Raw genomic sequence first — 565,344 nt, 5'->3', positions numbered from 1 at the left:
TCTGCATGACTCCTAGAACTGTCCCCTGAATGAGCATCTCTGCAAAGCGCTTTTCAAAAGGCTCCACTTAAAATAACGAAGCGACTAAAGTCAAACACCAAAGTCTTAATGATGGTGATCGTTATGTAAAATTACGAGCAATTTTCCTTCTTTGTGACTGTCTATAGAGTTTATGAATTTTTCACAATGAGAACACATGACTGGACTAAGGAAAAATATATATGTGGTTCATTTCAATCTTTGACAATAAAATTTCCCAAATGAAGCTAACCTCTCTCTGTGAATGCAAATTGTATGTTATTAATACTACTTTTCTAGTATTTGGCATTTTCTTCCGTATAGTCTACTTCCTTATGTGGATATATCATAGAGTATGAGCTCCCCGAGGACACATTCTGGGCATCGTTCGTACCCTCCCACGGTGCCTCGTAACGCCTCACATTCGGTAAGCGATCAGTAGCTACATGAGGAATGAATGATACTCCTAAGGATGCAAAAGGTTAGAGTTGATATAGTCATCTGATATGTACAGAACTGTTGAAATGCTGAAATACTTCCACAGCGATTAGTAAATACTATAATAATAATAATGTAACTAAAAATACAAATAACTTACATTCATTAATCAAGCCAATCGTCAAGGTATGCCATGAAAATACATCCTAAATGGGTTTCCCATACTAGTGAGTGTTAAAAAAACATTTGAAATATCCACCTGTGCGGCCCACGACAGTGCACGGCAAGGAAATACTGCACATGCTTTACAAAACGCCTTAGAGCATCACCAGTTTACAATGTTCCCAAGTTACATAGCTACTTGTAGCCCTACATGGTTTCATTTTTTCTTTGGTTTTATTGTCAGTGTATTATAATCCCTGTGTAAGTTTTAAGTGTCCGGTTTTCTGGTATTTATAAATGCAAGACTTTATAATAAAGTATTGAAAAATACTCAAAAGGAAAAAAAAATACTTCAACATTAGGATAGTCTCTCAATGTCCCTTTTGGACATTACAGACATGGATTTTCTTGAACATGAAGCAGAAATCACACGCATGAGGAGCCAAGGCTGGGAGCATCGAACACTGTAGGAAGCGGTGACAGCTACGAGGCGCCGACGCTGGGCGGGAAGGAAGCAAAGCGCAACAGATCTTACTTCCGGAATGACAAATGACTTCCGGGAACAGAAAAGGATAACTGGCTTATTTTCTTAGCAAAATGTTGAGTAAAAATGACATTTGAAGTGTTATCATTTACGAATCTTAACAGGATAGCGATCGTGTTCACGTAAAGCCTATGCCCCAAAGGAAAAAATGTAATCGAGGGAGAAAACATAAAAAAGTGTCACTAAAGTGTCACTTTTAACATAAAAGTGTTAAAGTAATTGTAAGTGCAAAAGATATTTTATCAGTGTCAACAAAGCAAATGAAAAATACTTTAAAATATCTATCACGACTCTATCATAATGTATCAAAACACATAATACACATTTATAACACTATGTACTACAGATAAAAATCCTTTTTATGCGTGAAATATTTAAACAAAACTTTAAAAAAAGAACATTGCTATAGGTGTATCACTACCATCCGGATTTAGTTTTCGCTTATTGTAAAAACATATCTACGGATGTTCCCCAGCTTGCGATGGGGTTCTAGTCCAAGAAACCCATAGTAAGTTGAAAATACCCTAAGTCAAAGAAGCATTGAACACCCCTTACCTACTGCACATCACAGCTTACTCAGCCCAGCCGACCTTACGCGTGCTGAGAACACAGCATTAAAAAAAAAAAGCCACTGGCCACAGCACAGAGGAGCAGCACCCAGAACGCGGAGCGGCATCGGCCGCGGACACTGTGGTCCCCAGGGTGACAGCTACCGCTCACCGCCTCTGCCCAGCACCGCGAGAAGCGCCCTCCCAACTCCCACTGGCCCAGGAAGAAAACCAAAATCACGGCACGGCTTCTGATCCCCTATCACCTTTGCTCCATCGCAAAGTCAAAACATTGTAAGTCGGACCACAGTAAACCGCAAATGTCCTCAAAGCGTGACCCAGGGACTCCTGGGATCTCTGAGACCATTACAGGTCAAAACTATTTTCATAACAATGCTAAAATGTCATTTGCCGTGTGTAACTCTCATTTCATTTTTGTAAAACGGTGAACTCTCTCCGCTCTGCATATCTGAACAAATGAACATGCAGTCACGCCTTGCAGAAGCGCATCCTTAGCAAAGACCCAGGACGTGCACCAGAGGAGGCGGGGAAAGTCAGCAGAAACAGAGAACCATAGTTTTAAAAACAGGTAGACAGGTATATGATTACGTTTGTACACTTAGATAAAATGGAGAACAATGCATAAATACTGTTAAGAAGCACAAAAACTTAACCCAATTTTTATAAATGATTTAAACAACAGGCTGCCAAACCTTTTTGTCTGAAGTGACTTCTAGTGTCATGATATCTGTACCCCAGAAGAAATGCAGAAGTGTGTCAGTTAGGCCCAAACGGCTCAATGACTACGTATGTCCCAAATGCTTAATACCCGTTTGGAAGGAAAATTCACATAAACGGAAAAAACACGTGTTTGATTCTTAACCATGTTCACTCCCTAACAGGATGTGGAGGCCCAGTGGCCGCTGCACAGCTTCTCAGACCCTGGGATCAGACCGAACACTGCCACTCACGCCGTTACACAATGTCACTGGTACTTGCTTTGTACCACGGCAATCACCAGAAATCGACCTCATCAAAAGGAATTAGCACGATCTAATGCTGAAACTGTGAACTGTCCCAGAGCTATTACTTTGCGCAGATGTTGAGTGCCTCTGGGTTTCCCTTGAATATTTAAAATATCCCGCAGTACCCCCGAGTTCCCTTGAGCGCCCCGAAGCACCTCGGTGCATTTTGGGAACAACCGATTTAAAGCACAGAGAGCTTCTCCTTGGCACCTTGGTTAGTTCTGCATTAGCCCGTTGTCTGTGCTCAGGAAACCCCATTGTTACCAACTAAGCCAAGTTTAGAGTAAATTAGCAGCGCCCCCAGCACAGGGAGAACCATGTTTTTGAAGCCTTTCCGATCATTCGTGGACTCGGACAATTCTTGCTGCTTCTCTGACACACGTGCTCCCTTTTCTCCTCAGTTTCTGAGCTCCCTTTGCCTGGCTCTGCGCTGGCATAAAAAATTTAAGGATGATTCCACGTAAAAGCAAAATAATGCCCCCTGAGATTTCAGGCACCTGCTCTCTTTAATACAGGTCTGTGACCTAGAACTATCTCACCAGAAAACACCTGGGGAAGGTGAGGAATGCACAGTGACATAAGCCAAGTTCTTAACTGCTTCATCACTGATGCATAAATGCCAGTTTCCTAATCTCAGTGAATCTGTCTGCGCAGTACGCAAACAGTGGAAACTACTTATGGGCAGGATTACTCTCGGCATAATGCAAAAATATTATCAGCTTTGGGCAAAGAATCAGGAAGCAGAAATTGTTTTCTGTGTCTGTCCACTTAAAAAAATAAATATTCTAATGCCTGTGGGTGGACGTGGAGGGATCCTGAAAGACGGCTGATCGGCCTCCGTCTCGAAACAACTATTCCTGTAAGGTTAGCATCTAGTCAGTCAGTCCGAGCTCAGGATTGAAATATAATCACATCATCCAAAAAGCTAGAAGTTATGCAGCCCTCTGTTATCAATAAATAAAGTCGAATTTCCACCTACCAGGGAAGATGGTTTTGGAACTTTGCAAACTTCCCCTCACTTTACTCTTTTCTCATTTACTATGTATCTCTGAGAACCGAGAAGGGCCTCTGGCCCACGGAGCGGGGCTCTTCTTTCTACGAAGTCTGTGCCATGACCCACTGCTGCCCGGCTTGGTCTGCCACAGCCCGCAGGAGAGTGTCTCCTGGGACGCAATGGCTCCGCGCCCAGAGTGAGGGGTACTTTAACCTGAACCCCAGTCAAACCAGCCCTGAACTAGATTAAAACAACTAGGGGCAGCGGGGTGCTAGAGCAATCGGGGATCGTTTCATAAACTATGTAAATGTCTAACCAATGCACTGTATACTTGAGATTAAAAATAAAATGCTAAAAAAAAAAAAAAAAACCTAGCCGGGCTGGGGTGGCGATGCGGAGGGAGCTGATGACAGGAGGAGCAAGAGGGGCCGGAGGCCGGGACGCGGGAGCCGGCGGGGGGACCCGGCAGGGACCTGCAGCCCGCCCCCCTCCTTCAGCACGTAAGCCGCACGCTGGCTCCAGGTCCCACGTTCCCTGCCTAACTGGGTCCTCGGGCCTGTCCCAGGAGGCTGGTGTCACAGTCAGGAGAGAGCCGCTGTGGGCGCAAGGCCCACGGGTGCGCGCTGGTCGCTCACGGACGGCGTGCGGAGGCCACGTCCTCGCAGCGCGGCTCCGGCAGGCACCGCGGGCACAGGGCGCGCGGAGCGTCGCGGTCACGCCACCGCCACCCCTGAAGGTTTCCCGGGAAGCGCCGCGCCCCCCACCCCCCGCCCCCGCCCCTCCCGCCAGCGCCCGGCCCCGGGCTGCGTCTCGACTGGACCTAGTCGGCCATCGGTCCTCGTTTAAACCCGTTTTCTTAGGTGCTGTGACGTTTCTAGCTGGAGGACACCGTGAACTAAATGACCATTGAAAACAGCGTCCGGCGCAATGGTCCACGCACGGCAGGTGTTCAAATACACGTGTCAAGTGACTACGTGGAAAATGCTAAAAATTAAGTTTTCTCATTATAAACGACTAGCATCAAATAAATTGTGTTATTAATAAAAATCGCGTGTTTTAAAACTTGTACTCTTATTGGTTACGTTGCATTTTTGCGACCCTCGGCAGGTCTAGACGTAACGAGATCAAGACAGAAGGCGAATGGCAGCGGCGCCCTCACCGCCGCTGGGGCGTCCAGGTCTGCTGAGGGCCGGTGAGTGCCGCTGGCTGCAGTTTTCAAGTCGCAGCGAGGCTTAGACCCACTCGATTCTCAACTCTCCAACGAAACACCTTCCCAAGTTTCACGTCTCTGCACACTATGTGGTCTTCGTCAAATTTATTCACTCGGTCACCTTAGAATTCCATATCTACTCAAGTTATAACTTGAAGGTGAATTTCTCTTAGATTATATAAATGTCAGTCTAAACATACAGTATTTCTCCGAAGTTCCTCCTCACAATTCCTACAAGTGTTTTCAAACTCTTTCCTCATTTTACAGAGAAACACTTCTTGTCCCGTTCATGTAAAATGAGCATCTTATCACTTGTAAGTGGAGGAAAGGGTGGCGTTATCCCGCCACCTAGTGGACCATTGGGGAATTGCTGCTTCGGGGCCGAAAACGTGGTTAGACGTGAGAACACAGAACACCCACCAGCGGCCGCTCATGTCCTCTCCATCCCTTCCGGTTCTTCTGCCCCTAATTCCACATTTTCAAGTCTTACGCATTCCTCAAACACAGCTTAAATGTCCCCATTCAACTTTGGGACAGTTAGACTTCTCTAACTGCAAATAAAAATGACGAGAAAACGGCAAAATGAAACTGCATCTGCTTGAGACCTCCCTGCTGCCTGGTTCCTCTTCTAGTTGGTAATACAAGGGAAATCAGAAAACACTTTGTAAAAAATCGTCTCAGCTCTAACTAGTCCACTGCCCATTTTCTCTGCATGTAACACGGCGTGAGACGTGGCCACAGTTCCCGCCTCAGGATTGGCGTAACGGTTAGACACGGCGCACACAGAAGGCTTTGTCTGGCGTCTGCCATACAGTATGTGCTCGCCGACATCATGGTCACTCTCCGCTCCCCACCGCAGCGCCTTGCCAGCAGTAAATCCTCGATGAATACACAGTTGTTCAATGACAAATAAGATCGAGAATTTCGGTGGGAAATTCTAACATATGTCAACACTGATAATAGTCCCAGGCTAAACATAGGACAAACCACTATCAGAGACCTAAGTGCTTTAGTTCTTTGCTTCTTCTGCTCTCGATCAATTAGTATCTCAATCTCTCTCTCTCTCTCTGCATGTGCCTGTGTATAAATCAAGAAAGGGAGACAGAAGATAAGAGACGGAGACGGAGATGGAGAGAGATAGAGACCCTGACTCTTTCTGCATTTCCCTCCCATTCTGATTCACTTTAAAGTGCCTTCCTTTCCCTTTCTCTTTTTACTTTACTTCATAATGCAGAATAAATAATGTATGCCTCGCTTTGCCCCAGAACAGGTTTCTGGTGAATAACAGATGACTTGGTCTCATGTTTCGTGAATAAGCATTTTATGTTTCTCCAAGGGAAGAAAATGAAGTAGCTCTTCACCTCCTCCTTCATCGCTCCCGTTAGCCTGGCCCTCGGCAGGAGATGGGTTCTTTATACTGACCTTTGGGGAAAGACAAAACTAAATTTTCAAGCGCGAAGCTGAAAACTGAATCGCCGTGAATTCCAGACACTTTCCAAAAAGGGACACGGGACGTGTCCTTGTCCTTTACGGCTGCTGTCGCCCTCATAGCTCTTCACCTACCTCACCCGAATTCTACACGTGGTGTTTCTGTAGACATCGGGCTGCTTCCGGCAACGATATTTGAGGATCCTCCATGGCTTCGTTTGCTTGCTAAAAAAACAAAACCAAAAAAGTGAAACAACTAATTAGTTGCAAAAACAGACTTATAATATGATGTACTCCAGATGGTTCGGAATAAAATTCCAATTGTTCAAATGTAAATGATTTCATCTAAAATAAGTTTTTCCTTACTTAGCTATTATTAATTAGTTTTCCTTAGTGGAGGAAGAAAGCTCAGTACTGGCTTAGTAATATCCCTACGATGACTATTTGCCCTAGAATACATAAGCTCTGTCCATGATTATTTCAGATTTAAAAACACACACAGGCTGAAACTAATAGCTTGTCCGCCAGGCTTTGGTTAAACGCAAGGTGCTTTAACATTGGCCTATGGCGAACCCTTCTCCAAGAATATGTAGATGTCACAGAGTGCGTCAGAAGAGGCATCCTCCGAGAAGTGGGAACAAGTTGGTGAGTCAGAAGTTAACACTCCGGCTAACCCGCAGGCGTCTGTGAGGCGAGGCGCGGTGCTGCACCGGACTCACCTCGAGGTCTGTTCCCAAAGGGCGCGGTCAGACGCGACGACTCCTCTTCCCACCGGCTGCCACCACCGAGCCGGCCACGCTTCGCCTGCTCCCTCCGTGTCTGAAAGCGGCGCCCGGGGCAGGTGGCTGGACTCGGTGCCAGAGCAGAGGTGAAACTGGCTGTCTCACCTGAGCAGGCGCTGCCAGCCTTAATTAAGACAAAAGTCCCGGCAACACACACCTAGAAAATCTAGGGTCAGAAAAGTGGAATCTGAATTTCCTGTTTAATTTACCTTGTTTAAACACACACACACACACACACACACACACACACACGCACGCACACTTTTGGGGAAAACTGTAATTAATTTGCTAAGGGGTGATGAGAAGACTCACGTACTTCATCTTCGGTGAGACGTGGTTTCCTGTGTCATTAACCAGCTAACGTCCAGGTTCTGTAAAAAAGCAAATTATATTCAATGTTCTTTTAAGCCGAGCTCACAGGTAAATTCCAGAACATGAAATTTAATCTTCCAGGCCTGAAACTTTACTAAAACAAATAGGTTTGAAAATATCTGACCCACTCCTACCACCCCCCAAAAAAATCCCTGCAATTTAAAAATTACAAGGGAACAGCTAAATGAAAAGTAAGACTGTCCAAGTGTGAGGAGTAAAGCTAGACTCAGGATTTGCGAAGGGGATTCAGAGAACCGAGCTCTGACCAGCCATTCACTCGTGACATAGTGAAATTATAACAGGTGACTGAGAGCAGAAGAGCTAGGATTAGAATGATCCTGAAAGAAAACTGCTTACTATTGCAATGGCAGTTGCGATCCATAAAAATAACCTCTGGCCTTTCATTCTGAAGCCGAAAGGCTCTAGAGCTCAAAGAGCCACTTCCTTTGCCTTTCCAGAGTACCACAGGAATAGGGCGATTTGTTGCCTCCATTTACTTATTAAAAATACATAAAATATTAAAAGAGCAGCACTAGGAATTGCTTCTGTGGCCATTCATAAATTGGTGATTTTCTCTGCATTTTTATTACTACCGAGAGACAGGATTATATATATACAATAGATTGCTATTACCTCGGCCTCTTTCAGGTATTCATAGAACACCTGAGATAGATAGATAGATAGATAGATAGATAGATAGATAGATAGATAGATGATAGATAGGCTGATAGACAGACAGACTGATAGACAGATCTTACAGTAATGACAGTTGACTGTCACAAAGCAGAGACCTCAGTAGCCTAAGAGATTGTTCTCAGTAGTCAGGCTTCAGAACTAGGGTAACCAGTAATGAGGTCAAAATTTCTTTTGATGCAGCTAATTAATCTGATTGTTTTTTCAAAGCCCAAGGGCACAGCCCTTTAAAACAAACACATACACATACACACACACACACACACACACACACAAACTCAAGTTACATAACACCCTTCACTACATAAAATACTGTGCTTTGAAATAAGATGAACTATTGTATCGATTTTTTAATTTCATCATTTCTAATCCTTTACTTCCTGCAAGAGATGCAGTGTCTGAAAAGTTGATTCCAGACCTGGACGCAAACCCCACTCACACACGTGGGACACGTCAAAAAATCGCTTCATCTGAACTCCAGTTCCCAAATCTTTTGCATTAGAGATAATATTGCCTACTTCAGGGAGTTGTTGTGAAGATTAAATAAGAAATGTAGGTAGAGTTTAGTATAGTGTCTAAAAATGTGCTAATAGAGTAGCCACTAACTACATGTATTTAAATCAAATTTAAATTAATTTAAAAACCCGGTTCTTCAGTCATACTAGCCATATTCCGAGTAATCGATAGTGACATGTAGCTGGCGTATGGAACAGCTTAGATACAGAACATTCTCATCCTCGCTGACATGTTTGGACTTCGCTACAGAATGTAGTAAGTGCTCAACGTTCATCCGATCTGTCTGGCAGCTTTTCCGGCTCCTCGCCAGTTCCCCTAAGTTCCGGGCTCACGGTACCTCCTTATCAGGAAGGAAGGCGATATGACACGACGTGTGTGTGCTTGTCACTTTCCCCGCTCCCAGGGGTAGTGAGTTCTGAAAGAACACAGTGCGTGCACAAATGAGAGTTCTCGTAACGGGGGCGCCGGGCACTGCGGTCAGACGCTGGGGAACGTGTTCTTGAACTAGGAGTGTGAGGAGAGAAATACAGTCTCCATAGCGCTTCTCATTTGACACCTAAAAATCCATCTACTCACAGCAATGATGCTGACTGAAACACGGTAACGCTTATTAACAAAAAGGGACTTTTTCCTCTCTATTTCACACCCAAATTTTCCTGGTTAAAACATCTAAAAGTAAGTACAAGTCACCAACATTCTTCCAGATTCTTTAGCCAAGTCAGTCTTGGGCCCTCGAGCAGAATTCTCTCAGGTTCCTTGGTTCCATCTCCTTCTTCCTGCCCAAATACCAGAACTAGAGCTACCGGGGTGAAAATTCAGATAGGAGGATAGCAAGGTGCAGGGATGTAGACTCATAAGAAGCTGAAACTGAACCTGATCCCTAGAAGAACTCTGGCCTCAGATGCTATGGGGGTATCTGGTGCAGACCCTTGTAGATCTGAGCTTCAATGTTCTCTGCAGGCTTCTCTGAAACAAAGACATTTGTGGTACTAGACTTCATAGGATATACATCTCTGCTTTGGAGACTTCAAGCAGAAGAGGCTGGCCCATGTGCCTCATTATAAAGGAGAAGGAATATTTATGATGAAGAAATAAATCATGATGTGCTGTTTATAGGTGGTAGCCTTCAGGTAATATGGAAAGTTTCTTTCCAAAGTCAAAATGAAAATGTGTAAAAAGCTGAGCCTTTCAAAGTCAATTCAGAGAGCCAAGTCTGCTCTCCTAGTCTTGGTGATAGTATTTCAACACACCTGGTAATAAATTTGATGACATGCCTTTGATGAGTGAACTTAATCCCATGCTAGTGACATTTCAAGTTAAATAAGCACATAATTTTCTTCTATCACCTTTTCTCTACAAGCCCCACCTGACTGGATACCATAATGAGTTATCACTGTATAATCGTCAATCCTCGGTGTTTATGTGACCACTAAAGCACTTACGCTAACGACATTGTGATTGAGGTTATATCTTGATTATTTGTTGTTGTCACATCGATGAAGAAAATTGTGGATTCCATTAAACCACGATACAATGATAAAAACATGGGATAAGACACAAGTTTTTAATTCTGCTGAAGACATATATTTACTAGCAGTCTATACACAAAAACACAAGCTGTTGTCTTTTGGAAAGTAGAGAGAACACAGGCTCATAATTTTGTAAAATACAACTCTCATGTTCTCAGCTGCCATGTTTCTTTCTTATTGCAAAGTGATCCCCATGCCATACACTTTGGCATAAAATTCAGCTATTGAAGACATTTTTTTTTTTGGTCCAATTTACTTTCCATTTTGCTATCTTGTTACAATATTGGGCACATATTATAACCAACATAACTATTATCTATTATTATTACATTATTATCCCTTCCACTAGACAGAAATTTCATATTTTTTACTACTTTTGATACAAACTTCTATTCATATCATTTGGGGAAACGTTCTTTAGTGAAGACACATCAGAAATGCAGTTACCAATAACTTGCCAACTTTTAAAATGAACAAAAAAATTCATAGACATCAGCTAACTCTGTACAGTAGCTGATTATGCAGCCCACACTTTCTAATAATGATAATAATTCCATCATTTTCACTGGTCAAAATTCTTTGACTAAAGAACAGAAACCATACTTAACCTAAACCCAAAGGAATAATTTGTTATAAGAATATAAATGTTATGTGAATCTTAAAGGGATCAGAATGGGAACCGGCCAGGTCTGAAGGACGAAGGAGTCCTCTTTTCTTGTCATGGTTTGCTTCATTTTTCTCCTGGAAGACTGACTTTTCTCCTCCTCTCCTTCAATATACCAAATAAAGCTGCCTGCCTCTCAGCTCCCAAATCATACATACAGGTTGAGCTGTTTTGTGGCCTCAACTACTCATCAAGAGCATCTGATTGGCCTAGCTTGCCAAGTGTGCATCCAGAGTCAAAAGTGTGAGCTAAGGCTCAGTGAGCCCCCCGCCATCTGACGGGCTGCGAGCGCGCTGGCATGTTCTCCAATGGGAAATAGTTAACAAATTGAGAGAAACCTCCAAAAGTATCAACTAGTATGCTTTGGTTCTCCTAAATATGCTTTCATTTGCACAACCTTAGTTGATGAGCGGGTCCAGTGCCTGTATGAGGCCTACTTAGTATCTAGTAGTGAGTCACTTTTCCAAAACTAATATGTTCCAAACTACTCTTTTCATGCTGTCTGAACACCAACAAATACGTCACTTCTGTTCACTTTAGACCTTTCATCACTAGCTATAAAGTATATCCCAGATTAAGCTCAGGTACTGCTAGTTAGACTTTGATGAAAGAATAGCTTCTGAATACAAAACCATGCAGAACTTTATTAAAACACTGGCCTCCCCTCAACCCTTGGTTGACCCCACAGATTACAAGGACCTTGTCAGCTTGCAATCCCTTTTTTTTTTTTTTTTTTTTTACACTTACAGCACCTGGTCTTCCTAGGTGGCTCCCATCCAAGTACTAACCAGGCCCGACCCTGCTTAGCTTCCGAGATTAGATGGGATTGGGCTTGTTCAGGATCGCATGGCCACAGACCAAAACCTTTTTTAAAATGAAAGAACAGTGTGTTCTTTCGCATTTGCAAAATTCCTTCATTGTTTACAATTCCTGAAAAATGAACCTGGTCTCCGGCCAATCTGAAATTACTTTCTTATTCACGTTTCTTTATTCTTTTACTTCTGCTGCTCCTTCTGCCTGGATGCCTTTCATAATCTTCCTTAATCTTATTCATTCTTCTTATCCTATGGCAAATAGACTCTTCTCCACGAGGATTTCCCTGATCTCCCCAGCTAGGAGTTACGTTTCCTTCTTTAGAAGTACCACAGTACTTTACCTTGTGTCCCTTAATTATCACCATGACCAAATTACATTACATAAATGACTATCTCCTAAGAGCAAGTACACAGCCATGTCTCATAAAATACGTACTAGGAGACTCCCTTAACGCCTATGGCTCCTACAGGGTGTAAGATCTCTAATTCAGGACACTCTCACATCCTATTAACGAAGATCTCTTCTTGCATTTGAGCACGCTCTGGGAAGACAAAGAATGCTCCCAGGCAGCTTTGTGACCTGCTGTGTGACAGCTGCATGCACTATCCCCACAGAACATCTGAAGCATTTCTGCTGGCAGGCTGTGACTGTCTGAATGACCCTAATGCCATGTGTGGCCTATGAGAGTCCTGTGAGTCTGAACATTTAGTTGAAACTATAACAACCTTTGGTGGGTAATTTCAATAAGGTTTTCAAGTACCTCATTATGGAAACTAAATGAATTAGTACATGTAAAGGTCTTAAATGGTGTCTGGCACGAAATAATAACTCAATGAATGTTACTGTTGCCCATTATCAGAAACATGAGTGTCTGTTCCTAAATCTATTTGCTGTGATCTGAATATGTTCTTCTAAAATTCATACGTTGAAGCCCTAACGTGATGGTTTCTGGAGGTGGGGCCTTCGGGAGGTAATCAGGTAAGGAGGGTGGAGCCCTGTGATGGGACTAGCATCCTTACAGCCCTTTGTGTCCCCACATGAAGATACATGAGAAGCTGCCATCTACAAACCGGGAAGAGGGCCTTCGACGAGACACTGCCCATGCTGGCACTGTGACCTCAGACTTCCAGCCCCCGAAATGAGGGAAAAAATGCTTGTTGTTTAAGCCGCCCAGCCTATGGTATTCAGTTGCAGCAGCTGAACTAGGATACTATTAATGACAGGTAGGCCTTATTATAATTATCTAAGGAAATAATGATGAACTGTGAGTGTAAAGAGTTTCTCCCTCCAAGAAAACTAAGTGAAACATTCTGGAAAAACCTGAAAAAAAGGCAAGTCACTAAAATGTTTTGCCACTGAAGTACGTGTAAGAAACGTATAAAGCACATCGGGGGCGGGGGGCGTAAGGGGGGGCACAGATCACGACCTTGGATGGCCTCGCTACCTTCTGGCCCCTGCTCCACTTTATAGACACCCAAACGAGCTCAGAGTGGGCATGACATGGAATTCTAATCAGTAGACTCACAGACAAAATAGCAACAACAAAACACCTTGGCCCTATATCAGAAGACTTGCAAATATACCAAAATTATTAAAGTTAAAACAAAATATTTTTCTGTCTCCTTCTTCCTGTCTCTTCTCATGTATAATTTTTATGATTTCAACAGGCCTTTGAGTATGTTAAAGAGTTACAAGGACTGTGAGAAATGGCGCGTGTGCGCGCGCGCACACACACACACACACACACACAAAAGGGCAAGTAATGCTGTAGGAAACAGGTTCAGGAAAGATAAAGGGACACACGCTGAGTGGACAGAGAGCACGGGGGAAAGGCACTGGAGACACAAGAAAAATGTGAAAGGCACAGAGGCCCAAGTACCATGGCTTATTAAGAAAACATAATGGAACAAGGGGTTAAAAACAGACACCAAGGAACCAGGCAGTGTCGGGATCTTCAAGGACCTCAAAACGAGGCTATAGAAGATGGACTCAGAAAAACACGGAGAGAACACAGAATTTCGAACAGTGGGATACTATAATTGGGTGCGCAGTCTCAGATCATTGTAGAAGCAGCGGTAAGGGTGATCTGGGGTATGGAGACTGTTAGGCTTCGAAAAAAAAATTACTTCGGGAGTTCGAGCAAAAAAATAAATAAATAAAAGAACACGAGCGCCCGGGACTAGGTAAGAAGAAACCGAAAACACTGTGAAGGCAGGATAAAGAGGGTTGGGCGGGAAGTTCTTAGCCATGGAGGTCTAAGGAGAGGAGGGAGTACAGGGAAAGGCTTTGCTTTGCTGTTTTGGCGACTCTGCAGGTCGTGGACAAATTATTCTCCCAGATTGTTAAAGGACAAAAGGAAAATGTGCAGAATAAGTCAACCCCGGTCACCTGGAGCGCGACGTGCCTGGGCAGCGCGCGGGGATGCCCGCTGGCTGGTTGTCCCGCACCTCTGGCCCGCAGCTGGACACCAAGTGCAGGCCACCTAACAGGCCGCGGGGGCGAACGCTTTCCCTGATGAGCCTCGGAGAGGGAAAAGGCCCGGGTCAGAACCCAGAGTGACACCGCCGCCCGCGGGGACATTGAGGCAGGGGACGTAAGGACACCAAGGCCAGTTGAGGCGGGGGCGTCCCAAGCCCACGGCCCGAGACGCTTCCAAAAGGAGCAGCAGGACGGGGTCGTGCAGGGGTACTTTGGTGAAACCAACAGCATCCCATTGATTCGGCAATTTCGGGGACACGAGGGTGCAGACGCCCCAGAAGGCCACCCTGCCACCTGAGCGCGAGCCCTGTCATGCGTCCCCCGACCTGCCCGGAGTCCCGGATCTCCGGAAGCCCCGGAGCACGTCCCGCTCGGGTGAGAGCGCCCCCCACGTCCCCCACACCCCAACTTCTAAGCCCGGGGAAACCCGGACCAGGACCTCGCCTCGGACGCCCTCCCGGAGACTCACGAACATTCAAGCACTTCGTGTTGTGTCTCCCAAGCTTTGTCCGTACTGTACAAGGCTTTGTACTGTTTGTTGTGCATTTGGCTCAAAATAAAGGACGAGCCCGACCAGAAAGTGGAGGAAAGCTGAGGGCCGGGGGAGGAGACGCGCGCACAGGCCACCTGTGCGGGGATGGGGAGCCCGCGCCTCCCGTGAGCCAGCGGGGCCGCGGGACCACGGCTCCCGGCATCCTCCGCGACGCTCCGGCTCGTCCGCCGGCAGGCGCTCGGGGGCCGGGCTCGGCAGCTCTGCGGGATGGCAACTCCTGGGGAGGAGCCCGAAGCCCCCGCGGAGCAGGTGGACATCGCGTGCGGCCTGGAGAACTTGCCCGTGAGCACGTGGCCCCCGGGGTCGGCGCCAGAACCCTTCCAGGTAGGGGACGGGGCTCGGCCTCCGAGAGAGAGGCGTGGGGCGGGGCTTGACAGCCAGGAGCGCTGCGCGCGCAGCCCGTGGGGTGGGGCCTGCGCCCTCCGAGTAGTGGGCGGGGCTTGGCCAGGAGCGCTGCGCGCGCAGCCACTGGGGGGGCCTGCGCCCTCCGAGTAGTGGGCGGGGCTTGGCCAGGAGCGCTGCGCGCGCAGTCCGTGGGCGGGGCCTGCGCCCTCCGAGTAGGGGGCGGGGCTTGACGGCCAGGAACGCTGCGCGCGCAGCCACTGCGTGGGCCTGTGCCCTGTAGGGGGCGGGGATAGGTGGCTGCGCAGCTCGTCAGGTGCTCGCAGTTCTGCGGTTGACGGCAGGTGACCTGCAGACTCTTCTACCTGTTCTCTTACCCCTTCGCACAGGTATTTGTGGGCAGGACTAGCTCCTAAAAGCACAGCTTTCTGTCATTCTTTTGTTAATCCTCCAGAATAACCTTAAGCATTGCATTCCTCTTTTCTGGCCACACAGTGGCATTTCCCTGAAGAGCAAAACCACAGGCTTCCTGAGGTCCCTTGGAAAGAGCCCTGAGAATCTGGCTTTTTGCCCTGGTACTTTCCCCAGAACTCGCAGAGAGATCTGGGGCAAATCCTTAACCTCTCAGGTCTCAGGTGTCTCATGTGTAAGGTAAGTAAGTCATGGGGCCCATTAACCCATCTCAGCCTAGTGTCATGGTTAAAAACTTGGCCCCTAGAGTCAGACTTAAACTGAATCTCCCGCATGCTGTAAGCGCTTGGGCAAATAGAAACTAGCTTCAGGTAAGCCTTCGAGTCCTGTGTGCAATTAATAGTACCTGTCTCCTGGCTGCTTTGAAAATTACAAGTAAAATACAGTTCCTGGTTTGCTGAAAGAACTCCATAGACATTAACGACTGTTACTACCGCAAAGCCCTTCTCTACCTTTCTCACACCTCTGACCTTGGCCTGAATGTTGCCTAGGGAATCAGGAATGACCAAAAAAAAAAGGTGTTGGAAAGAATGGAGCACTGGACTTGGAGGTTGATAGTTTAGCCATCTTAGCCATTTCTCAGAGCCTAAGTTTCTTCATCTGCAAAATGAAATTAAAATTTATAGCCCTTGTCACATCCATTATCAATACTGAACCCTGTCTGTCCTTCCTGCTTCCTAGGGTTGTTTGAGGAGCATATAAAACATTAGACGCAATAGCAATTTTCAGAGTAGACCAGGATGTTAACGTCAGAAGTGGTTATTTTTCCTCAAACTACCTTAGGCAATTTATGGTTTACAATACAGTTGCCTAGCACCGTATTAAACACTGATCCCTAAAATCTTATTCAAAACCGAACATTGCTGAATGCCCGGTCAAAAACACTGATACATGTTTTCTTTATTCAACAAATAATTGAGTGCCTGTAATGTGCCCGGCACCATGTTAAGCTAGGCACATAAAATTAAATGGTGACAACACACAGTTCCTGCCCTTGAGCTTACAAGAGCAAATAGAAAGCTCTTGATTGCTAATAAAAGGGGGGAGGAAGGGAGGAAGCCTTGTGATAACCTTGTGATTGATCCTTATACCTGCAATTGATGGGCATAAAGGAAAATCCAGAGACAGACCTGATCTCACAGTGCTCCAGCTGCCTGGCTGTGCGCACAGCTCTGGTGGAGTGAGAGCTGCAGAAAGAAGACACGATCCCTTCCTTGAGGAATTTATAGTCTCTGCAAGGAGATAAAAAATGCTCGAAATACTTAAATGACAAGCCTCAAAGTACTTGCAACTGCTTTGCTTCCACGTGTTCATGAAGCACAAAAACAAGTCTTATACAAGGTCAACACAGTGTGCTTGTCCCAAACCCTGCTTTCACAGGCATATGCACACATAAGAAATAAGGCATGAAAAATTCAGCTTAAAAATAACTTGGTGTCTAGTTAGCTTTTGAGTATTGTGTGAAAAGGCAAAAAAGAACATCCAAATGTTCAGACCGGAAGCAAGCATATCATAATGCCATCAGTATTGAAACCTAAGTAGAAAAAAAAAACATTGATTTTCTTGAACTGAGTTAGACCTAGCCATTTTTCAGGTTTCTGAAACCAGCTTCAAACATCTTTTTTAAGATTTCAACTTGCCCTTGAAAAGAATTATCTGGCTCACAGTCTCCTAATAGCTGCTTGGAGCAAAAACAAACTCATGGGGCTAGAGGCCAAGTACAAAGATTCTTGTAGCTGGTGTTTCAAAACAACCAAAAAAGGAATGAGAAGTTTCACATTCAAAATCAAGGCCTAGGTTTTAAGCCCAGAATATTGTATGGTTTCATACTTCGGTTTCTGGAGCTTCGATACAGAATGTAAATCAGAAATGTCAGACCTATCAAAAGTTATCAAGAGCCGCAATCAAGCAATCAAAAAATATTACCTCAGTCACCCGCTCTGTGACCACTATGATTGACCCCTTCCCATACCACACTCCAGACCTCAGGACCACGCCTTTCCTGGAGACATGTATTTGTTTAAAAGACATTGGTACCAGTGGAGAGCCTGACAGTTTATGCCATTTAGATCCCAAAGTCCATGCTGCTCTGTGCAGGTGTGAAGAGGAGAGGAACCAAGTATGAGAACACCAGGGAGGTATGTTTGCTCTTCATCATGCTGTCTCTGGCTTCCATTTTGGCTTCTTGGGTGACCATGTTTATAAAAAACTTTTCTCTGAGGTTTTCTGTCAAGAGACTTGCAGTTTCCACCCAGGTTCCTCGAGGATCTGGTTTCCAGCACATCATTTTGCACCGAGCATTTTGCATTTATTCCCAACTCTCGCATAATCAATTCCATACCAGGAAAAAGTAAAGCTTACGCTATAACAATACCAAAAACATGATAAAAATCTCATTCTCCGTGCCCTCTTTTGTATTTTCCTGAGTGGTTTTTCCTATTACACACACGTGTGTAATAGGCAGCAAGGCAACATTTATTGATAAATGAAAGACATCTTTGGGAGTCACCTCCCATCAAGGTGGACAAGTGATAGAGGGTAGGAATGTAATCAGATGGTTTCCTAGACATAATTTTGGTTTGACTACATTTGAACCTGAGAAGTTTGACTCCAGAACCCGCTTCTTCTTACCACCCTATTGGATCGCCTGTATAAATCACACTCATGTGCCAGCCACCAGAGTAAGCTGTGTACGTGGATTCACTTTTTTTTCCCTTCACAGTAACCTGTGAGATAGAAAGGAAATGTCTAGAAGAATTGTTGGAAGCTACTGTTTTAAAAGTAGGAAGTGCCTGACATTGAGTAGTGTTATGTTATGTGAACTTCATGAGAACCCCCCCCCCCCAGATACAGGTGTTACTCCTGTTTCATAGTTGCTACCCAGAGCTTAGCAAGTCCCTGCCCTAAGGCACAAAGCTAGTAAGAGTCTGGTTGTGTGTGTGTCCGTCCGCGATCTGCACTGAGCAGTGCCCTGCGCGCCCGGGGCTCCAGGCCACAGTCACAGTTTGCTCGTCTGGCCTCCTGCACGGTGTTCAGTGTCACCTCCCAATTCGAGTCCTCACTGTTCATTAGCCATTTATGTCTTCCACTAAACTGCCCAGCCATTTCCTGGAACCGTTCTCAGCTTCCACCCCGTGTGTACTAATCAAGACTCATTTGTTTGCAAGAAACAGATAGGACACAGACTGACTCGAACCAAAAAGGGAAGGAACTGCCTCACGTACCGGCACAGCCTGGACCCAAACTCGAACAGTGTCAGCTGAATTTCTTTTCACCAGCTCCCTGCTTCGCACCCCCGTGCCCCTTTCCTGCAGTTACACCCTCAGCAGCAGGTCTTACATGTGCGGGAGAACTTGGGGCTGCCAGGTGAACACTCTGCCGTAGAAAGAGTGCATCACCCTAATCGTTTCAGCAGAAGTCCCAGAATTGTATGTCGTTGGTCTGTCTTAGGTCCCGTGTCCATCCGTGAAGTAAACACTGTTGAAAAGAACGAGTGTTGCTAAGGTTGGCCAGGTCTAGGCCCCTGCCCAACCTGGACTCCCATCCAAGGCCGAGACAAGGGTGGCAAGGGCTCCCCTGGGAGGAGTCAGGGTGCTGTTATCAGAAGCGAACAGATAGGTGCTGAGGAGGTAAAAACCTGTCTTCTGAGTTCGCATCCCCCAAGGAGGGATCTCCTTGGCTCAGCGGAAGCACAGAAGCCTTCGGGGTATCCCCCTTTTGAATGAGTTTGGTCCTGGGTTTGGACCAGGAAACAGGGTGCAGAATGTAGAGAGCCACAAATTAGGAGCATTTAAGCGCCCATCAGTGGCTCCTGATGTGCAACACATTTAACAACAGTTTTCAGATACTCAAAATTTAACAGTTCACATGGCATATTAATATTTGAATAGAATGTCAGGTTAGTGGCAGATTATTTCTGAAAAGACTAACTTTTCAACTTTTCAAGATGGATAATTACATAATCATGTTATATTAGACTATGGTTTTCAAAAGAATATTCTTTAGTATAGCCATTCTTCTAAGTCAGGTAAAATAACTCTCTGAAATGGTATTTTACTGACCTTTGAATGTGAAACGAAACATATGGAGATAAAATGATTGGTGACGACTATTGGTATCAGGGTCAGTGATTACATCCGTCAAGGGAAAAAAATACCCTCTTTAAACAGGAAGTTTATCCAGAAGTCTCTATTAACCTTTTGTTCATTTATCTTACCTCTTTGAAAGCCTCATTAAACCCTTTGGGAACAAAGCAGGTGTGCTATTATGATGTATAAGAAGCAGTATATATTTGGTCTTTGTCCCCGTTTCTGGCACCGAGCTACTCAAACTCTTAGAACTGCCCAAGTGCCGAGACCTCAGTGTGACACAGGCAAGCGCCTGCGGATGGGGGCTGGTCGCCCGCAGAGGCAGCCACGGGATCAGAAGGCTGGACCTTCTGCCCACCCACTGCCATGGCCAGGGGCTGCGGCTCAGTAGTCAGTAGCCAGTGCTTGAACAATCCTGACTACTTAACGGAGCCTCCACACAAACCCTGAGGACAGGGAGCTTCCAGGCTGGGGAACGCGTGGAGGCACCCCCAGAGCGGGCGTGGGAGCCCCGTGCCCTTCCCCGGCCCCCGCCCTGTGCGTCTCTTCCATCGGGCTGTTCCTGAGTTGCATCCTTTATAATAAACCGGTCATCCAGTGAGTAAAATGTTTCTGAGGTCTGGGAGCCACTCTGGCAACTTAACTGAACCCAAGGAGGGGGTCTTGGAAACCTCAGATTTATAGGCAGTCTGTCAGAAATGCAGGTAGTGACCTAGATTTCAACTGGTGCCTGAAGCGGGGGCTGGGCATTCTTGTAGGACTCAATCTTTCACCTGTGGGATGTGATGTCATCTCCTGGCAGATGGTGTCGGAATTGAGTTGAATTCTGGGACATCCAGCTGGTGCTCAGAGCATTGCCTGTTGGAGGGGCAGAGACACCTCCACTCCCACCCCCATTGAAACTGGGTCCCAGGCCACTAACGGTGGCTATAAATGAACGAGCTGGGTCCCATGCAAGCAAGAATTAGTCTGCTCATAAAGAAATATGCTGGGCTCCTGAGAGACGCTTAAATCTTCAGGGTTTGAAAATATCCTTCATTATGCCAGTGAAGAAATAACCAGAGATCTACACTTCATAGAGATTACATAGACTTAGGGCTTTTTCTGTAACATTTTATAAATGTAAAATTTTGAGAAACTTTTTCATATTACCCCTTTCTCATTTAATAAGAATAGGATTTCTTTACATGTATACATCTGCAATAAATTTAAGTATCAATATGTAACAAATATGATTTTTGGAATTTGATATATAATTTCATGGCCAAATGCCTTTAACATTGTGAAGATTTAAATAAAACTATAAATAGCATCTTTTTTTAAAAACATCAGGATATTTAAGTTTACATAATCTTTAAAGAAGAAAATTATTTTTAAAAAAATCCATGGAAAGCCCTCTACCCAAGGCCATTTTTCATTGATTCATCATTTATGATTTTCTTATCCCCAAAAAGGATCTGAAGTGACTCGCAATAAAAAAACGTGTATGCATTTTTATTATCAGAAAATGTCAAAGATCGAAAGCCAAGGATAAAACACTTAACGGCATTCAGAAACTAAATCCAGCACTGATTTTTCTGACATCCTTAGCTAAGAGGGAAACAGAATGGGTTACAAAGCTTTCGGTTGCTGATAGGAGAGGGGAAAAAAGTGTGTGTGTGTGAGTGAGAGAGAGATTCCTATTGTCTCTACTTAAAATGAAAGCACAGGATTTTAAATCCTAAAATTAATCTTTTATGCTGGAGAGGTATGTTTTCAGACCATATTTTAACATACTGTTTTGTCAGTTCTGCCCTATTTTTACATATGTTGGAAAAGCAAGTATCGCAGACAGAAGTCGCTGGTGATGCGCATGACCGCGGCCACGCGCTGACTCGCGGCGTTTGTTTCCCGCAGTACACCCCGGACCACGTGGCTGGCCCGGGCGCCGACGTCGACCCCGCTCTGCTCACCGTCCCGGGGTGCGCGTGTCTCCACGAGCCCTGCCGCGCCGGCACGTGCCCCTGTCTCCGCCACGGGGACAGCTACGACGACGACGGGCGCCTCCGAGACGCGGGCTCGGCGGCCGGGTGCGCGCGGCCGGTCTTCGAGTGCAACGCGCTGTGCCGCTGCCCGGAGCGCTGCCGGACGCGCGTGGTGCAGCGCGGCCTGCGCGCGCCGCTGCAGGTGTTCCGCACCGCGGCCAAGGGCTGGGGCGTGCGCGCGCTGGCGCGCGTGCCGCGCGGCCGCTTCGTGTGCCAGTACGCGGGCGAGGTGCTGGGCGGCGCCGAGGCGCGCCGCCGCGTGCGCGCGCAGACGCCGCGCGACGCCAACTACGTGCTCGCCGTGCGCGAGCGCGCGCGCGCCGGGCCCCTGCTCGAGACGTTCGTGGACCCCGCGCGCGTGGGCAACGTCGGCCGCTTCCTGAACCACTCCTGCGAGCCCAACCTGGTGATGGTGCCCGTGCGCGTTGACTCGATGGTGCCGAAGCTCGCGCTGTTCGCGGCCAGAGACATCTCGCCCGGCGAGGAGCTGTCCTACGACTACTCGGGGAGGTTCCTCAACGCGACGGGCAGCGACGCCGAAGCCGGGCCGGACGACGGGACGCCGAGGAAGCCCTGCTACTGCGGGGCCCGGGCGTGTGCCGCTGTCCTGCCTTACGACAGCTCGCTGTACCGGCCCGCGGAAGGGCCGGACGCCACCTAGGACGCCGCCTGGACGCCGCCTGGGACGCGCCGCGCAGGAGGAACGCGCCCGGCCTCTCCTCTGCCTCTCCCGGCAGGCGAGGGTGACAAGGGAGCGCGCGTGCTGGCCCGGCCCTCTCCGGGTCCCCGCTCACATGCGGGTGACCCTCCGTGCAGTCCCCGCCCTGCCTTAGCCGCTGCCCGCCCTGCAGCGGAGGCCAGTGGTCAGCTTCCCCAGGAGCGCGGCACAGACCACGGGTTGTCCCCTTCTGTGATGGAATCTCAGGGTTTTGCCAAAAACGGGCACTTCTCCTAGTTGGATGCGGCATGTTCTGGCTAAGGCGACAGAAGCGAACCTGGTGTTTCCTTAAGTGGAGACATCCTGCCCTTACCCCCTCTTCCTTCCTCTTGGCTGGAGCGTCCACCCTACACCCCGAGATCGCTTTGGAAAAGGAAACCACACAGCACGTCGGCAAAAGTGAAAGCAGCCTCGGCTCCTGGGCTGTGGACCGCACTGCCGGCCTGACCTGACGCCTGGACGTCCCGCATTTACGCCGCTGTAATTGTAATTTTTCTAGCACTAGCCCCAGACCAAGGAAACTGGCAGCTGCCTGCCTCGGCCTGTTTTCCGGGTTTGTCAGCAATAAAGCTGAGAATTTGAGTTCTGTCTGACACCTGCATCTTATTTCTCATGTGTTTCTAAACACAAATGAAGGAAAAGGGCATGATTATCACCTGCTAATAATATCACCCTAATAATTACCAATAATGAAAAATATACCCAAGACAATGACTTCCATGTGTATAATCAAAAGGCAAAAAAGAAAACAAAAATTTTCACTATGCACTTGGTTATACTGCAAAGCTTGTGAAGTTATGCTTCAAAACTTCAGACTCATTTCTTCACATATTAATAACATGAAAATAAACCTGTCAATACCACAAAAGAGAAGTTTTTTAATTCCATATATACTTCTGGAGGGGCAAACATCTCTAACTTCTTTTTTAAAGCAAGGATGTTGCAAAAACAAGGTACTTTTAGAGGTTTATTAGACATTTTGAAAGCTAAAATAATTATTTGGGCCCCATACTCTCATATTATTTAATAAAGTAGCTAATATCTCCCTGAATACATGTAAACCGTACCATTAGGAGGCCCTGCACTTTCAAAGTTATGTCGAGATCCATATTACATATAACACTCTGCCCGTGTGATGTAAGGCAGCTGTACGCTTCGTGAGTGAAATGGTGTGTGAATTGTATCTCAATAAAGTTGTTAAATAATATGTTAGGAATGAAGTACTGACACACGCTAGAACATGGATGAACCCCGAAAATATTATGCTAAGACACCAAAGGCCACATATTCTGATTCTATTTATATGAAATGTCCACAGTAAGCATTTCTTTCTATAAATGAGTAAATCAGTGGTCGTCAGAGAGACGGATGGGGAGGGGGGTGTGGGAGCGCCGGTCCAGGGCGGTCTATCAGGGTAAGAACACTGAAACCCGCTTTCGAGGGGTGCGTTTTATGTCTGTGATTACATCTCCATAAAGTTTACAAGAAAAGAGGATGCGGTGTCTAGGAAACCGGTCACCTGTGACTCTGAACACTGCTCTCAGGAAGAACAGCCTTTGGGTCCGAGGGAGATGCTTCTCCACTTCACGTCCTCAAACAAAACACGACTGTGCCTGATGCTGGGACTGTGGCCGTGACCACTGCCGGAGGTGGACCTGGCTTTGCAGCGAGACTCTGATCAGCAGAAGTGCTGGGTTCAGCAAGAACAGAGATGAACATTCAACATGTCAGACCTTCCGCCCAGGGCATAAATGCAATGCTTGAATAACAAAGCGTGGGCTTCTTGCCCTGCTGAGTGTCAACTTCCTTGCTTCTCTTTCTGTTCCCTTGTGCTTCCAGAGGTACTCACGAGTAGCACAGTATTCGGGACAGTTACACAAGGAGACACAAATATTTTGCCCTATTAAACAATTCATATTACTTTCCAGTTTGTAGATGTGGGGACCGAGAAGTCTGATATTCTTCATGTCGTTCATACAGTTCTTCCCATGATATATTTAATAGTTACAGTGACAGTGCCAGTGATGGTAGTGTATGCGATGACATTGTCTTTCCATAATCATTAAATGTAATCTCGTAATAACGTTTGAACAGGATAAGTAAATTTCGTGATTTATGGTAAACCCTGTCTCAGCAGAGTAGAGCTTTCTCAAAGTGAAATCAGCTGCACTGACTCGAGAGACGCTCTCACAGGGCATCATCATCGAGAGAGCACCAACTATGTGAAATCTGTTTATAACAGTGCAATTTATGATTAAGAAAAAGATTTTTTGGAATACATCATAATTTATGAACTAGATAGATCATTATTTTATTATCCATCCAACCATTGCCAGCTCAGTTGGACACCCAGGCATGATGAAATTTAGTCATATTTTACCAACTTTCAGTCATGTAAAAACCATAACTTTATGCATTTTCCATTCTCCTGGTTATGAAGATATTTTGTCAAAGTAGGAAAATAACGATATGTTATTTCCTCCGGACTGCCCGTGGCTCTCCCACAAGCCGTCCTGTCCTGGATGCAATGATGGAAGAACTAGCTTGCATGGCAAGGCACTTGTGACCCTCACACAAAATAATGGACCGATACAGGCTGCAAGTACGATCTCAGTGCAGTTACCATGAAGTGTCGTTGTGCCTCACCTAACAGAACGCGCAGCATATTGTCCTAGAAGCTGCCTCTGGCTCCACCAGATTGACTCTAATGGTAGGTCCTTCCTGGTGGAGGCCAGCTAATATATATATATTAAGTAGCAAGATACCTGTCTATCATTTAAGGGCAGCAGGACTATCAGCAGACCCTAAAGGACGTCCGTGGTGTTCCCGGTTCCTACAACTCTGGGATTTCTCTGGGATGATAAAGGCCTCCGCTATTGTGTGTGTATCATTTTTCCATCATTGGCAATGCTATTGGCCTCGCTGCCCAAAGCTGCAAGTTATCCACGACCGTTCCTCCTCTTCCGCAAGCTAATCATCGCCGAGGCCTGCAAGTTCCGTCTGCACCTCTCCGATCTGCCGTCTTATTCATGTTTTCGTTCCGCACCCTGCCACAGCCTCCCTGCCTCCAGCCTTGCCGTCCCCACAGCACGCTCTAGCTTTAAGCCCCTCAGTGGCTTCTTGTCACTTCGAGGATGGAGCCCGCCTACTGTCCACCTCGTCCTTCACTCTTCTTTATCTTTCTGAGGTCCTCCCGGAAAACCCGCGCTTCCTCTCAGCCCCGACCCTGACCATGGTCTGGAAGAAGCAGTTCCTAAGATGACAGGGTAGCCTTATGAACGACATGACACCCTGTCTACACATTTCTTCGCAAAGACCAGCATTTGAGAAGTAGCTCTGGTTGGACCACCCGGGCACCAACACAGCTGTTCTGCATGCATCCATTTATTCACTTCATTCACCCATAAACACCTGTCGAGCATCGAGCACGTGCTGGGTGGTGTGAGGATGGCTCTTCGACCTCGTGATTCATTCGGCAAATGTTTCTGAGCACCTGCTACGCTGCGTTCTGAAGAGCCTGGGGCCAAAAGCTAAATCTCCATCACGCCCTTTCGTGGGGAGGATATTTAAGATCTGCTCTCTCGGCGGCTCGCTGGCTGGGATCACAATGCTGTGTGAGTCCTCGGGACTCACTCACCCTATAACCCTAGGCTTTCACTTTTGAGAGTTAGGACTCTCCTTCTCATCCTGCTATGAATGAATATATAGAGCTTTTCTTCTCTTTTTTCATTATGCTACCAGATAAAAAAAAAAAATTTTTAATTTCAGAAAATTAAGGCTACAAGCAAGGTAGACTTTTCTACACCTGTCATTCGAAACAGTTTAAGGCATAACAAACCTTAATTAGACATTTCTTATTGGAAAGAGATCAAATGGGTTCACTAACTTTTTAAAAATTTTCCTTAAAAAGATTCCATTTCTTTACCAATACACCTATCCTGTGGCTGGTTACATGAGTTGTCCACTCCATCAACAGCAGGGGTGACGGCAATGTTATTCACCTTTTGTAAACTGAGATATTGCATTTGAATTCTCGACTTGCAGTTTCAGCATATTCATTTATAAGCAGGGCCGCTCTGAGGACACAAGAGGCAGTAAGTAACAATTCATCCCCTAGCACAAAGCCAACTTAATTATTAGAGTCTTAGACATAGAAGTTCCAAAGCTCCAAGCTCATAATGCAAATCCCACAGATTCCAATAAAGAAAGTGCGTGCCAAGAAAGCCAAAGGCCACACGCCATTGAAAAGCTGGCGGGCGGACTTCAGGTCCTCGGTTCCAACAGCTGCTGAGAGCTCTGGTCACTCGGCCAACAGCCGTCATGCGCACTACACACCGGCTCTCGCTCAGCTGTTTCGAGCCCTCGGTAGGCTTTCTGGTTTGCCGGTTCAAGGTACAGCGAGGCAAAGGCTACTCACTCCGTAGTTTTGCTGGCTCGTTGCTCCTCCGGGTTGGCTTCGCCCAGGGTCCCCAGCCACAGGATCCCCGAGTGGAGGGGTCCCTCGAGACTGTGAGACGAGGGTCCACTAACACCTCTGTGTCCACGGAGGCACGCACGTTTTCTCGGTCTTGCCTTCTCCCCTTCTGATTGTGTCATTCCAGGAGGGAGTCCGGAAATCGACCCCACAGCAGAGGCAGCACCTGTTCCCAGTAATGGGGCCACTGGGACGGACACACGGGCCACCCCCAGGAGCGACCTGCCACCTGCCGTCTCTGGGCAAAACTGTCCTGACGACCTTCCTCCCCTTTCCCTGCGAGAGCTCAAAGCATTCACGCCCTCGTTTTAGAGATGAGGCGACTCAAGCTCCCAAAGGGTGGGGACCCCAGTGCTCAGGGGACTTTGAAAAGCATTGAATCCCGGGCCTCGTTTTAGCCCAATTCGCCCAGTCTTCTGGGTGGGAGGCTAAGGACAGAGAATTTCAGACAACCTCCCCTGAGTACTTCTAACACGACAAGCCAGGCATGGCCCAGGAACCACCTCTGAGGGCACAGGCTGGACCGGGGAGATGAAGGGAGGCGGCTGATAAGACTGGGTAACACGTAAGGCCCCTGACCTCCAGACAATGATTTTTAATGTCCAGGGGCACATGAGGTCAGAAGCGTCCCTAACAAACCCACGCGAAGGAAAGGTCAGAATGATTAGCTCAGACAGGGGCCCCGGAGCTCCAGCCACAAGGAGAAAATCGACGTGGTCACGAGGCAGTTAAGAGGTCACTGTGGACTGTGGGTGGGGGCGGAAACAACTTACTCCCGAGGACAAGTTCGTTAACAGTGGCTCACTTTTGCAGACCGGATTTGCCATCAAGATTGGACTCGTCTGCTTACCCCAAAATGGTACTTCGGCCGCGGAGGGCTGAGAAGATCGGGCCAGGGGACGACCTGAGCTTGATTTCATTCACCTCCCCTGACGAGTATTCGAGTCCTGCGTAAGTTCCCTGTGCAAAGCTACCTTAGCTGTTCTCAGAGTCATTTTAGGATTAAAAAAAAAAAAAAAAATCATTACAAAGCTGCAGATTCACTGTACATGAGAATGTAAACTGGTATAGCCTTTTTGGAGGGCTGTCAACATCCACCCCAAATTAAAGTAACCATATGCTTTGAAATAGGAGTTAGATTCTCAGGAATTTATCCTACAGAAATATCTGCACTAACTGGCAAAGATGTTAAGTAGATACAAATAGGCTGACTGGAACATTGCTTTTTCAATTAGAGTGAGCATGCAGTATTGTTTTATATTAGTTTCAGGTGTGCAGCAGGTGGTCCGACATTTACATACTTCATGACGTGAAGCCTCAATTCGTCTAGTCCCCACCTGGCACTACACGTACTTATTACATTATCCTTGAGTATATTCCCTATGCTACATTTTTCAACAGTAAAAACTGAAAATCACCGGAATGGTATTCCTCCGATGGTGCCCCCCGTAGGGCCCCTAGGCTGGCTGCGCTCCGGTGGCCTGTGCCCGAGCTCGCGTACCCTTCCTTCCGCCTCATCGGGCCTGCTGCTCAACCTCCCGTGCGCTTTTCCAGTCCAGTTACCGTGCGCTTCGGCTCCGCGACTTCTGTTTGGTACACCAGTGCAACTCCTGCCTCTCTGTGGGAGTTCGCATCGCGCTCGTCCGTTTATGCCCCGTCTGGTGAGCCTCTTTATGGCCATTGCTTTGAACTCTCTATCGGGTGAATTGCGCATCTCCCCTTCATTACATGCATTTCCTGTTTAGTTTGAAACGCGCTCCTCCCCTTCCTCACTGTGCTTTACTCTCGTGTTTGCTTCTGTCGCTGCCTGCCACGGGCTTTCAGGCTGACTGGAAGCCCCTCAAGCAGCAGCTTTTAGAGGAGGCAGATATGTACGGTCCCCTGGAACCACAACCATACAGCCTGCTGGTCTCCAGACCAGCAATCCGGGGTGTCTCCTGTGCAACAGCTGCAAAACTCGGGGTTCCAGACGAATGCAGGAGGTGCTTAACGGAAGGGACCAGCAGGCTGTTGTAAGGACAGGGAGAGCCAGCTCTCCGGGGCTGCTAATTCAGCTGTTTAAAAAGAAGGAGACCTGTATAGTATTTTCATGAGGCGTACAAACTACATTAAATGAATAGCCTTTATACAAACCAAATGTGAATTGTATATATTGTGTATGATTTGTGTGTGTATATGTGTGTATTTATACCTAACCTGTAGTCAGTATATATCAAGACACACGTATATGTTTGTAAACGCATCGAAACGCCGGAAAGATACACTAAGTGCTAATGGTGGTTACCTGCGGGCAAAGATTTGGGAGATGATCAGAACTCACAGAATGAAGGGCCTCTAAAAATACTCTGCGTGCTTTTTAGTTCCTAGTTTTACCTTATGCATCTTATTGTTCTTACAATTAAAAAATAAAGGTTTTTCTAATGATACTTGGTGGATAGTTATTAATGAAAATTATTAATAAAGGCAGCAGAAATTCAGAAAATAATCAGCATAAAAAGATGAGAGATCATTCTGGAGCCTGTTCCCCTTCTGCGGGTCACAGTCTCCACTCCTGCCTTCTCTCTAAAAAGTCAGAGATCAGAACGGAGAAGTACTTTAGAAAATATTTTTCCTACAGAATGAACGTTTGCACCCTTTTCTGTCCCCCTCCCCCAGCCTTCCAAACCCACAGGACCACTAAATAAAAGGTTCTCCAACTCGAGATATTACCTGTACAAAAACGGCAAAACCCACCAACGATGCGGCCACTAGATGGGGACCATGACACACAAAAGCATCCTGGACCGCCACTTCACAGAGAGGCCGGCTCCGGACGCGGGTCCGAGGCCCGGCACCAGGGCCTGCCCACAGCTAACGGCCCACAGCAAAAATCAATGTTTTCCGGCCTTCGGCTCGCCTGATGTGTCCTGAAGCAAAACGTTTCATTAATTAATTTAAAATGACAAATGTGAATACGGTTCCCAATCTGTGTGGTGTACTCCCTCCAACCGAACTGAGTATTTGCAAATGTTCTGGAACGGAGGCGAACCTCGAGCTGGAAGCTTCCTTGCAGCTGCGTCTGAACAGACCGCGCCCAGTTCTCAGCCGAGCGCAGAGTCAGGCGAGGAGGCTGAGAACTGCGGCCTCGTCTCAGATCGGGATCTAATCTCATCTGGGAAGTCCTCCCGTACGCTCCTCCGGAACGCTATCTACCAAGCGGGCGCAGGACACTGTTTCCTTTCATTCTGCACTCGTGATCTCAGCCCACTGCCTTTATCAGCTGTATTCTTTTCATGGAGTTGAGCCTGGTACAAATGAGCTGATAACGCACCTTTTGATCATTATTTCCAGGGGGTGAATGTTTCCAAAAGGCCCAGCCTTTTCCTACCGCACCCCCCCCCAAAAAATACACTTCTTTATGAATACATGATCGTTTTGTAAAAAAGGGGGGAGGAGAGGGTGTGACGAAAGCATGCCTCTTGGAGAGGTTAAGAACATCCAAGTCTTAACCTTAGATACTTCATTGCCACACAGAATGATCATTGCATCAACCTTCGGTTTGGCACGGATGTAAAGCAGGTCGAAGGTTTACGCACAGATCACGCCACACTAGGTCAACCCTCCAGCCTCGACCCGACCTTTTCCAGAAGTATTCCCACTTAATATGCAAAGTCTGAGGAACAAGTCGGTTCAGTGACTCGCCCAGAGCCACAAGACCAGCGAGCAGCAGGACAAGAGTGTGAACCGAGCCCCTCGGGCCCCGAGCCCGCCCCGAGCCCGCGCGCTCAGCCACTAGTCCGCCGCCCGCCTCGCTCTTGGCCCCTTTTCCCCTTGGGGTGACCTCCCAGCAGCCACTTCCTTTCAATCCACTCCTCCCCACCCCCACTCACAAGCTACAGATTTAAGGGTACAGTGGCGAGGCCAGAAGTCACCGAAAGAGCGAGTCGTGGACCTGCCTCCTCGGCCACGTCACCTGGGCGCCCTGTAAACACCCCGAGTCCCAGTTTTCTAAGAGAAGACGTGGCCTTCCCAACGGAAAAATGAAGACAAACGCCGCCAAGCAGAAGGGAGCTGCTTCACGGAACAGACACCTGGACCTTCCTCATGGGTGCTGTGCCACCACCACCCCCGCGGGGGCAGGCGCCGGTGACATGCGGGGTCCAGCTCCGTGTCACCTCCAGCAGGGGTTCTTACGCTCCACACGCCTCGTGCTGCGAAGTCCTTCGGGGAACTCTTTCTACAGCAAAGTGGTTCCAACTACGGCAGCTGAGGAGATTCCAGGGGCGCCCCTCCACGCCACCGAACGGTAAATAGGTCAAGTTGTACCTGGCAGCGTCAGGAGCAGAGAAAACTGCGGCCTTCAAAGGAGCAGCCGCGAAGGGCCCTTCCTCACGAGCACCGAACCAGACGCGGGGGACCTCTGATCCGCGCCACCCCACAAGGGGCTTATCTCTCGTCCCTGCCGGTCTGTGAGCTGTTTTCACTTTCTCGTGAGCACTATCAGGGCTTCTAATGTCACTCTGATGAGACGCCAAACTGACCTATTGGAAGAGTTGCTCTGATTAGTCTTCCATTTCCTCGGCAAAGAAAACAAGGCTTTTGTCAAACATGGCCCAGGCCCAGAGGCCCGAGAGCCACCCCATCTGACCTTCAGTTACTGTGACAGGGAACGGCCTTCCTGCCTGACGACTGTGACTAATTCAATTCCACAGGCCCAGCCAGCCTGCTCGCACTGATGGCTTTGGGGTCAATGACCATTTGGGGGCAGATTAGAACCTGATCTGAAGCTGAACGACTCCACCCTTGGCACTAATCCCCCGAACTTCCCAATCCTAAACAGGGCAGATTTCAGAAAGGAGCCACTCATTTTATGCCCTACCTGAACATGGTCTGTAATGGTTGGGCTTAATCAAAAAATTAATTAAACTCCTGCTCTAATGTTCTCAACACAAGAGTTGGAGGTGGGAAGGGGACCTGGCCAGCTGCCTCGGTTCCGCCCGGGCCTCTCGGAGCCAGTAACATCCACGGGGCTTTAAGCATTTGAAAGAGCAACGGCCAACTTTCCATAACAGCACGGCGGACTCTGGCAAACCTACAAAAACGAGGCCTGCTCTGCGGCCTTGTTAATTTTACTGCAGAAAATTAAGTTTTAATAGATGAGATGAAACCAAGAGTCAAGAAACAGACATTTCTGCTTGTTCTCGAATATTAATCTGCAAACTGGGTAATAAGTGACAAAGTTAATGAAAATGGACTGTTGGGGGGGGGGCGGGGGAGGTAGATGGAGTAAAGGGGTCAAATATGTGGTGACAGAAATGTAACTATGGGAAGTGAGCACACAGTGTAATGTACGTATGTGCCTTACTGTTAAAGTGTGCGGATGAAACTTATTGGATTTCGTTAACCAACGTCACCATAAAAAAATGGGCTGCCGACGGCGCCGCTGAGATCATCTGCGGCTGTTAAATGACTCTGGGGCGGGGGGTGTCGAGGGCGTCCCCCGGGAAACCACCACTCTTCCTCACACTCGGACCCGCACCGGTGCCTTACTGACTTGCTCAGTCATTTTTTTTCCGAAACATGAGGTTTTGTTCCATGAAATGAGTCGACTTTTCAGATTGGAGGCTGGACGCAGCACCCCACAGTCTGCACCTGACTGCAGAATCATTTTAATATTAGGTCTCCGCAGTGTCTGGTTTTTAAATCGTAATCAGTTGCCAACAAGGGAAACTCAGAAGCCTTCACACGCGAATGCAGGTGTCTTGGAAACGGGGCGAGCGGGCGGCTCTGGGCCCGGTTCCGTGTGGCCGCCGGGGACCCGGCAGAGCAGTGGCCGTGAGCACCACTCCACGCAGCCGGCGAGAGCCACTCCTCCCGCGTCCTCCGAGGAGTAGCGCAGGTGCACCTGTTCATGAGACAGCCTGCCACTGGGAAGGAAGGAGGAAGAAATGCATGCAAGATACCATTTGATTAAAAAAAAAAAAAAAAGAAACCACAAGCCTCTTGTATAACCTACCTGAAGTCTAAAAACAGAAAACATCGTATTTCCATGTTTTGTATTGTTTTGTTTTCAAAATACTCTTTTCACTAAGTCAATGATGAATTTGTAGCACAGGCGACAATTCTATGTGCCGCTTGAACACATGATCTGTTTTCAAAAGGTGATCAGCAAGAGGACCAGGATTCTCAGGTGCCCATGGAAGAAAGGCCACTGCCTCGTTACATGTCGACAAGAGAATTCTCGGCAAAGTCAGTCGGTGGAAATGGACTTTACCAAGACACCGGTTTGGAGCTATTACCCCACCACGCCCCAGCCCAGAAAAACACCTACTAAAATAAATGGCACCTTCCATTTCTTATTTTCCCGAAGTGTCACATGGACCACACAGATGCTCTGTAAAAAAAAAAAAAAAAAAAAACGGAAAAAGAAGAACAGAACAAGCAAGGAGGGAGGGAAGAGGAAGAAAAGGAAAACCTTTAATTGACAGAGCTCTGTACCACGTTAAGCTGGAGGCTGGACCACGCAGAGTCAGACGCATCAACGTAATCTGATGTCTTCTCAAGACCACCGCCCCCATCGTCCCCCACCCCCTAACGCTTTCTCATCATGTTTATAAGGTTTCAAAAAAGAAGACATGACTTGCTTCCCACTCAGCTCATCGTGTACACCCTGAAAATAAATTAAGGTTGTCCGGGATTGGAGACCAAGGCATATTTAAAAACAAACCTCAATCCCCTCCATGCTTCAGCAGGGCAGAAAATCAGTTAGAGGCACAGACCCCAAACAAGAGCCTCTTACCAAGGGACATAAAGATAAGCGTGCAGATAAGAGACTACAGACACTGCCCACGCCCCCCTACAAATGGCTGAGGAGAAGTCGACACCCATCCGCTTTTAATTTGATGCAAGTGATGTCGAGAACAAACGCCTTCAGGAAACATCTTGGAGAAGGAAGAACCCCAGGACTGAGACTGCAAAGGCTGCTATTCCGGCTACAAACGCCACTGGAGACTTACTCGAGCTACTGGTTTTATTTGGGGAGTTATTATTTTTGTCAGTGCCCTGGTTACAAAGTTCCTTGAGTTTTCAGTGGTCTGTCCCTAGCTCTATTTTTCCTTTATGCTCCCTATGCTCTGCATGCAATTTTGCAGAAGATGAGGTTTTCGGGAATGCATGCAGGGCATTAAAGCTGAAATTATTACACTACCAACATGTCGATATGCAACAATATTACACAGCGTGGTGGCCACAGCTGTCTGTCATTTGGTGCACTCTTGGTAACCTAGAAATAAGGTTCTTCAACAAAGGGCTTGTTAAAAACAGGTTTTGTTTTATATGCTTTCTAATATTGTGCTGATGCTAAAAATACAATTCTAAAGACTAAGCCAAAACGCACCCCAAATAGTTACGCCATATAACAGTTAACAAGAACCCAAAATATACACAGTAAAAATATAACCACGTAAAAAAAATATAAGCAGGTGGGAGATAACAAGTAAAAACAGAAACTACTTGAGCTGTGTTGACTTCAAGAATAAAGCATCTTATTTTCTACATTAGCTTTTTCAATTAAGCGGATGCTTTTGTTTGTTTGTTTTGCTTAGAATTAATCATCAACTGATGAAAGTTTGTAGTAAAACATTTTATGGCCAGAAACTGACAGTTTAATGAATGTGGCGAAACGCCCCAGCAACACACTGTTTTTCAAGACAAACGTCTTGCTGCTGGGAGGCTCTGGACCGAAGCGGCAGCCCAGTGTGGGCTGGACCAGGTGGGTGCCGCGGGACTTACCTCCTGAGCAGCGGACACAAGGACAAGCCGGTGCTTCCCAGTGGCAGGCTGGAAGCGTCTCCAGGTCTTCAGGGACTGGGGGGTCAGGGTCTTCGGGCTGGAAGCCACGCTCTGAGCCAGGAGGCTTTCCCGGCACGGGAGGCGGCTGCCGGCTTCCTGGGACCACCACCCAGGCGGGGCCGCCATCCCCTTCCCTCCACGCGGAGAAGCAAGGTCGTCGTCATCGTCGTGAGGTCCCCGCAGAGGGAACCTTGCTCTTTGGCATAGAAATTGCCATGAACTGCTTGCGTGTCAAAGTCATCAAGTAGCTAATGGGCATGAAAGTTCCTAGCAGACAGAACTCACACGCACCACGGTCGTTTCTTTAAAAAAACACGCACACCGCGAGGGAAACACAAAAGGAGCACACGCGAGTGAGGCCGACGCAGCAGAGGCTGGTTTATTCGACGGAGTGCACGACTTCAAAGCCTGTGGCGTGGCACAATCGGGGTGCTCGCGCCCCCTCCCCCCTGAGTCTGAAAGGGGGCGGCTCCTCCGTGTGCCACACGCCTCGCCGTCCCCGCAGGCTTTGGGGCGAGGGGGAAATGGGGCTCATAGCTGCCCCCCGAACCAAAGGCACTTAACATTAAAAGATAAAGCGCAGCAGAGTCACCCCACAGGCACCCCACGTTCGCACGGCTGAGCCGGGCGCACCGTCACTGGGCTGTGTGGAGTCGTCCTGACAACCAATGCACAGGACGCCGTTTCCATGGACAAAGTGCAAGAATATAAAGCTGGTCCCCGCCGACCCTGTCCTTGAGGGAGGGCCTTAGCTTACACGGCTGAAGTCACCGATTCACACGTGGAAAAATAAACTTAAAAATAATCTGTCATAAATTCTCGCTATGCGATCCCTGTGGAGGCGCCAGGCGCAGAGACCGAGGCGGAGGGCGCCTCTGGGGCCCTGCGGGGGGTCCCCCCACCGGACGGGCGAGGTCGCAATGGGACGCGGGGCCTGACCCCACGCAGAGCGCGGGTGGGACGCGGGCCCCCCAAAGCCTGGCCCAGGGCCCCCTCCGCCCCACTCCACCCCCTTCCCCTGTAAAAGACGCCCAGAAGCGCGTGGCGATGCGCTTCAGACGCGCCCTGCACGGTGTGGCGCGTGGGCGACGCGGGTGGGCGACGCGGTGCGGCTCCTCCGGCCGGCGGCTGGACGCGGCTGGACGCGGCTGGCCCCGGCTGGCCCCGGCTCCGCGCGGTCAGGCCGTGGCGGGCAGGCGGTCGGCGGCGCAGCGGAAGCCCAGGTTGGAGGCGGAGCTGTCCGGCGTGTTCTGGCTGCGCGCGGCGCAGCGGTACCTGTAGCAGTAGGACTGGGGGGCGGGGCGGGGGGCGGGGAGAAGGGGCGTGAGTGGCTCGGTGCCCGCGCCCCGCCGCACCGCGCGGCCTCCGGGAGAGGACAGCGCGCGGCGCCCACGTCCCACCCCACGGCCCGCGCCTCGCAAACGGGACCCGGACCCTGCGCAGGGCCCGCGGTGTTAGCGCCGCCGGGCAGAGTGAGAAAATAAAACTTAACGCCCCACATTACACAAGTTACGGGAGTCTACCTATATGTGAGACAAGGAAGCAGCCATTGAAATCATGTTTTTCTGTAATACTTAATGACACAGGACATTCCATGATGTGCTAAATGAAAAAGTCAGCACCACACCGAATATGGCACGGCCTCGATCTGGGCAGCTGCGTGATCCGGAGGGAAAAGGCCCCGAGAGTCACAGCGCGCCGCGCCACAACGGTCCTCCCCGGGGCGGGCTGCACACTCCCCACCCGTGTCAAACGAACTCCAAGAGAACCCGGAGGCTCTGCCGGAAATAGATGAGAAGTTTATCCGAGGGCCTCAGGGTCTGCAAACCGGAACACAACTGGGCAAAGCCCGAGGGCTGCTCCAGGAAAGAAAGAGGAGCTAAAGCTCTCAGAGCGGAAAGCACAGCCTCGGGAGGTGCGGGTCCCGCACTCTCAGTGCCAGGGCTGGTCAGCCAGGTGTCAGGCAGTCAGGGTGACGGGGGCCAGGCGCGGGCAGGCCTGATCCGCAGGTACCCGGCGGGTCGGCTACCTGGGGGCCCGGGGGCAGACCCAGGCGCTGACCCGGGAAGGGGACGTCGAAGCGGCTCCCGGGCTGGTCGGAAGGGGACGGGCCTCTCCTCGCGCCTCGCCCTCCGAACGTTAGTAACTCAGCAGCTCGGCTAAAGCGCCTCCACCGCGTGTGTTTGCTGCCTTTCCTCCTCCTCACACGCACTGCTGCTACAACTGAAAACACTTTTACATTCAGAATAGTCCGTGACGTTAAACCAAGCCATACGGCTCAAAGAAAATAGTATAATTCAGAACAACATCACGACACTGCGCAGCGTCAGGCGGCCTGGCCACAACCGAACAGCAAAGCCAGAAACGGCGAGAGCAGGAGACGCCGTGGAAAACGCCCCTTTAAAGGCCTTGCTTTGGGGTGTGACCCGCGACTCGCGAAGCTGCCTGTTCCACCGGGGCGGGGCGCCGGCACGGACCAGGCACAGTGCTGGCCACGCGGCCTGTCGCTTCCTGTGACTAGAACAGCCCAGCGGAGGTAAAGGAGTCCTGAGACGACCAGCTGTCAGAGGAGGCAGAACTCCGGCCCGGGTCCGCGCGGGCGTCTACACTCCAGGGCGTCTACACTCCGGGGCGTCGGCAGGGGTCACACTCACGCCTCCTCCCCGCCCCCGCACATTCAGCCGGCACGCACGCACATACTGCGCAAATAAGGGCGCCCCGCGTACCGCTGGTCGCCTCGTCTGTGAATAACCACGGATCATGGACTCGAAATCCTCCAAAGCTTCCGCACCCCAAGAACCACCACACAGGCACCCTGATGTCCTCTGTGTCTCCGTTATTTCAATCCAAAACGACAGCATATGACGATGCGCTGGTTATCCCGAGGACACGAGTGTCAACTCTGAGATGCCCAGGGAAGGTAAAACCCCCGGCAGCTGCTTAGGGACCACACGAGTGATCCCGGAGAGTGACCTTGGGACCCATGGAGGAGGACCCAGACAGATCGGCGTAGGAGGGGCAGTTCTCTTGTTAACTCGCATTACTCTCCCTTCTTTCACAAAAGCTGAACGCCTCCAGCGTTCATGAGCCTCGTCTCTGAGGCCGACACGGACACCGCGTGGAGCGCCCCCACCACGAGATGCGGAGGCGCCGCTTCGCCTTCCGCCGCTGGTGGGACCAGCAGCCAGTGCTCTCAGGCTCCCTGTGGCCGTGGGGAATACAACGTACCATCCAGGCAGCATCCGGGCAGGAGAAGGGAAGGCGAGCCTTTAGCACATGCCTGAAATAATGAACCCCTCACGGCACCTGCTGCGGGCTGCGGCCGGCATGCCGCGGAAGCTCGAAAACGCCCAGCGGTGACCACGCAGGAAGACAGGGCAGCGGTCCCCTCCCGCCACTGGGCGGCCGTGGGGCACGAGCGCCCTGGAAGCTCCAGGGCCGAGCTCCGGCGGGTGAGCCCGGCCCCGCACCACGAGCCCCGGGCGAGGCGGGCAGCCGCACGTGGACACGCTTGGCCCACAGCCGTGCCACATGTGACAAAAACAATCGGGCACTTACTGACCGCCTGCTGCGTACAGCCACCGAGGACGCCCGAGTCCAGGCACGGCCCCGCTGGAGGGCACAGGCTGGGTGAGGCGGCGACGGGGAGACACCGAACAGCTACAGAGCGGTCCGGGGTTAGAGACCGGGGTGGTGACTGAGTCCCATGCAGGCACTGTCCTCCCCGGAGTGCTAAGTCGTCGTGAGCACTGTGGAAGGTGGAGGGCAGACCGCGGCCAGAGCAGAGCTGAGCACGGTGTGGACGGCCGGGTGCCCTCGCTTCGGCCTGGTGGGCCTGTGTGGACACCCGCTCCCGGACCACACACCCGGGAGGTCTGGTGTGGGGTGCAAAGCTCTGCCGTTCTCACGTCCAAATGCTGCTGCCGCTCTGGGTCCAAGTGCACGATTCCAGCAGCAATGACTTACAGGGTTTAGAAAGACGCAAAGGCGTGTTTGGTGAAGAAAACGATACGGAGGCATGAAAATGGAAAAGCTCAGGCAAGGTAAGAAGACAGCGAGGCCTGGGCCTGGCCCCGGCCCCGTGTGAGCTCGGCTCGCTTCTTCACTGTGTGAGGGCGCACGCCGCACTCCGTGCTGCTCCGGATGCGTGGCACACGGTGGGACAGGCCCGGGTGGCACCTGTCACCAGGAGCTCGCACGCAATACACCAGCCGAGGAGGTTCGGGCTGTTTCCGGGAGCGGTCGGCCCAGAAGGAAGAAAAACAGGGAGAGGGGGCCGCGGGGGCCGAGGTCCCAAAGGTCTGCGGAACGAGACTTCCAGGCGCAAGCGACGACTAGCACCACGCTGAGGAACGACACAAGGCCGGACGGGGGTGGGCGAACAGGGTGCTGCCCCACGGCAGGCCGCAGTCCCGGCAGGCCGGAGCTGGCACTTGCGATTAACGGAAACTGTGACATTTTGCTCATTTGTTCACCACAAAGGATGAAATCCAGGCCTCATTAGCCATTCACCTTTAGGCAAAGCCTTTCTGATCCTGTTCCCTAGTTGATAAAACAGGGGCTATTCATGGAATAATGTCACAATGCTCCATCTCGTCTTTACACACAAAGTACCACACACTGGGCAGGCACTGTGAGTGTCGCTTTGTGAGGAACACAACACTCTTCACCACAGAAGGGGGCTGGGCCTGTCTTATCCGACCTCCCCGGGGGCCCCCGCTTCTCACTGACACAAGAGCTTCCGCCAGCCCCTCGCAGGTCTCAGCCACCTCGTTTTAGACAGACGAGGACACCCCAGCCAGCAGGGGAAGCCGAGCGACCCCGCTGGGCTGAGGAACAGGGCTGAGGCCGCCGCTGCAGGCAGCGTACCTCCCACACCGCACGGCATGGATCGTAAAACAAGACGCTGTGCGTGTGCCACGAAGCGCAGGCTCCGACGGCCCGAGGAACCGTGTCTGCCCAGAGCCCAGGGTCCCGGGTCGGAGGCTGGGACGTGAAGGGGGGAGAAAGAGACCCACGGAGTCCAGGATGAGCCTCTCAGCACGGCCATGTCTGAAGCCCCTGGTACGTACAGAGTAATTCTACTCGGGGAAGAGGAAACTCAAAGTACACGACAGGTCTGGTTGAAAACGATCGCTAGTTTTCTTTAGGAAGTTTTTTTTTTAAGTTTCTTCGGGAACACGTCTATGTTCATTATTTATTTTCTCATTTTTAATGTAATGAAGTGTTATGTGTCCTGTATGAGATCACAGCAGTCTCGAAAACCTTCCACTAACCCAAGTGACTGTTAGGAGCTGCGCCCTAAAGCAAGTCTCACCACCAGCCAGTGTGCAGAGGTCCCGGCCATCGCGTGAGAAGCCGGTCAACACGCATCACCATTCCATCTCATGAGCACGCACTCGCTCAGTAAGTAGTTCATTTTAAACTACGGTAACGGGCAGCCGATGAAACACATTACTAAAGAGGAAAATGGCCTGATTTTAATCATCCTCGTTGCTCTTTTTTGTCCCCAACTCTACTTTTAGCATCAAAAACCGGTTATTAATGTTAGTACCTTGAGTGGCTGAAATATGGGTCATTTTATTAATTAAGAACAGAGGTTTTAGTCCTATTTCCTCAAAATGGCTAATTACTGTATGAAATTGATCTTAACACCTGTGCTAAGAATGGGACCCTGGACTCCGGAACAATCCATTTGACATAATGACTTACCGGCCTTGGGACTAGGCAGAAATGGGGGACGGCAACGTGGTTTTTATGAGACGATGACTCTTACAGACGAAGGGAAGTTTTACGGTAACTGCAGCTCATCACAAACTGAACCACCGCAGGAAACCGCGCAGCAGAGCCCGGGCCTCTGGGCTTCGCCCTGGTGCTCTGCCGCTGACGTGAGACCAACGCCTTCGCTAATGGCCGCGTGTCAGATGGTGGAGGCTGTGGGCTGAGCTAAAGACCCCGCTGGGGTTAATCTAACAACATCTGAGAACCACTGTTATTTCCCGAGCACTTCCTACTGGGACTGTCCTGAGAACGTCACGGGAGGGTGACTCGCGCACCTCGCCCTCCACGAATCCGCCGTCGCCAGCGCGCGTGAGGAGAAACAAAGCGCAGGGGTCCTGGCACTGTGCTCCAGGCCCCGACGCTCAGAAGTGGGGATCCGGCACCGCAGCCTCTCCCAGCCGTCCCATCTCAGAGTCTGTGCTCCCGACCCGAGACCACACTGCCCTGCGGTCCTTCTTCCTGCGCCCTCAGCAAAGCCGTGCTTCGCATGGACTTCCTACGAGTTATGAATACTCGTCGGAGCTTGCTTTAGTCAAGCAAAGGGGCCCGGCCCATAACCAAAGGTCAGGCACCTTCTAGGGAATGTGATTTTTTCCAAAATGAATTACAACATTATTCTTTCTTTTCATTGATTTACTTTTACTGATGTTCACCGATGCCTTAAGGATCTTTTCCAGGATTCTGCTATCGAGTTAGGAGTTCATTAGTTGGATCCTTATTCAAAAGGGAGTTAGTGGGGAAAACGATCTAATTCTAATGACGCTGATGATGAAGGATGACGGGGCTAGCAGCAGCTAACTGTTCCTGAGCCTTCGCCATGACTTAGGCACTGTCCAAGGGCGTACAGACTTTGGTCTATTCCTTCCTCATAAGAACCTTCCAGCAGGTGCAACCACGATGTGCATTTTACAAAGGTGAAGCCTGAGGCTTAGAAGGAGGAAGGACCCGAGGTCACAGACGAGCACGGAGCAGTCACAGAGCTCCCACCCAGGTCTAATTCCAGAGTCCGCATCTTAATAATGTAGTTACAGCCGAAACCGCCACTTTTAATCTAGCGAAAAAGACGACAGGTGCTCACGGCCACCACCGTGCTGTCCCCCGGGAGCCCCTCTTCTGGCGTGTTACCTCCGTCCCTCCGAGCCCGACCAAATTAAGTCTAAAAAAAGCTGAATACGCGTGACGTAGACTCTAAATCAACCACTGAGATTTCAAAACAAAGAGGTATAGTTAATAAACCAAAGAAGAGAAATAGAGTGATAAAACCGAAGTGAACGAGAGAGAGACGGAGAGGAAAGGAAAGAAAGATGGTACAAGGACAAATACCAAGACGGCAGACGTGAACCCGACCTCGTCAACGGCCACGTTGGACGTGCGTGGTCCAAACGGCCAATGGAAAGGCACAGTTTATGCCAGTAAATTCACTAACTCAGACGAGGCAGGCAAATTCCTCGAAAGAAACAAACTCTCAGATATTAATCAAGAAGAAACAGATAAGCCGCCTAACTCTGCGCCTATGAACTACATTACATCTACGACTACATCTCTAGGCCCAAATGGTTTCCCTGGGGGAATCTAGCGAACACCTACATAAGAAATAGCTGATTCTACATGAACCGTCTCAAAAAAATTTAAGATGAGGGACGTTTCCTCTGCAAAGCCGGGATACACTGACACCGAAACCAGACAAGGAAGCGAGGGATTCGCCGTCACGACGGTAAGTGCAAGAAATGCTCAACGTTCCAGCACATCCGATCCAGAAGCATGTAAAAAGGGTCATACAGCACGACTGATCAGACGTATTCTGGGAAAGCAAGGGTAGTTTAAGATCGGAAAATTTTAAATCAATAAGTGTGATTCACCATAGTAACAGACTGGAAAAGATAAACATCTCAATATCGACAGAAAAAGCACCTGGCAAAATCCACATTCATTTCTGATAAAATTTCTCAAAAACTAGGAATAGAGGAAAACTTCCTCAGGCTGATAAATGGTATCTTGGAAAACACTAGAGCTAATATCAAATTTCACTTTGAAAACTTAAATGCGTACCCCATAAGAGTCTCACCTCAAAAATGAGGGAAGAATGTCTGTTCTTACCTCTCCTGTTCGAAACTATAATGGATGTTACAGACAATGTTATAGACAGCAAGAAAAAAAATAATAAAAGATCCAGATGAAAAGGGAACAAGTAAAATTGTCTACATTTACCACCTATGTAGAAAATATAACAGACTCTACAAAAACATTACAAATATACAAGAGTTTAACAAAGTTGCAGGACAGAAGATAAATATACGAAAACCAATTGTACCATGCAAAGGTATATATTAAAAACAAATATTAAGTTTCAAGGTATTTTAAAAGAACAAACAGGAAAGCCTATACAATACAGATTTAAAATGAACAAAAAATACGAAATGTTAAAGTAGATAACACTCGTATGCTTGGCATTGGGACACTTCGGTGTTATGCTTAAAATGTTTCACACTCTTCATTTGCTGCACTGTTTCTTGAGGAAAACTCTTCTGGTCCTCGATTCTTACAAAGTAAATGGAGTCCCAATTAAGAAAATGCCGTATGTCAGAGACATAACTGGCAGCAATTAGGGTTTTGAAACGCCATTATGCAAAAAGAGCGTCCCCTGTTTTTCATGGACGTCTGGTTCCCCAGCAGGAGGATTCAGAGACTCCTGCAGGAGCAGCGTCAATTAGGGAAAAAATCTGAGACTAAAGACTGACGTGGATACGAACACTTAAAAGTACTGGGATGACCTGGGAGAATGCTTTCAATTTAAAATTAAATTTACAATTTTAAAGGTAAATTTGTCCATGTCTTGTTATTTGCAGGCGTAAAGCATACAGTGAACTCAACTCTGTGAACTGCCCCCTAAACAACTGCATTGAAAAGTCTAAGAAATGCAGAAGACACACATGCGTACGAACTCACATAAACACATAACCTGAAGAGTCTCCTGAGGCCGGTGGTTCCCCAACTTTGCTGTATGTTTCCGTCACCGTGAGAGCTTTAAAATCCAGATGCCCGGGCCGCACTCCAGAAAAATCAAATCGGAATGAGGCAAATGAGGGAACAGGTAACAGTATTTTCTGTAGAGCCCAGACGGTTCTAACACACAATAACTTCTGAGAAGCGCTGTTTTGAGGCACAGTTTGACAACGCCACCATTATCGAATTAGTGGCTTAATCTGGAGCCAGCAAAGGCTGTTGTAAGTCTCCACCCGCCTGGACTGACTGAATTACCATGCGAAGTGTCTCGTGACAACAGTCTGTGAAATGCCATCCTTGCGTAGGGACAGAAAGGCAGAAGCTGAAGTGCTGGAGACGCTAAAAATATACGATTTAGAGCAAAAAGGGAGAGAGGCGGTATTCAATTTCCAAATGCCTTAAAATGAAATATGGAGTCGCTCTGACGGACCAGGAGCAGCCCGCTCGGGCACTGAAATCACAGCCCGAGGAGGAGAAACACTCTCTGAGGCCGACGGTCCCGTCACGGAGCACACGCTCCAGGCCTAGAGCGCCGGCACGTTCCGCGCCGGTACGCCGCAGCCACCCTCCGTCCCCAACTCAGCGGACAACCCAGAAACGCACGGGGGTCTCCAAAGAGGGGGAGCGTGTTTCCAGACCCGCACGCTGGGAAGGTACGCGGCCCACCCCGGTGAGCGGGCACCGGGGCCTGTCACGCGCGCGAGTCGACAGACGGAATCTGGTTAACAACGGGCCGGTCACGACGCCCAAACTCAGATGATCATCCTACTTTTTTTCCTAGCTTTGATGGGGACGGGTATGCATTCGCAGAAGCAGACGGGACATTATGGGGCTGTTTTCAACGGATCCACAAACCTGCTGTCTGAACACCAAAATAGAGTTCCATGACTTGACTTACCTTATGGCACATGTAGGAGCCACCTTTCTTCACCCGGTCTTTCCCAGAAGGGGGGCCTTTCTGTAAAAGAAGAGAAGAGAACTCGCTAGTGCAGACGGCGAGGCGTCCCCCACACAGTGGGCGTGGGCCCACCTTGGCGACCACCTCTCCTGTGGTCGCCCGAACTGTCCACATGCATTTCTGTCCCAGGCCTCACACCTGCACCCAGGCACCCTCCGAAGGCTCACCTCTCTCAATCCTACCTATCCTCTGAAGTCCAGCTCTACCTCTAACCCCCACATCACCTTCTCATGCTGAGAGGCAAATTTATCCTGCATTATAATTATGTTTTTATAAGCCTACTGCACAACACCTAATAAACCCTGTGCTGAGTGAAGGAAGAAATTTGCTTTTTATCTCAGAAAGATTTCAGGTTAGATTTATTGGTATAATTTACATAAGTAAACTTTTTAACCCTTTTAATCCTTTTTAAATGCAGAATTCTGATGAGTTTCATCAAATGTATAGTCATGGAACCACTACCACAATCAAGACATAAAAACACAGGTTTTTTCAAAAAGATTTAAATCGTGCTTGCTATGAAAGGGGCATGGTTCTAAGTCCTTTGCAAATATTAACGTGCGTAACCTCCATAACGAGTTCTGAGGCAGGTTAAGCAAGCGGGAGGCCGAGGATTCACACCCAGGCAGCCTGGCTCCGGGGTCTGCGAGCTCCCAGTTCAGAGACCAGGAGGACAGGAAACGGGGCAGTGGCCTGCAGAAGCAGTGGCCAGTGCGGGGTGAGACCTGGAGCCAGAAGCGCCGGCCAAGCGCGCAGGCCGCTTCTTGTGCCGAGGGCTTTGGATGAAGGTGCGCAGGAAGCGCACATCCTCGACTTCGGTTACCAGGCTAAGAGCCGCGGCGTCGGGCGAGCCATGCAGGGAGCATCTGCGGGGACCGACGAGGCCCCACAAACCAGAATTGCAGCTGGAAAGCCTGAGGGGGACAGGCACGTCCTGCTCTTCCTCCGTTATGCGGAAAGTCAGCTCGGCGCCCAGCTGCCCGCCGTTTCCTGAAAGCGAGAGAGCACCTCCCCCCCCCCCGTCTCGGTTCTCCTTTTTCCCTGTCAGCCGCCTGTGGTCACAGGCCCGACGTAAGGGGCAGAAGCCAGAAGACCCGCGTCTCCTCCAAGCCTGGCGACACATGGCCCTGCCACTGCCAACGACGTGGGCAGAAGACCACGTTTCCCAGGCATTTCCAGGTTCTTGGGAACTGTCCCAGACCAAGCCACTGGCCAGCCTTCACTCCACGCACAGCCACAGGTCCTTCCACGGCCTCAATGCTTAACGTTAGACTAACAGACCTCTACCGAGTGTGTGCGAGCAAGCTACACGTGAGAAAAGAGGCTTGCGAGCTTCCCTCCCAGGGACGTCTGGGCTGCGACGGCCACCGAACCCGAGTCCGCCGGGAGAATCTACGGTTCTGTAAAAGCAAGATCACTCGGAAGCTAAGAGGGGTCGGGCCTGGTCAGTACTTGGATGGGAGACCGCCTAGGACGACCAGGTGCTGTAGGCGTAAAAAATAAAAAATAAGGGACCGTAAGCTGACAAGGTCCTTGCAACCTGTGAGGCCAACCGAGGGTCGCCTCGCCTGAAAGAAACAAACAAGCCTCTCACGGGGCCTGCTGTCGCGCGAGATGGAACTCTTCTGTCAAGTCCCATCTGAAACGAGGAGCTGCTTTGCCACAGGAAGGGGAACCCAACGGCTCTCGCATCGCCCTCTCCAGCGACCGACGCGTCATCACCAGACAGCAAGTCAGCAGCCTGGCCAAGGCTAACGACATCCGTGCCGTGCGTGGGGCCACAGCAGCCACACTGCTTGGTCGCCTGCCGCTTTGCCCGCGGCCCGGCCTCGGCTGCAGGAGCCGGCCTGCGGCTGCTTCCACACATCGGCCGCTCGCACGCCTGGCCTCCTGCGTTGCCCTGGGTCACTGTCCTCTCCGGAGAGCCCCGCCTTCCCGCGACGTGCCCGAAGCAGGACAGATTCAGGGCTGTCCCTTCTGCCTCCAGGGACGTCTCGGGCTCTCGGCCCAGGACCCGCCTGCTCGTCTCTCTGGTGTGCCGGGCGTCCCCAGGGCCCTCCAACAACGTCACGCTGCAAGCGGATGGATTTTTTTCCTATCAGCCTTCTTCACTGTCCGACTTTTTAAATAAATTCATTTACTTACCGTTTGACTGTACATTTATACGTATCTTATCACAGTTTACATGTCTATATCGGTTTTGTATACGTATCAGTTTACATCTTATCAGTTATGTATTTAAATATGTACCTATGTGTACGTGTGTGTACATATACGTGTGTACACATATATCTGTGATAACACATAAAACATCAAGGTATACTGGTGTTATTTGACCAGTTCCAGTGATGTATGAAAAACTACCTCCCTTTACAACCCTTTAGCCTCTCTGGTTTATCATCTGATGGTATTAAATACACATAGAAACACATCAGGCAATGTTATAATTCCTGCTTCAACCATCGACAGAAAACGTAGGAGAAGGAAAGCCTGCTCCCACAGCCCCATTTTTGCTTCCGGTTACTTCCTTCCACCCCCATGTTTAAAGGTTCCTCCTTAAATCGTTTCCACTCAGTTTAGGGGACTTCCTTTAGCAATCCTTTTAGGGTAGGTCTGCTGGTGACAAATTCTGGTTCCCTTCCTTTGGGAATGTCTTGATTTCCTCTTACTGCTAAAGAGACATTTCACTGGATAAAGAATTCTGGGTTGGCAATTTTCTTTCAATATTTAAAAAATATGGTGCCATTTCCTCTGGTCCTCATTAGGGTCTCCGATGAGAAACCCACTGTCATTCGCAATGCTTTTTGTTCCCGCTAGGAAAGGTGTCATTTTCTCTGGCTGTTTTCAACATTTATCTTTGTCTTTAGTTTTCAGGAGTTTAATTACGACGTGTCTCGGAATGGATTTCTCGGAGATGATCCTCTTGAATCTACAGGTTTCCGTCTCCTCCCAAATGTGGGAGATTTTCAGCCATTATTGGAGCGCTCAGCCCCACCTCCTCCTCCTCTTCTCCAGGCCCCTCACGACACAAATGCCGGATGATCTTTGGTTATAGTCGCACAGGACGCTGAGGCTTGTTCGTTCGTGCACTCGTGACTTTCTATTTTCTCTCTGTTGATCGGTTTGGATAATTTCTTTGGTTCTAGCTTCCAGTTTACTGATTTTTTTCCCTCTGTCCTTTCCCCCCTGCTGTTGAGCCTACTCTAAAGCTTTCATTTCGGTTATTCCATTTTTCAGTTCTAAAATTTGCATTTACTTCTCATTTATATCTTCTATTTTTTTGTTTCGAGCATGTTCGTAATGGCTCATGAAAGTACTTTCATCATGGCTGCTTTAAAATCTTTGGCGGGTAACTCTAACGTCTGTCGCCCTGTGTTAGCATCTATTCAATGTCATTTTTTCATGCAGCTTGGTACCTACCTGGTTCTTGGTATGATGAGTGATTATTCAACTGAAACCTGGATTTTAATTATGTTACAAGACTCTAGACGTTAGGTAAACATCCCGTTTTAGCTGGCTTTCTGTGAGTCCCGCCGACAGGGGAAAGGTGGAGTCATCTCGTCACTGCCAGGGGGCGGGGAGGGGAAGCCAGGGCCCCAGCTCAGCCCCCACTGCCACCTCCTATGGGGCTCTCGTCACTCACTGCTGGGAGGGTGAGCGTTCTGGCTCCCCACGTGTTCTCCACGGTAAGGGGGCCCCGTGACTGCTGGACAGCGACAAAGGCCTTCTCTGACAGCACCCAGGCAGGGGTGGTACGGAGCCTCCGGCCAGCCCCGGGCTGGTGGACATCTACACGCCCCGCTGGGCCTTTGGGGGCCTGCGCGGGACACGGCCTGCTCCGTGCAGAGCGGTTACTGCCTCGACGATCTCTTCGTTGCTAGACTGCCCCCTTCTGCTTGCTCCTTCAGCTGCAGTCGGCGGGGCCGTCTTGAGACTTCCTTGTCTACATCCATTGGCATTCATGGGTCGGTGGCTCCTTCAGCTCCGAGTCTGAGATATCTGGGGCAGCAAGAAAATCCACGGAGCCCACGGCCATGTCCCTCCGAGGGTCGCACGGTCCACGACTACTCTGCCTTCCTCCCACCTTTCGGGGGCTTCCCATGTTTCTTTTATGTGTGGTGTCCAGAGTTTTAACTGTATTTAGCAGGATGGGGGTGGGGAACTGTACGTCGACTCCGTTTTCCCAGAACCAGAGGTCGAACCTCCACGAACTTCACTTTTAAAGGGCAGTTGTGCTGGATAGAAACTTCCTGCTTGACAGCTGGATTCCGGATACACCCGCCACCTGGGCTCCATCGTTGCTGACGAGAAGCGGGCCGCTCACCACTTGCCGCCGCCCTGCGTGCGCCGCGGAGTCTCCTCCTGCTGCCTCCGAGATGTTCTCTTCGCCATCCCACAGTGCGACTGCGAAGCATCGAGGCTGGAGCTCACTGAATTTCTTGGCTCTCTGGATAACTGTCGTTGAAAGCAGGAAGCATTTAGATCGTTTCTGTAAAAACGTTTTGCTCCTTTCTCCCGCTCCCCTCCACCCGGGGCTCCTGCTACGTGTGCCGGAGTTACGCTGAAGAGCTATACTGCAGCCGAAGGCCCTGCTGGCTTCTCTCCGATTCTTTCTTCCCTCACTGTTCTTTGGTTTGAAAATCTTCTCTTGATTTAACTTAGCAAGTGCACCGATTCTTCTACAGTCTCTAATGTGCTACGGAGTTCATCTAGGGAACTATTCATTTCGGTTACTATGTTTATCAAATCTAGACATTTCGCTTGGTCGTTTATCATGTCCATTCGTCTGTTATGCATCCTTATTTGTTAACTCACATTGTATTTTCTACTAATTCTTTATATTTCCCTTTGGTTCTTTAAAAATAATAGCTGCTTTTAAGTCTTTGTTAAATCCAACCTCTGGGCCTTCTGTGTTTATTAAGGTAAAAACTGGACATTTAGATTATTTATATATACGTATATGTATAAAATAGCAACTTCAGGGTGTGTAAGGTCAAATCTCTATAATAAATTCATTAGACACGCATGTGCGGGCACAGGTGCACGCGCGTGCACACACACACACACACACACACACACACTAGTAGTTCTAATTCTGACTGAACCAGGATTGACAGAGTTAAGAACTGCTGGAGCTGAGTCATAGGTACATTCTCTCTGCTCTCGCTTATGAGCATTTCCATAACAAAATCCTAAAATATACATGCACTCGCACAAGCTAAACAGACATACACTCATCTGCACCGACACAAGCAGAAACTCTCTTTAGAAAAAGAGTCACTAAAAAACCAGGGACAAGCTGCCTGAGGAGGAGGGACAGACCTGGGAGACAGGGCGGCAATTCCGTGCCTTTGGAGACGCGTTCGTAACTGAGCTACTCATTTGCTTAGTTAAACAAGGAGCATTCGGTGTGACGCAAACCGAAAGGCCCTGGCGGGTGTCTGTGCTTCGGTGACATCAGCAATGACACTCTGCTGAAACTTAAAAGCGTCTTTCATTCCGTGCTCACTGTCTCCTTCTATAGTCAAGTCTTACCGCTAGATTGCACCGCACCTTTCGAAGCAGGAAATAAGAGTCAGCCTCTGAGAAAGGATTACGCGGCACATCAGAACATTTGCTTTCGCTCTCATCATCCTTCCAAGAATCAAGAAGCGAGGTGCCCGTCCGACGCTAGCCGCCTGATAGCGTTTTAGCTATTGTCGGAGTGTGGGCTGGTCTGGGAAGACCACGCAGTTTAAAATGATTGGAACTATTTCTTTTAACCCTAAAGAGAATCGAAGCTGAACACGAAGGGTGGGAGCAGTGATTTGACTCCTGGACGACAAGACCCGGGCCGTCCGAAATCAGGAGACGCCTCAGAGGCCCGCTGGGCCCCAAGGCCCCTACCCGCACTCTCTGGATCTGAGCAGACAGAAACAGGAGCTCTCGAACGTGTTCAAAGACCTCAGAAATTCACCTATGAGAGAGCTGCTGTGGTAACCAAAAAAGCTGGTTTTAGGCCCGATGACCTTCCTTCCTTACCAATGCCATTTCTCATCGTCGCCCTCAGGCCAATGAGTTTCTCACGCCCCCCAAGGAGACACGTGATCTTGCTGCCTACTGTGCCCACTGCTCGTCGAACTCCCATTCATCTCGCAAGATCCACCTCACGTGCTGCCTCTCAGTGAAGAGCATGGGCTCTGGCCCCAGACCACCTGCCCGGGTGCAGGGCACGCCCCCAGCACCGCCCGCGAGGCCGGTCTGGCGCCCCCCCCCTCCCCCCCCCCCCCCCGCCACCAACACCGCCTGCGAGGCCGGCCCCCGACACCACCGCGAAGCCGGTCCGCCCCAACACCACCTGCGAGGTCGGTCCGGCCCCCAACACCGCCCGAGAGCCCCCGGCACCGCCCGCGAGGCTGGTCTGGCCCCCGGCACCGCCCGCGAGGCCGGTCGGGCTAGGAAACCCCTGCACGTCCGGTTCCTCCGTGGGAAGCAGAGGCGACAGCGCGGCCTGCTCCGCTGGCGGACGTGGGGGCTGCGTGCGATGAGCACACGGAGCACCTGGCCAGGGATCAACAGTGAGGGCGCAGCTGCTGCTGCTGCCGTGACCCGTTACCAGCGCACGACTCACTCCGTCTCCCGAAGGCGCCGCACACTTAATCATCCAGGTGGCGCATGACCTCCCAAATTCCAAAACCACAGAGATCGCTTAACCCAGTTTTTCTAAGGCCAAACCCCCAAAGGGAGTCCAAGTTCTACTAAAATAGCTGACACGCGGATTCTGCAGAGGGAAGACAGGCTACCGCGTCCCAGAAGTCCCACAGCTAATCTTGGCGTGCACAGGTGGTCACCGCGGCACCAGGCCAAGCAGGACGTGAACATTCTTAATGGTGAAACCGGCACAAAAACACTCCGGGGCCACAGGGACAATGGCGTGACCGTCGCCTCGAGCAGCTCGCAGACGTCTGAGCGTGTGACGTGTCTCTGCCCTACACTCTCACCCTGTGCGGGTTCAGATGGTGCCACGAACACTCGGGAGGAAACCGAGACTCAGGCTTTTCAACGTGACAATGATCATTCGCCTTAATTCAGAAACATTTAGGAGAAGACCCGGCACTCTTGTGCATGTCTCCGTGTATTCTAAATACTGTTTCCATCTGCAGATTAGCGGGATACTCGCTAAGACCAGCCGATGGCAACACGAGCAGCTTTGACGGAGCACGGAGGCCGAAGGGCTGGCTCGGGGACGGCCGTCCTCGTCCTCCTCGTCCTCCTCGTCCTCCTCGTCCTCCTCCTCCTCCTCGTCCTCCTCCTCCTCCTCCTCCTCCGTCTGCTTCCACTCCGTCACGCTCCGCCCCCCCACTCAGGCCAGACTCCTGACGGGTCACTGTGCTCTCCCTCACCCCACGGACAGCTGCTCTGCTGAGCTCCACCCGCAGAGCAGGCCGCTGACGGCACTCCCCTCTCCATGGTAACCAGCCTGGTCCTCATGGCATCTCTCACCTGGACCAGGCCCCGCAGCTTCCAAAATGGCACCCAAAGCAGCACAATAATATCTGTAGAGTGAATAAAAGACTATGCCACTGTAAAGAAAGCTAGACAAAAATACATACATACATACATACTAGATGATTCCATTTATCCAAAACTCTAAAAAACGCAAACTCGTCTACTGAAGGCAGATCAGTAATTGCTTAGGTACGGGAGGCAGAGAGGGACAGGATGGAGGACCAAGGGCACGAGGACACGTCTGGGTGTTGGGTCTGTCCACTATCTAGACTGTGATGGTTCGTGGATATGGGTGTGTGTGTGTGTGTGTGTGTGTGTGTGTGTGTGTGTGGTGTGTGTGTGTGTGTGTGTTTTGATCAGTATATATACATATATTGGATCACTATATCCATAAACTGATCAAACTGTATACTTTAGATGTGCAACGTATGCCAATTATACCGGCACAAAGCTGGTCCCTTAAATGAAAATAAATAAGATGGTAACAATATATAAAACGTGGGATTTGCTTCAAATAACCCCGGAGAGGAGGGGAGCAGATGAGTGGGTGGAAATACAGATACAAGATCAGCCATGAGTTGGTAACTTATTAAACCTAGGCACTAAAGACACGTGGGGATGAACATGCTATCCTCTTGACTTCTGCGAATTTGCATGTTTCTATGACAAAAAAAAAACCAAAATTTTTAAATTAAAGGGAGAGAAAATCTTATGCCAGAATAAACTAAAAGAAAAAATTGGCCCTAAGATGCTAGGAGTCAGGCTCCTCGGAGGTCTATGTGCCGGGGACGGTGGGGTGCCAGGGGCAGGCTGTGCCCCCACACTACAGCACGAGCCACTGCATGTCCCTCCAAGAGCGAGGTGTCCTTGCCCCGGGGGGCTGGAAGTGGGGCTCCCTTGCGCACTTGACTCCTCGTCCAGCCCGCCAGCTGTCAGACTGTGTGGGCTCCCGCAGGCCCAGGTCCAGCAGCCTGGAGTTTGGAATGGCAGGGAAGGCTCATGCTGCCCGCTGGAGGCACTGTGTCCCGCAGAAGCAGGTCATGGCGACGGCTGCTCGGACGCAGACCTTCCTCCTCTTCAAGCCTCTGCCCACGCGCTCCCCAAAAGGAGTCTCTCCTCGATCGCCTCAACCGTTCTTGAAGAAAGGAACTCTGCCCACTTTCGTGTAGCGGATGCTAACTCTCAGCCTCAGTTGATTCAATAACCTTGGGAAGCAGCAAGCGTCATCCTCCCCATTGTAAGGACGAGGGATGCTGAAACTCGGAGACACTGAATGAGTGGGTGGCCAAGGCCCCCCGGCGGGCAGTGACCGCGCCAGGAGGAGGCCCATGCCGCCTCTGCACCCGCCAAGCCCAAGCACCCTGCAGGCTCAGCTGCGACCCTGACCGAGGCGCACGTGCGAAGAAAGTCGCGCCCCCGACAGCTCACTTTGCTTTGGCCCGCTGCCGCAGGTGACAAAGGACTGAAGAGTGGGCAGGTGAGGCCGTGGCTACTCCAAGCCAAGCCTTTCCGACCGTGTGATTTTATGGTCCCCGAGCACAAGGATCTGTGCAGAAGGGACCACAACTAGCTTTACACACAGCATGGGGATAGGAAAGGAGGGTGACGGCCGAAGGTCAGAGAAAAAAAGAAAACCAGAGACCAGACAACAGAGGCCAGCACGTAGGGCGCGCAGACCACACGGACGGCCCCGTGGGGACGTCCCCGTGGGCCCGGCAGGCCCGGCATGGCCCTGACCCCGCGCTGAGACAGAGGAAGACAGGTTTCCCTGCAGGCGCTCTGTCACCCATGCCAGGTGAAAGGAAGTCTTCGAGGCGGTGTTAAGCTCGCCACCGATACAAAGCGTCACCTTCGCAGCCCGAGGTACGTAGCACCGATCCTCGCTTCCAGGTAATACATAAAACTGGGCATTTAAAGGACTGATTCTGCAGGGAGCAGCTAATATCTACTGAGCGCGTGTTACAAGCCGGGATTGTTTTTAATAATCTCATCCTCAAAACGACCTCCTGAGGTGGGCCCGAGCATTGGCGGGGCGACCACGGAACGTACGGTCCCAATAAGGACACATCGGGAAGGGAAGGGGGAGCGAGCCAGGGCTGCATTTTACGGACGGACAGTTAGGGGACGGGGCGGGTGGCGGCCCGGCCGAGGCCACGCAGCCAGCCAGCGGGGGCCCGACGGCTCCGGGCGCCCTGTGCTCTGGCCCGAGCTGCTCGCGCGCGGCTCTGGCGTCGCGGCTCCCACACTCACCAGCCCGCTGCTCCCGTCCAGAGCACGGACGAGTTCACTGCGGGAAAACGGCTAAAATCCAAGGAGAACTATGAGTCAGAGTTCGCGTCTTTTTTCTTAGGTGAAGACACCCGCTAGCTTAGGGAAAGAGCTGACCTGCGTCCTCGTGAGCCGTGCGCGCCCTGACGGGTTCTCCCGGCACAGGACGCCCGCTGACGTCGCGCAGGAGCCCACACCCAAGGCACGGACGCCCCCACGAGGACAGACCGCACCTCGGTGACGCCGCGGACGCCTGTCGGGTCTCGCCGCTCGAAGCCGCGGGGTCTGGCGTCTCCACCGCACCCCACAGCAGCGGCGGCGGCTCCAGCTCAGAGACCCGCTTCGTCAGGTGGCCCCCTCCCCTGACTACTCCGACCTCCAAGGAAAGTCGCATCCCAGAAAGAAAGCGGTAAGGGGGGGTCCACACTTCCCTTCCATCGCGACGTGAACTGCAGGCGCCGTGAGCCCCCGCGAGCCAGCGCGGGCGGGTGCACAGTGCTCCCTGTCTCGGACGCGCCCTCGAGGCGCCCGGCGAGGTGTGACCCGCTCGCCGCCCCCCTCCTCCAGTCCCTCAGGGCCGTCGCAGGCCCGACACTCACTCTCCCTGCATGTCGCTGCAAAGCCCTCCTCACCGCTCCGAGGGGCTCTGCAAATGACGCTTCGCCCGACGGGCTGAGAGAGCGGGCCTCCCTCGGCCCCGTCGCTGTCGCCCTCTTCCCAGGGTCAGGACGGGGCCTGGTGGCAGAGACCAAGCCTCGGCCCTGACCTCTGAGGAGGGAGGACGGGCTGGACGTTGAGTTCAGTCGCCGACGGTGGATGATTTAATCGTGCTCACTTAATAAAGCATCTGTTTTAAACACCCCCTAAGTGACGGTCGGCGAGCTTCCGAGTTGGTGAGCACCGGGTGTGTGGGGGGGGGTGCCCTGTGCCCTGCGCCACCCCAGGCCCCGCCTTGCCCTCGGCCTCCCTCCCGCCGGGCTGTCCCTGACCCGTATGCTTTCATAAGCAGCCACTGGTTGCAAGTGAGGTGCCTTCCTGAGTTCTGTGAGTTGTTCTGGCAGATTACGAACCCTGAGGAGGGCATCGCGAGAACCCCCAAACCTGCGGCTGCCGGGCGGAAGCGTGGCAGCCTGTGACCTCACCTGCCGCTGGCACGTGAAGCGTGGGCAGACGCGTGGGACTGGGCGCTTCACCTGTGGCATCTGACCCTGACCTGGGTGGCTGACGTCAGAACCGAACTGAGTTGTAGGACACCCCTTCGACGTCCAGAGAGTTGGAGACCAGTGTTGGTGTAGAAAAGTCCCCACACGTTTGGGGTCGGAAGCGCTGTGAGCACAAACAGTCCGGCCCTTTAAACTTCATCGACATAACAGCGCATCAGGGCCCTACACGAGACCACGGGTACCAGCGGCCCGGGGTCCCCGCCCCCGCCTCACTCGCGGGCGCGTGCATCCCCGCTGTGACCTGCCACGGCCGCTCCAGCGCCCCTGCGAGGTCCTGTCCGCCCCGCCCCCCGGCACACCTGGTGGACCCGTGCCCAGGCGGCGCTGAGCGACACGAGCCTCCTTCAGGCGCCTCATTCGAAGACCTGGACTTGTCTTTCACGTCACGGTGACACACACGACGTGCAGCTCACCAGTGTGACCACGCTACGTCGCCATGCAGCGGCGCTGAGCACAGAACGCCACACAGCCGTCACCACGCCCCTCGCCAGCCTCTCCTCCAGCACAGCTGACACTCCACCCACTGAACGGTAACTCCCCTGCCCGGGCCCCAGCCCCTGGTCCCCGGTCCCCGGTCCCCGGCCCCTGGCAGCCGCGGTCCTGCTCTGCCTCTACGGCTCTGACGGCTCCAGGAGCCTCGCTGTGGCGGCTTCTGTCACACAGCACGACGTCCTCAAGCTTCGCCTGTGCCGGAGCGGGCGTCAGCACCCCCTCCTTTCACAGGCCGAATCTCATTCCATCGCGTGCAGACCCCACGTTCATCCTCCTCTGCTCCGGGAGCCCTCGGGCTGCTGCCCGTCCCAGCCACTGTGGATGGCGCTGCTACGAAGGGGGTGCGCGGGTCTCTTCCAGACCCCCCTGCGGCCCCCCGGGGCGTGTCCCCGGAGCGCGCCTGCTGGCTCAGACAGGTCTCTGTTTATATTTCCGGGACCCACTCCGCTGTCGTCCACGGCAACCGCACCCCTCACACGCTCACCAACGGTGCGCACGGCCCCAATCGCGCCGCACCTCGCCCACGCTGTTGGTTTAGACAGCGGCCATCCCAGCGGGTGTGAGGTGCCGCGGGCCTCAGCTTTTACGGGCGCTCCATCCAGCATCCCAGGAGGGAGAGGAGAGCGAGCAGTGAGGTCCCGGGGGGACGGGTAAGACCCTGACCTACAGACACCCTTGGTCTGTTTTAGAGGCATGGACTGTCATCATTACGAACACAAACGGTAGTTTTTCAACAACAGCCCATACGACGTCTGTGCTGCTGAAACCCCAGAAGCAGCAACTGCTAAGAGGAGACCAGGGGCAGACTGGGTCTCCGCCGCCACGGCCGCCGCCTCCTCGCCCGATGGCTGGACGCAGCCCGGCGGGCTGGGCCTCTGGCAGTGCCGGGCTCCTTCACCTCCAGAGGCTGAGCACGCCCACATCCACCACGAAAGAACACCTGTGGTCTAGCCGGCCCCGCATGGGCTGGCTCTGAGGTACAGAGAAGTCGGTCTGTTTCAATGCCAGGATGTATCCTGCAGCATCATCCTCAAGAAAGGTGACCTCTGGGTCCACTGCAACCAAGCCACCACAACCCGGATGCAGACCACACGTGCCCGAGGTCTGCTCCAGACGCAGTCACGTCCCGCTCTCAGAACGACGCTGTGAAGCTGTTCCATCAGTCCTGTTTGCAAAGCCAGACACGGCGCTCAGCACCGAAGTGAGAGTCTTCCTGAGGATTCTACGCGGCACCCTCTCTCACGCTCCGATCTTCTGCATCCTTCGGTGACAACTCATTAGCGAGTTATGAGAGAGAAGAAGCCATTAGCTGATACCAAATGGTATTTATAGTTAAACACATTTTTCAAAGAATACTTAAAGACTGCCAAGACTTGAATTTGGACCCTGCGAAGTGGACCAGTGCTAAGTGCCTAATTCTGTAAGTTCTGCAGCTTCATTAGGAGCAGCGTTTACTTCCAAGAGTAGGAAGTCAAAACCCGCCCCAGAAAGAGCCGTTATTGACAGCTGCCTGCGAATTAACCGGACGGCCAATCTCCTTGCCGCATCCCTGACAGGGCCCAGAGTAAGTGCCTTCCGCAGACCAGATTTCAGAGTGAGGTGTCATTCATAGCGTGAAGACTTACTGTATTTAGATTTCCGCTGCACATAAACCGTGGTAAAACATGGTAGTCGGAACTAAAATGTATCAAGGGCTTACCACGTACCAGCCACTACACTAAATGTTTCCTTCGTGGCATCTCGCTGAAACTTTCAATAACTCCACAGGGGCACGACGATTTCCTCACTTATAAATGAGAAAGCTGATGATCTAAGTCACTTGCCCCAGGTTATTCGTTCGGCATGCAGGAGGCCGAGCTGGGTACCAGGTCTGACTCCAAAACTACATGCTTTTAACGATCAGGCTCTACTTCCTCTTTACACACGATGCCTACGCATGCAAGTGCGTGAAGTCAGGTGTGTTTGATTGATTCCCAGACGCCAGCACATGAGTCTGGCATTCATCAGGCTTCCAGGAAATTTGGCTGAATGGATAAAACTACATACTTACATAGAAATCGTACATGAGGATATGTATATATCTATATTATAAATCTGTCCATGTATCCACATAAAAAAATCCCCAGAATAATTTGTTAAAAAAGATGATTCTACTGTCCTATTTTTCTCTTCTCAATAACATGGTTTTATTTCCAGATTCTCAAGAAAAGAACAGATGAGTCACACTACGGCATAAACTATGGTATAGCTACAGAAATGGAAAATAACGCTACATTACTTTATAATTCATCAATAAGTCAAATGTTAGGGACAAAAACCGACTTGCCAAATCAATAATTCTAAAGAACAACTTAGTGGAAACAAGAGATAAGGAAGGTAAGAAAGACAAGAAACTGATTTAAAATCTCAAGACATAAAAAGCCGTAAGCACAATTCTCCGCCTCTCCCTTGCTTGCGGAAGAAGCAGAAGAAGCGGCTGCACCACAATTCACATCTCTTAAATCCTCTTTGCATTTAGAGCAGCTCCAGAAATTCCTGGCTTAACTATGCAGTTTGTGATGAAATACTATAGGGAAGTGAGCAGCCTTTCGCGTTTCGCATTTCAAAACACAGCTGGAGAGCAGATCCTGACTCTCCCCGGACGACCTTCAGCGGGAATGACCTTCGGTGAGGAGGCCGCTGAGACCACCTGCCTCCTTTCACACAATCGGGAGGAGAAATAAAGAAAGGGAGTCAGGGAGAGAGAAAAGGCACTCGGAGCCCTCCAGAGAGGAGAAAGACAAAACGCTGTAACTGTGAAGCCTGAGCCCTTTGGCTTGCCCACCCCCACCCCCATGCACAGGCCGCGGGGGTGCCGCAGGGCTCCCACACAAGGATGCGGGCGCGGCTCTGCTTCTGTGACTCCAACGTCATCTGGGAAGCTGGGGTGGGAAGCCTGGCGGCCGGCTTCACACTGACCCAGCCCACGCGTTTTCTCCCCCAAAACCTGTAACGATCGCACCTCTGATCCGGAAAAGTGTTTATGAACATGGACTGTTGGATGTGAAAATTTTTAAAGAAGAGAATTGATCTGTGTCAGAAAATTCACAAACGTTAGGTAAACCTTTACCGCCGCCCAGCGTGACGAGATGAGGCCTTGATGACAACGCTGAGCTTAAATGTGGGGCTAGGGTGGAAGGGGTTGGGGGGTTCACTGTAATCCTGATACAGGACGTCACCTGTAAAATTCTTAATTTTTTAGCAGGAAATGAAACGGGACATCTCTTGCAGAGTTATTAATCATTTTGGTAAACCTAGTTAAGTTTTCATCCTTTCTTTGGGAAAAAGTCTAGCTCTCACAGTGGCTGAAGCTCACTTTCAAATCATCCCAATAAACATATGCTAATCTGAAATAGAAGTTTCCAGAAGCCAAGGTAAATCCTCTTTAGAGAAAGATCACAGGATCCAGATCTCAATAATCTCCACGTTTCACATAATTCCTGGGACTCGATCAGAAATAACCAGGCACACAACAAAACAAGACACGACTGAAATCCAAGAACGACAGCAGACAACAGAAGCCGGCCACGGGGTGGCTGGACGTTGGAGTTATCGGGTGCAGATGTTAAGCCATGACGGCTCCAAACCACACCACCGACCGGAACGGCTTCAATTAAAAATACCGACAGGACCAAGAGTGGAACAGGAGAACAGTTCTGTCCTTTTTCTTTGGTTAAAAGAAATAAAGTAAATACCATAAACTTAAGATACGTTAAGTCTAAATAGCAGATACATAAGTACGTTATATTATTCTCTGTATGTTTCTTAATTTCTTTAAGATTTCACAATTAAATGCTCAAAAAAAGAATAAAAAGATACGGCTAAAGGGAGCTCCAAAGGGGCTAAATTATTTGAGGCTTCACGAGTCATGCTCTGAGTCTGTACTTGGCTCTTCAGACGGGCCCCTGCAGCATCAGAAGCAGGAGCGACAGCGTTTGGCCCGCTCTCTGAAGACGGTCCTGGTCCTAGCTACAATAGGGCACGGGGGGAGGAGGAACCCAGGGGCGACGACCGTGGCTCATCCGCGGGCTGTGGCGCCGGACGCGGAGGAAAGCTGTGAAGATCTGAATGATGGGGAGTGAGTCTTCTAGGGAGTTGGGGTTTGGTTCTCAGAACCATCGAATTTTATCACAGTCAAATCGGGACGCGAACGAGGCCACTGCCACAGAGAGCAACTTGACATGAGAGTAATTTACAGAGCAAGGACGGCCTAAGATAAAGCCTGGGATGGGTGAACTCGATGTGGATTTTTCTGTAAACCCTTCAAGAAAAACAAGCGGCTGCAGAACTGGGAGCTAGCGAGCACGCAGCTCGACAGATGGGCAGACAGACAGATCCGCAGCTCGCGGGAACCCTGCCGCCTGCAGCAGCCCCGCCCAGGCCAGCACGTGCTTCTTCCTGAGAGGGACAAATTCTAGTTCTGATTCTGACAGCAAAGGCCAGTCGGGATTGGCATCTCCCGACCACAAACCCACCGAGATGTTCACAACCTCATCATTTTGGAGAGACGGGCCGCCACTTCCGCTGGCCCTGCCAGAAAATGAGGGAGAAGCGACAGTTTCTGAAGAACTTGGCTTTTTCCTCTGCACCCAAGAAAGCAGATCTGCGTCCCTAGATTATTCATGAGCAGCCCACGTGTTATGCTGTGAAGAGAAATTCAAACGAATTTATCCCCACTTTCCGAAAACAGCCTGCGGCACAGAGTCTGACAAATTCTTCAATCACTCTGAGCTGTTTAACCCTCCTCTGTAAAGAGAAAAAGGGATTTTATCTTTATCCTTTGTGCCATTTCGAAAGGTTATGGTTTAAAATTAAGCAAATCAAGTTCCCAGAGAGCAGATTTCAGTATAAATATACATTCTTCGATCTGATTTATGAATATCTAGTTTGCTAGAGAAAGGTTTTACACTGTTTTTGCCCCAACCTGTTCGCACGACAAAAACTTTATTCAGAGATGTTCTTTTCAAAGGAAGTACTCTCTGTACACACGTCCACGTAGTATGTCCACTTCTGTCTGCTCTGAGCGCAGAGTGTGGTTTCGGAAGCATAGTAGGCTAGCTGCAGTCAACATGTTCCCACACTAGATCAGGTAAAACTCAGACGCACGTGGCCGTCTGAGACTCCCCAGGTATGCGAGGCACTGAACTGACAATCTGTGAATCTGGGAAATAATCACGGAAGGACTCAACTTCCTGACACAGCGTCCATCCAGGAAGTACTTTTTCTCATTCTCTCCAAAGAATGTGCCTGGATCCAAATTTCGATGAATCAAAAATCGGGCAACTCGCCACCTGATAAATACCCTCTAGCAGATCTCAGCAGTTACTGATAAAACATTAGTGAAGTTTGCATTTATCTCTCTCACCCTGATCCAATCGGTGAGACTGAACAGAACTTCTAAGGCGATAGGCAGATCCCCTCAAACGATCATCGCCATCATAACCCAGCAGCACATGAACTGCTCACAGACACTTTTACACGATGCTTTCAGGTTGAAATAACAGACATGCGCTTCATGTCCGCCTGGGGACACACCAAGGTTAATTCCAAGGGCACACAGGTGCCCCCAGAAATGCAGGAAGTTCCCGCCAGGGTGCCCGGGAGAGGGGCGCCTGGGTGCTCTGGGGAGGGGGCTCACCGGGTTGAGCGTCTCTTCGACAGTGTGGTGAACGGTCCACCAGTCCGAGGTCCACTCCCACGCATTCCCCACCACGTTGTACAAGCCGTAAGCATTAGGGGGGAAGGCATCGACCTGAGGGCACAAAAGGGAAGTTGCTGTCACTCTGCTCGCCTCGCGCGGCAAATCTCTCTGGTGCAGAAACGCACTAAGACGTGCCACTTCCACGTCTGTCATCCCAACAGTTAAAATACAATTTGGCCAATGTAAGAACTAAAATTAAAATAGAAGAAAGAGACATTGTCAGCTCTGAGCTCCCGAGAGGAGTTCAGAAACTTGAGGGACCTTTATACATATCACGTGGTAGAGAAGCTGTGAAATTGTTCCTAATGGACAAGTCTTGGCCATAAATCTAATCTGTATCTGACTGGGGCGAGGGGCAGGGGCAGATGATACTTAGACCTTCGAAAGCACAACATCGGACCCGGCGTAAGCCCAACGGAGCCGAGCTGTGTGTGCCACGCAATGTCCGTCAGTGCTGAGAGCTCACCGTGTCCTCTCCACCAGGCCCCCCAACTCACCGCTTTATCCTTAAGCCTCCGCCACTGTCATCAAAGCTCTAAAGGGACTTCTTTTTACAAAGAAAACGTCGTTTCGTTACCAGGCACGTCTGTAATAAAAGGGTTTGCGGTCTCTGGGATTTTAAGCCAAAAACCGTACGGGTCCTTCAGCCAGCAAGTGAGTCGCACGTCGGAGGCAGGCCAGACAGTCTGCCACGTGCCGCTGTCAGATGCGCCACCGAAGTGTCGAGCCTTGAGGAGGAGGGGCGGGAGGGGGCAACAGAAAACCTAACTCAACGACAGTCCACGCGGCACAGTTTTCCCATTTTAATGACTCAGATTTTCTTCCCAACACTTTTATGGAAATCCTCAAACATAAAAGAAGAACTTCATTTTTCAAACAAAAAAAAATCAAGTTATCCTTGGAGTTTAAAAAACAATCCGAGTCTCAGCATGACTGCGAAGCACCCGAAACCTGGGCCGGCCGAGGCGCTGAAGCCCCTGTGGCCGGAAGGGCGTCGGACGCGCGGAGGACCCAGGGGCTCACCACGCGGCCCCTGCCCAGCGCCCGTGCGGGACACAGCGGCCCCTGCTCAGAGTCCCTCCTGCGATTCCACAGGTGTGGCCTAAAGGCAGGAGACAGTTAAACGACGGAAGATGAGGAAGAAAAGACGAACACGCCGAAAATAAAACATCCAGGTCTACGCGGCAGAGAGGGATGGGGGGGGAGGCGAGGAGCACGGGCGCAAACGCCACAGCGACCCCCAAGAGGGCGAGAGCCAGGGCGAGCTGTGTCCTCACCTACACAGGCACAGGTGCCCGGGCGGACCTGGGAACTGGGGTCAGCGTTCCAGGGTCGAAGGGGCAGTAAAGGAGGAACAGCCATAGCCACAAACTGCTCTTTCAGGATTTGGAGATGGGACGTGGTTCCACAGCGCAGCGGTCAGCGCGTCTGCTTCACACGCAGAAGGGCCTGGGTTCACGCCCCAGTGCAGCCACGGTCCACGGTCCACGGCCACGCCGCCCTGAACACGCCCGATGTCTGACCTCGGAAGCTAAGCAGGGCCGGGCCTGGTTGTTACTTGGATGGGAGACCACCTGGGAAGACCAGGTGCTGTAGGCATTAATAATCATAAATAATAAATAAATAAAAATAAAAAATAATAGAAGAACCTGGAGACGACCAGAGGGCAGGGGCCATCACAGCCGGACGGCGCCAGCGGGAACAGAACAAACGAAGCTGAGCGGGAGGCGGCCGGGGCGCGAGCACCACGAGGCGGGACACCCCGGCGAGGCCCCATGCCTCAGCTGCGCGGGACGCGCGGCCAGGCTCCCAGGCAGGCGGCCTCAGGGCCCCTCGCGTGCCCACGCTGAGCCCGGCCAGAAATTTAATCTCTCTGGTGCCGATCAACCATAAGATGAGTGTCGGGAGCCGTTTTGAGGCAGAATTAACCTGCCAGCAAAGCTGGGAGTTTTGCAGAGTTGGCAGGCTGTGCGGTCTGCTGCTCGGGAGGAGGTGCGCCCGGCCTTAGGGGAGAGAAACCGAAGGTTCTCTGGCCATGGGAAAGGGCATGTTGAGATAGCTACAAAGTCTCCTGAGTGAATATCAGCACTTAGCTACATACTTGTGGGCGGGTGTTTCTCACGCGCTTTGTAGAGTATAATATGCTGCGGCAGTGACTGTGCGCCCTCCCGAAGCGCTTTCCTGTCTTTTTTTCCTTAGGCTTCACCCCGCTCTTTCAGGTGCTGTTCGACTCTAGCCGGCTGGCTCCGGCAGATGAAGAAACAATAATATCTACTCCCAGGTTTGCAGGGAGGTGGGGGAGGTTCCCCTTTAAATGATTTGATGTTTAAGTAAGGTAAAATCTGGAGGTCGCCCTCCCCTCAAATGACCATGTGTGGATGTGCCACTTAGAAGAAGAGAAATTGGAACTGCTCATTGCCGAATGCATCACAAAGACACCAAGGCCTCCTTCCGGAACCTCAAGAGAAAACAGCCGTCCACGGGGCATACGCCACACACACTCCCCGCCCCGAACGAGCCGAGCGGCACGGACAGCGGACAGGGCGGAGGCCGCAGAGCAGCAGCGAAACCTGAGTCCAGGCGTGGGGCTGGCGGTGGCGGTGGCGGAGGGCCCGGTAAAGCGCAGAGGCCCACAGCACAACGCCCGGGCCAGCAGGCGAGGGGGCGACGTCCGCGCAGGGCACCGCGGCCTCACAGGTGAAGTCCTCCTGCTGAGGCCCAGAGCGCGAGGACGCAGCAGGGCGGCCGTGTGGCCCTGACACGCCTCCGTGCACAGCCCCGATCCGAGACGCGGACCTCGTCAAGTCGCGTTCCCACCCCGCTGGGCTTCGCCTCTCTGTGACTTTCGTTGATGGCTCACGTGCTCACACATGGTGTGAAACTGTGCAGCGGCGAGTGCTGTTAATGGTCACAGCTGTCCAACGCGGCCTGCCGTGGCCTTTACTCAAACCGACGGGCACCTACGTCTGGCCCAGGAGCAGCCCCTTGCTGAGACTTCGAGGCTTGCAGCGGCCCTGCGTCTCAGGGCCTAGCGCCCATCAGGGGCATCCAGGCTGCGAGGCCCTTCTGTGCCGGACTCTTCGGTGTGTCCACTGCCAAAGAAAGCTGGGTATGGGCCCGCCACCACAATGCCGTCCACGTCCGGGGGGCGCGCACCGCAGCGGAGTGGGGGCGCACTGCCTCGCGGTGACGCCTCGATGGCGCTGTCCTGCCGTCTGCATCGGCCAGCACCTCCTCTGCGGTCTCTCACGCGCATACGCCCTGGGCACCTTAGCCACAATTCTGTGCATCCCGCACCCCCAGCTCTGCTGACCAGAAGCATCCCGCAGGCCCAGGCTGGCTCCCCGCCCACGCGGAGCTCGAGACGAGGCCGAGAGCTGCGCCCACTCATTTTGCTGCATCATCGACGTGCCCGTGACGGCACGAGCGACCACAAAGGGAACAGGGGGGAACCAGCTACCAGATGGCGGAACCGCCTCTGGCCTCCTCTGAGGTACGCACATTTCCCAGGGGTTCACGCTGATTCCTGCACCGCGCACCTAAGTCGTCCGCGCAGGATGGCGTGAGCACACGCGTGCACTCATCTGCCTACAGAAGGTGCACGGTCGCGTGCAATTTGTCTTTTACATTAATTCCGTCAAAAATTATAACTGTAATTCCTTAACTAGGATAGCCCAAAATACTTTTATAAATTTCTGGCAGGTCAAAGGTCTCCTCGCTTACCTTTTCCAAAATATCTTGAATATAATAATATATACAAGACACACAGTTTTTATTTCAGTTGAAATTTGGAATCATTTGGTCATGTTCCAAATAACATCTGTATTATAAATTATGAAAAAATTATTTTTGTGTGAAATGAACATAGAAATGCTAAAAAAGTGACAGCTGTTTGAAAGATCACAGAGAGGAAATTCTTCTCTGTAACGGCAAACCCAGGAGGCGGGCGGCCCCCACCACGCGGCTTCTCTCCTCACGCATCAGGGGAAAACAGACTGTTTGCTTCATCGGCACATGATCCTGTGGGGAGGGACGCTGGGGTAGTCGCATTCTAGAAAACACTGGCCGTAGATCTAAAACCCTCATCAAGAAAATTTTCTAGGCTTCGACTCATTAATTTCACTGATGGAACTCTATCTCAAAGCTATTATCAGAGAGGCAGTTTAATATTTATGCATAGGAAGCTGATTGTTCTACTGTTTAGCAAAAAAAAAAAAAAAAAAAGGTAACCTAAATTTGCAGCAATAAGAGGTAAATAAGTTAGGGTTCACTCACATGCCAGGTGATCTAGGGAACGAAGACAATGTATTTGGGAAGAAATGTTGATGGCAGATAAAATTTCCCTGACATTAAACAGGGAAAAATAGTAGGATTTTAAGTATTGTATCCAGGATGACCCAAGAGCAATACGTAAGAAACATCTAGGTCCACACAGCAGACACACACAGGCCGGCATATGCAACAGGCGAGGGCACGGCCTTCAGAAACAAATACCCGGATTCGAATCCCAGCTGCGCCGCTGTCCAGCTGTTCCCCCGGAGACCAGGGTACCAGGGCCCGCCTGGCCGAGCTGACCGCGCAGCGAACGAGGTGATTCGCGCCCCCAGCTCGGCGCCACGCCGGGCGGCACCGGCGTCGCTGACCCAGGAGACGGGGCAGGGCCAGGCGGGGGCGTCCGCGGCTTCCCATGCTCTCCCTCCTTTACCCACTTTGTCCCTCCAGCTTCTACCACGAGTGTCACGGAACCAGAAAGGAAAACGCCCCGTGAGGGAGATGCTTGCTGGGCTGACGGCGTCTGCTCCGTGCGGAGGCGGGCGCGTGCAGCAAGGGGAGCGTGTCGGCCCCGGGCCGGGGTTTGGGGGGGACGGGCCTTTCGCCCGTCCCTGCGGGTTCCCACCTCCCCTCCCTCCTGAGCCCCGCTACTCACGGGCGCGGTGCCTCGGAAGCCGTCCTCGCCGGTGTCGGTGACGGGAAACTCGCCCTGCCAAATGTTGGCGTAATGCTGGCCCTTCGGCTGCAGTTTGTTGCCCCAGGGGAAAAGTCTGTGGAAGAGACACCGGCATCAGCCCGCCAGGGCACAGCTCCCGGCTGGGCCGAGGGGACGCCGTGCACGGGGCGCCCTGCTTGCCCGTTCTGAGCGAGCTACTTTTTTTTTATTTTACGTATATAAATAAACCTTTTAATCAGGATTTTTCGTTAACTTCTGCTAACTAGCTCATGTCAAGCTGACGACAACCTCAGTCACTCTGGAGTACTCGGGAGGCCTGAAATAAACGGCATGACTAAGAGGACTGGTAGCGAGAAGGCCGGGAAAGCGGACTCCGCTCCGGACTTACGCGGTCGCATGATTGGGCACCGCCGCCCCGCGCCTTCCTGTACGGCCTTCGCTACTTCAGGAGCCTTTCCTAGAAGGCCCGGCACCCGGTGTGTCCAGTCTCGCGGCTCTGAACGCCACGCCAGGGCCCGCCTGCGGGGGGCGCCCCGGGGCTGCAGGAGCCGCTCGGCCACTGCTGGCCGCGCGCGGCTGAGCTTGGGTGCCCACCCGCCCGTCGGGGTCTCCTAAGTTAACTTCGCGGGCACGGGCAAAGCCAGGACGCCGCCGCCGCGCTGCGGCTCAGGTGGCTTCCCGACCGAGGCGCGGCGCGGGGTTTGGGAGGGGCCGGGCCCCGAGCACCTGTTGTGCAGGCCGCCCCGGCAGCCGTACTCCCACTCGGCCTCCGTGGGCAGCCGCTTCCCCGCCCAGGCGCAGTAGGCCGCGGCGTCGTTCCAGGACACGTGCAGCACCGGGTGGTCTGGCCTGCGGGCGGAGAGCAGAGGGACAAGTGGCGGGGACGGCGCGGCAGCACCAGCTTCAGCCGAGCGCCCGCGGCCACCCTCAGGCCGCCCCGTGGGGCCGCGGCGGTCCCGGTCCCCAGAGCGGGCCCCACCGTGCCACGTCGGTCACCCCCCACCACGAGGTCAGTAACTAACTACTCTTAACAGCAGCCTCGAAACACCTGCTGGCTCCGCGGGCAGGCCCGGCCCCCACGGGACTCCCTGGGTCCCGGCAGGTGCGCGGAGTGCGCCGCCCAGACGCCCACAGGTGCTGTCCCCGCGGCAGGCGGTGCCCTCAGCAGAAGCGCCCCGCTGTCTGCTCCTTCCGCGGAGAGCTGCTCGGGGCCGCCGAGGGCTGACCACGCCGGGGCACAGCACAGGCCCAGCCATTCGGCCACCACAGCTCCATCGTGTGGGCGAGCAGAGCCCAGGGCCCCGGCGGGCCTGGCTGGGACTCGGATCCGCGCGGCAGTCCCAGGGCCACCCTCCACCTGACCCTGCTTCCGCCCTGCCCCCCCCCCCGGGTGTGGAGCCCTAACAGGTACTCTGCACGCAAGCTCTACCCCAGCGCCTGGGTCCAGGGGACCCAACCAGTGACATGTGGCTTTAAACTCTGTGTCTTTCCACTAGGATTAGCCAACTCATCTGCCTCATTCTAGCAGAGTCCAAGTGAGTGCTTGTTTTTTACAAGGGCACAGGGGACTGGGAGGGTTCGGGGAAAAGTCTGAGAGTCAGGGGTCTACACGTTCACCCAGCACCAGGTAACCGTGACCCCCTGTCCCGTTTGCCCGGCAGACTACACGGAACCTGTCCATTTCTTAAACGCGTCTGAATTCCCTGTGGGAATCACACCACAACTTAACCTCTTCTTCCAGCGAGTGTTTACTGAGTGACTCACATGCCAGTCACCCTCTGGAGATGGACTCGGTCAGTGGATAAAATACAAGCGCCCCCCGCCCCCCGCCCAGGTTTTCCTTCTCCCCCTGGCTTTTTCTTCTGCTAGTCAATTCAGGAAAGACGGTATCAGTCGGGAGCTAAGAGGCTCCTCATGCTGAGGAGGCCAAGAACCCTGGGTGTAATTCCCGCCTCCCCGTCCGTTTCCACTGCAGGGCTGCCGACTCAGGCTCTGCACTCCATCTGCCATTTCTCAAGAGACAACGGCCCCGGTGCCGGGCTCCCGGGACTCCCAGCTCCCTGGCACTGAGGGCGACAGCCGGGAATGCTGTCAAAAACGGAGGCTCAAAATCCCGTCTGAAAAAGTAGGTTAGGAGAGCAGTTTCCTTGGGCTGTGGAGATGCTGAGTCCTGACCCAAACCTTTCTCCATCTCCAGGGCTGGAAGCGCTACTCCATTTCTGCTTGAGATAATTACTTCCCTGCCACCCCCGAGACGTGCTGACCGACTTGCCGCTCTGCGGATTTCAGTCAGGTGGCAGCTCCAAAGTGTGTCAGTCCAGGACTGGAGGCGACAGGAACCCTCCAGCCAAGGCCTGAGCTTCCACAGCGGCCACCTGGCAGGACACAGCTACCGAGTCTTCGTCCTCGTGCTGACCCACTCATGACTGCGGCAATGGACAGGTTGCAAAGATTAAACATGCCATGAGATTTGCAACTGGCCTGCACAGGTGGAAAAAAAAACCTACGAGAAACGATTTTTTCACAGGACAAATGAGGAAAGAGAGGCCGCTTACTAAGACCAGGCAGTGGTGCATCTTCACACACATTATTTCTTGCCATTTTACTTCCCTGTCATTCAGAATTTGCCATTCTCACCCTTTTACAGGTGAAGACGGCCAGCGAGCCCCTCTCGACAGCACCGGGATCGACGCGGGAAGAACCGCCAGCCTCACCTGTGTGCCACAGTGGAGTCGGGCCCTTCCGGGTGTCTCCAGTCAGCGCCTTTAACCGGCAACCACCAGGGAGCAGCTGCGACCTTGAAGCAACCAAACGAGCTGGGGTTAGTGACGACGGCGCTGGAGAACCCCGACTCGGCGTGCGCGGCACACGCCTCACTCGCGGCCTGGGCTTCCCATCTGAGTTACCAGACAAGTACCTTTACTAGAGTGGCGAATGTAAAAATTTACGTGCAAATAATTCTTTAACAAAAAAGGTATTATTTCATATCATTAAGCAATGCAGTGACCAAATAAATACCCATGCAAACGGTGTTATCGCCGAGGGTTTAAAGACGCTCTGCTGGTCAGTCCGCTCCACCTTGTGAGTGACAGACAGGCGGTGCCGCTCCCGGGGGGACAGAGCAGACCTTACAGCCATGCTGGGCGGAAGGTCAACCACAGCGGCCAGAGGCCAAGTTGAAGTGCAGGGTGGAAAGCTGCGATTTCAAAGGCCGCGGCGCAACTCCCAGCCCTGCACTCGCAGGCAAGCTCGCTGGCTGTGGGCCCCGCAGAGTCCTCATCTGTGACGTGGGTGCAGCCCCTGCCTCGGGACCCTGGACGCCGGGCACCCCAATCAGACAGGACTGGGAAGTGCTCGCTGGCTGTTCCCGGCCTTAACTCCTGCCTCACGAGTCTGCAAACCCAGACAGCAACAGCACCTGGTCCTCATTCAGTGACTGGTTAAGAACTTGGCCTTGGAGCTAAAGATCTGAATCCTGGCTCTGCCACTCGCGGTGTGACCTCGGCAACCCACCGACCTCGTCCAAGCCCGCTTTCATGTTTGGAGATGGGCCAGGAATGACACTGCCTCACGGGTGATCACGGGGAGGGCCAGGCCTGCGGCTGGCACTGAGTGAGCCTCAGGAACGGGACTAGTGCAGGAGGGCCACGGACAGTCGCCACCACCGTGGCTGCTAGTGCACTGCACACTGAGAGCAGGCCGCAGCGCCCCTGATGCAAACCAGAGCGGGCTCCGGGCCAGGCCTCACAGCCACCCGCACCCCAACGAGCCTGGCTGAGTGCCGGGGGCGGGGGTGCTCCCACTGACCACCGCGGCAGGCGCTAACACACCGACCCACTCGTAACTTCTGTTTTCACAACAGCACAATCAAACATTCATGGTGTTCTAACCACAGTTCGATGGAAAAAGCCAGATTCTTTAATTTTTCAACAAAAGAGGCATTCTGTCCTCCAAGGACATTGCTGGAAGGAGTTTTATTCTTCAGAGGGCCGGAGAGGTGAGAGGCTACTTCACCTGTGGGGCTGCAGAAACTTTAACCAGGGACGTCCGCCTGACTAGACTGCTCGATGCTCAGGTGCCAGTGACATGGGACCCATTCCATCAAGAACTGGCGAGCGCGGAAAACCCAGGTCGCCGCTCTTGTGTTTCAGTATCTTCGGATCGCTCTACCCTGCCCCCAACACCGGTAAGATAGGCTGTGGAAGCTTCTCTTTCATAACTTAAAAAAATAAAAAATAAAAAATAAAAAAAGGCAAATATGGCGGAATGTTAAATCTGGGTGGTACTTTGCCTGTTTCCCTGTACCTTCTGTGCTTTGAAACACTTCACCATTAGTAACCCGGAAACCTTCTTTAAACCCATCCTGCGGCCCACGGCACCTGCGAGCTGCCGAGGACCGCGCCACCTGCCCGCGTGTTCTGAAGACGCCCGACTTCTGGGCCAGGCGCATGCGCGTCTGCTGGCCGCGCCCTGGAGCGGGACGGCGGGGGCTCGGGGTGCGCACGCGCAGCTTTAGCAGCGACAGCCAGGCGCGGCCGCCGGAGAAGTCCTCCAGGTCTCCCACCGGCGGGCCCAGGTGCCACCTTACACCCCCCAGTGCTTACACCTGGAAGGCTGGCTTCCTCCCTGCTGTACACACACCTCTCTCATTCTCTTTTCTGAAACCTTCCACGTCACCTTAGCAACCAACCGACCAGACTGGACTTGAGGTCACGGATCCAGTACAGCTTACTGGACTTGAGGTCACGGAGCTGTATGACGATCACTCATCTCAGCGCAGTGGGAAGCCGGGCCGCCTGAGGCACAGGGAAGGGGACACCCGTGACTCGGTCCTCGTCCCCTAGCCGCAACCCAGCCCTTCTCCGGCAGTAAGAGCCGAGGTGCGCACGCAGAGGTGTGTGCACGGTGTCATTACTGCTGATAAAAATTACGAAACGACCCATCCTTGGCATCCGTCCATCCAACTACAGGAAAACTACAGTTATCAAAATGCACTGCCATACGGAAAGAGGTATATATAATCGACCATAAAGACAGCCCATAGAACACATCCGATTGTTTTTCTGTGAAACATACATATGTGAACGTATGCTATTATAATCAGAAGGAAAAGTCTGGAAGAATGCACTGCCTTCGCCAGGGGTCAAGGGCTGGGAGGGCTTCTGGGCCTCGGCACTCCTGGCACAGGAGCCAGACAGTCCCCTGGAAGGGGGGGGCATCCCACGCGCTGCAGGATGCACGGCAGCACCCCCGCTCTCTCCCTACTGGATGCCGCCAGCACCTTTCCCCCGCTCAACTGTGGCCAGAAAAAATGTCTCCAGACATAGCCAAATGTCCCCCGGGAGGAGCAAAATAACCCACTGCACTATGATAATCAGAAAAAAAAAAAATGTTTCTTCTCAAATGTTAACATAAAGCTGCTAGCGGCACAGAAGAGCGCCCGACCCTGAGGCCAGGCTGCCCGCGTCCAGCAGTGCTGCACGACCTTGGGCTCCTCATTTAACCTCTCGAGGCCTCAGTTTCCTCATCTGTAAAGTGGGGACACTACTTACTATTAGCATCTACTTCCCTGGGTGGTTGTGAGGATTAAATAATATATGTAGAGCTTAGAACAGGTCCTGGCACACGGCAGGAATCACAGAAACGTTGGCCATCGGTATTGCTTTTATCCACGTGCATTATGCATGCTGCGATCTTCTCTTAGAACTTTCAAAGAACATTTATTCTAATGGTGAAAATCTGCCCCCAACGCATCTTCGGCTTGAGCCCAGCCACCTGCCAGTTCACCCGTTTCGGAAGACTGATAGGCCGAGAGTGTAAGAACAGGCGTCACCTCGAAGAATCCTCAGAAGGACGCAGCAGCCGTTTCCATCACGGCCACGACGTGAGCGGCCCCTGCACTGACCTGCCCGTTCCCTGAAGCAAGCGGCAGCTGAGCGGGGCAGGAGAGCGGCGCCCCCGTGCGCCAAGCCCCAGACCAGACCCGGCTCGGGGTCCTGCAGGAGCGCCACACCACACGCCCGTCTGCGAGGAAGACTTGGCGTCCCCACTGTGACGGTCAGACGCAGAGTCAGGAACGAGTTCATCAGGTGTCACATGAACAGAGAAAGACAAGGAACTGCAGTCACCCCACAACAGAGGACTGATGGGATCACAGAGAGGACACCCCAGCCAAGGGAAATTCACAACGTTTTCTGGCCAAAGTTATGGCAAATCCCAACCGATGTCACCAGATGCCTTCCTTTTCCATATGTCACATGTTTTTAAAAACCTGTTCTTGAACTCCTGATTATGTCTTGAAAATAAACAGTATTCTACTATGTTTAGGAGCTCGTGAAATCAACAACTTTTGAGAGTCACATATGAGCCAGGTAATGGTTATACTGCAAATGACGGCACGTCTTATTCTTTTGAACAGGAACGGCCCTCAGCCGCGCTGTGTGCTGGGTACCGGCAGCAACGCGAGTGGACTGGCACCCATCGTAAGCCTCCTCCTGAAGAGAGAAAATTTTCTGGATGTGGTTGCCCACCCACGCATTTTCTGTTCAATCAAGACACTTCTAGAATCACATTCCTTTATATCCAGGGGGGAAAAGGACTTTAACTTGACCTATTTCTAGCCCAGTATCTCCATAGCAACTGTCTCGGGTTTAAGCTGAAACAGCTGTAGCAGACAGCCAGCCACCAATTACAATGTAAATAGGATCCGAGTAAGCACTGGTGTCCCCTTGGGAAGGGGACTCAGGAGAGCAAAGACAACTTTTCCCACTTCCCCCTGGGGACATAGCCAGACATGGAGCAACAGCTTTAAGAAAAGAAAAAGGGGAAGACAGCAAAGTGCCTTCATCCTGGCCAGAGGTGGTAAACGATGCTTCGATGCTTCGCACACACACAGTCCTGAATGAGTCGGCACTGGGAAAGGGCAGAGCTCTGTGTAATTACGCACATTTGGGTGTAAAGACGGCAAGTTCACAACTTTACAACTGCTCTCTTAATAAATATTAAATGCGTTCAGACAGGCAAATTAAAAAGATGGACGTTTCTTGAAATGTAATAAGAACATGACAGTCACCCCTATAAAAACAGCCTGCGGGAATTTTTCAACTGGCACCAGTGAACAATGGGAAAGTACAGATCTGTTCAGATTCATGAAGTATAAATAAAGCTGGAGGAGAATCTAATGGACTAAAACGCACACAGTGAGTGAAAATCTCTTTGTTCTGCACCCAAAACAAACATGGAAAATAGAGAACTAAGCTTGAAAAACAGAGTAAAAGCAAATTCATCTCTAAAACAGGTAGGCAGTGAAGTCTGACAGTTTATTTCAAATTAATCCTAAATCAGGTATCTTGACTACTTAATAGAATATGTGTGAGAGAAAAATGCATGCCTTTTCATACACAGTACAAATATTTATAAAACTTAAGAAAAATATGAAATTATTCAATACTTTTTGCTTCAGTTCTTAGTGAAATTCCTTGTGCTTGAATACAATACATTCCTGGGACACTAATCTCTGTATTCAAACATTCATCATGTGTCCTTAAGAGGACAGGAAACCCCATGCAGAGTCATTCATTACCGACGATGTGCAAAAAAAAAAAACGCCCAAGGAATCTCTGGGCTCAAAGAACACTTAAAAGCGTTTACTCAATCTCAGTTGAGAGAATCATAAATACAGAGAAAGTTCATTTGGGCTTTTAAATAGATTAATAGGAATTAGAGAAAAGGATCTTTTAATGTCCAAAAACAATTTTTTACTTCTTTATGCAAAGATGTGACCATGTAAATTGATATAACCTCTCTCGAAAGCAGCTGGACAATACCCAGCAAAAGGCGACGTCACATCCATACCTGGCGGGGAAACCACTAACACCCTTACTGTATGTCCATGTGAAGGAACACAACACAGTCGTTAAAAATCACACCCAGGAAAGAGGTGATCGCTGTGACGAGTGTTCGCCCCCTACAGAAAGTGGAAAAAGTCAGCTGCACGTCTGCCGTATGGCCCACTCAAAAATACGACTATAATACAGACACACGTGCACATACATCACCCCTCTAAAAAAGGTTAGTAGCGCATAATCCGAAATGCCTCCAACGGCTATCTCTGGGTAGTGAGATTATAGGTGATACTCAATATTCCTTTTTTGTGCCATTTTTAATTTCTAAATTTATTTACAGTAAACATAGTGTCTTTTCGGATTTTCTAAGTGTTTTATTTTAATGGAGCTAAGACACGATTTTACATTGAAAACAAAAACAATAAAATATTTACTAATTAAAAATTATTTATCTTCACCATCCCACTGAAAAGTATTTTTACATTCACCTTCCAGTTTCCTCAATAAGCATACACATTTTTACATATTTTTCCCAATTTATACATTACTTGTTTTCAATTAATTTGTTAATTATTTTCCATGTTTTATCTAGACTCTGCAACAAACACTTTTTGTGGCGACACAACACTTTGTCATGTTGATGTTTCATAATTCACCAAACATCTCCTAAGGTCAAATCCCTCAGGCTACATTCAACTCTGTTGGTTTTTGCTGTTACATATAATACTACAGTGAACATCTTCAAACATCTTCATTTACATTTTTCGCTTCTGCTAAATTTCCAGAAGTGACATCACTATACCTAAGTGTAGGTCTCCACAGCGCCTGCTAAAAACCACTATTTAAAAGAAAAAAAAAAACCACGATGGATTTTTTTAAAGTTAAAACTTTACTTTCCATAATTTAAAAACGCATCGACGGCCATGCCACCCTGAACAAGCCCCATCCTTTCTGATCTCAGAAGCTGAGCAGGGTCGGGCCTGGTTAGTACTTGGATAGGAGACCACCTAGGAAGGCCAGGTGCTGTAGGCGTAAAAAATAATTTTAAAAAATTAAGGGATTGTAAGCTAACAAGGTCCTTGCAATCTGTGAGGTCAACCAAGGGTTGCCTCACCTAAAAAAATAATAAATAATAAATAAGTAAGTAAACAACATGAAAACGCGATGATCTGCACGAGGCGTGCCATCGCGTTCCCTGCGCCTCCGGTCCAATGCCGAGGGCTCACGCGCACCACACCTGGCCACAGGGAAGGCGTGAGCCTCCCTCCCCCAGAAGCTGCGGGTTTGCACGGCGCAGTTTCCAGCCCGCGAGGGCAGCACCGAGAAACTCCCTCCTGGACCCCTTCTCGTAGGCACAGCCCGGCAGAAGTGAGAACCCGGCGGCTGCACAGGACTTCTAGATCCTTCACGCGGGGATCGTGTTCTTTCTGTATGGACCGAAACTTGCATTTTTTGAGGTCGAAGCTCTATTTCCGTTCAGATTCTCCCACCACTTCCTGCGGTGCTCCTTACACTGTCTCTGCCTGCATCCAGAGTGAGGGCAGCCCCGCGCTGCTCGCCCCTTTCCCACACCTTCACGAGGGCTCCCTGCGCAGAAGCGAGGATCCGCAGCCGGGAGGGCTCCGCCCACCCCCAGGTGACAGCAACCGCTTCCCCCCCACCCAGGGCTGAAGGGCGCCACGCCCCCCGCCCCCCAGGGCCACGGCTGCCTCTTCTCTCAGGGCGAGGATGCTGCCAGATGATTCTGAAAGGTCCAACGGTTCTAAATTCTCATTTCCGTGTAAGCGTCCCCTAGGGCAGGATGCCCCTGGGCACCACCCCGTCCCTGACGGTCTATCCGTCTCACCGTGGAGCCTTACAGGGCGAACGCGTTTGGGAGGTAGGGGATGGCATTTTCTTAATTCGAGTCAGAGACCTCGGAAGACCCGCGACTGGAAAAGAAACTTAAAGACACAGCAGACAGCGCGAATCGGAGCCTCCGCGCCCCGCGCGCCTCGCGCACGCGCATTCTGACCGCGAGGGCTACTGTGGAGCGCGCGGGAAAGGAGATGCTGCCCGCTGCCCCGTTCCGCTGGCTCTCGCCTCCCGGGGCTCCCGGCGCTCTGCTGCCCGAGCCTGCGCCCCGCTGGCTCCCAGGGCAGGCGGACAACCACTCTCTTCACAAACGGACACAGAAGACGGGCGTGTGACTGCGTGCCCTTCCTATCTCGTCCCATCGGCCAGCCCTGGACAGCCTTCCCCAAGTGACCCGCTGTGAACCCAGCTCAGCCCGGCGGCCAGGCCAGTGCGCTCGTGCCAAGGACAAGCCGGCCTCTGGCACGGGACGGTCGCTCCGGGTCCGGGCCCTGCGCTTCCCAGAGCTGAGCGCTCCGGCAGAGGAGCCGAACGGCACTGTCGCTTCTCTGACATGTGTTTACTAAGTGCTTGTCAGTGGCAGTTACTCTGCTGGGGACGCGGTGGTGAACAGCGCAGGGCGCAGCCACCCCCCCCCCCCCCCCCCGCCTTCGTGGAGGGTACAGGGGGAAGCCCTCGACAAACACCGGCCAGCTGTTCTCCTTGGGACAAACTACACGAAAGGCGGGCGCGAGGCGCCCCAGGACAAATAGACGGGATGATCTAAATCTGAAACGTGGGGCGACAAGGACATTTCACATGGCCTTACCAGAGCGAGCTCGGAGCGAGCTTCGCTGTGACCTGACCACACGGCTGAAGGCGGAGGTCGGGGCACCGGGGCACAGTGGGCCCTCCGCCAGGGGCTTTGCCCCAGTTGGCCCCACAAGGAGTTCTTCCTGGTCCGCAAGGCTCCCCGCAGATGCCTCCTCCTCCCCCACCGCCCTGCCGACCGGCCTCACCGAGCCGGCTGTCCAGGCGCCCTGCGGCCGCTCACCACGACCCTCCACCGCAGCACCTGCCGCCGGCCTTGCCCGCCCTTCTCTCCACGTCCACGTCCCATCCCTGGGTCATCTGGGAAGCTCAGGGCTCTGCGCGCTCTCATTCCCTTTGATCATTTTTAAACAGATGTTATATGTGTTCTCATTTCTGTTTCTCTAACGTATCTGGTATAAAATATTCATAAATCAGATTTTAACATATACCCAGTTTGGGTTTAGAGCCTGTGTTACTGCGCTCCCAGACTCCCAGCAGCTAGAGGCACGGAGGGCGCCCCCATCTGCGTCCTCGGGAGCAGCACAGCACCTGGAGCTCGGCGGAGCATCCCAGCTGCTTTGCTGGAAAACTGACCACATTCAGCCAGAGAGCAAACCTTCGAACAGAGGGAGCCAAACTCATTCCCATCTTTAAGTCAAAGAACAGACCCCGATGGATGGCGGACGACCAAGGAGGCACGAGTCCAAATGACAGCTCGAAACCACGTCACCATACACACACAAGTCACGACACTGTGTACACCCCAAAGTATGTATCTGTACACGCCCGGCGACGCGTGCGCACAACGCTCAGCACGCGCCCGGCGACGTGTGTACACCAGTGCTCACGGCAGCACCACTCACGACAGACGGAACAGCCATGAGCTGCTCAGCAGCTGAAACCCAAGTGTCCAGTGACAGAAGGGACAGACGAGCGCGGTGCACAGAAACAGCGGACTACTCATTACTCAGCCTTAAAAGGAATGACACGTGCGACATGCGTGAACCCTGAAGACATCACGCTGCGTGAGATAAGCCTGACGCAAACGGACAGCCGTCGCACGCTTCCACTTCGAGGAGGCACCTCGAGTGGACAAACCCGCAGGGACGCAAAGCACAAGCCGGGCTGCCGGGGCGGACGGAGCGGAGAACAGGAAGTCGCTGTTTCATGGCACGGCTTCTGTCCGTTCTGGGAATGGCGGGGTGACGGCTGCACGGCACGGGGAATGTGCTCGGTGCCAAAGACCGTACATTTTAAAATGGTTAAAATGATAAATTTTGTGTTATGTACGTTTTACCACCCCCACCAAAAAAAAAAAAAAAGATAAATCACTGATACATTCCTCTAGCCAAGGATTCTGAGATAACCCAAGAGAATCTATTCTGCAATAGCCAGTCTTTTCAAAACAGCACCGTAACTTGGCAGAGCGGGACACAGCATTCTCAGCTTGCACAGATGGGCAGCAGGAAAGCAAAGCAACGTAACTCAACCTTCAGTCGGACCAGGCTAAGAGACGGTGCGCTGGGAGAAACCAGAGGAGTGGCGGTCACTGAAAGGCCTTTATGTGCAAGGTGGTTCTGTGCACATTACTTCATTTCATCTTCACGATGCTCTACTACGTAGGCATTACTGTCCCCCTGTGAGAAATGGATGAAAGCAGGTAAAATGCTAGTTACAACAAAGAAAAAAAAATAATGCAGCGCCGTGCTGCCATGAAGGGAATGAGCAAACAGCCACAGAGTCGGCAGCGGCACGTCAAAACCTGGGGTCAGTACCTAACACGGTTACCAGGTTGACCGTCTTAAAAAAAAAAAAAAGGGCAACATTCTCCAGAGAATGGTAACAGCACCAGAGACTCAACACAGAAGGGAAAAGAAACGAACAGCCGCCACCCCCAAGACGACCCAGATGCTGGGGTCATCGAAGACTTCACAGTGGCTACTACAACCATCAGCTACGAGGGAAAGGCGAAGGCTCTCAAAATAGACAGGTGTCCTCAGCAGAGAAACGGGGGCTGCTCTTCAAAAGGAGTCTTTAGAATTGCAAAATACAGTACCTGAAATGAAGAATTCACGACGGGCTCAAGAGAATAAAAATGACAGAGAAAAGAGAGAACCCAAAGACTTATCAGCAGAAAGTATGTAAGTGAAGAATAAAAAGAAAAAAACAACTTTAAAGCAATGAGCAAAGCCTTGGAAGAATCTCTAGCATAACATCCAACAGTCAAGCACTGGAGTCTCCAAAACAGAAGAGATTAGTGTTTAAAAAGGGGGGGGGAGGGTAATGGCTGCAAACTCTAAAAATTTACAGACATAAGAATCTCAACAAACCCCAAACAAGATCATCTCTAAGAAAACGGTGTCTAAATGCATCATAATTAAATCGCAAAAGACAAAAAACTTTTTTTAAATACTGAAAGAAGCCAGAAAATGACATGATACCTATGAGGGCAGTGGCTCATTCGAATGACTGCCATCAGAAACCACGTGACCAGAAACGCACCTAACAACGTCCAAAAGGGATGAAAGAAAAGGTGTTTCGGGCCAGAAGTCTGTGTCCAGTGAAAGTATCCTCAGGATGCAGGTGGAGTAAGGACATGCTCCGATGAGGAGAAGCTAAGATAATTCGTTAACATAAGACTTGCTCTCAAAGGAGGCTTTTTTAGGGCGAAGGGAAATGATACCGGGGCCGGGGCGGGGTGGAACATGGCACTTTAGGGATGAGGGGAGAGCAGCAGAAATGGTTCAGGCAAATATAGTAAATCGTTTTTCTTCTTTAATGTAAAAATACGTGTAAGTGTTGCAAGCAAAAACTGTAACACTGTCTTGGGTTTTTTCAGTGTTTGTAGATATACTATATATGACACTTTTAACGGGGGTAGGGTAAAGAAACCTACGTGGTTAGAAGGCGTTTACATTTACTTGAAGTGTCAAAATGTTAACTCTATAGTAGACTGTGTACATAGAGTATAAATGTATTTTATGTAAACGTATTATACGCAAAAACTTACTACAAAACTCGTGGAACTTCAGGGATTGCTTTGAAAGAACTCAGTAGACTTTCAGTTTTACGCTTCCATTAAAAAAGAAGACTCAAAAGTTTTAAACTGTCAAACTTTAAGAAGTCAAAAAAGCTAAGTGACTCCCCCAAACCAGCTGGTCGGCGGCGGAGCAGAGATCAGAACCGGGTCTGAGTCCGAGGCTGTGAGCTTCTCCTCACGGCTTCGCCGGGTAAACGAGCCGCAAAGTCGGTTTGGGAAGGAAAGGTCTCGGGGGTCATGTAAAGGAAGAGAAGTGCAAGCTGAACGGAGGCTGCTCAGGGGGACACTGGCCGAGCCACCGGGAAAGTAAAACTAACATCCGAAATGATGCTGAGCAACTAACTGCTCCATCGGCGCGTGCTTCCGGTTACTTTGATTTGATTTTCCTAGCACTGGAACGTGCCTTTCTGAACACTCTCTGGCGTGGCTTACGCTGTAGTTAGCGCACTAAGGCTTTTCTAAAGTCATTTTTGGGGCGCGACCTCGGAGCCCTGTTGGGTCTCTGGGCGTTTCCCATGAGGTACCCGGATCGCGCCATTTCCAACGCGTCTCTCCGGCTTGGGGTCTTCACCCCGCCGTGTCACATGGGGGTCGGCTGCATCAACCCTCGCCGTTCACCCTGGCCCAGCGTCGCCCAAAGAACAACGCGCCCAGCACTCTGTGGGCAACTATGACTGTCTGAAAATCGTTTTTTACTTTAAAAAAAGAAGATGATGCCTTGGTAATTCTGAGTCCTCACAGAAATTGGCTTTCAGTTGAAAAGAACTTCTCAAAATAGCTTACCCTCCTCCGTTATCAAGGACACCTACTCAGGAATTTGTGTCCTTACACTATTAACAATTTGGAAAATGCCACACCACAAACTGAGAGATAATCATTGTTTCTCAGGCTCTCACCAAGAGCAACTGTTTTCTCCCTACCCCGTGGCCATTCTTCCTGTCAAAGATTTATGTTAATAACAAAAGTATAAAATGAAACATACCTTTTAGATGTTAAATACTATCCCTTCAACAATCGATGGTAAAATACCGTAAAACAAAAATAATACCAAAAAAAAAGCTAGCTTTAATCCTTTCTATAATTTAATAGATCCTGTTTCAAATTTAGCATCCAAATAACTACAACTAAGTAGATTTCAGCAGGCACGTGTGCTCTGTCTTAAACCATCAAATTCACACAGTTTCGGATTATTTTTACAAACAAATCCTAAGAGCCAGCTCAATGTTAAAATGACTCAGTGATAAAAACCCTCAACAAAGTAGGTATAGAAGGAACATAGCTCAACATAATAAAGCCATGAGTGACAAACCCACAGGTACTATCATACTACATGGTGAAAAGCTGAAAGCTTTTCCCTGAGATCAGGAACAAGGAAAGGATGCCCACTATCACCACTTTGTTCAACAGAGTATTGGAAGTCCTAGCCACAGCAATCAGACGAGAAAAATAAATAAAAGGCATCCAAACGTGAAAGGAGGAAGTAAAGTTATCACTATTTGCAGATGACGTGATACTATATGTAGAAAACCCCAAAGACTCCATCAAACATATTAGAACTGATAAATGAATTAAGTAGTTCTGAGATACAAACCTGATATACAGAAATCTGTTGTTTCTATATACCAGTAATAAGCAATCAGGAAAGATTGAGAAAACAACCCATTTACAATTGCAAAAAGAATAAAATACCCAGGAATAAATTTAACAAAATAGGGGAAAGGCCGATACCATGAAAACTGTAAGACATAAAGAAACTAAAGAGGAGACAAATAAAAGGAAGGATTATACCTTGCTCGTGGATTAGAAGGATCAATAGTGTTAAAATGTCCTTACTACCTAAAGCAATATACAGATTCAATGCAATCTCTATTAAAATACCAATGGCATTCTTCTCAGAACTAGAACTAATCTTAAAATTTATATGGACACACAAAAGTCCCTGAATAGCAAAAGAAATCTTGAGAAAGAACAAAGTGGGAGGTATCATACTCACTAATATCAAACGATGCTACAAAGCCGCCATAATCAAAACAGCAGGGTACTGGCAAAGCAAGGTACCTGGATCAATGCAGCAGAATGGAGAGCCCAGAAGTAAACCCATGCTCACATGATCGATTCATCTATGACACAGTAGACAAGAACATAGAATGGGGTAAAGACGGTTGCTTCAATAAGAGGTGTTCGGAAAACCAGACAGATACATGCAAAAAAAAAAAAAAAAAAATGAAACTGGATCATTTTCCTATACCATACAAAAATAAACTCAAAATGGATTAAAGACTTAAATGTGAGACCTGAAACCATAAACTTCTCGAAGAAAACAGGCACTAACTCTTTGAAATCAGTATTAGCAATATCTGTTTGAATATGTGTCCTTGGGCAAGGGCAACAAAAATGAAAATAAACAAACGAGACCACAGCAAACCAAAGTTTTTGCACAGCAGAAGAAAACATCAACAAAACAAAAAGACGACCTACAAAATGGGAGAATATGTTAACGAATAATATATCCAATAAGGTGTTAATATCTAGATATACAAGAAACTCGTACAATCTAACAACAAAAAAAATCTAGTTTAAAAATGGCTAGAGGACCTGAACAGACATTTCTCCAAAGAAGACATACAACGCATGAAAAGATGCTCAACATCACTAATCGTCAGAGAAATGTAAATCAAAACCACAAGATACCACCTCGCACCTGTCAGAACAGCCATCATTAAAAAGTCAACAAACAAGTGCTGGCGAGGACGTGGAGGAAAGGGAACCCTTGTAAACTGCTGGTGGGGCTGTAAATTGGCGCGGTCACTATGAAAAACAATATGGCGGTTCCCCAAAAATTTTAAAAGAGAGATATATATACAATGGAGTATTACACAGCAATAAAGAGTGAAATCTTGCCTTTTGCAACAACATGGATGGACCTAGAGAGTATTGTGCTGAGTGAAATAAGTCAGAGAAAGACAAATACCATATGATTTCACCTATCTGTGGAATCTAAAAAACAAGAGGAATGAATAAACAAATCAAAACGGACACATAGATACAGAAAACAAGCTGATGGTTTCCAAAGCGGAGTAGGGTGAAGGGATGGGCGGGAAAAACGTGGATATCATAAACTAATTAAACGAAAAAGGATTCTTCAGAACTTGAAGAGGCACTCACCCCAAAATAGGAAAATGTGACCTTCCAAATATATAATCCCAACTGAATAAAACCTGTAAAATATTTTTAAATTCATTTAAAATAACTACAACATTTATTTTTATAAAATTATGTGAAACTTATATTACATGAAAGTAAGTATTACAAATTAATTATGTTTCAAATAATGACATGAAAGTAAACAATATTGTTAAATTCTAGCTGGCTACCAGAGCCTGAGGAAGCTTCTGAGGTTTCTTTTCTTTCCAAAATAGGAGACGGACCCAAGCTAGTGACAGGCGGGCACCCACAGGGGACTTTCGTCTTGACTTAACCAGGGCCTGGAGAGACCCGCTGCCAGGCGACTCTCTCACTGTGCGATCAGGGCCGCCTCCCGCGGGCGCGGCCCCGCAACGGGTCCCCCTCCCACGCAAACGCGCCCCGCGGGCCTTGGCGCCCCCTCCACTTCTGGAACACTGGTAAAACGCAAGTCTGGTGCCGGAGGCGTGGGTGGGGGGGGGTGAAGGGGCTGAAAAATAAAAACAGCTCCCTCCGGCCGTCAACAGATCAGCCTGCCCCTCCCGGCCCTCTCCAAACGCTTCAACACGCTTTTCCCAGCGGCCAGCACCTGCCGTGACGGCCGCCGGCTGTGGCCCTGGTTCCGGCTCACACGCTCCGCCGGGCGCTCGCGGGGCACCTTCCGGGCCAGCGGTGACCACCGCCTCTCCGTCCTGCCCAGGGTGCCCCGAGGTCCTCAGGACAGGAGGCCCTGGATGCGAAGGCGCAAACGCGAGGATGCTGCGGGGGCCCCAGCCCCCCATCCCGTGTCTTGAAACAAGGGACCACATCCTGAGATGCTGACTCATCAGCACGAGGCCAATCTGACCTCAAAACTCAAGAAAACAAGTATATCAGATTACACGGCGGACTTGTAACATCCACTTGTGATGAGCCGAGAAAGCTGTGACATTCACTTAGAGCTCAGTCGTGTTTTCAAAACATTCCCCTAAAATGCGTACAAAGCGGCGGCCTGACCCCCCCACAAATGACGGGCACAGGTCTGGTTTCGCCTCGTTTTGGCCCCCACGTTCTGCACATTCGTAGGAAGAGAAAGGACACGTGAGGCCGGACAGTGTGACCTCTGTGGCACTGCCGCTCGCCAGAGACGCCAGCACGGAAGGACCAAGGCCCGGCAGCGGGGGGCAGACCGCGGCGGCCAGGCCCGGGCTGCCGCCCTCTGTGCCCGCGGCACGCCACCCCCCGCGGCGCTCACGCGGCTCGGCGCCTCTCTGCCCCGTTGCCCTGCAACCCTCCACTTGCCACTCACCCACCTCTGCCCTGTTCCCGTCTTCTCCACCCGCTCGTGAGACGTGTGTGTAAACACTCGCACACCCACGGACCTGCCAGAGAGTCTGGAAAGGACCCACGGTCCGCCGTGTCCATGACTTCCCGGGAAGACACCCTAGCACCCACCCCCAGCACCCTCCCGGACACTCTGGGAGAGCGGGCGCGCCCCTGCGAGTCGGGCCGGCTGCCTGGCTCGATCTCCCACAACCTCGCAGAGCACAGGGCCCTTTCGTGAACTGCACTGACCACGTGAACTCATAAACGGTGACACAGGACACTGTCTCTCCAGGCCAGCACCTGATGCCATGAAAACGTTAAAAAATATCCGCACTTCACCCTCCACTCTGGAAATGGCCATGAGCAAAGGAAACCCAGAAACATCTGGAGCCCAGCTGAGCCTCAGTTGGCAACACAGCGTGTCACCGGGTGCACAGGACAGAAGCTCAACCCAGCCGCAAACGGGTGGGTGCTGCGGGCGGGGAGGGTGGGTTTCACACCCAAGCGCTTTCGAAGGGTCAGTGAAACACGCGCGCCTGGCTAATCGCCACTTACCGCCTGCTGGGTATCCGTCTTCACCTGCTCGCTCAGCATGCCTTCGAAGACAAAGGAGTCGCCGAACTTCTCAGCCTGCAGGGAAAACGGAAATAAAATCCAGAAAAGGGTAGTAACGTGTTTCACGCGTGCCATTTTCTTTGCACGCTGTTAGTGATTCTTTTCCAAATAAACTTGAGTTTCTCTTATGACTTCCCAGAGGACTGAGAAATGACGTGAAAGCATCTGGCGTCCTATTCGAACAGGTGGCTGTCACTCAGAGACCATTCTCGTTCGAGGCTTATTTAGCCAGTGGGAACGCAGACTGGAAGAGATTAGCCCTTGAGAATGTGACGCTCCCTGTCGATGGAAACAGAGCTCCCCGAGCCTTACAAATGACTTCAGAAAATGATGGCGTTCTCTACACGCCAGATTGCCTCGCCAAACACTGGCCTTCGCTCTGCTCCTGGAACCGCACCAAACGAGGTAAACGGCACCGCGTGCTGATGTTCTAGCCCACGACGGTGCGACCGTGCTTACGCGTGCCAGGCGTCGGGCAGAAATCTGCTTCCTTACTTTTACTGGTCATTACTGTCTCGAGCCCTCGCGTACCTGGCTCTCCCTGTGGCACGGGACCCATTCTGCAGACACCCTCCGTCGCCCACGGCCCAGGGCACTGCCCCTCTGCCTTGCGCCTCCATTTCTGACTCTGCTCCTCCTCCAGGCCCTGCCCCGGGCTCAGCCCTTCTTCCCCTCACCAGAGCCTCTTGGGCTCTGTGCCATTGTCACAGATCACGGCTCCCGTCCCCAGAGACTGATGCTGGAGGTCTGGGGTGACGTCAAGGACCTGCTCGTGGGGACAGCTCAGCGGGTGATTCTAACACAGGCGGTCCAGGAGATCACGCCTGCAGAACACGCCCCACTGCTGGACAACCTCTTTCAACCGCACCGCTCTAACGACCACCAGCACGTCACACGACTCGCATCTCGACCCCCAGGCCAGTCCTGTCCTCACCAGACGGCAGTAACCGCCTACTGGAGCCCTGGAGCTCAGGCCCCGCGAGTCGCTCAAGCCCCTTCCCCTGAATGGAGCGCCCTGTCTCTCCTTCGCCCCGCACGGCCCGTGGCGCCCCACGCCTGAGGACCTCGGCCACTCTTCACCCACCGGCACGTGCCACGTGCCCAGCTCTGGGCTAGACGACGGAGACCCAACGTCAGTATGACACAGGCATGGTCCATCTCCTCATGCGCTTGCATGTGAAGGCGGAGACGAAAACCAAATCAATCAAGAGGAGGAGAAAAAAACTATTTACAGCTTTACTTGAAGGCAAAGATTATCAAGCAAAGGCTCCTTTTGACATAATGAGCAGAGGAAGCCTCTTCGAGAAAGGGACATGTAAGCTGAGAGGGCTCAGGAATGAGGAGCCAGCCATGCAAAAAGGGGGACCAGCAAGGGGGCAGGAAATTCCAAGCAGGGGGGAAACACGAGCCCCTAAGATAAGGAAGAGAGTGGAGTTTTCTAGGGACAGGAACAAGACGAGCCGGGCCAGGACACGGGGAGCAAGGGGCGTGAGATGCAAAATGAGCTTGCAGGGACAGAAAAACACTGCAAAGTGCCACAAAAACAGGAAGCGCTTTATCCAAAGCTGGGCTTCGGAACCCTTCCTGTGCCCTGCACCCCTCTGGCAGCATGGTGAGGCATAAAGGACGAATGAAATGTTTCAACATACAAAATAGAATCAATGATTACAAAGAAAACAAGTTATATCAAAATATTAATAAAACAAACGTGTGCTCTGCTAATAGGTGTAATTACGTGTAACGTGTATGTGCTCTTTATTCACACACTCGGTGAGATAAAGCAGCCCCCAGTTCCCGTGCTTTCTGAGGGGGGTGGACCCAACATTGCCAGTCGTCCGCCATAACAACAACGTGACAAAAAGCATCTGTGGTTTCTGCTGGTGACAAAATCGAGGTCCTGTTACGGCTGTGGCTGGCCGGCTGCTTCATGATTGAAGGAAATGCTCAACTCCACTTGGAAGGCAGTAAAAATCCAGGTGTGATTTTTCCCCACCCGTGTTCCTGGACGCCCGAAGTTCTGCTTAGTCTATCTGACCTTCACGGCGAACCCTGATCCAGCCTGCGTCCTTAGAGGTCTTCTACTGAGTCCGGCAGACTGCTGGGGACTTGATCTGCGAGGACGCTTATGAGACAGCATGAAAGGGACTTCTGTGTCCTCCAAACAGGTACAAAAAAGCCAGTCTGTACGTTTCAGGACAGTCCAAAGAAACGTGACCAGGTAAAACCAAACTCAAAAACTGTTCTGCTGCCAGGATTCATTCTCAAATTAATTTTTTCATTAAAAAAGGATGTTCGGGGACGTGGTTCCATAGTGTAGCAGTCAGCACGTCTGCTTTACAAGCAGAAGGTCCTGGTTTCGCACCCCTGTGGAGCCGCGGTCCATGGTCTACGGCCGCGCCACCCTGAACAAGCCCTCTGTCTGATCTCGGAAGCTAAGCTGGGTCGGGCCCGGTTAGTACTTGGAGGGGAGACCACCTAGGAAGACCAGGTGCTGTAGGCATAAATAATAATAATAAATAACAATTTTTTAAAAAGCAAAAAAGAAAAAAGATGTGTGAGTCTTGGGAAAAAATCAAGGACATGAACTCCAAAAACTGACAGTGAGGATAAAGTCCCCTGGTGAGAGAAAAACAGGAAGCCTACGGAACGTGTGTGTGTTTTGACACTCGCCGAAATCTGCGTAAACCAGAAAGCCCCCCTCTCTTCCTACTGCCACTTAGAGCAAACGCGCACCGTCGGAACTTGGCCCCGTGCTCCCGTGACCACGGGACGATGCCAGGAGCGGCCTCGGGGCAGCTCGCGGGCCGGCAGGCGTCGGACTAAACCCACAAACGTGAAAAGCTGCGCTTTGCATCTGCCGCTCACGGACTACGCAGTGCTTCTGGAAGCTCCGGAGAGGGCGAAGCGGCCTCACCTGACGTGCCGTCTGACACCCGAGAAGCCCAAGCAGACAGTGGCACCGCCTGGCGTGTTAAGGCACCGACACAATGGAGCGCAGTGGTGACAGGCACGGGCCCTGGGCCACGCTGGCCGGGCTGGCACCCCGGTCCCCACCGGCCAGCTGTACGACTCGGGAAAATCGCTTCGAAGCCTGGTCTGCTACATGAAAAGTGACCCGCCTCCTGGGGCTGCCAGGGCAGTGGCAGCAGACAAACGCGCGGGAGTGGCCGGCGCGGGGCTGGGCACGCGCGCGGGCGTCAGAGCGCCAGCCCCCCGCGCCCAGGCCCCGTTACCTCGGTCACGTAGCCGGTCGCGTTCACGAACTTCTCGAACTCCGCGTTACTGACTTCATAGGCGTCCATGTAAAAGGCACTGACGGTGACTCTCCTGGCGGGCGCCTCCCCATCCGGCCTTATCTGAGGGTCGTCCGTGCCCATGGTGAACACGCCGGCGGGGATGGGGACCATCTGCAGCGGAAGGGCGACACAGGGCATCACGGGCGGACCGGCGTGGGGCGCGGCGCGCCTGGGACGCAGCCATCAGGCCGTCACTCCCGGCTCCACGGAGGGCGGCGCGCCGGTCACAAAAGGAGGCACCGATTCTTTAGAAAAGCAGTTTCTCTGGCCCAAACTCTACACGCCACAAATCCCCGCTGTGGGAGCGGGTCTGGGGCGAGGGCCACCGGGCGGAGAAGGGCTGGAGGGCGGAGGCGGGGGGCACCCTGCCCCCTCGCACGTCTGCGCGTTTGCACCTCCGACACGCTCCTGTTCCTTCTGAGCTACTGCTGAAAGCGAATATAAAACTGCCACAGGGAACCCCTCTAAGAGCCCGCTGAGGGAAGGCGGGCCTCCGGCGATGGAAAAAGCTCGAATCACTGAAATGGAGACCAGGGCTTACCCCTGTTACGTCCTTGTCCTTAATTCTTTACTGAGATACTGACAGCGATGACTTGGTCCCTATCCGCCAACCCACATAAACTCTGAACTCCACGGGAGCAGTGGCCGAGGCTGCCCTGCTCACATCTGTGTCCCCAGCACTGACATCAGGTCTGAGGATGACACCAAAATCCTCCGTTAAGAAACACAACCCCTTGCTCAGCATCACGAGTCACGAGGAAAATGCCAACGAAAACCACAGAGGTTCTGCTAAGCACCCACCAGCACGGCCATAACCACATGGACAAAAACGAATGTAGCCAAGGTCGCAGGAATATGAAATGACACAGCCACTCTAAAAGTCTCTCAGTTCTTCAAAAAAGCCAAAAAATAAAAATAAAAAGAGCTACTATATGAGAATGCAATTCGACTCCTATGCATGTATCCGAGACACCCAAAAATGTATGTCTGTCTACACACACGTAAAGTACACAAACATTCGTAGGCACATGATGCATAAAAAGGAGAAACAACTCAAAAAAGGAGAAACAACTCTACCGTCCTTTAACTGATGAATAAACAAAATGTGGTACATCCATAAAATGGAATGCTAGGCAGCCAGAAAAAGGAGCGAAGCACCAATGCATGCTACAAAATAAACGCACCTTGAAAACATAAGAAATGAATGAATCCACACACAAAGGCCACATGTTGTATGAGTCCATTCACGTAAAATGCCCAGAACAGACGAGTCCGAAGCAACAGAGAGAGTGCGGACGAAGCATGACTGCTGCTGAGGACAGGGCTTCCTTGGGAGGTTAGGACACACTCGGGCCTGGCTCAAACGTGACCTTTTCTCTTAGGCACTTCCTGATTGTCCAGAAAGAAACGACTCCTTTCTTCCTCTCTAATTGATACGTACACACTCCTATAGTATCATCACTACGGAAAAATGACGCTTACATGTGATGTGTGTGTGGGGGGGAGGGGTGAGAGAGACAGACAGACAGAAACAGAAACCTACCAGAGGGTAAATGCCTTGATGGCAGGGCATAAGTCTTGTTCTTTTCTTTATGCCCAGGGCATAAGACAGAGTCTTATATGTGTGTCAAATAAACGTTTGTTGAATTAAACTAAATAAACAAAAAACACAGGAGAAAACTCAGATGACTTCGGGTATGGTGATGACTTTTACGATACAACATCAAAGGCACCATCCACTAAGAAACTGCTAAGCTGGACTTCATGAAAATGAAAACTTCTGCTCTTCAAAAGACAATGTCAAGAGAATGAGAAGACAAGTCACAGACTGGAAAGAAGTATTTGCAGAAGACACATCCGACAAGGGACTGTTTTCCAAAATATATAAAGAACTCTTAAAACTCAACAATAAGAAAACAAGTAATCTGACTTTACAAAAGGGCCAAACACCTTAATAGACACCTCGCCAAAGACATACAGAAGGCAAAGATGCTCCACATCATACGTCAACCAAACAGCAAATGAAAACAATGAGCTACCACTTACACACCTATTAAAACGGATGAAATCTGGAACACTGAAAACACCAAATGCTGGCGAGGATGCGGAGCAACAGCAACTCTCACTCACTGCTGGTGGGAACACAAAAGGGCACAGCCACTTCGGAAGACAATTTACCCACAATTTAGCCTTTTCTACAAATTAAACTTACTCTTGCCATCTGATCCGGCAATCAGCTATTTACCCTAATGAGCTGAAAACATGCGCACACAAAAACCTGCACCTAAGTGTTTACAGCAGCTTTATTCATAATCGGCAGAACTTAGAAGCAACCAAGATCCCTTCAGAAGGTGACTAGATAAACAAACTCTGGTAAACCCAAACAATGGAATATTATAAAAATAAGCTATCAAGCCATGACAAGCCATGAAGGAACCTTAAATGTGTATTACTAGGTGAAATAAGCCAATCCGAAAAGGCTACATCCCGTATGACTCCAACTACACGACATTCTGAAAAAGGCCAAAGTATGGAGACAATGGAAGATCAATAGTTGCCGGTGAGGAGGACAGGAATGAACAGGCAGAGCATGGAGGATTTTTAGGGCAATGAGAATACTTCATAGGATACTGTAATGATGGATACACGTCATCACACACTTCCAAACCCACAGAACGCACACCACCAAGAGCGAACTCTAAAGGAAAGTACGAACTTGGAGTAATTATGTGCCAGTGTAGGTTCATCGACTGTAACACACCAGTTTGGTGGGGGATGCCGATAATGGGGGAGCCCATGCAAGTGGGGACAGGGAGCACACATGGGGAATCTCTGCACTGCCTCGCAATTTTGTTGTGAACCTAAAACTGCTCTAAAAAAAGTCTTTTAAACAAGAAAAGAAAAAAGGGCCATCACTATGACCATGTACCTCTCCCATAATATTGCATTTCCCAAATTTAGAATAAATGGCTAAGTGTTAAATTTAGACCAAAATCATCTGCATATGAATTACTGAACAAATACTGAAACCAAGGAAAGGCGAGAAATAAAGAACTGCCTCCTACGAAGTCTTCTGTCTTAATAACACGGCTCCTTCAGGTTTAATCACTGGGGTAAAGGTCTTTGAAGGCTGAAGGCTGTGCTCTCAACAACCACTAGTTTATTTGTAACAGCTTGGCCTCCAATCACTAAAGTGAATGCAAGAACTAGCCAAAGATGGCCCACACGATGCTCTATCTGGACACAAAATCACTGTAAAGGAATGAAAGAAAAGTATATTTTATAAATGTGATTCAGGAGCTAATGCCACCCACATCCCATTCTGGAACCAGCTGGAACACTTACATGAGGAATGTTCAGTACTGGCCAGAAGGTTCTAGACAGACCGATGTGTACATGCAAATAAGACAGCTGCACTGTCAGCTACAAAGCGAATAAACAGATACAGGGCTTCCTGTTTAGCGGGGGAGAAACTGATGATCAATTACTATTCAAGTCAGAAAGGAATTTAAATCAGTATGGCCAATACACACGGTACAACACTAACCAGGCTCCCCACCCCACGAAAGAAAAACGCTAGAAATGCAAGTCATCCTCTGAGGAAAAATGTAAAAGGCCAATAATTATGCAAGATGAAGAAACAATAAGAAGGTCAGCTCCCGACCTAACCACCATACCTGAGACAGAAAAATTATGGTCCCGACCACCACAGAGCTCACAGCTTAGTAGGGGAGAGACCCTAACAGACCAGCGTCTTTAATAACTGTTATGGCAGAGTAAACCCGCACTGCTGTGGCAGCAGATCGGAATGATGAAGGGGGCAGAAGTCGGGTAGAGATGAGGGAAGGGGGGCAATGGTAGGTCTACCAGAAGGAGAACTTCTTCAGGGGTCAGAAAACCTGGGTTCTAGTCCAGCAAATTGCTTTCACAACCACACGAATGTGCAAGTGCCTGGCAGACGGAAAGAAGCAAGGAATGCTTGTTAACCTAGTCTATATACCGGAGCACCTACCGCATCCAGGCACAATGCCAGCCAAAGATAAATAAGAGCAATAAAGCTACCAGTGTTGACTGCGTCCTTCCCACGTGCCAAAGTGCTCGGGATAACAGGACAATAGGACGAGGCCTTGCCCTCATGAAGCACCGTCTCCAGGAAGAAACTGCGGATAAGTATAGAGCAATTTTAGAGCCCCGAGACCCAGGGCCCTGACTCCTTCACAGTCATAAGAGAGGGACCGGGACTTCAACTCCAATCTCTCTGACCTAGAAGTCTAAGAACCTCAGCAAAAAGACAAAATTCCAAGAACCACATTAATAAGGCAGGGTAGCGGGAGGAGGGAATGGGAGCTGAAGGTAAGAAAACGAGGGACAACTGTTCTCAAACCGAACTCTCTAACATTCAAAGTCAAGCTGAGCCGCCAAGAAGTAGCCATCAGGTGGGTACGGAGGGAAGAGTGACTCATCAACTCGGGTCGGCAGATGCGCAAGTTGGGGTGCGGCTGTAATCCGTACTTGCCTTCCTGCCGGCCCCTTGTCATGCCCATCCCAACCCTGCCGAGGACCCCGGCGGCCCCCATCGCCTTCTGGAAATGGAGGGCGCACCTTGCCGGGCGCGTAAGGCCGCTCGCCAAGGCCCGGGCCCGGGGCGTTCGCCTCACGCGAGTACCGGTGTGCGGCCGCCGAGCTGCCAGGGGCCCCGGACCGCTGGGGAGAGCCGCAGCCGCATGAGCCCGCGAGGGACGCCGCGCCCGCGCCGGCCCCGGCCTCCTCGTCCCCCGCCGCGCCGCCCAGCAGCAAGAGCAGCGGCAGCCAGGGCGCCAGACACAGCCCGGCGCGGGCTCCAGCAGCCGGTCCTAGCGCGGGCGCAGCCATGTTGTCCCGCAGCCATGTGACCTTCTGGGTCACGTGGCCCCGCCCTCCTTAAAGGGGCCTACAGGAAGTGGGCGCGAGTTACCTGCCTTCTCTCTAGGTACCGCTCTTTTGGTGCACTCCTTAGCTGTGCTAATGTCAAAACACAACAAAACAAAACCCTACAAAACTCATGGGCCTTCCGCAGACAAGGCGCCCCATTATTTCTTGGTTGAAAAAATTATAATCAAATTTATTTAGCATTTGCTATGTGCCAGGCAGGCACTGTGCTACATAAGCACTTTATTTTTTAAAAATCTCATCTAATCCTCACAACGAAGCTGCAACTGCAATATTGGGTTCGCAGAGGAATAAATGACTTGTCCAAGGTCACGTGGCAAAGAAGCGCCAAAAACGAGATTTAAATCGAGCCACACTAAGTCTCGCTCGCTCAGTGTCTCTAAAATGAAACTTCACACCCTGAGTTTGAACCATTATGCTCTGCTGTGGGCAATTAAATAAGCTTCCCTTAGCAGGAAAGTTAAAGCATGACGTGTTGACGTCACCAAGGAATACAGTTAGAGAGATCTAGACTCGGGGAGACCTACCACAGTGGCTCTGGAAGTGTCCCAGACCAGCAGCAGCAGCACCTGGGAACTTGTTAGAAATGTGATAGACACAGCAATCGCTGTAACAAGTTCTCCAGGTGATACCAATGCGTACTGATGCTCATCGAAGTTTGAGAACCACTGTTTTATGAGACCCAATTTCTTCAGGGGGGGGGGGAAAGGAAATGAAAACAAAAACAAGTTGAAGTGGGAACTTACAGATTTAAAATGACAATACATGAAATTCATCTAAATACTAATCCAAACCTACTGATCTCAAAATGTTTAGGATAACCAGGAAAATAAGACCACTGAATCAAATCATATCATATTGTCGAATGTGTTTTTAGTTTTTTTAGAGTGATAATGGTATTTGTGGAGTTTTTTTAAAAGAATCTCTATATGTATATATGTATTGTTCTATATACATATATATGGATAAAAAAATGTTCTCAGGGATTTCCTTCTTAAAATACGGGTGTTGGGGCGGTGGCTAGAAATGAAACACAATTGGCATGAGTTGATCATTGTCGAAGTCGGTTTATGGCTATTTGAGTGTTTGTTGTACTATTCTCTTTACTTACGTTTGAATTTTTTAATATAAAGGAAAGTCCTGTGGTGATCATTTTGCAATACATACAAATATTGAATCATCATTTTGTATACCGGAACTTAATGTAATGTTATATGACAATAATATATCTCGATTTTAAAAAGATGAAATTTTTAAAAATCCTTTCCTCCATATTGACTGTTTTGCAGCTTCCCACGAGGTCTGACACGTTTTCTTGTTGGAGATCACTGCCACTCGGTAAGAAATCTGTTATGACCATACCCATTAACAATCGATGAGGCCAAGAGGTCAGTGCTTGAACCAAGCTTTTCTGCATTCACTGTGCACAGTACAGATTCTGGCGTGCCGGTGAAGGAAACTTTATCGGCCCCTTCGCGGAAGTTCGGTCTCAGCCCTTGCCGTGTCCGCTCCCTTCCCAGACCCGATCGCCCTCGGCTCATGGTGCTGCTGTGCTCTCGGGCAGTGAGCTCCCTGAAGGCACGGATCCCGCCTATTTGTTTGCCACCGTATCAGAAAAATTAGGCCAAGGCCTGAAACATTATAAACACTCAGTAAATAATTACCGAATCAATGGATAAATAAATGAATGGCGGTGATCAGGATCGCTTTCTCTGGCCCCCGCTCCATTTTTATGTGAACACTTTCTGATCCTTTCTCCTGCTTGGGATTGGAAAAAAAGAAAAAAAAATTCATTTGCCAGATCCATGGCAGCACGCTGTGTACCTGAAGCCTCACCGATCTGCGCTGGCAACCAGGTGCCCCCAGCACAGCGGCTGAGACTGGGACCGTCAGCGCTCCTGGTGAGGGGCCAGTACCTTCTTTCTGATGGGCCAACCGCCCCCAGCATCCTACCCATAGGCGTCAAGCAGCCCTCTTATTGGTTACCCTCAATCTTACCGGCCACACACCGCCCGTGGGTCAAGTCCCCTGGCTGCCCCGCCCCCAGCCCCCATCACCGTTACACAAATTGTAGCTCTTCAGACTGTTTGGGACGAGTGCCACCAGCTAGCTTCCATTGCTCCAGGCCCCTGTCATCTCCACTGCCATCAGCGAGCTCCAGCTCTGCAGCTGCTTCAGGCATCAGCCCCAGCCCGCAGGGCAAGCTGCTGGTGCCTCCTGCCCAGGGCGTGCCTGGTGGCCGTGGGCGCGGTGTGTCCTCCAGGGCCTCCCACGGAACAGAGTCCTGGTGCGTCTTCTGGCCTCTCGGAGGAAATCCCAACAGCATCCCTGCTTCCCTGAGCTACGGAGTCCTCCATCGGCCTCAGCAACCCACGCAGTTCACCTTCATTGGGAGTGAGCCGTGGCTCTCCCCCGGCTTCCGAGGCCCCCGCGGCCCTCCCCCGGCTTCCGAGCCCCCCGCGGCCCTCCCCCGGCTTCCGAGCCCCCCGCGGCCCTCCCCCGGCTTCCGAGCCCCATCCGGCAGTGAGTTTGCCCCTCGCCAAGGTGGGAAATCCATGGCACCAGTGAGTCCCTTCAAGTCGGTCCCTTCTCGCTCATCCAATCTGAGAGCCAGGCTGGAGGTGGGGCAGCTCGTGGGGTGGGCAGGACCTTGCCTTGCGAGGGACGGGCTCTGCGGTGTCTTCCCACCGGGGTACCTGCTGGTTCTCGGTAGAAAGGGATGGGCCACCTCTACAGGCTCAGGGAAGTCCTAAGAGCCACCGGTCTCAGGGGCATCCACCTTCATGTCCCTGCCACACGGCTCAGCCCAGGTGTTTCCGCCATGACCCCTGACGTTAGCCTGGGCGGCCTGCGGGTTCTGAGCACCCGACACCTCTGTGGTCAGGGCCCTCACGGTCAGAGCCTGGCTCTGCTCTCGCGCAGCCGTGGATGGGGCTGCCGCGGAGGCCCCCGGCGCTCACAGGGCCTTTCTGACACGTGTAAGCTGCCCTCGTTTCTCAGGGGCTCCCCGTGGGTCGGCCGGAGTTGGAAAGAACCAGCTGTCTCGCTCTCCCTGGACGCACTGTCCTCTGTGCCTTTCGAACCTCTGAGCGGGCACGCTGGCTCGGACGCTCCTCCCCCCCGCGGACATTCTCCCAGGCCACCGCCAGTAACACCGTTAACAATTGGGCTGCCACCTTGCGCCAGGGACTATCCATATGCCATATGCCGCTTGAGATGGGTCCTCGTTGCCAGTCAGGCAGTGGGTGACCCGGTCCCCAAACCCCATTTGTCACCGGCTTCCTCAGAACGCTTCCGGGATCCACAGTCGACATGACCAAGATATAATTAGAAACGCAAAAGCGATCTTGGTGTGCCACCTGTGAAAACGAGAGGGCGGGGACGAGGAAGGAGGCGGCAGCCAAAGCCTCCACGCTGCAACCCGGGTCTGACACCTGGGAAAGGAGGGGCTCCGGCAGGGAAAGCGGGCGATGGGGGTGGGCGACTACATGGGTCACTTTGACTGGGCCGTGGAAGGCCCGATACCTGCTTAAGATCCTTTCCGGGTGTGTCTGTGGGTGTTTCTGGAAGGGCCTTGCATCTGTGTTGGCGGACTGATGAGAGCAGATGGCCCTCCCCTATGCGGGTGGGCATGGCCCATGCCCTTGGGGGTCTGTAGAGAGCACAGAGGTGGAGGAGGGCCTCCCACCCGGACTAAGATCTGCATACACCATCGGCTCACAGGCCTGGGAATGAGACTCCTGGCTTTCCTGGGTCTCTAGCTTGCAGCCTTCATAACCACATGAGCCAGTTCCTTATAATGAATCTCATTTTAGAAAGATAGATGATAGATAGATAGATAGATAGATAGATGATTGATTGATAGCTAGATGATAGATAGATAAATGATAGATGATGATGATAGATAGATAGAAACATAGATAGATAGATAGATAGATAGATGATAGATAGATGATTAATTGATAGATAGATGATAGATAGATAAATGATAGATGATGATGATGATTGATAGATAGCTAGATGATAGATAAATAGATGATAGATAGATAGATAGATAGATAGATAGATAGATAGATAGATAGATAGAGATGGATGGATGGATGGATGGATAGATAGATAGATAGATAGATAGATATAGATAGATAGATGATAGATAGATAGAGATGATGGATGGATGGATAGATAGATAGATAGATAGATAGATAGATAGATAGATAGACAGACAGACAGACAGACAGATGGATGATAGATAGGTGTAGGGGTATGGATATGTTGATATAGCTCCTGCGGGTGCTGTCTCTCAGGACCAGGGCAGTGCTGTCTGGACCAGTCCGACAGGAAGCTCGCGAGCAAAGGCTGCCCGTTGGAGGGGTCACGCGTTGGGCCGAAATGGCCGCACCTTGGCCATCCCCCCACATTCAGGCGTGGGCTGGAGCTGCGCCCGGAGCGGGCGTCCTCGGCCTGAAGCGCGGCCCACCCCGCAGGCGCTGCGGGTCACCTGCGCTCCCGGTGGCGCGTCCGCTCGCGAAGGGCGACCTGGCGCACGCCCCGCGGCCCGGCCCCCGCCTCTCCTCGCGCGTCCCCGTCTCGGCCCCGGGCCCTTCTCCCTGCTCCCAGAGCGGAGGGCGCTGTCCCACCTCCCGCTTCCCGCCCGCCCGCCGCGCTCTGCCCGGCTCGCCGCGGGCCCTGATCCGCCGTTCAGGTCTCGACACACAAACGTTACCCCTCAAGGAGGAAACGCTGCGTCATGCCACGTCAGCCACACCGCGCATGCCGTCGCGCACCTGTCACTACCTGAAATCATCTTGCTCATTTCTCTCTGCCCCCGGGATGGGGGAGGGGCGGGCAGGTACCGCAGTTTGGCGTCCAACGCTGCACCCCCCCGTGCCCCGAACAAGACAGGGCGCGTGGCGGTGCCCAGTGACTGTTTGTCGAATGCACGAACGAATCGTAGGACGATTAGAAACCTTCGGACGGTGACGGGATGAAGTCTGGGCGTCAGCGTCCCTCAGAAACACCCGTGGGACCGCTCCCGGAGGGCGGGGTCTTGGTCCCAGCAGGAGCTGGCTGCCTGACAGGGTGATGCTCACACGCAAGATGTGACTCTCTACCTCGGTGCCAAGAGAGTGGCAATGTGGCTGTCCTAGTGCCTCCGCCCACAGCCCTGCGACCATCGCTTCCATTCAGTCAACCGGTATCTGTCGAGTATCAAGCAGTTGCCAAGCATGACTCCAGGCACTGAGAGTTCAGCAAGGAACAAAGCAGACGAAAATTCTTGCGCTTGTGGAAGTGACATTAAATAAGTTAAAATGTGTGAAATACTTTGAACATTGCTTAGTACCTAAGAATAGCCCCCGAATTGTTAGTTACGATAATTATAATTATCAACCTGTTTAATATATAAAATGAGCATTCTAAAGTAGTTATTTTTACATAACACTTTCTTCTGCGTATTTAAACAGCATGAAATGAGGCAGAAAGAGTTGTGCCGCGTGGTTCTTTCATTCCTCCGGGTCATTGTGCACTGGAACCGCCTGATTAAAGCCTATTCAGGTAGGCTTTTCACTTCTGCTCATTGGCGCTGCAGCCGATGCTGACAACTTACACAGGGAGCACTTCTCGTTTCGTTTTTGTTTTGTTTTGTTTTCTTTCCTTGGTCAAATGGTTTGGTCTTCTCTCCCTCCTTGAAAGCACCACCCAAACGTGCGGGGTACGGAGAGTCCCTTACAGAAAATGCCAAAAAGAGGAGAAACGTCAGACGTCACGCTTAGTAACTCGTCCTTAACACGACAGAGCAGGCGCCGCAGAAACGGGGTGGCTCTGCTTCGGCAGGGGCCGGAGCCCCGTGAGCACGGACGGGAACCCGAGGCGGCGGCCGCTTCCGGGGCCTCGGCGGCAGGTGTCCCGGGGGTTCCCTGGTTGGCTCCGACCTCGGCTGTCCCCGCGGACGGCCTCTCCTCCCGGGTCGGGTCGTGCTTTCCTGCTCTGTCCTCAGGGCCTTTTTTAAAGTTTGCTTCTCAGCTTCCGCTGGGTCCCAGCACAGCTCCTGTCCCCAGCGAGCTGTGTGGCGTCCGCGCCACGCACAGCCTCACCCGGCATGGACAGCGCTGCTCGCGCACAAGACACCAGCTGCGCCTTACGACCGCGACAAGGAGGAAGCCCGGGGGGGCCCGGCCCCCTTTCTCACTCCACCTCGCGCCTCGGGCCACCAGGGGCTTACTACAGCTTGGTGACACTTGAGTCAGGCTGCCATCTCTGGTCCAATCAATCAGTTGTAATTAGAAGTTCGTTCCAAGGCCGTCCTGTGCATTGGCAATGATTGGTGGGCCCGATGTCACTCAGCAGGTCTGAGGTGGGCCGGAGAGTTTGCAGTTCTAGCGAGCTCCCAAGTACCGAGCTCCCAAGTACCGCTGGCGTTGCGGAGCCGGACCGGACTGTTTGCAAATCACCGCTTTGGTGAAACAAGCCTCTGGTGCTGCCCTGCAGGGCCCGTGCTGGCCCCGTGTTTTGCTCTCAGCGATGCTGGGCCCGCGGCAGGCAGCACGGCCTAGAATTCTCCTCCTTCGAACTGACCGTCCAGTAATTGTCCTGATGTTTCTGAACAGCAGTTGAGTGGAGAGAAAGATGAGAAGAAGCCAGAAATGGCACGAAAAGACATATAGAGCGACTAAAAGATGCTTTATCTGCCTTCGGGAAGAGGGAAGAAGGAATGCCGTGGGAAATCACAGCCAGGGCGCCTCCAGCCCCGAGCTTTCGTAGTGTTTGACGTCGAATAAAAATAAGGGAGAAGAATGAGTCCCAGCGTTTTCAAGGAGAGCTTCATAGTAAAGGGGAAGTATGTTATATATACACACAATGCATATTTTATACGTATATATGTCAGAGCCTATACAGTATCGGTTTTAGTATCCATTTATTTTGAAAGTGAAACATCTAGATGCTGAATAGGAAACACATCGATCAGCCCCTGTATGTATGTGAAGGGTATAAATGTATATTCCCTTTTCAGGCTTGAAACGATGCTTACCAGATCAAACGAGCTCCCAACCCTCGAATCCCTTTAGTTGCCTGGGTGGGGGTCTGTGCCCCAGAGCTTGGCGGTCACTGGGGAAGTCACTTCTTTCTGGGGAGACTAAAGCCGTCGCCTTGCCTGGTGTAATAGAGCGTGGGATCAGTGTCAAAGGCTGGGCTTCGGGTCCCGGCATCTGCTTAGGAGACTTTGGGTCCCATCACTAAACTTCTAAGAGCCCGAGTTTCCTATCTTGCCTACTTCACTTTATCGAGACCAGTTAGGCGGGTATAAGAAGGGAAGGAAACACCAGTTGGTATGGTTGCGATATCACCTTTATGCTGAGGCACGTGCCATTGCGTTGCTTCTGAAACTTCGATGTATCTTATGAGCCGTGGATACTTAGCTCTCAAAAAAATTGTTTTCAAAGCAGAGTTATATATTTCAGTAAATACAATCGAAGAAACATAGCTTTACATGTTCCTCTAATTGGCAAATAATATACGAATTCATTTTCTCTCCTTGTTCCTAGCTCTTGAAATGTGCTACTAGAGTCTCTAAAAGAACATGTTGTCCTAGGCTGCAAGAGAAGACTCTGGAAGGTAGAATAATGGCCCCCAAAGATGCCCACGTCCCAGTCTCAGAAACTGTGAACGTGTTACCTTATGTGGCAAAAGGGATATTTTGGATGTGATTAAGGTAAGGTCCTTGGGATGAGGAGATTATTCTGGATTACCAGGGAGTGCCCAACCTAATCGCACAGATCCTTAAAAGCAGCAGAACCCATCCTGGCTGTCTGTGGTCAGAGGACATGGTGACCATGTAAGAAGAAGGGTCAGAGAGATGCAGCGTTGTTGGATTTTAAGATGGAGGAAGGGACCACGAGCCAAGGACTGTGGGTGGCCTTTAGTAGCTGGAAAAGGCAAAGAAACGGATCCTCCCTAGAGCCCCCCAGAGAGGAATGCAGCCCCGCTGATGGCTTGATTTTAGCTCAGTGAAGCCATGTTGGATTTCTGACCTAGGGACTGTCAGATGATAAGCATGTGTTGTTTAAGCCCCGGCAGTATCGCCAGACACTGGCTGGAATTCGCGGATGCACAGGGCATCCAGCGGAGAGCCCGACGATGATGTGCTTTGACCGAGACACAGCTGGATGCAGCTGGGGGGTATGAGCATGAGAGGGGAGCTCTGCCCCTCAACCGCTCACTCCCACTGTTCTCCCTTGTCACCAGGAAGCAAGTGGTTTTGTATGGGTCAGGGCAGGAATTGAAGGGTAATGCTAACCATGCAGGATTTGGGCACAGACAACTGAGCTCAGCTCCCAGCTGTTGGGGAGTTCAGAGACTGCTCAGCCCCTGGAGATCTTGGGGACCTCTGGAACCATGGGCAGTCTCAGCCCTCCCTCTGGGAGATGGGAAGCTACGGGTCCCAGCCAGCCTCAGGCCAGGCAACCCAAATTCCTGGGGTCATTTTTCTGGACAGACTTCCCAGCTCCCGATTCACAGGCTCATGTGATGCCTTTGTGCCTATAAAGCTAATTCTCTAACCTCAGCGCCAGAATCCCCCAGAGGGCTGCTTTAAAACATGGGTCGCTGGCCCCACCCCCTGAATTTCTGACTCAGTAGGTCTGGGGCGCCACTCAAGAATTTGCATTCCTAACTATTTCCCAAATAATGCAGATGCTGCTGCTGGTCTGAGGACCACAGTTTGAGAAGCACGGGCATAATGAGTTCAAGCTTAGGACTGAGGCAGTCTTACAGGTTGAACTTACTTAAACTTTGAAATTCTTCACTTTTGCAGTCTGTCCAACAGGGTTAATAAACCCACCTCCTAAGACCATGATGAGGATTATGTAGAACCATCTACATAAAGCAGTTAGCGCATATTAAGACCTCAGTAAGTGGTTTCTAATATAGTGTGTTAACCATGATGATGATGATGGTTTTAAGGACGAATTACTAAGTGCGACGTATAAGACGGCAGGGACACATCCCCGGATGAGGCAATGGCAGGCGATAAATGTCACCTCAGAAACTGTCTCCCACCCACGGACGATCATTCAACTTGTAAACTCAAGAGGACTCGCAGGAAAGAGTCTGAATAAAGAGCTTCACCCACAAAACAGAATAAAGAGGAAGCAGAGAGCTTTAAAATCTTTTGAGAAAATTTGTCTAACAATAGAAAGAGGAAACTCATTTGGGTGTGATGCAATGGCTCCAGAAATGAATAAACTGGGCCAAGAGCAAATTAATTTGAAAATAATTGCAGAAAAGGGAACTGTGCCATGCCCACCCCTCTGGGAAATCTGACAAGAAAGTTAAGGTTTTGAGGGTTTTTTTTTTTTCCCTTCCCAGTTCTAGGATAATTGGTAATACAATCATGTGAAAAATGTAAGTCGCCCCAGGAGTGACTGACTCCTTTGTCCTTCCCCTGTGAAAAAATTCTTTCTCTGGGTCACAGCAACAGAAGAACGGGTTAGGTCGCTGGGAGACCAGGGACTCTTGTGCTTTCCCCACAGAAAAGTGTCTCTAGTGCACTTGGCCAGCAGATGGACCAGCCAGGAATCCAGTGGAACGAATCCCCACTCTAAAAGATAGTGGGTTTATTGTCACTTGTTGCGTAATTGATAAAATAAACTATATATAGATAGTGAAGGAGTAAGTAGCCTTAGGACCTTAATCGCGCCTTCCGTTTAAAATGACAGCGAGAATCAAGGGCTGGTTAGGACGGTGGAAAATGCGCTAAGTTGGTTTGGAAGCATCAGTGTTGACGACCTGTCAGGGGGCTGAGTGCTGGCCGAGGGTCCGAAAGCCTCTGCAAGGCCGGCCTCTTGTCCCCGCAGAGGCTGTGTTTGGCTGTGGGATCTGGAAGGACGCGTGCAGCTTTTGATGTCTGTCCCCTCAGTAAAAGAAAGGATCTACCGTGCGTTAAGCACTGTGGGAAGATGGGGAACCCATGGAGTCAAAGAACGTAGCATTGGAAGTTATTCTGAAAGGCACCCATGCATTCCAGGTTACACCCAAATCTGCCAGCTCTTTGCCATTGTGTGCTCTATGGATGCCGGCATCTGCCGAGTACATGTCTTTAGCAGGGCATCCCACGCATCGAGCAAAAGGTTTCCTAAACAGGTTTCTTCTCAATAACGAATGATAGAAACCCATGATTGCTTTCCCCCAAAAATGGACTTGAAAGGCAAACTCTACTGTTTCTTCATTTCCCCAAGACTTCTCTGCTTCTGCTACATTTTACACGAAATAATGGTGCAAAACAAGATTCGCGATTCAATGTCTGCAATTAATCAACATGTTATTGCTTGCTGATTGAGTTTTTCCATGAAACACATGAAAGCATTTTTCTTCTTCCTTGACTCTGTAGTGTGGGTTGACATGTCACCAAGGGCCATGCCAGTGCTTCAAAGCATTGTTCCGATACAGACTGGCATCGTAAGACATCTTTCTGTTCTTTTTAATATTGGTGCCTCTTCCCGTGTGATAATAAGTTAAGTGGAAGAGAAAAGCCTAATTTAATCTGAGAACCTACTTTCTCACACCGATTTGGGGTCAGAAGGCACACGTTCTTTTTTCTTTTCTTTTCTTTTCTTTTCTTTTTTTTAAAGGAAGTGCAACATTATACAAAGTTTTCCTAATAGCAGCTTCTCACCCTACTTCTCGAACCAGGTGAACTTTTACAAAACCAAATAAACATTTGACTTGTTCTGAAGGTCAAGGGATTATTCGTAATGCGCGAGTTAAAAATAATTAGCAGACACTTATCTGAACCATTTTTTTGTTGGAAAAAACAGATCTATTGTTACTCCATGGAAATAGTTTCATCGGGCTTTATTACAACATTTTCTGATTCAGTTACAAAACGAGGTACTCGAGTGGAATTCTTCTGGAAACAATAATCTTCCCCTTTTAAACACTCTTACTTACTTTGGATAAGAGTACCATCGGTTTATTTAATCCTCGCCCCCACCCCACCTCACTGCCCCCAAGAGGCCCTGATCTTTACAGGAGTGTTCGTTTGCTCCAAGGATAGCCAATTTTATCTGTTTCCCAAGGTGTTCCAGGTGTAGAATAAGTCTTAAGCCGCCTTGAAAATACTCGACACACTTTCTACTTCCTCTTCTCTTAAGAGATGACACGGTTATAAACGTAAATCAAAGGGCTCGTCCAAGGGAGATGTGAGGAGAGAAGCTACTCAGAAGCTGTTTCCCTACCTCACCTGCTGTATCATGTTCAATATAAGGGTTTCGGCGACAAAGGGGCGTCTTGGTGACGTGTACCTTTCACGGAGAAACACACCCGTGTGCACCGCCAGTGCCTGCATAGTGGGAAAGGAGTTAAGGAAGGCCAGAGGACTGGACAGCGCCCAGGCGATGTCCAAGGTCATGTCCAAGGTCATGGCTGCGAAGGTCTGCAAAACATTCCTAGAAAGAGGAAACAGCGAGGGAAATGGGGCGAAAGCCTAGCAAGGGCTGCAGCCTGCGCTTACAAAGCTGCCGGCCTTCCCCTGGGTCACCCTCCACACGCCATGTCTGAAACTCCCCAGGAAGGAAGGTGATGATAAATAACAATGCAGACGGCGAGAGCACCCTGCATTCCACAGTCTTCGCCATTCTCCCCAGTGCCCTGCACAGCACCTGGTAGGGGGCATAGGTACCCGTTACCTATCAATCCATACAGCCGAGCACTTAAAGAACCAGTACGATAAACTCTTCTTCCCCCTCCCCCATCCCTCCAATCCCACTTCCCCGGGCTGACTCTACCCCGCTGACCTGCCCTGTGAAGGAGCGACCTCAAACACTCCGTCGGGGTTGGACTCATGATGTGTATAGGTTACCCATATCCTAAAACCACGGTTAGAGGGAAATACCACTTTAAATCTGGGACCAAAATTAAGTGGGAACAAGAGGAAGCAGTTAAGTTGCTTCATACGGCATGGGAAGTGAAAAAGAAGCTACGAATCCTGCTCGTTTGGTGACTGAATTCAGTAGAACTCCCTGCCTGGTTCACCGACTAGGTCTATTGATCATTAAATCGCTTTCCCGGGAGAAGGGAAAAATGAAGCCTATAAAAATTCTCAAGTTTTCCACTTCCCTTTCTCATGCATAATTCCCTTTGCTTTTCTGGTTGACTTGAAAAGGCTCTGAGAAGAATATATTGCAAGCTCACCACAAATGAGATCATTCATAGCTTGGAGACTGTTGACATAAAAGTTGTCTAGTTCTAGCAGCTAGCTTGTTTTGCATTTTACCTAAACAGTTAGAATGTAGATTTTTAAATAGTTCGTTGTACTTAACTGTCACCTTCAAAGGTATAATTCTCCAGCATAACTGTGAAATGATCACAAAAAAATGGTTATAGAAACATCTATTAATGTTTCAAGATTTACACACACACACACACACACACACACACACACACACTTTGGATTATGTAAATATGCCTTTTTTGAGAGTGAGTTTTAGACATCATGAGGTTCCAGTTCCGAATACTTTAGGGTACAGCTGCTAAGGACAAGGGCATTCTCCTACATGACCACAATACCATTATTACACCTAGAAAATGAATAATTCCACAGTTTTCCTTACTATATAGTCTAGATTCAAATTTTTCCAGTTGCTGAAAAATGTGTTCCATCGATTTATTTTTTTATTTCTTTCAATCCAGGATCCAATCAAGAGTCACATGTTGCATGTTGTTGTGAAGTTTGTTTTGGTCTTTTTTAATTTAGGTAGTCCTCTTGCCATTTTTTTGTTTTTGTTTTGTTTTTGTTTTTTTCATAACACTGATTGATTTGAAGAGTCCAGGCCAGCGGTCTTGTGGAACGCCCCACGTTCTGGGTTTGTCTGATTGTATCCTCAAATACTTCTGGCAAGAACATTTCGTGTGTGATGTTGCATACTTCTTATAGAATCATGTCAGGATGCAAAAAGTGTCTGGTCGTTCCAGTCATGGATGGTAAGTCCGATCACTTGGTTTACGCGGGAGATTGCCATATCCCTTTGTTGTAAAGATCCATTTCCCACGTAGTAGTTAGTGGGTGGTGTAGGGGGCGATTTTTAGCATCCTATGAATACCCTATTCCCATCAACCTTTAGCCCAGGGGATTTGGCATCTACCGATGAAATCTTTGTCTAAATAAATTCTTACACTGAAACCTGTGAAATGGTGATCTTTCTCATTTTCTTTCTGCATGTATTAGCTGGATTCTTCTGTAAAGAAGAGCTGTCTGTTTTTCTTTCGACAAACAGATTTCCTTTCGGTTCAAACACGAGGATAAGATCATAAGGCGTTTCCCAAGATTTCTTCAGGGCCTCAGATCTCGCGCGGCGGCCGGAGTGATTCGGGATGGTAGTCTTGCAGACTCGAGGCAGGAGGGGCGGGGGCGGGGGTTCTGCGTTGATAATGACCTCTGCTTCTGCCTGTTCCACAGGAAGAGGCCGCGCAAGGAAGCGACAGCGCTCCCTTGGCCTGCGTGGTCCCAGGCAGTGCGGCAGCGGTCGCCAGTGCTGGAGCCGCCGCCTCTTCCGCGTGATACAGGGAGGTAGTAACAGTTTGATTTCGTCTTCTTCTGTAGCTACTGAGCTGCCTTCCGGATCTTAAATCATTGATGATCTGCCTGTGTTCCCTCCATGTGCAAGGTTACTGACGGGCAGGCTCTTCTCGAGCCCGGATTTAGGACAGTGCATGCCTGTCTTCTCTTAGCCTCACAGGCTGCCCGGGGCCCGGTCTCAGGAAAAGCATCCTCCTAGCTCCGCACCGAAGTGGCATCCCGCCTGCTGTTGGTCAAGCACCAGCTACACTTTTTCCATCTCGGGTAGGGCTGTGATGTGTCCAGGGGTCGTTTTTTTTCGGCCATGCTTGCAGTTCCAATAGTCTGTTAGCCAGTGACTTAGCCAGCACCACTCGGTATCCCAGAGCTGAGCTCGATGCTGTGAAGAGTACACAAACATAGGGTCGGGGCCCTATTTTCAAGGAGTTTATCTGGTTGGAGAGACAACGTCACCGATACATGAAGCTAAAAGATAGTCTGTTTTCCTGGGAGTGTCTCTGAGTGAGTTTTGGGGAATCGGTACAAGAAACTCCAAGGGCTAGGATTTGAATATCTGCATCGTACTGCGGCAGATGTCCACAGGGTTTATGAGAGTCTCGAAAAGGGCTGTGGCTCCCTCTGTCCACTACGGAAAGCTCCCCCTGACTGAGAGACAGCTCAGAGGACCCGCTGCACAGAAGCGACTTCTCTTCGCCGATAGTTCTCACGTTTTGATGGCAGTTCATCGCACATCAGCTCCCAAAGGTAAAGACCAACAACTGCAGCGTAGGCCGGCGCTCCCGTGCCACTTCAGAGCCATCCGGCGAAGCTATTCATTAAAGTAGGTGCATCATGACCACAATTGAAATCTTTCGCCCGGGAGAAAACGACCCGGCGCCGCCCCAGCTGTCTGAAGTTTGGTTCGGAGCTGGACGGTCGGTCGGACGTCAGCCTCCCCCGGTGCGCGCTCACAGCGTCCTCTTACTTCCGGTGAGCGGTGGTGAGCTGGCAAAGCCCTTTCACGTCCTGCGACCCAGTTAATCTGGTGAGGTGAGCAGGGCAAGGAGTCGTGGCTTTGCGCTGTCAAAAGACTGAGTCCCTGCAGGGTTAGGTGCCTGGCCATGGTCAAGGTTACAGGTGCCGCTGGGTGTCAAGCCCGCTTTTTCTGGCCTCCGCTCTCTCTACCATATCTTAGTCCTTTAATCGGGGTAATGTTCCAGGGTGAGCTCCGGCAGGAATTTCGGCCGGAGTTTTCGGCCGTACCCTGCCGAGGAGTACCTGTCTCTCCGTTGGGTTTCCCTGGATGTTGACCCATATGCCGGTTTCAGACGTTCTTCGGACTTCGGCTGGGACCGCGAGACTTCCCTGACTCCGAAAAGCCTTCCCACTTTGCCGCATGGGCATTTCGAGGGCAAAGTCACGAGTGGCAATTTCTAGGGCTGGTTGTCATCTCAAAGTGGATCTCGAGATCCAGGTTCTTGGTTTTCTAGATCAGCGCTGTCCATAAGCGTAGAATATGAGTCACATACGTAATGTCTAATTTCTTAATGGACATTAAAAAGCAAAAAGAAAGGCAAGTGAAATTAATTTTAGTAATCTATTTTATTTAACCCACTATGTCCAGTTTCATTTCAGCATAGGATCAATATAAAAATTACTAAATGCAGCATCTTGCTTTCACTGACCTAATAGCTTCTAGAACCTGATGCCAGTTGCCAACTGTTGAATGGAACCATTTGTATACACACAGGTGGAGGAAACAGTCTACGATGAGTGAGCTATGAGACTCGCGTGCTCGAAAAATATGTTCACCTGGCCTGCCATATGGGCGGCACACCTCCTATTAAAATGCTTCTTTTAAACAGAGGGTCCCCCCCTCCACAGTCCCCCACATCTACTAAAATATGCACACGGAGGACTCAGGCTTGCTGGGTGGGGGAGGCGGAGAATACGGGCATGCATAAAACACAGGCCCCGCCCTCAGTGGGGGGGGGAATTGTGCTGTGGGAGGGGGACAGTGGATAAAGCAGCTAAGGGTCACGTGTCCCTCGAGTGGCGAGGGGGGACATCACCCCACTCCAGCTCTTGAGCAACACCAGGTTGTCTTCAGAAAACCCATGTGCAAATCCCATCGCGCTTCTGAGTTAAGCCCCTGAAATACTTACCGTTTCCTATTTACCAGTTATAGTGTTGTTGAATTTGTTTGAAAAGTAGAGCCCCCAACCCTTGAGCAATGGTGTGTTTCTCAAGAGAGACGACAGAGCGGAAAGGTGTGGACCCCGTTGTGACAAGATGAAATTTCTTGATGATGGGGGGCGGCAGCTTGAGGCACCAGGCGGGAGTGCCCAGTAACCAGGGGGCAGCGCTGAAAGTCAGGACGGGAGGACCGGAACTCTCTGTCTTCCACAGAGCTTTGCGCACCCCTGGACTGGCGTTTAATGCTTATTCGGGCAGATACATACCATGCGGAAGTGTCCCTTGGGGAGGCTGTGGAGGGTAGTAGGTAAGGTCCAGGGTTTGGGAGTAAAACTGCCCATGAGACTTGGGGGAAGTTACTTAGCCTCTCTGTGCCTCGATTTTCCCATAATTTTTTTTTTTTAAAAGTCCTTAGTAAGTTTTGATGAGATAAGGTACATAAAGAGCTCGGAATATTGTCTGGCACATGGCACGTCCCCAGTAAATGTCAATTGTTATTGTCGGCATCGTTACGCTGGTAATAGTTATTAGCTGTGGTGCTCCCTTAATTGGTTCCAGAAGTTTCGCAGGACTGTTGATGCCATAGCAAGCAATCCTGAAAGTGGAAAGTAGTCACAGTCAAGTGTTTTTCTCTCATGATGGAGAAACTGGGACAAAGAGATGACAATGACTTGCCCAAGGGCTCAGAGGCTGCTTCTAAAATGGGGAGGCCACTTAAGGCAGTGGTGACGGATTTCCCCAAAGACAGGGACTTACAAGCTGGGACTGGAAACCAGGCCGCACTACTTAATTCACGGTGTCGTCCTGGGAAATCGGGTAATTTCTGAGCCCTCGGCTGTGCACCTCTCACGTAGGGATAAAAACTAGGCCTAGGGTTGTTAAAACCCAGTAACACGACGCATGACAGGTGCATGCGGTCTGGGCTCAGTAAAATCAGTCTCCCCAATTATTACTGCTACTGTTGTTGAGGCAGACAGTGCCTGCCTGGGGTGCCGAGCGGCGTGTTGGCTCCCCACCGTGCCCCAGCGCCCGGCACCCAGCAGAGACACTCAGGAAATTCAGGAAATGTTTGAGGAGCGAATGCACATGATCTGAAGAAGGGAGCTCAGCCCTGCGCTCCATCCAAAAGCCGAGCCCGAGGCAACCCGGCGCCCGGAGCGCAGGTGCTTCTCGGCAATGGGCTGAAACCCACCTGATTCCCCGCGCCCCTGCGGGGGCTGCGCGAGGGCGCCCCGCCCGGGCGCGCACGCCATGCGGACGGCTCTCTCCCGAGCCCTGTTTTTCTGGTTTGTGGTTTATTTACTTAAGCATTTACAGCTCCCGGGAGCAGAGGGGCTGCCCGAAGCAGGGTCAGGCCCGAGGTCGCGGTCTGTGTTTACACTCTGTCTCCCCATCTCAGCGCTGACAAGTCAACACGGCTGCTCCGGTTGCGCGCGGGAGCGGGGGGCTCGCGCTCTCCACCCCCCGCCGGGCGAGGAGGGCACGCGCGGTCCGGGCCGGGGACGTGCTCCCGAGCCTGGGGCCCCGCTGGCGTGCACCGCGCTCCCAGGACTTAGTTTTCTGTGCAAACCCGAGCAGATTAAATAAAGACAACCTCGCACTTCTAATCCCTGACCGCAAACACTGCCGTTTCGGTGCCCCGGATTTCTGAAATTCTTGGCTCGGGACTCCAGGCAAGGGGGAGGAGGGTGCCAGCCTGTAAAAACTTCCAAAGCAGAAACCCGAGCCGCTCCCGCCCCCGGCTCCCAGCGACACCTGGACTCAAGGGAAGGGGAGCAGCTGGAGGAGGAGGGGCGTCCCCAAAGGTGGGGGCGCCCCCCAGGGGTGGCTCTGGGAGGTGGGTCCCAAGCCCGACCAGCTCTGGACTAGCAGCGGAGTTCAGAGCCGGAACGCCCCCCCACCGCCCCCGCCCGTGTCTATTTCGAGCCCAGCCCCGAGCCCAAGGGATTCTGGGACTTGTAGTCTGCCCCGCCGCCCCGGGCGCCGCCGCGACCCCGGGCCCGGACTACATTGCCCAGGGAGCCTCGCGGCCTATATAAGGCGCCTGGAGCCGCGTCCAAGTGCAGTAACCATGTGGCTGTGCTGCTGAGGCGCGTCCTCGGGCTCGCCGGGCGGGAGGCGAGGAGGAGGTGGTGCCGGAGGAGGAGGCGGAGGGTGGAGAGCGAAGCCACGCCGAGAGGTGGTGTGGGTGCTCCGCTCCCAGCCTAACGGAACGAGCTCCCACTTCGCGAGCATGGGACGACCCAGCCGTCGCTGAGCCCCCTCCGCGCCCTGCTCCCCCACACCGGCGTGGCTCCCCCGGCACCAAGGTAGCGGCTGCGGCCGGGCAGAGGGCGCGGGGAGTTGGTGCTGTCTCCCCCTCCCCCCGAAGCACAAGTTTTTGCCCCGCTCTCTGGGAGTTCTCGGTGGATTTGCAAGCACTTGCATGCATTGGGGGTTCTTTTCCTGAGAACATTTTTTTTTGGGGGGGTGCGGGGATTCATTTGAGGCGGAAAAAAAAAGAAAACATTCTCGACTCCAGTGACTGGCTTTAAGGGCTCTCAATGCTGGACCGGAATGGCATTCCCCCAAGTTGGAAACTGTTGCAGCAGCTGCAGGAAATAGGTTTTTTTTGGGGGGGGTGGGGTGGGTGAAGGGGGGGCGGGAGGCTTGTGGTTGTGGGGGTGTCACATGTGAGTCCGCCCAAGGAAACCGTCTTTCTTAAAATGTAGCCCTCCCTCGAGTCGCACGGTGGGGAGAATAATGCATGCTCGGGGCCCCGGTGGGGAGGGCGCCCAGGGACCGGAGGGCACCGGGGAGCGCTGAGCGTGGACGGAGCTCGCGCCCGGGGAGGGTGCGGGCTTGCGACGCTCGGCCTCCGCTGCGGGAAGCGAGTGCTTCGGGATCCGCCGGGCGCGTTGCAGGCTGGCGTGTGCCCAGCCTCACTTGTCGGTTACTTGGTGGAAGTAAGTACGCGAAGTTACCTGTGCTCCGCCCACGTGATCCCACCAAACTGCCTGTCAGCTGGGGTGGGGGGCGGGGGAGGGCTCTCCAGGAAGGAGGTTAAAGGAGGTGGAAGCGTGAAATCTGGAGCATAGTTGGTCTCACGCGCAGTCTCCTTTCTGAATCCTTAGGAGCCGACGACAGAGGAGCAGGATTCGCACCGCTGGCCGGGCGGGCTCTGGCGCCAGAGAGCCTGGCGAGGGTCAGGTGAGTGTGGGAGCCTGCGCGCTGCCCTCAGTCATGAGTTTTTGCCTTAAACCTGTTTCAAGTCCTTTCTCACGGGCCATGGAGATGGGGAGTTGGAAACCCCATGGCTGAGTCCCGAGATCTTACTGCCTCCCGTGAGCAGGGGCCAGTCCTGCTCAGCTTTTTTGGCCGAGGCTCTGGCCGGAAACAGCTCGAAGGGTTAGGAGAGGAGGGAGGGGGAAAGCCATTAAACTAAGCAATGAAAGGGGTGCCCACTGGCCCACTGAGAATTGAACTTGCCAGGAAGCATGCCGATGACTTAAATTGTGAAGGATGCAGTGCATTTCATCTGCCAAGATATGTAAGCAGAAATCAACCGCTTTCCTTGTTCAAAAATAGTCACTTTCTTTTTTCTTCCTGTGAACGTGTGTTTAATCAGAGTGGGATGGGCTGCAAGAAATGAAAGTGGTTGCTGGCGAATTGAAAGAATTAGAACTTTAAAAAGGGAAGTTAGTTCTCAAAGCATAAGATGGTAGCACCCAGCCCTTGGCCTCAAGCCATCTGAATGTCAGGCGATGTGACGGGTCCCTGTTGCTTAGGTGGCTGCCGTAGGGTGTGAGGCGAGGGCAGCAGGTATCTGTAAACACAAACAGCTCCCATTTTTTTTCCCCCCAAAATGGGCAGACTGCGCTTTAAGAAAGGGAGGCTTCAACAAGTGTACGTACACTCCCATTGCTGCCGGTTCGGCATCAAGTTTTTTTCTTCCGAAATGGTCAGGAACAGGGTAAACAACGGGGTAACGGGGGCCGGGTATTAGGAACTTCTACAACATCCTAAATATTTAGCTGTTCCCTGGGCTACAATCTTTGGGCTTTTCTAATTAGAGAAGAAAAGCCAGACACTTCGTTATAGTGGTCTAGTGCTTTTGTTTCCTGCTGATAAGGTCCTCAGGAGCGTGGGTGGGTTGGGAAGCATTTGGATGTGTGAGGTCTAGCTCCTCGTTGGAGTTCTAGTGACTCGCCTTGCTTAGTGGGCACTCAAAAGGCCACGGATTGGGCTCCTTCCCCCTTTTCTGAGTAAGCCGTCGGGCAGGAGAAATTGGTCCATGGACTCTTCTCCAATCGGTTGCTCAAAATAAAACTTAGACATGAAGTACTTGTAAACCTGTTCCAGAGCCGTCTGTCACAGATACCCTGGGAGTCAGGTACGGGGGTAGAGGCCGAGGTGCAGAGAGTGAAATCACTTGCCCACGACCTGGCGCAGAGTGGAAGCCAGGTGTAACCACAGGCCGTGGGGCTTCTCTCTGACCCCAGATGCACCTGAGTTGGGGGTGGTGGTGAAGCAGCAGTTAGGAAAAATGATCAGCTTGTTGCTGTTGATGAGATAACTCTTGCTTATGTCCCAGCGATGAGGAATGACCAGCACTTACCTTGATGTGGGCAGGAAACGGTGCAGCTGCAGGTGTGGGGATATTTGAGGAGGCGTTAGGTGTGATTCTGAGTTTGTTTTGGAAAGTTGTGTGCCAAACGCCTGAATGAGAGTAAAAAAAAAAAAAAAATAACCATAAGGAACATCGTCTGAGTCTAGCCTCAGGTTCGACTCACACCTGAAATCCATCCTAATCATCTACATCAAGGCACCTGGACAGGTTAAAGGAATCAGGCAGCCCCCATCTGAATAATTTGGAAGTTTAGGTCACACTGAGTCTGAAATGTCGAAATCTTTTCATGTACCTTTGCTTTGTGGCCTGTTGTGCAGAGCACTTTTTTTTTTCATTTTGTACGTGGACGTGTGTGTGTGTGTGTGTGTGTGTGTGTGTGTAAAGTACAACTTGCTCTTTGAATAATTGAAATCAGCAGAAGATCCTATCAAGAGTCCCTTCTTATCAGGCGAGGGAAGCTCGGCGTGCTCTAACTGGATCAGTTACACCTGACCTCCACTTCGAGCCCCTTGGAAGCGGTTGGGGTCGCGTGTTACCCACATCAACAAAGTGGCGTCCTCTGGAGGAACAAGAGATGGAATGGTTGCTTAGAGAAGTAGGCGAAGCCAACGAGACACATCTGTTTCCTTTTTCCTCAAAAGTTTTCATCCAGGGAATAAGGAAGACCAGGGCATTAAAGTGTGTGTGCGAGAGGAAACTTCTAATCCAACGGTATTTCTCTGACTTCCAGAGAAAAACATCACGTGGCTTTTTTGCTCACTTATAAATGATCTCATGGAAACTGTCTGATTTCTTTACAAGCAGCTCTTAAAAAACAAACCGAAGTGAAACAACAAACACCAAATATGAACAACAGAAGAAACAACAAAAACAAATAAAAGTGGGCCTGGAGTTAGGTTTCTAGGTCAGGCTGTCTTTGGACCCATCTAATTAAGGCGTCTACACAAGGCCAGCGTCCCATCTTGTTTGCCGTTGGTTTGATCTTTTAAAATAAAACACATTGCATTCGCGGGCTCTGTATTAACTGGAAATGCATGCAATATTTTAGTGCGCTTCTGCCGTTTTAAGTTTTTGCATGAAATTAATTACGTTGAAGTCGGTGACGTGACCGACGTGATTTTTATGAGTTCTCCCAGTCGTGATAGTGTCTGTTCTGAGGTTACTGCTAATGAGGATGAGCCGGAAAGACACGGAAAAACAGCATGTATCACGCCGCCTCTCACTGAGCTGTGTCCGAGTTCTTCCCTACACTGGACGTAGTTTAAGGCATTCGTTGTGATCAATCTATTCGAGACATTCTGGTCACCGCTGAAAGTTTTACGGTTCAAGTCTTTATTGCTTCATTGAGCACTTTCTTTGTGCCGGGCTGTGGTCTGGCTCCCGGGGGCACGGTGATGAAAGCCCTGTGCCCAAGAGGCTTGACTCCTCGTTGGGGGTGGGGGGGAGGCAGCCAGGATAAATGAGCATGTATACAGCAGGACAGGTGGTCAGTGTGATGGAGAGGAGCAACGCAGCGGGAGGGGGAGCAGAAGGCGAGGGCAGGGGAGGATGTGGAGGAGTCGGAGCCCTCGCGGCCGTCGGTGGGAGTGTGAAATGGGGCGGCCGCTGTGGAAGACAGTGTGGCGCCGCCTCGGGAAATCTTGTGTAAAATTACCAGACGCAGTTCCACCTCTGGGTGTCTATCCGTGAGTATAGAAGGTAGGGCCGAGAATGGCTCATTTGTACAGTCACGCTGCCAGCGGCATTATCCACAGGAGCCAAAAGGCGTAAACAGCCCAAGTGCCCACTGGCAGGGGATGGATCAGCCAAATGCGCTCCCTCCGGACAGGGGCATTCGGCCTTAAAAAGCAAGGAAATTCTGACCCATGCTACAACATGGATGAAGCGTGACAACATCGTGCTAAGTGGAAGGAGCCAGAAAAGACAGACGGACAAGTGGTGTGTGTTCCACTTTACGCGGGGTCCCTAGAGCGATCAAACCCACAGGCACGGTGGAATAGTGTCGTGGGTGTGTGTGGGGTGACGGGAGTTTGTGTAAGGGGTACAGGGGTTCACTTTGGAAAGATGAAGAAGTTCTGGAAATGGATGGTGGTGAAGGTTCTACAACACTGTGAATGTACTTGATGCCACTGAATTGTACACTTAAAAATGGTTAAAATGGTAAACATTATGTATGTATATTTTGCCACCAAAAAGAGAAAAACAATGACAAGAAAACAGGGTACAGGGGCTCCAGGAGCACCCAGGTGAGGGGGGCAGGACTGGGGAGGGCTCATTAGCCTCGTGCCTTTGAGCAGAGACCTGAGGGGAGTGAGCGGGTTGACCATGCGGCCTCTGGGGGAGAGGGTGTCCCAGGGGGCCAGGGCAGCAAGAGCAGCAGAGGGAGGGCGCTCAGCATTCAGGTGGGAGAGGGGGTCGAGGTCGGGCTGTGCAGGTGTTTGCAGGTAAGCAATGATGCATTTCCCCGAGGATCGCTAAGCTCGCGGGATGCTCAGAGTGGTTCTCACCATCACGGAACTGTGTCATCCTTTCTGAAGAGACTGGCAGGGACGTCAGGATCCCCACCCAGATTGGAACTTTTTGGGAGGTGAAGCCCAGTTCCCAGACTCTGTGGTTAACCACACGAGCTACCTGGGATTGTCATTCCCTTCAGTTAGACAGGAATCCTCTGATGGATAGGCAGGCCTGTGGTTGGCTCAACAGCCAATTCTAAGAACCGGCTGGTATTCCTATGGGTTGATCTTCATCGCAAACCTGGGCCTCACGGTCTTATTTCAAGGAGCTACACGAGAAGGCCTCCAGCTCGCATTACCCTTGGGGAGTACGAAGTTCAAGACAAATGATTCTGAGAGCTGAAGTGGACCCTTCCATGTATATAAATTTATAACAAGCCTATGTTATAGTCGTTACTTATTGCATATGATGTGCATAGTCAGTCATACAGATAAGCAACAAAATAAAGCCAGTCACCCCCAATCCCGCCTTCCAAGATCAGGGTTTAGACCCCCCCTCGTGAAAATCGTGTGCATATTCTATTTCATAAAAGGCCTCGCACAGCACCTCCTGCCTGGCACCTCATCTTTGCACTCTGTCCTGAATACTTTTTCTTGTTAATAAATAGACATCTGCATCTTCATTTTCCTGAAGGTGGCTGTACTTTTGATGGGATTTCATTTGAGTGATGACATTTATGGAATTACTACAGTAAAAATGTATTATTCAGGTTCCATCACCATCACAGAGGCCCGTTTTTCCTATTTATACTGTTTTTTCAAGATAACTAAATGGAAGATAAAGCACTATTCAGACGTTAGCTATCTTAGGACAGGGGTAAAGCCTAGTAATTATTCATTTAAACACAACATTTCTCATTTCTTCTTCAAAGCGACCTAACCCTGTGAGGACTCGGGGCCAGACACTGTTCTGTCTGTTTGCACTTACACAGAAAACTTTACTATAGAAAATTTGGGGCATGCTGCCCAGGGTAGAGATGTCGGTAATGAGCCCCTCCCTCCCTGCTCCTCCTCACCCTCCACGATGAATGGCTCACGGCGCATCCGCCCCCTCGTACACTCTCCCGTCGTCCCGGGTGGCTTTGAGGCCAGTCCCAGACATGCTATTGCATCCCGCATTTGTGTGCCTATCTCTAGTATCAGGGTTCTTTTTTTAAAAAAACATAATCACAATCCTATTGCCTTATCAAGAAAAAACAAATTTTTCATAGTCCTCATTTCCTTTTATAAAGATATAAGTACTATATAAACATGCATATTTAACAGTTTGGGTTAGGATTCGAAGAAAGTCAATGCATTACAAGTGGTTGGTGTGTCTTAATGTATATGTTTCCTATTACACCTGTTTTTTTTTTTTTTTTTTTCCCGTACATTTTTCTTTGGTTGTTATTGAAGACACTGGGTGACTTGTTTGTCCACAGTTTGGATTTGGCTGACTGCATCCATGTGGCATAGTTGAACATGTTCCTCTCTGTGTGTCCTCTGGATGTATTGTAACTGGATGTACATAGATTTAGAGGTCTGAGACTAGTCAAGTTCTTTTTCCTTTTTTGGCCCAGTCCATTTGGTGAACTTTATTCAGGGGAGCGTATGCTGTATGTTACACCTGGACACGTCTTCTTGTGATCCTAGTACCCGTCGATGCTCAGGCCCTCGATCCATCACCTCATTTGTAGTCGCAAAACTCCTAATTCTATTTTTCCTTCTTATTAGCTGGAATCATCTATAAAAAGAAGTTTTCTCCACTTAGTTTTTGGTTTTCTGGGATGTAGTTCCTATAAGAAAGATAGGACTAGTACTCGAATCTATCTTTTACTAGTTTTCAAAAATAAGGAGTTGATTCTCTAACATGATCCCTGGAAATGGTTCTTAACTGGGGGATATTGGGCAATATCTGGGGGGAGGGCGATAATGGCCCCCAAGGGTTACAGGCCGAGGATGCTGCTAAACAGTCTACAACTCACTGCATAGCCCCCCAGCACACCACGTTATTCCAGACACCATCGGCGCCCCTGCTGAGACACCCACGATGACCAGCGGGTGTGTGCTTTTGTTAGTATCATTACGAACTCAGATTTAAACATATTTTGTCTGTTTCACTTACCGATGTTCAAGTTGTTCATCTTTGCTCAGTGAGAGAGAAAGGCTCTTCAGGAGGATTCAAAGGCCCAGCCCCAGTAGTCTTGGGTTCCTTTCTTGCTTCAGTATGACAGGATATTCCAGGCTCATCTGCATTTCTTGTCCCAGACCTGGAGTCGGCCTTTTTCTCTAAGGAACCTTAGTTCTTTTGAGCGAGAAATGGCATTTAGAGACCTCTGCTCAGGGCCGAGCAGGTATTACTGTCATTCTCCTCATACAGGTCAGAGAACAGAAAGAAAACTTAAAAACCAAACATTTTTAATGAAAGCTTTTCCAAAATGCAATTGACACATCCTTGCCGTTTTAAAAGGAATTCTGAGCATACTCTTAACTTTTTAATTTGGTCTCAGTTTTTGCCTTAGTATATTGGAGCTAAGACAGAGTGCTCCCTGGTTTAGCAGGAAGGCTGCTGACAGGCTTTTAAAACTTCGCGGTAACCCATTAACAGGTCGTGACATCAATTTAATGTGTCTTGGTCAGTGGTTTTTTTAATGCCTGGACTAGAATAAAAAATATCAAAGTACATAGAATGGATACTTAAAAAGAACTGTGTACATTGCAACAACGTTTCTTATTCATTCATTTCTTCAGTCATCCATCCTCCTCCCTCCCCGCCCCACTGCCCCTCCCACACACACACCCTTCTCTGTCTCTCTCTCAACATTGGATGGTTAAGTTTAGTGTATTTCTTACTGTGGGTTTTGCAGTCCGAAGTTTGAGAAGCATTCTCCTACATCCTTGCCACCCCATCTGTGGTCACCAGACCAGCCTCACTGGCTTCAGCGGGGAGTGTGTTAGCTATGCAGACTCCCAGGCCGCACCCCAGACCCACCGAACCAGAACCTGCATTTTAGCAAGAGCCCAGGGGATTCTTACACCTGCGGAAGTGTGAGAAGACTTGTACTGGAGGATGCTTGGCCTTGTGCCTTTTCAGTACTTATTTTTGTGGTTACTGCGTCTCTTTGTGGCTGGCTCTCACCTGTTGAAACTGACCTCCGAACCTCCCCCAGCCGCCCTCTCATTTCCAGTTAAGTGAAAAGGCAGATTGAATCACCAGCCTGAGGTGAGAGGCTGCGGGTCTGGCAGGGTTCTCTCTGGTATACTTACATTTGGGGGTGCTGTTATTGGCTGTTCAGATAGAGGTAGAAAGAGACCAAAAGCTACCTCTGGAATCTACTTAGGGTTGTGAAGTCCCAGACATAAACAAAGCTGCATTGGGACCTGCTGTTGTCAGACACTTTGGGGAACTTGTGTTTTATGATCCCGCGGATCAGCAGAACTTCTGGACTGCTTTGTATAATGTTCCTCATCAGAAAATGATGACCGCGAGAAGGAGTATCACTAGTCTCTCAAGTTCCTCGGTGTTTATTTGCTTCTCGGGAAGAGCTTTATCTGGGAACTGATTTGCTTTGCAAAAAAAAAAAAAAAAAATTTAAAAGCATCCGCGTGCGCTCTGTCACGCTTCCAGGCGGAAGACGCGGGTACACGTGGGCTTGGGGACGTTCGTTTACGTGCGCCGGCGTGTGCGTGCGGCCACGTTCTGTCTCCACGCCGTCACACGCGCCGTCATTGCTGCCGCTGGGCCCCTCCTCGCCCCGTCTGCATCCGCCTTGCCCAATCCTGGCATTGCCAGCCCAGATGCTTCCTCTCCTGCGGAGCCTTCCCCGACACCTGGAAATCTGTCCTTCAGAACCCCGCGGCACCCTCTTTTCCTCCTGGGCCTTTCCGATTTTTGACCCGCACGAGGACCCGACACGTCGAAAGGGCTCGCGAAACATTCGTCGAATCAAGTTGCTCATCTGCGTGTGTGCTCCGCCTTCGAAAGGCCGTAGGCTGCTTCTCAGATGAATCTTAATTTTTCGTGCCGCTCTCTCCTGCTTCGACGTTTCTCGAACGGGCGCATTGCCTCGAAAAGCCCCCTTTGCTGTGGAGAGCAAAGGGGGGCGCTGCGTAGACATGTTTGAGCCCGTGCCTGTTGGTAGCCTTTGAGATGTTGGTCTTGGGGGGCGGGCGGTAGGCTCGGGAGATGGTCGAGTGTTACTGAGAGCGGCGGGGGTGAGAGTTAGCTGGCGAGACAGAGCTGCTCGCGGGCCGCGACCGCATCGCCCTGCCGGGCCGCGGGCCCCTGAGGACGGACCGCGCCGCCTGCTGCTTGAGCACAGGCGAAACGTGGGCCATCTGTGTGCCTGTTTCCTCTTCTGCAGAACAGGTGTGAACATACCTGCTTCGAGTCGTAGCCGCCAAGCCGCAGAATAACAAACGCCAGCAGAGGTCCAAGTGCACGGAACCAAAACTACGTTCTAGAACAGTGGTCCTCAGCCGGGGGCGATTTTGACATCCGGGGTGGAGGGGGGGGTGGCGGCGGGGGGAGTCATTTGGCAGTGTCTAGGGACACTTCTTTTGGCCCCGCCGAGGGGGGAGGGTGCTCCTGGCATCTAGTGGGTGGAGGCCAGGAATGCTGCCAAACCTCCTACAACACACACACCTGTCCCCACAGCAAACAGTGATCTGTCCCCAAACATCAGTCGCCCGGAGCTTGAGGAACCCTGTTCTGGAGTGCCTTCCCCAGATTTGGCAAGACTTTTATCCTTTCCTGGGGATCTTAACCTGACTTGACTTGCTGGTACTTTTGGTTGTGTGTGTGTGGGGGGGGGGGCCAGGGAGCGGGGACCGGGGGAGGTCAGGCTGTGGGGAGAGGGCTATCTCCTGAGGCTGGGGCTGACTTTAACTTTTTAAAAACACAAACACCCTCCCCAGCCCCCAAGCGCTGGCCTCAGTTCCTCGAGCCCCGTGGTCTATCTTTTGGCCACTAATCAGCTGTGCGATCTCCAAGAAATCACTCAGAGTTTTGTTGTTGTTTGCTTTTCTGCATACAACATGAGGGATGTGCGCTAAACGATATCCACCCACCAATGTCAGGTCTCTGGGCTGCCAGCTCCGAGCCCTGGGCGGGCGCCTCTTACGCTGGCCTCGAGCAGGAGGCGCGGGAGCACGCGGCGGTACTGACGTCTTTTCTGAGAAATAGCTGTGTAAAGAACATACCTGCTTTCAGGAGAGGTCTGTAGCAGACGTACTTGTGGACAGGCCGGTTGGTTATCTCTGCGTGTGGGTGTTCACCTCTCGTGTGTCTAATGGTCCCACTCTGCACTTGCCCAAGTACAACCGCTCTTTCCGAGATTGTCACAGAGGATTGCCCCAGAGGGCCCTGCTCGAAGTCGAGACTTCTGCATTGGTGACTTCCTTTGGGACTGACTGAAAACGAAAGCAGAACGTGACTTTCTAGGCTCTGAGAGAAGGGCTCTTCGCAACAGCGTTTGTCTCTTGGTGGGGACAAACTGCGTGCTGAGGGCACGAGGAAGCCGGTGTGCAGGGTGGGGGTGGGGAATGGGGGGCCGGCCGGCGTCCAGCTCGGAAACGTGCTGCTCATCCTCGGTTCGCAGTAAAGATGGGGTCATCGAGCGTCCCTGCTCACAGGAAGTTCCAGAGTTAACAGTGAGCATCTCCGGGAACAGACGCAGAGAGAACCTTTCCCCTGCTCTCGGAGGGGTCCACCGGGAGTGTGGTGGGTTCCCCCTCCTGCGTTCCCAGCCGTGTTACCATATAAGTACCTGGGCCAGGGCTCCTGGGGAGGCGTCGTGGGGAGGCCGGTGCTACTTGGAGGGGGTGGAGTGTCCTTGGCCTCTGGCCAGGAGAGCCTTCCAGCGCCGGCAGCTCCTCCTCTCTCTGGGCTTGGTCGCCTTCTGCCTCAGAAGGGCCTTGCGGTTTGCCTGGCTCTGCCCACCGGGGGCCGTTTGGCCTAAAAGTGGCAGCCGTGGCCCCTCCGGCCTCGTCCAGGCTTCTGGGCGCCCGGCCGCCTGTGGCCTCTTGGATGTATCTCCAGGTGCTTTTAAGTCTTTGTACATAGCGGTCCTCTCTGGTGCCTCACTTCAGAAGAAGCCTTTTGGTTTTATTCTTTTCAAAGTCATTTTTAAAGCAAGCGGCAATAAAACCAGCACTGAAAGACGTTGGCAAAAGCCCTCTCTTTGTTCTTTTTAGGAGGTGGGTAGAGGCGAGGCGGATATTCCGAGTAGGAACAGGGGAGCCTGATGGGTTTCCGTCGGCCGCATTTTTTCAGTGGAAGGATGACTTCTCGGGCGCAGCGCGCGCCTCGGGGCCAGCTGGCCAGCCTTGGGGCGGCAGGGCCGGCGCGGAGGGGACCACACGGGCGTGCCGCCCTCCGCCGGGCAGTGCTCTGGGCGTCCCCGGGTGTGGCGGGGAGAACGCTCTGCTGCGGCCGGCATCGACCCGTTCAGATAAACGCCCCCCGCGGCGTGCGGCCTGCTCACAGTCGCTCGTCACGCGGGCTTGCCGGGCCGCAGGGCTGCTCCGCCAGGGACCGTGGGCAACGGGGCGCTCGGCGAGCGCGGAGAAGGCGGCAGGCCGGAGCGAGCAGAGCGAGCGGCCGCCTCCCGAGTGTCCTCCCCCGCGTGCTGAGGAGGCCCGTGGCCGTCGTCGTCTTCGTGTCGAAGCCTCAGCACCGTGTCGCGCTCCGTCACGCGAGGAAAGCGAGCCCCAGAGAGAGGGAGTCACTCGGGTCGAGGTCACTCGCTCCCATCGCGCTCGCGTAGAATAAAGGTGACCTTGGACCTCGGCTCCCGAAGTCCCGGCTTCACTCCCCTCCGTGGCGTTGGTCACTGGCGGGTCTCGCCTGCCCCTCTGTTCTCTCTCCGCCTTCACCAGGGTGTAGGAACGGTGACAGCAGGGACCTCGACCGTGTTCTGTCGGCCTGCACCCCCCCCCCACCTGGAGCACATAGTAGGTATTCAGCAAGTGTCGAATAAAGAGGAGGACGTGGGTCTCACGTCAAGGGGTCCTCTCTTCAGCCCTGGCCGTTCCGCTGTGGGTTTTGCAGTTGGACACCGTTTTGTCCCGTTTCTCGTACTTACGCACCGCGAGGCCTGAGCGCAATGTGCCAGTGCCAAAGCGACCCTCAGAGAAAACTCGTGGCGGCGTTTTCCAAACTTCCGGGTCTCGGGAGCTCTTCACGTGCTTGCGGATTCCTGAGGAGCCCGAGGAACCGTCGATGTGAGTTACGAGAGTCTGTACTTCCGGCGTTAGAGGTTCAGCACTGAGAAGACACGTAAAAAACTCGCCGCGCGTTAACACGGTAACGTGTTTTTTTATGAATGAAAAGCTTCGTTTTCCGAGACGAACTCGGGGGAAGAGCGGCGTGGCTTTGCACGCACATCTCTCGCAGTCTCGCGCATCGCCTTCAGAGCCGGCTTAGCCCCAGGCGGCTGGAGCCGCGTCTGCTTCCGCCTTCAGGGGCTCGCGACGAGCGTGTCTGAGCGTGTCTCGCAGCCTCGGAAAGGGCCCCGTGCGCGCGCGTGCGAGGAGCTGTGTGACCGGGCCCTCTGTCGCCTCGGTGTCGTCATGAAGGTAGTTTGACTTCGCAGATCCTCTGGAAGGGCTCGGGGGGTCCCCAGGGACCCCCTGGCCACCACTGACAGCCCCCGGCTTTGTAGGGTAGCTGGGGAGTTTGAACAGTTGGGCGGTGTCATGGGACATTTGAGGGAGGGGGAAGTTGGAGGTGCCCGTGGCGGGGTACAGTCGAGTACCCCCAGGTCCGGGCCGTTGTGTCAGACTTTTCTGTTCAGAAGTTTTGCACGGGGATGCGTTCACGCCGTTTGTGCGAAAACAAAGTCGCCGCTCAGCTAAAGCTCCTCGCGAATCGCAGAGGAGCACAGAGGACCTGGAGCCGGGGGCGCATCCCACGGAGCAGCCCGGGGGCTCCGGAGCTGAGGGTCCATTAACCACTGTGAAGCGCAGGGCCCTCTCCGGGTCCGAGGAGAGTGGCCTCAAGTACAGGTCGCTTTACAGCCCTCGCCCGGGCCTCCTCGCAGCCTTCGGCCTCCGATGACGTTGTGCCGTCCTAGGAGCGGGATGGTCTCGGAGGCTCACCGCTGTCAGGCTCTGGCCCAGCCGGCGTCCAGGGCATCAGGGCAGAAGCCGTTACGAGCAGATGGGTCCGCGCTGGCCAAGGCGGCCGTCTCTGAGGGGCAGGTGGTCGCAGACCCAGGCCCCTGGGGAGCGTTTCGTGTGTGCCTTGGTTATGTACGCAAAGGTCACTGGGTGGTCAAACGTGGGTGCTTCCACATCGGGGGGGCTGGGACACTGGGCGGCGGGCGTGGTTCCTGGCACCGGGGTCGGGGGAGGCTACCATGCGGGCAGTACTGGCGGGGCTCCCCAACACCCCATTACTGAAAGTCAGACTCTTCCCCACCCAAGGGCCCGGCGGCTTCGTCTTTATCAAATAAAGGGGCGCGCTCCGATGCGTCAGGAGGAGTCTGTTCCGTGGTTTCGGGGTCCGCTCTCTCTGTGAGGGAAGGCTTCTGGGTTCCTCCCTCGTCTGAGGCCCGTGAGCATTGAGCGGCACCTTAGGTAGCTTCTTGGGTGATGAAAGTGTTCTAATTTAGTCTCGTTTCTGGAGTTGCTGACTTAAATTCTGAATTGTGTGTAGGCGAAACGTCGAGCTTTTTTTTCTTTTTTTTGGGTAAAAATGAATATAATGCAATTAAGTGCGCGCGGGAGAAATCGATGGGAAGAATCGCGATGTGCGCACTTCCTGCCGCAGTCCAAGCTTTTAGCCAAAAGGAAAGAAAAACAGAAACTTCCGTGGCGCCGCTTCTCATGGGGCGAACAGCCTTCTGCGGCGAGGCCGAGGGGCGAGGCCGAGGGTCGGTCTGTGTTAGCGCCCAGCGAGGAGGCTCTAGGCGCCGCACCCTCGTTCCTCTGAGGAGGGCGCCGCCCCCACCCTCCCCGCAGGAACCCTGTTTGGCGCTGGAGCCAGTGGGAGCAGAGTGGGGGCCTGGCTGTCTTGGGGGCCCGGAATTTGGGGGCCGAGAAGCCGTTTCGGACGAGCCGCCTCGCAGGCCCACGGGGCACGTAGACGTCCCCAGGACCGCGCTCGTGCGGGCACGTTCCCCACAGGGCTGGCGGAGGAAGGAGCCTGTGTCACGCAGAAGCCTCCGGGGGTCCGGGCAGGAGGGGAGGCAGGCTCCGGGGGAGGGACAGGGAACTTCTCCATTTCGGTTCCATTTGAGAGAACAGAAAACTGTGAGCAGGGGTACGGGCCGGATATGTGCGCGGGCGCCGCGGGGGGTTGGTCGGCTCACCCTTCACAGTGGCCGGAGAGGGCAGGAAGCGCTGCACCCCCCCGCCCCCCGTCTTGCCCCCACTTTTTACAGTCAGAGCTGGTGGCTGGGGCCGAGTTGGTGAAGAGCATGCGGCCGGCGATTGGCGGGGCCGGGCTTCGAACCCAGGGCCCCTCACTCTGTCTCCAGCCTGTTTCTGACGTGAAGGGGGCTGTGGCCGTGCGGGAGGAAAGCTGCCCAGAATAGAAGTTAGGAACGTTGTGTGCGGCCCTCAGGTTCCTCATAGAAACCCGTTGCGAGGGCCAGCACACCTCTGTTCTCCACCATTCATCCACCCGTGCGGACTTGACGTTAATTCGCTGTAGGAAAGCAGGCACCCCGAAAGCAGCGTGAGGTCTTTTAGGCAGCAGGTAAGAGGGCACCGTAGTCACATGGAACCCGGGTTTGCCGGCCTGCGGCGTCCCGGTCACCGGCCTTGACTCCTGCCGTCGGCCGCTGCCGCGGGCCCAGCCCGGTGGTGCAGACGAGATCCAAACGCGTGACCGAGCCACTGCGAGACGGGGGGCGTGGCCCAGCGGGGGCCATCGGAGCCCCAGGGGGCTTCCCAGAGGCTGCGACGCACAGCACACCGGGATGTAACGGCGGCCAAGTGAGCCACAGGTGGTGGGGGAGGGGAGCCGTGCCAGGCAGCAGGACCAGCAGGTGCCAAGGCCCTGGGCACAGGGAGGCACATGGCGCCCCGGGGCGTCTGGAGGAAGCCCACTGTGGCCGGGGCGTCGGCGGCAGAGGGCAGCGACGAGGGAGAGCGAGGGCCTGGGGGGCCGGCAGCCGCGGAACGAGCCAGGCGGAGCGCTGTTTCCGAAGGTCCACGCTGGCCGCGTGTGTGCGACAGATCGAGGGGGGAAGGCGGATTCAGAGAGGTGAGTGGCAAGGCTTTCTGGGGTGCAGCCAAGGTCTGGGTGGAGGCAGAGGAGCAGGAAAGACCTGGAAGAGTCAGAGACACGTCGGTGTTTAAAGCGAGTCCGACACGGCGCTCGGCCTCGCCGCGTGTTTGCCGAGCGCTGACGGAGCGCCTGCCACGTGCTAGGCAGGCGCCGGGGTGGCCGTGGGGCGGTGTGCACACGTCCCAGCCTTCTCTGGGCCGGGCGTGGGACAGGGACGCGTGTGATCTGGGCACAGCGGGGGCGGAGGCCCCGTGGCAGGGCAGGAGCGGGGACCGGACGCGCCCCCGGGCGGCGTGGAGAAGCGGCTGGGCTCTTGCTGGTGCCTTGCGATGCCGCGGGCGCCCCGGGGCCGCATCCCGCCGCCGCTGGCCGTGAGATGCAGGTGTGGGAGCCCTCGTCACCTAGCCGCCTCTGGGGACCGCGGAGTGGACGAGGCGACCAGGGAGGGTTCCGGAGTCAGCGCGCGCGCACCGGGGCCGCCGCCTCTGGTTCCGCCCCCTAGGGAGACCTCCGTGCCCGTGTTCTCATCCCACCTTTCTGAGGAACAGACTCAGCTGCTCCTTTACGTGTTGCTCAGGGAGCAGTTTCAGGGGACGGAGACCGGACACTGAGCCGGCGGGTGGCGTGAGGCTCCACCAGGCCCCCACGGCCTCCTCGCGCCTCTCGGAGCGTGATCCCGGCGAGGCCACCCCGAAGAACCCTGCTGGCAGGGGCGTCAGCCCCCCAGAGCGGAGGCGGGAGGCGGCAGGGTCGTGGGGACCTCACGCTCGCTCACGTAATCCCACGGGGCCTGAACCTCAGGACACCTGCTGAGGGAGCTACTCGATCCCCGTTTTGCAGCCGGGGGAGCGGGGCGTAGGGCAGTCACAGAGCTGGCCCGCGGTCCTGGGGCGCGGAGGTGGCGTGGGGCCCTGGCCCTCGGACTCCACGCCCCTGGGCCCCGCGGGTCAGGGCCTGGGAGGATGGCGATGCTTCGCAAACAGGAGCCACGCCTTTGGGAGAAATCGGGGTACACGCGCGTGTTCAGGTCGTGGAGCGCCAGGGCAGAGAAGGTCCCGGGAGGCGCTGCCCTCGTGTGGGGCAGTGGACCGCAGTGGGTTCTAACCCGGCTCCTTGAACCTGGAATCGGCCGCACTGCCGGTGTTCACGCAGAAGCCGAGACCACCCACGGGAGACGCGTGGGGGGTCCCATCGCTGGGCGGGGGGTGGAACTCGGTGCCTTGTGGGGCCGCCGCCGGCCTTCGCCCTGGGGCTCTGTCTCGGTGGCCCAGCCGGGAGCGCGCGGGACGCCACGCAGTCCGGGCCTTCCTCGGCGGGCGCGTCGGGGGGCAGGGTGGGGTGGGGCGCAGGTATCCTCCGGAAGGCAGGTGCCTCGTCCCGGATCAGACACGAGTCGCCCGTGACGACTCCCCTCTGCGTCTCGTGCAGGGGTGCTGGCCTTTGGTGAGCTCAGGTTTGGAAGCCCCGAAAGCGTTCCGGATGCCACTGCGCCGCGTTACAAAATGACGAGCGGTGCCCTGCCCTGAGCGGTGGGCGGCCGGCCCCGTGCCCGGCGCGCGCCCCGCCCCGGTTTCCGTGTTTCCCAGGGCAACCCGTTGACGCGAGTGTCGTCCCCACGTCACAGGCGAAGGAGTGGGAGCAGAGGGGCCTGGGCGGGCTGGCGGCAGGGGCGCCACGGCAGCTGTGCCTGAAGGGGGCCCTGGAGCGGTCCCCGAGCCCGGTGTCGCCCCCGTCAGGTGACCGGCACGGCTTGCTAGCAGACGGCCCCGGCTGTCCGTGTCGGGTGGGACGTCCCAGGGTCAGGCAGCCCCACGGGGGGATGGCACTGACTCTGCTGTTGTCCTGTAGGTCCCCGGCCACGTGTGAGTGACATGGGGACGTGGCCTACAGCTGTGAGAAGTTTGCAGGCGCAGCCGATGCCGGTAGCAGAGAGGCAGGCTCCCCACCTGCCCCGAGCAACAGGAAGTCCTCCAGAGAGTGCTCCCCCGGGCCCCTTTCCCAGGCCACTGTCCACGGCCCCCTCCGGCTCCTGAGCCCTGCCGCTGGCTGCCCCCTTCGCTCTCCCTTCCAGGACACCCCTGGTGGTGGCCTCAGGACCTTCACCGGCCCACCCCCCCGTGGGTGGGGGAGCCTCTGCCTGTCCTTTGCAGAGGGACTTACTGGGGAAGAATCGGTGCCCGCCCCACCCCCCAGTTTTTGTTGATGCTGCTTTATTTTTTTTAAAAACTGTGACCCTGGCAGATCGCCCGGCCGAGGGCCATTAGCTGTGGGGGACGTGCGTGCTGGCCTGTGTTTTGGGAGGGGGGCGGGGAATGTGACCTATGGCTAAAGGTCGCGCATTCAGTTGTCTGCTTAATAAGCACGCTGGTCAGGAAGAAGATACTTCGATATTTATTTCTGACTCATCGAAGGGTTATGCGGCCGCGGTAGAGAAACTCGGGAGCACAGAGGCGGGGCGGTCGGGAGAGGGGACGGTGAGATCAGCGCCCCGCGCCCTCCCCACCCGGGGGCGAGGCCGGCCCTTGTCGGCCGCGCCGGGTCAGCGCGGGTGGGACGCTCGGCTTCGAGCCGCACGGGCCTGGGCATCACGTCCGACTGGTCCCCCCCCCACCCCCCTGCTGCCTCGCTTTCCCCGGCAGTGGAAGGGGAACGGGGGGAGGCGCCTGGAGGGCCGGGCAGGAGGATGGACGCTTGCGGGGCCGCCTGGGAGGCGTTTGCCGTGACCCTCAGCAGCGGCGGGGGCGGCTGCGCGGGGGGAGACGTGGCGTCTGGTCCCCTGCGGGCGTCGCCGCTGCGGGCCGCGCCGGGCACCTCGCGCTTCGTCATCCCGGGACACCGACTCGTGTCCCCGTCTTCCCGTTTGGCGCCTTTCCGTCAGGTGCCCAGGCGGCGAGGAGGATGTGAGAAACAGTGGTCACTCAGCCGTTTCCTGGCCTGGTGTCCGTCGGGGCCCAGTGCCCACTGGAAAGGCAGGCCCAGCGGGGGCGAGGCGGGCGTGCTGGGTGAGGCGCTCCGCCTGCTCCCCGCCCTGGCCCCTGCTCCCCATTTTCACCCCTGCTCCCCGTGCTCAGCCGCTCTCCAGGGTCCTCCCGGGAGGCCGGCTCCGAACGCCAAGCGAACCTGTTCTCCAGTCGCCGGTCCCAGCAGCGCCGGCTTCCTGACGCTGTTGATGAAGCTTCGCCTGTGCGCGCGCGTTGGGGCGGCGGGAATGCCCACGGCCGGCTCCGTGGGGCGGCCTTTCGGATGTTGCTGGGAACACCGGTTTGCCGTCCAGTGTGAGACGCCCCGTCAGGAAGACGTGACCTGGCTCTGGAGGGCGGGCCCGGCAGGTGTCCCTGCGGACATCTGCGTCGGCCCTGGGTTCCCCGCGGCCGGCTCCATGCGGGGAGGGTTTGGGCCGGTCCACACGCCGGTCACGGCCAGCGCGACGCCTCTGCTGTCTCCCGCGGCGTCTGGGTCATGCCGGGGATGCACGGCGTCTCCTTGCCGCTCACACGCACTGATCTGAGGTCTCTGACGGGCTCCCCGAGCCTTCGCGCCGATCCTCACTGCGTGATTCTTCCACAAAGACAACTCAGCACCAAGAGGGAATTTCAGGACGGCAGGCCCCTCCACGCCCTGGCAGCGGCCGTGGCTTTGCGGGGTGAAGGGTTTCTGGCAGGGGGACATGAGCGACGCCGTGGAGAGAGCTGCTTCGGGGAGTCTGGGCTTGCAGACGAGGTTGTGGGGAGACCTGGGTTACCTGGGGCATCTACACAGCAGATGGGGAGGCACCCGCAGCCCACACGAGCACCCCGTCTCCCCACGGAACTGAGTGCATTTCCAACGTCAGTTTAGCTATTTGTACTCGGCTTCCGCTCTTCAATATTTATGACCTCGATGACAGCTGTTTCTCTGAGTCAGGTCGATGTTCTTGTTGGTGTGTGTGTGTGCATGCGTGCGTGTGTAAGTGTGATGATTTCTGGGCTATGTAGAGATCTCCTCGAACTTACCAGCCTCTTCTAGGACTGCCCCTACCCAGCTGTGTGCACTCCTGACCCAGCTTCTTAATTGATTTCAGCCTTATTATCCTTACCTGCATTAGAAAGGTTTCGGACGAGGGCATGGGTCTTTTCTCTCTCTGCACGTGTTTCTTGGTAAAGGATGAGAAAGCAAGACTGAAACTAATGTTTGGGAAAGGCTTGTCCGGGTGTGGAATTCTTAAAGGGCTGTTTGTCAGGGCTCGTGGTGTTTGTTACTAGGTTTCCTCTTAGTAAGTTCACTTTGTTGCCTTAGCTCCTCGGCCCTGGCTCCACCAGACCCAAGTTCTACAGGTGTTTCCTTCAGACTTCACGTTCCCGAGGCAGATCGAGAATGTTACTGTTTCATGGGTCAGACTTCCCAACTCCGCAATCACGGCCAAGTTCTTGGCCGACTTCCCTGCAGCCTTTACAGTCGCTATGTAACACGGAGGGTCCTCAAGCAGAGTCGGATTTGGGCGTGGTTGTGTTAGAAACAAGTGTTATTGTGCTTGGAATATCCTGAAATTCAATAACGTATGGGGGAAATGTGGTTGCATGTGGCCTTGCTTGGCTCACTTAATTGCCTGCCTGTCACACTCATTTGAATTTGGCTTTTAAGTGGGGTGCTTTGGAAAAGTGAGCTAAGCGAAGCCAACTCTCAGGGACTCCCCCCCCCCCCTTGCTCTGAGCATTTCTTTCCTTCTAATAATGTTGCATATTTTACTTTGTCTAGGATTTTCGAGAAAGACATGTCCGACAAGATGTCTAGTTTCCTACACATTGGAGACATTTGTTCTCTGTATGCGGAGGGATCGACAAATGGATTCATTAGCACGTTGGGGTAAGAACACCTCATTTCCTGTGTGGCAGGCTCTAAGACGTCATGGCATCAGCTGAAAACCCGATTTTCCTGGATAAGAATGTTGTGGGGCGGTTGGAATCGTGAATACCAAATCCCATGTCAAGTCACAATTTATTATAATTTTCTCTTCCTTCGTATAGAAGGAAAATGCTAAGTGTATGGGATAAAACTTAAGATTCATGTTTACAGACCCAAAGAAGTGCTTTTTCGCTGCATAAACGTTCTATTGTCAGAGGGGAACTTGTTTGTCACATGAGCCGAGACTTCTCCGATGCTTATCTCTTTGGAGCAGAACATTTTCTGCTTTAATCGCTGTGTGCAATTGAAAGTTACAAGCTGCACAGAGTTCTGTAAGTCAGATTTTTGCTCTTTTCTACTTTCTACCATTTTTGTCCAACTGTTAAATGCTATATACATATATATACACACACATATATATACCTTAATGAACTCATTTCATGATCTTCTCCCTCCTCCCATTGTCTAGAAGAGGAAGTGGGAGGCAAAACAGCTCCAAAGGCGGCAGCAACAGACCGGAGAGTCGAGATGGCTAGCTCCGGAATGCTCTGGAAGGCCCTGGAATGGCCCATATTGTGTCTGTGTGGAGAGGCGTAATTAGGCCCTGGGGTGGCATTGCTGAATTCGGCAAGGGCTGGTCTCCGATAGATGAGGGGAAGGAAGGCCAGCAGCTTCTCTGGGGACCTTGCTTTTAACCACAGCATTATTTAAAGAGTCTCGTCGTCTGGAGTTTGTGCAGAGTGACCGTTCCCGGCCTCCCATGCCCCTTACCCCAGTCAAGGAGCGAGGAATTTCAGCCGTCGGATCGTGTCTCAGCGGGACCTCGCTGTGCGAGAATTTCGTTCCCTGACGTCGCTGGATAGGAAGGAGTCCCCCACACGAGCCCGGTCACCAGACCGGGCGAGCGCGTCTCCGCGCTTTCCCTGAGCTCGCTGTGCGGAGGGCGTCCCCTCGCAGTCCGCCCTCTGCGGCTCCTGGCAGAGGCCTGCGCCGCCTGCACGTCCCTCGTGTCCGCTTGACCGCTGGCCCCCTCCGGCCCCGGCGCGGGCTCTCCCCGCGGTGCCAGCAGCGGTGGCCAGTTCTGTGGGCGTCTGCGGCGCGGGGCTCCGCGCTGAGCGCCCACCCCGCACCCCTCCGTCCCCGCACAGCTCCGACAGCGAGCTCTGACGTTCTCGCCGTCCGTGGAGGCGAAACCGCTGCGCCCCAGAGAGGCGGCGGCACCCCACGGTTCCACAGGCGGGAACACGCGGGCCTGCAGGACCAGGGCTGCGGACGGCGCCCGCGGCGGGTGACTTGCCTGTGCCCTCCCGACCGTGTGCCCGCGGCGCCCGTCTGGACGCCGTCGGCCGTGCCGCGGGCCTCATGGGTCCCCTGGGGCCCTGCCCCCACCCTCAGTCAACCGTGAGATCCTGGTGCCCCGCCCCCGCCCTTCCAGGGCGCCCGCTTGGGGGGTTCCTGCAAGGGACGGTTCCTCGTAAGCGCTTCCCTCCAGCGTCACAACTGAGCGATGAGGTCCCCCCTCCCCCGTCTTTGGCATCAGTGTGGCACCTCTTGGAATTTGGGGCTCAAATGCTTCCTTCGGGTCAGTATTTTCTTCTCGCGATCCCCCGCATGTCAGATCCGACGGTCACTGCTATAAAACCGAGCTTGAGCTTCTTTTTCCTTTTACTGCTTTGAACGTTTACGGGCGGCAGGGAGCGACCCACTGCCGGTCACCGCGGGACTCGGCCCCCGGCGGGCTCCCCAGCCCGGTTCCGGCTCCGTAGGTGGCGGTTCCCTCCGAGCGGCCCGTTGATGCGCGGAGCTTGAGAACGACGTGCCGTGTGCGGGCAGCATCGGTCAGGCTTCGGGGCCCCCTGCGGAGACCGTTAGATAACTCAGGTCCTCGGGCCGTCCCTGAACCCAGCTTCGGGGGGCCTGGGGGACAGGGCCTCCTGGTGGCAGTGAGGTCGAGGAGCGGAGAGTCTGATGGATGTCTCCCGACCGAGCAGCCCGGAGACCGGCAGCAGTGAAGTGACTCAGGTGGCCGAGTGCCGTCTACAAGTCATTTGCCTTCTGGTCTCGACTGGGCCCTTCCTCACAGCCCTTCCTCCTGGTTTGAGGACTTTTGGTTTGATTAACCGGGCCCCACACTGGATTCCCAGCGCCCCTCCCCCACCCCAGGCTGCGTGGCTCCACCGCGGTGGCCCTCGGAGGGGCTCACGGGGGAGTTTTATGTAAGCACACTCCACTCTTGATTTTTGCATGAAAACCCAGGTCACGGGCTGCACGGCCCCTCCCGTGGAGGGGAGACGTCTGTATCTTGGAACCCAGGGGGGCAGATGGCTGGTAGGTGGGCCACTCCGGACCTCCGGCTTCACCCACAAGTGGATAGGGGACCCCTGGCCTGGGCAGGAGACTGTCCTAGCCCCGGGCGTCTCCGGGCCACAGAGCGGGCTCTCTGTCCGCAGAGGCTCATCGCCTGGAGCACCCTGTGTGCTGTAGCCCAGGAGGCTGGGAGGACCAGGGAGGGTGGGGGAGGGGCAGAGAGAGCCCGCAGCAGGAAGGAGGGGCCTGGGGGCTCCCAGGGGGAGGAGGCCCGAGTCAGGGCCCTGAGGGACAGGCGGGACTTTAGGAGGCGAAAGGGGACTTTGCAGGAAGGAGCAGGGACAGCGCTGGCCGGGTCTGAATGCCGCCCTGCTCTGGGGAAGACACCCTGGGAAACGAGAGAGTGTGAGCTCAGAGCAGCGTCTGCCGGTCCCTCGGAATATGAGCCGGTCCTCCCAGCCGGGGACGCGGACAAGCCACTTAAAGTTCTCAGAGCCTCAGTTTCTTCATCTGTCCAAAAGCAGATGTATGCGTTTTAAGTCATTTTTGTTGCGATGACGTTGGTACAAACCGGCTTTCTCGGTTCTTCTGGGGGAGGCGGGCGCGTCAGACCGGTCAGTCAGGACTTCCTCTAGCGGACGCCCCCACCTCCAGGCCGACGGCGGCCAGCGTTTCGCACTGTCTCCTGAGGGTCTCGCCCTGCGTTTGCCTGTGCGGATCCCCCTCCCACCTCCTTCGGCTTCCTGTGCTTGCAGAAGGGCCTCCCGCCAGCAGCGGCTCCCAGGGCCTCGGGCGCAGTTAGTTCCTGGCCGCTGCTGCTCTTCCCTCTCTCACAGCCCTTAGGGCATGTTCTGGCCCAGTTAGTGGCTCCTGCTCTAGCCTTGAACGCCCTGAGGACAGGGGCCTAGCTCTTCCTCATCCCCAGATTCTAGGGTCTGGCGCAGGGTGGGCTCAGCATTATCGCCTGCCATGCCCAAGTCTATCATGGAGGGGTCTGGGGAGAGGCGCCACCAAAGGCGGCAGCGTGAGGTGGCCGAGGCAGAAGCAGACGTGGGCTGCCAGACGAGGTCCGGGCTCCTGCCCGGGAAACCCTCCTGCGAACAGCGCCCGGCGGGACAGTTCGGCCGTCCCGGTTTCGCCCAGGAGCGGCCCCGGGTGTTTGCTTTCGGTTGGCGCTTCGGGTTTCATTTTCTCAGACGTGTCTTGACGCAGCACTGATCCCTGTCGTCCTTGCAGGCTGGTCGACGATCGCTGCGTTGTGCAGCCAGAGGCCGGGGACCTCAACAACCCACCCAAGAAGTTCCGAGGTGAGTCCGCGCTCGCTGGAGTGGGCAGCTCGCCTCGCTCGAAAATCCGTGCCGCCGTGGCGCGTGGTTTTTTTGTTTTCTTTTTAAGCAATCGTAGGTTTATTTCCGTATATATGTTTAAAGCGTGATTTCTGAGCTTTACGACCTCTGGAAAATGCATGGGGTCAGTGTCAAGGCGAGAACGACTTTCGCAGGAATGACTCTGGTTTGTCGATTGCGTTCGGTCGGTTAAGGGCCAGTTCGGCGTAAAGCCTCACGTTCGTGCAGCCGCGTCTCCGACCGAGGAGTTACGTGTGGATCTATCACAGGGAACGTGTTATTTCAGCAGACCTTGCTGCCCCTTTGGGGCTCTGATGTTCTCAGACACCTCAGCCGGGGCGAGTTCTTTATTGCTCTTACTTTTTGGGTTATAGCCTTCCTGCCATGTTGGCTGTTTTTTTTTTTTTTTTTTTTTAGGCTTCCTGCATTTAGTGTCTTCCTTGGGAGGTAGCTTGGTTTATTCCAGGAGGTGTTTACAATGTATCTTAAGATGATAAACATTTTTTCTTTGTGGCCATGGCAGTTAGCGGTTCAGCTGCGGAGTAGTTATCTGGGGGACATTTTAAATAGGTGCTTGGGGCCCAACTCCAGACGTCTCAAGTGAAGCCGTGGAGGCCGGGGCCTGAGTGCTGACGTTTTGAAGGGTTCCCCGGTGACGCAGACAGCCAGGGTTGACGTAGTTGACCAGGTCAGGTATTTGACTGGTGGCCTTGTTCCAGAGGGCTCCAACTTGCTGTTTGCCAGTTATATTGTTTGAGTTGTAATTTCTTATTGATAGATGATTTGGAAACTTTTTTTTTTTTTTTGGATAAAAGCTAAAGAAATTAGAATAACATAGAGAGCAGACGCTCAGGTGGACAGAAGGCACTTGGAAGACGGCTGGGCTGGAGCCTCCCGTGTGCCCGAGGCCATCAGAGGAGCAGTTTCACCTGAAGGAGTTGTTTAACGGGAGAGTTAGTGACATAAGCCGCGTGTGACAGGGACCTCGAGGTGGCTGCTGCCTCCGCTGCCTTCTCAGTCCCTGCTCCACATCTTCTTCCAAGACGGTCCTCAGTGCAGTGGTGATGAAGGCTTTGAGCCAGGGGTGACAATCCGTCCACAGAGAATGATTTCCCTGTTCTGAGCAGTAGAGCGTGCCTCAGTTTATCCTTTTATAGGGCCGAGCGTGGCGGGCTGGGTGCGCACTTAAGCTCTTGGAGACAGGGTCTGTCCACCCAGTGAGGGGTGCAGACCCTCCCAGGTCGGGGTTCAGTAACTCGTCCGGTGTGAGAAAGTGTCCGGGGACTTTCACAGCTGCCGCTGTCTGAGCTGCACCCCCAGGGAGCCCGATGGAACTGGCACGTGGTGTTGAAAGCCCCCGGCCGAGTACCCCCTGCAGCCGAGGTTGGGGACCACCGCCAGTGGCGTCCGGCCGGCTGTGGACTGCGCAGGGCCAGGCGCGGCTCTGCAGCTGGCTGAGTTCCGGCCGGCGGTGGCTGCGAGTTGGGGAGAGCTCGGATCTCATTGCACGCACGGCCCTGGGACGCAGGCGGGGGAGCCCGGGGTGACGTGAACGGCCCTGTGCCAGGTCACCAGTGGCTCTGAGAGCATCGAGCAGGACCACGGGGAGGTCGCGGGGCTCTGTGTTTCCCCAGCACAGGGCCTCAGTGCCCGGCGCCGGGGTGCTGTCCAGCGGCCGACGTGGAGGGGCCGCGTTGGGATAAACTCACCCGTCCGGTGGAAGTCGTTGGGGAAGGACCGAACCCCGTCGGCGGCCCGGTTCTGCGGGTGGGCACGCGACAGTGACTTGATTCGTTGACTGCCTTTGTCCATGAATTATCAGCAGAGGCTTCCGGGTTGTGAGGCGCTTAGAACCAGCGGGGAAGCCCGGCTCAGAACCCGCTTTCCCGCAGGCTCTGGGTGTTTCGGCCACGCTGCCTCTGTCCCGTGCGGGAACCCTGGCCCAGTGCACGCGGGCGGGACCCGGGCAGCGCTTCCCGGTGACCTGCTGTCCAGGGCCACTGAGGCCCCGTCCATCCTGGAACCCGGGCAGCTGGGAGTCAGACATTTTCCAAAGCATCCCCCCGATGCTTGTGTGGCATACTTTAAACTTTTTTTTTTGTCCCTAAAACAAGGGGAAAACAATCTCTCTTTGGGAAGGGATTTCTGCCTTTGCACATGCAAGTGTATTTCAAAGTCGGAGTGGTTTTGATGTTTGGAAATGGTGCACGGGGCTGCCGGGCAGCGCGGGGGCCTTCCTGGCCCCCCTCCCGGCCCCCCTCCTGGCCCCCTCGCCCCCCTTGCCCCCCCCTCGCCCCCCCCTCGCCCCCTCCTGGCCTCCCCCTTGCCCCACCTCGCCCCCCTCCTCGCCCCCTCCTGGCCTCCCCCTCGCCCCCCCTCGCCCCCCTCCTCGCCCCCCTCCTGGTCCCCCCTCGCCCCCCTCCTCGCCCCCTCCTCGCCCCCTCCTCGCCCCCCCCTCGCCCCCTCTTCGCCCCCCTCCTAGCCTCCCCCTCGCCCCCCTCCTCGCCCCCCCTCGCCCCCCCCTCGCCCCCCCCTCGCCCCCCTCCTCGCCCCCTCCTGGCCCCCCTCGCCCCCCCCCCTCCTGGCCCCCCTCCTGGCCCCCTCCTCACCCCCCTCCTCGCTGTGCCTTCGCGCCCTGCCGTGTGCCGCACACGCCAGGAAGCGTGAGATGCCGGCAAGCAGCCGGGCGGGCTGCGGAGTCTTCACTGAGCCACCGGCCGCGCTGCGTGTGGTCGCGTGGGTTTGCTGTAGCTCCCATTGTCTCCTTGCCAAATTCTTTCTTAAACCGCATCGAGAGCCATCATCACGTACTGTGCTTACGTGGGAGCCGAAGGCCTCTTTACGCGATGCTCCCTGTGGCTTCTGGTTCCGTGACCTTGTGAGCTCCCCTTGCAACCTGCCCCCCCACCGGATGGCACCACGGGCCCTACGACCAGGCTTCCTGGGTTCCAGTCCCAGCTCCCCTGATTCTTAGCTATGCGGTGTGTGGCAGGTTGCTGAACCTCTGTGAACCTGGTCGACTCACGTGTAAAACGGGAGGGGGTGACGGTCGTACGCCACACGCCTCCCGTGAAGATTAAATGAGTTTTGGATTTAGTGCCGCGGGGCTGGGTCCTTGGTTAGGGGGCTGGCAAAGCCTTTATTATTCTTACCTTTTCCTTTCCAGCACCTAGTACAGAGCCTTGGTACTCCTAAGTGGTGACAGAAAGGCGAGGACCTCTATGCGACTCCTTTCTCGATACGAGAATAATTATACATTGTTCCTCTCTTTGTCTTTAAATGCTGTTGTGGACAGGGACATGCCTGTGGACCCCTAGGGCCCAGATTTGAGGTCCACTTTTATCATGTACAGGCCGAGTGACTTGGTAGATGACTTAATTTTTCTGAGATTGTTTCCTCATCTGTAAAAGGGGGGAAAAAGATTCCTTCCCTGTAAAGGCCCTAGGATGGAAGATCACGCGAGTAAAGGGCCAGACGGAGTACCCGGCACCCGAGCCTTGCTCAGTGAATCTTCACAGCAGATGCGGAAGATGGAAACTGCTGGATGCGCCTCTTTCTGATGGATAAAAGCACGTTTCCAAGCGAACTGCTTTCCTCGTCATTCCACGGACTGGGTCCCCTGCCCCTGACGTCATCTGTAGGAGCGAAAGACCGGCCGCACACCTGTCCCACACCAGCCACGTCCGTTTCATCATCCGGATGGACCGTGGACGGCGTCCCCCCGGCGAAGGGGAGAGCCGAGGTGCCCGCTAGTTCGGCGGCTCCGTCCTTTCCGAGCGCGGTGCCCTTCGAAGCGCCCGCGTCTGAGGCGGGTGAGGCAGCATCTCCTTCCTCCCCGATAGGCGTCGGCTCTGCCCGACTCTTGCGCGAGTGGGGATGGCAAACCCGCGCTCGACACCGGGGACAGAGAAGCTTCGCAGGTCGTGAAATAAGTCCTTCCTCCGCATTATCTTTTCCTCGTCCGCCTCCTTCCCCGCTTCCCCCCGCTGCGTACTGGGGCGTCGTCTACACAGAAAAGCGGAAACCGGCAGCCAGTCTCCGCTCCGGTCGCAGATCTCTGCGGTTCTCAGTGGCCCCCCCAGAGCGTCGGAGCAGAGACAAGATGTGGGGCTTTGGGGGGGGGGGTAAGGTAGGCTTCGGTGTCGACTGTGCCGCATGTTGTGCGAACCCCATTTTTTGGACTGGGGCAGCGGTCAAGTTCTCACCCCCCAAACCTGATCTTGTCTGCTCATCTCGGCCCCAGAGTCTTGGTCTTGGACGGGTCCTACCACCTCGGTGCCACCGAAGTCCGAGAGGTTTCTAGCCTTGTTCAAGCTCCTTGGTTTCAGAAGAAAAGCTGTTCGAAGGGAAACTCAGTTTCAGGTGGGAGGAGGGGGAGTTTGGGCCCGAAGGTGAGGAGAAAGGAAGCCTCGTGAGGTCAGCCAGGCGAGCTGGGGCGGGGGCCAGAGATGGGGCTGAGCGCGGGTGCTCCGGGTGCGTGTCCTCCTTGTCCTTGCCTCCTCTTTCTCCCCCAGTCAGGCCGGTTTCAAGCACAACCACCCACTACCGCGTGTGTTTCGTGAAAACGAGTATTCAGCCCAAGAAGCATTGAGGCCCTACTAAGCACCGGCTGCTGATGGGGTGGGGGGCGGGGGGCGGGGGGCGTTACACACAGTCCTCTTTGCTTCCAGAGTCGTAGGGTTTCCCGGAGAAGCAGGCTCACGTTATGGGTAAAGTAGCCAACGTGAATAGAGCATTACTGTGTGCAAAGTGCTCCCTATGGATCATCTCCATCCACGTACCGCGCTGTGGGGTGTGGGCCCCGATGTCCCCACGGTGCAGCTGAGGAAGCGGAGGCCCTGGAAGGCGAGTGACTGCCCGTCCTCCGGGAAGTGGCACGTCTTGGCACGATCGTCCCTCACCCCGCGAACGTTCGCCGGACGCCTGTGCACCAGGCAGTCACACTCCGAGGAGGACAGAAACACGTTCTCCGGGAAGTCAGTGCCCAGACGCGGCGAAGGTCTCTGAGCAACTCGTTCAGAGCGCTTCGCTGCCCGCACAGCAGCCGTCTACGCGCAGGTGGAAGCGAAGCAGGTGAGATGCCTTCCTGCGAGGTGCGAGAGCTGCCCCTGCAATCCCGCGGTTCGCTGGGCCAAGCGGATGAGGACGCTCTTCACGGGCCTTCTCTGCCTGAGCTTCGCGACGCCGCCTCAGCCCGGGGAGCATCTGTCTGACACTGGGGGCCATTTTGGCTGACTAGGGTTGAGCGTCTGGCCCCAAGTCCCATGACTCGTGTCAGAGTCGAGCCAGAGGCCTCTCCAAAAGCCCAGGACTGGTGCGTCCTGCTCCTCTGCCCCAGGGACCCGTCCCCACACCTGGGGTCAGGCCGGGGCCCTCGCCACCTCCAGTCTCTGGCTGAGAATGGGCCGAGTTATTGGCATCATGCCCAGGCTCTTCCTGGCTTTAATTTGGGACCATTTAGATGAGGCAGAAAGCCACGTGGGAAGATGGACGCCTTGGACTCCGGTGACTGCGTTTTTAGCCACTGCCAGGACGAGCTGCGGGGTACGTGGCGTGTTGCCTGCAACACGGTTTGAATCCTGTTCATGGTGTGGACGAGGACCTGCTCGTCCTGGGGCCGTTGACCCAGCCTCCGGCCCTCGCCCAAGCAGCACGTTGGCTGAAGACTCCTGACCATTCAGCCTCTGTCCCGCTTAAACCAGTGACAGCCGGGAATCGTGGTCTCAGGATGACCCTGGCGGCAAGCCACTCTGGGACCTGAAGCATCGCTGCGAATTGGAGGCTCAGACGCGGGGCCTTTTCATTTTTTCTGGACCTTCCTTTCCTAGTCCTGGACTAGGCGCTGTCAGCCCACCTGTTCGGGAGCCGATGGATGAAGCAGACGGCTTGGTTCCCGGGGGAAGTGGGGTTTCGCATCCCGTGCACGCTTCCCGACTCGGCCTCGAACCTCCCGGCGGCTCCGAAGGGCGCCTCAACTACGACTGGCAGTGTTTATGATCACGTGATAAGTAGCTGATAAGTAGCCAGCAACCTACTTACCTGATCATCGTCTCGCTTGCAGGTTAGGTCGAGGTAGGACGTGGGTCTCAGGGGACGCAGGGGACCGCAAGCACTGGGCGAACAGCACCATCAGACGCGAGAACCTGTGTCCAGCCCAGCGTCCGCCCCCAGCCGCTCCGGGACCGAGCGGGGGGGTCATTTCATCTCTCCAGGCCTCAGCTCTCCATCCGTTAAATGGGGTTTAGGTGAAATGACTGTCCAAGGTCCTTTCCGGCTTGAAGCCTGGCCATCAGGCTGGTTAACACATGACGAGAAGGCTTTGCTGTCCCGGAGCCTCGCGTCATCCAGAAGCTTCTCTATCTTCGGGATTCCAGGTCTTCATCGAGGTGAGACGGATGGGCACAAAGAAAGACACAGGCTGCCCTCTGAGGCCAGAAGGGGCCGAAGCCAGGCGCCGGGGCATCCGGACGGGGGTGACCAAACCCAGCTCAGTGGCTCAGTTTCCTCGCGAGCCGCCCCCCTGGCTGCACGTCGTCGTAACTGTTGCTAAGCGACATTCTTCTTCTTTTCCTCTCGGCGAGGCATGCGAGGAATGAGCCCGTATCACGTTTAGCTTTAAATACCCACATGCAGGAGGGAAGGGCCTCTCTCAAATTTTGTTTGTTCTTTCGATTCTAATCCGCGATGGGCCGTTTGCAGTGAGGGCACAGGGCTTCGTTTCTGCCTGTCTTGTGAAATGAGGCAGAAAAGCCAGTCTATTTAAGGCACCTGTCAAGGATGTGCCTTGAGGCGTGGTGAAGGTTTTGTGTGTGTGTGTGTGTGTGTGTGTGTGCACGTGTGTGTGCACGCGCGCGCACGCGCACGCAGCTGCTTTGTAGTGTATTCTCAGCATCAATTCAAATTTAATAAAAAGATTAGCAGGTTGTTTTATAATCTTCGTTTCAGATTTACCCGTTTATCTCCATCCTGCACCAACAGACTCCACTTACAGGGACGAACACTGTAATTTGAGTCCGTTTCCCGAGCAGCGCAGAACGCGCTCAGCGTGTTACACAACCGCGGGCCGACGCCTGCTGCCTGCTTTTGCCGGAGCCCCACACACTGCCTCGTGCCCCTCGCTGGGTTCCTGCCGGCCTGCCCGGCTTCCGGAGGCTTGCCCGCAGGCGCTGGGCGTCCCGCCTGGGGGCACAGGGGAGCTGAGGCTTGCCTGCACCTGCTGGACAGCTTGCTTTCTGGATACCCACGTCACCCACAGAAAGGGGACCCCAGACTCCTGTTTTATACCTGTGCATCTGGAACGATGCGTTTGCATTTGCTGACGGAGAACCGGTTTCAGCTGTACGTGCATGGGGTGCGTTAGGACAACAGGTGTGTTTACCGCGTCCTGTAGTCGAATCTCAGCGTCGCCGACGTGGTTTCCTCCGCCGAGGGCAGGTGTGGCGGGGTCGCGTGTCAGCTGTGACGTGGTCCCGAAGGCAGACCGCAGGGGTCGAGCGAGGACTTTTGGCAGAAGGTTTTGTAACGCCGTCTCCAGGACGCTGACGTGCGGCGAATTGCCTGAGCCCCTGATGCTCTCCCTCCTGCTCTGATGTGGGACTCGGAGGCTTACGGAACCTCCTGAGTCGGGGGTCAGTCCCGTGCCGTCGCTGGGATGGGGGCTCACCCCGACCCCCCACGTTCTCATTTAGGCTGTATTTGGGCCAGGGCTTAAAAACGTATTTTTTCGGTTCCATCGCCCTGTGTCATTAAGGATCACCTGTTTTCTAGAAACGCGAATGATAGTGAGCACCGCGTAGGGCACCTTCATGCATGAATCCACCTGTTTGTTGATCTTCTGTGGTTCCCTTTACGTCCGTCAGTGCTCAGCCCTCAGCCACGCCGCAGGCAGCTGCAGCGCGGTCCAGGGTTGCCCTCCGGGGACAGAAGAGGAAACTGTCACCCAAGTTGTCATGTTCGGCTCAAGGCTGCGCAGAAGTGGCAGAACCAGGATGGGCACCCAGACAGCGTGGCGTGAGACACCCGCCCCGGAGGGCCCGTGGCCGGGTGGCGGCCTCGAAGCGTTCCTTCACGGAGCCGTTGGATTTCTGAATCTCCTCCTCTGCTGCCCCGACGTGTGTCATCCCGAGATGCATTTTCACAGGATGCGTTTTCTGTGGTGCAGTGGGGCTCCGCGCTGACCGCCCACCCGGGTGCGGTGTTGGTCACACCGTCCTCTCTGCCTGCTCAGCTGTGCTTCGAGCGTCTGCGGGGACCAGGGCTTGGCCTGCACACCTGGCCTCGTGCTGGCGTGAGGCTGGTCTTTAGGTAGAAGCTGGTTGGGAAGGAATTAGTGTTTCTTTTTTTTCTGAAATGGTTTTCGCTGCTCCTGGTTCTAGCAGTGCAGCGTGTTTTTGCTGATGATAATTTAGGTCAACTGTTGGCAGAATTTCTATATGTTCATTTGTGTATTTATTTTTACACGGATGCCGTACGCTGTCCCGTAATCTCTCCCCAAACAACCTGTGTCGGGTTCTGAAAAGGTTTCTTGCGCTTGACCTGCCTTCTGCCTGGAGAGCGCATCAGCCTCGTCCTCCGAGGGCGTCTTCTCCTTGACCCCAGTGTTTCTCCCTCTAGTGTTGACATCCTGGGCTTCACTCACCGTGTGAGCATGGCCCTCCTCGGCGGCCGGCCCCCCGGCGGGGTCGTGGGCTGGCTTTGGTCTTGCCGGTCGGAGTGTCTCTATGCCGTGAGCAGTGGTATCTGCCCACCGTACACGTGGGCGCCCCGAACCTGGGGAGGGCAGTAACCAAGCTGGACCCGGGACTCGAACCCACGTCCGCGAGGCTCCAGGGTTTCCGCTCAGCCACGTGAGTGCATGAGTGTGAGTCCACCGCTCAGAGGGCCTCTTGCCCAGTGGGAACGAAGCCGAGAGGGGACGAGGGGGGTGGTCCCAGGACTCCATGCCTGTGCTGGACAGCGAGCGCCCGAGAGCCTCGCGTTTGGGACGAGCCCCAGGGGCAGCCCTGCTCTGCGGGGGGCCGCCGCGGCCCCCACCGCCTGCCACCCGGGGCGTCAGTGCAGAGCTGAGGACGGCTCATTCCCCAGAGGGCGTAGGGTGCCGGACGCACTCTGGGGCTGGCAGGGCGCTGCCCGAGCCTGCCCGCACCCCCCACCCCCCTCCACCCGGCCCCGCTGCGGGCGCCGCTCCAGGTTCCCGGCCCCGGCCAGGCCCGCGGTGCTTCCGCGTGCCCTGGGCCGGGGCCCCTTTTCTGTCCGAGAGGGGCTCCCCAGCTCGGTCCTGCTTCCGGGGCCCGGTTATCCCCTCCGAAGCAGCCGGGCTCCCCCCGCGTCGGTCGGCCGCCCGCTGCGCCGGACGCTGAGGCCAACCGCTCTGTGTCCCACGTCCCCGGCACACGCCGTTTAACCGCGCGCGCCTGCCTTCCCGCACCTCCCGTCTGGGGAGACCGCGAGTCGTGCCCCGCAGCGTTTTCTGTGAGGGTCGAGGGAGCCCGTCCGCGTTCAGCCCTCCCCGGGGTCGCTGGCCGCAGGTGAAGCGTTGGCTCCCGTTGCTGGTTTACGGCTTTGCGCTTGCCGCGCTCGCCTCCTGGGAGGCGGGGAACACCTGCCCCCCAGGCTGTGGGAGGCTCTTGGGGATTTGTGGGGTGACCTAGAAGACGCATCTGAGGCGTTGCTCCTGGAACCCAGATGTGTGGAGGGACCCCCCCCCCCCCCGGCGCCCTGTGGAAACGCACGTTCTGACCCGGGTCTGGCCGAGGCCTGAGCATCTGCATCTCTGACCAGCGGCCGAGCCGACCCCAGCCCTCCGGACAGCGGGCGGCGGTCTTCCCATGGGGATGAGGGATGTTCCGAGCCCGGAAAAGGAGAGACTTAGGGCCTCGGATGAATGTGGGGGACAGTTTTGGACTCCAGGAACTGCGTCTGACTGAGGGCTGAGGGCTCGCTCCCGGAAGGAGCCTGCGTCAGGTGACCAAGATTCCCCTCATCCCAGGGGACCAGCCACCTGTCAGGGATTGGGGGGAGGGAAGGGCGGCTCCGGGACGGGGTGAGCCAGGCGGTCCCTTGGGCTCTGAGTATCCGTGTGTTCCCACGGTAGACCCCGCTGTTCCTTCCGGTTGAGCTCCCCGGGGAGCCCCGCCTGTGGTCCCGACGAGCAGGGCTCGGGGGGCGGGGGAGATGCTGTGTCCAGTCCGGTTAGTAAAGAACGTTGCGGAGTAGCGGAGGGGTGGAATTGCTGAATAGTTGAAAAGGTGAACAAACATTTACAAAGGCAGAAGCAGAGATCCTGCCGAATCTGGTTCTGATGGGGGGGGGGAGGTGTTGCGGTCGGGAGAGCTGGCTCCGGGGTCACGGGCTCAGGTCCCCTGATCGGCTCCGTGACCACGGGCCAGACACTCACCCTCCCCGCCTGGTGACAGCCTGGGACCGAGGAGATTGCTTTTGGATGGGGCCATGCAGTTGGCGACAGGCCTGGCTCAGGCTAAGCGCTCTGCACACGGTAGCTGAGCAGCCGAGGTGACTAAATTTGCCATCAGCTCTTTTAGGAAGATCAAACACAGCCCTTGCCATCTTATAAAACACGGACGTGTCTGTCCGAAGGTTTCAGAGTGCAGAGCGTGTGGAGGTGTTCGTAGCCAGACACGCTTTAATCTTTCTGAATTCCTTGGTCCCTCCTGATCAAGAGGGCGCTCCGGCTCCTGGGGCCCTTTGCAGGGGCGACGTCAGGCCTCCTCTGCACGTGCGCGGGCCTCGATCAGCTCCCGACGGGGTGTTTGCTCGACATGGTGGCCCTTGCTCACGGACACAAGCACCAGCCTCCTGGAGAGAGGGCGCCGTGGGTGTCTGGACCCTGACAGGCCTTCCGGCCGCTCCCGACAGATGCAGGACAACAGTGCCAATCCGCCATGCTCTAGAGAGCCCCCCTCCCCCCATCGTGTGTTTCTGGTAGGTTCCTGCCACTCGGCCTGCGCAGTGACGTTCTCACCCTGGTTTTGAGGACAGATGAGCTCCCGGGAGAAGGGACGTGCTGGCCAAGGGTGGGGGCCTCTCTCCCAGGCGAGAGGCCAGCACATCCCTTCGGAGCAGACAGTGTGCGTGCATCCCGTGGCACTGGTTTGGGGAGGGGAGTGGTGAGTGGCCCAGGTGCAGGGAGAAGAACGTGTCCCTGCGAAGAGTCAGTCCTGTCTTCCTTTGCAAAAGCTGTCGCTGGAGGTTAGTGCAGAAAAACCTCCAATCTGAGCCGTTGTAATAATTGAGAAAAATAAACCGAGCAATTATCCCCCTGATTGAGATGTGAAAGTTCTTTTCTTTTTCATCTGGCATTTTTCTGAGTACATGTGAGTTCCAATTTAGGTGCTCTGAAATGTCTGGATGTTTTGTGCCTGCTAAAATTATGTGTGTCTAAAAATGTCCTCCGGGATGACATGTATCCATCAGCTCACTTGGACTTGGGCTGTAACTCTTTGCAGAAGCCTGGCTGGCGTCTCAGGTACAGGCAGAAGGCAGAACGACCCGGCCCAGGTGTCGCCGTCAAGGGGCGGCCTCTCGCTCGAGAACTTTGCTTCGGTCTCGTTGACAGAGAATACCGGGGTGTTGTTGCCATAGTTTCAGTGAAAAATTTGACCTTAGCTACAATAACATACTGTTACAAAGAACTAGCTAATCGGTTTTCTAAAATTAGTGTGCTCCAGTACGTAAACCAGTAGGAACGGGGCATTTCATTAAATATTACACAAGGACGTAAAAGCCCAAGGCAGTGCCGTCCCTTGATCTCGGCAGGGGGAGGCAGGGACCCGTAACTGTCCTGTGCTGGTCTCTTGTAAGCTAGGAGAACTTTTTTTTTAAGTGTCAGCCTTGGCTTTATTTTCGGGGCCGTCAGGAGCGGATGCCGAGCGCTTGTGAGGAGAGAACAGAAGTGCCAGCATTGCTTCCGGTTGTCCCCGCGGGGCACAGACTCACGCGGGACGCGACCGCGGAGCGGGGCCGGCGGTGACCCGGACGCTGTCGGGATCCCGAAGTCGCCCGGGGAGAGGGACGGGCGTTGCGGAAACTGAGCCTCCCGCTGAGTCTGGGGCCCGGGAGCCGCTCGGTTCTGGACGTTCGTTCCTTCGGATGCTTGATGTGTGAACACCGCCCCCCCCCCCCCCCCCGCTGCTGTCACCTGCACCGTCCACGAGTCACCGAGCGCTGCCTGGGCCCCAGGCGACGACCGTCCCGGACAGCGTGCAGAGCTCGGTGTGTCTCGCCACTCAGCCGTTCAGAACCCCTGCAGCGGCCCGTCCTTGGGGCGGGGGCCGGGACGGCGCCGTGTCGTGCCAGGCCGGGGAGCGGGGTGCCGTTTCCGGGGTGCAGCGGGTGTCGTGGTTTCAGGACACGCGCTCAGGCCCCCCGCGGGTGCCCTCGTCATCACCCGCCCTGGACGCGGCCAGCGGGCAGCGGAGCTCGCTCGTTGGCCAGGTTTGTGACCGGTCGGCCCGGGCCCTGGCGGCTTCTAGGACGACCACGTCAGTTACATGGCGATGCATTTCCTCTCTCAACTTCACTTTGATGATTTCGGCTTTTTTTTTTCCTTTTACCTTAAAACAGTTCTTCAACGGAATTTGAAGTGGGAATATATTTAGGATGAGGTAAACTTCCATTGACTCGGGTCCCCGTTTTGCGTGTTTTCCGTATTGGCACCCTAACTGTTGCGCTAGGACATGTGTCCTTGGCAAGACTCTTAGACAGCAGCCCCGACGGTCGTCGGGCCGCGCGAGCTGCCGGCCCGTTTCCAGGCGCAGCGTCCACCCGCACAGGCGGAACTGGCGGCCGCCCTGACGGAGTTTGCAGCCTCAGGACGAGGGGTGGGCAGGACGGCTCGGGAGGTTCTTCTCCCGCGGGTCATCCGGTCCGTCCACGCTGTCAGGTCGCCGCAGCCTGATAATTTGAGTTCATCTTAATCGCCTCAGAAACACGCGGTTGGGGAGCTTGCTGGAGAAGCGGCAGCATACGTTTCGGGGTGCTTCCGAACGGTCGGGCTTTCGCTCCCCAGGCGTTTTTAGGCGCTGGCCTCAGTGTGGGTGATCGAGTTGAGGATGCTTAGCAAATGCCCCTGAAGCGGTCGATGTGTCCGGTCGGTGAAACCGTGAGCCCGGCAGGACTCTGGATGCCGGGTGGTAGGGAGCCAGCGAGAACCGGCCTCCACGGGTCGCGGCTCGTACCGGCTCACGCGGCCTCGGGCGGGCGAACATCTGGATGGGGTGAGGGGCGGGCCCTGCGGTTGGTTTAAGAACATCCCTCTCCGTGCTCCCACGACGTCCCCTTTGTCATCCCAGACCCTGTGAATACATCACACAGGTGTGCAGGAGCTCGAGATGGGAGGCTCGCCTGGGTTTCCAGGTGTGCCGGTGGGACCGCAAGGGGCCTTACGGGGGGGGGGGGGGCAGAGCGGGGTCCGAGCATGCACAGGGAGATGTGGGGATGGGAGCGACGGGGCGAGCAGGTGCGTGGGGAGCAGGTGAGCCAGGTGAGCAGGTGAGCCAGGTGCGCAGGTGCGCAGGACGCCGGAAGAGGCGAGGAGACGCCCCTCCCCGTAGCCCTGCCTTGATTTTACACCTCGCGGCGTTAAGAGGATTTAAATATTTTCTTACATCTACTGTCATTTTTAATATCTATGGGATATTGGGAAGTGTTTTATATTTCCAGTTATGCGGAGAATGTCTAGTTCTCTTCAAGAAACTTTTATGACCTAGTTGTGTGTTTGTCAGATAATACGATCTGTATCATATCAGTTCTTTAAAACCGGAAAGGCTTGTTTTATGACTTAGCAGGTGACCGGTTCTTACACATGTCCCACTGTGCTTGGGATAATGCTCGAAAGAGTTTTCCAGCCTGAGGTGTAATATCCTATATATGAGTTTATTAGCTTTTTGGTTCATGTGTCTGACTTATCAATTGTTGAAAGATATTTTTTGGAGTTATGAAACTGTCCTATATCCTGATTATTGTGGTGGTTATATAACAATGCGTGTCTCCTAGAACCGCACACCGAAAAAAGTGAACTTTATAGTATATAAAAAACTTTTAAGGGGCTAAAAATTTCCCACTATGACAGTGGATTTGCGATTTTGCCTTGTAGTTTTTAAGTTTTTAGTTTACTGAAGTTACGCTAGTAAAAGCTGACACTTATAAAATTGTTTTAACCTCCTGGTGAACTAAACATTTTATCTTTATGTAGGAGACATTTTCATCTGTTTCGTCTCGAAGTCTTTTTTTTTTTTTCTGTTATTACTATCCTCACAGCAGAATCGTTTTAGTATTTATTCGGTATAACTTTTTCTTTAACTTTTAAATGATCCGTCATCACATTTTAGTGATGTCTCTCAAACTACACGTGACCAATTTTTTTAAAACTATTCTGACCATCTTTGTCTATTAATTGAAATGTTCAATCTATATTTGTTGTAATTTTTATTGACAGTTTTGGATATATAATTTGTGCTTTTCTTTTTTACCTTGTATTTTTCTTGTTTTAGTGAAGATTTGTTATTGTTGTTGTTATTCTTCATTCCATTTTTTCCTTCTACTGGCTTGAGAGTTATATTTTATATGCTTACCCCAGATATTTTAATGTGTGCATTTAATTAACCCTAATGCTCCGAACTGTCATTATTCTTTATTATAATGCAAGGGCCTAGAACACTGTAATTCATTCACCTCTCTCCACGTATACTCTTGTGAGTACGTAATGTTAGTGCTTTATTTTTTTCATTTAAACGCGCGTATTAGGTGTCGTTAGGTATCAACATTCTTTTTATTGACTCCTCTATTAGCATAGACCAGACCCTCCACCTGGGATAATTATCTTGCTGCCTCAGAGCATCCTGTAGACTTTAGAGGATCTGTTGGTGGTAAATTCTCTTATTTCGTTTGACGATACTCATTTCACCTGTCTGACAATTTCACTTTTATTCTCGAGTGATAGTTTTGCTTGGTGTAGAATTGCAGCTGCATGGGTATTTCTCTCATCATTACTGTTTTTTGCGTTCGTTTTTTTTTTTGCCGTTAATTGACAGAGACTTCGCTCTGCATCGTCTCTCGGGCTTCCTTCTCTCTGCCTTTGATTTTCTGCAGTCGTGTTGGTGTGAGTCCAGGTGTGGGCGTGTTTTCATTGATCGTGCATGAAATTCGTTAGATTCCTAGAGTTGAGGTGGTGTTTGCTAACAGTCATGGAACTTCCCGCGCCGTGATCTGTTGAATTACTCCCTGGGCCAGGCTGCCCGTTGGACCTTCAGGTGATGTTTCCAAAACTCCTGTTTTTTTCCTTTGCTCTCGAGGCTGCATTCTGGACAATTTCTTCTGCTCTGTCTTTGTTTACTAATTCTGTTCTGTTCTGATCTGCTCTTTATTTTTTGGGAGTTTAATTTCAGCTATAGTTTTTTTGTTTCTAAAAGTTCTCTTGGTGCTTGCTAAAAATGTTCAATCATTCTCATTCCTCCATATTTTCAAGCCTCTATTTTACTTCCTGTTACATAAAAACCATGGTTTAAAAATGTTCTCGCTCTAAAAATTTCATAGGTGAAATCTCTGCAGATTTTATTTTATTTTCTGAACGGGCCGGTTCGGAAAGCGGTGTCTGATTTGGCTGTGTGTTCTGGGATTCTGACTGTCAGCTCGTATTTCTTGGAATTTCATCTGTGGGAATTCTTTGAGCCCTGGGTTAAAGCTATGTTCCTCCAGAAAAAAAAAAAAAGACATTGTTTCCTTTTGCCAATTGCCTGGGGCGTCACTACTCAGCACTCTTTTAAATCACATTCTATTTTGTTTGTTTGTTTTCTGCTTAAAGTTGAAGGGTTTCTCAGATAGTGTGACCCTGGGTGACACACACGCCAGTGTGAGGAAGGCTCACGTGTGGCCGCGATTCGCGGGTTTTCTCTTCGAGACCCAGTGCCAGAGTCAAGACAGACAAGGCACCCTCCCTTCCTGTTTTCAGGGTACGTGTGTTCGTCAAGCACCATTGCTCCGAAGGTGTAACTCCTGGGGGTGGGGGGGTCCAGGCTTCAGGCCAGGTTCTCCTAGAAGGCTTTGACCTTGAGTCGGCTCAGAGCTGTGACTCCCGAAACCAGCGCAGCCATCGAAATGGAAGCCGAAGGTCACCAGGTCTTCAGGAACCGCAAGGTGAATGCTGTCTTAGGGCTGGCCTGACTCCAAGCTCTGTGTAAAAACATTATATTTTTTGTTTTCACTTCATTATTTGCCTTCCTGCGAACTACTTCAGTAGAGGGTTTAGAAACATGTTTTAATATTTCATCTAGCATTTTTTTTTTTCACGTTTTAATCGACTCAGGGTATCTAATCTATCATACTGTAAGAAATGGAAGTCCACACTTACTCTCTGTCTCGCTGCAAGCCACCATTTTCTGTGATAGAAAACACGGCTCCCAGTAGCTCCTAGAATTAATCATTTTATAGCTTTAACCATTGGAAAGACGCTGAGGTTGTTTTAATATTCCAAAATTCTAAGAAAAGGACTGTGATTGAGTCCAGATTTCTTCCTCTGGATCAATTGACTTAAGCCGGAGGGCAAGGGTTACCTACAGTAACACGGAAGCTCCCAGGAAAACCATTCGGGCTAGAATCGGTTCCTAAAAAAAACAGAGGTACTGGGCACGCCTTCCAGGCGTCCACTGTGGCGGTCATCAGGGAATAAGAAGTGATGTTTGAGTCTGTCAGGAATGATTCTGGCTTCCAGTAAGAGCTATCCACCTAACGGTGGCTTAAAACACAAGGGTGCATTTTCGCTTAATTAGAACGCAGAGAGAGACAGTCCCAGGTGTGGCGAAGGACTCTCAAGGCCAGTCTTTCCTGCTCTGCATCATTAGCGTATGGAGTTTTCTTTCCACGGTCTTATCACCTCATGGTGGCAGAGTGGCTGCTGTGGCTCCAGGCATTCCGCTTGCATTCATGGCGAGAAGGAAGGGATGAGTCTGTCTTTTGAACGAGGCGACAGAAGCTCATCGCCATGTTACCCGGCAGCCTCCTTTTGTTGCATTGGTTAATATTGGGTTCCATGCCTGTTTCTAGCTGCAAGGAATTGGGGAGAAGAGATGGTCTATCTTCTCAGCCTCTGTATTCGGTGCCGGCAGTGGTTTTGGTAGACAGGAGGGTCCCCGTGTTGTGGTGTTTGGATTGCACGTAGAGGGCTCCATACGATCTTTCTTCCATCTCATTCCTAGCATTTTGGTCATTGAATCACCAAGTTGTTGGTTTTTGTCAACAGTAAATAATGTACCTATCCATAGGAACAGATTTCCCTCCCTCCCCCCGCCCCCCCGCCAGGCGTGAAAAGGCGTCTGCACTGGGCGCAGGCCACCGGACGTGGTCATCGAATGCCGCCATCCGCCGTCGAGGGTGTGACTGCCGGCGAGAGCAGGGAGCTCGCTGAGCGACCGCCTCTCCGCTGGTTTTGCCGGCTTGCCTGTGAGAAGGTCAGTCATTCCCGCTCTTGGCCTGCAGTGCCTCAGTTTGGCCAGCTCCGTGGGGCCAAGTGCAGGAAGGCGTTGCACACTTGCCTGGACTGCCGTGGGCTGCGTCCCAGTGCGGTCCACCTCAGCCGTTCCCGGTTCGCATAGTGAAGGGGACGGCTCCGGGTTTTATCTCCATCTGCTGTCCGTGGTGGTCTGCGGTGGCGCCGCGGGAGGGTCACTGCGCGGGAGGGTCACTGCGCGCACGTGCCTTGAGGTTCGCTTTCCTGGGAAGCGCGTCCGAGCTCACTCGCAGTACCCGAGACGGTCTGGTTAGTGACTTCCGTCCTCGGAAAGCTGAAGCTTGAGAGAAAAGCCTGAATTAGCTTCTCCGTTTTAGAGTTTTAGATTCAGTGTTTTTCCGCTTTTCGTCCTGAGGGGGCAGCGTTTTTCCTGGGAAGCGGCAGGGAGGCCCCCTGCTGCGCCTTCGCGGTGCTCGCGTGGGGGCTGCGGACAGTAGGGCGTCAGGTTTGCGCCTGGAATCGTCTTCATCGAATTCAGATCCCGGCGGGTGTGTGATGTTGGCGGAAGTATTTAGCTTTTCTGTGTCTTGATTTGCTCACGAGTAAAATGGGGGCAGTGACCTTAGCGGGTCCGGAGGGCCGAGGGCACCGGAAACGCGCTCAGCCGAGCCGAAGACAGCGTCGGTGTGTGGTTACCACGCAGCCTCGTAAATGGCCCCCCCAGACCCGGTGGGGTTCTGCCCGAGTGGGGAGGACACCGTCTCTTTTCCTTTGAAAGGGTGGAGTTGGGGAGCAGAGCGAGTCCTCGCCGGTCACCCTGAGAAGACGGTAGCCAGGACCGCTGAGACGTGAGCCTGTGTCCTCGGACCTTCCTTGGAGCTTTCCATCATGCGGTCTTCATCTCGGCTCTCTGGAGTTGTGGTGGGGGGGGGGGGGCGGGGATCATCATTTTCTAGTTACAGGTTGCGAAACCTGCCCAGACTTGGCATTCTGGCGACGGGCAGCCCAGGGCTTGACGCCGAGAGCTGGCCCCGCACGGCTCTGCCCCGGCTCCCGGCTCCGTCTCATCCCGTCCTCCGGGGTCCTGGACGCTCGCTCCGAGCATGCGCCACCTTCGGCCCACAGAAGCGGAAAGCTGTTCTGCTGCTTGCTGATTCCTCTTAAACGTCATCTGCCGAGAAGGGTGGCGCGCCAGGGTTAAGAGCGGGCAGATAATCTCAGGCAGAGGGGCGGGCGGGCGGCGCTGGACAATGGACGAAGCCCACCCCCCTCGGGGACTGGGGCTTTTGCCCTGGCAAATCGCGGCGTGCTGCCTTCTGCCCCAGACCCTGACGGAGCCCCTGGAGTTCAGGCCCGTGGTGACGTGGGGGCAGGTACCGTGGGACGAGGGGGCCGCGCTCGTCCAGGGCACGGCACAGGTTTAGGAGTGGGGGGACCTGAGCCCCGGCCTTTGCTTTGTCCCCACCTAGCAGCGTGACCTCCAGCAGTGCTGGCCGCGGAAGCGTCAGGGCCTTTTCTGTGACATGTGAAACACAGCAGACTTATATTGTCCCGTGCAAGGCGCCCAGCCGGGCACACTTTGCATTCTAATCGTATTTACAGTCTCTCAAATCACTGGGTCCTATCGATGATTCTTTTTAACTTCAGTGTCTCTTCTGTGAGTGATGAGGTCTGACGTTTTGGTTTTGCAGCCCACTTTTGAGAAACACATAGAAATTCCTCAAATGTATCTCCCATACTTAAATGAATACACAGTATGTTTGAATTTGTTAAAACCATTTGGCTGCAAAGTTGTAACTGTGTCTAAACTTGCCGCTGCCGGAAAACTGCAGCCTAAGCCGCCAGAAGACAGGTCGTCAGCTGCCATCTGTGCCCCTGCAGTCACTAACTCCTTCTCCGTAGACAACACAGGCTTGTCTCTCTAATGGCACCTGGGTCGAATGTGGCTTCCGAGGACTTTGGCATGTGAGGGACAGGGTGGTGTGGTCGCCATGTCAAAAGCTCTGACGTGGCTTCAGATATCATGGTGGATAAATGGACTACGTGCGAATTTCTTTGAAGCCCAGTTACGTAAGCTGTGAAATAATATCCCCGTCAAAAAAAGGTGGGCACACGGGACATGGCCGTTCTCAGTCCCCTTCCTTTCCGGACGTAGTTGCATAGCGATGGTGTAAACCGCTCCCCCAAACCCAAGGGGTTTAGCCTCAGATGCACCGGGTACAACAGGATACCAGCCCACTTCTCTGCAAGAGGGCCTCGGATACCATTTAGATAATTTCCTTTTACTCGACTAAATTCACGTGTTCTTCTGAACTCGCTTCGGGAGAACATCTCCAAGTCCGGCTCGGCCGGGGCCTGCCTGCAGCTAAGCTGTCCACCTCTTCATTCCTCAGGCGGCTTTGCTAGCCGCATCCTCTCTCCACTCCAGGCACTGGCCGGTATTAAGGAGGGTGACCGGGGAGGCGCTGGCCGCGGGGTCCTTAGAGAACATCCTGTTTTCATTCCTCTCCACGGGGCCTGTCCCCAGCGCTGCTCAGGTTTGCTTTTAGTGGCGAATAAAGTAATTAAACCTCAGTCGGACTGTGTCTGGAAAGACGTTGCCAAGATTAAATTGCAGCGGAATTAAAACCGAGGCGATTGAGTTTGGTTAATTAACTGAGAATTTAGGCCCCAGTCGGAGTTCGTCTTCCTGGCCACTCCTCAGGCCCGTAACCCTCGTGTCCTGGTGGCGTTTCAGTACTGCCGCCCCTCGGGCTCGACAGCAGCTTCGTCTCCTTCGGCACCTTCCCCGAAGCCCGCGTGCCCCCCGCCCCCCGCCCCAGGGGACCTCCGAGCGTGAAGCCCATGTCCCGGCCACGGGAGTTGTACCGGTGGCCCTTTCGCTGGGCACTTCCATGCTTTCAAGGTGACGCGAAAGACGGTTTATTGGGAGGAGGAGGAGCAGGGAGCGAGTTTCATTCTGAGGCTACGTTTTGGGGACTCGCGGCGAAGTGATCTTCTGATCTGAAAGAACTCCTCGAACCCCAGCTTCTCCGTAAGTCAGGGGTGCAGGTTTCAAGTAAGGCCTCGCCTTTTGCACTTGGGGTAAGCCTGTTCCCGCTGTCCCCTAACCTGCGAGCCCTATTAGGAAAATCTGCGTCGTTCACTCTCCTTTCTCAGCAGAAAGTGACGTCTCAAAACGGAAGGCCGATGTGGTTCTCACGTCACGAAAGAATCGCTTTTCAGGATAACTTGGCCTGCGTTTCTTCTTGGCCACAGAGGACAAGTAACAGCTGAGCACTCTTAGTTGTCAAGTTAGCAGAAAACATTCTTGGGCCCTCTGGACTTTGTAATTTTTAGAAATTATTCGTTAAAAGGGAGTGATCACACTCAACTATATCTTTAAACCTCCAAATGTGAATTTACCATGTAATAAAAAGTTTAAATAAATATGACGCTTGGCTTTTTCATGATAGACAAATTCAGTGCCAGGGCCGTCTAGTGATCGTCCTTGTCATTTGATCACGAGAATATTTAAATCAACTCACAGAAAACTTCAGGAACCACCAGGGCCGTTTAAAGCAGAAGGTCTTAAAACCACTTCCCTGTTGCAAAAAAATTACAAAGCACATGCAAGCGTCTGGATTCCGGACAGGTTCACCGTGAATGGCGCGTTTGAGCGCTTGGTTCATCTCTCGTAAATGTCCGTCTCGAAGCTTGAGGGTTTTGGGTTTTAAACACGGGACGTTTGGGTGTCTGAGCAGCCGACATCCCCCACGTGTGCCGGAGGGGTCGGCCATCGGAGGACTGTGCCCGCGTGGGGGGCGGCGGGGTGCTCGGGGCACAGACGGGGGCCTGCGGCTGGTTCACCCCGATCGTGTGTTTCCATCAGTAGCCTCTGGCTCTCCCCTCCCCCCACCCCGCCCCCCAAAACTCAGTTGCCGAGAAGTAGCAAGTCGTCAGTGTTGACTCTTCGTCTCTTGGCCTTTCCCACCCCCGCGGCGCTGGCTCTGGCCTGGTACCTGCCCCCCGCACGTGAGAACTTGGGGGACGGGAGGAAGGCAGGGCTGTGGGCATTCCCACCGACTGGAAAGCCAGGCGGTGGCTTCGTCCCTGCCACTGAGGGAAGAGGGCGCGACGCCTTGGGGCAGGGCTTCAGCGCCCCGGGCCCCCCGCCGCCTTCGAGAGAGCGCCCCGTGGCCGGAGCCGGCGGGTGCCGCGCTGCCCCTGCTTCTTCAGCACAGCAGCCCCGTCACCGAACCCGCGACCACCTGGCCCTGGCCAGAAAGAAAGCTGTCCTGGGGGCTGTGGGTTTTTCGCCAGAAAATGTCCCCAAGACCCCGGGGCTGAGCAGGGCCCTGTGGGGGACGTCCAGGGCCTGCGCTGTGGCGACCCTGCCCCAAAGGGCCCCGCAAGCTTCCGCCGACGGCAGGGACACTGTCGGTGCCCCGAGCGCAGGTGACAGCGAAGGGACGCTGGCCCGCGTGCCGCCGCAGCGCTCGGCCCCCGCCGGCGCGCCCCTGCCCGGCGGGCCGTGGCGACGATCCCGTTGGCTGCTGCGCAGAAACCATTTCGTGCCTGGCACGTGGCACGCGATCGCGAGCTGCTGTTTCCTTGCACCTGGCGCCGAGTAAATGTTTCTAAATGAAAGAAGAACAAAACCCGAGGGTGTCATTAGTCCCGTTTTCTCCACGTTACGTCTCACCCGTGACACAAGTGACTCAGCCGTGGAGCTGTCCCCCCGCGTGGAGCACGCAGGCCTCAGGGCCCCGTGCTCGGGTGCGAGGTTCGGGGACCCCGGGCAGCGCTGTGGGGAGGGGCCTGTCTCTGCCGCGGCACGCCTTCGGTCGGGTTCGTTCTGGTCTGGGTCTGCGTGTCATAACGCGGACGACACGGGGGCCAGCTGGAGCCTAGAGAGGAAGAGTAATGGGGACGGGGAGGGCGTGACAAGGGCCCTGGCTCCCCTGTGTTTTGGGGAGGAGCTCGCTTATTCGCCCCTCGGGGTTGGAGCTGAGCTTGAGAGAGGTGAGGTCGTGCAGCGTTGCCCCGGAAAACAGTGTCCCAGGGGCTTCGCCGCGCGGAGCTTTGTCCGAGGGCGGAGCTTTGTCCGAGGACAGGGCTTCGCCATGCGGAGCTTTGTCCGAGGACAGGGCTTCGCCGCGCGGAGCTTTGTCCGAGGACGGGGCTTCGCCATGCGGAGCTTTGTCTGAGGACGGGGCTTCACCGCGCCGCGCTTTGCCTGAGGACGGGGCTCCTCTAATCTCTCAGCGTCGCCCAGAGACGCCTGTGCAGCTCTTCCACACGGTCTAGTCCGTGTCTGGATCATCCGGAGTGCAGTAGATGTTTCGGAGTTGACATCGGTCCTTGCTTGTGGAAAAAGATTGTTCCAGAGCTGGCCCCTGACCTCGGCCAGCGATTTGGTTCTCATTCAATAAATGTTTCCCGGTTCCTGCTGTATTTACAATGTGTGCTGTTCGCGGTGGGTCGGAGGCTAAGATGTGCCATGTGCACAGCTCTTAACAGTTTGTAAAGGCCGATCGTTTTTTGTGTGACATGAATATAACGAGTTGATATTTTCGATACTTGCTGTGCGTCGTCGGTGCCGGGGACTTTTGGCAAGCTTGGTGGTGGGTCGTGCTGGATGGGGTCGTAGGGGGACCGGAAAGCCAGGTGGGACTGGGGGTCGAGGCTGCAGGTCTGATCTGGGAGACAGGATGGGTAGGGGGTGGGCCGCAAAGGAGACTGAGGGCCGAGGTTCAGGTGACCAGGAATCGCGATGGGTGTCGGAAAGTGTCCCTCTCACTGGTCATCGGGCAGATGGCGGGACGTGACCCTGATTTTAAAGCGGTGATTTCTCGTCTTCCCGCTCGTGGGTGGACTGACTGGGTTACGTATGTCTGTGAATGGCAGTGTTAACATATTTCTGATGACAATTCAGAGGAAAAGCAAAAGTGGCAGTAAATGAACTGCTGTTCATGCGTTGACTGGTACAGCAGCCCTTCTGTGAGAACACATGGCCCTGGGCGGGGGCGCGGGGCGCTCAGACAGACTCTGCCGCTGAGCGTGGTCGGGGTGGGGAGCTGCGCCCACTCGGAGCCTTTCCATCTGGCACGGGCTGTGCGTTTCAGACAGTGCCCCCCGCTTTCCAGGGCCTCGCATTAGCACCGAGCAGGGCGGCGAGCTGCAGAACGCTGTGTCTTCTTTGTAAAAAGCACCAGAATCCCATAATCAGATCAGAGAGAGAGAGAGAGAGTGTGTGTGTGTGTGTGTGTGTGTGTGGGGGGGGGGGTGATGAATCCCATCATCCTTCACTCCCCCGTCTTTTAAGGTGAGGGCACTGTTCTTGGGTGAGTCCTGAGTTTGGTGATTTAACCAAGGCTGGACGCCTAGTTATGGAGACAGGACCAGATCTTGGGTCTTCATAGGTAACCTGTCATTTTTAACACGTGGGTGTGTATCTTTCCAGAAAGTTTCCTAGTCACCTGAGGGCATGTATATATTTTTAAAAAGATATTTTTTTGTGTGAGTTTTCTTATACCTATATTCTTCAGCAACTTGCATTTATTTCTTCACGTGACAGTACTTTTTCAAATCATTTTTTAAGTCAGTATCTAGTTATGTTCAACTGCTGAGGGTTGTTCCATAGTATGGAAATGCCAGAGCATAAGTGAATGATAAACCTAGAAGTTGTTCATTTTCTTAAACGATTGTGAACAATATGCAATTTATTTATCAAAAACTTATACCGCCCCACTTTGTGCCAGATGCTCTACATATTTTAACTAGTTTAATCCCTAGAACCGCCTAGTGAGGCTTCTCTGTCTCAGGTAAAGTGGACAGGAAAGAAGGTAAATGATTTAGTTAACAGCGCACGACTTGAAGCCCGCCGTGGGTCCGACAGAGTCTGCGGGCTCAGCCTTTTAGCGTCCAGCAGCCCCGACACAGCGCGGAGTTCACACGCGCAGCTGGGTCTGCACAATGGGCAGCAGAAATGGAATCATCAGAGAAGCGTTTGCTTTTATGGAGAAACGGCCAGGTGTTCAGACACGAGATGGCTTCTGAGTGTTGGTGATGGGATCGGTCGATGCCTAGCCTGCGTTTACTGCTGCGCCGAGTGCTTTATGAGCTCTCCCGCACCTGGCGCCCACCCACACCTGGCGCCCGCCCGCACCTGGGGCCCACCCGCACCTGGCGCCCCCCCGCACCTGGGGCCCGCCCGCACCTGGGGCCCGCCCGCACCTGGCGCCCGCTCGCACCTGGGGCCCGCCTGTCTGGTCATGGGGAATCTCTTACTTGAGGAAAAGCACGAGGTAGGTTTTTATAGCTCAGGATCACTCGTTTATCTCTCTCTTTTCAGCTTTATTGAGGCTTAATTGACACAGAACATTGTGTGAGTTTAAGGTATGCGACATGCCAATTGGAGACATTTCTGTATTGCGACATGGTCACCGTGGCGAGCGTCAGCTAGAGCCCGCATTGTGCGATGCGATCGCCATTTCTCTCTTGTGCTGAGGACACTTAGGACTGACTCTCAGCAGCCTTCTGGTACGTGACACAGTGTCGCCGGCCGTAACCACAGTGCCGTGTGGTAGAGCCCAGAACTCACTCCTCTCATAACAGAGAGTTTGTGCTCTTTGACCCTCTCCCCTGTTCCTCCCGCCTGTGGCCCCCTGCTCACCCCCGTTCTCTCTCTGTCCGTGAGTCTGGCTGTTTTAGAGTCCACACACACATGAAGTCACACAGCATTTCTCTGTCTCTGTCCGGCGTAGCGGGAAGCCTTCGATGTCCACCCATGTTATCCCAAACAGAGGGATGTCTTCCTTTTTCATGGCTGAATAGTATTCCGCACAATAATATACATCGCTGTTGTATGTATACCATCATCCTTACCCATAAATCTGTTCATCGATGGACACTTACATTGCTTCCACATCTTGGGTGTTGTGAGTAATGCTTCAGGGAACATAGCAGTACAGATGTCTTTTAAAGATATTGATTTCGGTGCCTTTGGATAAACGCCCAGAAGTGGGATCGCCGGATCACGCGGTGGTTCATTTTTAGTTTTTCTGAGGCACCTCATGCTGTTTTCCACAGCGGCTGCACCAGCTTCCACCCCCCGCCCCCCACCCCCAGCAGAGATCACCCGTTCCCGCTCCAGAGCTGCAACTCTGCGTGCTCCACTCGGGCGGACCTCCAGTCGATGAAATATTTTGACTAAAGCATCGATTGGACTTGTCAATAGTCACCTGTGGCTGTCTAACTTTATTATGTCTGTCCGTCTGTCGTCTGTCTAATCATCCGTCTTTCTCTGGCATTTTATATTGAGCTTAGTAGTGTATGCAGATGTGGTATTCTCCCTGCCGCCCCATCAGAGTTATAGTGTTAGGATGTGACTCAAGCCCAAGTGAGGGTACGGGTATTTCCAGTTATTCTGAATAGTAAACACAGACCAGGGGTTTCACAAGGACGCATTCCTCGCTTCTGCAAAAACGCAGCTATCTCAGCATTCGTTGTGAATTCTCTGATGTTCAGAAATTTGCAGCATGGCCCCATTGGGCTTTGAAGTAAGCTTCATTACAAACGCGTGAGCTGTCCTCCCCTCCCCCTACTCTTTTCCTGCAAGATGGTCCTCCGTCCACTTTGAGTAAGTTTATAAAAAAAAAAAAAAGTGTTTGGACGGCCCTCAAAACACTCAGCTTCTCAGTTCAGTTTAAAAACCGGGGGATTATGCTTCGGAATAGACTCTCCGACTGTGAATTTCCTCTGTCATCTGACAGGTTGAGTATGTGTAAACATGGGGAAAAGAATCTTCGCTGGGAATAAAGCGATCTGTTGGAATGCCCAGTACCAAGGGTTCGAAGACAGCGAGGATATCTTAAAGGGGAAAAAGCCATTAGAGACGCCGGGGGGAAAAGCTAAGACCGAACTAAGAGGAAAATGTTTCCACGTTACATTATTTGATGTGCTTTGCACAGTATTTACATGGTCAGTAATGCAAAACACAGAATCAATTTATAGACAGCAGGAAGCTCATGGCTGGGAAATAATGTCGCTAATCAACCTCGATGACGTAGACGTGACATTATATAATAAGGTCAGCAGCAGTGGGTGCTGGGAAGATGTGGAAGCTGGAGGAAAGGGGGCAGCTGGGAGCTGCCATGGGCGACCCAACGGGAGTTACAGGGGACCACGCTTTGAACGGTAAAAAGTTAAAGACTGCACGGGCAAGGAAAGAAAATGATTTTTTTTTTTTTTTTTTCCTCAGAGGAAAACGTCGACTAAGAAAATAGCAAAGAATTAAGAGTGCAACTTCTCTGGAAAGGCATAGGGGGAAGGAGCTTCTGGTGCAGGAGGAGAGAATGTCGATTTTTATTTTAAGCTAATTTGATTTTTTAAAACTCCTCCTCCCCACAGGATTTGCCAAGTCTTAAAAAAAAAAAAGACAAAGTGATCCCCACAGACCTATTTATCAGACTCAACAGCGCTCCACATTTTACCATTTTTGTTTCGTCTTTTTTTTTGCTTGTATACTTGAAATATCATGCCATTTTACTTCTGAATACTTCCAAATGCATCTTGAAATAAAGAAGACATCTTGTTAGATAACCGCAATACTATGGTCACACCTCATAAAGCTAACAACATCTGTCATTACCATACTGAATTTTCTCTGATTATCTGAAAAAATAATTCTAATAGTTAATATGTTCAAATGAGGTTCTAAGCACAGTACTCTCTTGCATATGAGCATGATGTCTCTCTAATCTCTTTTTAAGTCCCTTATCTAGAATAGTCCCCCTTCCTTGTTATCACGTCATTGACTTAACACTGAACAACATTCGATATTAAAAAGCATGCTTGTATTTTATTAATTAGTTTGACTAAAAACTTTAAAGGGTTAAAGTACAGATGACTGTATTTTTACAAATCTTATGTTCTTTAAGTATATTTTAATTAAAACTCCTTTTTCATGCCTACATTTAAACATCTCTAATGCAGGAACATTTATCAACTATTTTGGGCAGGATTCTTTGTATACAAAGAATAAAAATAATTGTCCTCAAGAATTTTACAGTTTAGTCATAGAGGGCAGCTTAGGAACATCCTTGCTGAGGCTTTTGGCCATATGGAATTGTAATTATTTTTCTAAGCTTATTACCTGCCAGCTACTAAGTGTCCTAAATGTATTATTTAATCATTGCAATACCCTATGGGAGAATCCCCAGTGTACAGAGAAGGAACTTGAGACCCAAGGAGATTAAGTGACTTTTGTAGGGTCACCTAGCTAGTAAGTGACTCTGTGTACATATGAACAAGCTCTTTCTGATGATGGACCCTGAGCTCTTCATCGCTAAAGCGTTTAATAGGGCTTCCGGTTTTGACGTGTGTGTCATCCTCCCGAGCAGGCAGCATCTTCTACTGGTTCAAAGTATGGACTCGGGCCAGACGGTCTGGTCCCAGTGCTGGCTCCGACGCCGAATAGCTCCGTGACCTTGGATGAGTTACTTCATCTTTCTGTGCCTCAGTATCCCCACCTGTAAAATGGGGATAGTAGGCAATTATGAGGATTAAATTTGTAAAGACCTTGCAACCGCACCTGGCACATATGCAAACAAAGATATTTGAATACCCGCGGCCCGGAAAGACCGCATGGCGCATGCGTGGATGGACGGACGCGTGGCGGATGGACAGACGCACCAATAAGAAAAAGTGGAAGGAAGTCGTACGCGGTTTTTCCTTGTATGCCGTCAGCGAAGGAAACCCCGTTAGGGAGTGACATTCTCCGTCGGGTCCCGTGATATTGTGTTGGTAGATTTCTTGATGTTTGATGTTATATCTCGTTGATTTGTTTTTCTCTTCTTTTCCCAAGTCCTATGAATAATCAGGAAGCTTAAAAGGCTACTGTCCTGTTCAGCTCTTTGTGGAAGGAGAGTCTGGCTTTGGGCTTCCTCTCAAGGAGAAGGAAAATGTTAGTGACATAACAGTACTGGAAGGTCCCAGAAGGTTCTGGAGGAAGAGGCTAACTGTGGTGCCAGGGCGGTGGGTGCTGCAGGTGAGCCTCTGCCGAGGAATCTCTCTCCCTAAGGTCTCAAGAAGGCGCGTGGAGGTGACCGTGAATCATGATAATGTGACTGAGTAGTTAAGGATGTCCCCAGGTCTCCTTGCTTGCTTCGACCAACTTTTTTTTTTTTTTTTTTTTTTCCAACTTTGCTAAAACGTGGTTGCTCACAGTCTCAGAGGTGAGAGCAACTTGGAAACCAGTGATGGTGATACTTCGCGGTTTAGAGCAGCGGTCCCTAACCTGTTCGGCACCGGGGACCAGGGCTCCTACGAGCATCTAACGCCCGATGATCTGAGGTGGAGCTGAGGTGCTGATGCTGGCGCTGGGGAGCGGCTGCAGATACACATGGAGCTTAGCTCGCTCGCCTGCCTCTCACCTCCTGCTGTGCGGCCCAGTTCCTAATGGGCCACGGACTGGTACCGGTCTGCGGCCCAGGGGCTTGGGGACCTCTGGGTTAGAGGATGCAGGCGGCCGTGACTCTAGGTCCTGTGTCGATCCCGCCGGAAAGGCACACAGAATGAGGAGGAGAGCCAGGTGTTGAGTTCTCCTGATTTACGTTCAGCCCTGACCTGCTCGGTTTCCATGTGCCGGCGGCTCTCGGGTAACAGGCATTAGTCAGTGCCCGGTGGCTCTCGGGTGTGTAGTCTCAGATGAGGGGATGGTTTGCAGGGCCTGGCCCATGGCCGAGTCTTCCTGTAATTGGTAAGGATGTGAGCGAAGTTCCATCTTAAATGCAACAACTGCCCGAGTTAGGAAGGACGACGTGGAGATCCCCACTGTCCACCTTTGTTCTCCAGATGACATCTGACCAGTTGTGACTGCAGTGATCATGTGACCGGTTAAGGGTGGCCCCAGAATCCTAGCTTGCTGTGACTGCCTTTTTTTTTTTTTTTTTATAACTTTTTAGCTTTGCTAAAACATAACTTGAGAATGTGTATACTAGAAACCCAGATTCATAAAAGTATGTTTCTAGGTTCAAACTTACTAACTTTTTTTGGGTCCAGTGCGATATACTGACCAAAGGGAAAAATAAAAGGAGAAAGTAAGAAAGATCGTATAACAATTTTATCTCTGATTTTTGAATGGGGAGTGGATTTTGGCGGCATTACATTTGCCTGGGGACTTGTTTGTTTGTCTTTTTATTCTTGGCTTGGGCATGTAATATTCGTGGTTTAGCCTGAATGAGTTGAGGGTTTTTTTTTTTTTTAATTTAATGTGGAATAAAAGAACATGAGTAATAGACTTGCCAATAACTATTTTAAAATATAAACAGATAAGCGTTTGTTTTGCTGTAAAGGTCACACTCGGGATCCAGAGCTGGTGACTCTTCGATGGCTGTGTTTCCTGAGAGACGAGGCTTAGTCGAGGCACACCGAGTAGCTCCTAGTCACAGCCATTGTTCAGCTTTGTTTTAATGCTTGTTTACTCTCCAGACGTGTAAAAGGTTGGAATTGAGATGCGTCTGATCAAAATGTCTTGATACTGTAAAAACAAACAAAAAAATTCTTAATTCCTATTTTCTATGAGAAAAATCGTTAGTTGCAGCTAGTAGTTTTGCATTTCGGGTTGTCATAGTCCCCAGTGTTGTGGTAACAGAGATTTTTCTTTTTGGAAACTGACATGAAAAAAACCTAGCGAGCGGGTGAAGCAGTCGGGCCCGATTGTTTGAGCTGAGATCACCTTAGGAAAGGTTATCTGCCGTGTTTGCACTACGCCGAGCAGCGTGTTTGAGTGGGGACCATTTTCGTGTGCATTCCTGATATCCTGGGTTTCACGGTGGCCAGCTCTGTACGTGGGCCTTCGCAGAACCTTATAATTGCACCAGCTCGTGGTCCTCCCTTGGATAAACTGCAGGACTTTGCACCGAGCTGAAAATAGCACACCTCGAAGGTGGTACTCATTTATTCATTCGGAGGAAAAACAAATAAATGAGGTGCCCGCAGTGCACTCTGCACCGCGCTGAAGGACCAAATGAGAGGGGAGCTCTGTGCTCTCAGGGCCTTGCACTGTCCTGGCTGAGACAGACCAAGCACGTCGACAGCGATCGACACGGTGCTCCAGGAGGGCAGGTGCTGGGACGCGGCTCGACCAGACCAGGGCGGGGCGGGGCGGCCGGCGCCGAACGCGGCGGGGAGGGAAGGCACCTGGGGTGGCGGCCTGTGGGTCGACGTCAGCGTGTGGGGCGCCAGCCACGTGGGCCTGGGGGTCGGCGTGCCAGGCCCCGGGGACGCCCGGGCTGCCAGCCGCGGAGTGGTGCGTGGTGTGACGGAGGAGCGGCGAGAAGGCCGGCCCGCGGCGTGTCCCAGCCCGCGGCCACCGCGCGGCGCCTCAGGACGCAAGGGCGTGCGCACGTGCGTGTGCGTATGCGTGTGCACACACGTGCGTGTGCGTGCAAGGCACCAGTAATGCTGGGAGGTGTCACCCCCCATTCCACTGTGACCCCGTTAACCAATTACATCTGCGGTGACCCTGTGTCCAGTTAACGTCACATTTAGTGGAACGGGAGTCAGAGGAGTTTGGGGGGACACAGTCCAATCCATTACAGAGCGGTACGTAATTTGGCTGACTTCGCCGTCTCTCCCAAACGGTAGTGCGGGCGGCCGCCGTGGCTTGTGCCCCCCGCGCGGGGAGCCCTCACGGGTGCCCCACGGAGCCGGTTCTGGCACCAGCCCCGCGGCCCCCCGCGGGAGCTGGGGCGCCCTTCCCCCAGCAGCCTTCGGCCTCGCCCCCACCGGCCCTGGTTCCGGCCGGACTTTGCCCCCCTGGACTTGGCGGCGTCCCAGCCATCGCCGCTCGCGGCCCCTGCGGGCGAAAGCGGCTCCTCGTCGTTGGGTCGTTGCTCGTCTTCCGAGTTGAACGAACTCCCTGGGCCACCGGCGCTGTCCTCGGCCCTCGTCCTCGAGGGGCCTGGAGCCCCGCGGCGTGGCTCAGTGTGGGAGGGCCAGTTAGTTAATGCTCGTGAAGCACTTCGAAGGTGAAAAGCTCAGGAACGTGAGGTCAAATCCAGTTTCTCTCCTGGTGCCAGGAAATGAGCAGTTCTTTCTCTCCCGGTGGGTGCAGGACGTGTGCTCCCCCTGCCCCCCACGGAGCGTGTCCCCCGCGGAGTGTGTCCCCCACCCCCGAGCAGGCACTTCAGCTCAGCTACCCACGGGGCGGGCCTGCGGGGCTTCCAGGTCTCACAGCTGACATCGGGTTTCGCAGACCGTTGAACAGTGGACTCCGCTACGTGGAAACGGGGTTGTTAATTTCTAGGGAGTTCCATTGAGTGCACCCCCCAGAAATTCGGAGAAGAACGCGGGAGGAAGAAGCTGAAAAAGGATTCCCGTGTCCAACTCCGTGTTTCCACGCCGGAAGTGACCCTGACTCCTCAGATCATCAGGCCCATTTCATTTGTTTCCTCTCTGGCCTGAGGCCTGTGCCCCGAAGTCCCGACACCTCACTCGTAACCGGGTCCGAGGGGCGTGATGTTGGCTCTGCCTCTCCCGCTGCTCCTCCCGGTTAGCCACACGGCTGTGAGCTGTGACGCGTCCTCACGTGAACTTCACGGAAGTGTGTCGGAGTCGGGGGAGAAGATCAAGTCACAGGACAAATAGAAGAAAAAAAGATCATGCCTTGCGAGGATTTGCCAGGAGCCAAGTCGGAGCCTGCTGCACGGCTTTTCTCCGCACTGCCTCCACGCACAAGCCGACAGCTACTTCCCAAAGGGACGTTTCCTTTGACGAACCGGCTGAGTCTGAGCAGTATGTGCAGCCGCCGTTTTCCCAGAATGCACTGACCTCTGTCCTCGTCGCCGCCGCGAGCCGGCGAGGCTCCGTCTGTTGAATTCTCCCAGAACCTCAGCTCTGAACAAGTGGGTACGGAATAGTGACCCAGTTCGGCCAAGGCCGAGGCCAGGCAGGCTCAGTTCCGAGCAGGGCCAGAGTGGGGAGGGGCGACCAACACCAGGAGCATCTGGCTATTGATAAGGAGAAAAGACCTCGTTGCTGGTAGATCGATTCCTTGTTGAGTTCCTGCAACGCTCCAGGCTCGAGGTGAAGAGGAAAGCATCAGCGGGCACCTTCTCTCTCCGTGGAGCTTAAAGGGTAGTGGAAGGGAGACGCGCCAGCAGGGGTCACACAGGACGGCGTGGGAGGTGCTGGACCCCGGGCGCAACCAAGATGAGAGAGAGGACGAAAGCAGTCGGCAGCCACCTGTGTGGAGCGGGCCAGGGGCAAGGGGCGGCCGCATCACAGAGGGCTTCATGGAGGAGGTGATCCAAGCACGAAGAGGCGTTTTGCAGGCACACGAGGTGGGAAGAATTCCAGGCAGAAGTAACCTCGCGTGTGAAGGGATGGTGATGCAGGCGGCATCGGGGGGACTGCGCGGGGGGGCCCAGCCCGGACGAGGGAGGGGCGAGGCCAGACGAGCAGAGGCCAAGGTCAGGGGGCGTCTCGCGGGCGGGGGAACGGCTCGGACTGGACGTTTAGGCAGGGCTGCCTCCGAAGGCGCCAGCTGAGGGCGAGTCCGGCGCACTTGCCCACTAGCACTGTGGGAAGGGTGCACTGTGCGGGCAGGGGGTGATTTAGAAAACCAAAGACCTGTTCGTTCTACAGTACAGGTGCGAGGCGGGGAGGAAGCTGCGCCGTGCGGATCCAGGGCAGAGGAACCTGAGCGGCGTCTGGTCGCACGTCAGGTCTGATGGAGAGGGAGGCTCAGGGAGCACCCCCGCTGTCCGCCTTGGGAGCTTGCTGGATTGGGGGTGCAGTCACCATGACGGGGTGGCTGGAGGACAGGGCGGACTGGTGCTGAGCTCGGTTTGGGGTTTGTTCGGTACCCAGTGGGCAGCTGGAGAAAAGGGCCCAGGAGTCAGATTGGCTAAGGTTAGATCCACGTCGAGCCCGTAACAGGCAGCTGGCCGTCAAAACCTGTGGGATGCGGGAGTTGGCACAGGGGACAGACGGGAAGAGAGTAAAGGCCAGAAATTCAAGGGACGCCAGGCTTTGGGGGGCAGGTGAAGCGAAGGGAGAGAAAACGGGCGGGTGCAGGGGTCGGGAGAACGAGGTTCGGCACTGTCAGCACCCCGAGAAGTCAGACGTGAAGAGGCTAGAAAGTGGCCCGTTGGACGGGGCGGACCTGTCACTGGGGGTCTGTGCCAAAGTCGTCGCGGGGGATGGGGTGGGGGCACCCAAATGCAGGGACGTGGGGGACGGACGGGAGAGGTAAAAAAAAAAAAAAAAAAAAAAAAAAAAATAGAAGTCTGCCTTGTTATGGTCAAAGCTGGGCCGAATGGGCGATGGTGGTGGAAGAAGGCACCTCGCAAAGGAAGCAGAGCCTGCTGAGTTGGGGAGGCATCGGGGCCAGGGTGGGGGCTGGGCGGGGCATGTGGCTGGGGGTGGGGGTGTGGGGGGGCCGGGGAGGGGCAGGAGCGGGCCCCTGCTGAGGCTGGAGACCCCGTAGGGAGGCCGCCGCGGCACGTTCTTCTGGGCTTTCCTCAAGGCGAATGAACTTCATCTGGCAGACTCCAAGGATTCCGTGAAAGTTTGTAAGCCAGGAAGTGGCTTTAAAAATCATTAAGTTTGGCTTTTTTTTTCCCCATGTTATTTCTGGTTAGTGCGGAAGACGTTTCCTTATTTTCAGTCTTTCATATGAAATATAAAATTTGATTTAAAAAACAGTTAATTTCCAGCATAACTAAATATGTAGGTGCGTATATTAAATACATTTCTAGCAGTGTAGCCATATAACATTACAGTGATACTTTTATAGACGTTTAAACAAATGATGGTTTAGGTTTCTATAAAAGGAGTCATTTTCGTGACCACCCTTTCTGTGGAAAGCTTTTGAGTTTCAAAGACCAAACTTAGTGCGTGGGAACCATAGCTAAAGGACATTAAACTCCGGTCTCTGGTGCCTTTAAAAAACCATGGTTTGCTTGCTTTCTGCATGTTATGGGGGATCCTGGAACGCACGACCTCCAGCCGGGGGACCGGTGAGTCCCTGCTTTTGCCAACACAGGTACCACGGCCGTTTTACAGGCATCGTTAAAAGGGGACGTGGATATCTTGGTATTTAAGGGCTAGGCCTGTGAGCTTGTCATGGGAGTTGCGTCATTTCGGAAACCAGTTTTTAACCTTAACCTTTGTTCAGATCGAACTCTAGAAGGACTGTGGTTTTTGAGGAGCAGCTGCGGAATGCACTCATGCATATTTAATTAAGCTTTTCTTGAATGGCTGTTAAAGATCTCAAGACAGTTCCATTCAGGCCCCAGGAAAGGACTTCCTGTGGGAATTCAGTGTTTTTGAGTGGTCTGTGGCCGGGGACTGGAGCGTGCGGGCGTCCTCGGCCCCAGGAGCCCGCACGCAGCAGCCGCGGGCCATGACGGTTGCCCCTCCGCTCCGGCCTCTGCGGCTGGGCCGCCCTGCGCGGTGCATGTTCACGCTCCAGACGCGAGGCCATTTCCACGTACGGCACAAATGCAGCTGCCGAGAGACAGGGGAGCGCCTTCGCCCTCGGTCAGGGGCAAGCGCCGTCGTCCCCGGGGCTTCTTTCAAACTTCTGACGCCCCCGATCCTCGGGAAGCTGTGGCGGTGAATGTGCGGATTGCTGAGTGTTCATTCCGGTGCGTTAAGAACTCCCGCGCTTCTCGTTTTAAAATACCCGCGTTCGCGCTTTCTCAGATGCCATGAGCAGCGTTTACGAGAGCTGTGCTCACCGGCTCACGGGCTCACGGGCCATCTCTGAGGAGCGCTTTGGGCACCTGCCTGCAGGTCACCCCAGCCCCGCAGGTCGGCAGCAGGACCACTCGCTGAGCGTGAGTGGCGCTTTTGTGCTAAAGAAGAAGGAGTTGGCTTCTCGAGTTTTTAACCATCGCTAGAGGAATCTGAGTGCCTGACATCTTCATTGTTATTTTGCTTGTCTATTTACTTGTTTATTTGCCTATTTGTTTTGCAGTACCTAAAAATTACAGCTAATCTATACAGTAGTTGGGGATAGATCAGCCAGATCTTGTATCATTTAGATAATTTTGAATCTCCCTTTTTTGCTGTATCTGTTATTTTTTTGTTTATATTTGGCCATTTCGGGGTGTGTGTGGGGGTCAAGTGTGTGCTCCTCACTCATTAGTGGCGATAACTGTGACTAGTAAATACATCGATCCATGGATCAAATCCAGGCAGTGTGTACACATGCCGTATCGGTTACCTTTGCCACGTAGAAATTGCGGAACCTCAGGGCACACCCCAGGAGGTGAGAGCGCCTGTGTGTCCGGGGGCCGGCCGGCCGCGGGGTGTCGGGACCGGGGACTCGGCTCTGCCCCACACGTCCCTTGTTCTCCGGCAGCCGTGGCAACGGCAGAGGGCGGGCCCCAGAGCCTTGGCTTGCATTGTGTCTGCTGACCAAAGCATGTCGCTCGGGGCTGAGCCCGGCTCCAGAGGCCGAGCAGGCCGCCTGCGCTTGGCAGGTCGGCACCGCGGCATCACATGGCAAAGGGCCTGGCCGCAGAGCGCGGAGAGCTGCGCCCAGTGCTGCAGGCCAGCACGGAGCACAGGGCGTTTGACGAGAAGCGCCGATTTCACATATATTGTCATCAGGGATTATTTGCTAGAAAAGACAGAAACCCACTTGAGCTGGCTCGCAGGTTACCGTAGACAGAATGGACATGTCACACACGTGTAAAAGCAGATAACCAAGAGGGAGCCGGGCTCCCTGCTGGGTGCGAGGCTTGGGGCCCGTCTTTGTCTGTGAGACGCCGCGTGGCTTCACTCATCTCGTTCCCATTTCTTGTCTCTCGCTCGTGACCCAACGGGGCACCTCTGTCCCGAATCAGCGTGGCCTTGCAGCTCACCAGATCTTGTCCCTCCTCTGCTCGGAGGCCTCTGATGGCGCCCATCACTCCGAGATGAAGTCCGAAGCCTCTCTTGCTGTACAACGTCCTGAAAATTCTCACCACTCACAGGGCCGCAGGCACACCGACCTACTGTGCCCTAGACCCGCCCCGGGGCCTTTGCGCTTGATGTGCTTGGGTGGCTTTATTCACATGCATTCGGTCGATCCGGTCCTTCCCTTAGTTCTGGCATCTGCTCAGTGCGACCTTTCCAGAGGCCTCCCCCAACCGCCCGTCTAAAACGACTCTGGCCATCAACCTTCTTGGAGCACTGAGCACTCTCTGACGTCACACCGCATTTATGTGCAACTTTTTTTTATTGACTTTCTCCTGCCAGAGAACGAGAGCACCAGGGGTTCTACCCAGCATCCCGCTCTTCAGAGATGCTCAGTAAATATTTGATGAACAAATGAATAAAAGAATACCTTGTCCTCTTGCTTAGGTTTAGACAGCTTTGGCCGCGGCGACCGAGATGCCTGCTGTGCACACGGCATCTAGGTGTGGGGGACTTCGGGAGCTAAAGGCCTGCGGTGTGTCTCCCTCCCCCGCCGAGGTCCCTGCTCGTAGTCTCCTGTGGGCTGCTGCTCAGGAGATGCGAGTCGGGAAGTCCAGATGCCTCATCCAGCCTCTTACTGAAGAGAACAATTCCAGGATTGATGGGACTCGCTCGCGCCCGTCTTGCTGGCCCCGGGTCACCCTTCCTGAGTGGGTCTTGGCAGCTCTGCCTTACCTGCGGCCACGTTTCCCGTTGCAGCATGAGGGCAGGGCCTCGTTTGCACAATGAGTGCTGGACGTGGGTTTTAACGCAAAGCCGGAAATTCCTCCCGCAGGGGAGATGGTAGCTTGACAAGTTGGTGGGTTACGTAACGGAATCTCCGCTCACCCTCCTCGTGAAAGGTACCAGAGTGTCAAAGACAATGGGCTTTTCTTCCTGCACGTCCGGGACGTCCCTGGCACTGCCCCACCTGCCGCCCTGCACTTCGGGGGCCCCGGGACCAGAACGATATGTCACAGCTTTGTTTTCCCCCCGCTGGGTTCGAGGCGAAGGTACGATGGAAACAGTTCCTTCGGAAGGGTCTGCTCCGCCGAGTGGATGCTCCTGCCTTCCGTGGGCGTCGCGGCTGTGGAGGGGAAGCGATCGCGTGAGGACTGGAACGCCTCCTCGGCCCGTTCACGCCGCCTCGGCCCGTTCACGCCGCCTCGGCCCGTTCACGCCTCCTCGGCCCGTTCACGCCTCCTCGGGGCCGCGAACGGTCTCTGTCGATCTTACTCGTTTGTTAAGCACACAGATATTTAAAACGGGTCTGCAGACTCCCGTGGTCCTGGGCCCGGTGACCGGGTGAGTCTGTCAGCTGCAGGAGCCGCAGAGATGATCTCGCACGCCGTGCTCGGCGCCTCGACGTGGGCGCTGCGCACACAGCACGCCGGCTTCGCGCACGTCCATGCCATCTGCCTAGGATTCGTACGCTTTGCTGTACGTGTGTTACAGTTCAGTAAGCAGGCTTCGTTAAGAAAACCAGGCAACCGTAATTCCTCCCGGGAGGGAGGTCTCCCGGCGGACGTGTTCAGGGAGAAGCGCGCACCCCCAGATTAGTGCCGGGACCAAGGACAGCGCCCCGCGGGAGCACACGTGAAAGCGATCGAGCAGGGGGGATCAGACAGAAGGTTCAAATGGCATTTATCTGTCACCTCTTCTGGCTTCCTCCGCACGCGATCAAGGTTTACATAGCGGAAGCCAGAATAAGCAGGTTAGGTTCCGGTTCTGCGCAGCACGCCTGTAAGGTAAAATATCGTTGCCTTAAAAAAGGCAAAAGACACCTAGAAAACATGACTGCCCTCGGGGAGCGTGTGCTGGCCGTCTCCCCAGACCTCGCCGCGGGCGCAGCTCTGGCCGGGCCAGCGCGTAGGCGGAGTTGGACCGCGTGGCTGCGGTCGTCCATTGTTGTGTTTTGTCGCTGAGGTATCGAGTGTTCCGAATGGCCGGCAGCGACCCCATGTTGGAAGAAGGGGTCTCGGCGTTGGCCGTGCGTGTTAGACGTGGGCGCAGCGGAGGCCACAAAAACTGGCGTCACTATTTGTTTTCTCAATGTCGCTGAGAAAGAGCGGCGAGACGCAGAATGGCTTTCCTGTTTCTTTGCCTCGTGACGATCGATCAGAATTGTAATAGGCGGTAATTCACCGAGCACCGCACGGGCGCATCAAGCTGATTTTTCTAGCGTAAACACATCGAGCTCACGGGAGGAACCGGCGGGCGTTGGGGGGCATCGCGCAGTAGGGAGACCCCGCACCGGTCTTTGAACACTGGCTCCCCCACGTGCGGGAACACGAGAACTACCTCGGGGACACGTTTAAAGCACAGCCCGGATTCCGGGGGCCCGGGGAAGCCGGTGTCACGCAGGTGTGGGCGGCTCACGCAGGGTCCCGTGAGGCGTGACGACTGGGGATGAGGGGGGGCGGGGAGGAGGGCCGGTGGGAGACATGTGGGTGGAGGTGCCGCTCGGCAGCGCTCAGCGAGGAGGCGGGCTCGTCCCCGGGCCGGAGGCGGCGTTCTTCACGGAGGGGCGGGTGTGGCAGGCCGCCTCCGGCGTCGCGGGGCCGGAGGTCGGCCAGGTGATGGCGACGGAACCTGCCATCCTTAGCATGCTAGCGTCCGTCCTTAACATGGAAGGAGGCTCAAGAACGAATCTAAGATGTAACTGAAAATGTCGCTCGAGGGGAATTTGTCGCAGCCCGGCGGAGCTGGAACTGCGCTCAGGGAGTAGATTCCCGGTGTTCAGGGGAGAAGCCTGGGAGCCGTGGAGTCAGGGCCGCGACTCCCGCGGGGGCCAGCAGGGCGTGGGCCGAAGCTCGGAGATGGCCGGCGAGTGGTCCCTCCGCGTGTGTTCCTGACACGCTGAGCGGAGTGTCTACGGTACACTCTTTCCGGGGCTGGGGCCCCAGGATTCCCCCGTAGAAACAAAGGACAGCCATCACCTTCACGGGGTTTGCAAGCTAACGAAGGTGTCAGCACGGGAGTTTCTCCCTGGAGGCCTTCTCCCCCGCGGGGCCGGTTAACAGTAGCATGGCAGTTTTACCAGGGAGCAAGCTTTGCAGGTCGCAGACCCCTGCCGGTCGCAGCACCACGGGAATGGGGCCCCCGGGGACCCCGCACGGCCACGCCGTCTGGCAGGGTGCCGCGTGGCCCTCGGCTGCGGGTGGTTGGAGGCCGTACAGCCGAGCTTCTCGAACTTTGCCTCACTACACTGCCACCAGGGACCTTGTCAGACATGCGGCTTCCGTGGGCCGAGAGTCAGGGCTCAGGTCCTGCATTTCCAATGAGCTCCCCAGAGGCCGCTGCTGCCGGGGGGGTGGGCCACACCGAGAAGTCCAGAAACCCGGGATCCCGAGGGGCTTCGGGGTCACCCGCGGGTCCCTCCTAGTCAGTTCGTTTTTCATTAGTTTTGATCAATTGATTTTTTGTTTCATCTTGTCATAACGAGGCGCACTGTGACCACAAAAATTCCTTTGCTCTTGAAATTCGGCCAGAAAAGCAGCCTCGTGGTTGCAAGTGCTCGATCGACACTCTAACCCTTTATTACCTCACTGAAAATATTATAACATCATTTTGGATAAAACAAGATTTCCTGAGTTCACCAACTATCACAGTAGAGCAGACAGACTATAATTATAAGTGTGGCAAATGCTCTGAAGGAAACGGGGAGGGCCGTGTCGGGGTGTTCTGGCTGCCGTACATTCGGGTAGAAGTCACATTGGTTTCTTGAGCGCCTCCCGCACCCCCAATCCTATACCAGTGCACAAGGCGGCATGTCTTGGCACAGAAAATGCTGGAGGTGGGGTGGGGGTGGGGGGTGGGCAGTAGCTCTATTACCCGAAGCTCATCCAACAACCAGCGCCTGTGTGTGAAACTGCAAACCAAATGCATCTGAAATATTAGCCTTTTTGTTTCTGGTTTACAGTTTGTTTGTAGCAAGCAGAAAGAGAAACATTGCTTCCAGATTGCTGTAACGCTTGACACTGTTGGGCTTCGTGATGTCACAAGTGCATAATTGAGTTTTGTGTAGGTGTTTCTTTTTTTTAAATGGTTCGATCGGAGGTTAAAAACTCAGTTGCATAAGATTCTATAGAGAACAGGTTTCCTCTGTCACTTTTAAGAGTGATTCCCCCCCCCCCCATCTTTTGAGTGACAGTGTCAGAGAACACACAAAAAATCATGGGAGGGGCGAGTTCAGTTCGACGTTCTCGATTAATTTCCGTCCATTGTCTGTTGACCTCCACGTTCCGACTGGGAATTCCCATGGCCAGCATCAAGGGCGTTCTCCGGGGGCGAGTGCAGGCCCCGTCGCCCCTGAGACCCGCGGAGCTCGTGTGTCTCCGGAGCTGGAAGGGGCCTTCCCCGGCCCGGGGGCGCCGTGCTCCGTGCCAGCCCAGAGTGCGTGCAGTTTCTAAGAAGCAACAAAATAACCATCCACGTCCAAACTCAGAAGGGTGCAGTTTCTAAGAAGCAACAAAATAACCATCCACGTCCAAACTCAGAAGGGTTTTCTTCCCGTGGATTTGTTTCTACACCCTTTGTATTTCATCCGTGTGCGCACACGGCGCTTGTCATCCGTCGGTGCAGACGCAGAGAGAGAGGTGTCAGGGAGCCGTGGGTGTCATTGAGAGGGCAGGGCTCAAGGGGTCAGCGCGTCTCTGTTATTTATGTGGGCTTTTGAGGCGCTTCCGGTCTGACTAGAACAACAACAAAACATGATTGACCCGCGTGACACCCCTAATTTCCATCTATTGAAGGGGTTCATTGGGTTCTACCTGCCCAGCTGTACGAGTTATTCCATGGCCATCGTGACCCAAATGCTCTGATGCAAAGAGGCTTCTTCCTCTGGGCACTGGCTCCACGTGGCGGGCTTGGGTCCGATGGCCCGGGCGTGGGCCCTGGCCTCACAGCTCATGAGCTGTGCGACAGCTGAACGATTTCTTCGCCCTGTCCAGCTGCCCCGTCGTCTTTTGAAAGGCGTGCCGGTCGGATGGTGAAGCGAGGTGGTCCTCGAATGTCCGCATGGCGTCTGTAGGACGCGCGCGGTAAATGCCTACTGCTAGTAAACGAAAGAGCATTCGCTGAGCTCCGTAAACATCCGTCATCCTGTACCAGTGACCATAATTCCTCGTAACGTCAATCAACATTTCTAAGCCCTTGTCTTATATGTGTCGTATGTAACATACGTAGTATGTATTTAGAAGTGTGGGGCACTAGATTCACGGGAGCACCACGTCGATCCTGCAACTTGGCGAGGAGCTGTCTTCGTGGAAACGGTTTTCTCATTTCTGGGCGAATGGCCGTGCTCAGGACGGGGACGTGCTGGTCGGTCTGAGTGCCTCCGTCTCTGCCGGGTCCCCTCCACCTAGCGCGCCTGTCACCGACTAGCTCCTTTCCGTAGGCGAGTTCGAGTTTGAGTTCGAGGGCGGTGCCACGTAGAGCGCGTGTTTGAACGCTGGAGGCCTGGGGCGTGGCCTCCGCTGCTTTCTCTTCGGAGCACATCCTGCCCTATGCAAATTATAGACGCGTTTGACCTGGGTGGAATAATTATGTATTATAGCTGCATTTCGAATATTAAATCCTTTTCTTTTTTTAAATCACATCACATGTTGCAAGACCCTACAGTGGAGACTGTTAATGTTATTCAGGAGTGAGGGCAGAGGTTAAGGGTCAGGTCACTTAAATGAGGAATTGGTTGATTTATGGGTCAAACTTGCTTATCCAGCTATTCCTTGTGGCCCATGTTACCTTTCAGAGGGGAGACAGAACAAGAGAACCCCACGATGCCCCACCCCCCCCACATTTTGCTTTATAAAAGCTACCACGCCTGTTAGACAAACTCAGCTGTCTAATCCCCGCAGTGCCACCGGAGGGTTCCAGGTGAGCAGAGCCCGGGAGGGTTCCAGGTGAGCAGAGCCCGGGAGGGTTCCAGGTGAGCAGAGCCGAGCGCTTGCCACACCTGTTCTGCAGCTCGCCGATCAAGCGCGTGAGGGATGAGGCTTCAGCTCTGCTGCCCCACAGGCTTCTTGGTTAAGCCCCTCTCGGCCGTCCTTACTCCCAGCCCTTTGCACACACACAATGTCCCCGGCCGCGCCGATCAGAGCAGACCCTCTCTGTGGGCAAGCCCCAGGGGTGGGCAGAGCATGCTGAGCCCTCTCCAAGCCCGCCAGTCACGGAATGGGACTTCCTCCCAGCCGGCTGGAGAGAGGCTCGGCGCGCCCCCTTGGCAGAGTCCCCTGTGGGGGGCGGGGGGGGAACACGAGCCGAGAGCGTGAGGATTCATTCCCACCTTGTTCCAGCAAATATTTATTGTTTCTGTGAATACCAAGCAGCAACATCCGGTGCCAGAGCAGTTAATTAAACTTCATACTGCCGGACGTCATAACCCTCGGGACCAAACCGTGTGGACCCTAGATCACACACCAATCCGCACTTCCCACACACCAGACTCCATCATGGCAGAAACTTAAATGTGACCTTTTCCAGGTACTGGTAACATTTCAAAGTGATTCCCCTAAGCACCGCTTCGAGGTGACCCAAATGTGTCCTGACAGCGTTATCAGCGTAGAGGACAAATGTCAGGTGGCCGTCCCTCTGGAGCTGCCGAGAGGTCCACGGGCTTCTCGTCCAGTGGGGCCGCCTGTAGGGACGAAGCACATCTCCCGGATGCTGTGGGCCTGCGTCCCCAGGTGAGGTCTCCGTCGGAGGGGGGTCGAAATTCGCCAAGTCTTCCTCGTTGTGCTCAGACTAGTGTTGTAGACGTTGGTCATTTTTACGTAAGTTTAGGCAGCTTGCCGTACTCTATATAAACCTCTTTTAGGAAAATTTAGCATGGTGGTGGGGGGGGGGGAAGTCTATCTTGGGCACCCCCACCCGCAGTCTTGAACGCGTCTGGGACAGCAAGCGCCGCCCACCCCACCGCAAGCTTGATGTGAAGCAAACTGCTATTTTTTGCTTCGTGCAGAGCACACCGTACAACGTGCTAAAAATAACCAAATGCTCAGAAACCATTTGTGATGCAAAAATGACTTCGGGGGGAACAGCGTGGTTTTCTGCCCTGGTTATGACTAAATAGTGCGGGGCAGACATCATGGCCCGGAACCCGCGTTGCCGGCTCGTGCCGAGGCTCCTGGTGTCGGAGGGTCCTGCAGTGTTCCCTGTGGGCTCGGAATGTCATCTCGCCCACACAGACCGTTGGAGAAACTTAAAATAGTTTAGACAGGCTTTATTTTTTATTTTTTTTTCCCTTTTTGCCTAAAAGGAATGGTCTATTTGGGTCTTGAAGACCTTGTGAGTTTTTTTAGGACTTAAACAAAAAAGAGAGAGAGAGAGAGATGGGAATAAACAGACCACGGGTCGGCGTAACCGGGAGGCCAAGTCGCTCTGCCTTTTAATCTTCGCTTTCTCACGCCGACGATGTCCCTTAAGCCCCGCCGTGTGCGCAGCTTCAGCGCCCCTGTGCTGGCCCGCCCGCTCCCCGAGAAGCAGACGCGCCCATGCCGTCCAACCTGCCCCCCAAATCAAGCTCTGACGTCTGAGGTCAGGCGCCTCTTATTGGCACCATCAAGTAGGCAGTTTCCACCCCCCTGTCCCCCCCCATGTGATAAACAAGCCTTGCGATGCAGAAACGCTAGAGCCTGCCAGAGGGACAGCTGGTGGCTTCAATGCCTGGAGGCTGCGTTCCTGCCTCGTCCATAGGAACACGCGGCCCCGCCCCCTGGCCGTGTGGGGGGGGGGGCACCCAGCTGACCCCCCTCTCCCTGTGCTGTGACTCCTTGCCCCCCACCCCCGCCCACCAGCAGGTGTGTGTTCAGAGGTGGACGAGGTGTCCTGTGCCTCTCTATACCATTGTAATTAGTGCCATTGTCTCCACCAGACTTCAAGGGGGAAAGAAATATCCAGGATGGGAGGTGGACAGAGAGGACTCACATCCCGGGTGCGAAGGGACTAGGAATGGACCGGCCACTGTCCTCAGCTTCCCAGCCCTTCAAAGGCCCCCTTGATGGCTACGGAAGTCGCTGGCCACCTGCTCGGTTTTTCTGGCTGGCGGTGAGATTTCAGAAACGTGAACGACCCGAGGACAGTGGAAGCGGTCCTAGACCTCCTCCTCCCGGCGGTGCGCGGGGAAGGGACCCCGGCTCCCCCACTGTCAGAGGCTGTGCAGTTGGGGCGGTGACGTGTCTGACAGCCTGCCGGAGGCAGTCACAGCCCTGAGGAGAAGATTTTCCTCACCCTCAGCCTTTAGTCATTTAAATTTGTCTTTGGCATATAAAAGACTCATGGCATAAGAGGTGAAGAAAAAGATTAAAAAGAGAAAAGAAACCCAAGCCATTTCTTCTATAAGGGAGGTTTGCTGTAACAGGAAGTCAGATTTGGAGCTTCCTTGGAGGCCAAAAAAAAAGTAAATGTTTCGATGCAAGTACTCATAGCTATTTATCTCCATTTAAAAAATGAAAAATTATAGAATAGCCTCATCTATAATCATCTCTATGTTATGTATCTGAACTTTATGCTAGAAAATCATCCGCACAGGATGCATCAGGGGGGACACGAGGGTTTGAGTCGCAGCGCCGGCCGGGTGCAGGCTGAGGGGCCCGCGGCCGGGGGTCGGACGCCGCCCGAAGGTGGCAGGGGCCGGCGTCCCGCGCTGCAGCCGCTCAGGCGGAGGGCTCGGCGGGCCGCGGCGCACACAGGGCTGGGCCCCGGCCGCGCATCTCTGTCTCCGTCGTCCAGCTGGCCGGTTTCAGGGGCGATGCGGCCGGAGCCTCCGCCCCAGCTGCAGCCGTCCACTTGCCTTATTTGGTAAAGCCGTGGGCCGCCTCGTTCCTGGAAAGGGCTGTTTGGCCGGTTTTAAGGGCTCTTTCCCACTCCCCTCTGGGCTGAGCCGGGAGCCAGAGCTCGCGGGCAGCTCCGCGGCGTCTGTTCTGAGCTGGGGCTATGGCCGGCTCGGCGTGTCCTCAGGGGTTCTCAGTGCGCACGGGGCTGGTGGCGGCGTCCCCAGGGAGATGTCGACATGCAGTGTACATAGTGCAGGGTAAACTTCCTGCAGGAGCCAGGGGCCCAGCGCGACGCGGGCGCCGTGCGATCGTCCCGTCCGGGGGCGGACGCGCCGTGCTGCCTCTCCCCCAGCTGTTTCCGGGGCCGCCCTCTCCCCACCTCTGCCGGGGCTCGTCCCATCCCTTTTAAGGCATAGACGGTTTCGCTCGCACGAGAGCCCCACGTCCCACGTTCCAGGAGAGCTCAGGGTCCGTTATCCTCTTAGTACCTCGTTCGGTGCTGTTGTGAGACACTCACCCGTGTTCACTGCACATGAAGCCGTTTTTCCCGCCCCCCCCCACCCGGCCCCTGCCCCCCAACACCTTCCTTAACCAAGTGGAATCCAGAATTCTGACTGCACATCCTTCCCTCGTTTCTAAAAATGATTGTCTTAAACATAATTAGCGTGAGTTCTAGGGAGGTGAGGTGTGGCTTATTTCTTGGAGCTTATATTCATCTTGTGTTTTAGCCTAAAAAGGAAGTTTGTGGACCCTCAGTTCTCAGAAGGATGGCTTTATCCTTTCTGATAAAAGATGGGGAGGCCAGGGCCTGAGGTTGATGTAAGCTAATTTCTCCTCTTCGCCAAAAGAAGTCTGGTGTGTTTGTTTTTGGTTTTTGTTTTCTTTAAGGAGAAGGAAGTTGAATTCCTTACGGGTCTGGAGAGAGGGGGCCGGAGGAAACGTCTCCGCCTCCCGACGCGGAGGCCGGCGGGCCGGAGAAGCTCCCCAAGCTCACTTTCAGTTTGCAGGGCCTGTCAAGTAGCGCATGTCTGAGTCTCCTCACCCCGCCTGCCCCGGACCGTTCCCTGCTCTTCACCTTCACCTCGAGGCTCATTCCTGCTGTGTGTGTGTGTGTGTGTGTGTGTGTGGAGGTAAGGGATCCCAGCACCGTAGGACACCCCGAAAGGCTAATGAGGAGGCGTGTGTGTGACACCTAGAAGTCTGCCGGGGTGGAAGGCCCAAGGGAGACGTGAAGGGCGCAGCCCCCGGGCGTCGGCCACCAGAACCAAACTGGCCTCGGCGCCGTCAGAAAGTTTTGCTCCCCATTCAAACCAGTAAGCGGCACACTGGGGGACCCCGCCCTCCTCGGGCACTCATTCTGGGGGACCCTGTCCTCCTCGGGCTCTCATTCTGGGGGACCCTGCCCTCCTCGGGCTCTCATTCTGTGCCGTTCCCTGACCTGGCACTTACTACGGCATCTGGAGGCTCGGTTCCGTCTGGGGTATTTCTGTTTGGGTCTGGTTTGGGTATTTCTGTTTCCTCTTTAGAAAATAACAGGCAGGTTTGGGGGGGTTTCGCAGCAGTGTGCGAGGTGTGCTGTGCACCAGCGGCCTGTGGCTGGGCAGAGGGTGGGAGCCTGACCGGTTACACGTCTCTTCGGGACGGGCAGGAATGCTTCCCTTCAGCTTCCGGTCGTCCTGCGCTGGGGGTGGCCGCGTCTCGGCCGGAGTTGGTTGAGTTGCTTCCTTGGCCCTTGCTCGTTCTTCCCCGTCCCTCGCTCCGCTCTGCCGATGGACGCGTGGGATGCCCAGAGTGCCTGCGCTGTACCCGAAGTTTGCCGCGCGGCCTGGTTTCTTCCTCAGCGCGAGGCCGTGCTGGTCACAGCTGTTTTTCCCCCGAGGACAGGGGCTTAGAGACCTAACCTGCACACCGCTTTGTTCCGCGGCGTCCTCGCTCTGCTTGGTCACTGCCCGGCCGCCGTCTCACTGCCTCACCCGGAGCCGGCGGGACCGTGGCGGCCGGCCCGGGTCACAGGCACGCTCGTCATTTGTGGCGATCGCTTCCCTTTGGTAAGGTCACCCCTTCCGTTGTCCAGCTTTGCTGCCGGCCTCTCTTTTAATCGTCACTTTTCTCGTTACCTCACTGTGCTTTTCCCTGAGTCGGGTTCACCTGCCTCTCAGGTGCCGCTCAGCCCTGCAGGTCCTCTGAGACGTAGGTCCCCAGGCTCGGCGGCTTCAGCATCAGCTGGGAGGACCCAAGCACGAGACGGCCGGCCCCATCCCTGCAGTGGGGACCGGCCGTGGGAATAATCGCCTCGCATTTCCCTGGAGGTTACGATGGCCGGCTAGCTTGACTTTAGGACAGCATTCCTCAAAAGCCCCGGGCTGGCGGAGCACGCGGTGATCTCGTTAGGAGGCGGATTCTGCTCGCCGTCTGTGGCGCTCCGGGGTCACAGGCCGCGTCTGAGTCGTGGTGCCCGGACCGTGCATGCCGAGCTCTTTGAGAGCTTCCTTCCTCCTCCTGAGCGATCCAGTGAGCCGTGTCTCCTCGCGGCTGGAGCCCGTGGCTTCCCGCAGCTGCCGGGGGCGACTGCTTCAGGCGTGAAGTGAGGGCGGGGGCAGCGTCGAAGGCATCGAAACAGAACCTGCCTCGATTTGGGGTGCACTCGTTAGAAAGGCGGGACCTTCACTGTCTGCAGTGTGCCCTGGTTTTCCATTTTCCTTTATTTTGTGAAGAGAAGGTGTTAGTTGAGGCCCGCTAAGCCGATTTCATGACCCCGTTCCGATCCGACCCGCAGTTTGCAGTTCGAGGAATGCCGGTCTGGATCCGTACTGCGCAGGGTGGCTCGGGGGCCCAGCAGCCTTGGCGGTAGCTAGGGGCTTTTTAGAAATGCAAATCCCGACCGCTCTCCTGGGCCACCAAGTCACAGTGTGCACCGAGGAGGTCCCAGGCGGCTTGCCGGCCCCTGGCCGTGAGCGGCACAGGTCTGGAACGGCCGACAGTCCTGGCGTCCCCCGCAGCCCGGTGCCGAGCCGGCCGGGCGGGCAGCAGGCGCGTGGCCTGCGCCAGGGCCGCACACCTGCTGGGGCGAGACCCCCGAATCAGCCCCGGCCACGCTCACACCGCCGGGGAAGCAAAGCGCACGCGATCCCCGAGCCCACACGCGCCGCATCGTGGGGTCAGGACGCCCCGCGTGTGACCGGGTCACAGCCACCCGGCGACGCCATCTGGCCCCTGCCTGCCGCCCGGAGCGTTGAGACCGCGCCGCACACGCGGAGCCGGATCCCGCCCGCGGCCCCCGCCCCGTCGGGGGTGTCGCTCGGCGCCTGTGCCGGGCTCTCGCCCTCGGCGCGGGTGTGTGCACCGCGGTCAGCGCCGCGGCCGCGGCCTCCCTGGGCTCCCGCCCCGCCCTCCTCGTGGCTGTCCCCCGACACTGCGTTTGGTGCTGTGTCCTCGCCGAGCCTTTCCTGCCCCTCTGAGATTTCAGCCACGTGGGAACAGGGACCACACCCGGGTCCCTGCTGCCGGTCAGTGTGTGGCACGAAGGAGGCGCGGACCGAGCGCCTGCTCACGGAGAGTCCGCGCCGTGCGCGATGGCCGCGTTGGGGTGACTCCGCGTGTTCCCGGCGAGTCCGCCCCGCCGTCCGAGGCCGGGACGCGGGGGAAGCGTTGCCCCCTCCTGAGGCTTCGAGTCAGACGCCGTTTCCTTCCCGGGGGAGGAGGGAGCGCGGGAGAGGCCGGTGCTTCTGCCGAAGGGGCTCGGCCCTCCTCACGGTCCTGGACTTTACGTCGGGCTGGTTCTGCTTTCTCTGCCGGGGCCTGGCAGACCTTTCTTCAGTTTTATTTGGCAGAGAAGCCTGCGACTGCGTGACAGAAGCCCACAGCGCTTGGGGCCGGCGTCCGGCGGGAGGCGCCAGGGCCACCCCGCCCGCGTTGGGGGCTGGTGTGTTTAAGTCGCGGCTCGCTCCACACGCCGTAGACGTCCGTCACGTCCTCGCGTGGAGACGTGTCCGACGTCACCGTGCGCCGTGACGGGGCGTCTCGACCAAGCCGGCCGGGAGGCGGCGCGGTTGGGTTTGAGCCGCTTCGACGTCACACACTTCGGGGATCGGCGCCTGTGCCGGGCTCCAGTCCTTCACCCGTGACCCCTCCGTCGGGGGGTCCGTTCAGAGCTGGGCAGCTAAGGGCTCCTCAACTGCAGAGCGGCGCTGTGAGGAGAAGGCGCGGGGCGCGGCCGCGGCCGGGCTCCGGGGAGGGCAGGGGACGGCGTCCGGCGGGCGCCCACCCGCCCGCCCGCCGGGCCCGGGGACGCCGGGGACGCCGGGGAGCCGCCGCGTCCTCCCCGCGCTCACGGCGACCGTCTCGCTTCCTGCCCTGGGCTTCGTCACCGCTGGGCTCTGCGACCGCGTCGTCTCCCAGTTCCAACACTGCGGCGATTCGCATCGTGCATTAAGCGTTGGCCCCGGCTTTGCTCATCGGCTGTGGGGCGCCCAGTCCCCCGTGTGCCGCGGGACCGTCTGTGGCCGGGTAAGCAGGGCGGCTGCCCGCCCGCCCGCCCGCCCCCCCTCCCTGGCCTCCCCGTCCGCCCCCCAGGCGCAGGCAGCCCGGAGCCTCGCTCGAACGGGCACCTTAGCTCCCGTCGCCGGCCGAAGTGGGGCGCCGTGTCTCCGGGCCGGGGTGCTGCGGCTCGCCCCGTGTTTGATCTCCGCCATCGTCGGCTGGGTGAGTCTGGGGGTGCCTGCTCTGCTCAGCCGTGGCGGGGAAGGAAGGCCTCCCTGTCCACTTTCCCCAGCCAGCTGAATCCCACAGACTCCGGGGCCAGGGGCTGCCGCCCCGTCTTTGACCAGAACCGGGTCCTGGGCCCACCGTCGGAGCGGGGGGCGTGAGGGGCCCTGGAGGTGCGAGTCACGCCGCCGGAGAGCAGGGGCCTGGCCTCCGCGGGGCACGCCGAGAACAGGGAGCCGCCCTGGGGTAGCCACCGACGAGTGACTCCCGGTCGGAGGACAGGCCGGGACGAGAGCCGGCTCGCAGGCGGGGACCCCAGCTCGTCCGGGCCCCGCCGCACGCTTGGTGCCCTGTCTGACGCCGCCCGTCAGCGGGGCTTCGCCCGCAGCGTCCACGCGGGGTCTTCCTTCGCCGGCTTCGTGAACGTACGCGTATCTTTTCTCACAGTTACTTGCAAGCGGGAGGCCCAGACAAGGCTCCTTCCACACCCTCCGTTTACAGAGAAGGAACCTGACCCTCCAAGTAGGTGAACGACCCGAGCCACAGTCGGGAGGTCAGGAGGATGCGTCGCCGTGTGCGAGACGCTCCACGCAGTACCTGGCGCAGTCCGTGTGGGCCGTTCCGTACCGGGGCGGGCGCCTCGCCTGAGCGGAGGTCCTGCAGGGGCAGACGAGGGTCAGAGAGACGGGCGGAGGGCGGCAGAGGGTGACAGAGGGCCCCGAGATTGGGGAGGACGAGGTCTGAGGAGCGAGTCGACTTTAATGTTTAGGTTGCCGGTGACCTTGGAGAGGATTTCGGTAGCGTGGCTGGGGCCGAATGTCCTTATGAAATCCGAAGGGCCGTATGCAACCCCGCTGCCGTGGAGGAAGGACTGCAGTCTGTGCATGTGCATGTGTGTGTGTGTGTGTGTGTGTGTGTACATGCATGTGCGTGTGCATGCGTGTGTGCATGTTTGGACTTTGCACAGCCTGCCCTGCCACCCCGTCCTCACATTTGATGAAGATGAAACCAGATCCCTGTTTACAAGGGATTTTAGTGGCTTACATTGGTATCTGTACCTCATCGTAGGTAAGTCTCTACAGTAAAATTCCCTTTTAAACCAAGAATTGAGAAAGGGGACCTATCCCGTTTGTTAAGGGCTTACGTTTTGAGTTGAAAACCAAATTCATAAGCAAACTCTTTCCGTGGGTCTTCTGCTTTGGCAGTATTAGTTTTTAATTATGTTTCTATAACTGCCCCATATTTCATCATCTTCGGTTCCAAATCCGGGACTTAGTAGCCGAGGGAACGAATAATAGTCCCTTGTCCTTGGAAAGGGGCATCTGCCCCACCAGGCCCGGTTTACGGGTGGCGGAGCTGGGACATGGGCTTCGTTTACGGCCCGAGGGGCTTGGTGACTGGCCCCAGTGGGTTTTCGTGCTCTGGACCAGGTGGTCACTAACAAAGGTGTGACGTGTCCCCTGCCCAGCGTGGGGGGGTCAGCGGCTGCCTCTTCGCCGGGCTCCCTCTAGATCTGGTGCGTGGAACTCTGCTCCCTACGCCCCGGACAGCCTCCCAGCTCAGCCCTCGTCGCTGGCCGTCACTCGCCGCGGCCTCCCGTCGTTTGACCTGGGGCGTTGAGACCCAGCAACTGCTCCTGGGTGCTTCTGACGCAGGACAAGGCAGACGTCCCCCTGGGAGGGACCAGGAACGTGGTCGTCACTCCCGTTCAAGCCAGCTGCCCTTCTGCTGTTTCTCGGGGTGACTGAAAGCACGTGCCCTCCCGGGGCCGGCGTTCTCCCGTGCGTCGGCACGTCGGCGGGGTGCGGGCGTGGGCGAGGGCCGGCTCCGGCAGAGGCGAGCGTGTGTCCGGGCCGGAGGCGGCCCCCGCCCCCCAGCCCTGTGCTGCCCCTGTGGGTGCCCACTCCCGTCCTGACTCATCTGTTAGCGCGAAGCCGGAGGGGCGGGTTGCAGCGTGCAACGGCCTCCATTTTCACGAGCGGCCGTTCCCCTCCATCTGTTCGAAGCGGGGAGCATGCCAGACAGGGCCGCGTGCGAGCTGGCTTTGGCCCGACGCCCGTGGCTGGCGGCGTCCGCGGAGGGCGTTGTGAGGGAAGCCGCCATCGCGTCCACGCGTGCGGGGCGGTGGCGAGGTTCTGGGGGTCTGCCCAGGGGCGGGCAGCGTCACTGCGGCCCCTGGGGGCCGCACGGGGCAGTGGACGCGCGAGACAGTCATCCAGGGCTGCACATGCGAGGGCTGGGACGGGTGGGGGGGCCACGGGGCTCCCACGCTGGGGAGGGGACTCCCGGCTGGTGTCACCCCGGGAGGGGGCGTTGGGGTCCTGCGAAGGGGGTGTCCAGGGGCCAGTCTAGGTGCCGAGGAGCTCGCGGAAAGTGGCGGGGCTGAGAGAGCAGGCCACACTCAGGCCGGTGACCCGCGCTGGCCGCGGGCGAAGCCCTGCTCAGCTTTCGTCTGGGGGGCCTGACCCGCGGCTCCTCACGGCCGCCCCTCCCCGCCGGGCGGGCGGTCCCGGCTGCCTGAGGGGACGGACCCTGGCGGGTGCGGGTCACAGTGGGCTCCTCCCCTCGCTCGGCACTGCGGGCGTCCCACAGACGACCTGAGTGCTAGGCGTGCGATCGAGCTCCCAACGACTCTCCAATTCGGACAGCAGGCAGCGGACGATGGGAAGCCACCCACCGTGGGGCTCTGTGACCGGCGCCGGCCGACGCCTCTCATCGCGCACGTGGCAGGAGCCCCCGGCGCCTGGCCAAGGCCCACACGGCCGCGCAGGGCCCTGGGCGCCGGCGTCCGGCCCTCGGTCCTCCCCCCGTGTGCTCCGGAAGCTCCCGTGGCGGTGTCCAGTTCGCCCGCGCGCCCTGCAGCTGGCTCCGGGGACGAGCGTCGTGGGCGGGCGGGGTCTCGCCGGCACCCGGGGGTGCGCCTGGCGAGTGCTTCGCCCTGGCGGGCGGCTGGGGACGCCCGGCACCGAGCGACACGTTTTCTCGCTCATCCTCGGACTCCTTCCCAAGGTGCCTCTTCCTCCGTCTTCGGGAGCTGGGGCGTGCCGTCCGCGGGCCCGATGCGTGCTGACACGCGTGTCGCAGTGGGAGGGTGTCTGTTCCGTGTCCTCCCCTGGCCCGGGGAAGCCCATTCGCCGTTGTCCTCGTCACTCCAGGCTTCGTGCCATCGGCAGCTTCGACGGGAAAGAGAAATCTCATTTCAGAGAGAAAGCCTTTGAAACGGAGCTTCTTCCCATTGGAGAAAGACAGTGACGCTGTGCTGAGGGTGTTCCGTGCCTCAAACCTTCCGTTTTTACCGTGACCCTCGGCCGTGGACCCTGCGCCATCAGCCCGTGTCGCTGGGGGCGGAGGTGGCATTGGGGGCCGAGGACGTCACCACGGGCCCCGGAGCCAGTAGGCGTGGAGCTGGTCTTGAGCCCGGAGCCTGCGTGTGTCGTCCATCTGTCCATAGTGGCGAATCAGCCCACCCCAGGCTGGCTCCCGCTCAAACTTATTTTTCGTTTAACCTGCACGACAGTTTAAAAATTGAGTTTGTTGGTTCACCCTTCAAAAATGCAGGTTTCACACACAATTGTCAGTGTCTGACATTTTTCCTGGAATGTGTGGAAGACCCAGCCGCACCGGCGAGCATCCTCAGACGGCAGCAGTTGTCGGAAACCGATGGCCACTCACCCTTCCCGGTGCCGGCGCTCACGGTGGCCGTCACCCCCCCGCCCCCGGCCTGCCTCCTCGCCGGCCCCGACTGGCCGCTCAGGGCGGTGGCGTGTGCGACGCCTCCTCGAGGTCTGGACCCGGGGCAGGAGGCGTCAGGAGTGCTGAACGGGATGACGGTTCACCGAAGGCGGTTGGCCGATGTCCTCCCTCGCGAGGCGCTCACTGGTGGCATTCTCCCCGCCGCGTCCCCTGGGCCCTTGGCCTCGAGCGCCCTGCCCGAGCACGGCCACGTCCACTCAGGCTTGCGTGGGTCAGGGCGGCATGTCAGGGCCCACGGAGGAAAAGGTGGGTGTGGTTTTGTGGTGTTTTGTGTAGCTTTACGGGGGTATAATGGGCATACGATAAAGCCTCACTTAAAAATGTGCAGTCTGATAAGTTTTGACACCTGCGAAACTATCACCACAGTCCGTGAAGATACTGCCGCCCCCAGGGGTCCCATCCTGCCCCTCGGCCATCTCCGTTCCTTCTTTCTCACCTCCTTCCTTCTCACCCCCACCCCACCCCCGCCCGGGGAGACCCTGAGCTGCCGCCTAAGTTCGCGTTTCCCTGAGTTTTACGTTGAGTGGACTCAGGCGGCGTGCGCTCCCTGTCGGGCCCCGTCCCGCAGCAGGCTTCGCTTTGTCCGTGTGGGCGGTGCAGTCCCCAGTCTGGCCTTCCCGCTGCCCAGCCCAGTTCTGTGGCGCCCCCCAGTTTGCTTACCGACACGAGGCCGAGCTTAGGGTATTGGGGCCCCGGTTTCTGGCCCTTCATCGCGCCCCCTCCGGCTCCCCCGTGGGTTAGCGCAGGCGCCCAGGGTCTCTGAGGTCGTGAGTGTGTCCGGGTTCTAAGGAGACGCCCACCCTGGGTCTCGCTGTGGGGATGGGCAGGGGGACCCTCCGAAGGGCTGCAGCCTGGGTCTCAGAAAGAACGCCGTCTCTGCGGACCTTCCCGTTCCGTGTGTTTGGAGGAGTTTAAATAGCTCTAATTTTTAGCTTCTAAATTGAGAAGAGTTTCCTGGCATTTGTCACATATATTTGAATGTTTACATGTCTTCTGTGTAAAAGGATACCCTGTGGGCTGTTTAGAACTTGCAGTATGGCAGTTGTGGTGGAGATGGTGGCATTCTGGGCCATTATCGGAGGTGGGCACACCCCTTGGGAGAAGGTCACGGTCGCGATGTCCGAGCCGGTTTCAGCTGCCGTCCCTCTGAGGCTGGGGAGTTCCACGAGGCGGCACTCGCCGTCAGCTCACGAAACCACACCGTAATCCCGCCGTTTTCAGAGACGTCAGGTCGGTGTTGCGAGGTGCCCTTACTTCTGGGCGAGGGCTCGAGGGCTCGGTCAGAGCTCACTCCGCCCAGTGCGGTGCCGCCGTCATCATCCGACAAGTCGTCGACAGGAGAGTCGAGGGGTCCGTTGTGCGCGGCAGCAAGGCCCGTCGCCAAGACCCTCCTCGCTCTGCCTGTGTCTGAGAAGACGGGTGTTCACACCTGAGTGTGTAACTTCACGTGCTCACACGCCGGATGGTGGTTTTTACGTTACAGATGGTGGGTTTTGTTCTCGTGTGCTATGTTGGTTTAACTTTGGGGGAAGTTATAGTAATTTCACATTTTCCAAAATCCCTAATTGTATTTGTTGTCTTCCCGGGTGAGGTTCTATAACAATTTTTTTTTTTAATAAATAATTGAGAAGTTCTCCTTTTTCCCCCCTTCTGTTGGTAGGGAGGGTTGGTGGACATGAGTTGCCTAGCAGGAGGAGAAGGAGACCCGTAATTTATGGTTTATTGACTTTCGACTTGGGCTCCAAGACAATTAAAGAGGGAAAATCATCTTTTTAACAAGTGGCACGGGGACAGTTGGATTTCCGCACACGAGAGGACGAAGTTGGACCCCTGCCTCACACCGTGTAGAAAAGTAAACGCGACACAGAGCAAAGATCTGAGTGTCGGGTCCGAGACTGTAAACCAGCCGGAAGAAGACAGGTGTAAATCGTCATAAGTTTGGGCTCGTCCACCGTTTCTTGATGCACCACCCGAAACGTAAGTGACCAAAGAAAGATAAATCGGACTTCATCGAACTTAAAGACTGTGCTTCCAAGGACAGAGTCAGGAAAGAGAAGAGACAGCTCATAGGAAAAAAAATAGAAGATCAGCATCTAGGGTATGTAAAGAACTCTTCCAACTCCACAACAATGAAAAAAAATTTTAAAGGCGGGCACAAGATTTAAGCAGACATTTCTCCAAAGAAAAATATGAACGGCCCAAAAGCACACGAACAGGCGATCGGTGTCATCGGTGATCGGGGAAGTGCAGCAGGAAGCCGCGGGGGGCCACCGCGGGACGAGGCGAGTCAAAGCGACGGCCTCGGCGAGGGCGCGTGGTGCCGGGGCCCTTGCGTCGCCCGGCGGTCAGACCACGCGGCCGGCCACGTTGTGAGACAGTTCGGCAGCCGCTCGAAAACCGAGGAGCGCAGTTACTACGTGACCGGCGGTTCCGCTCCTGGGAGCCTCCCCGAGGGAACCGACCGCCTGCCCGCAGAGCACCCGAGCCCGGGCGTGCGCGGCAGCCGCGTTCGCGGCAGCCAGAAGGCGGAGGCGGCTCGAATGTTCTTCATCTGCACGTGACGAGCCAGCGAGGCGGGTCTGGCCTCGGCCTCGGGTAAGGACGAGGCGGCGACACACGGTCCCCCGCGGCCGGGCACGGAAGGCCGCGTGTTTTACGATTCCGCTTATGCGAACTGCCCAGAAGCCAGAGGCCGGTGCCAGGGGAGCGGCCGGAGGGGAGTGACTGCTGACGGGCGTAGCGCTTCCTTCGGGGGTGACGCAGACATTCTCATCGTGACGCCCACTCTGAAGTTTCTGTTTAAAAGCCCACGGAGCCCACGGAGTTGTATACTCTAAAGGTGTGAACGATGTTGGACGCGAATGTTACCTTCGTTAAAAAAGTGGCTGCACCTAGAAACGTTCAAGCTACTGGAAACAAAAATGTGAGAATTAGCCGTTTAAGTATCAACTTTTTGGCTGAAAAAACAAAGGAAAAAAGAAGTAAAAGGGAAGGAAATGAGGCACAACTTCGGGTGATAGTTTCCGAGTGCGTCCGAGGGTGCTTTCTGGGTGGAGACGTGTTACAGTCTGACGAGGGGACCGAAGGCCTCTGGGCTCTGTCGAAGGGAACCCCGGACCTGAGCTTGTGGGCATCGCCGAGCGGAGGCGGCAGGGGGAGGGGCGGTAGGAAGGACGGGGCTCACGCGTCTGCTGCGGCAGCAGGGCACCCAGGAGAGCGCTCACAAAGGCGGTAATGGGAAGGGTCACAGCTGGACCGTTGGCGAGCTGGGCACGTGTGGCCTCTGCTCGCAGAGGGATGGGCTGCGATTCTAACCGCGAAACGCTGGGGCGTGAACGGGCCGACTCGCCGTGCCGATCACAGATCACAGAGCCTTTCGGCTGCAGCCGCATCAGTTTGCCTCGCAGAAGGGCCCGAGGGACAAAGCGCTGGGCCTTCAGTGGCCCAGGAGGAGCTGTGGTCTCCGGAAAGAGATGCTTTGTCCCCCGAAGGAGGAACGCAGGGGAGGGACCTCCGGCCAGGGCAGGCCGACCTCCGAGATGCCGGCTGAGGCCGTGCGTGCCGTGAGAGGGGCGCGGCGCCCCCCTCGGTGGCGTTCGGCCCCGGCCGGAACGGGGCCCCGAGGAGCCGGCGGACAAACCCCCGAAGGCGGCGTGTGGCCGTGTTGCGGATGGCGGCCGCGCTCTCGTCAAGGTGAAGGGCAGCTGCAGTGAGGTGTCGGCCCAAGGCAGGCGCTGACCCCACACGGGCCGGGACGGGAGAGGGGACGGCGCAGGGACGGGCGTCATGGGGCCACGGGGCGACGTGGGCGTGGGGTCCGCGTCAGGCTCCCCGACGTGGGCGGCCGCGCCCCGGCCACCGTGGCAGGGGCGGCGTTGAGAAACTCTGGTACTGCCACGTTTTCAGGGAGGAGTGAGGGGCCTTCCTGGAGAATGTCCACTTTGACGAGCCACTGCCTTGAGTGTGACTGTGTCGTACCTTTCCGGTCAGGGTTCTGGGGGAGAGAAGCAGGTGGATCGTTGTTCTCCAGAGAGATTGTGACTTACAGGGCAGTTTGGTGGTCGGCCGCGTTCGCTAGGACAGAAGAAAGACGCAAGCGAAGGAATCACAGGTCCCGAAATAAATGAAGACTACGGCTTTTCTCGTGATTTAGGGTCAGTACTACATGCCGTCTTTAGTGAGTCCTGGTTTGTTTATTTGGTTCCTTCTGGCTGGGTAGGGTCGGCGAGAGGGTCTCTGCGGAAGGAGTCTGTCTGTTGAGTGTTTCCTGCGTATGTAAAAAGTCAAACACATCGAGGGCCTGGCCCAGCTCGTGCACGGCTGGGCCGGTCGGGGACCCCCAGGTGGCAGGGAGCCCTGAAGGGCTCAGCGTTGGGTCCCTGCGTCCTCGGGAAGGAGACAGGTGGGAGCGAGAGCCGCGGGGTGGGGTCGTCCTGTGGCTGTTGGTGCCCATGGCCCTCTTGTGTCTCCGCGGAGAAGCGGGTCACACCCAGCTGGGCCAGTCGGCCGCGTTGCCTTGGACGCTGGGTGGACAGTGTCTTGGGTGGGGGCGGGGGCAGCAGGTCGGCCATATCCGTTTTCCTGTTGGAGACCGTGGGCCGTGCCAGGAGGTCCAGCCGCCTCTGAAGCAAGTTCGTGCTCAGACTCCCGTGCCCTGGCTTCTGGTCCCTTCCGCGTCGTCCGTCCCTCCCCGGCCCCGCCGCCGAGCTGCAGAGCGCGGCCGAGGAGCCCTCCTCAGCCTCCGCCGCCTCCCCGCAGGCTGGGTGAGGGGCCCCTCCGCTCCGAGCACCCCGGGGCGGCCCGTTGGCACCTCTGTCCCTCCTCTCTGAGGACGCGCAGGGACGGGTTTTCCTGAAGGTTTGTCTCTAGCACGCAAGTGCTTAATAAATGTTTGTCGAATGAAGGAAAAATCTAATTACTGCAGGAGGAGCGGCCTGCGTTTCCTGGGTGTGATGGAGACTCTGCTGGGGTGTAAGTGTTTTTCCAGGAGGATCGGGCTGGCCGGCCCGGCAGCTTACGTAAGTCCGTTCAGATCAGACGCTCCGGGCCCCCTGAGCGTCCCTGTGTGGGACACGTGGGATGTCCTCAGACCGTCACAGCCCTAGAATTCTTGAAACAGGCGGGGCCGTGCTCGGGGAGATGGCGTTTGCCCTTAACACGCAGCGGCGCCGGGTGTGGACGCCTGGAGGGAGGCTTTTTGCCGGCGACCGCGGTCCAGCGGTGTGCTCGCTGGTCCAGCCCTGACTTGGAGCCGGGCGTCCTCTCTCCTGGTTTGTGCACGTCCGTCTCTTCTGTATTTGGACAAGTCCAGCTCATTCCTCCTTTCCAGAACATGCTGGTTTTCAGGGAGATTGGCAGATTAGACCAGGTTACCTTTCTGTCCCTTCCCTTCCCTTCCCACTTAAAGGAAAACAAACTTGTTTTGAACTTGGTAAATACTTTTTTGGTTTCTGTAAAAATGTCATACTTGAAAATAAATATTATAGATGATTTTAAAGACTTTTATTATATGAAAAATTTAGGCCTGTGTACGAGTCGCGAGGACGATAGTGTCAGGAACCTCCGTGTACCCAGCACCACCTGTGACGATGACCAGTTCACGGCAGACCTCGTGTGCCCTGTACCCCCCACCCGCGCCCCCCAGCCCCCCGCCCCTGGTTGTCTTGAAGCAGATCATCAGACATCACAGCATGTCATTACAGACCGCATTTTTACAGAGCAGCCTATGAATGGTATAAAGCCATTTGGATCGAGCAGGGACTCACCGGGGAAAGCCACCCGCAGCCACAGCCTTTCTGGGCGCTAGGCCTTGGGCCAGGGCGTGCTCGCAGCCCAGCGTCCTGTCCGCGGCTGGCCATGCAAGCAGCCCAGGGCATTCGGGGGTCAGCGATGCCATCTCCCGCTCCCGCGACGTCCCTCCTCCATCCCAAACCAGCAGACGCCCAGCCCAAACCCCGGCAAAAGCAAACTCGCTTTCCCAGCCCTGGGCATCAGACACTGTTTCTAACCTTTTTTCACGAAGGGAAACTTTGTTTCATCCTCCTCGCGAGAACAGCTACTGTTTCATTTTCACCTTTTACTACTGCGGCATCTGTCGCACCCACATTTCCAGCGCTCGATTTCACACACGGACACCTGCATGCCCCGCTCCCAGACTGAGCACATCACCAGCGCCCCGGAAGGCGCCCCTCCCTGGGGAGCCCGGCCCCCACAAAGGCGGCGCCGTTCCGAGTCCCTCGCTCGGGCGAGTGCGCACGTGCTCGGCTGCCGCGTAAACAGATTCGCTACGTGCGCATGGGCTCCTTTTTTTTTTTTTTTTGCCTTGGCTTCCCTCACCCGTGATGACCTCCACGAACTCCGTCCACCTGCGCCTTGTGCCTGTGGCGAGGCCGTTGGTGTCGGACCGCGGCCACGTCGCGGGCCGGCCGTTCGGTTCTGCCGCCGCGGCCAGCGTTTGCTCCGTGCGCCGTCTGCGCCGGGCGCTCTACGCCGAGTGGTTCATTTCATCCCTTAAATCAGCCCGCGAGTCGGTGTTATTGCCCTTTTGGAGGCGACGGATGGAAACTTACGGAGGCGACGATTTCCCCCGAGGTAGCCAGCGGGGTGGAGCCGAGGTTTAAGCCTTGTCACCCAGCTGCCAGGGCGCGGGCCAGCACGTCCGCACCTGGTTTCCTGCGCGTCACCTGACGGGGAGCGGACCCTTCCACGTTCTCCCCTCGGTCTTCGGCCCCGCGGTCCCTTAGGAAGGACCCGTTTCCCGGAGGGAGATGCGCGGACACAGAGCTGCTGTCACCTGGCCAGGTCCCCGAGCCCCCGTCTCCGGTGTTTCTGGCATTCTCGGTGGTGGTGACGAGCGCCTTCACTGACCTCCGTCAGCAGCAGAGTGTGGCGCTCGTCACCCTACCTGTCAGCTGGGACTCTTGGTTGCAAACAACAGAGACTGCCGGAGACGAGCCATTGGGGTAACGGCGGGTGAGATGTCGGGGTGCTCACGGAGCCGGACCCTGAGGCAGGCATGGCAGCCCCTTAGAAGGATGCCACCTCCCAGTGACCGCGACCCCCCGTTGCCCTTGGTGCCACAAGTCACCTTTAACTGGCGCTAGGCTGTCCGTCCAGGGCGGAGGCTGGGTGGAGTGTCCCCTGTCCCCGCATGGGCAGGCGCCCTGCTCAGCCTGCCCCGACGACATTTCCAGCCCCTTCCATCTCCCATGGCGGGGAGAGGGCTTGCTTTTCCCGCGTGTTTGACTGCCTGTCTCCAGGGGAAAGTGGATCCATAGTCTGTCCTCCTTGCAAATAGGTGGATAAGAATTTAATTGGCTGAGCTAAAGTCCATCCAAAAAGAAGTGTTTCCCTGCGTTTCCAGTTCATGCATGGCGGCGGTCCTGTGACCCTGGGAGGCAGAGCTGCCCTGGGTGTTGTCAGCTTGCACTGTCTTATTTTTTTTAGATACTTGTTTTTTAAATTGAAATACGTTTGACACGTAATGTTGCATACATTTAAGGCATGCAACATGTTAACTTGACACATTCATGAATTATAACATGATTGCCATTGCAGCGATAATTCATACCTCTATCACGTTACATAATTATCCTTTTTTTAGCAGCCAGAGTCATTTCTGGTCTCAGCAAGTTTCGTTACAGTGCAGTGTGTTGCCTGTGTGCTCTGTGCGGTGCATTAGCTCTCTGGGATTTGTTTACTATTTGTTGTAAATTTGTTCCCTTAAATAACATCTGTCCTGAGTCTTCTGCGCAGAAAACGCCTCGAGCCGCCGAAGTAGGAGAACATGGCCTTGTCCTTTGTCTCTTAGTAGCGGTGTCTGTGTGTTGGTGCAGGCAGGTCCTGGAAGGTTTGTTTGCTGTCCCAGTTGGAACACGTCACTTAACTTTAAAGGGCCCCTGCCAGGCCTGGGGACATGCGGGTGACAGACGCCAGGGCGGGTGGCGCTGGTTCCCTCGGAGGGACCGGGAGGTGGTCACCCGCTCGCAGAGGCTTCCGCTGCGGACGGAAGTCCGTTCTGCTGTGCACGGCCGCTCGGCGTGGTCATCCACCTCGGGCGCCACTCAGTTCCTCAGCGGCCCCGTGTTTGCTGAATGCCGTGGGCACAGAGCGATGCGAAGGAGGCAGATAAGGCCGGGCCTCGTGGCACCTTTAGCCTAGCAAGTTCGAGCCGGGAGTCTTTGAGATACACATTGTTTTGTATTTCCCTGTCGTTACTTCTTTTAAATCTTAGCTCTCTCAGTGTGCGTGTTGGGGGAGGGGATTAATAATCCCCTTCTCTTTGTTCATTTTATTGTCCCTTCTGAAATTTGTATTCTGTTGCCTTTTATCCTCTTTAAAAGAAAGCAAGATACGAACAATTAACACTTACACTTTTCTTCGTAAGTATAGCTCCCTTTGATTTCTCCCTATATAAAGCTGCATTTATTTGTACTGACCGAATGAAGACTTTTTAGAAAAATGAGAGCCTGTTGATTGTTTTCCCTCTCGGTCCCTGCGGTTGGTCCGGCTGCGTGAGACTGTGCTTGTCTAGCTGACAGCCATAACTGCAGCCAGTGCGTGGGGTCAGAGGGAGTGACAAGGACACAGACTGCAGCAGACGTGGGCCAGGTGCGCGGCAAACTCATTTCTCGCCCTGGGCTGCCTCGCTTAGCTCCTCTGCCTCGTGGCAGGGCCGTGTGATTGGCCATCACCCGTGACCTGCAAGTCGTGCGTGGCCACCAGCCTGCGCCATTAGGGCCAGGGGTGCCTCCTCACGGCCCTGCTCCCCAGTCCCCAGGACCTCCTCCTACCTGTGGGCGCGTGAGGCCCGAGGACCTGCGGGGCGCGTCTGCACGACGTTTGCCCAGGAGCAGGATGGCTGGATGGTATGGCGCAGGCTCCGTGCGTTTACTCATCGTGACTCGTGCCGGGGTGCCGTCCGCGGTAGCTGCCCTGGCTGTGCCCTCCCTGCAGGCGGCTTTCTGCACCCCACCCCCACCCCTCGTTCATGGCATGAGCCGATTTGTCGCCTTCGTCACTCTGTGGCCGTTAAGTGACAGGTCAGTAAAAACTGAGCTGTGATCGAGTACAAAAGGGTGGTTTATGTAAGTTAAACGTTCTCGCTGATACGTGCACATCCTTTAAAAATTGGGGGGTGTTGAGGGGGACCGCTTCCTAGATACAGAGCCTCCTTTCGGGGGGTGATGTTTTGGAAATACAGAGAGGGGGTGGCATACAACATTGTGAATGTACTAAATGCCACTGTTCACTTTAAAACGGTTAACTGTGTCCAGTGAGTCTCATCTGAACCAAAAAAGTCCAATATTGAGGCAATGCAGAAGGTCTGGTCTGTCTGATACCTCAGGCCTTCCCGCTTCCCAGGCACGGGTTTGCAACATTGTAACGTTTTCCTGATACCGTGTTTCCAGGTGGGGTGTCTCTCGCGCTCTGGAGATGGATCCATTTTCGATTTGTCCCTTGACTCCCTGCTTAACAGGGTTGCTCAGCTCTCTGGCGCGTTCCCGTTTCTCCTCCCACTAGAGTTATGCCCCCCCCCCACGCCCTTTTTGGCTGAAGTCATTTTCAGTCTTAGACTTCCATGACTGTGTAAATATTTCTCGCTGACGCGCTGAAGACGTACGGCGTTCACGACGCCCTCTCCCGGAGTCGGGAGCCATCCCGTTTTCCCTCATCTGCTTGGCTCTTCGGTCGCATCTCCCGAGCCCTCTTCCTCTGGAAGCTGCGGCGTGTCTCCCTGTGGACAGAGTGTGGCCTGTCACTCTGGTCCTCACGCCGCCCGCAGCCCCTGGAGCCCTTTGTCCCTGCTCCAGGTTGGGCCGCGACGTGCCCTGCGGCGGCATCACGGCTTCCCGAGCCGCCTCAGGCGCCACGGGGCCGGGCGCCCTGCTTCTCACTGGGGCTCCCTCTGCAGGCGCAGGGTCCCCTTCCCGCGGGCCGTGCAGCCCCTCCCTCCAGCCCCTTCCCAGCCTCGTTACCGCAGCTCGGGAGACGGGGTTGGGTTTCGCAGAAGAACGGAGTTGGGTTTTTTGCTTCCCATTTTCCTCGTGTTGGTTTTTTTTTTTTTTTTTTTTTTTTTTTGCGGGGAGGGGGTGGGGAGGGCGTTGGAGGGGAAAGGAGAGGAAGGTCTTTATTCTGCGTGAGGAAGACTTTGAATCGGGTTCAAGCTTTTGTCAGCCTCCACGAGCGTATTCTCTAGATCTGGCTGGCTCTCCCTGCGGCAGATGGAAGTGACATTGTCTCTGCGATACCGACTTCCTCCACGTTCTTCTCCCTGGCACCCCCAGCCTTCCCCTGTCTCCCCCTCACCTCCTGAAATAGCCGACGGCTCCGGGGCGTCGCGCTCCTGGTTGACGGACGCCCCCCGGCAGCTCGCGGGGGTGTGTCACCGGCCCCCGGAGCGAAGCGCGGCCCGAACGAAAGTCCCCGTGCTCCCTGCTCTCCCCCAAATCGCCCCCCTCGGCCTTCCCTCCCAGCGGGCGCCGTCAGCCAGAAGAAAGGTCCCTTGGGGACACAAGCCAGAAGGTGCCAGCCCTGCGTTACTCATGGGGTGAGCCCTGCCCACGGCTCCGCCCCCACCCCCCCCTCCAGCCCGCGTTTCCCGGGGTTTTCAGCCTTGGCGAGATTTGCTTCCAACTCGGGCCCTTCGCACTTGCTGCTGCCCCGGCCCGGGAGGCTTTGCCTCCAGGCGTCTGTCAGGCTGGTCCCTCGTCACCCTCTGCCCCCTGGGGCCACGGCGCTGGCGGGGCCTGTCTTGGGGACCCCGCGTGAGCCCCCCCCCCCACACCAGCCACAAGGCTGGTCACCGTGAGATTCTCGCCTTCGCAGTGCTTCCCACCTGCCGTAAGTGAACTTGACCTTCGGTCTAGGTTTTCGCTGTCGCTAGGATTCTGTGGAGAGACTTGTGCACCTGGTTCACGATTCTATTTCCAGCACCGAGTACTGTTCCCTGCACACATTAGGCGCTTTGATAAACAGCAGTTACATACACGACTGGGCTCCTGGGACCTGGAGCTGGAAGCGACTCCAGAGGCCATGCCTGCGTCACCGCTGGAGCCCTGGGGTCCAGCGCGATTCAGTGCTGGCCGTCGTCGTGCGGCAGGACGGAGGGCTGGGCCCCCGGGCGCCTCCCACCCCAGCCTTCCCGCGTGGGGACGGAGCTCGGTGTGGGCGAGCTGGGCTTCCGGCCGCTGTCCCGCCCGGCACGCGGCCCTTACCCTCTGGCTCAGCCGGGCGTGGCTCCCCGTGAGGTCGGCTCTGAGCCTCACTTTCTCCCTCCCCGTGGGACCCACCGCGGGGGCTCCCGGCGTCCCCTCTCACCTGCGCACGGTGCTCGCCGCGTTGTCGGCGCGTTACCGAGCGCGGGAGCGAACGTGCCCCCTGCAGCCACGTTCCGGCGCGCCGCGGGAAACGCGGAAGGCCGCCCGTGGCCGCTCCGTCCGGGGTCCTGCGCACACAGCCCCTTAGCACGTAACCCCCACCCCCCGCCCCCCCGGCTCGCTTCCGGGCTGGCCCGGCGTGGCGTCTGCTAAAACGCAGGAACGTTCCAAAGTGGTTTTTTGAAAGCTTGGCTTGGCGTGTTCTTCAAAGGCCTGAAGTGACTCTTGCCGCGGAAGGTGTTCTTCGTGGCGTGTCTTCGGGGCGCGCTCAGCACACGGACACACACGCACAGCGCTCTCCCGTCGCCCAAGCAGGTGCTGCGTGTGCTCTTCCTGGACTCCCTGCATCCGTGTGTTTCTATACTTAGCACGCCGCGAGGGTCCGGCGGAGCTGGGACTCGGCCCTGCCACGCTGTCCAGATAGCCAGGGGCGATACGGAGCTGCTGAGTCGCAGAATTTCAGAAGGTGACTTTACCACCACATTCGAACTGCTTAATTTAATTTTTCACTCTGAGTTGGTTGCTAGGCGACGGGGAAGGCGGGCGGCGCCGGCGAGGCTGATTCGGTTCAGGCATGAGCACGTTCGTGCGTCTGGTCTGTTCACGCGGACGCCTCGCCGGGGTGCGCGGCTCCGGCGCACGCTCTGCGTGGCCTGTGGAAGGTGGCGCGGGGCTCCAGTCGGGCTGGTGGTGCTCAGACCCGTGGACGAACGTCCCGCTGCCCGAAGCGCGGGGCCTGATCCTGGCCGGTTCATGCGCTCGGCGGGCACGTGACTCGGCCGGACCGTGAGCTGCCGTTGTGCGTCCTTTCCATGGCGTCCGGCCCGGCTGGTCCCCACGGGAGCATCTGTCCAGCCAGGGTCTGGAATGTGTGCCCTCTGGCCGTGATCACAGAAAGGCCGTTGGGGGAAGAAAGTAGACAGTTCATGTCTCATTATCAACGAAATCTGAAATGGTTAATCCCGTCTGGTCCATAAAGTGAGCCCGTGTTAGATGTTAACACGATGACTTAAACGTGTAGAATGCTGTGTCAAGGTCGTGTGATTATCAGCAAAGTCTCCTTCACCCAGACCTGACGCCACCCTCTGGCCTGCGTCATCCCTGGGACATCGCCGGCCGGGAGTCCCGTGGTGGTGTGTGACTGTCCGTGGGGTGATGACGAGTTCACATATGTCAGCGCTGGGGGAAACCTCGTCTCTCAGTGATGACGTTACGTCTCCACTGCTGTGGTCAGCGGCGTGACCTGTGGTTTTCATACGAGGCGGGGAGAGCAGGCCTCCCTTTCCCTGCGGCCCTCAGTCCCTGGAGACTGAGGTGGGGCCTCGTGTGCGCTCATGAAGACGGACGTCGCTGGTCTTGCCCTTACCTGAGGCCCGCTTGTGACGAAGGATGTCATGGGTGGCGGAAGGTGCCTTTCGGTTCTATGGTGAAGCAGTTATTTACTGTTTTCCTGAGCAAGGTGGAGTGTTTGTGCAGTATCGTGCTTGGTAGAAATGTGTCCCTGTCTAGAAGCAGGGGCAGTCTGATTTAGAGGAACGGCCTCGTGTCTGTGAGCCCGACAGCAAGGGAAACTCGGTTACTTGGAGACAGTTACGTGACTAAGACAGTAACTAGATGTTCGCTTGTTCAGGGTTTTTTAAGGGAATCTTTTAGTGAACAGATAAAAATAAAGGTCCGGTTAGCAGATGAACTTTCCTTAAAGCTTGTTCTGATCTACTTTCAGGGTATAATTTTTTCCAATCTGGGTATTCATTCCAAATTTATTAATCTTACTCTCTGGACATTTACCATTCGAAAACCCAGTGTGTCAAAATGTAAACATTTCAGCACTATATCCCAATAACAATTTTTTAGTAGTAGTTTTCTGGGGCAGTTTTTCTAAAGTTTTTTGATGTCATATCCCTATTAAAAATTTTGAAAACATACCCCTAAGCTATGTATGTATGCGTGTCTGTATCTGTGCCCGTATGTGTTTAAAAGTTACATACGTGTGTTAGTATGTCAACATTATAAAAGCAAGCAGGAAAAGAGATGCTAATGAAAAAGATTAAGATTAAAAATAGTGCACTGCCCTGTCGTTCACGATGATCACGTTATCATTAACAACTTAAGGCACACAGGAGCTTTGGGATAAAGGTCATCATTGGGGACGATATTTTAAGTGGTTTTCTTTACGATTTCTGACATCTGGGTGACTTTTTCCAGATCTGATCAGATCGTCATTATTTTTACCTGAGAGCGCTGACAGGAGTTTAAGACAGGGTCGGGTTGGCGCTGCCTTTTTCTTGTTTGCCGGGTTTGTGTTGCCGCTACCTTTGGTGTTTGGATTTCGCCGCGGTCATCTTCTGAGGCCACTAGTCCGCTCTGCAAGGGTTGGTTCTCCGTTGGACAGGGCGGAAAGTCACGCGAGCCCAGGCGCACCTGGCGGGTAGGACGTCACGCTGCGCGGGGACTCGGGGACGAGGGCCTGCCTGTCTCGGGACAGGTCCCGGTGTTCCCCTCCCGCCCCTGGAGCGTGGTCTCGCGTCCGCCCTCGGACCGCCCGCCGCCCAGGAGGTCCGCCCGCCGCCCAGGAGGTCCACCTGCCGCCCAGGAGGTCCGCCCGCAGGGCTTCTGCGGCAGTCTTTCTCAGTGCGCCTGGATTTCCGTGGGAAAACGCTCGCGCGCACCGCGGCCCTGCTCGTCCCCATGTCTGTCCGTCTGTGGGCGGCAGGAAGGACGCTGCACTCGGACTCAGTCCCAGCCCTGCCACTCTCCGGCTGTGTGGCAAGTGACTGACTTTCTAGAAGCCTCGTCATGGGTAACCTCCCACGGCGGCAGTGAGGACGAAAGGTCAAGGGCAGGCTGCACCTTGTCGCTGAGGCTCAGCCGTGCCCGCGGAGGCCCCGCGTGGACCACAGGGGGACGGCCCCCCGGGCTCCGCGCGCCCGTCCTCAGTAACGCGCTGTGCCGGCTTCCCTCCTAGACTGCCTCTTCAAGCTGTGTCCCATGAACCGCTACTCCGCCCAGAAGCAGTTCTGGAAAGCGGCCAAGCCGGGGGCCAACAGCACGACGGACGCGGTGCTGCTCAACAAGCTGCACGTGAGTACGGCCCGCGGGGGCCGTCCGGGCGCACTGGGCGGGGGTGGGGGCGGGAGGGGCCCGCGGGTGGCCCCCGGGTGGCCCCTGGCACATGTCTGGGCATCCGGGCCTGCTGGGTGGGGAGCCCGTGCCGAGGGCTCGCGGGGGCCGCCGGCGCGTCCGGGCGCGCTGGGCAGGGGTGGGGGTGGGGGTGGGGGTGGGGGTGGGGGTGGGGGTGGGGGCGGGAGGGGCCCGCGGGTGGCCCCCAGGTGGCCCCTGGCGTGTGTCTGGGCATCCGGGCGTGCTGGGTGGGGAGCCCGTGCCAAGGGCTCGCGGGGGCCGCCGGTGCGTCCGGGCGCACTGGGTGGGGAGGGCCCGCGGGTGGCCCCCAGGTGGCCACCGGCTCACGGTCCAGGCACGCTGGGTGGAGAGGGCTTGTGGGCGGCCACCAGGTGTGCCGGGCGGGGATGATCTGCTCCGCAGCCCTCCCGCTCCGGGCACCAGCTTCCTTATGTCCTTTAATAAAGGACGAAAGGGTGCTGTCCCCAAGGAGAGGCGGGTCACGGTCACCACTCAGTGCTCCAGGTGCAGTGAAGAGACCTGGCTCCTCCCCGCTGCGAGCTCATCGTCCAGCGCAAGGACGCATGAGCCGTCACTCCCCCTGCATGTGGGACGCGGCGCGGACTCCGTGCCCGCCGGGCCCCGCCTTCCCCATGGGGGATCCCGAGCCGCGCGCACCCTGCGGGCCGGCTTCATCGCGTTCCGTCTCGTTTCCCGAGCACCACAGAGAACTGTGGGACGTCGGCACGGCTTCTCCCGGCTCCTCTTCAGCCCAGACCGTCACCTCCGCCGTGTGTCTGTTTAAGGGTCGTCTCGGCGAGACCTCCGCCTCCCGCCTCACCTGCGCGGCGTCCTGCGCCTGCCTTCCATCACGGACCCTGTTCGCGGCTTCCGTCCTCAGCACTGAGCCCCGCCTGCTGTCACGCCAGGATGACGGCTCCCTTAGGCGAGGGGCGGCGTCTGTCTGTCCTGCCCCCCGCTGTATCCCAGTGCCATCTGATAGTGTCTGGCACACAGCAGGTGCTCAGGAAAGGCTTGCGGAGTGAGTGAGCACTGCGCTAGGCGCTGGTGGCAACACCGACAGTTTCTTAGCCTACCGGGGAGCTTCGCAGCCACTAGTGGAGAATCAAGAGGTGGTGACAAGAGAGTGTGGCGTGTGCTGTTACAGGGCTGATCACCAAGGTGGTGGGAGCACCTGGCAGGGGCACACACATCCCTCTGCGTGAGTAAGGGTGGGCGGTACGGTGGTCAGGGAGGGCTTCCTGGAGGAAGAGCCGTCTGTAGGAGTCAGGATAAAGGAAGAAGAAACAGCGGAAGCAAAGAGGTTGCTCTGGAGACTTCAGGAACTGCATCATTGTTTCAGTGGTTTCAGGGCACACATTCTCAAGCTCAGCAAACCCAGTGATCCCTCTTAATAGCAAATACTATGCAACTGTACAAACAGGAAATAATATTCACAAATAACACAACCTCCCGAGATACCACATTCTGAAAAACGGCTTACCAAGGAGACACAGAAGGAACACGTTTTGTAACTGTGTGCTTCGGTCAGTTGCCGCTCGGGCGTGAGCACCGTGCAGGGCGCAGGAAGCAGACGCGTGGACCTGTTTGGTCCAGCCCCACGGACGCAGCAGCCAAGGCTGTGACCGGCGCAGGCGTGTGGCCCCGGGGACCCGGAAGCCTGTTTTCCGTAGCATGACTTTCCAGAACGGTCAGCAGTGCACGCTTTGCTAACAGGACTTGCACTTTTGGAAACGCATGTGTGTAGCAGTGTGAGTCATGCCATGCAAGGCCACCACGCGGTGTGTCGCTGCGTCAGACGGGGTGAGCGCTTCGGCCTGGAACCTGGGGACAGCTTTTCAGCCCACACGCGTGTCCAAGCAGGCGGAGGAGGTACGGGAGAGCGACGTTCGTCCTCGGTCAGGGCGTCGGCCGCCCCGTCCCCTGTCCCCTGCAAATCAGCGGTGCCTCCTCCTCCGCCGGTCACTGTGACGACCAGAATCGCCCCGAAGTCTGCGCTGGAGCCTGCGAATGTAGCGGGGTGGCCAGTGCAGGCCGCTCAGGCCTGTGGGCCTCCTGGTGGGGGTTGGGGGGCGGCTGGGGCAGGGCTGTGTAGCACCCATGCCTGGGGGGCCACCTTGGCGGCAGGAGCCCTCCGTAGTCCTGCCTTTCCTTTTCTGGTCTGAAAATCTTTCTGTTCGAGGAAATCTTATTAGAGCATCTCAAACCCTTCCTCCCGCTATGGTTTTACAGCAGGGGTTGTTAATTCAGATTCCTCTCGGCCAAGCGGGAAGCCGGCTGGAATAAAGGGGACTCGGCAGGCCAGGCTGCTGAGTGGGGTGTGCCCGTGAGCCCCGGAAGGGGCAGTTCCAGCCCCCGCTGCTGCTGCGTGGGCAGGTGGGCCTGGAGTGCGTCCAGGAGAAGCTGAAAATCCATGCTGATGTATAAATACCTCAGTTTTTAATCGAATTAAAGCCTCAGGCACGCGCTGGACACCGGGGCAGGAAGGGCTCGGGCCGGGCGGCGTTCCCTGGCCGCCCGCTGGCCCCCGCGGCCTGCGATCCGCCCCACCCGCAGTTCCGGGCGCTCCTCCCACGAGCCGTGAAAGCCGCACGGTCGTAGGATGCAGCCCTCAAGGTGTCCAGGAACGTCGGACTCCTTATCAATCAAGTTAAAACACAGCTCTCTCTCTCTCTCTCTCTTTTTTTTTTTTTTTAAATGCAGTTCATGCTTTAAAAACCATTCTCGTTTTCGGGCAGTCCTTTGTTCTGATTTAGGTTGCCGGAGTGACTTTCGGGTCTTGGGTGTTGCATCTCTGTGGTTCTTATTTTCCTGTTCGTTCGGACCTTCTTCCCCTAGCGTCTGAAAGTTAGCTGCATGCTTTAGTGCCGTCCTTAAAACGTCGTGTTTCCGGCAGCCGCTTGCCTTTGGGGGCGGGTGGCCAGTCTCCAGTGGGTTTCCATTTTTATTTTCGTCAGCTCCTGTGCAGGACCCCAGTCAGAGGTCAGATTATTTTAAATTAATGCCATTTAAGGAATTCGTCGGCCAGACCACTCGACTTCCTCCTGACGGGGACAGAAACGCCGCTCTGAAGGAGAGCGCCACCTAGTGGCCGGTTGCGTGTGTCCGTCCCCTCTGCTGGAGTGACCTCCTCCACTGGCTCCCGAAGCCTCGGTCCGGCGTCGCTGGCTCTTCACGTCAGGGTCCCGTGTCATTCAGAGCTCGTCGACCTTGGGGGAATAAGCTTTCCCCGTCGTTCCAGTGACCGTTCTGTGGTAGCTTAATAATGGCTTCCCTGTTTCTGAAATACGATAATGGGGGGGTAGGGTGGCCTTGGCCTTGACGTTGCCTAGGGAGCGCGGTGAGTCTGTGACGCGCAGCGGCTGAGGCCACAGCGCAGAGCACGACTTTCTGCGTAGAAGTGAAGAAACAGCCCTCCAGCTGCCGCACAGGGGGAAGGGTGGCAGGTGCACACGTCCCGTGGCTTCAGCCAGCCGGTCCCTGTGGCGGGTGCGTGCGTGTGCGCGCGTGCGTGTGCAGGAGCCTGGCGGGTTTTGCCATTCCGAAAAACAGGTGCCAGGGCCTCGTGCACGTGCCCGATCAGCTCCTCAGGAGAATCTCCTGGAAATGCGATGGCTACGCCAAAGTTACGCCCTCTGAAAACGTCTTGACGGCTTCTGCCAGGTCACCTTCAAGGGGATCATAGCGCTCGGTGGTCCTAGAGCGTGAGCCCCTCAGTGCTTACGGGGTTCACGCCCCACATCCTGTCCTTTTCAGGGCTGGACGCCGCCTCGGTCGGTGGGCCCAGGTATACGTCGGACCTTATTGCCTTTTTGTCTACCTTTTGTCTCACCTGTTAAACCTGAAAATCAGGACGGACGTTTCTGTCTGCCGGCCAGATTGGATAGTGGTGTATGTCAATTACATCTCAATGAAACTGGGCATAAACACCCGAATTTGGTTTTTTGGAGGGAGCTGTCTAAGGATTGATGTGTGGACTCAAACGAACGTACATACAGTGTTTGCACAGTTAATGGAAGGTGAAATGACTTGGATAGTTTCCTCCTTAAACAAAGAGCTTGTAGGAAAAGTGAATTCTTAGAATGATTCATAAGCTCAGTGCATTGAATGGTCATTCAGTCGTTACATGGAGGCTTGGTCATTATTAAACCTCTCGATGGTTTCAGATGTGGTGTTTGATATTAGAAGTTTGTGGAGATTTTTCCTCCAATTTTGTTGCATTTTCTGTTCTAATTTTACTTCTCGTATGTTTTTGGACAAATGCTAGTGTTTACTTAGTCTTCGATACAGAGGGTATGGCTTCTCAATAACTAATTTGACTTTTTTTTAGATACGCCAGTGACTGTTAGAGAATTGCTACTTTTATACATAGTCTAAGCGTAGGTAGGAACTTAATATTTTAGATGAACTTTTCTTAAACTCAGGCCACTGGCAATTCTTGAAAGTAAGAGGAAGGTCCACGGGACTTTTCTCTCTGAAACAAGGGCCCTGATACCATTTAACTATGAAAAACAGTACTTCATGATTCCCTGCAGTGAATTCTTTCAGCGTGATGTTTTGAGCACAGAAAAAAATTATGCTGGTTTGTTGGAAAACAGTATGTTTTATTTTGCTGAATCTATTGATTTTTTTTCTCCCTTCTACATGGTTTTCCTTGAATTTCTATATTAGCCGAGAACTGCTCGGCAGAACAGATGGCTCTCGACAGAGCGCCACCCTGTCTTCTGCTGGGTTTCAGTGCAAGGTCTTGGGTGTAGCGCTGCCCGCGGGGTGCTGGAGAGAGAGAGGGGTCCCTGGGGCGGGCGCGGCACCGGCGCGGACAGGGGCAGAGATGGGGGGCGGGTAAGGGAGGGTGTTTATGGAGAGCGGACCGTGCCCGGGTGCTGGGGATTGCCAGGGCCAGCTGGTGTTACTTCTGGATGTGTCTTGAGCTCAGTGGGCTTCACTCTCAGTGGGCTTCCACGAGAGAGTGGGAGCCTCCCACCGGGGAGGCAGAGGCAGCAGACTCGGGGTGACCTCCTCCCACCGGGGGTGGGTGCAGCAGACTCGGGGTGACCTCCCACCGGGGAGGCAGAGGCAACAGACTCGGGGTGACCTCCTCCCACGGGGGTCGGGGACCTCCTCCCGCACATCCTCGGACTCCTGCGGTGCGGCTTCCTTGCGGTCGAGGATTGCTTCCTGAGCTCGTTGTCTCACACGGTCTATCTTCCCAACAATACCTCCGTTCCAGGTGGAGGTAGAGCAGATGCTGAATTTGAGGAGCTGGGGCATTCTTCACCCAGCCCCTTTAGTCCACCTTTCTAAGCTTCCATCCCGAGGACATTGCTTCGTTTTAGAGACCTGCATATAATGATGGTCGACCTTTATTGAATGCTTGTTATACGCCTGGCTCGTGTTTTCTCTGATCGTGGGAAGAGCCCTAAGAGGTTGCACGTCCCCATTTTGCGGACGAGACTGCTGAGTGAGGCTTGAGATGCAGCGACCCGGCCGAGCTGAGAAAGCCAGCCTGGGGTGGCGGAGCCGGGAGCGAGGCCGGAAGGGTCCATGACCTGGGGAAGAGGCCCGCTCACCCACGCCTAGCGGCTTCTCGCCTCAAGGAAGGGCATGCTGGCAGCGGTCCCGGAGCACGAGCGGTCATCAGGGTTTTCTCATCCGTCAGATCAGAACCGCGTTTCTTCCCTGTTGCTTTGCTCCTGCTCCCCTTAGCCGTGGTTTAGGAGACGGGGCTCGGAACAACGGCTTCCTCACCGCCTGGGATGAAGCCAGCATCCCGTGAGCATCGTTACCGCGTGCTGACAGTGCTTTCAGAGTAGCATGGGGAAGCGGATGAAGAATGGCGGTTCAGCTGGACACCCCACCTCCGAAAAGATGTGTGCACGCTGATCGACGTTCACGGCAGCAGGGCCAGGGCACGGAAGCAGCCGGAGCGCCCTGCGATAGATGATCAACTAAGAAGCTGTGGTCCGTGTATACGAGGGAATGTTACTCAGCCGTAAGAAGAGATGAAATATAGCCATTTGCGACAACACGGATGGACCTTGAGATAATCCTGCTACGCGAAATAAGCCAGACAGAAAGAGTTAAAAACCTCATGATAGTGCTTATCTGTGGGATGTAAACCCAAAAGCAACAAATGAACAGGACAAACAGAGACTGAGGGACATGGACAATGGACTAGGGTAGGGGGTGGGGGAGGTAGACGGGGTAAAGGGGGTCAAGTATGTGGGGACAGGAAGAAATCGTATGTGGGAGGCGAACACACTGTAAATATATACATGCCTTACTATTAAAGTATGCAGCGGAAACTTACTGGATTTTGTTAACCAACATTACCATAAAAAATTAATTAAAAATTTTTAAAAAATTTAAAAAAGAAAAGAAAAATGGTCGTTCAGGTTGGCGGCCCTGGTAGGCTATGCAACTTCATCATTTTCCCAACCTGCCAAATCTGTCCTCATAACACCTCCCATTCCTGTTCGTAACCGTGTGGAGCGGAGTTAACCCACATGTGGGGTTAGGGATGATCTCCGCTGCTTAGTAGGTGCGTGACTTAAAAAAAGACGTTATTCAGCAAAATTCCAAATCTCCACAGAAGGAGAGATGTTCTAATAAACCCCCTTTGCACCCCTCATCCAACCAGCCTTGCGACATCGACCGAACTTTTCAATCCGAGTCCGTTTCTTTTTAAAATTGAGATAATGATCTTCCATTCAAGGGAGGACTATGAAAAGTAAGTAGATGATAATTAGCGTCCGGCAGTGATAACGAACACGCCGTCGTTGCCGCAGCGACGGGGCACCGTGCCCGTGACTCCCACAGGGAGCAGGTAGCTGTTTCCATCTCCATTTTACAGAAGAGGAAATTGGGGCTCACTCCTGCTCAGCAACACACTTCAGGGGGCAAAACCAGGCGCCTCCCAAAACCAGCCTTTCGATTTGGTTCAGTTTCATTTGACTCTAAAGCTTTTTTTTCCCCCCAAAGCTTTTAAAAAAAGGACTTTTCATAAATCTTAAAAAGGTTATGCACATTCCCTTTCATTTCTACCCTGTTTTCTTTAAAATACATAAGCTTTCGATGTAAGCTAAGCTGCGCCAAAATGCTCATGAATTCCTTAAAGGAAAAAAAAATACATTTTAAAAAGTCAAAAAAGGCCAGGGAAGCGACAGCAGAGTGGCCTGGGTCCTCGGTCCCCTGCGCGTGGCCCTGGGCCCCGGGGGCCCTCGCACGGCCGGGCCGCCCCGGCTTCGCCGCCCTGCCGGGGAGCGTAGCGCAGTGCTCCCTCTTTCTCACCAACCGCCCTTCTCCACGCACAGCACGCGGCGGACTTGGAGAAGAAGCAGAACGAGACGGAAAACAGGAAGCTGCTGGGGACGGTCATCCAGTACGGCAACGTGATCCAGGTGGGTCGGGCAGGGCAGCCCTTGCGTTCTGGGGCTGGAGCGTCGTGGAGCCCAAAACCGGAAAGGCAGACACGACGCGGGTCTGGCCAGCTTCCCGGGGAGACTCCGTGGGGGGCCCTCCCGCAAGGTCTCGTGGTCCTCCATCCGTGGGGGGACCCTCGGGCTTTCCGGGTGGCACTCTCGCGGTGTGAGAATCCACCTCTGTCCCCCGCAGCTGAGTTTCAGATCTGGCCCTAAGTGGGAAGCTTCCCACATGGAAAGGAGTCTGGCCGACACCGTTTCGTTTAACTCATGTCGCCTCGAAACCTCCTGTCTGGTGGAAGTGGGCTTCTCTGTCACTCGGATCTCTTGGTTCAAGAACCGGTCACCAGACGTGATGGGAGAATATCCGTCGCTTCGGGTCGAGCGTGTGATGTTGGGTCTCGTGGGTGGGGAGGTGCATGTGTTCGTCCCTTGTGCCTTTCAGCGTGACATGGAGTAAAATGCGGGGGGACAGGGCCACGTGGTTGGCTCACAAATCCCGCGCGGGTCCGTCCTTGCTGGGGGACGGTGTGTGCGCGAGTCCGGAGCCCAGTATGGCCTCTCGGGTTGTCCGGGTTCCAGATTGTTTCGCCCCAGGCACAAAGGGTCAGAGTAGTCACCAACTTCTGAGGACCTGACCTGTCTGGTTGTCTGGCTTCATCATTTTCCTTTTTGAAAGATTTTGCTGGCTCGCTAATACTAGTGTAAACTTTACTAATTCCAAATGAATTCCTTCCCATTTTTGTTCCTATCGAGTATAGGACAGGGCTAATGAGCCTCAGGGGAAAAGAGAATTGCCGAGTTGGTAAAAGCCAACTTTTATGTGCGGGGGTTCTTGCTGTTGGACTGTGAGGCCCGCTGAGACAGCGGAAGCAGCTGTCAAGAGAAAGTTCGAAGATTTTGTCCCTTTCGGGTTCTGTCCAGTCGAGAGTAGACGCAAGGCCCAGGTGGGCGCCCGGTTCAGTGGCAGCTGTATTACGGGGCCAGGCCAGCGCCTTGGGACTCAGAGGACGAGCGGGCACAGGGGCTGAGCACACGGGCCCTGAGCGCGTCCCAGTTCAGGGTGTGCGACTGAGGTCCCTCCACGCCTCTGCGTGCTCACCAGCAAAGGGGAGCAAGAGCAGTGTCTGCCTCCTGGGGTGACTGGGGGCGCCTGTCACAGCGTTGGCTCTGAGCTCGTGTTAGCTAATAGCGCTTTACCCTTACTTCTCCCAGGCCCGGATCTGGGGAGCCACCTCTAGGCGATGCGGGTTTGTAAACCATCTGAGTCCAGCACCTGGCCAGGTGGGTGGAGGATCAGGGGCGTCATGATGAGGGCTCAGGGGGGCCCCGCCTTCTCGTCTGTCACGGCCGGGGGACGTCAGGGGCTCGCGAGTCAGACAGTTACTCCTCCACCCCAGCAGCCCTGGTAGAGGATTGTGGGCCAGCCAGGACTGTTCTAGAAGCGGCATCTGTTAACACGCAGAGGGGGACGTCGCGGGCGGCAGTGGGGTCCCAGGCTGGCCCGGCTGTCTCTGCAGGGTCGGCAGCCTTCCCCGCCCCCCGCCTTCTCCTAAAGCGCAGGGTGCAAATCCAGCAGCCGCGTTCTTCCAGGCGAAGGGACTGTCCCCTCGCAGGGTCAGCTGTGACGCGGAGCTGTTCCCGTGCTGCCAGGGGTGCTTCCCTGGCCCCCGCCCGGGGTGGGGCGCGGCGCCACTCACCGCGTTCTCTCGGTGCGTTTCCAGCTCCTGCATCTGAAAAGCAACAAGTACCTGACCGTGAACAAGAGGCTCCCGGCCCTGCTGGAGAAGAATGCCATGCGGGTGACGCTGGACGAGGCCGGCAACGAGGGGTCCTGGTTTTACATCCAGCCCTTCTACAAGCTGCGGTCCATCGGCGACAGCGTAAGCGCCGCGCCAGCCGGGGGCCGGGCCGCCGCCGCATGCGTCCGAGTCCGCTTGCAGGGGTTGAGAGTCGGGACCCGAGGCTCGTCCTGTCTCTGGAGAAGCAGGGAGTCGCGGTGGTAACCGGTGTTTGGGAAACGGGGGAATCGGGAGAGAAGCATGACCTAAATCCGATGCCCACGTTTCTCCTGCTGGGCTTCTGAGAAAATGGCATGCGTGGCCCGTTACCTTGGTAACTTTACGTCGCCTGGATTGTTGGTGGAACAGAAAAGCCTCTCTCGTTGGGAGATGTAGCCAGTGACGGGGAGGACGGGGGTAGGAGCGGCAGGGGAGGGGAGAGGACTGTGGGGTCGGCTTCGCTGGTCGTCGGGCGGCCTGCAGCTCTGCGGCCGGTCCCGAGCGGGCCCCGTCCTGAGGGGCCATCAGCGCGTAAAGTCACAGAAAACCTTCTTGCTGTGACGTGAAGCGGTTCCGACACCTGCGAGCTGCATCAGCAAGTCGTCGCGTGGGCATGTTCTTAACAGTGTTCAAATGCTGTCGGCTGAATTTCTGACCTCGTGAAGATTCTGGAATGGCCCTTTTTCACTAAGAAAAGAAGGATATGCCTTAAACAGCAGGGAGTCTTGTCAAAATGCTCAACTAGACTTAGAACCTAAAGCTCAGCTTTGCCTTTTTTCCGTATTGCCGTTTAAGTTTACAGGCTTCAGGTGGTTGAAAGACGTGTTTTTGTATACGTTCATGTGTGTGTTATCGTCATATATGAAGCTTCCAGCATGAGGCAGTCTCCCTCCCCGCCCCCCCCCCCCCCAGCTGGTGTTCAGTAAACGCCGACCCTCTGAGAACAGAGAGTAACAAGTCCAGGACAGCTGGGGTTCCACCCAGAGTGTTGGATTGTTCGAGGTACTTAGCCTATTCATTTGGAGTTAGAGAAAGTTCCGTTGCACACGCTCCCCAAAGGCATCGCACTGACGAGCGGGGTGCTGGGCACCTCAGGAGCCAGCTCTTCCACCCCCTTATTCCCCCCTATAGTGAAAGGCAGGGCGTCTGGCCCTGAGCTCCATTTCCAGCAAGTCCTTAGCTTTCCTGTGCCTTCCGCATCGCCGCTGAGCTGGGCCTCGGCGGAGGAGGTAAGATGGACTTGAACAGAGTGACTCTCGCAGGATGGTGTTTTTTAAATGGCAGGCGTCGATCCATTCGTGGGCCGTGAGGTCCGTGTAGTGGCTGGTGCCGGTCATTGTAGAAAGCGGAGTGGAGTAGGAAGTACCCGGCTGGGGTAAACGTGATGGGGACCCGTTTCGATTTGGGGCGACCCGTTTCAGGTGAACACAGACGTCTGCATATGTGCACGTCACACACACACATGCGCACACACGTAGACACACACACACACCTACGCAGGCGTGCACGACCGGGCCACGGCAGAAAACGTGCTTCCTAGTGTGGCCTGTGCTCACGCAGTGTGAGCGTCGTTGCTTTGGGCACACGGAACTGTGGCCTTGTCCCTTCAATGGTGAGACCTCCCTGCAGACGGCATGCTGCTTCTGCTCCCAAAACCGAGTTGGTGCTGACAGACGGACGTCTGTGGACACGTGGAAAGGGACAGGCAGGGGCGTCCCGTGCTGGCCTCGCCATTTCTCGGGGATCGAGCAGGGTCGCTGGGTGTCCCAGCTCGGCACGTACTAGAAGGGTCCGGCCGAGGACGCCCAGCCACCACCACCCCGCCTCCCTGCCCGGCACAGCTGGCCTGTTTGCTGAAGAGCTCTGTTGGTCCCTTCCATTCCAGGTGGTCATAGGCGACAAGGTTGTTCTGAACCCCGTCAACGCGGGCCAGCCCCTCCACGCCAGCAGCCATCAGCTGGTGGACAACCCGGGGTGCAATGAGGTAAGGGAGGCCGAGCTCTGGCCACAGGGTGGGCGGGGGCCGCGGGGCTGGGGCACATGCGTGCTGACAGGGCCCCCCCGCTGTGACAAGGAGAGGGGTGCCTGTTCTGCACCCGAGGGGGCCGAGGCCGGGTCAGGGCTGCCGCAGGAGGCGGTGCGGGGGGCTGGTCATTGCCCCGGACGCCCTTTCCTGAGCCTCGCGTCCCTGGGGATTGTTTTCCAACTTGCTAAGCCGGAGAAGGAACCCTCCTACCAAGTTCTCTGGCCAAAGGGGCGCCTCGTTCTAATTACCCCTGACAAGAGCCAATTCCGGAGAAGGCTGCACTGCAGGACATCGGCAGCCGGTCAGGCTGACGTCTGGCCATCAGCCATCCGTCACGAGTTGGCAAATACAGGACGCAATGTGTGTCTAGTGTTGAGGACACAGCTCTGGAATCAGAGAGATGTGGCTTCGGATCCCAAATCTGCCGGCGCCCAGCCCTGAGGCTGTGGGTCGGTCACCCCGTGTCCCCTGAAGTGGGCGTGGCGGTCGCCCCGTGTTCAGGTGTGCTCGTGGCTGTCGGTCCTCGGGCCTCTGCCGCGCAGATTTCGGCGCCCCCGTGGGTGACGTGCGCACTCCAGCGCGTGTGCCCTGGACACGTCCTCGCCTTCGTTGTCCATCCCGGTTTGAGTCCGCGTTGCCCCTGCGCCTCTGCGTCCTGGCCGCAGAACGGGAGACTCGGGGCGAGAGGCGGTTGTGTTTCGGGACAGGCAGGAGGCGTGGTGGCCGCTTCGGGGCAGCACACGCAGCTCTCGGTCCAGTGCAGCATCTGCGGCCGACGTGCACGGCCGGGAGAAGTCGCCGCGCCCGCGACCTTCGGGGCGTCGGCCTCCGGGGCTTGGGGGCCGGAAGACGCCGCCCTCGCCAGGGGAATGCGAGGGGTCACTCCCGTTCCTCCCCCAGGTCAACTCCGTCAACTGCAACACGAGCTGGAAGATCGTCCTCTTCATGAAGTGGAGTGACAACAAGGACGACATACTGAAGGGGGTGAGCCGCGGGCCCGAGGGGCCGGGGCGCGGGCCCCCCGGCGCGCCAGCCCCCCTGAACGCTGCCCGCGCGCGCCCCCTTCCAGGGCGACGTGGTGCGGCTGTTCCACGCCGAGCAGGAGAAGTTCCTCACGTGTGACGAGCACCGGAAGAAGCAGCACGTCTTCCTGAGGACCACCGGCCGCCAGTCGGCCACGTCGGCCACCAGCTCCAAAGCCCTGTGGGAAGTGGAGGTGAGGGCGCGTGGCGGGTGCTGGCACACTCCTGGCCGCCGCGGGGCGTGGGGCGCGCCCGCGGGGGGCCCGGCGTCCACTCCGGAAGCCAGCCGGCCACCGGAGGGGACGCCGTGGTCTCCGGGCCATCGGCTCACCCCTTCCTTCCGTTTTCCTCTCCCTTGCTCGTTCATCTGTCGCAGTAGGTGATGCCGTGCCGGCCCGGCGGAGGCGGAGGGGCCTGCGTGTTGGGGACGGGCCGGAGGGACGCGCGGCCGGGGCCGGGGGGCGACCGTGGCGCGCGGCACGGTCTCCGTGCTCTGCGCACTCGCCGGCCCTTGGCTGCGTCCCTCAGCGTGGGACGGCCGGGCACGTCCTGCCAGCTCTTCCCATCATCCCCCCGCGGCGGGTGGAGCGTCCGGGGCTCCCACGTGCTTGCTGGCTCCCGGCACCCTGGTTCCGTCTAGCGCCGGTCTTTTCCATAGGCGTCTCGCAAAAGCGCGCCGTGGTTTCGGCCTGTGCGTGGCCTTTTGCTTACGTTTGCATGTCAAAGGGAGTCTGCACCGAGCTTTCACTCTCCGCCCTCTCTCTCCCTTTCCCTCCTTCTCCTCCTCCTCCTCCTCCTCTGCACCCCTCGGCATGTGCTCTCCACTGTCTGCGTGGAGACGCCATCGGCCCCGCTCATCACGCGCGCTCGTGAGCTAGAACTTGGTCTGGAACTTGCCTCGTCAGGGATCGTTGATGCCCCACTCTACCCGCTACAGAGTTAAAGTTGCTTTCAGAGCCATTTTTCATGTACGATTTGGATGTTGGTGCCAAAAAGACTTTCTCTACTCAAGTTAATAAATCATGCGAACTAGAGAAAGAATGAAATCGAAACTAGAGAAGACAAGGGTAGGAATGAATTGTTATCTCGTTAATTCAACGTGTCTACTTCCATCGAGCTGTTTATTCTACGGGATGTTTTTGCATAGTCGATGTCATTTCACAAACAGTTTTGTTCCCTGCTTTCACATGCCATCATAAATCAAAAATATGTTGCAAATGTCAGAACCCTACCAAAGCCACTGTGACTGACTGAGTCACCACCGTAAGCGTCACGTCTCAGTCGCTCAGAAACGCACTGAAGTGAATTAAAGATGACAGCTTTTTGTGGAGAGTGTTTGAGGCATGGACTTCCAAAACGCTTGGTACTTAGAGCATCGTTTTTTTTCTTTTTTTTTTTTTTTTCCGTCTTCTGAGAAAGAACAGCTGTCTAATTCCTACTCCCTGAAAGATTGTTTCCTGCCAGTTTTTTTTTTTCTGGCTATTCCAGGAAAACATCGAATGTTTTCCTTTTGAATTTTTTTCTTGAAGGTTTTGGAAACTTAAATGCCCCTTTACATGTATTTTATATTTGCAGGAGTTAGTGAGTGATCTGCTGTTTACGTTATACGTGGTCAGCTTATCGCCAGCCAGAAAGATGCCCCATCTTTTCACGCATGGCGTGAGAACCTTCCAGTGGCACACCCTGTCCCCTCCGGTCCCTCGTGAGTGCCACGGCTTTACTTCTACATAAGTTATAAACTCCACAGTGCATTCTTAGTTATTCTGCCTCGTTTAAACAGTCGTTTCTATTTAAAAAAAAAAAAAGTAAAATGAAGGGAGTCTGTCGCCCAGGAAGGCGCCATTCCTGCTCTTCACTCCGTCCTGTGGATTCGTTTTTGTCTCGTGTCCTTTTCCTTCGGCATCAACAGCTTCCGTTCCGTGTCCTGTCGTGCAGGTCTGAGAACGTAGCTTTCCGTCGGTGTGTGACGTCTTTATTTGGCCCTCGTTTGTTTGATCTATGCGCGTATGTGTTTATTTACTTATTGTTACCCCACGGGATGCCATGCTATATGTATGTGTAGGTATATGTGTACATATAGGTATATATGAGTACATATATATTTTTTTAATTTTAAATTAAACTTATTGGGGTGACGTTGGTTAAAATACAAGTATACAGTTCAAAAGTACGTCATCTGTATGTTCGACACGCTAAGTCACGTTTTTCTTTTTTAAACAACGGCTTCGTGGAGACACAGGTTGCGCACCACACGATTCACGGCGTGCGCCTCAGAGGTTTCTCGTAGGCCCCGGAGCTGTGGAGCCATCGCCACAGACACCTGTGGCCGCCACACCTCGTTCCTCCTTAGCCTCGCTCCCCACCCCTCCCCGGCAGCCACTCGTCCCCCCACGAACGTTGACTTCCTCCCCCGGACGTCTCCCGAGGGGCCCTTGGTGTCTGACTCTGTGACCTGGCGCGATGTTTCCCAAGCCCATCTAGCTGGCCTCACGCGTCACGGCTCTGTCTTTTATTGCCAAACGAGATCTTTCTGTGTGGCTAGACGATGTTGTATGCATTTCTCAGGGCCATTCGGGTGGTTTCCACTGTTTGGCTCTTCTGAAGAGAGTTGCTGTGACCATTTGTTTACACGTTTTTGTAAAGACGTATGTGTTCAGTGCCTCTTGGGAGGGGATTGTGGGTCACGTGGTAACTCGGGTCGGTTTATTTTCCCACCTGTGGTGCGTTAAGGCCCCGTTCCCTCCACCATTCTCTCCACGTGGCCGTCATGCACAAAGGTCGTTTTGGCTGGACACAGACTTCCAGGTGGGCAGTTTCTTCTTTCCGTGCTCGAGGTGTCGAACGTCGTCATCTCGTATGTGTTGCTTCCAGTGTGAATTCTGTGGTTTTCTGCCTTTGTTCCTATATAGCGTCTTTTCTTTTTCATGGCTGCTTTTAAGATCTTTCTATTTCTGCTTCACATCGATCTGATTACGACGGCGCATGTGTCTCTCTGTGTGTGTATCCTACCTTGAGTTCACTGAGTTTCTTGAGTCTGTGGGTATGTATCACAATTAGGAAAATTTGGGATCATTATTTCTCAAGTATTTGTCCTGGCCCCTCCGACCCACACAGACGTGCTGGGTCATTACGTTGTCACACTTTGTCGATTCTTGCCTGTCCGTTGCTTTACGGTTATTTGCTGAATGTTGTGAAGGACGTTTTTGTGTGTGATATAGAATTCTCTCCTTCCTTGCCAGTGTCTGGATCCTGCTGCCTGCCTTCAGAGAGGACTGAGCTTTGTTTTGTCGGGCAGTGAAGTGACTCGTGGGCCCATTTGGTCCTTTAGAGGCTCTTCGTCCAGCTTCACTAGGTCAGCCACATGGCAGCCTGTCTCAGGGCCGGGCTAGCCGTGCGTCCAGGGCGCGACCCTTTCGGCGTCTCTACTGCACACCCAGGTGTGCGACGGACTCTCTCCCCCATCTTGGCAGAAGCAGGGGAACGTAGCTCCCCCTTGTTCTATCCGTGGGGGTCCCGCCTTCCACACCTGCAGCCTGGTGTCCAGCCAGAGACTCGAGGACACCCCCGCACAGGTTTCTGGGGCTTTCTGTCTGGGTCACTCTGTGTTCTGCTCCCGCACATTCCAGCCACCTCAGTCTCCCTACTTTCTGACACGTCTCCCGAACTCAGTGGGACCAGTGTCCCCGCGTGGTGGGTGCCCCTTCCCGATGCCACCACCCGGAGAGGGCCTTCGGGAGAAAGTCGGAGCAGTCGTGGAGCCGCCTCGTCTCCCGTTGCCCAGAGGCCCACGCTGTGCGCTGCCCCCCGCTCGGTGTCCCTGACAGTCATGTCACACGCTTGTCCAGTTTCCTAGTCGTCTGTGACAAGGTCCTTTTTTTGGTGCGGTGACCAGCTGTTTATGGCACCAACTCCTGGTGCCAGTTAACCCACCGTGACCAGAAGCCAAAGCTGCGTTCATTTCCTGGCACGTTGGCCCAGGCTCTGGGAGTTTCCGCCACCAGGGCACAGGCCTGTGTGTGTGTATCAGTGAGTTCCGTGCGTAGACTACGTTGACAGTTTTCCGTGAAATTTCCTTTTATTCAACGTGCCTTTCGTGGATGAATTTCAGGATCTCCTTCATTGTGATTAAGGCTGATAGTCCGAAGACCGCGGCCTCTTTTACTGCCGTGAACGGGGAGACTGTTCTTTGGAGGAACAGCTTCCCCACGCCAGAGTTTTGACATTGCATACGGCACTCGCCAGAGGTTTGTGGAAGAGGGCGACGTTTTTTTCCAGCTGGCGAACGCCCCTCCTGAACCACGAGCTCCGTGTGACGTCTCAGGTTCGCGGCGGCCCTGCTGCGGGGACACTTCCTCCCGGTGACCGTCCCCTGTCTTCCAGGTGGTCCAGCACGACCCGTGCCGCGGAGGAGCGGGGTACTGGAACAGCCTCTTCCGCTTCAAGCATCTGGCCACGGGGCATTACTTAGCAGCAGAGGTAAGTGGCGGCCCGGGGCGCCTCGCTTTCCAGGCCGATGCACCCCTCCCCCCCGCCCTCCCTCACCTGTCACCGTCGGGCAGTTCGAGGCTCCGGGTCGTGCGCAGTCACCTCGTTTCCTTCCGCTTTTCTGTCGCCTCTGCGTCCTTTCCCTGCGTGCGGACGGGAAAAGGTGACGGCGGTGAACATATTTCAGTACTTCACAGGGATTTCGACCAAGGCGTGGGGAGAACGTGAGCAGCTCACGCCACCCCGGGGACGTGTGGGCAGCACGGCGGCCGCCCCCAACAGTGCCGTGCCGTGTATTTGGAAATTGCTAAGAGGGTAGATGTGTTTTTGTTTTTTAAGTGCTGATCTGGGTTGAGGATAATCTTCCTGTTTCACTCACGCATCCTGCCCCTCCCACGCCTTACCCTCCAACCTGCCTCGAACAGAGGGACCAGGACGCGGCGGTTGTGACACGTGGCATGCAAAGCCGGAAGCATCAAGACAGAGATTTAGGCAACTTTACATAGTGCTCCGGTTCTCAGAGCGGGACTGTCCACAACCAGAGACGCTAACTCCACCTTAAATGTCTGTCAGGGCTCGTGAAGAAAGGCAAGACTCGGTGGTGACCGCAGGAGAAATTTACCTTCGAATTTCTGTATCAAATTAAGGAGCCATCACACTGTGTGATGGGTGTCGAGTTTCACTCCGATCTGCTGGAAGAGGCACGGTGAATATGCGTGGCAGGCTCTAGTCGCACACTGAATGCCACCCTGTCGCCGGGCGCCCCCGGCGAGGCCGTGCAGACTTCCTAGGTGACGTGTGAATGTCAGCGCTGGTCCTGCGGCTGGCCCGGAGGAAGCCTGCGTCGCGGTGTGCCGAACCCCGCGGCGCCTGACGCCTGTAGGGACCGACGATTCTGGAGTATTTTAGAACCAAAGACCAAGACAGTTGACGTTTAGCATGGAGCCCGGGGGCTGAGGGGCCCCGCTAGCCAGCGGAGCGGAGGGCCCACTGGCCTGCCGTGTTCTGGGGCGAATGCGGCTCTTGCTGGAGGCCATAGACTGGTTATTTATCACTAAAAATGAGCAGGATTTTCGACCGCTGGATCCCGGTCTTTCATTTATCTCGGGCTTTTAACTGTCGTTCTGCTGGCGACTCATTGTGTCTCTCTGTCTGCACTTGAGAGCCGTCTCTCGGCGACTGGGAGATCGTCCTCTGTGTGTCATGGTCATGTGACGTGTTGTCAGTGTTGTGGCCTGCTGGTTTCGTGAACAGGGAAGGGACGCGTTCTCAGCTGTCGAGAGATGTCCCCAGGCCGTGACGTCTCCTGCAGGTGGGGCCAAGTCCTTGCGAAAGCGATGTGGATGTTTTAATTTCCTAACGATTCTTTTTCATCAGGTAGACCCTGACTTTGAGGAAGAGTGCCTGGAGTTTCAGCCCCCAGTAAGTATGGACAGGAGCCTTCTTGTCTTCGTCTGGTAGGGTGAGGTCACATGTTCCGGAACCATCTAAGGAACTGCCACCGTAGTCATTGGTTGACAGGGAAGGGGAGCCTGAGGCTCCCTTAAAAGAGGGTGTCGTCCTGGGCTTCCCCCGAGGGCAGTCCCGTTTCCTGTGTCCCGATTGGTTCAAGTGCCTGTCAGTCAAGGTGCTGTTTCTGTGTGCTTAGTCGAGGGGCGTCCACCTCTGAGCTGCAGAAGGTCACAGCATCTCTGCGACTGCTCCCAGGTGGGAGGCGGTGACAGCCCCGCGGAAGTCGGCCTTTTCCAAGTGGCTGTTGACCTCGATCCCCACTCACTCAGGATTTTCAGGGACCGGTGTGTGAGGTGGATAGTGTCACTGAGACTGTGGATTTCACACGGGAGGCGTTTTAATGCCAATCGGACCTTTTTTCCGGAGGCCATATCGCCAATTAGTGCTGACACGGAGGTGCTCGGGGTCCGGGGCCCACAGTCACGGGTCGACAAGCGCGTGGTGTGTCGCGTGGTAGTGGCGGGCGTGAGCGAGGCCGTCCTCCTGTGGGGCGCGTCATTCGGGTGCAGGATTTTTAAAGAATCTAAACAGTTGCTGCTCTGTTGGACCCTGTGTGTCCATGTGGCCGTCTCAGTGGAGGGTATGGTAGATGGCAATGCAGGCATTTCTTTTTTTCCCCTTAAAATTTTGAAAGGATGGGAAGGACTCGGCATTCGTGGAGGGAACCGAGGTGGCATCACGGGGAATGCCTCTGTCTGGGGAGTGAGTTCTGCGTGATGCCGAGCCTCTAGTTGAGTTTGGCTAAGATGGTGGTCGAGCTTTGGAAGAAACGCGGGGGTCCTAGGCGGGGCGCCCCACCGTTAGCTCTTGGCTGGCGGGAGGTGGGGGGGGGGCGCCCCTTCCCTGCCTCTCGAGGGAGCGCCCGAGGGCCCGGTGCTTCCTTTCGCCCTCCCTTCTGGAGCTCACGTCGCACACGTCCTGGAGGGCGGAACACACCCACCCACCCGGCCCACCTGTCCGCCCGCGTGCGAGGCAGACTCTGCACGTTGTCCCTGCGGAGTGTTCACTGCGGTCAGCGTGCGAGGGCTTGGGCGGGCGGGGGCGTCGTTCTTCCTAAGATGCTTCTCTTTAGAGAGAGAGAGAGAGCTGCCGTGGGCGACTCACGTCCATGGTCTCAGCGCCGCCGTCTGAGGACACAGGAAGTGCCCCCTCTGCGGTTAGTTGAAGTCAGCCTGTGCCCTCTTGCAGGGAGCCCTGTGCTCCCTGGAACCACGGGGTCGCCCTCCTGGCCTGTGGTTTGTGAGGAAAAGACCGGGTTCGAGTGTCAGGCCCCCCCGCTTGTGAGCCATGTGACTCCCTCTCTGAGCCTCGGTCCCCTCACCTAGGGAGCGGCAGACATGCTTGTTGTAAAGGACGGGCGGGATCTGCAAACGAGGTGGCCGCAGTGGGCGCGCCCGAGGCGGTGGGTTCCCCTGAGGCGGTAGGCGCCCCCGAAGGCGGCGTCTCTGTGGCTTGCACGAGGTCGCTCGTGCATCGGGGCCGGTGCTGGCACCTCCCCCGGCTCGTCTGGGCCCCAGGGAGCGAGGGCAGGTGTGATGACCCTCGTGTGGCAGGCGAGAAGCAGAGAGGGTCCTGCGGTGTCCCCCGTCTCGGGGCCTCCCGGAGTTCAGTCACCTCCCGGCTTTGTCGCGCCCCCCCTACCGGGGTGGCGGGTGCCCCAGCAGGCTGGGGTGCGGATCTTGACTGCTCTGCCTCGGCTACTCTGGCGGTGGCTTGGGTGGTGGCCTTGTGTGGAGGAGGGGTCCGTGGGCGGCCGTCCCCGCGGCCCGGGGCCAGCAGTGTGGCTCCCCGCTCTCGGGCAGTGTCGGGAGGCCCGGCCCCGCCACGCAGCCTCGGCGTGGCCCCAGTGTGGGTCCGGGACGGGAAGCCTTGTTCTGCTCCGCTCTGTCCCCTGACGTCCAGACGCTGGCTTCGGCGCCCGTGGGTGTCGCCCGGGGCCTCCCTCAGCCTCGCGGTGCTCGTCCATCTGCACTCGGGGCCTGGAGCCACGGGCTCGATGCCAGGGGCAGCTCTGTGTGACGGCCTTTCACACACGTGTGTCCCCCCACCCCCCACTAGTGGCAAATGCCGGCTGCACGCCGCCGGGCAGTGAGGGCGCCGTCTCAGCCCCGGCCCCAGACACAGGGGGCTCCGTGCGGTTTGTACTCTGCTGCGGACGTTGGGCAGGTCCCTGATGCGTAACCGCCAGCCGTAGCCGAGCCCCTGTCGCCAGCCGGAACCGGGCGGGGTTTGCGCGGGGCGCGGTGTGCCAGACACTGACAGGTCGCAGCAGTCGGAGGACTTGTGTCCCCTGTCCTGCCCCCGAACCGAGCTCGTGGGGGTGTTCGGGATGCCCAGGTGACTCTTCAGTGGACAGACAAGTGCGGCTCTGTCTGTGGGGAGCACACGGCGTGAGGGGCGGGGCCTGAAGAGGGAGGACACAGGTTTGGGGTAAAAAAGAAGCATTTTCTTTTTTTTTTAATGGACAAGTCAGGGCTGCGCATGAGCTAATAAACACAACTGTGGCCCGCGGCTCACACTCAGGCCCCGGAGCTAAAGCCCCGCGCTCTCTCCTTCGCCTGGGAGGGTTCGTTTCCTTTCCCCATCCCCCACGTGGAAAGGGGGCACAGGGAGCGAGGTTTCCCAGGAGAGGCAGGTGGGTGCTCTCACCTGCAGGGGTGTCAGGCGTTCAGCCCGCACAGCCGCGGTCCCCGGGCACCCGCTGACACCTTCCCGGCCCCCGGCTCCGGCACCCGGCCGTGGGGCGGTTCCTGGGGGAGGCGCTCGTCGTGACCGTGGACGGTGGCCGGGGACGGTGGCCTTCGCTGAAGATGTCCTCCCGTCGCAGCCGCGCTCTGCCGCAGCGGGAGGGGCCTGCGCCCCGCGTCGCCCTCGCTGTCATCCTCCCCGACTTACCGCGAACGTCTTCTTCCAGGGCCGGTGCGGCTTCCCGGCTGTGTTTCTGGCCACATTGGGGTCACGGCTCACGCACGCGTGCGTCCAGCTTTCTTCGTTTTGCGTTTTTCTCCGGGGAAGGGGCCGCGTCATGCGACCGTCAGGCGGGTTCCTGTAGCCGAAGCCGCGGGGGCACTTCCTCCACGTGCTTCTCCCCCAGCGGCTGCCGTTGGACGTGGCTCTGCGGGGTCCTTTGTCGTCAAGCACGTCCTCCCGTGGACATCGATTATTGTGACCCCATCGTTTCAACACCTTTTACTGCCACACAAGAAGGCAGAGTGGTGACACTCTCGGCGTGGATGGGCGACGAGCCCCTCGTGCGCCTGCCCTGCAGCCGCGGGGCCCCTCCTGCCGGCCGCCGTCGTCACAGGGTCCCCCCCCCTTCTGTGGGCTGCGCAGCGGGGGCGGGGAGCGGAGCGCCCGGCACGCGGCGTCCCTGACAGCCGGCTTTTCCTCCTCAGGCGGACCCCGACCAGGACGCCTCTCGGGGCAGGCTGCGGAACGCCCAGGAGAAGATGCTGTACTCCCTGGTCTCCGTGCCCGAGGGCAGCGACATCTCTTCCATCTTCGAGCTCGACCCCACCACTCTGCGCGGAGGCGACAGCCTTGTGCCGAGGTAGGATTCCAGCGCGGTCCTCCCCGGCATACGTGGCCCGGCTGTGCAGCGGGCGGTCCAGATGGTCACTGCCTCTCCCCACGTTTGTATACAGGGTTTGGTGAGAGGGTTTGTTCTGGCTGCCGTTGGAATGGCGTCTGTTTTTTTGTTTGTTTGTTTTCGGCTCATCTATTGCAAATTCTCAGTGGTTGGGTGGGAACTGCTGTATGTAGATAAACAAGCCCAACCTGAAGCTCAAGCAACTTAGTACTTCCAGCTTTTTCTTTACTCCCTCGTTCCCAAAGCTGAGAGAGCTCCTGGTCAATCGAATAAACAATTAAAAAGAAATTTTAGAAAACGGAATACTTGAAATCCACTGAGGGCAAAGTAAATTTCCTTTGAAGTATCGAGAAGTCAGACCGGCCTTCTTCGGCTGTCGTTTTAAATTTGACTCTTTCTTTTGCTGAGAGCGCGTCTGGGTTGCGGGGAACGCGGAGTAAACACGGGATGGAAGCGCAGGTGTGCCCACAGAGTCGGCGGCGATGCCGCTAATCCTGGCGGACGCTTACTGAGTGCTGACCGCATGCCGTGCGCAGCGCCAGGTGCTCTCCTCGTGCTCTGCAATTTCATCGTCACACACGCCTCCGTGACATGGCTGCTCTTACCGGCCCCTCTTGGAGAGAAACTGAGGCCCAGAGAGTTTAAGCAGCTTCTCACAAGCCAGCCAGTCCCGTCCCAGAGTCCCAGGTTTCAGAGGTTTAAGCCAGAGAGGTCGCCTGGGCCTTTCTGAGCCTTCGCGCCTCGGCGAGGTCCGCTCTCGCTGGCTTCTGTGGGCTTCCCGAAGGCCCCGTCTCTGAGTATCGCTCTGTGTTTTCATCCTTCACGTCTGTGATCGCCGCGTACCTGCTCGGCCCGAGCCGGCTGTGACACTCATGACGGCGGGGAGTCGTGCCATGCAGGAAGGCCTTCCCTGAACTGCCCGCGGCTCGTTACACTCCGCCGGGTTGGAATCCCCCTGGGGACCTGGGGGAAGCGTGAGAGGGGCTTCGCATACACCAGGTTCACCCTGGTTCGGGTCGCCTTTTTCAGTGGCAGACTCACTGAGATGTAACGTACATCCCATCTCCTGCGCACACTCAAAGTGTTTAATTCAGCGTTTTTTTAGTAGATTAGCAGAGCTGAGCAGCCGTGATCACAGCCGATTCCAGAACCGTTTCATCCCCTCCCCCCGCAGAAGGCGGCCGTGGCCGTCGCTGTCACGCGCCCCTGTCTACTGTCTGTCCATCGGCCGTTTCATGCACACGGCCTCAAGCGTGGTCCGTTGTGACTGGCTTCCTCCACTTCTTTTTTTTGTTTTGTTTTTAAGACTCACCCATAATGTAACATGTATTAGTATTTCATTTTGTTTTACTGCCATTATGCGGAACATTATTTGTCCGCTTGCTAGTTGGCGGCGGTTGGGGTCTTAGCCGCTTTGGGCCGTGGCGAGCAGCGCTGCTGTGAACATTCGTAGGTGCATTTTTGTGCAGAACAATCTTTTATTTCTCTTCGGTCTGCACCTAGGAGTGGAATTATTCACTGGGTCGTGTGTAACTCTCTCCGTTTGGTGTTTTAAGGATCTCCCAGACTGCTCTGCGGCGTGCCCACCAGCTGTGTGGGAGGGTTCCCGCTCCTCCACATTCCCTCCCGCGCTTGTGATCGCTTTTGTCTCCTTTTGTTTCCTTTTGAGCCATCCCAAGAAAGGCGAGGTGATACCTCACTGTGGTGTCAGTTGGCATTTCTCCGGTGGCTAATGAGTGCCCGTTGGCCATTCGTATGTCATCTTTGGAGAGATGTTTTATTCAGATCTTTTCCCTCCTTTTTTTTTTTTGCCCAATTAAAAAAATCAATTATTTGTCTTTTTGTTAGTGACTTCGAAGCGTTCTTTGTTCTGGGTGCAAATGCATTCTTCCACTTCGTGGATGACCTTTTCACTTTCTTCACGCTGCCTCTTGAAGCACAAGTTTTTAATTCCGTCAAAGTCCAGTTTATTTTTCCTTTGATCACTTATGCTTTTGGTTTCTTTCTTAAGTAACCCGTTGCCTAATGCAAGGCCACAAAGCTGCGTTCTTCTCAGCGTTTTATAGTTCTGCTTTTTACACTTAAAGTCTGTGATCCATCTTGAGACCGTTTTTGAATAAGGTTCGTAGTAGGGTGGTTTGCCTTTTCAAAGCTTCCTTTTTCGGTGACTGTCTGCTTGTTGCCTAGTCAGGTACAGGTCGGTAGAACCCAACTGCATTTCAGCTTGAATAATTTCCCACGTGTCGTGCCGTCTATTCTGGAAGTTACTGAATGAGTTTTTTAGGTTTCTAGAAGACAAGGGAGTGAAATTTATGTTACGGGCTAAATGTTCTAGTTTGCAAGAGATGCTAAACAGGGCCGTGTGATTTGAAATGTTGTTGCATCAGAAGGTGCTTCACGGCCTTCCCTTGGCAAAGAAGAGTCAGGTGCTAGTTGGCCATGTTCCCTGCGGGCGGGGATCCCCATCGTCCTGGGCGGAGGGGACGTTTCGGCTCTGGGTCGTCTGGCCAGGTGGCTCTGGCTGGTGGTTAGAGACCCCTGCTCCCACGTCCCCTCCGTTCATTACGTTTTCTTTGTTGAAAACCTGCCTTGGTGGACAGCTGTCCACGGGAGACCGATTCTGACCTCGTCAGAAGGGGAAGCCTGGTGTTCTCCGTGGGAAAAGTGTGTGGCGTCGTCACGTGGGGTGTGCACTGCCAGCTCTCATCTTGGGCTTGGTTTTGGCTTTTTAAATCTTTGTCCATTCTTGCCCTGGACCACCGACCTCAGAGCTAAACATGAGCTGGACCTCTTACTCATCGATCCTGCGGAGTCATAAAAAACAAAACAAAACAAAAGCCCTAGGACAGTAGTGCATTCATTTTCCTCCATCCTAAAGTTGTGTTAAGTTTTGCTTGTTAGAAGATCAGAAAGCCTGGGAGTAGATATATGAACATCCCAGCAAAGGAATTTTTGTGATAGTCGCTGGTTAAAATTTTCCTTCCAAGCCAAAGTGAAAGGGATAATGGTAAACCCCCGACATGCTAAATGAGATAATAAGATTGCAGCATTTGTTAATTAGGTGAGTTAATTGGACATCGAGAGAGCATCCAGCTTCGTGGCTTTTTTGTAACTGGGCCAGTAGCATGGCTTTGGGGCTGGCATTGGGAGTGGGGCTTCAGGTGGGTTGGACAGACCAGCCTCCGTGCCTTAGGTGCCATTTGACATGGGATGCCAGAGGACGCAGTCATCCGATTAAAAACTGAGCTCCGTGCTGTGGTTATCCTTTGAAAATACGAAAGCGAGCCACGTCACTCAGAAAAGATGGCAACTCTGTCAGATTTCTTGTTCGTGGCGTTTAATATATATCCATGCTAGTCGAAAGCCAAGGTCGCTGCCGTCGCTGTTGCTGGTACCGTGCGGGACGGTGAAGGAAGGGAGCAGGCAGAGGTGCCCGGTGTGACGCCATCGTCCTCAGCCCCTCCCATGCGGACGGCGTCCCCGCTCTCCTCTCGGCCCCGTCCCACCCATGTTTAAAGTTCCAGCCCAAGCTTTCTGTATTAAAAATCCTCCCCGGCCCTCTGAAGCCTCCTCGACTCATTCTTCTAGCAGGCCTCTGTCCTTCGCTTGCCCGTCCCCCAGCTTGATGCTTTTTAATGTGCCTTTTCCGTTAGCCACTATCGCTTGCTGTTCCTCCACCTTGTCTCACTAACGGGATGGAAGATCCTCACACACAGGAATTGTGCCTGTTACTTCTACTGTTTCTTTAAAAGGAATGCAAAATAGAAAAAAAAAAAAACATTGTATCATGATCTACAGTCACTGTAAAAAGAAACAACAAAAATGTTTTAAAACATCATGAGGAACAAAGAAGCAAGTAAAAAAAAAACACATTAAAGACAACCATTCAGAGGTAACTACTGTTAATGTTTTGGTTTGTGTAGTTTGAGACAAGGGTCTCTAGGCACACAGATAACCTGCATATAATTTATTGTGAATCGGATCCTAAGCCATTTTTATTTTTTTTCACTGAGCAATATGTTCTGTACATATTTCCAAGTAAAATAAATGTCAGTTGTGATCGTTTTAAATCACTGTGTAGTATTCTATTGTATATGCTGTCATTAGTCCATTATTGAGACATTGGATTGTGTATAACATTTTGCTATTGTTAGCGCTTTGTCGAACACCTTCAAGTCTCTGTTTACACCTGTGCTGTCATCTCTTAAAGGAAGAATCTAAAAGTGGGATTGCTAAATGAAAAGATAAGTACATTTCGCCTGTGACACAAAGTGCCAGACTCTCTTCCAGAGTCTCAGCTACTACGAGTCTGGAAGAAAAACGTGTCCCTAAGTCCTGGCCGATCCTGGGTTGTAGCCATCTCTAAGATCCTTGGAATGGGAAACAATAAAATCTTACATCGTTTTAATTGGTATAAATTGTGTGCTAAGGAGATTGTGTGTGTGTGTGTGTATCCAAGTTTATTGGCCATTTGTATTGCTTTGTTAAATTACTGGTTTGTGTCTTTGTCTCATTTTCATTTCCAATGTTCATGTTTTGATGATTTTAAAGATTTCTTTATATTTGCGGTTTAATAACCCTTTTCTGCTATGTGCTACCCTTTCATTTTCTCAGGTTGTCATTTTTCTTTCAACTTCGTATTATTTACACACAAACACATTCAGTCAGTACTTCCTGTTACTCTGTCTCATGCTCCATTCGTTCTGAGATATTCATTCACGGGAGATAATCTCATTGGAAACGCAGCGTATCGCGGTCATCTTAGCGTCCTTGAGCATGCTTTGCTGTTGTAAATAAGTCCCTGTGTCTGGGACCAGAGCCGTCTGTGCTCCGGTTTCTACCTCCCAGTGTACGTAGAACACCATTCGGATTCCCTCTTTACTGTGATAGAATATATTCTAGGTAAGCGGTGACAGAAAATCTAAACATTCCTGTCCCCGAATCCTTTTTTTTTTCTAGAAACTCGTATGTCCGGCTTAGACATCTGTGTACTAACACCTGGGTTCACAGCACAAACATCCCCATCGACAAGGAGGAAGAAAAACCCGTGATGCTGAAAGTGAGTCGCTAGCTCCCCCGCCCCACCCCGGCCGCCTGCTCCCGATGAAAGGTCGCCTTGGAGGACAGAGGGGGAGGTGTGCAGCTGGGGGGTTCTGTCTCTTCAGCCAGAGCGAGGTCACGGACGAGCTTCGATGCAATGAAAGACTTCTCTCCCAGACACCCAGCTGCAGCGAGTCCAGGGCTTGAGAAATGGCCAGAACTTTTTCATTTTCTTCCGTGGCTTCTGCCCTGAAGGTTGAGCAGCCCCCTGGGTCCCCGGTCTCTCCGAAGCATGGTTTTGGCGGGGGGCGGGGCGCGTTTGCTCGGGCCTTAAGGTACATCGGATGCTAGTGTATTTCCCCCAATCGTCATTGTGTCTCTTTTCCTCGATGTACTTAAATAGACACTTTTATTTCTCAGAAGTTGTCCCAGCCCCTTTAGTTTCCCTCCCTGAATCTCACCCCTCTTTCCCCAGGATCACAGAGCATAAATACACAGACGGAGGGGTTTTCTTTTCAAAAACTGGAATGATGCTCTCACATAATTTTTCTGGTCATGGGGGAAATTATTAGAAATTTTTTTCTGCTTTTGTGAACATTTTCAGATCTATAGAAAAGCTGAAAGAATGGTCCAGTGTCTGCCATCACGATGCTGTCACCTGGAGTCAGTCACCATTTTGCATATCTGCTTGTCCCGTGTATTTATGAATGTGTATCGAATTATAAGAGGCTTAAGTACTTCTTGAAACAAATGAAGCTATAAATTTTAATAGTGCGCGATTTCCTGCCTCGCTGTTCCCACAATACTAGTTCCAGAGGTCACAGCTGTTAATGATTTGGGGTCCTTTCTTCCAGATGTTTCCCTACGCCCAGTTGGTTTTCGCTGTGAGATAGCTCCAAGCTTTTTGGACTTCCCGATGTTTTGTAAATATAGTGTCCGGTGCCCTGCCTCTCAGTCCCAGAGGCCGTCCCACAAAGGCTGCCTTGCATTTCAGATCGGCACCTCGCCCGTGAAGGAGGACAAGGAGGCGTTTGCCATCGTCCCAGTCTCCCCTGCGGAGGTTCGGGACCTGGACTTTGCCAATGACGCCAGCAAGGTGCTGGGCTCCATCGCCGGGAAGCTGGAGAAAGGCACCATCACCCAGAACGAAAGGAGGTGAGGCTTCGCCCGCGGGCTCCCCGCGCCCTCACGGGAGGGGCAGCACGCAGCAGCCGACGGGAGAGGGGCCGGCCTCGGCGCTCACGGATGCACAGACTGGTGGCTTTCAGGGAGCAGTTGCCTTTGCGTCCCCCTCTTTGAAAGCTTCTGACGTCGTAAGGACCTTTTTCTCCTTCTCAGTCTCCAGCTTGGCCCCTGGAGCTGCCTTACTAGATGCCAGGGGCAGAGATACCTCAGATAAAATCTGATGGCTGCTATCGTGTGAAGGCGATTGTTCTTTTGTGGACGATGATGTGTGGTTGGCGTTTCTCTCTGTTTGGTCACGGGCCTCGGCTGTCAGCGCGGGGGACGTTGTGGGGAGTGGCCGGCTCGTTCCTCTTGTCACCGGGCCCGGGGCTTCCTCGCAGGGGCTTCCCGCGCTGAGCGCCGTCATCTCTGTCGGCTTCTGTCCCCCTAAGGTCGGTCACCAAGCTGCTGGAAGACTTGGTTTACTTCGTCACGGGTGGCACCAACTCTGGGCAGGACGTCCTTGAGGTGGTCTTCTCCAAGCCCAACAGGGAGCGGCAGAAGCTGATGCGCGAGCAGAACATCCTCAAGCAGGTGGGTGAGGCGGGCCGGGCCGGGCCGGGCCGGCTCGGTGAGCGCAGGGCAGGCGCTGCCCTCGGACGCCTCGCGCGGCCGCCGCCTTTCACAAACCCGACTTCGTTCCTCAGAGCGGTTTTCTATCCTTACAGCGTTAGTGAGTGGGAAGCACCGAGGTCGCGTGTGCCCCGAGCCCCAGCCCGGACCAACACAGCCTCCCCCGTTACCAGGGCCCCCCTCCACCCCCCACCAGACAGCGCGTTGGCCACGGCTCGTGAGCCTGCACAGACACGTCCATCAGCGTCCCCCACAGGCCGGAGTGGCCTCAGGGCTCGCGCTGGCTGTTGCACGTTCTGTGGCTTTGGACAAATGCACGTGACACGTGCCACCGTCGGCGTCACGCAGAGCAGGTTCGCTGCTCTGAGACCCTCCCCCGCCTCCTGGCAGCCACACAGCCTCCCGTCGTGGGAGGCACGCAGCGTGGGGACCTCCCAGGCCGGCCTCTCACTCAGCGAAGTTCCCGCCGGCTTCCTCCGTGTCTGTGGGGCTCGGGAGCTCAGGACAGTCTAACACACACTGGTTGAGAATTTACCCGTGAGGAGCTCCGAGAAATGTTCAGTAAATAACCTTTTACTTTCCTCAAAAATAATGTTCAAGCACCCTTGTCCTTCGGGTTATTTCACGTGTCTGGGGGATTCGGGTAGGAGAAACTCGGGCCGCAAGGCTCTCATAGGGACGTGTTGGTGCTGGGTCCGACCTCCCTAGCAGGATGGGGCCGAGAGGCTGGAGGAGGCGGCCAGCAATTCCAGAACTGGAGAGTTCGTGAAGGGAACTTAGCAGGGCGGGGGCCTGACGTGTCCAGCCTCCGGGAGTGCTGGTGGCTCGTGGCCCCGAGGCACGGGCTTGTTAGGCGCCGTGTGTTCCCAGACGGTAACAGCTCAGTGGGCCTCTGCACCTGTGTGAGAACATTGCTTTTGTGAGATACGGAGCCACCCTCCCCGAGCGAACTGGTGGTCCCTGAGAGCAGCTCACTTCTCAAGATGGCGTCAGTCACGCCAAGCACGAGAAGCCATTTTGCCCAACGCTATGAATCGCAGCATCTTACCGTGAAGGAGTAATGGCTTGCAGGGGATACAGAGGTGGTATTATCTGGTGTAAACTTGAGGAAATTGTCAGATTTGAGGGAGGAAGGTGACAAATCCAGGGTAGGTGAGGTGCATGCTAACACACACCACATAATCCCGTAAAGCGATTGGCGACAGGGCTGTGAGCTGGGCCGGAAACTCCCAGCCATGGAAGTCCTAAATGTAGGGCGTAGTTCAGTCCCCCTGTTCTCCACTGGAACTCGAGATCTGAGAAGCCTTTTCCGTCAGCCCACGACAGACAGACCTTGCAAGCACGCCGCCCTGCGTCACCAAGGGTTTCCAGTGCAAGCGCAGACGGCGTCCGGCTGTGGCTCGGGGCTGTGCTCGTTTCCGCAGCCCCAGCTCCTCGAGGGGCCGGGGCTGGGTCTGAGTCAGCGGCAGAGCCCGGCCGAGCGCTGCACTCATGCTGCTGACGGGCATCATCTGCTTTCATCCGTGCCCTGCGAGAGTGGTGACATCCTTCCGTTTACTGCAGAGAAAACCTTAGGCCACCTTGACGCTGGTCCAGGGCGCCAGGAAGCGCAAGGCCGAGCGCGGTCAGCCCAGACCCCCCAACCCCCGAGCCCGCTCTTCCCAGCACCTGGACCCGGCTGGGCCCAGGGGGCCTGGACTCGGAGGAGCCCGTCCCGTGGGCTGAGCGGACGCGGTGCCCAGGGTCCCGATGAGCACGGACAGGCAGGCTTTCCCGTGAGGCCCAGCCAGCCCTGACCTCACGTTACTTCCGGACGAAGCGCCGTTAGCCCCGAAACCCTCGGCGCTGACGGCCTCTGCTCTCACCCTCCACACGCAGATCTTCAAGCTGCTGCAGGCGCCGTTCACGGACTGCGGGGACGGCCCGATGCTGCGGCTGGAGGAGCTGGGGGACCAGCGGCACGCGCCCTTCAGACACATCTGCCGCCTGTGCTACCGCGTGCTGCGGCACTCGCAGCAGGACTACAGGAAGAACCAGGTGGGGCCCGGGGCCGCGGGGCGTTCACGCGCTTTCCTCGCGGGCCTTAGTGCCGCGTGTCTGCTTACGTGACGGCTGGAGCGTAGTTCACGGTTCAGGTTGCTCTTACCAAAGAAACGTCGTTCGGAGCGCGGGAAGGTGTCTCAGGGTCCCCGGGGAGGGTACGCGAGCGTCCCTTTCTGCAGCACCTTGCGACCAGCGACCTTTTTCTGATGCTGGTGTTACATTCGTGGTGTTTTTTAATGGCGTGTTCCCTGAAGGCTGAGGGACCTGATTCTGTGTGTGTGTGTGTGTGTGTGTGTGTGTGTGTGTGTGTGAGAGAGAGAGAGAGAGAAGATAGGGCGGAATCTGTTCCTCCTGCCTCTTGAGTTTTCTCCGTCTCTGCTGGTAATGTCTCTTTATTTTGGTTCTGGCTCGTGTTTCCTGACATTCTGAGTCGTTATCTATATCACGACTATACACACGCACGCGTGCACACACACACACAGTGGCTGCCTGAAACCACAGATAATACCGAACTCTGTATGTGTGCCTACGACAAGGTTTATACATTAGGCACAGTCAGAGACTGAGAAGAGTAATACTGAGCGGAACAATGGTAACAGCATGTTGTAATAAAACTCACGTGACCGTGGCATCTCTCTCATACCCGAGAAGGCCACCCAAGTGACTCGCGGGCAGGTGGACACTCTGGACAAAGGCAGGATGGGGTGGGGTGGCGTGAGATCTTATCTGGCTACGCAGAACCACACGCAGCCCAAAACTTACGGACTGTTCATTTCTGGGAATTTCCATGGAATACCTTGGGCCGCAGCTGACTATGGGAGGCTGCGGCTGCGGAAGGCGAGGCCGGGGGACGGGGCGGCCGTTCCACAGCTGCCCGCACGGCGTCGACTGTAGCTTTGACCCCGGCCCCCGCCCGGTGCCGCGGAAGGCTTTCGTCCTCACGCCGTCGACGCCTTTCAGTCTAAGCTCTTCCCCGTTGTCGGCGTTGTGTTTGGTTGTCACACAGATGGTGTCGATCGTGAGCAGAGCTCCGAGGTATCAGATGTAAGCTCGCCAGCCAGCGTTTCTGAGCCTGCAACGCTGCCATTGGTGCTGTTTAAACGCGAGGCGGCACGTGGGCGGCGGGGCCGCCGCATCCTCCCCGGGCGTGGGCCTGCTCGGCGTCCCCCTACGTGCGCTGACCCCCACCCAGGCAGGGCCAGAGAGGGTCTGTGTTCTCTCCTTCCAAGGACAGCTCAGCTGCCATGTGCTCTAGAAGGTTTTGCTTGTATGTGAGGAGACTGACGTGTCCTTGCTCCCTTGGCCGTTTGCAGACCCTGTGCCGGATGGCAGGCAGCAGCCCATGCCCGGAGGCTAACCAAGCCCCACAGCCTCGTCCCCGTCACGTGTGGGCCGAGAAGTGGCTCTGTCCACCTTGTTCGTCCAGAGAGATTCCAAGATTTTGGAATTTTTAAAAACGGCCACTTGAACTTTGAGCTAGCAGGTTATTTTGGTCCAGGAACGACCTTTGCCTACAAACTAGTGTTTGTCAGAGGCTGCCTTGAGCTCTAGTGTTTCTGTAGAATGTGACGTCTCAGCCCCAAAGAGAGAAGCCAGAGACGTCGTCATGCATCCAGTGAGCACAATGGACCGGCTTGCGTGTCCTGACTTCCGTTACCCATCAGCTTTAAAAATGGGCTCCTACTCCAGATAGAAGGAAACGCGGTTGCGTCGTTCTGAAAACCCATGTTTTATCAGCCGCACAGAGCAGTGAGGCACAGTCAGACCCTCCTGAATGGGGAACGACACCAGAGCCAAAAACGCCTTCTGACCTTTTCGACAAATAAGTCACCACACTAAAATTTATCCCACGCGCATAACGAAGGGGCCATCTGCGCACACGGGACATTTTGCTGCGTCACGTCTGCGGCAGGCTGAGTGAAGCCGAGGGGTGCACAGCCCTGGTCTGGGAGGGTTGTGGGGAGCTGTCCAGTGCCGTCCGTCAGGACAGGGCGTCCGCCCGCCCCCGGGCATGCCGCCACTTCTCCTTGTTTCCAGCGAACCGTGCCGCCCGCGGCCCCCCAGCTGACCCCTCTCTCTCTCGCCCTTGAAGGAGTACATCGCCAAGCAGTTCGGCTTCATGCAGAAGCAGATCGGCTACGACGTGCTGGCCGAGGACACCATCACCGCCCTGCTGCACAACAACCGGAAGCTGCTGGAGAAGCACATCACCGCGGCCGAGATCGACACCTTCGTCAGCCTGGTGCGGAAGAACAGGGAGCCCAGGTGAGGCCGGGCCGCTCAGGTGACCCTGCATTCGTGGGGCGTGGCGCTGAGCCTCATGCTTTTCCTTGAGGGCCTCCGTTTGGGGCCAATGTGCTTGACCGGGCAGTGGTAACATGGTCTCTGATGAGTGGTGGGGAGAAGGACCTTGATACAGGGGGGTGAGGCCTAGGGCAGATCCCAGCTCTGATGTCCGCCAGCTGGCTCACCTTGGCTTTCCCTCTGAGCTCGAATTTCCTCATCTGCGAAATAGGTCGACGTGAAGATCAGATGAGGACCATGGCTGTTGGCGCCCCGCTTGCTTTTCACACCCCCAACTTTCAGTTAGAACGCCCTCCCAGGCGTCATCAGCGAAGAGTCTTCTGCACACCTGGTTGTCACTTGCGAGTTTTTATTTCACATCGTGATAGACAGAATCCCCCCATTTCTGTTACGTTCACACAGATCTCCCCCGTCCCACTGTCTTCCCTCCCCCTGCCCCTTAAGATCCACTCCATTCACATAAAGTGTGAAGTTGTCTACAGCGTGGGTGTCATGCTCAGCCACGCCAGTAGGCCGATCACATTGTCATAAAAACGGTCCTACCCAAAAAGCAACGTTTACGGAGCAGCCTCGTGAGCCCGGGAGCGAGCTGAGTAGGCGCGTTCTCCCATTCACTCCTCACCGCAGCCCTCAGAGGTCGTATGCTGTCCGTCTCCGCAGACGCCAACACCGAGGTACAGTGAGGACCGTAGCACAGATGGGAGCGCAGCCAGTCAGAGTCAGAGCTGGGGTGCCGAGTCCCCCGCTGGGCGGCTCTGGGCCTCCGCCCCAGCGTCCAGGGCATCTCTTTCCGGTCTTGTTCCTTCTTTGCATTTTTGTCTCATGATCTTCGTCTACCACGGCCACTGCCGCACTTTCTTGTTTGCCTCCCTCCTCCTCCTCTCTGGTGACCTGGTTTCCGTTACTGCTGTGGACACCGGGGCCAAAGCCTGAAACGTCACTTCTGTTACAGGCTGCGTTGGACCTGTGGACTTCAGGGAGAGCCGGGCTCCGGGTGACAGGCGTCTTCTCTGTCTACAGAACCCATTTCATGTGGTTTCTCTTTCTCGACAGATTCTTAGATTACCTGTCCGACCTCTGCGTGTCCACGAACAAGTCGATCCCCGTGACCCAGGAGCTGATATGTAAGGCTGTACTGAACCCCACCAACGCCGACATCCTCATCGAGACCAAGTGAGTGGGCTCTGGGGGTTCAGGACGAGGTGGGGAGAGGCTTTGGGTGGAAAACGTGTGGGTCAGTGGGAGTCTGTGCTCATTTGTGATGACATGCGGCCCTCAGTTTCCTCAGGCTTGGTCTGAAGTGAGGTGGGCTGGCACTGGACCCCACTCTGCAAAGGCCTGGGTCAGGGGAAGTAAGCTAGCTTTGGGTGTGGCCTCGTCTGCCCGAGTGTCACTTTGCATGCCCATTTAAGAGTAACAGGAACTCACCCGGGTGCATCACACACGGCGTAATTTTAAGGGTTTAAAGTTCCGTAAGTGTGGTCATCGATTTTACACTTTAAGGGAGGTAATAAGCCAGGGTTGCTATCAGTAAGTCAGTGTCAGGAAGAGCTTTCTTAATTCTCACCATTCAAAAGGTGTTTATGGGTCCACAGAAGTTTTGGAGAACAGTAGTGATTCGTTTTTCGGAAGGGAACCCTTCTGAGAAGTACAGTGCCAGTAATATGGACACTGTTTAGCAGAAAAACACCAAGATGGAACTATGCCCTAGCGACATTTTTCCGTTCCTCGTGCATGTCTGAATGCTGGGCTTGGGCTCATGCAGGGTTTCTCAGCCTTGGCGTGTTGACATTTGAGACCAAATAAGTCCTTGTCGTGGGGACGGGAGCTGGGACCGCGGCCGGCCGCTTACCCACCAGACACCAGCGTCTCCTCTTCGCCTCGGTTGAGGCAGACGGAACGTCTGAACGTGCCGCAGACTCGCCCGGTTGGGAACGGCCGGGCCCAAGTGCACGAAGACAGCAATGTTTGGCCCCTTCGTGGCTGTGCTGGAGGTCGACACGGCGCGGCCTTCCGTGTCCCCGCGTGGCTGCCACACGTCAGAGATGAGCGAGGGGCCTGGGACTCAACGCGTCTTCCCTCCCCGTGTGTCCCAGGCTGGTCCTGTCTCGATTTGAGTTCGAGGGCGTCTCCACGGGAGAGAGCGCCCTGGAGGCGGGTGAGGACGAGGAGGAGGTGTGGCTCTTCTGGAGGGCTGGCCACAAGGAGGTCCGCAGCAAGAGCGTGCGGGAGCTGGCCCAGGACGCCAAGGAGGGCCAGAAGGAGGACCGGGACGTGCTCGGCTACTACCGGTGAGGCCGCCGCGGGCCCGGGGGCAGGGTGGGTTCTGTTGCTCATTTCATCAGCCCCTCCGAGTAGCTTGCAAGATGCCGTCTAATGGTTTGGCACAAAGACAGGTGTGTGTGGGGGGGGGCGCGTTTGGTGTAAGATGTCGTCACTACTGGGACGGCAGGTTGATCCCTGGACGTGGCCGGCAGAGGAGAAGGACGCGTGGTCCTCAGACAGCCGGGCGCGTCCGCGTCTGGCACCGTGGTTAAGAGTGAGGCGGGGTCGCACTGCACGGGTTCAAATCCTGACCTTCCTGGGACTTCCGGCAAGTGTCAGACGGAGTCACATGCCCCCGTTTCGTTATCTGCAACATAGAGGCGACGCACGGAACTGAAGCAGGCAGAGCTGGGATGCGGCTGTGCCCGTCCGCGTTTCCTGTCTGTCCGTATCTGCGCACACACGTCTGCTTCTGTGTCCATCTGTACAAACACAGAATCTGTGCCTTCACATCGGTGCTTGGCCTTCCCGTCCGGCACCGCGGGGTCGTTCCGATGCCCCCCTCGCCATGGTCCCAGCTCCTCGCTCTGGCGGTGCGAAGCCTGGAGGGCGCTAGGCCTGCGCGCTCCCCCGTTTGCTGTCTCTCCTCCTCCGGAGGTGACCTCGGTCCCAGCGCTTAGCCTCGCTGGCCCGGCCGCCTCCCGGGGAGGGAAGGGGAAGGAAAGATGAGAAACTGTTCACAGCGTTTTTCAAGGAAAATGAACAGGACTTCGCTGTCGCGGTGCCACTTTCCCTCCTGAATTCTGTTCTCTCTCCGTGCGAGCACGGGCCGCGCATCGGGCCGCGCATCGGGCCGCGCATTCGGCCGCGCATCCGGCCGCGCATCCGGCCGCGTATCCGGCCGCGAGCCGCGTATCCATCCGCGTATCCGTCCGCGAGCTGCGCATCCATCCGCGTATCCGTCCGCGAGCTGCGCATCCATCACAGCCCCCGTGCGCTTTTATTTTACGACAGTTGATTGCATTTGTGAACAATATGGGCTGTGTCTGTCCTTAAAACTTTCTGTAAATGGGACCACACTCTGAGTCCTGCTCTGACACCTGCCCTGTTAGCTCGGCATCGTTCCCGAAGCGCCTTCACGCTAGTGGAGGCTGGTTTGCTGCTCTCGTTGTTGACTGTTGGCGGGTGTTTCGTGTTGTTATTCATCGTGCCTCGTTCTCGTCACTCTTCGATGGTCATCGTGTGCTGCGACTGTAGCTTTTCGTGCTAGGGGCAGTCCTCGTTCTCATTTGTGCAGACGTGGGACACTTTCCATTCCTCACCGGGAACGGAATCGTGGGACCAGAGGATACACGTGCTTTAAACTTTATTCAGCAGCTGCAGCTGGGACGGTTTGGTGGGCGCTCCCACCGGCTGTACATGAGGACCCCTGATTCTGTGTGTCTTTGCTGGCTCTGAACACCGTGCTGCGTTTTCATTTTTGTTAAACGACCTCGTGAGCGTGAAATAGAATCAAAAGCTGGAGTTTGATGAGCGAAAGCAATCCGTGGTATCGACCAATAGGTGGTACAAATTTAGATGGCCAGAGGTCACCAGCGCGAAAGCTGGGGCCGCTGGACTCTGCACGTTCCCTCATCCTCGGCGATGGGGAGTGTGACCTTCACGTGCCTCCTTTTCCCCAGGTACCAGCTGAACCTCTTTGCCAGGATGTGTCTGGACCGCCAGTACCTGGCCATCAACGAGATCTCGGGCCAGCTGGACGTGGACCTCATCCTGCGCTGCATGTCGGACGAAAACCTGCCCTACGACCTCAGGGCGTCCTTCTGCCGGCTCATGCTGCACATGCATGTGGACCGAGACCCCCAGGAGCAAGTCACCCCCGTGAAGTATGCCCGCCTGTGGTCGGAGATCCCGTCCGAGATCGCCATTGACGAGTGAGCCTGCGCCTTCTGCTCCTTCTGCTCCTTCTCCTCCCCGTCACTGTCCCGCGTCACGTTACACCCGCCCGCTGACCCTGTTCTGTGCGGCAGCACGCACCCCGCTGCTGGTCATGCTAAGCCTAGTCTCGGCATAGACGAGAGACGGAGGTTTTTGTGTCTCTTTAAGCTTAACGTAAAGTGGGTGGCAAAGACTGTTTTTCCAAAGGTAGAAAACAATGGCTTGATTATGTTTTTTGTTTGTTTATCGGTTTTATTCGGTCATTTCTGTCTCCTGGGCTCGAGGCTCAAAGAAAATGTCAGTCGACAAACTAGAACGTTATCTATACGTTCAGGGGGAAGGACAGAGAATAAACAAGACAAATGACTAAGATGTGTATCTTGGTGACATGAGTTGGGAATGGAGGGAAAAATAAAGTAGGGACCAGGGGCAGGGGGACGAGTATGAGGGGGCGTGAATCTTGAGCCCTGGCAGCTGGGAACGCCTTCCTGAAATCCGCCACGCTTTGCTCCCCCTCTGTCCCTCCCAGCTACGACAGCAGCGGAACTTCCAAAGATGAGATGAAGGAGAGGTTTGCCCAGACCATGGGCTTCGTGGAGGAGTACTTGAGAGACGTGGTTTGCCAGAGGTTTCCCTTCTCTGACAAGGAGAAGAATAAGCTTACGTTCGAGGTAACTCCCGAGGAGACGATGCATGCGTCTTCTCTGCTTTTCCCTGGTCGTTTTTCTACGGGGTCGATAGAAACTATGTGAGTTAGCGTGTGGGGATTTTTATCACGGTGCTCTCTGGTTTTGTGATAAAAAAGAATTCAGCTCAGTTTGGTTCCATAAGAAAATAGAACCGGTACTGCGTTTTAATGGTTCTGCTCAGAAAACACACGCGGGGTGAGTCGATTGTGTAACATGATAGAAGGCTGTGTGTGCTCTGCGTGTCATTGCATTACAGATGACAGGAGAGAAACAGACCGTGCTTGGGGTCTGTCCGCGATCGGTCATTTCAGGGACATAATGTTATTGCCTTGGGGGAAAAGCATTTTTCTTCAAGACCACATTTCCTATTTCTGTCAATGGCGGTATAACTTGGCTCGCCCTGTATAATCTTTGGGAAGCTGCAGAGACCAAATGAATAGGTCATTTGTTGTTGTTGTTGTTGTTGTTGTTAACTAGTCATCAAAGCAGATCAGGAGCTTTGCAGGTTTTCACTTCTTATTTCTGCTCCTTATGAAACAAAATGAAATTCATCAGAAGTTGTAAGCTAAACAGACGCCTTCTCTTACCATCAAGAAGGTCGGAATTGGTCATTTTCTAAACTAGTCAACGTAAAATGGGATTGAAGGTTACAGCTTATTTACTACTACCTTCCTCTCTTTTAAAATACAACAGGTTGTGAATTTAGCTAGGAATCTCATATACTTTGGTTTCTACAACTTCTCTGACCTTCTACGATTAACCAAAATCCTCCTGGCCATATTGGACTGTGTGCACGTGACGACGATCTTCCCCATCACCAAGATGGCCAAGGGAGACGAGAATAAGGGTAAGGACCCGGTGCAGAAGCCGAGTGCGGTCTCGGCCACACGCCCGCGACGTGCCCCCAGCCTCCCCCGTCGCTGCTCTTTACCACGGCTTGCCCTTTCCTCTTGGCTTTTCCCTGCAAACACTCCCAATATAAATAAAAGCTGAAAGACAGTGGATGCCCGTCGACCCGGCGTGGCTTAGGGTTGACGACTCTTAACGCCTTGCTGTGTTTCCTTTATATTTAAATGCGGATCCGTGTCCATACCTCCCTGAACCAGGCAAAAGTCACCTAACAGGCCGGCTGCTCAGCCCTCAAATGACGTGTCCCGTCATTGCTGTCGCGGTGTCCCGAAGCCGACAGGGATGGCCTTAGTGCAGGGTGACGTCGCGTCCCGGCTTGCGTCTGGGTCGCAGGATGACGTCACGTCCCGGCTTGCGTCTGGGTCGCCTGTGTTCAGTTTGCGAAAGGGGAACCTGCCGGTCGTGTTTATATTTCCCTCCGTGTCAGGCCAGCGTCGGCGCACGCCAGGCACTCGCGTGTGGGTTACCATTTCACGGGCCTCTGCAGCCCGGACAGGGAACCGCGGTCGCGTGCCTCCCGCTCCGTTCAGGCCCTGCTCAGCATCGCGCCGTGCGGTCCCGACACTGAGTGCCTTTGTTCTCATTCGACCGACGAAGAGACCAAGCCCCAGGTGGCGCCGTGAGCCCCAGCCCAGCGGCTGCTGTCGGCAGCACCAGCTTTGTGACTTGTTCATTCCTGCATCCCTAGTTGTAGGGGACTAGTAAAATCTTGTGAATGAATACACAAAAAATGCTCCTTTGGGGATTTCAAAACCCACACAGCTTCCACTGTTCCCTGAAGCCCCGGGTTTCTGAGGAGCATCAACCTTTCTGGGTTCCTAGGGTCCCGAGGACGTACCAGAACAGGGACATGTTAAATAATTTGTCTCAAGAAGCCGCGCACCTTGCTGGTGGTCAGCACGCTGTGGGGACGCTGTCACACCGAGGTCTGTCCTGGTCCCTCTAGGCAGCAACGTGATGCGGTCCATCCACGGGGTTGGAGAGCTCATGACCCAGGTGGTGCTGCGGGGCGGGGGCTTCCTGCCCGTGGCCCCCATGGCTGCCGCCCCCGAGGGCAACGTGAAGCAGGCCGAGCCGGAAAAGGAGGACATCATGGTCATGGACACCAAGCTGAAGATCATCGAGATACTCCAGGTAGCCACCCCCGCAGGGGGCGGGGGCTGAGCGTGCCTCGCGGGGCACTGTTTGGACACAGTGTCCTGCGCTGGGGGAGCCCCAAGCTTCCCAGGGAGAGAGTCAGGGTGAATGCTTAGCTCTGGCAGACGTGCCCCTTAGGGACCTGTGCTCTTCACCCTTCTGCTGTCCTCACTGACCTCTTCCCAGCATGCCTTGCCCCGCCTGCAGGATGGTTTGGGGGCCCCTGGGCTGGGCCTGGGGGGGTTTCGTTTTGGGTGGGTTGCCAGCGTGGGGGCCTGAGCAGTGTGAGGGAGCCAGTGGTGGATGCGCAGGACGAGTCTCTGAGGCAGAGGGAACAGCAGCGGGAAGACCCCCCGGGTGGGGGCGTACTTGGCAAGCTGGGGAGCCGGTCGGGTTCAATGGGAAGGGGAGGAGATGGGCTGGGGTCAGGGGTGAACACACACAGTCGGTCTTCTGAGCAGATTTTCTGTGACGTCACACACACGGAGAGTCGGGAGAAGCCTGGGGGCGATCGTGGGGGGCTAGGCTCTGCTGGAGGGTTTTTTCGTTGGGCGATCGCAGTGGGTTTGTGTGCCGATGGGAACGGTCTCGCAGGGAGGGGAAGCATGACGGAGGGGAGCGGGGTGGGGGCCGGTCCGCGGTGGGGCTCGGTCCTGGATGGGAGAGCCGCCCCCAGGCCCCCAGCAGCCTGCATTTTCCTCTTCCTGCTTCCCGATAATTTTTATTCAACAAAATCATTTGCTCCTTTAAAGAAAGAATACTATTGTCATCCTCTTTCATCCCGTGCTGCCGAATCCCAACCCCAGAATGCTGAGTAATTATAAATGTTACAGACCTAAGGAATTTTTTTTTTAGTCTGAAATCACATTTTATCAGTTGCTTGAAAGCCTCAGTGGGACTCATCAAAATAATTGCTTAAGGCAACAGAGACAGGCGTAGGTAAAAAAGGAACCTCACTGGTGTTATCGTGCCTGACCGAAAGCAGAGAACGAACAACTCCCTAGGCCACGGCTCAGGCGTCCCAACCCGGTCAGCGTCATAGGTGCTTAACGGAAATGATGTGATGTCCAGCTTGGCGCATCTTGAGGTCCACGCGGCGTAGCAATCTGAGAACTGGTGGATGGATTCACACTCTTAAGTGCTGACCCCTGCCGCGTGCGAGGCCTTCGCTGAGCACTGTGAGGAATGCACGGGTGGTTTGCACGGGGCCCGTATCCACAAGGGGTTTATAATCTAATAGGAGAATGAGGTGCGATGAAGCCAGGTGTGGAAATAAAACCACGAAGGAGGGTCTTCTCCCGAGACACAGGGGCGGCTTGTCAATCCCACTTCATAAGGACCAGGGTGGTTCACAGGAGGTGGGATTCCCACCGGGCCTTTAAGCCCAGGCAGGTTCGTGGCGTAGAAACAAGGAGTCGTTCTCAGGTGGACGGCGCGGGCTGAACCAGGGCATCGTGGCGCACAGGTCAGCGAGCTCTTCTCCTTGGTCAGGGCACATAGTGTGTGTTCGAAGGGAAATTGTCCGGAAGGGGCTGTGATCTAGAGAGCTCTGGGTGCCTAGCATGTCAGGGCTGTGTTCTGTGTTGAGGCCTTGGAAGTGTCCAGGCGGAGGGCTAACCTGAGAATAAGCCTAGGGCGGTGGACCTGGAGACCTTGGTAGTGGCCGAGGCAGGTTATATAGTGGGACCCTGAGCATGTGTGAATGACAGGGCCGGGGAGACCCATGAGAAGTGGCCGATGTAGAGCCTCCGGGACTTACTCATTGACGTGGTGTGTGTATTGAAGACAGCGGAGTCGATGGTCCTGGGTGGACGCGGGAAGCTGCCAGGGGTGACACCGTTCCGTGCAGTACTCGGTTTGAGCGCACGACTCTGAGAAAACACCGAATGGGACGTGCCGTAGTCGGGAGAAAACCAGCGGCTTGGAAGGCCAGCCAAGGGTCTGGCTCCTTGAGAGGAGGCCACAGCCCCGGGATTGAGTAAGGGCAGCGAGAGGGCAAGGCAGAGACAAGGAGGGGAGGAGAAGGGAGGTCGGTCAGTAAGGCCCCCACATAACGCCAGCTGGTTGACCTGTCTTTTCGGGTCCGGTCACAGGGAACGTGACCTCGTGTTGGAGTGGAGGGCAGGGGAAGTAGGAAGAGGGAGCCTAGGGCCTGCGTCTGAATCAGGGAATGGTCAGGAACCACCACGAAGCGAGCTGATTTTCAGTAGTAAAAGTGTATTTTTCCTCGTGAACGCTCTTCAGTGACAAGCAGCCAGTGTCACCCTTTCTCGGGGCTCAGAATCGGCATTCGGTAGTTGCCGAAACGAGGTCGGATTTCGTAGAGGATAGGGGTGGGGGCAGGGATTTATTGTTCCTGTTACTAAGGTAATTGCCAGGGTGCTGGCGTTTGCACTGGGACCGGAGGTGCAGTGGGCAGGCCCGACCGACCCCACGGAAGTCTGCTGCTAACGCGCCTGTCGACATCTGAACCCCACATCGGGCCCGCTCAGCGCTTACGGCGCCGGACGCAGCAGGCGGCGGGGGGCTTGGCGACGGGTCGCAGGGGGCATGCTCTCGTTACGAGTCGGTTCCCGTCTCCACTCGACTCTCTAGTTCATTCTCAACGTGCGGCTGGACTACAGGATCTCCTGCCTCCTGTGCATATTCAAGCGGGAGTTTGACGAGAGCAATTCCCAGACTTCGGAGACGTCCTCGGGAAGCAGCAGCCAGGAGGGGCCCGGCAGCGTGCCAGGTCAGTGCTCCCGGAACCAGCCGGGGAGCGGGGCCTGGTCCAGCAGCACGTTCCAGAAGGAGGGTGAAGTGTGCGTGGCTTTGACGGTCACTGTATTCCAGAACGAGACCCTCAGCATCATCCTTTACTGGCAGGGTGACAACCGAAAGGGCCCAGACTCCTCTGGGGGGGATCTCGCCTTCCATCCTGGAGTGACTTGGCCGTAAGATGGCTGAGGGTGCCTGTGCGGTTCCATGCAATGCCAAAACAACAACAAAACCCCAAAAACAAACTGTCCAAGAAAACGTACTGCCCGCTGGCAACTTCTCCTCCTGATGGATGTTTTTCTCTGCCCGGGGATTGGCGGTGAAGGATAAGGGGAGGGCGGCGGTAGAAACAGCCCCAGCCGCAGAGGCCCGAGCTCCCTCGGAAGGAGGCACCCCCGTGCCGTCGTGAGGGGTCATGCGGCGGAAGTGTGCACACTGCCCCCCACGCCCAGCGGGCAGTGCGGTCTGCATTTCCCTGGCTCGCAGCTTTCCCTGTACGGTTCCGGAGGGCCCGAGGTCCCCCACGGGCAGGGCCGAGGCCACCTGGGGGGCACACTTTCAAACCGTCTTGCATCTCATGCCCCGTGCTCTGACTTTGCAGGTGCTCTTGACTTTGAACATATTGAAGAACAGGCAGAAGGCATCTTCGGAGGAAGGAAAGTATCTTTTCAGTGACGGTTTCTCAGGTGGCTGCAGGGTGGGGAGGCGAATGTTCTCCGGCCCTCAGAGGCTTTTCCTTCCCTGTGTACCGGGGGAGGGTCAGGCCTTGGGGTCGGTGGTTTAACTGCTCCCTGTGACTCTTGGCACTCAGGTCGGAAATGGTGGTCTGCTTGGGGTGTGTGTCTGTTTCTTGCCTACGGCAGGAAGGATTTTAAGGAGGTTTCCCCAAATGCACGTATTATGAGATTTTTAAATGGTGGGACACAGGGTCGTAAGAAAGAGGTCACTCCACGGCGCGGGGTTACGAGATCGTGTACTTCTGCGCTGAGGGGCTAGTTTTTACCCCTGAGCACCCACGTGACGGTAAGAACACACGTGTTGGTCTTGCGTCGTCCCTCACGCTAGTGTGGGGACCCTTTTCAAAGATCAGATTGCTCAGTGTTGACTTAAAACATGATTATGAGTCTCATATGCCTATAAGACTCAAACACCAGCAGACCCGGTGTAAACACTCCCCACACACACTTCTTACACACCTGGCTCCGTCGTCTCTCCCTGCGTAACTAGCTGCCTGGCACTTCCAACTTGCTTCACTCACGTTTCTGGCTCCTTGGTGGGGTGTGGACACCCGTGAGGCTGGGACCTCCTGCACATGGATGTCATGGGCGTCTTTGTAGCCTGCCGCCTGGCTCTGAGTGCCGAGGTCCCAGGAGGGTGGGCCCACAGCGTCCGGGCACTCATCACACCTCCACCTGCCGCACGTTGCGAACAACCTGTCTGTCAAGGCGAGTCCCGTGGCTGAGCCACGTCGATGTGGAGGGCACGGACTTGCTACAGACATCAGCATCAGTTGGCTACAACCTGGAAGTAGAAAAAGCTGGTCCTTCCCCGCAGGTAGCTTGGCAGCTCTGACGGCATCTTACATAAAACGTAGACTGACAGCGTAGGAGAGACACACTGTGCGCAGTTTGCAAACCCTAGGCGAGGCCCCCGTGAGGAACCCCTGACGAGGAGCCCGGCCTTCCGCCCGCCAGGCCAGGCCTGTCACTGCAGGCAGGTCGGGACTTTGGTTTAGATTAACAGTTGTGACATATTGATTGTTCCCTCACCTCGCAACGTGGTCGGAGATGAAACAAGGTTGTAACGTCACACGAGGTGGACTGGGGTGCTGGCCATGTGACCGGTCGGGTGTGCCTGGGCCCAGGGCGTGCGACAGGGGGGGCGTTTGTGGCTCATCTGTCCGCCCCCTCTTTGTGCGGCTTTAGCGAGGAGAACACCCCCCTGGACCTGGATGACCACGGCGGCAGAACCTTCCTCCGCGTCCTGCTGCACCTGACGATGCACGACTACCCCCCGCTGGTGTCGGGGGCCCTGCAGCTGCTTTTCCGGCACTTCAGCCAGAGGCAGGAGGTGCTGCAGGCCTTCAAGCAGGTAGGTGAGATTACCGCGCGTGCGTGTGTACACGCGTGTGTGCATGCATGCATGTATGTGGTGGTGTCTGCGCCATGCCACTGATGAATTGCATTCATTGTTCAGGTTCAACTGCTTGTTACCAGCCAAGACGTCGACAACTACAAACAGATCAAACAGGACTTGGACCAGCTGAGATCCATCGTGGAGAAGTCGGAGCTGTGGGTGTACAAAGGGCAGGGCCCCGACGAGGCCATGGAGGGCCCGTCTGGAGAGAACGAGCACAAGAAGACCGAGGTGGGTGACGCGCAGGTGGCCCCTGGAGGAGGCGGATGGGCTCCTCACCACGCGTAGACAAACGCTCTCCTCTGGTCTGGGATGCAGGTTATGGGATGGGCTCCCTTCTCCAGAGACCTGCTCGTTAAGGAGCCAGGGTGGCTGCCATTCTCCCAGAGAGTAAGCCACAAACAGAAGTCTGGCCACTTCTCCCCGGTCACTCGGACTGTGGGGAATAGACCGCCCTGTTGCGTGAACGTGCCCGCTTGGGAGGGAGCCTGTCTTCCACCGTGGCCTGGCCCGCCGTCCTCCCCCATGTGGGCGAGGTCGCATCCGTCAGAGGGAGCCGCATGCGAGCCCAGCATGACTGGGCGAACGCTGCACACCACCCTCTCTTGCAAAGCGTGGTGCCAGCTCTGAAAAACGGATGGGTGCCCAGGAGTGGTGCAGACCACACTCACGTCCACTCTGGTCCCTAGGAGGGGAATAACAAGTCACAGAAGCACGAGAGCACCAGCAGCTACAACTACAGGGTGGTGAAGGAGGTGAGTGTCCCCTCGGCCCGCCTCCCCCGTTAATTCTCGACGCGGCTGGGGTTCGTGCCAGCCAGGTGGAAGCTGCGCACAGGGAGTGTGCGGCCCTCAGGAGAAGTGCGTGGGCTTTAGCCTCAGACATGGGTCCGAGGCCAGCTCTGCCGTTTAGTATTTGCATGGCCTGTTTCCTCCCCTTGTCTAGGGGCACCTGTGCGTTGGGAGGTTTACAGGTGAATGGAGGGTTCAGCGCTGTGACTCTCATGGATTTATCAGTGCCTGGCACAGTGCTCACCAGAGCCGTCTGGTAGAATCTGTAGTCAAGAGTTCGGAGGTTGGAGCTTCGTGGCTGTCGCCCCGGAGCAGACTTCTCCCACGTTTTCATTCACAATGTCGAGTGTCACCCCTTTAAAGAGCGCGCTCCTGAAGCCATCCCACTTGCTACTGGAGCCATGACCCACCGGTTATCCCGGGAGGACATGTCCTCGGCCATGCGTAGATTCGTGTTGATGCCACCAACAGGGGCGCTACATGTTGGAAGAACGTCCCTCGTTTTAGGCTGCTTCATGTACCGTGATTCTTTGTCCCCCTCCCCCAGTCTTTTTCCAACTATAGTTCCTAGCTGTCTGACGTTGATTGCTTTCTTTAAAAAGATTTCCCCAGTTTTATGGAGGTATAATTGACAAAACTAGAATATATTTAAAGCGTACACCGTGAGGATTTGATGGATGTGGGCATGAAACGATGACCACGACGGAGTTGGTGGGCACGCCCGTCACTCGCGGATAGCTTTGGGGGCGGGGGGAGGACGGTTAAGACCTGCGGGCTCAGCTAATAAGCAAACGCGGTGTTCCTGCCCCCGCGGGCGCCCTGCCGCGGTGTGGCCTCGGCTCCAGGAGGCCCCCCGGGGCGCCAACGCGCGCTGTCCTCCGCAGATCCTGGTCCGGCTCAGCAAGCTGTGCGTGCAGGAGAGCGCGTCCGTGCGCAAGAGCCGCAAGCAGCAGCAGCGCCTGCTGCGGAACATGAGCGCGCACGCGGTGGTGCTGGAGCTGCTGCAGATCCCCTACGAGAAGGTGGGCGGGGCCTGGGTGGGGGCGGGCCGGGAGGTGGGCGGGGCCAGCTGGGGAGCCACGCTGACGGCGGGGACTCTAAAGCGGTTTCCGAAACTGACTGAAGCAGACCCAGCATCCTAAAAGGAAGTTAGGGTCACCCGTAGCCTCCCTCCAGTGTGAAGTTGTGTGCAGAAGGGCGGGGACGTTTGTCCTCCCCACGCCGTGTGCAGACGGCCGGGTCTGTGAAGTCAGGTGGACCCGGCTGTACCTGCACGAGCTGGTGCCGCAGACCTGCCTGCGGACGCCGTGGAGCCTCTGAAGCGCTTCCACACCTTCCACCGCAGCGGGACCTGGGGCTGCCACCTTGGAGTCCTCACGCGTGCGGCGACAGCCGGCCCAGGATTTGGGTCCATCCGCTGATGCTTTGCTGCAAGTCCCCATTTCTGCTGTTGGAAGTTGTGCTTTGTCTCCTGGTGTTAGCCTTTGTCGTTGACGGTGACAGGATTTACGGAAGTGGAATAATGGCCCCTGGAACCTCTGTGGCCCGAGAGGGCATTTCTAAGGCATTCCCTGTAAAACCCAGTGTGGCAGTCACGGTGGCCCACGTGGCAGGCAGGAGATGCCTGGGGGACGTTTGGAGTCCAAGGGCACAGACTTGGGTCTCGCGAGCTCACCAGTGACGGCCAGAGAGACTTGAGGTGAAGACTCGCCGGAGGACTGCCCCCTGCCGGTGGTCACAGGGTGTGACTCCGGGCTACATTCATCACGGTCACTGGCTCGTTTAGTCCCGAGACCCCCGGATGAGATGGCGGGAACTCCTAGCAGTCGGTCGTAGACCAGGAAACTGACCAGAGGGCTTCAGTGTCCTCCTGGGCGGCCCGGCACGCCTAGCAGAGCCGGTCCGCTCAGCCGAGGAGCCCGGGCCGTGGACCGCTGTGCGTGCCCCCTTGGTCCCTGCACCCCAGGGTGTCCCCTGCAGAGGCCTTCTCCTCACCTGTGGCGGCCGAGAGAACCAGGTGTCAGGCATTTCAACAGCCACAAACAAGTACAGGCTCCATCCCTCTGGTAGGCCATGCACTTGACTTGGTTGACATTTACATAGGTGTGCATGGCTCTAAACTTGGCTGACCTTTGAACTAGAACTGCCAAGTATCTACCTCTCTGCGTGTAAAGACGTGAGGAGACCGTTGGCTGGCCACAGCTCTGTCGCATAGCATCGTCAGTTTCCTTACTGAGAGACGCCCGTTGCCAGGGCGCTGTGGAAGTTATGCCGCCTCTGAGACCAGCGCTGGCATGTGTATGTGTGACTTGCTTTGGGGCGGGTACCAGCGTCGTGGTGAGGGAGAACAGTGGAGGGGTCCCTGGTCGTATGTTGTCCTCGGAGCTTGTCCACCCTGCAAAACCTCTCTGGGACAACAAAGGCTCGTTCGTTTCCATGAGCCCAGCAGACCCACCTGTAGCTGAAGAAGTGGACGTGTGTAGAACCGTTTGGGGTCACCGCTGCCAACCCCTGCTGTCCCAGGGCCTGTGATTCTTAGCGCTGGATGATTGGTCACTCTCCCTGTTAATGGGAGACAAATGTGACGCCCGCTCTGTCGTAGCGAGACGTGCTGCTGATGTCTTCTGGCAGCCAGATTCCTCTGTTAGCTGTTGACGGCAGACGTGTCCTGTTGTCTCACGGGTGATCGTCACCACCGGGACGGGCAAGCTGCAGACGAGGGTCAGACGCGGCCACCACTGTGCGCTCGTGCGTCAGAGCTGCGCACGGTGCTCGCGTCTCTCAGTCGTTACGTCTTCCCTGCTCGTAAAGCACCTGCCTCGTGCCCTCTCTTTCGCGTCATGGCCCACAAAGCCAGAAGCACTTTTCTGGCTCTTTAAAGAAAAGTTTCCTGACCCTTGGCCCAGACCAGAGCCAGTCACTCACATTTTTTAAAGGAATTCCTGTCTACGCATTGGGCAGGCATTTAATCTCCTTTAATCTCCGCAGCATCTGCATGGAATGTGCATTTTTATTCTCTCCATTTTACAGATGAGGAAACAGGCCCTGAGCGGTTTCGTATCTTTCCCAAGGTCACGCAGCCGGTCTGTGTGCAGTGTGGGGAAGGAGCTCAGCAGACCCGGTTTAGGGCCCGCCTTCCTCACGGCTGCGGTCCCGGCCTCAGAAAGGAGGTGGTGGACATGAGCAGACGTAGGACTGTTGGGGCTCAAGGAGTGCGAGGGGCGACTTTTAGTTTTGGGAATTCTCAATTTGTTTTTACTATCGTAACTGTTTGCTTGTTTAGAATCGGGCAAAATGGCAATAGGTTTTACATAATTGTCTGATCGTGGGGACTTCTGACTCTTTACAGAGTTTGTGTTTTTAACATGAAATGAGAATCACAAAATCGGTGTGAGAAACGCCCAGGGCAGTCAGTAACCCCATCTTGCAGACAGGGAACTAAGTGTCAGGTTAGACGGTGTGCCCGAGGGGACAAGGAAAGCAGTAATGAATGACAGGTGCATGTGCCTGACTTATCACCTCAAGAGATTCCACTCTGCCATGTTATCTACTGCCGAAAGCCAACACGGCCGTAGGCGAGCACCTTGGACAGGTGAGCTGCGGGGGATGCGGGCTCCCGCGGTGCTGAAGTCAGCCCTGCTCTGCCGTCAGTCCGTTTCGAGAAGTCCCAGCCATGGTTAGATGTGGACTCCCAGAGGCCTTCTCTTACCTTCCGCTCTGTATTGCCTTTTTCCCGGAGTAAAATCTTTTCGCTTCTCCCAAGGCCAGTGGGAGAACTCGGGGGAACACGGGACGTGCCTGGCTGGCTTCCTTTTGGTCTGAGCAGGGCAGCACCCAGGCATCCCCCCACAGCGGGCCCTCCGTGGTGGTGGGCGCGTCGCAGAACCCCGTCTCCTGGCCGGGGAGGCACACTTTCTCCCGCCGACCACGACTCGCCCGCCGCACAGCCCGATGCCAACCCACCTCCCTCTGTCTCCTCCCACGCAGGCCGAGGACACCAAGATGCAGGAGATAATGAGGCTGGCGCATGAGTTTCTGCAGAACTTCTGTGCGGGCAACCAGCAGAACCAGGCCCTGCTGCACAAGCACATAAACCTGTTCCTCAACCCCGGGGTAAGGCCGGGGCCCCCCGGACATCGGGGCGGGAGGAGGCGGGGCGGGAGAGGCACGGATTGTCCTTTGCTGTTGTGGCCGCTGGGACTTGTCACAACGTGACACTCATCCAAGGGGAACCTTTTGATCTACTCTCAGGGGACGTAAATCTCCCACCTTTTGGGGGGAGAGGCAAGAGGAGGGAGGGGGAGGTTGGTAGGGTCAAAGTAAGATATATTTACGTAGTTTTTAATAACATTCCTCACTACAAAAGATGAAAAAATACTATGACATCTTATGAGGTCAGACTTCAGCAGCGGAGAAGTCTCTCCAGCCACCTCCTCCTGAGGTCAGGCGTGAGTTCCGTCTATATACGTTACGTCGTGTGTGCATATACAGCACAACGGCGTGACATTTCAGTTTGTTACATACGTTTTTTAAACGTCTTAAACACGTATTCCTTTTTTAAAGGAACGGGGCATACTCGGCACAGGGTTTTGCATTTTGCTTTTTCACTTTACATATTGTGGCTGTCTTTGCAAGTCAGAGATGTAAGTTCTTATTTATCTTGATGGTGACGTGTCTTCCATAGGATGGCTGTAAGTTTTTTAAAAGGCCATCCTCACATGAATGGACAATTAGGCGATGTCTAAGTTTCGGTTTTGTAACCAGTACTACGAAACGCACCCTTGCACACACATGTTCACACACATACACACACATGTGTGCACATGCACACACACACACACACACACACACAGTACAGCTGGAGCTTCGCAGAAACAGGACTGCTGGATTGGGGGCAGGCGTCCTGTAAGGCTGCTTCGCTTCCTGGCCTGGGGGCCGATACTGCCTTGGGAACCCGCTTAGCTGCGTGCTGGGAGTTTGTTTCCTCCTGTGTGTTCACGACACGGGCTGCAAGGTTTCCAAGGAAGGGGGGCAGCGGGCGCGAGGACAGGGAGACCCCTCCGTGGGTGCAGACGCCCGTGCTCTGTTTTCGGCGGACTCTCCTCCCCCCCCCCCGCCCCCCCCGCGGCGCTTGGCCCCGGCGTCTGACCTGTGCTCCCACCCCCACCCTCTGCCAGATCCTGGAGGCCGTGACGATGCAGCACATCTTCATGAACAACTTCCAGCTGTGCAGCGAGATCAACGAGCGGGTCGTGCAGCACTTTGTCCACTGCATCGAGACGCACGGCCGCAACGTGCAGTACATCAAGTTCCTGCAGACGATCGTCAAGGCCGAAGGCAAATTCATCAAGAAGTGCCAAGACATGGTCATGGCTGAGGTGACGACCGTTCGGTTCCGTAGACCTTCGTCCACTGTTCCATAGAAAGTTTAAAATTATTTCATCTTGTCCGTGAGAGCTGGCACGCTCTCCTGGAGCCATGTGAAGGGGCAAAAATAATTTGTGTGTGTGTGGTGTCTCATGTTTGTGAGCCTAAAATGCAGATAGAGGCAAGAGTCTGATCTGATTTTTATAGTGATAAATCTATTCATTTTAAGGAAGTTTTGCTCAGTTTTCTGAGAAGGGGGAAAAAAAACCCCAGGAATAATAAACCGAAATTAGTAGATGGAGGTTAAATGTGGACGAAACCAGTGAGCCAGAGCAGCCTCCCTTCTCAGATTAAATGACTTTTTCTTTAATTATTCGTCTAATTAATTAGCTCGAGACCGTAGCTTGGTAATTCTCGAGAAGAACGTGGTCAGTGGAACAGGCCCCGGTCCCACCTGTGGGGCGTCAGCGCCCTGAGCCACACCTGTGACCTCGGCTCTCGCGCTTGGTTTAATCTTCCCACCTTTTTAAAAGATGGAAACGTAAGTGAATCCACCTTCCCCTGGGCTTAATAATCCCATCTGCGTGTGCGTTTCCGGTGGGAGGCAGTGCAGTGTGACGAGGAGTCCGCTCAGCCTGGGGCTCAGAGGTAGGCACTGCCGCTTTCTGGCCGGTGACTTGGGATGCGCCGCTTGACTTAAACCCTCAGTGTGCATTTCTGTAAAATGAAGGTACGGCGGCATTCCTGGGAGGAGCCGATATGTAAATTAAATGAGATAAGGGTGGCGGTAATAGTTAGCACTTATCGGAAGCCTACCATACGCCCATCACTGTCCTAGGCAGCTTATATACGATCATTTATTTAATCTGCGTGACAGAACCATGAGTTAGCTGTCACGTTTGTCCTGTTGACAGGCAAAACCGAGGCACAGTGAGGTTAGGTAGGTAATCCATCTGAAGTCACAGTATCTAGGATGTAATTAGAGCTCATAGAGGTAAGTCGTTATGTAAATAATAGCGACCATATTTATTTCGCCTTCTATACCAGCCCTTTGGAGCTTTCGTGTTTCGTGCCATGCTAAAATTGGTCTATTCTTGAGATTAATCAGAAGCCGTAGTCCTGGGGGACAGGTTATGCATGGGACTGCCTCGACTTTTGATGCGATGAAAGGAAGGCCTGTCTCAATTAGAAGTGGATAATCCGTGGCTGCGAAGAGACGACGCAGTGTATAAAAGAGTCCGAGGGATCCTTTTAAAGCGTAAAGAGAAGGTAGAAACATTTTGAAAAGCAAAGTCACAGCCTCGCTCTTAGGTTTGGCGATGCAAGCGCTGGCTGGCAGTCTCCCTTTCCACTTGATACGCGAACACTCTGTGCAGCATTCTCTTCCCCGAAGAGTTTTCGGACCACTGTAACATTCCTGTATCTGGATAAAGATGACGCTGCGAAGGTTTTCAGCTGTCGAGTGAGGTCAGCGAGTGAAATGGAGATGAGTTGAGTAGCGTAGGTGAGGCCGGTTTGGGAAGGCGAAGGCTAACAGAGCGTCTCCGTGACTAGGTAGCGTTTTTTGTGCTGCTGCCCTGCCCCCCACCGGCTCATGCGAACAGGGCCCGTTCTTTCCGCAGCTGGTGAACTCGGGCGAGGACGTCCTCGTGTTCTACAACGACAGAGCCTCTTTCCAGACCCTGATCCAGATGATGCGCTCGGAGCGGGACCGGATGGACGAGAACAGCCCGCTCATGTACCACATCCACCTGGTCGAGCTGCTGGCCGTGTGCACGGAGGGCAAGAACGTGTACACCGAGATCAAGTGCAACTCCCTGCTGCCGCTGGACGACATCGTCCGCGTGGTCACCCACGAGGACTGCATCCCCGAGGTGGGCGAGGCGGCCAGGGCGCGCCCTCCCCGTGGCCCTCCGCGTGGCCCTGCGGGCTGTCCCGACGGGACCTCCCGGGCCAGGGATGTGCGGCTCCTTTCGCTGGGAGATTCGGTGGGATTCCGTGCAGAAGGGGTGTGGGGGTGTTGGTCTCTCCTTCCGTCCCCCTGAGAAGGGCGAGGGCAGCTGCGGTGCTCCCGTTCCGCGGGTCCAGCCCGTCCAGCCGAGGATTTGACCCCCAGGGACTCACATGAGTTAAGAGCGGGTTGAGATACGGTCCACAGGAATGCAAGACCTAGTCTGTAAGTTTACTCCTGAGAATGAAAACTCGTATTGCAAAAATAACGAACGACATAAAATAAGAAGGAATGATAGGTAACCTATAAGAAAAGGAAAATAATCTGTAATTCCAGCCACAATAAATGCCTGTCAGGTTTTGGGAGCCATTCCCTCCAGGCTTTCCTTTTTCCTGTTCACACATATTGGCTGCTAATGACAACAAAATAGGTCATATGGGGTATATTTTATCCTTGTATTCTTTGAGACACATACCAGTAGTTCATATTTTAAACTTAAGATGTGTGTATACATAGCATATGTAGTATGTATTAAGTCGATATGGTGTTATATTTTTAGGTTAATTTTTGAGAAGGTAATACATTTTGAGAAGTTCAAACTGCAAAGATTATAAAGCAGCGGTCCCCAACTTTGTGGCACCAGGGACCAGTGCCCCTATGAACATCTAATGCCTGATGCTCTGAGGCGGAGCTGAGGCGGTGATGCTGGCGCTGGGGAGCGGCTGCAGATACAGATGGAGCTTCGCTCGCTCGCCCGCCAGCCGCTCCCCTCCTGTGCAGCCCGGCTCCTAACAGGCCACGGACCGGTACCGGTCCTCAGCCCAGGGGTTGGGGACCTCTGATGTAAAGGAGTAGACTAAGAAAAATCTCCTGATCTGTCCCCGCTCACCCCACAGAAAATCATTTATTATGTTTTTGTATACCCTTCCAGAGTTTTACTTAAAAACAATTATGTTTACTCTACTCCCCACCCCCCATTTTTTTTAACACAGAAGGTAATATTCTAGGTGTACTGTTCTTCTTTTCATATCAGTCCATAAAGAGCGTCCCATTCTGTTGTTTTTATAGTTATGTGAAGTTTTATTTTGTGGATATACCATTATTCTCCATGAATGTCCACCTTATAAGGATATAATGAGATAATAATCATAACAAGAAAGTGACGAGCTCACCTCTTTCTCATACAGTCTGCTAGCGAACTTATGGATTCTCACGTATCTGATAGACAAAAGTGATATTTTGACATAGTTTTAATTTGCATTTCTCTTATTGTGAAAGGGAGGTATAATATTAGTTTTTTTTTTTTTAACCCATTTTTGTTTGAAATACAACGTAAGCACGGAAAGGCACATGAATGCCTCATAAGGACGATTAGGACAGGAATAGCTGTGTAACCAGCACAGGTCAGGAAAGAGCACGAGACCGTCCCGCATCCGGTCCCCGCATCCTGCCTCCCCCGGAGGCGTCCCTGCTGGAGGCAGCCGTGAGCGACGCGCATGTCGCTTTTCCTTGTGTGTCCCCAAACAACATGGTTTAGTTCTGCCGGTTTCCGGACTTCCTTTCTTATTCTGTGCCCTTCGAGGTTCAGCCTCGAGTTAAGACCCGTCCGTCCTGTGGGCAGCCGTGTGATTTCCTTTGCACAGAGTGTCCCCGCGGCCCGGTCCCGTGCCCGGCACTCCCGTGTTTCTCTCGACGCTCATTCCGGCCGTCTCCAGTGTTGGGCTCTTAGGAGCCGAGCGTCGCAGCTGGTGGCACCGGGCCCGAGGGGGCTGGGCTCGCGCGTCCTGGCCGCGGGCCTGCCTCTCTCCGGCCGGCCGTTTCGACGTGGAAGTGTCGGGTCGTGGGCGTGCGTTTCTTCCACTCGACTCGAGGACGCCCCGTGGTTTCCCAGCCGCCGCTCCAGCCGCCATCCTGTCCCCCGGGGCGCCCCACAGCCCCGCCCGCTCCCAGCGCCTTCGGACCCTTCGCTTTGTTCAGTGTGGCGGGAGTGATATCTCATAGTCGTTTTAATTCCTACATCCTCGATCACTAAATGAGGTTGAACATGTGTTTTTTTTTGTTCATTTTTTTGACGTTCGATAATGCTTTCAGAAAGTATCGGATCAGGTGTTTCGCCTGTTTTTTCCTCTCTGCGTGCCCGTCTTACACACACCTGGAGGAATTCTTCATTGGGATATGCATTGCAAAGGGCTTCTCCCAACTCATGGCACTGAGCTCTTTTAATGGTGTCTTTCCATGAACAGAAATCTTTAATTTTTATGTAGTCGGACTTGTCCACCATCTCTCCTAAGGCCAGAGATTTTTATGCCGTTCTTTGCCTTGAACTCATGAAATTATTCTCTTCCAAAACCTTCATGTTTTGGAATTTTGTCGGTGTGAACTTTCCATACCGAAAGATCACGGAGGTGCGAGCTGGCAGGGGAGAACAGAGCGACCCTCTGGGTCCACCCTTGCCGCCGTTCAGACGAGGCAGCTGCTCAGGGACTCGTGTGCCAGGTGGGTCCGCAGAAGCCTGCACCTGTTGTCTTCCAGGTGAAAATCGCGTACATTAACTTCCTCAATCACTGCTACGTGGACACGGAGGTGGAGATGAAGGAGATCTACACCAGCAACCACATGTGGAAGCTGTTCGAGAATTTCCTCGTGGACATCTGCCGGGTACGGCTCTCTGGAGCTGCGGGGCGGTCCGCGTGCGTGCGTGCGTGCGTGGAGCGAGTGTGTGCGCGTGCCCAAGCGTCCCTGTGTAGACGTGAGGAAAACAGTCCCGTCGTCTCACCTCGCTCACCCGTGCCACAGGAGGCCGACGTGGTGCTCACCCCTTCACCCGTAGCGTAGTTTACGCCTCAGGCTTCAGGGAGGACGGGTTGTTTCTGGTTTTCATTTCACCCTTCGTGGATCAATCTGTGAGCAGTCACCTGGGACACATTAAAGTCGAGTTTGTGTAATGTTTTCTTTTCCTCGACAACGTGTGTCTCCTTCCTGAGCGGAGCGTTTCTCCTGCGGGCTGGAGTGGAGGATCTGCAAAGCCTTCACTTCCGTCTGGTTTCCTGACCTGCAGGGGAGGGCGGGAGGGGGGGGGGGTCAGTGCTCTTGGTTTGGTTTTGCGCTGAGCTTAACGTCCACCTAAAGCCGAAGCCCCCGCTCAGCAAGGCGCTCTGTGGGCTAACGGGAGTTTCGTGGTGGTGGAGTGGGGGGAGGGGGAGAAGTAACAAGGTTCTTCAGAAAATGATTGTGAGGTGAATCCCAATTTCAGAAACAATGTGATGTTAAAAGGGGAAAAAAGGTGTGTTTACCATTGCTGTCTCTTCGGGGGAGAGTAATGACCCGCAGGCCTCCCCGCCGCCCCCCACCCTGGTCAAGGGCGAGCGGCAGGAACGGCCACAGCGGACGTGCAGGCCTCGCTGTAACGGCCGACGCTGCCCTTTGCCCCCAGGCCTGTAACAACACCAGTGACCGGAAGCACGCCGACTCGGTTTTGGAGAAGTATGTGACCGAGATTGTCATGAGCATCGTGACCACGTTCTTCAGCTCTCCCTTCTCAGACCAGAGCACGACTCTGCAGGTGAGACACGCACACCTGGGGCCGGAGCCCACGACGGGCCTCGGCCGGCTGCGCAGAGCGCTGGGCACAGGGCCTGGCACGTGGCACATGTCCTCGTTAACGGGCCCACTGTGCTTGGGGACCGAGCATCCGGGCTTCGCGGCCAGTCCCTCAGGCTCCCTGTGCCCTATCCTCTGTGGTCACCCGGTCACCGTCTGGGATGGCCGTGAGGCGCGGATCAGAGAGGACTTCCCGAAGGAAGCCGTGAGAAGGGTGCGTTTGCCAGGAGGACTGAGTGCGCAGAGCACGGACTCGGGGCGTCAGAGCGCCCCGACGTCCACTCTAGCTCACCATCGCTTCGTAGTCCTTCTGGATGCTTGCTTTCAGCCTCGATGGGCCTTCGAGTTTCTGCTGTGGCGTTAAGGTACCTGCCACGTCAAGGGAGTGTAGCCTGGGCCCCCGCGAGGCGTGTAGCACTTAAGAAAGACGTGGACGTTCTCTAGCCAGTGTTCGTGGAGGAGGCGCTGGATTGCATTAACCTGGTTTTCGTTGTCGTTTTTCTTGTAATGGACTTCCTTTCCCCCTAGTACTTTTGGTGGTTTTCCATTCATCTCGGAGTCCTCTCTGGAGGTTTTCGACGCTTTTTTCTTTGCTGCATTAGCTCCCACTGTTTTTGGAGGGGCCGAGTGAGCCCCCGCCCCCCAAACTGAAGACCGGCAGAGCAGCTCAGCGTCACGGTGATCTTTGCCAGGTCCGAAGCTGCCCTGACTACGGTAGCGGTAGGTGGAGACCAAATTATAGCTTCTAGATGCATCCCGAAAGTCACCGTCAAACTGACTAGGTGGATGTATGAGGTCGCTCATTTTAAAACGAGTACGAATTCATACCGTCCTGGCGAGGAGTGAGTCCCGCCAGGTGCTAACGTTGCAGGATTCCTCTACGGTGAGTTAGGACTTGCGAAGAGCAGCCATCGGCTTTGCTTTCATATCATCGAAGACGCTGCCAAAAATAAACACGTGGGAGCATTCCAGGCGAGATCCACTCACCAGTTGGTTTTTGCTGATGAACAGCGTAGGTTCTACTCACACGAAGTGACATCTGGGAGGAACTTTGGGGTCGATCTGCCTCAGTCTGTTTAGTTAGTTACGTGCTGGACAAAGCCCAGGTTCAGAGAGGCGAGGTAACTTGCTCGAAGCCACGCGGCTGGTTGGGACCTGGGCGAGAATGCCGGTTTCCAGGCCCCTCCTCGCCGTCAGGCGTCCTTTGTCAGATCGCACCTGGCTTCTGCATGGCCTCAAAGTGCTTCTGGCTCTTTCTCCCTTGGCCAGGCCGGGACCCCAGCTCATCGGCGTCAGCCCTTCCCGATCAGTGCGTGAGTGATCTGCACATGCCTTCACGTGGCCTCTCCCTCGGCCTCTCTCTCTCTCTCTCTCTCGCAGACCCGCCAGCCCGTCTTCGTGCAGCTGCTGCAAGGCGTCTTCCGGGTTTACCACTGCAACTGGCTGGTGCCGAGCCAGAAAGCGTCCGTGGAGAGCTGCATCCGGGTGCTCTCTGACGTGGGTAAGGTACCGGTGCGGGTCGGAGTCAGCGTGGTGGACACGAACTGCCCCGCAGTAGCAAAGGCCGGCGTTCCCTAAACACCTGGGAGGCTCCACGCCCGGGAACCAGGGGCTCAGCTCCCAAGCCGCGCCCTCCCACACCGGGCCAGACACCCCCAGAGTTAAGCACCAGCCAGTCCCAAAGAAGGAGAGGCTTTGAAAAACAAGATTCCACAGCTAGACATTAGGCAACTTTTGGCAGGCCTCAGTGCCCGCAAGCTTATTCAAGGCCCTGGGAAGTCCCTCATCCGAGAAAGCCATTTGCATCCTCCTGTAAATGTATTTGACCTTGTGGAAACTTGATTTCCCACAAAGCACTCATCTGGCCCCAAGCAACACCCTTTCTCAGAAATGGTGCATTGCTCCCTCATGCCTGTCAGTGATGAGTGGGTTTCCATCCCCCCCTGTCCCCCCACGTAGCATCTCTCAGCCATAAGAGGAAGTTGGAAAGTTACTGCTCCCTTCACCCCGACTTCATCAGACCCTACTACTTTGCCCCGTTCCCCCCGTAAATGCTATGCAAAGGCATGATCATCCTGCCTGAATTTGAGGAGAGTTATCTGCCTGTAGTAATGCTTTAGGTCCCTGCAGCCGTCATCAGCAAAGACAGGTCCGGGGTCCCCAGCAGCTTAGTAGCTGTTCAGTGAGTCCAGACTGTTTATTAGGGCTCGTCGCCCAATTTCCTTTACTCTCATGTTGTAGGTATTGGTGTCTTTATTATCGATGTGGCACTCTTTCATGAGAGAGTAGGCTTTTGGAGGTCTGTACCTTACAGGTTCCTGATGTGACATCTCAGAAATGGGGCTCTGAGACAGAACCCCCGGTAGCCCTCTCCTCTGCCCTTATATGGCCATGCACCACGAGGCCGTTAAAATTTGGGCAAGTCGCCGAGTTGACCGGCTCAGTGCTTGTTAGAGGAAATGTTTTCATCATCTCAACAGTGATGAGAAGAGACAAGCATGAAGGGACGTGAACCCAGGGGCCCAGCCTGTGCCCACTGGGGAATACGCCCCCCGGACGCAAATCACACCCCGTGTCCCCGGTTTCCAACTTACAAAGGGCACTGCAGGCCCGTAGTTTCTAGCTGAGATGAGTGTTTCCTGCGCATCTTACTTTTTAGTTTTATATTATTTGTATTTTTTTCCAATTTCCTACCTTCTGTATTAAACCGTTAGAAGTTTGTCGTCTGGCCGATGGTTCCTGTCCCTAAATTGTGATTTTGTTGGGATCAAAACAACTGTTTTTCATACCCCGCTTCCAGGGGGCTGGAGCTGTTTTCACAGTCAGGTACAGGTGGTAGGACACCTTGGCTTCCGGTCCCGTGACTGGAGGCAGGCGGTAGTTGTCATGGTGTTGGAAGGCTGGTAAATTTCTAACATGAAAAAAAGGATTGTTAGTATCCATGGTCTTCCTTTTCCAAGAGAACTTTTTATTTTGGAATAATTTTGGATCTATGGGAAAGTTACCAAGACAACACAGAGTCCCCGCATACCCGTCACCCCGTTCCTCCGCCGTCACCGTCTGGCATTGCCAGGTGCCACCGATCAGAACTGGTGTTGGCACATGGCCGCTAACTGGCTTTGAGGTGGTCTTCACCGCTTCCTCCACCGACATCCTTTTCCGTCCCAGAATTCGGCCGAGGCCACCACGTTGCATCAGTTGGCAGGCTTCTGCAGCCCCCTCTGGCCTCCGACAGCTTCTCAGAGTGCGCTCGCTGTTTGTGACCTTGGCAGCCTGGGCAGCTTGCCGTGTCCTGTGGCCCGCCCCCCACTGGGGGTTCGACTGACGCTTTTCTCCTGGTTAGACTCGCGCTTTCATGTCCTTAGTGGGAAATGCGAGCCCGCGGGGCCGGAACAGCTCACAGCACTGAGTCGAACACCCAGCTTGAAAGAGGAGTTTTGGAAAATTGGTTCATTGGCCAAATGAGTGCCCCGTCTCGATAATTCTTAAAATATGTGAACACATTGCGGGCCTTAAAGCCATGCGTTGAGGAAACCCGTTGACCTTTAACCTGAGCTGTGTAACTTAGCACATGTCACGTCCCTCAAAGCTGTTTACCACCCCCCCCCGCCCCCCAGAGCTCACATTGGAACCCCGAACCTGCAGGGTGACGGAGCTCGGTTGAGCCCGTCGGGGTGCACGCTGACCCACTGTGCGCGCGGGCGAAGCCCGCCTGGCGGGTAAGGGGAGGCGACCCGTCTTCGGGCGTCTCCCGTGGGAGCGGCGGGCTCATGAGACCCCTTCTCCCGCACAGCCAAGAGCCGGGCCATCGCCATCCCTGTGGACCTGGACAGCCAAGTCAACAACCTCTTCCTAAAGTCCCACAACATCGTGCAGAAGACCGCCATGAGCTGGCGGCTGTCCGCCCGCAATGCGGCCCGCAGGGACTCCGTGCTGGCGGCCTCCAGAGACTATCGGAACATCATCGAGAGACTGCAGGTAACCCCAGGCTGGCCGCGGGAGGCAGCCGGTGAGGCGAGCGGACGGTCACATGCGGTGATGTGAGTGGGGCCAGGAGGGACGCGCCCCTGGCCGTCACGGCCAGTCAGGGTTACTCCGCTCACAGGTCCTCGTTACGCTCTTCCCAGGCAGGCAGGTGAGGGTTAGAAGCGGGTGCTCAGGGTGAGGACCTACGGGGGGCATCCCCCAGCGCCCTGGGATATGGAGCCTCTTGAATCAGCAGGTAAACGAGCCTAATAGTCCAGGGAGAAGTGTTTTGTGTCAGGATGAGCCAGGCGAAAGCAGAGGCGGGACCAAGTCCCGGCTAGGTGATGCCCTTGTGCTCGGTACCTGCGAAGAGATCTGTCCTGTTAAGGTGTGAGAGGGACGGTAAACACAGACACACCTCAGCGGCTTCTTCACGGGCTCCTCTGGTGCTTCTCTCGGAGTCGCAGGTCCTTCGAGTTGGCACAGTGGTTAAGAGTGTGACCGCAGGCCAGGGTCCTGGGTCCGGCTCCGCTGCTTAGAAACAGTGAGTGGGGCCTCGGGGAAGTCGCTTCGGTGCTCGCACGGTAGGGCGATCGTGGCGTCCACCTCGCGGGGTCGGTGTGAGGATCGAGACGAGTGGGCAGCGTGTTCAATCGTCTTCGCCCCCATGGCAAGTCACGGTAGCAGGGCCTTTACGCTTTGGCTGTTCCGGAGCCTGCCTGGGCACAGCGGGATGCCCTGCTCAGGTCCGCGCCTGCGGTTGCAGTCAGGTGGCGACTGGCCGGACTCGTCTGGAATTCTTGCTCAGTCGCATGTTTGGCAGTCCAGGCTGATTGATAGCCGGGGCCCCAGCCGGAGAGGTTGGCCGAAACATCTCCGGGTGGCCTCCACGTGGGCTCTGAGCTTCCTCATAGCGTGGCGGATCCCGGGTGAAAGGCTCCAGGGAGACCAGTGGGGGCCGCCCTGCCTTCGTGGCCTGGCTCCAGGAGTCACAGCACCACTCCCGCGGTCCTTGGTTAGTCACGGCAGTCACAGAGGTCCACTCGGGTTCAAGGAGAGGGCGCATAGGCCACCACTTTACGGAACAGACATCAGTGGCATGTGGTTGGCAGGGTGTGCGAGGTGGGATGTGTCGTGGTGGCTGTCGTCGGACGGCACAATGCACAGGAAGCACGCAGAGCAGGGGCCGACGGGCGCCGAGCACGCGGTCGGTGAGCGCTGTGGTGATGGTTACTGCTGCTGTTGCCGTCACTGCTGTGGCTGTAGCAGTCATTACTGTTAGATGGAATAAGTGGACCTCCCCGAGGCTATAGAACTTACCGAAAGACCAGGGCTCACTGATTCATTCGTCAGCGCCACACTGACGGTGAGCAAAACCAGAAACGATCTTTTTGTTTGTAGAGTTTTGGGAGGAAGATGGACATTAGTCAGCTAATCACACAGATAAAAGTAGAATGACAAGAATGACAAGGGGACAAATGAAGCGGACAGGTGAGCAGTGCCATGGGAGACTCTGATGAGGAAACCAGTCTTGCCTGGGCTCGGGATCGTGATCAAGGAAGACTTTGCTAACGTTCCGTTTGAGCCAAGATCAGGGAAATGTAAGACTTACGTAAAGAAAAAAATTTGACGAGAAACAAATGTAAAGACGTCATACAGGAGAGAACATGGCGCTCCGGGGCATTCAAGGACGAAAGGAAGGTCAGTGTGGCCGGAGCCGTGCAGCCAGGGAGGCAGGCGGGGCTTCGCGGGTCAAAGAGAGACGTGCAGCCCGTGGCACGCTGGTTCTTAAAGGTCGCGCGCTCCCTGAGCGAGGGCGTCTTGACCTCACGTGCTTTTAGGAAGGAGGCGCGTTGTAGACGCATAGCCGAGCGCTCGGCGCGTTCTAGTCTGTGCCAACCGAATGAGTTACCTGTGGTCAAACGCACCAGCTGCTTTTGCTCTTCGCAGATTGGTTTTGCATATTCTTAGAGAGTAAAATAAAATACGTAAGTACAGATATTGGTCGTTATAAAGATTTGGCCAGTGGCCGAGAGGGAGGGTCCTCATGATCTAATGAGCTGTCTGCGTCTCAGCGCAGCAAACGCTGTCACGTGTAAGAACATTCACTTGCAGACCGGCCGCTTCCGTGATTGATCCCCATTCGGATGCCCCTGCACTTAACACGAGCACCCTTCCCCGCCCATCGCTTCGCCATCCCCGTGTGTCGGTCTCTCCGATTGCCGAATGTTGCGCATTTGACGATACAATGCAAATCGATTGCAATGTAGAGTTCAGACATTGCAAAAGATGCAGGATCTCGTGAACGCGAAGTCGAAGAACTGCTTCAGTTCCATCCAGTGCTGTCGACAGCTAAAGATTTGCAAGTTAGGACCAGTAACTATTGAAAAAGAGAGAATGGGGTGCTTTTCAGACAGGAAGCTGTTGGGGAAACTGATGAAACTCCCAGAGAATTTTGCCAAAATGACCCTCTTTTTTGACTGTGCTGCGAAAGTCAACGTGAACCGAGGAATGTCGCAGCGTACCCTTACAGTCTCGGGAAAATTGCTACCCCCCCAACCCCCCAAAATAGCTTGATTCACTCATGCATTCTTCGTTATTCCTAAATATTACTGAGTGATTACAAATTTTATTAAACATAAGGTAAAGTAAAATGTTCACGTTTTTTAGTTTCTGGTAAAAGATCGATCAGTTCTTCATTGACCATGGCCTCTGAAATTCGGGTCCCCACTTGGGGCGGATGCGGTTTAAGTGGCCTTTCCCATGCAGAGCCCCTCGGTTAACCGGGTCCGCCTCCGTTACCCGCTGGGCCGTGCTCTGCGCCTGGTCGGGGCCTCCGTTCCCGGGCCGTGCAGCAAGCGGCAGCATCTTTTGGCCATAACTTCTCATCCGTTTCCTGCCATTTGCCTCTATATGGTGTTCGTTGTCTTGGTTTTGCTGCTCTTTCAACTTCTCTCTGTTTTCCTTTCCCAGAGCTGTGTGTTTTGCATTTGAAGACCATCATGCTCTCAGGGTACATGTACTTAGCATGTTGATACAGCATGTTCGTTCATTTGTGTTCTCGTTTTTATACGACTTTGTATTGTGCAAATGCTTCATGCTCATCGAAAGTCATGTGACGGTATTCACGATACCGACGTAGAGAACATTAGACTCTCCTGTAATCCCACCACCCAGAGGAAACCACTAGTGATGTCTTAGTGATAGTTGGTGTGTATCCTGTGGCTATGGATGATTATGAAGATCGGATCATATAATCATATTGCTTGACCATTTTTTGCACTCATACCGTAGACATCTTTCCATGTGGTCGAATGTATCCTTTGCATCATATTTTAAAATATATGGAATGATCCCCCAAGTAGCATAAAGACCCCCTCGAGGGAAGGGCTGGTGGGGTGTAGACCTGTCTCCACTTTGTTTTCGGCATCGGGGCTAATGCTTCAGGCACCACTGGGCAATGTCTGTAAGAATGTGGGGTCAGCGCCAGACAGTCCTGAAGTCCCTCTAAGCCAGCCAGGGCCGTGCTCGTGTTGCAGGCGGGGAGCGAACGTTCTCGCCCTCCCCGGTCGGCTTCGGCCGCAGTGGCTCACCACGCCGTGCTCCGTTCTAGGACATCGTGTCGGCGCTGGAGGACCGGCTGCGGCCCCTGGTCCAGGCCGAGCTGTCCGTGCTGGTGGACGTTCTGCACAGGCCCGAGCTGCTTTTCCCCGAGAACACCGACGCCAGGCGGAAGTGCGAGAGCGGCGGCTTCATCTGCAAGTAAGTGGCGTCTGTCGCCGGGGCGGCCGGTCTCTGAGCCCTGTGGCCGGACAGAGCAGTCGTTCCTGAAGAAGGGGACGCTAGCCCGGTGTTCGACCTCGACGCGTCCTGCTCTGACGTGCCCCAGTGAGTCCGTAGGCCTCGCCGCGGTTCTGTGAGCATGTCTCCTTTTAACAACACACCCGTCCTTTCGTCTTCTGCTCAGCAAGGACTTACCCTGCCCACCAGGGGCTACGACACAGACCCGAAAAACGTCACGACCCTTCTGCCCTCAAAACTGCGACTCACCGGGGCCCCACAGTCTTTTCCTAAGGAGTCTGTAGATTCCTCGTTTAACCCTGGGGCGTAATCTAAGAGAAAGGACTGGCCTCTTGACCACCTGGCCGGGAAACTCCATTTGAGTTTTACCCTGAGGCTGCTGCTCTGCGGAGCTGGAGGGAGCTGGAGGGCGGCCCCTGCCGTCCGGCTTACTTTTCAGGGCTCCTCAAGGACCAGACTGTGGGAAAGGGGACAGTCTGTGCCCGCCTCTGCCGCCATCCTCACGCGGTGTTTTGTACCGCTGGCACGTTCTAGCCATGTCACCAGCTGCCCTCGTACAGCTGCCCTGCAGAAACGAGCCGGTCCGAGTGGACGTCTGTCCCGCCCCTCCCTGCACTCTCCCCGTGGGGTGTGACCGGCTCTGCCCCCGAGCCTGCGTGCTGCCGCCGGCCAGCAGGTGTCGCTGCTGCTCCTCGGCGAGGCCGGCTCCCCTCGCGGAGCGTGCCCCAGGCCCGCCTGACCCGGGAGTCCTTGACACGTGTCCGTTCATTGCCCGGAGAGTGGCAGTCAGTTGCTGGCAGCGTGGTTCTTGATGCAGACGTGCTGCAGTGATGTGATGTGTGCTCCCCACCCACCCCCCCGCCCCATTCAGGCTGATCAAGCACACGAAACAGCTGCTGGAGGAGAACGAGGAGAAACTCTGCATCAAAGTCCTGCAGACCCTCCGCGAAATGATGACCAAGGACAGAGGCTACGGAGAGAAGGTGCCGCGTCTCACGTCCCGTCAACACGGGGTTTCTGCTGGGTGGGGGCAGGGCTGGAAATCCCCCTTAGTTCAGGCCTGTCCACGGAAGGGTTAACTTCCTTTTTAAACTGTTGATCCTGCCCCAAGGGTAGCTGGCCCCACGGCCATCTCCTTTAAAAGCCACACATATTCAGTTGTCTCTCTCAGGCTGCTCGCCACGTAACCTACTGTCGAGAGAAACAGCAATAACACGGTTCTCCGACCACGCGAGCACCCACCGTGAACGCAGACGTCTCGTGTGTGAGACACGCGTTTTTGTCTGCGGGGTCCCAGCTGAGCACGCCCGTGGGCTCGCCGGCTGCGTCCTGGTGAGGCGTCGCACAGTCCTGCCGGGGTGTTAAGCCCCCTCCAGTTCTAACTAGAATTAAGGCGGCCAAACGTGTCACCACGTCTGCTTGGAATTAGGAAGCGGACAGTCCCTGGGGCGTGACGCTGCTTAGCATGTGCGACGAGGAAGGGTCTGCAGAGAACATGACTCACACTTCCCGTTTTGGTCCAAGTAGGATAAAAACAGTGCCCCTTTCGGCCCCCTTCCTCCTCCCAGAAAGCCCGGGCCTGAGTCGAAATCCCACCAGTTTGCATTTGAGGTGGATAATGTTCACTGATTGTCTCCCAGCCGCTGTCAGCGGCGTTTTCTGAGTAGATGAACACACTGATATCATTCAGTGATCAAAACACCCAGTAACTTGTGTAGTCAACTCTGTGAAGAAGCCTTGGTGATTACAAATCATGGCCCGCCTTGTCAAAACGGATGGTGACAGCCAGACTACCGCAAGTTCAAAAGTCTGCAGGAATCTGGCCTTTTTTGTTTTTTTAAATGCCTTCAGCACCTGGTCTTCCTGGGCGGTCTCCCGTCCAGGTACTAACCGGGCCCGACCTGCTTAGCCTCCAGGATCAGACGAGATCGGGCTTGTTCAGGGTGGCGTGGCCGCAGACAGAATCTTGCTTTCTAACCTGAGTGATATCTACCATTAACATTAGAGCAAGTTCACGTGAGTCTTTGAATAAGAAAAAAGTAGAACAGAAAAGTGCACTTTTTTTTTTTTTTTGCAGCTTCATTCCCCCACTGTCCCCCAACCACGAGCCTTTTCAATGTCACTCTAAACTTTTAAAATCGATGCATTGAAAGATGGACGGATGTTGAGTAATTAGAAAGTAAATATCTGTAACTCAGGAGGAATTTTGTGGCAAGGGCTGCCAGAAAAGAGTAAATATAAATAATAAAAGCAAAGAGCCCCGGCTCAGGTGGCCAGCGATGAGATGGCCTCTCATACAAACGCCTGGACCGGGAGAAGGCAGGCAGCAGAGACCGCACCTGCCAGACAAGTGAATAGTAACTACTTATTCCACGAGATCGTTATTTTTCCTAAAGTGAGCTTGAAGACGTGGTTTAAAAATACGATTCTAGTTACATACATTCACTCTCCATAATAAGGTAGAATCCCCTAAAAGGGCCTTAACCAGCTAAATATATTTGCACCTTGGGGGCATAAAACTTGATTTCAAAATGCGGCGACCACAGTCTTCTCCTCTTTAGAATAGCTGTTCCTTTTTATAACTGAGTGAACTGGGCATCTCCCCTCCAGTGCGCATTGCGAGGCGTGGTTACGCGCTCATTCCCCTTTGTCGTTTTACGCCACGGGAGGTAGAAGTGCTGGTGGCTGATGAATGCGTAGGTCAGGGTCTCAGGGGCCACGTGGAGGGGATTCCCCCCTCACCGCCGTGCCCTGCCGATCAATGCCCGTTGGGACATTGTCACAGACCCCGGACACACCAGCCCCGAGATGCTGCGGCAACTGCCTATTGTTAAGCTCGTGGAGGAAGAGCGAGCCAGGGTAAGAGGGCAGGGGGTACTGCTCGCCGGGAAGGGGTCCATGACCGGAAGTCGGCCACAGCTCACAGCCTTGTTCGCCTGGGGAGGACATTAGTCATGCCCACGAGATGGCCATGGCCGAGAGCCGAGGCGACAGCCCGAGGTCACTCCCCAAGGTCACGTGGGAAGCGTGTGGCAGGATCAAGGCCGGCGCCCCGGGTTCCCAGCTCGCAGGGCCGTGCCCTCGTCCGCCTTCCCCAGGCGTCCACGGTGGCGTCCACCATGTCCGTGGGCCAAGTTCTTTCTAAGTTTTAATCTTTAAAATCGGTGAGACTTAGGTCTTTTTACCCATCCCTACTTTTTCATTCAACATTTAGAATTTAGGCAAGGTCATAGATGAAGAAGAAAGTCGAAGTCACTTTTATCCTGTTTGAAAACGTCGCCGTGTTTGTACGGGTCCGCTCGTTTGAGGAGGGCCAGTGACAGCCCCCCCCCACCCCCCGCCAAATACGCCGAAGCGCGGCGATCACGCTCAGACCGCCTGACGCTCTTCACAGCCCGCCCGCGTCCTAGAGAGTGTCTTCAGCGACACCGGTAACACTTAATTGACCTCTCGGTGTGCGCCAGCCCCTATGCTAAGCACATCTCCTACCTTAACGTCAGATCGGCCTCAGAGACAGATGTCACTAGTAACTGTTTTATACCCGAGATGGGGAGGGGAGAACCGGGCTCGGAGAGGTTCAGAAATTGCCTGGGGTCACATGTCCAGCGAAGAGCCCTGAATCGAAGCCCAGACAGATGGTCTGATGTCAGAGTCCCGGCTCCTCACCGCGGCCTCGTCGTGAGTAGATTAGCGTCGTTCGGATGTGCCCAGGCCCACCCACAAGTGTGACGCTGAAGCTGCGATCATGTTCCGTGGTCGCTTAGACTAGATGGGACAGTGGCGCATTAAAAATGACCCCCCGAATAGCAACAACATTCATTTTCGTATGACACTCGGCAGCATCCTTCTCTCTCGCGTATTCACCGTTCTAAGTTTAAAATTTTATCAGGGCTTCACAACCACTCTGCACCATGCCTGCTAAACTTCAGTTTTACTCTGCAGATTAAACCATGTCCATTTTTTTTCTTTCTTTTAAAAACCCTCCATAGCTGAATATCCTGAAAATTGAACCCCTCTCTAACTGATGGGAGCCTTCAAGCCCTAGACCCCGCCGGAAAAGGGAGCACAGTTATTCCGTGTCTCGGCTGCTCTGTAGCCTGCCGTAGGTGTCCGTCACGCTGCCGTCGACTTCAGTTAGAGATCCAGGGGCCAAGAATTAACGCGAACGGACATCTCAGAACTTACCTAAAATCCGCATTCCCTGCCCACAGGGGTAGCTCGTTCTCTAGTAGGGCGTTTTCGATCTCAGGTAACGTCAGGGTTTTCCTTTTCAACAACCTGCCAGCCCCCTGCTGGTTGCTGGCGCTTTTCTCTTCATGAGTAAAGGGTGCATTAGCATTTCCAGGTATCTGTTTCTAACAGCAACCTAAATTTGCCAGGTGTACTAAACAGTAACGAAGCAGCATGAAAGTCAGTCAAGGGCCAGCCGTCTGTCCTGTGCGGTTAATGGTCTCATTTGCTCTTTTTCTTGAACTCGAGGCTGTTAAATTGTTTGCTTGTTACTAATAGTATGTGAGTTAGCACCTGTCGTCTTTGGGTGGGGGGAGATTTTTGTTTTGATTGTGAGCAGTGCCAGGATATGACACTTCTGAACCTGGGGTGTTTCGATCTTAATACTTGCTGATGGAAGCCGATCCTGGTTCAGCCCAGCCCCAGTCTGGACCCCCGCCCCCTACCCCTCACCCCCGCCTGAACAGTAAAACAAGTCTGAAGAGCTGTCCTATGGGACTCGACCTAACGCTAGCCCTGTACCCGCTTTCCCACCCTCTTCTGGAACCGTGCCCTGAGACCGCACCCTTGCTCATGGCTTTGACCAGCGGCCATGCCCATGAAGACCTGCAGCGGCGCGGGCCCGGGCTCCTGGGAGCACCCTGCGAGGTTTGAGGCCCGGGCTCCTGCTTGAGCGCCCTGCCAGGTTCGAGGCCCGGGCTCCTGGAAGCGCCCTGCGAGGTTTGAGGCCCGGGCTCCTGGGAGCACCCTGCCAGGTTCGAGGCCCGGGCTCCTGCTTGAGCGCCCTGCCAGGTTCGAGGCCCGGGCTCCTGCTTGAGCGCCCTGCCAGGTTTGAGGCCTGCCACGGGGACAGCGTGTGGCAGCCTCCTGCCCATTCATGCCAGAGCAGCACGTTTCAGAGCAGATGTCACTGTGAGGGGCAGCGGTGTCCCAAACGCCTGCACCGCTTCAGGCGGTCGCCATCTAACGAGGCGTCGTCCACAGACTGAGTCTGCGGTCGGACACACGACCCAGACAGCGACCAGCAACCTGGGACTCTGGGCTGACTGGTTTCCTGCCCTAATTTCTCCTTTTTCTCTCCCCTTTTTTCTCTCTTCCAGCTAATTTCCATTGATGAATTGGATAATGCCGAGGTCCTAATTTCATTTTTTTAAATGTCCCATGTGATGTTTTCGTGACATTTTCCCGGTGAACCCTGTGACCCGTCCCCTGGTCTCTGCAGAGTCCAGCGTCTGACCCTGTGCCGTGTGCCTTCTGGGGATGAGTCACGTCCTCCATGTCTGTGTTGTTAGCATTTGCCATGAGTTTGTTTGCCGTTTGTCCTTGGAGATCCCATGTGAGTCTAGATAAAAGATTTTCTAAACTGAGACACGATTTCAGTGGCTCACTGTCTAGAATCTCAGCTGAGTTGGTGGTGGACGCTGGCCGGTAACCTGTCCGAAACTCGGTGTGCCCGTCATCGGAACGGGGCTGCTTTTCCAAAGAGAGGCAGCGGCACTGGTCCAGTCTGAAAGCGTTTAAAAACCGCTGCTCTCTTGGCCTCCACGTCGGAGAGCGTCGAGTGCGAGGGAGGGGTCACTTCCGTCCAAGTGCGAATTCCAAGGGCTCGTTGAGACGTCGCAGCCGCAGGCTTGCAGCGGGGTAGCAGTGTCCGAGAGCCGTGGGTTCTCTTCGAGGAAAGCTACCGAGTGGTCAGGAAATTGCATGGTCACCTGACGGCTTCCAAACTTAGGGATCCAATTAGTTTCACTTACGGGAATCACTCTGGAGACCGACGGAGGGGTGGTTATTTTGTTTGGGATTTGGGGGCCTCCAAAATATTTAGTCTTTGGTGACTGTTTCACAGGGTTTCTTGCCATATTTTTAGAATGAGATGCTTGTTGGGTATGTGGTAGTGGAAAAGATTAATTGGGGAATCGACGTGTGCGATTGGAGGGGTTTAATTGCGTGCCAAATCGAGCATACTGGATAAAAATGTGATTTGACTGTTTTAAAAAAATCACCTTTCGGCCCGCTTCTGTCCATCCGGGAGGCCAATGAATGCTGTGCTCTGGGCGGGGAAGGGCCACCAAATAGCATCTGCTGTATCACGCCTGTCACCACCATTTCAGAAACAGCAAGGGCCGTGTGGGGACAGGTACCGCCCGGGGGTATCCCAGGCTTAGGACCGGAAGTGTCACAGCGGCTGTGCGTCGGGGCCGGTTCTCTCAGACACGGAGCTCAGGATGGATAGGTGACCATTCGCTCACACAGCCACACGGCGGCCCCAGCGGGCCGAGCGCCCGGCCGGCTGCTCGCACACGCCCTTCTCCATGTGTCAGGCAGACAGCAGCAGGTGCGGAGGCCGAGCCCTGCGGGGCGGACAGAGGTGAGAAGAGCAAGAGGTCCAGGCACGGCTCGATTAACCGCGCGGCTGCAGTGCCCTTGCTGCTTCCTGTTTGGTTTTCTCGCAACCGAAACTCACGCCCTGCCCAGCTTCACACTTGGGCGCCCTCGTTTCTGCCTAGAGCTGTGAATGCCTCGCCGACTTAAAAGTTCCCTCTGAAGCACTGAGGTTGTGTCTCTGTTTGCCTCGGGACAAGTGAAGTTGGGGAAGGAGAAGCACCCCAGATCAGAGCCGCCATGGTCTGCACCGTAGTGACCGGCTTGCTCAGGACAGACCTCGGGTCTCCTGGCTGGGACGTCGTCGCTTGCTTACGGAAAGATTCCGCAGTCGGAGCAGGTGTGTTTATAATTATACTCTAGGAAATAGAATCCTGTCTGTTTATAAAAGAAGAATGTTCTGGCAGCTACTTGGATTCTCTGAAAATTCCCTGAGGAAGCAACTGTGGATCCCTTCTCCGCTGTTACCCCTAGCAACCGGTGGAGCCCTGGACACGGTGCTGTCCCCAGGCCCCCAGGCTGTTGGATCTGGGCCTCCGAGCAGAGCTGCCTGATTGGCCTTTATTGTTCACGGCTGTTCTGGAAACTCCTGCAGCTCCCGCGGTCCACCCCCCCCCCCCCCGGCATTCTGTCAGCGTGAGCTGGGGCCCTGCGGAAGCTCGCTGGGGGCGGACGCTGGCCAGGGTTTGTGCGGGCAGGGCCTCACCCCGGGATCGCAGACCGACCTTCCGGGTGCTCAGCTTGCTGGGAACAGCCCCAGAGACTGTGTGGGGTGAATCTGGCAACCCTGTCGTACCCCGATTGGGGAAGGGCCACCACCCTTTGCTGAGAAAGGCCAGTCAGGCGTCTCAAGAGAGGTGTGCAGTGAACGACTTGGGGAAAAAAACACAGCGCCTGCTGAGTCCGTCAGTGCCCCGAGCAGTCGGAGTAAAGTGAGGACAGGGTCACAGGGTCCCTGCCCCATGGGGCGTCCCCAGCCGCCTTGTAGCTCTAGAAGAACGTTCCCCTTGAAACCAGGAGGAGGAGGAGGCCCACCCACCTCCTCCCCTCCCTCCCCCCCTTTCTTTTCCTGTGGCAAACAGGGGCAGAATCTGTGTCCATACTCCCTGATCTCGCCTTCTCCTTGGTGGACAGGGCAGGGGTACAGATGAGGGGAGGAGAAAAGGAAGCTGTTTGCATTTCGTGCCTCCGCTCATTCTGAAGTGTGTTGTTGGATGGCTAGTTACAGACGGATGCACGCGAATCAAGGTACGGAAAGTCGCCACCGCCAGAAAGGTCCCTCGTGTACCCACTCACAGCTTCCAATGGACACAGGTCGATGCTGAACCGCTGCGTCCCAGACACAGTGGGAGGAGGCCGGGAGAGGCCGGCCAGACACACGGCGTCTGCCCTCCTGCAGTCGACGGTTTCAGGGGGCAGACGGGCAATAGGACGAAGTAACGTTAAGTGACTGCCATCAACCTCGAGAGGGGTCGAAAGCCCCTGGGGTCATGAGCACTCATGGTCTGGGGACTCCCGCCTCAGCAGAGAGGTCCAGTAACAGCCAGCGAGTTGCACCCACGGGTGGCTACGCAAGCCACTTCCCTCAGCGGCAAGGTGCTCTGCCAACCAGAGGGCGGGCCATGGGAAGCGCTCGCCTTCGGGGAGAGGACAGGCACCCGCCCACCCACGCGCTGCCGCGTACGTGTCCTTGGCAAAGAGCCGGGCGCTAGAACGTGCGTGCCGTGGCTCCGTGGCCAGGCAGCGCTCGTAAGGATCGGGGATGCGGTCCCCGTTTAATCACTGTCACCGTGACATCTCCGGAGCCACTGGGGGTCAGCTCGCAAGTCCCCCTTTCTGCACTGCCACAGAGAAGCTGGGTTGACGTCCCCCGGTGTGGAGGGCGGCTGCAGCCCCGCGTCCTCTGCGTCCCCCACCACGTGCTTCGGCAAGCAAAGCGTCGCTGACCGGAAACTGCAAAATCCAGGAGGCGCGGAGGAGCAGCGCGCGAAGTGCCAGATGCCGCCTGCAGGGGGCGCCCTCGCGCTGCCCAGCCCCGCGCGGCGCTGCCCTACTTTCTGCATGGCTGCGAGCTGCTGGGTTGGGCACCTGCCAACATTCAGGCGGCAGTTACATAAGAACGTCTTTTTTTCCTGGAATTTAGGCTTACTGCTGATGTGTGACCTTCAGCAGTAATTGCCAATAAACGCGGCGGGGCTGTTTACTGTCAGACGCGGGCGGCCGCGGGCCAGGCGGGCTCCACGCGGGGCGCACGGGCGCCGCAGCCCAGCCTCGGGGAGGCGCGCTGGCGCACGCGGCCTTTTTTTTTTTTTAATGCTGACGTTATTCCGTAACGACTGAAGTTGTATAATTTGGTCAAGTCAGAATGCGGTTTAAAAAAAAAATTATTTGGTGAAACCAAAAATTATTTGGTGAAACTTACTTGGTTTCTAAAAACAAATGCCATTAGCAAAGGTATTATGTTAGCAGATGTGAAGGTTTAACATTGTTTTGCTGAAACGTTAGGTAGCTTCTATTTCCGCTGTTTTTTTTTAAAAGAGTTCCGTTCTCTTAGCGTGGGTTTTCAAAGGCTCATGAAAGACAGGGCCCAGCAATCGTCTTTGCAAGCCCATCGCGCTGTTTGTTTGTTTGTTTGTTTTTCTCCTTTGAGGTTGTGAGTGGGTGAGGAGGAATTGAATACTGGTTGTGGGGGGTGAGAGAGTATAAATTCCCTTTAATGGTCTGATAACTATATCTGCAAGGCAGCTCCATTTCTTGAACTGCATTCGACTTCTGCTGGGGTGGTCCCTGGGCGGAGACGTCTTATTTGGAAGGAAAAGTATCAAAGCCCAGGGACAGTAGAGAGACGCTGTTGAAGGCAGTAAAAAACAAAGGGTCTTTACATGTCTGTGCTCTCTGCTCCTGGTCATAGGCACACGTGGACTGGCAGACGGACAGACGAATGGATGTGAGTGAGTGGGTGCCGTTGTCACGCACCAGAAATAGTAACCCAGGAAGTCTGCGGGCTTCTTCTTTACTTAAGAATGACAAAGGATAATTTTCTTCATTTATAGTAGAAACTTGCCCCTCGATAAAATGTTTCGTGTGTTCTGCGTTGCAGGGGCGAGCAGCAGGGTCTTCCGGGCATGTATCTAGTTACCGCTCAGGTGCCGTCGCCATGACGACCTGATTGGTGGCCTCACCCAGGAAGGACAGTTGGGATTCAGGGACTTGAGATTCCGTTCGAATTTCTCCTCCAAAGCCAGTCATCGGAAATCTTGCCTGTGTTACGTTTGATTTTGCTGACCTCGTCTAAAAGCGCCGGGAAGACCTAAGATCAAAGGAGGCCTGTGAAGAGGCGAAGTTCAAACCCAGGCAGCTTTAGGCTGCTGCCAGTCCCCTGCTGGGCTGGGAGGCTCCACCTTGATCTGAGGCGTCAGCACCTGGTCCTAGGACTAAGGTGGGGGAAGACAAGACTTGTGAAATTCAGACATGCCCGTTTTCTCAAAACCTTTCCCTTTAACGTGAGGCCGTTGAAGATGAATTAACATGGAAAAAAAAAATTAACTTCGATAACAAGCGCTTATAAAATCACTCCATTTACTTAACGTTATCTTCTGCTTTGGGCATTGCATATTATATTTAGCTATTATCTTATTTGAACACGTGTAGCGTATTCACATGCCTGTATTTTTCAAAGCTGCGGCTTCAAATAACCTTATCTTCAAGGAAATGTAGCAGGAATCTTCATAGGAGGAAGTGCTAGTAAATTTGGTGACCAGATTACATGCCAGGTATGTTTCGGCCTTTCCCATGCCCGCAGTCACGTGATGTCCCAGTGGGTTGTGTCACTTAGAGAACTTGCCGGTTAGATATTATGAAATGAAGTTTACTGACAATATACTCAGCATTACTTCATGTTTTAACCAGAAGGAATCCTAAGGAATGTCTGCTGTGGTCCCCTTGAACTTCAGGGCAAAAGGTGGAAGCCCACCCAGTGTTAGTGTCCAGCTCAGGGGCGCACAGAGATCCGCTGTCTGCAGAGCCCTGGTCACGTGACTCCCGTCCAGCACTCGGTTTCTCCATCCCATTCCAGGAGTGGATAGCGTTAAAACATGGTCCCTCTGTCTAAATGGTGATTCCTGGGGCTGCAAAGCATCCTCTCTTGTCTCAAAAGGCTTCACGAAAGGCTTCAAAGAAGAGAGATAACGTAAATTTAATTTTTGTTTTAAAAGTTAAATGAATTTAGAAACAAGCCTGACAGCAGTTTAGGGACTCAGTAGAGTGTCAGTACAAAAGCATAAAACGACTCAGAAACCAATGACCTCTGAGCGACGGAGGAATAGCTACACACTACCTGTGAGCATTGTAAAAATACAGGATGCTGTTTCGGACAAAGAGATCTCAGACGAGAGAATTAAAAAAACAAAACAAAACAAAACAAAAACCATGCAGCTCCAACCCCATTATCTTCATTTCCTTTAACTTTGGTTGTGATTGGCAAGGAACTCAGAGGGCAGCTCCGTGGGTTTCTGCAGCCCGGCCGTGCCTGTCATTCTTCCGCGCTGCTCACGTGAGTGAGCATGGAGGAAGTGTCGGCTGGCATGTGGCTGATGCAAACGGTGGACGACAGGACTCCTCGCCCATCTGTACGTCTCCCTGCTCTGCAGTGCTTTAATTCCGCCTTTGCTCACGTGCCGCTTTTGCACTAAGGACGGACAGCACACGTGTTTGCACTATTTTAGTTCTTCAGCCTGAAGCAGACAGAACGCCAGGATAGAGTTCAGGTGCGTTCCTGGATCGTGACCTTATTTATATGGCCTCTCCGGCTTTATTTTCCTTGCTCGACTCCTGTTTTCCATACCGCTTTACGCCTCTCCCACCTCCGCAGGAAGCTACCCTCCGCAGAGGGAAATGTTTCTCCTTGACGCTAGTGGGTTGCACTCCTGTCCGAAAGGTCTTCTGTCCAGAATTGAGAGAGCTGCCCTCCCTGTGTGCCTCGTCCTCGGGGAACTAGTTTAATCTCTGTGCTTGAAGAGATCCCCTGTATCTGTGCTTCATTTTACCTGCTGGGAAACAGAAAAAAAATGGCAGAAATCGTTCGGTTACGTAATAAGCATTACATGAAGGACTTTTTTTTTTCCATCTTGGGAATCAGACCACCTAAGGGCTGGCGTTGGCCGGATTGAGACGGCACCAGCCCTCACGGCTCAGTCCCCACATGCTCCCTGTACCTGCCCTGGCCTGCCCCCAACAAGCACACTCAGCCAGAGCACCGTGAAGGAGGCCAAGGTCACCCCGTTGCAGTGCAAGCCTTGGCCTCAGTCCAGGGCTCCAGACTGCACCCTGAACCATCCAGCCGTGCCCGGTGCGTGGCTTTGGCCCAGGTGCCCCGGGCCGGGCCTGGCGGTTCCATCTGATGCCACTTCCCTGCTCCGAGCATGTGGCCTCGAGGACAGCCGTGTGGCACTGTCCCCGCATGGAGCCGTGACTTCTCGCCAGCCACACCCGCTTTCAGCCACCACATGGCACCCTACAGTTACCTTTTGTCACCCTCGGCGACATCTCTTGTTGGAAATAATGACATTGAGGACGGGGTGTCTTCCTGGTCTGGAAGGAGTGCGGCCGGGGAGCCCAGTCCATGGGGCCCCCCGAGAGACAGGCACGGGGGGCACGGCTGCATTCGGGAGCCCCCTTTCCCTTCCTGGGGACCCCGAAGGGCATCTTACCCCAGGGCCCAGGTCTCCCCCGGCGAGGCGGGCCCAGCACTTGGGGGGTGGGGGACCAGGAAGGCTAGTGGAAGGAGGGTGGTAACGCAGGGTGTTCGCAGCTCGGGGTCACTTGGGGGGGCCGCCCCGAGGCCCGTGGCTGTGCACCCTCCGGCTTTTCCTCTCCGTGTGGGTGAGCAAAGCGGGCGTGTGGTATGGCTTCCTCGGACTTTTTTTTTTTTTCTTTTTAAGACGCATTTCCTTCTCGGTTGTGGTGGACGGTTTTGTTTCTTCCCTGATGTTAAATGTTTCTCCATCTCAGGCCAGTCGTCTCTTCCGTTTAACAGAGAAAGTGTGTCCCCCCCAACTGCTGACGCCCCCTTAATTGGCGGGACAGCCAGGTCACCTCATGTTGGACCGTGCCGTCTGTGTTCTGTCCTTGAGTGTTGGTCTCTGGACTTCTTTGTGGCCCACGGGACGCGCGCACCATAACTAACCTGCTTCGTTTTACTCCCAACCAGCTGCCACAGGCTCCGGATTCTGAGAACGCCACAGAGGTGGGTGCTGCCCACCTGTATCTGCAGCGCCAGCAAATACGGGTGCCCCTGCGTTTGACTTGTTGTGCAGCCTGTCTGTCCGGTGGCAAGGGTGGGGTGGGTGGGGGGGCCCGGCCGGGCGCTGATCACGGCTGTCATTGAGGTGGCTCGGGGTGGAAACCGAATTCTGAGGAGCTGGAGGTGAAGCCAGGGCCCCTCCAGGTGAGGCTGTGGCTCTCTGAGGGCTTTCGCCCAAAACCATCATCTCGGTCTTGAAAAGTTCTCTCGAGAAATCCTGGAACGTCAAGACCTCTGTGTTGTTGCATGAGCTGGGCTCGGGGTCCCGTGCAGAGATGATGCAGGTTGGAAGTTCCGGGTAGGAACACGCAGCTTTGGTGAGAGCTGCTCATGGAGTTAGTTTCTCAGCACACGCTGTCCTTGTCGCCAGCGGCACTTGCTAAATGAGGCACTGGAATCCGTTAAGGCGTCAGAGCCACGGAGCAGCTTTCTGGAGAGGCACGTTGTCAGGGGTCCAAGTTTACTTTCAGAAACCGTTCCAGGATCCCAGGAGCGAAAGCCAGGGTGCGCTTAGTGCACGGCGCTTGGGAGGCGTCTGTGGAAGGGCCTTACGAGTGCCACGGGAGCCAGCGTGGCAGAGCTGCAGGGGGCCGTGGTGACGATCAGTCCCTGACGTCCTCATCGGGGCTCTGCAGCGGGGACAGCTGTGATTAGGACGCTGTGTGCCTGTGGGTCGGGGACAGCCACCGTCCCGTGTCCGTGTGTGCCCAGCGGGGGCGCCTCGGTGTCCTCACGCATGCGCTGTGCGGGATGCATGCCTAAGCCACGAGGACCTGCCCGGTTGAGTCGTGCATTGGAACCCCATTTGGGTCCATGTAAAAATACACGATACAGAGCATCCTTTTTGTAATCTTTGCAAAAAAAATGATGTTGACCCAAAAAGTCCTATGCCTGCTCACTGTTGGCTGCGCCCCAGGGTGGGGGGGCGGCGGTAAGCAGTAACCAGAACCTCAGAGTCTCCCTGGGGAGACAAGACAGCCCAACCCCCACCCCCACCCCGCGGCTTTCCACGCACCCGCGTGCGCTCACGCCTGATGCTGAAGCCGGCAGCGTCTTCGTAGCGTGCGCTAAGAGTGGAATTTCTGCGTGCCCAGCAGGAGCAGGAGCCGAGTCCACCCCTGAGGCAGCTGGAAGACCATAAAAGGGTACGTAGTCCGGGGTGCCGGGAGCCCCCGGCCACTTTCGTCGTTGCTGTTGTTGAAGCATTAACTGGCTCAGGACCCATCACAGGCATTTATGTAAATCAAGCTAACTGGCCGGTCCACCTGTCACGCATCTGCTCAGCGCCCCACAGCCGGCCGGTGCCCAGGCGGCGGCCCAGCCAGCTTGTCGGGCCGCGTCTTCTGCGCGGGCCTTTTCCTTAGTTACCGTCTCCCTTTCTGTGTGAGTGGCTGAGCGCCGTCACGCGCGATTTCTGTTAAAAGCCTAACGACAGAGACGCTCGCGGGCACGGAGGCCGCCGGCGAGGAGCTGCTTCCGTGTGGCCGCTCCCGCTGCGCACGCGCTGTCCTCGGGGCCGCGCCCGCACGCCGTGCGCACGTACGCACGCCGCCCGCACGCCGCCGATCTCCGAAAGTCGGCAGCCGCCTCACGCTCCGCGGCTGCCCCGGCGGTTCGCGACGTCGCCCGCTGACAGGAAGCGGAAGCGAGCAAGCGCGCGCCCGGGAGAGGCTCCCGGAAGGGGGCGCCGGGCCGGGCGGCGGGGTCGCGGGGCCGTCCTCCCGCCAGCCGCGCGTCGTAGGCTCGCGTCGCCCGTTTCTGGGGAGGAAGCAGGCGCCCCGGTTCTCTGTGCGCTCCGTCACCTTGTGCCGGTTGCTGTGCCAAGACTTCCACGCGTGTTACCCCGTCAGCGTCGTTCCTGCCGACGTCGACCCAGGGACGGGGCCTCCATCCCCCGTCGCGCGTTAGGAAGCAGGCTCGGAGAGGTGAGGCGAGGCCGGGGGGTAGGAAATGGGCAGTCGTGGCGGGGACCTTGCAGGCGTGGCCATCGGCGTCCTGGAGGGTGGAAGCCCAAGACCGGCGGGTGGCCGGGAGCCCTGCCCGCCCAGGCCGGCCCGACCCCGTGCGCGCTCGTGATTTCGTCACAGGCGCTGACCGAAGAGTAGCTCCCCAGAAGTGGGCCCTCGGCCCTCCCCTCCGGCGTCCCTCATGCGCCACGTTCGGGGACCGGGGCCCCCCGGCACTCGTGGACTTGCTGTCCTCGGCTGCCCCGGGCGGCAGGAGTAGCTGCTCCCTCGTGCCCTAAGCTCCCCGGGGCGGTGCTGCGGGGCGAGAGGCGGGTCCAGTGGCCCCCGGCCAGGCCCTGCCCGTGTGACGCGGGGCGGGTCAGTCCAGCCCCGGGGCCCCCCGTTTCTGCTGCCGTGAAACGGGGTCAGTGCATCTCCACCCCTTAGGAGCGTCCTGCAGGGCCGTGACGCACTCGGCACAGTGGCAGCAGGACTGTGACGAGAGCTGGCAGCTGTCACAACCGTTGTCCCCTCGCAAGTGGAGCCGCCTCAGTGGCTCGGTGGCCGCGGGTAGGAAGAGGAAGGGTATTTTTAAACCGAGGCCCCGCCCCGCGCTGACGGAGGTGCGAACGGCCGCCGCTCGTGTGAGACCGTGGCCTTTCACGAAGCACAGGCTCCCTCGGTGGCCGGCCCTCGGGAAGCCGAAAGGTCACTTTTTCTCTATGTTGCGTGTGGCGCCGCTCACTCCTGAGTGCCGCGTGGGGCACCCACCTGCGTTCCCCACAGGGCGTCAGCCACCAGTTTCACCGATAGGAGCGAAACCCCGGGGCCCCCAGCTGCAAGGTGGCCCCTGGTTTCGTGGCTTCTCGTCACCGTTTTAACACCACACCCGGGCGAACGGAACACTCACTGCCTTTTCTCAGTCTCAGGCGAGATGACGTGCGTGGAATTTCTTAGCGGAGACAAGCATCTGATGTTTGTTTGCACGCTGTAGGTGTAAGCTGCTGGAAAAAAAAAAAGCTAGTGAGGTTTTTTTCACAAGGGTCACGTGGCCAGGCGTGACAGGTGGAGAAGTGACGCCGTCCGGGAAGTCAGTTTCTCTCCCCTGCAGCTGGGTCTCCTGGCCGGACGCGCCGGAACAGCTCTGTGCTCTGGAGGGGTTTGTGTCGAGGTGGCCGGGAATGTTCTCCTGCAGACCTGAGTTTCCCCTCCATTAATCCCCGGCTTCGGAAAAACAGAATTCTCCCCGAACCCAAGTTTTCACGTTAGGCATTCGTATAACTATTAATGAGGCTTATCCGTTTTATTTTTCCATCCCCTTTTACCAAAAATTCTGTCTTTCTCTTTTCAGAAAAGGAATAAATCTCATTTTGTTTTGATTTGTTGTTTAAAAATCCCCCATGCTACCTGGTTTTTTTTCCCTCACAGGGAGGGCTGTGTGTGTGTGTGTGTGTGTGTGTGTGTGTGTAGGGAAGGTAACGTGAATGTGCCAAAACCTTATAATTAAGACGGAAAAAAATAAAAGTGTGTGAGTGGAGTGTGTGTGTGTGCATGTGCGTGCACACGTTTTCCACGAGCACATTTCTAAGATCCCGTTATGGGGGAAAAGGGCGCCATTGGACGCACCACTTGCCATGGTGACCGCGGGGGTTTCCTGTGGAAGGGCCGGCAGAATGGGTCCGCGAGCCCCCGTGTGACTTGTTTTTGGCGCCCGGCCTGTCCCTCGGCTCCGCAGGTTGCCGATGGCACGTGACCCTCCCCTCGCCTCCTGCTTCCTGGACGGCAGACTGCCCAGGGCCTCGCCCGCGCCCCTCGGGACCGTGGGGAGCAGGAAGCGTGTGCGGCTCGGGGCCCCCCTGGACCTGCAGTGCTGAGGCTCTGCCTGCCGTCCCTGCAGGGGGTGCAGGGGGACCGGGGGGGGGGGCTGGTCACACTCACCCTGACCCTTTGGCCCGGGGACACCCCACATCCCCGCTGTGCCAGCCGCACCGGCCATCTGCTGTGGCCACAGCCTCCCCACGTCACACCTGCCGCCCGCCTCCCGGACCGTGTTCCCCCGGGCCAGCGGGGTTCAGGTAGGGGCAGGAGGTTTTCTCCAGCCTCCCTCTCGTGGGAGCGCGGAGTCCGCTTCTCATCGATAGACCAGCAGGTAGATGCCTCACAAGCGTGAAAAGGGAAATGGCATTTAATCTCCTGTTACAGTCAACGTGGAGGTAACCTTTCCTGTCCCCCTTTTCTCTCTCAGGAGGCTTTCTTGAACGTTCCTTTGAAATTAGTAATTCTCTTAATGGAGTCATCCTTTTAAATCACCCGTGCTTTCGGCGGCAGCTTTGGAGGATTTGACCAGAGTGTTGTCTTTATACCAAGATGTGGTTTTCTAGGCCATTAAAGGATATTGTTCTGGAAGCAGTTTATTTAAAAAGTGCTTGGAAACATCACAAACAGCCTTTCCTTTGGAAGCACTGTCAGAATTTTGAATTCGCAGTTGCTCGAGGAAGCGAATGCGTTCCCTGAGCTAATAGAAGCTCCCTCCTTTGCAGCAAGAGACATGTTTGTGGGTGGGAGGGAGAGGGGGAAATGGAGATTTTTTTATTCCCTGAACTTTTATTTAAAAATTAGTACTTCCCTTGCCCACCCCCGACTCCCTTCTCTCCTCTGTACCTCATCTCAATCTGTCCCCGGAGTCTTTGACTAGAAGCATGGATCAGTAAAGGAGAAAACCTAGCAATGTGGCCCTGGGACCTTAAGGGGTACCCCTGGCCTCCCCGCCACCCTCAGCTGGACGTCTCCAGACCTGTTCTGGGCGCTTATTAACAAATCACTTAGAATTCTAAAGACTCACCGTCAGGGTTGCAGGCCTCTTGAAAGGGCCGAGAGACCGGCCCGGTTTTAACACCTTCCTCTCTGCCAGGCCCCTCACTCGCCCCTCTCCGTGAGGGACCAGAGGAAGGCCGTGCCTTCCGGCTTTATCCCTGGGAAGGAGGGTGGTGGGGAGGGGGGAGAATCCGCACGGCCTTTGGCTCTTAAAGCTTCCAGACTGGGAGGTGGTCTGGAGTCCCCAAGCGTGACTAGAGCTGAGGACACCCTGCTGCTTCCTTGCTGCTTGGCCAACGCCCCAGGCTTAGGCGTCAAATCAGAGTTTCAGGTTTTTTTCCATTGTGGGAAGGAGTTACTATAGCTCCCATCCACAATTGCTTTGATATTTATAGTTTTTAAACTTTGTGTTAGGGAACTGTTCAAACCCATGCACACGGTATCCGAAGAGTTTGAAGCCTCATCCGGCACCCCAGTCTCCCGCGAGCCTTCCCTGTTCCCTGCCTCCCACGTCGTCTCAAAACAAATCACAAGTGTTCTTTCTTCCGTGATGCTTGGTTGCTGATTGGCACAGCTGATGTCAGTCACTAATTTATTTTGTGTGGCATAATTTTTTTCCTTTTTTTCACCACTTGGCCCATCGACTCTGTAAGAAAGCCTTGCTTTCAGCTTATTGTTCCATTATGCTTTCTTACTCAAGGTACCTTAATGTTTTTATAGGATCCTGGGAATAAGCCCTGTGCTTGAGTAACGTTTTTATATTGCTTCGCGGAAGGCGACCTGTAAGATTTTTCAATTTGTCCAACTTTTGCTGGCTTACCCTACAGGGACTTTGTTGTTTGCTTTCGTTATTGTTAGTTGCCCTGCAAAATTAACGTGTTGTCTTTATCACTGTGCGAGAGAGTACCTCAGATGGTTGATATGCTAGATCCCTGCGTTTTTATGATCTAGTTTCCTGAGGAAATATTGAAGAAGTTAACTTTCAGAGGTTCCAAACGCTTTTATTATTATTATTATTAATCATGTGTGTTCTCGCCGAGTGACACTGAGCCCCTGATACCTGAGTACCCCTGTGATTTTTTTCGAACACGAGTCGCTCAGTTATGCATTAAATTCAGACACTGATTTCATTCTCCTGTTTGAATTAAGGGTGAGGCGCTCAGGCAAATTTTGGTCAACCGTTACTATGGAAACATCAGACCTTCGGGAAGAAGAGAGAGCCTTACCAGCTTTGGCAATGGCCCGCTGTCACCAGGAGGACCCAGCAAGCCCGGGGGAGGAGGTAGGCCGCGTGGCGTGCTCATCGGCGGCTCCCCTGCTGCCGGACAGCTGCCCATGTCCGCACAGCAGGGCGAAAGTCGAACAGGTGGATTTGGGGTACAGGTGGGATTTTTTTAAATCAACCTGTTCTGTCTTGGGTCTGCTGTCATGCCGACGTCTGAAAACATTTCCCTGCAGTAAGACACGGGCTGAGCCTTTCTTCCTTCCCCTCCATGGTGACTCTCTCGGTGACATCCGAGTGACTCAAGGGACTTGACTTTATTGTGTGTTTTCTTGTGGTTGTTAGGACTCATGTTGTCCCATAAAATGACAATGAGGTTGGCAGTGAGGACGATGAAGCCACCCTTTCTTGTGCATTGTCCGAGTGCCAAGGGCTCTGCTAAGCACTGTGCATGCCTTACCTCGTTTCCTCCTTCAAGTTGCCTGTTGTGGGGTAGCTGATGCTGTTGTCCCAGTTTAACAGAGGAGGCGGAGGCTTGGTACTGATGGATCCAGTATACAAACCCAGTATATCGAATTCTAATGTCCGTGCTGTGTGCCTTCCCCAGAGGCTTATGGGAGTTTATCCAAAACATCCCTGTATAGAAATCTTAAAAACAGATCTTTAAAGGCGTTTCAAAACATTGTGAGCACTATTACAGGCAAAAGTAGCCAAAACGCTGAACTCAGCTGTGGGTGTTGGGTTTGGTTTTAAGGGGCCAGGAGCTCAGTGCTGTAAGCACAGAGTGAGTTGCCCGATTTCTGGTCTTCTGATGATTCTTGGTGGGCCCTGGAGGTGACTCAGAAAAATGCGGCACTGAGTAATTGTGCCCCAGCACCTTCCAGGGAGGGGGCTCGGGTTTCCCACCCAATGAAACCTGGAAGCAGGAAGCACGTCTGCTCGGTTCGCAGGGCACGTGGCTCTGGAGAAGCTGCAGTTCCCAGGGTGTCCCCAAAACGGGGCCTTAGCTTTTCATTCGAAAGGTCCCAGTGAGTCTCAAGCACATACAGCATCTCAGAATGGTTCCTCTGGACGTCCTCTGGTGAGGTCATTCAATAAATTTGCGAGGTCAAGGGGAGGGGATTGGAGACAGACATGCTGGAGACGGATTCTGCTCCGAGAAGCTGTAGGAGGCGTGATGGACAGTGAGGGCCAGCAGCGGAAGCAGGCGGCGTCTGACCTGAGCTCTGTGGGAGGGACCGAGATGATTGTTCCTTTTCCGAAATGATCGGTCCATGTTCCCATGGACATCAGCGTTTCAGTTCTTGCCAGTAACTGTGCAAGGCGAGTTCTCAAACAGGCGTTTTCCACGCACGCACAGAATCCGCCCCTCTCAGTGGCGGGGCTCTCTCTGCTTAGGGCTAGGCGTGTCCTCTGAAGGTCACAGGATGGGAGCTTCGTTTGCTCTGCCCACTCCCCCACGCTGGCTCCTGGCTCCCCAGAAGCACCCAGTAAACACTTGCCGAATGAATGAACAGAGGAGTTATGTGACAGGGTGAGTTTGGGGCTAGGATGGATTTGTTAGAAAGTGGGCCGACGTGATTGTCATGAGTCGTGCTTTCTTAGGCGTGTTCAAAGGAGCATTTCAGCTTGGTTTGTGTCTTCAAGCAGCTCTTAATTCTGCCCAGGTCATTGTGTTTTCCTATAAGGGAGAGTCTCAGCTCGATGGCTTTAGGTCTCATGGGGGAAAAGTCTTGTCCTTTATCGTATCTGCCACGTTCAAATACCATCTCTGCTGCTTAGAGGTGGGCGTCCTTGGACAAGTGGCTTCGTTTCTGTGCTGATCATCGGTACCTTCCACGTGGAGTTGTGCGTAAGGTGAAAAGAGACACGTGTTTAGTGTGTAAAGAGTTGGCACAGCGATACGCGGTAACGCCCGCTGCCCTGGCCGCGGTTAACACGAACGATGTTGCATCTCCCCAGGGGGAGGCTCCGGGTCCAGCGCCGTGAGCAGAGCTGAGATGAGCCTGGCCGACGTCCAGTGCCACCTCGACAAGGAGGGGGCCTCCAACCTGGTCATCGACCTCATAATGAACGCTTCCAGTGACCGCGTGTTCCACGAGAGCATCCTCCTGGCCATCGCCCTTCTGGAAGGGGGCAATACCACCATACAGGTAGGAAGGCGACGTCACTCACAACCCTGCCGAGCAGGAGCAGAGCCCGTGCTGGGAGACAGGCACCCAGCCGCTGCCGAGACTCCTGTCCGAGAAACGGCTCCTCCCTACAGCGTGAAATTCTGCTGTTCTGGAAGATAAGTTTTAGCGCTGCCTGGCTGTGGCCATCCGGTCATGATGCAGACTCGGTTCCAAAACACGAATTACGTTTGCAACTTGGGGAAATGCTGAGGGCGTGTGAGGAAAGCTGGCCCAGGGTCTGGGGCCTGGCTGGTGCTCCACACGGGTCTGTCCAGTGAGTGACCGAGTGACGCGTGTTTGCGGTTTTTATCCGCAGTCAGGGACGATCCCGTCACAAGATGACCGGGAAGGCATTTGGACCGTGTGTGCTGTTTAGATGTTATTTTTGTATCTATAGACACTGTAGCTGTTAGTGGCTCTAAATTTCTCTGCCTTTTAACTGAACGGTTCAAGAAAACCAAACCGACACGGAGAGGGAAGAGCCAGGCTAGACTTGTTAAAGATGAGTCGATGACTTTTTGTGTGCTGGGTGTGGTATATATTTTAAAACAATAAAAACTAGAATAGTGGTCTTTAAAGAAACAATTTTAATGAATTTTAATAACATATATAATTTTCATGTAGAAATGGCAATCACAATGATTCTTTTAAATATCTTTAGTATTCCCTTTGTACATTTTTCTTCATTGGCTCTCTGAATTACTAGCTGTGTGTGTGTGTGTGTGTGTGTGTGTGTGTGTGTGTATTGATAACAGCTTGATTAAGATGTAACTTAAAAGCCACACGATTCACCCTCATGGGTATATTTGGCTTGACATTACATTCTGGGTCTTGAATTTGAAATCGGAGTCTAAACTAATGGTGTCTGGGTCCCTCGTGCGTATTAGGACAGTGCGTGTCTCTGGGCAGGTGCACCCCAGGCCCGGGGACCGCAGGCCGGGCTCCAGACGCGCTCGCTCCCAGCCAGGCGCCGGGGCCCTGCACTCCCTGCGCGGCTGGCGCCAGTGGCCCCAGCACAGACTCGTGCAGTTACCGCTCGGCACGTACCGCATCGAGCCTTGTGCCCGTGGCAGGGTCCACGGCATGCCTGATTGTCATGTGGGCACCCATGCCGTCGCATGTCGGCACCGACGTCTGACTGCGTCAGGTGCGAGCCTGACGGTAAGCGGGGTGCAGCCTGCGGCCCTTCTCCTCCCTCGGGCCGTGTTCGTGGTGCCGGGCCAGGCGGAACAGCGCTGAGACGCCCCTTGTCTTTGGGTCACGTGACGCCCAGGGGCGGGACCAGCGAAGCCAGCGTTCACTGAGCTCCCGCTGTGTGCACGGAGCTGGGCCGGGGACCGCCGGGCGCTGGAGAAGCCTCTCCAGGCCAAGCGTGAAAGACGAGGGCAGCGAGTGAGCCGTTTGCTCACCAGACGTGTCGGTGTGCGGGGCCGTCGGACCGTTTCCTTCTGAGATTATAGCCTCTCTGATTTTTTTAGCTCCCGTATCTTTTCTTTAATGAAATGGTATAGCTAGAGGGTGACAGTTCTGTTCGCTTTTTCCTCCGTTGGCCACATAAGAAGTTGGAAACCTTAAGTTATTCCTTTCCCTCCCTAGTTTTTTTTTTTTAAGCTTTACTAATTTGAGAAATCCCAGAAGCTTAGTGCTCAAGAAGTCGAAAATCTAGCAAGGATACAGGAAAGCGTGCTCACGCTCACAGGAAGCCAGGTCTCGAGAGTGACGGGCGGGGCCTTCGGGAGGTGGGACAGTACGGTGGACCCACTGAGGACGGAGCAGGACATCGGCGTGAGGCGCTGCTGAAAGGCAGTTTCCACGAGATGGGCTTCGAGGCGGGTTATGGACCCGGAAGGTGGAGCTGGACACGGAGCTGGGCCTGGGGGGGGCGGGGGACTGAGCCCTGCTGGGCCCTTGGCAGTGAGCAGAGCGGGCGGAGGAGGCCAGAGGGGCCAGGGGATGGGTTGGGCTATGATTTGAGGGCTGTAAGTCTGGCAGTGTGGGATAGATAAATTGAGGAAAGCAGGAGACAGTCGAATCATTAAAAAGTTAATTAGCAGTAATTCTGGGGAGAGCTAATGAGAACCTGAGCTCAGAGTGAATCTAATGATAGACCCGGCTGTCACTTGGAGAGGATGCTGGCTTGGAGAGGCACAGGGAGCCTTTTGGGGTGCAGGAGATAGTCTACATCCTTGTCTAGCTGGTGGTTGCATGAGCACGTGTCTGTTTCAGAATTGGCGAGCCATGCAGTTAAAATCAGTGTGCTTTACTGCCCCGAAGTTATACCTCAAAAAAGTGGGGAGCAGAAGAGGTCCCAAACCCAGTGGTGGGGAGGCTGGGTGCCCAGGTCGTTGAGAGCGAGCATCTGTCCACTGGGTGACACCCGGCCGGGTGCGGAGACGGGGAGGCCGGGGCCCCCGCTGGCTGTCGGAGCCGCTGACGAGCCGCAGGAAAACGCCGCTTGCTCATTAGGGAGTAACGGCGCGCGGAGGGGCTGGCGGGGGCGGGGGCGGAGGGCTGGGGCTGGCTGGCGACGGGCCGTGTTTTCCGCGGTGTGGCCTGATGGTGACGGCAAGGCACACAGAAGCTGTTTTTCCTTCAAGTTCTTTATCTTGTAAAGTAATTATGAATATTAGTTTCATGTTTTCACACATTCGTTACTCATATGCTCAGGCTCCAGATGAAATGCCACAGTTGGGCTCCAGCAGTTTCCTCGGGCGGGGTGAGGGGGGGGTTCCTCCCTAGGGAGCTGCTGAGCCCGTGAGCCAGGGGACGGTGGCCCGTGCGCCCTGCCCGGACGGGGTACAGGACAGGGGCCGGGACACTGCACGGAGGGCTCACATGCCCTCCCTCCCTCTCGCCCCTCCCCCCTCCCTTCTGCGCTCGCAAGGGTGGGAGGGGAGACTGTCGCCCCAGCCCCCCCCCCCCCCCCGAGACCTGTGCTTCCAGGAACACAGATTCTAGCCTGGAGCTGACGCCGAGAGCCCCCCAGCCCTGCCCTTCACTTCCTGGAGAACACAGTGTGGGACTCGAGTTGTCTGAGGCCACTTAGGGACAGACACCCTGAAGGCGGAGTGATTGGACGTTCCCGAAGGAGCTGGTTCAAAGCGGCAGAGCGGCAGATGACCAGTGGGGAAGCCGGCGGGGGCTGGGTCGCTTAGGGCTGGGACCCTCTGCGCATGGTCACGTGGTCACGTCCTGTCCGCTACGAGCCGCAGTCTCGGGGAGGGAGGCTGGTCAGGTGGGCCACCCTCCACTCGCGCCTCTGGCAGAAAGGGCAGTCACGGCGAGCCTGCGGGGTTTGTCAGCCACGCAGCCCTGGGGCCTGGCGGGGGTTTCTCCCAGAGCGGGGTGCGGGGGACAAGGGAACCCAGCCTGGGTTTCTGTTCCTCTGTCTGTCCCGCCCGAGACGGAAGTGCAGACTCCTGGGGTCCTTGGAGCTTTGAATCAGGATTTTTTTTTTTTTTTAAGCAATTATTAGACATTTTCCCAGGAGTTCTTAGAACCCAGTAGCACTGGCCGCCGGCTGGTTTCATGTCTGAACGACTTTCCTGGTTTCTGAATGTCATTATTTAGAACATGGGGCTCGGGCGAGTGGCGGCACATCCGGGCAGCAGAAAGGAGCGGCCTCCCGGGAGATGCGGGAACCGGGGCGCGTCTCGGGCCCCACGCCGAGCGAGAGGCGCCGCCACACCCCGCGTGGCGCTAGCTTCGTGACGTCCTCGAAGGACAAGACCACAGCGGGGGAGAGCAGGCCGCCGTTGGCCAGAGGAGGCGCGGGGAGAGTCTGGCTGCAAAGGAGGCGCCAAGGAGCGTGTCGGGTGACGGCGCTTGGGTGTGTCCTGCTGTGTCGGCGGCGGCCATGCTGGTCCACACACGTGTGGAAGTCCGTAGGACAGGGCCCCAAAAACCGTCAGGTTTACTGTGTGGTCATTTAAACAACCGAAGTAAAAACCGCAACGCGGACAGTGACAGTGGCGTTTACGAAGCGCGTCCTGTGGGCCAGGAACTCGGGGACGTGCTCTTCACGCTCCGTCTCATCTAATCCCCGCAATCTCCCCGTGAGGTAGGTGCCCCGATCCCCCCTTTTCATAGGTGAGGAAACCAAAGCGCACGGCAGCGAGGGGACCTGCCCCCAAACGTGCGGGCAGCAAGCCGCGGGCCGAGGCTCGCACCCTAGAGGCCGGGCTCCCCAGAGCCCCCCCTCCCCCGCCCCCGCCAGGAATGGCTCTGCTCCTTAGGTCGACGGTGCAGAGCCGGGGGGGAGACCAGCACCCGGAGGGGAACATGGCTCGGCCCGTGCACAGTCTCCCGTCGTGCGCGAAGCCAGAGGTGTCCGTGGGCGGGGGTGGGATCGTGGCCGCAGAGCTCAGTGGACGGGAGCAGCTCCCTGGACCTCTGTGCCAGAAGTCCCGTCACGCCAGCAATCTCATCACGTGACGGGCACGTGCTGTCCCGTCCTCCCCCAAACCGAACCCTCCGAAAGCTCGGTGGCTTAGAGCAGCGGCTCTTCCGGCCCCTGTCACGTCCCTGTGGGGGCGAGCTCGGTGTGGTTCTCCTGCTCTGCGGGACCTCGGCTGGGGCTACAGTCACGGGGGTTCGATCGGGCCGCAGGGGCCACGATGGCCACTTGCATGGCTGCGACTCTTGGTGCTGGCCGTCACCTCGGTTCTTCTCCATGGGGCCTCTCCCTGTGGCTTGAGTATCCAGTGGTGGCTGGAGTCCAGGAAGTGACGTTTTGAGGAGCAAGAGTGGAAGCCGCCGACCCTTTCCAGTCCCGGGCTTGGGCTTCCTCGTACGGCACCGCTGCCCCCTTCTGCAGGTCAGAGCCGGGCACAAGGCCAGCCCCGCTTCGGAGGGAGGGGAGGTGGGCCCCCGCTCGTCGTGAGAAGGGGATGGGCATGCACGGAGAGCAAGGGCATTGGGGAGCCGTCTTTGGAGACTGGCTCCCCCACGCCCCTTATAATCGATTGAGCGCCGAGCATGGGTCAGTCAAGGCCCCGAGCCGGGTGTCACGGCTGCAGAACAGAGGGGCTCAGTTCTCCTTGAGGTCCAGCCCTGCCGTGGTGGAAGTTTCGATGTGTCCTTCCCCTTTCGGATGGCGTGTGAAAACCCAGCCCCGTCCTGCGCACGAGGTCAGTGCGGCTGCTGTTCTTCAGAAGTCCTGACCTTTCTGCCCTTCACTGCCCAGACCCTGAAGGACCCAGTGTGTGGCCCCTAGGGTAAGCCGTCCAGGCTCGCCAGGTACCCGCATGTCGAGCCTGCTCCTGTGTCCTGGCCATCGTCACCTAAAGCCCTGACGTGCCTGGAGCAGGACTTAGGATGTTTCCCGGGCTGGCATAGGGGACTCCCAGGGACGGTGTCCCTGAGTCTCCCAGCACCTTCTCCCCTGCCCCGGCTTCTCTGACGATGGCAGCGCGCAGGGCTGGAGATCGCCCCCCGAACTTCTCCCGCCTGGGCGCCCTCCATGCGGCTCAGACTCAGGGGCGAGCCCTCTGCCTCTAGGAGCAGGAGGCGGCCCCACTGCCTGTGGGCTGCCCAGGCGTGGGTGACACCGTCGGGCCAGGGGACCAAGCTCCTCTCGAAGAGGAGCTGCTGCCGGCTCCCTTCCCGTCTGGCGCCACCCCCTCCCTGCGGCCCCCAGGAGAAAGCCTTCCTCTCTGCTGGATGTTGTGTGGCAAGTGGGAAACTATAAAATAAGCATTTGCTGATGAATTAATTTTTGGCACACGCGGGGCTCGGCAAGCCTGCCGGCACTCTGCATCCGTCCCCCAAGTCCTTGCCAACTCCTGTGTTCCTTCCTCCTGCCTGAGATGTTCCCACCAGCCCCCGGGGGACGTTCCCTCCTTCCTCTTCCGTGCAGGGGACAGAGCTGTCCCACCTGGGGAAGAGGAGGAGTCGAGTGTTACAGCTTTGAACGCACCGGACGTTCAGGTTTTCTTAGGCACATGCAGGTGTTTAGGGACATGTGTGCAGGGACCGCTATAGAGGACCTCACAGGGAACTCGGGAGACGAGATATGAAAAAAAGAAAAACCGAGGCCTCAGTGCTTCCGGGGGCAGAAGCGCAGGGAACAGTGGCTGCCCACGTGTGCTCCCCCACCCCGGTCTCGCCTGCACACATGCCCGGGAGGGGGGGGTGTGGGGCTTTCTTTGCTGCACAAATGCAGCTAGGTTCGGAAAACGTGACATGTGCCGTCAGGAAACATGGCCTGCATATCCCGGAGCGATTTCCCTGGGTCTGGGCCCCCCCTCAGCACGCATTTGGTTTCTGAGGTTGTCTTGAGGCCTCGGCCCGGGAGCCAGCAGGAGATGTGTACTCCACCGCTCCTCCCAGGAGTCGTGGCGAGAGCGGGGGTCGCCGGGCTGCCTCCGGCCCCGTGAGCTGGCAGTCAGGGCGCGTGCTTTCCCTCGGCTGGGAGCGGGGCGCCGGCTGGCGAGGAAGGCGTGCCTCGACTTGCCGGGGCGGTCACCCCGCGGAGGAGCGGGGCCGGGTGTGAGCAGGCCGCGGAAAGGCGTGTCGTTCTTGGCAGGACGGTCAGAAGTGAGTCACTGGTGTGTGGTGATTTCCGACCTTGGGTTTCATCCGTGTGGCCAGCGGTGGGGCCAGAAGACACCTCCTCCCGGCATGGGGGGTGCGGAGCCATGGCCATGAACATGTCGGGGCAGGCGGCCGGACCCCAGCAGACGGCCCTGGTGGAGCCCGCACCCCTCCACAGAAGGCCGAGGGCTCTGTCCGGCGCGGCTGCCCAGCTGGGTTCCAGGAGCGAAGACCCTGCCCACTGGGGTCAGGGACGTGGGGGACGCCGCCTCCAGGGGAAGTCGGGGGCCCAGGAAGCAGCTTGGCCTCCGGCCTGGAAACAGCTGGTCGGAATCCAGCTCCACCCCCCCACCCCAGCCGGTGACCTTGGACTTCCTCAGGACACAGCGCATCTCAGTGTTCTCGTCTGTGAGACGGCGGTTGGATGGCCCACGGGGGTGGCCGTGGGGGTGGCCACCGGGCCGAGTCCTGCCTCCTCCACCCCTCAGCCCGGCTCCTGGCTGGGCGCCCGCCTCTCAGAGACAGGGCGGCTCACACACGGCGCTCCATGCGGCGTTGGGGCCTGGAAAATTCTTGAGATGTGGCAGTTTTTATTACTAACATTTTTATTTAAAAATATGCTTCATTTTAGTAAACGTGTCTTCCATCAGAAATCTGACTTCTTGGGTTTCGCCCCCACGGCCTGGGGCGGCCGGTGCTCTGTTTTTTGTTGTTTTCATACACGATCCACCCGAGTCCCCGTGAAATGACTTTCGAGGTTCAGAGGTCGGGGGACCCCGGCACCTCGGGTGTGGGTTCCCGACCCTGACGGGCGCCCTGGGCAGAGCAGGCCAAGGGCCGTGCGCTCACTGTGGCATGACATGCTCCCTGACCCAGGCCTTTGTCTTTCCTTCCTTTTCTCTCTTTTTTGGTCCAAATAATTCCTTGGCCGTGTGCATCTTGTCCTTCCTCTCCATCCCCAGGAAATGGCACGTCACCGAACAAGGGTCTGTCGGGACGGCTGCTCTAACCCCAGATTTCGAGGCAGAAACTCAAAGTTCAAGCGCATTCCCATCCTTGGGAATACGGGGCCTGGGCAAACTCCCCTGAGAAGGACAGTGACAGGTCCCACAGCTCCTTCCTGGTCGCAGTTCCTGCCGCTCTCCAGGCGGGGGGCCGACACTCGGTCACGCGGGGGCCGGAGTCAGTGCGGCGGCTGTCAGCACGCGCCCGTGCAGGTGGCGCAAGGGCACCGTGTGCACCCTGCCCATGCGTCTGGGGAGTCGGGGAGCCGGCGTCAGCTCCCGCCGTGGCTGAGCAGCCAGGCCAGCATTCAGGCAGAAGCGGACAGTTCCATGCGTCTGCTTGTCGGTCCTCCGTGTCTGGGATGCCCGGCGGGGCGGGGAGCTTTCTGGAAGAACATAAATCTGCTTTCTTCCTGCAAAACTCACATGCGGGAATTAGCTTCTAGAAGGAGTCATCTGGAACGTAGGATCGAACAGCAGGAAGATGCGTCAGGAAGATGCGTCGGAGGAAACGCGGAAAGTTGCGGAGCGAGCCACGCCCTCAGGAGCGAGCCACGCCCTCACCTCCCTGGTCGGATCCACAGGGGGTCCGGCCCGTCTCCCTCCCTCTTCCTTCCCTGTCTCTCTCCCCCTCTCCTCCAGCTCCACCGGGAGGTCTGTGTTCTCCTCGGCTTTCCGAAGCAGCTTCCGGGCTTCCGGGCGGGGAAGGCCCCTCCCTGCCTCCATCTGAGCTGCGGCGGACCCCTGCGGCTGGCCCTTCCCACCCGGCCAGCCGCCTGCTTTGGGAAACCAGGTTTTATTGGCACGCAGCCACGCTCGTTCCTTTAGCACCCTCGTGGCTGCCCTCGTGCGACTCGGGTTTAGAAGCCGTGGCAGAGACCGAGTCGCCCACAGAGCCTCGAGTATTTATCTTCCGTGCGGCCCTTTGCAGAGAGCCTTTGCCCAGCCCCTGTGTGTGGTGACTCTGCTGTCAAAGGCTAACCTGCTCAGGGGGAAGCAGGACTTCTCCCCTCGGCCCCGTGTTCATCACCGGTGCAGCAAAAATAGGTCTCAGGTAAACATTCACCAGGCGACTAGTGCCAGGGTGTTCTGGCCACCTACTCGGCTGATCAGTGGGAGTGCAGGGAAGGACGGCTCTGCTTCTCCTTTCCTAATTTCTTTCGGGGGGGGGGGGGGAGATAGGGAGTGCTCTCCCCTTTCCTGCACTGCCTCTCCCAGGATGTGGTACAGCCCCCCCGCCTGCCTCCTTTTGGCTCAGCGTTAGGGGGCAGAGAAGGCTGCTCACGCCCTGGGAGACCCGTGTGTGCAGCTTGGGACCCCAGACCCCTGAGCAGCGGCAGAGTCTCCATCGGTCAGGGCTTTCGGACCGGCCCGCCCCAGAGCACACTTCAGGTCACCTCCTGATGGCCTGGCGCCACCTCCTGCCGAGGGTTTCCTTGGGGCAAACACAGGGTTTCCTGGCGGCGTTTGACCTTTAAGCCTAAAACATCCAAAACGCTGAGGCCAGGTCTCCAGCCGGTTGGCCGTCTTCTCCTCCAGACTCCCTCGGTGACGTCGCCGTCGTCCCCCCCACCCCCGTGGGCACCCGAGGGCAGCGCTCCCGGCCCCACCTCTGCTCGTTCCCAGATTCCTCTCCGGCTGCGCTCACTCCCAGCGCGACCCTGGCATGTCCGTCAGCACCGCCCCACCCCCGCTTGCCCTGTCCTGTTCCATGTCCAGGTCAGTGCTCCCCTCCAGGTCCCCAAGCTCAAAACCGTGATGCCATCGGTCGCCCTCTGGCTGTTCATCAAGAGTCACTCTGTGCCCACGCGACCCTCTGCCATCTTGTAGCGAGCATCCAGTTGGGGTCGATAGTGAGATGGTGAGCCGGGTGGTTGGCACCCTGAGGGCAAGTGACACAGCTCGGGTGGCCCAGCCGGGGCTGGAGGAGCCGGGCTTGGCACCGCCTGCCACGACGGGGGCGTCTGGAGACTGAGCGCCTTCCCCCTGGGTGGCCGAGATAGCCTGTCGCCCCACACACTGCTCCCGTCTGCGCCGCCGCCAGCCACGTCCCCCGAACGGAAGGCCGGCCACCACACTCCCCGGCTCAGCCTCCCTTCCACAGAGTGCGGACGCCACGGCCCCCTGGCGACGCGCCCTGGCGCGCTGCGTGATCGGGCCCCGCCTGGCTCTCCGCACCCGCAGCCCGACTCGCGCTGTCCTCAGCGGCGTGCTCAGACGCCCCTGCTCCCATGGGACACGCCCTCTCTCCCTCTGCCTGGCACGCTCCCCAACCACTGTGTGAAACGTCCCCTACCCTGAAAACTTCCTCTTGGCCCCCCGAGGCAGAGGTCCTGTCTTGGGGCGTATCCGGTGGTCTTTGTCTTTGGGCCGTCCCCACACTTTGAATGGAGGGGTCACTGTAAGACCCAAGGGAACAGAGACCAAGTCTGTCTTCCCCGCGAGGTTCCCAGAGAGGTCGTTACGTGTGAGGCGTGAAGGGAACTCATCTGCGCGTTGAGCCCACGCGGAGAACCCCGCTCTGCCGGGCCGGGCACTAAATGAGGTGACGCGTGGGGAGCAGGTGTGGTCGCCGTGGTGCTTTTTGGTCGCACGTCTTCCTCCTCCGCGCCTCCCCGCCCACGAGCGTCGCCTCTCCCAGGGTCTAGCCTCTCACACCCCAGCCCCCGGACCGCAGTGGCCGCTCCGCAAATGCCCGCTGAGCGAATCACCCCCGGCCCTCCGTGGCCGCCCCGGTCCTCGAGCACCCTCCCCCTCAGCCTGTTGCGGATATGAGCACGCGGATGTGAAGCACGATCACGCGGTGGTCGTTACCGTTTGAAAGGGACGCCTCGTGTACGCGCGGGGGCGCGTGCGGCGCCTCCGAACCCGAGGGAAACGTGACGCGGCTCTGGAGACGCCTCCTAGGCGCGTCCTCTGTCGTTTCCTCTTAGGAATCCCCGCATCTGGCAGTGAGAGCAATGAGTCCCCGGGCTGTGCCCGTGGGCCAGCGGCTGGGCCAGGCGCCGCCGCCGCTCGGTCTCGTTCGCGCTGCGCGGTGACGCCGAGTGGGCAGGCGCTGCTGCAGCCGCTCTTTCCGAGAACGGAATAGAGGCTCCGAGAGGTCCAGTGACTTGCTCAGGGTCACAGCTGGCTGGTGGCCGCATCCGGGAGTGTCTCCTGCCGCAGGCTGGGTCCTTGGCTTCTCCGTGTTGCTGCACGCCTTGGGGGCGGGGGAGCCGCTCCGCCAGTTTCACTGGCACAGACAGGGCCCACGGCCCGTCCCCCAGGGTCTGAGGAAAGGGGGGCCGGGCACCCCCTTCAGTGCAGAAGATGAGAGTCGATGGTGTTGCCCTTGGTGGTTCTTCTTGTCGCTGGGCTCTGCCTTCTGGACACGTTCCGAGACAGCTCGTGCGGCCGGTCTTCGGCCTGTGAATGACTTCCTATAGGCCGGGCGTCTGGTTGGCCAAGTAAAAACTCTACGTGCCGTGCAAGCCACTCCCCTTCCAGCAAGCTCCGGACCGCCAGGTCTATGCAAACCAGTGACGAGGAAACTCGCTCGTGTAACTTGCTCTCCGTGGAGGCAGAGGGCAGCTCGCTGAGTTAGGGCGCTTGCACAGAGTCCGATGACGGCGACGTTCCTGACGATTTGGCTTCCTGCTCGCGTCCGAAGGCATCATGTGAGGCTCGTCAGAGCTCAGCTTCTGCCCGTTTTGCACAAAGCAGCGAAATGTACTGGGTTCCCCCCACATTCGCGTCTTTGGCTGGTCGAAGACTGTTCACGTTTGGGGAAGGACGGGGAAGGGACTTAGTGCCTTTATAACGTGCCTGTCCTGGGGCAGGCACGGTGCTGGGCGCGGAGACGTACTTGATCCGGGCAAGGTGGGCTAGCCCCGGTTACAGAGGAGGGGACCGAGTCTCAAGAGCCAGGGATCTTAGCCAAAGTCTCCCAGTTAGCAGAGCTGGGATTTGAACTCAAGAATCTCTCGACTCTGCACCGTGCTGGGCAGCCTCTTGGCTCACGGCCTGGCGTCCTACATGTGGAGCTCAGCGTCCGTCTCGCTGCTGCTGGGGGCAGGGCGGGGGGCGGACACACTGGTCGCCCGATATGAGCAGCAAGTGGTCACTGTGTGGTCACCAGTGGGTTTCTAAAGTCGAAGTGTGTGCTGCACGATGGAAGCAAGTTCAGTTTTACACAGTATGCGAATTTTTCTTTTGTTTCCACGGGGTCCTTTTCATGAGCAGCGTTCCCTAGGCAGAGGTGAACTCGCCCCCGACAGACGCCTGCTGCCCAGTCGTGTTTCTCTGAGCTTCCGGAGGTCGCGTGCGCGGCCGGGGCCGGTAACTGCTGGGGCGCACTGCAGATGGCTCTCACAAACCCCTGTACTATTTCCAGCTAGTGGGTGCGTGTGTGTGAGTTGTATGCCTGTCTTCTGTTTACAAGAGGAAGTATCCCGTTTAATTTTATTTTCACACCCGAGGCCCGGGTGTTAAGAGAACATGGTGTTTTAACACTCCCTCGGTTATCAGCTGCAGAGCGGAGGTTGTATATTGTCACAGACAGTTTTCTGAGTATATTTCCACATTTGTTACCTGGCAACGTTGCTGCCTCGGGACGTGGAGACGTATGGGCTCCCAGCGGATCCACGCTGTTCAGACTGTAGAAGGTAGAGCCTGGTTCCCTCCCGGGGACTGGGAAGGGGGTTGGGCACAGGCTCATGGGGCGAAGCTGAGAGGTGGCCCCCGCGCCTCAGTGACCAGCCCGGGACGGGGGCGGGGTGCAGCAGGGGAGGTGGACTTTTCTTCAGCCTGGATCTATGCATCACGGTCTTGTTGACCACCCTCCAGTCCGATGAGAAAGGACGCCCCTCCGAGCAGGCGGACGACAGTCACAGCCTCGTGCTGGGGCCGCGCCCTGAGCTGTCGCAGCCGCCCGGCCCTCGGCCCGGCCGCGGTGAGGTACTGAAGCCACTGTGGACAGAGCCGGAGCGCTGAGTGGGGCCTGCACACCCTCAGGCTGTCAGAGCACTCCCCCGGGTCCTGTGGGATTGACCGCCGTCCCTGGGAGGCGTCTGCATCTAAAACCCTCGCCTCCGAGACTCCAAAGTCCTGTCAATAGAAGCACCATGTTCCGAGGTCCTAGGGGGTGGGAACGGTTGCTGAGACCGAGGGCAGGGGCTCCCCAGCACCCGTGACGTTTCTTGAATGATACTTCAGAGGGGACGTTCCCATGGCGACAGTTGCTCAAAGTTTCGTGGCATCGACAGGTTAGACGAGACAGCCGGGGACCGGGGCTCACAGTGAGCCCTGTAAGCGCACGCTCCTCTGAAACCACCTTCTGGTGAAGACGCCAAAGCCCAGGGTCTGCTCAGAAGCCCTGGCCGGCACGGGGCTCAGGCGAGCTTGGGCCGATGTCAAGGTACCACGTCACTGCCCACCTAGGCCGTGTCGGCGTCTCAGGGAGGCCCTGGCGACCCACTGGGCTCCCACTGTCTTGCTTGTCACAAAAGAAAAAGCCGATCACGCCCGGAGGTATTGAGAAAGCATCGGTTAACTCTAAACGTGCGTTTCCCGACCTCCTGCAGGAAACTTGGGAAGCCATTTCATTAATGGGTCTTGCTCTGGGAGGGTTGGGGTAGGGGTCAAATGAACCCTGGCCTCACCAGGAAACGTCCTAAGTGGCAGCCACACTATTCCTTAAGTTTTGTGGCAAGAGAGTGGACACTTTTCACCTGAGGAGGACTTGACCCCGAGCATTCTGAACTTGGACGCTACCCCAAGCACCTGCTCTTCACCTGGAAATCCGTAGCCTGCTGTTTAAACTTTAGGACGATCCCCACCTAGATCAAAGTCCCCCACCAGCCCGCCGAAGAAAACTCCTCGGAACAAAACAAGGTCATGCCGCATTTTGGGGTAAGCACAGGAATCAACAAAGAGCCGTTATGTAACTTCTATTTATACCCTCCTTGCTCACTGTCTGCAGGCAGACGAGAGTCGCTGAGAAGGGGTTTAATGAGCTCTGGGTTTGCTCACCTTCCTGAGCTGGTAGGAACCAGCCTGTTCTCAAGTGCGTCAGCACAGAATCTGGCCGCGGGTGGGCGGCCGGGGTAGGTGGACGGCCTCGTTGCCATGGTGTCTGCGCGCGATCTCACCCCCCTTCCCTGGCTCCTTCCTCCCGCCGTTCTCGTCTCTTCTCCTTCTCCCCTTCTTTTTTAGACCTATAAGTGTCCTTGTTTCTCACACCTCCTCGTGATTCTGGGACCTGTCACCGGAAACAGGACATTTTTCCGTCCCCCGCTCAGAGCGTCCCATTGTGTGGCTTCCGGACCTCGGAGCGGTGTTGGCCGGGGTGTGTTGTTCCCTGCCCGCCCCTTTCCCGGGATTTTTTTTTTTTTTTTTTACCACCAGGCCCTCCATCATAGGGGCCTATCCTGGACATCTTTCATCTTGCCCGGTGGAAGCTGACGCCCCACGATGGGGTTGCCCCAAGCTGATGGGGCCCCATGGCCGGGGGGTCGGGGGTCGGGGGGCAGACAGGGGCAGGGCCCCAGGGGGCGCCGTCAGTGCTCCCGTGCATCCTCCTCAGTGCGCGTGGCCTGGGTGGGCAGTGGCACCTGGCTCGTCTGGTGCATGAGGAGCTAGAACCCATGACAACGGGGGGGTGTTTGTCCCCCAGCTGGCATTCTCGGGGCCTGGGCAGATGCAGTCACTCGAAGGCTGTAGGTTGAAATTGCTCAGCCAGGATTTAAAAAAAAAATAAGTGAGTAGAAAGGCCATGCGGTTCTCAGCAGGGAAGCGGAACTGCGGCGGCCCCAGGAAGGGCCACCTGCGCCCCGGCCGGCCGGCCTGCTGGTGGCCACGGGCCTTCCGAGCTGGCCTGGCCATGTCAGCTATGTTCCCACCAGAGCAGAGGCGTTTACAAGACATGAGTAGCGAAGTCACAATGGAATGTTCTTAGAAAAGAAAAAGTAGTTCCTGTGAGGACAGACTTTAAAAACAAATTTTTTTTTTTAATCCCAGAACCCACCCCAGCCTTGCCCAAGAGTTGTGCAATTCACAAGAGCAGTGGGCTGTCTGAATAATCAAAGGCAGGCCGACTTCCCCTTGCTGCCTCTGCGACGGACATCTGCATAAAACATCCCCGGATTCCAGACCGAGGCCGTCACTTCGTTCCCCTCTGCGGGACCGGGGGGGTGGGGGGGGGGCTTTCCCTTGGGAGCTGCTCCAGCAGGGTTGGCTTCGGGGCTGAGATGTTTTCCCAGGAGATGCTGCCAGCAGGAGGTCCTGCCGTGGGGGCCCGAAGGCGCACCTCCCCCCAGCTCTGACCCCCGCCCGCCCGACAGCCCGAGTCACCGCTGGCCCTGGCGCTTCTGCCCTGGGGCTGCTCGTTCCCAGGGCATCTCTGCCCACCAACGTCTCCGAGGCCTGCTGAGTTCCTTTTTGAAAGTGTCAGAGGTCTTCTCGATGTTGCTACCCGTTTCCCACGTCCGGGTTTTTGCACTTTGCATCAAAATGTCCGAGGCTCTGAAGGGGACAGTCCTGTAAACCACCTGACCACTTGTTTCCCTTTGAATTCAGGACCTAGAAAAAGAGGAGGACGCGTTTCCGCAGCGGCCGCTGCACGGTTTTGTGTTTGTGTTGTATTCGCCTCCCTGCAGCGCCAGCGTGGACCGCTGAGCCCAGACCCCGTGCCACCGGGTCCGGCGAGGGAGCCAGGCGCTGGGGGGCCGTCCTCCCTGCTCCCTGATCATGACGCAAGTGTCCACGAGGCCAGAGGCGTTCACCCTTCTCGGGATGGACGAGGCTCTCCGGCCAGCCCGAGCCCGCCCCGGGGGTGCACTGAGCGGTGCGCCTCCGGCCGGCCTTGGACCATGGCCCTGCCCCGTCTGGCAGGCCCAGGCGCTCACAGACGGGAGCCTCTGGTGGTTGGGGTCCTCTGCAGCTGCCTGGATGCAGAGCTCAGCTTGACCTCAGTGTTCTGGAAATCCCTCAGGGCCGTTGTGCGTGCGCTCATGCGGCACACGTTTGTGGGGCACGTTCTGGGTGTCGGGCGCCCCATGACGGCCATGGTGCAGTCGGGGGTGAGACCGTGTGCGTCCCAGCCCTCGGAGCTCATGGTCTGTCGGTGGAGATGGATCCTAAACCAGTTAACAGATAACAAACCGGGACACACGTGAGTGGGGTGTGGAGCGTCACGAAGAAGCCGCGCGGGGTAGTCAGGGAAGGCTTCTCTGGGGAGGTGGCGTTTCAGCTGAGACCCAAGAGATGAGAGGGGAACCAGCCGTGCACGGGCCTAGCAGCTGCAAGAGCTGAGGGAGGCCAGCGTGGTCAGAGTGTCGCCACCGGGAGTGGGAGCTGGGGACGGAAGGGCTGCTGGACCCGGATCGGACGCCTGTCACTGGGTGCGGGGCCGGGGCCTGCTCATGAGGCCCCGAGCAGCAGTCACACGGAGGAGTGCTGGGTAGCGCCAACCCGCCCCACCCCCCATCCCCGTGTGCTCGGCCGTCTGCGTGTCCCCCGGGCAGGTCCCGGGGCGTTCTCTGCAGCCAGGCGGGAGCCGCGTGGTGGGCCAGAACCCAGGGCAACGGGCCTGTGGGACTGGGGAACGGCGAGGCGCGGCGCACATCCTTCGGGGCCCGGAGGGTCTGTGGTGAGTGTTAGTCAGATGCAGCAGGGGACCGGGAGGGGGGAAGGGGGGGCATTCGCTCTGCTGGACAGCGTGCTGTCTGCCGGCCTGCGTCCTTGACCCCGCAGCCGCAGCGCGTTTTTCTGCAGATTCTGTGGTTGAGCGCGTTTGGGGCAGTTGGCTTGTTGAGAGCAGGGAAAGGGAAGTGGCAGGTGCCAGGCGCCAGGCTCTGGCCTCGGTCACCTCCATCCTCCAGGCCCCCCAAGGGGCGGCCTCGCCCTCCCTTCCCCACGACTGATGAGGAAGCTGAGGCCACAGGCTCGTCGGCGACCCAGCCCAGCCCTCCCAGTTCTGCGGTCACCCCGCCACCCGACCCTGAGCCCCCCGCTGCTCTGCACGGACACAGGCACGGGAGTGGGCCTGACCGCGGCGTGAGCTGGACGCTCCAGGGGACCTGGGACCCTTCAGGGCAGGAGGCGTCGGTCCGTGTGGATTGACTGCCCCTCAGGAACGCAGAGCAGAAGCGAGACCAAGGACCCGGGTCTTCGCCTTTCACTTCCTGGGTCAGTCCTCTTTCTCGACGCCCCGGGCCGAGTCCCCCAGCGGGGTGGGAAGGGACAGCCGCATCCCTGCCAGGCTCTCAGCAGGGGGCCCACCTCAGTGCTGCAGGCCCTGCCCCCACCCCCATCTCAGGAGAAAAGCCATCCTTAACGGACCCGGGTGGATTTTGCTGCTCACGAAAGACGGAGCTGGTTCTGTTAGCAGCATCAGGACGGTCAACCGCATCGGCCTTCCCCTTCCCTGGCGGCCGGCGCGTCCCCAGCCCCCCACGGCCCTCTCGGCACTGGCGTCCGCAGTGAGCTCCCCGTCCGCCCCAGCCAAGGGGTCGAAGCAGGTGTTGGTCCTCGTCCTCCAGAGGTGACGATGCAGAGAACCAGTTGTGGTCGCTTCGTCTCCTTTCCTGCCTTGAAGGGTTTTTGATTTCTGGACTCGTTACAGCTGGAAACATCCTCACAGTGGTAGCTGGGCTGAGAGCCCCACGTGTTTATGGGTCACAACCCCTCGCACCTCACAAAAGGCTCCGTGGAGTGAGAGAGAATGTGTAGCTTCTCACGCCCCTTTTATTAACCATTAGACTCACGTCATACATCATGCTTTTCCTGAAGTCAAGAGAATTGGTTAGAAATTTTGAAAAACACAGTTCGCGTTGAAAGGTTTGGGGCCGTCCAGGAGGAATGCCGGACCAGAAGCCGGCGTCCTGCCTTTAGGCAGATTAAGCTCTGAGGAGTGGAGCGAAACGGTCTCTCTCTGTGTCGGAAGGAACCTGAGCGGCTTCCAAACTGGTCAGATTGCAGCCGGGTGTTTTTTAAGCTTCATCATGACGGCGACTTGCCCTCCGGTGTGCACTCAGAGGCCGTCCCGGCCAACCGGTGTCAGCTGGCATTGTTCGCCCCTGGCCACGTTCGGACACCTGACTTCGGCCACCGCATAGCACCCGGCGCCGCTCACCTGCCCGTCGTACTGTCCCTCGCTTTTCCTTCGCAAGAGGAGTCGCCCGACGGGGACCACCAGCTCCCTCCATCCGCCTAGCTCCCCGCAGCAACCAGAGTTTTCCACGCAGAGCGTCGCACACCTGCAGCCTCGGTGGGCGAAGCCTCCACGCGGCGCCACAGGGCGGAGGGCGGGGGTCGCCGTTCTGACAAGGAGCGCGCGATGCCTGAGGTCGCGTGGCTGGTCAGTGAGGCGCCGAGGCTGGAGCTTCGTTTTCCGCCCGTCCAGCTCGATGCCTCACTGTCTGGCCACCTTGTTCAGGACTCACGAGCTTAGGGTTTTGGTGGTCGCCACCGCATTCTGAGGAAAGGGTTGGAGACCGGCAGCGGTCACCGCGTGGCACTGGCTTTGGGAACAGCGTGTGACCTTAGCCAAGGAGCAGGGGCCCGTGCAGGAGCCACGTGAACAGCGTGTCCAGCGGGCGTCACCGGCAGTCTGACGGTTCACCTGAGGACCCCCCACACCTCTCCGTACCTGTGGAGCAGGTGTTATAAAAAGTCAGAGGTGCTTGCATTCAACAAACTCTCGCACAGGTGACAGGTGTGTAACGAAGCAGAGTGCCTGGGAGCCTGCACTGTGGCCTCAGACAGGTGGGGCCGGAGCCCCAGCCCCCTCCGCCCACCTCCCAGCGGAGTGACTCGGCGAGCGCCCTCACCTCTGCGGGCCTCGGTTTCCTCCTCCGTGAAATGAGGCTCTTGCTCGCAGCTCCCTCGTGGGTGGTTCTAGGGATGAAACAATGTGATGTGGGTCAAGCCCCTCGGCATCGCCTGGCGAACAGGCCGTGTTCAGTTACCGCTTGCCGTAGTGTGAGTGACAGAGGGAGCGTCCCCAGGAAGTGGCAAACAGGCGCAGGAAGACAGCCAGGAGGTAGACCCCACACCTCGGGAGCCACTGCTGTCACTCCGTCACCTGCACAGTGTCTGTTCTCGGGTGTCCAAGCCTCCTGGGGCCACGGCCGAGGTCTCCGCGTGCCCGAGGCAGAGTGAAAAGAAAAAGTCAACGACCCCGGCGGGGAGGTTCCGTCAGCTGGAACCTCGGCCCTTGACGCCCTGTTCAGTGTTCACATTTTTCAAATTCTTGGATTCGCCTGAGAATGATTCGTTCTGCAGCAGAGAAGGGAGCGTCCAGTCTGACTGTCACGGGCCGTGGCAGGGTCATGTCGTCCGGGGCAGCCAAGCGGAATAGCTTGTTCTCTGGGTTCTCTCCGGGCCCAGCGTGTGGGCTTCTGGACCGACCGAGCGTGGACAGCCTTCCGCTGTGGGGGTTCACAGTCTTGGCACGGTGGCCTGCCCCGCCCAGACCACCCACACTCCCGCCGGGCTGCGTCCTGGGTCACGTCCCGTCTGCTTCCTGTCATGGCCCCTCCTTTAGCCAAGACGCGCTCGGAGGGCTCCCCCCGTCACAGTGGCCTCTGGCCCCGCAGGTGCGGGCTGGCTGGCTCTGCGTCCGGGCGCAAAGCCTGTCTTCCTCCCACATCTCTAAACTCTGGGAGGATGGCCTTTCGACATGGCATGTGTCTGCTCGTGTACCCCGCTGTGTGTTCAGTGCACGGGGGAGGCCCGGTCTCCCGTTCTTCTTCCTGAATGGTATTTGGAACTGTGACCTCTTGCCCCAAAGAAAGGGGTGCCCACACCCCTCCTGCCCACTGCCCGCCCGTTGACTGTAGAGTCGCCACCACTGTCTGCAAGGCCCTAAATTGGGGCGCCTTTTGCTCAGAAACGAGCAGGCTTCTCACAAGCCGTGCTCTGTGTCTTGGTGAGGGTTGGGGTGGCTGCAGGTGGGTGGCCGCCAGGCTCATTGAGCAACGTCTGATTATTTTCAAGGCAGATCTGAAAGGGTAGCTCCGTCGTTGTTTCGATCCGAGGCCTCTCAGCAACTCAGCCCGTGTCCGGCTCAGGCAGCCCTGGGAAACAAACCGCGTCCACTGGACAGTCATCCAAAGACAAGAGAGTAAACGGAGCCTGTCGGTTCCACCAGGACCCAGCGTGGTCCCAGGGACCGGGTTGGGCAGTCGGGTGACGAGGACTCCGTGTGGCCTTGGCGGGCCCCTGTACCTCCCTGCATGTGGTGCCTCTGCGTGCAGAGATGGCGTCTGGGGGGAAAGGAGGACACGTGCAAACCGGATGCGCGGCCTCGGCGTTCCGCGGCCCGTGTTTCCGCCCTTCTCGTCCTGTTTTCTGAGCTTGGCGTACAGCGGCCAGGCCTAGTTTCCCTCCCCCCGCCACAGCCGCCCAGGAGGTGGCCTCTGCCAGCGGCGACTCCCTCACCTGCCCTGACCCTCGGCTTCCTTCCTTAAAGCCACGCCAGGTACTGACCTGTTGCCAGTGAGCTTGGGTCTGCCCCCGAAGCACCTGCCCCTGGGCGGGTCTTCCATGTGTCCCCTGAGAAGCCGGAATCGGAGCGAGCGCCCTGGGCAGCAGGCCAGATGGCCACTTTCTACGCTGCCCCCCGTGCAGCGAGGAGATGCTGGCACAGCGACGGGGTTCACCGCCCCAAGCGACCGCCCTCTGGCAGTTGGCTCTCGACGCCGGGAGATGAAGCCTTGTTTTCGGGGAGGGGGAGGCGGAATTTAGCCACCACAGTTGGGTGGCAGTAGGTGGAGTTCTCTGTCCCCACACACCTCCTTTTGTCTGTCCGTGGACGCGTTGTCTCTCAAAGAAGCGGACGGTTAGAAGTTAGTTCTTCATATTTGAGCGATTTTTCAGAATTCACCTCCATTGGGGTCGTTTCTGTCTTGTCCACTGAATGAATACAGAAGTGGGAAGTGTCGGGGTGTCAGTGAAGAGCAGCCCGACGTGCTGGGTCGTGGTCGCTCCTTCGTCACATAACCAGGGCGCACCGCCCCCGTGCCGGGCCGCGTCTGGGCGCGCAGGAGGCCGCGGGCCGGGCCAGCGGGCGTCCACCCCCGCGTGCGAGAGGCCGTAGGCGGGAGAGTCCTTCCGTGGCGTCGTCTCAGAGGCCAGTTGCTGAAGAAAATAAAACAGGGCACGTGAGAACAAGCAGCCGGCGTGGCCGCCACGTCGGATGCTCAGGGAGCTGACGTTGGTGGCGAGCCCGAGGGGCGAGGGGGCCCTGGCCGCGGGGAGAACCGGGGCGGGGGTGGGCCAGGGAGGAACAGGTGTTCACCTGCAGTCTCCTGGGACAGGTTCTCGGGGATAACAGGCTGTTTCAGTAAACGGTCACCAGGGTGGTTATCGAATCACTGTGTCCATTCCGCGCCAGCTTCTGGTTTCTCGGGGACAGTTCAGGCTTCGTTTCGCTGTTGTATCTCCAGTGATGGCACAGTGCCCGACTCGTGACAGGTGCACAGTCAGTGGTGGACAGATGGACAGGTGGGTGGGTCGGTGGGCGGATGGATGGATGGATGGATAAAATACTGAGAAACCTAAAGAAAAGAGGCAATAAAAGGCAATGGAGGACGTTAAAGACTCGCACTTGTTCCAAAGAGTCGCGGTCTGGGAGGGCCCAGTGACACACAGTGACAAGGACGAACAGTAGGTGACGCTCGGGAGCGGTCGTAGTGGAAGGGACAGCACGCAGGTGGGAAGGGCAGGTCCCGCGTCCTGAGCAAGGCGGGGGAGCGGGTCGGTGGAGAAGTGCTCTGTGGTCACGTGGGACGGACATCTGTCGGAGTAGCCCACGGGCTGGAGGCGAGGGGGTCAGAGTGACGGAAGTCAGCAGAGAAACGTGTCGGCCCCCGGGGGGCTCCTGGATCAGGCACCTGTATGTGCGGGGGTGAGAGACGGGGCGGTCGGGGGCTTCCAGGCGCTGCGAAGGTGGTAGTTTTTCTGGGATCGCGAGCCGAGGGCCACCTTGTGTAGACACGAGCCGTCTTTCCACGTGGGGGAGGATAGGAAATTGGCAGAAAGACCCAACTGGGAGAAGCAGGGATATTGTTTGGAGCTTTGTTTTATTCCTCTGGAAATGACCGTATTGTATTTTTATGTAAATAATTCACAACAGCGCGGTGTTTGCGAAGGGGCGGGAAGCAGAACTCATAAACGAAGTCGAGACACCATGCTGTGTTTCCACGTCAACAGTCGCACTGTGGCGTGCGGCAGGTCTAAAACAAGTGTGTCTCCAAGAGGCAAGCTACCTGTTAATTCCGAGCTGCTTTATCTGAACACCCTCACCTGTCCTTCAAAGCCCAATTTGAAAAATCACATTCTCCATGAAGATTTTGGGATCACTCCAGCCCGGGGGCCTCCTTGCCAGCTCTGCGCTTCTACGATATAATCATGTAGCTTCTGGGGCACTTTTTGCATACACAGTTCAGTCTTCCTTAGGGACGTGGCATCCTAACCTAGTGTGGAGCCTCGTAGGGGCATGGTAGCACGTCTTACTCATCCGTATGTATTCACAAGGCTGTTCCGAAGGAGGGACTCACAGAAGTCCTTAAACAAATGACTAGCCCCGCTGCAATCACCAAAAATACATTTCATTTTCATTGTCGGTGGGGTAGTTTTGTCATTTGGGTAAGAGGGGCTGTTCTTAGTTGGCTAAAATCTGCCCAGCACCCCTTAGTTTGCTTCCTGAGCCCGTGTGACTGCTCCAGCGAAGATATCCTGTGGCATTTGCTTTAAAGGCTCTGTAAAAGGGAAAAAAAAAAAAAAACTTCAGGCCCTAGAATCCAGAGACAGGTAGTGCATAGAATGGTGTTTATCTTCGGTCTGAACTTGGGCCATTAGTGAAGTTTTGCGGCTGACTGTGACCGCCGTGAGGTTTGGGTGTCTCGAGTGGGATTCAGTCACAGGTCTGTCTCAGTGTCGAAAATCTGTGGTTTTTCTTTGGCAGCATTCCTTTTTCTGCCGACTAACAGAGGACAAGAAGTCGGAGAAATTCTTCAAGGTCTTCTATGACCGAATGAAGGTGGCCCAGCAAGAGATCAAGGCGACGGTGACGGTGAACACCAGTGACTTGGGGAATAAAAAGAAAGACGACGAGGTCGACAGAGACGCCCCGTCACGGAAGAAAGGTGCGCGCCCCACGCAGCCCCCGCCCGCCTGCTTTCCTCTGGCCTTCCGTCACTTCTGGACTCAAAACGGTGTTCCCTTTGGAAGAAAAAAGCCAATGTGGTCATGATGTAATTCTTCCTAGCTGAATTCCTGTTGCTGTGGAGGTTCTGCTTGTTTAGTAAATTAATATACATTCCTCTTGGTTCAGCTCCAGGGTTTTTTTTTTTTTTTTTTTGGCAGGAAATCCACGAATAAGGCTTTTCTGTAATTTTCCATTTAATGTTCGAGAACGTTGAGGAAGATTCACGCTTTAGAACTGGATGTCCATTTTTTTGTCAGCCAATTCTCTGACACGTTTGATAGTTCGTGAAGCTTTTTATCCGTCATCTCAGTGGAAGGGAAGGGATGTTAGGGAGGGGAGGGTGGACCCACCAGTGCCGAGTCAGGCGGCTGCGAGCAGTTAGTGAACCGCGCTGAGCCTTGTTTCAGATGAGAACGGGGTGGCGTCCCAGCCACGGCGTCTGACGCCTGGACAACGGTTGCTCTCGGGGCTGAACCGTGAGACGCTCAGCCGCACGTGTGGCCTCTACATGGAGATGCCAGGTGCCCAGCCCCAGATAGTGTCTCTGGAAACGTCTCCAGATGTGGGGAGTTGTCCCCTGGGTGGGGATGAGGGCAGAGTCACGCCCGGTTGATAACCGCCGGCCTAGAACGGGGAGAAAGAGGAATGGGTGACGTTTTCCAAGCGCCTGCTGGGAACCGGGCCCCGTTCAGAGCCCTTAACATGCATTGCTCCGTTTGGAATGCGCGTCAACCCTGCAGAATAGTACAGGTGGGGAAACCGAGGCAGAGAGCTACTTCTTCACTTGTCCTTGCTAAAGACCTGAGCTCGAAGGCAGGAGAGCCAGGGTGTGGACCCAGGCAGCCTGGCTGCGGTCGAATGCCCCGCTGCAACGCCCGCTTACCTGGCAGGGCTCTCTGGGGGCTTAGACGAGGTAGCACACGTCAAAGGCTTCATCACAGTGCCTTGGCACGTGGTGCAGGGCACGCTCACTTGCCCCTCCGGCAACGGTAATTACTGTTGTGATTAGCATTACATTGATCCCCTCAGGACCCTGTCTGGGTGGAATTCACACGTGTCCCCACTTCGCAGATGAGGAAGCTGAGGCCCAGAGCCTAGCCGTGCGGGGTGACAGAGCCTGCCCTGGGGTTTTTCCTCTAAGACACGGCACAGCCCTGAGCGCGCTGGCGGGCCCTGCCTCAGCCTGAACCCTGCCCGCGGCAGGGGAGAAGGCACCGGCTTCCTAGAGTGCTCGGCCAGCCGTGGGGATCCCTCGGGACTGCGAGGCCTGACGTTTCTGGACGTCGCCTTCAGCCGGCGACCAGCACTGGCGAGGTCCCGCGGGCTTGACGGTCTCGTGCTTGTCTTCCAGCCAAAGAGCCCGTGACACAGATAACGGAGGAGGTCCGCGACCAGCTGCTGGAGGCCTCCGCCGCCACCAGGAAGGCCTTCTCCGCCTTCCGGAGGGAGGCCGACCCCGACGACCACTACCAGCCCGGCGAGGGCGCCCAGGCCGCGGCGGACAAGGCCAAGGATGACCTGGAGATGAGCGCGGTCGTCACCATCATGCAGCCCATCCTGCGCTTCCTGCAGCTGCTGTGCGAGAACCACAACCGGGACCTCCAGGTGAGGGTGGGCTGGGGGCGCTGGGGGGGGCGGCCGGGGGCGCCGCTGCTGCACTCGCCCCGACACTCAGCTCCTTCACACCAGCCGGTTTCCTCGAGTCGAGGACCCAGGATGGTTCTCGACACCTGCGTAATGATGCGGTTCTCTGTCTGTCCTCCCCACCGTCTCCACAGGGACAGGGACCGTCTCTCTTGCGCACCAGTGTGGGCGCCTGCTCTGTGTGTGCAAGTGTGTACGTGTGCCCGTGCACATGCATCTGGCGGCCTGCCGGTGTGTGGCGTGTAGGTGCACAGGTTACACTTGGGCGGATGATGGATGGACGGACAGACGGATAGACAGACAGATGGACAGATGGATGACATACCAGACTTACACCATCTGCTACATAGAAAGTGCTAATTAAGTGTTGAGTGAACGAATGACATGGCCTTCTGGAATTTTACACGATACATCCGTTGAACCGACTATTCCAGAAACCCTTTGTTCCCTGTTCTGTCAGAGTCCCAGTGGCCAGGGGCTCTGAGGACGCCCTGGGAGCTCGGCGTCGCCTGCGTCATCGCGGTCTTGCCTGAGCTGCAGGAGCTGAGGCTCAGGGCGCCCAGCGGGCACAGGGCTGGGACTTGAACCCGGGCTGTCCGATGGCAGAGCACGTGCCATCCAGCCTCAGGTGGCTGAGTGTGGCTCGCTCTGTTTCGTCGAGGAAGTCCCGGCCCTCGCTTCTCTCGTGAACATCACCCGCTTCCCCGGAGAACACAGCCTCGGGCACGTGCTCGCGGCACGCACACGCACTCGCTCCCACCCCTTCCGTTGGCACTGGAAGTGGCCACATGGGACAGCCCAGGTTCCCGCGATGGCTCTGGGCTTGAGCCAGCCTGTGACGCCTTGTGTTGCGCTGAACCGTCCCCAGGGTAGGCTCTGGGCATTCAGCACGCAGACCGGGCCATCCTTCCAAAAGAACCGCTGCCCCTGGAAACGTCAGGTGCCTCCGAGCTCAGCACCTGGCGGGGGGCAGGAGTGGGAAGGAGAGAAATGGGAACTGGAAACGGCTCCAAGAGTCCTGAGCAGGTTGTCAGGGGAGAGCCGCCCCCCCTCCCTCCAGTGCGTCCCACATCAGAGTGCCCCAGAGAGCCAGCCAGCGCTGGTGGCCCCTGCCGTAGACACTTGCGTGGCCGACCCTCCCGCTCCGCCCAGCGCTGCCTCCCTCTGCGTACCCGCCAGTCGGTCGGGGTGCCGGCCAGTCAGACACTGTCCACACGGTGCGGGGTGACTGACCCTTTCCCTCTTGTCTCTGAATCGCTCCCCCGACCTGGGGACTGCCCAACGGCAGAACTTCCTCCGTTGCCAAAACAACAAGACCAACTACAACCTGGTGTGCGAGACCCTGCAGTTCCTGGACTGCATCTGCGGCAGTACCACCGGCGGCCTCGGCCTGCTCGGGCTCTACATCAACGAGAAGAACGTCGCCCTCATCAACCAGACCCTGGAGAGCCTCACCGAGTACTGCCAGGGGCCCTGCCACGAGAACCAGGTAATTCCGTTTATGTTTGGGGGGCGAGGGGCAGGCGGGGAAGCTTGTCGTTTCGGAAGGGTCGTTGCCAGGGATGCGTTCAGAGGGCACGTAGCGCCTGCCCGCTGCTGCCAAGGCCACCAGGATACCTGGAGGCCACCTTGCCAACGGTCAGGAAGGTGCCCCGGTGCTTTTTTAAGCGTCAGGAGTTTACCTGGGTGCAGGTGTTGGCTCTGTCCTCCCTGGGCTCGGCTCGGTTTGAGTGTCCGACTCTGACTTGACTGGGGTTAGAGTTTAAAGCTGGGGTTCCATTAACACCAGAAGACTGGGCTCTATTTTAAATGCTAGGAAAGACTCGAAAAGTGGCCATTTAACGCAAGAAGTTTAAACCCAGCTGGAGAGAGAAACCTCGCCACACATAAGACAGCTTGAAAGTCCTATGAGAAAGCGCATGGTTCAGATCTTAACACCACAGACATTCGGAGAAGAGAAAGGCCCGCTAGTTTTCACCTCGGCCTCTCAGGAGGCATGTTTTTTGAGTGGATCCCAGTGTCTCCATGGGTCGGGTCATTGCTTCTGCAGGGTATCTTGCGGGTGCTGTGAGTTTTCATATTAGTGCTTGGATGAGTACGCTTAGTCACTCAAATTATAGCTGTATCCTGGCGGGAGAGGGTAGGCCGATGCTCACCAGGGCCAGGGAAGGTGGGGTGTGCCAGGTTCCCCAGGGCCGAGGCCAGGACCTTCATGCAGAGCTGAGCGGCGTAGGAAAAACCTGGTCTCAGCTGACCGTGACTCCGAGGCTAGCGTCTGTTAAATCTGCTTTCTGCCTCAGTTCCCTGGTGAGACCGAGGGTGTGTGTAGTCTGATTGCAAATGAAAAGGAACCAAGAAATTACAACAGGCTCGTGGGAAAAGACTTTTTTCGGACATCCGAGTGAATTGACTTATAACCTCGGGTGTGCTTTTCTGCCAGATGGCGGTCCGGTCCGTGGAAAGGAGCATGCGGCCTGGGGCCCGCAAACGGAGCGCTCGTCGGGGTGGGGGCGGGGCGGGTTCGTCTGTGTGTGACTTAAACAGGAAACGGGCCCTCCAAGCGTCAGGTTTAAGTGAAAGTGCGCAGTGCGCAACGGGGTGACGCAGAGGGAACGGAACACCCCGCGAAAGGGGAAAACGGGGCTGGGGACCCGGCCGGCCGCACACCGCGCTCCCCACACCGGGCGCGCCCCGCGGGCTGAGACGCGGCCAGTAACAGCAATGGGGACTTTCCTGCTGCTCACTGCTAATTCTGAAACTAGAGATTTTCATCTGTCTTTAATTTTTTTTACCACTTTCTCACGGAAAATTTGCAGCTCTGCCCTAGAGACATTTCTGGGAGTGGCGAGCATTGCATCGCAATGGCAATGAAGCCTGTCGACCTCCGAGGCCTGAGTTACGACCAGTGCTCGTGTGTGTGTGTGTGTGTGTGCGTGCTTGTGTCTCTCCCCTCAGAACTGCATCGCCACCCACGAGTCCAACGGCATTGACATCATCACCGCCCTGATCCTTAACGACATCAATCCTTTGGGAAAGAAGAGGATGGACCTCGTGTTGGAGCTGAAGGCAAGTGGGAGTTGAGAGCCAGGCCAGGGTCCCGCGGAGGCTTCCACGTGGCGCCTCCGCATGCAACGCGGCCAGTGTTGTGAAACTCGGGGTTCGAGGCGAGTCTTGTCCACTCCGCGGGAAGTTCTGAGGGAAACGCAGAACCGCGGTCTTCTCCTCCCAGAGAAGGGTCTCGCGGCCCGACAGCAGCTTCGTACTCAGCTCCGGGGTCACAGCGGCCGAGCACTCGTCACTCGCTGCTGGGAGACAAAGGACCTGAGCACCAAAAGCCTCGATTCTGAGAGGCACAGGCTGGGGCCCCGAGAGCACGCCGCCCCCTCCGTGGTCCCGGTGGTCCCCCCATTGAGGAGAAAGGGCCAGTGGAATAACAGCGCCACTGAACCTGTGCGGGGCCGAAAACGGCTGGTTTAACGCGCTCAGGGAACGCGTGTTTCTCGTCTGCCTTCGGCGGGTCAGAAGGTGGCTGCCCAGCGGCACTGGCCCCGGCCTCCGGCCTGTTCCTTGGACCGCGCGCGAAGGCCGGGAGGCAGACGTCTGCAGGGAGGTGGGTGCTGGCTCCAGGGGCCACTGCTGGCCCCGTGGACGTTTGAGAAGCCGGCAGTGCCCTTCCTGATGAAAGCCTGGCTCCTTAGGTGAACCAACACACACGAACACGCCCTCACCCCGGTTTAGGGGTCCCCGAGGTTCTCCAGGAGCTCAAAAATTCAGTTCCGGGTCTCGGAATTGCCGCCCAGCCTGGCGTCTAAAGCGTGTTTCGAAACGCGTCAGCCTCCCTGAGCACTTTGCCTTTTTCACTGTCCCCAGGTCGGGGCCTGTTGGGATCTGCTCTCTCTTTCGCTCCTGCACAGCCGTGAGCACTTTATCACTGTCCCGGAAGGGCCTGGAACTGCAGGGTTTCGCCAAAAAGCGGGCCCGTGCTCAGCGCATAGACGGCGGTGCAGGAAGCGGGGGCAGCGGGGGTGTGGCCGGGCCCCCCTGCCCCCGGGGACGACGCAGCTTCGCTCCACCCAGCATTTAGTTAGGACTGAGCGCCCACAGCAAGGGTCGGTTTGGGTGCGTGGCGCCCCGTGCTCTGGGAGGAAGCACGTGTCACCCCGAGCAGCAGCCCCACCCGGGGGAGCACACAGCCTGGCCCGGCACCCCCGCACCCCCGCGGGTCACCCCAGTCGACGGGTGTCTGTCAGTCGCACCTGTGACGTGAGGGCTCAGGCCGGCTGACGGCAGCTCTGAGGACAGGCGGGGCCTCCCTGCCCGCCGGCCGTCTGCGCCTGCGGGTCTGCGTCAGAGCCAGCACCCACGTCGCGAGTCCTCCCGACCACCGTCCCCACGGGCGCCCCCGCAGCACCCCGTCGAGGTTCCCCACTTCTGAATAGTGGGGAGATGTGCGCAGGCGAACATTTGCCTCTCGGGCCCAGAGCCCGCTCCGCAGACCTGCCCTGGGGCCCGCGCCGGCCCCTGGCTGCCCCATGGGCTGAGGTGCGTTCCGGCCGCCACTCCAGCAGCTCTCTCTGCCCCCTCCCCCCTCCTCCCGCTTTAGAACAACGCCTCCAAGCTGCTGCTGGCCATCATGGAGAGCAGGCACGACAGCGAGAACGCCGAGAGGATCCTGTACAACATGCGGCCGAAGGAGCTGGTGAGTGGGGGCGGGGCTGTCCCCGGGCCGGGCGGGGCTTCCGCGCACTCCAGCCCTGGGGCGGGGACGTGGGGTCCTGCATGCAGTGCTCCTGGGGCTGAGGCCTCCGCCCCCTCCCTCCACGCAGGGCGCAGCCTTGTCCCTGGCCTCCCTCCCTCCTGGCACAGGGCTCAGGGTAGAGCCCACAGGCGGGAGCCCCCCGGTCCTCTCTGCCCTTTGGCCAGGTCACCTTGGGCTGGCGCTTGACCTGAGCCGCACCATCCTCACCCCTGAAAGGCAGCTGCAGCGTCACCATCCCCGGCAGGCCCAGCGCGGGGCCCGCCCGCCGCCCCCTCCCCACCCCGCGGCCTCCCCCCCACTCGCCCGCCCTGTCTGTCCAGAGCTGCAGGAGTCACGTCTCTTCTTGGTGCCAATAGTCTGGGCAGCAAAGGAGTATTTTGGGGGTGCTGACGTTTTGGGTTTTTTTTTTTTTTAAGAAGACACACTCTGGTTGATGTTGGGGGGTGGTGTTTACCGTTGGCACTGCAGCCGGGGACTGCAACGGCTCCCAGGCAGCAGAGCGAGCTGGGGCCGGAGCGCCCAGGGAGGACTTGTCCCCACGCAGGTGGGCGTAACTGGCCTGCGCGAGGGCACTGAGCCCCGTCTGCCGCCTGTGACCTCAGACGCGCTCGCAGCCAGGCCGAAGTCCCTGTATGTGTTCCCATACGTGAAGTTAGCAGTGAGCCCACTCTTTGATCGCAGAGGTCAGGGCTGAGTCGTAGCTCGTGATGCAAGTCGCCCTGAGCTTATGTAACGACCTATGTAATGGCGGGGGAGGGGCGGGCCAGGGCTCGTCACGCTTCGGGAGGGACGAATGACTTCGCCTCCGCGAGACCCTGTTCCAGCCGCTGTGAATCAAGGACGTGGCCTGTCTCGGAGGGGAGCCGTGGGCACCAGGGCCGTGGGTGCCACCGCCGCCTGGGCTGTCCCCTCGTGGCTGGACGCCACCACTCCTGGCTCCCGGGGGAGGGTCAAAGGCTTTCTGGAACAAACCCGGTTCTAACACTCAGCAGGGCAGGGACACTTAATGCCCAGAGCGTGTGTGCACACGCGTGCGCGCGTGCTGGCCCCCACGTCCTGTGCAGCTCGTCTGTTCGTTCTGGTGCTGGAGAGCACTGCGGGGTCGCCACGCGGAGAGCAGGGTCCCGTCTCCAGAGCGACCCCCGAGCCCGCCCCGTGTCAGGGCGGCCGTGAGGGGCCCTGCGTGCTCCAAGCCGAGAAGTAGCCCCTGCCCCGTGGCAGTGCAGCGTGCTGACCTGCCTTCTGAGTCCTCAAGAAGAGTTACATTCTGCTGCGGCTTGGGGGTTCAGGGCGTTTTGTTCCTGTTCTCTGAGTCATCGCATCTCGGGCCGTGCTGGGCGCTGGGTGGGGGCTGTGGAACAGGCAGACCAGGCCTGCGGCCAGACCAGGGCGGCCGGGCACAGAGGCTTCGGGACGCGTGCTCCGGGCATGGGGCAGGCCGCGCGCACGGGGCCCAGGTGTCGAGGTCCAGCCCACATCCCAGCTCCTGGCCGTGGGGCCTGGGGCGTGCCCCTCGCCCCTCCGAGCCTGTTTCCTCATTCAGAATAAGTAGGAGTTTTGGCGCCTTGTAAAACATTCATAACTTTGGGATTCTCTGAAAGAAAGTTAAAATGCAAAGCCCAGAGTTTGGCGTGTGGTGAGTGGTAGGTAGATGTTACCTGTTTGTGGTGGCGTTTTCACGTCCTCTAGGCTGTGGGGGTTCAGGGGAAAATTTGGAGTCGGAGAAAATAGTTTCCCCAGCCAACTCCCAAGGGCAAACGGGTTTGTCTCTCCAGAAAGGGCAAAGGTAGGGGCCAGGAGAGTTGGGTGGAGACGTAGCGATGGGAAGAGAGTGGCCTCTTGCCTTTGCGGATCTGCGTCCCGTCTTGCTGTTCAGGGCACGTTTGTTGGCACTGTTCTCTTCGAAAGCAGAAGGGCGCGAGGCAGCCCCCGGGTGCCTCAGGGGAGGGAGAGCACATGGGTCTCGTCTCGCGTCAGTGGGGGTCGGTGGGGGCGACACCTGTGGCCGTGTCCACACCGGGCAGGATGTCGAGTGCGGGGCTGGACGAGCGCGTCACCCCGGGGGGCGAGGCTGACGCACGCGAGCCGCGGCCTGCACCCCGCCCCCCACCCCGCGCGGGTCTTCCATGACGCTCGCTCTTCTCGCAGGTGGAAGTGATCAAGAAAGCCTACATGCAGGGCGAGGTGGAGTTCGAGGACGGCGAGAACGGCGAGGAGGGGGCCGCCTCCCCCAGGAACGTGGGGCACAACATCTATATCTTAGCCCACCAGGTACGACGTCCCAGGGCCGGCCGGGGCTCTGAGCGGCACGGGCCGCCTGCGTCTCCGTGGCTCTCGCCGAGGCCCCCGGGTCCCGGGGGCAGCCCGCCCTGCCGTGCTGGGTGCCAGGACACTTCTGCTTTCCCACCCTGGTGGGGTCATGTCCCTGGAAATCCCCCCGCCCCCCCGTTTCTGAAAGCGTTCGCCCTGAGCAGCGGCACGTATGTGGTTGATGACTCTGTCTGGAGGTTTTGGCTCTTCATAAACATTGATGAGTCTGTCTGAACCGTCTGAAGACATCGCCCTGGGCTGCCTTGTCTGCCGCGTTTGGGAATCTGTGGAACCCAACTTGTCATTGTGACTTCTTTTCGTTTGCCTTTTGGGGGATGTGGTCATCCTTCCTCCCCGGCACCCAAATGCCCTGTTTCATAATTCTCTTCCCAAGGGGCTGGGCCTTCGAAGGCACTTCCTGTTCGTGGAGGTTGCTGGGCCATCGCCTGCGGCGCGTGCGGGCAGCCTGCCCACCTGCCCCCTGCTGCGGGCTTGTGTTTCCCGTCCCCTCCACCTCTCAGGGCCGGGGATTAGCGCCAAGGCGATGGCAGTGCGGGGCCGAAGGTTGCCAGGCCCCGCGACAGCATGCCGGGGGAAGGAGACAAACAGCCTCCCCCGCCGCCGCCCCTCCCCCCCACAGTCCCTGGCATTTAGCTGGCGGGAGAGTCCCGGAACCTTCTGAATGGAGGCTCCGGGGCTGTGCAGAACCCCGATTCCCTCCTGCCGGCCAAAGAGGTTGGGGAAAGGGGGGCCTCATGTGGGCACACACTTCTGTACTGTCCTGCCAAGGTCCAGAGCAGCTGCTGAGCAGCGCATACCCAGGAAGGAGCCCAGGGGCCGCCCACCCTTGGCCCTGCTGCCCTCGACTCTGCCGCCCTTGGCCCCACTGCCCTCGACCCCGCTGCCCTCGGCCCTGCTGCCCTTGACCTCGCCGACCTTGACCCCGCCTGCCCTCAGCCCTGCTGCCCTTGACCCCGCCTGCCCTTGACCCCGCCGCCCTCGGCCCCACCCGCCCTTGGCCCTACCACTGCTCCTGCTGCCCGGTGCCCTGCGGCGGGGCCGTCAGCCCTGTCCCTGTTCTCCGCTCCAGCTGGCCCGGCACAACAAGGAGCTGCAGAGCATGCTGAAGCCCGGCGGCCAGGTGGACGGGGACGCGGCCCTGGGGTTCTACGCCAAGCACACGGCCCAGATAGAGGTACTGTGGCGAGCACCCCATGCACACGCCCGTCTAGGGTGCCCGGGGGTGTTGTGAGCACCCCTGTGTACCAGCCCCCGCACCAGTGGTGGCCAGGCCACCGGCTCCCGCATACGGCCTGGCGAGGAGGCGGGCCCCGAGCAAGGCCACACTGGGAGGTGGCGCTCCTCGTGCATCCCGACCAGGCCGTGAGGACCCGCAGAGGGACCCGCGGTCGACCGCGGGACACCACGTGGAAGCACGGGCCTTAGTGAGAGACGAGCGGGGACAGCCTCTCGGACGCGGGGCCTGAAGGCGAGGGCGGGAGACCCCGGGCGGGGGGCAGAGGGCAGGCAGACCCAGAGGGAAGACAGGCGGCCCAGCCCCTTGGAGGCCTGGCCACCTCCCCCGGGGGGTCTGGGCGTCACCTGAGGATGGACCCTGGGACACTTCGTCTTGGGGGAGTGATACGGCCAGGTCCGCATCAAAAACACACACGCTTCACAGGCCTTCCTAACCCCCGTGAGCTAAATGGGGCCGCCTCCATTGTGCAGATGGGGAAACTGAGGTAAGACGCAGGGAGGTCGTGCCCCTCGTCCAGTTATCAGTGGCGGGGCTGGGATTCGAATCCCAGCCTGGCTGACCCCAGGGCCCACGGGTACACGTCAGGTCACCTGCGTTGTCTCTGTGCTTCGGAGAGAACAGACCCTGTCTCCGTCCGGGCTCTGCGCCGTCAGGGGAGGCGGGCCGCGTTCGGCTAATCGGGAAGCGCACGCAGTCCGCGTCAGTGTTGGGGCGAGCTCTGTGAAGGGCCAGCGACTTCTCTGGGCCACGTGGAGCATTCAGAACGGAGGCTTTTTAAGAACAGAATCATATCCGATGTCGCGAGTCTCTAGGAGCCCTAATAAAAGGCGTCACCTCACCGATTCGTTGACCCTGACAGTATGCAAGCAAACGCTCCTGGTGTGTTGTTAACGGCTAGAGGCGCGAGAAGGGCCAGCTCTGCCCCGGAGCCCCCGCAGGTGTCTGCAGTGTAGCATGTCGGAGGAAGGAGGACTCCAACCCTGTCACGAGCTCATCGGTCACTGGGGAGCCGCCTGAGGCTGGGTCAGGCCAAGACGTGTGAACAGGGTCACGGAGCCCGTTACAGGTGGGAGAAGGACCAGAATGTGTCCTGACTCCCACCTGTCAGGGCGGTGAAAGAGGTGTGGGTAGGTCTCAGACGAGAAAGAGAAATGGCCAGGCATGGTGTCCCCACTGGGCTTCTCCCCGCAGACCCTAGGGCCTCTGCGAGTCAGGCTGGGGAGCCTGGGGTCCGGGGCTCAGCTCTGGCCAGCCGGCCTCCTGTCCCCCACTCTGTTACCTCCTGAGCCCGGATTACAGTCCTTTGGCAGAAGGAGGGGCCGTGCGAAGCTGGCAGGCTCTGCGGTCGGCCCGTGAGCCTGTGTGTATGCATGTCGCCCGGGGAGCCGGTTCGCGGGCAGGATCCGCACACCAACCCCGACATCACTATTCCAGTTCAGCGAGGTCAGCGTGGCAACCAGAGTCGGTGTGAAAGGGAAGCTTCCTGTAACCTGATCATCTCCCCTAGATTTGGGAACCACTGGTGTTAAGACCAAGTCTCCCAGAACTTAGGGAGCCAGGGCTGTGGGAACCTGTCTCACCCCTGGGCGAGTTTCCCAGGACAGCTTGACCTTGGTGCCTCAGGGAGAGTGAGAACCGGATCTTCTTGTGGAGGGCGTTGGCCCGGGGCCTCACCTGACTTCTGCGGGCTCTGGAGGGGCGGACTAGGGAGAGGCTGTGCCCCTCTGCGCTGCACGCTGCGCCCCTTCCGAAGTCTCTGCCTCCCGGGACAGTGACTCAGCACAGCATCTTGGAATTTGAACAGTCCTGACCAGGCTGCCTCCTGCCCGGGGACAGAGCCCGTCTGGGAACCTGCGAGGTGTCCGCTCCCCTCCCCCGCCCCCCGGGCCCAGCTAAGCGAGTGTAAAGGGCAGCGGGTGCTGACCCAGTGTCGACTGGGCACAGCGACTCCTGCACCGCGCATTTCAGATGCTGTGCCGAGAGGCAGGGCGTCACTGGATGAACCAGATCTCTAAGGTTCCTGCCTGGCAAAGGGGACCCAGTTTTACTCTGAGAAAGGATCCTAGGTGACTCGCTGCCCAACGCGGGAGCTGCTGGCCGTGGGTGGCCGCTTAAGATCAAGTGAAATAAAATTAAATGCTCAGTCCCGCAGTCGCGCTGGCCACACACGCTGGTGCTCGCTGGCCCCGTGGGACAGACGCCACGCGGAGCCATGCCATCGTGATAGGAGGCGCTGGGGCGGCCCCGGCCTGGAGCCACCGCCAAACGTGTGTGCGGGGGGCAGTTTAAGCTGCGGTCGAGTTAGTCGCAGTGTAATCGGCCTGAGGTGAAAATATACCCCTGGAGACCTGTGGAAGCCGTGTGATGTGAGGGTCTGCACGGTCAGCAGACGCGGGCTCCGGGCTGCGCCACGTCGGACCCCGAGCCCGGGGCCGGCAGCCGGGACCCTCGGCTGCGGGCTGCTGAGGCGCCTGCCCCTCCTCCCCGCAGATCGTCAGGCAGGACCGCACCATGGAGCAGATCGTGTTCCCCGTGCCCAGCATCTGCGAGTTCCTCACCAAGGAGTCGAAGCTGCGCATCTACTACACCACGGAGCGGGACGAGCAGGGCAGCAAGATCAACGACTTCTTCCTGCGCTCCGAGGACCTGTTCAACGAGATGAACTGGCAGAAGAAGCTGCGAGGTGCGTGCCCCCCGCCACTCCTCCCCCCCACCTGCAACCGCGCGGGAGCCAAGCTGAGCCCCAGACAGGTGCCTGTGCGGCCGGCGAGCAGGCTCCAGCCCCAGGCACCCATCCCGAGAGCACCTTGCAGAAGGCCCTCTGGTGTCTGAGGCCGGCCTTGTGCGCACAGCAGGGTGCGCCGGCTGCGGCCTGACCCCGACCACCTGACCCCAGTCGCTGCTCCTCCTCGTCTGTGGGCAGTGGCAGGCCGCCCTTCACACTCTGGCGGCACCTTATGGGCAGTGGACCATCTGCCCCCTCAGATGCGTCCTTGCTCACCAGCAGGCCCCAGGGCAAAGCCCGGAGGGTCGGGTTGAAATCTCTCATCGTGGACAGTTTTTTGGGCCGCCCCAGAGGGCTGCGCAGCCCCTGGCTGTAACCAGCATTGTAACGTGACACTTGGGCGCACAGACACCCCCTCCTGTGACCGACTCAGGCAGGCTCGTGCTTTACTCCTGTCAGGAGCTGGCGGCTGCCTCACAGCCCGGGGCTCCAGCTGCGCTTGTGCTCTGTGGGGCACTCTCTGTGGGGCGGGGCAGTGGCAGGGGCGCCAGGGTCGGAGGTCGGCTTCCAGGAGCTTCCGTCCTCTTCCTGTACTGAAAGCTGCTTCTGTCCCCGCCTCTCTCCCTCCCTTCCTGCACGCCGCGATCCGGCTGGCGGCAGGGCGGGCTGTGCAGCAGGTTGCCCAAAGACCCCGTCGCCAGCTCCCCCCGACCCGCACTGCGTTTTCCTCACTTCCAAAGGGTACCTCGACGTCCAGCTCTGTACAGCGTGGTCACCTGTCTGGCTGGGCCAAACCCGCCCCTCACCAGCCCCCGTGGTTCTGATGGGGCCGGAGGCCTCAGCGGGACGGCACAGGCCTCCGAAGGCCCAGGGCAGGGTCTCCCCACTGTCACCATGTCCTCGTGCCCTGCCGTGGACTTCCTCTAAGCTCCTGCAGCTCAGGCTTCCTGAAGTGAGTTGAATGTCTACACAGCAACACACTGGGCTCTGAGAGAGAGAAGACACGCCCAGCCGCTCCATCACCTCGCATTTCCAGCTTTTACGTTACACAGACTAGAACGTTCTCTTAGCTGTTGTTTTTACCCTCCGCTGGGCTATTCACACCTCCAGCTTCCGGGGATAATCCCGAATTCACATACCTGTGATTTTGCCCGGTCCGCGTGGGCGTCCGCCGAGACTGGGGAGGTAGATGCGGCCGCTCAGAATCGTGTCTTCAGATACATGTGTCTGCTCGTGCATACGCGTAGGACGTACATCCGGGAGGTTCTCTGAGAGGCGTCTGAGCTAACGGAAAGGTCCTCACCTTCTGCGGGAGGCGCTGCGTCCCACCCTCCTTCCCTTTGCCACGTCGCGGTGTTGTCTTGAGCCCGGTGGAGGAGGGAGACCTCAGCCCGGGAGGCGGGGGTCTGAATTTCATTCCACTCTGCCACCCACTGGCTGTGCGGCCCAGGCAGGTGACTTAACCGCTGCCAGGCCCTCACCTATAGAAGGGGGAGTTAGACCACCTTTTGATGGATTGATTGATCGATCGACCGACTGCAGAATGGCGTCTCATCGTTCCAAGATGAAGTTCACAGTGTAGCTAGTAGCTAGTGTCCTGTTTCCTCTTTCTTTGTTTCAAAAACAGTTCGTGTTTCAGGAAACAAACAGCTGTAGTTGTCAACGGAAAGATTTTAATTGCCTTCAAAGTTCTCTGCTGGGAAGAGAAAAATCGAAAATAATAACTGAATCAAACACGGTTTCCAGATTGAGGGAGGGGAGGAATGTACTCGTTAGAAGTGCAACTAAAATGAAATACGTTCTCCTCGCTAGCTCATTTCTCTTCTAACGAATCTGCAGAAAACGTTTTTCTGGCTCGTTCGCGAAGCCACTTTACCTTGTCCTGAAGGCGTCACGGAGGACCATCCGTGCAGCCGAGGCAGGCAGACGCCGAGCTTCAAGGCCGAGGCTGCTTAGCATGTTGTTCTGCGAGTGTTAAAACGCTCAGTCCCAGGCTTTCCAGAAGCGCTCTTCCCTGGTCCACTCACCCCACACACACACGCGTGCACACACGTGCACACACACACTGTTCCGTGCATCCGCGTCCCCTGCCTCCCAGGCCTCTCCGCCGTCTTCTCCGGGAGTCCCTCGCCCCCAGGAGGCGAAAAGTCCCGGCCGAGAAACCTAGAAGGCAGTGACGGGAGGGCCGGGCACGTCGCGATCGTCGACACTTCCTCGCGCGGGTTCTCGGGCATGGGCATCGCACGCGGCGGAGTAGAGCCTGGGCGTCCGCTGCTGTATCTGCGTGGAGTCCAGGTCACCAGCAAGGGCCCGTTCCTTTTGAAAGCAGACGAAAATCTGGGAAGAAGGTGCGCTGGCCTGCGGATGCTGCCACTGCCCCGTCTGGCTGCCGTGCTGCGGCAGGCGAGTCGGTCCCACCTTTAAGGCCCCGGGAAGCGCAGAGACGCCGGAGCACAGAGCAGGAGCTCAACGCCCTGTCCTGTCCGCGCTCACGCACCCCCAGCCCGTGAGGCCTGCCGTCGGGCGGGGTCAGACCACGCGCCTTGCTTGTAAGCGGCTGTCGTTTCCGTGGTCGACTGGGAGGGAGCAGGGCCGCGCTGGGCCCCGGCGCGCTGTGGGAGCGTGGGGGTCAGGCTCCCGAGCAGAGGTGAGATCCGGGTGACAGCTTGAGGGGTGAACGGCCACCTGAGAGGCGGGCGCAGGGGAGGCTCACCGCGTGTCTCACAACACTGCTATCACGTGGCCCCGCAAACCAGGAAGCTCGCCACAACGTAAGTTCACCGTGCGGTGGCTCTGAGGCCGGACAGCAGCGGGCTGGAGTCCACCTGTCGGCAGGTCTGCGTGCCTCCCGCGGGCTGCTCTAGCCCTTCCTCCCTGCGCAGGGCCAGCGGGGGCCCGGGGAGCCTTTCTCCTGCCACCCCACTCTGACCGTGACACTCTGGGGTCCTTTTTCCACGTCGCAGTTTCCGAGTATAGGAGGCGGAGGCGTTTGGGGCCATCGTTTTGCCCATCGTAGAGGTGTGCTAGCCCCATTCCGTTGCCGTGTAATGAACCGCCGCCAAACTTGCTGCCTTAAAACAATAAGTGTTTGTGTTCTCACGGTTCCTCAGGATCAGGAATTTGGGAGTGACTTAGCCAGGTGGTTCTGACTCAGAGACTTTCGTGAGGGTTTCAGCCACGATGCCGGCCAGGGTTACTGTCATCCGAAGGCTGGACGGGCCCTGCAGGGTCCCCCCTTTGCTCACTCACACGACGGTTGGCGGGAAGCCTCAGGTGCCCTCTGCACGGATCTCCACAGGGCTCCAGGAGCGTCCTCACAGCGTGGCGGTTGGTTTCCTTAGAGCAAAACGACGGTGAGAGAGAGAAAACGCACGGGCACCGAGGAAGCCGCAGTGCCTTTAGTGACCTTGCCTCAGAGAGCGTGACGGCCACTTCCGCTGAATCCCGTCTCGTACAAGCAAGTCGTTGAGCCCAGCCCACACACACAGGGAATGGATTGAGCCGCGTCCCGTCAAGGGAAGAGCGTCAAAGAATTTGCGGCCGTGTTTTTAAATCGCCGCGGGGAAGCGCCCGGAGGCGGGGGAGTGCAGGGTGTGCTGGAGGAGCCTTCACCGGATTGGGGAGCACAGGCCGAGTCTGTGGGTGAAGGGCCTGGGAAGGGAGGTGAGGACACGGTTCCGCCTGCCGAGGAGGCGGCAGGCAGTGCACGTCCAGGCTGGAGTCCATGTCCCTCGCTCCCGGGCGGACACCCCGCCGATTCTGAGGGCCAGATGTTCATATTCACAGCGACGCTACGTTCAAGTAGAACGTTTTTGCCTCGTGAAAACGGAGGTTGGTTTGTGAGTCGTGGCCGTGCCGAGCCACCCGCGGGAGCTGCTCTCGGGTCTCATGGCGCCCCCCGCAGAGGGGGGGAGCACGGGCCGCGGCCCAGCTCCGCCGTTTCCTCCTCCTCTAACTGCTGCGCGTGCGGGAATGTGGAGGGGGCGTCGCGAATCCCACGGACCCCTCACCCCGCGTGGGCAGTCGGCAGCCCTTGGCTGTTCTCACCGTCCATCTCTTCTCGCCTGGCGTTTTCCTGTCTGGAAGAAATGCCGGTGGCTGCTGTCACCGCGCCCGATTCCTCCCCGCCTTCGGTCTGCCTCAGCCATGACTTGCCGAAGGTCCCTTGTCACCGGAGGTTGGCGGAATCCTCAGCGCCTCTGTTGAGTGGTGACATGAACCGCTCAGCTGTGTCTCTGTCACTGACCCCGGCGACCAGAACGCCACAGCCTCTGCGCTCTGCTGGGCCTCAGTTTCCCTCTTTTATGAAACGAGCGATTTCTTTTAACCGGGTGGTGCTCATAGCTCTAAACTCTGCGGTGCGGAAGCAGTGCCTGTCACCAAGCGCGGGCGTGAAACGCCCAGTGGTTAAACCACCGGGCGCCGTGGTTCCTTTTAAGCAGAGGCTTCCTCAGGCGCAGCTGCGGCGGGGCATCACTGGGGGTTTGTCGTCGCCGCTGTCCGGAGGCTAGACGGCAGCTCCTCGGGGAAGGGGACACCCAGCAGGGAGCCCCTCGTGCTCCACGGGGAAGGGGACACCCAGCCGGGAGCCCCTCGCACTCCGCGCTTCTCCCTCATGGGGTCGGGGTGGGCGGTACGCCAGCCGAGATGACCTCCGAGGCGCTTGGCCTCTGGCACGGGCCTGAACTCGTTCCGTCCGTGTGCACCTTCGAGCGCCACCCTAAGCGTAAGGCACCACTGCCCTTCGCAGGCCACAGGCTGGTGCCTCCGAGACCGAGAATGTGCAGCCCGCCTGGCGTCCCCTGCCGGTGGCGGCGGACGGCGTGGCAGCAATGTCACCCGTGCCCCTCACCCCCTTGGTGGCGGCTTTGGCACCGCTTCCTTTCTCCACGGTGGCCTTTGGGAACGGGGACCCTGCTCTGTCCACCCAGTCAGCAACTGGCACTCCCGGTCCCCCGCACCCCGCCCCGAGCCATCGTCCGACTTCAGGGAAATGGCAAAGGGTCGAGTTGGCGTCAGGAACGGGACCGCGTCTCGCTTTTAGGCACCACGAGTTAGTTGAGAATGCCAAGCCGGGGGGCACGTGGGAGTGGCAGCCATCCTCATCCGGGGCCCAGCTGGCCGGCTCTGAATCCCACGTGCCCCCCCCTCCCCGCAGTGCCCACACTTCTCAAAGGCTCATTCAGCTCGGGTCTCTCCGGGCCTCTCATGTGGTCCCGGAGCCCTGGGAGCAGCTAAGGACACAGCATGTGAACTCTGGGTACCCCCGGGTTTCATAACCGAGGGTGTCCAGCGGGGCAGCGGGGCTTCCGACACTCCAGCTTTTCTCCTCCCCCTTGTCCCCAAACACGTCTCCCGTTCCAGTAAGTCCTCCAAACAGAAACAAACCAATCTGTTGTCGCTACGAGCCTGTGAGTAAGTCACCTTTGAAACACCTGACCATTTTTTACTGTTGTGGAAACTGGGAACCAAAGCGCCTTGTGGGAGCTGGGCAGGAGAGGGGCGGGCGCCCCGCCGGGCGCCTGGGCCCTCACGTGGCCGTCTCGCCCCCACAGCCCAGCCCGTGCTGTACTGGTGTGCCCGCAACATGTCCTTCTGGAGCAGCATCTCGTTCAACCTGGCCGTCCTCATGAACCTGCTCGTGGCCTTCTTCTACCCGTTCAGAGGAGTCCGAGGAGGTACCCTGTCTTTAATTTCGGGGGGACTACTGGAAGCCGCGAGAAGGCTGTGACCTGTACCTTCCAGGTGACCGCTGGACATCCCGGGGCGGTCTGTGGGGTCCCAGTCATTCCCTTCAGACGAGACGAGGTGGTAGCTTTCACCATGGGTTTCGTTTTAAATCTCACTTAGAATAATGCGAAGTTTCCTTTCGTATTTGTTGACCAATAAAGAAGGAAGCCATGCGCTGTGAGACCCGTGAGGAGGAGTCTCGGCCTCCTCGTGGGTGCTGGGAGAGTATGGCTCAGGGAGGCTGGGAGAGGGAGCCTGGGTCACACAGCCTGTCTGGGGCAGAGCTGACCCAACAAAGCAGATATTCTGGAGCCCAGTCCACTGGATTTTTTTCCCACATCGCATTTCTGGAGTTGATTTCTGACGACAGAATTTGTAAGAGATCTCTGGAATTTGGGGGTGGCAGGCAAGGGGGAGCGCAGGGCTTCAGTGACTGCAGACCGTTTGTCCTGGGGGCTCAGTTATTCCCACACCAGCCTGTGCTGCCCATGTTCTGTGCGGGCCACCCGTCCCCTGCTTCCGGTCACCTGTGTGCACATTCTCCCCGTCCTGCTGAGGACAGGCTCACGGGGCGGGGGGCCACGTGCATGCCGGCTCCCGCACACCCCTGGCCCGTGCCCACGGCCGCCTCCTGGGGGCAACTCCTCAGCTCACCGTGCCCTGAGTTTCCTGGCTCATCGGCTCACGTAGGTGTGGGCCAACTGCCCATGTGGGGTCAAGGCCCCAGAGTGAGGTGCAGGCTGAGCTCGCGAGCCCGTGTGGAGCCGCACGCGGCCGCTGGTGACTTGTCACGTGAGGTGCGTCTCTTACTCACCGGTTTGAGGAGTTAGCTGTTCTGTCCGGTGTCGAGTTACACCGAAAGCTCTATTTGAGTGATTTTATTCCCCAAAAGCACTGTCTAACCACAAGTCTGGGAGGTCTTCCTTTTCAATGCCACACCAGGAATGAGTGTTCTTGCTGAAGGCCCCGGCAGGCCCACCAGGCGGCCAGCTTTTCCCCGAGGGCACGTCTGCCCCAGCCAGGTGGCCGAGGCCCAAGGGCTTGGTCGGCAGGGACAGAGCCCAGGCCTCCCTCCACCTCGGGACTCGTCATCTGCGTCCCAGCAGCTCCCTCAGACGTGGTTTTGGATGCGCTTTCATTTACCTCCGTTTCTTTAAAAACATTTCAAAGCGATTTTTGTTCTACACCTCGACCATTGTCTTCACCAGTCACTCTGTCAGTCTCGAGGCCCATGTCCAGGGACAGTGAGTGGACAGCTCCCTCCCCGTCAGTGGTGAGCCTGGCCTAGTGGGTCCCTGGAGTTATAGAGTCCGGCCTGGACGAGCCCCCTTGGCCCTCCGCACCCTCTCTGCACAGTGCTCATGCTGGGCTAGTGTGTGGCACCTCCCTGCAGACCCGGGGCCTCCTGTGGCGTCCGGGGAAGCATAGTTGCTGACCCCCCGGGACCCCTGGGGCACCCCGAGCGTTGCCCATCCATGTCCAAGACCCACTGAATGACATGACTTGCAAAGGTCCTCCCAGCTTTGTGGCGGTGGCTCCATTGTGCCATCAGCCCCGGCAGGGCTGCAGGAGTCCAGGCTTCCTGCTCTGGACTCGCTGCTGACCGACTGGACGGGAAGCACAGCGAGACCTCCCGGGAGAACAGGACATGGATCCGACCTCAGAAGCCCTTCCCGTCCATCAGTCCCTGAGCTGGGCGCCAACACATCCGACCCCGTGCAGCGGGAGGCATTGTTTCCGTTTGTGAGACATCGTGGGGTCTCCTCTACGCTCACTGCTAGCCATCAAGGGAGGGTTCGTTAGCCCTGCCGAGCAACGAGATCTGCGTGGTTGCCTGAAATTATTCTCCGAGATCGGCATTCTTGTCGAACTCTAACACGAGGATTCCTGAGACGCCTCTCTGGGATGCGTGTGACGACCTCATTAGGGGCGCTGTGTGGCTTGGGGGCCCATGAGGCCTGTGGCTCCCCTCGGCGCCAGTGGCCTTAAAAGCTCCTCCCGACAGAATCATCGCCCGCCTCGCTTCAGAAGGGATGAGTCACACAGTCTTTCAGAAGCACGAAACGTGAGCGCCTTCAGGCTTCTTACTGAATGTGTGGGCATGTCATGTAATGAAAGCAAATACAGGACTACTTTTTAAACTTTCTCGTTATTAGATGTTCAAATATATACATAAGTAGGAAGAGTAGTATAATAAACCGCCACGTACCCATCAGCCCCGGCTGAGCAGGTACCAGCTTCTGCCAGGATGGTCGCATCCACCCTCCAACTGTATTTTCTGAAACATTTTAAAGAAGTCGACCTCTTATCATCTTGCACGTAAATGTATCATTGTACATCTCTAATTTATAAGGATATTTTTAAAGACATACCATTATCCTACCTGATGAAAGTAAAAGTGAGTCATGTAATAACCTGTCCATTTTCACCTTTCTCCATTTGTCCCAAAGATGTCTTTCTATAGTCAGTTGCGGGGAAGGGGGGTTCATTTTTGGAATCTAGCATTATTTTTTGACATTTCTTTTATAGTGGGGACACAGCAGGTTTTATCCTGGTCCCCTCAGGATTTGGGTCCATGCATCGTGCTGGTCACATTTATTATACCGGGATCTTGAGAGGTGGTTCAAGATGGTGATTAAGCACTTAAGAAAATGAAAGGCAAGCCACCGGCTGAGGAAACATTTACAAAGTGTGTATCCGACAAAAGAATACATAAAGAACTCTTACAGCTCAATGACGAAAAGGCTATTCAATGGGCAAAAGACGTCACCAGACACTTGACAAAAGATCTACAAATGGCCAGTCAGCCCATGAAAAGGTCTTCAGTGTCACTCGTTACCAGGGAAACGCAGATGAAAACCGCCGTGGGGTAGCCCGACAAACCCGCTAGAGTGGCCGTGGCGTGGCGCTGCCACGTGCCACCCGCGAGGACACGCCCCAGGCCTTTTGCAAGACAGCGTGGTCGTGTCTCGCAGAATCGGACAGACGCCGAGGATTCCAAGCTCTGCTTCCTTGCCCTTGTCCGAGGGAAGTGAAGACGTGCCCACGACGAGGTTTGCGCTTGCGTTCGGAACCACGCCAGCCTGGGAGCGACCCAAACATCCGCCCATTCGCTGCCGACTGGCCCGTAGGTGAGCGGCGGGCCGTCCACACGACCGAGCGCGTCTCCGCTACAGAAGGAACAGAGTATCGATGCACACGGTGACCCGAGCGCAGGTTAAGAACGTGAAAGAACGTGACAGACTGCTTGTGGGCGTTGTTCCCGCTTTCCGTGGAAGTCTGGACAGCGCGGAGCTGCAGTGACAGGAACCATGTCAGCGGCTGCCGGGGGTGAAGGCGGCGAGGCGCCGCCGTCGGGGCCTCGAGGACGCCTTTCCGAGGGCAAAAGCGTTCTGCGCCTTGCTCGTGCCGGCAGCAGTTACGCGTGGTGGTTACGTGGCACTCGAAACGGATAGATGTTGCTTCTGCTTCTTAAAAAGTGGCGGCGAAGGACCACAGACTTCAGGGGCATGTAGACTCCAGCCCTTTGCTGTGTTGCCTCAGGCCAGATGCGTAACCCGGGACTCCAGAGGAAGATGGAGCCAGCAGTACCGACCTCACAGGCGGTGCGGGGAGTAAATGCGTGAGCCCTCGGCGGTGATGATCAGTCAACATCCGCCCGCTGCCGCGTGCTCGGGAGGCGACCCTCAGGCCTCCGACTCCACTTCTTCCCGCATCGTGAGGGGCCGCTGACTCTGCCCGTGTCGGACCAGGTCGCCTTGTGCAGGAACTCAGAGGCGGGGAGGGGCAGGCAGCTGGGGTCAGGGGAACGGTTTTCGGAGAGAGAGTGAGTCTCGGTTGGCGTGAACGCGACAGACTAGGGCAGCCAGCAGGTTGGGGAGAGGCTGTCACCTGCCCGGTGTCTGCTTCCTGGGGGGGCGAGAGTGACACTCCTTTATGTAAGTGGCCTCAATCATGGAGCACTGCTTGTTTACATCTGGAGGAGACTCAGACTGTGGCAGCATTTGAAACGGGAGGTTTTTTTTTTTAATGAGTATTTTACAGAACTATATTTTTAGCCATGTTGGCTCACGTTACATAACCAAGCCTCTTGTGGGGCACTCTAAATAGAACTTGCAATAGCAAGAGATGACAGAAACTGGTGTCAGCAGTTTGACGACACAGATAATCTAATTGTAGATGATGCTAATGACACGGAAGTCGCCGTCCCCCTTCCCTTGAAGAAATCCGATTCCGACGGGGGACCTCAGCTTTGCCTTTGCATGCTTTTAATAGGCATTAGGAGTTGAGGCTTCCAGTTTGCCTTCCCTACGAGTGACGTGTGACATGTGCATGAGCTTTATTTATTGAACGAGCATTTGACGGCTGCCTACGGGGTATCAGGTGACCGGGGGACACAGAGGGCTCAGAGCAGGAAGGAGCACCAGACGTGTGTTGAAAGGAGGCAGGGCGTGGGTGCAGGAGGCTCCGCAGGAGAGGGGACATGGAAGGTGCCCCGGGAAGGGAGACGCGTTTCTCAGGTAGCGGGAACACGCGGGGACATGGGTGTGACCTGGCGCGTCCAGGACAGTGGTGTGGAGGGGAAGTCGGGGCAGATGCAAGGCCAGGGAGGTGACCGAAGGGAGTGTGGTTGAGCCCGCGTCGGCCCGTCCCCTGTGCTCCGTGTCTTCCAGGGACCCTGGAGCCGCACTGGTCGGGACTGCTGTGGACAGCCATGCTCGTCTCTCTGGCCATCGTGGTCGCCCTGCCCAAGCCCCACGGCGTCCGAGCCTTAATCGCCTCCACAATCCTGCGGCTCATATTTTCGGTCGGGCTGCAGCCCACGCTGTTCCTTCTGGGCGCGTTCAACGTGAGTACTTCGCCTTCGCACCTGCTCGCTCGCGACATGCAGATGGCGCTGCCTTCCTGCCCCGGCCCTCGGCGAGGGCCTGCGCTTTCCATGCAGAAAAATACCGTGCCGTTCGGGTCAGCCGGCAAAGTGGCAGAAGCCAGGCAGCCGCTCCCCTTCCCCGCCCCAGCCTCGGTCGGTCGGCGGTCGTGAGCCTCTCGGAGTATTTCCAGACGCGGCCGACACGGCTTTTAGGGCATGTTCCTCTCAGGTCGGGAGGAAGAGGAAAGCAGCCGAGGTCTGAATGAGCTTGGCCAGTCCGGTGGCGACAGGACCGCCGGCTCGGGAGGTTCCGGCTAGTAAGGCCAAGCGCCAGGTTAGCACGGCACCTGCTCCTGGTGCGGCCACACGGGACAGTGGGACGAGGGGGCGGGTGGGGGGTGCAACGGGCAGCAGGAGCCAGGCGAGGAGAGGACCGCGCGGGTGTCAAGGCGGTGGTGACATCGGGAAATGCCGTCTTGCTGCGCTGGAAGGGTAGAGGCCACCTGCACAGTGCGGGGACTCTAGGAAGCGGGGACAGCTGGGCCAAGCTGGAAGCCGTGCTGGGGACGGTCCCCGGTGAAAGGGGGTCCCCAGACACGCGAGGCACCGTCTCCTCCCAGAGGCCCCTGCCCTGAGCGCGTGGGGAAGCTGAGGTCACCGCACGAAAGGGGAAGTGATGTCCCACCAGAACCCAGTGTCCCCAGACGGCCAGGCCACGAGGACACCGGGGGAGAGGAGCCACCTCCAGGCGCCAGGCTTGGGGAGGAGGCGCATGGAAGTTCCGTGCTAACGAAGGGGGAGGCGCTCAAGTGGGCCCCGGGAGGTCCACCGGCCCCAGGGACAGCCCCCAGCGGAGTCCCAGCTCCGTGTGGCTCACCCACTGGCCCGCAGGACCTGGCCCTGAATTTGGGGACAAGGCACAGCTTCCTCCTCCAGCGCTGCCGAAGCATGTGCCTGGTCATCAGATCTGAGGCAGGGAAGGGGACGTGGTCTGGGGACGTGAGAAACGGCCAGTTAAGCGGAGCGGAGGGTTGTCCCTGCAGTTCCTCGGACACGGGCACGCCGGCCCGGATCCCCAGGGAGCAGAGACGGCGCTGCCTCCCAGGCTGGTGTCCAGTGGGTCACAGGGAATGAGGGTCGCATAGGGTCCAGGCTGGGAAAGGCTGTTCCCAGGGGCGGGGTGGGGGGACTCGGAAACAGTGAGCACAGAGAAGCGTCCTTGAGAAAATGCCTTCCGCAGTGGCTCGTGGTGCAGATGCAAGCGAGGGGGGCTGGAGGCGGGGGTGGGGACCATCGGGGACGCTCAGTAAGAAGGGAGGTGCCGAGGTCAGCCGCGGAGGACCCGGTGGCACGCGGTGGGCGCGGCTGGAGCCTTCCCCCGCCGGTGAGGGGGGCGCGTTCCGTGTCCTCCTCCCCAGCCCGAGACGGCCCCGCTGGGCTGGCCGGCAGGCAAGGGAGGCCACGGTGACCCCGGATGCTCAGTCACGGTGCCTGGGAACGAGGCGGCCTGCGAGAGGCCACGCGGAGACCTCGCTTCCAGGGCGGAAATGCACTGACATTGTTCACGCGCTGGGCCCGAGGTGACGAGAGAGGCCGTCGTGTCAGCCGTGGCCCTAGGGACGCAGGACCCGAGGGGCAAAGACGCGGGTGCTGGGGATGCAGGCGAGGCAGCACTGTTCCTGCAGGAAGCTCAGAGTTGACAGGCAGAAGGGCGAAGCCCGGGACGTCAGAGGCCGTCTTCTGTGGGCTGCCGCGCTGTTTGTGTCTCTGGCTCTCAGTTAGCCCATGCGTACCTCGTCTTCAACACAGATCAGCTGAGGGAAAGACGCAACGTAGACAGTTACCATTTATGATAACATTAGCTTGGGGGGAAAGGCTGAGACAATTATAATAATCTTTTAGAGAGACTAAAAAATGAGGAACACCCACGTGGAGCAGACGAGGGGAAACGGATTTGCTGTGGACAGGAAGTGGGCGGCGGGTGCCAGGGTGGGGGCCCTGGCAGGGGGGCAGAGCCCTGCCGGGCCGTAAGGGCTGGGGGTGGGCACGCTGGGCAGACCGGGAGACCCACGGTGCCCCCGCAGAGCCCCGGGGCCGTGGGACGGCTGCGACGGTGGGGGAGGGGCAGCACTGGGCCGGAGCTGAGGCCGAGCTAGCAGAGCCGCACGGAAGCGGGGACAGCGGCTGAGTCCGGGGTGGGGGCACCCGCGGGTGGAGAGCGGAGGGGACCAGAGCGGAGCGTGGCAGGGGCGGGGACCCGGGTGGAGCAGGCGGCTCTGTCGTGAAGGCGGGGGGCGGGGGCGGTGCCAACGCAGCAGGGCCTGGCCTTGGCTGGCCCTGAACCCCCATCGACACGGTTCGTGGAGTGTGGAAGGTGCGTCCTCACTCCGTGGAGCGGCCTACGCTGAAGGTTAGACGAGTAGAAGGAAAGAAGACGACCCCGCAGTGTCCGGGCTGCAGCCCGCCTGGAGGCGGCTGGACTCGCGCTGCGAGGGTCGGCTCGCTCCCTTATCTGATGGCCGAGGGGCTCGTTCACCCCGACTCGCCAGGTTAGCGGGCGGCGTCTCCCCAGCCAGTGGCCGGGCGAGCGAGGGCGGCAGAGCGTGGTCCCACCAGGTGCAGCCTAGCGAAGAGCCCCCCCGCAGCCTGCTCCTGACTCACGCATTCCTGCTAGGAGCCAGACCCCGGGCCTGGGGCTTCCGTCACACAGTAGGGCTACCTTCAGCCAGTACACACAGCATAACAAGCAGAAGAGGAAAAGGCTCGGCCCCCACGACGGCGATCCGGAGCCTTGCCCCAGGTGCAGCCAGAGACGGGGCCCCTACAGCGGCATCAGGGCCCGGCCCCTCCCGGCTCTCTTTGGCACTGCACGGCTGGTTCTAGAAGGCTCCGTGGTGCAGCAAGACAGACGCCTTGGGTTCGAGGTCAGGGGGAACGAACGAAATGGTGGTGCTGCCGTCCCAGGAGAGATCTCCGTGGGCGTCCACTGGGGCGCGCGCCTGTCCCTCAACGGACCCTTCCTGCCAGGAGCGTCGGATGTGCTGCTCGGCCAGGAAGGAGCCGCACCTGAACCTCACGGACTGGGCCCCTGGCAAGGGCTGGCTCCCCAGGGGAAACGGGAAGTCTGTCCTAGCAGGGCAGGGAGAGCAGGGGACCGGCATGCATGCTGAAGTCCCTCCCCCCCCCCAAGAAAATTCTCATGTTCTCCATGAAATTTGAGGCGCAAGAGCTAAGAACCAGCTGCTTCTCATTAAATTGCGACCCTGTAATGCCGAGAATGTAACAGAAATTCAGAAAAAGCTATTATTCAAGCAGGTCACAGGGTTCGTGGACTGAGGTGACCTCTGTGTTTGACTAACTCATGTAAGAATGTTGGAAATGACGCTCATCTCGAGAACCGTAATTTCAGTATGTGTGTTAATTTTGTTTTTGTGTGTTAAATTTGTTTTTGCCGGGCGCTAATGTTACTTGACTACGGTGACGTGTGAAGATATTTGACCACCGCGTAACGTGTGACATGCTTGAAAAGCAAAGTCACGAAATGACTTGCATCGCAAGGTGGTTTTGGGCGGGTTTGGGGAGCATTTGGTGCGACAGGGACCTTTCGTTCAGGCCGTGACCAACACAGGTTCGAGATTCGCCCTGGGCTCTTGTGGAGACTCGGGCCGGCAGGGTCGTGTTCACGTGACCGTCCCCCTCGTTCCCAGGTCTGCAATAAAATCATCTTCCTCATGAGCTTCGTGGGCAACTGCGGGACGTTCACCAGGGGCTACCGGGCCATGGTGCTGGACGTCGAGTTCCTCTACCACCTGCTGTACCTGCTCATCTGCGCCATGGGGCTCTTCGTGCACGAGTTCTTCTACAGCCTGCTGGTGAGTCCCTGGGGTCAGAGGCCTCGCGTGCCGAAGACGAGCGCGTCCTGCGTCCTCCCTCTCATCACCGACCCCTCCTTCCGATGGCGGCGGGCGCGCCCACTCTAACGAGGTCATAGCACCCCTGTCTGCAGCGTTTGGGAGATCTGGGGTGGAAGCCACCGAGGGGGCAGGTCAGCTGGTCGGCGCCGGGCAGGCGCGGTCACACCGCAGGCATGGTGCGTGATGGTGGCCGCGCCCTGGGCCCGGACACTCCGGCCTTTGTCTCTGTGTCTTGGGCTCGGCCGGTGCGTCCCAAGGTGAGTGTGTCTAAGAGCGTCATCCTCCTCCTGCTCCCCTGGGATCTGGTCCCCGGGGAAGGCGCGTCCCCGGGAAGGCCTGCAGCGACATCAGATCAGCACCCATTTCTCATGACCCGAGACCCAGGACCCGGAGCTGGGTGGACGGATTGCTCAGCAGACGTGACGGCGTCCATCAGAGCCAGCGCTTAACGTCCCGATAGACTGTAAAATCAGGTGCTTCCGTCACCTTCCTCCGGAGCCGTCATTTTTCTTAGCTTTTAAGTTGCAAGTATCCGCGAGCTCTCCCGTCACGGGTGGGAAGCTGTAGAGCTGCGGCTGAGGAACCGTTGCTTTGTGCCCACGTCAGATGCCGGGGGGCGCCTAACGCCGCCCTCCCCCGCCCGCAGAACCATCCGGAAACACCTGTGAGGATGAACGCCCATCAGGGGCTTCAGACGAGGGGCTTAAACAGGCGGAGCAAGGCAGGGACCGGGGGGGCGTTCCCTGTGGGGTCCCTGAGCTCGCCACGTAACTGCTCTGTGCCTCAGCTCCCCCAGCTGCAGAATGAGAGCGACGTGTCTCCCCGACAGGGCTGCCCTGGGGTCACGTGCAGCCGCGTGTGCCAGGGCTGTGGAGTGGCGGCCACACGGGACGCACCCTGTCTCCCCTGCTAGGGGTCGCGGTCCGGGCCGGCAGGGCCGGCCCGTCCCTCCGTGGGTGATGCTGGCAGGTGAGGCGGGCAGGCAGGCTCTTTCCCCTCGTTTTTGAGTAGGTCTGGCTAGACGTTGAGGTTTGGGACAAAGAGGTCTCTGCGTATGACTCTGATCGCCGTTCGGGTGACCTGTCGCTCCGTGTCAGAAACGTGTAGGGCTCTGTGGGCACTTCTGAGCCTTTTCGCAGTAAACGTCCCGGGGCGGGTTTCCCGTCCGCGAGTCAGGGAGACACCAGGCCTCAGTCCAGCAACGTCCAGGGCAGTGTCTCCCACCCCTGCCAAGGGGCCTCTTGCAAGGGCCAGGAGGGTCCCGTTCAGAAAATGCCGTCTCTCCCAGGGAGAGTTTGGCTTTCCCCGCGGTCCATGTCCAGCTGGCTTCGTCTCCTCCTCTGGTCATTTGAGTCCCCTGCCCTGGGCCATTCGCGATGCCGGCCAGTGCCGGCGCTGGAGGCAGGGGGGTCACGGCGAGACAGACCAGTGTCGTCCCTGCCCTCGTGGGCCTCACAGCCCTGAAAAGAAGTGAGTGCCCTGCGCTGGCTGTCCACGGTGAGCTTGGGGACATGGCCAGACTCGCCGGCGAGGAGGTGGCAGGGGGGCAGGTCCGCTCTGCGGGCTCCCGGGTCTGAGTCTGAAGCCCGGCCCTGGGCTCGTGAGGCGGCTCCTGCCCCACGCCGCGGGGGCCCCTTCGCAGTGGGTGTGCGCGCCGTCCAGCCTTGCCCGCTACAGTGGGGAGAAACGCAGGGCTCTGCTCACTCCTTCTAGAAGGGTTTAACAGGCTCCAACTTGACCATGGCTGGGCACCTCTCATGGGTGCTGCTGGGGTTTTCTAAGCTCTCTGCGTCTCGACTCGTCTGCGACCTCAAGGGACGTGTTCCTTTAGGTGTCAAGACACAGTATCCAATGTGAAGAACCACAAACAAAATATTAAAACCATTCAGGTTATTACACAGACAGGGGAAGCCTGCGGCAGGAGGCGGTAGGGAGCGAGACCTCCAGGGTAGACCCGCAGCACACAGGTGTGAACACTCCACGCCACCAGGCCCGAGAGAGAGAGAGAGTGGGTGGCCGGGGCCCCCCAAGGCTGGCTGAACCTGGCCTCACGTCGGCAGCTGTGTCCTTAGAAGAAAAATCGATGCTCCAGGTTGAGAACGTACCCGGCTCACAGGCAGGTGGTAACGAAAGGAGGAAGCCAGACGGACAGAACTCGTGGGAAAGGGGACGACCTCGGCGCTCACCGGCGACATGCTGATTCAAACAGCCGCGGACGTCCGGACGGTTCAGAGGCGTGCTCAGCAGGGCGGCGGGTGCGGGTCTCCCCGCGGCGAGGGAGCTGGTGCAGCCCTCCCGGAAGAGCGGGGGGGGGGGGGGCGTATGTTTCTGTCGTAACATTAGACGCAGCGTTCTCATTTCTGGAAATTCAGAAAGAAATAACTGGGCAGGTTGACGTGGAGGTAAGCACAACGGATTCATCCCAGCGTTGTTTCTACTGACATGAAAACGTCTTGGCTGTTCAAGAAATGGAAAGATGTCGGTTAACTACGCTGAGTTTTCCATACAGTGAAGTACGAGGGGATCATTTTTGACATGAAATGTTTACAAATGCTTGGTGAACGAGGCTGGCCCTGTGCCAGCACGATGCTATAATATTTTTGCAAAAATGCGTAGGCACATGTTACATTTTTTTTTTCAAACGTAACAAGGCCAGAAGGAGTAGGTGCCTGTAGACGGTGGGGCGCTTCGTGATTTTTTTGTTTTTCGTTGTGCTTTTCTGTGTTTTCGAGCCGGTCTCCATGGGACATGTGTGATTTTGTAGTTAGAAGAAAGCTGTCCCTTTATAAAGTCGCACTCGTCCTCGGCTGCGAAAGCAAAACCATAATGAGTGAAGAGGATAAGCCGCCGCCACTCGCGCGATCGGAGGGCCGTGGATCGCTACGGCTCCGACCCACAGGAGGCCTGTCATCTGTGGTCCGAAGTCGCCGTCGCCTGCTGCGCTCTGTGTTCTTGGCGCCTCGACGTCCTCCCCGCCTCCCGGTCAGTTTCCTCCTCCTCCACGCTGGTCCCAGGCACAGGTTGCGTTAATGGGGCTCCTGGACCAGAAAGCGGACTCAGATGTGAATTCTGCCTCGGAAGGGCCTGGGAGACCGAGCGTTCCATACACCGATTTTACAGAGGGAGAAACTGGGGTCCAGAGAGGCAACACGGCTCGATCGACGTCTTGCAGCCAGTGAAAGGCAGAGCCGGACGCGAGCCGCGGTCCCCTGATGCCCTCGGCCGTGCGCAGGCCTGCGGTGGGGCCAGCGCCTGCCGGGAGGGATGTGGCGTCAGCCCCGAGGCCAGCTCAAAACCAGTGCCGGGCCCGAGAACAGCCCCGCGGAGCCCTGGCCCCATCGCCGCCCCGCCAGCCAAGTGTCCGAGACTAGCTCTCAGGACCAGCAGGAACCCTCTGCCCCCCATGAAGCCACCTGTCTCCTCGCAGAGGGCGAGCCCGGACGCGAGCATGCCGTGAGCTGCAGGCGCCTCTGCCCCGCCGGGGCAGGGAGGGTCGAGGCTTCCTGGGGCGTCCCCGCCACCAGTGTCCCTGCCCCAGACCGTGCGTGCGACCTCGGCCCGGGCGCGTCATGGCGAGGACCGTTTCGCGCGTGCCGAGCGCTGCGTACAGGTCGCCTGCTGACTCCTCGCAGTGACTGTGAGCTCCAGTCTGCGGCCGGGGGGACCGAGGCCCGGCGGGGAGCGGCCGAGCCCCGAGCCCCTGTGTGAGTCCTTGCTCCCCGCACTGGCCTCCCCCGAGGCTCAGAGCCCCAGGAGGGCGAGGACGTGACTCGCCCAGCCCCGGCCCCCGCGTGGCCGGCCGTTAGTAGAAACTCAGTAAATACTCCCCAAACGGAGCTTGCCAGGACCCCCGTCACTCTCCTGCCCCTTGTCCTCTGAAACTCGCCGGAAGGAGCCTACACTTGCTCTCTTTCCAGGACTTACAAACTGCGCGGGTACCCCCAGACGGGGTACCCCCGTCTCCTGCCTGCCTTTTCTAGGCTCATTTTCCCTCCCTTTTACCTTCTGAGTGTCGCCGTGAAGACAGGCGCGTGCGAAAGCAGTACGGTCCCCGTACGTACCGCGTTCGAGGCCCCAGAGGGGTAGATGTTCCGTAAATCGGTCTCCGACGGGGGATGCTGGCGTCCGCCCGGCGCGGGGGCTTCGTAGGCTTGTCCCGTCACCTTCCTTCCGTTTGCTCTCGAAGCTCTTCGACTTAGTGTACAGGGAGGAGACCCTGCTCAACGTCATCAAGAGCGTCACGCGCAACGGGCGGTCCATCATCCTGACGGCGGTGCTGGCTCTGATCCTGGTCTACCTGTTCTCCATCGTGGGCTATCTGTTCTTCAAGGACGACTTCATCCTGGAAGTGGACAGGCTGCCCAACGACACGGCTCTCCCAGGTGGGTTTGCGGTCGGGTCCGTCCCGGTTAAAACCGAACTGATGAAAGCGGCAGCTTGAGCCACGCGGGCGTCTGTCTCCCCAGCACCCAGCGCGTGACTCTTCAACGTAGGGCTTAGTTCTGCCTCTCTTCCCAGGGTGGGGTGTCAGTCACGTGCCCCGTCCGAGGGCCCAGACCCTACGCAGAGTTTATTCACGACAGTCATGTTTTAAAATGGCACGACTGCTTCACAGAGCAATGTGAGCGTACGTACGTTGAAAGCAGGGGCATGTGTGCCCCTTCGGCCCGGTAAATCTACTTCTAGGAATTTCTCCTGGAAGAAAAGCCTGACTGTGCATGTACCGCAGCCCTATGTGGTAGGACTCTCACTGCTGAGTGAAACCGGAAGCAACCTGGACGTAGGAAGTGGCTCACGAGGCCAGCGGTCCCCAAGCTGTGTGGCACCGGGGATCAGTGCGCCTATGAGCATCTAACGCCTGAGGACCTGAGGCGGAGCCGAGGTGGTGATGCTGGCGCTGGGGGCAGCTGCAGACGCAGATGGAGCTTCGCTCACTCACCTGCCACTCACCTCCTGCTGTGCGGCCCGGCTCCTAACAGGCCAGGACCAGTACCGGCCTGCAGCCCGGGGGGTGGGGACTAGGTTCTAGTCCAGTCGTGGGGTGGTGCACCCTACGGACACAGTGCATCCTCATAAACCTTCACAAAAAACGCCCACAGGACGCAGTGGGAAATGACAGAATAAGTTCAGTAGGGTCTACGTGTGCTCTTCTAATTGTAAAGTTCATATACGTTCTCAAAGTACAGGAGGCGACTCAGACTGCGAGCACTGGTTCTCTGGGGCTTTCTGATGACACACGGGTTTCATCTTATTTTATTCCTACGTGCAGCAGGAACAGAGGCGATTTGCAGTTTCGAGAACAAACAAACAAACAAATAAATAAGTGGCACCCAAGTGCTCTTTCCCCTTGATTAAAATGTTCGACACTAGGAATTGACACATCGCTGGGTGTCGGTCAGGTAGCCGGGCACCCCGAGTCCAAGAAACAGGCCGGAATGGCCGAGACCACGCCAGCCGGCCTGTCCCCCCTCCCGGCTGCCGCTCGTCCCTGCAGCCCCCGAGGGGCACGAAACGGCATCTCCTCCAGTGAGCGGTCCGAACAGGGCCGTCCGGCCCTCGCTCTCGGCTGGAGCCTGCGTCCCCGCCCACGCTCGTCCGTTTCAGCTGCCTAACATTCGAGCGATGCTATTTAAGTGTGACATTTCTCGTGAGCCTCCAGGGATGAGTCCCCAGCTTCCCACCCACCCCAGATCGCCGAGCGAAAGTGTAGATTGCACCTCTCCTTGTAATCTGCGGGATTGTCGGACGTCGCTTACGCAGAGTTGTTAGGTGGGCCGTGACGCGGGGACTTCAAACCTTTTCACCAGTCTGCGCGTCACAGAGCCCCCCTCTCTCTCGCAGACGCCGGCGAGAGTTTGGCGAGCGAGTTCCTGCACTCGGACGTGTGTCGGGGGGAGACCGGGGAGAACTGCTCCCCCACAGCACCCCAGGAAGGTAGGCCCTCGTCGCTTTGCACCCCACGGTAGTGCCAGGCCCCTCGGGTGGTGCCCACGACGTCGAAATCTGATGAAAGCGGAGTCACGGCTCGGAAGCCAGGCCAGCAGCACGGGGGGCAAGGCGAGGCGGCTGAGGGGGCCGGAGGCTCCGTGGGAAGAGCCTGCCTCGTGGACGCGGCCGCCGTTCCGTGAGCACCCACTGTTTGCCGGGCCCGCGTTCTGTGCCCTGACAGTAACAGCAGGGAGGTGGGCAGGCGAAGGGTGTCGCGCGTTGCGCGAGCGTCGCCAGAAGCACCCAGCCCGGTGCTGGAGTGAGGGCGTCGCCTCAGAGGCGACGGCCACGCCGCAACGAGAACCTCGGGCGGAGGAGGAACGCAGCAGGTGTGGGGAGCTCGCAATCGTGAGGAGGAAGAGCCGCAAGAAGGGCCAGATCATGAAGGATCTTAGGTGTCAGGCCAAGGAGGTTAAGCTTCGCCCAGAAGGTGATTGGAAGTTGTGGGAAGGGGAGTGACGTGGCGAGATCTGTGTTTGAGCCAGGCCGTGCTCACTGCAGCTGGAGGAGAGGGCAAGGCGGGCGGCAAGGCGAGGTTCTTCCTCCAGAAACCAGTGAGGAGAGACAACCTCCAGTGTGAAGCGAGTCACCCAGAGGCCATGTGCACGCCCTCGCTGGGTCCCGCCCTCACGGCCTCCTCCGCAGTGAGGGGCGCGGGCTGGAGGCGTCACCCTCCGCTGAGTGACGGGAGGCTCGTGACTAGAGTTAAGCAGCTCGGTTAAGGTCAAGTGCCCGCTCAGGGCTGGGGAGGAAGGACGGACTTCAGGTCTAACAGAGGGAGGAAGGGCGGTTCTCAGGGCAGCACCCCGGCCGCCCTCGGCTCTTTGGAAAGAACGTGCGAGGCTCGAGCGCTTCGTTTGATTTTTTCCTGCCCCCGACACCTGTCGGCCGGTGAGACGGCCCCACACGCTCACGTCAGCCCCCTGGCTGTGTCCGCAGAGCTGCCCCCGGCCGAGGAGACGGAGCAGGACCAGGAGCACACGTGTGAGACGCTGCTCATGTGCATCGTCACTGTGCTGAGCCACGGGCTGCGGAGCGGGGGCGGCGTGGGCGACGTGCTCAGGAAGCCGTCCAAAGAGGTGGCCGTGTCCCCAGGGAGGGCGGCGGAGGGCTGGGTGGGTGGGTGGCGGGCGGGCAGCCCGCGAGGGCTCCTCCCCTCCCCGTTCATCGCTCTGGTGCCATGCATGGGGCCAGCCCTCCAGCCACACTTAAGTGGCCCCTTGCAGGGTTGGGTCTGGCCACTGGGACACCTGTCCACAGCCCCGTAGCCCCCAGGAGGCTCCCTGCCACACGGATGACGTGACCCTCAGAGACGTCACAGCGTGGGCACAGGGCATGGAGAGAGACGCCATCGTGGCGTTTGAACTTTTGATGCCCTGGTTGAGTTTGGCCACATAGACTGGTGGGCGCTGGTGGGGGCCGGGGTGCACCAGGGTGTCGGGCCCCGAGTCCTCCGCCTTCTGCCCTGACTGCGGACCGGAGGGCGGCCGGGTGACCTGGCTGGCTGGACGCCTCTTTCCAGGAGCCCCTCTTTGCCGCGAGGGTCATCTACGACCTCCTGTTCTTCTTCATGGTCATCATCATCGTCCTTAACCTCATTTTCGGGGTCATCATCGACACCTTTGCGGACCTGCGGAGCGAGAAGCAGAAGAAAGAGGAGATCTTGAAGACGACATGCTTCATCTGTGGTGAGCACGCGCCGGCTCTCAGCTCTCGGTGGAGGCGCCGCCCTTGGCCTGGGCGGCCCCTGCTCCGCCTGCCTTCAGCTGGGACAGAATGGGGAGGGGCCACCAGGGGCCCGGCGCAGCTGTGGCCGGCTTGGTGTGAGGAGTGAGGCTCCGGGGAGCAGACCCGTGACCGCACCTCACCTGAAATGGACGCACCTCTGGGGGTTTTCGCCACTGGGCCGCGCAAGCATCCCCGGCCCCACGCTGAGCAGCCCTGCAGCCGGGCTCACCGCGGGTGGCGACGGGCTTCGCGTGAGTGGGCGCCCCCTTCGAGCGAGCGTTCGGGGAGACTTCAGACCTGGGTTCTGAGTAAGCTTCTGCCGCTCACTCCCCATGTCACCTCACGGTTGAGTCACTTCTCTGTGAAGCGGGTCCGGTCACATGTCCTTCCCATCATGGCGGGACTGAGGAGGGCTCGTTAACGTGCCGCTGCCCGACAGCCCGCACGGAGCAGGTCCGCCACCGGCGACGAGGAGGGGACCCCACGGGCACCGAGAAACATCGCCCTCCCTCTAGCGTCAGGAGCACATGCGCACGCAAGCCGGTCGTGTAGGAAGCTGGGAGCCGAGTACCCGTTTCAGAATTATTCATCACGTAGTCACTAAATGTATATATTTCCTATTGGCGTGTGTACTCAAAATACAAGCATTTTCCATTTTAAAACTTTTTTTTTTTTGTCCCCTTTAAAGCCTTTAAAAGCATTTGGTTTGACATAATTTTCCGGAGTTACAGAAAAATCATGAGTAGTACAAAGAATTTCTACATTCTGTTCACTTAGATTCCCCAAATATTAAAATTTTACCTTATTTGCGCACGCACACACGCTTTTTCTGACTAGTTTGCGACTGGCTGACACAATGCCTCTTTATCCCTAAACATTTCAGTACGTAGTTTCTAGAAACGAGGGCCCTCTCTCATACATGTGTAGGGTAAGGGTCGGAACCGGGACGCTAACAGCGGTCCAGCTCTGTCCTCTGATCTGTAGACCTAATCCAGATCTCGCCCTTTACCCCGACAACGTCCTTCAGAGCCAGTGAAAGTCCCGGGCTACGTGCTGCCTCTGGCTTCCGCCTCCCTTTCTGAAGAATGTAGGTCGGTCGGCTTTTAGCTTGTCCCTTGGTTTGCGTTGGTCTGATGTGTCCCCATGGTAAGGCTGAGGTTATGCATTTTTTACAGGAACATCAAAGACGTGTCACTGTGTTCCCCTCAGGGCATCACATCAGAGGGCACGGGCTGCTAGGTCACTTCCTCGATTGACTTCGCTCACTTGGTTAAAGTGCTGATGGCCAGGTCTCTTCCCCACTATAAAGTTACTGTTTTTCTCTTTGCAATTAAGAATCATTTTATGGGGAGAAACTTTGAGACAATGTAAATGTTTTATTATTCCTCAAATTAAACATTAACTTGCTAGTTTTAGCATCCATTAATGATCACCAAATGATTTTCTTATATTATTATTCTTCCTACTTTTCTTGATTTCATTTTTTTAAAAATAACGTTCTCTTCTCCCTACCCACGTGTGTATGTTTTGTATGTTTGTATTTATAACAACATGGATTCATAGATTTTTATTTTATTCAGTGCATTATCGTTTTTTACTGTCATGATTTACTATGATGCTCAAATTGTCCCAGATTCGTCCAGTGAGAGCCCCTGCCTGCTGGCCGCTGTGTTTGGTCATGTCATGGTTTTGTTCGTTGTTTTTTTTTTTTTTTTTTTTATGTCCTTCCTTAGTTTTTTAACACCATGACGTGTTCCAGGCTCGAGTTCACCTCGCTCCTCTCCTGACCCAGCCCTGCTGTCAGCTTTTCTCCGAGGAGCGGAGAGTGGTAGTTAGAAGCCGAGATCTCAGGACTGGGTGTGCTCATTCCTGTTGGTCGGTTAGGGCGCACATTTCGAGGCCGCGTGTATGTGGGTGCACGCGCGTGTGCGTGTGTGGGTACACGCGTACGTGCCACACGCCTCCGTCTGTTTCTTTACCTGTACGACAAAGGACGAGCTCACACGGGTGCCTCTCCGTGCAGTTCGGCATTCCAGGGTTTATTCTGTCGTTCGCCCTTTCTGTATTCGTGCTCCCTTCCTTGACAATGAGAAACCTGGCTCCGTCACCTTCCATATGCACGTTGATTTGCTGCGTCTGAGACTGCGTGGAAACTGGTTTCAGAACTGCTCGCCTGGCCCTCCGCAGAACGTACACTTAGCAGCTAGAATTAAAAACGTGTTTCAGCGTCTTCATGTCCTTGTTCTGTGTCCTCCGAACCCTCTTGCCACGTGTGTGCGTTGGCACTGGCCTGGAGAGGGGACGTCACACGCGCTGGTGGTCTGCTGTGCGTGAGCATGTCACGCCCCTGCTCGTGTGGCCCCCCGACACACCCGCGCCGAGCGGCAGCCCTCTCGTTCCCTGACGGGGCAGCCAGGGCACGTGGAGAGTGACTCGTGGCCGGTGAGTGGCAGGGGTGGGCTTCGAACTCCAGCCGGTCTGACCCCCACTGCCCGTGTGTCCCTACGACGATGAATCGCTGAGCGCGTCGCGAGGCAGACGGGACCAGCTCCTCGTGCCGCAGCCCCCACCCCCCCACCCCCCGTCCGGACACCCCGGGCGTCACCGCACATGGCCGCTAACTTGTGGCCGGGGCCTTTCTCCTCCTTTCAGGCTTAGAAAGAGACAAGTTCGACAACAAGACGGTCACCTTCGAAGAGCACATCCAGGAGGAGCACAACATGTGGCACTACCTGTGCTTCATCGTCCTCGTGAAGGTCAAGGACTCCACGGAGTACACGGGGCCGGAGAGCTACGTGGCCGAGATGATCAAGGTGGGTGGGCGGCCCCGCAGGCCTGGCCTCGGCGTGGCGTGGGGCTGGGGGCGGGGCGGGCCACGTGGTGGAAGAGCAGCCGCACCGTCTGCCGAGCCCTTACCACGGTCGAGGTGCTGGACTCCAGACTTTGCGTGACCTCGGGTGACCTGCAGAGGCGCCAGCCGGGCGGCGGCGTCCCGGTTTACAGGGGGAAACACGGAGTCTGGGCGAGGCGAGCGCCTGCCTCCCAGCTCGGCCAGGGCCTTAACCCCCGCTCCCCCCATCCCCGGCTTCTGCCTCTGTGGCCAGCCCCTGATTCTGATAACGGTGCTTCCTCTGGTCGGTCGGTCGGTTGATTGGTTACTTTGGTTTGTTGTTTGTTTGAGTTTTTTTTTTTTTTTTTTTTTTGCCTTAAATAAGGTTGGGTCTCTGAGAGGTATGATTAAGAAAGGGTCGCCCAGCAGACTCGACCATGCCCGGTTGGTCTGGAACCCAGCCCAGCCTCGCTGGGGGCCGCTTTGCCAATCATCAGGCAGGGACCGTCTGATGGAGAAACGCGAGTCCCGGTTAATCTTCCTGCTGACGGGAAGCATGCCACCGTGTCCCAGGAGTGGGGGACGCTGCCACAGGCCTCCAGAGCGGCTTCTTGGGCACGGCTCCCCGGGGCGTCCCGGGCCAGCCGTCCTTCCAATACCTGTGGCTTTTGAGTGTCATGAGGCCGCTCCGGCTGTGTGGCAGGGAGGAGGCGTCGCCGGCAGGGAGGGGGACCGTGAGCTGCTAGGAACCCTGCGTGGTTGGTTCACTGATGCCCCGCCCGGTCCCCTAGGGCCCGGGCCAGTGCGGTGTCCTGAAAGGGCTCTGTGTGTCTGTGCAGATGTGATTCTGAAGCTTGTCACGTACGGGCCCCCCAGGCAAGGTCTGTTCACACAGGCGTCGGCATTCACAAGCCCGGATGCAGGCAGGACCCAGACAGTCACGTGACGGCACCCTGTCCCGCCTGACGCGGGCCCGGCGGTCTCCGGGGTCCTGGAGGCCTTCTGGCGGTGCCGACCGCCTGCACCAGCGAGGTCCCGAAAGGCTCGTTCATGCTGCTCAAATTTGGGTGTACGTGTGACTCGCCGGGAGGCCTTGCTAGAACCCGCGTCCCGATGCGGCCGGCACTGGCTGGGCCGCGGCCTGCATGTCCCACCAGCTCCCGGGGCTGGCGCTGCTGGCCCGTGATCCATGCTTTGAGTGGCAGGGGTCTCAAGGAGGTGACGACGCAGACCCTGACTTAAAAACTTGTCCTCCACGCTGGCTGTGGGAGGGACGAGGAGGCAGGTCCCCAGCATGCCGCGTGCATTTAGCCTCTGCGGTCTCCAGAGCTGCCTCATGCCTGCTCCTGGGTTCAGTCGTTACGATTACCCCATGCTCCTGTCTCGGGGTGAAGACAAAGGAGCCTCGTGAGCTGTCGCCCGACGAAGATTAAGAGCCAGGAGTTGCCCCAGTCTGCTCAGAGCCCCCGGCGGGCTTCCCTGTCTGCTCCACTCTTGGTGTGTGTGAAAAGCCTCAAGATCTGTGGCTCTAGAGCACTTAGCCCCGAACATCTAAGCTGCCGAGGAAGCTGACGTCGTGTGCGCTTGAGGGGGGCTCGGGTGTGCTCCGGGGGCTCGGGTGCACGGTAGAGCAAGGCTGACGGGCCGCACCCATCAGTGGTGTCTGGGCGTGCAGCCCCGTGACTCCCCGCCCGGGACGCCAGCCATGGCAGGTTGGGACTGGGGGTTCCCAGCGGAATCACTCGTGGGGCTGGAACACGGGGGGTGTGGGGGGAGGGCGGGCAGGGCCAGACGACACGCCTGCCCACATCCTGGACCCACCCGTCCTTCCCCGTGAGGCCCTCGAGGTCCCCAGCTTCCTCCTGATGGTGGCACCCCCAGCGACTCCCAGCAGGGAGAGCAGGCGACCCCTCTGACGAGCCGGCCCCAGAGGGGACGTTTGCCAGGCACACCTGTTTCTTACCTCGTGCTCAGAGGAAACCCCGGGGACAGGCTCCGCGGGGACCTGTGTTCCTGGGAACAGCCCCTCGCTTTATGGCAGAGGCTGGGGGCAGGGGGCGAATCCCTCCCCAGCCATCCTTTAGCCCGCGGACTGAGACCCCAGCGTCCCCGAAGAACAGCCAGGAGACCGCCCAGCGGAAGGCGCTGGTCGCCCGGAGGGCCGGGGAGTGTCACAGCGGTGTCAGAAGGTTTTCACCTCAAAACACGTGGCTGGTCAGGAGCATCTGCCAGGGGCTCTGTTTCGAGAAGGGTCTGAGACGCCCCGGTTGGCTTTGGGACAGTGACACCTGGCCGCGACGGCGGTGGGTGTGGGGGTGTGAGGGAGGCTGCCCCCCGCCCCGGAACCGGCTGCCATCCGGGCGCCACGCCCTCGTCCCTCTGTCAACGGAAGCAGCGTCCTTCTCTCCATCGCTGGGGGTGCCGAGGGATGTCTGGAGCAGCGCCGTCTCACGGTTGAGAACTTAGCAGCCGGATGTCCACCCACGAACTGATTCTCGTGTGAACGTAACGGAAGACGACAGATTCCCTTCCCTGTCCTTCTGGGCAGCCTGTCTCTCCTTTCACTGGCGATGGGAACATCCCGGAAGCCAGGCCCAGGCGGGCGCCCCCCATGAAGTCGTCACTGCCTGAGAATTGAATGTGGGACAGGAAGTCCTAGGTGCGGGTACCAGCTCTGCCCCTTCCTGGCTGTGTAGCCCCGGGCCAGTCGTGGGACTTCCCTGACCTGAGTCACCATCTGTTGACAGCACCTCGCACGTCCTTTGGGTGACAGAAGTGAGGTGAGCATGCGGGCCCAGGGGGGCAGGCACGCGGGGAGGGCGTGGACGACGGCGGGGCCAGGTGGACGGACAGACGGCAGTCAGCCGGGGGCCCGTGCCGAGCGAGCCAGCGCCAGCCCCGTCTCCGACAGCCCCACGACTCTGTTGGACACCTTGGCGGTGGGCACAGTGCTGCTGAGGAAAATCGGAACGGGCATCTTGACTCCAAGAATTCCTCCCGTGGGAAATTCGGGCCCTTGTCACTCCTAAATCTAACAATCGCAGTGTCCTTGAACGTCGAGGTAGGGCAAGGCCAACACTCTGCTCCCCTTTCCGCCGACTCGGTCACGGGCACCGTGGCTCCATCTGTGTATTTAGGGGGTTCGCCGCCCAGGACCAGGGCTTCAGGTGATCGAGGCGCGGGGTGGGGGTGGGGAGCTCCACGTGATAGGTTCTCATGGTTATGTTGGGGTCACCCTGAGGGCGGAGCTGGAACTAGCCTGCCCTTGAACTTCCAGCATCTTCCGGGACTGGACACAGTCTGATCGATTGGTTGACGCTGTCCTTGTGGGGAAATGTGGCTACAGAGGGACCTCACGTAGCCCTGGCAGTTCGAGGCAGGAGAGGAGACCCCCGGTGCCCCCCCTGCGGAGTACCGTGCATGTCGGTGCGGTCACATGGATCCTTGGCGGCAGCCGCCGTTACCCGCCAGCTTTTGTGAACCCCCTGTCCTCCGTAACTTACGTACCGCACGTCGTTTTTGTGTGAATGATTTTAGTGCAGCTGGAGAGATGAGGATTCGATAGGCCGTGCAGTCAGGTGGATTGAACCTGACTAAGTGGTAAATGAGTTGTGTCTTTGCCCAAAGGAATTTAAATACTGCACAGCACCCAGGTGGTAGGTGGAAGATCAAGTTTACGACTCCCAGCCAAGATGCGACCGCCGGTAATCTGCGATGGTCAAGTTCAGGAGACAATGCAGCCCTTAACTTGATAAGCAGACTAAGTGACTCTTGGAAGCTGGAAAGCCCAGAAGCGTGGAGAAGGGAGGCTGGCGAAGGGGACCAGACAGGAGCTCGAGCGCGGCGCGTCTGTCCCGCTGACGTGATCTCTCGGTTCAGTTCCGCGTGTGGGAATCCTGGCCTGTCGGCGCCAGCCGTGTTCGCAGAGGGGTTTCGAGTGATGGCGTTGGGAGCGGGGCGGCCAGGTGCAGTGCCCTGCCGTCTCGGGCGCTCCGGCCCCTCTCCAGGGTGGCCCGTTAACTGACAGCGAGACCGATCGGTGAGCCGACGGGGGCAGGCAGCTCCCACGGTGGCCCCATGTCCAGGAGCAGGCACTGCCTCGGGTTGGGTGGCAGCGCTCGTCACAGGGCGTGTTAAATCAGCGCACACGTGCGTGACCTCGTCCCCATCACAGCGTCGTGGGTGGCACTGCTGCCATCTCACAGATGGGCCCCTGAGGGCCACCCCGCTGGGAAGAGCAGGCGGTGAGCTTCAAACCTAGGTCTGCTGAGTCAGCCCCCTCACCCCCGAGCTGTCCTGACACACGTGTGTGTACAGTGAGGCCCTTTGTGTGCTGCACACCCTCGGTGTCCAGAGCCTGCAGCCACTGCCTGCCCAGCTGCACGTGATTCTCCTGACATGCTCTGGCTTCTCTCCCAGCCTGTCCACCCCCCCCCATAATGCTGACCTGGCCAAAAGAGGCCCCATGGAGGCAGGGGAGGGGGAGGGGCTCTCCTGGGCAGCGCCGACTCTCGTGCATCAGTCAGCAAGGCGGGAGCTGCATGTTCAGTGGGCACAGCCCTCCCAGCCGCTCGGGCCCCCACCTGGGGCGCTGCCGGCTGCAGGTGACTGGCCGGCCCCCGGGAACAGCTCGGCTCCCGCTCGGGGTGTGTCCGCTGCTGCTTCTGGAGCCTGACCAGCTCCGCCGCCCGCACCTGAGCTTGGAGCAGGGGGCCACGTGTGGGGGTAGAGAGGTGTCCACAGTAAAGGGGAAGGCAGTTCACCGGAACCGGACTGGGGCGTCCACGCCCAGGTGACTCATTGGGATGGGCGTGATTCCCCGTGTCTGCTGCGTGGTCCTCCGGGCCTGGTGCGGACTTTTTCTCACAGCTGCAGTAGACACGCTCCTGCCCCACCCCGCGGTCTGCCTGCCCGTCTCCCTCCCCAGCCCGCCCGCCCTCCACGCTCCTGTTGGAGATTTTCCAGTTCGTTCCGTCTTGGTTTATGGTTCACATCACCTCTTCAGGAGCTGGTCATCCAGAGACGCGAAAGCAGGAAGCGCTTTTCCGAGTCACAGGTCGCGTTGCCGTGGCAGCTGGCGGTGTCCTCTCAGAAGACAGTGGGGTGCTCTCTTTCCAGTAGGAGGTGCCATTCGGGGGGCCTGCATTCCCGAGAAAAGCTTTGCTGAGAGCCCTTGGCAATTTGCATCAAAAAAACCATGTAGGAAAGCCATTTTTGCCCCAAAAGACCTCCTGGGTAGATTTTCCAAGCAAATAAACTCCGTCAGCAGATTAAACTCTACTCAACAGCTACTGTGAGGGACCTTGAGAGGGTCGACAGCAACGGGCGCCCGGCCTCCACTCTTGGTTTACTCATGAGCAGTAGGACATGGACGCGGGCCCCGTCAGGTCCCCTGTCACTGAGGGCAAAGATCAGAATGGGACCTGGCACCTGCGTGCCACGGCCTTCATTTTAAAAGGGGAGCAGGCCCACGCCTTTCACCGTTTCGACCCGAGAGAGCCTGGTGCTGTCAATCCAATGCGGGCACTTTCCAGAGTGAGGAAGGTGGCTTCCCGCCCCCGGAGACCCAAGTGCCAGCTGCCCCGGGGGAGGGGCCAGGGGAAAAGGTGGGAGCCACGTGCAGACTGAGGGTGCTGTGGGTCACAGAGGGAAGCAGGGCCCCAGACGTGAGCACAGAGGGGGCGGTGGCCGGGGGGCATGAGCGAGCATAAAAGTTTGTCACGGGAGGGTCTCAGGTCAAGGGCTTGAGAACTGGGGAGCCCCCAGGAGACGGGACGTAGGGTGCAGGAGCGGGGAGGGGAGGGGTCCTCGGGGTGTACACCCAGCCCTCCCCTCCCCTCCCCTCCCCTCCCCTCCCGTCCCCTCGTCACCTCTGTGCCTCATTCCCTGCCAGACGGGCGTGCCCTGGCCGTGACGGTGACGTGGAGGCCCTCTGCTTCCGTGCACATGCACAGCCACGGGGCCAGGCTTTTCTTCTGGAATCCGGCGGGGATGCTGGGAGGAAGGGCGTGCCTCGCCCAGTTCCCGGGACAGAGCTTTCCACGGGCCCGTATCGTATCGTCAGCTTTCCTGCCGGCCCTGGGAAGCCACAGCTTTGGGTAAAACGTCCCCAGGGCTCTGGAAGCCCTTCACTGTGGCTGCGGACGGACGCAGCCGGTGCCGCCCTCCAGCCCGGTTCCCAGGGTGCTGTCCGCCCTCGGCCAGCACCATGGCAGAGTTCAAGAATGTCGGGGCGGGGGCGGGGGCGGGAGGGGCCTGGCACGGCCTCCGGGTGGCTGGGAGCAGCGTCCCAGTGTCCTGGACGTCCTGGACGCGCCTCCCAGCCAGCCGGGCCCCGCCCTGTGCTCTCGAGCCCGGTTCGTGGCGTCGGCGGCAGCTGCAGAGAGCAGTCGCCAAGCCCGAGTTTGCCGCCCGGGCTCACAGCACGTTGCGCCCTCTGGTCCAGAGGGCACGAAGTCGCCCGTCCTGCTCATTGGGCGGCGCCCGGCGTCCAGACCCGAGCCGCCCTCGCCGCCCTGCGCCCCGCTCTGCATCGTCCCCGCGCTGAGCTTCAGCGAGGGCGGGCCGGGCCAGGTGCTGGTTGTAGCGGAGAGAGCCGCCGCCTGCCCCGGGGCACAGGGGCTCGCGCTGCGCGTCTCCCCTGGGAGAGCCAGTCCGAGCGCCTCGTGGGACTCGTTTGCGCTGACTCGCGTACTACATGAGGGATTCGCTCCCTCACACACATTCCCCCCTGCTCGGCAGATTTGCTAAGCTCCAGAAACGAGCGCTTCGCCCTCCCACACCTCGGACCTGCCTGCTGCTCCTCCCCCGCCCTGCGGACCCCAGGGCGCCGCCCCCCCAGACCCCCAGACGCTCCAGCTGCACCCGTGGCTTTGCCTTCATCCCTCACCTCCTCTTTCTTCTCAATACCGACTGTCCGAGGCGCCCAGCTGCAGTGTCCCATGTGCCAGGAGGTCTGTCACCATCCGGCCTTCTTAAATGCTCTCCCGAGTGTGACTTTATCAAGTGCACATACTCAGGGTCCTCTGAGACGTATCTCCGCGGAGTGAAGGCTGCCGGCAGGTCCTTGGGGAACGTTAGTGTTTGGGTTGTAGCCACTGTACTTGAAAGGTCAGATGGGGACCTGGCTCCCGGGGTCTCCTGTCACAAGCCTACTTCCTCTCGGGCCCTCAGTCCCCCCACCTCTGCGGGGAGGACGCTGAGCCACGGGCCTCCTGCGCCATCCAACTCCGCAGCTCCGTGAGGTATCGGGGGGAGGCCGAGAGGAAGGAGCGCGAGACTCCTAGGGGTCGGGGTGCAGGGCGGGGTTAGTCGGGTGGGCGGCTGAGGAGGATGCTCGTGGCAGGTGACCTTGGAGGCGTGCGGACCTGTCCTCCAGCCCCCCACAGGTGAGCAGCTGGAAGTCGGCATGTGTGCGCATGAGTGACCAAAGGTGACCCCCGAGGATTGTCCCCTGAAACAACAGTAGAGAACTTCAGAAAGCTATGGAAGTCAGCTCGAAACAAACAGACAAAAACCATTATTACGTGAAAAGTAAAAAGAGATCAACATGTAAAGCACATACAGTCAAGGAGAGAATAGAGGAAAAGCAGTAAGAATTGCTAAAATGCCATCAGAAACCACTGGGAACGTTCTGGTAGGTTCCTCAGCTGACTGACAGTGCAGGGGAAGTGGCCTAACAAGATGTCACGAGCCAGCCCGGGAAGCGTGGGTCGGCCTGACTGTCCTCTGTGAGGACTCTCCACGGGGCCGGCCCCGCCCTGGCTCAGGTCGCCCGCTCTGTGCCCTCCGGCACCCTCCAGGTGGCAGCCCCCGGAGCCCAGGACCCGGCCGTGCCACCCGCGAGTTGGGGGCTGCCTCGTCCCGGCCCCAGTGGGGCCCAGCATCCCTTCACCTGAGGGCCCGATGACGTCACAGTGGCCGCGCCGCTGGCTCTTCCCAGAGATTCCATCAGAGCGGGGCGCGGTCTTCCCTGCTGGTGCCCCGGCCTCGGTGATGGCGTCGTCCAAAAACAACCGTGAACCAAGTCTGGGGAGGAAACGTGGTCGTTCCGGCCCAGCTGAGGATTATATAACGCGGCCTGTTTGGAGACTGTCATTCAGAGCTCAAGGAAGGAGCCACACGGACACCTACACTTGGGATCGGCCGTGCTGGAGACAGACAGAGAGAGACCTGCATCTCTGAAGTCACACCCCGGAGGATGGGAGGGACGGACTTCCCGGGAGGTCGGGCACGCTGCCTGGGGTCAGCACCTGGATGGCCGCCGGACCCCGGACCTGCTGTGACTCGAGGCACTAATTATGACACTTCTGCGTGGTGCTTTCCAGTTCAGGGGACCCTTTCTCACAGCTGGTGGGCCCTAGAGGCGACAGAGACCCAGGCCGCTGTCCGAGTCATCCACAAGCTCGCCGTCCACGCACACGGCGGGCCTCGGGGCTGGAGCCCCCAGCTCGTCCTGCTGCCCCCCAGACGTCACGAGGCTGCCGCAGCGATGTGCCCGCGAAGTACAGGGGTGTCGTCTGTGGCCTGGCACAGAAGGACCCACGGCCTGGCACATGGGGCCGCCCATCGAAAGTCTGGGTGTGGGGTTTTTTGTTTTTTTAAATGACTAGACTTTATTTTTTACAGCAGGTTTAGGTTTACAGGAAAATTTGGGCAGAAAGCGCTGTGTTCCCGTATCCCTCCGCCCGCCTCCCCACATGTCCCTGTCGTGAGCTTTCCGTGTGGCTGCCGTGAGCCGGTTACACCCGCGAAGCCGCAGTGCTGCTGACTGCGGGCCGGAGTCACCTTGGGTTCGCGCTCCGTGTCGTGAGGCCCTGGGTCCACCATCCCAGCGGCAGACGGACAGTCCCGCCGCCCCCGAGACCCTCCGGGCCCCTCCGTCCCCAACTCCTGCCCTGCGTCCCCAGTCGAGATCCCCTTCTTTGATTTTGTTTTTTTAAAAAAACATATAACAGATACTGTAAATGGCAACTGCAGAGTCATTAAGCATAGCTAGTGATCATTATCACCGGTTTCCACCCCAAACAGCAGACTCTGGGTTGGGTCTGGTTTTGCTCTTTGCTGTGATCTCAGGACAGGGGGCTTTCTGCCTCGTCAGTGGAGGTGAACACGCTAACTCACAAAGGGGACAGTCGGGTTACAGCCCGAGGGCCCCGGATTTGCCTGCCCGGGAGCCCACGGCTGTTTCCAGCCCCACCGTCCCCACCCTGTCCCCACCCCCGCCCTGGCGCCTCTGTCACTGTTATCACCTGAGTGTCCTCAGGCATCGGGGCGGGGTGCAGGGGGGAGCTAGTGCACTGTCCTGCTTGGTAAGACGAGCAGAAAGTCAGCTGCTGTTTGAGTTGAAAGGACAGTCTTTGCCTTCCCGGAAGGACCTTGAAGGGCAGAGAAGCAAAAGGCCCATTTTTCCCAGACCCTTCTCTCCCGCGGCCCTGTTTTTCACCCTCATCCCCTCCAAGCCCACCCCAACACACACACACACACACACCCACCCACCCTCATTTCTCTAGTCTGACTGTAGAAGAATAAGGGATTCAACAAGAAACGTTCGCTGTTTACTTGGTAAACAGAACTGTCTACCTGAGCAGACTTTCCCCGAGTTGGTAACTACCTCAGTAGCCTTTCTTAGAACAGCTTCTTCCCTTGAACCTGGGAAGAAGAAGAAAAACGCTTCTCAGAATGATTAGCATTTGCATCACACGATCCAACTTCCTGTCGTCCTCCTCGTCTGTCTGTCACACGCGCGCACACACACACGCTCACACACACTCTTTCCAGTCAAGGACATTTCGAGAGGTCAGTGCCACCCCCGTGTCTAAGACTCCAGTGTTTGCCTCTGCAGGGACTTTTCCCACTTTACCTAGAAAAGAACTAACCAGAAGCGTAGCACTGTGGTCACCCCGCTTCCGGCTGTGGCTGCAGCCGGGGTGTGTGCTCTGCAGAGGAAGCTCGCTGTGCTGGGGCCGCTCTGGCCGGACTGCAGGCACAGGGCAGACAGTGTCTCATGACATCGGTATGCGAGATGCCAGCAGCAAAGACGGAGGGACGCTCCGAGGGGCGTCTGGGGCCCAGAGCGACAGATGCGGCCGACAGATGCTCCGCGAACTCAGAAGCCGCCCCGCCCCACCCTCCCGACCACACACACGCATCCCGAGATGAAGCCACACGTAAACAAGATGTCTCAGTCGAACATGACTTTCTCAAAAATGCAGTGGAAGCCAAGACACTGAGGTGTTTTTGAACTCAAGGAGACGCACAGGCAGGATTCTGCCAACATTTATAGACCCCCAGACTCGGGCTGGCTGGGGAGCCGCGGGGGACACACGTCCCTGAGTCATTTAGCCTGAGGCAGGCTCAGCATTCTGTGTGCAGCTGAGCCGAACAGAAAGTGAGTGGATACGGGCTTCTGTCTGCGCCTGCCCTTGGCATCCTGGTGCTCAAAACACATCCACGTGGTACTGCAGGCCCCACGCGGGGTCCGGGCGGGGGGCAGGGGGCGTGGACGCGGGCTTCCGTCTGCGCCTGCCCTTGGCATCCTGGTGCTCAAAACACGTCCAAGTGGTGCTGCAGACCCCACGCGAGGTCTGGGCGGGGCGCAGAGCCAGCCACGTGGGAACCCAGGACAGCGTGGCTGGGACAGCTCGCCGATTTTAACTGCCAAGTGCTCCTTGGGAGCTGAGACTCGACTCAGCAGCCCGGGATGACTAACCGAGAGGCCAGCGTCGCCCAGGACCTCGGGTTTGGGAGCCGCCCGCCCCAGGGGCTGGCAGACAGCACCTGCCGTGCGGAACGTCGGACCCTCTGCCGTCGATCTCGCTTGTGTGGCTTCGGGGTTTCGTGGGGACCCCCGCTCGGCTCTCCACTGTCAGGTGTCAAGGTTGGAGGCAGGCAGGAGGGAACCTGGCTGGGGGAACATCGGGGAGGCCCTAGGCCAGGCCGTCCTCTCCCCGCTCTGATCCAGAGTGGGGAGAGAGACGCTTCATCCCTAGGATCGGGGCGCGTGGCCCAGAGCGGCCTGCGGCGTGTGTGGCGTTCCTTTAAACTCTTCGGTTTTATCTTTAAAATCTGATTCGACTTCATGTCCTGCTTTTGGGCATCTTTTGAGTTTAATATAAAATATTTTCACTCTTTCACTGTTGACTGCCATGAGCGTTCTGAAAAGAAGCATCATTTCTGTCCGCGGCCTCATGCACCCCGGGGGCAGGGCCTGTGCGCCCCAGGACCATGGGAATCTCGTGTTTGACGCACAGGTGAAAATCAGCAGGGTCCGACACTCCCCTTCACCACCGAGGTGAGGGCCGCACGTGCCAGCAGCAGACCCCGGGTGCCCGTGACCTCATTCCACACGATCGGTGTCACAGTGCTTCTGGGCTGCAGGGGGCTCCCCTAGAGCCAAGAGCAGGGCCCCGAGGCCTGCCTGTGGCCCCTGTTCTGGCTCAGAAGCACCCCGGGGACGGGGACCTCGTCTTTCTCTCCCTTGCACCCTCAGCGCCCAGCCCTGTGCCGGGCGCAGAGGCCCTACGTGTTCGGTAAGCGCTCAGAGTGTGTGTGTTTCGCGTTTGTTCAGACCTTGAAATCGCTTCCTGGGCGTCCAGGAACCACGCAGGCCACTAGAGACGGCGGCAGCCCGCCACAGAAAACGTCTCGTTTGAATCTGTGGTTGTGGTCACTCGCTCTCAGAACGAGGAAACTGCTTTAAACTCGAAGCTCCGTGCAGCCTCTCGGCAGAGTTTCTGCGTTCTGAGGACCCCATCAGTGTGGGCTCTGTTTGGAAGTCTGTGTTTTCTATTTTTATGGAGGGTTTGCTAAGCAAATGAACATGTGAGTGACTCGAGAGCCAGATTTTAGATGAAATCTCTGGCATTTTCGGCAGCGTAGCATTCACCTGTGTGTCAGTGATAAGTCCGCTACAGGTGAGTGCCGGCCGCCGGCCAGGGCAGCGCACACGGCCTGCCCGTCCCCCCGTCGTCAGGCGGGTGGGCCCTTCACAGGTCCCTTCCCTCTCCCTCTGCCAGGCCCCTGTCCGGGCCTTCTCCACTCCACGCCTGCCGCCCAGTGTGCCCTCATCTGAGCAGCTGGGCCTGTCCCCCCAGGAGTCACGCACACCCGGATCGCAGGCGATCCCTCGGGGGCCCGTGTGGCGGCCGTCCGCAGGCCTGGCGCACGAGCTGTGAGTCGGGGCCACGCTTCGGTGTTTTCAGACTGCTCCCCACCTTCGCTGTAGACAGAGCAGAAAACTGATCACAGACGTGGCGCACGTCAGGTGTTCGGACACGTCGTCTTGGAAAGAGGCGTTTTTGCGAAATGGTCCTTTGCCCGTTGCTCTGTGGCGGGGTGGTGATGAAGATGCGTTCGGGCTGGCCCCGAGTCCCGTGCAGGCAGAAGGTTCCACGGGCGCTGGCAGAGGCAGGCAGTGAGCCCCATCTCTCTGCAGCAGCCGGTCCGAGCCGCCGGGTTCGCCATCTCCGCATCTGTTCTCAGGGCGCAGGCCGGGAACAGAATTCGCTTGTGCAAATATTGATCAGGCGCCGCCCGCGTTCTTAGTCACCGTGTAAAGTGGCCCCTGCTCTGCTGCTGCTCACGAGCCGGAGCGTCCCGAGCCCCGGAGTCCCGGCTGCGTCGGCAGAGGCTCCGAGCAGGTGCGACACCCGCTGCCCGCACGGCCTGCCACCAGCGTCTGGACAGAAAGTCTTATCTGAGCACAGCCACGCCCGTCCAGCTGCGGCTGTTCGGGGCGACAGAGGCAGAGTCATCGCGGCAGACACCTTATTATGATATTGACTATGAGAAAATATTTACATACAGAACAATTCTGCGGCCGCGGGTGCGCACGGAGCAACAGTAACCAGTTTTGTAGGCGGGGCGGGGTGGGGTGGGGAGGGCATGATCAGAGTTAGATCTTATCAGTATCAGCACGTATCCAGATGAGATAGGGCGGTCCAGGTGAGAAGCGACACCGGCAGATGTGGAATGAGTCGGTTTGTTCCCTGTAACCCACGCCGATTAAGCTTTCCTGCTGTCTGTGTAGAAGCTGCTCTGAGGCTTACGTTTCAGGAGGAAGCTGAGGTGGGCAGGGGAGGGGACCGGGAGGCGCACCATGTCCCACTGCTCCGCTCCCCAGTAGCGAGGACTGCGGTCACAGGAACAGGCTGTCGCCATCGAAAGACAAGGACGGAGATGGCCTGGTGGCCCCCACCGGCCACTTCAAGCCGGAAGGAGAAGGAAAATGAGGAGGGGGAGGTTCCCGTGATCTCACGAGGAGGGAAACCGAACGAGGAGCCCAGGCCCCATTTCCAGCCTCTCACAACCCCCTCGCAAGCGAGCACGCACGCGCACGCATACACACTGCACACACGTGTGCACACACATCCAGTAAAATCCAGAACATTCAGGATCTTAATATTCATTTCACTTCCAGAATGTTTGCAAACGATTTTCCAAGGTCAGTACTTTCAAAAAAGACACAGCACAGTGTGAGGCATTCAGAGTCATCAGATTCAGAGATGGCACATGGGAGGCCATGCGGGGCGGGGGATGGGGATGCCATGGGGGGGTGGGGAGGACGTGCAGGGGGTGGGGGGACGGGGCAGGGGGCAGGCAGGGCAGTTGTCTTTTAACGGGGGCGGAGTTGCAGTTTGGGAGGATGAAAAAAGTTCCTGAGACGGCGGGCGGTGACAGGAGCATGACCGCGCGCACACACTAACGCCGCTGCGCCGGACACCTAAAAATGGTTAAAACAGTAAATTTTGTCATGTTATTTTACCCCAATTTTAAAACCCAAAACCCATCAGCCACATGATTTGCAAAGATCAGTATTCACGTCTGCCGATTAGAAATCTTGTTGGAAACCCACTTTTCCCGTTTAATTTTAAAGTGACTTCTGAGAATTGAGAGTTCACGTCAGTTCAGTTAAAAAGATATGCACTAAATGAGTGGGAAAGACACAGTGTGTTAGTTCTGCAACAAACAGATCGCGTCACGAAAAATGGCACGACATCATTGCTCCTTGACCCTGCTCCCGGAAGTGACTCCCGCTTTGTTTTTTTTCCCCAACGTGGATTCTAGGAAAGGAACCTGGACTGGTTCCCCAGGATGCGAGCCATGTCCTTGGTCAGCAGCGACTCCGAAGGGGAGCAGAATGAGCTGAGGAACCTGCAGGAGAAGCTGGAGTCCACCATGAAGCTGGTCACCAACCTGTCCGGCCAGCTGTCAGAGCTCAAGGACCAGGTAAAGGAAGAAGTCCCAGCCACCTGCACACACGCACGCCCCTCTGCCACGCACACCCAGTCCAACGAGCAGAGAATCAGTAGTGCTCGTGTTAAAATGCTGACGTTTCTGTCACCTGGATAGAAAAGGGACCGGGCAATAGAAAAGGGACCGGGCGACAGAGGACAGACTCATTTAGTCCACCAGTTCGCCCTTCACAGGATAAGCCCATGACACTGCCTTCCGTGCTCCGAAGGGCGAGGTTTTAATATGAAAAACAAAACCTGAAAGTGGAAAAATGCAAACGACTTCGACGAAGTGCCGTCCAAAAACCACCACGTGTGAAGCTGTGCTCCTGTGACTTTTCACTGACAGGAGATGAAAAGCCGTTTCTGATTTTGCTGCTGAGCCTTCACACCTACTAACTCTCCTTCCCCCAAGATGTTCAGATCCAGCCTCCAGGGGTAAACCAAGGTCATGGAGAAGCCCCTTTCGGTTCGTCCGCTGGCCAGATCCTTACCGCGTGGCCGCTGTAGCCCAGGCACTGGGCCGGGTGCTGAAGGTGAAGCAGCGAACAGTGTAGGCCCCGCCTGCTCGCACAGGGCCCAGCCGTGTGCACGGCCCTGCCCAGCCTGTCCCCGGCCGTGACACAGACGCTTTGCCCCGTCACTTTGGGGAGGGGGCCACTCTGTACCACACCCTATGTATTTATTCCTTCCCCCTTCCAACTCCCTTAAAATGAACAGGCACAGCCACCGGCCACTTACCTGGTGACGGATGCAGCTGTGTGTCGGGGACTTGTGCCCTGGGTGACGAGCAGGCGCTTCCTGTAGGTGACAAAATTAGGACCTCTGCACAGCAACAGTTACTGAGGGAGGTCAGGGTGCACCCACAGGTGCCGCATCACTCGTAGGCACAGAGAGCCAGTGCAGGACCATCCAGAATAAAGTGTTCTCGTTGACGGCTTACGGAGCACTTTTAACAGTCTTACTTTGAATTATATTTCTTTTCCAATTAAATTACTCCAAACTGTGCCCCAAGGAACCATTTGGCTTCAAGTTCTTCTCTTTCACATGTATTAAGATGCGAATAAAAACTAATGAGGACAGAGGCCTTGTTCAGGAGGGCCATCTACAGCACTGAGCTCGGTAGCCACCTAAAATAACCTCAGTAAGTCAGACTAATAACGATCCAACTAGGTTACTTTGCTTATTTATTTTATTAATTTTTAACCCCTGCTGTGCGCTACCTGACCAATGTTCCACAGGACTGGACGGCGGCTTCTGCCGGGCCCCTGAAGAGCCAGGCAGACCCCTTACCGCATCTGCCGATGCTTCAGTTACCCCCTCCCCCTTTGGAGAGAGCCGTGGCTCGAGGATCTGTTTAAATCAGGTGTTTTAATAGATGTCCCCAAGCCTTCCAGAGCCACCTATCGCAGACTTACGCAGAGGGACGCCTCGGACCCCTGTAACGACGGGTCTGAAACGAACTCGCGTTGGTGCCGGGCGGTGGCACCATGCAGGCCCCTCTCACTGGGGACTCGTCCTCCTCGACCGCGTGCCTCGAGGCTCGCCGCGGGCCGGCAAGCCCGGCCACGGAGCCGGAGAGCCGGAGCCGAGGAATCGCCCGGCGAAGCGTGGGCGTGAGAGGTAGTACCCAGGCCCGCGGGAGTCACCGCCCCTCCTTGGGGAGGGTGCCATAGGACACACAGGCCCCGAGGGAGCCGATCAGCTGCGTCAGTGATGGGGCTGGAAGGCCTGGCCCTCCGGTCCGGGTTCGATTTTTTGCGTGTTGTGTCGCTGGACTCTGTCTGCCTTTCACGGTCGACTATTGAAACTCTTATTCGTGCTTTAAAAAAGAGCCTTGACGTGTCAGAAGCTGCATCACGCACTTAAACACTGTGGAGGAATATTTTGCCGTTTTACACAACTGAGCATGGGAGGGAATTGGCATTTTTAAAATACAAGATAGAATTGTTTCTATTGAGCCAAAATTTTGGCTTAAACAAAATATGTAAACTTGACCGCATATGGACTAAGGTTCACTAAATGACATCAAAACCAGTATGGTTTACACTGCTTGGTTTCATCCCTTTTTACATTTTTCTTTGAAAGTTGGTAGTTGGACCCACGCAGAAAACCCTTTCCTGCGAATGAATATGAAATCAAACAATTTTTTCTTAGAAAATATTATAGGCTAAAAAGATACATGTGGAAACCTGTAATATATTTTCTGGTGCCTTAACCATGATTAATCTCACTAAAGTGCCCAGAATTATGGGAAAAATTCAGCGTAGCTCCATTTATTGGGCGAAATTGGCTTCTTTCAAAAGGAACTCATCAGCATTTTCTTTTGATTATGCAATAAATCCTTAATAAATTTACTTGAGAAATAACTTATTGAAAATATTTGAATTTTATTAAATCTGGTGCCTAACAATCATAACATTTTCCTAAATTGTTCTGCATAAAGAAAAAAAGCACATTATGATGAGAGTTGCTGGTCCCTAAATGGGAATTGTGCAAATTCCTGCCCTCCAGAGGGAAAAGTTTTGAATTAAAAAATAAAAACCACAAATGATTAATGAGCAAGGATAAAGAAAAAAAAAACAAGCTATGAAAGAATACCATTCACCAGTTAAAAAGAAAAAAGAAAAAGTATTGGAAAATGTAAAAACCGCCTCACCACTTAGCTCTGTCTTCGGCTCTTCCGGTCCAGACCCAGCGTGAGGGCGCGGTGACAGCCTGTGTGTGAAAGTCTTTGGTTTTAATCTTCACTGCCACTGACCCCTTTGGGTGTTGTTTCCTCACAATACCAATTCGAGGAAGAAACGTTCTTACCAAGGATATTAGTAAAAACCTGGTTGCTAGTGTCACCTTTTCTGTTATTTGCGAGAACAGCCGGTTCCAGTCGCGGTTCTAAGGGGTCCCTGATGCCTGTCACCTGGGAGTTTCCCTTCCCAAGAGATTCTGATGCCAGATGTGATTCTCTCCCTTTCTTATTCCAGGGAGGAGGACTGTTGGAGGAACTTAAACCTTTTTTGCATGTTTCTTCGTAATGGAAAAAAAAGCAAATACTAAGAGAAGGGTTCACTTTCTTGAAAAGGCGAGTGGCTTGGCGTAGGCCAGGGAGCCCTGTCGGGAATACCAGAAGTGCCTGAGCATGCAGACCGTGTTGGCACGTTGCTGCCTTCGGCACGTTTTCATGCGTAGGGCCACAGGGCCGCGGTCACTGTGGGGGGCACCGGGAGCAGGCGCCCGACTGCTCAGGAAACCTCACTCGGTGTCCACGTTCCTCCCACGGTGACGTGGGAGCCACAGAGGAGGACCAAGGGAGCCCGCGCGCGGGGCCCCCAGGACGGGGCAGGGATGGCCGGCCCCGGCGGGCGGCAGGGGAGCCGCGAGCCCGGCGTGCGTCCCGTGCTGCGGGCACCGAGGCGGGGCGTGGCCCCGTGAGGTCTGGGTGTCCGCGGAGGTCAGCGCCTGCAGCCCTACGAGCCGGCGACTTCCGAGCCGGCAGGGGCGCGCAGGGGGCCCCTGGGGCGGGGCTGGGGGAGCGCGCGCGCGTGCCCGGGGTGCCGCTGCCCTGCCCAGCCCGCGCGTTCCCCGAACCCCGAGTCGGTCACCCACTGGCCAGGGGCAGCCCAGGGTCACGAGGTGAAGGGAGCCTGTTCCTCCTTCAAGGAACTCGCAGGCCGGAGCGGGCGACAAGTGAACGGACAAGCCGCGGCGCGGCCCGTGCGTAGGGGCGCGAAGAGATTGCTCTGGGGTGACGGCAAGGGGGTGGCTCGGTCCGCCCGTCTCGGGCGCGCGGCCCGGTGCACCCCGTCCCCGGCAGCGGCGAGCAGCCGCGCGCTCGCAGGAACCCTCGCAGGCGGCCCGCAGTTGGGGCGGGGCGGCGCGGGAGCGAGCGTGCCGGGCCACACGGCCGCGACAGGCGCCGAGCCCGCGGGCAGCCCCGCGCGCGGCCACCAGGCCGCCGTCCTCGCCCCCGCTGTCCCCCGCGGGCTCTGCAGCGCGCCACGCGGGGCGCGCGCGTGGACGGCCGCGGCAGGAGAGTGGCGGGTCAAGGGCCCCTAAGGGCTGCTGCGAACCAGACCACGGCCCTCGGCAGCCCGCGGTCGTCCGTCCTTCCCGCGCCGGCCCCTGGCCGCTCGGAGCCCTGCGGGTGACCGCTTGCCCCTTTGTGCCGTCCACCCGGCACCTTCGGGAAAGGTCTCCGCGTTCGGCCGCAGCAGCCTTTGCCGCTTGTCTAGACGGAGTCGGAAGGAATGACGAGCCGCCAGCTGGTCTCCGTATTTATGTGTGTCCGTTGGATGCTGCATAAGAATATGCGAAGGACAGACTGGTCACTGTTTCTGTTTGGTTTGGCATAGGTAACGGTAACAGATAATGGTGATGCTTCAACATACAGATCATGCGTGAGTGTGTGTGCACACATGCGCGTGAAGGCAGGAAGAACTGAGCTAATAAAGGGAGACAGGCAAGTAGGTAGGTGGAACTGAGCTCATGAAGCCAGAACGTACCAGAACCTGCGCTAAGGGCCGGGAAGACCTGACTGGCCAGCAGCGTTGACCGCCGTTGCTTGCAGGCCAGAGCGAGACCTCAGGGGCTTGGCTTCCGTTCGTTCCCTCACGACTGTATATGGATGACGACCACGGCCGAAGAAATTACTTAAGCAGCTCTCCTATTCTTTCTCATTTATTAGTCACTTAAATAATAGCCAATCTGTCTAAAAAGCCATGATTGATCAGAACAGAACTTAGACAAATTCATGTGCTCAACTGCAGACACACTCTTCTCCAGGATTTTGTCTCATTTGAGAAATACCATATATGTACCCAGAAAACTTTAAAGTATTCAAGTATATGAAAATGTACCCACAGTGGTATTGACCTATTTTGGAGAAAATCAGTGAAAAGTTGTCCCACAGCAGCAATACCAGCATCACCTGGGAACGCGTTAGAAATGCAACTTTGGAGTTTGGACGAACCTCCTGGGTGATTCTGGTGCATGATGCCAAAGTTTAAGAACCACTTTTTTCTAGGAAAAAAGAATTAGGTATGTTCTAGGTACTTGGAATGACCAAGAATGTGACTGTCTGAGCAAGTCTGGCCCTGACCTACGGCAGGGAGCTTTATGGTTTATGAGGGGGAGCGGGAGGGGCATGGGTCATTCTCTTAGGAAGATGAACCTAGAAAATTAGATTGGGGGGGACCACACTGAGGGAGGGGATGTGTAGAAGGGGGAAGGAAGTGGGCTATCGGTGGAAGACACATTCTCTATCAGGGAATGTAGTTTTAGGCTTTTAAGAGAATGATTGACAGATTGAAAAGTTAAGAAAAGCTCATTTACCAAACCGGCAGGAAGATGTGCATGCATAAGCAATCATCTCAAGTACAGCAGTTATGTATCGAACAATGAGGGAAAGGCTTGAGTGGCCAGTGCTAACAGCTGAAAGATCTCAGCAGCTCTGATTAGCAGCTCTGACTGCAGTTTCCTGCAATGGGGGTTAAGCCACCGCGATTCCCAAACTCAGTAGGAGATCGTGGAGTTTTATTGGATTCCCTCTCACGGCTGCCTGCCAAGGGGGTAGTTGGGGGTAGGGGTGCGATCTGCCTATCTGAAGTACAGGCGGTAAGGTGCATGAATGGCTGATGACAGTGCGCAGACCTCGAGGCGTTGCGTGTCCGGTCCCGGCCCACCCCAGTAAGGCGGGGCGGAATCTCGTTGCTGGAGGAGGGTCTTGCGTTCGGCTTGTGAAACACGCGGCAGGGCAAGGTCGGCCGGTGGCCTAACTGCGGACTTCCCCCCCCCCAAATGCCACTGCCCCGCCTCAGCGGGACCTGGGCGGGGCAGAGCGGAGCGCATCCCTCCCTTAAAGATTTGCCCCGCATCTGAGGCATCTGCGGAAACGTCAGAGGCTCACGGCAATGTCCTAATTCAATTTTTCTAAAAAGCTTTATTTAAAGCTACCTTTTGGAAATAATGACTCCTCGTAAATCTTCTCTTCTAAATCCTAACAGAAGGCATTTCACAGGAGCCTGAAAGTAGTATTCTGATGTGAAAGGAAAACTGCTATGTTTTACGTAGGAAAAAATCACCACTTTGAAGTTGAACTTAGCTAAGTTATTGTTCTGTGTTCTGTTGGGTATCAGTACCAAAAACTAGTCTGAGCGAGGCCTGAGACCGAAGCCATGGACAGGTGACACCGAATGTCCGCAGCACCCGCCACCGGGAGGGAGGGTGGCACCCTCGCGGTGCCAGTGGAGAAGCAGACGGAAAAGTTCAGTAACGAAAAACCGTGAGGATATCGGTCTAATCCAGAGCCCGCTTCTTTCTACTACTCCGCTCTGATTCCTTTCTGGTTTTCGGAAATCAAAACTCTAGGCGCTGGCTCCGAGGCCACTGGTAGACGGCAGATTTATCTACCGCGCGTTGACACAGCCTTCCCAGCCCCGTGGCCCGCCTGGCTCCCGCTGGGGCTGGCCAGTGACAGGCCCGCCTCCTGGCCGGGGTCTTGATGGCAGGCTTTCATCTGATGGGCCTTAGGGCGTGGCCTCTCCGGACACAGGCATTCCTCGGTGTCCATGGCGCGGTCCAGGTATCTATCACCCCGGACCTCCGTGAGGGGTGAGCGGCCCTCGTCCCCTCGGTGTGCGGTGACCCTGACGACCAGCGACCCCTCCGCAGACACGGCGCCCGCACGCTGCTCTCCTGGAGCGCCCGCTGCTGCCGCCGCCGCCGTGCGGAGCCGCCACTCCGCAGGAGTCGTTCCTCACCTGGAGAGGGACCGGGGAGACAGTCGGGATCCTGCGCCCTTGCCGTCCTTTGTTTCCTCAGGCCGCACTTGTGAACGTCCCCGTGCATGACTAGGTCGCAGAACTCCCCGCTCCGCCGAGGAAGATGCTCTTTCTGAAGCCGTGTGTGTTTGAGGTAGTGACGGCACACTGTTTGTAGAAAGTGGCTTTCAGTACAAACCATAACCACAGAGGTAAATCTATGGTTCAGCATCTGATCTGACGCACAGGAAGTGTCTGGGGCTAATGATGAAACTTTTTAACTTTCCAGATGACAGAACAAAGGAAGCAGAAACAGAGAATCGGCCTCCTGGGGCACCCCCCTCACATGAACGTCAACCCGCAGCAGCCGGCCTGAGCAGGTGGCGAGAAGGAGCCGCACTCACCCTCACTGCTGCGGGCTGGTTCGGCCAGTCCGCCGGACCCGCCCACGCAGGTGGCCCGGACGCTGAGCTCATTTGTAAATACTCGGTTCTATACTGTGTGTATATGATCACTACCCTAAAGGTTTGGATATATGTATTGTAATTAGAATTCCTGGCATGATGACATTTCATTTGTGCCAAAAATATTAAAAATGCTTTTTTTGGAAGGACTAAAGAAAGCACTTGATTTGCACTTGAACCAGATTATAGATTTAAAACTCTATGACATGTATTTTGTATTTAAAACTAGAATAGCAGGTATTTATGTTTTTTATAAAACTGTGCAATACGATTATGCAATCACAACCAATCGGTAGCTCCTGTCCCAAGGGAGTGTTCGTCTTGGAAGCTGGTGTGTGAAAGCTGTGTGATAAATGGTTAAATGTCCAATGATGCTGCTGCCAAAACCCCATTAATAGCGAGTTTCAGACCCCCGGGCACTCCGTGCCATGTAGTTACCCTGTGGTGACCCTGTTTCTTGTCGCTAGCGGCATTAATGCCTCTGACTTATGGTGACAACGCTCCAAGTCTACGAACTGTCAAGTCAGCGTTCATTTTAAGAAAAGCAACTTTAGTTTCAAAGATACTTTTAAGCTTCTGAATTGATCATTTAAACTATTTCTTTAAATCTGAGCTCAATTAGAGGCTCAGACTCTAGCTTGTGAAGTTAATGAATTTTTTTTAAAGGGAACTTTTTATGCAGCGTTTGGAGTAAATGCATTCCTGCTGGCCAATCAATGTCATCTCCTAGGTGAATGTTGGTGACACGTTGTAAAGAAATGAATAATTGATGGTCTTTAGATTACTTAGTCCAGAGTTGATTTTTTTCTTCATCCAGACATGCTACAGTAGCTAAGAAGTATTAGTAGGTACCTCCAGATAGGATGAAACATGATCTGGCCCATTAGAACTCGTAGTTGAACTCGGACATGGTATTCTTGCGAAAAAGCCACATTTTGGTTTTATTTCTTTGTCACACGATTTCTTTCGTTGATGGATGAAAAGTATGAAAGGAAACTTTTATATCTGTTGCCTAGTTTTGTATATGGATCTCATTTTACAAGAGAATGTCTCTGCAAAAAAAGTTTAAAAATGTATTGAAAGCAGAGTTCCGAAACGCATACTTCAAGTTTGTAAACGTATATATAAAAATATTTAATAAATGACGCAGAATAATACGCAGTGACCAACCGGCAGCTCGTGTCTCGGCTCTTCTTGGTGCGCTGATGGCTACGCCAGTTACGTACTTTCTTTAGGACCAACGTGAAGCACAACTGGTTTGGTTACCGGGTTAATGCAGAGAACGCTCACCTGGTTAATGGTGACTGGAGGAGGGCAGCCTGAGCAAACACCGGCCTGGCCGTGGGCTTCAGGGTCCTGCAGGCCTGGCAGCCGTGGACAAAGCTCCCTGTGCCACAACAGGCAGTAAGAGGTGATGCCCGCCCCTGGCCACACGTCTGGGCGGCGCTTTTGCGCAGGTGCCCCGCCCAGCCGCCGCTCCTGCCCCGCCCCCCACCCCCGGCCACTGTAGATAATAATCATCACCCCAGTGGGGGACTAGGTCAGGATTACAGTCCAGTTAAATGACTAGTTTTACTTTATACATTTGAAAACTTAAAAAGGCAATGGCTGGTCCCAGTCGGTGCAGCGCACGCCCGTCCTCACCGTCGGGCAAGCCCAGGACGCACGCCACACACGCACCCCCCCCATCTGCAGACAGCGCCGCCCCCGCGCCCAGACCGCGACGACCTGTCGCCCTGCGGTTGCTCTTCGATCCCCGCGCTGCCCGGCGCGACGTGGCAGGGCGTGTGGTGGCTCCCAGGGCCCGTCCAGGTCACTGCCAGGCTCCGCGCTGACATGTTCAGGCTGCAGCTTTTTCAGGTTCGTCGTGTTTCACTTGAATCCTGTCACTTGAGACATAAATCTTCAATCAGTTCACAGCGTCAAGCAGAAAAGAAAGAACTGGAATGCCGCCCTGCCCGCATGACACACGCACGTCCCACCCTGGGAGTCGGCGTGAGCACAGAGCTCCTGCCAGTGAGACGTGACACGGGACGTTTCAGCCGTGGCCTTTGATGTGCAGCCGATGTCACCTCTCTGCACGAGCCGCCTTTTCAGCTACTCCGTTTCGAGGACGGGGGTCCAAGTCCCCTTCAAAGTCGCCTGCCCAGAAGAAGAATTAGCGCCGTCAGGCTGAACAATAAATGGGGTAGCTCGGTTCCAACGTGCAGGGCCATCTTCGGGGCTTTGATTAAAGTTTGCTATAGCGCGGGTCCCAGTTTCAGGATTCTGCCCATTTCCTCAACTGAATCATTCATTAAGGGTCTGGCAGCTACCATGCCACTTTTTCAACGTTTGTAATATCATGCATGCCCTTTTCTGCATCTGTCCCTAAAATTACGTCATGATAAACCTCCTTCCCCTACACATCGAGCTTCATTCTTGGTTTGCGGGGTCCTGCGGCTGCCAGCGGCAGCCCACACTGTACTTTTCTTAGAACCGTATCTGTCTCCGCTCCCCCCGCCCCTCCCATTACGCACAAAATACCTCTCTTATTTCATTCTTTAAAAATTTGATTCAACTCGATTTGTTCCCAAGTTCAGGTTCCTTATTCCCTGTTCCTCATTTAGCCAATTTTTATTCGGCTGTTCTTTCAGAAAATGGATGGATTTCGCTCCTGTAGAGATGGCGCTTTCTTGGTTTAAATATTACTGACATAAATTCTAAAGAAAGCCTACTTGATTCGCGGACACTAACCAGCAGCTCGGTCTTCGCAGAAGCCAGCTAAACAAAGCTAGTGGGAAATAACAAAGATCTTCACAGTAAACTAAGGAATTAACTCGTTGAAAACTCAATTGGAACATAAAATGGGAAGTTATAGCTCTGGATCCTGCTGCGGGTGGTTTGGGTCGTGCGTTCACGACAAACAGCCAGAAAGTTTCAGAGCAGGGCAGCGCTCGGAGGCACCGCAGGCCTGGTCCCGGGCCACCGCAGCAAAGCGAGTTGTCTTTTTACAGATGGAGGGTCTTGCCTTTGGTTTGTAAAATACACAACATCCGTGGAAAGCACAATGAAGCCACGTGCAGGAAGGCAAGGAGTGCCTATCGTTATTTTAAGGCTCAACATGAGACCATCGCTCTGACGTCTGGGCTGCACAAATAGAAATTCAAACGTATTAAACACCAAAGGAGTCTACGGCCACGCCACGCTGAACAAGCCTGATCTGACCTGATCTCAGAAGCTAAGCAGGGTCGGGCCCGGTTAGTACTTAGGTGGGAGACCACCTAGGAAGCCCAGGTGCTGTAGGCGTAAATAATAACAAAAAAATAATAATAAGGGATTGTAAGCTGACGAGGTCCTTGCAATCTGTGAGGTCAACCAAGGGTCGCCTCACCTAAAAAATAAATAAATGACTATAAAAGGAGCATGAACTACGTACTTATAGAGTATAAGTTTCTGCTAAAATAATGTTGTTACAGATTTTGAAAAACAAAACGTGTTCCTGAAAGGCGGCTTGAGTTACACATGATGATAAAGTCACCTTTACATAAAACGGGCTGCAATAACCAGACTCCCACCGCAGGCTCTTGAGGCTGGAGTGAAACTCTAACTGTCAAGACAGGGAATTGAGCCTTAGAGAGGTAAAGCCACCGGCCCGAGAATAAGCAGAGGCCTCCTGACTTAGCCGACGGGAGCGAGCGCTGCCCACCTCAGCCACTCCTGTTTCATCCTGCGACGCACATTGATTTGCTTTTCTTTTCAAATCTCTTCCCATAAGAGGGTCTGCAAATTAGAAAGCATCGAACATAAATGCTTTGTCAAGACCAAAACTTCTGCGGCAAAGGTCAGAAGCCCCTGCAGCCTCCGTCCTCCCCAGCTGCGAACCCTGCACGCCGCTCCGACTGCGCGTTTCAGGAGGCGGCTTGGCCTCCGGGGCCGCGGCTTTCTGCAGCCGTGGCCGCGGCCCCACCGCCCACGGAGCGTGTTTCGTCAGCAAACTCTGCCCTTCCGCGTTACACCGATCATTTGTTAACAATCAACTCTGATGCCGGAAAACCCCCATGAAGATTTCGATTTTACAGAAAGTACCCAAAATTCCGCCAGTTTTGCATCACAAAGTGGTTGTTAAAAGTTTTGAGTAAAATGCCATGCGTGTGGTTTTTGTGGGTGGCTGCAGCTCAGAACCGACTCCCAGCTCCCCTGGGTTACCTGCCGGGGAGCTGGGATGGCGACTCTAAGTGAGACAATGATCATCATCACAACAAACTTCTTTCCATCTTGGGGACTGTGTGCCGCATTCGGCAACCCCGCGAAACCTAAAGGCTCATCGGAAGCACAGCCAGCCCTCGCGTCTGCACCCCAAAACACACCGACGCGAAGACAGCGGAAAGGCGGACCGCGGGCCGCTCCTCACACGTGGGCGCCCCGGGCCGCTGCGGGCGAAGCCGATCCCTAGCTCACTGGTACTTCCATTTCTTCCTTTCTTTCTTTCTTTTTATTTTTTAATTACCAAAGAAGAAACTTAGGATACTGAAAATGCTGTAAGGTCACGGTGAACCAGCGTGAGCGACAATCCTCACACCTCGACGGGGACTGCGCCAGCCACGCGGCCCGGAGAGGAAACGGGGAGCTAGAAGCCACTGGGGCGCGGCCCGCAGCTCGAGCAGCAGCGACTCTGTCCGGCAGCGAGCATGGGGTGCGCGGCGGGGTGCAGGGCAGGGAGGGCGCGAGGGGGGGGTCCCCGAATCCGTGGCCGCCCCGCCAGGCCAGGAGCGGCCCTCCAGGCGGCCCAGGAATGCACTGCGCCCGCTCTGGGACGGAATAGGCGATTTCGTCCTTTCTTTCACACACTTGTCACCTTCAGCACCTCTAAGTCCGGAGCTTTCTGTGCGAGCGAATGAGCTGGAAGAAAAGCAATTCGGCCTTGGAAGGAGACGGGGGGACAAGGACGGCGCCCCCACACGAGGCCTGGGTGCTGCCGGCCGTTCCCGTCACGGGCCACACGGAGGGACGGGAGGGACCTGGACCGCGCACCGCCTCTCCCGCGTCGGAGCCGAGGCTGAGCGCGGTCTCGAATCCCTGTCACTGTCACCACCCGCGTAAAGGGAGGCCAGGCGGCCGCGGGCGGCACCCACGGCTCAGGCAGACACTGAGGCGGAGGGGCCCGCAGCCCCTCCCCACCCACCCCATCTCAGCTCAGCACGCGTGACCGGGGCCGCCTTCTGCCCCCTCCGCCCCGTGGGGGCCGGGTGTCCTCACTGGGGGTCCTGCGTCCCTGTGTCCTGTGGCACATTTGGGCCATACTGAGTCTTTTTTAAAAACCGTATCTCTAGCATCCTAATTAGGTTCTGACCATCGGTTTGCACTGAGTTCATGAAGCCAGAAAGCGACCGCACAGCTCCTGACTTCCGGATGACGACGCTCGTGTTTGTGGTTGGTGCTGAATTCAGACGTGACTTCTTTTTTTAAAAAATATTCTTGAAAAGATGTTTCGTCTTCTGGACGATGCCGTAGCTCCTCGGGTTACACCGCGCTCGGTTTAACCCTCCCGCCCCTGTCCGGGAGACGCTGCCCCTGAGTCTGCGTGGCTGAAATGTACCCCCTTTCCTTAGCGACCACATGCGAATTCTAGGCCACAGCTCTCGTCGCTAGGAAGCCCAGGACTCTCCTCATTTCAAGGGCCCGGGGAGGGTGCTCACCACTTCCTAATGGTGCCTTGTCACTGTTTCACCCTAAAACCTGACTGAGCCCAGCGCTCGTCCCTTCCCCCCGCTCTCTCCGTTCACCCGCGGTGTAGACACAGCCCTCTCTGTTCTGTCTCCAAAACATTAACATCTGGGTTTTGAGAAGAGCAGATCTTTACTGGGGGAAGATTATAACAACCAACAGGAAATTACTTAAAAGTGACAATCTGACATCAAAACTCCCTGCCCCCTTTCCTCTCTGCCAGGGGAGTAGCTGTTTCTTGTCTGGTCTCCAGTCTAATGCTAGAGCCCACTCCCTCCCTGCCCCTGCCCAAACAGAAGTAAAGTAAAAATCCCCCCCCCCGCCACCACCACGACCCCCGCACCTCTTCGAGTGAAAACTGCTTCTCTGTCTTAATTATGCAGAGCAATTTTAGCCCGGGTCCCAGCCGCCCCGAGGTTAGCCCTTTACCTCGACCCAACACACAAAGACTATAACTCTGCGTTATCTTCCAACTCAAAGTGCAACCAGCTTTTACAATAGCATTCTCCCCGCCCCCCCGCCCCCCCCTTCCTGATACATCTTACAGGAAAGAAGTCAGTTCAGGAAGGTGAGGTGACTTGGCTGCGCTAGATCCTCGGGCCCGGGATTCAAAGGCAGCTCATGCGATCCCGGTCTCATCCGCCCCCACGCCAGTGCTTCACGGTGCCAGGCCCCGTCCTGGCCTGCCCGCCTGTCTGGGGAAGATCTGCAAATGTCAGATCAAGGACAGTCAGAGTTCTTCAGGGTCAGGGCTGCCACAGGTCCGTTCCCGTGCCTGGCACCCAGCACAGTTCCTGCCAGTAAGGGGCTCAGTACATCTGTGGGGGAAGGGGGGGCAGGGGGTGATTCTTTGCAAACCTTCACTTAATCTACTTGAGGGCTTTGGAGCCACGGCCAACCGGGAGCCTTTCGTTAAGGAAGAAATACCTAGCAGTGGCCCAAAGGAGTTGCCTCTAGAACGAAGGGCCAGGCAGTCCCCCTCTTTTTGCTACTGACCATTCAGTGCTATGACTAACCATCGATCATAACGCCTCTGGCTCAGTCACCCTGCTTCACGACTCAAAGCCACCGCCATTGCTCCCTCTGACCAAGCGGCCCCCACCTCTCTCTCCCTTCTTGCAATTCCTGTGACAGACGAAGCTGGTGTCTCCGTGAACGTGTGAGTTCCAACCACGTGCACCTCCATGCTCCGGCCACCCCAGTCCCTTGTCTAGCTGTGCTAAAGGGCATGCCCTTCGACAGCCCACGGAGGGTCGCGGCAGTTCTCAGATGGCACGCCAAGAGACAGAGCACATTTTAGGTAATATGAGGAAATCGTGGCTATTTGGGGTAATAAAAAATTATGGTTCATTTACATATGAACAAAGATACAACAAAGATGAATTTCAAAAGGATTGTGTTAAGAAGTAAATGAAGTCAGATTCAAAAGGCCACACACCATGTCAGTCAGTGGTTATGACATTCTGGACAAGGTAAACTGTGGGGACAGCAATCAGATCAGTGGGTGCCAGAGACAGGGGCATGAAAAGATTTATCACAAAGGACCAGGGAAATGTTTTGGTGAAGGAAATATCTTCAGGTGTTGGCCGTTACCTGGCGATACTAGGTTCTCAAAATTCATAGCACTGTAACCTTAGAAGGGTACGTTTATAATACGTAAGTTATACCTCAGTAAATTCAACTTTCAAAAATATATTTTTTTTTAAGTGAGAGGGTGCAAGGCCAGTCCCAGGACCTCGCCCTCTTAACCTGCCCCCAGGTGATTCCAATGCGCCACTCCCGCCGGGGCGTGTCACGATGGCTCTATCCTTTTAGCTCTCGCTGTGGACTGAGCGTCAGCTGTGGACTGAGCGTCATCGCAGGGCTGGGCAGGAGGGGAAGAGCCAACGGCCCGCTCACCGGGGACCCCGCTCGGGGGCTGGCAAGGAGACTTCTTTTTCCAAAGCTTTTTTAAAAATGTCTGCGTTTTACAACCTGCACATGGAACAGTCCTGAGATACGATGCATTCATTTTCTATTGCTGCCAGAATAACTAACCAAAAATTCATGGCCTAAAACAACTGTGTCATCTTACACTTCCGGCCGCATCCGAAGCCGGCCGGCGGGGCCGCCTTCCCTCTGGGGGCCCACAGGGGACACCCACCCCGTCACCTTCTTCAGCTTCCAGAGGATACCTGCGTCCCATGGCTTGTGGCCGGCCCAACCTTCAGAACCAGTCACACAGGTTCTGATGCTTCTGTCTGTCCCCTTCCTTCCCTTCTTAAGACCTTTGTGAGGACATCGGTCCCGCCTGGATGATCCAGGCAATCTCCCGATCCCCAAATCCTAAGGTGATCACATCGGCAACATTCCTTTTGCCGTGTAAGGCAACACGGCCACAGGGTTCGGGCATCCGGACCGGACGGCTTTCTGAAGGCCGCTGTTCGGCCTGCCACATGCACCTAAGATGACCCTCAGCAGGGACTTCAAGACAAAAACAAAAAAAAAAAACAAAAAACAAATCACCTGTTTTCAAGCTGGACTGAATTGAAGACAATTAGGAAGGTCGGGTTTTCTTACGGCCCAAATAGGCTGAACACGGCAGCTCGTTAGCAGGGTCACACGAACCGATGGGGCCATCGGTGACGGCCCGGACGGCCTTGCTTCCCTCTCCCCTTTCCGCTGACGCTCTTGGACGACCAGAAACAACAAACAACGATGTGTTTGCTTTTTCAGACACACACACGTCGTATTCTCCTCGGGTTTTACTTGTGAGAATCAGCGCTTTAAAACTAAGGCCAGGTGAGTACAAAGAAAGCGAAAGCGGACCGTAAACTCCCAGGACACCCTTGTTGGGGAAAAAAAAAAAAAAAACACTACATGTGTAAGATTAGAAAATGGGAGTAAGATGCCGTCCACATCTCTTGTTTGGTGAAGTGTCTAGTTAAATTTTTTGCTCACTCTTTTATTTTTGTTATTATTGAGTTCTGAAAGTTTCGTTCTTTCATCTGGTTGCCAGTTCTTTATCAAACATATGTTTTGCAAATATTTGTTTTCCTGCTCTATGGCTTACTGTTTCATTTTCTTAGCAGAGTTTTTCAAATACTGAAAGGTTTTCATTTTGATAAAGCCCAATTTATGTTTTTTTTTTCTTTTACGGTTTATGTTTTTTGTGTCCACGCAATCTTTGCCCAATAAGATTTTCTTCTAGGTTTCCTTCTAGGACAGCAGTGTGCAAGGGTTTCCTGCAGCGTGCAAGTGTGCCGTGTGTGACCCAGGCTGACAAGCACACTACCACAGTGAGCCCCGTGTGGCTGGAAACTCCAAGAGGTGAATTTTAAATTGTCTTTAGTATTTAAGTATTTAAATTTAAAAAGCCATATGTGGATATCTAGGGACAGGAAGTCCTAGAAGTGTTATAGATTTAGATTTTACATTTTGGTCTATGATACATTTTAATTTTTGTATGTACATACAAGGTGTGAGTCAGGGTTCAGGTTTTAAAATATGACATCAAATTATTCTATTGTTTGTTACCCCAATGAGCTATCTTGGCACACTGTCCATAATCAAATGACATGTTTATGACTATTACTCTGTACTCTGTTCCACGGGTCTGTGTGTCTGTCTGCTATGTGATACCCACCAACATGACACTGTCTTCACACAAGGTCGACTGACCTCCAACAAAGGGCACCAAGACCACACAACGAGGAAGGGACGGTCTCCTCAACAAGTGCTGTTAGGAAAACGTGCAGAACAACATAGCCCGACCTCTATCTTACACCGGTCACAAAAATCAACTCCAAATGGATTAAAAGCTTATATGTGAGACCCGAAACTGTAAAGCTCCGAGGAAATGTATAGGGGAAAAGCTTCGTGGGCAATGATTTCTTGGATCTGACACACCAGAAGGATAAGCAACAAGAGCAAAACTAGACAAGTTGTGACTACATCAAACTAAAAAGCTTTTGCACAGCAAAGGAAGGAAACAGTAGAGTGAAAAAGCAGCCTCTAGAAAGAAAATAGCTGCAAACTGATGAGGGGTTAACATCCAAGCAATGCAAGGAACGCCTACAACTCAACGAAGACACAACCTTGTTAAAAATGGGCAAAAATGTGAAAAGATATTTCTCCAAAGAAAACAGACGGCAAAAAGACACATGAAAAGATGCTCCACATCGCTAAACATCAGGGGAACGCAAATCAAAACCACCGTGCACCGTCCGCTCACGCCTGTGAAGATGGCTATTACCAAGAAAACGGAAAATACCGCGGGTTGACGAGGATGTAGAGAAACCGGAACCCTTGTGCCCCGCTGATGGGGATGTAAAATGGCGCAGCCGCTAAGGAGAACAGCGTGGAAGTCCCTGGGAAAGTCAAAAGTATAAGCGCCACGTGACCCGGCGACCCCGTTTCCCGGGTACACATCCGGAAGAACCGAAGTCAGGGCCTCAGAGACGGCGGCATGCCCACGTCCGCCACAGCGTCGTTCGCGACAGCCAGGACGTGGAAGGGGCCCGAGCGTCTGCTGGCAGTCGAATGGATAAAGAAAATGTGGCGTGTGCATACAGCAGAATGTCGTTCAGCCATAAAAAAGGAAGAAAATCTTGTCCCATGCTAGAATGGATGACATTGGAGAACAAGCGAAGTAAGCCGTCACAGAAGAGTAAATGTCGCATAATTCCACTTACGTGAGGCAGCTGAGTAGTCGGTCATCGAAGCAGAAAGTGGGCCGGAGGCTGCCCGGGGCTGAGGGGCAGCGGGACAGGGAGCGGCCGTTTAATGGGTACAAAGTTCCAGGCACGCAGATCAGAAAGTTCTAGAGGTCTGCCTGTACGGCACTCCACGTGGAGTGACGATACTGTACTGTACACTTAAAATGTACGGAGAGGGTAGATCGCACATTGTGTGTTTTTACCATAGTTTCTTAAAGTCACTGTCTTGACTACTATAACTTTATAGTAAGTCTTGAGATCGGGAAGTATGAGTCCTCCGACTTCTTTTTCAAATTCGTTTTGGCTGTTCTAACTTCTTTGCTTCTCTATACAAATTTTGGCGACAGCCTGTACAGTTCCACAGAGAACACAACTAAGGTCGTGGCTATATCTCGAGAGGGTAAGAAATGGCATTTCGACAATGTTGAGTCTTCCGACCCATAAACGCACTCATCTAGGTCTCCTCTGATTTCTCTCGACAATCTTGGAGTTTCCAGTACGCGAATCTTATTCTCTTTCTCCCTAAGCATTTAAATTATGGCATTCCCGTCTCCTGTCTCCTCCCGGTCCTCCCGGCGGCGCGGGGACGGGGACGGCTCTGCTGTCCTCTCCCCGCATCCATCCCGCCGCAATCCCGTCGTCCTCCTCGCGCACTTCCCCAAATGCCGCCCCCTCCCTCCCCCATCCTCTCTGCAGTGCGGCCGCCCCGTTCCAGGCAGCCGCCGTCTGCCCCGGACTTCTGGGACTTCTGCGGTCTCTCAGGGCTGTCCCTGCTCCTTGCGGTCGCGCGACTCCCAGCACCCTCCTGCCCCTCTCCGCGACCTTCGTGCCAGACCCCTTGCCTCCTTCTAGCCTCAGCCCGAACCACTCTGTCCTGCACGGAAGCCCCCGCCCCGCCACGCACACTGTCACACACGCACACTCATACTCGCTCACACACACTCGCTCACACACGCGCGCACACACTCACATTCACACACTCACTCGCACTCACACACTCACTCACACACACTCTCACACGCTCACACTCACTCTGACACACACACTCACGCTCACTCACACACGCACCCACTCTCTCACACACACTCACACATGCACTCACACACTCACTCACTCACACACTCACACGCGCCTGCGGCCGCGGCCGCTCCGCCGCATCCTGCCTTTCACGTGCTGTCCCTCCCCTTACACCGCCCATCTCTTCCTCCCTTCACTTGACTTTTAAAGTCCCCTTTGCTAGGAAGCTTTATGTGACGCCCTCGTCCGGGTTGTGTGTCCTCGGTCCCCTTAGCACGTAACACACAGGAATGACTTCTCCTCCGCAGCTCGCTCTACACTGTGACCTCCGCGAGCGCCGGGGCTGCTTCTCGTCCTGTTCGTCACTCTTTCCCCGAAACCCTTCCTTTAGGAGGAATAGAACCAGGTGCAAATCAGAACAGGGAGCCAGTGGCAGAGGCGGGATTACACCTGAACGTGCCGACCGCACGGACCATGAGCCCAGGTGAAAAGGTCCGATGCCCGTCGTGTCTTTTTACTGCCGGGCGAGCATTAGACTCAGAAGACCTCGGGCAAGTGCCCCCACCTCTGAAATCTTCGCTGCACTTCTTATGTGGGTTCGCAGTACACGTATCATAGTATTAGAGGAGAATTAGATGAGAGGAGATAGTAAAACCATTTTTGTAAACCGAACACTGGTGCACATGCGTACATACCATTATATCACATGCATACAAGTGTATCATTAAACCATGGTGCCTAACGTCTAATAACTGATTTTCACCCATCAGCGCTGTCTACTAATTTCCTACCTTTTCGGATTTATTTTTACTTTAATAAAGTACAGAATAAACACAAATCAACCTTTCCTGTTCTGAAGTCTAAAACCTTTGTTTTAAAATACTCACCATCTAACATCAACTTTGGGGGTGGATTTTAAGTACTTGCTATGTGTTAAATTAAAATTCTTGATCCCTTTATTAAAGTAAGAAATGATCAGCTCTGGCAAAGAGCCACACTAACATTGTAAGATTTACTTATTTCATGTGAAAAATAAATAAAAATGTTAAAGGAAACTAGTATTTCTCGGTGAAACATTATATATATCCAGGATTTCTAACACACACACACACACACACACACAGGCACAACCTTTCAGGAAGATCCTGTTCTCTTAAAAAAAAATAGAGCAGCAATGTCATAAATACCCTAAGAGGAAGAACATAAACACTGCTCTATTCCCCCGTGCCCAATACAGTGAAATAACAGATATCAATGACATACAAGTATGGTAAATGGAAATGGTACCTGCTTGACAAATGTTGGTTACGACGGTTGCAAATCACTCAGCATTCTCTGTTAAATAATGTATATTGAACTGAAATTGTGATTGAGACCAACGACAGCTAACTCTTTTAAGCCAATTTCAAGGAACTGGAACGTTAGCAGGTAAACTCTACAACTGTTTAAAATATTGAAATAAAAAAAAAAACCCTGAAAATAAAAAGTCGAGCCGCAGAATCTTATGCTTTCAATGATATATTTTGTTGTTATTCGTTACCTGTTATTAATATGCTAATAATCAAAGGGCTCCCTTGTCCAACAAGGAGCTTTGTGTGCACAGAGCACTCACTTTAGCAAACACCTGCCCGTCACTCAAAGAGTCAGAACCAACCAGCTCTTCATCAGTATTTTCCACGTACCGTGTGTAGTCACGGCAGGCTAACAGAAAGCTAGTCACACTCTGGCACAGCATGGTGTATGATAAACAGACCACAAACAGAAACCATCACCAGCACTCAGGGGCAAAATCCAGCTGGGTTTCTTTATCCCTAATCCCAGTTTCAGCTGCAGGTTTTTTCCAGAATGAACAGTAGTTTGATTTACTCAACACTATGTACAAGCCAGGGCGTGGTCGTCCTTCTCTAAGTAATATTACAAATGGATTTTCCCTGAACTCTTGTAGCAACAGGATCTTAAAGTGGTTACTGGTAGGAAAAGGTGAGATTAAGGTCAAGATGCAGGTCTACAAAAATAAATGATAGCTTTTAAGGACCACCATAGCCACCAGAAGCAGGGGTATTACTAACCAACCCCCCCCCCCCAAAAAAAAGGCAATACAGCCCACAACACGAGTATTTTTCAAGTTTTCGACATGGAGCCACAGCAACAGTTGAAGAACATCTGGTTCTCCTGAGGACCAGCTTCATCCCAAATCATTCCAGTACACCGATACCTGCCCCAATCACTTTTCCTTCTTGATCATCGGAATGAATTCAGAAAAATCAATGAAACGTTCTCTTTAGCCTCCTAAAGCTACTGGGGACTGGGAAGGTTGTTTTGTAAAGCAGGGATAAAGAGGAATGTGCTTAATAAGTTAATACCTGCATTCCTCGTCTCTGGCTAGCCGAGGGCGTGGAAACCTACCTCTCATCTTGGGGCTCGCACCCCGGCTCGCACACGCGCCTGTGTCTGCGCTCCCCCAGGCTCCCACAGCTGTACCCAGAAGCCCTGGGCACTGCTTGACACCTGTAAGGAGCTCGAGGCCCCTGCGCGCCAGGGGGAAGCTTAGCACCCTGCGTTTGCATGCCGTTCGGAGAGCGCTCTAGGCCCCGATGAGGAAACCGAGGCCCGCGCTCACACAGGCCGCGCAGCCAAGCCCCTCGCGGCCCAGGCGGAGCGCCGGCAGGACAGCACAGGGGCACTCCGGGCTCGCTGCGCCCGCACCAGGCGCCCGGATCCCTGAGGGCGAGGCCATGGCCTAGGGGCTCTACACACGCACGAGGCAGGAAGTGATTGGGACGTGAACTCGTTCCTTCCTGTCCACTCTAGAAGAGTGGGGAAACTGAGGCCCGGGCTAAGCGTAGACAGGCCTGGAAGGCCGGTCTTGGCGATTCTCGACGCCCGCCTGTAACACCGCCCAGCGCCTCTGCCGGGCGCCCCCGCGCCCGGGGTCCCGCAGCGGAAGGGGCCTGGCCCGGGGCCTCCCCTCCCGGAACCTTTTCCCGTCAGCAGCCTTCGTCGCCAGGGGAAAACAGCGGCCAGCCCGGCGGCCCCACCCGCCGCCAGCTGCAGGGCACCCCGCCAAGCACAGGCCGCCGGTTCCCAGGCACTCCCTCCTCCGCCTTCGCCCCTTTTGCCACCTCCGCCCTCGCCCCAGCCCCGCTGCGCGCCTGCGCGCCCCGGCGTGGGGGCCCGTGGGGAACCGCGGGCGCCTGCTGCTCACGTGGGCCTCCACATGGCCCGGCCGCGGCCAATGGCAAGGCGGGGCCGTACGCTCGCCACGCCCCTCGGTGCTCCGCCCCCTCGCGGGAGCGCGCGGGAGGGGCGCTCCGGGAACGCGCATGCGCCTCCCCGCCCCGCGGCGCCATCCGCCTGGCTGCGTGCTGTGTGCGCATGCGTGCCGCCCGCGGGGGTTTGCCTGGGGTCGGCCGCGGTTGAGGCCACTGAGGTCGCGAGTCGTGCAGTGGAAGGCGGAGGAGTTGGGGGTGTCCGGGCAGGGCTACGCGTGGGAAGGGGCCTTTCCCCGGGAAAGGAAGGAAGTGGGTGCCACCGGCTGCACACACTGCCCTTTTGACGTTGTCGGGGAAGTCAGAACTGTCCCAGGTTTTATGGCGAAATGCAAATCAGCTGAACCCGCCCTAAGGCCTCAGGGCAGGAACAGCTGTCGCGTGGGGGTCGCTGAACACGGTGCAGCCACCGCTTAGAGCATTGACTGCTGTGGGCCAGGACGCCCGTGGCTCGGAGATGTCTCACCGGAGGGCGCCCAGCTGGCCTATGGTCTGCTCCAGAGGCGAGGCCAGGGTACGCTGAGGACTCAGAGTGACACGACTTCCTCCATCAACGTAACCCAACTCCAGGAGTTCCACTGCAGCTTTCTCGGGGGGTGGTTTTATGAAGAAAAGATAGGGCTATCTCTAGGCTGCAAAATTGTATATTCTTGTGCATATTCTCATGCATGGGTCCCTCACTAAGCCTCGTGTCCCTTTGAGAGCAGGAAGCTTTTGTTGCTCTTTTTAACATTGCTTAGAAGGCGTCATGATGGCCTGCGGTGAAAAGGAGCAGTACCTGAAAACAGGACTTGGCTGAACACGTGTCCCACATTCATCTCGCTGGGCACAAAGTCCTGCTCAATTTTGAGCTCCTATGGGCCGTTCTTTAGGTTGATACCTCGGTGCAAATACCATGGAAAATAGCTCCCTATCTGCTGCTCTTCCCCCAGATTTAATTTTCTTGTTAATATAGAATTGTTGCTCTCTCTGCTTTTCTTTCTCTCTTCCCTTAAGGTGGGTAGTTTTACTGAAGATTGTCAGAAGGTTGGAAGAAGGATAGAAGAAAGATTAAGACACAATGAGAATTGAAGAGATAACTTGGGGAAAAAAAAAAACTATCAGGCAGACCTCAGACGTTGCAGGTTCTGTGCCAGACTACAGCAATAAAGTGAGTCGAATCTTTTTACAGGTGAAAGGTCTTGCCTTTAATTTGTTTTAAAAAAAAAAAACTGAAGAGCAATAAAGCCAGGCGCAGTTAAAACAAGGTGTGCCTGTAGCGATCTGAGGTCCCCGAGTGCTGGGTCCTCTTTGCCACCGGCTCTCCAGAATCCATAGAACTGTTCACGGGTTGATTTTAATCACATCTTTCTTCGTAACTTTTGAAAGACTATCTTTCCTACATTTTTGTGGCCTAAATTGGAATCTTGACAGAATGGAAGCACTGGAAGTAGGCTATGGGGAAGAGATATCCTATTGTGAAGGAAAAAGGGGATAAGAAGGTCCTGGATAATAGTGAGCACTTGGAGAAAAAGGGAAGATAGAACAACAGGGCAGAGGGACCGCAAACTGGGACGGCCACTCCGAGAGCGGCATGGAGGGTCCTCGAAAACCTCGGAATTTACCCACCATATGATCCAGCAATCCCTCTGCTGGGTATTTACCCCAAAGACTTGAAAACGCATATCTATAAAGATATTTGCACACCGATGTTCATAGCAGCATTATGCACAATGGCCAGGACATGGACGCAACCAAAGTGTCCTACGATAGATGATTGGCTAAAGAAGCTGTGGTACATACATACAATGGGACATGACTCAGCCGTAAGAAGAGATGAAATACTGCCATTTGCGACAACATGGATGGACCTTGAAATAATCATATTAAGCGAAATAAGCTAGACAGAAAAAGGTTGAAAATCACATGATATCGCTTATATGTGGGATATAAACCTAAAGGCAACAAATGAACAGGATAAACAGTGACTCATGGACATGGACAATGGACTACTGGTCACCAAAAGGGAAGGGAGAGGGGGAAAATAAAAATAAATAAAATGTTTTTAAAAAATATGTATATATAGTATGAAAAGTGAATTAAAAAAAAATAATGTTTTATCTGTCAAAAAAAAAAAACCCAACGGGGCGGTGGCTGATGCAGCAGATTGTGCTACATTGTGCCAATAATGATACACTACGTTCTTGATCATAAGGATTTGTATGCTGCTTATTGTGACCCCAAAACATTCTTACTTCATCATTTAAAGAGTCCTGAGAATTCTGGCAATAAAGGAGGAAGGACACAGGTGAGCTTGATCGTTTAGTGCCAGGAAGGTACTCTGAGATCTGTAGGGCTCCGTGCACATTATTTTAATGTCTCCGCTCCACTCCCAAATCAGAAATCAAAGACCATCATGAAGGGGTTGTGGCTAAGGTACACAGGACTCTGCCGGAATCGGGGCGCCATTGCTGAAATTCCGGGAGCAGAGACAGCCAGTAAGGGCTCGAGTGCTCTGACTAACTTAGGCCCACAAATGGAAGGCACAGGGCACTTACAGAATAATGAGGTCATTCAGGCAGAAACCCGGGGCACCTACCATAGGTCTTAAACCTACTGAACCTCCCCAAATAATGATCAGGGATCTAATTAGGGGGGTCCTGTGGCAACTTGCAGCCCTCCTAAAATAAAGGTTTTTAGAATACTTGCTGAAGGAATTGTCTATTTCAAAATTATAAAGACCGCGGTTGAAGATTCTTAAAAACACACCAAAAATGTTTCATTTCACTGTAGGGGGTCTCATCTTGCAACCGACGCAGACTGTTTGGCTCAGTGTTTACAGAGGTGTTCAGTTGGCTGAATTATTTTGTCAAATCCTAGTTCAAGGACCCCTACCCCAAACCCCTGTGGAGCCCTAGGCTTCTGGCTCCCTGTGAAAGATAATAACTTCGCTGTAACACTGAACAATATTTTGCTTCCCCACCAGAGGCTGAAGAGGAAGGAGATGAGGAAGGGGAGGGGAGATTGTATCAGGACCAAAGTCCTGAAGACAGAAGAACAGGCCTCAAAAGTGAGCTCAGCTGATGATTGATTAGAGAGATGTCACAAGTATAGCGAGCCAGCCCACTTTAAACACAGGCCAACAGCAGCCCAGAAGAGAGCAAAATGGATAATTCATTCGCTGTGTTTCTGTTTACAATCTCCCATCTTCTAGGCTAATGTAGGTTCTGCTGTGATTAGAGGCAAATTTGGGAAACTAGACAGGATCTTGGAGTTCATGGCTCATTCTCCTCACCTGGCATGTGAGCAAACAGGGTAAGCATTAATAAGCTTGTTAGTGGCAGACCCGGAATTAGAACCTCACTTCTAACCACATCTTCAGGGCCAATTTCTCTTCCCACGTATCTACGAAGTATCAACTGATTTCTTTGCACTCCGTACGTGCATGACGCGCCATCCATCAGGAGGTGGAGCCTCCTTCGACTCCTCTTGACTTGGTCTATGACTTCATTTGACCCATAGGATGCAGCAGAAGTGATCCTGAGACTTTGAGCTCAGGCCTTTGGAGGTCTGGCAGCTTCCGTGTCCCCCTCCAGGAAGCCAGCCTCAGACCAGACGACTGAGTGGCGAGACGCAGCACGTGGAAGGGCAGCAGGAGGCGAGGGAAGCCTCCGTGGGTGCAGCTGAGTGGGTGACCCCCCCCAATCACACGGAGCAGAGCGACCCGGCCAAACTCCACCCCAATTCTCGACCCAGAGAATTGTGAAAATTAAACTACCGAAGGACTGCTACGTCCTCTGCCCTACTCCATTCATATGAACTCGATTATCATAATTAAGAAATCGAAACATGAAATCATGGTCAGGTTTCAGAAATCTTATTAAGGGGCCTTCGTAGCCAACGCTTCCACGCATGCCAACAGCTCTTACCAAGGCGAGGTGGTTTTCCGCCTTCGGTTAACTCAGATCCTGACGCTGTAATTTTAATTTATTCATTTGCTGATCAACCAACCCCACTATGGATAGATTAATTTATACTTAGCATTGACTGTAACAAAATTTTCTTCCAATCCTCACACTCTGGTTATCCGATGCTGCATTTCAGACCACCAGAAAATCAGTGGCTCGAGATGACACTATTTATTTTGTTCCCTCCTCTGCATGTCGGGCAGGGCTCCGATGGGACATCCGTCTCTGCTCCATTTAGCATCGGCTCGGGCTGGCGTGAAGGCGGGCTCCCTCATATCTGGAGGTCGGCAGTGGGACGTAGACCCAGACAGCCGGGCTCCTGGGCCACCGCTATCTCGATGGAGCCTCCCCAGGTGGTCTCTCAAGCATGGTGGCTCGGGCCGGCTGGCCCTCTTACGCATCAGCTCAGGGATACTAAGATGTATTCCCGGGAAAGGGATCGCGGCAGAAGCAGTGTCACTCTGCACGGCTTGGCTGTGGCTGTCAGGGGGTGTTCCCTCTGCCCTGCCGTCGGCCCACCCCGTACTCAGGGAAATGGGACACAGGTGCGGCCTCTGGCCGGAGGAGGGCCGAGGGCACGTGCTTAGCGGAGCGCGGCAGGGCGAGGCTGGTGCTGCCGTGTTTGGAAAACACGGTCCCGCCTCACCCAGCGCCCAAACTCTGCCTCTGAATGTCGTGCTAGGGAAAAACTCTTGAAAAACGAATTCCAAGAGCTTTTAACATATTTTTTAAAACATTACTGCTAATCGCAACACCTACGAAAGCTCCTTCATTTTCCATATAGATGGCTTGGTTTGGGGCCATGCTTCATCTCCCCCTCGCCCAGGGATTTTGATCTGAACGGAGAGGAAAGGGGAATTTGAATAATCTACTGTTATTGCTGTTTTGTAAACCTCCCTTCTCTTAAAAAAAAAAAAAAAATAGATTCACTGCTTACAGTTGAAACAAGCAGTGCATTCACAGCAAGGCTGAGACATCCCGAATTTAATCTGGCTCTGGCGACTACATATTCTGAAGGAAATTCGTTTTGCACGGTCTCTAACAAGTTTTGGGTGAATACTAATCACCTACATTTCCACATGCACACGCACGCAGGACACACACCACGGTCCCTCGGTATCTTTCCTTCCCAAGGGATTTCCGGCTGCTCAGCCTGGCTTACCTGGTATCACTTTTTTTGAAACCTGGCAATGATACACCATAGGTATGTGGCGCCTTTTTAACTGTTGCCTAGCAACCCTCAAAGGCCCAGGACACGAAGTAAAGTGTGCAGAACCGCCCTGTAATCCTGCTAGGAATCACATTGTGCCTAAGACTTAATTAGCCAAATTGAAGTTTTTGTGTGAACAGCAAAGTCAACATTTTATCCGATTGCAAAAACGTGCCCCAGGCAGGACACATACTAATCAGAGAAGAGCTTCTCTCTTTCTAGAGCATTCTTTAGCTGTTTTGAAATTGTTACAAGTAAAAAGATTTATCCGGTAAAAAATCAGCCGTAGAATCCGTGCAGGTGAGTGCACCTATGTTAAATACTTCTCCATCTGTTGTCTGACCTCTAAACCTGGTTTTTTCAGCTTATTTTCCTAAGCTATGTTTCCAGCATAATATTTAACACGGGCTTCTCAGACTATCTGTCCAGATTCCTCTTTGAACTTCACCGCAGGCCTGCACCACCAAAATGTGTCAATATGTGTCAAAAGTTTGCATTTTGAATTGTCTTCCAAACAATGTGATCTCGGAGATTTTGCTGGTCAGCTGACACCTGACGTTTCATGCCTGTAAATTAAATGTATCGCTAACAGACTCCATCGGTGAACAAAATATCCTTTAACAACTTGCGTATGGGGAATCTTTCCCTTCTCTTGAAGCTCAGCAACCCAAGATTATTTTTGCAAGAAGCACAGCAACGAAATGAGGAGGGAGATTGTTCTGAGCCGAAGCGTTTTAACATTTCAGTTCATTTTAAGAGGAACGAGTGTGTTTTAAAAAGTGTTTGTTAAAAGAAAATCGGGCTACATGTCAAGGAGGAATAAAGCGTGATATGAGGTCACTTTAATAAGAGAGATCTAAGCGCTAAGAAGAAATCTCGGAGAGCATCTTTGTCACAAGCCGACGAGCGGCATGACCCTTCAAGCAGTGTAGACAGAAGAGCCCAGTCATATAAAGACGCCCCGTCATCCCCATGTGGCCAAGTAACGCTGGGGCCGGCCGGCGCCCTGCCTCTGGGGACCCCTTTTACAAAGCCACGTTAACCAAGGACGCCGCATTTTGAAAGTAGCTGCACACTCACGGAAATCCTCAGGCAAGTCATTTTCAAGTAGAAGTGAGAAAGTTACTGAAATTAATATGAATTACTTCCATCATCCGACCCCTTGCCCCGCCCCAAAGAAGTGAAGATTCAAACCTGCCTTGTTGATGTTCAGCTCCGAGCGAACTGTCGGCCCTCGGCTCTGTGGCTCTGCAGACTATCGGGCAGTGTCAGATCTTCGGGGTTTCTGTGACCCCCACGAGTGTGGTTCAGCAGGTGTTTCGAGTTCCCTGGGGAGAGGTCGCCCTTTCCAGTCCCGGCATTAAGACCACAGGTAAAGCTCTGTGTGAAAACTGAAGCATCGCCTGTCATTTCACCTTACCTCTCTGGAAACAGCGTGTCTCTTGAGTAAAAGGAAGGTAAAGCCCCACGCACCCCCACTCCGCGGGCGTGTCGTGGGCGGGGAGACAGGGCCGGGAGGGAAGCGGTGTGGCTTGAACACTTCCCACGATCTGGACTCTCTCAGCACGTCCTTTGCGCTGCGCCACCAAACCCTCCTCCTGTGACTAGGACACAGGTACAGAGACCCGGCCGCGGTCGAGGGAGACCCAGCGCCTTGCCCAAGCCAGGCCTGGTACGTGGCAGAGGCGAGTCAGGGCTCGTCTGGTCTCCAGCCACTAAGCAACCCCGCCTCCGACATCGGATACAGAAACAGCTGTTAAACGGTAAAGCAATAGGTCCGATGTCACTATTATGAAAACTTTGTAACAATGATTCTTTACTTAAAGTTACATTGCGTGTGTGCATCTCCATACATCGTTTTTTAAAGTTTCCATTTTCGTCAATTTAAAAAGCATGATGTTTTTAGCCAGACTTTTTAAATGGTAGAAAATCAGGAAAACACAGTCGACACTAAAAGAAGAAAAGCATGTGACGGCAAGCGAGGCGCCGCGGCGCGTTGCGTAAGCAGCAACCCCGTTCTCCGCCTCCCCGGCCCCCGCCCCGAAAACAGTCAGGCAGTTACAGTGCTTTTCCCAGGCGAGGGATGGAGCGTTTTCACGCCAGCACATAGCTCGAATGCTGACGTTCGTTCACTGAGGGTCAGGATGACACGTTGACCGCAGCGAGCTGCCGCTAACTGCTCAGCCGTAATCAGAGAAAGATGAAAGGATGGCTGGCTGCCGGGCAACAAAGCGCCCGGCAGAGGAGGCACCTGGCAGATGCCCTGAGACCCGCCGGCGTCCCTGGGGAAGCTTTCGCTCCTGCAAAGTCCAGACCTAGGAGGGAGATCGCGGCGGCAGGGCGGATTAGAACGGGCTTCTGCGCAGAGGACGCCTGGGTGCCAGGCCGGGTGCTGGGCCAGGTACTGTACTGGCCCGGGTGCCAGGCCGGGTGCTGGGCCAGGTACTGTACTGGCCCGGGTGCCGGGCCGGGTGCCAGGTACTGTACTGGCCCGGGTGCTGGGCCAGGTACCGGCCCCGGGTGCTGGCCCGGGTGCTGGGCCAGGCAAGCGTGCATCCCGGGCCCGGAGCAGAGGGGCGGGGACGTCCTGGAAGCCGGCGCTGTACCCTGGACCTCGGAGGGACTACCGACGACCGCAGGCAGGAATGGGGGCGGGAGGCAGGAGCTGGGGCGCGGGCGCCAGCGGTGCTCCCGCAGGGGAGCGCGGTGCGCGCAGGAGCGGGGAGCACCGCCTGCCGCTGCGCTCCCAGCTCGTGGCCGCGGGGAGCAATGCCGGAGGAAAGCAGAGGACCCTAGCCGGCCGCGCCAGCCGCCCCCGAGCCCACCCGAGGGCCAAAGACTCTCACCGCCCGGCCGAGGTGTTTGCCTGTCTCCGTTTCTGTCCAAAGCCGAGGCGTCATTCGTCTTTCCCTGCGCTGCCTTGAGTGCCCTTCCGATGTCAGCTTCGTGCACGCTGAGCGGAGCTACGTTTTCATGCCGCCTCCTGGACAGGTGGCCTCCCGCGACGCCTTCCCGCGCATGCGCGGGCTGCGAAGGCGCCTCCGAAGCCACTGCTTTTGCGTTCGAACTTAATCCCGTCTGTTCTCTGTGCTCAGCTGCACCCGTGGGGTCCGCCGCGACTAACTCGGGAATGTCCCAGAAAGAAACAGCTGGGGCGGGGAACACGCACGCAGACACGAGTGCACACACATGCGACCGCACGCGAACACGCGTGCACACGCACGCAGACACACTGCACACACATGCGAGCACACACAAACACAGTGTGTGCATGTGCGCACGTGAGCACACTACAATGCACGTGCACAGACATGTATGCACACACGCACACGCGAGCACTCATACACAGGCACAGATGCACATACTCGTGAGCACACACTTACACACGTGTGCACGCACACACACACTCTGCCCTCAAGGGCTCCCAACAGCAGGTTAAGCAGTTTTCCCAAGATGAGGTACAGCGTTCTTAAACCCCATGAGCCCTGCCCTTTATTTTTTCTAAGCATGAGCAACTCAGCTCCACGGTGCCTGGCCAGTGACAGGCCACATGAGGAAGTGGACAACTTATCTGCACTAAGAGTTCCTGTAGTTGTCCCCTTTCAGACATTCTGTGACCTGAATCACTTTAGACGCTTCAGATAGACTTAACTGTTGGGTATAAGGGAGTGTGAACCTTGTCGCTCAAACAAAATAATGCACTTCAAGGGTAGGGACCAAGTCTTTTCTGCGTAAGCATAGGATGTGCTTAATAAATCCGTTAATTAAAAAACACACACACACAAACCCTAGAATGACTGAAACATCAGAAAAGGAAACTTTAAATTCATGTACATATGTTCCATTATACGCTAACCTAACAGTAATTTGACCTTACTCAAGTCTTATTCTCCTTTACAGAAAAAAGCCCGTGATAGGCGTCAGATGGTTGCTGACTTATCGCGGTGATCACCTGTTCAGGTGTATAAATGTTGAATAACTATGGCGTGCACTTGAAACTGATACAATATTGTGTGTTGGCTATATTTCCATAAGAGTCTTTAAAAATAAATAAGGACATAAATTTTAAAACGCCTTTTCAATTTCCATTGCTCACGTGAGGTTTTAAAGGAGAACCACTAAAAAGGAATCGAACCGGGAACTAACTCCACGCGGCCGGGGCCGCAGAGTCAGCACGCGACGAAAGCCGTCCCAGGCGCTGAGGTCGCAAAGAGAAGTCTGAGCCGTGCTCCTTGCCTTCCGCGCTTTACCACAAAGCGGTCCCCGTTACCCACTGTTTCGTTCACTCTTTGCCTCATACCGGCAGCTTCACGGACGCTCCCTCCTTTCTTCTTCTCCCAATCATTTCTTCATCCATCAGTAGTAACTATTTGCTTCCTATGGACATGTACTGACTGTGCATACAGTCATCCAGAGTGACCTCCTGTAGGTCAGTGCCCTGTGGTGTAGGCGGGCCCGGCGAAGTGCCGTCTTTAGAGCAAAGTAAAACATTTCATTAGACACAGCATCTAAGTCATTCAGCTTCCCAGTTCCAACTTTGATTTGCTCATTTCCTTATTCTCAGAAAAAGAAAAAAAAATTCACACACCGGTCAATCGTGTCACACAAGAAAGTAGCTCAGTGCTCATATTCCGTAAACTTTCTTTAAAAAAAGGTGGATATTTTCTTAGTAATCCTTATTTTTAACTCCCCTTAGATGATGAAAACTATAGGGCTAGACATTCACTGAGCGAGCTTAAAATTAATTTTGGTTTCATGTATTTATGTTTATACATGTTGTTATTTATGGGACAAAAACTAACAGTTTATACAGTTAGTGAGATTTTTCTCAAGTGACTGTATTATGTTTCTGATCAGGAGAATGAATTTGCATTTTTCATGTGTTCATTTTAAATTCAGGATCAATATTCCAAAGAAAGATATTCCAGTAAAAACTTAGGAGGAACTTTGATTACTTTTTTTATTTCCATTTTGTACATAAGATCCAGCTAAGAATAAGCTCTACTCCATGTTTTGACAATAATGCAACCGATCTCTCTTTTTTTTTTTGGAGGGGGGTGGAGCATACTTTGTAATTCTTTCCCAACTGTCAAATAGCCGTTATGTTCTTATAGATAGTCATGTCTATATTAAACTCGCCATGTGTTTCGACAATAATTCAATAAACCCTGTAAAACACGTGTGTCGACATCTTCCCCAAGAAGAGTCAGAGCCGACTTAGGTCTGGGCCATTTATGATGGTGACAAACTCGCAAAAGAATCAAGAAAAAAAGCATTGCAAGTTCCTGTTCTATTGACTTCGTTTGCAGAACGACAGCTGGTTCCGGCATGTCCCTGTTCATACGCATGCTAATCTCACGCTTTTCGAACAGGCTTTATTTGATTACAGAAAGTCAGGGGCAGAACAGGAGCGACTCGTCCAGAGTCGCTGCAACTGGCTCATGAGATTCCAGGGTCTCGGGGATCGCCGTTTGCTCTCTTATTCTCAGTTATGTAATCTTCCGGATTAAGTTGTTCCGGAAATAGCCCGTGTGCACCCCGGAGAGCAAGTCATCAGCAGACGTTTCCCGTGCCCCCACCGTCACGCCCAGCTTCGCATGTGATCATCCAAAACCTGCAGGCCCGAGATTTTCACCAAAACCCATCCTGCAATTACACGTTATGCAACCAGCGCTGTTGTTTCCAATTTAAAAATATTTTTTTTTAAAGTGACACAACCAGCCTACAATAAATGTGATTTAAGGTCTAAGCAAGTTCACCAAGGGATGCAGGGAGAGATCTAGAACACTTTCTTCCAATCCGTCGCCCACTCGATCCATCTCGCCCTTTAAAATTCATTACGTATAATCGAAAAATGTTTCTGGTCTGAGGATACGCGGGTTCTCTGGGATGGAGAGAATTTCACTTGAAATAGATTTTTCGTTTTCACAAGATTTCAGCTTTTGCAGAATTAGCTCTGATGTGAACAATATTTTCACATAATTGCAAACGTATTTTTTGTTCTGTGTCACTTTCTAAAGACGTTGCTCAAGGAAGCAACTAACAATGCAAGTTTCGTTAACAGTAAAGAAAACATGTTTAAAATTAAAAATTAAACAGTGGAGTTACTTAAAAGGAGTTTAAACACAGAAACAGCATGGGAACATTTTTAAGAGTTTAAATGTGTAAAAATATATAGATATAAAATGTTCAGAAATTGATCCAAATAGATATGGGATAAAAATGACATCACAGAACAGTGTAGAAAAATGGACAATTCAATACTTAATACTGAGATAACTGGGCAGTATTTTAGGGAGAAAACTCCTCTCTTGTACCAGGACAAATTTCAAATGGATTTAAAAATCTTTTAAGACAAACAATGAAAATTACTCAAGCCCTGGAAGAAAAACAGGACACTCTTAATGGTCTTGGGGTACAGTTGTCCTTCCCAGTGACTAGAGTCAAATTCAAAAGCCATAAAAGAAAATATTGATAAATCCAACTACATAAAAATAAAACTTCTGTGGCAAAAGCCGCCACAAGAAATTCAAAAACAAATGATAAGGTGAGATACAAATTTTTGCAACTCATATTGCTAATGAAGATCTTACCTTCTTAATAGAAAACAGCTTTTTCAAATTGAGAAGAAAAAAAGAAAGACTAACAGTCCAATAGAAAATCTTAAAAGAGATAAACAATAAAAAATGAGGTACCATTTTTCTTCAATCATTTGCGAAAAAAAAAAAAGTCTAAAAGACTGATAGTAACACATGAAAGATCATCTATATTGCTAGTGGAAGTGTAAATTAGTACAACTTTTATGTAGGACCTTTGATATTAAAATTGCTTATAATTATACCCATTGACTAGCAATTCTACCTCTGAGGGTATACTTGTGAAATGACCATGCACAAGGTTGTTCGCTGTTTAATTGTTTATCGGAAACAGCTCAACTGTCTATCAGGGGGAGACTGGTTAAATAAATAATGATACATCCACACAGTGGAATACTATGCAGCTGCAGGAAAGAAACTGAAAAGGTTTGCGTAGTGGTACAAAAAGGTCTCCAGGAATAATGTTAGGTGGGGGAGGGATAAAGCACAACAGTGTCTGCACGTGCTACCTTTTGTGTAAAAAAGAGACAATTAAGCCTATGTCAAGATTTTGTGGTACGCGCTAAAGAACCTGTGTGTATACACGTGCAGATGATAATAACTCCCGGTGTGTGGGTGTCTCTGTGTGTGACTCAGGACAGGATTGAGGGAGACATTTCAAAAATAATGTACATATTACCTATTCAAAAATTAATTTTAAATTAACATTTTTACCTAATCTAAGCCTAGTAGATGATTATATTTACTTCTGGTTATGTATCTCATTAATGACACCCTTTCTAAAACTGCGCGTTGTGCTAGAAGTTTAAAATTAATTAGGTTTGGTTGAAATTCATTATCGAAAGAGTAAATTGCAAAATCCGTTTCAATCACGTACTTGACTTTGCTCAGTCACTTCAGGCTTTCTTTGTACAACTCTGTCCTTATGCTTCGGCTTCAAATATAATCTTTGCACTTTGCTGAGAACTTTGTGAGGGCGTTCACTGATCAAGGAGTCCAATCTCGTCGTCAAAGCATTTTAATCAATTTGAAGCTTTTATAGGTATATAAGCAGGTTAAGGTTTTTTATGTTAAGTTTTCCATTTTTAATCACGTCCATGAAGTTTGACTAAAGAAGTTAATTGGCTATCTGCCTTTTTTATCCATTTTTTTTTCTCTTTCTAAAGTGGAATATGATGTCTTAAGTTTGAAAATCCTTTCTTCATGGCATAAGATGTTGTCTTTGGTATGTGCAAGGGTATTTGCCTGCCTGCCTAACATCCTCACCAAACAACGTATGAATTCCTCCTAGATATCTTTGGCCCTTTACTCTTGAATACAAGTGGATTCCCCAGGCCCAGAGGAAGTGGATCAAAGTGCTTTTCCATTGCAGATTCTCAGTCTGTATTTGTCGAATCAATGAACAAATGAATGGCCTTTGTTTCTCCCCAGCATCCCTCATCAGCTATAAATGCAAGCTCCTAGAGATCAGCGACTGCTTCAAAGGAGGCGACTAGGTAGGTATAGGCAACACAGCGCCAGGCTGGGCGCCTTGTTCATTTATCAGCAGTAACGCAGTCGTATATCGGTGGCAACATTAAAACTAACAGACCCAGTCATTCAACATCCTTGAAGGACTAGAACGTGGCTGGCTTTGTTTTTAAAAATAATAATCGTTTAAAAATATGTTTTGCACCAATAATCCCAATGATTATTTTTTCTTACATTTTACTAGCAACTAGAGCAACAAGGCACTACCCATAGAGACGAAATCGGCTGACCGTTGGCAGCCCGTAGTTTGCAGACCAGCAAAACTGAGCCAATGTCGGATATTAAAGATATTTGCAGTATGTACAAATGGGAAGTCTATTTTCCATTCAAAATGGTTTAATTTTTCCTCGGGTTGTTATACAGACAATTTCCTTAACCTGATAAGATTACAGATTTTTTTAAAAAAAATGTAATCATGTATTTATTTTATGGTTTGCACAAGATGTACCTTTAGTACATCCAGATTTTCTTAACCCATCAAACAGTTTTTCAGTATGTGTTATGGCAGGATATTCTAGAACTGCCAAGAAAAGTAAATTCACAGAGCTGCCTGCAACTCACTAACTATAACAAATTAGCATAAGCAGCCCCATTTTAGAAGGAATGGCTTTTACAAGTTACAAGAAAAATAATGTGATTTTTGCATTTACATCATTAAAAACTGTCCATGAAGTATATGGTTTCATCATGAAAATTAAACACAGCCCAGACAATTTAACACATAGTCCATTCGAGGTGGAACTGCTTAATAAACAGACGTGGTGATGATCTTGAGATTAACTAGGAAAACTAGCTAACAAGTACCTATTTTTACGGATTTTTTTCTACTAAAAAAAAAAAATGCATATCAAATAAAAAAAACCTCTCAACACTTGTCAGCCCTCCTGTGAACATACCATATAAATGGACTGGCACCGACTCCAGGAAAAACGAAAGGCCAAATTACTCTCTTCCACCCATGCTGTGAAGTTCAGGCACAAATCTGTCCTCGGCCCGAGCCTCACAGCTAGCAGACAATGAGCCTTTTAGAAAGAACCAAGGACAGGATAAAATGCTTCAGATTTCTCCGCACAGCGGCAACGATCTTATGTTCGTGGTCACTCTCTCAACTCGAAATGCCTCCGCTGCTTGTTCGCAGCACAAAACCAAGGTGGGATTTTCAAATATCGGATTTGCTTACTCGCTATTCATTCCGGCAAACGGAGTGAGTCACTCCGAAAGGCACAGAAAACTGTGGCCGCAGGTTTACCTTGTTCCGAACGTATGCGCGGTGCAATGCTGGAGAGGCGTCATCGGTTCCCAGAGTAAATCAGAAACCGAAAGGACGTCGGGTCCATTCGAACGCCATTTGGTACACGCGGAGCCATTCGGGGGCTCCTGACCACCGCGAGTATCACCTTGCCGCGGATCCCGACGCACCGCTGGCCAGCGGCTGAAGTTGGTCAACACAGCGGCCCATAACGCAGGGCCGTCTGTGTTCGCCCTCTCCACGCAGAGGGGCCGAAAGGGCCGAAGGGTGGAAGGGTGAGGGGGGCAGGAAAAAGCAGGGGTTCAGGGGGAGATGCGAACTACAGAAGGTTTAGGGAGCAATGTGGAGATGGCCGAGCTGCTGCCAGCCGACTCTGGACGTTAATGTAACTCTTCGATCTTTCTTTCTCCAGTTCGAAATGTCAGACGCGCCCCTCACTCTGCCAAGCGGCTTTCCCCAGAGCGCGTTCCCACCGTGTCCCCTGTTGAAATGACAAACACCCGGCTGCCCGTGCTAGAAGTCGGCAGGTGTCCCGCGTACAACCCCTTTCAACCCCTTTCGACCAACCACTAAGTCCTAAGAACCTGACTTTTAAATAACTTCAAAATATTTCCAGTTCTTTTCCATCCCTAGAATGGCCGTCTACTTAAGGCCGTTCCGGTCTTTTTTCTGGATTTTGACAACCACCTCTGAAACTATCTCTCTACCTCCCATTCTTACCCCTTTCCGATCCATCTTTCTAAATTAAAATCCACTTTTTTTACATTGATTATGCCATTCCTGAACTTAACACCTGACTTCCAGAGGCGAAATATTTCTCCCACCTTCTTTTCGACCTCAGGCTACTCCCCATCCCCCACCCCGCCCTTTCGTTTTGACCCTCCCTCGCACACAGACGCCAAAATGCTTTACTTTTCGGTTGCCTGGGAGCGGCATCCTGGATCGAAACTCGGGACCTTGGCAGTTTTCCTCTTCTCTCTGCCAGGAATACTTTCCTTCTGCAACAGCCCGGCTCGAACCGCCTCACATCCTCTTCTGTCCTCATGGGTGTGGAAATCGCTCCCTCCCAGAAGCCTTCGCTCGCTCGCCTCCAGTGCCAGGGAGCAGCTGTGGCACCCTGGGCACACCTGTCTCACACTCGGCACGTGGGCCGAGGGGGCTGTGCGTCCCGTGGGCTGCGTGCACTGTTCACCACTGACCAAGGCCTGGCACATAGTAGGCCTTTGGAAATAATGGTGGAGTGAATGAATCTACGTAGAATTTCCAGGAGAGAATCCAACTAAATGCATTTCATACAACTCGTGTGCAACCAAGCAGCGTTTTCTATGCTTCGACTTGTTAAGATAGACTTGGAGTGTCCCCAGTACACCAGGTTATAAGAACGACCCATCGCTTGTTAAAATGACAGAGTCCTATCTCTGAAGGAGACACAGAAAGAACTGGCAAAAGGGTTTGCATCCGAAGAGAGCAGGTGATGAGGACCGGGAATGGACCTGCTTTTCTCTGCGTATGCATCGATTTTGGATTTGCCTTAAAGAATGTATGCGCGTTTATATTTACATATACACACACAGATACACACAAGATAAAATTATTTGCCTCATGTGTTTTGTATATTCATATGTTACTGGATACATACTTCGCTGGAAAAAAGACCGATAACATTGATCACCTCTTCTAGGAGGGCGAACGGGGTGTTGGAAGGACGAGGCAGGGAAAGAGACTGTTCAGTGACATTCTCTTATACCCTTTGGAGTTTCCAGTCATGTTGAATATATGACCTGGTTGAAAATTTTTTTAATTAAGCAGAAATACAGATTTTTAGGCCCCTCCCTGGAAATTCCGATTCATGAAGCTGGAGGTGGGGCCAGAAATGGATAGTTTTAACGAACTCCCTGGGTCACAGCCGCGATCAGGACAGTGTGGAGAACAGGGTTAAGGCTGGGCCCGCCGCAGAGCTCACGGAGCCCAGCATTTTCCTAACCTGGGCTTCCCCGGATTTCACGAGGACATCGGAGGCCGGGGCTCGGGAAGGCGGTGTGGTTTCGAGTTCCTGAGGTCATTGCGACCCAGGCACCAGCTCGCGGCGGGCGCGGAGGCCACGGACTGACCCAGCGCGCTCAGTGTATGAATTCGCTTGCGGTCTCACACGCACAGGAATGTCTCCGTCTCACGGTGGCCAGCCCCCAAGGGTCCCCGGGGACGCCCGCCTCCCCGATTCTCACCTCTGTTGTCCCCTCCCACAGGGACTAGGAATGACCCGTGTGCACAGCAGGACGCCGGGGAGATGACGGGGCATCATTCCCCCGCGAGATATAAAAGACGCTGTGGCTTCTGCCTCGCTCTCTCTTGGACTGTCCACTCCGGGGAAGCCAGCTGCCACGTCATGAAGACGTCAGGAAGCCACACGGCGAGTCGGTAAGTCCTCTCGCCAACAGCCGGCAGTGACTTGCCAGTTACGTGAATAAACTGTTTTGAAAGCGGATTTTCCAGCCCCAGTCAAGCCTTGGCTGTCACGTTCACTGCAAACTCATAAGAGGTCACCAGACAGGACCCACAAGCCAAGCCGCGCCTCAAGTCCTGACCCATGGAAACTGCGTCAAGTACTAAATCTGTATTGTGTTAAGCTGCTAAGTTTGGGGAAAACTTGCTACACAGCCTCAGGCGACTCACGCGGTCTTCCCAGGGGGTCCCGTTCCGCCTCATTTTCTTCTCCCGACTGGCGAAAGTTTTGCGGTTCTTTTTCCTGAGCCTCCGACTAAGGGGAGCGCGGCGTGCTCGCTGCCTTCCCAGGGGAGTCAGCCGATGCTGGCCCCGGACCCTCTCGCTCGGCCGGGGCCGCCTCCTCAGTGCTGCGGGTCAGGCGTGATGCTCTGCGGCCTGGCGTGAGCGAGCGGGTGGGGAGAAATCAAGGCACCTTGTTTGCAGTGGTGAAGGGCTGTGCGTTTGTCCATGGAGGCCCAGTGCTGGCGTTCTCCTTGCCTTCGGACGCCTCTCTCGACCTGCAGGGGGACTGCAGGCGACTCTGGCTCGCGATTGGGGGCCCATTCGTTGTGCGCTGCTAGACTCTGGCCTGAAAGCGCCGGTTTCTATGTTGACAGAGGAGACGCGCGCTCGGTCTTCACCTGGCCAGTCGTACATCTCAGAGAGAGCATTCCACAAACAACCCCCTCCGGGTCCTAGGGGCGCTCTGGCAGGAAGCCAGCACCCTCTCCCTCCTCGATGTCACCCGCCACGTCAGGACGGCAGGAATTACATTAGATCTCACTAATAAATAATCGGCCAGAGCCTTGAAACAAATATCTGCGTCTGGCTGATGCCGGCTCTCCCTCTTCTCTGCCTGTCGTCCACAGTCGTGGCCGTTCGGCTCTCGTCCGAGGGGACGCCGGGCACTTAAAAAGCCCCAAGCCTCAGCCCACTGGTGTCACCCGCTTGCGTACAAAAGCAGACGTCCGTTTGTGAAACATCAGACGAGATTAGGAAAGCGTGGGATGTGTGTGGCTTGGTGTTGCCTAGCGATACGGCTGGGGCACAGGAATCACAGAGAGGACGGGATTCACGCCCACGCGGAAATCGTATTATCCACAAACACGGGCGCCCGCACGCGCACACACAGGCGCACACATCCGACACCTCGGGAAGGATGTCGTCAACCACGAACACGGAGTTAGGGCCACGAGCAGACTCGCCTGCAGAGCCCTGATGAATAAACTTGCCAAGCGATCTGTCGTTTATATTTCGACGACTCTGTGAGTTTATCTATCGCTTAAAGGAAAAAGTGTTATGTGCCTCCGAGTGGGCTCTGCAGCATCCCTGCCAGTGTAAGCAAAGCCTACATCCTCGGAATGAATATGTTCATCCGTAAAGTCATACGGAGACGCATTTAATACATAGGAGCAACTTCAAGCTCTCTGCTCATCTTTATTTCAAAATACGGTGGTTTGCCATTAATTTCCATAAAAGCCAAGTGTAGTGGTGAAAAGCATGAGCATCGAGGTCGGACCCTCGCTTGCAAATCCCGACTCTGTCTTTTGCCATGTTGCTTAATTTTCTTGCGCCTGACTTTCCTCATCTGTGGATCAGAAATATGAGTAATATTTAACTTCTAAGGCTGTCGTGAGGATTAAAATAGGGAAATCCACATAGAGGACAGAGGCGGGGCTTGGGACCCCAAATCCAGCAGCCCTTCTACCCCTCGCTAGTGCTGTAATGCAAACACCTCTTGGCTGCCTTTTAATCCATATAGAGGCCAGTAGCTAACCCAAGCTCTGTGATCATAGGGATTTTGCAGATAGGAAAGTTGTTGGGTGTCAGGAAGAAGAGAACAGGCCTCCAGTCCCACCCGCCTGAAAGGAGAGGTGCGAAGCCCCCTCCCCTTTCCCCTCCTAGCCTGATCAGTGGCTCTGTCAAAGTCGAGAGGCAACCAGCTCAGGTCCCTGAATGAGCCCCCAGACTTTAAAATGCCAGTCACCGAAGGGAAGCCCTGAGGTTACCTGCTGCCCTCCCAGGACACACAGCTGGAGGTCCTCTGACAGGACTGTCCTCTTTCTGCTTGCCAACTGCCCTTGGGCATGACCTTGGGCAATCCCTTTCTAGTAGGTCTGTGATTTCCGGGATACACATCACTTTCCCAGGCTACGTGGAGGGAGCCAGGCAGGTGGGGGAGTTGGCAGGGCCTCGGCTGTCTCCTCTGCTGAGCTACAGCTCTAGTTCCCAGCGGCGTTTGCCTCTTCGGCTCTAGGTGAGACAGAATCCGAGGCTGAGCCGCCAGCCCTCCCTGGAGAGAAGGAAGCGATTAGCAGAGCGCCTGGGAGGCAGGGAGTGAAAACGAGACTGTGCTCTACCAGGGAAAGGTGAACAGCAGGTGTGTGAGAACAAGACAATTGTATGAAGTCTATTTTAAGAGTAAAACGTTAATCAAGAAAACAATTTTAAAAAGATCCCTAATATCCTTACTTGTATGAATTTGGGGATTTTTTTTTCTTTTGAACTATTTCAAACAGAACTAAATTACAAGTGCTCTGGTTACTTATTTCGAAAATTCCACTTATTGAGATAAGAACAATTTTTTTCCTTTGGCGTTTAAAAGTCCTTGAGACAACGATAAGTTAGAACATATACTGAAAGAAAGGACTCCGTTCATATTTGTGACAAAAAGGTCAGATTCCTAGGAACAAACTTAAGAAGTGGAGAGCTCTATGAAGAAGAGTTTTCAAGCTCCTGAGGGTCAAAAAGAAAACTTGAACAAACAGCAGGATATCCGTGTTTTTAGATTTAAAAAGACTTTATAAAAATGTCAACTCTCCCTAAATTATCTATAAATGTAAAACATGAAAAAATAAAAAAGTAAGAGTATGCAGGAGAATCCTGCAAAACAAGGGTTGCCCGGCTGTATTAGATATTAAAATGTGAAGCTGCAATAATTAAAAGAGTGCAGTACGTGAGGAGACAGGCAGCTCGATGTAACAGAAACGGACTCAAATACAAAAAGAAATTTGGTTTAGATAAAATGGTGTCTCTCGTCAGTGGAGAGATATGACCTATTCAATAAACAGTGTTTTAGCAACTGCATAGCCCCTAAGGGGCTGGGGGAGGGGTGGGGCGGGCAGAGAGGCAGGTAATCAAAGTTGCATCCAAACCTTGCATCCTTCATAAATTCCAAGCAGATTAACACTTATAGAATTAGAGAAAGAAAAGATTTTTACTGCGCATCCGGGGCATGTCAGAACAATCGTTAGATAATTTTTATACAATCTCGAAGTGTGCTAGGCCCTCGGAAGTATAGAATAAAAGCCAGAATCCATTAAAGATTGATTTATACATAAAATCAAACATTTCTGCATGGCTAAACAGCAACAACAAAACAACCACTAAAACATTGGCAAAGTCGAAAAATAAACCTTTTTTAAGAAAAAGAAGTGAATGGTGAAAAGCTCCAGTTCACTCGGAAGATGTCATTTTCACCCAGCAGAGTGGAAAAGGTCACGTCAGAGGCCCTGTTGGAGGGAGCGTGGTTAGATAGGCACCCCAACTTTACTACGGAGAGTTTAAGCTGCTACAGCACCGCCACGGGCAGTTTGGCGGTGTATATCAAACATAAACAGACATATATTTTGATGCATCATTTTCACTTACAGGGATTTGTGCCGCATATGTTCATGAGCACGTGTGAAATAATATGGGTACTAAGTCATATTTGATACCTAGTTTTCTGTGAAAGAATAGAAACAATCTAAATGCTTCTCAATAGGAAATGTGTTAACAAAATTGTGCTACATCTAGATGATGGAATATTACACAGCTATTAAAAAGGGCGAGGAAGCTCTTTATGTACTGATGGGAAATGGTGTTCGTGATCTACTGCAAAGTAACAGGTAAACAAGGACTTGTAGTCATTGGTTACCTCCGGAAGAGAGACACCCGGGAGAGATTTTTGCCGCACACCCATTAATCTTTGGGGATATGAACCTGTAAGTGTACTACTTTGTCCAGAAAGAAACAAAAATTGAACTAAATAAAAGCCTTGGCCTCTTCACTCGCTTTTATGTAAAGCGCACTTTCCGTGGCGTTTTGACAATCCTGCCACGGCGCATAGCTGGGATCTCGCAGGACGTCCAGCTCACCTGTGCTTTTAGGCAGCCACGTTTTAAAGATAAATCCTCTGAGCCAGGAGGACACCAAATAAAGCCTATTTTTTCCTAATGTGTCATTTTCTACTGCGATATCACCTGATTTGATTTGTCAGCTGAGAGCTGGTGGTCAGCAGCATTCTGAGACAGCCTCCAAGCTCACTGAAGTTTTCCGAGGACACGGCCATGCTCCTTTGTTTACGATTGTCCGTAGCTGTTTTCAGGCTACAGCAGAGTCCAGTGGTTATGACAAGAAGCCGCGTGTCCCGAATAACCTACAGTATTTACTATTTGTCGCTACGTAGGAAGCGTTTGCCAATCCCGGCTGAAACGTTTTGGGTTGGGTCTCCTGTTATTTGCAGCTTAAACACATTCGCACGATTTCGATATTCCGTTCCGAAGAGAAATGACATGACCCTGAGCCAAAACTGATGCCGGTGGCTACGCGTGTGTTTAAGTGAACCTTGCCTGGAGCACGGAGACGCGCAGAGCGGCTTGTCGCCCCTGTGCGGCTCCGCGAATTTTCGTGAAGCGAATGCGCTGTGTAACTATCGCCACACCCAGAATTCCCCTGGTCTGCTCTTCAGTCACTAAATCCAGCACCCCAAGGACACCCATTGTCGAGATTTCTGTTGAAACAGAGCTCCAGGGACTAATGCCGACCCTTTACGAGCTTCATGTAGATGGAGTCAGAGGTATGCGTCCTACTGCGTGTGGCTTCCGTTGCCCGAGGCGTCACTTCTGAGACTCGCCTATGCCGCGCGTGGCGGAGAGTCCTTCACGCTCGCTGCCGTGTGACACTCCGTCGTACGCACAGGTCGCAGTTTACCCGTCCCACAGGGGACAGACATTCGAGTTGCTCTGACTGTTACGAACGCAAAGAACGTAATGTTGGTGCACGTATATGCAACACAAACGTGCGTGTCCAGGCTCTGTACATAAATACGTAATAGGTACGCTCCTGGGGCGGGACTGTGGGTTGTTCGCCTGTGATCTTCACTGTGCATCTGTAGGTGATTCGATGTGGGAAAGTACATAGTTAGTTCCACTGAGCAAAAATGGGTCTTTTTCCCTGTTTTAACATCGAGATTAATTTAGCAGAGTATCAGGCTCAAAAGATCACACAGAACCAGGTGAGTAACTGATTAACTGAGCATTTAAAACAATTACGGACAAGCCGGTTTCCCCATCAGAACCTGCGCTGTTACTTGAGGGAAGTCTCAAGCTGCCTGCTTAGAGATGCATTGCTGAAGCAGCGGAATTCAAATCAGTGGAATTCAAATCAGTGGTCCCCTCTGTCCGCTGGGAAGGCTCGGAGGCGCATATCCTAGGACAGGTTCCTCTCTCCGAGGAAAGAGATGAAAGGTGATAGACGGGCGGAGGGCATGGCAGGAGGCCTCAGTGGACGGAGAGCTCGACAAAGATAAGAAAGGCCACATTGCTGCCGTCGGGTCCCAGTGACTCCACACTTAGCAACCCGGTTGCGAAGAAAAGACACAGAAAAATCAAGGTTCTAGGACACGGCGCTTTCCCCTGTTCCGGCCACCTCTGCCTGGGCCTTCGGCCTTTGCCTGCCTCACGCAGACAGCGGTCTCCAAGGGCCCGAGGGCACGTCATCTGCGTTTGCCTCAAGCAGCAGCCCAGGACCGATGGACGGTGCATGGTCTGATTCGTACCAGGAAACCGAAGAGAAGCAAGAACGAGGGTCGCGAGGGACCCGATGGTCGGGCAGGCAGACCCGGTCAACGTTCCTGCATTCACCAGGCGCGATCAAACCCGGAGAGAAGATTCGCCCTGATAATCACCAGGATGAGTCATCGGCGGCTGCAGAGAGCCAGGGTCACGCTCAGGGCTTCGTGGTTTTGAGCTGCTGCCCTCCCAACGAACAGCACAGTGCAGACCGAAGTGTTTCGAGAGAGAAAGAGAGTGAGGGGGAGGAAGGAAGGGGCAGGGGAGGAGGAGAGGCAAGGATCAAAAAGGCAAGCGCAGTTGGCGGGACCCTAAGAAACATCCCCGCCCCCAGGAGTCTGCTCCAGGTGGGGTGGAGGCCCAGGTCCCAGTAGGTTCTCCAACTTCCTTTTGAAAGCTGGGGTCTCCCTCACCTCCCGAGGGCGGGCAACAGACGGCTAGCTCCCAGGCAGCTGTGTCGGTGGCCCCGGCACGGTCCCCAGTCCCCATCCGGGACACAGCGTGAAGGTCTGAGAAGGACCAGTGGCGAGAGGGCGTTTTTCCTCTGCGCCCCGGTACCCGCAGGACGCCCCGCGCTCTCCAAGAGCGGTGGGCAGCCAGTGCGGCCACCCTGTCTGTCGCCTTGCCCCGGGCCACGCCCTCTGGTCTGCAACATTCTCTCCTGCCATTAAACCAAGACGACGAGCGTCCTACCGTGGAGTTAGAGAACACCGTGGCAGGTCCAGCCGGGGGCTCGTGGGCGCCCCGTGTCACCCACCCGCAATCCTTTCTGTTTTGCAAAGCTCGTGGCTCTTAGAAGCTGTAAACGGCGTCCTGTTTTAATGTTGAAAGTCTGATTTTTTCCCCTTAAACGACCCCCGCCCCACAGCCCACACCCCACACAGTTTCCAGGAGCGCTTATCTCGAAAGCTCCCAGCAGACGGTTCTCATTTATTACTCTTTGTCGCACTCCCACGAGGTGGCTAACGTCTGTTATCCTCATTTTATTGCCATGGAAACTGAGATAGGGGGCCCGAGCCCATTGCCAAAGGTCATGCCCCGGGTCGGGCAAAAGCTCAGGCAGAGCCGGCCGCCACCCGCCACCCGCCACCCGCAGCCCCGCGGCCGCGCCTGCCTAAGCCGCCTTCAGACCAGGACTTTCAAGAAGCGTGAGGAGTGGCTTGGAAGCCCGCGCCGCTGCAGCGGGTAAAGGTGACTCGGTAACTGCACACGTTAATGCTATTTGCTGACTTTCTGCCAAGAGCCATTCATTGACTCAACCTGAAAGGAGCTAGCTCCTTAATTTTTTACTGATTATAATCAAACGCTTCCCTGTAACTCAGCGAGAGGGCGGTTACATCAGACGCCAAAGTACGGGCGTGAGCGGTTGTCCTTTAGGCCTCTCAGAGAACGAATCCGTCCCTCTGCACGAACTCTCCATCGTGGCCTCCATTATATAACTGTCCCCTCGCACAGAAGCCACCCGGGTGCTTCTGGACATGAATCACCCGCCGGCTCCAGAGCACACCCCTGCGTTTGCTCCGAGCCCCTCTCCACTCTGCCCGCCTCCATCCTCCAAAAGCTCTTGTCATCGTCGCGTTTCATCTTAAAACATCACTTCCCTACCAGGCCACATCCTACTCACTCCGACTCTTTCTCTGAAGCCCTTATCTGATGCCATCTTTTCTCTTAGGTCGAGCTGACTGGCCTTTTGCCCCTTCTGGGTAAGATTATCAACTGTTACTGTATTATGGGCAGGGAAGGTCTTTCTCACCTTTGCTGATCTGACGTGGAAAATGCCAGCTGCCCTCCCCGAGGATGGGAAGCTCGCCACCGGATGAGAAAGCTTTTTTTTGCCAAGGGCAGTTTAGTAAATATTTTAGGCTTTGCCGGCCATGAACAGTCCTCGTGGATTCTTCTTTGCTTGCTTTGTTTCAACGCTTCGAAAATACAAAACACGATCCTTAGCTCCCAGGTCAGCTAAGGATGGATTTTGGCCTCACCATTTGACCCTCAGGCCCTAGTCTGCCTGACCTCCGGCTTAGTAACTATTTCTTGGATTGCCATCAGCGGTCTTGAATTATGTTGGAAATTACTTGTGTGCATTTACAGAAAGTTTAGCACAATTGATGACTTTTGTACCGGTTAAAAAATAGCAGTATTCATATTCTCTAATACTGCGGAAGACCACTTGTGGCACAAGGCCCAAAGGAATTTCATAACTGTTAACTTTTTGTACTTTTAAGAGAAATTACATTCTATGGTATCTGTATTTATCATATTTTAAAAGTCCAAACAGTTAAAACGTAGGCGAAAGCCAGCACTGATGTATGTGAAAGCATGAACTTGCAAAATCCATGCATCGTTTTGCATCATTAAAAGGGCCACATCGCGTCACCTTTGCAAAGCTTTTGCCAGAGCGATGGGGCCACGTGGCATTTTCAGAAGGTGGGATTGTAAAACGAGCTCTACAACACTGATAGGATTGTTTTTTTAAGGTGTTGCAAAATCCTCCATTTGTTCCGTCAATGATTGCTCTGGGACATGATCTGGAACAAGTTAATATTTATTAATGCCTGAAACTCAAGGAAGGACAAAGAAATAGTCCCTTCCAGGTCTCACCGACCTGGATCACCGTTCCGTGCCCACACAAGGCCATCGTCACCAGCTCTCTGGACCCAGGAATACTGCAAAGTAATAAGCATTAAATGTTTAGTCATTTCCTGCATCACGTTTGCGAGAGATCGTAGCTTCCTCATCAACATATCTAACCAAGTTATAGTTCAAACAGCCAGTTTCCACATCAGCAGCTGTTTGGTTTAATATCTTTTCAGCGAAGATGCCATAGGGAGCCCTTCAGAAAACCTCATGGCACCGTTTCAGCCTGTTTTCCTGGGGAGACGCAGCTGAGCAGAGCGCTGACTGCTCTCGTTGATAATTTGCCAGCATGTGATTAGTGAAACTTTTGCAGATGAAATTGCCTTAAAGATGTCACGTTTGAAAACCTCTGAACTTCCGTGGAATTTAATTGTGTGTCGAAGGCATGCCCCGATTTTATTAGTATGCCGAAGGTCCTTCGTCTGTCTCGGGAGAGTGCACAAACACCATAAAGGATGGCCGCTCCTTCTGAGCAAAAGACAGACCGACCGTGTGATAACTCAGCCCTCAGAAGGCATCAGGCACACTGTATTGACCTCTCCCTTTTCGGCAGAGAGGACATGATGTTTCAAATTAGAAAGTCCGGTTAGCTAGGTGACTGATTAGGGAAGCTGAAGACAGCAAGAGGAAGGTATAAAATCTCCTTATAAAAATACTCTTCAAAATTTGAGCTATTTAACACATAATAAGAATATAGAGTCTAACACAGGAGAGAATTTTATTTCAAAAAAACTTGTCCTGTAAAAGTAACTCTGATCCATGGTAAACTTTCAAAGCATCTTTATCTTCTTAAAAGACAGTGGGTTTTCATGCTAGAAATAGCCACAATTTTTTTAAAAAAATATCATTTTATGTTTACTTATATTTTATATTTAGAAAATGCCATTTCCTATATCTAAACTGGCTTTTGAAGGTGGAAAACGCAACAAACTGAAATTGTGCTGAATGAGGTGTACTTTCTAAACTTTGAACAACTCTGGTTTATCACTATTTCCTATTCTAGTGTTTAATTTTTGTTATATGTTTGCTTTATACGTTTTGCAAGTGGGTGAGAGGAAATGGTAGAAAACATATTGTCTGTTTGGGCTTTTAATTCGTAGGCTGGACGTGTCTGGATTCAGAGTCTATTTGGTGGAATCACATGAAATTGCCACATATTTAGGTCAAAAGTCAACAAATACTGGCAATTTCATGTAAGTGGCTGCCAGCTACCATGGTAGTTTCTTGGACCCTTGTCAGTTGGCCGTGGGTAAATGGGAGAGTTTCAGGATAAAAAATTTATTCTTGCATAGTAGAATAATACATAATAATAGGCAATACAGATAGAAATAATGATAGATAACAGATATATAAATGATAATATACAGATAATAATAGATATACTATATGATAGAATTTGCGTGTCTATAGAAGAGTATTTTAACACTTGCAACATTTTGGAAGAAACAATAGAAACTTTCTCTTTGTCAAAGTAAACACTGTATTACAAGCATTCTCTCAACCTGCCCCAGGTGAGGGGTTTTGAAGTTCTCCATTTTTTTTTTTCTTTATGAGTTGATAATGTCAGGTGACATTAATTGAATACCTATGAAGTGCCAGTGTCTGTAATAAGGTCTTTACCATTTTCATTTGCTCTTTGAAACAACCCTATGAGGTTAAGTGTTAACATTATAATCCCCATTGTACAGATGGAAGTTTTGGGAGAGCGAGACAGCTCAAAACTTGTCTTTGAGCCTACATTGTATTTGATTAAGTGGAAGGAAGACCAGAGAAACAGAGAAAAACCTTAGCCCATTGACCCGATGTCTTACGTCAAATAAACAAAGCCTTGGTGTTGAGATCTGGGGATCTCTATTGGTGTGCATTGGTAGCAAGTCGTGTTTCTGATCTTTGAGACTGAACTTGAAAATCTTACTTTGGGGCACGGCGATAGAACCCCACTTGGCCTCTCAAGTTCATCATTATCCTTTCCTGTAAAATAACCTGAGGTTATCTACCTCAGGCATTGAGATTCCCACTGATGTTTGGCACCCTCTGATGAAGATGAATACGAAGTAGTATAACCTATGTCAAAAAAGGAAAGAATCACTCTGGTTATTCTAACTTCAGAGTAATTGCTATTTCTCATTTGTAAGTTTGTGGGAACAGATGGACAAAAAAAAAAAAAATTAGAATCCATAGAAAACATTCTGACAGATATCAGTTGTATAGATTTATAATTTCTTTTCCTGCATTTTGTTGTTCGACAAAAATAACAGAAATATTTTGAGTAGAAGATGCGTTTTAAAGGTACAGAGAACTTTAGAACTGGATAGCCCCTGTACGTCCCCCGCACTTTATATTACAAAGACTAGAGAAGAAAAACAGACGGAATTACTGCCACTCTCTGAAGGGCATATGTTCACGGAAACCTTGCTACAAAATCGGATCAGCCACAGGAAAATCATTTCCTTCTCTGAAGACTTCACGTGAGTCAACAGCACCACTAGACAATGTTGGCTAAATCTTCCAGGCTGCAGGATTATCCAAAGAAAAGAGAGCTGATTTTTAACATGATAGCTAAAGACAGCTTTGAAGACAGTTGACTCTGGGTTGGCAAGGCAAAATCAAACAGCAGATTAAAACAAGAGAAGAAAACTGTGACTAAAATAAAAGTGATGATATATTCATGTAATTTAAACATTCCAGTCTGTGTAAATGAATTAAAGAATTTTCTTTGAAAGGGTCTGGTAATTTCTCACCAGTTGTTTGATAGACCAAATAGTTTGAAACGATCTGTAGAGGCTGAATGAAGGTCCTGATCTTAAAAACAGTATTAAGGCAGAGGATGACTTAAAATAAAAATGGCCACAAAGTAACAATTATGGACACAATTAACTCAAGCTGCACAACTGGTATCGCCCATTCTTTGCTTACTTCATGCATCTTAATCTCACTCCCAGGCATGCCTATTGTCCTGTCAGTTCGTAATTCTCTCAACAAGGAACAAAGTTGTTTATATAGCGCCGCTGTCAAAAAGAAACACCTAGAAAGGGAAGTCACTGCAGAGGGATGGGAGGCGAAGACAAAGACCCGTTCCTAAAATTCCGCAGCCACCTGCGTCATTCACATGTACAACCCAACTCTAAATTGGAGAAGCGCTTTTCCTGAAGCCATTATATCGTGACCATTTAAACACTTGTTTTTTTTCCAAATCAGCTAACTCATTTTTCTTCAGATTAGCTGGTTGACAAAAGAATATAATTGATTAATGAGAAAATGGACTTGATTAATGAGTGAGCTGTGAGAATAGGCTTCTGGGCATCTGAGAAGCATTAACTCATACAAATAAGTCGGAACAATGACTCCAGCTGGGAAAAGAACAGAGCTGGAACAAGCTATTGCCTCGAGCGGTGACCTGCCCAGGGCAGCAGACTGACTAAGTGGCTGGCAGATGGGCGGGGAGCGGCAGACGCGGACTTGGAATTTGGAAATTCGCACCTCACCTGGGCTAGGTGAAGCAGACGATCGGGTCCTCACTGGAGAAGTTAAGCAGCCACTCCACTGGGCTTGGTAGGTGGATGACAGATGGATGTTTTAAAAGCGGATATTCAGAGTTCAGGGTGCAATTTAATGCTTTCGCTCGTAGGGGCGCAAGGCTCTGGCTGCCAGCCCTCCTGCCTCCCACCCAGCCCAGCCCAGGCCGCCGAGTGTAAGCCAGATGCCGGTTACCAGGTAGCAAACGCTTGACTTTGCTCTGGCCTTTAGGAGGCATAGTGTCTTCCTTTTTCCTTTTATTTTTTATTTTTCCCCACTTCTGGCAACTGAGTTGGGCTATTGCGCATATACATCCGGCAGTTTATCACACTTCATTCGTTACCCATCTATTTTTCTCTTTCACAAAACTCACTCCACTTTATTTCATGCTTGTACAGAGCTTATATTTATATGAACTGCTCCAGATCCTTCTGTGAATGTGGCAAACAGAGAAACACATAAGTATAGGAAAAAAAAATGTTTGTTTGATAGATCGTAAGATCTCTGAGTCCTTTTGGCTAAGCAGAGGCCTTACTCTTTAAGCTGTTCACTCTGGAGACTCTAGCTAAGTGTGTGTGAACACCTCAAGCATTCAAGTCACCGGGCTAGCAAACTCAGGGAAAAGGAGAATCTAGGAAAGGTCTGGAAGGGAGGAGACTGGTTTGGTGGGTGGCTATAATACTAAAGCAAATCCACAAGGCATAATTTCCATTTCTTCATCGAACATCTTAGTCATTCTTTGAGCGTTTTTCTTTTCGTTAGCTAAAAAGCAAACTAGTGCTGGAAACTGCTTTTTAAAATGGGCTTCATCTGGCTAGACTGTTCAGAATGATCTCTCCCGGCATTTTATATAATGTTAGTACATTTGGAGCATCATTTTAAGAGAGCTGGTAGAATCCACTGTTCATCTCCAGAGGCTGTCAAATCTACAAATCTTTTTGTGGCATTTTGAATGTAATTTGGCATCTCTCTACTGGAGGTAGGCTCTCACGGTTCTCAGGAAGGGTAGGGCTACCTATCTCTAACACACCTGAAGAAATCCCTCAGCTGCTCCTGGCTCCTGATCTTAAAACAGAGGGCCATAAGTCGGTCATAATGATAGGGTTGTAGGATTCACCCTCTCCTTTTACAATCAGTAGCTTGTTTGATCTCCACAGCACCTGGAAAGGTAGGCAGGGCGGTTGTTAACAGGTGAGGAGATGAAGTTGCAGAGATATGTGTTTGAGATCTTAGAGCAGTTAAAATAGAACACCTGAGGCCAGAATACCGTTCTAGATCCAGACGCATTTTATTGCACGTAATTATTTCAGCAGAATACAGTAAGCTCTTCTGGGATCTCCGGCCTCGCTGAGCACGTGGAGGAATAAGTAGAAAAGTGACCATTGGCGCCGGCGTTAGGGCGACACCAAGGCGAACGCACTACTGGGCCGACCCCTCCTGGGTGGGTTTCCGATCTTGTAAAAGGACGAACCGTCCTGCTCTAGTGAGAGCAGCTGACTGACAGCGCTGGGGGGTCACAGGTGTGGGTGAGAATGGGCGGAACCAGCTTGCATTAGGCGGGGCGCTTAGCGACTCTGCTACCCAGGTGGTTCCACGCTGCAGCATATGCTCAACCTTTCAGTAAAGGCCACGGTCTTATTTAAAAACAAAATAATCCAAAATTTCTATTATGAGCTTCCTAAAGCCCCGTTAAATGAAAATGCGGTATTTTCCTCACTCTTCTTCCTAGGCTGACATTTTTAAATACCATTTTCCTATTCCATTTCCTATCTTGAGAGAGGAAATGCGATGCACGGAAAGAACCTCGTTTGGAATTTGAGAAAACAGGGTGCTCGACCTCGCTCGACTCAGTGCTGTGGCTGCAGGCAAGCAACTTCACTCCTCGGGGGCCTATTTCTGCACAGGAAATCTAGGGGTTTTCCTATCTAAGCCTTGAGATCTCTTCGAACTCTCAAACTCTATGAATCATCTCTGAGGTTTCTCTTATTTAATGTTTGCTACTTGTTCTGTTGGGTGTCAATTGATTCTTGTCAGCCTAGTTTTTGACTTCTAATTGATAATATTTATACTGCACTCCACAATTACTGCAGGATCCCATCCTGGATGGAGCCTGCTTTGTTCTTTCTGTAAAGTTTACATAATTTATCATAGTCTGAGGAGTATTGTAACTATCAATGTGCTTATCACCTGCGTTAGTTAGAACGAGAAAAGCCAACTCACATTGCCTTGAACAATAAAAAAAGATCTGTCAACTCATATAACTAGAATCAAGTTAAGTAGATCAGGCAAAGCTTAATCGGGATCTCCAGCTATTTCTCTCTGATCTTGCTGATGGCTTCCAACCTTCGTTCGCTACTTTGATCGTCAGACAAATAGCAAGAGGCCACGGCGGTGCTGGGCCTCTCGGAAGAATAACCGCCTCTGTTTTAGGAGCCAGGGAACTTTCCCAGGAACCCGCAGAAAACTCTCTTGTGTGTCCCATTGGCCTAAACTGAGTCACATGATCATTCCTGAACCAACCGCTGAGGCCTCTTTCCGGCTCAGACCTGGGCGTCTGGACCAATCATTGGGGAGGGGGTGGGCTACCGCGGCAGGCTCAGACCAATCAGAGCCCACGCTGGAACTGAAGTCCAAGCCCTAAACCGCACCGCGGGCTCCGACGGTGCCGGAGAGGACGCTGGGAGTCGGTCCTGCTGGCGCGTCACGCCCTGCCTGCTCGAGCGTCAGCACGTGGGGGCCGAGGCTGCGTGTTCTGACCTCTGCGTGCTGGGCACCCCGTGACTGTTTGCTAAACCGAACTGAATTCCAGGTAGTGGAGAAGCTATGAACCAAAACAGAAACAACACGCAGTTCTCCTTACCTCTTCCTCTTTCTTCTATTCTCGTAATGGCTGCTGTTCATGCTCCCTAACTTTTCCCACTATTTATATTTTACCCCTCTTATTTTTAGCCATAGTTTTACTTAGTCTGATGATAACCAAATATTTCCTGAATAATAAGTCTCTGAATATGCATATTCTCTAAATATGAATATAAGCTTATTTGCAAATCTAGCACTTACATTTAGAGTGTTGTTGGCAGGACTCTGAAAACCAGTTTTTCTTTTTTTTTTTTTTTAATGGAAAAATGTACTACAGCAGAAGGATTTGTTTTCCACCAAGCAGAACCAACTTTTTTTATTTCAGTGATTTTGATAGTTCCATATATTCTTATATATCCATAAAATATTAAATAAGTAAATAACAAATCAGACCTTACTGATTAGATAATCCTCTGCCACTTAATTGAGGACGGACAGGTCCACTTCAGAAAGGAGAAAGCATCCTAGGAGGTGGTGGGCTTGGCTTTTTTTTTTTTTTAACCCTGTAGCCAACCAAACCCGGAGCACCTGGGTTCACTCAGCCCCTCCCCCCACATTCCAGGCCGTCAGGCAGCCCATCCTCACAGAAGGTGCACAGGGTGCTGGCGTGTGGCAGGAGTTAAGTCCGGAATAGGTAAATGACAAGGAATGGGAGGCCCCTTCGCGGGTTCGGCTGTGCCCCTCTTCCACGCAAGCCCACGGCACCTGGCTGATGAGGGCAGGACACCAGAGGGTGCGGTGCGCAGAGCCACCAGCTTCAACAACTCCTCTCAGTCCCTTGTGAGATTTTCCTGGGCACATACATCTGTCAAGTTCAGCCTTATAAGATACAGACCTGCCTTTGAGGAGGAGGAGAGGTAGACGGGGACGCAGGTTGGTGCCATTCAGGGGGGAAAGCCGGCGGAGGCGGTGAGCCCAGGGTGCTGTCATGGCACAGAGCGGGGCACATGGGGCGGGCTCCTCATTGCCTGAGTCCCAGGAGGCAGCATCCGCTTAAAACACAATGGAAACAGCACCCCACAGTTGTGCGACACAGCAGCCCTGACCCAAGCCTTGTCCTAGGCTGGGTGAGGAAGGATTCCCAGAAGGGACACTCGAGCTGAGCTGGAAAGAGGGAGGGAGGGAGGGAGGGAGGGAGGGAAGGAAGGAAGGAAGGAAGGAAGGAAGGAAGGAAGGAAGGAAGGAAGGAAGGAAGGAAGGAAATAATGGGACTTTTGGACACTCCACAGCAGGTTCAGAAGGGTGTGTGCACACACACACTGTAAGCGTCACCTAATCCTCAAAGAAAAGTACAGACAGCACGTCCCCAGGTGAGTAGATGGGGGAGGAGCACCCCATCCTGCCCTCTCCGATTGCTGGGTGAGACGAAGGACATGGTTATGGGCTGCTTGGACGTACAAAAGCCTGGGGCCTTTGGGGTGTCAGCTGCTACTTTATCGACAATTGTCATCCTGTGTCCCATCACAGCTGCAAACACTGGAGAGTTTAGGGGAAGAAGAGTCCAAACTCAGGGTGCATCTTGGGGCATCTTAAGACAGATTGTCTCTGTGAACAAAACAGGGACAGTCGACTGTTAAACAGTAAATCCTTCCCCCGGCTCTGAAGTCTCAATGAGCTCGCGTTTGGCAGCCCAGACTGCCTCTAAAATAATAAAGGAAATGGATTAGCAAATATCAAATAATTGTGTTTGCCAGATGTGTGAACTTCGAGAAGCTCCGCGCCATAACTCAAGAACCCTACGCTGTGCAGGTTTTCGTGGAAGCAGTCGGACCTCGGCAAAATCGAACCCGTGGAACAACGGTCAGGGACGCCGATGGGGATCTTGAAAAACCCAGCTGACAGGCGATGAGAGCATCAGAAACATTTGGCATTTTAAAAATGTGTTATTTACATAATTTTTGAAGCCAAACATTGTAACGCCATATCATTATTAGAAAGTCTGGAATCGAGTTCCATTCAATCACCAGTTATGATCGTATTTGTGACATAAGTCGCAGTCCTGCTCGTCTCTCTTTGGCTTTTAAAAATAGAAATGCTGGAGTAGGGCTCTTAGGATGCACACTTGAAAAGATAAATTGTGAACTGTGGAGTCATTTCCGGAACGATTTGTGAGATAAATGCTCATAGTTCCTGAAACATGCCTAAAGAAAACACGGTGGGTATGGAATAAATTTTATTCCTGGATGAAAGCCTCCTCCGGCATTTATGAGAACTTCCGTGAGACTAGGTGAAGGCAGTATTTTAGGCTGAAAGTGTCAAAGTTATGTCCTTTGGGCTCATGACAGTTCATTTCGGTTTTCATTTGTTTGTCTTTATAAAATTGTCCATCCAAAGAGGAAAATCTGAAGTTTCCATTCTCCCTCTCCCACTACAGAAGTTGTGTATAAAGTCTGTGGAATGATTCTTCACTCCAAATTATGTGCCTAAGCCACTCTAATTTCAACCGCAAGCATAAGAGTTTTGTTGTGGCCGGTGGCATCTACCCTAGTCACGAACCATAGCAGCCCTTAGGGTGAACACAAGTTCCTCATTTATCACCAATTATTCTAAAATGGATTTGTTTTCAATCTTTTGCAAGACAATCTTCCACTCAGACAGAAAAGTGCATTTTGCCTAAATTTACACAGTGTCTTAACTGCAGACATGCAGATATATGGGAACTTCTACTCACCGTAAGTATAAAAATCTCATTATCGTCCCTTCTCCGTTGATGCCCATCGACTCTCTGGTTCTGCGCTCTGTTCTTACTATAGGACGAATCAAAGACATGGACAGTTTAATTTTTTATAGCAAAAGCCAGACTCGTTTGTTAGGTTCGCAAGATGATTTTGCCATTAAAAATCACCGACGAAGCTTTATATCAGAATGGCAACCTTAAAAGGTCATATTTGAAAAATTCATGCTAGCACCGTCTCCTCAGGCCATTCCTGATGTCAGACTGGCAGCATTTTATACATAGTAGGGACCGTGCTGGTCATCGGGACACCTGCGAGGCGATTATTCCAAAGCACAATTTACACAGTCCGAATGGGCGAAGCCATGCTCGTAAAGCCACCAGAGCCACACGGCTTCCTGAAGCCGCTCTTCCAACCCAAACGAACGCATTTTTGCACCCGCGCGCTCTTTAAACTAACTGCCTATCGAAGTATAATGTGTATTGAGAGCTCCACGTTCTAAAATTACGGCAAGACTTAGAAATGAATGGAAATGTGTACCAGTTCCTCTCTATTCTTCAGAGGTATTTTCTCCTCGACTGGGCCCCTTCATATCTTCCTGTGGTTATCTCGCTGTATATCCATCCGTAGAGGAAGTATGAGCAGTTATTGAGATATTTTTCTCAGAAGTCTGATTACGATTTTATTGTATTGTAGACGTGACCACGTGTGCCCTGAAATAACTAAGCTGTTGAAATTGGGTGAGAAACCGATGCGTTCTCGTTTGCCTCCATATCCAGAGCCAACCTTATCGAAAGGATGAGGTCAGCGGTCACACACACATGACCACACGCACAAGCCTGGCAGAGCCACGACAGCAGCAAAGCAGCCTGGGGGACAGAAAAACAGACCTTTGTGACCTGGTCGCGGTTCTGACATCTGTGATCCCCTCGCTTCCTCGACAGATGACTATGATCCCTCAAGGAGCCGATGGCCGGGCCAGGGAGACCAGCTCTATCAGTTTGGCCGGGCCGCCATGACAAAATGCCACACGCCGAGTGGCCGAAACAACAGAAAGCTATTGTCTCACAGTTCTGGAGGCCGGAAGTCCAAGATCAAGGTGTCGGCAGGGACGACTCCTTCCAAAAACGGTGAGGGAGCATCTGCTCCAGCCCGCCCCCCCCCCCCCCGCCGCTTCGATGCTTTGCCGGCGACCCCGGCATTTCCCGCACACGCACACGCCGCCTCCATCTCCTCTTCGCACGGGGTTCTCCCTGTGTGAGCGTCTCTGCGTCCAAACTTCCCCTTTATATGGGGCCACCAGTCATGGTGAATGACGACCCACCCACGCGTCCTTGTTTTAACTTGATTAATTACATCTGCAATGACCCTGTTTCTGAAAAAATTCACATTCTGAGGTATTGGGAGTTAGCATTTCAATGTGAATTTTGAGGGAGGACACATTTGGACCCACAGGCCTGAGAAAAAGTAGCTCAGCTGCCCAACAATTTTCTTGGGTGACGGAAAAATAAAAGGAAACAATAAAAACAAAATAAAACATAATAATATAAACAAAATAAAGGTCCACTCATCAAAACCAGTATCCTGGTTCTCAAAGATGTTTATTGAGCATCTCCATGAAGTTAATTACGGGATTAACTGAGATTCCCAAGTGTTTTGATTGTTGAGAAAAATAAAAGGCCCCACACTGAGCATCTCATAAATGTGATCTATTACTTTTCACTGAGTGAAACCATAGAATCATGAACTGCCAGGATGGCATGGAATTCTAAAAAACCTTCTCAAGTCATACATGAAGAAACCGGAGCCCAGAGACGTTACATTAGCTAAGGTCACATGGCTAGTTGGTGGCAGATTAGAGACTGAAACCTTAATCCCTGACTTTGATTTCTCATGCGACGACCTTCCATCGACCTCCGAGTGAGACGCTGACCACGCCCCACTCCAAGTCACAGAACGTCACGTGCCCTATCGCTGGCCTGCTTCTGTGTCTGCCCGAAAGGCACCTAAACCAACAGCTGGAGCCGAGATGTGTAAGGAAGAAAATAAGCAAATGGGTGTCCAGCCCTCTCTCCCCCAAAACCAAGTCTCGGATATTCCGTCATGGTTAAAGGAGTAGCTATTTCAGAACTTGAAAGGGGACGATGTGCCTTTTCAATGGAGCGTTCTGGTGGACACCGCTTAATACAAGCGATCAAACGTAGTCTCTCTAGTAGGGGAAGAAATGGATTCATATGTCTCCTGACAGGATGCAATAAGTAATATAGAATCACCCACTAAGTGTGCTTCTAAAGCTGTTTAACCTGGATCTAACCAAACCTTTAGAATTAACCTCCAACTTCACAGACAGGACTGGGGGAAAAGGGCAGTGTAGACAATACCATGAGGAAACAATTAGACAAACCTAGAATGTGGACATTCTAAAAGCCAATTAGCTTAGTCTCTTCAAAAAGTCAGTATTGCTTATACATATATAACCGTTCTAGATAAAAGTCTCAAGAGATAACCAAAATGCAATGTGTAGACCTTGACTGAACCTTAGTTTTTAAAAAAGATAGCTAAAAACGATACTTTGGAGACACACAGAAAATTTAAATGTGAACCAGATATTTGATGGTATTTAGGAATAAAATGTTAAATTTCTGTATGATGAAGATATTGTGGTTAAGAAGGAGAATGTCCTTATTTTATGGGTGAAAGTTCAAGAAATCTTCAACTTTTACTTGATTCAGCAAAGCAAGTAAATATATTATCATAAAGTTGGCAAAATGGTAACAATTGATGAACCTAGGTAATTATTATTTGAGTTTCCTTGTACAATTCTTTCAGTTCTTCTGTGTGTGAAGAAATATTTCTTTCTTTCTTTCCTTCTTTCCTTCTTTCTTTCTTTCTTTCTTTCTTTCCTTTCTTTCCTTTCTTTCTTTCTTGCCGGAGTATTTCTATAACAAAAGTGAGAAAATGAAGCGAATAAATTTAGGCCCTATTTTCTTTAATAATTTTTATGGTGTCCTACACAATAGTAGGGGTTAAATAAATCATAAGGGTTAAATAAATGTTTGCTGATTTTTAATTCATATAACCAATATTGATATAGTTAGATTATCCTCCAACAGGGTATGGATTAAACAAATTATAGTCCATCCATACAACACAAAACTAAACAACCACTTTTAAAAAGTAAGGAAATTATTTAAGTACTAATTTAGAAAGATCTCCAAGATACCTTGTTAGGTGGAAAACACAAGGTGAAGACCAGTTATGTTCAAATATATTTTCTTACATATAAATAAATTATTTCTGAACGAAAACACGAAAATCTATGTGTCGAATCTATGCAAAACCCACAGGTAACATCATACTTAATAGCGAAAGACAAACAGCTTTCCCTGAAGATCAAGATCAAGACAAGGATGTCTGTTCTCACCACTTCCAGTCAACATCGTACTGGAAATTCTTAACTGGTGGAATTGGGCAAGAAATAAAAGACATTCGGATTAGAAAGGAAGTAAAACTATTTCTATCCACAGGTAACACGATCAAATATTTTGAACCCCATAAAAAAACTCCACTAAAAAACTATTAGAGCTAATAAACAGGTTCAGCAAAGTGTCAAATACAAGCTTAATATATAAAATTTAGTGGCATTTCCATACACTAGCAAGGACCATATACTGGGAAGGCTATAAAAAATAAAAAATAAAAAATTACAAGTGTTAGTGAGGGTGCAGAGAAATGGGAACCCTCACGCATTGCTGGTTGGAGTATGAAATGGTGAGCCCCTGAGGAAAACGTCTTAGTGATCCTTCGGAGTTTAACAGAGTTGCATTATGACCCAGCAAGTGCACTCCTAGGAGCACGCTCAAGAGAATCAGAAATACATGTCCACGCAGAAACGTGTACACAAACACTCACAGCGGCATTGTTCATAATAGCCAAACGGAGAAAACGACCCAAATGTCCATCAGTGGATGATGGATGGACGGACACTGTGGTCTACCTGTAGAATGGAATATTATTGAGCTGTAAAAAAGAATTGAGTTCTGATACGTGCTACAACAGGGATGAACCTTGAAAATATTGTACTACATGAAAAAAGTCAAGAACACAAGTTGTCACATATTGTAGGATTCCATTTATGTGAATTGTCCAGAATAGGCAAATCCATGGAGATAGAAAGTAGATTAGTGGTTGCTAGGGAACAGGGAGGAGGAATTGGGAAGTATGCAGGGTTTTGTTTTGGGGTGATGGAAATATTCTGGAATTAGATAGGAATGATGATTGCAAAACACTGAATATACTAAAAACTGCTGAATCACACACTTTAAAATGGTTAAAATGATGAATTTTATGTTATGTAAATATGTTTTACTTTAATTAAAATTAAAAAAAGGGGGGGGGGGCCCAGAGAAGGAAACTGGATGGCTGGGGACAAGAATATAAGAACAGGAGAGAAATATTTTACTATATATACTTTCGTCCCTTTTGAATTTTGTACCATGTAAATTTGTAAAACACAAACAAAAGAACATTTAGAGATTAAAGGATAAATTGCTGGGCTTTAAACTTTACTGACAAAGTAGTAAATTTCCGATCTGGGAATTAATGGATGATTAGACAAGATGTTGAAGTTGCCTACTATGAGGGCTTTTAAAAATAAGGTCAATCTAGGTGGATGCAAATGTCCCGGCCTGCGGATCAGACCATTCTCTCAAAGCTCCCTTTCCATTCTAGGTTCTAGAAGGTCTGCATTTCCGAGAGGCCAGACTGGGACAGACGCCGCACCCTTCCTCTTGAAGGAAGTTACAGTTCCTTTCCTCCGTTCGGTGACAGAAGCATCGTGAAGTCGAGCCCGTTCGCCGCTGCCACGTCCCCGTGCGGTGTGAGCAGCAGTCTGCTTCCGCCGGCACCAGCTCTCCCCTCCCCGGAGCCGCGTGTGCGTGCGTGTGTGTGTATGTGTGTGTGTGATTTTCACAATCACTAAGAAACTTAATGAAAATACAGACAAGCAAGGGGCCAACTCTGGGGTGACAGAACGCTACCGACAGTGAACATACAGCGAAATGCGAATTGCATGGTACACTCGAAACTTACCGGATGCCGTTAACCAGTGTCACCGTGATAAAAATAAATAAGTCGCTCGATTAATCGATATTCATTGATTAATTGTTTTTAAAACGGAAAGACAGATACGCAGACCGCACTCAGACCCACCGAAGCAGACCCTCAGCATCCCTGTGGGCAGGACGGAAGAATGGGCATTTCAGAGCGGTGCTAGCAGCAGGCGAAGGAGTTCGGGGCTGGGAGGCGCCTGCCTCGTTTCCTTAGACCTCAAGCTTCTACCTCCAGGTCAAGGAGTCAGCTTCTTACAAGGGGGGCCGTCCTGGGACTTCGCCCACCTTGGGGTCTCCTCATGTGAGGGAGCCATTCCGTGGGGTCAAAGCAGGGTGAACCCTTAAGCCAACCTCAGTTACTAAGGCAGGAATGAAAGTATGAGTTTGCTTTCAAGCCCGTTAACTGACCGCAAGGCCACAGCCGAGGAGAGTTTTAATGTGAGGTCGGACAGAGACAGACGGCGCCAGCAGAGGCGGCCCCGAGTGACAGTGGCACGCGGGAGAGGTGCCCCCGAGGGGCGCGCGTGCGTGCAGCAGGCGGGGCAGTGTTAGCTGTGCATTCTCTGTGCACCGAGTCACCCTAACACTGAGCGGCTGAAAACGACGGCTTGTGACTTCCCGCAATTCCGTCGATCATGCCGGTTCCACTAAACGGGCTCGCGAGGTTGCGGTCGGCAGTGGGTCTGCCGGGGCCGGACTCGCCGGGACAGCCAGGGCGTCCGGGCCTCCCCCGTGGTAGTCTTCAATCTAGGACCCCTCGCGGTGCGCGGACACCAGGTGCCAGGCAGTGTCGCAGAGGCAGAGGCAGGCCTCAAGGGCCTCCCGAGGTTCCTGACCTTGCCCGCTGCCGCTTCCGGTGCCGTCCCTCGGTCAGCGGAAGGCCCGAGCCCCGCCCGCACGCCCACGACGCTCTCTTTTGACAGCAGCAGCTGTAAGATATTCTTGCCATGCTGTCCCCTCTCTCTTCAGAGGCGGCGTGACGACCCTGGACATCCGGAGACGAGGCTTCGATGTTGGGGAGGGGAGGGAGAGACTGCTCAGAGCAGATGCAAAGGCGTGAGGATAAGCATGGCCTAATTCAAGTCCTTTCCGTGGGCCTCCACAGTGCATAAGCCCCCAGGAGAGAAGAGCCGGATGACACATTTCTCTGCCCTCCGTTGAAGCTACGACAGCAGTTTCCTCTTTAAAGAAATTCAAGCTTTTATCAATTTCAAACCGATTAACATGCAAACAGATCACTGGCTGCTGAGGCCTGGGGACAGTTCCTCTCATAGACTGTAAAGGTCTCTACTTACTAATAGTCTTCATTTTGGCTCCATTTTTACACCATTTTGTGCTTTTTACACATTCCATCATTTTTTAATGTGTCTCCTGTGGCAAAGGTACCATCATGAATCCCAGGTTATTAATGAAATCAAGGCTAAGGGGAACTCGGAGAGTTGTTCACGGTCACCTGAGCTAGTGATGGCAGAGCCGGCATCGAACCCAGGTGGCTCACCCGGCTCCCACCTGTAACCGCTACACCACCTGTGGTCAATGTCTGTGGTCAATGAAGATGATGCAGACGGGGAGCATGGCTCCCTTCTTTCAAAAACCAAGATATGCAATGGTTTTCATCCTGCTTCTTAAAAGGACTGTGTAAAGAGAAAAAAAAAATCCAAAGAAATCAAAGCTATACAAACTATGACCAAGGGACGTTCCCCATGGGAAGAAAGAAGATGTTTATGGCGCGCTCCCAATTTGCAGTCACTGTCCTCTGTGCTTGGATACATTGCCTTAAAAGATTTGTGTAAAATACCTCCTCTTACCATAAACAAAGTAAAGAGACAACCATCCATATTGGAAAATATATCTGCAAGCAACGCCTCTTATAAGGGCCTAATATCCAAAATATACAAAGAACTCATACAACTCAATAATGACAACAACAAAAAGATCCAATCAAAAAATGGGCAGAGGACCTGAACAGACTCTTCTCGCTAGAGGACATACAAATGGCCAACAAACATGGAAAGATGCTCGACATTGCTAGCTATTAGGGAAATGCAAATCAAAACCACAATGAGATATCATCTCACACCTGTTAGAATAGCTGTAATCAACAGGACAAGTAACAACAAATGCTGGAAAGGATGCAGAGAAAAAGGAACCCTCATATACTGCTGGTGGGACTGCAAATTGGTACAACCACTACGGAAAACAGTATGGAAGGTCCTCAAAAGAACGAAGAATTGATCTACCATATGATCCAGCAATCCCTCTACTGGGTATTTACCCCAAAGACTTGAAAACTCATATTGGAAAAGATATTTGCACATGGATGTTCATAGCAGCATTATGCACAATGGCCAGGACATGGAAGCAACCGAAGTGTCCTACAATAGATGATTGACTAAAGAAGCTGTGGTACATACATACAATGGGATATGACTCAGCCACGAGAAGAGATGAAATAACTGCCATTTGCGACGACATGGATGGACCTTGAGATAATCATGCTAAGTGAAATAAGCCAGACAGAAAAAGTCAAAAATCACATGATGTCACTAATATGTGGGATATAAACCTAAAAGCAACAAAGGAACAGGACAAACAAACAGAGACTCACAGACATGGACAATAGACTAGTGGTTACCAGAGGGGAGGGGGGGAGGGGAAGGTAGATGGGGTAAAGGGGTCAAATATGTGGTGACAGAAAGAAATCTAACTATGAGAGGTGAACACACAGCGTAAATATATATATATGCCTTACTATTAAAGTATCCAGCTAAAACTTTTTGGATTCCATTAACCAATGTCACAATACATACATACATACATACATACATACATATGTACGTACGTACGTACGTACCTCTTCTTTTCCTAACCATACCCTGGAACACTAAAAGTAATTTGAAGATAGGTTTTAAAATGGCCAAGCACATTTTTAGCAAACCCTGGCCACGTTATCTTGTGACGGTGTTCCCTCTCCCATCACACCGATCAGAACCGTTTAGCCATCTGAGAAACAAACGCTTCTCTGAAAGTTGAATAAACAAAATCTCTCAATCCTTTCTACCCGCCCCCAAAATGAAAACTTCATTAGTACTCTTTGGGAACACCGGTTTACATGGGGACAGACATAACAGTTCAGGGAACAGAAATCACTTCAGACCCTAAATCTCACCTGGAAAAACTTAAATAATTATGAGTTTTTTTTAAATAGCTTTCAACACTTTGATTCCCTCTAAAATAGACTGGGGGCCCTTCAAAATACAACTGTCACGGATAAAGCAAGGCACGTCAGCAACGTGAGGACAGGGTTTCCCTCCATTCTGTTCACTGCAAAGGTTCCAGCGTCGGTCGGTCCAGCAGGACACCGTTATCTTCCGGACCATGAAGTGTGAGACTTTATCCAAGCTGCTGATGAGGAATTTTTTACACAGTATAAAGTTCGCCTCTGTCAAGTGTACAATTCAGTGATTGTTAGTAACTTTACCAAGTGGAGCGACCAGCATCATGCATCGGTTTGAGCATGTATAGTGCCATCTCCCCGGAAGCGATCGATCCCTCCCGCCCATCCAAAGCCAACCCCCGTCCCCAGCCCTAACTTCGAGCAATCACACAGCCAGTTTCTGTCTTTACCAACATGCCTTTTCTGGCTGTTTCGTGTGAATACGGCACGTGCTCGCTGGTGTGTGGCTCTTTCCCTTTGCACAATGTTTCTGAGGTTCGTCCACGGTGTGGCAGGTGTCAGTCATTTGCTCCTTTTGGTGCCGGAGAGGATTCCGTCACAGTGATACACCATGTCGCGTCCCCCCGTTCATCAGTCGGTGGACATTAGGTTCTTTCCAGCTTGGGGCTGTTATGAGGAAAGCTTCCGTGAACACCTGTGCGCGGGTCCTCCTGAGGACGCACGCTTTCGCTCTCTTGGGTAGACACGTAGGGGTAGAGCTGCTGGTCGTGCGGTAGTTTTATGTGTGACTCTTTGAAAAATCGCCAAACTATTTTCTCAAGCAATATGGCTGGGTTTTGACCCAAGAAAGATCATTTGCTCGGAAATGGTCTAACATCCAACCGTTACTTCACACGCGCACACACACACATGCGCACACACACACACACACACGCACCCCAGAAGCAGCAGCCTGTGCTTGGGTTGGCTCCTGTCTCCAGTTGGATCACAGGCGCTAAGGGACAGAAGCAATGGAAACACCGCCATAGCTTTCCTTGGTTGGGAAGACATCTATCTAGGGAGACTTTGTAAGAAAAGTCATGATGGGTACACGAAATTTAAAAGAACAGAAAACAATTCCCATATAAGGCAGCCTGCAGCAACTGTCAACGGGGACCGAGTTTCTGTTCGGGATGATGGAAAAGTTTCGGAGTGGATCGCGGTGATGTTTATACAACATCACGAGTATACTTAACGCCCACGAAACCGTCTACTTAAAACTGGTTAAAATGGTAAATTCTATAGTATGAGTATTTTGCCGCGATTTCTTTTAAAAAGCAGAAAACAGCATCCGGCCACAGCATTCCTTTCCATTAAGTCTCCCTCGAGCGGCCGCCCCAAGTCCGTCTCGGTCTGTCCACTGTTTACTCCCTCCCCGGTGCTTACTACAAGCAGCGATTGTCTCTCTCCGCCTCACGGCTGCCTTCCGCCCTGGAATCGAGCTCCCTCTGTTTGTTCCTACCCCCTCTCCAGCACAAGCACCCTGCCCAGTACAGAGCCAGCCTTGGATAAACATTCGTTAAATACGATAAATAAATAAAAAGAGCTTTCAAGTGTCAAGGAATGAGACTTAATTGCGTTTTTAACTATGTTACGCTGGCATTTAAACATTCGTTTTGAAGTCAACTTTCTAATAAAAAAATAATAGCTCTCATTGGCCTGGTTAGTTTCACATTAATTATCTTTACAAGACTCTTTCCCATATGTAAGTATGATATGGAAAAATATACTCTAGGGAGGCTTGTTTCCCTTGTATCAATTATTACTTTCAAAAAAAAAAACTTAAAAATAAGAGTCAGACACAAAAGCTTAAGATAACTTCTTAAACTCCTTTACACACAAATTATAAGAAACAAAGATCATGGAAAAAGGAATCACACACCCTTCTGACTAAGTATTTTCCAGAGCAAAATGACTTCCTTTGCTAAAAGTCAAAAGAATGAATGCTAAATTCTAAAATTATAATGGGGAATGAACAAAAAAAATTCCTGAGAGGGATGGAAGAAAATTAAATTCGCATATTAAACTTCTGTGATCTGTATGAAGCTTTAACTCTTCCCTGTTGGCTACGTGATAAATTTACTGTTTGTCACAAGAGCCACAATTTCAGAATTATGTGCTTCTACATTTCCAATGGCAAAACTGCAAAATGTAAGGAATTCACTCTGAAATTCCCACCCTCTGTCCTCAGAGACTCACCAACACAGCTGACCGGCCTGAACTGTCTTTGACGGCAGCATTCCATCCTGTCAGGTGAAAACCAACCCAGCCTACGTCCAATCCTCCGAGCCACCATGACAGGCAGAATTTCTGACAAACTAAACCGTAATAATGTGCCGAAGGAGCCCAAAGCATCGACGTGCCAGCGCAGGTTGTCCACTAACGTGTGTGAGCAGTGGCCTCTTAAAGAGAATGACTTAATAAGGTTTAGTGGTGACGTAGGGGGAGCCTGGGAGGGGACTCAGGCTTTAGAAGAGCGAGCCACAGACAGGGGGTGACCAGTAGGTCTTTGCACAATGAGCCAGAAACTCAGGGGAGACACTTGGGCTGGAAAAAAAATAGATCTGGGGTGCGTGGAGCCGTGGCGGCCTGCGTACCTCAGATTGTCCAGGAGAAGTGTCAGACGAGAAGAGACGGTCGCTCCCCTTGGTCTCCGCCGGCGCCCTTGTCTGCCTGTGTCCCTGCCACCTCCATTCTCGTCTCTGTTGGGAGCTAGAGTTGTCCTTTTGAGGACTTAATTCTTCTCCTCAAAACTCCTCAAAGACCCCCTTCCCCCGCCACCTCGGAGAGAAAAGACAGACTCCCAGCAGTGGCTCTCCAGGCCCTGCGGGATCTGGAGCCCTTCGTGTCTGAGACCTCGTCGCCCGGGGTCCCCTCCGGTCCGCCCCGGGGGGCATCCTTCCTGTTCTCCAGCACCCCCACCAGGCTCCTGGCCCTCCCTCTGCCTGGAGCAGATTTCTAGATTTCCACTCATCAGGTCCTTTATCTTTTTTTCAGGCTTTGCTCAAACCTCATCATCCCTAAGAGGCCTATTCTAAAAATTTCCTTAAATCCTTTATTCTTTAAATCCCCGCCTCCCCCGACCCCACGCTCCCTAACCTGCATTCTGTTTATTTTCTTTTCTAAAGCATGTATTAACGTCTGGCTTTTGAAATAATTTATTTTATTATGTATATATTTAAAATTTTCTCCACGAGCAGGGATTTTTGTTAGTTTTGTTCAATAATGTATCCCACGTACCCAGGACAATGTCAGGCATAGAGTAGGCTCAATATATACTAGTTGAAAGTCAAACAAAATCTAAGAACAAATCCTAGGAAACTCTTACATGAAGTGTTAGGCAGAAGATCGACTCCCCAAAAGAAATTCATATAGAGCTTCCTATAAGACAAAAGAAAGGAGATTGCGGTTTAAGGACTAAAAGGGAGATGTTTCAAGAGCAAAGAAGTCAAGTGATGACCAAGGGTCAAAGAGATGACCCAGAGTCAAACGAGATGCAGACTGAAAGACCTCCATTGGATTGAGAGGCAAAGAGGGTGCTGACCTTGGTGAGAGTCTTAGTGACACGCAGCCAAGACAGAAAAATCCAATAGATCTTACTAAAAGTTAAAAGATAAAAAGTTAAATCATCGTCAAGCCTATAAAATGCAAATATCAGATTTTGCAGTCTGTCGCTGAATAACAAAGCACCCCCAAACTTAATAATTTAAGGCAGCAGTCATTCGATTATTGCTCACGGTTCTGTGCGTCAACCGGGTTCAGCCGGACAGTCCTTCTGCTGGGGCTTTGGCCATTTAGGACAGGAGTCTTTCCTGTAAAGAGCCAAATAGTAACTATTTTAGGTTTCGTGGCCCATAAGGTCTCTGCCATGACTGTTTGACTCTGCCATTGCAGTGAGAAAACCGCCATAGATAATATATAAAGAAACGAGCATGGCTATGTTCCAATAAAACTTTATTTACAAAATCAGGTGGCAGTCCACTTTTGGGTGAAAGCCATAGTTTGCTCCATTTAGGGGCTGAACTAGGGTGGCACATCCCACACGGCTCACTCTTGGAGTGGCTTGGTACTCCTCGGCGTGGCTTCTTTGAGGGCATGGGCTGTTTCCAGCATGATGGTTGGTTCCAAGAGTGAAAAGCAGCGTTTGACAAGGCTTCTTAAGGTTTAGGCCTAAACGTGCATGGCATCACTTCCACCATATTGGATTGGTCGAAGCGAGTGCCAGCGCCTGCCCAGAGAGGACTATTCAAAGGTGTAGATGCCAGAAGGCCTTGTTCAGTGACCACACAATTCTCAGGGTTTTGCTTATTAAAACTGTGTCCCATTCCACGTTCTGTCTAGAGACCCTCGCCTCAGGAAAAGATGCAGTGACTTGTGAAGCCATCCTTGCTCTCCAACACGACTCCTTCCAAGAGTTCTCTTTCGGTATCATCAGTTGAAGGAGTATGTGATTTACTATTTTAAGACAGCCTAAGAAATAAATTCCTTCCCGGTACTTAAGCTATGAAGTGTCATAACCCATTAAACTTAGATTATCAGTGTGACAGAAAAGGGGTCGTTGGTAGTGAAATTTAAACATCCCTGTGTAACTAACTACCTGATGATCTCTCAGAGCGATGTGACTTTGCAAAAGTAAATGAATTATAACCTATATGTAGTAGATTTGTTTATTCCTTCATCAATTTAAAAACTTTTTATTGTTTGACTGTTAGACCTTGTACTAGGTTGCGGTGGATACAGCCATCACCTTATTTTTAATATAAGACTGTAACAATTACGTGACCTTGAGCCAACAGTAAGTTAGTTCTCATAAAATTATTGAAACAAGAAAATTGAGTGTATATAATTATTTTAACATTGATATTCTAGTGAACCAATATGGTTTTATTTATCAGGACTACTTTAATCAAATACTCTCATTAGATTAATAAGAAAATAAGACTAGAACCGTCATGAGAAGAATTAATGCTACTCTTCAAAAAGTGCAAAACCTGTTTTGGGGATGCGGGTCGCACGCAACAGTATACTGCCAGACGAACTTGGCGCATCTGGCCAAGTTCAACAGTATCGATTTTACTTTCATATTTCAGGAGGAAAAAATGTTTTAATTGATAAGTCTTTTCAAATATAATTCTTATCACAGTGCAACAAAACCACAGAATATTATACATTTCTTTACAGATAAAATTAAAACAATCTCTATTAAACAACACTTAAGTGAAAGTGGAAATAGAAACCACGATAGCAATATTTCTAGAAAATAAGAATAATGTAATAAGTAAGAAATAAGTTTTGATATGGAAGAAATTTTTCAAATCATGAGAGACCATATTGCACAATCCTACAAAAATAAATTTGAAAATTTAAATGAAATGGATAATTTCCTAGGAATGTAATTTTACAAAATTGACCCCAGTAGAAAAAAAAATGCTTAAACAGACAAATTTCCATACAAGTATTAAAGAACATTTCAAAAAACTAACCCACAAAAAATCAACACACTCAGATGGTTTCTCAATGCTACATGAATTTTTCCAGAGCATAGAAAATGGAAACTTTTAAATTCTGTATAAATCAAGATTAACATTCATACTTAAAGTAAATATAGCACACACACAAAAACTTAAACATCACGTCTGAATATTGATGCAAAAAAAATAAACCCCTCTAAATAAAACATTAACAAACAAGAATCCGATTTCGTACTTAAGTGAAATTTATATCAGGAACACAAGAATGGTTTGATATTAGGAAATCCATTCATATAATTCACCGTATTCATTAATCTAAGAACAGTTGTATGATTATTTTAATAAATGCTGAAAAAGCTTTGTTAAAAAAATCCGACACTCACTCCAGTACTAAGTAAAATAAGAAGATGGATATTTCTTTAAAATTATTTTAAAAAATTTTTTTAAAGCCCTAAGTCCAAAACCCAGCTTTTCTATTTAATTGGAAAATGTTAGTCAGCACGATTAGGCAGGAGGAAGCAATTTGAGTCACAAGAATTGGGAAAACATAAGTGAAACTATCTAGAATTGCAGATGGCCTGATAGCATACCTGCAAAACCCAGTGGCTCAAAGATAAAACCAACTCAGACAATAAAATCACCCAATGATACAGCGGCGCATAAAATCAACCCTGTGGGCATCGACAGTGAGGAGGAGTAAGGGGAGCTACACTCCCACTTACAGCAGCAGCGGCAGCTACGGAGATAAAATATTTAGGTATTAGCAAGAAATGCATAAACGTTATGTGAGGAAATCTCATAGGAGCGTTTCTGAAATACATAAAAGTATACTTCCTGGAAAGACATCCACCGTTTTCGGAAAGTGTGACCCATCACAAAGATGTCACCTCCCCTACATTACATGCAGCGTGACTCCAATAAAGATGCGGGTTAAGTTTTCGTTTCTGAACCTAGACAAGTTGATTCTAAACTGTATATATGTCTTTAAAATGAAAGCACCCAGGAATAGCTAGAATAACCCAAAAGAAAGGCAAAGTGGGAGATACTACACTTATCAGACATTAAAACATACTAGAAAACCTCTATAATTAAAATTGTGGGGTACCGGAGCAGAAATAGACCAGCAGAAAAATAGGAAGTCCAGAAATAGACCTAATTATACATGGAAATTTAGCATTAGACCATATCTTCAAGATAAATACCCAGAAGAGAGATCGGTGGGGCAAAGGGTGAATATAGCTATTTTGAGAAATTTTGATATTTTTAGGTATTCTTGCTCATTTCCTCATTGTTTCCTCATGGTCTCACCAACAGCGTGGATTGTCAAGCTTTTGAATTTTTGTCATTTAAGTAAGTGAAAGTGGTGTCCCACTGCGGTTCTGATTTGCGTTCTCTCATTACGAGTGAAATTTAATGTCTTTTCCTTTGTTTAAGAGCAATTTTGCATATCTTTATAGCTTTCTTTTTTATTAACGTATAATTTACATACGACACACCACGTACACACCTGTGATTAATCTAACCTTAAAAATTAGGCGCAGTAAGAAATTAATGGCAATAACTAATAATAAAATAGAATACTCTCCAGGAATTTTTCTATTTTTCAGCCCAAACCCTTTCCGCATCTGGGTAACCATCCCTTACAGGTAGTGATGACTTGAGGTCACGTGTTTCAGGGGGGCCCTTGCCGAAGTCTTCATACAAGCTCAGTGCTTTCGGGGGGACATGTTGCCATCGATCGGAACACGTTCTCCGTTCATACCTTCCGCTCACAAATCTCATGCCTTTTCATCTTCGCTAAGCAGTAATCACTCACGGCGGCCGTAACTTTTGCAGTTTGCAAAACTAGCACAAATTTCTTTTTCCTTCTGCACAATTTTCACAGATAGAAGATTCGTTCTTACTGGGAAGCTTGGCGACCTCTGCATACTACTTTTTTTTCTTTCCTCATTAAGTCGAGAACTTTTACCTTTTCATTGAAAGGAAGCACTTTACGGCTTCTCTTAGACGCGCCTGAATTCCCAGCATCGCTACTCTTGCATTTGGGGCCATTATTAAGTAAAATAAAGGTGACTTGAACACAAAGAGTCCACCTGATAACGGAGATGGCTGCTGAGTGACTAACGGGCTGGGAGCTTTGACAGCATGGAGACCCTGGGCAAAGGGAGGGATCACGTCCTGCACGGGACGTGGCAGGACTTGCGAGATTTCATCGCACTACTCGAAACGTGAATTATTTCTGGAAATTTCCATTTGATGTTTTCGGACCACAGTTGAGCACAGGCAACTAAAAGTGCAGAAAGCAGAATCGCGGCTAAGGGAGGATGCTGTTTCTTGGTTTCTAAACACCACCCTCTGTGAAAAAGAGTCAGTCGCCTTGAAGAAGTGGCCGACTTCACGGCTGAGGCCTAGTACAAGGACAGTCTGAAACAATCTCTGCCAGACGGGAAGGACCCTGGCTGTGTCGAAAGGACAGAGGAGCCAGCATGAAGGGACTTTCATTGGCCAAATTTCAGACAAGATGAGCATCGAAATGACTAAAAACAGGAATGGGTTACAGCCCATCGAATATTTAAAAATCCATGAGCCTGTACAACTGTTCCTAAAGATAAAAAATTAATGCTGGGTAGAGGGAAAGCTTTTTTTAAGAAGAGAGTAATACTAATCAATAAATATAGGAGAAATGAGAGAAATAGAAAATGTATCATTTTACAATCACCATAGTAATAACCAACTGAGACAAAAATCACCATAAATGTGGAAGGTTGTTGGAAAACCGGATAGTCATATCATCTCGTGTGAATTACTTATTAATGTGATACAGGAGAAATGTACTGTTAAAATACAATTTTCACAGAAATGCACCAACTGATCAAAGGGCACATTGCCAATATTTGTCACTGAAAGTACATAGTATTTTGTCAACTTTTCTGTAGGTTCAAAATCAAAGTTTGGGGGTAAGAAACATTATTTTTACATTAATGAATACAATTCACAAAACGTTTTTCATTTGAAACAGGAGACTTCCAAAACTGTTTAGACTGACCACGCCCGCTTTGAAATCTAGACCACAGGAAATAAAAACTCACTGTCTTCAAGGATACTTCAAGGTGAAAGGACCTTTAGGGAGAGGTTTAGCGAGTTTGGCCGGGGGATAAGATGCATCCCTTTGGGGCTGGCTGGCTTCCTTAGTTCGTTAGAGCAGGTCAAGGTCATGACTGGGATGGACATGCATTTCTTCTCCACAGCCGTCCCTTCCAGTTCCGGCAGTGGCCACCGTTCCTTAGGGATCTGCCCATTCCCACCCCACGTGCGTCTTTGGGGTTGCCAGTCACGGGCCCCCGACCTCCGGCCACAGGATGGGCAGGTAATAATGCAGGACTGGCTGACAATGCACCCCAGCCTTCAGGCCACAGAGATTAGCTCAAGATGGGGTACGTGACCTAATGACCTAAGCTGCAACCTAACCTGATTGTAAGAGAGAAGCTTTGACCTTCCTCTGGTTTCCTGGGGCAGGACCGTGTAAGTCTGGGGCCGTCAGGAGCCGGCAGCCAAGAGTCCAGACTCAGGGCCAGTAGCCGTGCTGGGCCACAGGGCGAGCCGAGCTGCAGGCGCGAGGGGAAGGGTCGGCTTTGCTTCAGGGTCCTTCAAGTCACCACAGCCCTGTGACACCAGTTCCCTCACGGTGACCTTCTGGGTCCTGAGTCACGCGGTCCTGGCCACGGTCCCATGCCACAGCCAACGCTCTGTCTTGTAGATCACATGGCACATATGCATGTGTGTTCATGTACGACACACACACACACACTTCTCTGCAAAATGTCTTCTCGTGCGCTCAAGCCCCTAACCTCTCACAGGTCATTCGCTGTTTCATAAACAAAGCACGACAACCGTGAGCAAGGCCTGAGCTCAGCGCCGTGGGCTGTGTGTCCGAGCTTCCCCCTGAAGGCTTATAAACGCAGTCCCCGGGCCCCATTCCTAGAGATTGTTGAAGATAATCTGTGTATTTAACCAGTCACCCGAGTGATTGGAAGGCCTGTCCCAGTCTGGGGAGCGCAGCGGAGGTGGCGGGGGGGAGGCGGCTGGGCTCAGAGCGTCCTCGCCGGCAGCCTTCCCATCGGGGGGACAGCGACGAGGCCGTGCAGCTGACGACACAAAGCGGCGGGGATCAGCGAGGCGTCCGGAGCACAGCGGAGGGTCAGCTGAGCGATGTGACACTGACCAGATCGAGGTGACACGGGTCTGCCGCCGTCACGCCTGCTCCGCGTCTCAGGGCCGTGCCCTCAGCTGACCGGACCGAGGTGACACGGGTCTGCCGCCGTCACGCCTGCTCCGCGTCTCAGGGCTGTGCCCTCACGCCGGACGCTGGGGCACTCAGGCCACTCGGGGAGCTGCCGCTGGTGCCGTTTACCGGGTCGGGGTGAGGGAGAGGGAGGGGAGAGAGTGTGTGTGTGTGTGTGTGTGTGTGTGTGTGTTGCGGTGTGTGGTATGTGGGTGATAGATGGACCGTGTGTGGCATCTGTGCGGTAGGTGTGTTGTAGCACACGCAGTGTGTGTGTATAATGTGTGTATGTGCTGCGGTGTGGCATGTGTGTTTTGCAATATCTGAGTGTGTGGTGTGGTGTGTCGTGTTGTGATATGTGTGGTTGCGGTGTGCGTGTGTCGTGGTGTGTGGTGTGTGTGTGGCGGGTGTACTGTGTGTGGTATCTGTGCGGTACGTGTGTTGTGGTGTGTGCAGGTGCTGTGCTGTGGTGTGGCATGTGTGTTTTGTGGCATCCGAGTGTGCGGTGTGGTGTGTTGTGATGCATGTGTTGCGCTGTGCGTGCCTGTGTGTGGCCTTACTCGGGGCTCTTGGCCCGCACATTTTCACCCCAACCTTTCAAAACTATGTTCTCGGCAAGAAGAGAATGTTGATGGAACCGTATAAAGTTCCAAGTGACCTTTTTGTCCGACCAGAGCGTGCCATTTATGGTAACACTGTGGATAAAAAGCGTGGCATGTTGTAGTCGTAAGAACTGCAGTTTATCAACCACTCGTCAAGGCCAGGGAACATAGCGCTGCTGTGTGTACGCTCTCATTTAATCCTCTCACGGGCCCCGTGAAATTAGCGCTCTCACCCTTACCTCGCAAATGGGAAAACGGAAACTTAGGGGGGTGAAAACAACCTTTTGTCCGGGTTTATTTTTGAAGCGTGTTTGCAGGCGGTCAGTCATAGAGCTTATAACTTAGTGTACATCCATTAAGAGTTGAGATTCCCCCTCAACCATCATCGATTTGACCAATGCTTGCCGAGCGTCTCTCGCTGGGCACTGCAGGAAAGACTGAAGAATGTCACACACGGCTCTTCCCCCGAAGGAGTGGCTAATGTGGTCTGCAGGCATGACCATAAAAGGGTGTTTTTGCGAGCTCCTTCCTTATTCCTGTTGCCCTTTTATAGCAATTATCAAATTATCTTTGAACTTTTTGTCCATGTTTCCACTTCTGCTTAGCTGACCAGGGGTAAGGGTCTCCACTCCACTCACCTTTGTATTTCTAGCACACAGTAGGAGCCTCGTCAATGTTGGTTGAACCAATGAACCGATCACGTGGGAGCTGGAAGGGGGTGATAAATACTCTCGCCCCTTCCTTATTCGGATGCTGGAGGGTTTAGTGTGACTTGCAAATGAAATCGAACCCAGAAGAGAAAATGGCATTATTCAACAAGGAGGAGTTTTTGAAATAATAAGTATGTTCCACAGGCTATCATTGGGTCATAGCTCTTAACCAGCTTCCCTGAATGGTCCAAGAGATATGAATAAGTTTTTCTTTAAAAAGAAAAAAAAAAAAAAGAATTCCACAGTTAAATACATTTGGGAAATCGGAAGCGCAGGGTCCAGCAGGGTTAAGGACTTGGGGACGGCAGGACTCCTCAGGGTCTAGAGCGGGCCGCTGTGCGCCGTTGCCGCGGACCGCACGGGGACGTGACCAGCGCGCCGCGCGTGATAAGTGACATTCTCTGAATTGCTTTGACGGTGGATTCTTTGGGGAAGGAGCGGAGGGAGCCGAAAAAGAAGCGATCGCAGGGCTGGACCCAGCGTGAGGCCAGCGCGCAACACTGCAGAAGGCGCCCACCTGCGCGAAAGCACCTGCTCGACCTGAGAGCATCCTTCACGCTCGCGGCCCGGAGCATCGCCCGCCCCACCCCGGGCCCACGGCGGGGAGGGAGAGCCGCGATACCGCCACCGAAGCGAATGAAACGAGTCGTCCGAAAACGCGTTAGGGGAAAGTTCTGGGGCCCCACCTCACTCATGCCAGTAACGAGTCGGGGTCATCACTCCGAAGACGACGACAGGGTTTCCGGGCCTTCCTCGCCACGCTTTAGAGCGATTCTGCGTCGGCCTTAGCGACGCGAAGCTCTTCCCTGGCCCTGCCCTGGCCACGGAGCCCTCCGGCCAAGGGCGGCGGAACCCGCCCGTGTGGTCAGCAGGGCCGGGGCGCCCCTCGGCGCCGGGGCGGCAAAGGGGAGCCCGCCTGGACCGCGCCTGTCCCGCAAGCCGGAAGCCCTTTCTTTCGTTCTTAAAAACAGCAGAAGTTAAGAAAGGACTTCGTAATGGCCAGAGCAACGTCCAGCACTCAAACTGACTGGATGAGCGAATGAATGAATGAGTGAGTGAGTGAGCGAATGAATGGATGGGCGGAAGAGCAGCCAGGGACAGAGTGACAGCGCTAACACATTCGAACCAGGCAGAGTCTCCCGTCCCTGCGCAGGTCTTTGCTGCTTTCCATTTGCCCACGGTCTTCTCATTAATGTCCCTCCCAAAGTAAAGTCCTGTTTATCTTGAGGCTAATGACTGAAACTGGGTGGGGCACGAGGCCCGAGAACCGACCGTCCAACCAAGAAAGTCCGAACCCTCTGCAAACTCGCCTTCTTCCCTCTCCGGCTTTCTTTCTTCCTGTTTCTTTAAAGCCCTGAAAACCACCGGCTTGAAGGTTCGCAGTGGCGTATGCTCAGGTGCACTTAAGAGACTCACGACTCCAGGGTCACTTTAACTCTGACGCCATTTTTTTTTTTAACTAAAAGACCTTCGGGTAAACCCAACCCAGATAAATGTAGTAAAACATGTGGCCTTTAACTATCACATTGGCATGGTAACCGTGCCCCTTCAGACGGCATGCTGAAATAGTAGATGAAAAACAAAGCTTCGTTTGTTTGGCTATCGATCTAAGTAGATGCTAATACACGAAACTGATGATATTCTAGAATTCTACTTGATAGCCCCGTTCATGAGTGAATGCAAAAGCAGGGAGGGCCGGTGTGCAGAATTAAAATGGTCACGGAATTCACTAAACGGCCGCTTGATCCCTGGGCAATAATTTGGGTTTCCTGAGTGTCAACATCAGGAATTCCACGCCCGGCTCTAGAAAGCTGAGAGACCCGTCCTGTGTCTCTCCGGGCCTGGCCGGACTCGTCCGTGTGAATGGAGGCTGTGCCTGCACTGTGACCAGATGATCCGTTTGCATCTCCAGGACAAAAACAGTAAGGCACTTGCTATAGACTAAATCATGTCCCCCTAAAATTCGTATGCTTTGAAGCCTTACCCCCAAAGCGAGGGCTTTCAGAGCTGGGGCCTTTGGGAGGTAATTAGTGTTAGGCGAGGTCATGAGGGTGGGCCCCCATGATGGGATTAGTGTCCTCATAAGAAGAGACACCAGAGCCCTCCCTCCCTCTCTCGCCCTCTCTCCGCTGCTGCTACTCGAGGACATGGGGAGAAGGCAGCTGTCTGCAAGCCCCGGAGGGAGCTCTCTCCAGAACCCAGCCATGACGCCCTGACCTCAGATCTACACAGCTTCCAGAACTGTACGAACATAAATTTCTCTCAATTAAGACACCCAAGCAGCCTAATACAGCATTCGACAAATCTCAGTTGAATGAACAAACGTATAATCAATCTCCTGTATGTCATCAAGAATTAGCTACATTTTATAATCTGAGTGGTCTTGGATGATGTTTTATAGTATAGTATAGTATTTTTTATGGTATACTGTATTTGTCAGGCCATTGCGATGGGAAGTATATTAAGCACAACTTGTCTATTTTTCTTGGCTACTCTTATCACAAATCCCTATTATTGGTAAACTTTAGTAAAAGATGCATCCAGGCAAAGTCCATATGCACAGCTGGCCACCAGATCGGGTTTCTTAACTAACCAGGCTTATCTATCAGACAGCCTTTATTTTATTTAAAAAAATATATATATATATCGGCCAACTATTTGAATTGTTGAAAAGTTTCAGCACCACACAGAGCTCTCAACATGTCCATGTAACTGCGTGGTTCTTTGTAGAATGAATTTATTCAAGTTAAATCTAAAAATCTCCATGACTTTTTTAGATGCTAAGGGAAGATATTTTAAAAAGAGGTCTAATTTTTTTTCAGTCATCACGATTTTTATAAACATTAAATTCATATTCCTCACAATCATTTATTTATCCTTTCATATACTTAAAAGCTAAAATTTATGATTTTCCTTATTTATTTATTTATCTATCTATCTATTTATTTATTTAAAGCCTATTAGGTTATCTAGACAACTTCATGTGCCGGGGATAGGCAAATAAGGTCAAAGTCACCTTTTTCCGGGCATCAAGTTCAGGACTCTGAAGTTATTTATTTGATTGATGGTCCCGAATCACAATCTACAGTTCGTATTTAAAAAAAAAAAAAAAAAAATCCAGCGTTGGAACCTAAGGTCACCCTCAGTACATTTTAGATAAAATTCTGATTGTATTACTAATGTCTGAATTACATCTACATGGCTGAATGCTCAGAAATGCTAAGTAATTAGTGGCATTCTACTAATAAATGGTATTGACAAATATTGAGTCATTACAATGTGTCAGGTACTGTGATAAATATTTGAAACACATTATATAATTTGATCCTGGCAAAGACCCTGTGAGATAGCTACTATTGTTACCCGTTTCACAGCTGAGTCACCGAGGCTTTCGGTAACTCCCACTTCGCTCATCCTCGTCGCTGGTAGCCCACGGCGTCTGTCTCATTGGACCAAAGCACTGGTTCCAGCTTCGCACAATAGTACCCAGCTTTCTTGGACCTTGGAACCTAATTTACCAATCCCCATTTAATCTTCATTACTCTTTCAGAACATTGTGATCATTAGCTAGCGGTCAGCCTCAAGTTTATCCAGTGAAAATGCCCTTGTTTATCCAGTGAAAATGGCCTTGTTTGCAAAAAAAATTGAATTATTCTTATCTATGCGTGAAACAGTTGCCCTAAGGGAATAACATGCAATAATCAGTAAGCCGAGTCCCAGTTCCTTATACGCTTCAAAGTGATAAAATTGCCACCCACCAAAACTTAGAAATTCCATGAGAATATAATCATGAAAATGTTGTCCACATAACATGTGTCTGATACACAGAAAACTCTCAGTGAATGTTTCTGATTAAATAAATACTGCAAACCCTTAAGTTTTCTTTAATTAAATGTCACTGGAACTTTAGACTAGCTCCCTCCGCATGTCTTTGCGTGGTAAAGTTTCATTAAAGTGAACCTTTGTCTTCCGCTAGTTTATAATTACAAGGTGATCGGGACCAGAACCATCCTTGAGATTAGCGCTGCATCGCCGAGCACAGGACGTGAAGGACAACGTATTCCCTCTTCCACCGGCGCGTTACGGAATTAGCTCTGTAAAGAATGTGGGACCAGTCGCTGGCGTCAGAGCCACAAAATTCCAACGGGTAAGTCTCTTCTGCTGCAAACCAACGAACCCACTAACCCGGCGACAGGAGTGAGGAGAGGGGGCGTTCGGGTCCTGACGTATAACCACCCAGGGAACGTTCTCTGCACCAGCGAGCACCACCCAAACCCGAAGCCAGCGTCGCCCTCTCCTGTCCCCGCCCCCCAACCCGGTGCTCCAGGATCTCGGGCCGGCTGAGAGCAGAGTCGGGAGAGGCCTTGTTCCTTGTGCCAATGAACTTCCCCTGACCCAGCTCCCAGAATGGCAGCTTCCCTCTTTGAGAAAAACTTAAACTCCCGCTTAAGAAGCCAGTTTGATGAATTACAGGCCTGCCTGTCACTAGGTTTGCTCAACGCTAAAATATCTTTTTTTCTCTATACCTCGAGTGACTGCAAGACACATTCTAGCTACATCTTGGGTGCTCTGGATTGTTGGTTTTAATTTGTTAATTCAGTTAAAACCTTTCCGCTGTTGCCTTTTATTCTGTAAACCCACCCGAGCACAAACGATTGAGTTCCATTGCTTTTAAATATCGCTATTAGGGGATAAACCAGGGCGAACGTGCTCTAGGACCTTGCTAGTCACGTATCATCGGCATGATCTGGGAGCTCGTTAGAGACGCAGAATCTCAAGCCCTGAGCCCAACCTCATAAGAGAGCATCAGAACCTCCGAGCTGTAACCAGACGTCAGGTGATTCACATGCCGAGCGAAATGTGAGAACTGCTGCTCCAGGACGCCCGTGCGGGAGGAGCGGGCATCTTCCAGGCACGGAAACCGCACACTCGGGTGGGCGCGCTGTCCTCTCTCTGAAAACAAATGCCGCTCGCTGCATGTCTCTCATTCGCCTTACAGCCCCCCGATCCACTCTCCGGCCGCCGTCTGATGGACCGCAGCGCAAACCCTCACCATCCTCTATTCTATTTTATTTTGTCAGTTCCCTGCGCTGGCTTCGTCTTTCGAAGTTTCAGTTCCGCACCAGTTGGCCGCTTCCTTCTGATCCCAGACATACCCTCTCATCTCCAGTAAGAGGTAATGAATGACCTGGGGGATTTCTGCTTCGGGCCACATGCACAGGTTTACCAGAGCCTGCCGTTCTCACCCTAACAACCAAGACAGGCCAGGTAAGGCAAACTACTCATCGACGTGTAAGACTCATCAGAGAACTGAGGGCAGGAAGAAACCTGGGCGGACCGAACTCCAAAGTGAGGAGCTCCGCATGGAGGAGAGACCCAAGGCCAGACCCCTGAGGAGTCTGCGACCAGCGGGGATGAGGGGCACTCAGCTGACATGTGAAGGAACTTGTCAGGGCCACCTGAGGGCCCAGCAGCCGTGGCCACAGGAGCACGTGCTGCCTAAAGTGACCCAGCAGCCCTCGCGTAGGGCTGGGGTGACTCACCCAAGACACGGCCGGAGGGAGGGCTTCGAGGACGGTCTGGAGCATCCTGGGATTTCCCAGGGACAAAGGGTGGGAGGAGATCTCCAGGGGCGCAGAATGCAGGGCCAGAGGGTAAGGAGAACTAAAAAGCGCAAATAACGCAAAAAACGCCATCAGCCGGGCAGAGAGCAGGGCGGGGCCGCGCGCGGTTCTCACACCTGCTCGCTGCTTCTGTGGTCCAGGCAGATCTCAAGGCTCTCCGCAGAGCTCGGACCCCAGGCTCTGCTGAAGGGCGAGTCCTAGAGCCACCCTCAAAGCATCCGATAGCCACAGGGACCTGAATCAGACTGAAGCGGACAAAGCCAAGATCCAGACCGATTACGACGGACTCAGCCTGCCACCGAGGGTAGGGCTTGCTCTTTTTGGAAGCAAGTGTTATTTACTGTGTATTCTACTTTTCTTGTCTACAAAACATTTGACATGCCATAAAAAAAAAAAATTTGAAACCTATGGGAAAGTGAGAAAAATGTGTCTTGTGGTTGATATAGAAAAGAATCAATAGAAGCAGATCCAGAGATAAGTTAGAAGTTGAAATTATGGAACGGGGATGTTAAAACACAAAATACCTACGATATAAAAATGTTAAAAGATCTCATGGAAAGTAAGGCAGTATGCATGAAGAGATGGGGAATTTCAACGAAGTAGTCGAAACTAGAAAAAAGAACCATATGGAAATGCTAGAGATGAAAAAACACAATATCAAAAATAAATTCATTATATGACTCAACGGCAGAGCAAACTGAGCATCTGACAGGGTTTGGGCTAATTTCAAACAACCCAACATACGTGTAAATGGTGTCCCAGAAATAAGAGAAGAGGGACGCTATGGCAGAAGAAATTGTTGACGCTTTATTGGCTAAGACTTACCATAATTGTTGGAAAATATCGACTTGTGGAACCAAGAAACTCAGCACGCCCAGCAGAATAAATACAGAGAAAACCACACCTAAAATCATAGCCAAACTGCTGAAAAGCGGTGGCAAGTGGCAACTCTGAAAAGCAGCCAGAGAGGAAAACAAGACATAAATATAAGGGATTAATAATACAAATAACAGGCAAATTTCCACCAGAATCGGTGGAGGCCAGAAGGTAACAGAACAGCTATAAAGTGAAAAGAAAAACACGGCCCAACGAGAACTCCGTTCTCAGGGGAAATATACTTCAAAAACGAAGGTGAAAGAAAGTCATTTTCAGACAGACCTAAGCTGGGAGAATGCGCCCCCAGCAGCCCAACGCTACAAGAAAAACTAACGTTGGTTCTTCGGGCTGAACAGAGAGGACGCCAGGGAGAAAGCTTAGGTCTGCAAGAGGATGCGAAAGGCACCGGAAAAGGCGAATCCATGGTCGACGTTGAAGACCTTTCGAAGTGACGTATCTCCATCTGCATCTCTCTCTTAGGGTGCGTAATACTTTAAAAGACTATTGATTATTTAAAGCAACCCTCCCCCCGTATTATAGTATGTGGGGAAATAAAATGTGAGCTAAGCACCAAGACCGAGGGGGAACAAACAGAGTCATCTTGCTGTGAGGTTCTGACACCTCTGTGAAGCTGTATTTTTTCAGCAGACTATTTGTAGGGAGACTGGGATAACTTAAAGATACAAAGCATAATCTCTAGGACAGAGATTCCCAAAGCACGGTCCCCAGACATACATCGGCGCCGGCATCTGATAGGGCAAATTTTTTAGCTTTATCACCAACCTACAGAATTAGAAACGCCGGGGGTGTGGTGCAGAAATCTGTTTTAAGAAAACCTCCAGCTGTTTCTAATGCATGTTAAGTTTAAGAACCACTGTCCTAGAACGGCCACCAGAATATACCACAAAGAAGCAGAGCTAAAGACAGGAGGGTAAACGGAACGATGAAAAGTTGCAAGATGCCCAAAAGGAGGCAGGAAAGGAGGAGCAGAAACAAAGAGTAAATGGGATAAGAAGAGAATAAGCACCAGGATGGGGGACTTAAACCCAACCTTACTAATAATCGCCTCGGCCGTAAATGTAGAAAACTCTCCAATAAGAGGCAGAGATCGTCAGATCGATACAAAGGCAAGATCTAACAATATGCTTTTTTCAAATATACAATTCAATTATAAAGACACTGATCAAAAGCCCAAGAGTAGAAAAAAAATGTAGTATGCAAACATAAAATATAAAAAATGCGGATGTGGTTATGTTATATCAGACAAAGTAAACATCAGAATATTATCAATCCTAAACATGTATGAAACTAAGAATAGAATTCCAAAACGCATAAAGCGAAAATTGACAGGAACTGACAAAAATCTACACTCATAGTCAAAGAGATTTAAACACTCCCATGTCAGTGATCATAGACAAAATAGACCCCCGAAATCAATAGACAGATACATTTGAATAGCACTGTCAACAAACTTGACCTAATAGATTTGATAAAACATTGCACCCAACAACTGCAGAATACACAGTCTTTTCAAACCCACCTGGAATATCCATCAAGAAAGGCAACATTCTGAGCAACAAAAGACGTCTCAATAGATGTCAAAATATTAAAACCTCATAGAGCGTGTCTTCTGACCCAATAGTAATAAATTGGGAATCAATAATAAAAACATATCTGGCGTTATACACCTATTTGGACAGCTAAAAAAAATAATGACAATACCAAATGCTGATAGGAATACAGAGAAACTAGATCTCTCACACATTGCAATTGGGAGGGTAAAATGGTACAGCTGCTCTGGCAAATAATGTGTCAGTTTCTTTAAAGAACAAATCATACATTAATAATTGACCCAGGAAATTATACTCCTGGACATTAAACCCATACAAGAAAATTTACGTCCACACAAAAACATGCACACATATGTTCACGGCAGGTTTATTTCTAATAGCAAAAAATTAGAGCAACTCAACTGTCCTTCAGTGTGCGAATGGCTAAACCAACTGGCGCGTGTACGATGGGATACAATTCATCGATAAAAAAGAAACATACCATCATAGATACAACCGCTTGGATGGATTTCAAGAGATGACGCTGTGTGGGAAAAAAGCCTCAGAGGTTAGAGACTATAAAGGTCCACTATATAACATTCTTAAGATGGTAATATTCTAGAGATGGGGAAAAGATGAGTGTTTGGCAGGCGCCATGGATAGGAGAGGGGGAGAGGATGGGTACAACTACGAAGGGGCGGCATGGGGCTTTGTAGTGATAGGACGGTTTTTCGTCTTGACTGTGGTGGTGGTTACATTGAGCTATGCACGTCATCAAATGGCATAGAAATATACACACGCATACGCACATGAATGAGTGAAAATCTGAAACCTGTGAATTGTACCCACATCAATGTCCTTGTTATAGTCATGTAAGCTGTTACCATTGGAAAAAACTGGGTGAAGGATAGATACATAGAACTTCTCTGTATTAGTTTTGTCATTTCCTGTGACTACGATTTTTTTCAAAAGAAAAAGGAAAAAGTTTTGGAAAATTCACAAATGTTTGGAAATTAAGCAACGTTCTGCTAAATAACCCTTGAGTCAAAGAAAAATCACAAAGACTGCTAGATCCTATTTTGACCTGATTGATACTAAGGAAAATACAAAACCCAAATATTGTGGGACTCTATGAAAGCAGTGCTTCGAGGACGTTTTTTAGCCTTAAATACCGATAGAGAAGAAAGGTTTAAATCAATGGTATTACCTTGCATCACAAGAAACTAGAAAAAGCAGAGAGAATGGAATCCAAAATAACTAGAAAGAAGGAAATAAAAGAAAAGAGAACGTTGAAGAAAGATAAGGTGAACAAACAATATAGAAAATCCATAAAATCCATTTTTAGATCTTGGTAAGGCTTAATAAAATAATCAGTACCTTAGTAAGGTGATTAAGAAAAGAACAAGGAAACACAGATTAACAAAAAAAAATTTTAAAGAATGAGAAAGGGTTACCACTACAGATTACACAAACAATAAAAGGATAAAAACCTTATACCAATATAGTGACAAATTTAAATGAACTAGACGAATTTCTTGAAAAACAAAAACCACCAAAACTGACAAAAGAATAAATTTAAAAAATTGTAAAGCCTGATAACTATTAAAGAAAATGTATTCATGGTTTAAAAAAAAAAAAAAAAAACCCTCCCCCAAAGAAAAGTCCAGGGTCAGGTAGCTTCTCCTACTATTTGAGAAAGAAACAGGAGCACCCTACATAAGGATAGAGGAGAAAGACTATTTCTCAAGTTGTTTTATGGGCGTTACTCTGATACTAAAAGCTGACAAAAATCACACAAAAGACTATAGTGTATACCCTTCACAGTCACAGACATGAAAATCCTTAAATATTAACTAAGCAAATCTAGCAACAAAAAATGCATTACGATCAAGACAGGCTTATCTCAGGAATGCAAGGCTGGTTTAACAATCAAAAAGTTGTAATTCATAATATCACCAGAATGAAAGAAAAAAACTACGATGGTCCGTTGGGAGGCAGAGAAAGCATTTGACCAATTCAACACCTTTCACGATGAATCCTCTTAGCAAACCAGAAATAGAAGAAAACTTCAACTAGATGGAGATACATCGCCAACACGTAACATCACACACGTCGACACGACTCTAGATGGTTTCCCCTACAACCGAGTGCTGTCTGCCGAATGGAGGCATCTGTCCCAGTGAATTCGACCGGGACCAGCAGCCTTTGTAAGCGCTTGGGAAGCTCTTCCAGTGTGCGGATACCGCCGATTCATGCTGGTGGAGACAAGCCAAAAAAAGTGCAGCGCTCTCGAGGGGAGAGCATGTTTTCAAATTACAGGCCAAGATTCACTGGGGCGTGTGACATCAATTCAGTAAGTCAAGACCGGAATTTTTTTTTTTTTTAATAAAATTCATTCAACTAGACTGGAAAATATCAGAATATATCCAGGGGAAATAGTTTAGTGAAATTTTTGCCTGAAATACATTGTATTCTCTTCTTCCTAAGTGGCTTAAATTTTTATTTTAAGTGCTCAGTGGTTAGTGATTAATCATTGCTATGGCCCAACAAAGCCTTCTCTGTCCTATGCCTAAATGATCTTAAGAGGTGTGTGTGTGTGTGTGTGTGCACACACACACATAACAGCATTATTTCTTACTGCGAGCTGCGATACAAAACTTTGAGGCTCTTTCTCATTTTACTAGGGATAGATATGCAGCCAATGAATGTAAAAGTTATATTTGTATTTCAGAGGGTTTTATAATCTATTTAACAATATTAAGCTATGTTTATTCATGTGTCTTTTCTGGAGACCTATTTTAAAGGGAAATGATTTTCCCAATTCAACTATTCTATAGATAAGATGTTAAAGGAACTGATCTTGACTTTGAAATCAAATTCTCTAAAGCTATGTCAAAATAAAATATTTTAGAACTATACATAGAAAGCAGCCCCATGAATTCTAATAGCTGGGTAAATGCACTAGGATACACAATGTTATTTATAAAAATTTTTTAAAAGTTCACCGGATTACTACTAGCAGTAGTTTAAAATCCAAAATATTTCGCAACACTTAAACTCCTCCTCTAAAGAACTCTGTTTTATAATCAATAAATCTTCATTAGCACGTGCTAATTTAACCAGTATTAACCGTTTCAGCAAACTCTAAAGAGAGGGATGAAATAATAACAAGAATTATCACAACAGTGTTTGGTCAGGGTATACAGAATGAGCTACATTCTCCGAGTTCATTGACGAAATCTTCAGGAGATCGAGGGGGTTAAAAATTCTTTGAGGTTCCATAAACAGGCCAAGAATGATATCTGAGCAAGAGAGGTGTGGGGACACGTGGGAGCTATACCAGCAACAATATGGACTTCCCAATACACAGCGTCCGCCCACCGAAATGCCGAGCCCCGCTGGGAAAGAAAAGAAAAATCTGTCCTTGCTGGGTACAAAATTAGTCTCTCTCCACAGCTGTAAGACACAAGACAGAGGGAGGGCTATAAAATGCCAGGGTTATCCAGTGCGGCTGCTCAGCGCTATATCGCACAACTCCAGAGGGCGCTCTCGCACCCTCTGCAACGTGGATGGCGCCCCTCCCACCGCCGCCTGAAGTTGAGCAGTGCACATCCTGCGCAACCGTGCCATGCAGTTGTAAGCATAGCAATTAAGAGCACAGGCTTTGGAGCCCAACAAGCCTGGGGTCGAGTTCCACTTCTAATTCCAGAGTGTACAACCTGGGGCTGGGTATTTAACCTCCCTATTAAGCCTCAATTTGCCCAAAAAAGACACATTCTATGTCCCTAGGTCTTAGTTAGGTGCACACAGTGACTCTTCATACATGTGATAGAAATGGAAAAATGAGCCTTATAAGGTAATGGTGAGGAGTAAATGAAGCAACATACAGAATTTTTATGTATAGTCTAAAAACCAGCACACGATAAGCACTAAACAAATATCTACCAAAAAATGACAAACAAATATTGAGATTCTTCGGGATGGAAAGATGCATGCTGGGAAGGAATTACTTTAAGAAAAATAATCATAAGCTATTGAGATGAGGAACACATAAAAACAATACTATCAGGACAGGATAGAACTTGGGTACGGTGGGGGTAATGCTTGAAGCTGGAGAGTACAGTCGGAACAAATAAAAAGGTAGGAAATGCATATATTTTGTTATTTTCGATTGTAGGTCAGGTAATGGCAAGAAGCATCGACAACTTCGACCAGTTCCAAGAATGATATTGTCGTGAGCCCTGAACCACGGAGGCCGAGAGGTCTGGGTTCCCTCCCGGCGCGGGGCGGGGAGGGCGGACAGGGGACAGCGGAGGGGACCTGTGTTCCTTCCTCCCCACAGCGCGTATTTCCTGGTGGAATTGCGGTTCTGACGCAGTCGTGACAACTCTCCGCCCTTTGCAAAGTAGCACAATGGGGAAGGTCACCCCAGATCGTGAGCACCGCCGCCGGACGGGCTCCTGCCGCCCGCCGGGCCTGCGGGTCTGCGGCGCACCTCCCGGCGGGACGCGGCGGGGCGGCGTCCCCCCGGGAGCGGCGGCCGCTAGGTGCAGCCGGCAGAGGCGCACGGAGGCGGGCGGGGAGGGGGAGGGAGCGCGGAGCCCCCAGCGCGGCCGCGCCAGCCAGCAGCTAGAAAGGCAGGCATTTCTCACACTTGCTAATGAGCTTGACGCTCGCGAAACATAAACAGGAAGTGGGAGCGCTCCCGGGCGCCCGAAGGAAATCCACTCCCAGCCGCGCCGAGGTGTGAAGCCCGGTGCTCCGGGGCGTCAAGGTCGCTGCCGAGGAAGGCCGACCACCGCCCGCGCCCGCGCGCCCGGAGCGCCTCTGCGCCCCCTCCCAGCGGAGACCCCCCCTTTTTTTTTTTCTTTTTTTCAGCCCTTCCCCGCAGCCAGGTCACTCGGCGCGGCGGGGTGACTGACCCTGGCGGTGGGAAAGGCTGACAGTCATCTCTCAACTCCCCGCGGGTGGCGGGGCGGGGCGGGGCAGCGCAGAGGTCAGTGAAATCCCCGCCGGGCTTTATTTTAGTCACGAATTTCCACTGGCTCCTCCGACTGCATCAGCGGGGCCGCAGCCTTGGCCTTTGAGCCGTTCTCCCTGCTCCAGGCTGAGCGAGAAGGTCACGGAGGCCGGACATTTCCGGGGGGAGGTGGCGGGGTGGGGGCCTGCTCGGGGCGACCTCGGGGGGGGGGGCACAGAGACCCGGGGCGCGCGGAGGGGGCCTTTCTGCCCCGGGCCATTCCCCTCCTCCTCTACCCAGGCATCTCAGTTCATATGAAACAAAATTAAAAAACAAAACCACAAAACCGCAAAAGAAAAAAAAAAATTTTTTTTTAAACCTTATCTTTTCTCTCTGCCAGCCAGCGGCCCCGATATTATTTTCTCAGGCTGCCTTCCCCTCGTTGCCCAATCTGCCTTCTTCCCAGAGCTTCCCGTAAATTCGGGGGCAGAATCTGTGTCTCTACAACCGGCCCCACGCAGGGCGCAGCGCAGGGGGCTGCACGACGCGCGGCGACCGCCACCGAGGACGCTCCCCTCGGCCCCTCCTGCTCTGCGCGCCGACCGCACGCGGCGCCGGGCGGCCCCGCGGGGCGCGCCGCCACCCCGGTCTCGGTGCCCGGGCCGTGCGCGGGGCGGCGCAGACAGCGGCGGCCCGAGCCCGGGCCACGTGAAGCGTCCCGCCCCGGCCGCTGCAGGGCAGGCGTCGCCGCCACGGTTGTGTAACGCTGCAGCCGGAGGGGAGGCGACCCGGACGCCCTGCTCGGGAGGGGGCAGAGGAGGGAGGGAGCGCAGGGCGCCCCGCCCGCTGTCTCTGTGGGCCCGACTAGCGAAGAGGCCGGGGGGGCCCTCGCGGGTGCGCACGTGGGGTGCCCGCCGCCCGCAGGCCGTGCGGGCCGGCGGAGCTCGGGGGAGCGGGGGGCTGCGCCGCACACGCTGCGCGGTCAGGTGCGCGCAGCGTGCTCGCCGGCGGCCTCGGCTGCCCCTGCGCTTGGCCGCCAGCCGGCTTCCCATGGGGTGACATCCGCCCCGCCCCTCGGCCCCTCCCCACGGCGGGCAATTCCTGGACGCGGGGCGGCGGAGTGGGGGCAGGGAAGCCGGCACGGAAAGAAACCCCGGCCTCTGGGGAAGGCAGGGGGCCGGGCGACTCCCTCGGCTGCGCGCGGGCTCCCGCGAGCGGCCGGGCGGGGGAGGAGGAAGAGGGCCGGGCTGGAGCGAGCGAGGGGATATTCCTCTCCCAGCTTGAGTCAGACGCGGGCGGATCCGTCCTCCCCCGTCCCCTCCCAGGAGACGGGAACTTACTTCATTTCCCTGGGGCAGGTTCGCCCACGTTACCACCGCCTCCCCCCCCACCGGCTCCCCTTCCAGCTTCCGCGCCCCCCGCCCAGCTGGGCAGGACCGAGGCCACGCTGCCACCCCCTCTTCGGGGAAAGGCAGCTGCACCGCAGACACCTGGGGGCCCGGGCTGGGGGTGGGGGCCCCTCGCAGCCACGGGAGCGTTGTCCAACACGTGAGGCTCATGTGATGAAGCCGGGGGAGGGCGGGCAGGTCGCTCCTTCCCTCCCCGGCAGCGGCCAGACGTGCCTGGAGTCACAGGGTAGAACACGTAGCTCCAACCCACCCACTCGCTCCCATTTAACCCGGCCCGCAGCCTCTCCATTACACCGCGCTCGTCGCCCCCCCCGGCCCCCGCCCCGGCCGGCCCCCCCGCGCGCCCGCCCGCCTCCCCGCCCGCCCCACTTCTCATTCACTTGGCTCGCACGGCGCAGACGGCGCAGGCAGCACACACCGCCAGGCTGCGCGCAGAGTCGGAGCCAGAGGCCGCGGGGACACCACGCACGCCCCCAACTGAAGCGGCAGCGCCTCGAAGCCGCAGCGCCCACCGCCAGCGCCTTTCGGGGAGCTCCGACTCAGAGCAAGCCTCACGCAGAGAGCTCCGAGGACCCCTCCAGGACAGTCCTCGCCCGACGCTCTCCTGCAGACAGGAGCGCACAGTGGCCCCGGCTCGCAGTGCCATGGAGCGGATCCCCAGCGCGCAGCCGCCCCCCGCCTGCCTGTCCAAGGCGCCCGGACTGGAGCCCGGAGACCTACCAGGGTAAGTGGGCGCCCCTGGCCCCTCGAGCCTCAACAACAGCACCGCGTTTCGCGCCGCTCCTACTGGGAGCAGCTCCCGGCGCATCCGGGGGCTCGCGCCCGCCAGGCTCCGCAGCCCGGGCGCACGCAAACTCACGACCACTCCTGTCCCCTCTCCCTGCAGGATGGATTTCGCCCACATGTACCAAGTGTACAAGTCGAGGCGAGGAATAAAGCGGAGCGAGGACAGCAAGGTAAGAGCTCCGCGCCCCTGGGGACCCCAGCCCCTAGCTCATGCCGAGTTTCCAAGAAAAGTTTTCTCACTGTGAGGCTGGAGGGGGTCTGCCAGGTGCGGGCTCGGCGACTCTACCGAGTGGCTTGGCGAAGAAGGGGCATGAGGAGGTTCCGGGTGTGACTCTGCTCCGCCGCCCGGACTCCTCGAGCCCTGGGGTGGGGAGAAGAGGGGCTTCTCACCCCCTTCCTTTGGTGCCCACCGCCTCCCCGTGCGCCTTGCAGGAGACCTACAAACTGCCGCACCGGCTCATCGAGAAAAAGAGACGTGACCGGATTAACGAGTGCATCGCGCAGCTGAAGGACCTGCTACCAGAACATCTCAAACTTACAGTAAGTGAGAAGCTGGCGGCAATCCAGGCCGGCTCCTCTTCCAGAGGGCGGGCGGGGGTCACTCGCCGCCTGCAGGGCCCGCGGGGAACTGCAGAGCCAGGGCTGGATCCGAGCCGCTGTGGCTCTGTTTGGGGGGTACGCTTCCCCAGTCCCGAGATTTTCTGGAAGCCTCGTGCAAACGAGATGAGAACCGCTTGGACATCTCCAAGTTGGCTCCAACACCGGCTGGCCTTCCTTTACGAGAGTTTTAGACTTTTTTCCCGGTGACTTTCAGGGTTCTGGAGTTTTCCTGACTTGAGCAAACCAAGCAACATAGAGATTTTATTTAGCCTCCTCGTCCCCCCTCCCTTTTTTTTTTTTTAATAAGAGGACTTGTTTTGATGTGCGATTTTTATTTATTTATTTATTTTTTTACATCCTGTCCTTGCTTGGCAGTAGCCAACAAACAGCTTACTAGCTTGGCAGCCTTGGGTTGGGGAAAGGGGGGGAAATAGTATTTGAGGAGGAAAAAAAGCCTGGATGAGCAGGGAGTTATGTCAGGAAAGGAACAAGGGGAAGCCTCTTGGCTGCCAGACACAGGAGAAGTCCCCCCCCCCCAGGCTGCCACCACTGCAGAGAACTGTTAACTCGATTCCCCTGAGTTAAGGTCAGCAGCGGCTGCTGGAGAAATTTATCTGTCAAAGCTGTTTCCTTAGGTAACAGCAGCTGCTTCTAAAATGCCTCCAAAGATAGGTGGCCCTCATTTTTTATTCTTTAATCAGAAATATATATATATATGTATTTTTTAATCTGTAAGTTTCAAATTAAATTTAGCCAACCAGGAGAAGCTATTTTTTGTTTCCTTTAGAGACATTTCTCACTGCTAGTGAGTGTCCCAGAGCTGGGACTCGTCTGAGCCCAGTGCTGACGGAGACGCTTTTGATTGCAGACTTTGGGTCACTTGGAGAAAGCCGTGGTTCTTGAACTCACCTTGAAGCACGTGAAAGCACTGACGAACCTAATCGATCAGCAGCAGCAGAAAATCGTGGCCCTGCAGAGCGGTTTACAAGCTGGTGAGTGCCTGCGCCTGGCTAGCATCTCGAGAGAGTTCTAGCACAAAGAGAGAGCCTGTGGGCTCAACATCTGCTCTAGGAAACGTTCCTGCAACGAATCGCTCATGCACATTCGTTGTGGGAGATGCTGTTTTGTCGTTCCTAAAAGGTCAGGCTTTTCATTCGGGATGCCGCCGTGTGCCACCTGGCATAAATACAATTAGTCAGATGATAAAATATTTCTGTGGCATTTTGGCTGAAGAGTTTCTGAGTTCTGGGAGTCTCCCCCCCCCCTTTTCCCCACCACCCCTTTTAAAATTCTAAAATGCCAAGGCACCTATAATTTGCATCGTGGGTGTTTTACAGTTGGTCTTCTTAGCCCTCTTTCATTGGCGAATAAATGAGGGGTATGCCCCAGAGTTTTCCTGTTTCTCTACTTCCTTATGGCTCGGTGTGTGGTATGATCCTGGCAGGGTGACAGCAGGAGTTTTTCCTGCATTTCGTGTGGTTCCCTGAATAGCCACTAGGTATCTTGGCGAATTGCACAATCTAACGAAACCAGTGAAGTTTCATCATTCGTTCTACTCACACTTCCAGAGACTCGCACTCACCTTCTAACCCTCTCGTCTCACTGCTTCCGGATAATACTGTACAGGGGGAGGGGGGATGTTTCCGCCCACTCCCTCATTCCATCCTTCTCCGCCCTCCCTTGCAAGGCTAGTGGGATGAGAATCCCAGAAACCCAGCACGTGCTGCTGTCACGTTCCTCACTGAAAATAGAAAGATGGTCACGCCCGATTTGGGGGGGATCGTGGATCGAGCACATGGAAAAGGCTTAGAGGTAGCCTCTCTGTTTAAAGATGATGGCATGATTGCAACAGGTATAAGTCATTAAAAATAAGCTCGCTTAAGGTGACAGTTTTCCTTCGTGTCTCTGATTTTATGACTGGTCTCTGTCCTTGCTACCACGCGATTGATCTCCTGCGAGTTATTTGGTTTATGAACATACTAGGATGTTCATTGCCGTGTCACTTGAAATGAAAACTCGGGAACGACTCACAAATTCGAGAGGGGAAACAGTCTGTCTGCCTTAATGATGATCTGTTTCTATGAGGGAATGTTATGCGGCCATTACTGTCATTTTATCTCTGGGATTGTGGAAGATTTTCTATTTTATTCCTTAGACTTTTCAGTGCAGTCCACGTTTTCTCTGACCGTAGTACTTTTTTAGAAACAAACAGAGGCACAAATGAACCAGGGTATGAACAAAGGGGGAAGCGCCCGGCCTTCAGGGCGCAGGTACCCCGGTGACCCTCGGGGCCTTACGCAACCTCTTCCTTTGCGCGTGTGTTGACCCAGGTGAGCTGTCGGGGAGAAACATCGAAGCGAGTCAGGAGATGTTCTGCTCAGGTTTCCAGGCGTGTGCCCGCGAGGTGCTGCAGTACCTGGCCAAGCACGAGAACACCCGGGACCTGAAGTCCTCGCCGCTCGTCACGCACCTCCACCGGGCGGTGTCCGAGCTGCTGCAAGGCGGGACCTCCAGGAAGCCGGCGGACGCGGCGCCCAAAGCGATGGACTTCAAGGAGAAGCCCAGCGCCCTGGCCAAAGGCTCGGAAGGCCCCGGGAAAAACTGCGTGCCGGTCATCCAGCGGACTTTCGCGCCCTCGAGCGGCGAGCAGAGCGGCAGCGACACGGACACCGACAGCGGCTACGGCGGAGAGTCGGAGAAGGGCGACGTGCGCGGCGAGCCGCCGGCCTGCAGAAGCGATCCGGGGCGCAGGCGCGCCGCGGGAGAGCGCGTCGGGGCCATCAAGCAGGAATCCGAGGAACCCCCCACGAAAAGGAGCAGAATGCAGCTGTCGGACGACGAAGGCCACTTCCCCAGCAGCGACCTGATGGGCTCGCCGTTCCTGGGCCCGCACCCGCACCAGCCCCCCTTCTGCCTGCCCTTCTATCTCATCCCCCCGTCAGCGACCGCCTACCTGCCCATGCTGGAGAAGTGCTGGTACCCCACCTCCGTGCCCGTGCTGTACCCGGGCCTCAACACCTCCGCGGCAGCCCTCAGCAGCTTCATGAACCCCGACAAGATCCCCGCGCCCTTGCTCATGCCCCAGAGACTCCCTTCCCCCTTGCCGGCCCACCCGTCCGTGGACTCCTCCGCCCTGCTCCAAGCCCTGAAGCAGATCCCTCCTTTAAACTTAGAAACCAAAGACTAAACTCTTCCGGGGATCCTGCTGCTTTGCTTCCCATCCTCCCTACTTCCAAAAAACAAAACAAAACAAAACTGTGTTTGTGAGTGAGGCGAGGTCCATCCAGCGTGTGTGCCGAGGTGGTCAGGGGCGTGGAGAGGTGTGTGTGCGCGTGTGCAGAGTGTGTTGGTCTAGGACGTGACAGCAACTCTCAGCCTGGGAAGACGTGAAAGCTCGCCTGCCATCGGGAGGTTTAGAGGGACTGCGGCCGACCCCTGGGCCTTTCCCCGCCCAGCGAATCCCTCCTCTTCCCCCCCAATACACATCGGCTGGATTTTCAAACACTTCAGAGTCTCCAGCAGGGCGTGAGTCAGTCTTCACTTTGGGAGCCGGGTCTGCGGCTTTGAGAAAAAGGTACTTTCAAACGAGGGCTTTCCAGAGGGCACTTCCCAGCCAGCCCTCCTGACCCCACCCTCCTGCCTGTCATTGTCTCCCTGACTCACCAGGCAGGCACGGGGCGGCCAGACCAGACCCGAGCTTTCTGCAGAGCAGCAGGCAGCAGACACTCACGCACGGCATGGCCGCGGCCGGCAGTGGCTTGGGGAGCCTTCGCAGGTCCCATCCCCAGCCCTGCCTCGACGAATAAAGAGAATGTAGTCCCCTCCTCGGCCTCGTCCTGAGCCACTAGCTTACGAAGGAACCGAAAGGGCCCCCTGGTCCAGGCCGAGGGAGAAGTCCCCGGGGACCTCCGACACCTGTTTCTAAGTGTCACCTGGAAACAGCCTTGCTGTCCAGGGAACCGAACCCCTGGTCCGAGGGATGCAGACACCTCAGTTCCAAGCGCCCCAAAGTGCATAAAGCTGAGGTTCGAGCAGAGCCAGACCCAGTTCGGGTCTCTCCTCAAACTCCTTTTAACCAAGCTTAGCTTCTTCGAGGCCTAACCAGCCCTTGGACAAGAAGATCCGCTCTGCAGGCTAATTCCCCTCGCCCGACAGCAGATGGAGCGTCCTTATTGCTGAAAAGGAGTCCGTCTCCTTCAGAGAAGCTTTATTTTTGGTCCAGAGTTCTTGTTTTCTGACTCGTCCAGCTAGCCCTGCACCAGCTTTTCAAAATGCACTATGCTTGAGCATCGATTGTGTTTTAACTCTTTCTTTTCCTGTTTTTATTTTGGTATAAAGTCGTTGCCTTTATTTGTAAAACTGTTATAAATATATATTATATAAATATATTAAAAAGGAAAATGTTTCAGATGTTTATTTGTATAATTACTTGATCTACAAAGTGAGAAAAATGAATGTATTCCTGTTTTTGAAGAGAAGAATTTTTCTCTAGGGAGAGGTACAGTGTTTATATTTTGGAGCCTTCCTGAAGGTGTGAAATTGTAAATATTTTTATCTATGAGTCGATGTTAAGTAGCTGTTTTAAAGTACTTAATAAAATAATCCTTTTCCTGTGGAAGAGAAAGATGGTCTCCTGCATTCTTTAAAATAACTCGATCATGACATGAGGCTGTCTCCTGGTGTCCCCAACTAGTTTAATCTCAGTGTCATTTCATTCAGCCTCTCCCGTGCCTTGCATTCAGACAGAATAAGCTTAGTCAATCTAGTAGACAAATATTTGTTTTAAGTTTTTTTTTTTCTTTAACTGATTCTTGCCAGAGTTGTAACAATCATCCCACGCCTCCTTCCACAGTTAAGCAAAAAGGACATTTTCTCCCCCAGTCTGCTTTTGTCATGGTCCTTAGAACTTGACAAAAAATCAAAGTATGGAACTGTGGGCCTGAGCGTCCGGGGAGCTTGGTGGAGGAGCAGGCACGCCGAGAAAAGATTTCACGGGTTATTACGCAATAACACTGGCTGCTGGGGGAGCAGCTCTTCGCCAAGGCTGTCTAACTTTTTAGAGCGGAGCAAGGTCTAAATGGATTTGCCATATCCTGTCTTATTGCTGCTGAAGGCAACATCCCATAATTATTTTCTACATCCTTCCTGGACTTCCTCTCACTGGGTGTGTTTGTGCGTGAATGAATTTTCGTGTTCCTTAGTCAAGCGGCTCTTATGAAAAAGAAAAAATTCCGTGGGAAATGACCCGGTCGAATATTTTTGCCTCGCCCCGGCTCCCTCCCAGAGGTGTCCTGATGTTTCCTGATGGCCAGTGCCATGCTCCAGACCGCACAGCGTCTCAGCCTTCCAGAACCCTCTGTCTTCTGGGGCCCAGGCAGGAACCTGCCCCAGCCCCCCAGGGAGCAATCAGCCAGGCAAAAGCACCACCTGCCTGCCCTGGCTGTTGGCTTCACATGTCACCTTCCCTGGCTCCTATGAGCCAGTGGGCTGGAGAGAACATTGCCTGGCTTGTGTGACGTGCAGAGTGCAGGGTCTGAAAGTTACGAACGACTGTCCGCCATTGACCTCGATTGTCTGCCGTTGACCTCAGGCAGCACGGTGTCCTGAAAGGAATCAGGAGGCGAACCCATGGGCTCTTCGACCAACTGGTGTCTGTCGCCTCCCGGGACCCGCTCACATCCCCCACAGCAGGCAGGTGGCCAACTGTGCGAGCTCCTCCTTCACCCAGCGCCCGGGGGCCCGGCCCTCCCGCCGGATGGGCCCCTGAATTCCTCCATGAACCGCTAGGCTTTTCCAGCCAGACTTTCTTACTGGTAAAAACTCAAACAAGTCGAATTTATCCTGGGGACGGAGCGCAGGGTTGAAATCAAGACCGGACTCGTTCCGCACACCCCTCTCTCCTGGCAGTGACTCAGGGAGTAGCTGTGGGGACACAGGAAGTGGTTGGAGCAAACCGAACTAAAAAAAGCTTTGAGGGTTCCACATGTAGTCAACCCAGAATCCTCCTGACTTCTGCCCCCGTCACACACCCCAAGGAGCAGCTGCCCCTCTGCCACCTTGCCCTGCTTGCTTGCCCTTGACCTTCCTCCAGCCCCGAGTCAGAAGCTCAGAGGGAGACAGAGCGGGGTGGGGGGAGTGCACCCCAGTCTTTTTGCCCACCGGAGACAAAGAGGGCCTCTGTTTTAAAAGGGGTGTGTGAGCGGGAGGGGGCGAGGGCTGAGCGGGGGGCCGGGAGAGGCGGCCGGAGGCAGGGGCGCGGCGGCCGGGGACAGCCGCCCTCAGACAGGGCGGGATCCGCCGGGATGGTCTCACCCAGCGCTGACCTGCCTGCCTGTTGACACAACGTCACGTTTCCGACTGCAGCCCTTTCGTGTGCGGCCCGGGGCTAAAAGCGGCTGCCGGTTCCTGGAAGCCGACGTGCCTGGCACAGCGTCAGCAGAAACCTGATCCCCGGGGAAGCTTGGCGGCCGCGGGATCGCTCGGCTGCCCCCCCACCCCCCAGACAGCGCCTGGCAGCGGCGCCGGCAGCACCCCTGCACCCCCTCGCGCCGGCCTGCGGGGGGCGGGGCAGGGAGCTGCACGCAGGCTGGGCGCCGGGGACAAGGGCCTAGTTAACGAGCAGGTAGCAGCTTCCCACGGGTCCGCGCTCATTAATGGAGCCTAACAACCTAGCAGCGCCATTACGAGCAGGTACTCTTAGAAGTCACATTGCGTAGATCCATAAAAGCTGGCTCAGAGAGGGGAGGGGATTTGTCCAAATCACACAGCCTCGGAGTCACCCCAACCATTCGTGGGATGGCGAGGATGTTGGGTTGTGGCCCTCCGTAATGGCATCCAAGGCGAAGGCTTTCACAGAATCTGGTTGTTTAATAACAACAACAATAAGAATAATTCATGATAATCCAAACACCGGACAGCCTCGACAAACAGCAACCACGGTCGTAGCACTTCCTGTGCGCCTGGCTCTCTTCTAAGCGTGCCTCGTGCAATAACTCAATTTTCACAGCAACCGCGTGAGGTAGATGTCATTAATAGTTCCCATACACGATTACCAAAACCCAGACACAGAGAGGTCAAGTAACTGGTGGAAGGTCACAGAGCCTAAGGGCCAACGGTGAATCGGAATTTAAACCAAGGTCATTTGGCTTCAGAGCCTCTGTGCTTAACTACAAAACTGCAGTGCCTTTCTCATTAGATGATAGTCGTACGATAATAACAATAACAATAACAGTAGTAGTGGTAAAACTAGAAATAACTACCACTGATACTACCGTATTTTCTCTAAGCCAGGCACTATTAAGCACCTTACGCGAGGGGTAAATGTTAAGATGCCCATTTTCAGAGCTCAGAGAGGGGCACTGCCTTGTCTGAGGTGACACGCAGGTAAAGGACGGGGTCATGCCCTTGCTTCTAAATGCAGCTGCGGTGACGGCCGGGCTGAAATGCACGTTATCTCGTTTAATGCACTAAATAGCCCCGCTGAGGGACCACTAAAGCTCAGGGTAAAATTCTTTGCCCAATTCTTTATTTGCTTCTTCACAAATGCCCCCCATGCCGCCACCACCGCACACGATTATCGGGGCATCATGGAGGGGGCGGGGGAACCAGAATCCAGGTTCGAGGAGGTTCTGTATCAAACAAAGGGTCCTGGGGTGGGGCGGGGACCATGCTTTTATGGCGTCTCCTGTAAGGTTAGGGGAGGAGCAGGGAGAGGGGCCTGGGCAGTAGCTACGCATGGACCATGTTGGGCCTGGCTTCTCCCCAGGACCGAGGGCGGGGGCGGGGGAGCCGAGATTGAGTTTCAGGCTCTCTGGCTGGAAAGGAGCCTGGGCCACTCCAGAGCCCAGGGCCCTGCTCCTGTCCCTCCTTGGTCCCCTCAGCCCACCCACGCCCTGGCCCAGCTGTCCAGCTGTTGGCCATCTCCCCAGGATGGGCCGGTGAGGGGTAAGCAGGGCCGGCGTCTCGAGCTGGAGCCTGACATACTGCTCGGTGTCTCCTCAGGCCTCCGGGTCCCGCTACATGGCTCCCAGAGACAGAGTGTGCTGAGTCCCCAAGTGATTTCATATAAAGACTATGTGTTAACGGGATCGACGTGTTCCCTTGAGAAGTCCCCAAGGTGCCACGTGGCATGGAGCGGGGGAAGGCTTGGACTTCTCACCCTCTTCAGCTGGAGCGGCTCCCTTTTCCTGTCTTATATACTGTGGTGGTTTGTTTAAACAAGAGCTCCACTGCTAAAAAAAAAAAAAAAAAAATCACAAACATGTTTGTAAGGCGCCAAACTACAGCCCCTTCCTCAGGCATGGCCTTCACCTCAGCTGCCTCTTTCTCCAGGATCCAGAGGGAGGCTGAGGCCACTCAAAGCCACCATCCCTCCCAGCACCACCCCCCTGTTTATCCCAAGCCATCTGTTTGGCCCGACTACCACAGCAGAACCTGAGCCGGGAGCAGCCTCTCCCATTGGCTGTGGAGGCCACTGACACGCTTGTCCCCGGCCAGGCCATCCAGTCTTGTGATGTAGCTGGATGTGGGCCCAAGGGCTTCTTCCGCTAGTGACCGGGGCCCTCCCTTCCTGGAGGAATCTTAGCAAAGACACTGAGGTAGGACATCAGGGGTGAGCTACCAGGCTGCTAGGTAGAGGCATCAGCCTGATCCTGTCGCCCGAGTGACGGGGACAACCAGCCTCGGCTACACCTGAGTCCCACCCAGGCCTGCTCTCATGCCCTCCGGCCACCTTGCAGGGGGCGAAAGGAAGAAACTCGTGCTCGTTTATTTGTTGGAAGAGTAAATATATTTTTCGAAACGGCATTATGGGTGACGGTATATGGAGAGGAGAGTTACGCAAAGGTGTCTGAGGAATTAAAGTAGGGGAAAAAAGGAAGAAAAATTACTCCCTTTCCAGGAAAAAAAAAAAAAGTGGGTTTCTTAAAGTTTTTAGTAAAATATCTAAAACGTTTTTATCTTTCTTTACTGGAGGATTTTTAAACACATACAAAAGTAGACAGAAACAACGACCCAATTTAAAAATGGTCAGAGGATCCGAATACGCATTTCTCTAAAGAAGACACAAATGGCCAAGAAGCACATGAAAAGATGCTCAACACCGTTAGTCATCAGGGAAATGCAAATCAAAGCCACAGCACATACCGCTTCACACCCACTAGGGCGGCTGTCGTAGAGAAAAACAAAACGGAAAATAACAAGTGTTGTCGAGGACATGGAGAGATTGGAACCTTCGAACACGACTGGTGGGAATGTCGACGACAGCTTGGAGATGCCTCAAAAAGTTACAGGTAGAATTTCCACGTAACCCTGCGATTCTGCGCCCAGGTGGGTACCAAAAAGGATTGAAAACGGTCGCTCCAGCAAGCACACGCAAGCACGCTCATAATGGCATTGTCTTTACGCTCGAAAACAGCTGAAACGTTCAGCAACAGATGAATGGAAAAACAAAAAGCGCTCTGTGGAGAGAGACGAGAGGCTTAAGGCGCTACCGCGTGGAGGAACCTCGCGGACATCATCATGCCCAGTTAAAGAGGCCCGACACAAAAAGTCTCATAGTACATGATTCATTTATATGAAATACTTGGAAATCGCTTCGAGGGCACAGGGCTTTTAATCTGAAGTTGGAGAAACGTTTTGGAACTAGATCAGGATGGCGGTCGCACCACATACGAATGTACTAAATGCCACTGAATCGTTCACTTAGAAATGGTTCGTTTTACGTGAACTTCACCTCAACGAATTATTTTTTCAAGTAGGCAGAAGAGTATAAGGAACCCTCTGAGCTTTAACAATCGCCAGTTCATGCTGGACCACTTTCGTACATCCCCTGAACACCCACCTGCCTCCCCTGCTCATAGATGATTCTGAAGCAAATCTGGACATCGTGTAATTTCATTTGTAAATGTTGCAATATGTAGCTCTGAAAAATAAGTATTCTTTAAAAAATTACTACAATAGCATTCTCACACCTTAAAAGATTTAACAATATTAGAAGGCAATTTTTTAAGACTAATTTTCTGAAAGAAGTACAGAATGGTTTTAAAATCTAAAAAAAAAAAAAAAAAATAGAAAAGATGATCAGGGAAAAAATTTGTACCTCTGTCCTGGGTCATCCTTTCATGTTGGTCCCTCTGACCCCACCAAAGTCACTCACAAGCAGGCAGGCGGGCACCGTTTTAGAGTTTATTAATGTTTATACATGCAAATATAAATGTGGGCTATCATTTGTCCCCTTTTTAATACAAAATTAAATGTTTTTACACTGGCTGTGCTCCATCTTTACCACTATATCTCAGGGAGCTTTCCCCTGAATACAGAGAAAAGTTTTTCACTCTTTTTTTTACAACCGTCTAGTATTTCATTGTCTAGATGTGCGATAATTTATTTGAGCACTTCCCTGTCACAGACATTTTGAATATTTCTGATCATTTGCTATGACCAACAGGCCCTCAGTGATTAATCTTATGCATATGTCATTTTGTCTGTGTATGACAATATTTATGAGACAAAGTCCCAGCAGTGAGATTGCTGAGTCAGCAGCATGAGCATCCGTCTCGTGCCCGTGGGCGTTGCCAGACCGTTGTCCAGGGGCTGTGACAGTCCTATTTAGCGATTCAGGAGCAGTCCCACCTGGGAGGCAGTTTGCAAGAGACGGCAGAAGTCTTGGAGCATGTGTATCACGAGAACGAGAGATTCTGCTTTCGGTTGTCATCGTAAGGGCTTATTGATTAGGTTTGCAAAGATTAAGCTACAAGGATGAACATCTCTGTGTCATTCTTAGTGAAAAAAAAAATGAAAATCAGAAAAATGGCCGAGAGGAGACGACTGGTTGAGTAATTTATGGTGTATGTAAATGCCGGCATGCTAAATAGTCATGGAAAATTATGTTGAGAAAGCGTATTATTATTTATTTATTTATTGTTAAGGGGGAAAAGGTAAGTCACAAAATGGCATGTTCAGAATGGCCTTATTTTTTAAGTCAAGAATAATATGTACACTTTTATACGTCCTCTCTCTGCCTCAGTTGTCCTTGAGGGCAGTAACAGCAGCTCCCTGAGTTGTCATGAGGATTAAATGAGCTAAAATCCCTGAGATGCTGAGACCCGTAACAGGCACAGAGGAAGCTCCGTGTCAGGGGTGGCTTAAACCCGGGCCGCCATCATTGTTATTATCCTTATCATCGTCTTATTATCGTTGTTATTTATATAACATTTGCGTAAGAAAAAGTTCTGGCAGACAATTCAACACAATTTTAACCATCCTAGCAGAACTTAGAGGTGCTGTTAACTTTGAGAATTTTAGCCGATCTATATATACAGATATATATATATATATTTTTTTACAGTGAACGTGTGCCGCTTCTGTGATATGTATTATATCAAGAAGGGCCGTAAAGAGGACAGGAATGGAATTCCGAGGTAGTCTTGGAAATCTGTACCCAGAAGAGGGTGTGGAAAGAAAGGGCAGCTGGCCTTTTGCTTCGCCAGCTCAGCGCTGGGCAGGGCCGGTCCTGACCAGTGGGAAGGGGCCAACGCCCTCTAGCGCACAGTGGAGGGGTCTGGGGAAGCTGTCCTCACCCACACGCCAGGCTTCCGGCAGGGACTTCAACAAGTAGAGTGAGGACGAAAGGTTATTTCACACTCTGTAGCCCATGAGGGTCTTAGGATGGGGGTCTGACTCATTTGCTCCCGTGCCCTAGTACCCATCCTGAGACAGAGCAGAAATTCAGTCAGCGTCCCCTGAATGAATAAGTCAATCTAGGCTCTGCTGTGGGATCTTGGGACCATTCTTTCACCTCCCTGAGTCTCAGATTCCTCTTCTGCCAAGTGGAGCATTAGGGATCTGGTAGAGACTGTTGTGGGGATGAAAAGAGAAATCCGAATGTAGAGGACATAGCACCTGTGCAGCTCACATCCGGTCTGTGGCAGGTGCGCAAGCATTTGTTGAATAAGCGAATACAAAGAAGGCATGAGACAGGAGCTTTTTCACACCAAACTGTAAATGACTGACATGCCATTCTTTCCTAAAAGAAGCTTTGTAGGGAATAAAGGGAGAAGCTAGAAGAGATCTAGTACATATCCCAGACTCTGATAAGTACGGTCCTAGGCGCTATGCATGCATCACCTTGTGTAATTTCCATGTTATACACATGGAAATTGAGACTCAGTGAGATCGCGTGACTTACCCAAGGACACACATCCAGGATTTGAACTGACATGTGACTCAGAGTCCTTCCTGAAGAGCCCCAGCTGTCACCGTGAACAATGGCACGAGGAGGGAAGAAGGTCCAGGGAGCCCATGGGTGACAAACCTCGCACTCCGCGTGGTGCTGAGTGGCCCAGTGGGCGGACCGAACGTGCTCAGGGCCCTAGGAAACAACCCCAGCTCCCTTTTAGCCCCCTCAAGTTAGAAAGTTCTTTCCTTTGGATAATGCAAAGAAAAGCATTGGGATCATCTCGTGAAGAAAATTGAAGACCTCACTGCGTTTCTCTACCTTTATTTTTAAGTTGAGCGTTGTTTTCCATTTGCATTTTCTAGGGGGAGGGAGACCAGGACGTCCACGCCTAAGGCTCATTCCCCTCTCACCCCCGGCCTGTCCGGACCTTACCCAGCCCATGCTGTGCCAGACCCCCAAGAGTATGAGGGACGTGAGGCTTGGCCCTCAACCCCCACCACACCCCTGCTTCCTTCAGGGCCCCCGAGGGCACATGCGGCTGTTTCCCAGGGCGGTGGCCTCTGCCCTGGACCTGTGGCTTCTCACGGACCAGCCTTTCAGACAAGGCAATCACTGCTCAGGCATGTTCCAAGCCAGCGGCTCGAGTCCCAGCCAGCCCGGGCCTGTCGCGATGAGTCAGCCTTTCACTGGGGAAAAACGTGGTGACTGGCCCGCAAGTCACTTTTTCCAGCTTGGCCCTTGTCCTGGGCTGGGTGTTGGGAGGCCTTTGTTTTTCCCTTTGGAATTTGCTGCCTATGAGGAGTCCCGAGAAGTCCTGGGAAGCGTGGGGGCTGGAATTTTGGGGGGTAGGAGACAGGTCAAGTTGCATCAGTTGAGCCCCGGAATGCCCCTCAGTGTGTCCGCCTGGTCCACATAAGAAAAAGTCCAGGCCGCAGAGCTTAAAGCTGCACCTGCTACACAGGTGAGGCTGGAACGGCGGCTGGGGGAGGCGTGTCTCCGACAGGTCCACCTGTCACCTTCCTCGGGCCGTGCTGGCACAGCAGCCACGAGGACCTGGGGCTTGGGGCACCCTGGGCCCCCTGCCAACTAGAGCGTGTTCCTGAAAGGCGATGCTCCCTCGGGCACCCTTACCTTCGGTGAACCTGCACCCCAGCTCTGTGCCAGGGGTCTGGTTTCAGCGCCGTCCACTTTACCATCCCTTCTGACTCACCTCCACTGTCCCTCAGGTTGGCGAGCCCTTCCCTGCGTGGCGGTGTTGAGACGGAGTCTCCCGGGGTGACAGATGGGAGAGGTGGTGACCGTCATCAGTCAGCAGCTGGCGAGGGTGTGTGAGGGCCGGGGCCGGCCCCGGGGGACTCTGCAGGAAACCAGCCTCGGCCTCTGAGGCCCTCGCTGAGAACCCACTCACCTTGGTGATTAGCGAGGATTAATTCCTCCGTCATTCATTCATTCATTCATTCATTCAGGTTTGGGGTCGCAGTAGCTCACAGGACAGTCACACTCCTGTCCTCATGAAGGGGAGCATCTGAGGGGACACGGATACTCCCCAGATAATAACATGAGCAGAAATCATGACCCATGCAAACATGAAGGAGGACGGGCCACTGACCGTCAGGGGGGTCGCCCGAACTGGGGCGGGTCAGTGGGAGTCGGCTGGTTCAGGCGGGGAAAGGGGTAAGAATGATGTTTGTTCTGGGTTGAATTGTGTCCCCTCCAAAAAAAGACATTGAAGTCCCAACACCCCAGTATCACAGAATGAGACTTAATTTGGGAACAGGGTCTGACAGAGGTGACCACGGTACCGTGAGGTCAGGAAGGTGGCCCCTCACCCGATCCGGCTGGTGTCCCTGTAAAAAGGGGGAGTTTGGACACAGGCAGGCACACAGGGAGGATGCCAGGCGAAGATGGAGGTGCAGGTTGGGGCGAGGCGTCTACGAGCCGAGGAACACAAGAGGTGGCCGGCGAGCCGGCGAGCCAGCGAGCCAGTGAGCCACCAGCCGGACGCTGGGCGGATGCCTGGAACACAGACCCCCTCATGGCCTCTGGGGGCGCCAACCTACCCACACCGGCCTCGCGGACTTGAGACCACACACCTCTGTTCTTGGAGGTGTGTGGTCCTGTGTTACAGCAGCCCAGAAAACGAATACGGTGTCCGGAACAGAACCGCAAATGCCGAAGACCTGAGGCGAGGGGATGAAGCAGGCTTGAGAAGGAAGGCTGCCCTGGCTGGGAGGCAGAGTCAAAGTTTCCTTTATCTCTGATGAGTGGGAAGTGGGCCAGGGCTGGCGCCTCCGGCGACAATAAAAATCACAATAAAAATAATCACCACCTTGAAGATGTACAGAATGCATGAGATAAGCCTGGGGAGGCAGGAAGTGGAGGAGCCGTTTGGAGGTGAAGATGAGGACGACAGAGCCTTCGCCCTGAGACAGGGAGAGGGACAGGGAACCTCAGAAGTCACAGGGCAGGCGACCCGGAGTCGAGTTCCAGCTTCGCGACCTTGGGCAGCTTGCTCTCCGTCTCTGCGTCCCAATTCTTTCATCTCTGATCTGGGACGGTCCGTGACCACAGGACTAGCAGTGTGACCGACATCGCCACCCCGTGCGTGATGGGCAGGGGGAGAGGCACAAGAAGAAGGAAAACAGCATCCGACATCGTCATTCTTGCTCGGACGGAACTTGCCGTCTCCTCGGGAGGTGACGTTCATTCAGCCCGGGAACGACGGAAGCGCCACGCGTGGCGAGCAGCGAGCAGCAGACGTTCTCGGCGGCTGAGGGGGGGCCTCGCTCGCGCGGTGCCGAGGCCTGGGCGGACCCCCCACCCCGGGCTGCGTCCACGCTGCGCCATTCGATCGCCACCGCCCCTGCGCTGCCCCCAGCGGATGGATCCGCTAACGAACACGTGACCTGAGCCGGCCAATCAGAACCCTGCCCTGATTTTTTGGTCTGGATCTACGGAAGAACATTCAGTTTCTCCCTGAGGAGCCGGGACAGTCTTGGTGGCACACGGAAGGCGCTGGTCTGAGGGGGTGGCGAGGACAGGCGGGGACAGAAAGACGGAAGCGGGGCGCGCACAGTGAGCTGCCCGCCGCCCCGGGGCCTGGCTGCTCCTGCGCTCCTCCCGCGTGTGCACGGGTCACCCCCAGATGCGTCGCCCCCAGATGCGTCACCCCGCGCTTCCCCTGTGCACCTCAGCCGTCGGAGAGAGGATTCCGTTGCCTGCAATGATAAGAGTTCGGGCTCGCACAGGCGTCCACGGTGCAAGCTATTTATGGATAAGGTGACAGAGACCCCCCCCATCCCTGCACGTAGCCCTAGCATGTGCTGTTGCAACAGGGACAAGAAGTCCCTGCCCTGAGGAGACTCTCGGTGGAGCCAAGGGATGCCATCCTCAGCCCGCGCAACACGAGGCGTTTGAGGTTCCACGAAGCCCCCGCCAATCTTAAAGGGCAGACGTTACCCCGCACCTGCCAAGCTGAGGAAACGGAGGCTCCTGGGCAGGTAGAAAAAAAATCTGTGTGTAAGTGGCCGAGCCACTGCAGGCCTTTGATCCTTAAGACGTGACGGCAGCAACCTTGGGTGGTTCAAGCTCTGATTAGGGAAGGAATAATCATCCTTCCCTCGTGGTGGGTTCATCAGTGAACATTTTCCTGCAGATAAGGAAGGGAACTTACCGAAGGTCAGAGGTCGGTGTGCAGTCTGAAGACAGGCATCAGCTTTTATCCCAAAAAGCCCAGTGATATTTGCACACGCGGTGCTGGATATCAATGAGATGCCCGATAAATGTTCGCTAAAAAAGGATATCCTTGTTGTTGAGGGCCTACTATGTTCTAAATATTTGCGGGTGTCCATTCAGCTGCCTGCCCCCCAGCCTTGAGAGGCTCTTGCTATTATGCTCGTTTCAGAGGCAAAAGGGTGAGGCAGAGACGGGAGGTAGCTGACTGACCTAGGCTTACATGGCCGGCGTCAGCGCGACCAGCAGCCGCCTGGCTTTCCTGCGCGCTCCTGACCACTGGACGGGCCCACCTGACCACTGGACTGGCCCACCTACTTTTGAGTGAGTGAATGAATAGATGAATGAACGGAAGCGTGCCAGGCAGCCATAGACACACGCGTACACACGTGCTCGAGGAGAGCCATGGCGTAGCGAGGCCCGGAGAAATTTAAATGCCAGAAAACTCTGCAAAGAAGAGAGTAGTGAATGAGCCTTAAACTTGGGTCGGACTTTTGTACGTCAAGAGAAAGAGATGGACGCTTGCGTCTGGTCTCTCCTTATTGTCGGGTGGACATAGTAATCGCTTGCATGCCTCGAGAGCTCTCTCTGTGCCCTGCACCCCCGCCCCCCTTATCTTCTGGATCTTCCCACCCTCTCAGTGTCAGAGCCCTGTCTAATCGGTCTCTGGGCACCCCACTGCCTTCGATTGCCGTCCACACGAAGGTCAGCCTCATCCGTCTTCTCTTCAAAGCCACAGAATCTTCCCCTTGATAACAACCAAAGTTTCTAAGGCAAAAACTGACCTATACTTGTGGCGTCCAAAGATCCAGATAGTGGAGGCCAGAAAGACCTGGCACTCCAGCCTGTGAGGCAGCTGAGACCCAGCCCTGGACCAGACCCACGAAGGAGGGGGGTCTGCCGCAGTGGGCATGGCGGAGCTCGGGGCAGTCACCGTATCTGCTGGCCGCCTTCGCCGGACGACTAGATTTCACTCGCTATCTGCACGGCTGATCTCTGGAGCATCCACTTCACCCTGGCGAGGAAACTGACTGCTTGTTAGTCTTGAGACCCAGCCAACCGCAAGACAAGAAAAGGCACATCCCAACTTCAAAGGGCTGCTGAGGACCAAGGCCGGGAGCAGAGAGCCTGGCACCCCCACGCTCAACACAGTCACCTCGGGACCCAGCCTGGGCAAGGCGGGCCGAGGCGCTGGCCTGCAGGCTGCAGGGGGCACTACGCTTTGGAGGGGAGATTTAGCAGGAATTTACTTTCCTTATGGCCTCGTCTTTGGGGAGAATGACCTTTGGAGTCTTTCGGGGGAAGCCCAGGGATAAGTGTCCTTTGGAAGAAAAATGGCCCTTAAAAAAATGCACCCTCATCTTAGACACACGAGGACTTCAATAACACTAGATCACTGTCTGTGAGTGGGACCCTGCTGCGCACTTCACACGCGTGACCTCGCCTGATGCTCAGGGACACCCTGCTGGAGAGAGCAAGGTGCTCCTCATTACGGCATGGGGGAAACTGAGGCTCGGGGTCGTTTTCAAGTCACACAGCTAATAAGAGGCAGGGCCAGCAGTCAAACGTAGGCCTGACGCCAAATTCCTCGCCGTTAACCACACAGGCGCCCCAAACCCCGGGCTTTTCTCTCCTCCACTCACCCAGCAAATATTTCTTAAGCACCTACTGTGTGACAGGCTCTGATTAGGTGCGGGGATTCAGCTGTGCGTAATAAACAGCATGCGCTGTATCAGCAAAACAGAAGGGACGCGGGAAGGCTGACCATCCCCAGTTCCCGGACGGAGCCCGGAGGTGAGCGCTCCTTGTCGGCTAAGCCCAAATCCCTTGTCTTGCGTTTGTCACTTGATGAGTGTTTCTTGAGAACCTACTGGGGGTCAGGCGCTGTCCCAGGCGCTGGCACCCCAGGGGTAACTGGACCCTCCGCGGTCCCTGCCTTCGGGGAGCGTCACACTGCTCACGTCCTCCTCACCTGTGGCTCCGGGGACCTGAGCTGGCCTGACCTGCGCCCCTGGGAGGCCGAAGCCGCTTCCCAGACCAGCCTGGGACAGAAGGCACGAGGCCAGCGGTGCGTGAAACAACAGCGTCAGCCCAGGGCCGGGCTCACAGGTGCCCTTTGCCCTCCCTCCCCGATGGTGACCCCCGACCCCAAGTGCGTTAGAAGGAGCCCAGGGTGGAGGCCAGAAGCCCTGAGTCTCGATGAGCCCTGTGACTTCCAGCCAGTCATTGAGACGGTCCCAGTGTCACTTCGCGCACAGGTAAAATGGAAATAAAGCGCCGGGCTCGCTGGCGGGTCTGCGGGACTGTGGCGGCGGCAAAGGGGACGATGCGACGTGAGCCTTTGCGCTCGTGTTTCCTCCGTCCCTGCATCCCGCCTGGGCGCCGCCCAGCCCCGCAGCCCCCACGGCTGCCTGTTTCAGAACGGCGCCTGGAAACGCATTCGCGTGAAGGCGTCAATAACTGAGGCCCTTCCAGGTCTTGCCTCTCGCAGGCCTGGAGGCTTTTTCATAAGGAAAAACTTCTGATTCCAGCCAAAATGGAATAAGGGGGGCCAGATGTACTCCCCTCCCCGAAACTGTGAACAAGTACCCTCCCCACACCCTTGTACAAAACTCTGTAATATTTAAGAGTGAAAGCATCCGGTGTGTCCCGTGAGGCGAAACTCCCGAAGTCTGCCGCCCAAGCGAAAGAATTCCGGGGGGCGCATCTGGGGCTGGAGCCGAAGCCCGCCGCGGCCAGGGCCTTCGCCCGCTCTCCTCTCCGCTGTCACTCCAGCGCTCAGAGTAGTGCCTGGCACATGGCAGGCCCTCGACAAGGTTCGGGGACGAGGAAGGAGGGGCAGGACTGCCCGGCAGCAGGGAAGGCCATGGGAAGCGCTATTCTGGGCTGGGGTCCCTGCCAGAGCCCTCGACTCTCTCAGGCTGAAAGCCGGCCTGACTCTGGGGAGATGGGACCCCAACACGGCGCGGCCCCTGGGGGAGATGGCCCTGTCCCCACACGGGGAGGAAGAGGAAGGCTGTTACCCGGTGATAAGCATCGCTGTGAACGGCTCCTCCCCACAGCCGACCTGTTGACTGGGAGGCGGGACCCGGTTTTCTCCACCCTGAGCGCTGAGAGACCTCATCGCTGGCTCAAGACAGGATGGGGAAGGCTGGGGTCAAGGCCCGGAGACAAGTCGTGTCAGACCCGGGGTGGGCGCTGTGGGGGACGGGCTCTGCAGGTGTCGTATGGATCTGCTCCTTTCTTGGTTAATTCTTCTATTTTCCACAGAGCGCTTTGGGTCATGCCTCATGCATGGCAGGTCCCGAGACAACAACGAAAATGAGGGTGATTAAAGTAATTGTAAAAGTCACCATTTTCTGAATGGTTATTTCAGAAAGCAGCGCAGGGGCGGCCGGAGCCGGCCTGCTCTGCCTCCTCGCCTCGTGGAGCCGCCGGCCCGTGCCTGGCCCTCGCGGGGCCTCCCTCCGCGTCCTTGTCTCTGAGGGAGGGTGTTGTCCTGAGTTAACACACTTAAAGCACTGAGAGCGGAATTGAGTATTCCCTTGCCCCGCGTCCCGTTAAACACCTTCCAACCTTTTGCTAAAGGGGCGGATGGCACCGTGGGGAAGGGCGCTGCTGGAACCTGGGCACCCCTTCTTCCCTGTCACTCACCTTCTCGGAACCTCAGTTCCCTCGTCCGGCTAGTGATGCGAAGGAGACCTCGTGACGGCAGGGAGTTCCCTGCTGCTCACTCCTTCCTCCCCAGGGCCTTCGGCCGAACGCTTCTTTATTCTTTTATTTTTTTTCCACCTACAGCACCTGATAGTCTTCGGTGGTCTCCCATCCGAGGACTAACCACGTCCAACCCTGCTTAGCTTCCAAGATCAGACAAGACCGGGCATGTTCAGGGTGACGTGGCCGTAGACTAAACATTTCTTTAACGTACGAGTGAATTTACGGTAATCTGACCGTCTGCAGAATGGGCCTGGCCCAGTGAAACATGAAAAGGGCCGGGTGGGGGGACTTGTTGAAAATTATTAAGCATTTCTAAGCAGCCATGGCTGAGTGTATAACCTAGTGTGGGGCCCTTGTACACGACTGCCCAGCCGCCCGCCCAACGAAGCTGGCTCTGATGACGATCCCCGTCCCCTCGTGGCGATGTGAGGACGAAGTGAGTCAAGGCACGTAAGGGAATTACTATGTGCTTGGCCCGGGGCAGGCCCTCGGTGTCAGCTGATACCACTCCTATCGTATTTCGCGCTCACCCACAGCCTTGTGAGAGCAGACAGGTGTTAGCCCACTGCACAGGTGAGGGGGCCGAGGCTCCGGGAGGTGGTTCAGTGACTTGCTCACAGCCCCGGTGGTTACAGGCGATGGGGGTAGGACTTGAACCCCGGTCAGACGATGCCGACTCCACTGTGAGGGACTAGCTAGCGCAGGGAGGATGGAAGAAGCCTCAAGGGGACAGGGAGGCAGGTCGCGGGTCTGCACAGCTGCTCCTGCCTTTAGGGCTGATCTGCCGATTGTCTGGGGTTTGTTCCTGTCACTCGGTGGAGAACCCATCGGCCAGACAGGCTCCTTAGCTCCTTGGTGTGAGCTGTTACCCATGGCACACTGAGCGGAGGGGGCTGCGGCCAGCAGCGAGCCAGGTGAGTCACCCCTGCCCGAGCCCGGCTCGGAGTCAGGACTGTGACCTAGACCAAAGGGGCAGAGTCCCAGCCAGACATGAAGGCCCGGATTTACAGATTAAAATCCAGCCACTGCCACTGATGGCCCCTGCCCACCTCATCCCCTCCTCATGGTCCAAAGGTGACCATGGCCCAGGCCTACCCACTGCCACGACCCCTGTGCCAACTTCCGTCCCTCCTGGGGCCTCCTGGAAACCAGGTTCATGCCCCCCGCCCCCCACCCCAGGGCCTTTGCTATTGCCATTGGCTCTGCTGGGAACAGCCTTTCCCAGGCTCCTTCTCACCCAATCCAAGCCTGGCTCCAATGTCACCCCTGAAAACAAGCCCTCCCACGCCCTCCTTTCCAGAACAGCAGCTCGCTCACGCTCACCGTGCGTCTCCTGCCCGGCTCGTGCCCCATGCCACTCTGCAGTCACCTTCCTTTCTGACTGGCTTATTCGTTCACAGTCAGACGCCCTTCACTACTGCAGACACAAATAGACCCGAGGGTGTGGACCTTGTCCAGGGCTCTGTCCATCACCTACTGCACCGGCCACCATACGGCAGTGACTCGACAACAATCTGTCAAATTGGTGGACAAACGGCTACATGACATCAGGAAAACGATTTACGCTCTTCGAGCCTCAGTTTCCACGTCTGTAAAATGGGATTAATACTTGTTTCAGATTAATCTTAACATGGACGTGTGGATTAAATAAGGCTGCCGTTTGTTGAAGGGCGCAGCATGTGCCGTGCACGGTGCTGGATACAGAAAATCTGGCGTCTGGAAAGTGCTTGATCAAGGACAGCCGTTACTTACACTGTTCCCACTGCTGCTACCACTCAGCTTCACAGATCGGGGTCCCTGAACTGAGGGGCTGGACCCAGGATCCTGAGATGTCCCCGAAGAGTCACCATGGCCACTCAAAGCAGGGAGACACTCCCGGGGTCAGAAGCAGACACGGGCACTTTTGGAAAGAAAGCTCGCCTGAAATTCAGAGGGTCCCTCCCTTCTGGATCCTTCCGTTCCGTTCTCTCCTGACCATTCCATCCCGCTCCACCCCGCTGGGCCCCGCCCTTCCCAACCACACTCTAAGAATAAACCCCACACCCTGCGCGCCCTGGTGTCACAGCTTCCTGCCCCTATGGTCACAGCTGCGTGGGCCCCGAGGGGTTTTCCAGCTCAGGGCAATGCTGGTGGGACTGGAGGCGACAGGGCCGGACAGCAGCTGTGATGCAGGCCCAGGACCAGGAAAACCCCAGGCGGAGGCCCCTGGGAGGGGAACCAGGCTTCGCCCAGTGCCCGGGCTGGCGGTGGCTGGCTGTCAGCACAGGCTGCCCTGGCTGCGGGCCAAGGGCCTCCAGACCGTCCAGGCCCAGAACAAGAAATTCCACTTCGTGTCTGGAAAAATCTATGGCCGGGCTGGATGCAAAGGGATTCCAGCCTAGGGACCCACCCAGCCCTTGAGGAAGTCTTGTTTTCTTCCTCCTTCTCTTCCCCTTCAAACGGTCACCAAGGACTCTCTGGTGTCCTGCGCTCACCCTGACACCGTGCCGGTCAGACAGCATCCCAGAGAGCTATTTCCTCTCCCAGTCTCTCTCTTCTGATCTCCACTCCCGATCTCTATCTACCTCTTCCACACCTGTCGAGGGGCCTGGTCTCTAGTCCTGTTCTGGTTCTCACTTCTCTGCGCCTCAGTTGCCCATCTGTAAAATGAGGTCCCAAACGGTCCCTTTCGGCTCTGACATTCCACAATTCAAAGTCGCAAGATGCAAGCATGAGGCTCCTTACGGGACCGTGTGCCCTCCACACGCACCAGGCCCCCAGGACTGGAGTTCACACGCGGCAGGACCCTGTGCCTGGGGCCTGGTCTCCGTGATGGACAGATATAAGATGCTTGGAGGGCTAAGGGGCAAAGTGTCTAACATGGAGCTTTCTAACACCATACAGGTGTATATTAAAAGGAAGCCATTATGCATTTAGTGGACAAGACCAAGACAAAATCTAAAGAAAAAGTGGCCGAGAGAGAACGCATTCGGCAAACATGCGCAGCACCCCGTCTTACAAATGTGAACATGGAGCTCAAGAACTCAAGAGTTCAAGGTTCTTCAAGTGCAGGAGGCAGATTTGTGAACAAAAGTCCTTATGATTTCTCTGGTTTCCACGATCCACGGCCACTGTGTACAGTTGTACACGTTGCTCACTGCACAAGAATGCCGCCTCAGAGTCAGTGGGAGCTGACATTCAGGCCAGGCCCCAGTCCCCAAGCGTGAGTCCACAGGGCTGCGCCGCCTCCTCACGCATGCGCCGTGCGGGCTAGCCCAGGCCCTGCGGCCGCCGCGTTTGCCGGGATCTGCTCAGACGCCCCCGCCAGAGCGGTCATTTTAGGTTTAAAAGAATAGCATCCACACACACGCGCACACACACACACACACACACACCCTTAACTTGGCCTTCAAGCGCCTTCGCGATCTGCCACCAGCACCTTCTCCCCCATCCCTTCCCACGCCCCCGCACCCCCTGCGCCCCCGCCCCGGGCCTCCTCAGACCGCACAGCGTCCCTCCGCCCGCTTGGACGTGCCCGGCTCCTCCTTCTGGCCTTGGCACAGGCTGTGTGCGTCTGAAATCACCCTGTTCCCTTGCTACCCAGTGACTGCCTCAGATCCCCAGATCTCCACGTGGACCCGGTTCTCTTCGGGAGGCTGCTTCACCTCCCCACGCACACCCCGCACCCCCGCGTCAGATCGCATTCTCTTACGCTCCTGCTCAGGTCCTGCCCTTCTGTAAGGCGCTCGTCAGAATCTCAGTGAAAGGATCATTAGCATATATAACAGTTGGTGTTCCCCTCCTTCCCTAGAAAGAGAGACGCTTCTGGAACGTGAAGACCACGTCTGTTCCGTGCCCGTTGCGGGACCTGGGCCACCTTCCGTCCACTTCTACCCACCTGCTTGCTCTCCGCAGTAACCCCACGTGCATGCTCAGCCTCCATGAGTAATGATCGCGTGAATGCGCCACCAGCGCTCCGTGTGAAGCAGGCCACGTGTGCGAGGAAGACATGGCTGCGGACGGGGAGGCTTTAGGTCTCCTGCTTTCGGCGGCGTCTGGAAGGACAGTGGCACTCGGAGCATCCTGGGCCGTGGGGCCTGGGGTAAGGGACACTCCTGGACCCTCGGCCGTCATGCGGAGGTCAGGGGGCCCATCTTCCCCAGTTTTCTGAGTGTCCCAAGTCATGGGCAGCCCCTGAGCTTTTGCTAATAACATTTATAAGAGATTCTCCCAATCTTCTGACTAGGTCGACATGAACCACCTCTGGGTCCAAATTCTGTCACCAAAGCGCAGTGCAGCTTCGGGAAGCCTGACCCACGGTCTGCACTTGGCTGCAGTTTGGGGGTGGATAGTTTTCATGGACGCAGAGGGGGCCCATGTGGCCCAGGGAGAACAGAACCGGGGGGCCAGAGTGAGTGACTTCTCCAGGCGACCTCAAAGAGCTTCCAGGCGAGGGCAGGTGACCCACTGCCACCGCCCCGTGACGGGGCCTTTCCAAGGCCAATTTGTTTCTCGTGAATTAGTTACTTTTTAAACGTGAAATTTAAATTACATTTTTAAGTGATCCTGGACATTTTCAAACACGTTCACAGTGGGTGGGAACAGCATAAAGAACCTCACACCCAATACCCCACTTCAGGAGCGATCAGTTCATGGACAATTTTGCTTTATTTATAATCCCTCCAGAACTCGGTTCGCTGAAATCGGATTCCAGACCATTCATCGTGCTGTCTGCAGATGCTTCCGTTGGGTATTCCCTTTAAAAGTGCCGGTGATCCGTGTTCATTCCGAGGGGGAAATGTTTTTAATTAAAAAAGAAAGAAACTTCCCCACACCCAGTCATCTGGTGTGGATTTGAACGGAGCCGTGGTGGAGAGGAGTCCCTCGGGGCGGGTTTGGACGTGGGCTTCGCCACCTGCATTTGCACGACCATCGGCTCGGGACTTGGGGCGCCGTCACTGCCGCTGCAGCCCCGCGCCCGGGGCGGCGCACCCCGCCGGGCCTCGGAGCGCTGCCCACGTAGCACAGCGGCGTCGCCCGCGGGAGCACACGCTTCCGCCTGCCTGTGCGGGTTCGGAATCTCAGCGCCCCGCGCCGCCTTACACCGCTCCCCGAAGCTGACCCCGGGGCTGGCTGTTGACTGAGCCACACCATTTGATCAGGGTCACTTTCGCCTTAGCACCTCACACCCTTTGCTCCGGAGGGAAGGGAAGAGGAGGAGGGGAAACTGAGGCCGAGCTGGGGGAAGCCACTGGGATCCCAGCGCCAGTGAGCTAATGGCAGAAGTAGGACCAGGGGCCAGGTTCCAGCCTCAGTTTCCCTTAAAACAGACAGACTGAGAGCGTGGGAAATGCCAACTCTCACGAGAAGCCGCGGGCCCGCCAGGCGGAGGACCAGCCCCTTGGTGCGGGCCGAGGGCAGCTTCTAGGATTCGGGGCCATGTGGTTTCTCCCAAGAGACTTTTGAAAGCGAAGCCCACAGGGACCCCTGAGTGGAGACGGGGTCACAGCGAGGTATCTGGCCAGATGCAAACAACTTCCCTCTCCGTTCCTGTGAACGCTGATAAAGCGCTTCCTTCCTCATTCTCAGGACTGGCTTTCCACCCCTTGCCGCCTCGGTCACCGGTCCCCGGTCCCCCTCTTGTCACACAATCCTCCCACCCTCTGGCCGCCCTCGACTTGACCTCGCCCTAGACTGCCTTCCCGAGGCTCCCGGGGGGCCGCTCGCTCCCCTCCGCTCGGCCGGCCCCTTCTCTTCTTTCTGACACCGATGGGCTTGTGTTTCAGGTCTCCACCCAGCGAGAGGTGGGGGCAGGGGTGGCCAGACGTCCCTTGTCACCTTACTCTGGCAGCCGCGGTGGGCCCTGGGGCCGAGCTGTCTGCGAGGCGGCCTCTCCACCTGGCCAGCTCTGGTTTCCTCTTTTGCACCCTGGGGAGAGAGTCATGTCTGGTCCGCCTCGCGGGGCCGGGGCGGCCGCCGCAGCCTGGCTGAGCGTCTGCCCCGCACCGGCCAGGCGTGGGTCCGATCTCGTCCGAACCTCACGGTGACTCTGTTTCAGAGACGAGGCGGCTTGCCCACGATCGCGGTGGAGGCGGGCGTCCAACCCAGGTGTCGGAGCCCTTTGCCGCCTCTGTCTTCCCAAGGAAGTAGCATCTGTGTGACAGACACACCCGGAACTCCCAGCAACAGAGGCTGCAGACTCTCCAAGCCGAAAACGTCCCCTCCGTCCACACCCCTGCCGCAGCGCTGGGGGTCCCCGCCGTCTTATTTCCCCAGGGGCGAGGGGGTCAGGGGGCAAGGGGGTCAGGGGGCGAGGGGGTGCGGCATCACGTCTATACTTTTACCGGCACTGTCCCACGGTGCCGATGAGGGAAGCAGCAGCCCAGAGGGGTTAAGGGACTTGGGCAGGGGTCGCACGGCTGGTCAGGGACGGCAGGGAGATCCGAAGGCATGCTCATTCATCCTCTCGGTTACTGAGCACCTCCTGTATAGCAGCCTGTGTGTCGAGCGGTGGGTACACAGTGGGGCCCATCGCGGGGCTCCCGGCTGCTCAGGACTTACACCTGCGGGGGCCGGGGAAGGGTAGGCAATGAACTGCTTGGTGCCAGGTGTTTACAGCTGGGCTGAGCCCACCCCCTCGCGCTGTTGACATTGAAATCGCAAACTCTCAGCAGCCGGGTCACCTTGAACTGCCAGAATGGACGAAGCCGCCTGAGCGAGGACGGGTTTCCGAAGCCAGGCCCGGCAGCTGCAGGTCGGTTGGTGTGAATTCCAGTGACCAGCCCCCCCCCCGCCCCCCTCGCTCTCGCTCTCAGGGTGACACCCAGCGGCTGCCACGCCTGTGGGCTGGCAGCAGGGGTGGGGGGAGCTGGGTGCGGCCCTGACTCACCCACCGCCACCCGCAGAGCCGTCTGCACACTTCCCCTCCGGCGGCCTCGTGGGACCACTGGACACCAGGGTGAAAGGAGGGCGAAGCCCAGCCCCGGCCCGAGCCTGGCGCCTGGCCCCCTGCGGCCTGCTCCTTCCTTCCTCAGGGGCTCATTCGAGCACCGCCACCCCGGCAGCTGCTCAGGGCAAGGCTGCCGAAGTCCGGCCCCGAGTGTTTAGAAACCCGTCACCCCTCTCACGACTCCTCGACTGCTCCCCGGGCGGGCGACTCCCGTTTGATTTCCCATCTCTCTTTCCGCCTCCGCCTCCGCCCCGCCTTCTCCTCAACCCCTTGCTGGGGGGGAAGGGACCCACGCCCCCCACCCTGCCGCCTCGCTCCTGCCTGTTGTGGGATGCTTGCCTTTTTCTTCAGCTTCGAAATAACATTCCAGGACTGTCTTCTCCCATTGAAACACATTCGTTTCGCACGCCTCCCTGACACACACGGGAGGGGTTGCTTTTGTGGAAAGTGTCTTCTAGATACCTTCCTCTTGCCAGAGAGGAAGAGGCGCCGTTAACCCTACTTACCTGTCAGCCTCCTGTTAAGGGGGCCTGAGCCCAGCCAACCCGGTTCCCCTCTCTGCAGGCCTGTCTGCTCAGAGCCAGCCACCGCCCAGCCAGACATCCCGCGAGGACAGAGGCGCGGGCCGGGAGTGGGCAGGGGGCGGCCGGTCCACCGACCTCTGAATCTCACAGCCGCGGGCCTGGAGCCTCCGTCCGCAGGTCCCTCCCTGAAGCGTGGAGGAGGCCCGGTGCCCCGCTGGTCGGGTTTCTGCAAGCCCGGACCAAGCCGGCGTTACTGAAAACAGACTCTCCCTCCATGAAAGTGCTCGTTGAGTCACGGTTGGTAAGAACGCACGAGATGAGAGGAGAGAGAGAAGGAGGGAGAGGGAGAGGAGAAGGAGACGAGAGATGAGGGGAGAGGCGGCCAGAGGGAGCCCAGCGCGAGACGCGGAGCAGGGCCAGGACCAAAGCGGGGACGGCCCCGGGAAGAAGCACGGAGAACCAGACATTTTTAGAGCCGGGAAGACTCTCAGAGCTGACTCTTGATTTCCCAGCCTGGTTCTGGTTTCTATACCGAGGCCACCCTGGCTCCTCCTGGCCGTGCAGCCGAGACGGGATACTAATGCGTCGTGCCTCAGTTTCCTCATCTGCGAAATGAAGGCCACGGTCCTGCCTCGCAGGGTTCTTGGGAGGACTGCGTGAGTTAACACATTAAGCAGGTGCTCAGACCACACCAGCACAGTTGTTACCATTTATCGAGCGTTTGCGCGGCAGGAAGTATGTGATGTGGGACCTAGAAATGCCCCAAACCCCTGGCCCTGTGCGATTAGGGACATGTGTGCGCCAGTCCTCCCTGGGCCGTCTGGCTGATCAGTCGCTATAAACTGCATTCTCCTTTCGCTCGCGAAAGTGCCCCGATTTAGATGACAGGCTTATATCATCACTTTATTTCTGGGGCAGAGGGTGTGTTCATGGGGCCGGGTGGGGCCTGCAGCGGGCTCAGAGCACCTGCCTGCCTGAAGGTGACCTGCAGGTGCAGATGCTGATGGCGGGCTGTGTTTACAGTTTCTGGTGTGCTAAGAAAAGCTCGTAATATTACAGGTTGTTATGTGAAATCATCCTATTGTTCCCATGGACTTTATTCTTCAGATATTTTTTCATAGACTTAATTTTTTCAGTGAATGATCTAATTTCCAAAGTTTAGCAAGCCATTAAAATGTTTCCCAGTTGCCCATAGTCTAGCTGAAGCACACCTGCGGCTTGGGCCGGCAGGTCGTCTGTTTGCAGCCTCTTGACTAGAACAAGTGGCAGTCTCTTGAGGGAGCAAAACAAGTAAACAGACAGTTACCACACAGGAGATAAGGGTGGTGACAGAGGTGAGTCCTAGATGAGTCAGAACCCAGAGGAGGAGCAGCTACCTTAGCTGGCAGGTGGGAATCAGGGAAGGCTTCCTGGAAGAGGAGTCAACTAGGCTGGTGCCTGGGAGCTGAGTGGGAACAGGTTCCAGAGATGATAGAGCCGAGGGCAGGGAATTTCTCCTTGTTGCCTTCCAAGCACTGTGAACAGCTGCACAGGCATCATCTCACTTAAACGGCACACGGACCCTGCGAATCGGGTAGCGTGGTTATTCTTATTTTCCAGAAGAAACCGAGGCACAGAGAGGGTAGGTAACTCATCCAAGGGCACACAGCTAACACGTGCCATGTGACCCAGCGTGCGTGCTTTGCAGCCCTGTCTAGAAAGCTCCATGGAAGAGCAGCGTGGCACACGCAGTGACTTCCAGGCAGTGGAGGACGAGGCTCGCTCACAGGACTGAAGCTTGGGGAGTAGCCAGGACGCGGGGCGAGGGCTCCGACTGCGGGTGGGGAGGCTGGAAGGCGGCAGAGAGGCAATGGGGCCCTGCTCCGCGGCGTGGCTTTTTCTCGAAGACCGGAGGAAACGCTGAGAGAGCTACAGATCTGCATGCCACCTGCTCCTCTCTCCCCGCTCCACTCCCATGTTGTAAAAGAGGAAATTGAGCCCAAGGCACTTCCCCCCCCCCACACCCAGGCTCACAGGGCCCAGCTCTGGGCCCAAAGCGAGACTCGAGACTCGAGACTCCCGTCAGGACAGGGCCCCACCCCAGGGAGCGACGGGTGAGACAGAAAGAAGGCCCAGAATGGTGGCTTTCAAGACTTTATGCAGAAGATTAAAGAGTTATCTGAGCGAGAGAAGTTAATCTGCCGGATCCCTGCCCGTCGCACGCCCTGGGTGGACCTGGGCTATTCTTTGGGCCTCGCCCTCCCCACCCACCAGCCTCTTGGGAAGGGAGAGCAGCTGAGATGACTGTTCCTTAGGAACCCTGGGCCCGGGCTGCCACGGCCCAGCAACTGCGGAAAGGGGCCCGTCGTCGGACAGGCTGGAGCCAGCCCTCTGAAGCCACCACAGTGGTAAATCCAGCCCAGCCCGTGGGAACCACAGCAGGCAGCCGGGTCTGCGAGAGGCCTGCTGGGCGGGGCGATGAGCCCTTCGGAGACAATTGCTATCTCTGCTGCTGATTGATGAAGGCGCAGCTGCGAGGGCCACCCAGCCAAGCACGTCTTGTCCCAGCTCGTTTGCAGGGCGGGGTGGGCCCACTGCATTGCTCTGCAGCGCCGGCCGGTGGGCCCGGGCTCCTGTGCATGGACGACGTCAAGCCACTTGGTTGGCCCAGGCGGTTAGAGAGCCAGCCGCACAGTGTAACTGCAAGACGCCGGCCGTGCCGACCTCACGCCAGGCGCTGTGCGAGGAGCCGCGGGCGGGCCACGTCCCAGAGCTCCTGGCACTCAGAGCCAGTGCAAAGGGGCGGGGCAAAGGCAACGGACAGGTGGTGACATTGCTTCAGAGACGGCGGCGATGGCGCCAGACCAGCACTTTGCAACCTTGGTGCCGCTGACGCTCTGGGCTGGGCGACTCTCAGTGGTGAGGGGCTGTCGACGGTGGCGAGGTGTTTCGTGGCAGCTGTGGCCTCTACGCATGAGATGGCAGCAGCTACCCCTCAGATCTGACAATCGAAATCACCTGCAGCCATTGCCCAGGACATTGCAAAGTCGCCCCATCTGGCTGGAAACCTCTGCTCTAGGCCAGAGCTATTCGATGAAAATACGATGCAGGCCGCGTGCGTAATTTAAAATTTTCTAGGACATTAAAAAGAGATGCAGATGAAATAAATTTTACAATATTTTTTTTATTTTTTCCAGTATGCCTATTATCATTTCCACATCTACTTAATACAAAAAGTTATCAAAGAGATATTCTTGCTTCGTTTTATTCTTACTCGGTCTTCAGAATCCGGTGTGCATTTTATACTCACTTCAGATAGCCCAGCTCGAGGCCTCCCATCACTGGGGACTGAGCGGAGAATTTAAGCGGACTCGGCTCCGGTTCCGGTTCCGGTTCCGGGCAGCCGGGAGCACCAGTATCACCTGGGCACAGTCAGAATGCGGGCCGGGCCCCTCTCAGAACTGCTGGTTCAGAATCCGGTGCCGTTAAAGCTGGACAAGCGCTGGGCCGGGAAGTCACAGTGCCCACGTGCCAGGGTCTCGGGGGTGACCGAGTCCCAGGAAGTGGAATCCTAGTCCTGACCCCTCCCCTCTCACCCGTCCTTCCTCAGGAAGGCTCCCGCGTAGGTCTGGCTCCTGGAGCTGCCCAGCCCCCACCCCCGCCCACCCAGAACCCCTCTTCATTTCTAGTTCCAATACATCCGAATTAGAGGTGCTAGCTCAAGACCCCGAGGCAGTCTTCACCTGGCCTCACTTCCTGTCCCTTTCTGAGGCCCCTTGTGTCAGAGGAAGGTGCCCTGACAGCCCAGCCACAGAGTGGGGAGTCACAGTAAAGCCACGTGAGAGTGAGCGCGGCCTGCAGGGGGGGGTCAAGGGCTCGGAGGCACGAGCAGGAGCAAAGGGAGCCCCCCCCTTCCCTGCGCCTTGGCTTCCCAGGGAACGGCCAGGGTGCTGCACTGGGGTCCGCGCTGTGGGTTCTCTGGGTGACGGTCACATCCCCGAGGGAAAAGCAGGTCACAGCCGTGATTAGGAAATATCGCCCTGGACCAGCGGGGGCTTTAAAAAGAGGCCAAAATAAAAGAAAAAGAGAAGGAGGGGAGAAGAAGCCAGGCCTGCCGGGGAGAAGCCAGGCCTGCCGGGGAGGGCTGGGTCTACTGCGTGCGTGATTTGTCGTGGGCGTTTGACTCCTCTTCCTCTTTGTCTTCCTCCATCTCCTCCATCTCATACCCACTTTCCGGACAAGGAGAGTGAGGCCCAGACTTCGAAGCAGAGGGCCCCGGGCAGGCGCGCCACTTCCCCGCCTAGTGACCTTGGGCCGGTCGCTGAATTCCGCCGGGCCTCAGCTGCTTCGTCCGCAAGATGGGGAACGCGTGGGTGACGACTTTGCAGAGCTGTCAGGGGAGGTGACACATGCGGTGCCCGGCGCCCGTCTCCCATCCACGCCCAGGCGGTGAGTGGCAGGATCGCTTCTCGGGGAGTCTCTGGAGGCCACACAGCTAGAGAAGAGCGGGAGTTTCGACTCGGATTTGCCAAGTCCAGGGCACACAGGTCTCGCGGGACAGGCTGACTCGCTGAGGAACCAGGCGAGTGGACTCTGAGCGACGAGCCGCCCCCCTCCCGGCCCCCGCCCCCGCGTCCCGGAGGCGGACGTCCACTGGGAGGGAGTGGACACCCAGCGTTTCTGCCTGCCCAGAAACCATTGCTTTTTATTTTGGAATCAGCATTTATTTTTCTCGATCTGTGAGATATTTTTGTGGACAAAAATTTCTTTCAGGTGGGTTCCCCTGGGAGCAAAGGTCATATTGATGAAGGTGAGCATCATACAAAGGAATAAAGTCCCCACCGTAATCCAAAAACATCGCCTATGGGTGACGGGCCTACGAAGGCACTGTTGAGAAACATGGAAGGACAGACCCCTGACTCTATCTCTTGGGCACCTGGATACAGCTGTGCCCGAAGCCCTCATGTGGATAGGTTTCACCTCTAGCTGATTCGAATCTAGTTTCTGACCCTTCCAATTGGCTTGTCCGATGCTATGGCTCACATCATACCTGACTGACTCAACGACGTAGAGACTAAACAGGAAAAAGGCAAAACAAATAAAACAGAAACTTTCTCTTTCTTGCTCTCTTTCATCTTTTATATATGTGGTACCTCGGTTAATAGTTGCTAGATGAGTGTATAATCATGTTCAAGAAAGTCCCTCCCCATTATCACTTATTAATATCCTAGTTACGTGCATAAACATGATTCTTCATGTAAAGACCGGAGTCGTCTACTTGAAACCTGGGTCGGTTTCATGAAAACATACCAAGCTCCAACTCTGGTGCCCCTCTGAGAAAACCAGAGTTACTGGAAGCTAATTAAGAATGTATATTTTTCTATTCACAGTTGGAAATCTCTCTTGCCCGTTGCACTCCTCCGAAGCAAGAAGCATTCGGCAAATGTTGACTGTCTCCTTCCGAGCGCCACTCTCCTAACCTCCTAACTTGCCTTAATCGGAATAATCAAGATAAGTAAAACCATCCCATCATTTCTTAGATATTTAGCATTCCAAAGAACAGAAAAAAAAAAAAAAAAAAAAAGGCTTCTCCTCGCCCTTCCCAGGGCTGTATGTGTCTCTCTCTCTCTCTCTCTCTCTCTCTCTCTCTCTCTCTCTCTCTCTCTCTCTCTCTCTCTCTCTCTCTCGCCATCCAGGGTCCTGACCTCAGAGCTGGCTTCGGTTGTGGGAGGTTTTGTGAACCCATCTGCAGGGATGGTGAGTCACGGAGTCATAAAGGAGAATGTCTCCCGGCTAACGTCACACCAGAGCAGAGAGCGTTCCAGCGAAGCTGGCTGCTGACCTGGCCGCCCCTGAGGGGAGAAGGCAGCAGACGTGGGAGGTGGAGGGCCCGCTCCACACAGACGGTCACCCCATGATGACCTCACCTGACAACCAGTGACTCACGCCCACTGCTCCCGCCTCCTGGCCAGATCTTGCTCATTTGGAATACCTGAGGGGAATACCAGCCTCCTGCATTTAGCGAAAACACATGATTGTGAGCTATTTTTAAAGGTGTGATGTTTTCTTACTTTCAAGTGGAGGCAGCAACCTCTGCAAAGCCAAGAAGTGGGTCTTATGTTAACGCCGATCCTGCTTCAGCGGACACACGAGAACCCCCCTCAGAAAGAAAAAACCGAACCGAACAGGCAGGGGTACGACGGTGCCCTCTTTTTTTTCTTCATCGTAGTAAAATATACATAAAATAAAATGGATCCTTTTAACCGTCTTTAAGTGTACAGCTCAGCAGCATTAAATCTAGTCACGATGTTGCACGTCCATCACCACCACGCATTTCTAGATCTTGTTCACCATCGCAGACACTCTGTACCCGTCAAGCACTAACTCCCCATCCTCCTTCCCGCCCCCCCCCAGCCCCAATAACCTCTATTCTACTTTCAGTGTCTATAAATTGGTCTGTCCTAGGGACCTCAGGTAAACGAATCAGACAAAACGTGTCCTTTTGCGACTGGCTTATCTCACTTAACATAATGTCTTCAAGGTTCATCCTTGTTGTAGTTTGTATCAGAATTTTACTCCTTTTTAGGGCTCAGTAATATTCCATGGTGTGTATACGCCATATTTTATTTATCCATTCATCCGTTGACGGACATTTGGGTTGTTTCCGCTTTGGGCTTTGTGCGTGATTAAAGACTGTTTTCTTTAGCCGTTAAAAAGTCCTCTCTTCCTGGAGTTCACCTGTACATTGCATATAAGGTAAGCAGTTCTGACGACTCCCCATAAGAGTCGTGAAGGTGACATTAAATCCTGAGCAGGAAGGTGTTTTCTAACTCTAAAATGTCCTATAAACATGTTCTCACTTTGTTTAGACTATTTGCTTAGCAACTTTTTTTTCTCAGGGAGATGAGAGGGGAACCCTATCCTAGCCTGCTTCCAAAATAATAGACATTTTAGGTGGAAATGGTCCAACCAGATGAGATTTTTGGGCGTGTTCGCACACATCGCCCTCTCGTCTTTCTCTTCAAAGCAGAACGTGTTGCCGGAATGCATACCGTGGCCAGGACGCGCATCTGTGGATGACTAAGGAGCCCTCCGTTAGCTGTGGGACACGGACGGGTCCCCTCTTTGTGCCTGCGCTGGAACCGACCTCACGGGTCGTCGAGAATGTCAGTGGCGGTGGTGATCACAGAAGGCCGAGCACAGCGCCTGGCAAGTGGTGGGTATCTGATCGATGCCAGCTGGATCGACGTTATCAGGATGCATTCCTTAGTCCTTCTTTAGGAGTGTTTCTACCCTGGCCTTCTCAATTGTTAACACATAATGAAAGATTAAATGCGTGGTCTCGGAGGAGTAAAAAAGTTTCGCATCCAGAGACCAAGGGTCACATCTGCCATTGTAACTGATGTTTTGAGAAGTTGCCTGGTGATAGTTAAGGACTCGAGTTTAGGACTCAGATCTATCTGATTTTACTTCTTGGCTGGTTTCCGATGAGCTGGGTATCGAGTTCCCTTCTCCGCAGAATAGGGTAAGACCTGCCTCCTCGTAGGGAAGGCTGAGTGGGTTCACACGGGTGCAGCCCCACATGTTAAGTGTTCGGCACCCGCCGCTGCACTGTCGGGATCATCCCTCCCCCTGCCTGGCACATCCTCGGTGCTCAGCCTCAGCTGGCCCAAGTGACTTAAACGTCACTCCACTAAAAGTAGATGAAGCCAGGAAATGGTCGGAAGAGAATCGCAGGAAACCGCTCCAGGGAAAGAAAGAAAGATGAGCAAAAGACAAACCGTTAGCGGGTTAAAAAGCCAGCCGTGGCGGGCACGTGCTCTCTGGGGGCTTCCATACTTTGCAGGTTTTTTCCAAGACCCTGGGGTGAGGGTGCTTTAGGACCTCGATGATCCTGGGCCATAAGGTCGGTGGCTGGGCAGGGTGTCCCCGGGGAAGGGTCTTCTTGGGCCTTCGCCCTAGCGCCTGTGGCTTCCGGAGTGAGCGGAGTTCTGGTCACTTCTGAGGGCAGGCTGGCCTCATCCAGGCTGCCAGGATGCTGTCGTCGCCATGACAACAGGGGTGAACCTGGAGGCATTGGGGGCCAGTGGCGTCATCCTCTGGCTCCGCAAGTCCCCGCCCCCGGCCGCGCCAGGCCTCCCCCCCCCCCCCCCCCCCCCCCCCCGCCCCGCGGTGGGCTTGGCCTGCAGCCTGCAGCCCTGCACGCAGGCGGGTGGTCCTGGTCCCCTCCCGGCCACCACACCCGGCTCCCCCCGGGCGGGGTCCCCGGCTCCCCGGGGGAGCTCCCGGGTGGGTCCTCACCAAAAGGCACAGCGGGAAAGAAACGTCTTTGCCCAAACCGGTTCTTCCCTGTGCCCTTCCCAGACCGGACCGCGCGGGAGGGTCCGAGCACCCGGACCCGACCACATTCGGGGTAACGCGAAGGCCCTCGGGCTCCCCGCCGCTCCCCGGGGCCGGCACAGGTCGCCCGGGATACCTGGTGTCGCCGGTGCCCCGGAACCGCCCGGATCACGGATCACGAGGGAGCCTGCGCCTGGCGCGGGTGGCGGCGAAGGGCCTCGGGGGTCCGGCCAGGGCGGGTCTCCATCGCCCTCTGCTGGGCAAACGACAGACTTGCTCGGAAGGTCCCGCTGGGACCTCCCGATGTTGGCGGGTGAGGCGGGACGGGGGCCCGAGGCGGGGGCTGCAGTCCTGGAGATCATCCTGCAGGCCGCCGGCTCAGAGACGCCAAGGCACCTGTCCGGAGTCCCGCAGCTACCCTAGGACCAAGTCGAGAGCAGAAACGGGGGTGACAGCTTCCCTACACGACCTCCGCGCTGCGGGGCGCGAGGCGTTCCCGCAGCAGGCTCCTGTCCCCGGGGTCCGCGTGGCCCGCGCCCGCGGTCGGGCCTTTGTCCACCGCCGCGCCCCACGGCCACTTCTCACCGCCACCCAGTCCCGACCCTGAGCCTTCCAGGGGCGACACGAAGTCAAAACTATTCACAGCCGTTCTGAGGGGGTAGCTGCCTTTTTCATTACTCCTCTCCGGCGTGCGCACAGACCACGCGACTGGCGAGGCCGCGCCAGGCTGAACGCAGAAGGCGCCGGGGCGTCCAGCTGTCTGCTATTAAAACCGGCATTTAAAGAGAGTCGCAAAAATGTCAAACGATGCCACTCTTACCATTAACTTTGCTTTAGAAAAGGCAGCTCCTTTCATAAAATGTGCGTTAACATGTATCGTTGCCTATTTTAAAGTGAATTAACAATATTTCAAAAGTTCGCTCGCTTTAACTTCTAATACGGCACATACTGATAGATGTAACCCCCAGACACGAGCTCGTCGGGGTCCCCGACAACCCTCAAGAGGTAAATGGTCCTGGGACGAAAAACTCTGAGCACAGCGGCTCTAGGCAAAGCAGCTCTTCCTGGCCACAGTCACCTCGCTCTCTTCTGTTCAATCCACAGTCCTCCTCGCCAAAGAAATGGCCTTCTTTATTTACATAAATGTGAGTCAACTGGGGATCTTGTTGAGATGCAGATTTGAATTGGGTAGGTCTGGGGTGGGGCTAAGAGACCGCACTGAGCAGGCCCCCAAGCCCTGCGGATGCCGCTGGCCTGGCCGGGTCCAGGGGCCGCGCACTCTGAGAGCCTCAGCCCCCTTCAGCCGTGCCTTGCCAGGGACCCATCTGTTGAAAACAAACCAGGCGGTTGCCAGCGTCCGCGGGGAGAGAGGATGTTTACGCAGGTAGGACCAGCTCCTCTCTGCTTGGGGGCAAAGGACCCTTGGAAGGCATGGGGGGTTGGAGAATTTGCAAACTAGGAGAGGTAGAAAAACAGGTGTCAGGGTTTCGGGGGGAACTGGGGCTGCCTTTGCACATGTGCATTGAGCTTCGAACAGTAAACGAAAGAGCAATTCAGCTGGTGAGCGTTCAGTCAGCGGCCCCGGGGGCAGCGCCACCGCTGAAAGCCGCGCAGACGGTGGCATTATGCTTCTTCAGCTCCGGTTCTGGAATCGTCCTCACATCCCAAAGCGCAGGGTAGAGAGCTGAACCGTGGGAACTTCGGTCGTCTTGAATAAACCTTCGCTTGGAGAGGGGGAAGGATTCTCAGTACGCCGCGTAACATGCTTGCATTGGGGTGGAAAATATATTTAAAACCAAACTGCGTGTAACTGCTCCTTCTGTCTAATTTGGGGTGGAAGTAGAATTCACATCAGTGGAAAAATCGATCTCTATGCTGAGTCTTTCCACTTTCAGAAGGGAAGAAAGACGATTGACGTAAAAGCTCTCCACTAGTTGGGTCACGCCGCCAGAGGAGGGCTTACTAACGCACAAGCTCCCAGAGGCCAGATGAGTCACACCTGCCCGGAGCCAGGTGGGACCTGGTCAAGAGGGGTGGCCGTGCTCGCCTGAGGGGCAGCCATTGCTTCACTCCAGCTTGTCGCTGCCACCTGTGACTGAGGACCCCTCATTGTCGAATCTTCCCATTTCTTGGAGAGAAGCTCGAAACCAGGGTTCTGTGTGAAATGTATCTGCCATTTTTACATTCAAGGAAGAAAATAAAATTAAACACATAATCAAACAAATTTTGGGGGCTGGGCCAAACCGAGCACCTCCTCCAGCTCTGAGATGAACGAAACGGGGGTCCGGGTCTTGTGGGGCCTGATCGTGGGGCGGCTTCTCTCTCTCTGGTTGAGCACAGAGCCCCAGGGTGGAGGGCATGGGGTGGTACTTGCGGAAAGGGAGCTGAGTGGACAGAAGTTACCAGCTGTCTGGGGCAAGTGTACCTGGGATAAAAGCTGAGAACACAGAGCCCCAGGAACTGCCAGGCAGCCCCAACTCACCTGGATGGGGGAGGCGGGGCCTCCGCTCACTCTCGCGTCCAGGGAGCAGGCGGCACCCCAGTCGGGGGCCAAACCTGGTGCCGCTGTTCACCTTCTGTGTGATCTGGGTGAAGTCGGTAGCCTCTCTGGGCCGCGGCCTCCTTTTAAGAGGGGTCATAATAACGTCTGTCACCTCCCTGCGAGGGTCCCGCGAGGGGCAGCTGAGGCGCTATGTGAGGAAGGCTTTGTGAGGAGAGAACCAGAGGCGCACGAGGGCTTGGTGACAGGATGCTCAGCTGGTCTGAGTGACGCGGCTGCTCATCTGATTAAAACGTCATAATGATGGAATAGCGCGATCCCCATGATACAGGAGAATTTAGCCGGCAATTGGGAGCCGGGTCTGAATGACCCTAAGTATTATATTCTCAACTACTACGTGACTTGTTATTTTAATAAGCATTCTTGACACTACACTGGCTGCGTATTGGAGCGTATTAATGTGTGCTTCTTTCCCTTCATAACGCGTTAGTATTAGTGGGTGCTACGTACCAGGATTGTGATGGACCATCTTGGCCACTCACTGAAACACAGATCTAGTGAAAACCTGTGAAGGGCGAGGCTTGGTGCTGCGTATTAGGAACCCACCGTGAACGAGAGGGTCTCTCGCCATGATGAACTTACAAGGTAACAGGGGAGAGAACGTATTAGTTAGATCGTTACAGTACCAGGTGCCGAAGGGAGGCCTCGGGTCTGCGGGAGGAGGGGGCATCCTCGGTCCGGCGAGCCAGGAAGCGTTAGCCGAGGGGTGACACGGGGCGAGCCATGTCCCAGGCAGCGGCAACAAGAGCCGGTGAGGACGCCGGGAGGTGAGGGAGTGCGGGCAGCGCCGGAGGGAGCGAATGACGTTCGGTGGCCCAACGGGGGGGTCGAGGGACCAGGGGTGAGAAAGGGTGCCCAGGAGGGGGTCGGGCACAGCTCACACAGGTCCTGGCGAGTCGTGTCAACGCACAGAGAGCTAGATCTATATATGCGACGCACAGATATGTGCCTTTGTTTCCACGGTTTAATTTAAAAGACAAACCAAGTCTCTGGCTGGGCCAGCCTGAAGAGGCCCGATCCCGGCTGATCTCCAAAGCTAAGCAGGGTCGGGCCTGGTTAGTGCTTGGATGGGAGACCACTTAGGAAGACCCGGTGCTGTAGGCATGAAAAATAAAACAATAAGGGATCGTAAGCTGGCAAGTTCCTTGCAATCTGTGAGGTCAACCAAGGCCTGCCTCGCCTTAAAATAAAATAAAATAAAATAAAGTAAAGTAAAGTAAAGTAAAATAAAAAAATAAAATAAAATAAAATAAAAAAGACAAACCAGAATCTTGCCTAATGCTGTGTTTACACCTTGATGGATTGAGATATAATTGACATGCGATAAACTACGTGCGTCTAGAGTGTGCCGTGTGATGAGCTTTGACACCATCGAGAGAACGAATTCCGTCACCCCCGAGGTTCCTCGTGCGTCACGAGCCCCGTCCTGCCCCTCCCCCACCCTGGCAGCCTCTGGTCTGCTTTCTGTCACTCTCTCGGTCTGAATGTCGAGAATTCTGTCAGCGGAATGTATCATGTCAATGAAATCACACAGCATGTCCACTTTGACCTAGTTTCTCTCACTCGGCGCAACTATTGGGAGATTCTTCCTTGTTTCAGTAATAACAGTTTGTTCCTTTCCGTTGCTGGTTGCTGAGTCGGACTGCTTTGAAATCTGCCGTTTTCACTTAACATGTCAGAAAGGTCACATTGCCGGAGTTCAACTATGAGCAACTGCCTCCTACAAGTGGAGAACCCTGGGCAAAGACGCTTCCGCCTGTCCCTGGTCCGCCCGGCCCGCGACGATCATGCCTACTAAAAAAATGAGACCACAGCGGTGCCCGCTGGGACCTGCTGCGTGGGCAAGGTGGCTCATGCGCCTGTGCTTAGTAATTGCTCAATAAAAGGCATCGGGCCTGTTATTGCTATTGTTACTGTTATGGTTCACACCTGGAGCATTTTAAGAACCCATCAGACACAGCCGTGGAACCCTGAGATGATCTTGAATGACGCCATAAAACAGGGAACAGAGACCAAGTCTCCTCTCTGGTGACAGACACCTCAGGCTCCCGGGTGGGACGAAACCGGTTCCTTCGGCGCTTTGCTCCTCAGTCTCTCCCTCGAGCACAGAGGCCCCCGGCAGCGGGGTTCGCGTCGGGTAAGAACTGAAAGAGTCTCGACAGGCGGGAGAGAGGGAAGCTGGGCGGACTGCACCGCGTTCGGTCACGCAGACGCTCACGCCTCGTCGTCCTGGCCCCGGAGACCTGTGTCTTCCTGGATGCTCACTTGAATGACAGACGGAATCACCTGTGAACTGCAGTGACTGCGCGATGCTCGACGGGACGTTCCTCTGAGGTTTGCCTGCCAAGGAGCTGTCCGCCGTGTGTCCCAGCCACGGCGGTGTGAATTTCGCAAAAAAATTATCTGCCTCGATGCTACCTCCCCTCAGAGCACCTGAGTTTTGCCCTCTCCAGGGGCGAGATGCTCCGTAGCAGAGACAGCCTTGTCTTCGGATAGAAACCAGCTCTGGAGTCACGTGAGCTCTGGGTTCAAATGCCAGTCCTTCCACTGATGAGCCCTTGAACGCAAGCCAGCTACATTAACTCTTCTGGGCCTCGTCTTTCAAATGGGGCTACAAATAATCCCTCAATCCCCAGTGTGTTGTGAGGACAAAAAGAGAAAGAAGAGGTGCCTACAGCCCCAGCACGGCGCCCGGCACGGGAAATAATAGGGCCACCCAAAACCTCTGCGTGTTTTAAGTAGACGCTTTCCCTGTCTTTTGTCTTTATGTCCCGCCTTAAATCACACCTTGTGCAGAAGTCTGCCTATTTCAGGCATCTCACCAGCTGGACATGAGGTCCCAGAAGGAACTGAGGCTGCATAAGCCAAGCACTAAGTGGGCCATGAAGACCGTCCTCAGGCAGGGCTGTCGTGGGGAAGGCGTGCTTCATGAGCCCTGTTGCACCCCAGAGGGCTGTGACCGGTGGGTGAGCGTCACCAGGAGGCCGAGGAGGAACTGTGTCGCTATCAGAGCCAGCTGCAGCAGGAAGTGGGCTCCTCGGGGCTTGTCAGCTGCCCCTGGTGGGCGTGTGCGATTGAGCCTGGCTGAGCAGGTAGCAGAGAGGCGGCCCAGGTGATTCCGGGCGTGGGAAGCGGGACCAGCTGGTCCGCTTTCAGAAGGACAGAGGGTGGGCGGGTGGACGCAGGGGGCGGGGGCAGGACCGAGGGTCTCCCGCACCGGCGGCTCCAACCGCGGTCGCTCTTCATTGTTGCATGTATTTGGGTTCCTAAAGAGTCAAAAAGAAGATTTTGCTTCTGAAAACCAAAATGCCGTGTGTGTGTGTGTGTGTGTGTGTGTGTGTGTGTGTTGTTTGTTTTTCTAAGCCACCATCCTGGATGACCTTCTGAGGCCTCTTTGAACTCTTTGAACTTGGGGGCTCTAGGTCGATGATTCAGAATTGCCTGCGGCCCTGACAAACACACCATTCGTCAGAACTCTTTTGGCTCCAAGTGTCAGGCCTTCTCTCAACTTGGCTCCGGCAGGGCCGGCAGTTAGCGACTTGAGAAACTTGCAGGGCTGTTGCGGAAGTTCCCAGAATTGGAGTGGGGGAGGTGGGGGAGCTGCCACCCACAGCCTCGGGGACTAGGAGCGGAGACTCAGTGCTGTCCCCAGGCTCCCTCTCTGTTCATCTGACCCCCCAGCTCTGCCTCTCTCATTTCTCCCTCCCCTCGGCCTCCGGCCTCCTCCGGGGCATGTGGAGGCAGCAGCCTTGGCTGTGGGGAAGAGGAAGCTTCTCCCTCTCGGCACCTGCATATGGATCCCAGGCCAGGATTATAACCAGCCCCTTTGGATCGCAACCCAGCCCCGGATGGGAGGGGAGCTGTGGTCATCAGGTTCCTCCCTACAGGTGGAGTAAAAAACGCTTGCTAGAAACCCAAAAACGGTGGCGGCCAGCCGTGGAAGCCCTTGAGGAAACACACACAGAAAACTTCAGCAGAACCTTTGACTCCCCGCCCCGCACACCACAGAGAAGGGCGTTCCGATCAGAAGAGTCCCTACTGATTATTGATTTGAGGGCAAACCTATTACATGCCTTGTTCTTTTAAAATTTTTATAACAATGATCTGAGGTGGACTAATTATCATCATCACCATCATCATCATCATCATCATCATCATCATCATCATCGTTTTACAGATGAGAAACCAAGTCTCAGAGATTAACTTCCTCAGGACCCGCAGCTAGAGACAAGCGCTGGGAGGGGCACCGGCCACGGAGCAGGTCTGTGCTCTGCATGGTCCAGGCGCAAACGGTGAGGCCAGGGCACACGCTCCGAGGCTGCTGCGAAAGGGGACCGGACGGGGAAGCAGACCCGAGTTCGAGGCACAGCTCTGCCTCTGCAGCTGGCTAGCCGTCCACCAGAAGTGTGTTTTAAAAAAAAAAACCCATAGAAACATATGGCAGCATGGTGGTTGCCAGAGGGGACAGGGTGGCGGGGGGGGGGGGCAGGGGGGCGAATAGGGGAGAAGGGGTCAGATATGGGGCGATGGGAGGAAACCAGACTTGGGATGGTGAGCATGTGACGGAGGGTATAGATGTTGTGTTACAGATTCGTACGCCTGAAACTTAGGTAGTGTTAGTGACCCCCGTTACCCCGGTACATTTAATTTTTAAAAGTGCAGATCCGACGGGGTCATTTTGATGCTTAAAATGCTCCTGTAGCCTCTAGAGAGCATCTGAATCTCCCCCTAAGGCCAGGGGCTCCCCCCGAGGAGCCCCTCCGCGCCTGCCTCTCCCCGGAGCCGCTGGGCACCTCTGTTCCCCTCACGACACCGACAGCGTCTCGCGGGTCTCGGGCTTCGTTCGCAAATGCCGCCCCCGGCTTCGCAATAGCTGTGCCCTCCTCCCACTTTGAGCCAGCACCTACATTGCGGCTTTGACACATCACCTCCTCCATGAAGGCCTCCCTGATAGCCTCCGATAAACAGCCTCAACCACACCTACTCCATCTGCAGAGCGCCTCTCAGTGAAAAGGCATGATCCTGTTTTGGCTGGCCACCGGGCTGTAGCCCCGTGAGGGATCAGGGATCCCTGCTGCCAAGTTCATCTGTACCCACAAACCCAGAGGGATCCCCAGGAAGTATTTACGGAAGGGCTCAGTGAAAGGCTGAGCACCCACTCCGGGCCTCCCCCTCCCAGTGGGAAATGTCAGGTTGCGTAGGTGTCAAATTCTGTGACTTCAGGAGCACCTGGGTAAAGAGGGAGTCTGTCAGTGGGTGGAATTTGGTTAAATCCCAGAGGGCGTTGCATTTTATTTGAAGCCTGTGAAAGAAAAGGCTAGCCGGGCCATCTGGGCGGGTGGCGGGTGAACGCGGAATGGAAAAGCGGCCCTGCCTGCGACGCCACGCGCCTTCTCAGAAGAAGGCTGTCTGTCACCCGGCTTCTCTCTCTGGCTCCGGCATATGCTTCCATCCCTCGCTCCGGAACATGCCTGGTATTCGGGGTTTGCTGCCATGTGAGGGGAGCTGCCGTGGGAACAGAAAACGGCTTCATGAGAGCGATGAGCGGCAGGACGAGTTTGGCAGGGCCTGCAGGCCCGGGGCCCTTGCCCGGGGTGTCGCGGGGTGTCACGGGGTGTCACGGGCTCGGCTCTGCACACTGGGGCCTCAGAGCCAGGCGGCAGCTTCGGCCGTGTGGCAGAGGGACAGGGTCCGCTCAGCCGTCACCAAGAGCCTGCGTCTGCTGTGCGTGTGAGAGTGGGCCTCGGCTCGTCTGCCCGGCAGGCTCTGGAGCAGAGCTGCGTTCGAATCCCGCCTCTGCCCCTCGCCAGCTGTGCGCTCGTGGGCAGGCTGCCGCGTCTTTTGGGTTCTGCCCCTTACAGACATTTTCAGGCCTCCGTTAACTCTGGCAAAATTAGAGAGTAGGCTTTGATGATCTGCATATCATCTCTTTTCGCTGGAAGACGCTATAATCCTGGGCATTGCTACACCAAAACGAATTCCGCCTGAACTTCAAAGGAACTCGCATTCGCACGGGCCTGCCTTTTCCCAGACGACATTGACCTCGATGAGTAATTTCCCGGGACGAGTTCTTAGGAAGCAAAGACCGTGGTTTGCTCATTACTCACCACGCCAAGCACTGCCCTAACCCTGAGCAGAGATGACTTCATCTGGCTTTCTTGGCATTTCCGAGACCTCGCGCGGTGTGCAGAGCGGCGACCCACCAACGCCGTCCACGACTCACTCGCTGCTGCTCCCCGGAAACTGGCTGCGCTCGGCTGGCGGAGGGGAATCGAGGCTGAGATGGAACCATGGTTGCTCGTCAGCTGACCTCGAGAAGGGAGATGACCCCGGACGCCCCCCACCCCTCCGGGATGACAGAGGTCCTCGAATATGAAGGAGCGAGACAGGAGGTCTGCGTAATGCGACGACGCTGGATGTAAAAAATGGAGAGGGGCCACGCCCCCAAGGATCGCAGGTGGCCTCTGGAGCCAGAAACGGTCTCCCCGGAGGCCCCCAGAGGGACCGCCGCACCGCGCACACCCAGAATTTCTCCCGCTGAGACTAAGTTCGAGTTTCATTCCTCCAAAACTACGAAACATTCGTGGGTTTTTTTAAATTGAGATATCATTGGTATAGAACATCACATTCATTTCAGCGGTACGACATGATTCAGTATTTGCAGATTCTGCCAAATGATTACCACGATAAGTCGCATTACCGTCCGTCACCATACAAGGCCGTAAAACTTTCTGTTTGCGCGTCCTGAGAACCGTTAAGATTTACTCTCTCGGCAACTTTCAGACACGCGACGCAGTATCGTTACCTGTCGTCGCCATGCCGTGCCTTCCCCTCCAAGACATGCACGTCATTGCTGGACGTTATCGCCCTTCGCCCGCGTCGCCCGGCCCCCACCCGCCCTCCCCCTCTGGGGACCGCCGCTCTGCTCCCTGCCTCCGAGTTTTGTTTTGTTTCTCGGATTCCGCGTATAAGTGAAATCATACGGTATCGGCCTTTCTCCGGCTCGTTTCTCTTCGCATCATGCTCTCGAGTTCCCTCCACGTTGTCGCAAGTGGCAAAATTTCCTTCTTTTTTTTGTGTGTGGCTGAGTGATATTCCATCGTGTGTATATGGACAACATCGTCTGCATCCAGTCGTCCATTGGCGGGCGCCGAGGTTGCTACCGTGGCTCGGCCACTGTAAATAATGCCGCAGCGCGCATAGGTGCCCCCGTGTCTTGTGTGTTGTGCTAAGCCGCGAACCCTGTGGTCGCTTGCTGCAATAGCGATAGGTGACTAACGTAGGTGGGAGCTTTAAACCTAGTTCGCCGAGGAGGACGCAGTCAGAGAAAACTTCGGTGACTTGCCCAAGCTGTCATTTTAGTGACAGCTACTAAATGGCAAAGTCAGAATTTCCACTTGAGTAGATTTGGCTCGAAAGCCCATGCTCCTAGCCACTTCACCTTGAACTTATAAGGGAGGGGTTCCCGTACCGTTTCACAGGTGAGAAACGAGGCGTGAGCTACACGTAAGTCCATCTGCCTCCGAAGTTCTGCTTATGACACTGGCCCGGCTGTTCAGCTATCTAGTACAATTTCAGAGTGGAATGTCAGGGTTCGGTTTTTTTTTTGTTTGTTTGTTTTTTAAAGTCCTTTGGGGAAAGCAGAGGAGGAAGAGGTGGATCCAGCTTTTAGTTAATCAACCGTTAGCCCTGGTACAAATAGCATTTCCGTGCTCGAACTGGCTAATCGCCGAATTCCCTTACTGATGTCAACCCGAGATCCCTTTTAAACGAGGGACAGTGCCCACTTTGTGGCAAGGGAAAAAGAGCAGGTGTGTGAATCGGCGACTTTACCGGGGACTAAATTCACCTAGGAAAGGAATGCGGCCTGCTGGTCTCTGAAGCGCCTGCCCTGACGCAGGTCTGCTGTGACTCTCCGCCCCCCACTTTTTGATTGGCCTCATCTCCATAAGAAACGTTGTCATTGATTTAAAGTTCAGCCCCACCCTCAGCCTTTGCTCCTAAGGTCCTAAGAGCCCAAGTCTGAGAATCCAGCAGGAGCGGGAGAGGAGGGACAAGCAGCCCTTTGGAGGGCCCCGGGGTGGAGCATGGACACACGGCAGTGACCTCCACACTGGACCCACAGCCTGCCCTGAGTGGCCTGCTGGCCAACTCCAGGCTGGGCAGCCAACTTCAAACCCCTGGCCAGGCCATAACGAGGCCTGACAGGTGATAGCGCCCTCTGGGAGGCCCCGCCGAGGGCCAGGCCCTGAGTCGCGCACGTAGCTTACCATCATCGCAGGCCTCCTCGCCGCAGCCTCACCCACAGGTGGCTTTCCCGTGGGTGAGGAAACTAGGCTCAGGGAAGCGAGGCGACCTGTCCACAGCCACAAGGAGATGGCATCTCGCAGCTGCTTGCGAACGCGACGCCTTAACTGCTCTGCCCACTTCCTCTGCTCCCTTGGAGAAGTGGGGACTTGGTTCCGATCCCTACGGAGAGCCCGCCAGGCTGTGACCACCCCGCATCGGTTCAGAGAAGTGACTTCAACCTCGCCCCAATCTTTATAACAGGGAATCGCCACATTTTAGAAAACCGCACACACGCACGCACACACGCACACACACACAGGATTACGTTTGACAGTTCGAGCTGGGTTTGAGATATGTGCGCGTGGGATTCCCCCTCTATTTGAAAAGCGTGTTCTAGAGGAGTCTTCTGCTGCTAGAAACGCACCATCCGTACTCCTGAGGTCCCTTCAGGTCAGCGTATTTAAAAAAAGAAAGACCTGAACTTGTCACTCAGCTCTCCCCGTGTGAATCATAAGAGGACTCTACGTGGGGGGACAGCCTAGTTCTAGGAACCCGTAATAGAAGCTGGATTTGTCACCTTCACGGTGCATCTCAAATCCCACTCGGGTGCTTGTTCGAGGCCCATGTGATGGTGCATCCTTGGCCCGGGGCGCGCTGAGCGCTTGGGCTGTAGGCCACCTCCGCGGACAGATGCCCAAGTCACACACACTCCTCTGTGACCAGACCCCAGGCGGAGGCCAAAGAGCCGAGAAGACTCTTCAGAGGGACGGCCTCTCCCCACTTCAAGATGTTCCTAGATCGGGGACAGTAAGCGAACGAGGGCGATAGTAGCTGACGTTCACGGGATACTTCTCCCTGATGATTCGCACCGGGGTTGCTATAGTCGCACCATTAATAACTGTAACCAGCGCAGCTCCCTGCAAGTAGCAATTGTTCTTATAGAAAGGGGCGGTGCTTAAGCAATCAGGCCACGTCTGAGTCTGACGATCGCGGTCCCCTCTTGCTGATCACGTGAGCCTGCGAAGTTACGACGTGCGACTTGCGGGGCCTCGGGTTCCCTCATCTGTAAAATGGAGGTGGTAATGGTGTCTGCCACCTGGAGCCATTGAGAGGCTGAAACAGGATCAGGTGTGGACAGCACGTGATAGCGTAGCCGATGCTCGGAGTGAGGGCTCCAGCTCCATCGGCCGGACGGTCTTCCTGGCGTGGCTCACGGCGTCCTGCCCACGGCAGGGAGGGCCGCCAGTCGGAGTTTGCGCCCCCAGCCTCCGGGTGGGAGAGAGAGGAAGACATAAATCGCTGCCCTGAGCCGGGCCTTGAAATAGGGGGAGCACGTGCCGCGAAGTGCGTGTTCGGTCAGCGGCGTAGGTGGCCTGGTTCCAGCTGGACGTCAGACTCTTCAGAGCCGAGTTTGCCTGCGGACCTGATTATCTTTCAGGGCCGGCTCGGCCACCCTGCTCTGCGACTAGGGGCCCCTTCCCCGTCCGGTCCGCTTCCTTCCCACCGGCATCTATCGGGGGCCGACGCTGCGCCAGGCACGCAGCAGCGGGTTCGGGCCGACGGCCACCACCTCCCGCCCGCCCTCGGGAGCGTCTGGTCCAGCGGGAGAGACGGACACGGATTCTCACACCGACATTCAGGGTCATCACGACAGACGCTGAGAAGGCAAGGGCCGGAGCCCGTAAGGGGGCCAGGGACGGTGGGAGGGGGCGGCCCTAGTCCTCTTTCAGGGGCAGGCTCTCTGAGGAAGTGACGTGGGAACCAGAAACGAGCCAGGCCGGGTGGGTGGCGGGGACCTCGGTGGTGGTCGGGATGTGGGCGGAGAAGCTTCGCATTTTCGAGAAACAAGGAAATGGCCAGTGTGGCTAAAGCTCAGAGCAAAGGGGAGAGTGACGGGCACAGGGCGGTGAGGGGAAGGAGCGGGCTGGCCTACTTTCCTCTGGCTGTGCACGGCGGCGGCGCCTCCAGCTCCTGGGGGGAGCGGGCGGCCCCGCCTCCCTGTCAGCCGGCAGGTCTGCAGCCCAGCCGGGCGCCCCTCCCCGCACACCGCGGTGCCCTGGCTGTGTGGCCCCTCAGCTCCACGGCCACCCAGCGCCGAGACCAGCCCTGTCCACCCTCAGAGACTCGGGCAGCTGGGCTCTGCCACTCAGGTGACCTGGCGTGCTGTCCCTGGGACTGGGGATGTAAAGAAACCGAGTCCCCACTTCCGACCCCAGCGCCGCGCCCCAGTTCCTTCCCTCGCCATTCGTCCTGGTGAGAACCGAGGCCTCCCACGGGCCCTTCCGAGTCGGCCCGTTCAGCTCGGCTTGACCCGTGGCCGCTCAGCGCCAAGGACACCGGGGTAAAGAGGGGAGCAGAGCTGCGCAGGATCCCACTCGTGAGAGGCTCGCAGGCCCCCCAGGCACCACGCTAAGCACCTCGCCTGCGGTCCGCCTCATCCCCGGAACAGCCCAAGGGGTAGGGACCGTCACCAGCGCCCACTTCATAGATGAGGAGACTGAGTCAAAGAGAAGCCAAGCAGCTGGCCCGAGGCCACGTCTCGGCAGGTGGCAAGGCCGGTCCTTCCTCCTGCGTCTCTCCCTCTCATCTCTCTCTCTCCTTCCAAACCTCCGGAGCTGTCCTTAGCTGCGATTCTCCTGCCGCAGGGCCCCGTCCTCCCGCCCTGCCCTGCGTGCGGACCGCTCTGCATGCCGCGCTCTCCTGTGGCTGCGGCTCCCCTTCCTCTTCCTGCAGGGCCCGCCGCGTCATGCAAGGCCTCTCCGTCCCTGTCGTCTGGTGGCCTCGTTTCCCTGTCACAGCACGATGTGCTTCGTGGGGCTGGAGTTTCCCTCGCTGCCTGAGATTCAGCCTGTCACTCGAAGGGGCAGGTTTTGTCTCGTCTAGAGCCGCCGTCGTTTCTTCTCAGTCTGCTCTGCTCGCCTGCCCAGCGGGGCCATGGGGTGCAGAGTAGGCGCTGGGGTGACCCAGAGAGCGAGTGCGAGACCCCAAGTTCTCCTAAGAGTCGTGACTTTCAGGAAGCATTTCTCAAAGGGGAAGGCACTCCCCCCCCCCAGGGGATGTGTCCGTGTGACAGGCTTTTGGTTCTTACAAGGACTGCAGGGGTGTTGGGCTGGCAGTGGGGACGTCTCCAGTCCTCCTGGCTCTGGGGGTCAGCGTGAGACAAGCCTGCAGGGCAAAGAGTTGTCTCGTGTCCACTCAAGGTTTGACGTGTCCCACCGAACGTTTATACAAACTCAATCCATTTTTTTATTTTTTATTTTTTGAGCACAGATTCTGATTTTTTTTCTCCATAAACACAAACCCCAGCAGGGTTCTAACAGCCACCAAGCTTCCCAGAAATGCCACTACCCTCAGAACAGAAGGAAGCCTCCAGCACTTGGCGGAGAGTTGTTCGCCATCTTGGAAAACGACGTCCTGAATCGCGGGGCCACCTGCGGGGCCTGAGTCACCAGTGCCACGTGGGCGCGGAAGTCCTTCGCCCATAGCCATTCTCGCATGGCCACTGTACGCATGCCTGTTTCGCCCGTGTCAGAAACGGCAAAGACAGAGCAAGTCACCGTGGAAGTGTCGCCTCGCTCTGCGAAACCCAGATGCGGCCGCTGAAACTCGGCGCGAAGGTCACGCGACTTACTGTCTTCTCGAACCCTCTGAACGCTTTCGTATGGGAATGTGCATTGCGCGGTGCACGCTTTCTCCCATGTGTGACATTTACAACAACGCATTGGTTTTTAGAACTTATTTGTCCATAGGTGACACTATCTGTGAATTTCGATTCGGGGCAGCAAAGGCAATGTTACAAACATATTTGTTTTAAGAAGAAGGGGTTGTGGGGGACTAAGAACTACAGTCTTAAGGAAATGAGAATCACTTTTTTTTTCACGCCAGACTTTGCATGCCAAATAAATGATAGTCCCGCCTAACCTGCCCTAGCTACCAAGGACTTATATTATTGGCCATTTTTGCTCTGAAGACTTTTGGTATTCTTTTCTTGGAATTAATTACTTTCAGAGGCTACATGGGATTTTATTTGTCCCCTCCCGAGAAATTTCTAGAATTTTGCTCCCAGAGGAAAGTTTCAATTTTTGAAAAGAACCTACGGTTTTTCAGAGCAAGTTGTCGTGAGCAAGGTGCCTGTTCAAGCTGGATGAGGAGATTCCCAGTCATGGACTCTGAGGCTGGGGGACAGGGTTGCGCTTTGTCCCTCTTTGCTTCTCCAGTGCTTCGTGCACGACACACAGTCGATGCTCCGTGTCGAGCTGAGCCAGATTTGATCAGACACGCAATGTGGGCGTGGACGAGAGCGGTGGACCGCTGCCTGTGGGTCACACTGAACTTAAATGACACAAACATGTGCTATGGTGGAAAACGGAATGTCCTCTTCCAGGTGGTTAAAGGTGGCATGTTCTGGGCGCAGTCCGCTCGGTCCACTAGGAGTGGCACGGCTGTGACCCGGGGGCAAGCCCACACCAGTGTGCTCCGGTGGAAAATTAGCCCAGCGTCCCCCTGCCCGTTCCCTGGGGCAGCCCGCTCCCCCGAGGTAGCTGTTAGGAGCAGTGGCGGGTTTGGAAAGTTCTCTCAATACAGCTAACACTGTTAGAAACATCACGAGTCTCCTTGCAGACTTAAAACGGACCCTCGGAAGGCGGACGCAGCCCACGTAGAACCACTGCGTGACCAAGTGTTTTGAGTAGTTTGGCTCGGAAGGGAATTTCAAGGAACGCCGAAGATGTTCTCAGGACAGGAGGCGAGAGGGCAATTTTCACGGAAAGGCTGCTCTGCGACACGTGAGTTCTTACGAAGGCATTTCGGACTTGGCAGAGCTGAGTTCGAACAAGAGCAAACAAGGAAGCGGCATCACCATCATTTACAACCGGGGTAGGTGTTCTGAAGGATAGACATAGCGTGATGGTTTAGAGGCTGGAAGGAGGAGGTCTTTACACTGAGTCGTCAGGAGGTGACCCCTGAATCCAGACCGGAGATCACGCAAAGGCCCTGAGGTAGCGGACGGCTTGGCGTGCTCGAGGCACGAAAGATAGTGACCCAGAAGGAGAGTCCTAGGAGGCACGGTCCGAGAGGCAGGCAGGGGCCAGGCCTTGTCGGGTCTTGGAGGTCTATAAGAACTCCATGAGAAGGAGTTTGCATCTTATTCTAAAGGAAGTGACTCGTTCTGATTTTTGTTTTAAATGACCTCTCTGGACAATGAGTTAGAGGACAAGGGTCAAAGCATGGAGACCCATTAGGGGCCACGTCCGTGGGAAGAAGTAAGCAGGTCCGAGACCCCTTTCTGAGGTCGGCCCAGCAGGATTTGCTGATGGAGCGACGCAGAGTGTGTGTGTGCATGTGTGTGTGTACATGTGTGTGTGTGTGTGTATGTATGAAAGAGACCACTAAAGCACCAATGCCCAGGGTCGGGACCTGGGTGACTTCGGGGGACAGAGAAGTGGGAGAAATGAGAAACTTTTTTGATCAAATTCATTTTGAAATGGCTCTTTGACGCCCAAGTGGGGTACCGAGCAGGCAGTTGGATAAACACAGAGTTTCAGGGACAGGTCTGTCTGGAGACGTAAATTTCAGAGTAATCATGTTTAAAGCCTAAGGAGCTGACATTGGAAGGTGGCTGTATTTTCCAATTTTTAAACATCTTTATTGCAAAGTTTCTGAGGGATAATAGGAAGAACTTTGAGAAGGAGGAGGGAAGGGAGAGAGGGAACATAATTCCAATTTTATCTCTTGGCCCCCCTGTTTTGCAACCAAACAAGCTTTTGGCTTTTGCAGGCGCTTCGCCAGAAGGTGCACGTCTGTGCGACGTGAGGCACGCGCGCCACCTGCTGGCCATTTCCTAGCATTTTCCAACACGCCCTTCAGGGCCGGAAGCGTGCCACCTGCTGGTCATTTCCTAGCATTTTCCAATACGCCCTTCAGGGCAGGAAGAAGGTTTTAGTTCAAGGGCAGAAGCTGCCAGGGGAAGACCACGACCATCAGGGTCAGGGCTGCTGCCTCCGCAGCCAGCAGCCCCGCTGGGAAGATGGCAGGAGCCGCGGGCATGCCGTGCGCTGGGACGGTGGGGAGAAGCCGGGTTCGGGGCGAGGACAGCAGACTTGAGCCTCGCCTTTGCTTAAGCAAACGGGAAGTCCCTTTGCTTCTAGACTCTGCTGCACTGTGACCGATGAAACTTTCTGTGATGACGGAAATGTGCTTTACGAAGGAGCCTCGTGTGGCTGTCGAGCACTCGAAGCGTGGCTGGTGGGACCGAGGAGCTGACTTTTGACATTTCAATGACTTTAAATCTAAATAGCCACCCGAGGCTAGTGACCACAGTATCGGACAATGTGGTTTGGTTCTAAAGACTCAGTTTCCTCATCTGTACAGCGGGGGTGACGACACCTACCTATGGGTTTCGTGCAAGCTAAACGACGTCACTCGGGAAAATATCTAGGATCGTGCACGGCCTACCACAGGCGGTTAGGATGCTGTTTGGATATCCACCCGATCAAATCGGTGGAACCTTCCGCCCACACGCCTCCGCCCATCGCTAAAGTTTTCATCGATCTCCTGCTGCGAATTCAAAAGGAAACACGGGGGATGGTCGTTAGCACCACGATCTGTCTGGAATGAATCAGTGTGGTGCTCGGTACTCTCCCCGCTCTCTCTGAGACGAGAGACTGCATCGGCTGATGGCGAGAAAGCCGTCCAGCCCATGACTAATCAAAGGCAGAGCCAAGCAGATGACGGAGACCTTGGCCTCCGGTCCTGTGAAGCCACCCACCAAGCACGTCGAATAAATCTGTTCCGGCTTAGCATATTTTTCAGGGTAATTGGTTGTAGTTTTCTCAGACTCTGTGATTGGCTAGCCTTTATCTTGGGCCTCTTCCAAGTGAATGAAACAGAGAATGAAGTAGGTTCTGATTTTGGCTCAGGTTTCAGGGAGGGGACCGTCATGAGCCTCCACGCTGCTTGCTGGGAGCAAGGCGAACGTTTGCTCGTGCTTCTCTGTCCTGAGTGTGGGCAACCTCTGGGCTTCTGTTTCCCCAGACGGGTCCCTTCTCTCCAGAGAAGGCTGCAGGTGACTTAGTGAGAACCCCGCGGAACACCATGTGCTTCAACTCATCACGGCTCTGTTGACGCGGGAGTTTCACGTTTTGAACCACGGGGTTATGTAAAGCTGTGAAGAAAACCGAGAGGCACTCTCTAGAAGCGGTTAACTCTGTCGGCTCAGAGTCGAGACCTGGGCCCAAGCTCTGGCGTCTGCACCTGCCCACGCCGTGGCCCTGAGTGAGGCTACAACCCCCGAGCCGCCGGCTTCTCTTCAGTGAAAGGGGCGCGATGCTGCCTGTCTCGGCAGATGGTTGTGAGGAGGAAGGGGCGTGGTGCCTGTGAAAAGCCAGCCCGGCGCCTGGAATGTCGCAGGCGCTCAAAAGACTCAAAAAGCGTGGGCCAGTGTGATGTCACCCGAGCGGGACGGAGCCGCCCTTCCGAGAGAACAACCCAGACGTAGCCTCTTCACGTCCCCCACTGTGATAGGTTACGTCATGTTCCCCCACATTCGCATGTGGACGTCCTAACCCCTGACTTCAGAATGACACTGGGTCTTTAAAGAGGAGGCTGAGGTCAGATGAGGTCGTTCGGGTGGGCCCTGGTCCACCATGGCTGGTGCCCGTCTAAGATGAAGAAATGCGGGCGCACACACGCGGCAAGAGACCGCGTGACCACGGCGAGGGAAGACGGCCCCCTGGAAACCGAGGGACAAGGCCCCAGAAGCCAGCCCCGCGGACGGCCAGCCCAGGCCTGCGGCCTTCAGAGCCCAGGGGAGACGCATGCGCTGTTTAAGCCGCCCCGTCCGCCCCGTCCGGCGATGTGCTGTGGTACAAACCGGTACCCGCGCTCTGCCGGGTGCTCAGTCACACGCGATCTCAGCAAGTATGTTTATGCCCGCTGCATGGCAGGACACCCAGGAGAGCGAAGTCCTTACACTCGGGGCACGTGAGAGCGTTCCTCGGGACCATGCCAAGGCCGGGTGACAGCAGCGAGCTGGGGGCGGGCGGCGTGGACCGGACTGGGGACGGCGTAGATGGCGTCGTGGCTCATGGAGGGAGAGACGAGGCCAGGTAAGGAAGGGCCGGCGGCGGGGGGACCGGGTCATAACCCGCAAGTGTCTGTGCCCGCGCCAGCACGCGGCCCCGGGGCTCCGGCCACCGTGGTCCCGAGACCCCCTCGTGACTCCCGTGGAGGGCGGCGGGCTCCACGACACGACACGCCCCTCCTCCTTCAGGAAGGAAGGGTGGGCGCCCGGGAGGGAGAGCGCCGGCAGACGGGGGTGCGCGCGCTCGGGGCTGCGCGAACTGCAGACAACTACCTGCCTCACGTGGTCACGCTCCCCCACGCCCACGCCCCCCACGCCCACGCCCCCCACGGTCACGCCCCCCACGGTCACACGCCCCCCACGGTCACACTTACCCCCCATTATCACGGCCCCCACGGTCACGCCCCCCACGGCCACGCCCCCCACGGTCACACTCACCCCCCATTATCACGGCCCCCCACGGCCACGCCCCCACGGCCACGCCCCACGGCCACGCCCCCCACGGTCACACTTACCCCCCATTATCACGGCCCCCCACGCCCACGCCCCCCATGCCCACGCCCCCCACGGTCATGCCCCCCATGGTCATGCCCCCCACGGTCACACGCCCCCCCCACGGTCACGCCCCCCACGGTCACACGCCCCCCCCCACGGCCACGCCCCCCACGGTCACGCTCCCCCCGCCCCCGCCCCGACAGTCACGCCCACCCCTAGCCACCCGCCCCCCACCGCACTGCCCCCACCACGCTTCCCTTCCCATTCAGCTTCGCACCCCCGCCCCCGCCCGTCCTCTACCCCCATCCGTCAGGCTTCCTCCAGGCCACACTGCCGCGGTCCCATCCCGCTGCCCTCCCGGCCACACTTCCCTCCCATCCCGGTTTCCCGCTCTGGCCATTGCGCGCCCCTCGCGGTCACGCGCCCTTCCGGCCTCTGCTGCGTTGCGCACCGCTGTGCTCCCGGCTCCTAGCGCAGCGCCTGGAGCCCAGGGGACACCCCGTAGGATTTGCCCAATGACAGGGATTGTCTTATTTAATGGGGACGGAAGGAGATGAGAATTTAAATTAGAAAAATCCACACACAGAGAGACACAGAATTGATGAGGACTCCGGGGCCGGGACAGAGCAGTGGTTCTCAAAGTGTGTGGTCCAGGAACCCCTGCAAGTCCCTGAGACCCTTTCACACTCACCCTCCGTCAAACTAACCCCCCTCCCCCCACACACGGTCACGCCCCCCCCCCACAGCCATGGCTTCTCGCCGTGGTCCCGCTCCCCCCACCAGGGGTCCACGAGACCAAAATTATTCTCACATCGACAAAGACACTATTTTGCCTTTTATCGCTCTCATTCTCTCATGAGTGCAGAATACGAAAAGCTCGTTTTTATAGTTTCAGATTCTCCACTGTCACGAACCTTTAAGAAACTACCACTTGTCGAGTTTTGAGATAATATTAAAAAAGAATATTCGCAATTCCCCGCAAAGTCTATTAAAATGCCCCTCTATTTTCCAGCAACGTATATCTCTGTGAGGCTGTTTTCCTCATACACTTGAACCAAAGCGACACATGGCTACATGGGCCACGCAGACACACAACGAGAACTCTGCTGTCTTCTATTAAGTGAGACTGAAAAAACTGTAAAACAGTGCCACACTGCCCACTGAAAACGACGTTTTAGAAAACACAGTCGTTTTTCATAAAAATGTGTCAACCCATCTTGGGGTTGTCGTTAGTTTTATTAACTATTTTAAATTTTTCTCCATTTTAATTTCTACTGTGACAAACATCAGCGAAAATAATTCACAAAAACAGAGGCTCTTTGGGGTCATCGATAAATTTTAAAAGGGCAAAGAAGTCTTGAGACCAACCCTGCACTGCAGAAGTGGGGGGCACAGCTGGGTAAGAAGTCGCCTGCTTCCGCCCTGCCTCGACGCCCTTCCATCTCACAGAAGCTCCTTCCACCCCATAGACGCTTCTACGGTCTCGCGGGTCACTTTGTCTGGGACACGCGGGGATGGGTCGAAGACTTGGCGGCCCTCTCCGCGTGGCACGCCCCTGTGAGGAAGGATCGAGGCAGGGAACGCCTGCGGTCCGTGCGCTCTGCGGCCTGACGTGTTCAGAGTCTCAGAGGTGAGAGCGTCTAGATCTTTGTCCCGCGGTCCCCGGCAGCACTGCCACGGGAGGACGAGAGGGATGGCAGAGGCGGCAGCCCCGGGTTCTATTTAGTGTTTAGAAATAAGCGTCTTGAGAAGTGTGGAAACACGCCGTCCTGATTCACTCGGCTCTATCGCTAAGCACCGGCATCATCGCCATCTGCCGAACGTGGAAGTCGTCTAAAAATGAGTCAGTCACCTGGCACCGAAAGCCACTTCCGCACAGAACGTCGTCGTCTCCATCCTCCGACCGCATCCCCGGGTGTCGGCGAGAAGTCTCTGATCCCCCTACGTCCTGAGAAGGATAGGGGGGCACAGGTTCCCCCCGGGGCATTTGGCGATTTATCCTCCGGCAGGAAGGCATCGCTGCCCTGCACCTTGCTGGCGCCGTTGCTGAATCACGTCCTGTGGACAAACGCAGCAGCGTTTCGAAGCTCCCATTCATGCCGCCTGAGTCTCTTTCCCATCCCATACTCAGCATCGTTTTGATAGCTGGCAACTTAACCAGTGAGAAATGCTACAGGTTGAAACATAATAAAATCATCACTCATACATCCCAAAACATGCTAAACCTGTCCCCAGGAAAGGATTCGGAGTCCCTTTCGCCATTTTTGGGTGATGTTCTGTTTTTGTTTTTGTTTTTCTAGTCGAGTCACACTGTCCCTTTGACATCCTATAGATGAAGTACTGAAATATCCTGTAACTTAAATGCCAGCCGGCCGCGTGGTCCTGGCCGACGTTTATAACTGCCTCTTCCACACCCAGTCCGTGTCCCCTTTGTCCTTAGCAAGAACATTTGTCGTTGCTCCTTGCTGGAGCCCAAACCTTCCTGCCTAACCCACTCACTGGGTAACCCAAAGAGCTGGCAGTTTTACGCAGGGCCTAGAACAAGAGGCGGCAACAGGATCAGGCCACCCGCCAAATGGTGCTAGAAGCGTCTGTGGCAGAGAGGCCCTGTGTGAGGATGCTGGTGGCCACCCCGACAGGTGAGTCACGGCACGGAAACTTAGGATTTGGGGACAAAGTCCTGTCATTCCTCTGCAGGTAATTATCCTTTTAAGAGGCCGGTGGAGTTTACTGCTGGGGCCTGGTGGAAACTGACCTATGGAGTCACCACGTGGCCCGAGCTGGCCATCGGAACCAGGTGCGCGCTGGCTGACCCCTCAGCGCTTGTGAAATACCAGAAGGTGCGTCAGCTTTCACAGGCCCCGAAATCACGAGGATTTCTGCACAGGCCAGGAGGAGAGCTGAGTGATTCATGCTCCTAGCCGGTGCTCCGGCCGGCGGGGTGACTTGAGCGTCCACCCTCCTCCTCTATAAAGTAAGGGCACTGCACGGACCGAGGAAGGATCCAGAAAACCCAGGATGGGGCAGCGTTCAGTCAGCTGGGTCTACAGAGCAGTAGGTCAGCGCAGTAGAAATTTCTCCCAAAAGATCCGAATCAGTTTGCGAAACCCGTTTATGCCGCTCTCTTTCCTGACTTCTTATCATCCTGAACAAACCAACGCATGTGCGGTGGGCAGCCGAAGGGGACATGTGCATTGCTGCCCAAACTTATCATAAATATATGTTACTTATAAATGTAAACATAAAACTTGTAAATCCCCTTTTCATCGCAGGCACCTGCTAACGTATCACCTGGAACCAGGCTTCCGTGAGACACAGGTTGAGAGAATCTGTTACGATAGACTCTCTAAAAATTATAAGCAGCTGTTAAAATTGATGAGTCCAATGTCTGGATTTACACAAGAGAATTTTTTTTATAGAAAGAAAGAGTTTAAGTTAAAATTCTAACTCTATTTTTTAACTTAACTTTTAAGTTAAAAAGAGCCAAAGATGAAATTTCATGTGTGTATTGGTGACTCAGATCAGTGAAGTGTCCCACACCAAAGCACTCGGCTAGATGCTTTGTAGCAGGGGTCCCCAACTCCTGGGCCGTGGACTGGTACCAGTCCTGGACTGTTAGGAACTGGGCCGCACAGCAGGAGGTGAGCGGCGGGCGGGTGGGCTAGTGCGTGAAGCTTCATCTGTATCTGCAGCCGCTCCCCAGCACCAGCATCACCGCCTCAGCTCCACCTCAGATCATCAGCCATTAGATGCTCGTAGGAGTGCCAGTCCCTGGTGCCAAAACAGTTGGGGACCGCTGCTTTTGCAGGACCTGGTATTATTTCCCTAAAATTACCTTTAACTGTCTATTGTCTATTTTAAATGATGAGAGCAGGTAGCTCTTGCTGCGCTAAAACACGCCTACATCTTCCAATGTGGCAAGAAGACATCGGATAGATGTCTGGAGCCTGAGCGCTGGGGAGGGAAGTGCCAGGTGGAGAAGGGACAGTGCCAGGCCCTTCCGGACAAGATTCCGATGGGACGAGTTCGAACCCGTTGGATGCCAGCTTGGACCAGCCACTTCCCCAGGGCCCTGGCACGATCTAAAGCCCCTCCTCATGTGAGAAGCAGGAACAGTGAGGTGACTGAGCTTAAACTTGAAATGACTGAGAAAATGTGGAAACGAAATTTTATTCTCCTCCAGGCAACAGAGCAAGGGCTCGACAGAGATTAAACGAAGCCACGAACCAAGAACGAAAGGTGGCTAAACTCCGCTCCTCGATTTCCATCAGAGTCGTATGCTGGAATGTATGTTGGAATGCCTTCATTATAGGGATAACCGAAAATCCATACTTGCTGATTTAAAAGTATTAAATCATCCGCAGCTTTGGCCACCATGGGTGGTGAGGAAGTCCTCGCAACAAAGCCTCCCCTCCCGTCCTGTGCCGTTGGCTGAGAACTCTAGCTCCGAGACCCTTGCCCTTGGCCCTTCCTTCTCTGTCTCAGCTCTTGGCACTGAAGATTCCTGAAATCACCCTGAGCGGCAAACTTATTTCTCCCATCTTTCTCTCTTTTTGTGCCCAATCATTGAAATCTCCTGGCTTGTTCTTTTTTTTCTTTCAACGGTACTTCATGGAAGTATAGTTTACACGTAAGAAAATTCACGACTCTTAGACGTACGTCCGGGTGACCTTTTACATACGTCTACAGCACCAAGGTCAAGATACACAACATTTCTATCACTCTAGAAAGCTCCGTCATCCTCCTTTGTAGTCCATTTTCCCCGCTCCCTTCCGGGTAACCACTGTTCTGACTTCTATCACGATTATTTATTTGTCATTTATTTGGGTCCAGACCTATGTACTCTTCTGTGTCTGGCTCCTTTTGCTCAACATCACATGTTCGAGATTGGTCCATGCTTTTGTGGGTATCAGTGGTTCGTTCTTTTCTCCGGATGATTTTCCTTTCATGAGCATACCAAAATCTGGTATTCCGTTCTTCCATCGGTGGGCATTTGGGCCGTTCCTAGATTTGGGCTCTTACGAATCAGGCTGACGTGGGCATTTGTGCGCCAGTTTGGTTGTGCACAGCTGCTTTCGTTGCTCTTGCGTGCGTGCCCCGGAGTGCCGGCAGCTAGGTCGCGAAGTGCGTGCCGTCGCCGGCAGCAGCACAACAGCAGCGTGTGAGAGCGCCAGTGGCTCCGCGTCTTCACAACACTTGATGGCTTCAGTCTTCATTTCAGCCACTGTGGTATACGCATAGCGGTATTTCACCGTAGTCGCTCGCTACTTGTAGAATTTTATTTTCAAATCGGGAGTCCATGCAGCCTGCCTAGCATGTATGCGCAGGTATCTTCACGTCGCCCGATGCATGGTGGCTGTGTATAGAAATCTAGGAGCAAGAACGTTTCATTCGTAATCACATCACTGACTTTCGGAATCCATGTTTGCAGACCAGAAGTCCAGCGCGGTTCTTTGTTTTATAGGGGACCTGTCTTCTATTTTTGGTAGCAAAGAATATGGACGGTTCTTGAGGAACTTTTTTCTTTTCATTTTATCCTTGGAATTCTTAATGTTCCGCTGCACGTTTCCACTTGCGACCCTCTTTTGATTCGTCTACTTAGCGCTCGGGGGCCTTTTCGACTTCCCGAAGGTCACACTTTCCTTCATCTCGAGGACACGTTCTTCTCTTCGGGGGGGAGTATTTCCTCCTCTCTGTTGTCTCTGCCGTCAGTCTCTGATAGTCCTCGTACACAGAAGTCGGGACCACCCTGTGGACGTGCCGTCCTTGTCTTTTACCTTTTAGTTTTTTAACAGCCTCCCGCATTATCGACATCACTCACCAGACTGGTACATGTGTTACAAATGATGAACCCACATTGGCGCATCATTATCACCCAGAAGCCAGAGTTTACATTAGGTTCACTCTTTGTGTTGTACATTCTATAGGTTTGGACAAATGTGTCATGACACAGCCATCATTACGATATCATACAGAGAATTTTCACTGGCCTAAAAAAATCCTAGTGCTCTGCTATTTAGCCCTACCCCCATCCCCCAACCCCCGGCAACCAATCTACTTTTTATTGTCACCGTAGTTTTGGCTTTTCCAGCATGTCACAGAGCATGTAGCCTTTTCAGACTGGCTTCTTTCTCTTAGTGTGTCTTTCTGTGGCTTGATAACGTATCTCTTAGTGTGTCTTTCTGTGGCTTGATAACGTATCTCTTTTTTTGCACTGAATAATATTCCATTCTCTGGATGGACCACAGTTTATTTATCCATTCACCTACTGAAGGACATCTTGGTCACTTCCAAGTTTTGGCGATTATGAATAAAGCCGCTATAAGCCTCTCTGTGCAAGGTTTTGTATAGATATAAGTGTTCAATTCCTGTGGGTCCATCCAAACTTTGACTTTTAAAAAATATGTTTTTTTCGCCTCTTTGCTTTTTCTCTACATCATAGGGATTTATTTAATATCATCTTCCGGGCTGCCATGTGAGTCCTCACCTCCAGCTGTTCTATTATTTGGTCGGTCCATTTTAGATTCACTTTTGGCTATTTTAGTTAGATTCTTCTATTCTGCTTATTCATTCTTTTCATATCAGCCTATATTATTTAATGGAAATAAAATATTCTCGAATACTTTTTTATTTTATCGATTTTATTTTCCTTTTTAATTTTTTTAAAATTTTCAATTAGTATTGGCGTTCAATATTATTTTATATTTGTTTCAGGTGTATAGCATAGTGGCTAGACATTTCTATGCCAAATACTTTTGATGGTCCTAATTAGTTCTTGTTTATATATATATATATATATATATATATATATATATATTCCCTGAATTTTTTTCTTTCTTCTTGGGTCAGTCGTTGTGTTTGTTCATCTTGATCCTTCTCTTCACTATTTTTGGTTTTTCTTAATTGTCTGGTCCAGCTGGTCTAAATGCAACTTGTGGCAGTTTGTGTTTTCAAAGATGGCCACACAAATACGTCCCATTTCACACGTTCTTGTTATGTGATGCTGACATTGCTCCATCAACGGGTGGGGGCCCTGTTTTCTATCCTTGAATCGAGGAGGGTTTGTCTACAGTACAAGTGATGCCACATGGCTTCCAAAGATAAGTCATAAAGGAAATACCGTTCCTGCCTGGCTCTCTTGCGGGACACGTCCCTTTGGAGCCCTGAGCTGCCGTGCAGGAAGCCCAGATTCCCTGAAGCCACCACACTGGAGAGACCATCTGGAGAAACCACACAGCGACGGAGATGCCAGGGGAGTCCCTGGGCGGTCCAGCCACCCTCCCCACTTTGATCTGCCCCCGATGCTGAGAGGAGCAGGCACAAGTGGTTCCCACTGAATTCTGCCTAAATTGCAGATTCGTAAGCATACAAATATTGCCACTGCTCTCACTTTTTAATCACCTGCAGCACAGCAGCAGATCGCGAGAGCGCTGCGCGGCGTCTCGGCCATGGCCTCAGATTGGCCCTGCCCCGGGCACGCCCACGCCCGCTGCTCCAGCCGCGTGGGAAGGGTCGCTCTTCGTCCCCGCGCTTCCCCTCAGCTCTTTTCCCCTCCACTCATCAAATTCCACGTCCCTTCTCCCTTTTAGAACTTACCCCCAATCTTTGCTCTACCTGGTTTCCTTATTTTGTTTTCCTTCACAGCTATGGCTTTAACAGTACAGAAAATATCTTTTTTTTTTTGTCTTTAATAGGCCTTGGGAGGCCAAACAGTACGATCGGTTGACCCGAAGCCTTGTAGAATTAACGCACACACACAGGTTTTCAAAATGGAACAAAAGAAAATCTGAGTGGAAGAAGAGGAATAAAAGAATTTAGTGAAGGGAATGTTTTGGTCAATCACACACAATGAATTTTGACGTTCTGGGCTGAAAATTGAGAGAGGAAGTAACGTTCAACATGAAGGAAAGCAAGGTTCAAGTGCGAAAGGCCTCGTTTATTTCATTTTATTTTAATAAGAACACTTAACACGAGACCTAGCCCCTTAGCAAATTTTAAGTGAACAGTACGTAATTGCTGACCACAGCACAGTGCTGTCGGGCGGATCTCTGGAGGTTATTCATCTTAATTAACTGGAGTTTTATGCCTGTTAATTGATAATTACCCATTTCCTTTGCCTCCAGGCCCTGGTAACCACCACTCCAGTCTTGGATTTTTATGAATTTAACTGCAACTGGAATCGTGCAATAATTATCTTTCTGTGCCTGGCTTATTTCACTTAGCATAATGTTCTCGAGGTCCACCCATGTTGTCACACGTTGAAAATTTTTCCTTTTTAAAAGCTAAATTATATCTCATTGTAGGGTATATACCACATAGCCCCTAGTCAGCAGACAAGTCAAGAGGCCTCCATGAACCTTCAAGAGCCCACCTTGTTTCTAGCTCCCAGGGGGTTTTTCTGAGAGTTGTCTTATAATCAGAAAAATCCTCTCACAGCTTGGCCGTGTCCCATTGGATCACAGGTGGTGTCAGACCGTCAAAGAATGAGCAACTTCACTCTCTGAGGCTGTGTGGGGCATGAAGCCATTCAGAAGAGGCATTCCACACCACATGGTGGCGCACTGACCCGATCATAGCCTCTTTCGTAGTTAACTTAGATCCTAAATGAAGAAACATAAAGGTGGGTACTCAACTCAGGCTCTCTCCTGACCTTCAAGTCCCCCCCGAACAAGCACCAGGAGGCAGAGGGACTGCGTGGCAGCTGGGGAGATGTTTCACATCGCCCCTAATTCCCTTGTATCTCTGCAACAACCTCCGATCTCGAAACGGGTCTCTGGGCACGTTTGCCCTCGATGACTTGAAGGAACCAGGCTAATAGAGTGAAATGTCACAGCCAGACTTAGAGTTTGTAATTTACTTCTCTGCTCAGCATTGGAGCTTGGGAGAGGGCAGTGCGGCTGTCCTTGCTTTGCAAAACACAAAGTGATTTACAAATGGAGCAGAAGCGCGGGCCCGCCGACACCTGCATTGGATTCACCTGCTGAGAAACACATCTTGTTTAAAATACAAATAAATAGCTGCTCCCCCATGGGAGCAGCTTCCTCTGGTGACCCTTATGCACGCTGACACTCAAAAACCGCTGTAACGGCTCCTTTCTTCAAAAGGTGTGTGTGTGTGTGTGTGTGTGTGTGTGTGTGTGTGTGTGTGTAGCAGATGCACAATCTGTGTGCACGATCTCAAGGGCTTCGGGGGCAGCCATTCTTGGAAGAGGTGGAGCGGACGCCACTGCCCAGAAAGGAGGGTAAAATCAGCTCTTTATAGCCGAAAGCTTAAAGGGAAGGAGAGGGAGGCCAGCGCTGTCGTGAAGGAATTCATGCTGGTTAAATACGCACAGGGCACGGGTATTTCCATTACGTTCCCAGGATGCCACAGGAGGGTCACTGTGTTACTAAAAACAGATGATCGGGAACTGTGGTTTTCCTGACCCATCTGACGTTCTGACCACTAGAATGGACACTCCAAGAGGGGTTTGTTTGCTTGTTTGTTTGTTTGTTTGTTCGTTTTGTTCACTGATGTTCTCCTCAATGCCTGGGACAGTGCCTGGCACATAGTAGGGGCTTGATAAACGCTTGTTGAATAAAACTACAACTTCAAAGGATTCTCAATCTGTTGTTTTGTTTAAGCAGAGGGAAGAGGAAATTAACAGGAGATATCAAATCCATTTTCCACATGGAAGCATCCAGAATCTTTACCCCTGGCAATGACGGGAATCTTCGCTGAAACTTACGAATCAATCAGTGGTTTCAATTTCCAACCTCTGCTCGCGAGGCCGACTTCAATTTCCTGTTTAATGAAGGATAAGAACCCTGAAAACTGGAAGAAAAAATCAGTGTGTCCACCTTATTTCAGGTTGTAACTGAGCTCTGTGACAGAGGCTCTCATTAAAGGCTCACCAGGTGACAGGCTTGGGGCAGACCTCATCCGAGCCTTTGGACTGGACCCCGCACTGTCAGGATTCTTCCTGGGATTTCGCTTGTCTGGCATTTTCTGTTTGCTTCTCTGAGCCTCACCAGACAGGTCCTTAAACACTCACCCCCAGCTGGGTATTTTTCCCCTTTTCTCTCTAAGCAACAGCCAAACCCTCAAAGCCCAACACCCAGAGAGAATGAGTAGGGCATTTAAATTCAGTAGATTCTAGTTACATTAGGACAATCACGTTAAATCAAAACAGAACAATACAACTCCTTTAATGGCGGTTCGCTTGAACATTACATAGTAATGCTAATTGTGATATTAATGTTGCGATTTCTTGAGCACCTACTATGTGCCAGCCAAGTGCTTCGCAAACATAGGTTATATGTCATGTCAACAACAGGGACGTGAGCTTTAGAGACTGTCTCACTCGGTGGAACGAGGCAGGCTCATAAGTCCTGATATAAAGTTCCTACATTATTTTCAGGGCAACAAGGCAAGTTTCACAACAGCATGTTATACTTAATCTCATTAATAGAAAATATACATAAACATGTGCATATGCACGCATGTAACGTGTTTGTAAATATGTGAGAAGACTGTGCAGAAAACCTTGCAAACAAGCGAGTTACTTACCCTCCCTAAGCCTTGGTCTTTACATCTGTAAAGCAGGAGTAGTAAAAATATCCATCACAGAAAATTTGCAAGAATTAAATGAAACAGTCTATAAAAAGCATTTAGCACAGCGTCAGACACAAAAATGAGTCCTGATTCATTTTTTTGCTATTATTATTACTAAAGAAAACTCACCAAAGTGTCAACAATGATTGCCTCTAGGAAGTGCAGCTGGGGTGAGACGGGAGTGGGGGGAGGTGGGGGGGCGGAGGGGCGTTCGTATTTTCCACTTTATATTCATGTGGGTGAGTCGAAGTATTTATATCAACCAGATGCTACTTTTGTTATATATATCACATAAATTATTTTATTAAAAATTCTCTCATACATACATTTATTTCCCCAAATGCGTTTATCTTCTCCTACAAGCAAGCAGTAAAATAATAACGAACTCTCTCTCTTTTTCACTCTGAAAGGTCTACTCGGGTGTCTCCTCTGAAGCATATTTTTGGCTCCAGCGCAGTGCGCGGAGCTGGCTGTTCCGGACACCCTGAACCTGTCTTCTGCCGCCCTCCCTCCCAGCCCCGCACATCCACAGATCAGACCGCCCGCCTAGGCCAGGTCAACGCCATGGGTATTCTGGACTGACGCATCTATCCCGGAAGCTCCCAGGCCGCCCTTGAACTTGGCCTGGCAGCGGCCGAAAGCCCCTCGCGCAGCCCCGCGGGCCCGCGGCTCGCAGAGCGCCCTTCCGGCCGCGGGCTGCCGGGATCCGCCTGCGCTGTGCGCCCCGCGGCCGCCAGGGGGAGCGCCGAGGCGGCGGCGCGGGCTCGGGGACCGGGATGTCACCGCGACCCTCGCCCGCGCACCGGGATGTCGCACGTCAACGACAGGCATCCCTTTGGATGCCAGGCAGAAAATGACTTACGTCGCACGTTTCTACTCCTGTCCCTTCATTCCATCGTCAAAGGGGTTTAATAAAACCCATCTGGACAGTTGTCGAAGGAGAAGAGCCCCAATGTTTGAAGACGGGCTCCTGGGCGTTGTTGCTACGTTCACTGGGAAGCGGTGCCCTCCGCCCCTATCAGGTGTCAGAACGGAGCCAGACGCCAGGATGCCAAGTGGAGCGAGACAATCTCTGCCTTCGGAGGGCCTCAGTCGGACTAATAATATTAGGACAAAACTAATGATTGCAATGAAATCGCTTTATTCTGCTCTGGGCTGAAGCGCCAAATTAACAGATGTCACACGTCAACGTGATCCCCACGCAGGGCTTGCAAAAGGGATGCTGAACCTTTCACCCCGCTGAGGATAGGGACCCAGAGAGAAATTAAAAAAAAAAAAAAAAAAAAGGATAGCGTTTGCAGAGAGCCGCCCATGAGTCACTTTAAAGCTGGGTAAAGGGACTTTAAAGGCATCCCCTTAGAGAGGCTGGGGGACACAGTACACTCCTGCCTAAGTGATCTAAAATGTGGCGCCGGGGCTGACTGAGGGACAAAAAGACATGACCACAGGGAGGCAGTCTTGTCCCCATGGTTTATGGAGACAACTTACGGCGTTTCCAGGTGACCAGATGAGGATCGCCCGCCAGAGGGGACTGGGGTCGGGCTGTCTTAGGGCTTCTCCTGGCGGAGTGAAGAGGCCTCAGCAGGAAAAAGAACAATGGCGGTGTTTACCAACCCTCCTCGCCTGAAGGGCCGCTCCTCTGCTCCCACCTAATGGTACCCTTTGCCCCAGAGGGGATTTAAAAGACAAGACTGTGGGAAATAAATAAATATTTATTTCTAATCCAATTGTTTTCAACTGGGGGCAATTTTGCCCCCCAGGGACATCTGGCAGTATGTGGAGACATTTGTGGTTGTCACAACTGAGGGCAGGGGTGTGCTACTGACACCTAGTGGACGCAGGCTGCAGATGCTGCTGAAGATGCCCGGGGCTGCTGTCCACAACACAGCCATTCAGTCCCAAAGGCCAACACTAGTGCTGAGCTTGAGAAACCTGGCCTTGACATTGCAACCACAGGACTGTTGACGGGCTCCTAAAATGCCAGCAAGGACAGCCCAGAGAGGACTCCCAGGGCACGTGGTCGCAGACTGCAAGCCGTCAGAAGAGGGGGAGTATGCCTGTCATTTTCTGGGTAGCATGGCTGTCGCGGGAACACAGCCTAGGGAATTTCCACAGGAGGCGCTGGAATCCGGGATGTCAGAAGGAAGAACGATGCCGTTTAGCGAGCACTGTCTACAGCAGAGCGCTGGGCTGAGACTTGGTTACGTTGTCACATTTGACTCTCATGACAGCCCTGAGAGGTAGGTATTATGATCACCGTTGCAGGCTCAGAGGGGTAAAGTAACTTGCCAGAAGTCAGAAATGAGAGAAGTGGGATGCAAACCCGCACGTCTAGGCTCTAAAATCCCTGCTTTCCCCATCAAACCATGCACCGCCTAGTCATCAAATCCCCCCAGAAAGCAGTGAAAACCTGGGTGAAGCAGAGACACGCTTCAAAAAAAAAAAAAACAAACAAAAAAAAAACGATTCTTCTATCCCGTACCTCTGCGTTCCTTTCTGTATCTATCACTTTGTCGCGTTTTCTTTCATCTCCCTACCTTTCCTCATTGCCTTCATAGATACACTTCCTATTGTTGTTGGTGTTGTTTTGGTTCTTACAGAGCATTTGACAGAAACTCAGATCCAACTGGCTGAAGGAGAGTGAGATTGGTCATCTCACGTAATTGAAAAATTCGGAAGAACACCTTCGGGCCTGGCTGAGCAGGGTGCACCAACAAACGAAAATCCTGTGGACCCTTTTCTCCTCTGTCAAGTGGCCACGTGGATGTTTCTGAGTCTGCTGAGGTTCCTTTTTTCTCAGTTGTGTGCGTGCATGTGTGTGTGTGCGCCATTCAATGTTTCTTTGTTTCTTCTAAATGTTTAAAATCATGGGCAATCAAGATGTAGTTCTATAGTGTAGCGGTGAGCACGTCTGCTTTACATGCAGAAGGTCTTGGGTTCGTGTCCCAGTGGAGCCATGGTCCATGGTCTACAGCCATGCCACCCTGAACTAGCCCGATGTCTGATCTCAGAAGCTAGGCAGGGTCGGGCCTGCTTAGTACTTGGATGGGAGACCACCTAGGGAGACCAGGTGCTATAGGCATAGAGTAAAAAACAAAAATCATGGACAATCGAAGTTGAAAATGGTATCTTTGTGATGCATAGTCAGAGCAGAGAGGATTTCGAGGGCGTGCTGTGTGCCCTATTTTGTTTGCTGCAGCAAGGGTGGATTATGTGACATCGTGCATTTGTCAAAACCCGTAGAATCTACAATACGAAGAGAGAACCCTGAGGTAAACCATAGGCTTCGGTTACTAATAGCATAGCAATGTTGGTTCATAAATTGTAACAAATGGAACAAATGTAATTAGGAAAGCGACTTGGGCAGGGGCAGGGGTTGGGAACTCTGTACTGGCTGCTCGATTTCCTGTGAAACTCGAAGGCCTCTAAAAACATCAAAGCTATTAAAAAAATAATTTATTTTCCCATGCTGGAATCCATTTCTGAACATTGCAGTCTGGCTGCAATGAAATCATAAGGTTTCAGAGATGAGAGGTTCTTAAATTTTATTTTATCCAGACCCTTTACTTTATAGACAGGGAAAGTGAAGCCCAGAGGAAGGGAAGCGACTTGCCCAAGGTCACACAGCTATTTCACTTTTAAAGCCAGGATAGGAGCTTTTCATTCACAATAAGGCTTTTCCTTCCTAGCAAAGTGCTCCTGGCACTACGCCACACTGCTCGAGTATTTATTTTCTACCTTTCAAAAAACATTTTTAGTTTCTTATATTTTTCTTAACATCTTATTTTTTCCCCTTAAAATGGGGTTGACTACCTCAGTTTTAGAATGAAGAGGCATGTTCCTTCTAAAGATGACTCTCTAACTGGTTCATGCTTCACTTTTCCTCAAGGCCAACACTCTTCCTTTAAAAGACAGAGCTGACATTCTGGCCCTTGCACATTTGGGCTGATTATCTGTATGACCTGGAGTGACATCCATGGTTAATGAAAAATTCTGGCTCCAGGACTGACTTGACCAAAATGCAGAAGTGTCCTGTGGCTAAGGCCCAGGTGCGGTCATTTTCAGATGCTCTGAGATTGGTAATCAGGCCGGTTGGAACTTATGGAATGTGTCACACCCATTTCACTCTTTGTCCAAAACTATCATCCCATTAGACAAAACAAATGCCTAAGAGATGAGATTTCCGGGTCCCCATACTGATCGACTTATTTACTCAAAACGACTTTATTGATTTAGGTAGAAATGGTCCTTGTCCGTAAGCAGATTCAGCTTTATAATCCGGTTCCCCGCAGATGTTCCCACCTCTGGAACCCAGGTTTCCGATTGCTGGCAGCTGCAACACCTCCTCTCCGCCTCCGTTGCCGCCTGGCCTTCTCTCCTCCTGCGTCTGTGTCTCTTATAAGAACACCCGTCATTTGGGATTAAAGGCCCACCCTCCTCCGGCATGACCATCATATCTGATTACACCTGCAAGGTCACATTCTGAGGTTCTGGGGTTAGGACGCCATTGCTTTTGAGGGGAACACAATTCAACTCATAAAGGCTTCCTAGAGCCAACTCTCCACGTAGAGCTAGAACAGAGGCCAGCCCTGTCCCCTGCTGCTCAGCTCTCTTCGTAAAGCTTGGTACTATCACATATTTTTAAACTATATTAGGTGTCTCCTCACTAGAATGTAAGCTCCATGAGGGCAGGGATTTTTTTTTATTTTTTATGCTTACATCACCTAGTCTTCCTAGGTGGTCTTCCATCCAAGCGCTAACCAAGCCCGACCCTGCTTAGCTTAGGTGATCCGACGAGATCGGGCTTGTTCAAGGAACTGTTTTTATTTGAAAACTTTGCAGATGTTTTTATTTATTTTTTAAATTAAACTTTTGAACAGGTGACTCATTTACATAGTTGGAAGTCAAAATAATATAGAAAGCTATCTAGAGAAGTCTCGTTCCTATTCTTGCCTAGCAGAGCAGAGCAGAACAGAGCATAGTAACTATAGTATAGCATAGTAACTATGGTATGGCATAGCACAGTAACTAGAGTATAGTTCATTTAATCAGCTCCCTACTGATAGACACACTTGTGGCTTCCCATCTTTGGCTACTAGCAAAAATGTAAGATAGGGATTTTTGTGCTGAACCCCAGGTCATGAACATTCGCTGTCCATAAACAACTGCAGAAAGAATGAGTGATGGATTAACCAACACCTCCGAGCGCAGGAGGGCGCGGTAGAGAAGGCGGCGGGGCGCGGGCGGCCGGCGCGCGGTGCCGCCCGGAGGCCCCAGCAGGTGGCGCTGCAGGCGGCGGACGCGCCTGGCCGGGCGCGCCTCGCCGCTCTTGCCGTGGGAGCGGCGGCGGCGCGGGGACGAGCGGGGGGGAGGGCGAGTCATATGACCCGCTGGGCTTCCTGGCTCCGGCCGCCGCCGTCCGCCCGCGTCCGCCCGTGTCGCGCCGGGGCCCGGAGGAGCCGTTGGGGGGTCCGGGCCGAGGCCCGCTCGAGGGGAAGCCGCCGCCCGCCCGCCCGCCGTCCCCGCCGCCATCATGCTGGCGCTCATCTCCCGCCTGCTGGACTGGTTCCGCTCGCTCTTCTGGAAGGAGGAGATGGAGCTGACGCTGGTGGGGCTGCAGTACTCGGGCAAGACCACCTTCGTCAATGTCATCGCGGTGAGTGTCCGCCCGCCGCGCCGGCCGGGGCGCGCCGGGCGCGGCGGGGGCGGGGCGGGGCCGGGGCCGGGGCCGGGGCCGGGGCCGGGGCCGGGGCCGGGCCGGGCCGCGGCCTCCCGCGCGTCGGCGGCCGGGGTGCGGCGCCCTGTCGGCGGCCGAAGGCTGCGCTCGGCGTCGCCGTGCTCCCAGGGCCCCGCGCGGCGGGCGGCGGGAACGGCGCCCTGGGACTTGCCACGTTTTTAAAGCGCTCGGGAGTGGGGGGTGGGGGTGGGGATGGGGGTGGGGGGCGCCCGGGGGGAGGTTGGGGTTTCCTCGGGGTTCGCTTCGCGGGGGGCAACGGAAGGGTTAATTCACTTTCCCGGAGGGTGGGACTTGGCGAGCCCGTCGGTCCTGCGAGAAAGCTGGAGAATCGAGGGGCTCGCCCAAGGCGCCACCCGGGACGAGGAGCCCCGGTGCGGGCTCGCTCCCCGATTCTGGGCGCAGCTTGCCCCCGGTAATTCGGCTGCGGGGTCTCACTCGATTCCCCCGGGGACCGAGGCCGCGGCGGGGGCTGCTGCTCTGGCGGGCGGACGCCGGGGAGGGCGGCCCCGCCGGCCCAGCGCGCTGCCCGGCGTTGATGAAGCCAGGCGGTTAGGGCGTCTCTGCTCCTCCGGGGCTCGTGGCCCTACGCGGGAGACCAGACGGGTCTGTAGGCGGCAGAAAGTTAACTGCCTTGGAAAACAGGGCTTCGTCTTGCGTGAGGGTATTTCCCTGGGCAGGAACAGCTTATTGCAGGCCCGGGGACTCACAAACAGCGTGGTCTCTATGCCGGAGTGATTGAGTTCAAGGGCGATTATTAAATTTGGCTTATTTGTGGGCACCATACATGCAAAAGAGTCTCATGGGTGTTTGTTTAGAGCCCAGGAGTTGCCGTGACTCAGGCTTAGCCCGTAGGGGCTTGTACTTGTCAGGATCCTCTTTAGAACTATTCCAAAGAGAGGTGGCTGCACTTCATCCACCTTTGAGATGACGCTTGGACTCCCATTTAATGGGAGACTGCTGCCCAACTGGTTTGGTCACAGGAATGATTCAAACACAGCTCCCTTGTTAGAGGAAACAGGCGACTTGTGACTCTTAGTCCTTGCAATAATGAAGCAGCAGGAACGAATAAGACTTGGAGGAAAAGAGAGGAACAGAAATACAGTTTCCTTTGAAGAATGTTGCATATGAGTATAAAGAAAAGTTTCCTCTTTGGTTCTTTTTGTAATTCAGTTTTATTTGGCTTTTATTTACCATTCAACAGGTATAGTAGGGCGGAATATGTATGTAATACCACTAAAGTTAATAAGGAAAAACTTTGAGCCAAGTATCCATGTTAGAACTTTTATACGATACGAAAAACACCAACCTGAGTGTAGATGAGCTCAGTGAACTGTAAATTTTCTGATATTCCCTTGAGGTAAGAACTGGAGTCTCCTTGTAAATCCTATTCTTTTGACAAGACTGGATCAATTTATAGTGTAGGTGGGTGTGTTACTGCAATCAGTTGTATTCGTTGCAGACAAGTGGTTATGCTTGGGAAACAAACAAAACTTTGGCAAGTCATCGAGGAACTCAGAACCCTGTAGCTTGATAACAATGAGCGCCCTGGGTTCCCGTCTGCCTCTGGCTCCTTATCAGCCTGTATCCTTTTTAGGTCTTCGCTTTTTCATCTCTTAAGTGGAGATAACAATATGTTTCTCGCAGACTTGCTCTAAGGAGTTAGTGAAATGACAGCTATGAAGTGACTAGCATCATGCCTGCCCATAGAAGGGGCTAGGTAGATGGTAAACTGTTATTATTTGTGGCGTGTACCTTCCTTTAATGCAGAAAAATTGTTTTGAAAAATATTAAGAAGGGAATTAGCTGGGGTCATTCCTTCTTTAAATCTCTGTATATATCCAGTGGGCTGCAGTAGTGGATTTGTGGATTTTGGCAGGTAGCACACCACGTCACACACACATACACACACACACCCCTTCGTTTTGTTTTTTCATTAAAGATTTTAATAACAAAACTTCTGGAAAGCTGTTGAACTCAAAGTGAACCAGTGGTTCCACTAATCTTTTAACATGAGACTTTTTTTTTTTTGAATTATGATGTGGGTAATTCTTTTAAGAAAAAAATCTGGACTGTAATTGACTATGTATTGGCTAAGATCCTGAAAAAAAAAGACGTCAGTAAATTTCATACTTTTTCTTTTTAAACCTCAAACTCTAGCCTAATCTGTGATTCTCATAGAATGTATTGAGGACGGGGAAAAGGTTAGTAATTAAAGATGATTTTTCAGACTTTTAGATAGAAGCAATGTGTCCAAAATAGTAAATTTACCATTATCTTTTTAAAAGATCAGTGGTACTGTTCTTTATATTTTATATATAAAATGTGTGTTTTATAGATTCAGATCCAGGTGTGTCGAGCACCATGTGTCACTGTTCACATTCGACAGTAACACCCCTGGTATGAAAAGTTTCAGGTGAAGCCAATTTTCTTTCAGTAAAAATCAACTCTTGTAAACATTAGATTAAAATGTGGCTGTATATTCTGCCTAAAAAGTTGAAAAGATAATAATAGATGTTATTTAACGTATTCAAATGGTTTGTGAAGCCAACATATGTATATGTAGTGTTTGGTCCATTCGTAAATTTGGCAGTTTACTTATAAAGAGTTTCAGTCCTAAAATTCATATTCTTATCCTTTTAAAACTGAAATTATACTTTATTTTATCTAACATAGTAGTAGAGGCACTTGATATATATAGTGTTCTCTTTGTTTTGGATATTAACAAAAGAAACGCTTCTAGTCTTTAATGTTCTCGTTCGCGTTAGGGAATGAAATAGCGCCCATTGCTAAGTGTTCTGGCAGTTATTGCACAATAAATCATGTGCCCTGTCTGTGTAATGTATGTGGAGCAATCTTTAATTTTTAACCGAGACTTTTATATGGGTTAGAAGATAGTCGCTAAGAAATGTTTCATAGGATCTACCAAAATGTCAGAAGATACACTTTATAGACATTGTGTATTTTTTAAATGAGTAGTAGTATAAAAAAATTGTCTACATTTTTGTGAAGTGTTGATACCACCCACAAAGGTTAATTCAAGGATGAGAATTAGGAAAAGGAGATATTTCAGAAGATTGTAGAAATCCGAACCTAGAATTATTTTTTTACCCTCATTTTATAGATGTAGCTAGGAGAAAGGTTCAATGAAATTCCTAAGGCCACAAAGCTCATTAGTAACAGATAAAGTTAGAACCCAGGGCCAGTGCACTCTCTGCCTTTCCTGTCTGCCTCTGCAGATCCCGTCGAGGTGAGAGCCATAGAGCTGTGAATTGAAACACCTTAATTCTTTAAAATATTTTTATATATAAACTCCTCTTAGAAATCTGGATAGCAGTTTAAAGCCAAGCACCTTAAATCAGGTTTACAAAAATTTGAAGAATGAATATATGTGTGTGTGTATTTGAGGACATGAATTAGGGGAAGAATGATAATTTATGGAAAGCAGAAGAAGTGGAATATTATATTATGTTGGGACATTTAAATAACTGGCTAACAGGCATGGTTAGGTTATGGAACTATGCTCAATATCTTTAAAAAGTAAAAATAGTTCTGTGTTTTAGCAGAGTACTTATTTAATTATTTAGAAGTAAGAATAGCAAAACAGTTTTTAAAGAAAAGTTGCTGTGGCTCGAGTTTAAAGTTTAACAAATCTCAGACTAGACTGTAGATGCCAGCCAGCCTCCCAGTGAGGAATTCTCCCAGTACTGAGCGAGTCGTGGGGCGTGAGGCATCCTGCCCAGCAGCCTCTCTTCAGAGGTCCTTACCCTCCAGCCCAGCCCCTCTTCCCGCTGCTGTTCCCGGACACCTAGAATCTCAAAAGCCCAGTGTGCAGCTTGGTGGTTTGACTTACGTACATCGCGCAGTGATCACCACAATGGGTTCAGCTAACACCCACCTCCCCATGAAGAAAATATAGAAAGAAAAAGGAAAGAAGGGGGATCGGTTCTCCTTACCGTGAGGACGCAGGGTGTACTCTCAACAACTTTCCTAGGACTTATTTTATTTTGTAACTGAAAGTTTGTACTTTTTGACCACCTTCCTCTAGTTCCCTCTTCCCCACTAGCCCGAGCTCTTTTTCTATGAGTTTGGTTTTTTTTTGGTTTTTGTTTTTTACATTCCACATATAAATGAGACCATACAGTATTTGTCTTTCTCTGTCTAATTTATTTCACTTAGCATAACGCCTTCAAGGTGCATCCATGTCGTCACAAATGGTAGGCTTTCCTCATTATTTATGGCTGAATAACGCTCCATCTTCTGTATATGTTACAGTTTCTTTACGCGTTCTCCCACCAGTGGAACTTAGGTTGTTTCCATGTCTTGGCTTTTGTAAATAATGCTACTATGAACATGGGGGTGCAGATATCTTTTTGACTTAGTTTTCATCTCCTTTGAGTCTATTCCTAGAAGTGGAATTGCTGGATCATATGGTAGCTTTATTTTGAATATTTTGAGGATTCTCCATACTGTTTTCCATAGTGACAATTTACAGGCCCACCAACAGTGCAGGAGGGGTCCCTTTTCTCCTCATCCAAGCCAGCATTTGCTGTCTCTTGCCCTTTTGAAGATGGCGGTTCCAGCAGGCGTGAGGCGATCGATACTGCGTTTCCCTAATGACTAGTGATGCTGAGCAGCTTTTCATGTACATGTTGGTCTTTCATGTGTCTTCTCTGGAGAAGTGTCTATTCAGGTCTTTGGCCTGTTTCTCCTTGTGTTGTTATTTTCGTTTTTTACTATTGAGTTGCTATTGAGTTGTATCAGTTATTTTTATATTTTGGATATTAACCCCTTACCAGATATGTGATTTGCAAATATTTTTTTTAACCATTCCATAGGTTGTCTTTTCACTTTTTTGATGGTTCCTTTTGCAGAAGCTTTTTTGTTTGATGTAGTCCCACTTGCACATTTTTTATGTTGTGGCTTGTGCTTTCGGTATCAAATCCAATAAATTATTACCGAGACCCATGTCAAGGAGCTTTATTTCTAGATTCATTGTTTCAAGTCTTACATTTAAATCTTCAATCCACTTTAAATTAATTTTTGCTAGAGGCTTATGATGTGGGTCCAATTTCATTCTTTTACACGTGAATTTCCAATTATCCCAGCGCCATTCTTTTAAGACACTGTCTTCTCCACTGAGTGTTATTGGCCCCCTTGTCAAATAGTAGTTGATCATACATGCTTGGGCCTGTTTCTGTTCTATGCCAGTACCGTGCTGTCGGTGACTATGGCTTCATAGTATAGCTTGAAATCAGGAAGCGTGGTGCTTCCCGCATTGTTCTTTCTCAGAATGCTTTGACTATTTGGATCTTTTGTGGTTCTGTACAAATTTTAGGAGTGTGTTGTAGTATGATCATTTCCTCATCATCGGATGTTGAGTGGGATCCAGGGTTTGGCTGTCGTGCATCAGTGTGATCTGTGTTTCCTGAGGATGGGTTCCAGAGCTGGCGTCACTTGATAACAGTTACTTTAGCATCTACCAATGTACTAGACTTATGATAAGAATATATCTTGAGTCGAAATTTGTTGGCTTATGAATGTGGTGCGGCTGAGTTTATTTGGAATATGTTGAAATCAAGCGGCTACATGAGTTGGAATGGCATAGAAGAACTGAAAGCCGAAGTAGGTTCGAATCATGACTCCACCTGTGTTATTTTTGTCACGTTATTTAACTCCTCAATGTCTATTTATTTGTAAAATGGAAATAATAGTACTTTCTATCTCAAAGAGTTGTTATGAGTTGATACGTATAAAACACCTTGTACAGTGTTCAAAACAAGGCGCATAGGAAGTGCTTCGTAAAAGATTACCATAATATGACCTCCTCGAGGGCAGGGATTTCTGTCTGTTTTGTTCACGATGTATTCCAGATGCCTGAAACAGTGCCTGCCATGCACTCGGGGCTCAGTTTCAAATGGACAAATATTATATTCAAAATATAAAATTAAGAAACAATGTCATATGAATCCATAATGTTTCAGAATGCCAAGTGTAGCATAATGTCAAGAATGAGAATTCTGGAGTCTGGCAGATTCTGACTTGAATATGGACTCGGCTGTTTATCACTTGCGTTAGCGTCTATTTTTCATTTCTTCCTCTTATGTAAAATGTAGACGATCATAGAACTGCCTGGTAGGATACTCGTAAGAATTAGATAATGATCTATGCAAGGTGGTTAGCACAGTGCCTGGCCTATAGAAAGCACTCAATAAATGATGACTGTTACGTATTAGGAGTAAGATGTAATTATTAGCTTTTATGTTCAATTACCGTTTCGATTTTTCTTGGTTGTATTTTAAATAGTAGTAGCTTTTTTGTTTACGAAATAAGCCTTTTCTCTTTTGTTTCAATTCTTGGGGAAATTTTGAACTTTATAATTATCATGTTGAATTTAATTGAAAGCAGATGGGTCCGGTGGGAAAAATGCTTTAGCTTCCAGTATAGACTGATAATTGTTGATGGACCTACCAATAGTTCTTCCTTTTAGAAGAGGAAATTAGATCTGATATACTTCTCCTTGGTACATAATTACAGTATTTGTTGTGGAAACAGTCTGGAATGGAGTAGGAAATATGAGTTGTCCTTTTGATTGTTTTATTACTGACTGATGGACTATGGACAAGTCATTTAACCTCGCTGTTTTTCACTTTGATGTTGGTGAAGGTTGTGAGAACCTTGCTGATAGTGAGTGCTTTCTTGTACCTGCAATTAGAACTCTTAGGCATCGATCAGAGATAAATAAAAGTATGAGGGCTCCGATACAAAGTGCCGGTCACAAAATCCCAGCCTCTCGCCAGGAGGAAACAGATGGTTTGCAGCTTTCTGGTGAGAGATGGAGAAGTAGCCTGACCCCAGCAGGAGGAAAAGAGCGGCCCTTGGAGACGGTGTCTGCCCTCTAGGATCTAGGTATTTCTGCACAAGTTTGGATAAGAGCATGATATTGCCATTCATTCGCATGTGTTGGTTGTAATATTTTAAACCCCAGTTTAAGATTCTGGTGGTTTTAATGACTGTTGACAGCTGCGAATTTGCAAGCCCCGATGGGCAGTGTGCTGTGTGACTGTCAGCCCGTTCTCTCACAGATGAGAAGTGGGCGCATGCGCGCTGGCCCTGAAGGCGCTTTCAGCAGAGTTCCCGCTCTCAAGGCGGCTTAAGGTCTGGTTTGAACACTGATCACTAGAACTACTTTTTATTTTTTCTCTGGAAAGCTCATTTTGTCTGGAGAATGTTTTAATGGACATCTGTAGACATCATTATTTACTTCAGCATCAGATAAAAACTAGGAAATGGAGTAAACCTCTTTTTTTCCCTCAAATCTAGCTGTTTCACTCCACTAAATTTTGGTTTCCTTATTTTGCTCTTATTATTTCCTCATTCAATGACCGAATTTAAAAAAATCATTTGTTTCTTAAAAAGAATACACAGAATCCATTGTGCTGTTTAGTAAAATGTCCAGATATACAAACAGAAAAAAATAATCTTTAATACCATTGATTTAATTGCTATTAACATTAAGCTGTATGTCCTTCCAGGTTTTTCCCCATCCCTTTATGTGTACAAATATAATCGAAATATAACGTTATATTAGTTTCAGGTAAATAACGTAATGGTTTGATATTTGTGTACATTGTTGAAGGATCACAGTAAGTCTGGTTAACATCCATCACCACACAGATTTCTTTTCTCATGATGAGAATTTTTAAATTGTTTTTTTTTAATCTTTAAGAGCTTATGTGAGCCAAACTGATGACATGTTGGAAGCAAGATCTCAAATGCTTCTCGAGAAATTTTAAGATCTACTCTGTTAGCAACTTTTAAATATGCAATATAGTATTATTAACTATAATCACCATGCCGTGCAGTGCATCCCAGGACTTATTTATTCTATAACTGGAAGTTCGTACTTTTTGACCCCTTCACCCATTTCGCCCACCCCTCACTTCTGACAACCACCAATATATTTTCTTTGTCTATGGGTTCAGGTTTTTTTGTTTCTTTGTTTTTGTTTTTTTAGATTCCACATGTCAGTCAGTTTTGACCAAGAACTACACGGCAAACAAAAACTTTATTTGGGGATCTTGTAAAGAATTACAAATCCAGGAGACACAGATTGGGTAGAAACTCCAGCTGTGTTCTGAGGGGGAAAGAAGGAGACCGAGTTTATAAAGACAAAAGTGAAGCTTCCAGAAGGATAGCACAAGCCGCTCTGATTGGTGCCGGCGGGCAGACCTCATCTGTCAGTGCTCGTGGCTATTGCTTGGTGACGAGCTTCTTTTTAACAGAGTTCAGTGATGCAGACCCAGCTCTAAGAGCTGTATCAGGATGTAGCCATTTCAAAAGTGTAAAAAGTTAATTTCACATGTAGGGGCTCTGTTAGCTCAGCTTCCTGGAGGCCTCCCTGCTCCATTTCAGATGGCTCTCTTGACAACACCAACTCCAGTTTTCTGTTTTTCTTCCACAGACATAAGTGAGATCATAAAACATTTGTCTTTTTCTATCTGACTTAGATTACTTAGCATAATGCCCAGTGCATCCTTTCTTCACAACGGTGTGAGAGGCAGGCTGTGCATACACGTGTCGTACACACACTGTACATACAGCAGTCCCATGTAGTCTGCTTGATTTGTCCACTTTGATGGCTAATAGGCAGCTCAAGTCCCGTCAGTATAAGATGGAACTCTTGATCCCTTCCTCAATCCGGAGAACCAACATCTACCCTTCTCTAAAAATATTAAATCAAATGAATGTTACAGGCTTTAATTAACCCTTATATATATTTTTTGGTTACATTATCATTTTTCACTGTTGAGTGATCGAAATGTTTGTTTCTGAAATTTTCTTTAGCATTCCGGAAGCGAGCCAAACAGTATGGCCAGTTTTAACCCTTAAAGTTTCCATCCTAGCTATAGTAGTTGTCTTCCCAAGTCATGATTCATCATCATTTTTACCACACTTACCACCGTCATAAAGTACTTGTTTATTGTCTTTGCCTCTTTATGAATGTAAGTTCGGGGGGGGGGGGGCTTTGTCTCCCTCTCTCTTTTTTAAATTATTTATTATTTTTTACACCTACAGCACCTGGTCTTCCTAGTAGGTGGTCTCCCATCCAAGTACTAACCAGTCCCGGCCCTGCTTAGCTTCAGAGATCAGACATCGGGCCTGTTCAGGGTGGCGTGGCTGTAGATCATGGACCGTGGCTCCACTAGGGCACGAACCCAGGACCTTCTGTGTGTAAAGCAGACGTGCTCACTGCTACACTGTGGAGCCATGTTCTGTTTGTGTGCTTTAAACATAAAGGTTATCTGATCTCTGGGATTTTTCTGAGGTGCTGGGTAAACATGTAGATAGTGTCAGATTCAGAATATCATTTTTCTTGTCAGGTCACTACATTACTGATCGTTTTACCAGTGGTTGAAAAGACAAAGCGTGATCCTCAGTCCGCAGGTCCCAGTTAGGTGTCTGCTTGGAGACTCAGCGTGGTCTTTTGTGGATTCACAGTGCTCAGAGTCACCAGCTGACTTTGAGCGAGTGGACATTACCATGAAACAGGAAAGGCAGTGGCCGTGTTGTTCTTATAGGCCGCGGACACAGAGGTCATCTCTAGATGACCTGCTAGTTCTTAATCATTCTCCTCTCTCCCCAGCACATGGGGCATTCAGTGAAGATCTTTTCACTTGTTTAGCTAATCAAACAGTTGGCTGTTTTGTGAAGTGCTTTCACACGCACTGCACGGTATGAGTCTTTCAGCCTCCTCGTTAAGTAGATATTCGTTGGCTCATATAAAGTAAAGTAAAGTGACACAGTTTTCAGATAGGTCTGGAATTCAACTCCATCTCTCACACTGAATGTTCTCTTCCGTTGGACAAAAAGGTGGGTTATGCTGAGTCCATGTTTACAGACAGATCCTTTAGGATCTTGCTTTGCCTTCTGATAAGGACAGCCCTTCCGAGTCCTGTGCCCGAGGCCACTTTGAAAACTGGACATGACCTGCTGTGATATTCCACGTGTGTTTTTAGCTTTCTTTGCCCCCGTTGCCCAGTGCTTTAACTCTGCGTTAGTGGTAGTTTTCCTACTTCCCTATTCCGTCCTTCCTAGGAACACAAAAATTGGGGGTTTTGGGGTTTGGTTTTTTTCGGCAGGCTCTGGAGGGGAGCTTCACTTTCCCGGCGAAGGGAGCAGATGGGATGCGGCGAAGGCTGGAGGAAGCAGGCCTGCGAAGTGCTTGTGAGAGTGAGGGGTGAGGCGACGAGACACCCAGGCCCCCGGGACGTTTCCGTCGCCTGCCATGCCTTGCTCACAGCCAGGTGCTCCTCCACCCTGCGACGGCACCGCCTGGAGCGCCACCGTCCGCGTCCCGGCTGCGCGGAGCCTTGCCCCAGCTCTTCTAGGCGAAGTAACTGCCCCTTGCTGTTTGCTTTGTACGTTGCTTACCACTTGTACCTGTCTCTACTTCTAGACTGCAAACTTCTGATTATTATTTACGCCCTCTCAACGCAGCTCCGGACCCGATCCACTGGTGCTCCGTGATCATTGACTTAATACGTGTTGGGTCGGACAGGCCGAAACTTGGGTTCTGGATCTTGAGCTCTGCGAGCCCGCGAAGCCTCGCGTTCCTCACCGGTGCTGTGGGGGTGAGAACAGCCGCCCCGCGGGCTCGCGATGCGGCCGAGATGACGAGCACAGTCCCCGCCGTGGCGAATGCTCCCTGGTTGGTGGTCACCTCTGCGATCCAGGCGACGCTGGGAGTTAGGGCGGGAGCACGTGCTTGGGACAGACGGTAGATGAAGTGGAACCCCCACCCCCACCCCTCAGGCGGGCACGAAGAGTTCCAAGAGGGTCGTGTTCTGGGCACTGGGGACCAGTTTTTGGTTCTCGCTGACGGTTTTCTGTCACTGTGAGAACCAAACTAAAGTAACAGACAGCCCTCTGCCGCGGTCCGCTGTCGAGGTCTCAGACGTCTGCAGCAGCCCCCAGGAGAGTTCGCTGCTGTGTGGCGTGTCTCCCTGGAGGTAAATCTGCTTGTGTTTAACCAGTTGTGGCTGGAAGGGGGGATTTTAGTTGCTCTGAGTCGCACATGCTGGGATCAGACTTGCCTTGGTGGCCACTGAGCTGGTATCTTGTCTTTGCTGTTGACATTGGCCTCAAGCTTCTGTACAAATATTGACCCTTGCTTACCTGTCACCAGATAACCCTCAGAAATGCCTGAAGCATTATATTTGAGTTCAAATCCCAGTTTGGCCACTAGTTAGCTGTGTGTGTGACCTTGACCTCAAGCTTCCTTTTCTGTAAAATAAGACCAGTAAAGTGAATGGTGTCCTGCTGTTCTTATCGTCCTGATTATTAGTGTTATTACTAGTGTAAGTCAACAGCATGTGTCCTAATGACACTGACGTTTGCTTGAGAGAGTAATCGCATATAACTGGAAAACATTTTTGTCACTCCAGCCTCTTCCTGGACTCTTACTTCTCCACGCCCCCCGCCCGGATGGTAATAAGTGGGGTTGTAGACAGCCACTGAATAAACGATGGTGGTAGCATCGAGAAGGCCCTGCAGTTTGGAGCCCGAGCAGCGTATAATGACTCAGTATTTCGTGACTGTCCCTCGTTTGAGAGCCGAGTTGCTGGGCTAATGGAGTGTTCCGTCTTCCTTCGGGGACACCCAGAGAGAGTCAGAGGGTGAGAAATAGCCGGTCAGAGGGAAGGTATTGAGGCTGGGGCGTTTCCTGCAGCCGCACCACTGGACGGCCAGAGGACCTGGGGAGTGGAAGCAGAGACCCTCTGCTGGCATGTAACTGGCTAAAGGGTTTGATACAGTCTAGCTTTGAATGTTTTTAGGGAATTAGTAACTTTAATATTTTAAAGGTAACAGTGTTACTAAACGTGGGAGGAGGGGACACAAAGCTATCCACTCATGTTAGTGGAGGAGGCAAGGTCGCAAATCTGTGAGGCAGAAAACTGTTACAAGCAGGTGATAAGGGACTAAGAAATTAACACCCAGGGCTTCCTGTACCCTAATGATAGTGCCGCGGTTGGCTTCCTCTGGAGTCTGAAGGCAAAGTTCTGTTTGTAAACATCTCGTTGCCTCCACTCCTGCCTTCAGGAATTCCTGGGCTAGTCTCTACAGGCTGCGAGAGGGAGGGTGGCCTGCTTTCTGGCATGCCGGTGGGCGGGGGTTTTAGTGGCTTCATTTATCTTCCAGATAGAAAAGAGAACTGATAAGAAGTCATGCCTGTGCTGGCATCTGGCCTGGTACGCTGTAATCCTTGGTTACTTTTAGAGGATTTTTCTCTTCTAACATTTGAGAGCTCAGAGTAGCAGGAGTCATGAGTTAAAATTGAAACTAGGAGAGTTTCTGGGTCAACTCCTCAGTAATGTCTCTTGACATTTCAATTGCAGATCTAAGTAGCCACTCGTAAGCATTGTGGTTTCAGTGAGCAGCACGGCTCACTTCCCTGGAAGTGGGGTGAGGCAGACTCAGAAAGTTGCGTAAAGCAGTCATCACCTGTTCGATTTCTTCATGGTCCAGAAAAACCCCTAACTTCCTTTGAAGAAATGGAGCTGAACGGGAAGCAGAAGTAGTTACTGGATGATACTGGACCTGGGAATTTTGAACGAGTCGGTGCAGTTCCTACAGAGTGTTCCGTCTCAGAGAAGTTAGGGCAGTCTGCGGTGCAGGGCTTGCGAGGCTCCCATTGGCCTTCCTGGTCTTATTTTTTCAGAAGTAGCAATAGTCGTGACGACTTCCTTGTACTAGCTTGTGCTCTTCACTTTGGGGACCACTCATGGCAGTTTTTAAAATAATGCTCTGCTGCCGCTGATTCATCGAGAACCTAGCCTCGTGGCCAAATTCCAACACAGATTAGTTTTGTCTTTTATTGTGTGTTCGATGAATGCGGAGCAGATTTCCAGACTGCTTAAACCTGAAGCAGGGTACAACCAGAAGGGAAAAGACACCCGAGGGAAGCAGCTGTGCTTAGTTATATTCTGGAAATTTTAGACCAGAACAAGTGGTTCCTGGGACCCCAGGTAAGGATGGGTTGGATGGGTTGCCTCCAGTGACCTCCTAGTGGGAGTTTGCTGTGCCCCGCCTCCCCGGCCGGCCACCCGCTAGCATTTGGTTGAACACAACTGACAACCTAGACCATTCAGCAAATGACAGATGTCCCTTAGTCAGGGCCTGTCGTTCCCACATCACAAAAAAAAAATCCTTCAGTTCGTAGAACTTTGCTATCGATTGGCTTGAATTTTCTAGCCAGTGATCCATTCCTCTTATTTCCTGTACCGTCTTACATCATTATACTCGATTTAGGATAGTGTATCAAACTTTTGAATATCGTAAACTGTTTTTTGGTGTCAGGGAAATGCTGGGCTCATAAAATGAGTTGAGAAATGTTCCTGTCTCTTCTATTTTGGGGAAGAAATTATGTAGAATGGGTGTTATTTCTATTTAAATGTTTGGCAGAATTCATCAGTGAGACCATCTGGGCCTGGAGATTTCCTTTTAAGAAGATTTAAAATTACTAATTCCATTTCTCCTGCCCCCCCCCCAGTCTTTTTAATTGAGGTTTAATTGACATATTACATTATCTTAGTTTCAGGGGTACTGCTTTGATATTTGTATGTATTGCAAAATGATTACCACGGTAAGTCTAGTTACCATCTGTCACCATATATAGTTACAAATTTTTTTCCCTTGTGATGAGAACTTTTAAGATCCACTCGGTAACTTTCGAGTGTGCAATATAGTAGTATTAACGGTGGTCACCATGGTGTACAGCACTTCCCATCACTTAATAGTTATAACTGCAGTTTTACCTTTCGAGGCCCTTCACCCATCTCCTCAGACCCCACACCAGCCCTCACCTCTGTAATCACCAGTCTGCTCTCTCTGAGTTCAGTGTTTTGGTAAACAGAGCCCACGTATAAGTGACATCACATGGCATTTGTCTTCCTTGTCTGATATTTCACTTAGCAGAATGCCAGCAGGGTCCATCCCTGTCCTACATGACAAGGTTTCCTTCTTTATGGCTGAGTAGTGCTCCAGTGTGGGCGTGGGTGTGACTTCGCACACGCATGCGCCTCTCACGTCTTCACCCCTCTCTGTCCATCGACACTTAGGTGGCTTCCATGTCTTAGCTTTTGAACATAGCACTGCAGTGAATTTGCAGGCGCGTGTATCTTTTCAATTAGTGCTTTTGGGGGTGGGGATAAATACCCGGAAGTGGAATTGCCGGATCATACGGTAGTTCTAGTTTTAGTTTTTCGAGGACCCTGCGTGCTGTGTCTCACGGAGGCCGCACCACTGACCCCCCACTGACAGCGCGCGAGGTCCTCTTTTCTCCACATCCCCGCCAACTTCTTGTCTTTTAGGTGATAGCCGTTTTAACAGGTGTGAGGCGACATTTCATTGTAGTTTTGATTTTCATTTTCCTAATAGCTAGTGATGTTGAACATTTTTTTGTGTACCCATTGGCCATCTGTATGCCTTCTTTGGAAGAATGTCTATTCATATCCTTGGTCCTTTTTCTAATTGGATTTTTTTTTTTTTTTTTTGCTATTGTGTTGTATGAGTTCTTTATGTAATTTTCCTAGTTACTCTTCTTTGACCCCCCCTAGATCATATATAGTCAAATATTTTGTTATTCCCAGGTAAGTTTATATTAATTTTTTCTAGTTTAAATCCATTATGGTCAGAGAACATCTTTTAAGATCGTTAAGCTTTGTTGTATGGCCAGGACAGTTTATCGTCAGTGAAGATTCCACGTTCACTTAACAAGAATGTCTTGTGCTCTTTTTGAGTGGAGTGTTCTAGTGTTACCAGTTGGATCCAGTTGGGTGTTGATGATGTTAAATTCAAAACCCTTGCAGCTTTTCTTGCAATTCGTTCTGTCAGTTAACATGGAGAGGATTCAGACATCTCGATAATTGTGGGTTTGTTTCTCCTTTCAGTCCCGTCAGTTTTAACTTTATTCTGAAGCTTCGTTGTCAGGTGCACACCCCTTTAGGGCAGCTCATGCTCCTGGTGCGTTGGTTCTTCCGTCCCCACGCAGTATCCCTCGTTATGCTTCGTAATGTTCCTTGCTCTCAAGTCCGTTCGTTCGATATTAATATAGCTGTTTCTGCTTTCTTTTGGCAATTGCATGGTGCTTCCGTCCTTTCATTTTAACCTACCGGCATCACACTCACAGTGGGTTTCAGCATACAGCTGGGCCTTTTTTGAGGGAAAAAAACGCATCTGACAAACTATGTTTTTTAACTGATGTGTTTAGACCATTTACCTTTACTGTAATTATTGATATATTTGGATTTAGTTTCATCATTTTATTATTTATTTTGTGTTTCCTCTTTCCTGGTATCTCTCTCTCTCTCTCTCATTGGACTGTTTTTCAGTGTTTATTTTAATTTAATCTGAGTTTTTAACTATTCTCTTTGTATGGCTTATTTAGTGGTTGCTCTATGGATTACGATATATTTACTTAGTTTATTATTAGAATTAATATCATTTCATGTGGAATGTAGAAACCTTGTATCTACATATATTGAAAACCATACCAGACAGTGTTGTGATTTTTTTCTTTCAACCATCAACCTTTTAAAGTATTCAAGAGGAGAAGAATAGTTTGTTACACTTGCTCAGATATTTACCATTTCGTTTGCTTTCCCTTAATTCCTGACATTCTAGGTTTCCAAACCTCTCTTAGTTTCTTTCATACTGGAAGAACTTCCTTTAGCATTTCTTTTAGAGTATATCTTTTGGCTACAAATTATTTTAGTTTCTTTTTTTCATCGGAAAATGTCTGTCATTTTCATTCCTAAAGAATATTTTTGCTGGATATAGAGTCTAAGCTGGCAGTTTTTCTCCACCTCCCACCAGCACTTTAGAAAAAGGCCTTTATTGTTTCTGATGAGAAATTCATATCCGTCAAATCATTATTCTCATGTTACATGTCATTTCTCTTTGGCTGCTTTTGAGACTCTTTTCCTTGGCTTTGGTTTCAGCGGTTGATTACGATGTATCTGGGTGTGGATTTCTTTGAACTTAGCCTGCTTTGGGCTTGTTGCACTTCTTGAATCTCTTAAGTTTGACTTTGACCGCATTTTGGACATTTTCAGTCATTCTTTTTCTCCTAACTCTGGGATTTCAATGATGTGAACGTTAGACCATTTTATATTGTCTTAAACAGATTCTTGAGGCTCTGTCAATTTTTTCCCCCAATCTGTTTCTCTGTTGTTCGACATGGGATAATTTTGAATATCTTCAACTTCCAAGACTTTCCTCTGTCGTCTCCATTCTTATATTGAGCCCATCCAATGTTTGCTTTTGTTTTTTGTTTTTTGGTTTTTTTTTAAGTTCTAAGGTTTCCATTTTGTTCTATTTTATAGCTTGTATTTACCTGCTGAAACTTTCAATTCCATTCATTTCAAGAACGTTCACCCTTCTTGGGGCATGGTTATGATAGCTAGTCTTTGATAATGCCAGCATTTGGGCCATCTTAATGTTGGCACCTCTTTGTCTTTTTCCCTTGCTAATTGTTGAGTTTTTTTGTTTGTTTTTGTTTTTTTGTTTGTTTCTGATTCTTCATGGTTTTTTGGGACACTTTGAATGTTTTGGATTCTGAGTTTTGTTTAAATCCTGTGGAGAATGTTGATTTGTTCTCTTGTTTTGTTTTCGCAGGCAGTCGACCCAGTTAGGTGCAGGCCACGTGATCCAGTTTGCTTTCTTCTTTGGGCTTTAGTTCTAATGTCAGTCCAGTTTTCAAAGTCCCAATAGTACTGTTTGGATCATTCCTGCTTATCCACCACCAGGGGGTCGACAAGGAACCTGGCTAGTGGTCAGCCCCATAGTTCTCAAAGCCTTTGCTGTATTGTTTGGGGTCAGATCCACATGTCATATTTGGAGGATGACCCCAAGAGGTCATACACAACGGAATGGTGTTTATTTCTCTGGATCCTTCCTCCATGAATTCTCCTGAACCTGTCTGGCTCACAGCCCCACCCCCACCCCACCGGGGCTTCAGTCTCTGCTTTGGGATACCTTCCTTCAGCTGGTGGGGGAGGAAATGGAAACCAAAAAACAAACAAACAGGAAAAGAGGGATTCCTCCTTCTGTCACCTCCCCCAACACACACACACACACACACACCCTCTCCCCTCCCCCTCCCTCCTTTTCCCCTACTCCTCCTACGTCTCTCTCCCTCCCCCTATGCCCCCCCCCACCCCGAGCATTTTTTAGACCAGGGTTTCTGTGCTTAGAGAGGAGTCCCTTCTCTCTAGGTGCCTTCCTGGCCGTAGGTGCTCACAACATCTAGGTTTGGTTTTGTCTGGGGGCTGTGGCAGGAGAAAAAGGAAAAACTTAGAGGAATCTCTCCCACTCTCTTTCCTGTTACCCGCCACCGCGCGCGCACACACACGCACACTCAAACACAGTCACACACCTCAGACCAAAAACGAAGGCTTTTCTGAGAGCGTTTTCTGTTTATGCCTGGTGTTCATTTCTGGCAGTTGGGTTGCCTTTGCATCCTGGCTGGGAAATCAGGAGGAAAGAAAAAAAACAACTAGGAAGCGTCGCCAAACGGCTTGTGATTTGCGTTCTGATTTCCCTCCCGCTGCACCTGCTGCAGGTAGCGGCGGCGCAGGCATTCCCCAAGGCTCCTGGCTGCATCGGGAGGGAGCCGTGGCGTGTGCTGCCCTGACGGTCTTAACCAGAACCCCGTGACCTTCTTGTAAGCATCTCATTTCACGGACTCCGTGTGGCGAAGACAGTGGTAGCCAATACCAAGAGCTTTTCCTGTTCCTGCACCAATACCTGAACCAGCCATTGTTCAGAGTGCGCTATGTGTTTTAATTCCTTTAATTTTTAAACTGCCTCTGTGAAATGGAGACTGGTGTTATGTCCATCTCACGTTTGGGGAAAGTGAGGCATTGCAAAGGTGAGGAGCATGCGAGGAGGACATACAGCTATGCACATGGCAAGACCGGTTAAAGCCTCGTGTACCTGTCTCCAGCGTCTCGGTCAGAACCAGCAGACTAACACCTGCCTCGTCCTTGTTGTATTTTAACATCCATTTCCTGAGAAAATGAGTGAGACCGCGGGGTCATTCCACAGCCGCCGCGACTCTTTAGATTGTACTCACACCGTTATTGATCACTCACTGTGTTTGCTTTGATATTATGCTATTTAATCTGGGTTTTACTTTTTTAGGATGGGCTTTACTACATTCTAATTTTTCTTTCATTATTCTAATTCTGGCTTTAATAGATCTTGGTGAAGACAAGGCTTTCTTGTTTTAAAGAGCATAAAATTCATTTTATTGTTTGTAGGTTAAAAATTGGTTATGTGTGCTAACATCTTTCCATTGGGGATTTTCTCTTAAGACTAAAGGATTTTTGTTACATACTTTACTTACTGATTTGTAGCATTTGGTTGGTTTGAGGAATCCCCCTTTTTAAGTTCAGTAATAGAAGCCTATTTAAGGATTTAGAAGGAAACTTTTTATAATCTTTTCTTTTTTACAAGCTGTACATGCACACGAAAAAGGGCATACAGTGAAAAATAAGTCTCTCTTTCTAGATCCCTAAATACCCGGTTCTGCCCAAAAAGAGGGAAAGAAACTTTTAAATCAACAAAATCACTTTTTTTAATGAAAAAGTAAGTTGGAAAGAAAAGTTAAAAAAAAAAAAAAGAGTTGAAATGTTTAGAGACCAACCAGTGGAATAGTATCGGGACCTGAAAATGTGATCTGTATGCTCATTTCCCCACCCTCGAGCTTCCGACTTTAGAACTGCTGCAGCCTACACATCCAGATTAGTAATTAGTCTTTTTATGTAAAGATGCGGGTGTTCGTGGGAGTTTGGTGGATCCTGGGTGTTCATGGGAAATACATCCAGACTCTAGCGACTGGACGAGTCAGCCGACGCTGTCCTCGCTGGCCCTCCGGAGCTGCCCAGGGGGGCGGGGTCCACGTCTGCATCGTTACTGCATCCTCAGGACAGCGAGCGGAGATGGCGCCCCGCGCCGCGGTCGCGCACGCTGCTGTTGGGGACGCGCAGCAGCACCACACTTCACAGACGAGCAGGTGAATCTCCCTGCAGCAGCTCTTTGGGGAAGGATTTAGTGAAACCATCAGCAGAGCGGCCCTGATGAAAGGGATAGTCATGAGCAGCTGCTGGGAAGGAATTTCTTCAGGAATAGAGATTAGCAGGAGTGAGGGTTTTCTGGCTCCTAACGGAAGTTGTGGGCTTAAGGCCATTTTAATCCTCCAGAGTTGTATTGTTCAGGGAGATTGCTGCAGAGTAACTTGGTATTAGCAGGCGGTAAGGATTAATTAGTTGTTACAAATGGGTTGAATTGGAATGACAGGCATTTCATTAGTAGAGTTCCCTCTGCCATTATACTTTATAAAAAGTCCTAATCTAGAGAATTTTCATCTATTATATTCAGTTTTCATAGCCTAATATCAAAGCAAACATAGAGAGTTTTTCGCTCATGTGTTAACACTGCCACCCAAAAACTATTTTAAAATCCACGTTGCTACTGCTTGGGGTGCTGTATATCCTGGCAATATAAATAAAACCTGTCAACAGTTTGAAAAATAAACTATGCACCTTTAGTCCCCCCCCCAGGGCAAACCTGATTGCTTGTCAAATTACCAGAAATTTAACAACATGCAAAAAAAGCAAAACAAACAAACAAAAAGACCTAGCAAGTTTAACACCGAAACCTGGAGCCCCAGAGTTCAGCAGTGGTCCTCAGCCCGGAAGTGAGTCAAGGGCGCCTGCGCGGGCGGGCGGAGCGGCGATGCTCAAGTTCTCTGTGAGGTCCGGCACAGCAGCCAGGAGTTAACTATCAACATGTGACGGGGTGGAGCGGGTCTTTTTGCCGCCTACGACAGGAATGCAGTATGTATTAAAGGCCAGCTGTTTGGGAGCAGAAACTCCTATCTGCGGTGGCTTTGGAGACTCAGGAAGGAATAAGGGCAGAGGGAAGGGAGCAGTAACCACTCAGGGATGGGGGAAGTGGACAAGCTGTCGGCGCTTAGGAGGAGCAGCTGTAAGGAGAGAGGGGTCAGAACCTGCAGTTGACGTTTTTGCACAGTTCTTAATTCTGTATGGTAAATCCTGAAGAGAACCCCTTCCTCCCAAAACAAACACACACACTGGAAGTTTGAGACATGGCATTCTTTGATTAATAAGATTTAACTGCCCAAATGAATCTTTTAACATTTGCTTTTAAACTGACATCCTGTGGGAAGGAATTACATCTGTAGTTCGAAGTAAGGCCAGATTTACACATAAAACTGAACACAGATCATTTTCTTTTGGGAAATTATTTAAGGAAAGTTTGTCCAAATGTTCAAAAATTGTGAGAAGATGAACGTTATCTGATTCTTGACCTGCTGTTGTATGAGGGAGCGTATGTGTCCTAGCCCCTTGGAGGGTGTCATCCGGGGGCTGGGGGGAGTCCGCAGATCCCGATGTGTGTGTTCACAATGGTAACTGCTGTGTTAAGTGCCTGGAAAGAAGAGATGAGGAAAATACATTAAAGTGGTCTCGTTCTTCTGAAAACTAAGAAGAGCTTAGACTTGGAAGAACACACCATGTTTAATTTATCTTCCAGTTTATAAATAGATATTAAAACATTGGAGTAGATTTTATAATACTAATTTTAAAGTCCAGAGGCCTTTTCCTTATACCAAAATTATAAAACATGGATATTCCTGTTCAAAGACATTTGAACGTTGGTAATCTCTTAGAATATTGAGGGACAGAACAAGATTAGCGTTGGCTTGTTCTCTTGGACTGGTTGTCAGAATTCTTTAAAATTGAGTGTTGTCATGAAACTGAGTGTTGTCATAGGTGGTGGTGGCAGATTCATATTCTAATTCCAGATGTCCCGATGTAATGATATAGGCTCAGGTGATATTTGATTATCCCCATTAAAAAATCATTTCAAACATTTTATTGGGAAATTCAAATTTGCAGGAGAGTTACAGGATTAAAAACATTGCGAAGAACACCCATATACCCTCTACTGGGATCAAATTATTGTTAACATTTTAGCTCATTTGCTTCATCATTCACGTACCCTGTTTGGCACCTTATGTAAGATACATGTACCATGGCTCTTTATTCCCAAATACTGAAGCGTGTATTTCCTAAGATCAGGGATTTTTTTTCCCATGACTTGTTTAGTAACCAACTTTATTACATTAAAAAAATGATAGTGCATCACAGAGTTTACCTGTTCCTGTGTTGTCAGCTGACCCAGTAATGTCGTGTATGGCATTTTTTCCCTCCAGTACTGGATCCAGTTGAGGGTCAGGTACGTCATTTAGTTGCCATATCTGTTTAGCCTCCTCTACTCTGTAGCATTTTTATAGCCTTACTTTGTCTTATATGACATTGACTTTTTTAAAATAGAATGCCCCCTTTTTAATAGAATACTCCTCATTTTGGGTTTGTCTGTTTCCTCGTGATTAAATTCAGTTTGTGCGTTCTCCACTGACACACTACACAGGCGATGGTGTGTCCGTGTGGCGTCACTTCTGAAGGCCCATGATCTCCATCTGAGCCCCGTGGTCATGGCGATTTTGATCACTCAGTCAAGGTGTTGTCTGGTTCCGCTGTCGTTTAATTACCTGTGTTCCCCCCTGCGGCTAAGGAGTGGTTTGTGGGGGACACTTTAAGATCGTGGAAGTAATCCTGCCCCTCATCAGAATTCCCCCCTAGATCTAGCATCTGCTTACCTTTCATTTTAAGTACTTCAGCAAAAAATGGGTTATTTTTTCTTACTAACGTAAGCCGGAATATAAGTAATTTTGTTATCAGAAATTCCACTTGCTAGGGAAATGTAAGAAGCATCTCGATGCTGCTAACTAGAAAAATGAGTAGTGGTGATAGTAATTTCACATTTGAATGAAAAGTTCTTAGTAAAATGATTAACTTACGTATATTATTGGCCGTATCTTTTCATTTGTCAAGTGTGTGAGGTTTGGCAGTTAAACAGTTGAGTCTTCTCATGAGTTGTTTAAAAAAAAAAAAAAAGACTGCTCCTCTCGACATGCGAAAGTAGCTTCTTTCAGCCAAGAGGAGACATTTAGTACGAGGCTTTTGAGTTCTCCCGACTTCATTATTTTTACAAAGCAGCTTGGTCACCAAAGCCTTAAAAAAAAACCAAGTCTTTTCCATTTGTTTTTTCAAGTCGATTGGCTTGGCCATCTGTAAATGGACAGATCAAGCCAAGTGCAGCTTCTCGGGTTAATAGCTTGCTTTCTGCATTTGTCCACTTACACGAGCAGTTGTGAGGCACTAACCTACTCCATGCAGCGGCTCCCTGCTTTGAAGCTCCCAGGTGTGTGAGGGTTTCAGGTTCTCCCCAGCGTCGCAGCCAGCCGTGGTTTACAAGCAGCCAGAGCACAGCACCTGTCTGCTGCGGCAACCTGTTTAGGAGGAATAGCCCCCTCCGCCCCCCACCCACCATTCTTACTGTTTTGGGGTGTGGTCTGTGAAGTGTCCTTTCACTAACAGATGCTCTGCCTCCGGTTTTCTGCCTTCTTTGTGTTGCTAACTTTTACCTTGTTCCTTTCCTTTAAATTCCTTCTCCTTTTCGTTTGCCTTATTGCTAAGATCTGCTGAACTGAATTTAAATAAGCTCTGCTCCTGGATTTGAAACTCACAGAACTTGTAGGGACAAGGTCCGCTTTTAGACGTGGATATGCTGATGAATTTTGGAAAAAGCCACGTCTTTCTACTGTCGTAGGCGTGTATCTCTTGCTTAACTTTATTTTCATCGTGAGGCCTATGAATAGAACAATAGCTTTTGGAGCCGGGAGTGGCTTAGGCGATACCGTCCAGTTCCGCTTCCTCTGGGTGAGGTGCCTGAACTCCAAAGGCAGAATGACTTGCTGTGGTTAGTAAGCGTGCAACTGGTGGTAAGATTCCCTGACTTCCAGGTAGTCTTGCCACCTTATTTGGCTTCAGATTGCGCCTGACCAGAGAAATCCCAGGGCTGCCGCCTTGCGATTCTGGCTCCCAGCGTGTGCGCGGGTAGCTGCAGTTCCATGCCCCATCGCACAGGCGCAGCGAGTCCCCGCGTGATCGTGGGTTTGTGTTGTTAAGGGAAAGATGGTTTATGCTTCATATGCTATTTAAGAAAATAGGTGTGAACGCATGCTTTTATTTCTCTGTGCAGATCTTAAAAATGATGTGACCGTGAGCAAGTGACCTCACCTGTGCCTCAGTTGTCTCTGAGAAATTTGGATGATGCTACTTATTTCATAGGGTTGTTGCAGGATTAAATAAATTAATAATGATTAATATTGATTAAGCGCTTAAAACAGTGCTTGGTGTTATTATTTTGTTAAATTTGTTAAATAGAAGGACACACCGTTAAGTAGTATTTTAAGCATCTTTTTCTCTCCGCAGTTGGCAGCTGCCAACCGAGTGGTTTCGTTACGCAGCACAAGCTTTGAAAAGTGGCTGTTGAGAGTTGACACTGGGAAGTAGAAAATGCTTCTAAAGCCATAGAGTACTTATACCACGGAATCCGTGCATCAGAGTTAACAGATATTTATTGAACATTTTGTTGTGCTCAAGACATTTGGGACTGAAACCAAGGGTTTGATTACCTGGTTTTCAGCCTGTGCAGATTAGCAGTAGCAGCTGAGTCAGGGGGAGTTGCTGCTGGCATCTGCCGGCAGCGGGACGCAGCGGTGGAGAAGGTGACGAGTAAGCATCCAGGACAGGCCGGGGCGCCCGGCGCGGTGCAGCCCCGCGTCCTGCCACTGTTCACGATCACACGGTCGCACTGCCGGAAGGGTCCTTAAAGGTTATCTGATCTAATGTGCTTGTTTCACAATTGATAAAATAACTCTGATACACCAAGCACGCAAATCACGTTGTGTGGATTCGTGTGTGAGAAGTTAGCCAAGTACGTATTACATTTTAGAAAGCTTTCTGTGCAAGCTAGTGTCAAGGTTCTGGTACCTAAAAAGTTCAGCTGCAATTGCTGGCTGCTTCATTGTGTGAAGGACCTGTTTCCTACTGATGCCAAGCAAATGAGGCGTTGTTTCACGTAGACCTCTCCTCGGAGAGTAATCAACGCCTCTAGACATAATGACAGCGGCACTCTTTAAGAAAAATACAGCCCACCACCATGAGCTGTGTGACCTTGGGAATTTATTTCCTAAAAAATGATAATTGCCTCTTATACACAAAACTTAAAATTTCCCACCTTAACTGTTTTCAAGTGTACAGCCAGTGGTATCAGCACGGGCACCCTGCCGCGCAACCACCACCCCTGTGTGTCTATAGAACTGACCTTCCCAGCCCGAAATCCCACACCCACTGAGCAACAGCTGCTGCGCCGCACCCCCACCCCACCACACACACCCCCCAGCCACCCGCATCCCCGCCCCAGCCTTCCGCAGCCATTCCACGGTCTGTTTTTATTAACTTCCCCAGTTTCCTGACGTCAGTAGAATCATGTAGGACCTGTTTTACTGTGCCTGACTTATTTCACTTAGCATGATGTCTCAAGGTTCATCCGTGAGGTTTTTAAGGCTGCGTGATACGACGTTGCAGGGAGAGACCCGTCGCGTCTGATCGTCCATCTGCCGGTGGACGCTGGGGTCGCTCGTGACTGACGCTGCCGTGAGCGTGGTGGACACTTATCTCTGGTCCCTGCTTCCTGGTGTCCGGGGAACGGACTCTGAGGCGGAGCTGCCGGATCACGTGGCAGTGCGATTTTTCGTTTTCCGAGGACCCGCCTCCCCAGTCTTCACAGCAGGCACAGCGTTCCCACCAGGGGCCCCGCTTCTCCCCGTCCTGTTGGCAGTTACTTTGTTTTTTTGTCTCGCGGGTCGTTTGTTTGTCGATGGCAGCCGTCCTAGCAGTGCGGCCTCTGGTGAGGTCTCCGGCTCATCCTAGCGTGTGCGAGGTGGTATCTCTTTGTGGTTTGGAGTTGCATTTTCCTAATATTTAGTGATATTGAGCATCTTTACATGTGCTTATTAGCCATGTCTGTATTATTTGAAAATATCTATTTAAGTCCTTTGCCCACTTTCTTTTTCCGTTGTAAGGCTTTTTGGAGCAATTCGCAGCGTGAGCGGAGGGGAGGGCGCGGAGGTCTCCCGGGCACTCACGGCCCCCCTACTATCCACGGCCCCCCCACTATCCGCGTCCCGCAGAGCGGCGCGCCGTTACCACCGATGCCTCGCGCTGACGCGTGACTGTCACCCGCAGTCCATAGTTTGCATGGGGCTCACTCGGCGTTACACAGTTCGAGGGTTTGGACAAATGCGTAATGACACATTTGGTGTTACGGGTGCCGCGGGTTTCGGCCCCTCCGAGCGGCGTGCAGTGGTATCTCATTGTTTCAGTTTGCAGTTCCCCGACGTCGTATGCTCATTTCCCGTCTGTGTGTCTTCTTTAGTGAGGCCGCTTAAGGTCTTGGCTCATTTTTTAATTGAGCGGTTCGTTTTCATGTTGTCGAGTTTTAAGAGTTCTTTGCTTATCGTGGATAACCGTGCTTTGTTAGATGTGTCTTTTGCAGGGCAGAAGTTCTTCACTTTATTAAGTCCAGCTGCTTAGTTCTGTCACGGAGCATGCCCTGAGTGTTGCCTTTGCCCATTTTTCTATCAGGTTGTATTTTTTGTTGTATCATGACTAGTTTTTAGTATATATAGTTATGATATGACTGGATTTTCACATATAAATCATATGTGAAAGATCTGAGAATTGTGATATAAATGAAAGTAGTGATTATGGTTGTGTTAACTTTTTTAAAAAAATGAGTCCAAACTCCACTGAACAGGGGGAAAAAAGAGGTAGAACTTTTGGAGTTATATAGAGGAAATTTGTGAAACTGGACTTCGTTGTGCTTAGGACTTGGGAGTTTTGGAATGCATGTGTGGCCAGCATAAGGGCCCGGCAAACCATCGGCCCGTGGTAGGGCCTTGAAAGTGGTCCTGTCCGGTCAGTCACACCCTTGTCGAAACAGAGCATCATCCTGGGCTGCTTACCTGAGAAGAGGTCAACTGAGAAATTAATGTTTGGTAAACAAAAATATATAAAATATGTAAATATAAAATCAATATTAACTGTGACTCATTAGGAAAAATTTCATAACTATAGTCAAAATAAGGAATATGACCAGAAATGTAGAAGATCTGTTATGAGAACCGATACTTCACCGAAGGGTATAAAAGATTTGAATGCTGGAGGGAACAAACCATGTGCCTGAATAGAGAGAGTCGATAGTGGTTAAAGATCATAATTTCTAAAGTTTATTTGGAATGTGAGAGATGAACCAAGACAGTTTCAAAAACATTCTAAATTCTTGATCTGCTATATAGAATAATGCATAATATAAATGTGTAGTCCTAATTTAGGAGTAAACAGACTAATGGACAAGGACTCAGATGCAGAACTGTGTATGGAATTTGGCATATCACGTCAGTGAGCTGGAAATGTGGATTTTTAAATGAGTGAGATGTTTGTTGGTTATCCATTTGAAAAAGAAACTTATCAAATTCGGGATGGATGAACATTTTAAATTTGAAAAGTCATACAAATACTATTAGAAAATATTCAGTTTTAGTCTTATGACAGGAAGGTAACAAACCAAAAGGAGAACAGAAGTGATTGATGAAAGGAAAACCTTTCATGTGACAAAGTACAAGCCTTGTTAAAAGACACACTCGGGAAAGCATTCAGCAGTGAATCTTAACAGTTATTGTCAAAATAATTTAAATGCTAAAAGTAGAAAACTTTGAAGTTTTACTTCCGATTTCCTTCTGCTTTACGAAAATGTATATATAGATGGGATTAATAAATTTTCACATGTAATCGTAATGTTCAGTATTTCTTTTTTAAAACTTAAAGAAGTATGTAAAAAATCGTCTCAGTTTCAAACATATCTTTCTTTAATGGAAGAATACATCTTCGTATGAACAAGGTCATGGACCTCTTCACGCAATGTGGCCGTAAGGCATGTTTTCCTCAGCAGATTGTCACCATGAGTTATGTACTGAGGAACGGGTAAGAAGCAGTCTTGGTGGCAGCTGCTTCTGCAGGTTTACGTGGTAACGGATACTGATTATTCTAACTTCAGATGTTTTTGTTTCCTCCAGTCAGGTCAGTTCAGTGAAGATATGATACCCACGGTGGGCTTCAACATGAGGAAAGTGACGAAAGGTAACGTCACAATAAAGGTACGTCATCTCGTCATGCTCCATTTCAGTTGTTAGGATTTACAGCTAGGCATTTTTCTGTCTGTGTGTTTGTTTGTGTGGGTTTTTTTTACATGAGTATTTGCAGTTCTTAACTAATGAATGGGCCAGTTCCAAAAGAGTGTAAATTGCATTTTTTTCTTTCTCCGATTGTAAGAGTTGACTGGTAAGTGCCCATAGAAGACGTGGCATCTGGGTTAGCAGAGGTAAGAGTTAGGATTTAGATGTTCCCAGGAGCAAAACCCCTGTTTTCAGAGTGTTTGGAATGTGGTGTCCCATTATTTAATGAACGGTATTTTATATTGAAAACAAATTATTGTTTATAATATTGGTAATAGAGTATTATATTTGAGGTAGCAAATATGGAAATATGGTAACTCAGTTTTCCCTTTCTTTACTACTAAGTCCTAAAATTGAAACTAGAAAATGGAGGAAAGTTAACTAGTTTAACAAAGTTTTATTTTTAGAAAGAGTTTGAGCCATGGATTGTTGGGCTGTTTATTAGGGGCCGTGTTTTAGGGGGCGGCGGTGGTGGTAGGTTTTGGTTCATGGGAGTTTACTGCTCTGGCCTGGGGCCTACAGACATTTCACCCAGTCCTGTGGCTCACAGGAGCTGTTCACTGACATCTTTCTGCAGCTCATCTGGTGAAGCTCATAACTTCACGTCTGTTTCTTTGTGCATATTACCCATGCCTGTAGCTAAATCTGAGGCCTCTTGAAGATAAATACCATGACTTAGACTTACATACAGCCTGTCGTCCGGAATAGTACCCTACGTAGTAGACATAAGGATGAAATTATTGTGGGTAGTGGCTTTCATATGGATAAAGTAATTTTATATGAGAAAAATACCTAGGTAGAAATGTTGGCTCTGTTATTTACAGAATTATTAGAAATGATTAAGCAGTTAATATATACCTAGTCAGGCAATTAAACTTTAATAGATTCTGAATGAACTCTTGTTTCCTGTCTTGGCATTCCAATCTGGATGCCGCATGATTTTGGAGATTCTGGAAGTGTTAGAGATATATATACACAGTAGTCCCCTTTATCCACAGTTTCACTTACCTGTGGTCAGCAATGGTGTGAAAACATTAAATAGAAAATACCAGAAATAAACAGTTCGTAAGCGTCAAACCGCGCCATCCGAGTAGCGTGACGGAATCTCATGCCGTCCACACTCTGCCCCACCTGGGACACGGGCCACCCCTCTGTTTGGCACATCCTGCTGTAGACCCCTGCCTTTTAGTCACTTAGCATCTCGGTTATCAGATCAGCTGTCACAACATCACAGTGCTTGTGTTCAGGTCACCCTTATTTGTGTTGTTATAATTGTTCTATTTTATTATCAGTTATTGTTGTTAATCCCTTACTGTGCCTGATTTTTAAATTACACTTTATCATAGGATGTACATATAGAAACAAACATAGTGTGTACTGGGTCCGGTACTGTCCTGGGTCTCTGGTGCCACTGGGGGTCTTGGAACGCATTCCCCGCTGATACGGGGGGATTACTATGTTTTCAGTATTTGAAATTTATTGGTAAGCCTGCAGAGTACTGCACAAAAACTAAATCTTTGCTCCAGTAGAACTTACTAGGTTTAGTGTAAACATGTTTAACGTGAACTGCGAGTTTGGAAGCCCCAGGAACTTCCAGATAGGAGCTCGTGCGAGCTCAGGTCTTGGAGGCGCCCGCTGGCTGGGCCGTTCTGAGAGTGAGCGCGTCCGCCTGGCCTTTGTGCGTCGGTGCGTGTTGGAAATGCCGCGCTGACGCCTCTGTCTGCGTTGCAGATCTGGGACATCGGAGGGCAGCCGCGGTTCCGGAGCATGTGGGAGCGGTACTGCCGGGGCGTCAACGCCATCGTGTAAGCGCTGCCCCGGGGCGTCGGCTCGGGCTTCTGGGGGGGCGTCGCCTTGAACGCTGTCAGCCTCGTTTCTTCTTTTGGGCAATAACAGTCTTTCTTAGATGTTTGCTTATTGTCATCCATTAACATAAGACTTTAAGATTTTTAATTATAGAATGACAGTTTTCTTTATGTTTTTTTGTTTGTTTGTTTATACGCCATGGGCTGAGGGACATAAATGTGCTACTGTCATGTATTAACTCCAAAGAACAGTGTTGAAAGGTTTGGCGTCCTGAGCTTTTCTTTATCCAGGACTTTGGTTTAATTGAAAGTTTCAATAGTATAAATCTTAAGAAAGTTAAAAATCTGTAATATTAATTGTGATCATCAGAATATGGAGAAGGCGCATTCAAGTCACTTTATTTATTTTTATTTTAAAGTTACATGATAGATGCTGCAGATCGCGAAAAGATAGAACCCTCGCGAAATGAACTACATAATCTTCTAGATAAACCACAGTTACAAGGGATTCCAGTAAGTATGGAATATTTGTTATTTCACATACATGTAACTAAATTATATGTCTGTAATTGTCATGACATTATTAAAATTATATAGTTAGTGACTTACGTTTGGTATCGGTAAGGAGTCGTCTGTTTTAAAGTCCGGAAGGCCTCTGTTACTGAGTGTCTGCCGCGTACCGGGCACCGTGCTGTTTCTTCATCTTCTAACCAGCTCCTCGTTCGGCGGCGGCGGGCGGCGTTGGCGCTCAGGCCTGGAGGCGGCGCCGGGCGGAGGTGCAGAGACGCGCCCCGTGCTCACCGAGCGCGGGGTTTAGTGGGAAAGGTAGATGCCGGGAAGTTGCTCGACTAAGGCAGCTGTGATAAGCGCCGCGAAGGGCGAGGCACACGGGCCGCGCGAGCTGTGAGCTAGAGGGAGGAAGGGCTCCCTGAGGAAGCGACGCGCGCTCAGGTGCGAGGATGTGCGGGCGAATGACAGCGAGAGACGCTTGGAGGAGCAGAGAGTTCCAGACCGAGGGCCTCTGGGGCAGGCAGCAGGGCATGGGAGGCCAGTCTCTGGAGCACAGGGCACAGTCGGGGGGCGTGGGTGGAGTGTGGCGAGCCGCGTGGCAGCCAGGACACTGAAGGGGGCTGTGCCCGGCTGGACTGTGCAGGAAGCCATTGCAGTATTTTAAACGATCAGATTTATTTTTTTAATTTTTCTGATTTCCATTGAAGATTGGATCGAAGTGGCAGGAAGGACTGTGGGGAGCGTGGCATGAGGAAGCAGGGGAAGTGTCCCTGGCAGATCAACACAGTGCCGCGAGACATGACGGTCAGAAGGACACAGATTTTCGCGATGTTTAGAAACACAGTCCATCAGACTTAGATGGGTTCAAAGGGAAGGTGTAGAGAGCGCTCCCTCGTTCCTGGTTGATGGATTGGATGGAAGGCGGTGCCATTCGCTGAGCTAAGGAATGCTGGGAAAGGACCAGGCCCCAGCCTGTGACAGGCTCGTGAGTGTCTGACACTTGAGGTGTAGTATCTCAGTTAATCCTCACAGGTGAAGTCGGCGGCATGATTCCTCCTTTGTAACAGTTGTTACTCACACAGGATCACATGGTGCTAGTATGTTGCACAGCCGCGTTTGAATCCATGTCGATCTGACTTTAAAGCCTCTTCTTTTTCTTCTTCGTTAAAAGCAAGTTCTCTATGCTATGGCAAAGTCAGTTTTGCCTTGGTGACGTGAGGTTTCTTGGTTGCAGGCACTGGGACCTTGGCCCCTTCCATGTCTGAATGGGTTCTCTCCCTGCCGCTTGCATCACTGGCTCTGCAGTCAGAGTTTGGGTTGACCCTAGATGCTGTGTCCACGCTCTAGCAGAAAAGAAAGCTGGGAGAGAAATTACTCACAGAATCAAGTAGCTTTATTGGGAGGCAGGTTCATAGGTGGGAGATTTCTGAAACGTAGGAACGGGGCTAGGACGCCAGGCAACCCCATGCCCAGCAGCTGCTGCAAACGACCATGATGTGTTAGAAACTCAGGCAGGTTCAGCTCAAGGGACTTAAATGAGTAAGGAGGAGGGTATGAGGGGTACGAGTCGGGGAAGGACGACAGGCCGACCAGCATATCAAGATTCGTTTCTTGACTCTCAGCTTCCCGTGAGAGCTCCCAGTGCCCCCGGCGCTCTGCGTCCTCCTCTCTCTGTCCTTTGTGTGAATGAGAGTCTGGGGCCTGTGAGCAGACTCGGGTAGCGTCCAGAGTTGGGAGTGGGACTGGGGGGTATTCAGTGAAGGAAAAAGGTCCGACAGGGAGTCACGGCGTGTGCTATGTTAGCGTGGGCCAGAGCTGCTGGTTTTTAGAAAACGCTGACAGCACGTGCATGTCATCAGATACGTTACGCGTGCTCACGTTCTTTGCTTTCCGGAGGGCAGAAGGCTGCATCGGGAGTGGCAGAGTGGCGGGAAGCCCACCTCTGCTTTCCTCTTTGAAAGCACATGGAGCAGTCGGTTGGCAACATTTATTCTGCGGGTTGGTAGCTACTGTATTCGTCTGAGTCCCAGACTTATCCATTGCCTTAGAATATGCATTCGTGATATCCTGTAGGGTGGAGCCAGAATTTTAAAAGCTTATTTATGTGTTCACATGGTTAACGGCTTACAGATTTAAAAATGATTAAAAACCATTCCCCCACCCTGGGTTAAGATCATACTCACATTTTGGTAAAGATTTATTAAGAAATAGCAGAATGCACACCCCATAGACTAAGATATTTGAAATAGAAGTCGGCAGCCACATATTGAATTAAGGACCTGTGCACGTGGAAGTTAAAGTGAACGCTAATTCGAATGATCAAGTGAGCGAGCTAGGCCACCAGTTCCACAGACACGCCTTACTGTCCTGGCACGTGGCAGCATCCTCATGTCAAGGTCTGTGGGCGTGTGTGCTGCTGTGACGTTTCTGATGCTGAGGGTGCTCTTAATCTCTCTTCTTTTTTAAAGGTGCTAGTCCTTGGAAACAAGAGAGACCTTCCCAACGCCTTGGATGAGAAACAGCTAATTGAAAAAATGTATGTCTTAGAAGGAATGATGGCATTTTTTTTTAATTTGATTCTCAATTATACTTTTTTGCCCATGACTATGTTAGCTTCGTTGCATTATTCAGTGATGGCCATAGCCGTGGTTTTCGGTACATAAACTTGGCCCACCAGAGAAATGAATCCCTAAGTTAAACTGGTAATAGTAGTAATGAAATAATTTCTTCCATTTAGTAATAAAAAAAAAGTAAATTGAGTAAAGAATGGTAAGTATGACAGCTGTTTTAAGCACAGACTTATTTTCTTAATTTTGCTTCTTATAGGAATCTGTCTGCTATTCAGGATAGAGAAATTTGCTGCTATTCAATTTCTTGCAAAGAAAAGGATAATATAGGTAAGAAAAACTGGTATTTTTGAAGACATGGGTACCATTGGAATGGGTACCATGGCTGTTTAAGTGGCTTATTTATAGATTTATAGATTTATATTTTACTTTGCCTCAGGAAAAAGTACACATTGTAGCTTTTGACAACAAATAAAACATTCTGCTTCTGTTCTACTCATTTAAAGAAGTAGATGCAATAAAGGCATGAAGCAAGGCATCTGGGATATCAATTTATTGTATTAATTAGAGCTAAGTGGCCAGTTGTGCTCTATAACAAAATGATGTTTGAAATAAGACTTTACAAAAATCGGTGCCTAGACACCATGACACTTTTCCGTTTATGGAACCAGTGGGTTCACGTAGCATGTGAGCACTCCACTGGCGGTGCGAGCCCAAAGTGCCGGCCGTCTGCTTCGTGTCTGTTCCGATGTGCTAGGAGTGCCGAGGCACGGCGCCACAGGCCGGGGGCCTGAGACGGCAGAAGCGCGTTCCTTAACGTTCCTTAACGTTCAGGAGGTGGCGGCAGGGCCAGGCGCGCGCTGACGGCCCCAGGGGAGGGCCCTTCCTTGCCTTTCGGAGCTATGGGCGTCTCCAGCGAACCTTGGCCTTCTGGGCTGGTCACTGTGTCACTCCGGCTTCCGCCTCCAGCTTCATGTGGCCTCCTCTGTCTGCGTTTCTGTGTGGCTGCTCTCTCTCTCTTCTCATGAGGACACATGTCATTGGGTTAGGACCCACCATATTCTGATATGACCTCACTTTAACTAATCACATCTGCAAAGACTCTATTTCCAAATAAATTCTCAGGTTCCAGGTGGATGTGAATTTTTAGGGGACATCGTTCAATCCAGTGTCCACAAAGAATAAGTATGTATGACTCACCTCTAGTCTCCTGGCTAAAATTAGGTGAGGGATTGTTTAATAAACAAAGTGTATCAAAATAAAATGTAACAGATAGTGCCAAAATGGTGTGTTTAAAAAGGTATTCTGATAGTTTAGTCTTTATTCAATACATAGGTTCTCATCGTGCTGAACTTTCTTCCCAAGTCTGTTCCAGTCTATGTCCCACCCCCTTCCCCCGCCCCTCACCCCCCACCCCCCAGTATGTTCTGATGAGCGCAGGTGTTGATTGTTTTCTGGCTGGTTCTGGGCTTCCTTTAAAGACCACCCAAAGCAATCTGAGCCCAGTCCTTTGCTGATGGACCCAGGTCCCCTGTTAAATGGATAGAATTAGTGACTTGTTACATTGGAGCATTCAGTTAATTTGAGAACAGACTATTCAAGCATTTAAGGTGACTTAGTGTTTGTTTGTTTGTTTGTTTGTTTTTTAATTCTTCCCTATGTTGGGGAAAACTTGTTAAACTTTGAGGGGCGCCTCCGAGAGGACGTTGCTTTACACATACGTGGTTCTCACTGAGGGGTTTTCATTCCAAGAGACAGTTGGCCATGTCTGGAGACCTTTTTGGTTGTCATGATGAGGAGGGTGGTTTTGGCGTCCAGTGGTAGGGACCAGGGATGCTCCACACACCCTCCGCACCCCACAGCAGAGTTGTCCAGCCGGAATGTCAGTGGTGAGGTTGAGAAGCCCTGTTTTTACTGACCATAGCTTGGTACGTTGTGCTGTTCTGTAAATCCAGTGCTCCATTGTATTTTCTCTGCGATTTCCCGAAATAGGAGGGGAAAGTCTTTGAAGGGGGAAAATAAATCCTTTGTTTTACCACCATGAAAAACTAGCCAGATGCTTTTCTGAAAAAGTCTCTTGAGCTATTCATGAAATCAGTGCAGAAAAGCCGGCGAGAACTTGCGTTGTTTGAGGCTGATGTTCGGAGGTCGCTGTCCAGCCCCGTGGTCCTTGGGTTTGTGCTGGTCAAGCTCCTGGGTCACTCTGTTGTCATGCCCAAGGAAACTGACTCACTTTTAACAGGACTCACGGGGAGTAATTTTTGATCAGCATGCCTGTTTCTTTGGAGTTAACAGCCAGCTAGATTAGACTGCTCGGGCGGTCAGGTCAGAACATCCTCCTCAGTTTCAGCTTTTATAACACAGTTTAGTATCCAATTTATCAGTTTACTAAGTTGTTCCAAAAAAGCATTTCAGCGTGCTGTGCGTGGGTTGTATGTTACACTTCCGGCTTCCTGGCGTGGTTCATGCGCGACATGTCCTCAAACCACATGGAGAACGGATTCCGTTTGGGAAGATGATTTTTGTCAAGAGAGCTCATACCCGGGACCCTTTTTGTCACAGAAGATGGCTGTCATGTTATTTTTTTTCTGCCTTTTTACCTAATCTTAAGGATCCATTGGCTCAGTGTCCAGAAGATTTTTGGGGAGTCGGGGGGGTTCTGAAATGCTCGGACCTGGTCGTGTCCCTTCTCTGTTTGCCTTTTCGCCCGTCAGTTCAGACGCGTGTGGCTGTGCCCTCGTCACACCCCTGTCCTCCGTCCGAAGTGCAAACAGCCTGCCTCAGCGTCGTCGTCCCCACGTCTGTGAGCAGGTGCCGCTGGGTCCGTCTCAGCGCCAGGCTGTTCTGTGTGTGCGCGCCTTTCTCTAACGCCCCTGAGCTGGGAAACTGGGAGGTTGAGTTTACGCTCATCTTTCAGGCTTGGAGAATAGGGTGACGCTCCCAATGGATGCTCACATACACTCTCTCGGTGACCGGCACGCTGTGAGGAACTGCAGGGCAGGACTTCAGTTTAGCTAGCTGACTTCTCAGTCCAGGGCTTTTCCTGCCTCATCCCAGCCACCGCGGTTTCAGGTGGCCCCGTGGCATGGTGTCCTGCCCCCCGCTGCGTCTGACTCAGGGCCACGCGCTGAAACGCCCGGTCGGGCATCTCCGTTACCATCCCTGCGCCTCGAACTCGACGCGCCTGTGGCTGAACTCTCAGGCTGGTCTTCCTTTGCCGGGTCCGGCAGCAGCTCCCCCCCCCCCCTAACGCAGGCGGGAAGGCGGTTTCTCACCACTGCGCGTAGCCCTGTGGCCGGTCACCGCATCATGCTCACTCTTCTCGCTTTGCTCCTCCCCATCTCCGCAGCGCTTGGCTCGCTTCAGGCCTTCGTCGCTGTCCTGGTCCCGCTGTGATGGTCACAATGTCCGCAGTGTTGATCTTACTAAAATAAACTAATGTAATTTCCCTGCTTAAAATTCTCCAATACCTTCCTATTGACTTGAGAATAAAATCCAAATGTCCCAGCATCTTAGAATGACATCCAAGATTATCTGGCTCCCTCTAGCCCCACGGTTCTCAAGTGAGGGGATTTTGCCCCCCAGGCCCTTGGGCGACGTCTGGAGACATTATTGGTTTTCGTAACAGGGCGGTGGTGATAACAGCATCTAGTGGTACAGGTTGTGAATGTCGAAAACGTTCTGCCGTCCCTCTGCCAGCAAAGCATTACCCAGCCCAGAATGTCAGGGCGAGGCCAGGCACCCTGCCTTAGCCTTGGCAGTGGGTGGCACCTGGCCCCATCCCGTGCTTCAGCCGTCTCTGACCGCTCGCGGTCTGTCCCGGGCTCCACGCTGTTTCTTTCGCCTCGAGTTCTGTGGGGCGGCCCCCCACCCCCAGGGTGACTTACGTGTTTTCCAACTGTGACGCTACATGCTCCCTGAGGGCACAGGCGGGGTCGCCCGCATCTCCGTCTCGGCGCTTCACATACAACACTGACCTTGCAGGCCGTCGGTAAGTTTGGGGTGAGTGAAGGACAGCACAAGAGTCTCTCGTCAGTCCTCACATTGTCCTCTTGAGGCTCAGGTGACAGGAAGCGGTGGCGTAGATGCCGAAACGCAGACGAGGGCGGGCCCGGCACGCGCCTTGAATTAGCTGCGTTTTAAGTATGATCTCTGTTGTTTAGTTTCTTAACTTCGGTATCTTAACACCTTTTTTCCCTCCATCTTTAGATATCACACTTCAGTGGCTTATTCAACATTCAAAATCTAGAAGAAGCTGAAAAGCGCCTCCCGAAGTCTTCCAGTCCTTCCTGGCTATGATCCTAGAATTATTGTCCGTTCCTCTGAAGCACCTCCCAAAATACGGTCCCTCCTAAACCCAAGAAATGGCCTTTTTCAGAGTTTATTTCTCATGTGCACTGCTGAAGATGTGTATCCCTAATCCTTCATAAAGAATCAGCTAGAGTTGTCATAATAAAGTCAGCACACACAAAAAGGCTTCTCATACACACTCGTCTCACACGGTGTGTAGAGCTGTTTTTAAAAAAAACACACTTTTGACCATCTTATATCAAGAAAATTGCCTATTTCTGTTCTGGTCTTTGTGGGCCGGGTTTTTATATTGGTTTTCGGTAAACGTCTCCCTACGGTCTTTCCTCATAGAGCCCAGTAGCTTGATACTGATACTGGCCACGCAGCATGGGGTTTCAGTGCCACACACAGTCCTTAGAAAAACTTTAGCCTGACTCGTGTGGGATACAAACGTGTACGCGTCCCACAAATGCATGTGAAACGTATAATTACACCTTAGGAATTAAAAAAAAAATGGTCTGCAGAGAGCGAGCAGAGGCGGCAGACCACCGCCGTTACCGGTCCCTTCCACTGGCGCGATCTCGCGTGATGAGCTGTAAAAACGTTCTGCTTTCTGAGAACTCTGCCCCAGATAGCGGTTTGGGGGTACGGGAGGAACTAAGGCATGCTGTTTTGTATCTGTCCTCATCATTACTTCTCTATTTCTTCTGTTTTTTTTTTTCCCCGCTGGTTTAACACATTTTTTAAGGGGTTGGGAATTAAAGATTTTCTCAAAAGCTTTCATGAATTTAGAGCATTCCAGCCAATATAATAAAACCGTGTTAAGAGTGTCGGACTTCGTTCAAACACCTGTTTGTTCTTTCTGTCCCCAGCCGTTAGTAACTCCTGACTTTTTATAACCAGACTTGAAGTTGACTTTCAGCACAAGAGAGACTTACAAACGAAAACGCTCATTCTTCTCTCTTACTGACGTAAGGTTTGGCGCTCTTTTGCCTGGTGCCGGTAGACCTTGATTATTGTGACAACTCTGGACCTGCCTGCTTTACCTGACGAGGCCGTGCGGCCCGTCCACGGGTTGCGCAGTCATGGCACAGAGCTGGGGAGTCGCGGCTGCTCGCTGCTGGCTTCTGTGGCGCGGAGACGTGTCAGCTTAACATGAACGTGTGTAGTGTAGTGATCTCTGTATCCATAAAGGGACATGTTACTACGGGTTCGCCCGTAAACCGTTCGCGTAGGCCACCGCAGTAGATGGCACGCGATGGCACACCTGCTCGGTGCTGCCCACACCGCGCGCGATTTCGTTTCTGTCGCGCGCACCCGGGCGGACGGCGCATCTCCAGACGCGTGAGCCCTCGGTGCAGTCAGCAGCGAGCTCTGTGGACAGGGACAGTCAGCCTGTAGACTCCCGTGGCCTTAACGATGCCCGCACAAAACACCGCGCTGTGTCGCACAGACACTACTTGTCTTTCTCTGGTCACACTTTTACGAGTAGAATGTCGGCATTTAAAATTCTGTCCTTCGAAGCATGTTGCATACTTCAGGTGGGATGGATGGCTCTGTAAACGAAGGGATATTCGAACTTGCTGCTGTAGTTCACCCTGAGTGGTCGCTGTGAGCCATCACCAAGAAAGTGGCGATTCGCTTGTGCCTGAGGAGGACTCGGAGCTAGAACGTGGGACTGCGTGGGGACACGTGGGCCCGTGAACGGCCTGTAGCTGCACCTCACTGCTCGTGTGCCTGCTCATCGCTTTCAGCATTTTAAGACCCAGACACTACTGACCCTTTCCTGTGCGTTAACCTCTGCATGCGAAAACTAACAGTTACCGAACTTTGTAAATATGTGGATTTTTTTTTATTTAGGTGGATGCGTTTTTCGTCTGTTTACTGCTCTTCTCAGCTTTATTCAATAAACTTGCATTTTGAGGGTTGTATTGACAATTCTAACTGAAAATGTACATCGTGATGGAAGCTGCTGACTTTTTTGGAAGGGGGTGGAAAGAAAGTTACCGTGACCAGGGTCCATTGACCATGTACGAGAAAGAAATCAGCTCAGCTCTCAACAAATTGGGTCTGTGGGCTAGTTAAAACAGAAATAAACTTTTAAAATAGCCACATGATTGATAACTGTGATTTTTTGTTGTCGTTAATGGGTGGAAGAGACGCTGCTATTCGTACCCTGTCATATACACCAAATTTGGGACTTTCAAAAGTGGCAAGAGCTAGTTACGCATTTTATAATCCAATTTTAAAAATCATAACAAAACGCTACTTATAAACTGAAATCGCAATCCTTGCCTGCTTCGTTTCCGGAATGGAAAGATTTAAAATACTGAACATGGTGGTTTTCCCACAAAGGCACGTTTTTAAAGTAAAGCATTCGCTTGTTTTGCTAGCATGTTGTCTTTTGCACTGTAAAAGTGACTATTTATCTCTTCGAAGCGATTGGAGAAGGGCTTTTATGTATTTTTACTCAGAGAAGTTCAGCGTGGCTTTTCCTCTACCTCTCCTGTCACTCTGCATAGCCGAACCTTGATGGCCAATTGGATGTGTCATTGAGCACCTCCAGGACCGGAGTCCCTGGGACAGCCGTTTAGTCAAGCAGTCAGTTTGGTCCTCTTCTCACCAGCCTCACGGAGGATGAGTTTTGAGTAAGTGTGGGGAGGGAGGAGATGTAGATTTAGCTTGCTTTACCCTTGATCCGAAGTTTACGTGTGCTTTTAAAAATTGA

The 565,344-nt window shown here is 53.7% G+C and overlaps 6 protein-coding genes, 6 long non-coding RNA genes and 2 pseudogenes across 40 annotated transcripts; 7 read left to right on the top strand and 7 right to left on the bottom strand.

Annotated features, from left to right (window-relative positions):
• Window positions 1–4,514: 4,514 nt before the first annotated feature.
• On the bottom strand, window positions 4,515–14,944 carry LOC107504146. Of its 6 annotated transcripts, XR_004950300.1 has the most exons (5): window positions 14,128–14,929; window positions 7,466–7,520; window positions 7,087–7,315; window positions 6,503–6,592; window positions 4,515–6,361 (listed from the first exon to the last, which is right to left on the bottom strand). It is a non-coding gene; the product is annotated as an uncharacterized LOC107504146 (long non-coding RNA). The 6 variants fall into 6 exon arrangements; XR_004950302.1 differs by having other exon boundaries at window positions 4,515–6,592; window positions 14,845–14,944; XR_001595395.2 differs by having other exon boundaries at window positions 4,515–6,592.
• A 4-nt stretch (window positions 14,945–14,948) lies between these two features.
• On the top strand, window positions 14,949–33,296 carry LOC107504114 (histone-lysine N-methyltransferase SETMAR). 6 transcript variants are annotated; one of them, XM_016133105.2, is made up of 2 exons: window positions 14,949–15,094; window positions 21,568–33,296. In XM_016133105.2, the coding sequence occupies exons 1-2, from the start codon at window positions 14,978–14,980 to the stop codon at window positions 22,354–22,356; spliced, it is 906 nt and encodes a 301-aa protein (XP_015988591.2). In that variant the 5' UTR covers window positions 14,949–14,977; the 3' UTR covers window positions 22,357–33,296. The 6 variants fall into 6 exon arrangements, 2 of the variants coding, with proteins under 2 accessions (XP_015988591.2, XP_036074371.1); XM_036218478.1 differs by having other exon boundaries at window positions 14,956–15,094; window positions 21,459–33,296; XR_004950297.1 differs by lacking the exon at window positions 14,949–15,094 and having other exon boundaries at window positions 21,398–27,226; window positions 27,701–33,296.
• A 1,775-nt stretch (window positions 33,297–35,071) lies between these two features.
• Window positions 35,072–93,426, bottom strand: SUMF1 (sulfatase modifying factor 1). Of its 7 annotated transcripts, XM_016133150.2 has the most exons (9): window positions 93,150–93,426; window positions 88,485–88,658; window positions 85,192–85,266; window positions 69,333–69,415; window positions 67,345–67,467; window positions 66,598–66,712; window positions 61,608–61,721; window positions 44,400–44,459; window positions 35,072–36,006 (listed from the first exon to the last, which is right to left on the bottom strand). In XM_016133150.2, the coding sequence occupies exons 1-9, from the start codon at window positions 93,417–93,419 to the stop codon at window positions 35,896–35,898; spliced, it is 1,125 nt and encodes a 374-aa protein (XP_015988636.2). In that variant the 5' UTR covers window positions 93,420–93,426; the 3' UTR covers window positions 35,072–35,895. The 7 variants fall into 7 exon arrangements, with proteins under 7 accessions (XP_015988636.2, XP_036074367.1, XP_036074368.1 ...); XM_036218474.1 differs by lacking the exon at window positions 61,608–61,721; XM_036218475.1 differs by lacking the exon at window positions 67,345–67,467.
• LOC118602736 lies at window positions 63,154–63,269 on the top strand (annotated as a pseudogene).
• Window positions 93,427–111,285: 17,859 nt separating the features above from the next.
• ITPR1 (inositol 1,4,5-trisphosphate receptor type 1) lies at window positions 111,286–371,754 on the top strand. 11 transcript variants are annotated; one of them, XM_016133132.2, is made up of 62 exons: window positions 111,286–111,530; window positions 112,335–112,410; window positions 131,294–131,401; window positions 134,984–135,054; window positions 203,065–203,180; window positions 210,554–210,640; window positions 212,386–212,544; window positions 214,328–214,426; window positions 215,369–215,452; window positions 215,538–215,684; window positions 219,871–219,966; window positions 221,353–221,397; window positions 224,883–225,037; window positions 230,036–230,135; window positions 231,111–231,271; window positions 231,733–231,874; window positions 233,792–233,950; window positions 236,049–236,221; window positions 237,314–237,433; window positions 238,357–238,551; window positions 240,208–240,459; window positions 240,993–241,134; window positions 241,846–241,999; window positions 243,008–243,195; window positions 245,794–245,932; window positions 246,560–246,614; window positions 247,884–248,049; window positions 248,155–248,325; window positions 248,784–248,849; window positions 249,770–249,907; window positions 252,873–252,998; window positions 254,063–254,263; window positions 255,875–256,126; window positions 258,736–258,861; window positions 259,637–259,765; window positions 261,184–261,304; window positions 263,597–263,781; window positions 267,383–267,531; window positions 268,442–268,553; window positions 272,901–272,933; window positions 280,391–280,426; window positions 281,581–281,628; window positions 286,393–286,525; window positions 288,428–288,618; window positions 311,128–311,308; window positions 312,722–312,975; window positions 314,303–314,503; window positions 315,970–316,080; window positions 317,618–317,713; window positions 319,922–320,044; window positions 321,174–321,278; window positions 323,832–324,024; window positions 329,622–329,744; window positions 334,470–334,645; window positions 338,374–338,538; window positions 342,767–342,962; window positions 344,422–344,514; window positions 345,508–345,647; window positions 346,091–346,256; window positions 348,949–349,109; window positions 363,194–363,355; window positions 370,405–371,754. In XM_016133132.2, exons 3-62 carry the CDS (start codon window positions 131,310–131,312, stop codon window positions 370,489–370,491), a joined length of 8,247 nt encoding a protein of 2,748 aa, XP_015988618.2. In that variant the 5' UTR covers window positions 111,286–111,530; window positions 112,335–112,410; window positions 131,294–131,309; the 3' UTR covers window positions 370,492–371,754. The 11 variants fall into 11 exon arrangements, with proteins under 11 accessions (XP_015988618.2, XP_015988617.2, XP_015988623.2 ...); XM_016133131.2 differs by having other exon boundaries at window positions 281,578–281,628; XM_016133137.2 differs by lacking the exon at window positions 221,353–221,397.
• LOC118601648 lies at window positions 117,532–121,796 on the bottom strand. The gene is made up of 3 exons (XR_004950444.1): window positions 121,525–121,796; window positions 118,448–118,627; window positions 117,532–118,066 (listed from the first exon to the last, which is right to left on the bottom strand). It is a non-coding gene; the product is annotated as an uncharacterized LOC118601648 (long non-coding RNA).
• Window positions 354,070–359,264, bottom strand: LOC107504136. The gene is made up of 3 exons (XR_001595386.2): window positions 356,016–359,264; window positions 354,997–355,204; window positions 354,070–354,266 (listed from the first exon to the last, which is right to left on the bottom strand). It is a non-coding gene; the product is annotated as an uncharacterized LOC107504136 (long non-coding RNA).
• A 1,994-nt stretch (window positions 371,755–373,748) lies between the features above and the next one.
• On the top strand, window positions 373,749–373,867 carry LOC118602492 (annotated as a pseudogene).
• An 11,531-nt stretch (window positions 373,868–385,398) lies between these two features.
• Window positions 385,399–386,654, top strand: LOC118601785. The gene is made up of 2 exons (XR_004950605.1): window positions 385,399–385,782; window positions 386,265–386,654. It is a non-coding gene; the product is annotated as an uncharacterized LOC118601785 (long non-coding RNA).
• Window positions 386,655–403,598: 16,944 nt separating this feature from the next.
• LOC118601649 lies at window positions 403,599–408,554 on the bottom strand. The gene is made up of 3 exons (XR_004950446.1): window positions 405,701–408,554; window positions 404,294–404,577; window positions 403,599–403,872 (listed from the first exon to the last, which is right to left on the bottom strand). It is a non-coding gene; the product is annotated as an uncharacterized LOC118601649 (long non-coding RNA).
• A 45,441-nt stretch (window positions 408,555–453,995) lies between these two features.
• Window positions 453,996–459,627, top strand: BHLHE40 (basic helix-loop-helix family member e40). The gene is made up of 5 exons (XM_016133173.2): window positions 453,996–454,341; window positions 454,504–454,573; window positions 454,836–454,943; window positions 455,872–455,995; window positions 457,334–459,627. The coding sequence occupies exons 1-5, from the start codon at window positions 454,262–454,264 to the stop codon at window positions 458,188–458,190; spliced, it is 1,239 nt and encodes a 412-aa protein (XP_015988659.1). The 5' UTR covers window positions 453,996–454,261; the 3' UTR covers window positions 458,191–459,627.
• A 10,547-nt stretch (window positions 459,628–470,174) lies between these two features.
• LOC107504181 lies at window positions 470,175–476,972 on the bottom strand. Of its 2 annotated transcripts, XR_004950556.1 has the most exons (5): window positions 476,383–476,972; window positions 475,954–476,219; window positions 471,699–471,928; window positions 470,648–470,830; window positions 470,175–470,399 (listed from the first exon to the last, which is right to left on the bottom strand). It is a non-coding gene; the product is annotated as an uncharacterized LOC107504181 (long non-coding RNA). The 2 variants fall into 2 exon arrangements; XR_001595406.2 differs by having other exon boundaries at window positions 475,954–476,972.
• An 11,697-nt stretch (window positions 476,973–488,669) lies between these two features.
• LOC118601747 (cuticle collagen 1-like) lies at window positions 488,670–490,799 on the bottom strand. Its single transcript, XM_036219686.1, has 2 exons — window positions 490,538–490,799; window positions 488,670–490,128 (listed from the first exon to the last, which is right to left on the bottom strand). Exons 1-2 carry the CDS (start codon window positions 490,761–490,763, stop codon window positions 489,845–489,847), a joined length of 510 nt encoding a protein of 169 aa, XP_036075579.1. The 5' UTR covers window positions 490,764–490,799; the 3' UTR covers window positions 488,670–489,844.
• A 35,011-nt stretch (window positions 490,800–525,810) lies between these two features.
• ARL8B (ADP ribosylation factor like GTPase 8B) lies at window positions 525,811–564,728 on the top strand. 2 transcript variants are annotated; one of them, XM_016133148.2, is made up of 7 exons: window positions 525,819–526,074; window positions 553,286–553,366; window positions 555,176–555,249; window positions 555,669–555,762; window positions 558,228–558,295; window positions 558,586–558,656; window positions 562,536–564,728. In XM_016133148.2, exons 1-7 carry the CDS (start codon window positions 525,952–525,954, stop codon window positions 562,583–562,585), a joined length of 561 nt encoding a protein of 186 aa, XP_015988634.1. In that variant the 5' UTR covers window positions 525,819–525,951; the 3' UTR covers window positions 562,586–564,728. The 2 variants fall into 2 exon arrangements, with proteins under 2 accessions (XP_015988633.2, XP_015988634.1); XM_016133147.2 differs by lacking the exons at window positions 558,586–558,656; window positions 562,536–564,728 and having other exon boundaries at window positions 525,811–526,074; window positions 558,228–558,560.
• Window positions 564,729–565,344: the final 616 nt, after the last annotated feature.

Source organism: Rousettus aegyptiacus, unplaced genomic scaffold (assembly GCF_014176215.1).
Source record: "Rousettus aegyptiacus isolate mRouAeg1 unplaced genomic scaffold, mRouAeg1.p scaffold_m13_p_4, whole genome shotgun sequence".
NCBI lineage: Eukaryota > Metazoa > Chordata > Mammalia > Chiroptera > Pteropodidae > Rousettus > Rousettus aegyptiacus.
Note: the sequence above shows the minus strand (reverse complement) of the source record. Positions and strands in the feature narration are given on the sequence as shown.

Excerpts from the sequence above, each read along its gene's own strand:
- LOC107504114 (XM_016133105.2), top strand. The coding sequence starts at position 14,978 with ATGGCAACTCCTGGGGAGGAGCCCGAAGCCCCCGCGGAGCAGGTGGAC. Across the intron at positions 15,095-21,567 it reads CGGCGCCAGAACCCTTCCAG|TACACCCCGGACCACGTGGC; the intron begins GTAGGGGACGGG and ends TGTTTCCCGCAG.
- SUMF1 (XM_016133150.2), bottom strand. The coding sequence starts at position 93,419 with ATGGCTGCGCCCGCGCTAGGACCGGCTGCTGGAGCCCGCGCCGGGCTG. Across the intron at positions 85,267-88,484 it reads CGACCGGCTACGTGACCGAG|GCTGAGAAGTTCGGCGACTC; the intron begins GTAACGGGGCCT and ends TTTTCCCTGCAG. Across the intron at positions 36,007-44,399 it reads GCTCCTACATGTGCCATAAG|TCCTACTGCTACAGGTACCG; the intron begins GTAAGTCAAGTC and ends CCCGCCCCCCAG.
- ITPR1 (XM_016133131.2), top strand. The coding sequence starts at position 131,310 with ATGTCCGACAAGATGTCTAGTTTCCTACACATTGGAGACATTTGTTCT. Across the intron at positions 210,641-212,385 it reads AGTACGGCAACGTGATCCAG|CTCCTGCATCTGAAAAGCAA; the intron begins GTGGGTCGGGCA and ends GTGCGTTTCCAG. Across the intron at positions 241,135-241,845 it reads AGAATAAGCTTACGTTCGAG|GTTGTGAATTTAGCTAGGAA; the intron begins GTAACTCCCGAG and ends AAAATACAACAG.
- BHLHE40 (XM_016133173.2), top strand. The coding sequence starts at position 454,262 with ATGGAGCGGATCCCCAGCGCGCAGCCGCCCCCCGCCTGCCTGTCCAAG. Across the intron at positions 454,574-454,835 it reads AGCGGAGCGAGGACAGCAAG|GAGACCTACAAACTGCCGCA; the intron begins GTAAGAGCTCCG and ends TGCGCCTTGCAG. Across the intron at positions 454,944-455,871 it reads CAGAACATCTCAAACTTACA|ACTTTGGGTCACTTGGAGAA; the intron begins GTAAGTGAGAAG and ends TTTTGATTGCAG.
- LOC118601747 (XM_036219686.1), bottom strand. The coding sequence starts at position 490,763 with ATGATCTCCAGGACTGCAGCCCCCGCCTCGGGCCCCCGTCCCGCCTCA. Across the intron at positions 490,129-490,537 it reads CGGGGCACCGGCGACACCAG|GTTCACCCCTGTTGTCATGG; the intron begins GTATCCCGGGCG and ends CAATGCCTCCAG.
- ARL8B (XM_016133147.2), top strand. The coding sequence starts at position 525,952 with ATGCTGGCGCTCATCTCCCGCCTGCTGGACTGGTTCCGCTCGCTCTTC. Across the intron at positions 555,250-555,668 it reads CGGGGCGTCAACGCCATCGT|TTACATGATAGATGCTGCAG; the intron begins GTAAGCGCTGCC and ends TTTATTTTAAAG. Across the intron at positions 555,763-558,227 it reads CACAGTTACAAGGGATTCCA|GTGCTAGTCCTTGGAAACAA; the intron begins GTAAGTATGGAA and ends TCTTTTTTAAAG.